The sequence below is a fragment of the Phalacrocorax carbo genome, chromosome 1 (assembly GCF_963921805.1).
Source record: "Phalacrocorax carbo chromosome 1, bPhaCar2.1, whole genome shotgun sequence".
Classification (NCBI taxonomy): Eukaryota; Metazoa; Chordata; class Aves; order Suliformes; family Phalacrocoracidae; genus Phalacrocorax; species Phalacrocorax carbo.
In genome coordinates, this window is record NC_087513.1 from 75,347,920 (window position 1) to 75,876,610 (window position 528,691).

At 42.6% G+C, this 528,691-nt stretch overlaps 7 protein-coding genes and 1 long non-coding RNA gene across 14 annotated transcripts; 4 read left to right on the top strand and 4 right to left on the bottom strand.

Moving 5' to 3' along the window:
* The first annotated feature begins 27,092 nt into the window (after window positions 1-27,092).
* On the top strand, window positions 27,093-53,489 carry SSPN (sarcospan). The gene is made up of 3 exons (XM_064460349.1): window positions 27,093-27,580; window positions 41,152-41,238; window positions 46,538-53,489. Exons 1-3 carry the CDS (start codon window positions 27,254-27,256, stop codon window positions 46,901-46,903), a joined length of 780 nt encoding a protein of 259 aa, XP_064316419.1. The 5' UTR covers window positions 27,093-27,253; the 3' UTR covers window positions 46,904-53,489.
* Window positions 53,490-76,920: 23,431 nt separating this feature from the next.
* ITPR2 (inositol 1,4,5-trisphosphate receptor type 2) lies at window positions 76,921-356,805 on the bottom strand. 3 transcript variants are annotated; one of them, XM_064460362.1, is made up of 57 exons: window positions 356,447-356,805; window positions 320,065-320,135; window positions 310,805-310,920; window positions 309,552-309,638; window positions 308,721-308,879; window positions 303,112-303,210; window positions 302,531-302,614; window positions 301,246-301,392; window positions 299,897-299,992; window positions 286,497-286,541; window positions 277,573-277,727; window positions 276,111-276,210; window positions 275,802-275,962; window positions 273,445-273,586; window positions 272,538-272,696; window positions 271,391-271,563; window positions 268,727-268,846; window positions 268,438-268,623; window positions 267,513-267,764; window positions 266,343-266,487; window positions 265,253-265,403; window positions 247,997-248,190; window positions 245,190-245,322; window positions 244,199-244,256; window positions 242,493-242,658; window positions 240,365-240,538; window positions 235,563-235,652; window positions 235,284-235,409; window positions 233,972-234,094; window positions 232,359-232,559; window positions 227,797-228,048; window positions 226,061-226,186; window positions 214,383-214,511; window positions 213,654-213,774; window positions 204,783-204,973; window positions 203,808-203,950; window positions 201,677-201,785; window positions 159,573-159,681; window positions 157,761-157,948; window positions 156,021-156,204; window positions 155,175-155,431; window positions 153,751-153,951; window positions 151,749-151,859; window positions 146,900-146,995; window positions 145,570-145,689; window positions 126,969-127,076; window positions 124,340-124,532; window positions 121,425-121,550; window positions 118,434-118,609; window positions 116,954-117,118; window positions 114,575-114,770; window positions 112,395-112,487; window positions 106,537-106,667; window positions 104,568-104,733; window positions 103,112-103,272; window positions 81,816-81,977; window positions 76,921-80,584 (listed from the first exon to the last, which is right to left on the bottom strand). In XM_064460362.1, the coding sequence occupies exons 1-57, from the start codon at window positions 356,536-356,538 to the stop codon at window positions 80,498-80,500; spliced, it is 8,106 nt and encodes a 2,701-aa protein (XP_064316432.1). In that variant the 5' UTR covers window positions 356,539-356,805; the 3' UTR covers window positions 76,921-80,497. The 3 variants fall into 3 exon arrangements, with proteins under 3 accessions (XP_064316432.1, XP_064316440.1, XP_064316449.1); XM_064460370.1 differs by lacking the exon at window positions 286,497-286,541; XM_064460379.1 differs by lacking the exons at window positions 320,065-320,135; window positions 356,447-356,805 and adding an exon at window positions 314,039-314,062.
* A 4,389-nt stretch (window positions 356,806-361,194) lies between these two features.
* On the bottom strand, window positions 361,195-382,565 carry LOC135315004 (uncharacterized). 3 transcript variants are annotated; one of them, XR_010374430.1, is made up of 4 exons: window positions 381,029-382,565; window positions 365,779-367,058; window positions 363,184-363,314; window positions 361,195-362,103 (listed from the first exon to the last, which is right to left on the bottom strand). It is a non-coding gene; the product is annotated as an uncharacterized LOC135315004 (long non-coding RNA). The 3 variants fall into 3 exon arrangements; XR_010374426.1 differs by having other exon boundaries at window positions 363,184-363,318; XR_010374429.1 differs by lacking the exon at window positions 381,029-382,565 and adding an exon at window positions 367,164-367,444 and having other exon boundaries at window positions 363,184-363,318.
* Window positions 382,566-382,637: 72 nt separating this feature from the next.
* LOC135315006 (dystroglycan 1-like) lies at window positions 382,638-392,288 on the top strand. The gene is made up of 6 exons (XM_064460406.1): window positions 382,638-382,741; window positions 383,111-383,278; window positions 383,738-383,979; window positions 384,683-386,481; window positions 387,792-387,932; window positions 390,426-392,288. The coding sequence occupies exons 1-6, from the start codon at window positions 382,676-382,678 to the stop codon at window positions 391,580-391,582; spliced, it is 3,573 nt and encodes a 1,190-aa protein (XP_064316476.1). The 5' UTR covers window positions 382,638-382,675; the 3' UTR covers window positions 391,583-392,288.
* A 2,764-nt stretch (window positions 392,289-395,052) lies between these two features.
* INTS13 (integrator complex subunit 13) lies at window positions 395,053-416,505 on the bottom strand. Its single transcript, XM_064460418.1, has 17 exons — window positions 416,007-416,505; window positions 414,528-414,759; window positions 413,104-413,178; window positions 412,099-412,301; window positions 411,737-411,817; window positions 410,426-410,516; window positions 408,559-408,687; window positions 406,822-406,906; window positions 404,134-404,223; window positions 403,106-403,195; window positions 401,436-401,614; window positions 400,453-400,623; window positions 399,915-400,069; window positions 398,714-398,944; window positions 397,412-397,551; window positions 396,611-396,746; window positions 395,053-395,760 (listed from the first exon to the last, which is right to left on the bottom strand). Exons 2-17 carry the CDS (start codon window positions 414,750-414,752, stop codon window positions 395,721-395,723), a joined length of 2,121 nt encoding a protein of 706 aa, XP_064316488.1. The 5' UTR covers window positions 414,753-414,759; window positions 416,007-416,505; the 3' UTR covers window positions 395,053-395,720.
* Window positions 416,506-416,716: 211 nt separating this feature from the next.
* FGFR1OP2 (FGFR1 oncogene partner 2) lies at window positions 416,717-430,539 on the top strand. 3 transcript variants are annotated; one of them, XM_064460454.1, is made up of 6 exons: window positions 416,717-416,923; window positions 420,641-420,777; window positions 421,952-422,069; window positions 422,972-423,114; window positions 426,901-427,014; window positions 427,803-430,539. In XM_064460454.1, the coding sequence occupies exons 1-6, from the start codon at window positions 416,920-416,922 to the stop codon at window positions 427,938-427,940; spliced, it is 654 nt and encodes a 217-aa protein (XP_064316524.1). In that variant the 5' UTR covers window positions 416,717-416,919; the 3' UTR covers window positions 427,941-430,539. The 3 variants fall into 3 exon arrangements, with proteins under 3 accessions (XP_064316524.1, XP_064316516.1, XP_064316535.1); XM_064460446.1 differs by lacking the exon at window positions 416,717-416,923 and adding an exon at window positions 417,404-417,541; XM_064460465.1 differs by lacking the exon at window positions 416,717-416,923 and adding an exon at window positions 418,206-418,224.
* A 5,918-nt stretch (window positions 430,540-436,457) lies between these two features.
* Window positions 436,458-454,844, bottom strand: TM7SF3 (transmembrane 7 superfamily member 3). Its single transcript, XM_064460432.1, has 12 exons — window positions 454,696-454,844; window positions 448,709-448,863; window positions 446,857-447,007; window positions 446,312-446,432; window positions 445,379-445,550; window positions 444,125-444,302; window positions 442,710-442,796; window positions 442,202-442,282; window positions 441,304-441,456; window positions 439,827-439,924; window positions 439,278-439,440; window positions 436,458-438,756 (listed from the first exon to the last, which is right to left on the bottom strand). Exons 1-12 carry the CDS (start codon window positions 454,763-454,765, stop codon window positions 438,494-438,496), a joined length of 1,692 nt encoding a protein of 563 aa, XP_064316502.1. The 5' UTR covers window positions 454,766-454,844; the 3' UTR covers window positions 436,458-438,493.
* Window positions 454,845-456,710: 1,866 nt separating this feature from the next.
* MED21 (mediator complex subunit 21) lies at window positions 456,711-462,559 on the top strand. Its single transcript, XM_064460475.1, has 4 exons — window positions 456,711-456,866; window positions 457,191-457,305; window positions 459,310-459,410; window positions 461,984-462,559. The coding sequence occupies exons 1-4, from the start codon at window positions 456,825-456,827 to the stop codon at window positions 462,158-462,160; spliced, it is 435 nt and encodes a 144-aa protein (XP_064316545.1). The 5' UTR covers window positions 456,711-456,824; the 3' UTR covers window positions 462,161-462,559.
* The last annotated feature ends 66,132 nt before the right edge of the window (window positions 462,560-528,691 follow it).

Here is a 528,691-nt window from a genome sequence, read left to right on the forward strand (position 1 = left end):
CAGCGGGGGCACCCCCCAGCTCGGGGTACCGGGCATGGCACCCCTCCAGCCCCGGGCGGCACCGTACCCCGCCCTCGCCGGGCAGCCCGCCAGGAATCCCTGCTAGCGGAACGGGGGTGCGTGGGGGGGGTGTGCGTGGGTGTGGGGGTGTGTGTGCTGCTGTCCCGAGGAAATGGGATGCTCTTCCCCGTGCCCCGGGCAGCGGCGCTGCCTGTGCGTGTGTCCCTGCGTGCGTGCTGTGGGTGCACGCCGGCGCGGCATGTGCGGCCCTGCAACGTGGGGGGGTGGGGGGGGTCTGTGTGTGCAGCAGTCCCCCCCCACGTGCAGTGGGGGGGGGGGGGGAGAGGAGCCCCCCCGCCCCCCGGGCCGGGCTGGTGGCTTTTCTCTCCGGTGTTCCCGGCGGGAACCGCAGGCGGGAAGTGTCAGCAGAGGCGATCCACAGAGCCCTGTTTATCCCCACTCGCCCCCGCCAGCCCGGACCGCTTGCCTTTTCATTTGGTCCAGCTTTGCTCCCTCCCTTCCGCGGGCTCCGGCTCCCGGAGGCGCGTGACCTCCCATCCCGGCGCGCGCCGCGGGAAAAGGGGGAAGTTTCGGGCTCCCACGGCAGCTAAAAGGGAATTACCCCAACAAACAGAAAGCACGCCCCCGCCAGCCAAAAGAGAGACCGGAGCCTCACATCATTCCTTTCTAACGATGGTGCTTTACGGGTAATCTTATCACAGGAAGGTAACTCGTGATTTTTACACGCGGGGGGCTGCCGAAGCCGCGCTGCCCGTATGTAAAGTGCGAATGAGGTTTCAGGAGCAGCGAAGGCTCTGATGAGGTGCTGGAGGCTCCTGCCCGGCAGGCAGGCGAGGGGCACTGCAGGCTCGTGTAGCTCTTTCCCTGTTTAACCTGATGGCATTTTCACACTGTCCGTGCGACTAAACTGGGGGCTAAAAATGACCAACATAAAGGCATGCCACGTGCCTATAGGTTATATTTGGGGGTATCAGAAGGAGAGGCTTGGGGGCTGCTACAGAGGTTGTCGGGAGAATCATCTGCTGCTGGTGCAAAAAGCGAACTGTTCCATAGGCTGGACTATATAGAGCTGCTCCCTCGGGAAGGGGGACTGCAGGCGGCAACTGAAACTTGCTGGGTGTCGGCACGTGCCAGCAGCAGTTAGCCATGCGGGGTGGCGTCGGTTGCCCCAAGTTACGCATCCATGCTGGAGACCTGAGATGGAGCTAGAGCTCTCTTGCTAGTCGGTGGAGGAGAAACAAGCACCTTGTTTCATGCATGCATGTTTCATGCCTGTTTCACGCATGCACGTTTCAGGATTTCATGCTTTCAAGCATGAAATTCCTCTACTGCTGACCGGACTGGTCTTTGACAAAGCATCAAGAAAACTGGAGGCACAGCCTAACCCTGAGAGAAAGCACATGGAGACCTTTTGGGGGAGTGCTGACTCAAAGGGAGCTTGAACTCTGAAAGAAAAGGCATGTTTCCTCCAGCTGGTTCCTCCCATGGGCAGGAAAGCAGGGCTTTGCCTGGTTTCTGTAACTAATGTGTGGAGTGGGGTGCAGGGGGTGAGCATTTCTGGAGCACCTCCTTGTGGAGCACCACGAGCATTTCTGGAGCATCTTTGCCAGCTTCATCCTCTCTGGAACAACCTGCCAATCTTCAGATTATGGAAACAATGTCCGGAGTGAGACAGCTTCTAGGAGAAGTCCCAATTCTGGGATTCCTCTGGAATGAAGTGGGAATGGAAATCAAAAATGACCAAAAGATGCAAAACATGAGCCGAGACAGCTGGAGACTTCACAAAAGGAGTTCAAGCAACATCTGGAAGCTTCTAAGAGAGGTTTGTAAGAGGTCACCTGCAGACAAGGATGAAAGGCTTCCAGTGTCCAGAGAGAGTGTGAAATTCTCCTGGAAGATTCCCAGTTTAAAATGGCAAGATGGATCAAAGAGGTGATCAGCAGCATGACTATCATGGAAAATAATGTTTTCCAGAAAATAAGAGGCACAAGAAAAGCTTTGGCCGATTTACAAGCCAAGATGAACCACAGCAAAAAGTTAAGAAACTGAAAAAATCACTCAGAAAAGGAAATCAAAGGTTTGCAGGTCCCCACAGGAAAAACCAGCCTCCTGGTGTAGACAAGGGCTAGCCAGAACACCGCCTACTCCCAAACACTCGCCACCATTTGCAGTCTGCAGGAGGAAGGAATCAGTCTGTCCCAGCTGAATGGGGGCAAAAGCCACGGGCTTTGAGTGGAACACATTTGGGAGGTTTATTTGACTTAGTCTGTAACCATGGCGTAAGGGAATGGCTCTGAAATAGGGTGCCTAGGCACCAGCTTGATGGGTTCAGCTCTTATGGCAGTGAGAGCTTGCCTTCAGGACAAAAGATTGAATTATCTAGGCTGGCTGTATGACTAGAATCAACCATCAAATTAGAGAGAGCTGGTCAGCTGTGTGCTACAAAGTGGGGGACAAAGAGATTTCAGCTGAAGGGTCTGGATCATTTTGGTTGAATAACACGATAGTACTGAAGGCTTCCAGGGTAAATTGGACATTGGCCTATTAATAGATTTTCAATTATAGGATGACCAGATTGAGACCAAGGGAAAAAAAATTAAATGAGAGCACATAAAAACCTGAGCTGGGTGAGAAAAAAGGTTCATCTGTCCTAGAGTCCAGCAGAGGATGCCTTGGGAGGAGCAGAGGAACAGAGCATGCACGTAATGAAAGCTCCCCAGGCCAGTCTCCCAGGTCCCGCTGGCCCGCGGTGCGGAGACTTCCTGAGCCAGAAACGATATCTCTGTGTTTAATGGGAAGCCAAAGACGCCGTGAGAGGCAGAGGAATTTGCCAAGGTGCTTAAATCATGGGCTGCAGCAGAGCATTGGGCCAGGAAGCAGACACTGGTGAGAAAGGTGGTCAGTCACTGGGAGTCCTGTCAGCGCAGCTCTGTGGCTAATGCAGAGAGAAGAAAAGAGAACTTTCTATTTCAGAGAGTGCCACACATACCTCATGTATGTAAAACAAGAGGGGCAGCGGCCATGCAAAAACGCAGCTGAATTCTGAAGCAGAAATAAAATAGCCTGACTGTGGGAAGGTGGTGCGCCAAGACAAGACACGACGTGCAAAGAAGCCTTTGTGGTGTTGCAAAATGGGGAAATGGAGGTAGATCCAGCTTAAGGGGCAGAGCCAGGACCAAGTTTTTGTGCGGGACTGTTACAAAGACCATACGAGGGGGACATTAGTCACAGAGGCTCTCCCAGGCCGTGTGAAATGGGTGATATTAACAGAAATGGCCCGAGGTCTACCAGAGCAGCCAAGCTAGACCGGCACTTGGGCTAATGGTGGATGAGCTAATCAGCCTGAAATGGATAGTGGTGACAGGAGAGCAGAGATGCTTCCAAACCTGGGAAGTCAGATAGGTGAAACGGGCACTGGAGCAAAAAGTCAGACGTGATCTTGTCCTTAGTGCCCTGTGGCTGTAACTGTGTGATAAACACCAGGAACTGTGCCTTACCCTGTCGGTTTGGAAATCCCCTTTAAAGACGTATTTCCAGGGAAGCACACTATTTGCAGGTAGCTGGTCTGCAATGAAACGCTGTCCTGCCTCCCCAGGCAGTAAAAAATAAAGGTGGCCATTCACAATGGATCTGAAAGCTGCATATTGACAGGCAGAAATGGAACTGAAAGATGGGGAAAACTGATTTCTCAACAAAGCCTGATCTGGCAAGTTAGTGATGGTCGGGGGCTTACGTAATACACCAGCTGCACTGGAGAGGCTGCTGGGGAAGGTATGGCACTCCACGCCAACAGGAGGCCTTGGATGACCTCAGCCTTTCAAGAGGTCTGTTGTGCCTAGGCTGTTTATGGGTGCACGCTGAGACCTTTGACCAAGAAGTGGTAGGTGCAGTTACACACGGCTTGTGATAAGTTCAAGGCTGACAGTCTGTCACTGGTCCTAAAGGAAAGGGAGTTGTTCCAAAAGCAGGTAACATGTGTCCACCACACAACTGGTGATGGGGAATTTCCACTGAAAAAAACAAAACTGAGACTGTGTGGAGCTGGCCTGCTCCCCAGCCATTCACAGAGGTGCAGGTTGGTAGGACTCTGCCCCTATTCCAGAAAGTTTGTAGATTTGCTAACATTGCAAAACCTTGCACAGGCAAGGTGACGGAGGAGAGCATTTCAGTGGCCAACAGGATGAGATTTAGCAGTTTCAACTAGTGCAATTCTTGCCAGTGGTTAAATTTACTGGTAAGTTTTGTCAATGTTTGCACAGGAGGAACACTACAGTAAGGGTAGACCATGCATCCCTGCAATAGCTCACTCTGTGGGCTTAGGAATCCCAAATGCAATTTGCCAAAGTATTAAGGAAAATAGGAGTTTTGCACCTGCACAGTTAATTACTCATCTGGGCATAAATGGAGTAGCAGTGATCGCTAGTCCAGGCAGCAGTTTTGGGGCTCAGTGCAAACAACGTCATGATGTGAAATGGAAGAGTTGATTCTTCAAGGGGATGAATGCGGAGAAGGGGGTGCTTTTTTCCTCTTTTACAACTCGTAGATGTGCAAATGCTTCTAGTTCACCCAGGAGAACAGAGGCAGGACAATGCCAGGGACGGACTGAGGGCTTCTGAAACAGTCCATGCCAGAAGGTGCATCACAGAAAGGATCCCGGTAGGACACAATTAGAAAATGAGCTAGGAAACTCAACTGTCCTGGAATGAGGTATACCTTTGGAGCACAATGAAGTGTATCTTTGGAACCGCAAGGGAAAAGCATTCTGGTCACGGTTAGAAAGTTTGGAGTGAAAGGTGAAATATTGCATAAGAGTTGTAGTGAATGGAAACAACCTGTAGAGCACCATGTTAGGTAACATCTGGAGCAGGAAGTTCAGAGATTATTCTTTTAAAACCGGCAAATGTTTTGAACCATACTAGGTTTCTATACAATTCCAAACAACCTTAGCTAAACTAAGGGAAAAATCCTGTTGGGTAAGATTCAGGAAGGATGTAGAAAATGTGCGCAGGAGACAAATGCCCCTGTTGCAAATGATGGTCCCACAGAAACACAGAGAGACACCAAGAAATAATATCTGACAGAGCAATTTAATTAATGGGCTGCATTGCCTGGTGGTTTTGGGTTTCTGTCTGAAGCAGATGCTGGGAGCTGCAGACTATTTCACAAAATGCCCTGAAGCTTGTCTGTTAGGACACTAGTGCCAGATGTCCAAGTGAAAGACATCCTCTCCCTCCAAGTCTTAGGAGGTATGGGAGGATTGCACAAAGCTCAAGGGAGAAACGCTGAATCCAGAGCATTTCAGCAGATCTGTGAGGTGGTTGGGATCCCTAAAACATCTCCATGTGACCACAGCCCGAAGGGTTGGTGGGATGTTTTTTTTGCAGACTCTTCCAGTCAACTCGTTTGCTCCTCAGAACTGCATCAAGTGGTAAGACCCAGAGTATTCCAGTCCTTTTGAAGGCCTCAGGAGTAGCAAAGCACTTCCTCGCCATTTTGGTGAAAACCTAAGGACTCCATCATGCCTTTTTATGGAGTTTCAGGAGAAGAACAAAGGGTTTTGGATCATGCGTAGAAACATATGTTCCTTTTTTTTTTTTTTTAAGTGGAAAGCTGGGATATTTTACAGTCTTAGAAAAAACAGAATGAGAATCTTAAGAAGGATAAACCTAAAGCAACACTGTTGGACTTGCTGTATAAGAGCATACAGTACTGACCTGGATATTTCTAGGGGTATACAGAATACAGTGGGGTCCTGAAACAAAATCCCACGCTCTCATGAGGCCCATTAGAAAATGTATTAGGGAAAAACGTACCGGGGAAACAAAACTTCAGGGTTTCACTCTTCCTCTGCTCTCCCCTACCTACTGCAAATGTAGTTGTGAAAAGCCAAGGCTGGAGAAGCTGATGCACAAATCCCTTTCCTCCCAACTGGCACCAAATGGGCAGAGATTTGCAGGCAGGCTGCAGGCACACTGAATGCACCTTGAGAGCACTCTGGGAGTGGCTGCCTGGAAGGGAATCAAGGAGCAGAAAACTACAAGAAAGGGGAGTACGGATGGTTTGCATTCGCGATAGGAAAATACCTTACTGAAGCATACTGTGTAATTACAGGTAAGTAAGAATGTGTCATTCATCACTTCTTAAATGTTTTCCCCTCATTCTCTGCATGGTGGGTTTATTAGAGCCTTGAAATTTTGAGCTCCTTCAGGGTAGAGGAGGTGGCTGAGAGGGCAGATGTGGGAGGGGAGCTGAGTCCTGCTAAATCCACAGGTGCAGGACAGGCAGGACAGTTGCACTCCTCTATGAAACAGTAATCGCGCTATCCCAGACACTTGGCGGCAGACAGGTAAGCCTAGTCAGAGTTTTTGGGTGCAAGTGTTACTCAGAGCAGGGTGGCTCTGAGCGAAGACCCAGGTTGTTGTCGTACAAGTCCTCCTGGGTTCAGGGAAGAAGGCTCGGTGTGTTTTATGAACCAGGACCCTAGCAAGAGAGGCTCTAAATTCATAATCAGTTTTTCCTCTTAGCTGGGGTAATCTTCAAGAACCCAAACTTTTGGTTTACCTTTAGGGGCAGAAGACATAATAGCGCTTTCTCTGTCCCTTTCATCACAGACCTTCTGCTTAAGATTGTCCTCAGGCCATCCTGCCTGTCCTCTTGCTACACGACAAGGGTGCATAAGGGTGTAGAGGTCTGGAAGGTACTGGAGTGTTGAGCTTTTTAACTGGAAGGACAGGAGGAGAAATCAGTTCTGGTGGTGCCTGTCTGATTCTGTCACCACCCCAGATCTACCTGGAGTATGCAAGCAAGGAAAAGGCAAGCTGAACTATTCCTTGCTGGCCAAAGATGGGTACCAGCTGCAGTCAAGCCCCAGCCCATAAGCAGGGCTTGCCACAGACACTCAGGAAAAAGGACAGGTGCATTCAATAATCACTAAAAATCTGTTGTCCCAGAGGGAAGGATAAGACAGCCCTTCGACCCACCCTAGCTTGTCAGGAAGTATCCAGGATATCACTGGACCTTGCACCAACTGGGAAATACCCCCTCGACCATTGTGCCTGAATTCCCTGTTCCCTCCAGGGTGCCCTTTGCTCCTAGACCATGTGGCAGGGACGGTCACCTGTGCCAGTGGTGCTCCCTGGGGTGTGCAGTGCCACAGAGAGCTACCCCACAGCGTGCGGGGCTCTGAAGTGCTTGTGAAGCCTGCTTGGCAAGGGTTGCATGCCTGCAGTGTTATTCATCCCCCACTTTGCTTCGCCAGGCCAGCACTGCTGCTGCTGCAGCCTAGGCTTGAGCACTGACTCTGTGCAGTGCTTGGCTGTGTGCGAGCAGTGGCGGTGGCAGGCCTGGCAAGCCTCCCTTCTTCACAGGGAGACTATCCTCCCCTCGGATGCGCAGGTTTCCAGACAGGTCCCTTTTATGAGGATGGATTTCAGCAAGGCTCTAAAAACCAGCCTCATTAACTTGTCTCCCAGTCTTGTCCTTGGTGTCCTGCTGGGGAGGTATTGCATGACCCCCTTTAAGCTGTTGGCAGCCAGGCTTTCAACGTGGCAAGGGGGCCGGGCTGTGTCTGGGCAAATGTTTTCTTTCTGCGGTCAGAAAGCAGGGCTGGGCAAAGGCGCCGTGCCCAAGGCACATCCTGACAATGAGCCCCTGCCCACCCAGGCCATGCTGGGTCCCGATCTCCCACGTCGATGGCAGGGACAGTGAGGGTGGCAGCGACCTTGGGTCTTCCCCAGGGGCAGCACTTTTCCCTTGGGAGCAGCAGGGACCCTTGCACTGGTGGGGAGGAGCCCGCCCTGGTGGGAAGGAATGGGAGGGCACCAGAAAGAGAGCCCAGGGTGCATCGGCAGGACGGGAAAAAGCTTGTGCCACCCACACAGCCAACTTCTGAGGCATGCTGGCACCCGCTGTCTCCAGCGACTTGACTCAGCATTGACACCCTGCTAAAAGGTGGTGGGAAGCCTGTGCATCTCAGCATGACCGCTGGGGACCCCTGCTCTCAGGCAGTCATTGCTGAGGTTGCAGTTGCATCATGCTCTCCCACACACATGCACACACCCCGCAACCAAAAGGGTCCAAATCATCTTTTCATAAAAGTACCTTACTTCCCAGGCTCCAAGCACAAACCTGCAATGTCTGCTGGTGGCCTTGGCAAAGAGCAGAGAATTAAATCACCGAACCCAAGGCCATGCTTCAGCATGTACCTGTTAAAGCTCATGAATTTATGCCAAGGAAGTCTCACTTGTGAGCTTTGCTGTATAACACAAGCCCCAGTGTACGAAGTCCCAAGCAAGGCAATAAGGCCTTGATCAAAATGGTGCTCTCTGAAGAGAAGAGACACCGTGAGGTACAATTACCTGTACCTGCCCTGTGAACCGAGCTAAGGTGGTGGGAGCTCAGCTGGGCAAGCAGTTGGGCAAGCAGTCAGACAAGCAGGACTGCTACTACATGCCCATTCCCCAGCCCCACAAACCTAATGGTGAAGGAGACAAGAAAGCCTGGATTTTTTTTTATTACTTTCCCATTTTGCAGATAAATATCGTGATTCATGTTCTTTTTTTGGTTTTAAGCACCTTTTCTCAGTGTAGCCAAAACCATTTAGAGGAGTTTCCCGAGGCAACTCTATGCCAGGGAGCCCTTGGGAGTTTGGCTGTCCCATAACACTGTCTCTGCAGGAGAGGGACAGGAGCTAGGCACCGGCACCTGTGTAGTGGCAAGTGCCTGCAGTGGGACAGTACATCTTCTTCAAGTCTCCATCTTCTGTGAGGCTAAAACAGACCAAAGCAGCACCAGTCCACCCACCTCCAGGCACACTTCCCCAGGTGGCTGGCTTTTTAGCCTCCTTTCTGGGGTTGTACACTGGAGGAGTCTCCTCAAAGCACTTGGATGCATCTCAGTGTGGCAAAGTCTATGCTGGCAGTTTGAGATTCTACTAGCACCAGCAGTGGATGCCAGCATCAGGCAAATTTCAGATCCATATCTCCATGCCTGTAGAGTTCCAGTCAGCTGAGAAGTGGAGATTTTCTCAGCAGAGGGAGGAAAAAGACCCCTAGATGCTGTGTTGACGTTAATCACCCTGCTTATGCCACTGTCTGGCAGCTGAAACCCTGGCACTGTGAGAGCTGGTGGCAGTTTCCAGCCTGGTCCTGCATGCAACAAGGTGTCTTAGGGATCTATAAACAAAGTTTTGATTATTAGGGTAAAATAGATGGTAAAGAGGAAATAGAATGAAATGGAAGTGCAGCTATCAGCTTCCCTTAACTTGATCTATTTTAATGTAAATTGAGAACATCACATAACTTATCAATAGCACTTTAAAGCACTAGTCAGGAACATATTGCCAACACTAGATAGTGGTACGTTTTAGCAGTAGTATCATGGACATGAAGTCCTTTAATATGCACGGAAAACCAAACCTCAAATGCTCGACTAAGAAAAACATTTGGGCCTCATCAAGAAAGTACAGAGCTAGGGGCAGGAAGAAATGCACACCGCCTAGTGCCGTGTCTCGTTGTGTACCTTGGCGTCTTTTTATCTGTTTCTGAAAGTTTTGAACGGCAAGAATAGAAAACATCCATCGCAAAGGTTCTGTGAGGCGAGTTCGTGAACGTGAAGCATTTCGAAACCCCCAGGAGCCTTGCCCAGCTGTCTTATGGTGACCTCGGGCAGGGGGTGAACGAGACGAGCTCCTGATGTCCCTTCATCAAAATGACTGGAGGAGCTTCACTTGAGTGCAGCTTGCATCGCGGCTCCTGAGAGCAAAAGATCTCGAGCTGACAGGCTTCCCCAAGATTGTTTTTATGTTCATGACATATCACAAGTGGAATAAAATTCCCCTCCCCGGGCAAAAGCTTCGAAGAGGTGCACAGGGTTCATGCCTTGGGAAATACCCCCTCATGTGGAGCCGGTGCTCAGCTGACACAGAGCGTCCCCGTGTCCTTGTGCTGCAGCCCTGGGAAGGCAAACCTCTTCCAGCTCCCAACGGCATGCTCGAGTTCCCACTCAACACAGAGAGCACTGAGGATGGTGTGGAGAGAGCTGCTTTGATGGCCTGGCATCAATATCAAAGCCAGGTACATGGCCTTATTTCTCACTCAAGGCAGCTGCAGGATGGCGCCTCTTTCCTCTGGAGGGGGAAGCTCGCGCACGGGGCAGGAAGCCATCATGGAACAGCCAGCTCAGGAAGGGGCCAGGGCCAAGATTTTGTTTTTAACCTGTTTCTTGTTTATTTAAGCCTTTGAGGAAGATGAATAAAAGCAGCCACTGACAGAGGCCGTCTGTGTCGCAATCGGAGCGGTGTGTGCTGGCTGGGTCGTGGCGGCGGCGGCAAAAGCAGCCTGTGTGACAGCAGAAACTGTCTCTCTGGTCGTTTGTCATCCTCGCAGATCCACCAGCATCTTGTGCAGGAGCCAGAGTCCTCAAAGCAGGTATCCTGAGCACATCTGCATCAAGCCAGCAGCAGCCATTCAACGCTGCCGCTTTAGTTGGCCACAGGAGAGTTGTGCTGCCTGCCAGGCGGGGCTCTGAAGCTGCCCAGTTCTCCGCTGAAGGAGGAATTAGAGGCATGGATATTTTTGTCCTGACTATTTTGTGCAGAACAGGTAAAAGTAACTTGATCCCCATTGCAGAGAGGCATTGGTCCCAAATGGGTTTGCCCCAGGGGCTGATTGAGCCCTCACCTCTGCCACCTGTTAGAACTGCCCGTGCCACAGAGCTTGTTGCCTCCTCCCCTGAAAGTGGCTGTCTTACAGATTTTCTGGCCCTCTGCGCAGCACTGAGAGACAGAACACCACGTATTTGATGCTGCATGTGAAACAGCAACAGATTTGCCATGGTCAGCCATTTGTGTTGCTGTTCATGCTTCCCCCTGCATCGTTCATGTTCCCCAGTTCGGACTCATGGTTTTGCTAAGTGCAAATTCCCACTCCATCAAAGCAGTGCTCACCAGTGAGACCAGTGGCCCAGATATGGGCTGTGGAGGAATGTCTGCCTCCTCTCCCCCTTCTGAACTGGCTGCCACCTACCCTAGCTGTGATCCCACAGTGCACTAGTTTGGGAGTGCACTGGTTTGGGAACCACCAGCTATTCCCTCCCAGTGCTACAGGAGGTCCTTGCTATATGGGGCTGGCAGCCGAACCCAGGGCTGGGATCACTGGGCTTGAATTTGAACCAGAACTCAGCTGTAGAGCTGGCAGATAAACACGCGTTTTCCTATTGCAGAAAATGTAGGTTAGGCAGAGGCATCTTTCTAGGTTGTTTTTAAAGGGCAGAGGATGAGTGCCTGTTTGAAGCTATCCCAATTTTTAAAAAAGGTAAATAAGGTGTAAAAATTGGATTAAGTGAGAATGAGACCATGGGGAGGGCCTGACTGGGGGCTGGGGTGGGAATAAAGTGAGAGCACCCACTGTGGGTTTGGATCCTCTAACTTTTATCAGTAGGAGGTACCTTTTCCTGTTAATCTTATTTTGAAAGGACCCGTGAGGGACCCTTGGCTTAACCCATATGGGCCTGTGCATTTCAAAGAGCTCTAAGCCAATGTTAGGATGAATTTCTGAAATGCCCTGTCCCCTTAAGAGAACAGATGGACGTGCCCTAATCTATTTGTAATTCTTCTTCCAAGTTTGCTTAAAAAGTAAATGAAGACATTACAAAAATCCATCTGACCAAAAAAACCAGCTCTGGCCAGTCATTTCAGGCTAAACTAATGCAATTATCATTCTTATCCATATTGTCATGCAGTTAGTCCCGCTGAGCCTAGCGCTCAACTGTCCTGATTTTTCATCATAAATTCTCTTTGTTCCTCTTCAAGTATTACTTCTGATTAAGGGCTGTGATTTGAGAAACTTAATGTCAGATTTTAAAGTGACAGCTGATTTTCCTTTTAGCAAGTTTTTTTTTGTATGGATAAGCTTTTACATTGAATTGACATATTTTTGACTCCTTTTTACTTTTTGGTTTCCTTTGTAGATATTCTTCTTAATGTCTCTGAAAAGATTGTAGAGCTTGTGCTCTCAGCAAGGGTAATAAACCCTCTTGCAGGTGTTACTGTGCAGGGGGCGGAGGGAGGGGGGAAGATGTGAAATGGAAGCAGGCACCAGGAATGCAAATTCCCACTGCAATTTGGGTCACATGTCCAAAGGGAATTATAATTCCTCACATGCTTTCTCACACAGCAGGATGCAGGAGCAGAGGGATTGCTGCCTTGGACCAGGCTCCCAGCTCATCTGCTCCCCTGTCTTGTCTCTGAAGGTGCCCAATTGCCAACTGCTGTAAAGCCAGAATGAGAAACTATAACTTGCCTATAGGAAAATATTTTCCTAACCCCAGGCATTTACCACTTGGCATGTCCCCTGAAGAGCTCTGGTTTATACCCCTTCTGCATGATTATCTCAAATGAGGTAACCCTGGAGACATCCACAACCTTTATAAATGCCCATGCACTTTTTTCAGACCTCCTGGACCGTTTGGATCGGCAGTCTCTTGTGGCAGCAAATCCCAATCTTGCAATGCACTGCCGAACACACCCCTATTCCTCTGGCCATTCGCTGCTCATTTTTAAAATCAAATCAAACATTCCCTTTCCCTTCTACTGAACAGTAACCTGGACTTTCTTGTGCCAGCCTCCCTTGGGCTTTGCTTTCTGCTCTCTGTATCAGTCAGTCAGTACCACCTTTATTAATATTCCCTTCCACCCCCTGGTCTACCTTTGCACAAAAGCTTTCCCATCATTTAGAGCAGGAGTCTCTTTGGCCCTTGAGGCACAAAACTGCCTGTCCTCCTGAGGATCCCTCTCCCACCTTTACTGGTGGCTCACCAGGACTGGAGATGTGGTATAAATTATATTGAGGTCTGGGCACAGGGAATTGCACTATAGATACAACCGTGCTGAAATCAGGAGCTGTCTCAGCTGAGTTACTAATAAGATTTCCTCTTGTTACCCTGATCCAGGCCAGGACGTACAGCAGGGACCTCAGCCAGGGTCTGGCAGCTCCTTCCTGCAACTTGTATTTCACCCTGGCAAGGCCAGACCTCCCCCCTCACCATCCCCATGCCACTGAGGTCATTGACCTGCCCATGCCAGGACTGCTAACACAGCTGCACGAGGCCTCACTTGCACCATAGGCCTCATTTTGCAGTAGAAAAATGTAGCCCAAGAATCCCTGGTTGTGAGCCGCCGTGTGGGCAGCGGGCAGTCTGTTCTCAACCACGTTGGCTGGTAGAACACGTGTAAAATGAGGAGCCACAATAGGAGAGGGATTTTAAGGGCAATTAGAGCTACCAGAGACACACACACACACACACAAGAATCTACAACAGACGTGGTATTGTGGCAGGTCAAGAGCAATGGGAGTGAGGGTTGGGTTGGCAGCATCCCTTTGAAGATGCCTGTGAGAGCGAAAGCAGATCATTCAAGTGTCCCCAGTTCAGCCTTGGGCTGTAGCTGCCCAGAGGAGATCTCCTGGGCCCTAGACACCATGGAAAGCTAGCAAGGAGCTGCCAGAAAACACCCATTACTCCAGAGGAGGCTCTCTTGTTACCCATTTAGGCTGCTTATAGATGCGTGAGACAAAAGATTGTTTTTCCTTCTGCCTTGTAGTTTAAGCTCAAGGTTTGATAATCCCGGAGCAGCGGATGTCCAAGGGCACGACTCCCTGTGACTGTGCCCATGTAAAGTGGCCTGTGCTGGCAGGAGGTGGATGACAGTCAGAGATACCACTGACATCATTTTAAGGCTGGGTGAACACACCGCAGCTGGAAAAACACTAAAAAATGGCATTTATACACCTCATACAGTCAACTGCACTATAGGCAGTGCTGGTAGGGATGCTTGCTTTTCAAGTTACTCAAGACATCCCGTCATACAGCCCCATTTTCAGTCAACTAAAGCTTTGCCAAACATTTTGAGGTGATTTTTTCCATGCTGTATGGCTGCCTCTGATTTTTTTGAGGGGCCAAATGGACTTGGCCGATGCCTGGCACGAAGCGCAAGAGACAGGGGCAGAAGAGGCTGTTTTGCACCACATCAAGTGTTTCTGGTAACCTTTCCACTGAATGGCTTGAGCATGCCCCTGCTTTGGAGCAGGGATTTGAAATTTGTCAAGAGGACCAGGTGTTGTGTCAGGGATTTGCCATGGGTCTTTCCATCACTTCCCATCCGGAAAAGCCTCTGTGTCCCCATCACCTCCCGCTTGGCCGCGGCACCTCCCTGCTGCTGCCAGTCCCCATGTTGTCTGAGGTGCCTGTCCTCTGCCAGGTGCCTCTCAGTTTTGCAGCCCTGCTAATGAGCCACGGGGTTGTTGGTACGGTGTGAGACTACATGGTTTCTGTCTTTCTGTGACTTGAAAAACTACATCCATAACGTTGTGTTAAAAATTATTACAGCCTCACAGTGAAATATTGAGAGGTTTAGAAGTGCCAGGATTGAACTGACCTGTGCAAATTCAATTCACTTTCCAAAGCTGGTTTAAAAGAGATGTCTATTGCTACTTTTTTCACCCCACACAGCTGGCCTCCCCATCTGAAGTTTCATGTAGTTTTAGTTACGGTGTATTGATAGCGCCCAAACCTTTTGTTGCTTCTTTCAATACAGCTTGAAGTGGAAGCATTTGAAATCAGTTGAGATTTCACAAATATTACTGTTGCTGTGTATCCTAAAAGCAGTACTCTTCCTTGCATCTTGCACAGTAATGAAATGAAAGAATTGTTAAGGACAGAGACCCAACTTTTGCCATTAACCCCCCAACCTTTATCTGGATGCCCATGAATTCACGGACTGGCGCAGATGGGGCCCAGCTCCCTGATGCCCTGAATCACAGGATGGCACAGGATGGTCAGTGTGTTTCCAGCCACATGGACTGATCCCATCATAATCAGCTTTCTCTGTTGTCTGATCATTCCTGTACCAGCATCCTTGTCAACTGATATTTATAAAAGAAATACGTCCACGGGTTTTCATAGTAACAGTGCTACATGAGCAGACAACTGAAGTTTACATTTCCTTTGGCATAGTATTTCTAATATACAGCTATTAATTCCTCTCCAAGGAGAGGATGTATGCATAAGGGCATGAATAATCATACTGTAAAGGCACTTGCCTGGATTCAGATGGCAGGAGTACAACTCCTAGTTCTGCCACAGACTGCCCATATGACCTTGAACAGGGCTTGACCCAGCTCGCTGGGCATATTTAGGGATGCATATCCCATTGGCATTACTTGGAGGTAAGCACCTGAGTACTCTGGTGGATCTGCTACTTTGAGGGTCCTCAAGAGAGCTTAAGCCCACAGAATTCAATTGCTCTGTGCCTCAGTTCCTGATTTTAAAATGGCAATACAAGCAGCTCTTGGTCTTTCTAGGGGCACCTTATCAGACTGTTGAACAACCTTACCTTGACGTTGTGCATCAGAACATCACAGAGACAGAGGGAAGGTACTCCTATGCTCCACTCTGCCCCAGATCCTCTTCCTGCAGGTCCCTGTCTGCAGGTTTTCCAAACGTGAGTGCACCCAGGCTGTTCCTTCAGCCAGTCTACAGATCCCATGTTGTGCATGGCTTTGCTTTGAGGTATCTCAGTCCTCCATTACTGTGTGTGGCAGAGACCGCACTGTCCTAGCACAAGCTTTTTCTCATTTTCTTCCTCTCATCATCTGGGTGGGCTCTGCCTCTTCTTACATAGCTTGTGCCCTCCACAACTCATCAGGCTGGGGACTGAGGTCTGCTGCTTTGCTATTCTCACACTGTGGGACTTTCTACAGAAAGAGAAAGGGCCTGGAAAGAAGGCGGAGCCTTCCTGAGGGATGAGTCCACAACTGCAGAACAAGACTTTCTGAAATTAAAGACCATCACCAAATATTGGGAAAGCCCATGGATACAGTGAGCTGGGATAAGCTAGAATGGGATAGACGAGGGCCCTGTTTTAACACAGGTCCTAAGGAATGGATAATAAGAAATTAAATCTAAGAAATGCAGAGGGACTCAGGCAGGAGGGAGTGACACAACAAGACAGTTGCAACAACTGCATCTTTGACTCTACCGTCCTTGTTAGAAGATTATGCTCTCAGTCTTGTTCCATTAATAGTTTTCCTTTTATTTAGCATACAGCACTATGGGTTTCACAGTTATTACCCATGGATGCCCAAGGGATTCGTGCAGGTGAGGAGCTTAACTGTCTAAGGTGTAGTCAGTTTTGTGGGTAATACTGATGCGAAGTGAGCAGCATTTGCAGCTAATTAAAATGCTACACTTTAAAATAATTTTTGCTAATTACTAATATTTAGCAGCACTATTTTAACTGCAATTTCCATGTTCCATGGGGATTTGAACTCTGTTAATTTCCCACTGACTCTCTTGGTGCCATTTAGCATATCAAAATGACCATGAAATTAAAAAAGCTTAGTCATTTTACTTCTCTAGGAATTAATGCTAGCAATAACAGGAAAAAAAATGCTGCAGGAAAAATATGACCAAATTCAGGCCCTTTCCCCTTTTTTTACCCCCAAAGGCAATTATACTATAGTGCTGACTGACCTAGAGGAGTACAGAAGCTGCTCTGGGCACAAGCTGTGTTTGCTCTGCCAGGAGGATGATGCAGAGCGCCATGTTTCCCTTACAAACAACACTGTTGTCCCATAAGGCTGGGCAGCAAGCTAGTGCTAAATAGCATTCTCTTGGCCTCCAAATGAGTCAGTCTCTGTCAAAATTGGTAGCCTGATCTTTTAACTCCCACACTGGGCACTGGCTGCTGAAATGAAGCTGCTACCCCTGTTGCAATGTCAGACGCAAAACCACTGGCAGAACGAGTGCTAGACCCCAAGAGTGTTGTTTCTCAGGTTCCTGCTCTGCTTAACAGACCACACTGCTTGCCCCTGTAAGACAGAAATGTCCTTTAAAAAGGATGAAGAGAAGAGGGGGAATGTGAGACTTCTGTTTGGAATAAGGCAGAGTGCATTTTCAGCATCTTCACATCATCCCAGCAATCCAAACACACAAATAACATCACTATGTGAATTTGCAAGAAAAATTGCTCAGTTATTTAGCAATAAAATCTCAAAATCAGCCTCCGACAGTCACTCTAAAAAACAACGTAAGCATTCAACACAAGAACAATCAAAAATACATCAGTTGTTTCTTTTTTAACTGAAAGGGAAGACTGGCATCCTTTCACTGAACGCATGTCTACACAGATCAATGTCAGCTCTTATTCATTTGCTACTTTTAACTATTTGCTTTAACTTTTAACTATTTATTCCTGATACTTGGGTCTTAGTCACCTAGTCATTGTTATAGCATTGTTCTACATGCTTTGATTAAACTAAATTCTGGGTCTTTCTCAGGAGCAGTATGGTCCTCTGTTGTACCTCCAGCATCCTATACCTGACCCTGAACACAGCCCTCCCTAGCAGCCCCCCTCTCTCTCCCTGTTTGCAACAAGAGGGTAGCCAGAAGAGTTACCACCTTGGCTCCACCACTGGATTGCTTATCAACCCTGTGCGCGTCATGTAACATTTCCTTGGCTTTTAGAGCCACGAAGCCACATCAATCCTGGTGGGATGAGCCTAGCAGCAAGGATTTGTTCTTCTGCGTTTGTTTTCCCTACTTGTAAACTGAGCATCATAATACTTGCCTAGATCAAAGGGGGTACAGGTAGAATTAAATAATTAATGCATGTAAAGCACTTTGAAAGATGAAAGCTGCTATATAAGTACAAAGTATTAACTACAAAAAAAAAAACCCCGAACCTGGTTACTCATGTAAGTCTCCAGATTATTCTGTAAGAAATGCATTAGATGGAAATAATTGCCACTAACAAATTAAGAGTTAGATTATGTCAAGCCCTAAAACAGCTATGTAGGGGGCCGAGAGCCTTGCCTCCTCCCTTGGCTGAGTTAGGGCACCTGTGTGAGCAAGGAGCCAAAAGTGTTCCCACAATGGGGATTTGGTAGGGAAGGCTCTTCCTGCATCACTGAATCATCTCAAGCAACCATTCTAAATGGTGTAATTCAAATATTGATGGTGCAGTGTCTTACAACAAGCTATGTTTCTTGCTCTTCCCCAGCCTGACTGCTCCAATGGTTAGAAACCTTCCTCTGGTTTCCAGGCTAAATGCACTCATGGCCATTTGTATCCATTTGTCCTTGTGCCAACATTGTTTTAAGTTTAACACAAGATATTTATAGACCAATCGTGTCCTCTCTAACCTTTAATGCTGTTAGGCTGAACAAGGCAATCCCTTCCAGTTTCCTGTGGTTAAGTAGGGGCTCAAGCACCCCACCAAGCACCCTACCAACACTTAGTTATGCTTGCTCCAGTTGCAATTCGTCTGTCTTGGATAGAGGTGAATACAGCTGTATGCAGCCTCCTCACAGGGTCCACCGATACTTGTTCTCCATCATTAATACTTTTCACACCCACGTTGGAAATACTTGATACAGCCTTGGTCACGTTTACCTTTTTCCATGGCCGTGCTATGCTGCCATTTCATAGTAACCTTGTGACCAGCCAAGGCGCTTGAGCCTTTTTGTTTTCCCAGAGAAACTCTGACACTTCAGCCTTACGTGCCAAACCTTACATTTGGCACAACTGAATTTCATCCTATTCCCATTGTTCCCATCCTCAAGGTCACGCAGTTCTTCCTGTTTGATAGGCTGGGGCCTCTCGTGTATTGACAAGCACTCGCATGTCTGTGTCATCAGGAAATGTCAAGATGCACTCCTCCCTCTTCTGTGCGACAGGCAAATATTAACTAAAAGCTGTCCCCAAGCAGCCCTCGGACAACTTCACTGGTAACTGCCTTCTAGATTTGCTTTCAGCACATCTTGCTTTCATCTCCCATCCTGCTATGTCTCACCTATCTTGCAGGGATGGATTAGGTTCTTCCAGAAGGAAAGATGATGCAGGTCCGTAGGGTTTGCTGGACCCAACCAGTGCTTTAAAAGCAGTTGTGTTCCCTCGGGAGCATTGCAAAAGAGTCAGAGAAGTTGCAAAGCACTGACATTTCATAACAATGCTAAGCCAAGAAAATAGAATACTCAGGGTAACTTTGGATGGGAGGGAATATTCTTCAACATCTGGTGGAACACATGCAGTATTTCTGGCAGTGCAGAAAGCCTCATGTCCTCAAGAATCCTTTCACATAGAAGGTCACCAGTCTGTAAAAAAGGAGGACATGAAGCCATGTTGTTATTGCTGACCAGAGGGAAACTGAGTCCAAGGAGAGGTGGAGTGCAGAGACAAGGGCCAGGTGGCTGTTTCAGGGCAGAGGTGGGCAGATGTCAGGATTCCTGAATCTGCTGTTATGTAGCTCTGGCCTGAGCCTCAGGACTCTTTTTGCCTCGGCTAAAGAGCAGGCAGCTTTGGTCTTTTATGGAGATGATTTACAGATGGTTTGCATCAATACAGCAATGCGGGAAGAAAAGGGATACTGATTTTGGGGAGTAACCATCTTTTTGTGAGGCAGATTATGGCCCAGCATCTAGTCAACCATGTAGTTGCTAAGACAAACTCAGGAGGAGACTGGGAGAAATGTACCCCAATATACTCAGGTCTTCTGTCTCCAAGGAAGATCATGGGCTCCATTTTCGAAGCAGCCAAAAGGCAGGGGCAAATCTTAGCCACACTGAGGTCGGCAACAAACTTTGATTGGGCTGAAGACATGAGCTCCAGTGCCCAGCTGCTTCAGGGCTCCAAAGGCGACTCTGAGGAAAGCCACCACTTGTGGTGGGGCCTGGTCAGAGGAAAGTCACAACTGCTTGCTTTTGAAAGACTGAGACCTCTTCAGCAGATTCCAGCTGGTGCCTTCCAGAGGACCCAAATGTGTATTTCAGGCAACTGCAGCGCCTGTGAGTGCATCAGACCTTGAAGTACAGCTGGAGCAGTGAATAATGTAGTGAGACTACCCAAGTGCCAGCATGAGACCTTGAGCCAGCTGCAGAAACAAAGCCCCAAGTGTCTGTAAATGCCAGAAAGGCTGAAAAATTAGATACATATGCATATGCACCACAAAGTTTGTCCTGGATTTTTGGAAAGAGCACCTTATTAGAGCTGCAGGTAGAATTACAACAACTCAGAAGCACTTCTTTTTCACATATCTCTTGAAAAAAAGGCTTTTCTAGGTTCATTGCAAAGCATTGACTGCACGGGACAAGCTGAGCACGTTTGGCAATCACTGCTATGAAGGAGAGTTCCTTGGCTCCTGCGCCAACTGATTCCTCCATCCTGGCTGTGAGTCCCACCCGTGCAGTCAGAGCTTGGGAGTTAGAGCTGAGCAAATCCAGAGCTTAGACAAATTTTAAATATTGTCTCTTCACCTGGGCATATTTCTTGCAGTCCATTCTGCCACTTTTTGTGGGCTCCTAGCTCTATGTTCGGGGGTGTGTGAAAGGAATGGAGAGCTGAACAGTGAGAGCCATGCCTTCCTTTTCTTTTTCATCCCATCCTTACCCTGTACAGAGACAGTCCGAATCCTATGCTCAAAGCCCTTATCTGGGCTTCCCCTCTGCTTTCTTACCTCCATGGGTTGCAGGTACCAGTGAGGGGCTGCCTGCTGGGATGGGGGAGAGGCAACTGCAGTTTCTGCAAGGTAAAATGGAGATCAGGAGCCCATGAGGGCAATGCTGCTGCCAGCTGTGTTGGCTGTGCCCCCAGTGGGGTTGCCACCCTACAGCCACAGCATGGGTCCTTGTTCCAGGAGAAAAGCCAAAGAGGGGCTGGTGGTTTTTTTTCTACAGGGAGAGTTTTGCACTAATTCTGCCTCGTCGCCTGCTGAGCCAGGGACATGGGCACAGGCGCTGCCCCACAGCAGGTGGCACGTGCCCTTGGGACCCCTGAGCATTGCCTTCACCTGGAAATTGTGAGACCTGTGCCTTTAAATGAAAACAATTTGTGTTATGGTACCAGTAAATAATTATTAACGAGATTGATTCTTATGAGGGTGTGAGTGATGGATGTGGCTGCAGCGGTGCTGCTGCAGAGGCTTCTTTCTTCCTCTTGCAGGGTCAAGCTCCTTCATGTTACCCCTCTCATTAATGAAAAACAAGAACAGGAGGCCTTGCCCTTCCCTCTGCTGCCCATGGTGCCTGTGTCCTGGTGTGAAGCCCCAGGCAGGTTTCTGGCACTTCTGCATATTGTCTAAGGTGGCAGCCTGAGCCCCACATATGTGTGCGTGCGTGCATGTATGCATTTTCTTGAGCACATATACAGAACAGACCTAACTGTTATCCTTGGCAAGAACATGAGTAAGACGATTTGCCTCTGTTTAACCAAGGAATAATTAACACCTGGTGAGAAAGTATAATGGCCACAGCATCTTATTAACGTATTTTGATGGACAATATCCTCATCAAATATACTTTGAAGAAAGAGGACCAGCTTTCGGAAGGGAACAGAGACTGTAAACTAGTTGTCCCTCCTTTTCAAGCTCCATAACTCTCTTCAGGGAGATGCAAAGAACCTTGGACTGGTATAAAATACTTGCTAGAGCATGGCAATGTGTACACCAAGCTGCAGCAGTTAACTTTACCTAATTTCTCATCATATTGCAGCTTCTCGCCTCTTTCTGCTCCATACTGATTTTGAGGGACTGTCAGTTGTAGCACCTAAGGACCAGCTCCAAGCCTCATACAGAAACATAATAAAAAATTACTTCCATTCCAAAGAACCTGCCATAAGAGTAGAAGGCAAGACAGAAACAGTCAGATCATTATGGACACCTTAACTATTGGTAAGTTTTCTGTAGAAGACCCCCCGGGCCACTGCTTGGATTCAGAGAGCCACAGCTGGAGGTGAGGAGCTCCAGGCACAGGACACCTAAAGGAGCTTTAGCAAAAGCAAAGATTTAGGAATTTAAATTGGTGTAGCACAGTCTTTGTAGAGGCTGCAAGACAAAAATTTTTTTCTAATCTAAAAAAAAAGACCTGATTTCTTTTGTATGCACAGATTTACCTTGTGGTCAGATGCGATGGCTGGAGGGAGTAAGGAGCATGGTTAAATACACAGCCTCCGAGTGTGGAGTAACTCAACATAAAACAACTCCTGTTCTTCTTTCTGTATCTGTCACCCCATCCAGCTAAGCTGAAGTGCTTCAAACCTTAGTCTCACCCCTAGTAATGCCAAAAGGGCATATGGAGCACACACAAAGAATAATGTGGGTTGGATGCTTCCTCTGGAGGTCGTCTGGCCCAACCCAGTGCCCAAGGCAGAGCCTACAGACACACAAAATTATGTGAAGTGGCCTCAAAAGAGTGTGTCGAAAACAAGCTTCACCTCCAGATGACCTGAACTTTAAAAATGTCCATGTCAGAAGACAGCCTGAATTGCGTGTGTCAGACCCATTTCTAATTGGCCTTGTCTTTTATGTAATTGCGCTTTCAAGAGCTAGATATTATTGTTATCCACTGTCAATGGGCATCAGTCTTCAGAAATCACAGTGGCTGTCTTCAAACCTCTGCTTTCAGGGAGAATCTTTCATCATTTATTTTAATGGAGAGCCCTCTGTTATTTAGCAGATCGCCAGCATGCTGAACTTTGGCTACCTGGAGCGTTGGTGCTGCTCGGTCCAGCTCTGTGGTCCATGGCTTACTGTGGGGTGAGGGGAGCAGGGGCAAAAAGAGCAAGGATGAGGCAAGGTCTCAGATTCTCCCTAACGCAGATTGACTTGGCAGGTGGGTGAGCCTTTGGCCGGCTGTGGCACATTTGGCTCCTTCCCAGCCCCAGCCATCACGCTGGAGGTGGCATCTCCAAGGGAGTGCCTGGGTCAGCAGCCTTTTATGGAGCTGCTCTTGGGGCAAAGGGAGCCTAACACCCCACAGTCCTTGGGGCGATGCAGCAAGCTCCATCCAAGCCTTTGTTCCTTACTAATTCTGCTGCTCTGGATTTGTGCTCCAACCTGCAATTGGCACTTGGCCGGACTGCTGATGCCTTGAAGAAACATCTGTATAAATGTGATTATGTGGGAGTGTGTGTCTGTGTGGGTTCAACCATGCCAAACTGACTTTATTTCCAGTGTGAAAATCGCAGTGGAGAAAAATCTGAGGTTTCTGGAGTCCCATGCAACGCTGTGTGTCTTCATGGGTAGCAGAAGAAATAGGAAAGACTGTGTCATCACAAAGCTGCAGCCCAGATCTTGCCATTTCTATGTCTGATGTTGTGTGTGCTGTTTGACTTGTCATCACCACCCGGTTTGTGCTGCCTGTTGGCAAAGGGAGGAACAAGAGCAGGCAATGTTTTACAGAGGACAGTGTCTGGCTATGGAAAAGCTGTGCAACATGACTCATTTTGTGTAAAGGACACAAAATTACAACTGCGTGCCACATGAGAGATGGTAGCTGGGCTGGAATCAAAAAACATCCTCATCCAGGAAGGGTATTCAAGCATGTGCTTAATTTAAGAACACACTTAATCAGGGCCTTTGGGCATAAAAGGGTAATGATTAGTCTTGTGTTGCCGAGAAAATCCAAGTGACATCCGGAAGATGTATTACTCAAGAAAATTCAGTGTTATTTCAGTGTCCTCATTTTATCTTTCAATTTCTAAAAAAGTAGTTCTTTTAATTTCTCATTGCTCGCCAATGCTGTGAATTCTTTCACAGCTGTTTTACACTCGATTGTTAATGCCAAATGGAATCAGCAAATACAATCTGGTTCAGATAATAATTATGGAAGATCAGTCCTGCATCCGCCTCTTTTCTCCATCCCCATTACATTTCCCAGCATGCAAGATACGCATGTTTGACTTTTCAGGGAAAGCTAGCCACAGTGAAAGAACCATTTTTCCCTCTTGTACATATTGTTTAATCATTTCAAACAAACAATGTCCTTGTCCTCATTTTTTTCAATGTTTCTGGCCCCTAATTTTTTTCTCTATATAACTGTGTATTGCTGCAGACATTAGATATGGCATATATAATTTTAAATATACAATATGCATTTTTTTTTTTTTTAAATTGCAAGTGGCTGTCTTTATTAACAACTGGTTAGCATCCATTGAAGTCCCGAAGCTGTCCTGGTAAAAGCAGATGAGCTGTCATCCAATCGCTATGTTACTCAAATACCCAAGCAAACAGCAGGAGCAGCAAAGCAGAAGGTGGCTGAAAGCTGCTCCTGTCGGACCAGAACCTGCTGCCCTTCACCGTGGGGATGGTGCCTCCCTGAGTAGGGACATTGTACTCAGCCTAGGAGAGGCTCCCTCTCAGCATGACCAGGGCAGATAGCAACTAATTCCTTTGGTTTCCTTGGAAAAACCAAGTGCTCTGAGTGGTGCAGCTACTCCAGACCCGACAGCTGTGAGAAGGCGAACTCTGGTCTACATTAACCACGTTTCATAGTTTCATACCCAAACCTTTCGGTCACTGTACAGAGGATGACCCCTGAGCTGGCCTAGACTTCTCCTGCCTTAAGGACTCTGGATACTGGAATTTTCGAAGGAGCTGCAGGAGGCTGGGACCCAAGTGGATTTCCCACCTGTACCCTGTAGGAGATATTCAGCCTGCTGCCCGTGGAGCATGGCCTCATTTTTGAGATACTTGCTGTGCAGAAAGATATTTGGGCACCTGTCTTAAGAGATATTCTTAGGCCAGGAGATAAGCAAGGTCTGTTACTGGTTGTAAGGTAAGTGCTTGTTCATTTTATTGACTTTGGGTTAAATCCTGTTCATCCTCCTCAGGCAATTACTCCCCCTGAAACCAATATGACGAATAAAGCAGTTGGATTTTGGTCCCTTTTAGAAGACAATGATCATAAATCTAGCTGCCAGCACAAATCCAGGTGCAAAACCCAGGGATTTTCTTGGGGGAAAAACCACGGTAAAGTTCTGTGGCATAGAACTAGGGAGATGGACAGGCAGAAAGGAAAAGAAAAGGTAACCTCATTTAACTCTAATATTATTAGGGTGGATGTTCAACTGGGCATCAGTAAAATGTGTTCTCAGCTTTGCCATTGCTTCTGTATCAGACCTTGGTGATGATCCTCAAACACCCCACCCCTCTCAAATCTGTGGTTAAATATGATTTTGTGTGGCTTTGAGCCAAGGTACACCAGTGAGCACAAGCTCTCATAAGGGTGTTTAAAAAAGTGGACGATGGTGACAAAATGCCTTGGTGAGAAGCTATGAAAACACGGTACAGTAAACAACATGACTAGGGAAGAGGGGTTTTTTTCAGGTTTTTTTCCCACCTCTAGTTTCTTTTCCTTTTTTGAACAATATATCTTGATCTTGCTCTATGGATGTAGCACAAGAGTTATGTGTGCAGAAAGTGTCTGAAATCACTTTGTTTCTAGTTTTCTTTCATACATTCAGTAATATAAATAACGAAAGAGGATATTGCTTAACCCATAAAACAAAGTGACATCATAATTTATTAATACAGAAGGCACAGTTCATTGCCGTTAAATGCCATAAAGAGCTGGAAATAGAGTAGTTTCTCAGAATGCATTGCCAATATGTCAAAGGAAAGATTTCCTTGATGCTATCTCAGCATGTGTAAGATCCTCCCCAAGTACTTCAACATTTTGGTTATTCCCCCTTAACTGCTCTGCAGCAAAGGCAGCTTTGCTGGTGATTTCCCCAACATCTGACATCTTCTTCCCATCTTCCCCACTCCTCCCAATGCTTTGCTCCTGTCATTTGCTCAAATTGACTCCTCTATGGGAAGGAAAATAAAAAAAAAATACATAGCCAAATGGTGGGGACAGAGCTGGCTGGCGCCCATTTATGCTGCTCCCATTGATGTTGGTGGGGCAGCAGCACAAGCCCACATGCCCTCCCAGCATCTCTGTGACAGTGGGGACATGAAGCTGCACACACAGAGGAGGGGTTTCAGTGCTCCACTGGCCCCAGTGCAGCTCCTGGCTTGTAGGAGTGCAATACATCAGGCTGTACACACTCAGGCCCTGGGCCAGCAAAGCATTTAAGCACCTGCTTACCCCTAAGCTTTTGAGTAATTCCTCTGGCATGAGCTAAGCGCAGGCATCGCCGCAGCCTCCCGCTTCCCATGGTCTTCCCTTGCGAGGACGTGTGTACCATGGCCTGGCTGAACGCACGGCTGCCAGCATCGCCCCCGGCACGGGACTGCTCACCACCCACCTCTTCTTGCTCCCCTCCTATTCACAGACCTAGTATTCGCTAACTCTGCAGATCCCAGTCCTGCTGACATCCCTGTGGGTGAGCCCCTGGGGAGCCCCACCAGCGTCTGAGATGCTCTGCCAGGGCTCCTAGCGCTGGATTCAGCTGCAGAACAATTTTAGCGTATTCCAGGAAAAAAAATCAAAAACGATTTCTGTTGGTGTGCTGTCCCCAGGCACCAGCATGAGCCAACATATGGACAAAGTGCAGTGATCACATGTCCACAATAAGACATCTCTCTCTTTTTTAGGTAACATGAACAATCTTCCTGCTGCAGATGACTTACAACCCTGGAAACTCGCTCAGCAGATGTTCAGCTCCATGCACTACCAGTACCTGCACAGAAGCACCAGTTCTCATCGCTGGTCCCTGTCTGCCTTATCATAAAACATGCCTAGCTGTGCTTTTGAAACTTTTGGAAAGAGGCAGGATTCCTTTTGGGTCCCCAGGACATTAATTTGAATTTTTATTTGTGTTAATTTCATACTTCCCGTACGCATAGTCAACTCCCTCCCACTGAAATGCACCTATTTAATCTGATTCAGCCGGTATATGAACCGCGCCTGTTGTGTGCATGGTGCTGCGTGGATTCACTGAGTTACCCTCTGTGTGCCAGTAATCCCCAGGGGAGCCACGGCGTGATGAGATCCTACCTGCCTGCTCAGTACACACGCACAGACGCAGGCACTGGATCGCTCCCAGCTCCCTGGCGAGACAGATTTCCCTGCTGTTCATCAGCTGGCAATGCAGACTTTCTGCATGCTATTTGCCTTCCAGCTCCTCTACAAACATGCATGCACGTGTGCTCTCACACCTATGTAGCCGTGGCAGCACGCATGCTCCGCTGGGTGTGCACAGCCAGCCCCTGTGCAGAGCCGGCGCCTGCATGTTGGCAGTTCACTACCCCCCTTGAATCCCCCTCTTCTCTGGGCTATATGTGGCATTTCGAAGCTCTGACAATCTGCTCGAAATGTTTTCCATATTTGTTCAGCCTCCTTGATTCAAATACCAGGAACAACTCAGCCAGCACAAAGCGAAGCTTTGGGGGGCAAAAAAACTCACACCCCCATCAGCGCGCGCACACACACACACACGTGAAAACCTAAAGTTCATCGGCATGGGAAAGAAGGAGAAGAAACCCCAGCACAGCACGTCCCTGAATAACCAGAGCCAGACAGGGAAGGCACCCGAAGGGGAGAAAAGCACCGACTCAAGCAAGACGCAGGAGTCCGCGATGAAGAAGAAGAAGCAGAAGAAAACCAAGGGGGATCCCAAAACTGGCCAGGAGGAGGAATCCCACACTTGTTGTGGCTGCCGTTTCCCGCTGCTGTTTGCTTTGTTGCAGCTGGCATTAGGCATCTCTGTAACAGTGCTGGGCTTCCTTATGGCAGGCATCAGTTCTTCTCTGCTAGTCAGAGACACTCCATATTGGGCTGGGATAATTGTAAGCATAAAGTCTGTTTCTCCATAAAGTGCCTTTGCCAACATTAATGCAAGCTGCATGACGCTCCACTTTAGACTAACCAACTGCATGCACAACACCATTTGAGTTATGCTAACTATAAATATTCCTGGGATTAAATATCTGGGTATACTTTCCCAAGCAAACTGCTCCTGCAGAATAACATGATCTTTCATCTTCTTCCCTGAAATACCCAACAGACCTTAAATAAAATATAGGGTTGCTGTTCACTAGATGTATGTATTAGCTTGTGCTTTGCAGTGAACTCCTGCCTGGTGATGCTGAAAAAAAAATGTTGATTACTTACGCTGCCTTCCCTCTTTCCCCACCAAACCATAACAATCAGGTTTTAGAAGTGAGAGCATAACTCTCAACTTTTAGCCAGGCTCGTTGGTAATAGTCAGAGGAGAGAAATGGCTGTCTTCTGAGCTTCCTCGCTGCGCTGTGTTGAAGAACTGCTGCGATTTAACCCCTTTCCTGCCCAGCGCTCCCTGACTTCTCCCCCACGGGAGGGAGAGACTGCACGTGGCTGTGGGGAGGGGGGTGGCACTGGTGGATGCGTAATGTGGCAGGGAAAGGGAGCCCGTCCCAGGGCCTGCCGGTGGCTCCTGCCAAGTCACGCAGAGTTTCAAGTGACACGCCAGCCTTGCCGCACGGGCTGGCGGCGACGAGGTAAAGGGCAGGGTCCTGCTGGGAGTAAATAGGAGGCACCGCCGGTGGGGAAGTCCTGGCTGGTCCCTAGCGCCGGCTGCCCCTGTGGAGGTGGGGAGGAGGTGTGGGGGACCCGGTGCCATGTGCGGTGCGGCCCCACTTGTCCATGTGCTCGGGGATGTGTAGTTTGCCTGTGGCGAGACAGGACTGGTGATTATGAGCCTGGGATGTGCCATGGATGTAATTTAGTATGCAGGTGTCTTCACTAGCAGCAGGCTTCAGGGAAATATATATTGATGTGTTAGCACTCTTTTGGGTGTTGTTAGACTGTAAGAACTCCAAGCAAATAAATAAAACAGCTATGGGAGTACCTCCCATAAATGTAATTCCTTGCCAGTTGGAGGATTATCCGAACACCTGAACTGTTTGGGGTTTGCTGTATTAATCCTGTGGGGTGACCCTCCAACGAGTGGGAGGAGCAGGGCCTGAACTCCCAAAGGAAGAGCTCCTCCTACTGATATTGCCTTTCTTTCTCTTCTGACCATAGAGGTATCTAAGGGTTTAGGGATGTTTCGTGGGGTGAGAGCTGCCCTTGCTTGGGAGGAGAGCTTCCTCCTGGGATTTTTGCTGTTACAAGCCAGAGGAGAGTATGGATGATAAAATAGCAGCACGTGACATTTTAACTCCTCTTGTTTATTTTGGGGATTCTGGAGGTCAAATTATGTCTTTTCCAGACAGCACTAGTAGTATCCTAGATTTGAAATAGCTTTTTCACTAGAAAAACCTGGGAAAAGGGTGAGCTGGACTGAACTAGTGTATGGCCAGGGATATGAGAAAAAACATGGAAGCAGCCCCTGGCCCATGTGAATGTCATCAGTGTCCAAACAACACCCATCTGAGACATCCACATATGCCTGGTCTCCCTCGGGGAGGCCTGAAACCCCACCAAACTCACTACTTTCTGAAAACAAAGCTCTAACCCGTATTGTTTTTAGCAGCAGCTGCCAGCAGTAGTGACATTCAGATGCCCACGTGAGGCAAATCTCAGTTACTTTCAGCGTTCCCCCCTGAAAAACAGGCAAAACTCGCCATGTGAGTTCCTGAGCTAATCCCCAAACTCAAATCAAAACTCAGCTCTCAGTGTGGTGGTCATGTTTTGCACTTACCAGCCAGCCAGGACAGCCTCTGGGGGAACACATCTCCTGGGACTGTGATGGCTGTGGGGGTCAGGGCTTTGTTTTGCTTCACGTTACCAGGTGCCCTGGCTATTGGGAAGAACAGTGCACTCTGTGGGCTGCAGGCAGGGTCCCGTGGGGAGGGCTTACTTTACCCACAGTGTGAGTCAGACAGTGACTCTCACCTTGGGGACTCTGGTGGGGTATTGAGTCACCAGCACATTCAAGTGCGGTTTCATTCCTCCCTGGCTCAAAATGGCTTTTGGGGTCCCTCTACTTGCCCTCAGGGTGATGGCAGGGACTATGTGCTGGGGGCACGTGGGCAGGCAGGCTCCTGGGGAACCACACTACTCTTCTGCACCCTCAGCCCAAAGAAGAAGGGAAAGAGGGGTGTGATGTCAGCAGAGAGGGTGGTAAAAGTGAAACCGGTGTTAAAGAGGAGAGGTGGAGGTGCAGCCGCAGAGCCTCCCAGCACGACAACGTGTGTAAAGCACTGGCCATGGCTGATGCACCACAGGAGTAATGCAAAGCATGTATCTGAGGGACAAAATGCAGGAGGTACAACATGATGCTGCGTTCAGTTTGTTGCTGTGCTGTGATATCTCCATGGAGGTACTTGGTGTCCACTGGGACATTGGACTGAGATGGCCAGGAGCAGCTGAGCTAGAGTTTCTGGGTGTGTGGGTCACAGGGTGCTGTTGGTGAGCTGTGGCGGGGATCATGCTGAGGACTGGCTTCCAGAGAGCTGGGGGAAAACTTGTTCATGAAGGAGGACCCTTGGCTAGGACATCCTACTTGTGGGTAGATGTCCCACAGGCCGGCTCTTGGGCTGCTGTGGGAGGCTGCGTGAAGGGCATATAGGTAGGGAATGGAAGACCCACGTGCTGCTCAAGAACAAACCTTGTGGCAGAAAGTGATTTCCAAAACTCATTGATTCACGCAGAAATGAGCAACAGAACAGAAAGATGTAGTGTAAAATACCAGAGCATATTTGTTTTAGTAGCATCCCACTCAAGTGCTCTTTTTAAAGGACTTGATTAGTATTCAGAATCAAGAACTTAAAAAAATCTATTATTGAGACCTTTTTAGTAACATTACAGAAAATGGACGAGGCTCATTCCTAGTGTTATTCCAACACCAGGGTTGGATTTGACCCCACGGTTGTTAATGCAGAATGGCAAAAAAATGAAGGAAAATTGCTAATGTGTTAAATAGACCCTGATTGATTGAAAGGGGTTTTTTTTCTTCTTTATTAGTGGCAAAATGGTGACACTGTTCCTTGCTGAAAATCAAGAGCTTTAGTGCATTATCATGAATGAGAAAGAACTTATTTGGAGAAGCAGCTAGAATAAAATGGTACCGAGGAAAGCCATGCAAGGCAGTCCAAATTAAACCAGTTTAAAACCTAACTGCCAAGGCTTGTGTGGATAGAACAGGCCAGGGATTGGGTTCATCACCCTGTGGAATAAGTATGGCCAGTGATCCTCTGACGGGGAGTGGAGGAGGCCCCCAACACCGAAGGGGTCCCCCCCAGGGGGTACCTGGCACCTGCAGAAGGAAACAATGCAATTTGCATTGCATCAGAAGCATTTCATTACGAAACCTGGTTAAAACCTACTAGTTTGAAATGCATTTCATCTGAAATCTGTGGTGCATTAGTCAGAAACCAAAGGAAAGGTTTATGGACAGAAACCACAGAGCTGACGTGATTTACCACTTCTGCCTCAGCTCCAACAACCTGTTCCCTGTAAAATGCCTCTGACACATTGCTAGGGACAGACAAATAAATGCAATTAAAACCAGTGAGGGTGGTGTTTGTTTCACCTGCCTGTAGTCATTTACAGCAAAAGTGTTCAGGTCTGAAGCAGTTGCCTGGCTCCTCAGTGAGACCTGTCCTGAGCACCTGAAACTACAGGCTGGACCACCCCAGCAGTCTCTTCCTTCTTGCTATTTTGAAGGAGCTTGGACAAACTCTTCACAAACCCACGCAGGAGTGCAGGGCTTTATTTTTTTCTGTGTCTTGCCACTGACTTGCTGTGTAGCTTTGGGCAAGTTACTTAAGCTTGCTAAGACTTTGTTATTTCCCCTGTAAAGTGGGGTTAATAATGGCTATCTGTCACCCTTTGCTTTGAGATCCTTGGATGAAAAGTGTTACAGAAGCAGTAGATATTAATGGTATCCTTTTTATTCTTTTTCATTAGCTTGTGGCCTTTTGACACCCAGAAGAAGAAACGATGTATTTCTCCTTGAAAAATCTGCTCTTAGATTATTTCCACTGTGATCAAAAGTAGAGAGTATCAGAGCGTTCACAGGCAAGCTCCCTTGCAGCCCTGTTTTGCAGACTCAGGCAGTTAAGAAAGTTACAGAAATGCTCACCAGAAATTATTATCCAGGGTGTTTATTATTTCTGTCAGAAAGTTGTTTTAAATCCCTATATATGTATGGATGGACATAAAATAGGGAATTTTTAAAACATTTAAAAAAAAAATCTGTTTCTCCAGAAGCTCAAGGCAGCAACCATGGCTCCAGCTGTCACTTACTTTATTGCAAAAATTGTCTCAAAATATATGCTACGGGCTGAGGCCCCGGCCCAGGAGCTATGATGCTTCTCCCTGCTCAGGCCCTTCAGGGCCACATCTCCCCAGGTGTTTCCCCAGGCCAGAGGGTCTCTGAACTTTACTTGAGGGGTAGCCGTTCCTTGTTGCCTTTTGTCTGCACCATTCAAGCATTGGCTTCTCTGATGTGGGGCTTCATGGTGCAAAAGGCAGTCAGACCTTTAACTGATAAAGCAATATAATTATTCTTCATTTACCTGCGGTCAGAAATATTTATGTCTCTTTAACTTTTCATACCATTTTTTTAAAGAACCTTTAAAAAATTAAGCCAAAACCTTCACCTAAGGAAACAAATCTTTTGCTTTGAGCGGCTCACAGACAAGGGTGGGTGAGACAAATGAAGATCCCATAATGGCTGGAAAACCCAGCCGTGAGGGACAGTTTGCAGGAGACGAGGGACAAGAGTGACTGTGTTGTGTGGTAGCATCAAGGAACGGTGCAAGACAACCTGTCCATACAAGAGGGCTGGTAGAGCAGTTTGACTCGTTTTCGTGCTTCAGAGGTCTTTCGATGCTTAGTACAATGGGAGCAGCAAACAGCCAGGACTATCTCCCAACACCGTGTATCCCTATCAGATGCTGATGATTGAGATGTTTGTTTAATTGATATACTTCTGCATGAGAGTCTGACTCAGGTGGTGGGTCCTGCCACTGACTCAGTGTGCGCTTGCGGGCTGGTAAACCTGAGTGCCAAAATCAATAGTGGTGCCTGTTACAGGCAGTGCTGACCCAGCCTCTACCTCTTTAGCTTGTCAGGGTCTGTGTTGCTTTGGGGCTGGAAGGGCAGGAAGGGTGTGACAAGCTCCCCACAGCCAGCACCTTCTTTGGCTTGTATAGCTCTTGCAAAGTCATTCTGGCATCCCCAGATCTCAAGGAAGCAGCAGGGCCCCTAAAATTAAGCTGGACTTTTGAAATAGTAGAGGGAGAGGCCAGGGGTTGGGCTTTTCACTCTGAAAATGGAGACAACGATGATGGTGTGTACAACTGTTAAGGAGGAGCTTCGAGAACATCGGTGTGAGACGCATACGGAAAGGATGAAACATTGTATACAGGTGTCTGGGGCAAAAAGGACCTTGCCATGCTATAAAGCAATATAAATTAGAAATTTGGGCTAAGTGTGTCCTGATGATTAGCTGGGGTTGGCTAGACCTGTGCTCCTCTGGATCAGAAAGGGTTTGCTGTACCTGTAGCTGTTCCTATAATGTAGATGGTTTCCCCAGCTCAGTGTAACGAAGCAATTCAAGGGCCACGTTGTCTCTGACCATTTTCCCACAGATGAGGCTCTGTAGATATTTCCACCTAAGAGCCTTTCTGCAGATGGTCTCTCACATGATAAAACAAGACAAACCTGTATGGGTAAGCCCCCATCAGCCTCCCTGCCTTTCTCTTTCTGGATCCCCCCACCCGCTGGATGTAACGTTTTTCCATGAGGCTGGATGCTTTGGCTGCACAGTGGTGGCCCTGCCAAACATCAGACAACAGCTTTATGCATGAGGTAACCTTTTTATCTTCCTAGAGAGGGTCAATAATTGGGAAGCATCCCCAGCTCAAGCGAGAGGCAACCGATCCCCTTCCATATTGATATGGGGGATGACTGACTATTTAAAAAACCCTGAAATGTGTTCCTTTTTAAAGCCTGAAAGGAGAGAGACACTTTCTTGTTAACCCTGACCCCTTGCTGGGCTTTTTTGTTGTTGCTTTTGACACCTTTTCCTGCAGCAATTGTGGAGGTGGCTTTCAGTCAGGCTTTACCTCCTGTACAGCCTTGCCTGGTTTTTAACTTTTACTTGTTATTAGGGAAACCGATTTCAATTTTTAATAAAAGGTGACACTTAAAAACTGGTGCCATCAAAGCAGCTAATGGAAATTATAGTCATGCAGGCATCCATTTTTTATACAAGCTAGCTTCGATTAGGCATGGGCAAACTTCAAAAGGTTTGAGGGAGGACTGCCTTCAAGAAGAGCCTCCAAGTTTAAGTATTTAATTGAACCTTCTCCAAACTATTTGAAACTCTGGATGGTATGCAACGAGCTGTGCTGCATGAAATATGCTATGGTGAGGTTTCCAGTGCTTGTTTACAGCCCTATATGTATGTAGCACCACAGCTGTATTCTTCAGAGCCATTAAATCTCATAATTTTCTAAGAGTAACTATGCATTGATGCCTGATAAGTGAAACTGATACTTTTATTTTGATCAGGTATAGCGTGGAAAACTTGGACGGGAATTTTGTTGTTGTTGTTGCTGAAAAATTTTGTTGATGAAATGTTTTCAAAGAATGGTTTGAGAAGGTAGCTGCACACCAGAGTTCTGTGTGATACCTGGTCTAGTGTTGACTGAACCCTGGACACCTCTCTGTTTTAGACCCCTGCTCCAGCTCCAGCCTCAAGGGGAAGGAGGGAGAAAATCAGGGTTCCTGGCTGGGTTATGTCTGTGCAAAAAGCCTAGGTAAGATTTGGAGAGGGAGATTGTTCAAACAGGTTTCCTCAGCCCAGGTAACCTTATGACTGTCGAGATGCTGGTTTTCCACAGCAGGTTTGAAAACAGGTGGTTTTCAAACCATGAGATGTGTTCACATAGCACTCTTAGCCATGCTACACTTCTCATGTTGCAAATCACTGCTGGCTCTGGGAACATTTAACTTTTTTGTTTGGTTCCCTCAGGATTTTGATTGCCTGGCACCGTATTTCTGACTTAACAGCAGTAATGGACTGCTGCTGCAGCTTCTGGCTTTGTAAGTGATGGTAGCCTGGGCAGTGCTTCGCTGAGGGAATGAAATCTTGCCATAGCACAAGTGACCATTTTCACCGCTGGGCAACTGACATAAAGAGCAAAGCTCGTTACAGAAAAAAATATGGTTTCATTTTATTATGAATGTTCATGCAGGGTTTTGATTATTTTACAGAATTTAAAAGGAAGTTGTGTATCTGTCATGGTGCGTTATTGCATGGTTTGAAGGGACCTGAGGTAAAGACATCATTATCTTATTCTGTAGGTGGGGCAGGGATGGCCAGTTATCATTGGGTTTTATGGCTGTTAAGAGAATGGTTTCCTAGATGACGATGGCCTTTGCCTGCAGCCACAATATCCATGTTTATCACTGTTATTACAGCTATTATTACTGGAAGTAATTTACATGCAACTAGACTGTCCTTAAATCTAACAAGAAATCTATAAGAGGAAAAACCATTAAGGTGCAATATCTCTGTGTGGCAGATTGGCTTCTTTTACATGTGGTAGTGAGACCTAGGCTGACCCAAGGCTGATGAAAGCTAGCAGTGAAAGCTGCCTGTAGCACCCACTTTCATTGCCATTTCCTCAAAACTCATAAAGCAAAGGAACATCAGTGTCGCTGTCTGGAACAGGCTGTACAGATGTCCAGCATCAGAGATGATCCTGGTTCATGATGCCAAAGCCATCAGGAACATTTTCCTTATTGCATCAAAGTCTGTGTCCAGTGGGCTTATTAAATTCAGTGGATAACATGGCTTCTCCAGACATGTGGAGGGGAGCTAAGCCTTGCCATAACTGATAAGGCAGGCAAGCCATCAAGCCATGTATCACCTTTGAGTGTAAGCCGGGGAATTCAGAGGTAGCTACAAGAGATAATTTCTTTACCCTTGTCCCTACAGACAGGTCCATAGTGTCTTGAAGTGAGAAACTATGAAATAACTTGTCCACAACGGAAATTTCTTCCTAATTCTGTTTAAAGCAGTTTTCCCCCTGCAGTTTGAGAGTTTATATGCTTATTAAAAAGGAAAAGTCCACCTGTGGGTCTCAGCAATGCCATGTGGCATTGCACTGCCTATATTTGAGAGGTATTGTCCACCAACGTGTTTGCTTTCTGCCCCTAAAGGTTGTTGCAGGAGATTCTTGCTAACCAGCTCCCATATAAAGAGCAGATGAGCTATACTATGTCTTTGTAGGTGTTTGCAGCATTTGTCTCATGGTGCGGTGTAGACCCAAGATGCTCATTTGAACCAGCTTTTTGCCTCCTTCTTTCATGTGTTGGTGGATGTTTCCAGTTCTCCCACTTTATCAGCCTCATGTGCCAGGGTTTCCAAGATGCTCTGGGTAGGAAGTGCTTTTGCTGGAGAAAACCACCTATTCTGTAGCAATACTCAGCCTAAAACTGTAGTAATAACAAAAGAAAAATCAGTTTCAGAAATATACAAGGGAGAGATGCAGACAGATTAGAGCAATCTGTGGTTTTGAAATCTGTCGAAATAAAGCAAAACCACATTAATATGTCAGTGTGCAAAGATAATGAATGCAAACCACAGCGGAAATTTGTGCCCTAATGTTCATATTTCACCCAATTCTGTACATTACATAACTGTCTTCATCACTACCACAGAGTGTCCTCGTGCCACTCTTACACCTTGTGCTTAGTCCTTGCAGGACCAGGCGTGAGCGAGCTGCAGGGAGGTAAGGACGGGGAGAGGTGCTCCCTTGCCTTCACCCTCGTGGTCCTCACTGGGTGGCAATATTTGTGAGCTTTGTCCAAACACCCTTTTGCATAGCCACCTATGTTTGTTCCTGTTGGAGATGACAGGCCTATTTTTCTCACTCGTGACTCTTTTCAGAAGTGTATTAAGTTTAGTGGGAGGGACAGGGTTGGCCAGGGCAGGAGGATGCCCCAGCACTGGGCTGGGCAGGGTGTCAGCCCCCTGTGCTTCGGTGGCAGCTGGAGCTCTTCAACATGGCGAGATTGGATAAAGTAAAGCTGGTTATGAGGAATTTTGGGTACACAAAGCTTGAGATCGATCTTCTTTACTACTTGAGTTCTGGTTTTAGGATGATCAAGATATGTATAGAAATGCTCCTTGCAAGTTCTGAATGTGAGTTGTGGTACGGTTGCAGTCTCACTGTTGAATCATCTGTTTTACAGCATTGTGTGAAGGTCCAGGCTGTGAGAAACACCCAGTTGTGCTAGTCTGTGCGCACATACAGGGAGAGTTGGTTTGCCAATGTCCTGAAGAGCCAAGGAATGCACGCTAGATCTCTGTGGGTGTGGGCATCCTCCCAGGCAAATCAACTGGGACCCAAGCCTAAATGCAGTCGGGATCGGGTCCTGTTCCTGCTGAAATCTATAGGGTCTTAATTTGGTTCTTACGACAACAGGCTCTATCCCTCTTTGGGATGGGGGTGACCTGGAAAATGTCTACTCCTACTTCGATTGTGGTTTAAGAAAAAATCATTCTTAAGTCACTTTTCAGCCTTGGGATGTTCCTGCCCAATGGAAGGAACATCCACTGCTTCCCGCTAAAAAGAAATAGTGTTGAAACTTTTCTAGAGCATAAACTTTTTGTTTTTTCAGCCAACTCTAGTAAAGAGCTGGTTTCCCTGGACTGTGAACTGGGGGATTTCACAGGGTATGCCTTAACCAAAACTAAATCTGTACCTTTCCTAAATAAATACATCTGTATCGCATTTGGGTCTTTTTCTAGACAGTACTTTTCTAAATTTAAATTATTTCCTGGGCTAACCTTTCACATTACTACCTATTCAGCAAAGGGTGTAAGTCCTTCTGGAAAATTTTGAAATATAGGATCTTGAAATAAACTTGAGTTGAAATTTACTTAGCATAGAAAAGCATATTTCTAGATTTCCAGATAACAGTTACAAGAGCTGATCTAATTAACTGCTATTCTATAGCTCTTTTAGAATCTATTTTATTTGTATAACAAATGCATATTGATTGGTGGCAAGCAAGTGCTAAAGCAAGTTCAATTGCATTTTATGTTGTGTGCTTAGTTAATAAGGCATAGGAAATGTGTGCTCCATGCTGGGATATTGCAATGGCTATTGAAGCACTAGGACATAGGATTACCTAATGCTACTTAGCAATCAGCATCAACGGCATCCATAACGTGCCTGCTGTAATGCAGCTGTCTTAGTCACTTAGTGGGTCCTAACAAATATTTACCAGAGGATTTTTATAGTTTTTCTATTTCACTTCACAGGTATAATTCAAAACTGATCTATTAATAATGTATAAAATAGAAACATAAGGCTGTTTTCTGTATAAATGTTCCACACTTCTGTTTGCTGCAATGAGTGAATTTACCTTTAAAGAACGGAAATGTAAAACATATATGGCTCATAAGTCTCAGCAACACAATTTTTTACTGTCACTTACAATAATACACATCTCTGATTAAAAAAAAATAATGCTGGTATATTGTTATAAAAGAAATACTTAAGCCTTCTGAAAAATCCTGTCCAAGACTTGCCAGAATCCCAACCCAGTGTAATATTTTATAAATATCTCTCTACAAATGTGCCTCTTCAAGTGTCCCTGAGTATATTATTTAAATCCCAGAGGAACTTTAGAAAGCACGTGCAGGAATGGAAATCCTTTTAAACGATAGTCTTTTGTATGGGAAGCTTTCTGAAGAGGGACATCTGATCCTGCCGCATTGAAAGGCAGCAGGGTGTTTGCAGAAGTTGTACAAGGCACTTGATGGTAGAGGGAAAATTCCACTGTTGGTAGCTGACTCTGCCCTTAGAAATGAATGCAGCTCTGTCAGCTTTCTGTGGGAAAATGGGAACGGGAGTGGGAGAGTGGGCACAGTCCCATGATGTCTCACGGGAGTAACCTGGAGGCAAATCTGGCCCTTGGTTCATGCAAGTGTAAATTCCCACTAGTATAGCTGAAGCAAAGCAAATTTGATTTATTGCTCATAACAAGATCCTTCAGCACCAGATCCTGAAAATACTTAGATCTAGCTTTGACGTGAGCAGCCCCTTTGGCTCCACAAGAGTTTGGGGATGTAATGATAAGCAAGTGTATTTAAGCATTTTTTTTTTTCAGTCCTTGCTGCAAGTTCTTTCCTTCAGCCACTACTGCCACTGGGGGAGTTTATCATTTGGATATTACTAGAGATATGATCTCCTTAAGATTTAAGTTTTATGGGCATGTTAATTGAATTAAAAGATTAATATACAGTGCAAGGGACCAAGGACGTAAGCGATTAATCCTGAGAAATAAAGCATGGTTGAGTCACATAGAAGCACTATAGGGCAAAAAAAGCCCCAGCACTGAAGGACCTTTGACAAGAAAGGTTATTTTTTCCCCTGACAACCCTGTCAGCTATGGCTGTCAACAATAAAAAGAAGAAAACAAATAAATTGGAGGCCGTGTGTAAGTCATAGGACCAGAATATAAATACACATGACATGGAGAGGAGTAAATAATAGTGACGCTTTCTTTAGAAATGTTCTCAGGCAATACTTCCTATTCATGTCCTACTGAAATGACATGAAATAAAACTTTATGGGAAAAAGTGTTATTAATCACACAGGTTCTTGAGGGACATGACTATTCGTGCGTTGAGAGGCACTCATCCTTTACAGGGCTGCTGTCTACTGCCTTACACCAACAATGCAGATGTAAAGAAAAATTTGGTAATTTATGCATCAGATCATAAAAGAAATGTGTTTAACCATTGCTGCCTTAAAGGCCAGTTACACGTTTTTTGCTGCAGGTCAAGCAGTCCCCTATGGAGCTGGAAGCCTGGATGTGAACAGCACTGCTGTAGCATGCAGGTGGGGATGGGGTTGTGAAGGAGCCCCGCACTCCTGCAGACACCTCCATGCATAGTCCCACCCCTGAGCAAAGGCAGCTTACACCTGGGTCTGCCCTGAGAGGGCAAATCCCACCGCTCTGGGAAAGCAGAACGCCTCAAATTAATGAGAAGTCTTCAAAACCCCCAAAGTAAAATGAAGGGGGAAAAAACGTATAGATTCTCTCTGTAGTCTCTTGGAATTTAATACCTATCATTTATAATCAAGATGCTCCCAGAAAGGAGTCCAAAGCTTGCTCCTGGCTCTGTGTGAAGACAAGCCTTAGCACCTTTGAAGGCATGCTGGCTCATCTCAGCTAAGGTCCCCACTAAGGCTCCTCACACCTGGGCCTTTTTTAAAGGCATGATATGAAGTGGCATTTAAAAACACGTGCATGCCATCGACTCACCTATTTGTCCAAGGCAACCCAAACACGCATGGATTCCTCCAAGCGTAGCTCCAGCTGCCAACAGCACCCTCTCCCTCTGTGGGCACAGCCAAGATCCTCCCTCACATGCCCTGATCTGGCCCCGGCAGCCCTATGGCAGCACAGGGAGCCCTCACGGTGCTCCTGGGGACCTGACTCCTCTAGTCCAGGTGTGGGGGAAGCTGCCAGAAAGGAGCAGTCCGGTTGCAGAGCTGCAGCCCCTGTGTTCTCCTGTGAAGTCTGCTCACTGGTCCTCCAAAATTGTGGGAGAGGAGAGCACTTGACTGGACTGGAGTGCTTAGCACCAGGGACGGCCCAGAAAACAGTGCTTTAAAAAGGAAATTGTATTTATTGGGCTAGCTTCTCAGGGCAGGAGCTTCCCTTCTTATGTGGCTGGAAAACGTCTACCAGTGAATATGTGCCTCTGCAAATAAATCTCAATCTTCATAATTAATAATAAAGACAGCTAAATGAATAATGAAGTGCACAAATACTTTTCCATTACTGTTAGCCATCAGTAATTACTGCCACAGGGCTAAAATACAGTTTCAGATTGCAGGGGAGATGTCATCTTTGGTAAGGTGTCCACTCTAGGAAAGGTTCAAAGCCTCTGCTCTAAAGTGTGCTGCTTCTTATCCAGCACCAACTCTGGATACTGATTTACAGCCTGTACTGGTGGCATAAAAACCCTGTCAGCATCCAGTGGTACACAGAATGGTGCTTTTGGGGCTTGCAAGCTCAACTTCATAAGCCTTCTCCTTCTTGATAGTACGTGACACGGACCAAAACTCAAAACACATCCTGGAGGCTGTGTGCTGGGCTGTGTCTTTGCAGGTCTGTTTCAAAAAGTCCCTCTAAGTAAGTTTTTTTGTGCCTTGGTGTCTGCAAAGTGAAGGTTAAAGATTTTCCCTCCTCACAAGCACATTCACATATATGAGGCTCTTGCATGCATGGCTGTAGCCCCTACTCAAAGAACTTGACTTACACCCTGCTCCTTGAGTTACCGTCCTGCTAACAAAGACAGGGGTTTGGCTTCAAAAAATGTTATTTTTGTGTTGTTGGTATGTTTGTTTGTTTGTTTTCAACTTTGACACATCTTAAATCTCTTCCCTTGCAGGTCTGCGTGGTGTCCTTAGTGGGATTTGTTATGCTTTGTATTTCGTACCAACCTGACGAGAAGACGTGTGTGCAGTTCACAGTAAAGGTACCTTGGCTTCTTTTTAATTTCTTTTTCTTCTCATGTTGTTAAATGTAATCAGAAAAGTTGATACTGGGGATATTTTTAAGACCACATGAAAAGAAGTGAAAATGCACCTGAAATGCAAGAATGATTTTCTGGTATTTTCCAAGCAGCTAAGGAAGAAACCGTAGCCTATAAAGGGGAAACTCTAATAACAGATATTTCAAATCAGAGCAAGATACCTTTTTATTTGCCACATTTTAAGAATTCAGATCAACAAAGCTGGAATAATTTGGGAAGTGTTCAGTGAAAGCTTGGGGGTTACTGATTAAGTAGAGATATTCATAGAGAGCTGAGTAAGAAGTTGGGTGGCATAAAATGGGTCCACTTAAATCAAGTTTTAATTTTTAAAGTGATCTAAGAAGCATCTCAGCAGCTTCTCAGCAGTTTTACTCCTCACTGTGAAATAAGACACTGCATAAGCACAGGCAGATTAAAAAGCATGGCTGGAAATCTCTACCTGCCTGTCTCCATGGTCAGGGAGAGAGAGAGGCTGTACCTGAGCACTGGCAGCCGTGTCTCAGCTCACGGTGCCTTGTGTCAAGGTTGGGTATTAGCGAACATGGGAAAGCATTAGCAAGCCATGGGGACAAGCATTCTTCCATGAGGCAGACTGCCATCTGAGCATCGCAAGAGAGGTGCAGAAACCATGCACCATGCCCCACCTCGGTGCCTGAAACTGTGCTTCGCTGACATTGGTAAGCAACTAGAAAAGAAAGGCTGAGAATGCTTGTTCCGGATGGGACATTTTAAACACAATTTTCTGGGCTGTTTTTCCTTATTATTGTAATTTTCAGGGCTCTTAATATTTTGCAGACATATAATAACCAAGAAAAATACCAACGCAAGCAACACAAAAAACCAGTGATTATTAACTAAGGCAGAAGGAAATCAAATGCAAGGAGTGGCTTTTTGAAACCTGGCATTCACCCTCCTTTGGAAATTAGACCCCCGTGTGTCTTTTGTGCCTCTCTCAAGCTTCTCCCATACTTACATAAAGACAGGGAGAAGAGGAACAATCGTTTCTGCCCTTTGATTGCCTTTACATTCTCTCCCCGTCACCTTTACACCCACAAGTAAGCGTTATGGCTGCCCGGGGAACTGCTGGCCTGGGCGGGAGCTGCCACGCCAAGCTTTTTATTGCCTGCCCTGCAGCATTAAATTGAAATTGGCATCTAAGCAGGAAGGGAGTCATCCCTCGTGGTGGCAATGGCATGTCGGGCTGGGCAGCCCAGATGCCTCTGCCACCCACTCTGGCAGTGAGGAACGTGAGCCATCGCCTCCACAAGAAAAGCAACATTTTTAAAGTGCTCCCCAGGCAACGTAAAATGGCTTATTCCTCATCACCTGGCAGAATTAGAGAAAGTCTGCCATGAAAGGCTTCTGGTTCAGTCAATAGCCCATGGACTGTTGCCTACCCAAAGCACCCTCCTCCCCAAAATCCACCTTCCCAGCATTTCTTATTGCAGCATGCCACAAAATTTGATCACTCCCAGGCTGTTCACCTCTCCTGTACCACATCCCCACCGGGAGCCATTATCCCACAGTGCCTCCCCTCCTCGCTGCCTCTCTGGACAAACGGCTTCTGGTTGCCGGGCACGTAGTACCTATTTTAAACAAAGTAGGAGCCACAAGTCTCCTCTGGGCCTTTGATCACACAGGACTCATCTAAATCTCCAGTATCATGTCTCAGATCTTCAGATGTCAGTAAAAGTCTGTCTCTGAATGCAAAAATGAACATCAGCTCTTCAGCGACAAGGCTGAGGATGCAAAATTACAATCATGAGACAAAGCTGAGCACCTTGTGTCATTCTCTCCTCCTGGGGGGCCTGATGCTTTGCCCAGTATTGTGGCTGGATTCAGCCCTATCTGCCCCAGCTGTCCTCCTGGGGACTTGCTCCCCAGCCCAGGACCTGCGCCACGCTGGTGGATGGTGCCCACCAAGGCTGCATGTAGCTGCTGAGCATCACCCTACAAGAAAATCTTGGCCAGGCTTTTCTGGAGTGCAGTAAGCACCCTGGAATCCTTTGCATAGCCCAAGGGTTACTTTGGGAGGACCACACACACACAGGCCTGGGGCATTTTAGTCAGCCCCCGAGGTGACCCTATGACCACTGCGAGTGACTCCCTCAAGGTACAAAACCAGAGGAGACCCATGCAGTCCTCTCTGCCTTCCCACCTCTCAACAACTGCTGCTTTCATTTCACACTTGCATGAGCCCTGGATCCTGTTAAAGAAGGAGGTGTTAGAACTGCTTTCAGCGCAAGTCCCTTCCTGAGACTACCGTGGGTATCCAGAGCACTCTGTGCATCCATGAAAAAGGGAGACTACCACCCAAAGGGAGGGCAAAGCTTTGCGGGGACAACAGTGAGTCCCCAGGTTGAATTTCAGCCCCTGCCCCATCTCTCCATCTGCAGAAAACATGCTTTGCTGTACAGCAAAGCAGCATGCCCAGCTGTTATGTGTGTACTTAAAAGAGGAGATCCTCAGCCTTGGGGGAAAAGAAAAAAAAAAGAGAAAAGAGACCACATAGGGAAATTTTGAGATCTCCAGTGGACTTCCTGGGCTATCTGCTAATATTTGACAGACCACTCACTGTGGTCCTCATCATGGCATCTCCCACGGTCGTGTGACACACTCTACTCCTGCCCACCCAGCCCCAGCAGCCCACACCATGACACACACCACGGTTCCTGTTCCCTGCATGGGCCACCACCCCCTTCAAAAGAGGTTCCCTCAATCCACATCTGCAAACCCTTCTGGTTTCACCTCTGATAACTATGAGAAGCCTTTTCCATGAGGAACTTGATCCATCTTAGGTTATTTATTTTCTTTTTGGCACGGAGCAAAACTATTGTCAGTAAATATGGCTAAAATGTTTCTTCCTCATATGAGGAACCCAAAGGAGGGTGGGCTGCCATGCTCTGACCTCATCATATGGTGTCTCTTCCCACTTCCCTTTTCTCCTTCTATTTAAACAGCAATCACAGTGCCTATCTCTTTGAGGCTGTTAAAAAAAAGTTTTCCAGTGTCAAGTTCTGGTTCCTGGGCAAAGCTCACTATGCAGTTGCATTTGTGATGTTGAAGTTGCCTCCAGGTCTAGCATGTGATTAATCTGCTGATGGGATCTCAGCACTTGCTGTCTTGTGCTCCCTCACAGGCAGTATTTACATTTGCCTCACCTTTGATATTTGGAAATGTGTTCATTTTCAGCGGCCCGCAGAGAGATTCCTCTGCAAACATCTTGCGAGAATAATTAGCTATTTGGAAATTGCCCTATGTCCCTACGTCTATCTGCTCATCTCTGAGGACTGCTCTAAGAGCTGCCCGTGTATTTGGTGTGTCTTGAAGGGATTTTGAGGTTTCCTTCCCTTTAGGTACACAACAGGCAGATTCTTGTTTACTGTACCTGGTGTGTAGTAGTTTAGGTTGTGTTTTTCATACTATTTTGTACTGACTTCGAATAGAAATTGGCAGCTAAATAAAATACCTACCAGGGAGAATCAGGCACACCATGTAATCCTGGCTTAATCTCTCATTTATTAGGGAGGCCTGATTCTGTCTCCTGCTGGCCTGAATCCAGGGACTTCCAGCCAGTCCACTAGGACTTCTGCATCTCAGAATGACTTTGGTCTCTCAGAGATGAGGAACAGTCATCAATGTTTGTCCATTTTCTGTTTTCCCCATCAAACACACTTGTACCATCTTTTAAAATAATGCCACAGGCCTATGAATTACCACATCTTTGTTTGGAGGGTGTCCATCGGTCAGTAGTGCTCCCTTCTGTATGCTTTATATGAGGACGTGTCCCCATTTTCCAACTTCACCTTTCCCATGGACCTTTACCCTGAAAGCTGCACGGATGAAGTAATCGTATTTAATAAGAGCCACCCACATTTTGAAGCTGCCCTTGGTTTAAGGCTGCAGGGGAAGTCATTAAATTTAATAGTAGCCAAGTGTTGGAAACTAAGATCTTGCTGTAAGAATTTGGTGATATGGGGGAGAAAATATATATAGTGCTTTAAGATCTGCAATGAGCCCAAATATTTTTTTTTCCAAGCTGGCAACTGAATAGGAAGATTGATTCACACTGTAGATATAAGACGAATACACCAGGAGTGTGAATTTTATCAAGACATACATACTTGGAGTTTCAAGGTCATAAAAAATGCTTTTATATTGATAGTTTGCTTGTGGTATTGAGGTTAAGAGAGAGAGAGAAAGAGAGAAGCTGCTGTTTAAAATAACAGATTCCCAACCATGCCATGTCTCTGACAGATAAAACGCCAAGAAAAATAAATGTTTTTACCCTGCTGAACAGAACCAAAAATGCTATTTTGGCTAAACACAGCTTTTAATATACATTCACACATAGTTTGTATGCAGCACAGCACCTGCCAGTTCCAGCTATCAAAAGCAAGGGAAGTCCATATGCTGTGCTATCCAAAGGTCTCAGGTGCAACCCGGCATGACAAAGGCTCTGAATCGCTGCTGGTTTCCACGCGGTTGTGGGGGTGGGCTCCGCATAGCTACCCTTGATAAAAGCCACCCTATTTTAAAGCTGCCGCTGGTGTAAGGAGTAGGGGAGTAACAAAACAGACTCTTGCCCTTCAACGCCATAGCAGGGACGGCACGGGGAAATGAAAGGCCCTCACTGCTCTTTCATGCCTTTGAAAGATTTCTCCACCTTTATGGGGCAAGTTTTGGAAGGGGATGGATCGCTGCCTGATTTGCAAGTATAAATCAGATTTGTTTGGGCATGCAAACCAAGAGCCGGGAATAACACATAAGCAAAGTTTCAAAAACACCTACTTCTCAGCACAGCCTAGGATAATATGACAGCCCAAGACTCAGTCTGCTCAGCTCTGCTTCAAGGCAACTGCGCTAATTTATCTCAGCTGATGACTGTAAGTCTAGCCAATGCAGGTACAACGGTAGAGGGAGATGCTCCCTCCCTCTCTATAAAGCTTCTGGCTGTATAGAGACACAGATTTCTCATCAGGTCTCAAAATTGCAAGGCAATACTAATGTAAAATATGCAAGGTAGAATTACTAGTTCTTGACATGACCTGCTGAACTTGGCATCAGCCGGGAGTTATAGCTGTCTCGCAATTTTCGAAGCACACAACGTCCAGATAGTCCATAGAATGTATGCACTCCCTGTGAAGTCCATGTGCATGCATTCATTCTGTGTTCCTCCTTCTCTGTGGAGCTGGAAAAAGAGTGGGTTTTTTTCTTTTTTTTTTTTACTACTTTCTTTCAGCTGATGTATTTCCTCCTGAGTGCCCTGGGTCTAGTTGCCTGTGTTTTGGCAGTGGCTTTTGCTGCGCACCATTATCTGCAAATGACAAAATTTACCTGCGATACCATCCTCGAGTCCTGCCAGTGCAAACTGGACACTGCAGACCCCCTCGGTAGGACCTTCGTCTACCAGGACGCAGCCGACTGTGGCAGCCTCACCAGCATGCTAAACCTGTACTTACTTCTGCAGATGGTTCTCAATCTAATCGCAGCCCTGGTGTGTCTGTCAGCATGCTTCGTGATGTGGAAACACAGATACCAGGTCTTTTATGTGGGCGTTCGGTTCTACCCTTTAACTGCTACTGAAGGCCAGCAAGAGAAAGTATAGGGTCTGAGCTGGTGGGGGGTTGTAGCCAGAGAACGGAAAATGTCAGCATACTGCCACCATAGACACATGGATGGATGAGTGTTTATAAGGTTTTTGACAAGGAAAAACATTCACACAGTTTTAATGAATACATTTTTCAATCATTTTAAGAGCATTTCATATGGCTGCTCTTGCAAAAGGTCCCTTGTGATACTATCTAGAGGTCACAAAGTCCTAAAGACACAGCTGTACAAATACTCACCAAAGAGGATTTTTAATAGCCATAGACAAAATGAGAGCTTAAAAAAATCATTGGGAACTCATCTGCAGGGCTACAGCCATTAAGAAATAGGGTCCGTTTCCCTGACAGGTAGATATCTGTTCTTGCCTTCAGAGAAGCTATACTGATTTACACCAGCTAAGGATCTGGTCCAAACTGCTTAATTATAATTATGCTGATCATGCTTAGGGAATATATTGTGTCTTGGACGTTCTGGGTATAATCCACGCTAACCTGATGGGGATTTACCATACAGAAAAGTAATAAGGGAGGTCAAGACCTCTTCAAATGCAGGCGGAGACCAACAGCAAAGTGAATACATTGGCGATTGTCATATAAAATATACATAAGAATATTGAGAGTGACTAACGATGTAGGTTACCTAATCCAATTACTAACAAACGTCAGTATGAGTGTACTGACTAATGGTGATTCGGTGGGCCCTGCTTGAGACCCCAGAGAGATTTCTGAAGTATGAGCGCTCAGCACTCTGTGAGAAAAGATCAGTTTAAGAAACCTCGAGTTGTACTGCTAAAGTGGGGGACCCTAAATCACTAGTCACATTGAAAGCTATGTTGACATTGCTGTAATTGCAGGCTCCCAAACCCGGCGTCTAGCCAGTTCCACCAATTATACTCCAAGCACAAAAGGCCAAATGCATTTTTGGTGTAACTCCTCTGAAGACAATCAACCTTATACACCAGCAGTGGAGTTGGGCCAACAGCCCTGAAAGATATATTGCTGCAACAATGAATGTTTTTAAAATGAGGTGGAGGGAGGGAAGCAAGAAGAGACTGCCAGTCTCCCAAAGACATCGTTTATAATGATGAGGGCAAGAGAATAATAATTTCTTAATAAGCAGCATAGAACAACAAACCACATTCAAAGAGTGCTTCTTCACCATGAAAGTGTGGCTCTAGAAGTGCTCTATGTCTTGTTAGCCTTATACTGAGCCTTATACCAAGACAAGTATGTCAGTTTGTCCCTTGAACTGTCATTTCCACTTGCGCAGCATGGACTTCCAAATGTAGGAGCAATTCTGAACCAGAATCATTTTGTACTGCCTGCCGATAGCTGTGCAAGGGCAAGGCAGCTGGTGCTCACGCCCTGCCTTGACTAGGGATTTCCTGATCCCTGCCAGAGCAAGGGTGTTTCTGAGGTGGGGTGGAGCAATCACATGCCAGAAAAACTGTGCCACAATCATTAGCAAGGAGGAAGCAAATAAAATTTCTATAAGGCTTCAAAGAAGCAAAAACTTCCTTTTTCTGCAGAAAAAATACCCACCAGGGAGTCAAACCCCCAGTCTGGCAAAAGCTAGTTGTTTAAGTAGCTCTAATCCTACCCAAAAACTGTCTTTCGTATGGTGATAACACATCAACCCAGGGCTAGACCAGCATAGCTCCAGAATGTCAGAAATTCACAACATAGAAAGTCTCCCATGGTCCACCTAGAGCACTGCTCAGCGTATGTGCTCAAGTTCTTGTCAACGTGCTTCTAGAGTAGATGTAGCATCACCAAGGTGCTCTCTGCCAAGCTGCAAAGTGAGGAGCTTCAGAGAATGAAGATTTTTGAGACCAGCTTCCAAATGGCCTTTTTTATGTACCTAAAAATAACACTCACTAGTAACCATGGCCATGGGGCACATTTGCAAGGGTGCCCATTCTCTTGCCCACGTGATGCCACCCATCCAAAGTCCTAAGCCTGGCTCCCAGGCATGCTCGGAGCAAGCTGAGACAGCAGTGGGGCGTGCAGGCGGGTTGGCGATGTGAGACCCAGCTGCCGGCATCGATGAGGCCATCCGTGCAGTGGCGGGAACCAGCCTGTCTCCCCCAGCTCTGGCAGAGTATGCTGTGAGGAGCACTCGTGGACCTGTGCCAGGGCCAGCCTCCCGTATGAGATGGATACATAGGGGTGCCTCTCACCTGCTGCTTGTACTCAGATGTTGGTTTGTCCCCCATCCCTCACAAGACTGCAGCTGTGCTCTCTGTGGGGCAGAGGATATACCTGCCTACCACCTACATGACCCTTACTGCACCCTCTCCTCCCTCTGGCCAAAGGTATGGGCTCTCCTCTCTGCAAAGAAGATAACGAGAAGTGGGAAAGGAATTGAGGGGAGGCTGAACGGCAGCTGAGCTTTGGGGCTTCCTCCTGCCCTCGCCACCAGGTGCTGTGCCCCGATGGCTGGCGAAGCAAGAGGAAGGCTCTGCTGGCAGACCAGGTCATGCTTCCCACCCTGCCCTTCCTGAAATGTCCTTGTTGTTCAGAAGATAACTTGGTCTGCAACACTCTAGCTTAGGCTGTGCTGCGTGCAGGCTGGCAGCAGCAAGCTGTTGTGGGAGACGGCTGGCCAGACCCAGCCGAGTGGCATTTCCACCAGAGCTGGGCTTTTGTCTCCTTAATCCTTTGACCTCCATCTCACCCACATGTTTTCACTCCCTGTCTCACATCACCTCCCAGGCTCTGGGCTCCCAGAGGCTAGGCTCGCGTTGCCTGGCCTCTGCCTACTCACCCCTGGGCTTAAATTTGCTGGGACTCCTCTAGAGCACAAAGGACGCAGCAGCGATGATCACAGAGTCGCTGCAAGTGCCTTCAGTGCTGTGACAGGGAAGAGAACAGAGATCTGGAGAAGAGTGCCTGCTCCTCTTAGCAAGCTGTGCACCTCCGTAACAGCGCATCCTCCGCTTGGAGCCACCACCGCTGAGTTTGGTTCACTAATCAGCACGTTGCAGCTTAACCCTTTGCTCTGGAAGAAAGCAATATTCATCACATATTCTGTTGGTGTTTTAATGCTTAATGAATAAATATTGGACATTTTGATCTAGCAAAGACTTACTTCTATATTTCCTCTTTATATATCTTAAGAGCATAAAATCAAAACAGGAGAGACGGGGAAACGGACACAGTAGTGTTTGGAACCAGTTTCCCCCTGGGTATGGTTTTGCAACATGTCTTTTGCTCAGACCAAGGATTTTGGAAAGTACTAATTAAAGGATTTTCACCTACCACAGCATATTCAGACAACTCCCAGCCTTTTCCTGGTGTCAGAGTCCACACGGACTGCACCAGGAGAAAGGCTGGGACTAAAAGACTCAGAAAGGACAGAGGTGTTGAAGAAAAAACACATTTTTTTTTTCTGAAGTCTTGGAAATTTATTCTTTGGGTGAATTCTGCAGAAAGGGGTAGGATTAAACCTCCGCGGACACACAGAATTTGCGAAGGGCTCAATGTAATTTACTCTCACAAACCCAGGTGAGATTATCATTTGCACCCTGGCCTCTTTACACTATTTTCCCAGTGTAAAGGGGTTGTAAAGACAGCATCAATCATTTTACACCTACTTTATGGCCATTTTACACAGCTAAAAGGGCCCTTTGTGTAAATGAGAACTCAAGCCCTAGAGAATTTAATAGAGAGGAGATCCTTTCTATAGACTGTGCTAGACCCTTTAATAGGGTCTATTCCTGGGATATAACTATCCTCTGGATTTTATAGCTTGGCTTAAAGATCATCAGTCTCAATTTAATTCAGTTCTGCAGAACTTTTCCGAAGGCCGCAACCCCCGGTGACATGCCTGCTCCCCCGCCCCGAGCGCACGCAGACAGTGGTGGTGTGGCGTGGATAACTGCGTGTTTTTTAAAAGGAGAAGCAGCAGCTACCACTTTCCTCTGGCTCTGAGGCATTTTGATGTTGTGCTATGCAAATACTGGAGCGACAATAACGGCAACAAAAAGGGAACTGAGACGAGGTGCCTTACAGTGAGCCAAAATGTCACATTCTCAACCCCACCAGGCACCGAGGTGGCACCCACTCCTGATGGGGGCGGCGGGGCTGCTTTTTGCACCCCTGTCCCTCCCCTGCTGCCACTGGAAGGACAGGGGCTGGTGGGCGAAGGGAAACCACTGCAGGGTCCCAGCCCCATGCCGGGGCTGCCACCAGCCCACTTTTTCCATCACCACCTTCACGTGATGGCCATCTGCACCTCGCTGGCCTGGCCAGCTCTGCGTGGGCACTGCTTGGAGTTTTGCCTTGGAGCTTTCTGGGTTTTTTCATGCTACCAACCAGTGCAATATTTGCTTTGGGGGCCTTTCAAAACAGAAAGCACGCTGCTAGCGTGTGAGAGAAGCCGCAGTTCAGGTCCTCTAAATTTAGAAAGCCAGGATGTCATACCTCCCCTTGAAATTTTCATAGTCCCCTGCACCCCACCCACCCACACACGTACACATGCTTGCGTCTGGAAAATGTTTTTCGGTCTTAGCAAAGGGTGTTGGCTTAGGGGGATTCAAGGGAGGTGCAGAGGAACAACAGCAGTTCAGTCCCGAGTGCGAAGCTCGAAGCCTCCTTAAGGCACTGGCCGGCACAGCAGGCAGTGGGGACCCACCGCTCCCAGCTGGGCTCAGGCAGCTGAACTCAAGGATGTCTCCCGTTGTCAGCCTGTAACATAAATCCCAAGGCAGGGCCAAATTTTTCTGAGATGTATCGAAGCCCTTTGCCGTGTCATGTCAGACAGTGCTGTACCCTCAGGTGCCACCTTCTTCCTGAGTTCATTCTTAGGTGGCCGTGCACAGACTGTAGCACCTGTAGCAAGGACTCCAGGAAGATGCATTTTGGTGCTAGCTTGCTCAGGTCTCTGCAGTCCCCCCTCCAGGGATTTTTGCTTTCTTCTCTGCTGCTTCTTCCTGTAATCACTAATCAGTAGCATTTATCCTTTGCTAAATTGGCTCTGTAGTCAAATATTATAAATGATGATTGCATCTACAAAGACTGGGGTACATTTTTCTTTTGGCATCTGATTTCCATGCCTTTGTCCAAGCAAACAGTTGAAAGGCTCATCTAAACTTCAAACTTGTTTGCGGGGGCTGGGGATTTCTTTTTTCTTTCTTTTTTTTTTTTTTTTTAGACAATATGGGCAATTCATATTTAATTTGTTACCATAATGCTTTCCTACTCCACAAAGCCACGTTCACATTAGAGCATAGCCATTAAGGCCCACTTACAGTAAGTGACTGCAGAGACACCATGGAGCTGAGACCCACCAAAGCTCACAAATGACTCCCTGCTTCATCCAGGTGCACCCAGGTATTCCTGCCTGGCATAGGTGTCTGCGAGCCACCTTCTGAACGCAAGCGGGAGCCCAGCCTGAACTGGGAGAATAATTTGCAGAGGGTGATTTGAATACACGCCTCTCCTTCAGTCAGATGTATTATGAATGACAAGCACTGGGCTGACCTCAAGTTAAGGGAGTTACAGAGAGAGACACCGATTAAGGCAGCCCTTGGCGGTGTTAAGAGCTCTGATTGTCCTGGAAATGGGATATTTGAGCAAGGCAGGTTTTTAGCCCCATTTCATTCTCTGTGGCCATGTAAAGAGAACTCTGTTTTTAGATGGCCCAAAACTGATTGAAGAGGGATTTATTCTTACTTCACTGTGGGATTTCTTTCACCAAAAGTATGACGAGTCTTAGCCTGATCTGTCCTCCATCAGGCTGGCTGGGAGCGTCACTGCTGGAGCCAGAGCCACATGCATGCAGAGGGGTGTGGAAGCCACCCTCATAGGTTTTTTGGGACATTTTTTTCCAGCCCCACAGCTGTAAGTGCTGGCATAGGGAGGGCAGGGGCAGCCAGTGTCCCGGATCCAAAATGTGCCTGAGTCAACCAAGCCCTGCAGCTATCCCCATTTATACCGACTCTACTAGTCACCAGGGATGTGGTGGGATAGTTTAGGGAATGATGGCGATGAAAACAATAGAAAACAGACATTTACACTTTCCCTTCTACCTTGCGAATCCAAGGAGGCGAGTGGCACGTACACGAGGGGAACCAAGGGGAGCTGACGGAAAAGTGAAAACCTCCTGTCCTGTTTCACTACCCAATCCTGCCAGCGTGCTGAGAAACAGTGAAACAGCACAGAAAATAAATCACCATGAATCGGGCACTCTAAATGCTTTGAGTTTTCATGATCCAAGGTGTTGTTAGGTCAGGAACATGAAAAAGAGTATATTTGTATGAGCTTTCCCCTGCTGGTCTGAGTCTCGCAAACACCAGAGCGCTGCATCTGTCGGGGACCCAGCCAGCCAGGCTTTTTGCTGATAGACTTTGCTGTCGCCACAAGAATTGAATTTTGTAACCTAACTGAGCTGGGGGGGTGGGGAAGGGCAGTTTACAGGCTGTACTCATATATCCGTATATATATTCTTTTACGGCTACTGTTTTCAGATTCAGCATTTTTTCTTGGGTACAAAAGGAAATGCTGGGATCTCGGCTTGCAAAAGTCTGTGCTTCTGAATTAACAGGAGTTACATCTCCACTTCATTTCTAATAAAACTTTTCTTACTTGCTCCACCCAGGTTTCAGTGTTTCTCTTGCTTCTCCATTTTCCAAAGTGGCAAGGCTTTTCCCTGCACGTCCTCCACTGGCCCAGAAAAAAGCACCGGGTCTGCAGGCGAGCAGCCCCTGCTTAGCCAGGGCAGGGGAGGCACAATTTGCAAACTGGCTCAAGAGACTTCGCCTGAGTTCTCCTCCAAATGTGCTCCAGTCAGTGATTATGCTATTGTTTAGCAAAATGTCAAAAAAATACAGAGACCCAATGCTTGAAAATCACACAGGCTGATTTCCTGATAATAGGCAACAAGTGGATGTCATTAGCCAAAGCACCATGTGTGGCTATTGCGCGGTGGGAGCCGGCAGGCCCTGGCCCTGCGCTTCCCACGCAGACCCCGCTGCCACCAAAGTCCCTAGAAATTTCACCTGAATAAGGGAAAATTCAGGACCTGCAGGCAGCTGCCTGGGGCCCGGCTGTGCTCAGGAGGTGTCACGCTGAGCAAAGGGGGCATGTGGGAGCATGTGGGATCACTGGGCGTCGAGGCTGACCCAGATCCCTAAGGGAAACTGACCCATTTTGAAGGGGTCTTAGACAGCAACGTGTCGTATTGACCTACGGGTGAACCTGCACCATTTAGGAATGGATGGCAAGGCTCTGCTAGGATGGCCGTACGTGTGCCCACGTTGGTGCACATGTACATGTGCCCTTGCAGAGAGGGAGATGGGGAGGTGCTACATAACATGAAGCCTATATGTGTCCATACATGAAACTACACCAAAAACTGCTGTGGATAAGAAAGTCACAGCTTTATGTACATGCATGACATGTGTGAGTTGCAAAAAAAGCCTGAATCGTGGCATGGCTTTACCTGGACAGCTGTGTGTCAAAATATCAAGCCTGGTGTCATGCTTCATTTAACACTCATCTGCCCCCCAGTTTATTGCAATATCCCACATTTCCAGACAGCTCTGGCCAGGGTTTGCTCCCCTCCTCACCTCCACACACCTTTGGGACTGCAAATCCTCACCCCAGGAAGAAAAAAGCAGGTGGAGTAGAAGATGAATAAAGATTTGTTTGATTTGTCTTTGTCTGAGCACGGCACATCATACTGTAACTTTTTTCCCACTAAAAGAAAGGTACTAATTGGGGCTGGTTTGGAGTTTGATGGTTTTTTTTCTTTCAGTGGCTATAAGGACCTGATTCAAGACCACTGAAATGGATAAAAAACGTTGTGCTCAGTTCAGTGGCCTTGGATCAGCCCACATTGGAATTCATTTTCACTTGCTTCTAGCTGTGGGCTAACTAATATTTCCCAAGTGTCATTAGACCTGCTGCATCACACTAGAGGCAACACTAGCTACTAAAGAAAGTGGGTTGATTAAGGGATAGCCTTGAAGACTAAAAATAATCAGGGAAATAAGAGCCAATGCCGTATGAAAACAAACACGCAGTCACTTGTTATTACAAAGCTTTTCATGCAATGGTCTGCACACTGGTCTCACCTGAAGCATGTTTGTTTTGGACAATCTTAAATAGTACAGCCTCACGTATTGGCAGCGATATACACTGACCGATTCAAGAGCTCAGGCCTGACCCAAAGCCGATGGAAGTCAATGCGTTGACTTCCTCAAGCATGCCCCAGAGGAATCATGCTGTGTTTGGAAAGATATGCTGCAGTTAAATACATTGGTCTGGGCTAGATGTAAATTAGCTCTTACAGTACATGTTTAGGGAAAAATGTACTGACATCGTCACTGTCAAATCTGCACGGAGACAAGCAAAAATATGGGGGTTGTAGCTAATAGGTATAACAAAAAATAAGAATAAAGAGGCTGAAGGAGAACTTGAGCAGTCAAGGGGAAATGCACCCAGTTCAGGTGAACTTCCTTGGCCCAGACAAATTTCACAGTGCATGCAGTGAATTGAAGATGAAGAGAGGAAGGATGGCAGGAACTCAGCATCTCACTTTTTCACAAGCCTCAAAACCATCACAGGCAATGTGAAAAGAAAAAAAATACTGTCTGGAAACATGTGGCATAAACTGGGACAGGGGAGATTAAAATTGGCTTCACCCCACCTTTCCCCCCTCTTTTTGCTCCCCTGCTCTTTGCTAGCATTATCTGGGCTGCTCGGTCCTCAGCAAACATCCAAGTAGCCAAAATATGGGCAGGATTCTTGCCATAACCAAACCAGCCAATGAATGAAATAAGGCACTTGTTTCCTGGAGCAGCAGGAGGGGAAGGGGGAGGATTTAAACATTTCTCTGTGGTGTTGGAAACCCACCTTGAGTAGAAGCAGTCCCTCAGCTCGCGCAAACCACCGGCGCTCCTTTGACGTCAATTGGCAGCCAGCTGGTTTGCACCATCCCAGGCTGGCTGCAGCGGCGTAAGCAAACAGCTTGGCCCGGTAGGAAGGTAGACAGCAAGAGGCAAGTTGAAGTCCTGCACTCCTTCCCTACATTTTACTGCTTTCCTCATCACCTACGGCATTGTTTTCAGATGCATAAGGGTGCAGACCAGTTACTGCAAGCACCTCTCAGGCAAGTGGCACATTGGGTGGCAATGCACAGGTGGTGTGGGGCTGGTGGATGCCAGAAACCTGGGGGTGTACTGGAGCAGGTCTCTGTGCTGAGACCTATAGGACACAGGGCCACCCTGGACCTATGGCAGTGCCTGGGGCAGGCTGCCCAGGGGGAAAGCAATGCTCATGCAGTTACGTGAGAGGTGGGACCTGCCGTCCATGGGGAGGCTGCTGCCTCCATGAAGGGGATGGCTAATGTCCTCCAACCTTGATCTGGGGGCTGATCATATGATCTAATGAGGGAGGATTTGGGAGAGTTTGTTAAAGAAGGAGTGAGATAAAAACCGCCTGTGGGAAGTACTGGGGGCATTCATCTGCTCTCCCCTTTCAGTCTTCCCACCACACAGACTCCATTCCCAAAGAAAGCGGGAGCAGGAGAAACTTGATTATTTTTGTCAGACACCCAAGTCTCTTTGCAGAGCATTTCCTGCAGTGCACGGTGGGAGGAAAGGGAAGCGGCAGCTACACAGCTGGCTCCCTGCCCTCCCCGGACCAGGTTTCATACCCCAGCCCCCCATCCCAGCCCTGGCCCAAATGCATCCTGCAGAGCATGGCACCAGCTGTGACGCACGGAAGCTGTGTCCTGCCACTGCTTGCAGAACGTGGTGGCCCTCAGTTTCGGGGGGATGCTGCAGCGCCGGCGGCGGGAGGATAAGGCCAGCTGCAGCGGGGAGCGCCTCTGGGGATCACGCACGGCTGCATTCCTGGACTGCATTTTTCAGCAGTGGCAAAGCAACCCACTCTTTCACTTTTCCCACCTGAAAAGACTTCAAAGCCCTTGACTTTCAGAGAAGGAGGGCTCTGCAGTCCCTGCAAGCCAGCTCTGCTGAAGCTGTCCTGAGACAAGCACCCCAAAACGAAGGCAGCCAGGATTGCTCATCAATTTTGAAAGCGAAAGCATCAGAGACCCTAACTCCTGGATAGCATTTCTTTTGCCTATGATGAGGGCTGATCAAGGGTTTGCAGTGTGCGGTGTGATGCAGAACCCCACTGAAGGGCCTGCACCTTCATTCCCACAATCAGTATTTGATCCAAGAAAGAGGGATGCTGTGTGGGGCTGTGGGCTGGACCTAAAAGGCACAATGGACATAGGAGGTTGGACATGAACTTTTCCAAGACAGAACAAGTTTCCCTGCAGTATGTTTGCTGCTTCCGCAGCCAAGAAGTGGGCTGTGAGGTTATGGTGTTATTTCTCTTTACAACACAGCTCCATCTTGAAGACGCCTTCATGAAGCATCTGGATGCACTTTATAACAGCTCTAAGCCCACCGTGGGACTTGCATCTTGAACCCCTTCATTTTATGGCACGGTGGGAGGATGTGAATCCCTTTTTGCAAACCTACTTCTACAAGTTTCAGTTAAAATGCCCGTAAAAAAGGCAGAGGGCCCAGCTGACCCCTGCAGTGATGGAGGAAGACCCAGTTTCGAGGCAGAACAAATTTAGCCACTGACCGAGGGCTGTGGGCTTCACGGGTAGGCACGAGCCCTGCTGGATGGGGGCGCAGGGTGGGAGCACTGGCTGCTTGCCAAGCTCAGGGGCTGGCTGGGGCGAGCAGAACAGCAGGCAGGTGTTTCCACGAGCAAAACCTCTCGAGAGCAGCTACTTGCTAAAATAGATGCCACGCGATAAACCGAAAAAGAAAGCCCTACTGCCCAGCTGGTGCAGGCAGCCGCCTGCCTGCGTGCACGGCACAGAGGCGAGTGGTTATTTTTAATCAGAGACAGCCAAAGGCCGTGGGAGATGGTGGGGGCAGCTGGTGGAGGTCTTCCCTCTGTACTGCACTGGGGCTGCACCCTGGCATTTTCCCCTTGCACCTGGGCATCCAGGCTGATGGTGGAGCTGGCTGGCTGGAGGGCTTCTCCTCGCCTTCCCAGGAACAGTCATCCTCCTGCAGCCCCTGTCACTGTTGGCAGCAAGTTGTCCTTCCAGGATGCCCTTGCTGGCAATGCCCGGCCAGCCCCACTGGGCAGGGGGAGTTGAGAGATAAACCAAAGCAAACCCAACCCAACCGCCCACATTATGCTGGATGCAGCAGCACAGCCAAAAATAGTGTATCAGCCCCTCCTGCCTTAAATCATGAGATCAGCCTCCGGGTGACCAGAGTGACTTTTTGTGCACGTGGCGCTTGGGAGCAGCCAATTCCCCATCCCCAGAGGCATCATGGAGCGCAGGGCACCCGCTTCAGGCTCCTCCACACAAGGGTATGAGTGTTTGTGCAAAGCAGCACCCTTGGAGCCAAGGCCTGGCCAAGCAAAAACACCACCAAGGTATTGTGCAAGCGGGGGGGAACGGGTGGCTTCTGGGCATGCCAGCATTTGCAGCAATGCAATGCATCACACAAGCAAACCTGTCTCTTCTGGAGCAAGCTGTGGCAGCAAAACCCTGAGCCATACACTCCAGGGTATGAAATCCAGCGCCTCCCCTAATTTCACTCCCTGCCTCTACAAGCACCTGAGCGCACCTGTTCTTCACATGCATCAGGAACCGAGGTGCAACAAGCAGCCCAAGCCCACCTTCTGAACCAGTGAATGCCTGAGCATGGCCATGCCATCTGCAAAGACCAGGATGGGCCCAGTATCCTGGTTTTCCCAGCAGACATAACTGCTTGAAACTGGTGGGTTTTTTTCCAGAGTTAGTGGCCATGCATGTTGCAATTCTCTCTCATAAGAAACCAGAGGAAGTAAAAAAAAAAATCTACAAGAAAAGTAAAAAAACAGTGGAAATGCTTTTCTACTTCCTCCTCCAAGATATCCAAAATCTCCCTGCCAAGCCCCTGCAAGCAGCACCACCAGCAGGGGAGGCTGGCACTTGGCCATGCCAGTGGATGGTGATGGGAGGACCACCCTCTCTGGGGCACAAATCTGAAGCTGCTCCTCTGGGATTAAGAGATTAGCTGCTGATGGCTATTTGCCTTCATGATGATTATTTACTCCCACACATAGATCAAATGACCTGTGTGGCCCTGAGTACCATGGGAAGCAAAACTCACCAGGGAAAACCAGCCCCAACGCACTGTGAGAGAGGAAACAAAAGAGGGGGGATGACTTTGCCCATAGTGGCCCAAGCTCTCAGACATGAAAAATGTCCACACTGGTATCCAAACTCTGAGCAGGCTCAGGTCTGCCAGCCATCATTTCAGTCATTTAGAAGCCAGCAGGGCAATGCTGCATGTGCCAATAACGGAGCATGAGCCCAGGAAACACAAACCTGGCTCCGCCACCAACTTGCCGTATGGCCCTGGCGAGTCATGCCATCTCTGTGCTCCTGCTTCCAGGTATTTCCCTCCCTAAGATACAAACATTTTGGCTGGGGATTCCAGTTTCATGTTTGCAAACAAGAGCGTGAATCATGTGGGGTAAACCCACTGGCGTCGGAGCATTTCTGATTTACACCGGTGTAAATTATTGCCTCTGCTTTAAAAAATGTTGTTATTATGCTGGAAGGGGTCCCAGTAATTCCACAAAGGAGGTAGTGGGAGAAGTTCTTTGTAGATGAACTTATGATTTATTTACCGCTGGCTATCATGCAACCACTTCATTTATGCAAGGTTTGTGCTCCACAGAAGGACGACAGAGGACACGAGTGACCTGCAGCCCGTTTGGTGCAACCACCTGTCACCAGGGCCATACAGCAAACCAGGCATGGTGCAAATGGAGGCCCACCTTCTGCTCTGGGATCCTGTCAGGCTGGCACCAGCAGGGCAGGGCTGGATAAAAGGTTCACCGTGAGCATCCTGGGGAGTGGGCACATGGGAGAGCAGGGCAGGTGGTTGCCAGAATCACTACTCTGCCCTCCGGGTAAGGAGGGCTGCTGTGTGGTGCAGTCCGTTAGCTGCTGCTCTTCAGCCTCCAAAGCAAGCTGGGCATCTTGGCTTTCTTTCGGCAACCTGTGGAGCTGCTTGGAGAAGCTTCAGCAAAAAGACTTTTTGTGCATGTTAATATTTGAGGTGTCTATAGCTCATGTGGCAAAAAAGAGGACATCCCTACAGTGGATGGTGGCTCCAGAGCACATGGTGCTATATGAACAAGGAATAAGTTGGCTGGTTCCAGCTAAGAAGAAGCTCACGAGGTGGTTTTACACCAGTGCAAGAGGAAGGTAGAAGAAATAAAAGGGGAGGGAGGACAGCTCACCAGTAAAACATACATTTTGACCTGAGGTATTCATTCATCCTTCTAGCAGCAGGACCGGCCACAGTCCTTTTGACTGAGAAAGAAAACTTTCCAAACATAGATTAGGGGTCAAATATGAAGCTCAGACATGAAAAAACTCATGCTGCATGGAGGATGAGGAGGGAAGAAGAAGAACATATGATGCGGGCAGGGCTGGTGCAGGAGGCACAAGCAGGCAGTCAAGCAGGCAGCCAGGGCTGCAGCAGCCACCTTGGTACATTGTGCAGGATGGCTCAGGAAAAGGTGCAGCCCCAGGGGGTGACCCTCCTGGTGGGGCTGCTGGAGCTGTCGGGCAGGCTTTGATTGCCTCTCCTTGAGAAAACACATTTATTCATAGGTAAAAATTAGTATCTAGTCTCCAGCCACCATCAATCTGCCATCTCTCGTTGTTGTTTAATTCACTTAAAGCAGTCTGAAAAAGACATATATAAAGAAAAAGACTCTTCCTTGTTAGTCACCTTCCAGTGATGTATAAACGCTCTGACAGATAATTATCAGTGATATTGATTCTACCTAGGGCAGAAAATGAACAGGTGAGTGTGAAATAGAAAGTTATTTATAAAGATGTAATTGAAACAAAAATCTATCCTGCAGGCTTGAGTGTTTCAGGGGGGAAAAAAATGCCTTTGCTGGTATGTCTTTGCTGTCTCTGCTGGTGTTTGGATGCTTCCTTGGGAGTGGGAAGGCCACCTCCCTGAAAACAACTGGCATCACATCCTCGCACAGGTGCCGGGGACAGGGGCTGCAAGGGGCCTGGGCTGGTCAGAGCTGGCCCCTGCATCCTATTGCCTGTGAGAAAGCAGGTCATCCTCTTGGAGCTGAGGTTGTTTATTACTCTTCTTCTGAAGTGCAAGGTTGATTTATTTTGATGCTGGTTTAATTTCCCCTCCCTTTTTTGTTAACTGCTTACTGGTGAAACCTGGGAGCACATTTCCAGTAAGCCTTTTTCTCCTTCCATCTCCTAAGCAGGAGGGATGATTACTCTGCGTCCCTGCCATCATGGCATGGGGCACAGACGGGGGACAGTGCAGGCAGCAGGCAGAGGCATGTGACTGCGCATGGCAGGAAAGCCACAGGAGCAATCCTTTTAAAGAGGAGGTCTGATTTGGCTATAGAGCCATGGAAGCTGTATAAGCAACATCTCTTGGGCCTGCTCTAGGCTGAAATAAATAGCCAGCATGGCAAGAACTGAAAATAGGCATGAAAAGCAGCCACAGAAAGAGACCCTCAGCCCAAGGCAGAGAGGCCTGGTGTGATGTCCATCAGCCTAAGGCGGTGCTTGCTCAACTGTCTGCAGTGAGAAATCAATAGTAAGATACATTTTAAAATGGAAACCAAACTCTAACTGTTGCAAATGTGGCTGTTGGCACTTGCAGTGCTGGGACACGGTGAATTGCCACCACCACCGGTGAATCTCCTCTGGGCAGTGGCACTGGGCCCACTTGCCTCTACCTGCCTGGAGACGTTGGCCTTCTTAGGGCCGTGCTTTCAAGTCCTAGACCCTAAAAGCTGCAAGTCCCACCATTGCAATGCTGAAGCCCTTTTGCAGCTCTAGCTCTCTTGGCTCTGCCAGAGGCCCGTGGGAAGCTGTGCTGTGGCTGCTGGCCCCAAGTGCCGGGCTCACTTTCTCTAGCAGCTCCACACATCCTCAGCTGGGCCAAGACCTATTTCGCTGGCTACAGACTGGTGGTGACGCTTGCTGGGGACAGAAGGCTTTTGCCAAATTGTTATTAAATCACAGCTCTATTTATGCCAACATTAGGCTATTTGGGGCTAAATGCACAGAAAAAGTTACGTACCTGGATTGTGCCAGACAGCTCGGGGTGGTGGTGCAGTAAGAGGTGCGTCTTTGGGCAGGGCTCTCTTCTCGTGGCTGACTCGCATCCTCGCCCCGCTCAGCCTCTGTTGCTGCCAGCCTTATGGCTCCCACCCTGCATGTACTGGAGGGAGAGAAGACCTCTGGGGCTGTGCTTTTGGAGCTAGCAGATCAGGACCCACTGCAATGCTGAAATCTTTTTGCTGCTTTAACTGTTGGTGTCCAAATCATTTGTCCTCACCCCACCTAGAGCAACCACTTCTGACAAAAATGTGTCAGTGGAGAACTATATATAAAATGAGCAATGTGGTTCCCAGGACGCCCCCAAGGTTCCTGGCTGTGAGGAGCTAGGTGCTGAAGCATCACAGGAGGTCACCTCCCCTGCCCCAGTGATGATGGTGAGGGCATCTGCCTGAAGCCACGTCCCCCAGCGGTGGTGGTATACCTGTCCTTATGGAGGAAGAGGCTGCAGTTCCTCTGGGGCGTCAGCCTTTCAGGAGTGGTTAAAACAATGCAGGAAAGCTTATGAACAGATGTGGTTCCTGCGCCGCTTCTGCCAAGGCTCTGCTCCACAGACATCAGCTGTGGAGAAATGTTTAAACTGAGCTGCAGCGCTGTATGCCTGGCGTTTGTACGTAAACAGCTTCTAAAAGCATGAGGGGGAGTGTGTAGCTCTTTCAGAGCCGACCGGATGGTTCTCTCGCTTGACATGTTCTCTTCTTGAAACAACATCACTTTGTTGAATTTTGTGGCTTTTTATATGGAACAACATTAGCTCATCCAAGTCTGTGGTTTATTTGAAAATGAAATTCCGGTAAGCTTTTGTACCATCTGGCAATGTCCAACCGAATCGGGTTTAGCAAGAAAACACTGCACACGTGTGCACAAACATATACACACCAGAAACATTATAATCGTCATAATCAGTAATCGCAGGAAGCTCAGCATCATCAGGGCAAGGGGAGGGGGAGAAAATCAGTGCCTGATTCAGCTCCCAGCCATATGCCTTCTGTGGGTCTTGACTCCTTCCAGCAGAGGGCATTTTGCAAGCCGTCCCTCCTGCACCACGTCTACCCCTTCCTTCTGAGGCAACGCCTTCGATGTGAACTTCCAAGTACAGCCAGATGTAAATGAAACACAGCTGGGTGAGCTGCAAGACAATGCACTGTGTCAAATTCACAGCTGATGTCAGGTCACCACACTGGTTTCAAAGGTGCGACTGATTTACACCAGCAGAGGACCTGGCCAGACACATTGAGGAGGGACTGAAGCATACAGGAGAGGTTCGGGGCTGAGGTGGTGGCTTCTTGGTTGCTCCTTGCAATATCGGAAGTGTTTTGTTAGGTGGGACCAGCCCTGCATTCCCTCCTAGCTCCTCTGGTCTGGGCTGGTAGCAGGACACACAGCAAGTTCTTGACATCTGGTCCATCCATTGCACTCCTTTTCTCCTCCTCCCACCTCTGTGCACACAGAGGCCTCTGACTGGCAAAGCTGAAGGGAGAGAAAATGTGCCTGTTGCCCAGGTACACAGGAGACCACCAAGCACCCATCTGTCATATTCTCCCCTGCAAAAGTTTTCCCCAAGCTCTCTCAGGCCTCCCTGCTCTTCCACGCTCGGCTACTGACAGACCTGTATTAAATACGCATGATGGCTGGGGCAAGGGAAAAGCAATGGTAGGGAATAGGAGGTGCTATTTAGGACATGTAGGACAATTTACTGAGAGCCAAACATAAAGTCCATTGGAGCCAGTAGACTGCTCAGTAGACTGCAGCAGGCACAGCATCCCTACACACATTCACCCCTATAAACTGGGGGACAGGGGAAAATAATGACTAAATATATGTACTGGCTTTAAATTAACCTCAAAATATGGCAGAGTTCTGCTTTTGAGAAAAAGCAGTGGAAATCTAATGCATGAGCTCTGCTGATGAGCCAGCACCACTGAAACACTTCAGAGGTGTGGAGGTCGCAGGCTGCCCTGTGCAAGGGGACTATTTCCAGCAGCAGCTTTGCTTTTGTATCACAGTCTGTAATTGCACGAACAGGACTTTTGATGGAAATCATTGTAGAGGTCTCCACTGAGGATGCACTGTTGCTTTTCAGTCTGCATCACATGCATTTAAAACTTGCACATGTGTGCCTGAGAGTATTTTTCCTTTGTGTTGGATGTGAGGAGAAACCAGTGACCCTGAGGAAGGTGAGATGCCCACAGCTGCAGCCTGACAGAGGCTGCTCTTGCCTGACCAGTGAGTCCCAGTTCCTTCCTCCGTGCCAGGTCACCAACACCTTATTATCCCCTGCCCAGCCTATAGCTGCTAATAAAAGCAGGAATTGGTTCAGCTGAGAACATCTCTTAGGTTCCTGATTAGAAATATAAAATAAAATCAATTCCAGCAGTAAGGGCTTTTAACTGAGGAAGTGTTTCTAAAAGGTAGCACCGATGAGGTGCTTCACTGGCTGGGCTATGCATGGGAGGCTGTGATAATCTTGCGCTAATTCTTTTTTTACAAGGATTTTTTTTTTTAAATATATATAAAGTTTTGCCGCCGGCATATGCTGTACTAGCATAGCAGCTCTTCAAGTACTGTGTTTTCCGGCATACATGTGAGTGACAGCACATAAAACTAGCAGCTGTTATATAAATAAGGCTGGCACTTCCCCTGCAAGCGTCGTGATGGCAGCAGGGAGCGGGGCCAGGCCCAGCACAGCCCAGGGGGGTGATGTCCCTGCCCGGGACAGAGGGTGACGAAGGAGAGGACAACCCTCAGGGCAGCGCTGGTCATCACCAACCTCCCCTCCACATTAAGCCATCCATCACAGACCATCACCTCCCTGGGGGAGAAGCCGCTCTGTCCCTGCTGTTCATCACCAGCGGTGCTCCCCGCAACTGCTGTCCTGTAATACAGCAAACAGGTAAAAAAATTTACAAGTCTAAAACAAGAATTTGTGGCATCTCATGGTTATTTTGCAAATGCTGTGTATAAGGATTAAGGTAGCCATTGTTTCAGAATGATGTATATCTTAATGAGCAGCTTAGTTGTTTAATTTAGCAGGAGATGGCCAATAAAGTATTAAGAAGCCAAATTTGGCACTTGGCTTCCTTTAATATTAAGATGCAAAAGTCTGATTTGTACTGCCTGTAAATTTGCTGTATCTCAGCATGCGAATACTCCTGAATAATTTAGGCTTTCTTTAAGAAAGCCTGCAATATACCCAGAAAAGATTAATATTCAACAGACGTCCATCATCTAAGTAAATACTTTTTTTTTTTTTTCTAAAGCTGTATTGAGTTCTCATAAATTCCCTTAATGGGACAGAAACCATCCTGGCTTTTGTTCATGAAATTTGTCTCTTTGCCTGGGTTTAGTTATTCAGCAGGAAAACTTCGCCTGCATAAGGCTTAAAAATGTTTGACCCCTTGAAAGGACATGAGGGGATGTTCTTCAAACACTTACCCAGCACCAAAAGAAAATAAAAAAAGAGGATGGCAGGAGAAAAGCCAAGGTCACAGGTCATATTTGAATTTGTAGGAAGAGGAGATGACCACGTCGTGTGGTCATCCCTGGACGGATATGGCTTTGCTCACACGCTCATTTGCTTTGGTGGACAGGAGCAGTGTGAGGACTGATGGCCGCTGCGGCACTTCCAGGCCATACATCACACATACTTGTAGTTTTTCGACACATTGCAGTTAGGTACCAGGACTCCCACATTTCCATTGTTACAATGAAATTAACTGAAATATATGAAAGAGAGCTGAAATGTGCTGTGCTTTAGGTGCAGGTATCAGAAAGACAAAGCCTTCTCTCTGATGCACCTGCATCTGATATACCTATAAGAAAGATGATGTGAGATGGTGTCAGGAAAGGTGTATGATTCACCCATAACAAAGTGGGTTTAAAAAAAAAAAAAAAACAACAACAAAAAAAGACTAGGCTGGGATTATAAAAGAAGCACTAGCTTTTAAATTGGTGTCTGTACTCAAACCAATAATTTCCGTTTGGAAACAACCAGACCAAAGTAAGAACGGGCCTTGGTTATGAAGGTTGACAGTTCAAGTTCCTCCAAAGTCTGAGGCCGTCTGTACCAGGTAGCTTGACCCCCCTGGCAGGTGAGAACCACATTTGTGTTTTGAACCCAGGGCTCAACTTTCTGTGGGTCTGGGTGCATTTGGGTATTAGCCTTTCGCTCACACACCTTTGGGTTCACAGCAGACCTGGCAAAGGATGAATTTCAGAGTATGACGTCACAGTGGTGGATATCAAGTCACAGCAGGGGAGAATTAGTCTCTAAAAACTATTATTCTAAAACTAAATGCCCAAGACTCTAAGGGCTGGAGGGAGTGAATTGCTCATTAGAAATTATATGGTTACATAGGGAAATGCCAGGCAAGCGGTTCTGGTATAAATCACACTGCTCAGCACTTTTAGGAGAATAAGCCAAGTTTCCTTAACTATGGGCTGACCCTTGGAGCATCTTCAGCCTCAGTTGCAGGTGGGTTTCTCAGGATGGTGCTTGTGGACACAATACCTTTTTAGAGAGCCAGAAATGTCCCTGTAAAAGCAACAGTCAAAGCCCCTGCCTCATCCTAGTAGCCTTGTTAACTTAAGGTATTTCTTGCCCAGGGCATGACTTCCTAGATACAGCTGGTCAAAAATCCTTCCTGACAGCAGCACTGCTGGGGAACAGGGCAGTGCCCCCTGGTCTGGGTGGGAGGGGGCAGCCTGGCAGCAGGTTGAGCTGGGTGGGATTTGGGAAGGACTTGAAATGAGGGGTGGTGTGTTATGGCCTCTCCCAAGGTCAGAGGGAGTCTGCAAAGTGCAAAATGACTGTTAGTCTGTATTTGGAGAATGCTTGCTCTCATTTGGACGTAAAGCTGGTTGTGAGACCAAAGTGGTGCCAAGGGTTTTGTTTTCTCTCCCTTAGCCAGAAAATATGAACATTGATGTTTCCACAGCTGTGGGCAGGTAGCAAGGGGCAGGAAGCTGCTGCCGATGTTCATGTTTCCATACACTCTGTCACCACTGGAAATACTGCCTCCGTGTTGTTCCCAAATAACCAACATCAGAAGGTAATTTGAGTGCCTTATTATCATTAAAGGATAGTGCTTACATAAAAAACATGCTTCACAGAAATGCTTCATCAGAACCATGTTGCTCTCATTGGGCTGTCCTCTCCAAGACATGGAACTGACCCTGATGCCTGCCAGGAGCCCCAGCACCTCTGGAGATGCAGGTCCTGCTCCCAGCTCTGGGACATGTGGGGCCAGGGGCACCCGAGCTCCCCTCAGGCCCATGGGCGCTGGCTGCACCTGGACAGCCACTGGGAAAGGTGACATCCATGACCACACACTCTTCCACCTTTCTTGGCCTTGTTCAGCCATGGGATAAAACAACCATAGGTGTTTTCCCAAGCTGTGTCCCTCAGCTTGACATTCCCGTATGATACAAACTTGCCTAAAGCTCGTGAGCGTTTGTAGGTCTTGAGCATTGCTATTTTTCTTGACTATGGGTATGAGGCAACGGGTGAGAAACTCCATGAGCCACCATCAATGGAGGTTTAAAGAAAGAAGAGTCCTTGGGAGTGTTTTGGAAACCAGGGCTTCATATTTCATTGAAATGCTGTGCCTGATGGGAAGGATATAAACACAGCCATAAAAGACATCCCTATGTCTAGTCCCTTCATTTCAAATTGCAAAGTCAGTAAGACTAGACTATTTATTTCAATAAATAGTCAAGGAACTATCTTCAATCAAGTGACAGCTTGTTCCCATACTGTAATTAAATTTGAAGCTCAATTACTATTGTATAAGTCAATGGCATAGACAGGATTATTAGAGGAAAATCTCCAGGGATGCCAAGACTGGTACAGAGAGGTGGAGGGAGAGTTCAACATGGGCTTTTACCACTGTGTTGTAAAGCTGAATGAAGCCTGGGCCAGGTCCTGCTGCTGGGCTGCACTGGTCCTGCTGGTCCTGGGCTGCACCACCTGAGGTGGATATCAAGCATTAGTCATGCAATTGCAAAGAAAATCCTGCCTCCTCATTGCAAAGGCAGGTGCAAAAATGCCTGCAGGCAGGTGATAGCCTTGAGAAACTCACTGCAAGCTGTACATCAGCCCCAGAAGGGCTGGAGCAGGCACTGTTCCCCACTACATCCCTGGTGCGACTGTACCTGGTGCCCTTTGCCGTGCCGAGTGTGGCTGGGAGCTGCCAGGCAGCTGTAGATATGGGTGAACACTCCAGCACGAACGTGCACTTGCATGCTATTAGCTTGTTAGCCTGACGGGTTGCTGAGCACCTCTTCTCCCGCCCGGGAGGATGGTTTCTCCAGCTGCGGCAGAAGCGCACAGCCACACTGGGCTGTGCTGAAGGGGCGGAGGGAGGCAAACCCCCAGCACCGCCGGGGCTGAGGGCCTCCCAGGGTGACGGACCAGCCCTCCCCATCGCTCCCCAAGGACAGAGCTGGACAAGTCTGCTGGTCTCCAGCTTGCAGCTGTTTTCCCTTGGCTCATCTCTAGTTACTGCCCAAGAGCTTAACTTCATCCTTGGAGCTTCCAAGTCCTTCAGCTGCTTCTCCTGTTTGTACTGAAGAAAGAGAAAAGGGACCAAAACCTAAACTGTGTGTTCCCACTCCAGGGGACAAACAAGAAGAGTATCGTCACATTTATTTGGCTTGGATTGCATGAAATAATTTAAAAAATGTCTTAAGTTTTGGAGAACCTGGGTGGTAGTGCTAAACATGGGGGTTCAGACAGCACGCTGCTGGGACGGTGCAGGGACTGTAACTGGCTCGAAGCCTCAGTGCAAGGGCACAAGTGCTCAGGGCACTTTTGACCACAGTGCATGGCTTGTTGGAAAGTCAGGATGGGCTTTTCTTCCCCATTTGAATTTGTTTCTGAAGTTCAAAAGAAACGGTGCTTCTAGGCTGCCAACAGATATGTCTAAGATAACGAATATACTTTTCACAAAAATCTGATACTGTTGGAATAATTTATTACTGTTCACACACAAAAAAATCCCTGTTACAATGCAATCCAGAAATTACATGATCATTTTCTTCCTTAAAAAAAGAAAGGTGCCTTTCCTTCATCCCTCCTTGCCAAGTTTTATTGTAATATGAAGTAGTCTCTTGCCCTTGTCTTTCCTTTCCAGCTGCCGGTTCATGTTCCAGGTGTTGCAGCTTCATGCTTATATTTCTTTCCAGCTCTGTGTGAAGCAATGTCAAGATTGCATAAAGCAACAGCTTTTTTCATAAGCCTTTTACCCTCCTGCTTCGACTTTCCAGCGCGGCGCACTGCTGAAAGCCTAAAGATAAGGGTTTCAGTGGAAGTCAGGGATTTGACCAGCTGCTCAGGAGCAGCCAACGTGACCACAAGCTTTACCATGCCACCACCAGACCACCACCAGTACTTGGTGGCCAGCAGCACGGCGTGCTCCATGCCCTGCTTTCTCTTCATGTGTGCCACTGGGCACGCAATGATGTCAAGGGTGCTGGGTACACATCCTATGGATGTGCACTTACACTCCAAAAGTCTTCTCTGAGCAGAGCAGCAGCAACTGCTGCAACTCCTCCTTACTGCGCTCTCAATGGGCTTTGGTCTCAGTGCTGGGGGATCACCTCCAGGCACGAGAAACCAGCCCAGGCCCCATTGTCTCCTCTGCACTTCATCCGCCGCCAAGGAAAGTGCCAATTAGTGCCAGCTGTGCTGGACTGCTTGTGGCAGGGCCGAGAAGGGGCCTGGATCCGGCCCCCGTCTCTTGTTTTCTCTGTGCAGTGTCTGACTCCCTGAGTCTGCCCATTGATATTCAGGGTTTTCTTAAAAAAAAAATTAAATCCTTATTCGGGCAGCTTGATGTTCAGTGCCCTGTTTTATTTTATATGTTTGAAATATAATAGATTATTATTAAGATGCAGTAATGCAAAAGTAAGTGCCCATACTATGAGGGAGCTGAGAAGCCAGGGTGGTTTGGCTTGGAGGATTTGTAGGCCTCTCGCCCCTCCGCGCTATCTGGTCCTGTGGCCAGTCAATGTGAGCACGCTCCTTCTGAGTCCAGCACAACTGGTGGGAGAAAATCAAGAGGCATCCTCTAAAGTAAATAATGCTGGTTTTCAGATGGTTGCCAGGGTCGGGATGCCACCAGCATAAGCTGTCTGAGATGTCACCAAACAGCAGCTTCACCTTTCCCAGCACAGGTTAGCTCGTTTAGCCACCACTCCCAAATGATGAGGCCCTTTGCTGGGCTTTAAGCTATCCCACAAGACTGAGCTACTTAACATAGGCCCATCGTCTCACAACTGGTGTGCTGGTGAGGGGTGTGCAGGTGTGTTTGAGCCTGATTTGGGACGTCTGTTCTCCTGTGAGATGTCACTCTCAGCCTCAAGGTGCATCAGGGTGCACTTCAGCACCAGGGCACCATGCACACTCCATGCCATCCTGCCCTGCTGGGGCTGCCAGGGGGTGAGCAGGACTTGGGCAATGCATTTACAGCCTGGGACAGTTTGAGCTGAGGCAGTACAAACTGGTCCTATTTCTAGAAAGAGCAGATTACCTTCAGGGTCACAGCACAAGGCTCTGCATCGAGTCTGGCAGAAAAGCTGGAGATGGAAAGATTTTGCTCTGGAGTGGGGGCTAAGCAAATGAATTTTTTCTAAAGCCTCTGCCTCATCAAACAAATTGCTTTCCCCAACCTGTCAGTAATTCCCAGGTGCCAGTTAGCTCTTCTGGATTCATAAACAGCACGTGGAAAACACCTTAGCCAGTCATTTAGCCATAGCGTATTTGCAATTTATAGCTTACTTCCTTAGAGCCTTGCTAAGTCATTAAGCAGCCTTGTGGTTTGAGCAAAGGTTTAGAAGCCAGGAAAATCTGGGATGAGTCATTTGCTCACGCACTGGTGACCTGAGCAAATCAGTTGACCTCTTTGCACCTCAGGCGGGTTGGCTGTGAGACCAGCCACGAGGCGCTGGGTCCCCTGCAGACGTCAGGGGCTTGCTTGGCTCCAGCCAACAGCAAGACCCTGGCCCCAGCAGCGATGTGCAATGTGCAGCCTCGGTGTCCCAGAGCCAGGATGCCACAGAGCTGCAACCATTCAGGCTCCCTTGGTGGGGGTGCCAGCCCCAAGCCCTTTGAAAGCCAGGGAAAGACTTTCAGAGATTTCAGTGCGCTTCAGCTCAGGACTCACTCGCTTCCCTCCAGCGTCTGTCTGGCTTTTGAATGGCTTGTATAATAAGTACTAAATGACAATTAAAACATAAAATGAAGAGGGGACCAGATGGCTCCAGGCAACATTTAAAAATACCAAGACTATTTCTAAATGCAGATCTCCAGATCCAAAACAGCCCTGGGCAGACTTAGCTGAAGGTTATTTTCTGGCCTGGCTGGAAGGACGTGTGTGGTCTAAATCAGTTCTCAGAAGATGCTGTTAAAATGACATTTGCTGGCAAAGGCGGGGGGAGGTCTCGGGCAGTCCTGATGACACAGGCGTTTGCTCCTCTCATTTAAGGGCGTTGCCAAAGGCTGTTGGGTGAACAGTGACAAAGGCAGGTTAGATTGATGCCCCTGTTTTACCCTGAGGAAGGTGAAGCGCTGTGCTGGAGGTCAGATCAGGGGAGAGGATCTGTACAGTGTCCTCACTTCCCAACCATCTTCTCCTAAGGATGTGGCTGCTCACAGCATTGAGTATTATTGCTGTGGATACCTACCACCAGCAGTGATAGCACTTTGTTCCCTTCCTGCCATCTTAGCTGATGTAACTTCTGTCTCAAAAAATTTGGCCAGACTGGAAAAATAACAGGAACCTTATAAGATAATCCATCACTTGACTGGGGAAACCGTGGCTGTGAACCTCTGGCTGAGGGAAAGCCATTGGAAAGGGAGTCCTCACCAATAGAACTAGGCAAAATTAAAGGTATTTCCAGAAAAAAAAAAGAGAAGGTGATCTGGCACCACAGTACCTGCCTAGTGTCATTGCAGCTGAGCCACATTCAGCCCATAAGACAACTTTATGCATGCCCTCCTTGCCCTGGCAGCAATGGGCCTGGGGGGAGGTGGGCATGGGTCTGTCTCCACCGGCTCAGCGGCCAAACATCCCAGCCACCACACAAGGCCAGGTGCTTAGAGATGTGACCTGCTATTACAATGTCCATACTGCAGAATCAGCTTTGTATCCAGAGATTCCATAAGACTGGATTCCCCTCCCCTGGAGAGATGGGAACCAGCATGGCCCATGGGGAACCAGGTTTGTTTGACCTGGACATGGCACTTGGGTTGAAGTTTGAGCCAGGTGAGAACCACCTAGCAGATACACCCCATGTCTTACTCATGTGAAGACTTCCAAGCCAGGTTAGCTACCTTTTCCAGCTCTGTACCTCAGCTTACAGAGAACCAGATGGATAAAACTCTATGGCCTGCACTATACAAGATGTTCAAGTAGATGATCACAACGGCCACTTCGATCTTTCTAATTGATAGTTCCATTCTGACATGTTAAAAATAAGCTTGATTATCATTTGCCTTTGCTTTTATTTTTCCTCCTTGTACATGCTCCCACCTCCTGCTTTCAGCTGAGCCCGGAAGCAGAAGTATCACATTACTATGAGAGAAGCTAGTTTTGTGGTATTTCCATCCCATCCAGAGCCAGGAAACACAGGCAATTTTGCAAGACAGCTTGTACTCAGTAAATTTCCAGCTCAGTTTATATTTCTGTATTTATTTAGATTTGTGCTAACCATGTAAAAGAGCACTCATCCCAAGTGAGGTGCTGTGGACAAACTTTCAAAAAAACAGATTTCATAGACCAAGGACCCTGAGCAACAGGCATTTCACTGGACCAGTAGCTTCTGGCTAAGCGTTGTCTTCTGAAAAGGCACCCAAGATTGACAGAGACATGGGCATTCCACTTCTGATAACAGTAACTCTTCATAATAGCTCATGAGTAAACTTTTAGTAATCCCCTCCAGTAAAACCACCATTTCTGACAACATTTTCCTGTACCCTTGAGATCTTCCCCTGAACTCTCCTTCCTTCCCTTTCTTTTTCTGCATGAGAAATTGTATCTGTAACAGTAATGTGTTACAACTCTCACAGTCTTTGGCTAGGTGTGTGATACCTCTGCTAGCATCTTCCCACATCCCAGCTGAGCAAACAGGGACCTGGGCAGATGTTTATGTTTGCATGGGAAGAGCATGATGGCTCCAGGGACTGAACTCCCCTCTCTTGACTCCTCTCCTCCTTTAGCAGCAAAGTCCTGCCACAGGCAGAAAAATCTATATTTCCCATGGGATGGCAGTGCTCACAACGCCAGCTGCTCTACTTGTTTAGGACTGCAGTCAACGCACCCTTACCTCTGCACGCCAGTATTCCCAAGTACCCTCAGTCTGAGTTGCACGTGCACAAACCACACATGCTCTTCCATAACACATATACCCTCAATTCTCAGAAAGATGAAGGGCTGGGAGGGTTTTTTGGAGGCACCAAGAATTCTGCTGTCTTTATCAAATTAGGGTGAAAACTTTCATGCCAGATAAAGCCACCATTACAGCTCCCTGGTGGGCTACGAATGGGCCTGAACCAACCTCAAAGCCAGCAAAAGTTGACTTGAAAAAAAACCCCAATGAACTCTGAGCCAACTGCCACCATCCAAGATCAACTCAAGACTAAAAATGGTTTTTTTTTTTTGAACCCCATTTCAAAGTTGCCCTGTGCTCTGCTGAACACAGCTGCAGGTCTCTGCAACAGTGCCCAAGTTAACACAGTTCCTGGGCTTTTCATGCCATAATGCTGACAGGGCAGGGCAGGAAGGGCAAGCGAATATACCTTTATTTCTTTGCTAAGAGAGCAAATGCTCCTAGGAGAGGATTGTGAAATTCAGGTTGACATATCACAGTTGAAGGCCATTACACAAAATTGTGACGATGTGCCAGAGCCCGTGGCTTACGTGGCAACTAGTGTTATTGGCAACAAAGCCTATAGAGCATGTTGCTGACTTTGGGGGCCAGAGGGGAATACTTTATAAAGGGATTTGGAACCTTTGGGCTGTAACTGTATCCCCACACTGCTCTTGCCATCTGGATGAAATTGCAGGGCTTTGAATGGGGGTGTGACAGGGCCCACATAAAGCAATGCCTCGGTTGACCCCACAGCCTTGCACATGGGTGTGAGCGTTGCCTCAGCAAAGGCCATGCGGCTGCTGCCCGCTTCCCAAGGCAACGGCGCAGCTGCGACGGTGACCTCCACCACTGCAAGCCACCACAGGGCCAGGGCTCAGCCTGGCTCAGGCAATGGATCTCTGCTGGCTCCCACCACTGGGGCACGGTTTTCTTCCAGCGGATTAGGTTAAAATTTGGAACAGAAGCCATTTATTTCTTCCTATCAACTTTGCCATCTCCACAGTTTGTTTAACAGGCTATAGATGGCTTCGAACTCCAGACAAGGGGTTGAAGATTGTGCAACAATTTACCACAAGAAGGGCTGTTAAAAAAACTCCTGCTCGTACCAAGTCAGATACTGAATGTGTTAGTTGACAACATAATCTACGACATTTAAACAGAGTTATTAAAATCTTAAGGATAAGACACTGACAGTTTGACTGTACTCCTACAGATTTAGCTTATTGGTTTGGCTTCTCAGGTAATGGCCCGTGGTTCTGGAAAAGGCCAGGTCTCACCTTACCTAAGTGGCAGCAGACAAAGGCAGAGACATGGTGAGGGATGGGGGTCACAGAGTAAGAAACCTACCGAACAAATAAAAAAGAGTAACTCTTGGCTGTTTGCAGCAAGAGAAACACATTGAAATAGCAAAGTAATAAAGGCTATTTGTCTTATGCCTTGCAGCTTCCTGCTTCAGACTAAAAAAGTACAGCATATAAATAGAGTGGACAAGTGTGACCCAATGGTAGCAATACACTACTCCACATTTAAAATCCCTAGAGCTTGAGTTTCTTCTGAGCAGTTTGGGGTGATTTTATGCAAATACGGGGCATTCAGTATGGGCGCCTGCAAACAGGAGCCACGCTGCTGGTCACTCCTGTGGGCATCCCAGGACAGCAGAGAGGTTAGCAGCCTTAAATCTCAGTTTTCTCCACTTCAAAATAAACTTGGCGGCCCTCTCCAGAAAACAAGAATGCTCTTTCTGAAGGAAACATCCTCGCCTGCAGATGCTTTTGTCACAGCAGCAGTGATGGTGGAAACAGCGAGGCTGAATTGGCCTGTAGGCTACACTGGTGTGAGCCCACTGATGTCTACGCAGCTGATGCTGAGGGAGATACTTGCTCCCTGAAATGCTTTTTGATTTAAAATATACACTTGGGGAAAACATTTTAAAAAATGCAAGCCTCGGCGCTAGGTTCTCAGTTCTGCACGCAGAACTGCTCCCATTTGGGCTTAGGAGCTTAGTTGTGGTTTGAGGGCTTTTTTTTAAAAAATATGGCTGTAATCTTAGGTTGAAAGTTTACTGTATGAAAACCCATTTTCTCTTAGGAAATACTTTTTGCAGAACGATCTAAGAAACCTGGTAGCAAACAAGTCCCTTCCTATTTAACTTTAAAGTCATACCACAGAATATAAAAGAAAGTTAATTCTACCCAGAAACTCAGCAGGTTGGTATAACAAGTGCACAGAAACAACAGCATGCTCTATTTAATAGGATTTTTCTTATTAATTAATTAGTAGGCTTTCTCTCACTAAGAAGAGGCCTCATTCTTTTCCTCATAAATATTGACTTTCTGTAATGAACATAGGTGGAATAAAAAAAGCACTTGTATGTTGTAGTTCTCCTGTCACAGGTTTGTAGGACGCTTCCTTTTTTCACAAGACCACAGATTTCCTCAGCCCGAGTTGTCTCGGTTGAGGGAGACAGTGGTTTTTGGCTGTTTGCCTTCCTCAATCCTTCCACCTAGAAGAGAGGGGAAAACCCTCTCTCCAAGTGCTACTTGAAGGAGCTATATGAAAAAAAAAAAGAAAAAACAAAGGCACCAAAAAACTCACACACACAAAAGCCCCCAACATAGTAAGACAAGTCACATCAAGCCTTCAAGCCTTTAACCTCTGCATCTGTATTATTTGAAGGCTGGATTCCCAAAATTAAGGACTTAGACTGGCACTGGGAACATGTGATGGACAGTGAGAGGCTCCTAAGCACCACCAGCAATTCTGTCTTGAAAGGCCGTTGGCTGATGAAGCCACAGATCCCCTACATGCACACACACACCAGCGTGCACATCACGTGCTCTCTGCTGCTCACAAGCATGGCCAGCTGACAGCCCTGGTGGGACTGCCCTGCTGCTCCTCTGAGGAACACGAGGACGGGATGTCACCTCGCTTCTGCTGACTGCAGTACGTGGTGCTCAGGATGTTCAAAGCCTCGCAGCGAGTTGCTGATTCCTCCTGACAGACCGGAGGAGGCAGCGAGAGCTAACAACCCTTAGGCACCAGCGGAAAACCCTGAGGCCATTTGGCTTGAGCCTGTTCCTCTCCACCAGTGACGCTCACATCCATCATGATCCCTGTGTCTGTCCACCTTCAACCAGGGCTGTCTCCAGCCTGCCAGTTATGGACTAAACCAAAAGCACTTGAGCAAGTTACACACCTAATTGCCACCCAACCTTCAGGAAAGGTGGCAATCCGGCCCATTCTCCTCAATGGAACAATTTGTCCCTGAATTAAAATTAATCTTTGTTTTCATTGCTGGATTCAGCCTCCATCCATTCAGGACTCTATGATGCCACCTGCTTTGTCACTTAGAAGAAATGGATGCATACCCACAACCTGGTCTGGTCTGCAAGACGACCAGCCTGGATATCCCAGCAGTCTTCAGTTCAGCAACACGCACTTCCCCGCACCTCTAGCACCAAGAATGAGTGAGACAGACATATATAAAATGACACACTTTATTAAAAGTTACATTCAGCAGCAATGGACATATTTGCTTAAGGTGATTTTAACTGTCTAGGAGCTTATAATTATAAATCCCTCTAAGGCATTAAAAGCTCTTAGATGTTTTAACTTCTTTGCAATCATTTCATATAAATAGGTAAGGTAAATGATGCTTGCCTAAGAAGAGGATACCCCAGCTGCATTAAACAAAGATATACATATAAATATATGTATAAAACAATTATTTTTTTTTTTTTGTTATAAACTCATTGATAGGGATATTTCACAATCTTTAAGGCTTAGGCTCTGGCCCTGCAACTATCATTCACGTAAGAAGTCTCTTCTTTAAGTTACCACGTGTGAGTGTACAGATTGCTCACATGGATGAGAGCTGAAGGGCAGGGCCTAAGCTTTGGCAGAATCAGCAAAAATGTCAAAATGCTCAGGGAAATATATTTACAATCTGTGCAAGTAGCATCACCTACTGTTATTGATTACGGAGGTCTCTCTCGGAAGCTATCAACAGCAGAAAGGCACCGTGGCAAAGGCTAATCGGCATCTGTTAGCTCTTTGATATTGTAGCTCTCCCTTCTGGAGAGCAGTATTTGGGCTCTTGAGCCTTGGGGACATCATCTGGGGTGCGAGACAGAGAAAGCACCAGCAGCACAAAACTCCAGGCCAGATCAGGGCACAAATGCATCGAGTCTCAAGTTTTTCCAGCTCCAACAGCAGAAACCTCCCTTGATGTGCAGTGGTTCATTTGCTTTTTCTGAGTGTAAACAAGAAAAATGCCAACCACTTCCAGTATTAGCCGACCCCCCAATAAATAGTGAGCGTTTAATTTATCTTCTTTCCATTAAACTGTGCTTTATACCTCTAACAAGCCTATGTGTGAGGAAGAGGAAATTGCTCTTGAAACAGAAGCTGTGACTAGATCTGATGAACTGCATAAAATAGTTTGAATTAATACACCTGCAGGATCTGATTCTCTACCAACTTACCGCTGACTTTGTGTGCAAGTCCTTTGGCTTCGTGATGTACAAAAGGTCTAGTCAAAAAGGCAAATCTGGCTTTATGTTACACTGGTGGCTGGTTACTGCACGGTGTGTGGCTGATGCAGACTCTTAGAATCAATTCACTGCAAGTCTCTCAGTGCCCAACACCAACTGGTACATGAAGCCCCATCCTCGCTGACAGATGAGGCTTACGGAAGGGGTTTTCACCACCACAGTGAAGCTGCAGCAGTACTATCAAAACCTCATACAGAGTAAGCATGAAGGGAAGGCACACTCCAAGGTGTATTCCTAAAATACCTGTCATTTATTGAAGACCAACACTCTTCTGTATTCTGCTTTGACCTAGCAGCTTTCCCACCATCAGCTCCCCATGCCACAGCCACATCTGCTCTCCAAAGACCAGACTGTTGTGGAAAAGGTAACTCCAGTCTTGGAAGCAAACACGCAGCTATTGACCAGCTCAACCCAGCTCCCATTGCCTTCACACACTCCCTCTGCCCGGGAAGCAGCTGACGTCTGGCTGCGGCGAGGCTGCGAGCCTGGCACCCGCAGAGGAGTTGTAGAAAATTTAGGCCCCCATCACTCACTTTCAGTGGCCTTGTGCTATTTCTGATCACCACCAATTACTCTTCACCTTAGCACGGGGAGGCAGAGCACTGGCTGGATTTGAGAGAATTTCTTACAGGAAAAATAGACCCTAAACCTGGAAATGGCCATCACCTCTCACAAGCGGGATGCTCTGTGGACTAAAGGGAAGTCAACAAGAAGATATTTTCTTTCCATAAAATACACAGATCTTTGCTTTCCACACAGGATTTTTGAAGGACACAAGTGAAGCCAATGGGAAATGTTTTAACAGCAGAAGAATCAGACCCTAAAGTATATTATTTTTATCTCAGCCACCTCACTGGCACAAAAAAAGAGGCAGCTTCCAAGAACAGGTTGGAATTTGGGACAAAGAGAGGGAAATGCCCTTTCCTTCCCTTCACTCTAGGTCTGTTGGTTTGAACTGTGCCTTAAATAAGATGACTGCGTTTCTTCTGGGAGAAACTAGAGATAGTGGAGCCAATAATATTTTCGCCTTTTATCAAAATGGCTTTTATAACAAAATGGAAATGTTACGGGGGAAAAATCATTGCAAAAATGGTTTGGTTTAAAAATTGACTCCACGTAACAGAGGTGTATTTTCAGATGCACTGAGGACAATCAGGTACCCAAAACCCACTGAAAACGAAAGTGAACTGGGACCACGACTCTCATTTGTGCCCCAAAAATCTTCTCCTAAAAGAGAGAAGAGCCCTCTGGGGCTCTGTGGAAAACCTGCAACTTTTCTTTTAAAGCCATCCCAAGAAATACAGGACACAGCAGAAACCTGCACGGCTGTCTCGGCTGCTGCCTTTTGTAGAGCCTAGAGCTGGAAGGAACTCCTCCGGCGTTGCCCCCCGTCCCCCACCAGCCAGGCCAGTCCTGCAAGCCCCTGAAAGCAGGAAGGGCAGGCAAAGGCCCATGATCTTTAGCTCAGAAGAAAGCTGGCAGAATACGGTGCTTATTTACTCAAGTCAACTCTTGCTGAAGATGAGTTTATGGAATGTAATGACACCATTACAGCTCCATACAGAAAGACATTTCTAAGCTTTTTTTTTTAAAATATAATCCCATACAGGCTTTAAACTACAGGTATATTTTTTTTTCCTGAATCCTCCATTGGAACTTGAATTTAAAACACAGTTTAACTCCTCAGTATGTGAAATCTCACGGCCACATTAATCGAGAACATCTGAAGCCAGGAGAAAGAAATCACTTCCAGTTATGTTGTCAGTGTTATGTGCATAACATTCCCACAGCTGTAGATCCATTGTGCTCCATGTTATAAATAAGAAATTGCATGGTGACAGCTAAAATTCAAAAGCGTTAATGTTTCTCTTTGCAGCTCTTTTTAAATTTTTTTCTTTTTTTTTTTTTTTTAAGTCTTTTGAGGTTTCTCCCCTTTCCCTCCTAGTAGAAGTTACTTGAAGCAACATTATTGCTCACCCAACTGACATATTTATGGTAATTAAAAAATAGTAAATGCCAAGCAAATATGACTAATGTTGCTATTTGGCAAATCAGCCAGAAACGACTTCTATTGATTCCGAACCAGGCTGTTGTATTTGCGTCAATAAACATTTCTCCTTCTTCTGCTCATCTTGGTTATCCCAGCGCTTTAGGGAGAAGTCTGAAGGCAGCTCTAAGGATGCGGCCAAACGCTGCCCTGACCTCCGCTGCGCACGGCAGCGACCACCGAAGCCATCAAGTTGCAGAGTGCAAACGCAGCTGAGCCGGCCCCGTGAATGAATACAAACGAGCTCCCTTGTATCTCTCGCATTCTAGGTTGTGGTCCCTTTCAACCACGAAAAACAGCTACAAATTGTTCCCAGAGCTAAACCACTTAACATCTTGGCACTTGGTTGTTTTTAACTTTGTAACAATAGGCACTGTTCACTCCTCTCAATCTCAGCTTTTTATTCTATAATAAAGCAGGAATACTGATGAAAGGCTAGTCACGGCTTCTCCCCGTGGTATCAGGGTGGTGGCATGTGATGATTCACATGGGGTGTGTTTGATCCAAGAAAGCCCAGCCTCTGCTTATTTTTTCTTTGTTCTGTCATCTAAGGTGGAAAGGCAGAGAGAGATGAGTTGAGAATTTTTTTCTTTTTTTTTTTTTTTTTTTCTTTTTACTATTATTTAGCACTCACAGAGCAACATACATACAAGCAAAACAACAGGGAGTGGAATTCTTTTCTTCAGCATTGAAAATTACAAGAGATGCCTTTGAAGTGGGAGGTCTGTTCCCTGCAAAGTATGGACATTTTATTCTGATTTGTACATTATTCTTCTCCAGCAGCAGGTCTTAGAGCGCATTATTTGTGCTGCTGTCACATTGTGTAGCCCTGCAGAGGGTCAGCATTTGCACTTGGTGCTGTACAATCATGGAATTAAAAGATGGTCCCAGCCCCAGAGAGTTTAAATTTAAGCCAGGAGAGAACAGATTCAGCCAGGGGAGGACGAAAAAACCACCAGGACAGTATGGGTAAGCACAATAAGCAAGGGTCTCATCACATCCAGCCTAAACCTTTGTCGAGTTTTTAACGGGGAAAAGGAGTTTTAAAGAGGGATTTGAAGAGGGATAATTAGGTAACTGCTGATGCCACTGAAGTGCTTCCCATAAAGAAAACACAAAGACGATTTTCTGAAACTGTAATGAGCAAACCAGAGGTGACCAGCATCTGCAGCAAAAAAGGAGCTGGCCTTTTGATACTGAAGTGGGAGAAAACATGTAATGTGGTTTAGGCAGGAGCAGGGCTTTAAGGGAGGCCAGCAGCTCGTGCTCCATACAGGAGAGAAGGGGGAGCTGCGGGAGGAGCGCAAAGACAAGGGTGGCACAAGCAAAGCAACAGGCTCAGCAAATTGTTTTTGCAACAGCACTGTTGATATTCTTAGTGGGGGGAAAAAAATCCAAGTGTCAGATTCAGAAAGCTTTTCTACTGATTCCCATCAGTACGCAGGTATTTCTCATGCTACGCCTTTTTTATTGCTGGGTTATGCAGAGCCTGTCATCGCTCCTGCAGTTTTCCCTCTGTCCTCGCACACTCACTGGGAGGATTTCATAACTAATTCCCCCTCGGCTTTTCTCCTTACCTGTTCTTTGCTGTTGCTAATGAAGTACAATTTCATTCCAAGCCCATATCAGTGTATCTACTCAGAAAGCTTACTGGAAGGAAAGATGAAACCTTTCTAAGACAAAAGTCTCTTTTGTAACACTGTCCTGACTGTGACCTGAAGAAAGGTAGCATGTTCACCCACACCCGCTCAGGTTGCTACCCACTACAGGACACTTACCTGTTCCTTGAGCTCAGCAAGCTGACTGGAAAGCTGTTTTACAAGGCTCATCGTTGACTCCAGCCTCTCTTGCAGGTTCCTAATTTCATTTTGCTCATTGTCGCCTTCATTGCTAACAAGGGACATGGCTCTCATCCGGGGGAACCAGTCCAAATTCTTGTCCTACATGGGTATTAGAAAAATTAGTAATGTTAGTAGGGGTTTATGCAGTGCTACCAAGCTGAGACTGGAGAAAGAAAACTCAGGACTTCTACTTGCCGGATGACACACAGCAAGTGACCTTAAGAAGCAGTAAATTCAGAAATTATTTAACACAAGCACTTTTATTCTTGGTTCTCCTTAGCTACAAAGAAGGCACCAACTGCAAAATCTTGGTTCCTCACAGCTGCACCTGTATTGCAGCGTGGGCAGTGTCGGCACATTCATCCGTGGCTCTGGCATGCAGAAACGCCCACTGGGTCAGCTCTGGGGAGACTTCTCTGGTACAGTAGCACAAGGAAAGCCTGAGTGCTCCCCGCGCTTTGCTCTTAAGTGTATGCAGGGACACATTTCCCCACTGTCTCTTCAGCTTGGCTGGCCTCCATCTATTTTGGCTGTCCTTGCAGCAATGTCAGTGAGCCAACATCAGGAAAACAAGATAAGCCAGAGTCCTCTCCAGACTGGCCTGGAGTGTGCCTACTGCAAGAGCAGAGGGACCCTGGATTGAATTCAGGCGCCCATAACAGAAGATTTGGGGTCCTGGGAATGGCTTAGACTTCAGCATGCTATTCAGATTGTACACCTTAGGCAAATGTAAGCGCAACCCCATGGCCGAGGGCTAACCTGTTAAGGACCAAGCACTGCATAGAATAGCACTCAGTTGGGTGTCCCTCTGTTCATGGACTCAGGCTATGAACTGAATCATCATAAAAATACTGTAAACAGATGATACAAGTCAGGAAGATGCTGTGTATCAGTATGAGCCTGAATTGTCTCCATGGCTCGGGGGCACAGATAATTGTGTGCGAAGCGTAACAGACAGAGGAGGCTGGAGGGTGCAAGCCTAGGAGGAGTGGCAACCATGTGGCAAGCAACCCGGTTTGCCTTAAGGCATGAGACAAGGGAAACAGGTCCTGTAGCTGGCGATGGGTTACATCAATGCATCTCTGCCCTCCACCTTGGGGGAAGTGGGAGGATGTGGTTAGATCATATGCATGGTGTTTTGCAACGGGCCTCTACGGACACATGCACTTGACAACTTTAGAAGAGAAACAGAATGAGCTGGAGCGTGTTTCTTCCAGACTCCTGCACTGTGAATGGCCCCACACAAATAGCACTGTATCGAAAAGAAAAGGAAGAAAAGAGGAGAGGAGAGGAGCAAAGGAAAGGAGTTCTTTCCAGAAGTCCACCTACAAGACTCATGGCAGGCAAGAACTGTGCTACTTAAGTTGTCAGGGCTTGGTATCTAGTAAGGTTTTAAGTGCATTGAACTTACTGTAGTCTCAGGCTTTGCCTCACCATGAAAATACAAATGCCACCGATGATTCTGCAGTATTTACGGCTGGGCAGCCCAGGGCAGCCGTATGTGAGCAGGTTCTACACGGGCTGGCCTGGCAGAGCTATGAGCCCAGGGACACATCAAGTGAATACGGCTTTATCATGCTTCCAGAGAGAGTTGCTTTCATCTATGTAGTACTCTGCCCTGATCACCAAACCCTCCCCTCCTACAGCAGCATGGTCTAGAAACAACCAAGCTAACCCTCAGTACGCATGGAAGCACTTACGGTATTCATGTTTTTCCACTATTTGTGTTAGCCCGGTCCCCTGTGTTACCCTGGATAAGACTAAATGCAAAGCCATAAGAATTTTGGCTTGTTTTCTGTTTTTTAAGTCAAAACTTCTACTGAGTTTTTGTCTGGCTGTGCAACCTCTGGTCCTGTCACTAAAATGACAAGATGTTCAGGGACGAAGACCGTGCCCCTCCATTACATTCTACAGCCCAGGGCTCAGTCAGCTGTGTGCGCTGGTGGAATGAGGCCTCCTTCCTTGCTGCCCACTTTTTTGAGCCTCGTGATCTCATTATGACAATTTACTGTGGTTACGCATGATGCCATTTTCAATGGGTCATAACTCATTCCAATCAAAACCTGTTTTCACCAGCTCCACTGGTGAGCTCGAAAGGAGCTCACATGACTCTCCCTGCTGGATATACCCAGCGGACACACGGAGCAGCAGACTCCTATTTCTGCTGCATACGTTTCTGCTTACAAGACCAACATTCATTTTCTATGAGTACGCTCCGATATTTATTTTAAATTTATTTTGGCTAGGATCTAGCAGAGAATTCATCACGTGCTTAGCGTTAAGCACAGGTGCACTCATTTATACTAAGCTTAGTTTGTGCACAGTGCCTTTCTGGATCAATGCCTTTTTTTTTGCAAAATGTTTGCCAGCAAATTTGTCTGCCACTACAGGCACAGAAAGTGAATTCAAAGGAGCTACAGTGAACAGAGCTGCACTTGTATTTGAACAGTTCCTGGAAAGCTCTAGTATCTGCACCCATTACAGCTCCTCTTGCTTGAAGCACCTGAAGATACCAAACACAGGGCCACATGGTCATGGGAGCCAGCTGAGGGGCTAGGAGCCCTTTTTGGCAAGGCTTACCATAACACCAAAGTTTCCAAAGCCAGGCTGCACAGGGAGAGCAATCTGAGACTCCATCATTGCAGTTCTTATGTTTGAAGAGTATTGCTGCCAGGACTGTGAAATGCACTTTGCTAGTTTTGTTTTCCACCTGCCACTCCCTCACTTCTCCGAGATGCAAGGCAGAGACCACCAACTGCCTTGGAAAGACTTCTGTGGACTGACCCTCCACCGCACTGCAGCATCCAGAACACCACACAAATCCGTGTGCATGCCAGATGTCCCAGCTCAGTGGGCTTGCCTCTCTTGAGGCTCCCAGTGTCACCTGCTTCCCTCCTCCTCAGCACAACATTAGACTTTCTGGGAAGAGGGATGACCAGGAGCAGGTGAAGACACGGACAGAGCACGCAGGACCTTGTCTGTTGCCACACGACGCTGCGGTACTGGTGGTAGTTCTTCAGCTGGAACCACTCTGAACCATGTGGCAGCCCATCTCAGCCACCAAGAGCCCCAGAATCACGGGAACTCAATGACAGACTCTGCTCATCAGCGTGTGCCCAGCTTTGCCTTTCCAGCAATGCTGTGATAATCTCTCCCAAGACAGAAACCCAGCTGTGCTCTAGCTACAGACCAAGAAAATCTGGGCATTTTTTTTGCCAAAATGTGCAGGATCAAGCAAGGACTTGATCCAAGTTCTAAGAGAAGGTGATGGGTTTACATGGACGGGAGATCTCATGAAAAGATGCTACTGACTTCTATAGCTTTTCCTAGCAGCAGAGGGGCAACAGTTCAAACAGCTGACCATAGCTTGGTAGTCCCATGTGCTGTGTCGGGTGCAGGCAGGACTTTGCTTCTTGGTTCTCAGCTGCATATACATTTAATGAAATCCCGTCCAGCTGTGTATATTTGTCATGCAAAGTATCAGAAAGATTCAAAATTCAGAAGGTCAGTAGGAAACACATTCTAGCCTGCCAACCTGTCTTTAAGTTAAAAATACTTATCTAGCTTTCACCGATAGTTCCATTATAGTGCGCACAGTAGGTATGTTCCCTTGCTCAACTGCATGCTTTTGCCAGTCAATATTACCTTACTTTTTGATTGCATTATGAACTGCAGAACTTTATTAAAGGACAGCATGAAAATTAGCTCTGGCGGACAGCCCTATTTGCTGAGTCTATACCACAAACAAACAGCAATTGCTGCTGGGGACAAAAAACTTGATCACAAACCTGCCAGGATCCAGACGGCAAATTGGACAAGGCTCCTCTGCCGAAAACTTTAGTGATCTGTAAGTGTTCACAGGGGGACAGGCACTCTGTGACTGCTCAGCTATGGGAAAACTATTTTTACTTCAAGTTAATTGCTTGCCAATTAACTGGAGGTAGTTAACATGCTTGTACAATCCCAAACATTTGTTCTGGGACTTAAATGCTTATGGGCTCAGCCGAGGGTTCACCTTGACCAACTAACACAGGTTAAAGCTGTAACAAGCCTCCACTACGCTGCCGGTGAGCTCCTGCTTCCCCTTATTTGACTGCTGGGGGGATGGGATTTTGCCGGGTGTTAGCTGTCACGCCTTAGCTATTACTCTTAGAAATCCAACCATTTTGCCCAGGATAGAGGTTGCTCAGACATTTTGAACCGGCCTGAAACCGAGTGGCAATTTGGATGAGGGAGGTAGGCTGCTGGCAGGGAGCAGGGCAAACCTCTGCAAACAGCTGTCAGAGGACTCAATCAACAGCCACCAGATTAGCGAGAGGTGACATAACTGAAGCAGAAATGAGCTTGGAAAGGGTGAGGTATGTTTAAAAATGAAGCAGCCTCCTGGACACAGAATTAATTGTTAAAATGTACTGAAACCTTATTTCTAAACAACTGGGGCTGAATGCAGTATATTGTTACTGTTATTTCGTTCTTGCACAGGATAGCAGCCCAACCGCAGCAGCCCACCTACGGATCACAGCATCTTCCCGCTCCACACTCCCTCTGCAAGTGTAACGTGTGCCTTGCAGAATTCATATTTAAGTATACATCTGTGTCCAGGGCAGAGAGTCAGCCAGACAGGAAGGCTGCAGGGACAGAAAGGAGCTGCAGCCTCCTCTCTGTCAGTTCAGCCGGAGGGGGGGAAAAAAAAAAAAAGAAAAAAAAGGAAAAAGGCAGGTGGGGCTAGCCAAAAGGCTGCTGGCCAAAGAGACTGCACACGAGCAGAGCAGACATTTCGTGTTGTGATCCAGCACGCTCTCTCCCTTCGTCCTACCCCCTCAGCTGGCAGGACTCCAGTGGGAATCACAGTTCACCTAGGGCAAACGCCTCTCTGCAAGGTACTCTGGGTACACCTAGCTGCGAGGTGCCAACGGCGAGGGCACACACCTGAGAAAGCACAGGGCTTAGAGGATTTGCTACTTGCATTTTCTGAGAAACCTCAAACCCTTCTTCTCAGAGAGGCATGCTCAGAGCAAAAGTCTATGTGGAGTTTGCCTCCTGGAGTTTTATATGAAACTTTCTCTTTCCTTTCTGTGGGCTTTCCAGGGGAAGGGCAGAGCTACAGGCTAAGTCCTCCCTTCAGCAAAACATTGCCATTTTTCTGACTTGGCTAGCTTCGGTTGAGTACAGATGGAGAAAGGACTGAAGAAATTTGTTTAGAGTTTCTACACTTTGTAAAAAGTCTCTCCCGAGCCATCCCTGTCCTGTTGGCACAGCCAACTGGCTTCAATCGAGCTCTCACGCTGAGCTGAATCCATGCCTCCAGAGTAATTGGCAGAGGCACGTTCCTTTAGGAGGTGCTGGTTTCACAGGCTAGCAGTGAGATGGATCAGCTTGCAACCAGCAGGAAACACTGGGCTGAGCCTTTAAAAAATAGATTACTAGATAACAATGAGAGAAAATAAGTCAAAGAGTAGGACAAGGAGGGTGAAGCAGAGGAGTGAAGACAGCCCAATGCATACTTTCTGCTGGTGCCACTGCCACGGGCTCAGAGTGCCATGCCACCGTCAGCTGTACCAGACTTTCATTTCTCCAGCAGACTCTAAAGCAGTGACTCTTAGCCCTTTCTACCCTGTGACCCCTTGTTGCAACATGAAAACAAGCCATTTCAGGACTTCCCTCCTATCTATTTGAAAAGAAAAGCGGTGGTGACTGCTCATGACTCCTCCTGGGTTGTGACCTCCCCAGCTGCATGCATCAGAGCAGGAGACGGGCCTCGGCATCCCCAGCCCACTGTTCCCGTCTGGCACAGATCGTTTGCTCCTTGGTGACTCAGTGAGGCAAGCGAGATGGCCCTCCGGAGGGTTATTTGTAATAACGTAATAATGAGGCTGAGAAAACGAGTATGCTTAAAGCCCTCTGAGCTCCTCAGCTAGATGGGCACTGAAGGGTGCAGAAGAGGAGCACGGCCATGGCCATGGCGGTTTGCTACCACTGCCTCGGTGCGCTGCATTGGGCGGTTCGTGGTATCCCACCCTACAACACATGTTCCTTGGTACGCAATGAACAGCATCCGCCGTGGCAGCCTGGCAAAAGCCCCACATAGCTTTAGAGAGACTGTAGCCTCCCAAGTGCCCATTGGGGCTGTAAAACTCTGCTGCACTGGCGTTGCGGGGAGTCACTGCTGGTTACCCAGTGGCCGCCAGGCCCGAGGAGCGGCACTGCTGGGAAGCACGGCACAGCTTCACCCTCTGCAGCTCAGTTGTGCCCCAGGACCTGTGCCTCAGCGTGGAGGCAAACAAACAGTTGGCATTGCTGCTCTTCAGCAGGCAGCTCGTGTCCTGTCAGGCACAAGAACTTACAGGCCATTCACTCCCCTTTTTTGAGCCAGCACCTTGAATAAATACTTTAGCACCGGGTACAAAGAGATCTATTTACTGAGAAATTATTCTGTATGTCTGAAATGTAAATAAGTCCATCCATTCCCTTCCCAGATCTGTTGCCCGTATAAGCAGAGAGTGATCAGTCCAAAAGACCTTTTGAAAGCTATTACTTTTCTGCCTAGGGACAGAGTCTGGTCCTAAAAGTCTGTAGTTATGTAGCTCCTATAGACACCTTAAAAAGGGATTTTAAAGATTTAAACTATCTTGTGCTTTAGATGACACAGGGCAATAGCCACTTTGTGATTTAATCACAGACAATAATAATTTGGTTCAGTGCATGATTCAGCTAATCCACAATTTGATAAACGTTCATCCTAAACTACAAACCCAAATAGCTTTCTGCAAATCCTGTTTGACACTTTAATGTTAAGACTGCATTTGATAAGCAATCTGAGCTGTACAAGAATATAGGGAGGGAAATTAGGAATTGTTATGCATCTATATGCATTCACAACAGTAATGAAAGGAAAATAAAAATAAACCTTGGCAATTACAGATAAATATTTATGCCACAAGAAAATTTATAGGTCTGGCTCGGTCTATACTGGACTGATACATGTTACAGCTTCCACAACTCATGGAAAAAGGTAGAAATCTGTTTCTCCTGAAAGAAGGTTGGAACCACAACACAGACCCACCGTCTGCTTTAGCAGCGTCATTGATGCATTTACTTTCATTTTAACTTGGCTGAATGTTTTTGATGGCTGCAACAGAACATATCACCGTAATTCTGAATAATGGTGAGTTCTTCAAGACTGATACCCAGGCCAGTCAGTTATAAATGTCTCAGTGTTTCAGTATCAGCATTCCCACTTGTGATATCCCTGCAAAAATTATGGCGAGGAACGATAATAAACCTCAAATTGCGAAGAATATTCTCTGATGCTGTATGCAGCAGTTTCGATACTCAGCTTGAAACTGTGTAAAGGACCTTGCTTTTCCAAGAACAAACACCCCAAAATTTCTGCTTATCGAACACACCTACAGGACTTGGCATTTACCTCCAAGCAATGGAAATGATTATGAAAATAATTTTTTACAGTCAAGACCATAAGTTTGAATGTGATCTCACACTATTGTTGCGGGCAAAACCATATGCAAATACAAAGTACATGAGTCAGCAGCGTGCCCTTACAGTGAAGAAGGCCAACCACGACCTGGGCTGCATCAGCAAGAGCGCAGTCAGCACGTCGAGGGAAGTGATCCTGCTTCAGCCCCAAGCAACTTCACCCCAGAAGGTGGGAAGCAGAAACGGAACTAAGCAGCTTTGTCACCAGCGCACTGAGACTGCACCTTCCAACTACCCTCCAGGTGGGAACCCAGGGGACTCGCAGGTGTGCAAGGACTGCAGCCGGACGGGGACTCACAACAGTTGCATGGCGCAACTTCTGGGTGCTTGGAGGGCCGGAGCTTGTATCCCGCCCCAGCACTACTCTCCTTGAAGCCACGTTTGCTTCTTGCGTCTTCCCTTCCCTGCAGCACACGTTCATTTCTCAACTGTTGATTTCTTCCGCTGTTTCAATCACTCTCTGCCACCTTATCTCTATCATAACCCTGAGAATTTATATTCTCCTCTGCAAAACTTCAAGAATCCCAACACTACCCTCTGAAGCTAGGATTTGGGGCTTAATATTTGTGCCCTTAAAATAGATATAATTATAGATTTGTGCAAAACACAAGTTTATTTTTCCACATTCCTATGTTTTTATGTTGTTAGTGGTTACGGCACATGCTTTAGGAAAAACACTTCAGATTATTAATTTAAAATAATTAAATTATTTCTGATACAATCCCTGGATCTTGTGCATAACGAAACAACATCTGGTACAGAGATTAGAAAATAAATGTTCTTGGCTTACTTTTTTTTCTTTTGTTAAACAGATGTTGTTGATACAAAATGCAGAACTGTAAATCATAGCCTGCATGTGGACACAGACTGTCACTACTGAGCAGAAATTTACTGTGGCTAGATAGAGATTTGAAACAGCAATGAATCACTGGCTTAGTAACTTTATTCACGTGGGTATGGTTTCAATATTCTGACATTAAGTGCACATGTCCTTAAAAAAAGAACCTTTTAATGGCAGCATGGGAGGCTCTGGTTTAGTTCCAGCTGCCTTGGTGGGGGAAGCACAGCGAAACGCAATGGCAGCCTCTGCGCAGAGGCACCTGGCAGTTCTCCGTCTCCTCCTTCGCAGCACATTGCGGTGCTGCTATTGAATCCCGCAGGCTTGGCTCCCCCAGTGCCAAGAGCAGCCCCTCTTAGTGCCACAACATTTAGGGCTCCTGTCGCAGGAGAGGGGCTGAGCTGCTCATGCAGCCCCACCACTGCCACCAAAATGCCCGCAGCTCTAACTTCTTTCTCCCTCTTTTTCCCTCACTGCCCCTGACATTGTTTCAGCAAGTGCACCATTCGTTTGCCAGGCTGGCTCATGCCTAGCTGAATGGTAACGGCATTTCTGCTTCCCATTGACTGCATTTAAAGTGAGCAGAATGACGATGCTTCTCCAGGCCCTTGCCATTCCTATCAAACTGCCTGCACTAGCACACCGAAGCCCCTCTTCTCCTGTTCTTTTAATATTGATTTTCTTTTGCAAAACACGCTAGCAGGCGCACTCCAGATACTGAGCTCCAGACAAAAGCCAACGGCGTTAATCCCACTGCAATGTAAACATACCCTACAGCATCACGCCACTGCTGGGGACAAGAGATGTTGTCTGCTCCTTAGAGACATGCTTACCATTCAGCTGGTAAGGGCACCACAAATTTTGACCCATTTTTGTCAATGTAAGTGCTGGTCTGATCCAGTGGATCAGGGTCTAACTTCATGGTTAAACTCCAGACCATGACCTCCACTTCATATCTGTTGTAGCACAGGATCCAGGTGCATATTTGTTGAAATTTATGTTTTGGGTTTTTTTTTCACATTTAGCTTTAATTCTCTGGTCCTGTCACCTTGTTTTTTTTGCAAGTACTGTCCATTTCCTAGCTTTAGCTTCAATTTGGTGTAACAGAATCTTTGGGAAATACAAAGACTCAGCTGGAGACTCATTTTTCAGAGGCTCAGGACTTGACCTTGTTCTCAGCTTTACACAGGCAGAGCTTCGCTGATTGCAGCACGATTGTTCTGGTTTAGGATACTGCCAGAGTCGAGGCATTTTGAATCCTGATCTGAAAGTTCCTGCTTTGGGCCCATTTTGACTCTGATGTATTTTGTACATGGTGTGGTATGAAAAGACAATTTAAAGAACAACATTTTCTTTTAAAATTAATAAGAATTATTACCTATCACCAATGGCCTAATCAGAATAGTTTTTTTAAGCAACAATGTGATCATGCATATGCCACGTATATGCATGAATGCACATACTCGAGTATCAGCCAGAGGAGAGGAAAAAGATCTAGGTTTCTCTTTGAAGCGTCCCTTGACAAAACACCACCAAGCAACGGCACCTTTCAGCCTTACAGGCCTGAACACTTATCAGCCTGCTCTCAGATTGCTTGCTCTGCTCAAATGCTTGCCCATGGGTTTTGTACATTCCTCTGCACGGCGAGCACAACGCCTTCCCCGCACAGACACGATGGCCAGGGAGAGGCCCCTTGGCAGGTCTGGCTGTGGCTAGGTGACAGACAGATCCCACAAGGTGCCACCTGCCTACTGGGATGCACAGAAGCACTTTTATTCCCATTGGGAATTAGGTGGAAACCAGCAAAACCGGGCCCTGAAGGTGAAATGTCTATTTGTTCAGGTTCGTGTCTCCTGTGCACTGTTTTCAGAGGCTGCAAGCATAGATCAATAAAAGAAAAAACCACCATGGTACTTTGTGAACCTTTACCTGCCTATACTACATTTTCATTTTGTGCTCTTGCTCGCATTGCTAGGAAAATATTGAAATGGATCCTTGGTACAGACCTGCTTTTCCTTTGTTTTTTCAGCCCAGCATTTAAATACGGTTTGCTCTGTTCAATTAAAATGCATTTTCTCTTGAGAACAAGATGATGATCAGTTTCACAAACCTGGAGTTAAAATTTTCCTTCAGCAGCACCCAGCAAAAGGAGAAACAGAGACAAAATGTTTTAATCACATGTGTATAAAATACACAGGGTTCATTAAATATGATTTAAAGTTGCCTGCTTGTTTTGCAGACTCTTTAAAGCTCCTGCTACCCCAAACTCACAGAAGTGTAATGTGATTCCTGATCTATTGAATTTTGTAGGATGGCTGTAGTGGGTTCCATTATACATAAATTGGATGCAGCTAATTTACAATCTCCGATATATACTTTTATCTCAAAATGCCCTGTGAGGCAATTGTGTAAAGTACTTTATCAGGGATTGTTGTTGGTAATATTGCAAGATTTCATGATGTAAAAAATACATCAATGTCATTTAAATTGAACAAAATGGTTCCCGCTTTTTTTCCTGTAGAGCATTTTTAACCATCTTCTCAACAAATTTGTTCAATAAATACTGTATGAAACAAACATTTTGCACTTTGTCCCACAGATACAATTTGCCAACCTGATTGATTTCTTTCTCTACAACTAATCTGATTTCTTTAGGCTATATATCTTCCCTTTTATTAAAGATGATGCAATCTTAGCTTTTTATCATACACACATCCACCACACTAAAAAGAGAGAAGATTCCGTGAACTAGCCTTGCAACCAAATAGAAAAACCTGACACAAATCTCATAAAGCTGATCCCAAAAGATAAATGGCACGATGAGACCAAAGTTATACAAATTCAGAAACTTATCCATGCAGAGCAGTATGGGCCAGGGGATTTTTCTTCCCATGACAGATACAGAAAACAAGTCACTTCATAGTATCTATAATGCCTTGTACAACAAGCTCACACTAATGTTGCACCCAACTCCCCCAGATACTGCTGCCTCTGAACTGTGAGAACTCAGAAGCAGAACAACATTTTTTGTAACCTTTCCCTGTTTTACTTCTTGCAGAATCTCACCAGTATGTTTTGAGTCCAACCAAAGTTATGCTCATTTACTTTTAAATGGTGTTCCTGGTAAGGCAACAACCTCAAACTCATCTCCCTGTTCTTTTACTAATTGCCCACACGTCTTTCGGCAAACCATAGTCCTTCCTTTCCTCAGCATCTGCAGTTATCTGCCTTGGCTGTGGACAATTTTGGAGTCTCTCTCCCATTCAAGAAGCCAGAAGCTTAATACCAATGTAATACAAAGAACAATAATTGTTTTCAAATGTTGCAATAATATTCTCAAACAGCATTGAAGTGTTCTGTGTTTGTTACTTCTCCCATAGTGCAAAATCAAATGGATTCAGTTTACAAGCCTTGGGATCTGCTCATCACATTGTTCCTTTGGGGCTGAACTTCTTATCACTACCTGTGACCCCAGTTAAGGTCCAGTTTTCATTAGGCAAAGCCATACACAGCCAGCCCCCGGAGAATCGAGGCTCTGTTATTGCCAGGATTTTAAGCGCAACAGTAGGTGCCTATCCAGTGCCTTGGAGAGCCTTTCCATCATTTGAAATCATAGAATAAAGGTCTGCCCACACACAGATCCATCCCAGGCCATATGCTTCTTTAACAAAGGGATAAAAGATGACTTTTGCAAGCTGCCTGGAAAGTTAACAGCTCTAGTCTCTGGCAGGTCAAGGCGGGAGTGGATTCCAGCAGGGAACCGCAGCCCGTATCCTGCCAGCAGCACTGCTCGGCTTGAGGGCGCTCCAGCTGGAACACCTCCACTCCATGTTCGTGGGGATGTGCAAGTTTCAAGGAACACAGCCTCATGTCCAGACCCCTTCTCGAGTTTTTAAGGCCAGCAGCAAACAAACAAACAGGAATCCAACTCAGCTCATTTATTTTAATTTGCAACTTGAATGAATTGAAGTTGGAAGGAGGACAAGGAGGCTGTGCCTACACTGTATTATCAAGGCAGAACCCATCTTTACAGCAAATTCAGTCTTTGAAGCCTAAATACTGGTCAACAGACAGGTGGCCAAATCTTTCAAACACAGAGGAAATCAAGCTAAGCTTACAACTGAGCCACAATACCAGAGGGTCCAGGAAGACTAGTGCTGGGTAGTATCAAACCACTAATTCCAGACCTTGGGGGGAAACCCCCCAGATCTCAATGAATATACTTTTGGGGAGCTTTAGGCTCCATTCTGTAACTTGCAATTACTTTACAGCTTTTTATTCAGAAGTGATTTCAAAAGAAAGAGGAAAAAAGGTTTGTGAACAGGGTGCTGGGACCTGTCCCTTTAGGAGTTAACAAGAGCATGAGGGGCTAAGCATGGAGGCAGCGGGGACAAGGGCACCACGCAATGGCATGGCCATTCTCTCACCTAGTCAGCTAGGGGGATGAAGGTTATCAGCGTACCCTCACTACATGCAGCAAATCTGCCTGTGCTGCAGTACCTGCTGTTGACAGCAATCTTTCTCTCGCTCCAGCTAATGGCATCGTTTCTAAGGAGGCAGGATCAGATCCACGGTTTCCCATTCAAGCAGCAACAGGATAATTAATTTTGCCTGTCTGGAAAGAATGTATATAAACTTAAAGCCACTAAAACCTCAAGCTTTTACAATGAGGTACGAAATGAGGCCCACCTTTCCCTTTATTTACCCATACTTCACACATCACCTAGCCAAGCAGGCCACCTAAATTATTTATGGCAGACCAAAGAGCCCATTTCTGGAAGATGCAGAGCCCTTGAAGTAGAAAAGAAGATGCTCAGTTCTTTTGCAGAATAGGAGCTTTGTGCAAAGATGCAAAGTCCTCACGTGATGCTAACTTTTCATGCTTTGAGCAACACACAAATGAGCAGGAAATCAGCTAATTAGGCATGGTACTGTAATTGCTTATTTTATGAAGTGGAGAGGGAGGTGTTCAGCACTTCTATAAGATAATAATGTAGAGGCAAAATTATACAGAGAAGCAAAAATAGCAGTGCACTACCTACAGAAATGAACGTTATTTCTGAACAACAGGAAAAGCAACAATAGAAAAATAATTCAATACCTAGCAGCAGGAAAATCAACAATGCCTCAATATATTCTGTAAATGTAAAACTGGATAACACTTGGGTATATGAGGGGAGGTCCTTCTCCCCTCATATACCCAAGCAGTAGTTGAACCTGTGTGAAGCACAATTCCAGCTCTATTTCAGTGATTTTTATATCACCACTTGATAGCTCTGAGATCTGTGAATTTGAGGCTGCCTCAAGAGGACTTTCTCTGCGACCTGGTACACCTAAACTGAAACTCTGAACTCCCCACAGGGCCTGCGTGCATGCAGAAGGATGTAGAGAGCTGTATTCTTGCTCACTCTTCTATTTTGAGCACAACAGAAAATGGAAGCAGTAAATCATCTATTTAGGCATATTTCTTTAATTGCTTATTTTATGAAAACCCAACTGCAGACAAAACCGACATTGTATTTCCTAGGAAATTAGCCTGTCAGAGAGACCTCAGATCTTATTTAGCAGCCGGCTTTTGTGCTCTTGGTATTACTGCCATGGTAAGTAATTACTCATAATGTGACATGCATCATATCAGTCTTTTAAAAGTAATTAAGAAAAAGTTGCATAGCTTAATGATATGTACATACATCTCATCCTTGCAAGTTTTGCTTTGATAACATCTGCTAGTTTTTGGAAGAAGGCCAGTTTTAGAAAGTAAAATAAATCAGTCTTAACAATGGGAGCATTATTAGCTTCCCAAAAGTTACAAACTCCATGCCCCACTCCAACAGAGCATTTGTGTGCACAAGTCCTGTAAGCATTTTCAAGTCTGTGAGTTGTCAGTTCAGGAACTTCATGTTGAACTAGAATTTATGATAATGAAGGAGCCTTAAAAATACAGTTTATTTATAGTGAGCCAGTGTAAGAACTGCAGCTCACCATCCCGGGCAGATTTAGCTGTAGCAGTTGATAGGGGTCGCCCCTATCAGCTGTGTGCCCTTTCTCCCTGCTGATAAAGAAGCAGCAGAATCAGTAGCGTGTCCTCTCCTCAACCAGTGCAGTTCAGACTGGCGTGACTTCCATGGCCATAAATTTTCACATTAGTACTCCGGGCTGCGAACTGCAGAAGCTCAAGAGCGAACAAACACATTGCTTGTCCTCCCCCCTCTGCTATTGTTGTGGTTAATTGCAACAGAAGGGTATGGTGGACATCTGGGGGAGGAAACTTCTTTAATTGTCTAGGATGAATCACCCGAGTGCATGTGAAAAACACCCGGAGTGTCTCCTGACAACCGAAGTGTCCCTTCTGCAGTATTCATGGTACTTTGGAGAGACATTTCTCTGGTTTAGGTCATTCTCTCTACCTGTACTGTGTTTAGAAATCCTCAGATTAATAAGGATTATCTATAGACTAGAGATAAAAATTAGCAGGGAAAACTTTTGCCTCCAAAATTCAAAAAGATGGCAGATAACAGAATAGAAAAATCCTGGATGTTAGAACTTTTTTTCTTCTCCAAAGAAGTTATATTTTAAGAGCCGAGGTCAACAGCCCTCTTAGTACATATTATTTTATTACGCTCTTTGACAAAAATCGACAGCAGTAAAGAACAGCTTGTTCTACAAACCTTGCTCCTCCTCGCCTGCCTGCTGTCAGCATGCTCTTCCCCTTTCCTTATGGCACTTTTCACTGCCTTCACCTCGCCTGCCTGTATTTCCTTTGGACCCGCCTCCTCTAAAGCCAGGGTTCTCCCATGGTTTTCTTGGGGATGGCCACTGAATACATTGGACATGAGGCTGTGGGTGCATTTGGCATCAGCATTTGGATTTACGTTCACTAACTAACCCTGGGACAACCTCTCACTGCCCCAAGGAGTGAAAGGACAGGCAGCCAGGCTCTCGACCTGCAGCTGTTGGGCTCTGCAGGCTCTGCTTGGCTCACGCTTTTGCTGTTTTGACAGTCAGCTACTTCTGCTGAGGCTGGCCAAAATGAAAATAATTCCTTTGCGGGCCACACAGTGGTGTACCAGGGACTACACGCAAGCAACTCCGGCTCCAGGAGGGAGCTTGTCCCGTCCCTGCTGCTACGCAGGGGGGGTCACAGCCACCTGGAGCGACTCTGGCCAGGACCTTGCACCATTAGTGCTGAGACCTGAACCTGGGGAGCAGCTACATGCTGCACGGCTCACATCACACCTCCGCTCCCAAGGTGGGAGCACGGCAAAATGCAGGGCAGCGAGGCAGGAGAGAGAAGGATGCCGAAGGGGAAAGGCTCGCGCTGCCCAGCACACAGCATGGGCAGAATGACAACTATTGTGAGGCTTCTCAGTGGCTCATTTGGCGTGATTCCCAGCGCTGCTTCTGAATTTAATGCCCACTTCTGGGCATCTAATAGAAAAAGAAGGCAAAAACATGAGGCTGGAGGTAGGAAGAAAAGAGACAACACCACCAGCTCAATGGAGCACTAAATTCAGATCAATTTTCAAGCTTTGGTATTTAAAAAAACAAAACAAACCCAAACAACTAGAATTTTTCAAAATGGGAAATGCATTTTACCTCACAACATGGAAATGACCATAATATTTGGTAAATACTTCCTTTATTTAATAATTTAAAACAAAAAATAATGGAAAAAGCTGACACTTTCAAATATTTAAATGAAGTAGTTAAAATATTTTGTCACATTACCAATGACAGGTCATTGCTGTGACACAAAAGTGCTTTTAAGTGAACTGAATAAGAAAAATCACTGTTCAGAGTTTCAGGCTGGTGTTGTTCAAACTGTCTCTTCTTCTTCATACTTAAAATGTTGACGGGAATTTTGCTTTTGATTTCAGTGGAGGTGTTGGGATCCTGAGGATCCTGAAGAGATGCTTAAGATTAGGAATTTGCCTTGCAGGAGGGATGCATTTACAGATGAAAGATGTAAAGGAATACTTTTAAGATACTATCATGGTATAAAAGGCTCATGGTCCCAATGACTGCAACGGCAGGAGAAAAGAAGCTTTAATTCGCCACCAACGATCGCCTTACTTTAGGGAGATAGTCTAACACATGGCAGCATCCTTTACTCTGATGAATGTAGGCCGGTTTTAGAGCAGTTTTCAGCTGATTGAGGAGTTATGTAATTGCACCAATTACATCCAATTACATAATTAGAGTAAATAAGTAATAATATAATTAGGTGCTGTAATTATGTAGTTATGACAGGTACCACTAATGCTGTTAAAATCCATTATGAAACTTGCTAAGAACTGTGGACAGGGCATGCGAGAACAAAACTTTTAGGGCTTCGTTTGCTGAAGTCTTTCATTCTTCCAATGGGCAAAATAATTAATTTAATTACTATGCCAATAGCCTTTTATTTTTGCAAATGAATGGAGGCACAAATCATAGGCTAATTCATTTGTCTCTGTTTTGCTGCAAAAAACCTCAGTAACTAATAATCTACGTTTTTTGCCACCATTTATCTATTTGCAGCTACCAAAGCTTAGGTGAAATCTGCATGTACAAATTGCACCTCTGAAAAGAGAAGTCTAAAAATTTGGATGTTAACCTTCACCATTCCCATTATCACATTAAACTGTCTCCTCTGACAAATGGACACAAGGAACATTCACAGATTGCTGTATCGATGTATTACAAGTTATGTGCATCTCTCTGGGTTTGCTAGGGATGGTATTTCTGGTCAAATGGGTCAGATAAGACTTTTTTTTCCGCAGGAATTAAAATTCAATAGGGGAATCATTCATGCAGCTTCTCAGTGCAAATGCAAGGCATGTAGCCAGCTTTTTAAAGTTTCTGTCTTTTTGGATATTGTATAATACCTGTCTGACTTCATAATAGAGGCCTGGATAACAAACAAGTAATAAAACCTACTGCCCTGATTTAATATTCATTAATATTTCACCCGATAACTGATATAAGATAGTGTGCAAGAAGAATGGGCATCACTGGAAGATCTGAAGTGCTTTATTCCCACCAACATCTCCATAAAGTAACTGTCTGAAAACCTAGAGGTGTATGAACTGTGTGTTATTTTACAATACATTTTACACTTGATGCTTTTTTCTAAAAAGGAAAAATAAAAAGAAAAAAAATACCTTGCTGTATGAAAGCAGGATAGCTACTGATTACTTCTGTCACTGCTCAGAGCGGTATGCTAAGCACTGAAGCAAATACAGAGCTGCTGGGAAAATCAAACATTAGGAGTTTGCAGCCAACGTCCACAGTCCAGAGGAAGAAAGCAAAAGAAGTCCTCTGCCCCAAGGTCTCTTGAGGCCAGAGACTTGCAAGACAATAGCAATGCCTTGAAACCCACCCTGCAACAGAAATACAAGTGAACTTGGAAACCTGCAAAAACATTGCCTTTGAGTGAGGGGTGTGTGCGACACCACCTACAATTTCTTTCCCCCTCTTTTCACTGGGAAAGTGAAGTTAGATGTGTAAACAATTCCCATCCCTTTTGGCATCCATCCTTTCAAATAATATTGCAAAACAAGAAAACCACAGTATTGCTGGTTTTTTTTTCAGTCGTGCTATCAGCAAACCTTCAAACCAGATGCTTCACTGACTGGTGGACAAATGACACACAAAAAAGACTGGGAGTCATAATACAAACAGTCATGATTTGGATCGTGCTGGCTTTAGGCAATGGAGAAAAGAGACTATCAGAAACTGTAGACCTTTTCCCTGGTGCTTTGTTAATACTGATAAGAGCTCCAATACTGCTTTTTGCAATATCTTGCAAGACAGTAGTGGACAAATACAAATAATAGTTGGTTTCTAACTACAGTTGTAGAGGCAGTGAGGATGATACTTGGAGCTAAACTCTACTTTCTATTAAAGAAGTTACTGTAGCATACTCTAAAATTTTGACCTACGTATATTTAAGGATGGATCTGAGCCCTGAAGATTGGATTTGGGTTGAAATTCTCCCTAAATAATCTGGCTGTGAAAACACAGAATTTGGGTTTGATCCATTAAAGCTACAGAAGCAGCCATAAAAGGCATACCCAATCATAATAAAAACTAGTAGTGCTAAGAGAGTTTTTTCAGGAGTATGATTCATGGAGTTTTTTCAGCCATATTCTGTATCACCTGAAATATAAAATCTAATTCCACCTTGTCCGCTTCAAAGAGGTCGTGAGACTGCCCTGTTCTTCCAGCCACCCTAGAATGATCACTCAGCTTTCAGCCCATTACAAAGTCTGAATCAGCTTCTCTATCTACAGGACAAAAACCATACCTCAGGCTTAATTTCTGCATGGAATGTAGTATGTCTCACATGCTACATTCATTACTATCATGCTGTGTTTCAAACACAGCAAACACATATGCCACATCAGCTCATACGGCCAACAGCTGTAAAACTACCTCTGAGTGTTTTCCTTTTAACTCTTCTTTTGGTCATAAGCAAAGCTGTATCTCTAAATCTCTTCTTCCAGTTGAATATCATACTTCCAGAATACTCACTCTTCCAGTCAGATTATTTTCTTTCATTTCTTAATATTCCTTGTACTATGTGGTATACAAGTAATCTCTCTGGCTCCAAGAGAAAGAGTCCTTTTTTGTTCACTTGAGCAGTTCCAATTGCTTCTGCCATACAGCACCAGTATTCCTGCAGCGCACCTTCCCTAGATTTTGTACTGGAGAATTTAAACTACACAAAGATACAATTGCGAATCCCACACCAGCCACTTGTAGTTTGTTCAAACATTTGTTTCTCTTTTTTTTCCCCACTCCGCCATTCCAGGTAAGCTTTCCACTTCTAGGTCCATATGTACCTCTCCCATCACCCAGAACAACCATTAACTTTCTATATACCCACGGAAAAAAAAAAAACAAACCTTCTTTCAGAGAGTTTAAAAATGCCGAAACCTGGATTACTACTAACCACTTAAACAACCGGCATTCTGCCACAGAGGAACACGGGCTTTGAGAAATCAGTTCAGTGCTTGAGGTCACATGTGTTTTGGTGCTCTTCTGTTAATATTTTAGATATTCGAACAGGAGTTCCCACCATTAATGCAAATTTAAAAAACATTAGTGAATTACATCAGAAAAGTCAAACCACTGCTGCCACAGGATGAATAGACTTGCTATGAATATTAATGTATCCCTTGGAATGAAACATTAATACTTAACAAACATACTTGCAAAGTTTAAAATCATACAATTGCATACCATTGCAGGGAGAAGAGGAGTAGAGAAGGAATAGACATATGAGACAAGCCCTAGAGTCTGGAGACATTATTGATTCCACGAATTAAAGTGTGTTTCTGAGATAAGATGAAATATTTTCATGTGTAAGAGGACGACTTGCCGCTATGAATAATTTCTTGTAATGGAACAGGTGATACAAGCATTTGTTTTAGTTTTTCTCTCTCGCCGTCATAGTGCAGAAGTGTAGATCCATTACTGCCTAACAGTAAAAATGCCCTGAGCTGTGCAATGAGATTGACGGTTCAAAATTTCCATGGACATAGGCTGTTCCCCTGTACCTGAGCACTGAATTCCCATCACTTGCCACACCACATTCCCACATAGTGGTAACAGAATTTACAAAAGCTCCATTTCATTGCATCATTCAAGCATGCACTCCTGTCTAAACCCGAGCTGTTCCACTAATGCAAGTTCTCCAAGGTAAGCTCTGCGTAAGCCTGCACAGTGGGTAGGAGTTGTCTCCTCTAACTTTAGCCAGCTCCCAATTAGGCATCTTGTCTAAACTAATCATTTATGCTCCCAATGGAGTGAGAAAAGCAATGCCAGGGTGAGTCACTTCAGCTATCCTAGACACCTGTCTTAAGGCAGGATAAATAACCCAGCTTTCTGCACTGACAGGGCAGGGAGCTGGGATCGATTTAAACCAGGTGCCTGACTTGAAGGCAGCTGAAGTTAAAGGAGAAGAATCTTCCTCTTGGCTAAACTGAAGACTAAAAGGCCACCCAGCACTTCACTAGTGATGTTGGGTAGTATGTATAATCAAAGGCTCAATGAAGGATAACGGAGCAGATACTCTCAATAAGAAATATGGCTTCAGAAGTGCATAAACAGCAAAGCCTGATACGTGCTTGGTTACACCCTCCTCTGGGATTCAGACATATACCAGCTCTGCAACCACAGACCCTGGCACAGGCCCTGAGCAGTGCAATACCTGCCAGGAAGTCCATGGGAAGAAAATGCTGCACCAGAATATCCCAACAGGTACGAAGAATTCCTCAGAAATTAAGGTCCAAGCCAGGCAGCCTTGATAAGCCATCCCTCTCTCTCACCAGAATAATCCCCCTTTGGTAGCAGGCTCGAAATGAAATGTAATCAAACATCTCTCTGCCCCAGTGTCATCAAATTCCTCTCTCTGAATCCAAGTCAATCTCACTGCTTCACGAGGCAGTTTCTGTAGCTCTTCAAATCCCTGCAGCAGCTCTTCTTGGTCTATTCAATAGCTTGTTCAGAGCAGTCATAGGAGAAAAGCACTAGCCCTCAACACTGACCCTGCGTTTCACTGTTCAGCAGGAGACATTATTTTTCTGGACAGCAGCCCAGAGATACTGGACAAAGCCGGAGCAGCAGCAGATGTTATGATGCATGCTCCTCTGCCCCTGGTTTGGCTAATGAGGCAGCAGAACCCACGGAGCATGAGAGCACGAATGCCAAACTGGAGGCTGTGGCCTGTGCCTTCATCCTTTTCATTATGTTTAAGACTGGGCTTTGTTGCAGACTAAGACAAGTGAAAAGATCTTTAAAAATACAGATCGATGCCTCCTATTGTCCAGAGAGAGGGAAAAAAGAAAGATATTCTCTGCTCTAGCTGCAAGGAGCATTTCTCACTTGCATAAAGCATGTGCCCAAATTGACTCACCACAATCATTTGCGCCACGTAGCTCTCCGGGCCAGTGTATTCAGTTGGATCTTTAACTTTGACAAGAACTATAAAGTACAAATAGTGCCACATGTTGTGTTCTGACTTTATATGCTCCTCAAATGAAACGGTCTTGTTATCAAATTTGTCTCTCTCCAGTCCTGCAAAAAGCCATGAACATAATGCAAAAAAATAAACTTCAACATAAAAATATCCAAATCTGTTAAATATGTTAGAGAAAGGAACCTAACTTAATTTAAAGGATCATAAATTTGAAGGATCTTAATTTAAAAGCTATAACCGCATACAGTAACTGCCAGGCAAGAAATACCAGGCCAGAAGGCATTCCTGACAGAATTCTTTCAGCGCAGCATTTATTCTTTTTTGTGATATTTCCTCTTAATAACAATAACAATACAATAAATATGTTACAGTTTTACAGTGCCTTCTATGCTGAGGGCTATAAAGCACTTTACAAGGGTTGGCTCTGATTCTTTCTAAATGTATACTGGTAAGCACACAGCATGCAATCTAGGTCCTGATCTTGCAAAGATTTATGCACACATTTAGCATCAAGCCTGTGAATAGTCCCACTTAAGCTGCGGTGGGATTGTTTGTGCGTTTAAACCTAGCAGCGAGGGTGAGTCTGCAGCTTTGTAGTCACACAGACTTTACAGAGCCGTAGTCATAAGAATTTTTTTTTTCATGTAACAGGTCAAATCTCTGAAGAAGAATACCACAGTGAGGAAGGACAGGATTCACAGATGTTTGCCTCAGCGTTACAGCTTTCCTCCCTGGATCTCTTGTGGAGCCTTCCACAGACACTAGAGCAGTTGTGCTCAGCACAACCTTCATCCCTGTCAGTACAACCGTGGAAACACCACCTAGCCTACAAGAAGGTATTCTTGTAGGTAGAAGGTAACAGAAGGTATTTCTAAAGTCCCTCAGGGGAGTGAAGGTCTGCCCCTCTTTGTGAGTGCACCTCAAAATAACCGCGATTTATCCGTGGGTTTTGTGGCGATGATTTTAGTTTAATTCTTTTGTTCCCTGTTTCGTGTCACCTTCTGAAACAGGCAGATTTTGCCGTTGTTATCCTTCTGGAATGCACTGTGCTGTGAAATAGCAAGCTGTACTTTCGTCTGCATCACGCTTTGTGAAATAAAGTCAGCAGCTGCACCATCTCCATTAGTGGTGATGATGCGAGTGTGAGACACGGCTCCTCTCCCTCAGATCCTGGATAGAGGCTGTGAAGCCACCTCTTAGCAAAGCTAGCTTTTGACTCCTAAACCAGATCTTCTTCCTACTGAGAGGGAATAAATTTGGAACCAAACTCTGACACATTTTTAAAGACTTCTCTTTGTAGAAGATAACCATCCCTTAGGTTAGGCTTTATTTATCAAGTAGTCCATTTTACTCTGCTCCCCATCAAATGTCTCAATAGCTCAGTAACACCTACCACAGATGAAACAGGTTGTCTTTAGTATTTCTTCCTTCTTCTGCTTTTCACTCCTGAGATCAGCAAATGTATCAATGATGACTCCAAAGATTAGGTTTAGAACAATAATTATGACAATGAAGTAAAACAGAAGATCATAAACAACACGCGCAGCAAACAAGGGCTCCTGAAACAATAATAAGGTTGCAATAAGATACAAAAATAGCACACCTCTGAAATATTAAACAACATTTTCACGTTAGCTCAAGCAAAGCTATGCATCTTTCTCTTCATGTGCCAAATTCTGCTAGCCTTACTCACAGAAATAGAGAGGGACTACCTATGTGACTAAGCAGAGAGGATTTGGCTTCATGTGCTCTTGTCACTTTGGGACTCTTGTTGTCCTTTACATGTTTTACACAGCACAAAGGAGAGACCATTGGGTGTACCGGGTGCGTAGGTGCATTAGTGTAGTGCTTGACTGAAGATAATTACCTTGCCAGTACAGGAACAGGGAGATGCAGTTTCTAGTACCCACTGAGAGCAATGATAGCTCTTCTTAATACTGCCTTGTGGCATACAGGGGTGTGCTTACAGTATGTCTTTGTGGAATACTACAGACCAATGCCAAGTTTGCACACCAAACAACTGGAAACCAGGGGAGCATGCTTGTGTGATGCTAAGGCCAGGCTACTATACTCTCTGCCCAAGGAGGGTATGCTAATGGTTTTAGCACTGTGCTAATGCAGCCATAAGGGCGTAAGCTGGCTCACAGTGGGCAGACCAAGCTCGTGTCTTTGAGAACACAACATGCACATTCACACACACATACAGAGACACATGCATGCATACACACATGAAGTGCATTCCCCATTTCATCACACTATTTTTTTTTCACCATAACTACTTTCCTTCTTGTAAAGGCTGGACTGGACTCCCACTGAGTCCAGTCAATAGCAAAGTTGTTCTGTGGCAAACAGGAGACAACACTCAGTGTAAGGAGGAGGAATGTAAAACCCAAGTCCTTTTCTTCACCGTGATAGGAAGTCACTAATTTTCACAGTTTTCTACACATTCATTGAGATAATAGTGCTACCCTTTGTGAAGTGCTTTAATGTAATTAGCATTAAATAACTGCTAAGTGGCAAGGGTAATTTTCAAAGTCTGTAAGTGTTTACAGACTTCATGGGGATGGACTACGGTTCCTGTAGAACCTCCCATTCTATGAGATAGGACTTCCTACTACCAGCAAAAAGGAGCTCTTCCATCGAGGTCTGAGCTATTTGTCTCTGGACTCTTGCAAGCGCTGCTGAGACCCTACTTGTGAATTTAATCCTTGTGTTATGGTGTATGTCATGAAGGAAAGTACTGCTAGATTGCCATTATTTATGATGTTCTTTTTGAACTTAAACAAAAATGCATAAAACCACCCAAATATTATGAGTAGTCCTTAAATGAACTGAATTTTGGAAGAAACTTCTGGAAGAGGACACATACCATGACATATGAAATTCTGTTTTGACTTCGATGCTAGCTGAGTACAAGTAAACAATAGGACCTGTTCCAGGGCAGATGCCATTCTGAATTTCAGCTAAAAATACAGCTTATGTACTATAATGGAGAGTCTTGACATATACTTATCAATCAATTCCTTTCAAAAGTTTTCATTTTTAATTCCTAGTGTAATAGAACAGTGATCCAATCCAGCAACGCTTCTTTGCAGTGCTTGGAAGGTTACAATACGGTCCAGTTTTCCAGAAGGGGTAAACTACCACCCCTTCAAGAGTTCCCTTCTTGAAGTATCCTCATCACATCAAGCTTAGCTCTTCCCATTAAATATTCCATCTGGGGTGTAAAAATTACATGGATAAATCAACCGTGTGACATTAGAGCAGACTATATACAGATACTGTCTATAACCTCGAAAAACTGACTTTGGCATTCATGAGATGCACAGGGAGTAATGCATTTCCTCAGCCAAAACACTTACATCTTTGGAAGGCTTTCTGAGCACGTCTCCCACGCCACCACCATTTCGCAGGCCTTGGTTTAACACAGTCACAATGCACATGAGCAGGGTGTCACAGGTCCTCTCTATTCCATCATCCTCCTCCTCTTCACCTGCAAACAGGAAAGCAGCAGCTTTAGGAACCACAGCATCAAACGATCACTCATCAAACAAAGCCACAATTCTGTATTAGAGAAAGTAACTGCAATACACATCTGCCTTTCATATTCTTCAGCTAGAATTTCACTGATCATCCCTATCCATTTGCACATCGCTGCTAGTGACATACTTAGGCACATCAGGCATAATCAGCCTGAAGAGAGGCAGAGAAAATCCCAAGCAGTTCTCCCATAGGTAACTCTGCGCTGCCATCTCTATTCATGGGAGTACCCCTTTTCCTGGCAAGAACCCCCACTGCTTTCAGTATGACTGTTTTTTCAGCGGGCCTCCTAAGAGCACAGCTGACATACAGGAGAAGCAATACAAACACAGAATTAGAAGCACATTCGTAAAGGGATTGTCTTCCTGTGAAATCATTCCTCTACCTATTCATGTACAAGCCAAGTCATGTTAGCATTTCAAATCATTAAGGAGGGGCTGGCTTTTATATGAGTAAATCTGTCCATGATCTTTCCACTAGCACACGTGCCCAAGCACAGGTCTGATATACATTAAATGAAAAGACTCTCCCTGACCTCAGCTTGAAAACTTGGATTCTATTTCTTATCTCTGCTGCAGAGCTGCTCCGTGGTTTTGGCCAAGCCACAGAGGGTACTATTGTGCAGGAGTTACTTGAACGTGCAAGAGGAGCTGGGCTGGAACACCAGCCCCCGGTGGGACTTCGTCCACCCCAGCCAGAATTCCTCCCACCACGCAGTCACCCCCATGCTGCGGCTACATCAACAGCCTCCTTTTGAAGGGCCCTGCTTGAGTTGTTCCCTGTGTCCTGCTGGCTTGTACTGAAGGGTCAAGACTGCCGTTTATCCCGCCTTCCTTTCTCCTTAGGGATTCATTTGCTTAAGTGGTGAAGGCAGTGATTCTCACTTGGTTTGCTTCATGTGCTTATTGTAACATAGTTTAATAAATAACAACATCCTGCTGTGATATGCTGTTAACTGAAACAGCATATTTAACAGTCCCAAACCACCACATCTGGGGCACTGAGATAGACTTTGATAAATTGAATTGACTGAAAGCACTCACATTACAGACAAGCAATTTGGATTTAAAACATGGGTTCCCAAATTGTGGTGTAAGTATCATGATTGGTATTTGCAGAACGGAGCTGGTATCTGTTGCCTTTGCCACCACTGCTTTTGCTACGCAAGCAGATTAAATGAGAAAGAACTCCTGATTTAAGGAACTCTGAGTAAGAAGAAAAGCAAAAGTAAGACGAAAAGCAAAAGTAGACATCAGCATAGATTTCCCTGACTTGATGATCCTTACGGGTCCCTCCCAACTCAGGACAATCTATGATTCTATGGACACAGTTTAACACTATTACAGACACTACTACCACTAATAACTTCAGATTTTTTAAAAAAATGCTTAAATACTGAAACTGAAAGGACTGAAACAATAAAACCTTTTTTCTCTGTCACATCTGGAAAGTTTTTACTAGTGCTGTGATCTTAGTCATATCAATTAATCTCCTCTGCTTTTGTACCCTGCCTTTACTTCCTTGTCCAAACATTACTCCATCAATTTTTTTTGAGCTAATATCTGCGCTTGAGAACATGACCATGCACAAGATAAATAAAAAGCCTTTATAAAAGCCACGGGTTCTGTTACACTTAAATAACTACAGAACAAGATTTTCACTGTTCACAAGACCAAGGTCAGGTGCTGGAAACAGTAGATAGTCAGATTCTGGTGAACGGTGAGGATAAACCAGGGCTGTGAATGGGAAGCTGCAACACCAGAGAGAGTCATCTGGCAGACAACCTAACTCACAACTCTTCATGTCCACCAAGAGGCAAGTTCAGGGCAAGCCCAGACACAAGATAGCACTCATCAGCTGACTGGCATATTTTTCAACACAGAGAATCAGAACCCCACATTGCACTCAGAAGAGCAAGCTCAGGTTGCTCTTTGCCAGAGAATCAGACAGCAGGCAGCCTGAAGTTGGCAGAAACCTCCAGTGCAGTAATGTAGGCTGTGGGGAGAGTACAAACATCTGCATGTCTACTTTACTTCCGTTCCCAGACACGGAGCAACAAGACCTACCTTCAGTCTGGGAGCCGGATAACCCTATGGGCACATATTCTGCCCCAGCTGGTTTGCCCCAGTGCTCAGCAGCACTCATAACCCAGACTCAGCCCGTTGACACAGACTACGCCCATTTGGTCACAACCCCATGCAACGCTACAGTCCTGGGGAGGAGTGGCTGGAGAGCTGCGCAGCAGAGAAGGACCTGGGGGTGCTGGTCAACAGCCAGGTGAACATGAGCCAGCAGTGTGCCCAGGTGGCTAAGAAGGCCAACAGCATCCTGGCTTGCATCAGGAAAAGTGTGGCCAGCAGGAGAAGGGAAGTGATCGTGCCCCTGTACTCGGCACTGGTGAGGCTGCACCTTGCAGTTTTGTGCCCCTCAGTACAAGAAGGACATGGGGTTGCTGGAGCGTGTCCAGAGAAGGGCAACGAAGCTGGTGAAGGGTCTGGAGAGCAGGTCTTATAAGGAGAGGTTGAGGGAACTGGGGTTGTTTAGCCTGGAGAAGACGAGGCTGAGGGGCGACCTTATCGCTCTCTACAACTACCTGAAGGGAGGTTGTAGCAAGGTGGGTGTTGGTCCCTTCTCCCAGGTCACTAAGGATAGAATGAGAGGAAATGGCTTCACACTGTGTCGGGGGAGGTTTAGATTGGATATTAGGAAAAATATTTTTACTGAAAGAGTGGTCAGGCATTGGAAGAGGCTGCCCAGAGAGGTGGTGGATTCACCATCCCTGGAGGTATTTAAAAGACGTGTAGACACGGCACTTCAGGGCACGGTTTAGGAGACATGGTAGTGTTGGGTTGACGGTTGGACTTGATTATCCTAGAGGTCTTTTCCAACCTTAACGATTCAATGATTCTATGAAATGTTGCTAAGGACCCAATGTTGACACTAACTGAGGTTCAGGAGGGTTTATTTACAACCAGTTCCAGCCTGGTTTGTTGCTCATTAGTGGCTAGAGAGCACTAGGTAGGCTGTCTTCTGTAATGCAGGTTAAGCACTAAGATCACCCCACAATGTTAATCACAGGGCAGTAAGTGGGATGATAGGAAGATTTACTTCAACGATCCTCATCTGATGGCCCCCAGCTACCTGGCTTCTGGGCCTGATCTCTAACACAAGCACAGACAGGGGAGACACACGAGTGTCCACATGGATCTGGCTGAACTTGCACAGAGCGTTACCAGACCTGGGAGTGGATGAGCCTTTGAAAACATCCGCTTTTACAAAGAGGTATCTGTGCACCTTTCTAGCATATGTCTTGATGGGCTATGGAGTGCAAAGAGCCACGTACTGTAGGATGTGAAGTTCCTTTATGTGATTAAGCACTTCACCATGATATGGAAAGGCCTTTGGAGTGAAAGATGGGAGACTCCCAGGGAGATGAGACAAAATATTTTTATGCTGACTGCTCAGGGCAGCAGGGAGGAAGCAGGCTATAGACAGGGGACACTCTCTGAGTAGAGCAGAATGGCTCCCAAGTTAACTCCCTCGCCAGCATGAGCAATGACTGAGCACATGTTCAACCAGTGAAATTCAAGGTGGAAGCAGAGTCTCACCAGAACAAATGATTAGTGGTGACCTGATCTGAAAAGCAACATATTTTTGTCTTCACTCTGGACCTAAGATGCCATTGAGAACTTTTTATGTTTCTTACAGACAGCTGTGGACTTTTTCATGCTGCTACAACATGAATGCCACCAAACCTCAGGCTGAACTGCCTTTGCATTCCAACGTGCTCGTGCTCTTATCAGAAGATAGATCTGTCCCAGGAGAAGACTGAAGGCAGAGCACCACTTTTTGTCAGGTCATTCACTGGCTAAGATGAGCAAAACTGTTCTTGCTGATGTTGTTTTTTTTTAACATTACTGGATTAATAAACTTCTCCAAGAATAAGTGACAGTGCACTTAGAGGTTTTGTATAGCCCCTTTTCATTATTAATTCTAAAGAAATGGTATCCAAACAATAAGAAATGCGAGAATTCTGTCATTTAAGAGCTTGGCAAAAGCCACACTGCATCTCTTCTGACTGATCAATTACTCTTTGAATGCAGCAGCTTTGCCAATAGCTCCTTAGACCGTTTTCCCTATCTAGTCAGACAGCTTCCCATGTTGTTTATGAGGCCTGTTTACACACCAGCTGGGGAGAAAAAGCTTACTTTTATAGCCCTCTCCCTGATCCTAAAAACTCAAAAATTAGTAGTGGAAGAATAAGCATGTGAAACAGCATTATACTGGAACACAGGATAAAAAAGGACCACTTACGTCTGCAGTTTCAGCCCCCAGCAACCACAGGCAACTGTGGCAGTAAATATTTGAATCCTGTAGACCATCCACTGTGCACACACCCACACTGCAAAGGCCACAACACCCTGAACCAAACTTAACATCTGTAGTGAAAGACCAACCATCACAACTGGACTGTGCCACAGGAAGAAAGTAGGAGTAGCACTGTCACAGTAAGTAGGACTGTCACAGGTCCCTGTCTAGCAGTGCATTTGGCCAGCAAAACTCCTGAGTGACCCTGTAGCCTCAAACTACAGAAGAGGGAAAAGCACTCAGTCAGCTTATCTAGGAAAAATTCTTTCCTCACCCAGTGTCTGGTAACTGGTATCTGGTAAGTGTCCCAGCAGTATACACTGGTCAGACCTTTTATTTTAACTAAGCATATTTAAAGTTGACAGGGTCCTTCTGACATATAGATCAGAAGGATCTAATTGCTGAATCAGAGCAATTAAACCCTTCACTTGCTGTAGGGGAATAGACAGGGATCGGCGACCGGAAGATCACGGGATGTAACGGAAAGATAGACTCCTCCCCATAGGAGTGGCAGGAACAGGAACCGCAAGAGCTATATAAGCGTGTGACGCAGCCAAATAAACGGACATTTTGTATCCATCATGTTGATGTCTGTGCATCACTGTCCCCAGGGCGGGCAGAGCCCTGTGTCCCGGAGGTATGCGGCCCAAGATAAGTTCTCCCGTAGAAGCGTACAGCTACAACTTGCCACAAGCACGAAGCAACACAATTTAGCTACCACAAGAAAGGCTTGCAAGAGTCTGCATTTCCTTGCGTTTGCCACAAGCTAAGAATGCACAGATGGACTGCTGCCTCTGCTTAGCTGAGCCACAGTAACTCATTAAGACATAGTAACTTGGTCCTGGATCTGGGCTCTTAGGTCTTCTGGCTACACTACAACCTTGGCCTAGAAGCATGTAAAAAGTATATACAAAAGCTTGGTGATACATGCTGCGCCATTAAAATCAACTTATGTGGCCCTAAATGGATCTAATAGTTGCACAGTGTGTGCAGGTGAGGATGCTGCAGATAAGTAGCAAGCTTTTTCTCTCAGCAAAGTCAGCTGGAAAGAAGCAACCTGTATGTTAAAGCATTACGATTCAGCAAGCTCTTTTAGTAACAAAATTAATGCCAATGCAAGTGGAAATCAGGTGTGGGAAGCACTCGCATTAAAGGCAAGCTGCCAACCAAGCTCCAAGCCTTATGAGAGTTGAGCACTTCTGACTTAGAACAATGATCAGCACTTCTCACACTAGCAAAAGTCTTTGCAATAATAATACACAAATCCCTCAGTTCTAACTGATCAGCAGTTTGGGGGAACTTTTGTACTAACCTGGGTTAATAACTGGGATGCTTGTGGAACAGTTCTCTTTCGCACAGGCTCCCACCATTGATGTGAGGGTTGTAGTGGGGACTTCACCAATACCTGCAGAAAAAGCAGGATATAGACAAAAAGACAAATACTGCACTGATACAAAGTTTTAAATCATTATTTTCTAGAAGTGAATCACTGATTTGAAAAGTTGAAAAGAAAAAGCAGAACAAATTATACCACAAATTCCTTCTTCCTCAAACAGTCTGCCTCAACAGCTCAAAGCAATCACAAGGAACAAAACATAGTTTTATATTTACTGTATAAGCACAGCTATTCCCATTTCATCTCCTGAAATTAATGAATCTACATCAAATGCTGCTACTTCTAGTTAGAACAAAATATATTCAAAGCAAGAAACAACTGTCAGATATGAGAATAATGTCAGTTTAAAAACCATTAGATAAATTATTCACAAAAGCTGACAAGAAGGACACCAAGCTGATGTTCAGTTATCCTGAACGTAGAATATTTAAGAGTTTTCAAGGATTATAACACAGTTTGATACTCATTTGTAAATATGTATAGGTTTGTGTAAAACACTAATTTAACATTCCCAAAGTGGGTAAATGTATACATCAGCTTGATTTTATCAAACCAATTTTATCTTGTGCTTCTTCAACATTTCTCTGCATTTCAAGTCAGAGATACAAAAAGGCTTAAGGAGAAAAAAATGAAGGCAAAATCATACAACCAAAGTAACAGTGTAAGACAATCTGTGTAACACAGAAAACATCCACTCTGACTTTCTCTTCACGCTACTTTATAAAGAAAAAATTTAAAGCACTTGTCTTGGGATGCATAATGTTCCATCAGTATATTGTCAGCATATTTTCTTGATGAGTTTTTGATCAGGAATGGCTATGTATAAAGCCAGCAAGAATATACCCATGCCACAAAAATCTGCCAAGAACTGAACAGAGAAAACACAAGCACGCAGGAACTACTGTACTGGACCCGACCAGTGCTGGGTGTAGCCTCGCAGCTGTCCTTCTGTGATGGCCATGATTATCTTTCAAAGTGAAACTTCAGATCGTAAGTTCTGTCCCCAAAATGAATGGTAAGTCACATATAAGCCACCTTAGCCCTTTTGAGCCAATCAGTGGGAAGAAGCCAGGTTTGTTAAAGAAATCCATCAGATTCTTTTTTTTTTAATATGGTATCAAACCAGCTACATGAGCGCACCATGACCATGAGTCTTGAATGAACTTTGCCTTGTTTGTGTGCTTTAGGTCCTGAAAAAACAAAGTTAGGAAAGAACTGACAAACACTGAGCGCGCATAGTCCGGGGTGGACCCCCCTAGTTCTTCTGTGCTTGTGTACAGGTCTGAAGAGCTCAGCATTTGGGCAAATCAAGCCTCTGTGAATTTAGTCACAAGCTATTCTCAGGTATTTCTATGCAGTTACTTCTCTGCCTATGCTCCCAGCAGGCTGGTTGACAGCGTATACAAAGATCTCAACAGACCAGACCTGGCTTTTTTCTCTAGCAAAGCAAGTCTGTAACACCCTATCCACACTAGTAAAATCTCTCATTCCAGAAAGTTGAAATCGTGGCCTTTCTAAAACTCGTTAAAAACATCCCCACTATTTTAGTGAAGCCAGGATTATACTCTAACATTGATGTTCATGAAATACACACTAAATTTAAAAGATGCTCCAGGAAATCTCCTATCAGCAGGAGTGTGGATTCCGTAATAAATTTCTGCTGGATGAAGCTTAAAAAGTAATCAAACGAATACATCTACTGGACGTGTTAAGATCACATGCCTCACGCAGTACACAGAAAATACTATAAGGTGCTTTTAAGGAGGGTAGAGAATGAACAGAATCCACTTCGAGTTGCTCTTCCAAATGCTTAGGAAATGTAGGTTTCTTTTTTCTTACAGTAGCATGAGTTAGAAAAGAAAATGTAATAAATCAAGTATGTGTGTTAGATTTTAGCATTTCACAAATAAACCGAGGCTAAAACAACTCTACACATTAGATTTTACCCAGAGACTTAATTTAGTCCTAAGGTATACAGAGTTAGTTCTGCTCCCCCATATAAAAATAAAAAAAATTAAATTTCCTTAGAGGAAAGTTAGGTTAGACAGACAGAAAAGGCATATGTTGGAAGCAAATTTCACTATCAAAAACAATACCTGCAACAGGGGTCCTGATTTTCAATCTGTCAACCTCCATGATAAAGTCATCTTTCAAGAAGAGGAACCCAATGATAGAGAAGAGATAAACTAGGATGAGTGCTAGCACTGCAGTGAGGATAATGGAACGACCATTCCGGGTAACACTTTTTATCACGTTTAGCAAAGTCTCTTCTCTGTAGACCAGATCAAACAGCTGGGAAAAGCAGACAGTAGAGGAAAAATGAATACAAATGAGGCAATATATAGATGCTACATAGGAAAACAATCTAAACTACTGAAACATACATCTAGTCATGTTCTAAATTCTCAGCTTCGTAAGCACACAATTCACATTGATTTCAGGGGCAGCTGGGCATTCTTATAGGAAGAGGAAATCTAGCACAGAACTTTAAATTTTAAGATAGATTATAGCAAATTCCAAAGCCACTGTGTATATATTATATATGTCCCTGATCTAGATGTGGGTAACTGTTACCAACAAGATCCATTGTTTCCCCATGTCCAAAACCAGCTTAGATTATAATTAAGAAACAGTGTCTTCATACTATGGATCTACATGTACAAATTAATTTTTCATGCTATTTCCCATCTGATAAACATGCATGGGTTGCAACTCGAAAATGCACTCATGTATGCAAGTAATGACATGTCTGTAAACTGTTTCTTTGAGCTCATGGTATCATTTAAAAGTCACTCACATGTATGAGGATCACGGCCATCTCTTTTTAGGACAAAGTTAAATTCATTGCACTGTTTGTATAAAACTAGAAACTTCTATTCTTTACACAGCACTATATGCTTTCCTGGTATTTAACTTTAAAGAAAAGTATACATTAAGATAATACCGCTTTAAATGTCAAAGGCCTAAAATAGCAATTGAACGTGCTAAGAGCTTTTCAAGAAACTATAGCGTTTTTTTTCACTTGCAATTCCATTGATGCTCTATAGTGCTTTGGACCTTATCTATAATGTATGTATTTCCACTTCAAAACAAACAGATTACAGACATAAAGTGACACACTATGATTTATCAAAATGGTCCACAGAAGAAGGTATTAGTCACAATTCACAAGATCTGAAATCCACAGCCTTGTGAAAGGATCAATAATAAAGGAAGAAAGAGGAAAGACAGTTATCATTCATTCTGTACATGACAATGCATAAAATGAGGAAAAAATATGAGGGTTTAGAATATTTCCATTACAAAGTGAACACCTGGAAGTAACTTGGAATATGGACAATTCTAACATCAGTGAATCATGGATGTTTGTCAATAGCCGTCACTGAAAAAAAGTAGGTATATAAAATGTTTCTTAAACTACTTGGCACCTTGGAAAGTATTTTAAGGTAGAGATCACCCTACTCATTGAAGGAATAAGAGGTAATTTCCTGTGCATTTTTTAATCAGGAGAGTAACGTCCATTTGAAAAGTGCCCTGCAGCTACAGCCACAAAATCTTGGGTTCTTTGAAATCTGCCCAAACTGTGAAGCTCATTTTAATATGAAGATCTGGAAAGCCTGACTCCAACAGAAGCCCTACCAGAGCAAGGACTGAACACCTGAAAATTTTCATGTGCTTAGCACAACTCTCTGAAATGCTGGGAGCTCACCACTCTTCAGGAAGCTGAGAAAAATACAACAGGAAAGTGAACCCGTGTAAATGACCACAATTTAGTCAGTCTCCCTACAAGTTTCACACAGTCCAGTATAAAGCAAAAGGATTAGAAAACAAGAGCAGTGAAACACCTTTTACTGCTATTCAGCATGAAGGGAGCAGTTAGCTGAGTTTAGCATAATTTTGTATGATTCATTTTCATTGCACCTGTATCATATTATAAAAAGGCACTCCATCTGGGAAATGGCAACAAAAGAAAATGAAAGTGGGATACATTTAAAGTGATGAATCTTCCTGCTACACCAGAGGCATGCTGTCCCTGCTTCCCAAGTAATACATAGATATATGGGTTTTTTTATTAAGGCTGCAAGATGAACTGAGGAATGGGATCTTTTGGTATAAGTATGATGCACACACCAGTGGGCAACTCCTGTTCCAAAGAGATTATGACTGACACTAGATACAGGAACAACATACACAGAATATAGGTATGCTGGGGAAGGGCGGCAACAAGGAGTGGGCTGTATGATGATTGTCTGAAAGGAAATGAGCAAACTTTCAATTCTAACCCAGATAAAATACGTCCTAACAGAAACAGGTTCTAAAGAAAACAGCAGCTCCTAAGGGGCAGCAACACAACGGTATGCTAAAAATACACATGATTTGGCTCAATTGTCAGGAAGAAATTGAAGACAGCTGCATGGGTAAACGGTATTTTCTATTTTTGCAAAGTTTTCCCCTCCACAGAAGCACATACTTACCAGGAAACTATAGAAGAATTCATGCACACAGAGGCCCAGCATGCAGACCAGGACATACGCTACATGATAGAGAAAAGCCATGTCCATGATGACCGCTCTGTAGCCACGGGTAAAAGTTCCACGGTTCCCCACAAAGCTCACCAGAAACACTATTTTGTTACAAAGCTGTGGGGGGAAACAAAGGCTAGGTTTATTCCATCAGAAAACTCCTGGTATTTGTTTGCATTGCTGCAAAAAGTCTAGATAGGTTACTTTGACTAAATGCTCAACTTCTAGGTAGCTGGAGTCAGATGAGAGAAACTGAACTCCCAAGGTCCACTGGGAACGGGCCCATGAGAGTAAGTGGAAGTACATCACCCACTAACACTGCACTGTGCCTCATTACATTGTGATTTATTTCTATAACATTAGCGAGTAGGCAGGGTGGGATTAATGTCATAAGGCATTAAAAAAACAACTGGGGAGTGAATTCCTAACAATTTTGAGTTTAGACTCAAGACTATGTAAGAGCAGCTAGGCATGCTACTATAAAGAGAACAATAGTAACACAACAGAAAGTGTGGGGGGGGTGTGTGAGATCTACCATTTCCTTCAGATCATGTTTTTCAATATAAAATCCCTAAAAATAAATACTGGGGGCATTTCTGGAGTATAGCATTTAAGCAACAGCCTCAGATTCTCCATTGCTCTGAGCTTTGCTTGCATGTGAACAGCAGTGCCGACGTAAATACGAAAGGGGCTAATCTCATCTGTCTGGTAGTCTAGAACACGCAGTGAGGACTCAACATGCTTTATTCTTTCACAAATTTGACATGGGCGAGCACAGCTTGCTTGTCTTTACCATTGACTATGTCTGGGTTGGTTTAAGTATATGACATTCTCACAGAACTGGTGGCAAATATCACAATACTTTGATACCTGGTGCTAAGGTGAATTAGAGCTGGAGCAGTCAGGCAGAGATCTAAATAGATGACTTGTGAGCATGACTGTATATCTTACCAAGCTCAGTAAACATGCAAATTTATTAATGTCTGAGTTAAAAGTTCTCTCAGCCCTTTTCCAGATCTCTTAATTTAAAAAAACGTTTTTCTTCTCAAAAATATGTCTAAGCTTGCAGAAACACCTCACAAATTTGTGTCAATTTTGCTGAGCATATTGGTAGAAAAAATTATTCTTTTAACACAAGAAACTGTAAATTGGATTCCCCTTTTTTGGCAGTATTTCATTAAATTTCATATTGTTTTTATTTTTAAAATATTTGCATATGCACAAAACCAAACCAGCTTTTTTTCTTAGCTTCCTATTTTGCTGAATCTGCTGTTTCAGGATGACTGGAAATGATTTATTTTTTTGGCTTAACCAGCGAACCAGAAAAATAAGTTCTTTGCACAGCTCTAATCAAAGGCTTTTTTTAATGGGAGACCCTTAATATCTCCGCTTCTGCTGAAAGGGAAATTCTGCTTGCTTTTTAAGTACTTACATTAGCAGCACCAAGAAGTATCAAGGTAGGACCGAGCCCTATAGTATATATAGACCTGAGAATAACAGACACCAAAAAGGGTCGAATACCAACAGGCTTGGAGATGAAAAACAGCATTGCTGTACAAAACGCCACTGCTATCCAAAGGAGGAGTGAAAACAACGGAGAGAGCGTGCCTGTATAGAGGAGAAAAGGCAATTTGAGAAAGGCGTCTTTGGAGAGACCATTTTTCACCAAGAAACAGATCCAAAAGATCAATTCCTTTGCCAATATAGCTAACAAAAAGCGTGCATCACAACTGCTGACCACAACTTGCTCTAATCGCAGTAAGAACTATTATTATCATAGCGTTGTTGATTTTTGCACAGGTAATAATACGAGCAGCTAATGAAATTTCCATTAAAATCTGAGGAGTGCTCAGAGATGAAACAGTTTACCCTTCTCCTGGAGCAAGCTACTGATCAGCTCCCTTCTGCAGGGATCATTAGGGCTCCTCCGGCCTAAATCCATGATTGCTCAGCTACAGAAATAGCCGGTCCTCGGGGTGGCGCAGCAACTGGCACCGCGCTGCAGTGTCCCTGTTTTAGAAAAGCAGCTTTCAGCTGAACAGCTGCGGGTGATCAGCGGGAGCCTCTGCTTCTACATGGGAGGAAGGCACTTGCCGCAACGGGAGGCAGCCACGGGGACCTCAGCAGGAACAGGCAGCATCTGCATTGCCGAGAGCAGCTGAATAGCTGTGCCTTGCTCCTGGGGAGGCAGCGGGTCCCGGGTCTTGCTGAGCTCCTGCGGGCGTGTGCGCCACTGCCTTCAGAGTCAGTCAGTCTCTTTGCTGCTCTGCAAGATGCTGGCTCCAGGCTCTCCCTGAGTTTTGAGTGATGCCCCTGTTTTCCCTCCCTCCTCTGCTTAAAGCCCTGGAAACACAACCACATTGCTGTGATATAAAAAGCACATTCAGATCTTGGGGCACTGTCACACTTGTATACTGACTTCTATTGTTATCAGATGAACCCGAGAGGTCAGTGACAGGGGAGAAGGGAATAGAAAATTTAGCTAGACTCACAATACAAATCATGCTATCTCTTTGGCAACAGACACACAGCTGAGAAGCTTCAGTGGGATTAGAAAACAATGAGATGGGGCCCTAGCCTCAATATTCAGATGGCATCCAAACTTTTCCAAAGTTCAGGAGTGTTTATACCCTTGGCAGGAGGTTCAAGGTCAGCTCCGTCAGTTTCTTTGCCAACAAGATTTGGAAACTTTTAATGGATCCTAAAAAATAACTTCCAAGTGGATCTGAAAGGTGATGCCAAAGCAATCAGTGTTTCTTTAACAAATAATTTTTCCTTCTTTCCTACTGCAGGTCAAACAATTTCACGTCGCAGGACCCACACCGGTAATGTGTGCAGACATGCACGCCGGAGGCAAGGAGTCGTCATCAGGAGCACAATTTCACTTATGTCATATGATGTAAGAACTGTAGAAATCTACTGAAAGGCAGCATTCTTGGGATGATTAGATCAGCTCAGGCACCTCAGATATCTGAGTATGGGGGGATTTACACAAGGCAAAAGGGAAAAATGGGAGACAAACTCTGGCTGTGAGATCAGGTTTTGGTGAAGAGGGAGGCTGGAAGTAAGGAGGCTGCCTCATGACCTGCTAATCCCATTTGGCCACACCTATTGTTTATTGTTCAGAAATTGCTTTTGCTTCTACAAGCACTAGGAACTGCAATCCTGAAATTTGCTATCACTGAAATCACTGGATTACTGGCACCACTTAAACTAATACTATATAAATCTGCAGTTCAAAATAAGTATTAATGCCTACTGACTGCAAACCAGAGGATTTCCATGAGTATAGATTAGCTATAATTTAGTATCTTAAAAGGTTTCTTTTTAACTCTTTATTTCTCCTCTCATCGTGCATGGGCTCTAATGTGTGTGCACGCCGAGTGACTCTTCAGTTTACAAACAGGAAAGCACTAAGTACAAATGCTTCCGTTTTACACAGCACAGCCCTGCAAACTTTGCTATGCAAGGCTGCGGAGATGCCTGTGCCGTGACCTGCAGAGACCACCCTGTAGGGTGAAAGGGCAACGCGGTCTCCATGCCAATATATTTTAATCTGCTGCCTTTCTGTTTAGCCAGCCAACAGGAATGTTTGCTGGTGCCAACTGGTGTTTGTGAAAAGCACATGTATCTACTAGAAGCTGGACTGCTTCCACCAGCCCAGTTCACATGCCATCAGACAGAGGTGACTTTCAGTCACATTACTGACTGGACTGGACACGAATCAAAGACCCAGAGGTGAATAACTCTACTCCCATTCCCAGTATTGCGAACTATTTAGTCTCCTTTATCCCAATTAAGCTTGTTTTGGATTCAAAGAGGCCTCCCGCTAGTCTGCTGCATTTATTTAATGAAAATTTATTATTTGCTGTATTTCCTGGGACATGTGATGAAGCAGAGACAGAATCACAGATTTTAAGCATATTTTTATATAATGCATTTATCCCCTGAAACAGTTAGGTCCTTTTAACACAACAAACTAAATAGTCAAAATCCAACAAGCTAGTTACCAAATCATTCCATTCTGTATGTTTTTAAGACTGCAAGTCATTCAAAATGGTCATTTTTAAGCAATCTCTGCCCCTCTGCTGCCAGGGACAGCCTCCTTAGCTCAAAAGCAGTAACTGAATGTGCACAGTAGTACACTGCAATATGGCAATATAAAAAAAAAAGAATTAGCTCAGATTATCTAGATAATCTTCGTCTTAGCAGCTATGTTCTGTCCATTTTACTTCACATTGCATGGGACATGTGACATCCAGATCAGCTACCACATTTCAGACAGCATCTGGTACCTACTTAGAAGATGCTAAATGGCTTCTGCAGATGCGAGCATACCTGAAGATGCAGTTTTATAGAACTGTTACCTTAGAATTGAAAGCACCTAAAATTAAAAGGAAAAATAAAACCAAACTCCACTTGCCTTCATCTCCGTCATCTCCAAAAGGGTAGAACAGAGCAACTGCTAAATTGATGAATACAGCAAGGTTGAAGGAAATGCTCCCCCAGAGAGAGATGTGTCTGGAGAACCAAAACAGGGGTGGATTATCTAGAAAGGGGAGAAAAGGAGCAATAAATGAAAGTAGGCAGGAACTCAATCAGTAATGGCCTCAAGGGAATTAAAAAATACAGATTAATGAAGAAAATATGCAGATCTTTAACTAAAATAGACAAATATTAAACACAGGTTTGCCTGAAACATAGTTTCAAGCAGAGCTTTTATCCAAAGATCCCCAAACAGTGTATTATATATTAGAGTTTTGCCTCTGCTAAGATTTTAGGACTGGATCTTTTGCGAAGGAGTCTTTTCACCTGCCTCTGAAACTGTAGCCTCTGTGCATGAAGACACAAAATCAAGCAAAAAAAATAGATTTTAGCACGCTCCATGCCAGTCAATCGGAAGACTCAGAATAGGTCATCCAGATGACCCATTTGGACCACGTACACTGATGACATTATTCAAAGAACGATGGCATAGGGAAGGTTGCAGAACAGCAGTATTTTCCCCACTGCTGTCAAACTAAACACGTCTTGATCTAGTTTGGGGAACAGGTAAAATCTGGTCTGATTGGGGTTTGGTTCTATGGAAGCTGACTCCTTCCTGCCTGATCCTCAGATGTCTAAGGTTACCTGCTGACAAACAGCTCTGTATTCCTGCTTAAAAGGACTCAAACGAAGCCAGGATCTCCCTATGTGAAGTGCTGACAAATACACAGAAATAGTCTATATCCCAAAGAACCTATAACCTAGTCAGAAAAGACTAAAAAAGGAAATAGGGCATGACAGAGTTAAGATTTTGTGTCCAGAGTCACATAAAAGGTTCAGCAAAAAGGCTACAAACAAGATCAGAGGGTACTAAGACCCAGGCAAGCACTTCATATATATAACTGCGCTACAATATGTTTAAATGAACATTTAAAACAAGACTCTATGTGCAATGGTGTGAAAAAATTTCGAGCCAGAGAGGTTTATTTGAAGATGATGTATTCCTATTAATTACATTTTAAAGTACAGAGAAACTCCTGCAAGTATCCAGAGCATATTCTTGACTTCTCTGCACCCAGCTAAGTTTTTACAAACAGTAGACTCCTTAAGCTGCATATGACTGTCTCAGGCTTTAGTCTAAATAGACTTTAATTGTGATTAGGTAAATATTCAGATTTCATTGTGATAACCTTATGCTGTTGTCTGCTGAGATTTAAGGATTTGGAGCCATTGCAAATGACATGTGTCAATTTAAGCAATGCAGACTGCATGCAAACAGACACTTGGCTAAAGAATGAACGGAGCCTCAACCTGTATTATCTTTTCAAATAAAAAACACATGGAGACTTGTGGGCCATTCCACTGATGAAAGGAATTGAGGAATTTCTGTTCTGAATAAAAATAAACCAATTTTCTTTGCTTATATCATTAGGCAGGTCTGGTCTATGTAAGTGTAGGGTTGGGCTCTTTTATTTGTGTTTCTTTAAGCAAAAACCACAGATACGATTTTGTTACTAGAGTAATTTTTCGACAATATAGTGACTTTTATTCCCAAATAGACTGTGCAGATAGGGAGTTATTCTGGAATAATTTATTTTTCAACTTCTATTCTGGTCAGTTTGTCAGTACAGACAATCTTACAGTGCCACCAAGGCAAGCGGACCCAGGCCAATAGGATTCACACTGAAAACTTACTACTGCCTCTGAACTTATAGCCCAGGAATTGACATTTATAAAAACAGCAAACAACGTTCATGTTTCCATCATATTAAGGATGCTACATTAAACCATACTGCTTTGACTATCCAAACTCCCTGCTGCTCTGACCATAGATGCTGTTCTTCACTTTTTTCCTAATCAGTCGCGTAATGCTGCTGTGAATAGCTGATGTGTGTCACCCCAATGGCATCTACATTTTAGGAGCGAGTGAAGTGATCACTCTCGTTTATTTTTATATGTACACATGTATAAAATACAAACTTCTTCCTTATCCCTCAAGGATAGTGTAGATGCTTAATTGGTTTGCAGCCTTGATTTTCTGCTCCAAAAGCAAAGGGCAGAGTTGACAGTGGCTGAGCTGGCAGGAGCTTCCTGCCCCCAGGATATCAGTAGCGGCAGCAGCTGCATTCCTGGCAAGGTCTGGCAGCTGTAATGCCCACCAGTGAACTAAACAAGAAACTCAGGGTACCTGGCTTGGCTTCACTGCACCTCTTCTTTGGGTCCCTGCTTTGATCTCACCCCCATGATCTCGACCGTGCCTGTCAGATCTGCAAGCAGCTTAAGGAGGTACATATGCCTCTCCCACTACCACGGGACATATACGGGTATGGGCCAACAGACTGGGACATACTTCAGCCTAGTCAAGCAAGACTGATGTGAACTGGCAAAGGGGAACTGAGTCCATGGGAGTTAGGCAGATTTAAAGCAGCTGAGGTTCTGGTGAGAGATGTTTTTAAGTGACTGACATTTACAAGTTTTTTAATGATCTTTTCAGAATCTGCAAACCTCAAATATGCAGCTACACATGTTTTTGTTAAATATTAGGGGCCTTGGCTTAATTAGGTGCAACTCTATTGAGTTCAGTGGAACTACACCCAGTTCATCCATCCCTCAATTTAACTTTTGGAGTCCAAAACATCATCTTGAACACATTACTTATATTACTAAGTGCTCCGTACTATGCCTTTTTTATGGCAGCATGCAGATGTCTCTGCTGACCTACACTCTCAAGCCCTGAACAGTTTTGCCTGTTGCAGTATCAGAGTGAACAGAGAAAAGTGTATCATTAGATTTGAAGGCTTAAAATCAGGTTTTTAGCATAATTAAGCTATTTTTTGAAATTGCAGTACTTACTCCTAATTTTCTTCTGCCATTTCATCTCGTTGTACAGATCCTCTGTCTGTTGGAAAAAGTCGTTGACTTTGCTCCCTTGTTCATCTCTCTCTGTTGTGTTGAACACCCGACTTTTGGATTCCCGAGTGAGGAATTCACAAATATTGGGTACAGGGAAGACTATTTGTTCCATTGTTCTATCGTGGCGAACAATCTGTAAATAAAATGCACATTTCTTTCAGGATCAGTGACTTTCCAACCATTTTGTGATATTATTTCTTGTTCACAGTTCCCCTTTTATTTATAAATTAATGCATAAATTATTTGAACTTTACAATGAAGTTGAACCAATCAATCCGAAAACAAAGTAAAACTGCTTTTCTATCTTCAAAAGCCTGCCTGAAAATAAGGTGGCAAGTGTAAGTCTCAAGCAAAACCTAGTTCCAAACTTCCCCCAAATCTAAAAAATGTTCTACTTCAGAATGCTGTGATTTTGCAATAAATTGAAACAAATTTAACCCAGTAAACAGGGCAGAAGTTCAGGGGCCTTCTGCTCGGATTACAAAATTATTTTCTCACCTTGAGTCTATTTCCATGGTGAGATAAGTTGTGAAGGTGAACATGCAAAAATAGCTCCTTGTTACTCAGACAGCACCCATATCTTGTCAGTCTTTATATGCTTACTTGGCAAAATCCAAGGTTTTGCATTGTTTGTATTTCAGGGCCTACCAAGTTATCATCAAGTGAGCTAGATTTTATTCCACCTCACTACACTGTCACCAGACTTGCTTCCCCGTTCTGATCATGGACTCTGCATTATTAATAATAGAGGAATGGGTAGAAACTAATCTTGACTCTTAGACCCATGTCTCTTTACAGCCACCAATGAAAAAGAACGCACTATTTGACTTCCAAATCAAACAAATGAGATACCCTAATATAGCAGATCTATATCTGAAATGCCAAAGAGGCCTAGGACTGCCTTCAGTGGCCAGCAAACAACCGTTTGATGTAGCAGCAATGCTGGGTTCGGTTTCATTTTTCCAGTCACGGTCCTGCATTCAAGAACTCTCCTTTCTCTCTGTTAGTTCATATTTATTATGTGAACATACTAAATACCCACCTGTCTTCAGCCATTTTTAAGAGTAACGTATTCAAGCACATTTGCATTAGAGATGAAGGATAATTATGCTTGTGTCAACCCATGGGCACGTGCAGTACAGGCTATTTTGAAGTGTCCTAAGTAAATAGATTTATCTCAGGCCAGCAGTTGTGCAATGGGACTATGTGACCGGCAGCTAACCTGGTTGGGTGGGTGAAGGAAGTTGATGGAACATCTTCAATTCCATCAGGGACTCAAATGAAGAGGTAGGCTGCATGTGCTGCTCTACAGAATGATATTTAAAAAGCCTCCCTGAGAATAGAGACCTCCTTATCTGCTCAAGGGACAGGCCATGAGGTTTTAGGAGATTTCAGAAACTACACCAGGAAGAAGCTATTGGTCACATAAAAGCAGACCACAGTGCTTGTTTAAAGCCTAAATATACAACCTACCCAGATAACTTGGTTGATAATTGCTAAGAGATACCTGAGGCGCAACCAAAGCATTAAAATATGTTAAGAGGAGCACTGAGCTGTCCTCTGGACACCCACAGCCATGGAGCTTCCATCTATCCTGTGGTGGATAGATGCCTGACCAGTATCAGGCAAAAAGAATGGTGGGAAACAGAAGAACCCAGCCGCAGCCTGTCTTGATGGCAGCCAGGATGATACAGACTTGAGGAGCTTGTGTTAGACTGCTCCCTATGCATACAAGGTCAGGCCCAACACTGATGGAGCCTGTGAGCCCACTGAAGGTAAAATTATTGGCTCAAATTCAGGCTGGGCCTGTGTGCAACCATACTGTGCAATTTTCATACTTGGCCAATTTTGGACTTAATACAGCATTTCCAAGAGAGAGCCAGATGCCTCTTCTTCCTGCAGTCCCTCGCAACAGCTGCCTTTGTACCATAGAAATTCTTCTCCTTACTAAGGACTAGAGATACTACAGTGCCTAACTCCTACCTCAATATCTATAATCCAACGAAATCTGTAAGAGCACAGGAACTGATATAAAAGCTAAGAATCTAAATACCTCTGTGGATCTTGATCTAAATTCAATCCATGGCAGGGGTAAAGTTTCACATAGATAACAGAACTGATGAACCAGACCAAGCCTTGGTCTTTTAAACAAAAGCCATCCTGACTGTCTACACCACTTCAAAACCTCTTTATACTGCAGCCAGGCTTTTAATTTCATCAGTTAACATCACTGGCTTTGAAACTCATGGTTATTTATTTGAGTGATGTACCATACAAGATTATTCTTGACTTCATGACACAGCTACTATCCACAGTCATTACTTCCCTAACAAAACATGTTTGGTAACACACAGGAAAGCTACTGTAAAATGATTATTTGGAGCCACTTTTAACATAGGGGCATTCCTTTTTCTCCCATAGTCGAAAGCATATTGTTCAACCTTCTCCTCATAAATAATCTGCACCATTTGAATAAGCTTTGCTGTTCAGAAGCTTAAGAAGAGGTGATACACCATGCACAAGATGCAAACTTGTCTCACATTTAATCTTCTAGTGAGTAATTTTTTACCTCTATCTGTGCTGTATGATTGGCATAATACCTCAAGGCTTCATCTCCTTCATCTGGATCTGACCCTGGCTTCAGCATCTGTTGCAATGTTTTATTGTGACGAGCCAACTAGAAAAAGAAAAAAAATATCTGATTTATGTCCCGCTGCTGTATTTTCAGCTTTATCATCTCCACTTAACTAACACAAATCCTCTTCTCCCCCACCCCCATATACTTACATGCTCAAGCCAGTGGGGCTCTTTCCACAGATAACAACAAAAATGTAATTACTTGAGAACAATAGAAATAATTTAGTCTTAAAAAGTCAGCAGCAAGTCTTCAGCTGAGATTTATGAAAGGCAGCTTAGCCTGCAGCCTAGACAGTTTTTGGAGGGCTTTTGACAAATGCCAAAAAATTAGACTGAATGCTTCTTTTCACTTAAGTTTAGACATAAAATTTGCATACCTCTGACTAGGTAATTACATTTACAATTAATTTTTTTCTGCGATTTAAAATGGCTAAACTGTGTTGTAGGTTGGTATTTCAGGGCTGCCAGGATAACATCCATAACTATTTCGGAGGCAGCTGGACTGTAGTGGTGGGCAAATACATTCTTAACTGTAGAGTTTATACACATAGCACATACGTACACGCACAGAGACACACAAATATGCATCTCCTACAAACTTTTACAATTTATATACTTTACATGATTCATAAAATACATCTTTTCTTGTTGAACAGTAAATATTTTAAATGTTTGATAGCTGCACAAAGTTTAAAACTGAGAATGTCGGCAAATGCATTCATGATGTCCCTTATGTCAATGAGAAAAAAGACTTAATTACAAGAAATGTGGAAACACTACGGAAAATGCAATTTTGCCTACATCATTGTGAGTGGCTTTCATCCCGAAACTCTGAGGTGTTTCACCTCTTTTAAAGTGGGGGAAACTGAGGCAGGAAAGAAAATGTCCTCTTGCAGACATGATCCAGGTGTCAATCACTACACCAACCTTACCACAACGGACTAGGCACAGACATCAGAAACAAGGCAGACACAGCTCTCAAAATGACCACAGGAACTAAGCCACCACAGGTGGATTAGGATTGTACTACATGAAATAACACAGTAAGAATTATAAAATAATTGCAAATCTACAAAAAGAGTGTCAGGGATCAAGTCTAAAAGTAACAATGAATCTAAACAGATATTGTAATAATCTAGCCAGAAAATGATCTCACTCATTTATTTGCATGTCTCACCATCCCCTTTTTATCTATGAATGGCACGGTAAAGATACATATAAAATTTACTCTATTCATTGAAGTTCCCTAGAATCTGCTGATCAAAGTAAATTTTCTTCTGGATCTTGATACAAATGTATTAATTAAAGATGAATAATAAGTGGAATATCCAAAAGCAAGAGAACACCAGAAAGGAATATTCAGGAAGAATAAATGTACTTCCTACAACCTCCTTGTGGTCAGAAGTCTGCTTTGCCCTGACAGGAGAGCCCTGAGCCAATGTGGAAGAACATCAGCCTTTTATAAAAGGGTCATGAGCAGATATTCAGGGAGACATGCAAAAAATCACATGGGGGTCAACTGCAAAGCAATATCTTTTCCATCTATAGTAGATTGAATAGTTACTTCTTTATCTAGCAAATGCATGGATAGTCTCATTACACATATTAATATCTTATGCAATTTCCATTTATTTTTAATACGAAAAAGGTTCTTTAAGACTACCTGACTAGCTCTTCCCCTTCACACAAGCCATATAACCCAAACCAGTCAGTAGTCTTTGCAGTATGCCCACAACATCCGCTTAGCAAGACAACCTGAATTCATTTTCTAGAGGTCATTTGCATCCCCCTCAACACATACTCTAGCATCATGGAGAAACAAGATGATCTTGTGGAAACAAGGTAGCTACTGTTTAAAACTTCCCTTTAAATGGTATTACTACTTTCGCCTTTCAGCTTTATTGAATGTCCCTCTGCTTCTGTACTTACAAAAGGGCAAGTAAGAGCACCCAATTCACCTTCTCTATATCATTCATCATTCTGTACACTACTGTCACGTCCTCTCTTATTTGTCTCTTCTTTAAATTAAAACAATCGCTATCTTTCCCATCCCTCCTCAAACAGAAGAGACTCTGTGACTCAATTATTTTCCTTGTCCATCTCCAAATGTCCTTTACTTTAGCCATATCTCTCCTTTAAGATACGGAGAAAAGAACTGACTAGACAGAATGCAATCACACCCTGCTTGGAGTGATGAATTAGCATAACTAGAAGCAAATACATTCCCCTTTTTAAATCTTCCGTAATACAGAGGAACTTTGCCTGTATCTTGACCCTTTTTTTCTCCAATGTCAACCATTAAGATTTTGAGTTTTCAAATAAATGACAAGTCAAGGATAGTTCTTCTCATATGAAAATTATGCCAGTTTGGAGAAACTGACACGTATAGATTCAGAAATTTTCATTAATACCACAAAAAACTTGCTATAAACATACTTGAATTTGTATACAGAACAGGAAATGCCATTTGTAAACCATATGAAATCTCAAGGTATTGCTTCCTGATATGCTTCTAACCATCTGTAACTTTTACTGTAAAAGTATCTCTTGATAAATATCAGTAACAGAAGTTCCCTTGCCACATGAACTAGAAGGGAAAACCATCTCAGCCCTCTTGTGCTGTAATGGGACTGACTAGCACAGTGTGTTAACAGACTGCTGGTAATTTCAGACAGTGCTGATGCAGTGCATATTTCACTATCAGGTTTCATGTGAACAGCAGCCATGTACTTCAAAACAGTGTATATTCAGTGATCTTCATTATACTTTATTAGACTGTGTTTTCAGGCAGTGACTGTCTTGTGCTGATGTGCGTACAGAACCTAGCACCACACAGCTGGGCTTCCCGACACTAGCACTAGTCAATCTGAAGAACAGGCCAGGATCTTCTGTGCTAGCACCCCAGCTGCCAGCAAAGACACATCAGAAACAACCAGGGACTGCTGACCAAGCTGGAGGAACTACGGCAGGATTCAGAAGGCAAACTTACCTAAAGGTGTCAGCAATTGTGCTAGGCAAAAAGCGCTTGTAACTTCATTTCTTTCTGCTTCCCCATCTCTCTATATCCACTTACCTTCTGTAGTCTAGACCTTCAGACAGTAACCTCAAGGGCAAAGGGTCTATCTATTTTCTGCTTGTATTGCAGTTCCTATGTGGAATGGATTCCTCTACATTGCCACAATAATAAGCACTGCTAATTCTGTATTGTCACAGCTACGTTGATGACAGAACAGTGTGGACAGCAATCTGCGCAAGCTCAGATCTGAAGCAGAGGCCCACAGTAAGACACCAAACAGCTTTAGAAATGCTATGTTATTTGGCAACTACAGTGTTTTCTGAAGCTCTGCTTTCATGATCCTTCCTTTGCCCTGTAATGAGCTCAAAGGCCCACACGGGCAAAGGGGACTGTGTCAACAGACTCCTTGATCAGCACAGAGCTTTTTGTGAGATCAAAGACATAGCAATGAAAAGAACAATGTAGTGACAAACTGTGAACCTAAAATATGGAAAGCTTATCCAAGCTGATAATACACCCTAGGTGACAGTCTGTGACTGGCATGTAAAGGCCATGCAAGCTCTGAATGACATTTTTTCATATTTAACTCCCATGATGTAGTTAAGTGTTATTTCTGAAGTGCTGCACAAATCTTTTGGGGCAGCTGAACGACGAGACTCTAGAGGGGCATGGACAATAGCAACTATAGTGAAAAGAACAGCCCCATTTTTTTTGCAAAGCAAAGCTCAAGAATACACAGCAAGCATAACTGATACAAAAAATAACCATTGCTAGAGCCTGAATTTACAGAGCACACCCCCCCCCCCCCAAATCACCTCTAAGGAGAAAACTCTCTCAGACAGTCATTCACTCACCCATCAACCATGCCAGTGACAATATTTTAAATGTCAACACTGTATTTTACTACTCATCAAGCCACGTAGGGACGAGGAAACAATAGCATACAATGGAACAGTGATTTCCAAAGAGGGGACGTGTAGGGCAATAGCTATATGAATAAAGATCATATGGCTTTCAGTCAGTTCCCAAGGAAGGACTGTTGTTCATCGTGAAAGACTTCTACTTCAGAAATTTAGAAAACACTGTAATAAAGCATCAGCACAAAACGTGAAAGATTGAGGACAGACCAAGAACGCTGAAGACATTAATAAAGAAACAGTAGAGATAAATGACAGAATTACAAGTAATACTCAGTCTAAACTCCTCGCACAACATGATTATAAAATCAGATCTGCTGGTCATCTGGGATTCCATATATGATCAGCAGCACAGAAAACAACAGCAGACCCATCTTTTGCAATTAACAATATACAGACTTTCTGCAGGCTTTTTGTTTTCAAGTCAAGATTTCCTTGAACAAAAATGCAGTTATTTAAATGTTCTCAAAGAAAAAGTGATTTAAAGCTGTGAACGTACATGTCATCAGCCTGTCAATAACTCATTGACTTGGGATACTAGATTGGTTTTCCAAAATATGTATGTACATATATGTATGCATGTGGAAGAATTGCTGGGAAAAGAGGAAGTAATTCTCCACTTTTCATTAACTCTGTAAAACACAGACCCCTTCCAAGAACATTTTTACAAGAACATGTGAGTCCCTGGTTATTACCTGTGAACTGCAAGGGTCTCCTCTGTAGCCCAGTCCTCACTGGAGGCGTGAGGTCTTACCCAGTACACAGACAAGATGGTTATCTAAACTCCTGCCGATTTCACTAGGCTTTGCTTCAGGCCCAAAAAAGGACAAGAGTCCCAGAAATATGAGGTAGAAACAGCAGGCTGAAGACTCCCAAATTCTGTGATGTCTATTTCACTCTCTAGCATTTTGAGACTGCCAAACCTGGGGGGTAAAGGTGACTTTTTATGACTAGAACAGTATAAAGGGGTCTAAATGGGTGAGCCTTAGTGCCCTCTAAGGGTTTTCATGAAAGAGTCAGTTCACTGGCAAAATGTCAAACATCTTAAACTGATTTGCTAGAAAAGGCCTACGGAGCATTACTATAAGCTCTTGGAAACTGGCTGAAAAGTACAAATAAAGACACTTATAGTTGCTGTGCCATGAAACACTTTATGTTTTAAGTATTACTATTAAGAAGTATTACAAACACCTAAAAAATAGAAACAAAATTATTTTTAAAATTGTTATCTTTATCACCAATTCTCTTGAGTTTCTTCTCACAGTTGCAAGGCAGCAGTAAGGCTGTTATCTAACGGGGGAGACACCTGGCACACAGGCACACCTGACAGGGGAAGGGAACTGGGTTAGGCAGCAGATGGGAGTGTGCTGGGGACTGGGACTCATTTTGGGGAGGGAGCTGAATGTGTGGTGTGCTTGCAAGCTATAGCACTGCGCAGTGCCCTCTCTGCCCTTACCCCATGCCCCAGCTCACTAGCCAACCCTCTGGTGTGCCAGTCAGCCCTGTCTAACATGTCAGGGCAGAGAGAGGCCAGTACACAGTCCTGGAAGTTCATGAACTACAGGTCTTAGGGAAAGTGAGGCAAGAGCTGTTTGTACAGAACTGATGTCCAATGGATGATATCTGATAGATCTGCTGTAAATTATCTTCATCTCTACCCTGTCCGTAACCAGACGTACTGTAGCACGGGTGTCCGGCCCAAAGGCCAGGGGTCCCTTACCAGGGAGAAATGAGACAAAATGCAACTTGCAGCAACAGCAGAATAACTGCAACTGTTCAGATTAGTTTCACCTTGCTGTGCAAACAGACTCGTGCAGCTGGGGCTTATTTACAGCCGCAATCTCTTCCTCTTTTTTCCCCATCAGTCCCTTGGCTCCTGGAGCCAGGCAGTGTGAGATCTGGCACCACCAAACCCCCTCACAAGGGGAAACTCCAGCCATCTCACTGAATGCTTCATTTTCTGCTTAGAGAGCAAGAAAGGATAAAAAGTGTTGCCTGGGGACTGACAAGAAAAACCCCAAGGACCAAGAAACAACAGCAAAGAGAACGTCAAGGGAGTAGCAAACAGGACGGGTGAGCCACAGATGAGGACGGGAGACAGAAAATGAGATCCTCTTCCTTGGCATGCCAAGACCTTACCACACGCCAGCTCCCTGCCCAGGGCAAATGAGAACACTCCTATTCCATCAGTAAACAAGGAGAGAGAGAAAGCAAGGAAAAAGGAAATCTCATCTTAACCATAACTGAGCAGAAATTTTTATTCCAACTGGCTGTACTAACAGTAATAACAACTTCTCAACTTCCCACGTTCCAATCAAAACTGAATGGTGCTTTCTGCAATACACAGGGCAACTTCCTTTCCAGAAGTCATTACAGTTTTATAGAGCGGCACCTTTGCACTCTACCACAAAGCAATCTGTTAACAAACATTAGGAACAGCAGGGATGGAGCAATGGGAGACTCTCAAATCAAGTATTCATTGATTTCATTTAGATGATTATACTGTACAGAGCAACCAAAAGGGTTTAGAGTTAATCTTCCCCTGATGGCTTGTGGTACATGAGCAGGGCTCTGGGTGGTCCAGACGCTTTGGATTCTGTTGCTGGGTCTTCCATGGCCTTGTGTAACCTCTGAGACACCACCTCTCCTCCCCAGCCTCTACATGGTGCGCACTACGAACTGTGGATAATAGTGATCTACCTCACTGGGAAGGGAGAAATAAAACACCTCAATGTTATCACATAAGAGAAAACACCACAGTTAAGTAATCTCTATCACTATTATGTTTGTAGCCCCCATAGTAATTTTATTGCTATTTTTGCTGTGGTTTTGCTGTTCTTTCATCCCTGATGAAAGCCAGCAGAAGACAAAATTACTTGCTAATATTTCAATGAGCTTTACTTCCATTTGTCTTCTTTGTAATTTCTTTCCAGGCAAAGCTTACTTATAAAAAAAATAAAGTGTATTTGTGGGGAAAGTACAGGTCAGATAAAACGTGTTGCAACAAAACAAAATTAATTTGACGGGGGTGGGTGTGAAACATCTCTGCAGGCTACTTGTAAACAGTCATGGGCAGCTGTGCCTACATGAGCCAAACCAGCTCAATGCATACATTGGTCACATCTGGTTTTTTGGTGTACACTGACCATACTGAACATAGGATGTGCACAGCAGTACCAAACCAGAGTGTTCCAACAGGATGCCACAACTGCACTTGTAGACTGCCTCCTATCATTACTGTAATCAAAATTTTGGAGAGTACAGGATGGAAGGACATAAGGAGATGATGGAAGTGTCAGACATGATTATGGGAAGATAACAAGAAAGTTCAATGGAAAAGGAAGAAAAAGAGAACAGAGTTAGTGCAAGTAGTCTTCAGAGCATAACAAGGAAGAAGATCCCAGCCACATGCAAATTCTGTGAAAGGCAGATAAAACACTGTGCCCAAAATAAGACCTTACTGGCATGCTCACCAGCATTGTACAGACCCAGTCTGAGAAAGACCAAAACCAGCAACAGACCAGCAAGCATATGGATCCCAAATCCACATAGCAAGAGAACTGTTCACATCTCAAAGCCACCAGCACTTTATATACATAAAAAAATATATGCATAATCCTGAGATAAAAGAGCTGTGAATGGCATACCCCTTTCAGGGGTATCCTTTTACTATCAAGCACTTTACTTTCTAGGTTTCTCTTATTCGGAACAGTGATTCTCTGCAAAATTGTTCTCTACTGCTGTCTAATATGTGGCTTCTAAAGAAAAGGAAGGTTAGCACAAACAAAAGGAGGAACTGATTATGACTCTTATTTTGGGGGCAGTGTGGTGAGGGGAACCAAGTTTTTAAGTGTTTAAGTGTGGACATATTTCCTTCTGTAAGCCATAAGACTAGAAGACGTTGACTGGCAGTCAACCTCCCTTCCTCTGGCACCCAGAAGGGGTTCATCCTCTTCTCCAGGGTCTACTCAAACTACAGGGAAACCATATCAGTCTCTGACCTGAAGTGTAAGACTTGCAGCACTGGCTACCTCCTCACGTCCTCCCACCCTTAAGTCTCATCTCACATATTTGCAGTATAGTGCCATGGTGTCTTTTGCACACTGTGACCCCTTAAGCTGGATGCAGTTCACCAACACAATCTATGATACAACCACCAGCTCTGCTACATGCAGGTATGGCTTGGAAGAAAGCCACTGTACATACACTGCACTTGCAGAGGCTGGGATAAGCCATCTACCAATCTTCAGTGAAGCACATTAAGGACGCTTAAGTCCTCAGTTGCAACTTGGTATCACGGCTCAGCCTCAATGATTCAAGCACTTGAGTACATTATAGCAGTAGCAAAGTAAAAAGTCTGTTCGTAGCCAATCCTGTCAGCATCCCACCTCTTCAAATACCTCTTCAGGTATTTCCGCAACACACAGAAGACCGTAACTTGGTCATTCAGGGTCAAAAACATACGAGACTGAAGTAGCAAGTAAACTGCCGAAGCTGCAATCTATCAAATTCATGAAAGACATGCATTTCCTAACGCGGGGTACAAAATAGGGCAGTTATGAAGTGGAGATGGATGGGAACTGAGAGATGTCTCCCTTCAAATAATTACAGTGGTGAGATTTTCTAGCTTTTTCAATCATGCTGTTGAATGTTTGCCTCACCCTCTAATTAGCAGAGCAAAACATCTTTTAAAAAATAACTTAGGGGCATAAGAACAGAGAGAAGAGAAAGTGAAATGGTGAGTTGCTCTTTCCAACTCTATTATGGCTACTGTCCTCAGGAGAGCACTTTCACATAGCACCTGTGAAGTAACGGTTCCTGGTGAGACAGCAAAAGGGTAAAAATTTCATCTCTCTCCTCATCAGACATTCACAAATAATGCTGTTTTACCCAAACAACAAGCAGCTAAATGGTGCTTTGCAGACAGACTCATAGAAAGAAAAGGTTGGAAACACCAAATTCATTTAAGGCTACCACAGATCATCATTCATAAAAGAAATTCTGAAAGTCCTTGCCCATACATAACAGCAGAGAAACCATTTCTTTAACCCCAGGTTGATTAGATGCTTATCTGTGTGCAGGTCTGAAGGTGTTTTACTCCTGTAAAACTACTGGTGATTGTAAGAAACTGATCACCTCACTTTTGGTGTAGAAAAGCAAAATCAGCTGTTAAAACTAAATTTCACAGCTGGACACTTTTAATCAGTAACTCTTAAAGCTGCCTCAGAAGAAGTGCAAAGTGGACCTAATTTTCAGTTTTCTGAGCTGTGTTCAATAAGTGAAATAAAGAGGATGACAACTGAGGTAGCTCTGCCTGTTCGTAGATTACAAATTCAGATCTTGTCTATTCTGGAAAACTCTATGATGACTGACATACCTAATTAAATTATGACATCAGAGGAGATGAGAGTTAAAATTGAGCAACTCTGAGGAACAGACATATTTTGACATTCTGATTAATGCTCTTTATTATTGTTAACCTGTAATTACTTCAATGACGACTCAACAATTGAGAGAGATAAAAAAGTACGTCTTTGTTAAAGAAGACGTCCCCCTCTGTTTTTAATTAAGGTGTAGAATTTCACAGTGCAGATATCTGAGGCCCATTAGAACTTCAGTGATAATATTAAGTAAGACCAGACTTCACTTTCATGATATTTCCAAGGTTACCCTCACTTCCCCTCAAAACAAACAAAGCAAGTTCCTCCTAGCTTAGAGTAAAATGTTTTAGTTGTGCTTTAGATATAAGCAAAAGAGCACACCAGTTCATTTGAAGGTCACCTCTAATGCAAAACCTCTGCCTCCAGAGCAAGCCTTCACCTACAGTAGACTATTACAATTCAGCACTTCACGTAATTCAGCTTTCTTAATCAGAGGAGTTTGCTGCTATCTGAATGAAGTAAGTAGCTACATTACATATATCTGTGAGCAGACAGTACGTATACACTGCAGTTGGGGGCAACTGAAAGTGCAGTCTACTTTGAAGAGTGACTTTGTAAAGATGGCACTGTGTGGTTCCACATTTATTGTCTCTCAATGGCTTCTGGATTGAGTTTATTCAGTTTACAAGTAAAATGATTTTCAATTTTATTTAACACTCCTCCATGCAATTTCAATCTAAAAGCTTTAAGTCAAGCCGTCCTCTTTTTCACCCATATATCATAACTTTTAATGAAGACTGTGCATGCCAAATGCAAGTGGAGAGCTCTAGGGTATGAGTACGGCTTGAGGGCAACAGGTCAAGTTCTCTGCTAGTATAAATCAGTATTGCTTGCCTACTTTCAGTGGAGGCATTCCCATGTAAACCAGCTGAGGATATGGCTAAATGATGATCTATTCCTAAAGCTAAGTAACTGCCCTGCTGGTGATACAGAACCAAAGGAGAACTAAAGTAATTCTCCCCATCCCCTGCTGCTTCAGACAGCAATAAAAAGGTAGTATGTTTATAACTAATACAGGACTGCAAACAAAGCCTGAACAGAGAATGTCTTAAACAGTACGTCATTGTCGCACAGCCAATTTTCAGAGTAAAACCACAGACTAATGTGAAGATTTCACAATGCAGACATTTGACAAAGAAAGGATATTCCTTCTGGTGTAACGTTTGGGCCCCGACACCAATACATTATTTCCCAATGACAAAAAAATCTTGTAAACCACAAAACACAAGGACACGGGATTACAGAAGTTAAAGATAGAAGAAGAAACCCACAAAGCAGAAATATTAAGGCCACCTGTGCACTAGTGGAATGCACAGTCACCACAGCCAAACAGGATATACCCCTCATTCATATTACATATAATAAAACGCACACATATATATATAATAGACACTTGATCTTACTCTGGAGAAGTAGAACCAGAACAATGGAAATAAGCTAAAACCTTTGTGGCCAGCCTGCAGTAAAGAGCTCTAGCCTGATCCTTGCAGCTATTAGCAGCCTAAGTCAACAGGACACCAGCGGGAAAACAGAGGTCCCCATGTAGGTCCCTATCAAAGTCACAACAGGATTCTGAAGTTAATGCTTCCAAGGAGAAGGGGAGAAAAAGAAATCACTGAAGAACAAGTTGCCAAGGTTTTAACCCAAGACCTAACAACGAAGCACAAGTTGCCAAGGTTTTAACCTGAGACCTAACAGCAGCCACAGACATTTGTTTAATCTTTCAGGTGCTCATTAGTGTCAAGCCCCTGTGGCAGTCTCCATACTGTCTCTCTATACTGTAGCTGGCTGAAGGTAGTTATATACCATCCTAATGAGCCGCAAGGAGGGTGATGTGCGTCATTGGCTTCTGTTTCAATCTTGGCAATCTAAGTGTAAAAGCCTTGCAACAGCTTCTGATTCTGCTGACATTTAATTAGCCGGTGTCATTTTGATGCCATAGCCTGTCTCATCAGGATGATAACTACAAAACAACATGTGGAACATAAAAGTTCTATGAGAAGTTTCAGGTCTGGCAGCCAAGGATATGAGTCCCCTGACAGTAACAGTTCCTGGGACTGGTCCCCATTAGCCCTTTGTTTTGGCACTGCTATCAGCAAGAGCTTCTCTGTTTAGGAGAGAGAAACAACAACAACAAAAAAAATCCCAAAAATGCAAACCTCAGCAAAGCCTCACGAAAAATCATATTCTTTACCTCAAAAATTCTACCTGTCCTGCAGAAAGGAACGTGCTTATTCCACAAACTCACAGCTATTCATCCTGAAAGACCGTTTTACCCTAAAAGATAGATTTGATCATCTTCTGGTGTCAAAAGGTAGTCCTGTTTATTTAAGTACGTGTAGTATTTTTCTCCATTTGCCATCAGGTGCTTGGGAGGACAATCTCCAACACCACGTGCCAATGGCTGCTTGCTCACATCAGCTGCAAAATTTGAAAATGGTCATTGCTACACGAAACGTGAGTGATCTATATTTTTACTGAATATAACCAGTGATTCTGGTAAAGTACATCCATTTACACCAGACAGGCTCAGACCTTTTTTTATTTGGGTCTTTTTTCCAAAATCCTAATCTCATACACTAAAGACACCATTTTTTTAGTGTACCAGTCAGACAAGTATAAAAATTCAAATGAAACATGCCATTTTGTTCATGGAACAGAATCAGCTCAAAATCTTTGTCTGTAGAACCTAGGCACAACATAATGTGTTCTAAAAACAAGACACTTATGGGACTAATGGGCTACAGTTTCATTTTTGAGCAAAGCAGGTACCTGAGGGAGGATGGGCAGAAACAGGTCAGCAAGCTTAAAAATTCACTGAAGCAGTGTGGTCCCCAGACCTCAGCTCTTCTGGAGGATCCTTGCTGCAGCTGAAAGCTGCTTCCCAACTGGATGAGGATAAGCCTATCTTTTAGTGCAAAATGCTCTGGGAACTAGCAGCTCCCACAAGGACGGGGAGATCTCTTTTAGGCAAATGTTACGGGCCAGTAACAGTAACACCACCATCAAGGGTGAAGGTGTTCTTGCAAGACTTTTCCACTTGGCTTCTGCGCATCTCTTTTCCATGGTGTAACCACGATGTTATCATTTCAGCCGGTTAATGCCCACTGCGGACTGCTGGGGGTTTTATCTGGTTTCACCTGTTCTCCATCCTAAATATCTTTCCAGGTGTTTCTTTGCTGTGTCGTATAGAAGGTGCTTGTCAATGCACAGTATTATGTAATTAATTTTTGCCTTCACCATATACACTTCTTTTTAAACAGGCAAATTTCACACCAAATTTACCCCTGACCACAGTCACACTTACTTTTGCAGAATACTGTTTTGTCGGCTTGACACAATCCAGCCAGTTCAGAAGGCTTTGGATTCTCATACCATAGGAAAAGTTACATGCAGTGATCCTATCTCACATTTGGAGGCATACATTCCCAGTGTTACTTCTTGTGTTCCCCATACATTAAACCATGGAAAATCTAATCCCATGATTTTAAGCAAGGTCTTACCCTGGAATCCTTTGTCCTGACTTAAATTGTATGTGTGTCAAGATGAATGGATGGGTACGAGAATTCACATTTACTTTATAGTATATGTTTTAATAAATGTATTTCATTTTATGCATGCACATACAAACACTAGGGAAAAGGAGGCCCAAGGTCTAAGTTTATCTGCCTAAATGTTAAAAAAAAAGCTAAGTGAAGGAAAGCCAGCAGCTGCTCCAAGCTACAACACCAAAAATAATTACCCACAAAAAAACTTAAGCCTTACAATACCTCCCTCACACACATGCACACACTTATCTCCATTTTCTTATGAAAGCTCTTCTAACCTTAACAATCCATAATACTAGCAGCACAGGAAAGTTTATCTGAAAAATATATGTTAGCATGATCACTTTAAAAGACTCCTGGAGTACTAATGTGGTCAGTGATTATGCACTTCTCAACTGTACTACCCGATAAATGCCAATTCTCCTCATTAGTAAAGTAGCTGGGATCGAGTGAGCATAGGAGTAAATCCAATGCAGCAGTTAAAGCAAAGCACTAGGGATCAAACAAGCTGTATTTGCTTCCAATGACAGCTAATGACTTGCTGTCTACATCTGCTTCTGGCTTGGTGTCTTTACCTGTAACACTGGGTAATACCACCTACTTTAAGAAAGGGAGAAACAAAATGAAAAGCTTTTCTTAATTGTTCCAAAATCCTATAAAAAGTAAGATTAATTCTTTAAATATTTCTGAAACAACTATTATTATTGTCATTTACTTGTTCTGCTGTAGTACATAGGCATCCCAGAACCACACAGTTCTAGGCACAGCATTGATTGGAAAATAAAGCTGGTCCTAGCCCTTGCTGTACTCAAACCTGATGAAAGATACAGAATGACATGCTAAACGGAAACCCGCAGAAACAAAAGACTTTGTGCTTCTTAGAGTTTTAAGTATTCGGATAGCTGTTTTAAAAAACCGACTTCAGCTGCTCCTTAGTGAATGTATCATATCCAAGTCTCATTCTTAAACCAGTCCTAGTTCAAATGTCAAAACCAGTAACTTTTAAAAAATAGCCCATAGTGCACCACTACTCCCAGTCTATAAATCCATATCACTTGTTACCATTTTAGTTGCCTATTTAGCAAATGTTCTACATGTGCCTACACTAATATGCAACATACTGCATGAAGTAAACATGGCAGTAAGACCAAGTTGATAAATAGATCTTGATTCTGCTATTAATATATTTAATATATTAACAAATATATAAGGCTGGATGACTTATTTTCCTCAGCCCATTTAAAATTAGCACCAGAGAGGAAGGAGTATGACTTACTCGTGATGTCCAATTGCTACAGTACACTTAGTATTACTTGCAGCAAGAACCTTAAAATTCACAGCAAATTCTGCCTCTTTTCTCTTGGTTTATTTTAAGAACTTATCAATGGAAGAACACTTCCAAATGTGTTAGTCTATCAGAAGACAGCCTGGATCAAATTCATGTTTGTTTATGCTGTATACCTGCATTGATATCAAGCAGTGTTTATTTCTTCTAACCTTATGGGGTGGAGGAAATGACGTTTCATTAAGCCTTGGTGCCACCAGAAAATTATATAAATATTTTTCATGCTCTGTTGGGATTTAAAAAAATTTTAGCTTAACCTCATAAAAACCTCTTCTGTTTACTTGGAGGTTAGAAAGATATTGTGGAATTCTAAGACCTACGCTCCCTCTCCGGCAAGGCATTTAAGCATATGCTTAAAATCGAGCATTTGAGTAAACATTTTGCTTGTCTGAGAGCCTCAGAACACACATCGTGAAAGGGGTGACATGCTAGGTCAGTATCTCTACACTCCTGCAACAGCTTTAGGAACTGGATGGAGGAAGTCACAAGGCATTGAAAATTTGAAAATTTTGCTACAGTATTACAACTTGCTTCCCTACTCCCTACCCACTCACATCCTTCTAGATCAAGGACATGTCTACACAGCTGTACAGGCAGATGAAAGTGCATTTTTCCCATGCTGCAAGCTGACTAGAAGCTATGTAGTTAATTTCCATTTTTCTGAGCATCATGAATAAAGCCCCCGCTGAAAGGTACAGCATATTAGCTTGGGCTTCATGCTTGATTTAGACAGCTTGCATCTAGCTGAAAAACCCAAAGAAACACTCCGAAGTATTTTCTTTTAACAGAAGCACATATACACATGCATGCAAACTATAGGAGCCTGTGGTTATAACCAGTGCTTTATTTTACTTCATAGTAAATGTAAAGAGGTCATGAACCTCACAGAAATGCTACTAACTCTAAGAAAGATTTTTTTAGTTTACAGACTACTGAAATATTTTGTTATAACTAACAGGTAGCAAGCTCAAGCAGTCACCTGAAAAAACAGTGGATTTCTTTAGCCTTTTTATAATCTTTTTTTTTTGGGTAGCTATTTAAAACTTGATTCTCTCACACTAATGCTTCTGCATATAAGAGGTGAGTAAGTATTAAACTTTATTGTGCTACTATGTCAAAGCTTTTGTAATCTCTACAGAGACATCACACCAAGATGAAGTCTCTTTGTGGACACCCTTACTAACTTTGCAAAAAAATGTGTAGCCTGCTTTAACAGGATCTTTTAAAAGGACAGCAATAAAAATACCACACCAATTTCTTTTGACTGAGGCTGGAGAAGAAGGGATGTAAGAGCTGATGGAACGATCCATAACATACCACTGCCATTCACCCGAGACTACAGTAAGAATTAGCAATATCAAGTTCAAAGTTTGGCTCTGAGCATGACATTTGAACAAAACAAAGAAAACAGGATCTTCTCCATGGATTTTCAAGAGAATTGTGAATGCTCTCTATCTCGCAATAATAGGCCTATTTTTCCAGAATGTGACCTCAAGCACCAGTTTGTGTCACTCCTCCATAAGCAGCTGTAGAAGAGCTATGTCTGGAAGGAGGCCCTACCCCAAAGCCAGGTTGCAGAGTAGGGGTACAGCTCAGGGTAGTTCCTCATGGATAAGTCAGTTCTGCTCTTAGTGGTGCTCCCTTCTCCCCTCTGCTCATAATACATCGAATAGGAAAAGTGAGGAGCAGCAGCATCCAGACAGCCTGGAGTCAGTGCAGGGGAAGCAGCACAGCTATGGCACGTGGCAGGCTGGAGGAGGATGAAGAAATAAAGGGAAGAAAAGAGGGGACAGAGAAACATGTGAAAGAGATGTGATAACTGTCATGACGTGGCATATTTAACAGTCAGTGTTTTATCATCATGTCCCAGGCTGCTGTGCCCACACACCTCTGTGTGGGGAGAGATGTCTGGGTGTGCACATGTACTTGCATACGCATACCTGAGTATGCATTTGGGGTAGGGGTTGGGAGGCTGTAAAGGAGATTTAGTAACAGAAATCTCAGCCTTGCTTGTGACATATTTATAACTTTCTATGCACTGTGGGTCAAACATTTACAAGAATGCCTTTTGCTTCTGGTAAAATCAACCACAGGAAGGGCAAGGAAGGATGTAGTGGTGGCAAAATGCAGAACCCACCATCGCCCTGAAGAGTGCAACGACAAAAACTGAAAGTCTGAGCTCCCCAAAATAAACTGTCTGTGTTTGAGGGCTGTAACAGCAAAAAGAGGAACTCTTGGTCTTTATTCTGCTGTTACAGAGGGACCAAAAAGTTGTAACTACAGCGAGTGGTCGCAAGCAAGTGTCAGGAAAGTGACTGAAGAGCCACACTGGTTGTAGAAAAAAATAAGTCAGATGAACTGTGAAACTGTAAGGAGCACAACAAAGAAATATTGTGTAAATCAGGTCAGCTAAGCCAAGCGAAAGGGCCAGCCACCAAAAAGCCACTTCAACATAGTAAAGCGTAAAGAGGGTGTTTGGAGAGTGGAGCCAGCAAAGGAACCCAGCAACAATGGCCTTATGGAGGAGGGACCATGCTTGTATCCTGCCCATCCCAGGATGAGTGAAAGGGCAGCCATGGAAAGAGTTTGGGGTCAAAGATCAGTAGTTGCGTGCCAAGAATCATAGCTTTTCATTAGTGGAGGAGAAAGAAAGGCCCCAGATTGCCTGCCCTTCCATTGTTTTGTTTTGATATGGGGCTTGACATGGGTGCAAAGCTATTGTAAGCAGACACATGTACTGTGTCACAGAAATGCAAGAAGGGGTTTTTTTTTGTAAAAAGATGGATATTTTTGTAGCATACACAGCCAGTCATGCCATTTAATTCTACAGAACAGGAAGGAGCTCGGTAAATTGCTGTAAAAATATCCAGCCTTATGCAACCATAATGCAGCCAACAACAGATCAGGCATTTTGAATAGCTGTGAAGTGGCATCATGAACCTCCCCAGCACCCTGAATATGTATCCAGCGACAGAGCTTAATCTACACCTCAGCTAGCTAGTGTACCCTTGGTAGTGACCTTGTTTTGTAAAATGACCCCGGCAGTCACTTCATATACAGGTTTAGGCCTATATTCTACCCCCAAAATTTATTTTCCACTGTCACAAACCCTGTTAAGTCACTTAATACAAACTCTAGGCAGAAGACATAAGATACCAACATTTCAATTTGGCAGGCATTTAAATTTTCATTAGAAGTATTCATACAAGGAGTAAACAGTCATACAAGGTAAGAAGCTACAGATGTTTTTTAAAAATTTTATCATCTTCGATGGGCGTCTTATGTACAGTCCTAAATACAGCACGGGAGTAGAACACGGTCAACAAGAACATAATAACAAGACTTAGTTATTTGAATGTGCTGCAAGCACGCAAGCATAACTCAGTAACTGGTTTTGCATTCCTTGCTTGAAAGAAACATTGCATAATACTAGTGTAACTACAGATTGCTTTCTTCTCTTTTTCCATTGAGTATTCAATTCCGAGCAACACTTAATAAGCATAATGAACGTAGAACACCCTCTATCCCCATCTGTTTATTGTTTCTTACTTAGTAAAAACATTTTTTAAAAATTTGACCCTTAAATGAAATACCAAATGCTATCATTTATGATATAATCAAGAAATATGAGGTCTTTATATTTTAAATTTTAAAAATAATCTTTTCAATACTCTTAACATAATTGAAAGATAAACTATTTTTGATACCAACTGTTCTGAAGAATTAATAACTTTCAGTGTACATTCTACCTTTACCAGTAAAGAAGCAAAAGTGATCGGAAAAAGCTTGAGGGCACTACAACATAATTCGAAATGAGAAAACAGTAAAAAGGCCCAATTATTCTTATTGGCTAACTAATATATCTAAAATAATAGGAATCTTCTCAATTCAAGTTCACTTGGTATCACAAGTGAAGCTACTATTTCAAATACAGCAATAATGATAAGGTGATTTATGATTTGGTTGATATAAATGAGCTGTTAATGTTAGAAGAAGACAAAGCTAAGTAGACTTTATCTGCTTTGCTCTACATTGGTATTTCACAGCAATAGAGCCTACCATATCCCACAGTGCCTACTCATACAGTGAGACTGCTTGCTTGTCCTGCTCTCAGCAACTTTCCAGATAAAGTCATGTTGTACACAAACATGAGCCAGAAATCACAAGAGTGAAAGCTCCCCTTTTTGATCAGGCAGGTTTTGTGTGGAGTTTAACCATTTAATGCTTTTGTAGAAGGGAAGTAGTCACATAACAAATAAGACATACCTGATGTGCCAAAATATAGATATTATGGCCAACATCTTTTGGGGAGATGCCATCATCTCCGTTCTCCTCCTCATGGTCACATTCAAGGCCTTGGTTATATGCATTCTTCATCACATCCACCTGTAACACAAACCCCAACAAGGAGAGATGAAATAACTGTCATTCTTGGGGAAAAAGCACCAAACACTGTGTTTGAACACACTCGCTTTGTTCAGCTTGTCTGGATGGGTGCCCTACAGTCCTGCAAGAAGAACAAGCAGTCTGAGGAACACTTTCTGAATAAAGATAAGCTTGAAGTATTTAGGAAGCTCCAAACTGCTACATTTCTCATCAGCAAAACTTCTGCAACTGTAAGAAAGGAACAGGGATGCTGAGCCTTTCTGAACAGGTATTTTCACAAATGCTTTTACGGACAGATCTACAGATACCACAGGTAGAGTCTTGTGGTACTTACGAGTGCAGCCACAATCTCTCTCTGGCTAGAGCTGGCTGCAACATCACTCAGTGTTCTCCACATGGTTTAACAGAAGAAAACCCACTAAACCAAAAATAAAAGAAAGATACAGATCTGGGCAGGGTGCTGTGCTAATTCCAAAATATTCAAAAGCCTCTTACAGGACCAATGCAGGGGAAATCCTACATTCCCCACACCGGGCCTGAACCTGCAGTTGTACCCTAGGGCCGGCCTCATCATGCTGACATGCCACCATGATGATGAGTCCCCAAACCAGCAGGCCACTGGGCTCTGGCCAAGTGCACACAGATCTCCCCACAAGACAGGTTTTTCAGTCACTGCTGTTGCGTGGCCTACTGGATTGGAAACAATTTATCCAGACTTATAATCTATTTAAAATGCCTGGAGACCTACACAAGTATCATGGTTGTTCCAAAATACAGCAACAACTGTTTGTAACTCTTTCTGTTTGCTCATGAGACATATATATAAAACATACAACATACATACATATATATATATAGTATGCCTACACACACACTTCTGTTAGCACTGTTTCACAAACTGTACAAGCTTAATTTCCCAGCCCCTGACAAAGTGTACTTGAAGACAGTCTACCAGAGTATGATAATTTAGTTAGGAAACAATTACAGAAAAGTGCTTGGAACAGGATAAAAATAATGAAGTCGTAAAGACTGAAATCATGCATGCTTGATCCTTTTAAAGTACTTTTTGTGAATTAGTACTATCCTGATACATTGTGTCACTATATGCTGCCAACACTTTTCAGCTTAGACGCAGATAATTTTAAAAATGTTTTAATGACAGATTTTTTTTTCAGCCAAAGGATTTATGAATATTCAGAAGTTTTCTCACCAGTTCCCTTGGTCTCATGTTGAAAAGGATTCTTTCCGCATTCTCACTGTCGTGCCTGCTTTCCATAATAGCCAGCAAAAGCTTGGAGGCATTGTTCTAGAGATACAAAACCAAGTTAATGCAAATTTTAAAATCTATTTCATGGATTAATGACCCTTGCATTTGTTTTAATTGAGATTACGAGGACCACTTTTTTAGCGGATAAGATTTTAAACTACTCACATCTTTTATCTTACTGACATATTTAATAGGGTTTTTTTCCTATTTTAATGTCCGCATACTGTAAGGCTAACTAACTCTGCACGCTATATTGGAAGAAGTATTTTAAATATTGAAAAATATTCTACTTAAATACAGAGCCTTGTTCTATACTGTGCACAAGAAATGAAATCCCATTTCCTTTTCTTATTGCCCACCTAGCAATTTTTGCCATGGCTTTTTTTTAAAACAATACTCAACAGAGGTAATTACAAAAAGTATTACACGAAAGGTTTCATCATTCAGGCAGGTTTCCTTCCCCTTTCGTTTTTATAAAGTCCAACTGGTTATTACTTGAAAGGCTATAAAATAAACTGTTTTCATACATTCTTGGAATTTTGTTTCATTAACAAATATTCCTGGGGGAAAATATAAAGATATTCTTTGTTTTGTCAACTAGCTGCTTTTACCAAGACCTCTCGCAAGGATTAAATAGCATGAGCTTTAGCAGCAGTAACCCAGTAATGCCTTAAACTTCACAGACCTGTCCTACTTCCAGTTAAATCAGTTATTGTGAACAGGACAGGAAGAATGGTTTTGGAGGTTTGACTGCTTTCTGCCAGAGCGTGGCTGCCTTGGTTCACCTGCCACAGCATCCCCTCACTGTCCCCATTACAGACCAAACTGTGTGAATACTTGGAAGTAGACCACATACATGAGGTAGGGGCCAGTAAAACCCTGAACCATCATACAACCTCGTTCTCAGCTGCTTCTTGCCAGACATCAGCAACTCAAACTGAAATTTCTCACAGTGAGGGTGTGTCTCAGACAATTAGTATGGGCAATTTCAGAGGAAAAGGGCTCAGCTGCTTTTGGGACTGAGGCAAAAGGAAGATGTTCTTTTCTGCATGTTCAAGCAACTTCTGTTTTAAGCAGCCTTTGCTTTTCCAAGTTTTGATAGCAGAGCTGAAAATCTGGAGCACTAGAGGCCAAGATAACACAACTGTGCAAGTTGTAGTCAAATTTGTTCAACTCATAAGCATTTTTTAAAATTACATTTTGAGTACTATACTGTAGCAACTTGTTAGTTTCACAACTAAAAGTCCACAGAGTTTCTTCTTGGTGGGCACAGAATCACAAAACCATGCAGACTGGATCACAAAATCATGCCTTTGAGGCTCTCCTCTGGACTGATCTTTCAGCAGTCCCACACCCTGCTCAAAGCAGGGACTCACGGCTATGTCAAGCTGAGGTTTGAACATTTCCAACTGGAGGACTGTAGGATAAGAAATAAGCTGCAGAAGGAAGGGGTAAATGAAGGAGGGTAGTTTAATAGAATGAGGATTTATACATGACAGGGGAACTAGGACCTTCTGTGAGGACCTTCTGTGACTGGGAACTAAGTTGAGAAGGCAGGAGAGAGGAGCCTGGGTTTGACAACACAAGAATGAGATAATGACAAAGAACAACAGATGAGAAGAAAAGAGCAGACTGGGACTGGCTGGAGGAGAAGGGGACTCCACATGAATTTTTCCCTTTCCTTTTACTCCAAAATCAAATCAGGACCTTCAACTGGAAAGGTCTGGTCAGACTCTCTACCTTGCAACCTACATTGCATTAGTTTAACGTGCACAGTGAATGAGACCAGGTGGAGGGAAAGGATAACATTTTGATTAAGACTCCTAACAGGGTGCTGTCTGAAGAACTGAATGGTTCTTTTTCCGCTGCAGTTTCCCTTACAATGGTGACCAAGTCAGTTGTGGTAGCATTGATGGGATCTCAAACTGAGGAGGAGGGAAGGGGACAAGACAGGCTGCCAGGGAGCTTGAGAAGGAAAGGGAAGAAACTGTGGAGGAAGGCATCAGTCTACTCCACTCACTCATGGGTGAGGACTTTGAAGCCATTTCCCAGTGCAGACAACCCTGGGGATGGAGAGAAGCCTGCTGCATTGAGAAAAGGTAAAGGTGGGTAGGACATCGTGTCATCAACAGCCAGCTTCTTGCTACTGACTCAGCAGAAGTGGCATGCCATAGCCTAGAATTACAGCAGGCAGGCACATGGCTCCAGTTTTTTCTCTCTGATCGCTGGCATCTGATGTTGAGATGCTCATTTGATGACATGTTCTTCATTTTCTGCATGCTTTGAGACCCCAGGATCTGACCTCCATTCCCAGATATCAATGAGAAAAAGAGGTCCGTTACTTGGAATGTACAGTATAAAGTTCTTCATCACACATTAGTACTGCAAAAAATCTAGCCTTCATTTCTCTTTACCTGGGTTCTCATCTCACCTCCCTAAAAGAATTTTGGAAAAATCATGTACGAAGCAACTAGATACAGCAGAGTAAGGTGCTATGAGAAAAGCTGAAAAGACACTCAGACAATGTCTCTTCATCCTGCCACTACACAGAGTGGCAGATATTGAGGTCATACTGTGCCAGGGCTTAAATACTAGTCAGTAAGGAAGGCCAGGGGGTCATACTCAAACTAACAAGAGGCAGAACAGAACACTGGCCATCTGTGCACTCAACGTACACCGTCTACACCATACACGAAATGATTCGGGAGTCCAGTGGAAAATATAATTCATGAAGATGTAATTAATACCACATCACAAACTATGTGCAAAACAAGCTAAATTAAGATGGCATGGGAAAATATAATCCTGTATTGCCTTTGCTGTGGTTGGGCGGTATGAGTTCAATAGATACTGTTCCCCGAAAACAGTGTCTAAGCTTGTTTGTATGTGTAAGTGTGTGGGCCTATACACTCTGCATTCTGTATTTTCACTGCAAAATTTATGTATTTGCAACTTCAGAGTTGCATATGAGCACTGACAGATTGTCAATGTTAAACATTAACCTGGTAAACTCATGGCTATATTACTTGGATGTGTTGCCACTCCAAATGAAAACGAGTAACTTCTTAATTTGGATCTAATTCTTGACATCACATCTGGCCCAGCACTGCGTCCAGTTCTGGGCTCCCCAGCATGAGAAAGATACGGACTTACTGGAACGAGTCCAGCAAAAAGCCACAGAGATGATTACGGGAATGGAGCATTTTTCATATAAGGAGCAGCTGGCACTGTTCAGCTTGGAGAAGGAGGATCTTATCAACGTGTATAAATATCTGGTGGAAGGAGGACAGACTCCACTCAGTAGTGCCCAGTGAGAGGACAAGAGGCAATTGACACAAATTAAAACACACATGAAATTCCCTCTAAACACAAGAAAACAATTTTTTACTCTGGTAGTGATCAAACACTGCACTAAGTTGCCCAGACAGGTTGTGAGGCCTCCATCTGTGGAGATATTCAACTGGACACAATTCTGGGCAACCTGCTTTAGCTGACGCTGCTTGAGCTGGGATATTGGGCAAGATGACTTCAAGATGTCCCTTCTAATCCAAATGACTCTGTGGTTCTGTAAAATCAGAATCATTTTCACACCATTTACCACAATTTTTGCTATTTAAGTAAGAGTAAGGCATATATAGTCTCTTATGAACAGGGCTAAACTGGTCCTTGCAGCAATGTCACTAAACTCCATTTTTTTGTTATTACACAGGAAAGATGTTCTCCAAACATTTGACAGCTTCATGATAATGGCAAACCAAAATGGCACTGGAGTTACTGCATCTAGGTCTTTACAGGGACTGAAATTTGGACTTCAAAAGAACTGCCTGCACGTTCAAAGTTAAATGTTAAAAAAGCTAAGTGTTTTGCTTGAGGGGGGCCTGAATTACAGTGCCATTCAAAAATGTAATTACAGTTATTAAAATCATGTGTAAAGCACTGTTGATTAAGTGTTTCATTGTACATGATATATAGCCATATTAATTATTTTATTAGACATTCATAATGTTGCCAATATGATGCAATGCAGCTACCGTGAAGTATTTGCTGGTTTGGGGGAGGAAATAGGCCATTTGCAATGGAAATACTTCATTTGGAAGGCAAGAAAAGGCAATAACCCAAGGCTCCTCCTGGACAAGTTCTACCCTACTTGGCACACACTATAGCTGCAGAGCTCCTCTCTGCATGCAATGGCACACAGGCCAGAGAAACTATCTATGAGCCTATCCCACTCTCCAGAGAACACAAAACAAAATTACAAGCCCTCCCACTCTACCTTTCACCCTCCCCCTCACAGGACACTGAGAAGGGAAATAAAATATAATTTACTTTAACCTTGTTTTCAACTTTATTTGACATTATAGGTAATCTGATATATTTTGCTTTTTTCACAACATCTCCTTCTCAAGTAAATTTTAAGAAGTTCAGTATAAACAGAGAATGCCTGACTTGTTACATGTCTGTACAGTCTTGATATTTATCAGACCCATGAGATTTTATGCCCAGAACACAGACTCTTCATGCTACCTATGCCATGTCTGTTTGATAGGATTTTTTTTAAAAAAGCTGAGGGCATACTCCCAAACACAACAGTGGGTCAAAAGGCCTATGGTAGAGAGCCTGATAAGGATTCAGAAGTTGAGCTGAATTAATTTGCAACGTTCATTTTCAAAGGATGCTGAGTATATTATGCTATGGTAAGATTAAGTAAACGTCAGGCTGCCTAGATCTGTTGCATAGGAATGTCTTCTATTATTACTCAAATTTAAATTAAAAAAATTTACATTTACTATACCTTTAGCTGAAGCACCAAATCCATGCAGTATTTGCCAAGAGGGTTTATGTCATTCAAGATGAGTGCAATTATAATATCAATCCCATTAGATTCATGGGTGGCTATGCAAGTCTGCAAAATAAGAGAAGGGAGTCAGGAGTAGGGGGAAGAGGGAGGGAAGGAGAGGGGAAAAGAGGGAGACAGGACAGGTGAAGGGAGAGGGAGAGAGAATATGCACATCAGCAGATTTCCAAAACAAGGACCCAGAACTTGAAAGACCTTGTAACAGCAATGAACCTCCCAGCCAAAGCAGAGCAGCCTGAAAATGTGCCACAAGGGGTGCTGGGGAATGCCTGTGTAACACAGAACTAACCCCAACACTACCCGTCATGAAGTACAAAACTGGAAAAAAGGTGGTGCAAGCTAAAATATGCTTGCAGTGCATTATGCAGGACTTGGCATCAAGTGGTACAAGTCAGAGACAGCAGCCACAAAAGCACTGCCAGATTCAGCTGAACACACACACACAGACATAAAAGACATGCTTGAATGTAGGCACAATCAAATTTGCACACTTAAATTCTTAATTTCCATTTAGCAGCGAGCATCAATATTGCTCTTATAGCATGAAGTGTTTGCAAAAATTAAGGTTTTCTATGTGCGCATGCACAGAAGGACATTTCTGGACATGGAATTCAAAACTGTGATTATGACCAACAGTACTTCTGAAATGCTTTTACAGTGGGTCCAGGAGGACCTTCTGAGCCTTGTAAATAACTGTCAGTTTTACAAGCCTATGGTATTTTTTTCTAACAGGTTTATAGGAAAATAGGATAGGAAAAGTTTTCAAGAAAGAGAGAAAGAAGGGAAAAAATGAAAATGAGAGTGTGGAGCATTTGCCTCTGAAATACACTGAATCAGACTTGCAGTTGGTGTGGACAAGCGTAACTCAAATCCCAAGCAACTTCCCAGCAGGTAGATCTAAGTAATTAAAGTGTAACTAATCATTCCCTTCCATTATCAGTGTTATTCAAGTAAACTTGTTGGGGAACAAGTTAACTTGAAACATAGGTTTGGGTTTTTTTTAATCTCCAGTCCTGTAATTATTCTTTTTTGACAGATTTTCTTCCCATCCATTAGTGAATCAAATATCACTGTTTAAAATTTAGTCCACTAAAGGATTTCTATTTGTTTGTTTTAAAAACATTAAGTAAAGACTGTTGATTACCAGCACTCTGCACTTCATTTGTGCATGTTAATGAAGTTGCATTAATACTGCATTTATTTCTTCAGCTATTTCTAGTATCAAGAATAGATTGCCTCTGTAATTTCACCCACCGCAATTTTCCCATTGCTAATGGGAACTGTGACAACTTTACTACAGTCCTCTTCGGATCAAATATAGCAACATGTAGCTACATCCTTTACCTTTCTATACTGCCTCAGTACAGCACTAGAGACATCTACCAAAAGGCACAGCTATATGACTTAAAAAGACTGCATCAAGCAAGGCACAGAAGATTAGAAGCATGATCTTTAGCCTCACCCATTTCACTGCTGATATAGTTAAATATGCTGATAGGTAGTATAGTGGGATGGTAAGTAAAACTTTGTAGCAGTTATGTGAATTAAGAAAAGTAAATGTTAGCAACCTATATAAACAGCAGCAAAGGCAAAATGAATGAAAATGAAGAAAACAAGATTATGTATGCAATGTACTTCCACAACTGTGACTCAAAATCCAGGCCCACAAAGTGAGATTTAAGCCATGGACCCACTGACATGAGACACTAAACCCTCAAAAAAGGACTGGACGCCTTCCACAGAAGCAGACATACTACAGGAAGAGAGTATATTGAGTTCTGACTTAAAAGAATTGCTCAGGCCTTATGAAAGCTTGAAAGGTGTAAAGCCTAGTCATAGCAATTACAACTGAATTTATGTTAAGAACAGCAAAAGGTTTATGACAAGCACACAGATACCATACATTCAGGTACATATCCACAAGTTATTTGAGCCCTACCTGATTTTCATGGCATGGACCTTGGCAATATTCAGTCAAGCTTTCCAGTGTCTGGTTCACAAGAGCCACATTCCTCTCATTGATGTAAAGCCCCAATAAGCCCAGTCCACCTGTCGTGCTTCCACAGATACAGTCCAAAAACTGAAGGGTCTCACAAACAAGGTTGTAATTTGTTTTATTGTTCTGATGTCTTAAAAAATTCTGGTGGGTGGAGAGAAGGAACGCCAAAAAACCCAAGAGTTAGAGACAAGTCAAACACAGTCTTTTTCATGAAAATATTAGAGAGAACAATTTACGACCATATGACCACTGTACCTTAGATACTGAAGTACACACTGCACTGTAGAAAATATATTATGCCTTAGTGCAGCAGTTGAGAACCATTATCTGATTTAGTCTGGAGAAAAGGCTGAGGGGAGACTTTACCGCTCTGTACAGCTACCTGAAAGGAGGTTGTAGCGAGGAGGGTGTTGGTCTCTTCTCCCAAGTTACTAGCAATAGAATGAGAGGAAATGGCTTCAAGCTGCGTCAGGGGAGGTTTAGATTAGATATTAGGAAAAATTTCTTCACTGAAAGAGTGGTCAGGCATTGGAAGAGGCTGCCCAGAGAGGTGGTGGATTCACCATCCCTGGAGGTATTTAAAAGACGTGTAGACGTGGCACTTCCGGGCATGGTTTAGGAGACATGGTTCTATGATTAAATCAGTAGAGAAAGGAGGGCTTAGGAAAGTGAACTCCGCAAACATCATCACTGGCCTTAAATGTCTTACATATGACCTGCGTACCTACCCCATCCACCTATTATGACCCTTCTCCTGGAAGCTTGTTGCCCCATGGCTGAGCAGGGATGGTGACACAATACAACTGCTCCTTGGCAGTGTCAGTGCAGAATGGAAGCTTAGCTCAAACCACCCCCAGCACTGCTTTGAGGGAGGCTGCTGGACGTGGCACTGAGGTATATTTGCAGAAAATTCATTTTGTAAAGGTTGCTATGGGGACAGTAATTTTTACCAGAGAAATTGATAGCAGGGACACACATAGCATCTTAAAGCCTTCAATCACAATACCTAGGGAAAGGAGCAGTACCCCAACTTTGCCCAGAAACTTCCTGTGGTCTTCAAGCCTGTGGTAAGTGATCTACCATTTGTGCACAGAAACCATACTAACAGGGACATTTAGACACTTCTCAATTCCATGAGGCTATGCTGCAGTCCCCAAGCAATTCTGAGGACATAAACATGAGCTCAAACAGAGCATGCAAGCGGTTCTTGAAACGGGTTATTTTATCCCTTGGACCAAAAGAACAACAACATTTCAGACACCCCTATACTGTAACAGGAGCCAGGCACAGATGTGTTTTTCTTGCCTTATAGAGTTCCAGCTCCTGCAATACTTCTTTCGGAGCTCAGCTCAAAAACATTTTACCTGCAGCTCTCGGTTGTGGTTCTCGCACAGCAGCTGAAGAAATCTCAGTATTGGCTGCATGATTGCAATGGCAGGGCTCATGATTGCTTCTTCTGCAGACTTCTCTTCTGCATTTGCAGCATCTGTTCCTGAGCCCATAAGATCTATTTCTGGGTCCATTTCTCTTCTATACACAGAGTAAGCCTTGGACGTTGCAGAAGACGCTTCTGTTAACTGTCCTTTCATACCCTCTTTCAGATGCAGGGTGGAATCCTTTACTGAAAAGAAGATAATTTTCCCTCATTTTTGAAAGTCTTTCGCCTCGTTTGATTAAACAATAAGAAAACAATAATAATGAATGCAACTTTTTCTTTGCTGGTGCCTAACTTTTCAAAGACCTCTAGGCAACTTACAAAGAATATCAAAGCAACATTCATGCAGGGATAGCATGTTCCAAATAAACCACAAACCAGAGTGAAACAGAACATTAAAACAAAAAGCCCTACTATTTCTCTCCCATATACAATAAATGATGAGAACAATGGAAGGACCACAGGGTGGGAAATCAGTTCCTGTGCTTGCTCTTGTGAAATAGCCCCATTAGCAGCAGCCTCTACTGCTTCTCTAAAAATATGGTTCTATATCTTCTACTGGTGTAAACTGGCATAGCTTCACTGATTTCAAAGCTAATTCCTTGCAACCAGCTTAAGAGATGGCCTGTAATTTAGAGAAAAACAGGCAAAAGGTGCGAATTACTGATGATTAATATTAAAGCTTACTGATCAATGCAGCATAGTATCAATGATGCAGTACATGTGGCTTGAATAATATGCACTTCTCCCCTCTTTTACATGGGTGCCTCCTTACCTCTCTTTTTGGGAACAGATACAGTTAGGTCACTATCATCATCTTTCTTTTTGCTCCCCAAATCAATAGTGTTCACTGTCACTGTCGATCGAATCTCCTGCTGAGCAGCTTTCATGCGGTCATACAGGACTTTAAAGAATTTTTCTGACTTTTTTTGCTCCTTAAGTTGCTGGTAAGTCGAATACTGCAAAAAATACATTCTTCAGTTATCAATCTTCTAAGGAAGAAATAAAACAATACACTGTTTTTTGTGAAACCAATGATGAATAATTACTTCACTTACACAGAACAAATGTTGGCCACTGCCTGACCAGTTCTTTCACAAATTGATATACAAGGCTGGTAACAAAGATTGATAGCAACATTTTAAAATTTGGATAAAATGGTGAACACTGCTATTTGCAATCTTTAAAATGTCACAATATTACACTGGAAGTTAAATTACTTTGTGACACTCTCCATTTCTCCAGGCATTCTAGAGTTATAGTATTCCATCTACAAATAATAGTGAAAAGTAATTGTTATTATGTAACAACAAGAGGAAGCATGTAACATCTAACATTTAATATTATAGCTTAGATTATATACATTTTTTGTGCTTCACACAGAATTGGAATTAATATTTTAGGTTATTAAGTCCAGTCCCTTAGTATTACTGTCAAGCAGGCTGAGTACCATTCTCAACAGTTTACAAACTCTATCTTAAAATAAAAGCCTTTTACAGCCCCTAACAATTCATTTTAGAAAGCTGCGACAAAATCTCACTTCTTTAACATTTTCTGGACGCTCTCTAAGGGTCACAGATTGTATTATCTTTTTTATAGAATAAAGATACAGGATGGGATTCCTCTCATTTAACTTTTATACTCTTGCAATGAGGTATAAGTTGGTTATATAGGCTCCCTTCACAGGCAATGATGAGATATGGGGAAATGCAGGGAGTGATTCATACCATCTCTCCTCTCTTATGATAACTCTACTGACCATAGAGTAAGAATAAAGAATCACTTTATTTGGCTAAAGTTGGGTTAGTGGGCTATCACTCACAAGAACTAGAATCTGTAGTTTATAGCAGTTATTTTCTATGTACTGGGATACCGGTTTTCTCAAATGGCCAGTTTTTCTCTCTTTGGAAATTTTCATAAATGTCCCTAAACGTTTCCAGAAAATAACAATTTTATTGGTATTATGAACTTAAAATTATTGTATTTTTTAATTTTACAAAGAGAGATATGAAATAACTGGAGATAATAGTCATATGGCAAAAACCAGATTAAAAGAAGCACTGTGCCACACAGAAAGGGACAGCTGAAAAATGTTTTTTTTTTCTGTTGAAGAGTCTACACTATGAGATACTGCATAATAGCAGGGCATATTTGTATTATAGCAATAAACTTTCCACAGAACACAACTCACAGCAAAAACGTTCTTTTTATTTATCTTCAGACTACATAGATTCACAGAATGGTAGGGGTTGGAAGGGACCTCTGGAGATCATCTTGTCCAACCCCCCTGCTTGAGCAGGGTCACCTAGATCAGGGGGCACAGGAACACATCCAGGCGGGTTTTGAATGTGTCCTGGGAAGGAGACTCCACAACCTCCCTGGGCAGCCTGTTCCAGTGCTCTGTCACCCTCACAGTAAAGACGTTTTTTCTCATGTATAGGTGAAAAACTACATGCATTTAGGTGGAAAACTACATATATTTGAAAATCAATACGTGAATAAGTAAATTAAGTACCTGTGTTTGCGTATTTCCACCTTCAAGCAATGCAATACCAAGCAAAATGCCTTCTGAGAAAATTCTGTCATTTTTGGTGTTTACTATAACATCTATGATAAGTTCTGATGCACCTTCTTTATCCAGAAGGCACTGAATATCAAACATGGTTACCCCAGATTTATCTGAGTCTTGTCCTGAAAATCCACCTGCAAATTAGACAAATACAGACCATTCATGTTGAACATATGTATACAAAAATTAATCTATTAGTAATAATAATTTGTCTTATGCACACAGTAGCAATGTAATAAGTTTAATTTTGAATTCTGTTTTAGGCAAAATTCCCCTTGATAAAGACAGGATTTTTGTGTGAAACTACAATGTTGGGCTCTAAGAATAAGAAATAAAACAAAACCCTGAACCATTGTTCTGTCGTGATATTCAGACAATAAAGAACTTGGAAATGACACTGATTTGTCCACCAAACCCCTTTTTTAATTCCACAAGCTGAACTGTGTGTATGGTCAGTGCTCTGGGACCACTTTTGAGTCTGCTTTTCAATCTCAGGCCTAATCTATACAAAAACTGTGTACTGATAAATCCTCTCTGGTTATGGGTATGACCTTCTAGCTAAATGCTTCTGCCAATATAACTTCTAGACCATTAACATCACAATGATGTTATTTAAGAAGAGAGACTTGAGTTAATCCAAATTAGAGGTGTGGTTTTTAGGAGTTATGTTAAATTGTATTAGCTCATTAAATCAACCATCTTTTATTATCACATATTATCATCTTTCCTGCTATACTAACTTTTATAGAGATTTACCTGCGTTTACTTCATTAGGAAAAATATAGTACTGCTTTAATCAGTCAGTACTGCTTTGATTAAACTGATTAAAAGGGTTCAGATTTTGTTTGTGATGAAGTCATCCACACACTTTTTCGAGAGAGAACTAAAAAACCAGTAAATCTTTACTCTCCGATTTGTTAGGGAGCAGTTTGGTGTATGGGATATTAAGACTGTAAACATTTCCAGTGTCTACACTGAAGTAGTCAAGGAGGATCAGCTGGGTAACATTTGGAAATGCCCACAAATCTGGGCATACCTTTAATATATGCTGAAAATGCAATGGCAAGTATTTTGACCTGGCTCTATACCTAGCTTTTGCCTCATCTCCTACGACATACGCTACTTTGGGTTTTATTAGAAACCACCCTACAGTAACTTCCCGTGGCTTCTGTAAAAGATTCATACAAAATATTAGGTTATAAGGGACCTACAGAGATCATCCACTCAAAATTCCTGCTCACGGGTAGTTAGAGCAGGTTCATCAGAGTCTTGTCTGGTAAAGTTATAACAAGAACTGACACATTCTCCAGCCTCTCGGGGAAATCTGTTCCATTGCCTAGCCAGTATCTTTGTGAGAAGCTCTTCCTTATATCTTATTTTTTTCTTGTATCAGTGAAGGATCTGGAATTTCAAAATTTTTTTTTAGTTTCCAGAAACAGCAACATCTTTGTTCAAATGTTTTGTGCTTTTCTGGATTTCCGAATGTGGCAAATTAAAATGGTGGTAACAATTGGAACTGAATTATTGATTGGGGGCATGGGGAAAGTCTCTACTTCAGTACCACCAAATGCACACTAGCCATCTGAGACAAGTTTGTGCAACTTAAAATAGGGGACGTCTGATGCTACCTTTCTTCTGACTGGTTACAGAACGTGTTTGATTTATTTACCAACTGAACCCCTGGAGTACTTCCAATGTGCCTATTAGAAAAAATGGTTCTGCTAATTTTGTTCTCTTTAAATTACTGTGTTGATTTACCTCCCACTTGTGCAGTTTTGCTGTAGCTGGCAGACAGAGGCCCATTCATACCACTTCCATATTCTCCTTTAAAGTAGCGATACAGGAGTATTTTCCTTAAAGTGTTGCCCTTTAAGAGAAAGATAAAAATAGAAGAGTTGTGGCCAATTTCCTTTGTTTGAAAAGCGAGCGGTTTAACACAGATACATAATTTATTAGGTCTTTCTGTTATAATTAGTAAGCATACAAATAGTAAAGCTATCCAGAAAACAAACATCTAATAATCTTATCTAAAAAATCTCATGGGAAGAATCCTAAAGTATTGTCGTACAAACTTTCTTTGAAGTTTCTTTTAAAATTATTGATTATGAATCACATACCTCCACCTCAATAATTTTACCTGGCTATCTGTAAGATGTGTATATTGAAACAAATTCTACAAAGAGCCAATGCTCTGCAGTCAGTGTGTCTGTGCCCTACCCTGCCATGGCAGTACTTTCTTCCTATTTTCTGCAGCTGAGTAGTATCACTCCCTTTTCTCTGATCTCAGATAATCCAGCTGATCATCTTGAAGACACCACATCACATGAAATATTAAAACAGAGATATGACATTTGATAGAATTGCTTAAAAAGCTTCTCTGTATCTCCTTGTTCCTTTACTTCCAAAACCACAACCAGTCAAAATTTGCATGCAGCTCTCTGAATACCTTCCCTTTCATTTTGCATGTGTTCTGCCACACAAAACACATTGAATTAAGAGTGGGGGTACCAATTACTTGGTGTTTTTATTTTCCCTTCAGTCTCCTGGGAACACCTGCAGTCAACACTCAGCTTTACAGAGGCAGTAGGTGACACAACAACTGTAGGTGTATGTGTAACCTAAGTTTTTATAAAGAAAAAAGTATGGCAAGGTCTCTGATGATTACCCACAGAAGGGGAAAAATTGTTCATTTCAACAGCTTGACAGTAAAATGGGACAACTTCTTCCTTACTTTTACTCACCTACTCATTTTAATGAAAAACAGTTCTTAAAAATGCACGCACAAGAGCCAGTCTCAGTACTGACCAGCTCACCAGTGCCTGCACATTAGCACAGCAGTCACCTTTCAATAGGAACATCTCTGTGGCCACCACAGACAGCAAGGAGTGAGGAAGTAAGTCCCAGAAACACGTCAAGAAGCACTACTCACACTCCCACTTCTCTGTTAACTTAGCAATATTTCCAAGAGCAACCACATGCCACGGTGGGGCTTCACTGCTTCACAGACCTCAAGGACAATGGGCTTGTCCACCTCAAACAAGTACCAGAATGCAGCATTCTGTATGTCTAACCCAACAACACAAGACAGCCATTCTTTCCTAGTTCTCATATTTTGATGCTTTCATTTGATAATAGTCTAAAACAGAGTTCCTTCAAACAGCCAAGAAAAGTGCAAGGCCTATAGGAAAATATCAAAAGCCATAAACACAAAAGCAGCAAGAAAAATAAAAATCATCACCTACACATCTGCAGTGCCAGAGAATTTATTAGGTGGATTCTCCGGGTGAGCTTAAGCTAGCATGCCCTATGCTACAGAGGAAGTCAAAGAACTGGAAGTCTCTGAGGACCTCACAGAGAGACGGATTCCTCCCCAGCCAGTGATGGGGTTTAACCCTGCATGCATGGACAAGGTACACTAACCAAGGTCATAAGAGATTTTGAGACAGCTAAGAGCACCAGCTCCTCCTGCTCAACATCCTGTCTCTAGCAGTGACCAAACACCAGTGTCTTAAAAGGAAAGTGAACCTCAGTTTCCACATCTCCTGAAGAAGCCAAACGTATTATTAAAGAGGAAAAATTTCCCACCAGAACTGAGAAACATGGACTAAGAACCAAGATAAAGTCCCTTTTCAAACCCTCTCAGGCATATATATCACAGAATCATAAAATCGTATCACACAAATAGGATCCTAGAGCAGAAACCCTTCCTAACTCCAGACTAGGACCCAATCCAGAACGGGTACTGCATTGAGACAAGATCTTTTACTCAGAAAGGCTGGCATTTGCCATACCACTCAATTAACCACTCAGCTTGGGGCAATATCCTCAACCAGCAATCTATGCAGTCTGTTGATGACTAACAGAGCACGATAGTAAATTATACAGTCACAGTGCAGACACGGGAAGAAACACCAGAAGCCATCTATATACAGTTAAGAATAATACCTGTGGTCACAAGCTTTATTGTTCAATCAAAACAGCCTTTATTTTATCAGGAAGAACGTGTAAGACCATGAAATAGCATTTGACTAATAAACTAAATGATTTAGCACTTGGGTCTTATTGCCTAGATGTAAGTTAACTGTTGGCAGATCTCAGATCTTCTTGCTGCCTTGTTACCTTCAAAGACACCAGGAGGAGCAGTGATATGAAGATGCTTCTCCAGCTGGCTATGGAATGGGGAATCCTGCTCCACCCATATCCAAACTAAGCTCCCTTTTAGTACTGGAAGGCTGCAATAAGGTCTCCTTGGAGCCTTTTCTTCTCCAGGCTGAACAACCCCAATTCTTTCAGCCTTTCTTCATAGGAGGGGTGCTCCACCCCCTCATCATTTTTTGTGGTCCTCCTCTGGACCTGCTTCAACAGCTCCATGTCCTTCTTGTGCTGAGGGCTCCAGAGCTGGATGCAGTACTCCAGGCGGGGTCTCACCAGAGTGGAGTAGAGGGGCAGAATCACCTCCCTTGACCTGCTGGCCATGCTGCTTTTGATGCAGCCCAGTATACGGTTGGCTTTCTGGGCTGCAAGTGTACACTGCCGGCTCATGTCCAGCTTTTCATCCACCAGTACGTACCCCCAAGTCCTTCTCTGCACGGCTGCTCTCAATTCCCTTCATGCTCCGGCCTGTATTGATACCAGGGGTTGCCCCAACCCCGGTGCAAGACCTTGCACCTTGTTAAACCTCATGAGGTTCAAATGGGCCCACTTCTCACCCTTGTCCAGGTCCCTCTGGATGGCATCCTGTCCCTCAGGTGTGTCAACTGCACCACTCAGCTTGGTGTCATCTGCCATTGACCATTACCCTCTGGATGTGACCGTCCAACCAAATCCTTATCCACCAAGCAGTCCACCCATCAAATCTGTACTTACCCAATTTAGAGAGAAGGATGTTGTGGGGCAGTGTCAAAGGCCTTACAGAAGTCCAGATAGATGACATCCATAGCTCTTTCCTTGTCCACTGACGTAGTCACTCCATTACAGAAGGCCACTAGGTTGGTCAGGCAGGACTTGCCCTTGGTGAAGCCATGCTGGCTGTCCCAAATCACCTTCCTGTCCTCCATGTGCCTTAGCATAGCTTCTAGGAGGATCTGTTCCATGATCTTCCCAGGCACAGAGGGGAGACTGACAGGTGGTCACAAACGTGATCTCCTCTTACAGTGGGAAGGACTTTGCTCCCCCAGTCTGTCTTGCAGTCCATCAACTCAAGAGGTGTGGGGAGATTGCTAGTGAAGACTGAGGCAAAAAATTTGTTGAGTACCTCAGCCTTCTCCTCATCTGTTGTTACCAGTTTGCCAGTCTTGTTCATGAGGTGGGGTATTACAGAATCATAAAATGTCTTGAGTTGGAAGGGACCCACAAGGATCATAAAGGCCAACTCCTGTCCATGCACAGGACAACCCCAAAATTCACACCATATCTCTGAGGGTGCTGTCCGAGTGCTTCCTGAATAGCGTCAGGCTTGGTGCCGTCACTTCTTCCCTGGGGAGCCTGTTCCACTGCTCCACCACCCTCTGGGTGAAGAACCTTTTCCTAATATCCAACCTAAACCTCCCCTGGCACATCTTCCTGCCATTCCCTCGGGTCCTATCATTGGTCACCAGAGAGAAGAGATCAACACCTGCCCCTCCTCCTCCCCTTGTGAGGAAGCTGCAGACCGCTGTGAGGTCTCCCCTGTCTCCCCTTCTCCAGGCTGAACAAACCAAGTGACTTTAGCCACTCCTGATAAAACTTCCCTTCTAAACTCTTCATCAACTTCATGGCCCTCCTCCGGACACCCTCTAGTAGCTTTATATCCTTAATGTACTGTGGCGCCCAAAACTGCACACAGCACTCAAGGTGAGGCTGCAGCAATGCAGAGTAGAGCTTTCTTTGACCTTCCTTTTCTGGCTGACATACCTGTACAAGCTCTTCTTATTATTATTTGCGCCCCTTGCCAAGTTCAGCTCCAGCTGTACCTTGGCCTTCCTGACCCCATCCCTACACAACTGGGCGATGTCCCTACACTCTTCCCAGGACACCTGTCCCTGCTTTCACTGCCTGTGCACTTCCTTCTTCCCCTTTACTTTGACCAGCAGGTCTCAATTCAGCCATGCCAGTATCTTGCCTTCCTTTCCTGATTTCTTACACCTGGGGATCAAAAGCTCTTGTAGTCTGCGGAAAGTGTCCTTAAAAATCTGCCAGCTCTGTTCTGCTCCCTTGATCCTGAGGGCTGTTTCCCAGGGGGTCCTATTGACTAATTCCTTGAAGAGCTGGAATTTTGCTTTCTTAAAATTCAGGGTCCTAACTTTGCTCTTCACCTGACCTGTATCCCTGAGGACTGCAAACTCCACCAGTGAATGATCACTGCAGCCCAGGCTGCCTCCAGTCTTGAAGTCACCGATTAGCTCACTTGTGTTGGTGACCATGAGGTCCAGTATCGCATCCCCTCTGGTAGGGCTGTCTATCACCTGGCTGAAGAAGTTATCCTCAATGTACTCCAGGAGTCTCCTGGATTGCTTACAGCTTGCTGTGCTACTTTTCCAGCAGCTGTCAGGGTGGCTGAAGTCCCCCAGCAGAACGAAAGCCTGTGAGTACAAGGCTTCCTGTAGCTGGAGTAAGGCTTTGTAAATAGACTCCCCTTGATCAGACAGCCTGTAGTAGATACCAATCACAAGGTTGCCTTTGTTGCCTCAGTCTCTGATTCTTAACCATAAGCTTTCAACCTGCTTGGGGCTATTCTTCAGAGACAGTTCTTCACACTTTATCCATTTCTTGATGCAGAGGGCAACATCTCCGCCTCTCCTTCCTTGCCTGTCCCTTCTGAACAGCCTGTAGCCATCAACAGCTGCACTCCAGTCATAGGATTTGTCCACCGAGTTTCAGTAATGGCAACTGGGGCTTAAGCTTTCTAGCAGTATGGTGGCTTCCAACTCCTTCTGTTTGTTGTCCATGCTGCATGCACTGGTGTAGAGGCACTTCAGCTGGGCTGTCAGTTGTGTCACCTTTTTAGAGGAACACCCCTTAATTCCTTTGAGGTGTTTCACCAGTGTTTCCCTCTTGGCTCCTACTACCTCAGGAGCCCCTGGCTCATCTCCATAAGACTTCGTGTGCTGCAGTGTAGCCAGCGCATCTCAGAGGAACAGGCTGAGGGCCCTCACTAGCACCCTGTCCCTCTAACCTTGGTGTTTCATCCCATAGCTTGTCATGGGCAAGCCTGATGTTATCCCTCTCCCCCTTAAAGTCTAGTTTAAAGCTCTGTCAATGAGCCCTGCTAGCTCATGAGCATAGACCCACCTCCCCCTTTGGGAAAGGTGAATCCCATCTGACACCAGCAAGCCTGGTGCCGTGTAGTCCATCCCATTACCAAAAAACTGTGAGGCACCATGCTAGAAAACACTGGAAAGACCCGGCTCCCAGAAGAAGTGCCAATCCTGCTGACGTAGGTGTCTGGGTATGCTTTTATGGGAATGCCAGAAAACATAGTCAAGTACGGCCCCATCATGTGGACAGACAAGACGAACTGCTGCCAAAGCAAGTGAGACAGCCATGCCATTGATGTCCTTGTAAACGGTTTCCTAACTTAGTACAGCCACAAAATTAATATTGCCCAGAAGCAAATGATCACTGCAGTAGCATGAATAAGCAGTTTCCAGCAACTATTACTGACACTCACGTTACTGAAGCAGAGGCCAAAAATAAAAGCACACTAGGCAGCACAGTGCTATCCTCCCTAACTAGGTTTCTACACATGGCAGAAGTCCCCACCTTCCAAGCGGAATCTCTCCCCTGCTGGCTACAATACATTTTCCCTTATACCTCTTACTAGGGTATGGAAGTGGCATGTAAACATCACTCAGCTGACTGCAATCGTTCTATAATGGCTAGAACATTGTATAGCTTTGAAAAAAAACCACAGTGAAACATAACGGTCTTATTGTTACCCATGAATACCACTGTATTGTCTCTAACAAAAGCTAGGATAAAGACTGAGGACACAAAAAAGAAACAACTGGCTATTGTTGTTGCAGTTTTAAATACCTAGGGATCGACAGATAAAAGTTTCCAATAGGGAAAAATTATTCCAATAGGAACACATAGACACAAACAAATTACGTTTTCTCAGTCCGTATTTCATTATACTAGTCAGTCTTTAAACTTGTCTTAAATGCCTTAATACAATGGTTTATTCATTTTTCTTCTCTGAGCCTGCAAAAGGCTAGTTCCACATAAGGATGGGGTGTTCTCCGTGGGGAAGCAATGACTGAGAAAGGTACGTAAGGCTTATCGTGGATACCTGCATCAGCAAGAGCTCACTGTATAATACTACTCCCTGTATAACACTGCCAAAAATTATTTGTCCTCCCTTATATAACTTTGCACATTTCTTAAGGTATTGGAATTATATTTATGGCGTTCAGAAGGCTGAACTAGATGATCTGGAGATCTCCTCTGGTTTTCACTCTACATTAAAATAATGAAGCAGAACTGTGCAGATTATCCGTCATAACACAGAATAGGCAGCCACGTCCAACAAATATTTCTATACTACAGTGGATGATGTTGTAATTATATTCCAGTATTAGTCCAAGAGGATGCACAGAATTTAGGCATGTTAAATCTTCAGATCTGAATAACTTGCAGTGAAGTATAAAAGAGGAGCTGGCTGGGATCTCTGGTTTACTAATATATGTTTTCAGAAAATTTGGACAGAAACAAGATCCCAGAGAACCAGGAGAAATCTAACATGCAATGACACTCTTAAAAAAGTACAAGGGAGTACACTTTTTATTTATATCAAACCCACTACAGTAAGTTCGATATCAGTTCTGTGAATATCAAAGGAATAGTTAATTTTGAGCTCCATTAATACAAAATTAAAGGAAGCTGCTGTGAACCAATGGCAGTTATAATACTGGAATCATGTGGTAATAATTGCCTCAATATGGATTTAAGAAAAATAGACCTTCTCAAAGTTCTTAAGATTATCTTCTGGTTTTGCTAATAATGAAAATAGCACTCTAGTTGGATAAACTAGAGTGTGATGGTGGTGTGACAAAATCCTGTAATTCAAATTTTTTTATTAAGTAACCCCATAAGGCTAGTTATCAAATGCCTTGACAGCTAAGTGACTGACAGAATTCAACATGCAGTTTAAAGCAAGAAATCATAAACAAGAGTATGGGCAACCTCATGAAATATTTATTATCCGCCTGATTTTTTTTTCAATGAATTGGAAGAATACAGAAAATAATTATTAATAGCATTTAGAAAGGACACAAGAAGAAACGGGGATGAGGTAAGTCACTGATAACAATTTAAGCATAATTTATTAAACTGACTAGAAGCAAATAATACGAGCCTCATTATGTCCAAACCTCTGTATGTCTAGTTATAGAAGTAATAACAATAAAATGCCGTACACCATAAAATGGAGGACTCTGTTCTAGGAGGCCATGACTCTAGGGAAAAATGGATGGTCTTGGAGAAAAATCAGCGAAGTGACAACTCCCCAAAATCACATGACTCTGAAAAGGATAACAAGAGCTATTATGTAGGATTCATGCGACTATCTTACTTCTCCATATGCAGGGGCATGTCACTGTAGGAATACTGCATTGCAAGCTGGTGTCCCGAATTCAGGAAGGAGGCTGACAAATTGGATTAGGTTTGGAGAAGCTCCACAAGACTGATTAGAGAATAAAACATGCCTTCTCATCAGAAATTCAAGGCTTTCAATCTACTGCACTTATCAGTCTAAACATGAACTACATGAACTCTGTTTGTGACTATCTACATGAGAAATCTGCTAATGGATGACTTCAGTCTACAAGATAAAGGTGTAAGACACACTAGTGAGAACCTGAAGACAGAAATTCAGCTAGAAAAGAGGTAGAGGCAATTGGGTTATTCAGTTTGCAGGTTATGATTTTTTTATATATGTAACAGTAATGACATTTAGCTATTGGAAAAGCTTAAGAAGAGGTGAGATAGACTCTATTGCTGGCAGTTACTAAATCACGACGAGGTGGCTTCTCAGACAGAAACTATTTGAAGATCTCATGGTCTGTACTAGAACAGGCTAGGTGACAAACATATGTCATCTCACATCATCTATGAAGACATCATGTCACCTTTTCCTGTAGTAAATACAGATGAGGTTAGAAGCCTGGCTTTCTAATAAGGCTGTTTAAAAAACACCTACTTTTACATGTTTCTTCTCATCATTTATAAATGAAATGAAACATGGTAGGGGAAGGGTGAGTTTTGTTCAAGTGGCTTCTGTGAAGATACCAGGCACGGAAGTTTTATAACCCTTGAAATTACAATTCAACCTGCTCTTGAAATGTAAGATGGCACAGACACCTTCTCATCTCCAAAATGGATCAGCTGAGGCACACAGCTACCACACACACGGTGTTGCACAACTGGGAGCTTGGAAGAAAGGCCCAGAGACTTGACCCCTACTATAGCCATAAATTGGAAAATTTCTGTGTTCATGATGCCAGCAACTTCCAGGGGGTTTGCAAGTTGGGGGAGGTTGTTTATTCTGGGGGGGTGTTCATTTGTTTTTACACAGAGTAAGCTTTTCCCTGGTTTTGATCTTTTTGCAACAAGATGTTTTCATAGCCAACCGATAGTTGAAACGGATGTATTTTCACCAGTAAAATACTACACCCAACAGCAGAATTATTTGCACACTGGGGTGTTAATTCACCCCAGGGAAAAAGCACTTTTAAATATGAGGTTGAGTCCAGCTGCTGTCCAGCTCTGCTTCCACTAAAATCAACAGGAGATTTGCCAGCAACTTCAGTAGGAGAAGGAGCAGACATGCACTTTGCCTGGCAAAAGTTTTTGTACAACTCTAAAGAAAAGAAAAAAAAAAAATGCACCAGACTTCATGACACAGTTCTCCTAGGAGAGCAGAACTGGCCACCCACACCCCTCAGCTGTCCCTCATTAGGCAGAGACGCCCCACATTTTAAATGTGCCATTGTTCGATCCTACACAAATCTGGTATTAATCCCACTTGTCTTAATACAAATTGCCTACATCAGAAATGCTAACTGATAAACCTGAGGTTGTAACTAGTGCAGAGATTCATTAACAGGTTCAGATAAGATAAAGAATCACAAGCACAACCCTTCTCTAAAACCAAACTACGGTGGTTTTTTTTAAACAATTTTTTTAGTAGTCTTTTAATTCTTCTTTCCTTTGCAGTTCCAGGTTCCATAGAAAGCTGGAAGCTTAAGTGCCAAAATATTGCAAAACAAATGCTATTGCCAGCCTATTTTCAATATGGATAGCAAAAAGAATACTGGAGACATTGCAAGAAAACCAGTTTTTGCCTGGTAACTGGCCAATTTTGCACCATGAAGAAACTCAGTAAAGTGTCATATTAAAAGAAAGATTTTTTTTTTTTTGGCAGTATCTCTGAAAAGTGTCTCCACTATGAATACAGCAGGAGAGAGAAAACAGTTTGGATTAGTGAAAACCTCAGCATTGGGGCATTCAGACTTAGACTGAGAAGAAAACATTTTTAAAATACACTTTGATTTTGTATATTAAAAAATTTTACTGTTGACCTATAAAAATAACCCTAGCTGTCATATGCCCATTTTTTTGTCCAAATAGAAGACCTCTACATGCAGTCACAACATTTTTATATACAGAACAGGTCTTTGTTGTGGGCAAATATTATTGTTAATCTGTCACTTGTCCTGTTGCTCATTTGGTTACATGGTTTCCATCTGTAGTCATAAATTGTGCACTTACAAAACAGATCATGTTTGCACCTATGTAATTTTTCCTTTGCAACTTTCTGCAGTACAAGACAAAGCATTGAGATGCACAATAACCCAAGTTCTCCACCACTGAAAGAAAACAATGTTTCGATCGTGATTATTTAGAAGCATTTATGACTGCGCCATCAATAACATACTGTAGAAAAAGACCAGCTCTGAAAAGCATACTTTTCAAAGACTAAAATTATCTAACTCTTATGCTACAGGGGGTAAACTTTCAAAGTGATGCACAGTGAGTTATGCACACAAATCCTATTATTTGTTAACAGGATTTCTGTGTGGAACTCCCCATGCTCTGCAAGAAAAATTTACCCCTAAGTGTCCTAATGTGAATATTTACCAAAACAGACACTTAATTTCCAGATGCATACTTACGAGCACTACTGTGCTTTGACGTTTTAATTGAAACAGGTAGCTAGGAAAAAAAATAATAAAAGTGGCCAAATAGTATTTTCATTACATTATTCTGTTTCACTGTGTTGCTACTATGTTGAATTTCAAAGCCAAAGCATTACAGATACCCGATTTACTAGATAAGGGATGCGCTGCAGATGTACTGACTCTCCTATTTTGAATTAGCTTTGCTAGAATCTTCACTTGTAGGCTCAGGATTTTCAAAGAGACTCAAGAGGCAATTCTGTATTTCACTTTTCACCTGCTCATTTTTACCCAGCACCAGCTCCACTGATTTCTCAGCTTCATCCTTGCCTACTAGTAAAGACTGATAAAGACACTTCAGAAATTCAGAATTTGTTCTAAGGGATTCCAGGTACTTGTCACCACTTACATTTGAAGGAACCTATACATTTTCTAAACCAGGTTATCAGGATTATTTTGCAATCTGAGTTAGCAGGCCTCTGGAAATTTTTCAATGGATTTGACATGAGTTCTGGGTTGTATCCAAATGAGTACTTCATGGTTTGGGATTTTACTGTGGAAATGTCATTAAACTGTAACCTGTGCCACTTTCTGCAATATATACAAATATTCCCAGTTGATGTTAATTACTCAGCTAGAACTGCTCTGTATGTTTATATTATTAAAAAAAAAAAATAGTGGTACTAAAAGGAACTAATTCTCAGCATTTACTACCTTGCAAAATAATCATGGGATATGTGCCTTATCTCAGAACAATCCTGAGACCTCATTAAAACCAACCATTCTTCCTCTAACGCCACTCATTCCTGCCTGAACTCCACAACATTCAGTATATGTAACTGCCATTTTCTGTCCTCCTGTGATTTACAGATGTGCTTTTGACAGCGATCAGCAACCCCACCTATAGTGCCCTGAGAACTAGCCTGACAAAACAGCCAACACACCTCATGCTTTGGAGGAACACCCATTGTGTTATCAGATGAAAACAGATACCAAATTATTGCTGATTTCTTGAACTTCAGGCATTAAGGAGAAAACTAAGAGTGAGTGTGTGTGTGTGTGTATGTCTATTTCCAAGTATACTTGCATTTTTAGGTGCTTAAAGGCTGTACAAAATCAGGCCTTAAACAGCTTAAAAGACCTGAATTTACTTTAAATTCTTGAAAGGCCAACATACAGAACTGGGCCAAGTGAGTTTGCACTCCTACAGTCTGGCACAGACTGCAGCTACTGTAAAGGAAAACAGCTGGTCAAAACATATTTAAACAGCTCCTATCCATGCAGTAAAATGGGAACAGCTAAAGGAAGCCAACCTTGTGGCAGCTGAGGGCAGCAGCAATATTTAAATTGCCAGTGTTATCAATGGTATATGGAAACACAGCCTTAGCATCCACCTTGCTGGAAAACGAGCACATATCAGCTCAAAAGAATAGCCTGGATGGGATCAAGATACAGCATGAGATGCCCTAAGTGCTGTTTGCAGTGACCGGCAGATTCTCCCTTTGCTCTATACTGCATAGCATGGCAAAGAAAACAAAACACCTTCCTCCATTTCTAGGCAGAGGAGAACAATTCCCACCTGGAGCAAAGCCAGCTGCTGCACTGATTTCACTATGCCGATGAAATCAGGAGGCATTCAGACTAAGAGAAAAGTAGAGCAAAGTTAGACAACACTAAAAATCCAGCACTTGGTCTTTATTAGCCATCCATTTTGACAAGGATAATTTGAAAATATTTATAATTCCTGTTCCCTGGTTTTAAAAAAAAGTAGTAGTTTGAATAATTTTCCAGTAAACTTAAGTGAGAATTTTCCATTAATGCCAACTCTCCTATTTTTATTATACTTTTCAGGATAGCTGGAACTTTAAGCTTAGCACTTAGAGTTATGTGCTTGTATGAAAATTCAGTTAATCTATTAAAAAAAAAACCAAAACAACAAAAAAAAACCCTCAAACTACACACACCCTCCACATAATTTCTAGTGCTCCTGGTCCCAGAAACAGTACTTGGAAATGTCAAATCTGTGTGGCCAGAGCCAGAAGGCCAGAAAAACAAAAAGAAAAACAAAACCCAAAATATGTTGTTGGGTTTTGATCATTGAGAAACCAAACCAAGTAATTTCATTTTTAGGAGCCTGACTTGTGACTTTGATTGCCAGAGGTGGTAAATATCAAGTAAATATTAAGCAACCTTTTCCAGCATATTTTTTGATACTTCCTGCTAAGAGGAGCTCAGATCCTTGCTACTGACTCTCAGCAAGGACATAGCTGCTGACACTTGGCTATCATCGCAAAGCATTGCATCTCCTCTTCCTCAAACAGCAAATCAGCACATCTGCTGCCAGTAACGGAGCCCAGGTAACCAGGAATTAATGGTGATCCAGGATTACAAGGTAAGGCCATACTAGAAGGAAAGGACCCCTTGACAAAGTATAAGAAATGGTAATCTTGCAACTAAAATGAAGTTATTGAAGACATGAGCTCTGCTTCTGTTCTGGCAAAGGCTGTGCTGCCACGTGGAAGAGTTGGGCTCTAGGATAATCTGAGTGGTGAATTCCTTGGGAGGCTGGAAAAAAGCGTTTGGCAGGTTTATTCCTCAGGAATAAGGAAACAGGTCTTGGTTTAGAGCCTAGGTTAGGCCACGCCACCTCAACTCCCATTAATGTAATCAATAAGTAAGCAGGCTAAGCACCTACCCATGGGCCGTGAGGGTACATCCTGGCTTTTACCTACTGATTACAAAACTGCAGTGACTTGATATTGGAACTGGTCTTTCTTGGCATATCTGAAGTTTTTATAACAGTCTCTCTTCCAAATGGCATACAAACATTCTGGTTTTTTGAAGGCATCTTTTACCAATAAAAACTTCTCTGTTTTCAAAGCAGTTCTCAATCTTCCCTTTTAAATTAGAGGCCAATAATTAGCTTTCTACTGTTGGAGTCTAAGATTTCATCAGTTCAAACAAATAAACCTAATAATGTCCTTTAAAGAGTGCCATGGAAATAATTCTGACTTTGCGTAACACTGCAGCAGAAGTTTCATAAACTGTTTCTGTTAGCCAAAGTTGCTGAATGAAACTGAAACATTATTAAGAGAGCAACATTTTGTTTTTAATAACTTTCAGAGGTATATTAGCTGTCATGCCAGAACTCAATAGCTTCCTAGCTGTTGTCTTATTTTAGGAGCAACAGCAATTTCTAAATGCTAAGTTTCACAAGATCAGGAAAAAGTTCTCTTCTAGGTTGAACAGAAAAAACACCCCAAATTCAAGCAACTCTAGAATTGCTTGAAAAAATGACCAAAATTTGCTGGAAATTACATCAGCTGTCCGAAGTTGGAGACAAGGGAGAGATGAAGACACATTTTCAGGAGGCTGTCTCAGCTTTTTACATTCCCACTACTAAAAGACAGATGCATGTTTATATAAAATTTAATATGCAAGCTGTTCAATAATATTAAATTGCCCCTTTATATTTAATATTTGCTAAAATTGCTGACTTATTTATGTCAGAGATAAGATTGCTGCACATGTGCAGTAGCTGTTTCATCATAATATATTTTACTATACATTTATTATGAAGCTGTTGCCATTATAATGCCTAAATTTCTATTGCTTCCAAGGAGAAATATATTATCACTGCAACGTTCCTACATGCACAGCATGTAGCTATGGAAATACAATGTCATATGCTTCTTTAGAGCTGTTAAGTACAGCATAGATTGACGGTGAGCCTGCAGAAAACCTGCTCTGGAAGTCCTACAACAGACTGCAATATTTTCTACTGTGTTTCAAGAATACTGATATCCCCACTAATGACATGTCTCTGCTAAATGCCATGCAACATCCCAACATTAGGGCTCAATGGCATTATGAAAATCAAGATGAACTTTACAGTTCCAATAACTGGAAATTAGACTGTATATGCATGCCAGCCAGTCAGTGCCTTGAATGAATACAAAACAAAACCCACCAACAGTCTTAGGGGCTACATGATTCACAGCTCAGGCTATTCTGATTATTAGTAAAATCCTCTGTTGCTGCATTTAGTTAGCATATCTCTGTGAAAACCTCATTAAAAGGTTGAGTAGGGTGGGATATAGCATAGACGAAGTTAGTGCCCTAAATTAGAGCAATGGCACAGTGTCATCTGGAGTTCTGTGTTTACTACAGGTTGCCATCTTCTAGAAGTTTCAGAGAAGTGCTGGGAGCACACAAAAGTGTGGAAAAACAGTGGTATTAAATATTGAGATTGTTTGCCTTGGAAAAGAACTGAAAAGATGTGACAGAAGTACAGAAATATGAATGGTGAGGAGATGGGGAGGTTGGGAATTCCTGTTTCCTCTCCCACCCAAGAAGGGGCCTTCAATGGAAAGTAAAGATGATTGATGAATAAGTGATAAAGAAATACTTGATAAACCACACGTAGTTAGACAGCAGAACTCATTACCATGGGAAGTCACCTGGGCCAAGAATTCAGCAAGACTCAGAGGATCTGGGCTTTTCTATAGACAACAAGCGAAACCAGTTACAATAGCAAATGTTAAAAAAACAACTATGGGAAAGAAGACAAAATCTCATGCTTTACAGGCCACAGATTTATGATCTTGCAGTTAAGGATTACCCCAAGACTTCAGGAAGAATAGAAAACTTCAACTCTGCCTACAGTGGGGATTCTTAGACCTTCTGAAGCATCTGGTGATGGCCACACAGAGAGACAGCACTCGTAATCCTCTGGTCTGATCCTCTTTGGCAATCCGCATGTGTTTAAAAGAGAACATGAAGTGTACCAAGCCTATTTGACCTGGATCCAAAAACCAGTGCGAAGCAACGTAGATTCAAGAGAAAATTGTTTTTATTAAATCTCTGATGAGGAGACACCCAGAGCAGAGCACTGTAGTGACCCAAAATATCAGCTGGAACCCTACATTCAACAGGCAAAAAGCACAGTTCCCATAACAGGAGTGTACATTACTAAAATCCTACATGAAAAAGATCTGCATTTCATGTATCAGTCTTCATCTTTGCTTAGCAAAATACTACTGGTTTACACGAAAACAATGGCAGGTAGAACCACTTTAGCTTTTGACCAGAAGGCAGCTTCTTACAGAGAAGCTCTAGGCTCCCTTCTTCAGCAAGACATTCTGCTGGTGTTGACCTGGGTGCCCATGCTCCTTTGCTCATCCAGGTAAGTCTCCAAACTTGTCCTTCTGCCTCCCACAGATGACTTTTCTGTTTTTGTACTAACAAAGTCCAAAATACCTCATCCTCTAAGACACTACAGAATGCCTTTGCATGGCAGAGACAGCCACAGCATCAGACTTCTCAGTTCTGATGACAGCCTACGAACACCAGATCCCTTATTTAGCCCTAAATAACACTGCCCAGAATGTCACCATCATTTAGTTCCTTTGATTAATTACAACTTTGCAATGACTTTGTTACATAAGTTGGTTTCCTATACATATTAAGCGCCTTTCTGTCTCACTGTGAGCCCACTTGATTATGAAATGGCTTTTTGACTGCTAAGGATTGAGTGTCATGCAGATGCTTCCACCTACATACTTAATGTCCTTCTCTGGCCTGAAATTCACTATACGTAAAAACAAGTATTAGTATTCTAGCTGTGGCACCCAGAGCTGCCGAGACTCAGCCAAAAGCCTGACAGATTTATGTCGTGCAGAAGGGATGATATAGAAGACCAGGAGAGGATCTGGATTTTGTCTCTCCTGCTTTGCTGTCTTCCATCTTTTTTCTTCCTTCTTGTCCTCTCTGAATTTGCCTTTTTCCTCCCTGTCCCCTGGCTGTACCAATGACACATTACAATACATGTGACACTTGATTTGTAGCTTCTCCCACTCAGTAACTCTGGTAATCATGCCTCCCTGTTTGGTAAAACAGCTCTGGAGGAGACTGTAAAAGGGCAAGTGAGCATTTGGGAAAAAAGCATGTGATTAAAAGTTGAGCCTGTTCCTCCTCCTCCACACACACAAATCATTAACCTGAACACTCAGAAGAAACACACCTGATGATTCACTACAGCAATAACACTGGAACTGACAGAACAAACCAAGATGAACTAAAATTATGTCAAAAAAAGGACAGGACAAACTTAAGATGGAAGTAAGCTGGCAGGTTAAAAGAAGTTCCAAGCATGGCATTCAGTTGCACAGCAAATTTTCCTCAGGCTTTGGTATATGCAGATGAGTACCTCAGATGACGGAAAAAAAATCATTATAGATTAGAACAAACACAAATATTCAATGAACACATATTTTGCAAATCAGCAAGAGGATGGGGAAGGAAGGAGGATAATCTTAAGAGTCTAATCCTGGAGCACCCTCAACTACAAGAGAAATCAAAGGAAACTGAGTATATTGAGCACCTGACAGAGGACCTAGATGAAATCATGCTATTGTAAACTTCATATTAGGATGATTCTTTGGTGGTAAAGCAGAACCTTTAATCTGGAATTTCCTTGCTGCAAAGCCCTTGATGTTTTCAGCACAAGACTTAGGTTTAATTTCAATAGGTCTGGGCAACAGACATTTACAGTGGCAAAGGCTTTTTATATTGCTTTCACTAGCAGAATGCAGAGGCTCAAATGGCTAATTAAATATGAAATTCTATTTAAAAAAAAAAGTCAGAGCCAGAGTCTTTTTAAAAATACGTGATGTTTTAAGGCAGACTAAATTGAGTCAGTATCTGGGAATGTGCATGCTCTGACCTGTGTGAAAAGGCAGCCAGGGGTACCGTGTACAGGCAAGACAGTTACCATGGATACCTCACTGCTTTAGGTGTAGAAGCTTAACATTACAAACAACTTTGCAGCATTAGGCTACTGGCCTCATAAAACCACTGCAAAATAACAATGAATTCTGAGATAACCATTATGATCTGTTTCTTGACATGTGAGTATAAATCTTGTATCATAAAGCAAAAGACAAAAGCAGGATTGAGAGGAAATGGCCAGGTCTTCCAGGTCTTAACTTACAGTCCACTCCTGAAAGACACTATGGTCCTCCGCTCATACTGATGATAATGGGACCTGCAGGTAGGCAGCTTGTCTCAGAATACTGTCCTCCTGTCTAAAGTTTTACCTAAATTAGGACTCCAAACTTGAGCCAACACAACACAGGCAGGACATGCAGCCAGAATTATTTTAACTCAATTATTGATTACAAAAAGCTTTCCTTTTCAAAGTTTCCCTTTAACAGCACAAGTTACTCTGTAAATATCTACCACAAGGCTTATGGTATCACGCATGCCGAGTACATTAAAGGACAGCTGTTTCACATGAAATGTTATACTTTATTCCTACATCCTTCAAAGATTACTGGGTCTTTGTGAGGAGATACTAAATGTGCCTCTTGGGGAGTAAGCTGTGTGCCTACAGAAATGCCTTCAGTAGCTGAGAGATGCCATAGATTTCTCAGCTGGACAAGCTTCACGACTGCAAGCCCATCTGTTGGCCTATACCACTCCACCTGGCAGACAGACACTCTCAATAGAAAAAGAAAACCTGCTTCATACCACTGTGTCTAACAGTGGCACACCCCTGCCCACCAAACTACCTAATCTACTGATCCAACAGGCAACCATTTTTCAGACAGTGAATGCATTTGCCTCATCCTTCACCTAGAGCAACGGTTCACAGGAAATCACTTGGGACGCTTTCTCCTGCTTTTGGTATTAAATTAAATACAGAAGATGTTCAGGTGCAGGCAAGGCTAGTGTTACATTTCAGGGGATGAAAAATCCATCTCAAGGAGATTTATGATAATATAAAATATTCCACAACTAGGAGCTCACATAGATCAAATGAGGTGCTCATAGCTGGCCCTCAACATCACTAATTAAGATGCTTCTACAACAAGATTACAGATGTATTTATTGCAAAGCTGTAATCACAGAATCACAGAATGGTAGGGGTTGGAAGGGACCTCTGGAGATCATCTCGTCCAACCCCCCTGCTTGAGCAGGGACACCTAGAGCAGGGGGGACAGGAATGCATCCAGGTGGGTTTTGAATGTCTCCAGGGAAGGAGACTCCACAACCTCTCTGGGCAGCCTGTTCCACCACTCTGTCACCCTCACCACAGTAAAGAAGATTTTTCTCATATTGAGGGGGAACTTCCTGTGTTCCAGCTTGAGTCCATGGCCCCTTGTCCTGTCACTGGGCACTAGTGAAGAGTCCAGCCCCATCCTCTTGACACCCACCCTTTAGATATTTATAAGCATTGATAAGATCCCCCCTCAGTCTTCTCTTCTCCAGGCTGAACAAACCCAAGTATCTCAGCCCTTCCTCATAAGAAAGATGCTCCAGTCCCCTGATTGTCTTGGTAGCTCTCCGCTGGACTTGCTCAAGGAGTTCCATCTTTCTTGAACTGGGAAGCCCATAACTGGACACAGTACTCCAGATGTGGTCTCACTAGGGGAAGGGGAGGATAACCTCTCTCGATCTGCTGGCCACACTCCTTTTAATGCGGCCCAGGATACCATTGGCCTTCTTGGCCACAAGGGCGCATTGCTGGCTCATGGTCAGCTTGCTGTCCACCAGCACTCCCAGGTCCTTCTCAACAGGGCTGGTTTCCAGCAGGTCAACCCCCAGCCTGTACTGGTGCAGGGGGTTGTTCCTCCCCAGGTGCAGGACCTTATACTTGCTCTTGTTGAATTTCATTAGGTTCCCTTCGGCCCAGCTCTCCAGCCTGTCCAGGTCTCGCTGGATGGCAGCACAGCCTTCCAGCATATCAGCCATTCCTCCCAGCTTGGTATCAGCAAACTTGCTGAGGTTACACTCTGTCCCTTTGTCCAGGTAATTGATGAATATGTTGAACAGGACTTGACCCAGCACAGAGACCTGGGGAACACCACTAGTGACAGGCCTCCATCCAGACTCTGCTCCATTGATCACGACCCTCTGAGCTCTGCCATTCAGCCAGTTCTCTATCCACCTCACTGTCCACCCAGCTCACACTTCCTTAGCTTGTCTGTGAGAATGTTATGGGAGACAGTGTGAAAAGCCTTGCTGGAGTCAAGTTAGACAACATCCACTGCTCTCCCTTCATCTACCCAGTCAGTCATGCCATCATAGAAGGCTATCAGGTTGGTCAAGCATGATGTTCCCTTAGTGAATCCATGTTGACTACTTCTGATAACCTCCTTTTCTTCTACATGCCTGGAGATGACCTCCAGAATTAACTGTCCCACCACCTTTCCAGGGATGGAGGTGAGGCTGACTGGCCTATAGTTTCCTGGGTCCTCCTTCTTGCCCTTTTTGAAGACTGGACTGACACTGGCCTTCCTCATTGCATCTCTGCATACCCTGACAATGTTCCTATATTTCTCCCAAGTGGCCAGTCCCTTTCTCCACATACTGTAAGCCTCCTTCTTCCATTTGGGTTTTTCTAGAAGCTCTTTGCTCATCCATGCGGGTCTCCTGGCTCCTCTGTTTGACTTCTTCCTCATAGGGATGCACCAATCTTGAGCTTGGAGGATGTGGTACTTGAATACTGACCAGCATTCTTGGATCTCCCTACCTTCTAGAGCCCTAACCCATGGGATTCCCCCACATAGGTCTTTGAAGAGGCCAAAGTTAGCTCTCCTGAAGTCCAGGGTTGTAATCCTACTTGTCACCCTGCTTCTACCACACAGGATCCTGAACTCCACCACCTCACGGTCGCTGCAGCCAAGGCTACCCCTAACCCTCACATCTTCAACTAGACCTTCTTTGTTAGTAAAGATCCAAGAGCACATCTCGCGTCGTTAGCTCCTCCACCAACTGTGTCAAAAAGTTGTCCTCGACACTCTGCAGGAACCTCCTGATTGTGTGTGCCTCACCATGTTGCTTTTCCAGCAGATATCAGGGTGGCTGAAGTCCCCCATGAGAACCAGGGCCTGCAATTGTGAGGCTACTTCCAGCTGTCTGTAGAAGGCCTTGTTGACTTCCTCTTCCTGATCAGGTGGCCTGTAGCAAAGGCCCACAACAGCATCACCCATATTTGCCTGCCCCTTAATTTTTACCTGTGAGTTCTCAACTTGTTCCTCCTCTACCCCTAGGCAGAGCTCAATACATTCCAGTTGTTCCCTCACATAAAGAGCAACTCCCTCACCTCACCTTGCTGGCCTGTCTTTCCTAAAAAGTATGTAGCCATCTATGGCAGCATTCCAGTCATGCAAGCTGTCCCACCCTATCTCTGTAATTGCAATCAGATTGTGGCCCTGAGATGGGACCGCACACAGATCTCAAGTTCTTCCTGTTTATTCCCCATGCTGCGTGCATTGGTGTACAGGCATTTCAGAGAGGTAATTGAGCACATGGGTTTCCCTGGTGGGGAGCACGAGGATCCAGTACAGCCATGCACACTCTTGAGGTGGTTGATCTTCTGATTGTCATTTTGTGAGGCAGCTACGGCACCTTCATCACTTCTCTGGTTGGCCTGGCTTATTCCCCCATTGGATGTGAGGGCATTAGCACTGCCACTTTGGACTGTACCCACCCCTTGCACCGAGTCCTTCAGTTTAAAGCCTGCCTCACCAAGCCAGCCAGCCTGCTGCCAAAGATTCCCTTGCCCTTTCTAGCAGGTGGATTACATCCCTCCCTCACAGGCTACGGTCACTGGGAAAAGTCCCACTGTCATAAAAGCCAAAACCCTCGCAATGGCACCAGCCACATCGCCAAGAGTTGATTTGCATGATTCATCTATTATTGGCTGCCCATTTTTCTCCAACTGGTAAAATGGAGGAGATGACTTGGGCACCAGTATTTTTCACTTGCTCCCCAGGGCTTTATAGCCTTCCTTGGCTCTGCCCAGGCTCTGGCTTATAGCACAATTTGTGCCCACATGGAAGAGTAACAGCAGATAGTAATCTGTGTTTTTGACAAGTTGTGGCAATGTCTCTCAGCAATGTCTCGGGTCATAGCTCCCGGAAGGGAGTAAACCTCTTGTGACTCCTGTCAGGTCAGCAGATGGGCACCTCACTGCCTTTTAACAGAGTCACCCACTACGAGCACTTGTCTCTTCTTTTTATGGTATCCACTCTGTGCTGCTGGTAGAGTTGCTCATGAGCGCCTAGAGCTGTTAAAGCTTCATATCTGTTGGTGGTGGTGCTGCTAGAGGGTGGAGACTGAAGCAGAGCCCTGTATTTGCGGGCCAGACCGTTTCGTAAGGCACAGCTGCTAAACAACAATGCGCTGGAAGAGCTGCTAGTTACAAGCTAACAAGCAGAGAAGTTGGAGCTGATCTCAGACGCAGAGAGGTGTGCCTGTCAGGTGCACTCAGCTCATAAGATCCAGCTGAATACAGATGTGCATACCTACGACGTTTCATAATCAACTAACATGCGTTCCTCCAGCTTTCTGCGGACCTGTCTAACAGAGGGAAGTGGACTCCTTCCATGCTTTGTCAAATGTTTTTGGCAGTGGGTGAGTTTCCATAGACTGTAACAGATTTTGCACTGAAGGCACCCTAAGTTTTTGCTAGCACAGAACCATCTTTCAGCCTTTGTGGCACACACTGTACAGATGCAAGAGGGGCATGAGCAAAACCTAAAGTCTCTTCATCCAAATGACTAATACCCTAGATCTGCCCCACAAGAGACAATTTTTTTAATATCAGCCTTTCCTTGTGCCCATAATTACAAGAAGGAATAATACAGATCACATAAATGCCAAAGTAACTGATTCTATCTGCAAATGAAGCAGGCAGATTTGAAAGTAACATGGCGCCAGTGGCCCACTTTGCTTATTTGGGAGCATTGTGGGTGCTTAGGTCCCCACACAGTTATTGGCAAAAAAATAATCCCTAGTTTTGATCTAAGCTCTCCCATTAACATTTTTACTACAACTACCTTGGTTTTGTAACAGTAAGGAGCAGATGCAATGACTGAGAAACCTCTAAACCAGTGAAGACCAGTTTCTTGGTGGGCAGGGGTGGAAAACTTCCTACTTTTTATGACTGATCCTTTTATGCTGCTCAGTTAACACAAAGGAGGGGAATCCAGACACCAGCCCACAGCGAACACTGAGCAGGCAATGCTAGCAGCAAGGGCACAGGGAAAGTGTGGCTGGGGTGATCCCATCATGACTCTAATATCATTAGAAATCTTTTCACTGGCTTTAATGGGATTTGGATCAGGTGCAAAGGAAGGCACCTTACATTTCCCTGATCTGTTGCTCCTATAAGCACAGCAAACCAATCAAATCCCAAGCATCTGTTTTTGCATGTCTGCACTCCCTGAAGGACACAACCCCCTCAAAATCCACATACAGGCAATCTCAATAGTCATAAGTCAAGTTGATTCGTAATATATTGAGAGGAATTAGTAAAGTAGGTAAGAAAAAGAAGTAAAGAATTAAATATTTTAACTTGGTATTTTCTCCTCTAACGATGTTCCTGGGTATTTTATGTAAACAACCCTCCAAAAGAAGCCTGTAAGCGGCTAGGGCTATAATAGTAATCTAAGCATCCAGACAGACAGAAATGAGGTACTGAAAATGCACATTAAAATCTCACATGTAACAGAAGCTATGCTGCATGCCCAAAACCATCACTAACACTGTACAAGTTGTAAGAAGCGCCACCTGATTTTTCTGGATTCTGCCTATGCTACAGTTTAACATCAAAGAGAGTATTTTTAAAATATTTCATTATGTGCAACATTGGCTGAGGTTTTTTGCTATTCCTTACGCTTCTAATGAAGAGATTAGGTAGATTTACAGCAAGACATAAACTCCTTGGTGTTTTCCTAGAGAAAGAATCCCACTCCTCCTCATTTAAAAGCTTCTAGCCTTGCTGTAGGTGGTAATTATGTTGAGGGTGAATTGCTGTGGTTTCTGTCTGGCAACACACAGCACTGGCACATGCAATCCCCACACTGTCTGGAAACAGCATTACATCAAACCATCCAAGCCAGTGGCTTACACAACCAGCTACAGCCTTTGAAATCTGTCAGCTCCAGTGACTTGCTATGAGCACTTCTGCTTCTCAGACAACAGCTTCATCACGTTTATCACACAGGTATTGAGCTCCTTTAAAAATAAAATTTGGAAGCATCAACCTTTAACCTAACTTAAAATCATATGAAAAAAATAATCTACATATCAAACAGCAAACAACTGCTCGATCTTAATAACAAATCTGAACTCTGTTCCTGAGAGCCTGTGGGTGCATCCATGCAACACTAAGGAGACGAACCTCAGAAAACACAAACAAGTCAGCACCAGAAAGGGAAGCTGCACAATGCTGCTAATGAAATTCGTGAAGCTAGGCTAGGGATCCCTAATGCAGGGCAGCACTGCATGCTGTAAGCAGGAACATTCCATAGTTAAATCTAAGAGCTACAGATCAGGTTCTTAATTAAATGGAGTTCTGCTGGGATCTCTGCATCAAAATTAAAAATCTCTGAGAAATCTCAAATCAAACATAGCATTCAACTTCATGTCTCCAGCTGTCAGGCAGTAACGTCACATTATGTCGAGACCTGTGAATAAGTAGTTTCCCCTGAAATCAGTGGGACCAGACATGAAGCAGGGAACTGCTCAGCCCAGGAACAGCTGTATCTGCCCCAGCATCATAGCTGTGTGTTAAGAATGCAACAGCCTAAGCAACAGAATCACTGCATTTTCTACATGATTTGAAAACAAACACGTTGTACTTTAACAAGAAATGCTGTAACTATGTCCTTGGAGGATTGTTGTTCTGTACCGAAGAATTATTTCCCTTCCCTCCCCTCCCCCACTTCCCTCCCCTATGAATTAGTAAATGAATTTCTGCCACAAACCCTCAAACCATATTCTTCCCAATCAAAGAGTAAAACGATACCCAAGAGAGCAAGGCAGCGCAGAACCAGTGAGATCCTGCAGACAGCTAGACTGGATGGAAAGCTCCTGCCACAGCCACACACAGATGGGCACACATGCTCAGAAAGCCTATGGGGGTAAAACAGGACAATACCAGCAAGAGGATTACATCCAAACGACATTGCTGGAAAATGTTCTCCTGGAACTGGACAGCTGAATCATCTGTGACCAGACCAAAAAGGACGATACACAACAAAAAACAGTACATGTAATTTAATAAGGAAGCACAGATTTTTTTTTTTCTTTTTCTTCCCCTGATCTGACACTGTAAGTTTGGAAACAATTCCTGAAGGACAGGGTCCATATTACAGGAGAATCCAGCGTATGCATTTATGGGCAAATATATTACAATCTGCATATATTTTCTGGGGAAATGAAGCCTGCAGTTTTGCTCAGGGTCTGCACTTCAGTGTTTTAGCAAATGGGGGATGTAATGTGTGCCTGTGAACTCAGCCAGAATACAGATCCAAGAAGATAGGATTCTTACAATGTTTTTTTGTAAGATGTAGTGCTACAGGGCCTAAATAAAAAGCTTTTCAAAAAGTCATTGCACACAGCCTGAGAATAAAGTGCTAGTCCCAGCAGTAGCCGCACAGCCGGTATCCACATTGTACAACAATCGCACAGCTCAAATCGTGACTATGAAAGGACAGCCCAAGCAGCAGGTGGGATGGAGAGATGGCAGGGGAGTCCATACCCGAGCACCTCTCTCTCCAATCTGTCTGTTCATCAGCCATGTCACACGGGCTGTTCCCCTGCAAGGAACATCCAGAGGAACAGAGAAGCTAGAAATGCGGGTCCCAAGCAGGGGAAGCAGCTGGCAGGGATCTGTAATTGAATTCCAGGAGGACTCGGTCTATTTTTAAAATTCTCTGTAGGTAGGCTTTTTCTTTTTTTTTTTTTTTTTAAACAGGTGAACATTTGCAAAACTTGACACAGTTTTAAAGTTTCATTACATACTTCTCTGAGTTCCAGCACCAAGTAAAAGTCATGTGATAGCAGCAAAGCACGAGCAATGAGAATCAGAGTCTAAAACTGCAGGGAGGGAGAAGATGAATCAGTTTTATCTTTAATTGTATATTGTAAGGATAAATAACTTTCATTTTGAAGCACGAACACACAAACCTCTTCTACTGTATTTATACCCTAAACTAGAGGGACGCTGGTTTTCTACCAACTCCAAAACAAAACAAATTTCATTGTTACTATTTGTGTGCTGTGCTTCTGCAGTATCTGCTAAGCCACGGCTCTGAGGGCACACTGATACCTAAGGAATGACACCCCTACAGAAACTATCAAGATGTGAAGATTTTCATTATCTTCTTTCCGTAAGTCATGTCCAAACCACGTGTCTTCGTTTGACCAGTCTAACGCCATACCAAATCACCGGCAGATCACCGGCAGAGCTAACCAGGACTCCTGACCTGCTCGAGTTGTATTTAGAGCTTTCTGCACCTTTAGAGCTCCTTCGTCTCCCGTAACGCCTGTTAGACGATCACCGGAGTCCTGATATTCTCTCACCACAGCTTGGGAGAAGACGGTCATTTATTCCGAGAGGGATCATGTTGCTAATCTCCCGCTGTCAAGACCTCTGATTCTGCCCACCTGCCTTGGCACTGGCTCCGCTCACGAGAGGCAGAGTCTGGGACCACTTCCTTACCCTTCCTTGGATGGGTTAGCGATGGATGGTAGGTAAAAGGATCCTAAATGCAGCTCAAAATGGCTAATATGAAGCTGGAGAAACCGAAGACTGCTGAAGCTGCACCGAGGAAAAGTTCTCGTTTCGTTCACAGCACAGTCCAGTCGGAGCTACACTCATTTATTTTCTGAGTTGCTGCAGCAAGTTAAATTCTCTGATGATAATGAGCAGTCACCGACTGCATCACCAACTCATTAAATCAACTCAGTATCCACTCGTTAGCAAACACATTTATACACTCCGGATTTAAGACTTGCCGGCTAGCAGAAATGTAGCATATGATATTTGTTGGCGTACAATTTGTATTATTTTGGTTTTGATTTGTGTAAAATGATCCTTATGTAGCTGCAATGTGCCTCCCTCTGCCTTTTGGTAGTGCTAGATTATACACAAAGACTGTTACTTTTAAAAAATAGTCAGAAGATAAAGCCAGGGATCATTTTTCAGCGCTTTGCGAGACAGGGTTACGTAACTATACATCACAATGTATATTTAAACATCGGTCTGTTAACTGCGTACATAGAGATAAAGTGAAAGAACAGAGGAAGAGAAATAGAAAGAGAAAAACCTCTAAACACCAGAAAAAAATACCATCTGTGATGCTTATTAATAAAAAGTGACTCCAACAATAACTTCCTCTTGGAAATATAATAAATACAGGATAATAGAATGTGTATCGTATAAAGTGATATTATTTGCTGAATATTCCCCAAACGCACAACCAGTATACCTGATCTTATCAAACAACATTGGATTTTGTTGCAAGCACAGCTTTATAAACGGCTATTTTCTTACTATAGTGGTGGCAGGGGAAATGCTTAAGCAGAAAATGTTTTGACTGCCATGCAATCCGACCGCCTGTAAACAGTCTATTCGGGCCCTTAGAAAGCAGAGAAGATTTAATACAGCTTAAAATTTCAGAGGTTTTGGTTTCTTTGCAGCTGCTGGGCAGCAATATTATTTTTTTCAAGGGCAAGCCAATGAACATTAGCTTCCATCAGGGGAGGAACGATGTGGTTTCAGAACGTACTTTGGAGAAAAGATGGGGTGAATGTTGCAGGGTGGGGATGGGGGAAATCGCTTCTCTGCCTTTCAGCTCTGCTGTGTCAATCTGCTCCTCAGCTGCTTATTAATAAAAATAGTTGCTTAAATTTTAAGCGGCCCCAGTTCCTTCACGTGGGGTTTTTTTTCCTCCCCCTGCAGTCACAGGACCTTCTTTTTGCAGAGAACTGGATAAAAGGCAAGAGGTTTATGGCAAGAACATTTGCAGCTTCGTACAGACACCCCTGCGTAACGCCACTAGGGAATCTCACATATAAAATAATTTATGAGAAGTCCTAAACAGGCCACCTGCACGCACAAACTTTAGCGTCTGCAAACCAGCATCCTCTGCCAAAACCGTCAGGCCTCTTGACGGCTAACGGCTAACGTGTCAATCACGCCGAAACCTGAAGTGTCAGCTTTGCTGCCTGCAAAACTGTGTGGGAGGCAATGGCGAGCCAGGCGGGGACCGAAGCCCTCCGCCAAGCTGCAACAAAACGTTGTTCTGTGATATTTTGGCGGCGGGAGGGCAGAGGAGGAGGAGGAGGAGGAGGAGGAAGAGCGATGGTTGTTTGTCTCCTTTTGTTGCCGCTGCTGCTGCTGCCGCCGTTCAAGCCAGGTTACATAATGCTCCGTTTCAGGCTCCTTTTGGTGGCACGGTGATGTATACGCAATGCAAATCTCCCCGCCGGAATTACAAAAGCGATTTATCAATTCATGTGCGGCTAATCAACCCATTTGCTTTCTAGTGTCTAACAGCGAGCAGCTTATCTCATGCGGGCTCACGATCGCTCAAAGAAATCTAATTGAATTTCAGGGCCGGGAGCACCGCGCGGGACACGTGACGCGGCCCCACCGCGGGGGGGGGGGGGGGGCGGGGGGGGGGGGAACGCGCGCGCTGCCAGACACTGCGGGCGTTACGTAACGGCACGGTGCCGCCGCCGCCGCCGCCGCCGCCGGGGCGGGGCGGGGCGGGGGGGGGGGGGGAAGGGGTGGACAGGGGACACCCGGGGCGCGCGCCCCCGCCCCCGCGGCGGCCCTGCCCCGCAGCTCCCGCCCCCACGCACCGCTCACGTGCGCGGTCACGCGCTCCGGGGCCCCTCGGCGGCAGCCAAATGAAAACGGGACCGTTCCTCCAACCGGTCAAAGATCAACAACCCCACCCCCCCCCCCCACCCACCCCCGCCTGCGGTCGCCAGGCGGAGGCCAGAGGTGTGCAACGTTAAAGGTAGCACCCTGCGCCTTGTGCCCGCCGCCCGCCCCCATCCCCCCGTCCACGGCCACCCGCGGCCGAGGGGGTGCCGCGGCTTCCTGCCCTGCCGGAAAGCCGCCACCCACCCACCCACGCACGCACACCCCGGGCACCTCCCGGTGCCGCGGCATCGGCGCAGAGGCCTGCCACCGGCGGGCTGACCTCCCGCCCCGCACGCCGGGGCACCGCTCGTGCACCTCCCGCTCGCTCGCGGCTGTGGGCGGCTTTCATCCCGGGTGCGTGCAGCGGGGAGGTCTGGGTAACGGCCCTCTCCCGCTCAGCCCCTGCCTGTCACGCCAGGCGTCGCTCACCTGCAGGGATTTTCCACGAACAAGGCAGGCACTACTTAATAACGGACCCAGATTAGCCCTGGGGGATGCAACATGCTCCTCTGCATGCCAAAGACGAGGGCTAGATCCGCTTCGGGCAAGGGGCTTCCTACCAGGGCCACCATCTGCAGGTCCGCCTGGCTAAATATGAAAGCCACAGATTGCAGCTGAGTGTGGGGTTAACACACATCCCCGATTTGGGACGTTCTTAGGCCAAGATCCAGCCTACCGGCTTGGAAGCTGCGAACCACGCCACCCACGTTCGGCATCAGGGCCTGTATACCACGGGCAGGTTTGTAGGGCAGGGTACTACGTACGGGTCCCTGTGCTTTGTCTCTTCTTGGATCGCCCTCTTGGGCTGCTGATTTTTGGAGCCACCTTGACCCAGAATTGTTCCTTCAGGAGAATGGGCATTGCAAGTCAAGTTGGCCAACACAGCAGGAAGAGTCTCTGCAGTCTGTACAACTCAAGAAGTGACTGTTTTCAAGTACGCCAACATTTCAGCAAATTTTAAAAAGCATGCTTTTTCCTAATAGAAGCCAACTTCAGAACAAGAATTTATGTAGATAATCCAAAGCCAAGCTTACTAAATCAGTGTTTGTTAAGACTTCATACCATTTTTTTCAACAAATCTTTCATTCACAAAGCCCGGGAGCACACTGTTTGCTTGATTTAAGGAGGAGAAAACGGGCACCCTGCCAACTGCTAGGTTCTGCACTGTCATATGCAAAGTCCTGCTTCCACTTTCAGAGAGACCTTCTTTGAAGGTGAGTCATTCGGTCCTCTGGAGAGGAGCCCAAAACGGGAGCTAGCTTGTGATACTTAAACGTACCCTTTGCTGCACTGACACGTGTCCACAGCAACGGTACATCCCTGGGCGGCAGTCTCAGGGCAAAAAGTGATGCCATATTCAAGTAGCCCATCGGAGGGGAGATCAGTTCCCTTCCCTTGACCTTCAGCAACCCTTCTCAAACAGAGCAAACTTAAGTCCTGGGCCCAAGCGCAGTGTTCATCAAGTCAGAAACAAGTATTAGGGCAATATATCTATTCACCCAAAAAAATAAGACGACAGTTTGGGTTTTTTTTTTAAAAAAAAAAAGACAGTTTCCCCAGGGTGGCTCTTGCTCAAGTCAGATGGGCACTGTAACTTGTTTTAGCTGCACATGTGCTCTTCTAGCAAGAACGTGTCTGAAAGAGCCCCTTTGTGCACTGCTGCAGCTGCCCGGCGGCTGGTTTGCCACCTCCTGTGGCTTTGGAGGCCCCTGCTGGAAGATGGAGATGTACGTGCACGGCGTAGTCCAGGGCAATAAAGCAGCTACTTTTCAGCTGGCAAAGCTGCAGTGGGAAATTAGTAGTTCAGAATCGTGCAGAGGGCTTGAGAAAACACTTTTAATTTACTCTGATTTTATTACCTCATGGTTCTTGTGTGGGGCAGAGCCCCAGCTGGCGCAATAGTAAAATCACACTACATAGGGCTTAGTAGCAAAACAGACAGATAGTGATCAAAGTACTGAACTTAAGACACAGAAGCCATAAACTGTTGGCTAGTTCAAAAGAAAACATTATCCCAGCAACACTTCCTCTCCTGCTCTCAAAGAAAGTCTTTCTTCAGCTAAAATTCAGAACAAAACATAGAGAAAAGGAAAAAATGGGAAAGATTGTTTAAAAAGTGAAGGGATTTTTTTTTCCCAGTTTCAAATTGTTTAGAGTTTAAAAATTAGGTTATTACATGTAGAATTAAAGTATATATCAACTAATTGACTTCCTGGTTTGTTTGGTTTTTTTTTTTAAAAAAAAGGAAGTAAAAGACCTGTATTTAGATTACCTGGTATGCTAGAAGTTGCTGCTGAGTTAAAACAAGCTCTTTCAGTATCATAGGTATGGAAATAATCTGTTTATATAAACAGCTCCATTTAAGTCAAGTGATTCTCTGCAGATCACACTTCGGAGAGCAAACCCTTCTAACCAACCTCACCGAGCATCAGGTGGGACTCCAGAAGGAGCCAGTTCATCTGTCACCTCCTAATCCTTGCTCAACACGTGTGCTCGGCATGCTCAAACGCAGCCAGCACTGCTCTCATCTGACTCCCTTTCCTTTGGCTGTGTGGCATAGCAGGTTATTTGCACACACAGGCAGAAATAGGTAGCACTTTGCCCAGACTTCTGCAATAGAAATTACTTGTTTCTGACTAAGCATACCACAGACCAAAGTAATCTCTTGAACTTGTTACTCTGGCTGAGGTTTGGGATTTATTTTTCCCTCCATGCAGGCATTTCCACAGAGCACCAGAACAAAAATCCAAACTCACATAACAAAATCCGAGTTTTTCCCATGCATTATGTTATTCACTGTAGGAGTACTTAAATAGGTAGAAAAAGAAGAAAACGACAGCTTAAGCTGTTCAAATTCCATTTTTCAAAAGGCCCCTTCCAGGTCCTTATGGTCAGTTTTATTGTCAGAATTAAAATGACTACATGAACAAAATGCTAGCAACAACCAGGACAAATTTAATAAAGGCTGTGACACATAACCAGAACAATCCTCTGTGCTATCCAGGGTGAATTTACTGACCATCACCCACTTTATTGCTAGCAGTGAATTACCACTGTTATTTCCTCTGCCTCACAAAAGCAACCTAGTTAATATGGGTCTCTTTGCAAAATCAAGGGAGCGCAGGCTGTATATTCTATTCCTCAGCAACATTTCTAGCCCTTTTGAAAAAACTGCCCTGACTAGTAAAAGAGGAGGAACTTCCCAACATGCAGGACTTCCAGCATTTGTTTAAATGCAAAGATTTTAATTTTTAGAGAGCCATAGTCAAATATTTGTATATTTAGAAGAGTTTGATTTCCTAAAGGGAGGAACCCTAGAGCTGAGAACCTCTAGCTGGTTGTAGCTGAGAAAACACCTGGTTCGAGCAAAGCTGCTTGTTCCCCTGGAGCCAGTAAGAAGCCTTCATACTGAAAGACCAGAGAGTCAAGGTTATCTAAATCTCTTTTGCAGCTGAGACAGACAGACTGGCACCCAGGCCTACTGGATGTGGGACTAATGGGACACAAATGCTAACATATACAACTAAGGAGTCAAAAAATCAAGTTTTCTGCAGGAAAGAAGAAGGTAGTAAAAACAAAGAAGTCTCACAGGAAAAAAGGAATATAAGAAGACATCACTAGTGTAACTGCTCAGTACCTGGGGACAAAACGTTTTGGACAACTCTGCCAAGAGGAATTTTCAGAGTGATAAGGTCTCCTCCCCAACCCTAGGTGACAGCTCTGCATCTGGAGTTATCAACACCAGTCCAAATCTTCACAGCACGTTTCCTTTTCTCACAGCTCAGCCAGCTCAGAGCCAGCACAGCCTCTCACTGACATCCACGCCGTGTCAGCACGTTACGCTCGTGACTGTGTACAGCAGAGAGCCTTTGCACGTGTGCACTCCAAGCAAGACCCGAGCGATGGAGAAACTGCAGCGGGAAGAAAATGGATTAATCGGGCCTCACTGGCAAGGTGCCACGTGCTGCCCATGAAAAGCTGTTGCAAGGTAAACAAGGCACAACCTGCACAAAGTGTTCATTGCCATAAACTGAAAGAACACTTTCAGGCTCTGCCCAACAAAAAAGCTCTCTGCAAAAAGCCTAGGGGTCAAAGTGACACCAAGATAATTAAGCTCATAATCCTCAGGGCAATCACCAACTCCAGAACAGGCCCCTCATTGAGCAGGCTGGTCAACGCACATCATTTAGATATTCTGGTCTTTTCCCCGCAAACTGCAGAGGTCAGGTAACCATAAACGAACCTGGCTTTCGTTTAAGTAAACAAACACATTCGTAGTTCAATAAAGCATATTTTCAAGCTCTGGGATTTATAGAATAAAATTGGGAGAACAGACTAAGGACTCAAAGAAATCCCAAATAAACTACTTGTAATTAAAAAATCTCATGATTTCCAAGCCAAATCTCGTGATTTGTTTGTGGCCTGACTCAGGGTTTTCAGTGCTTGGGGTTGGCAACTCTGACTAAGCAGGGATATGAAATAAGAGCGAGAGTGACTGCCTGCCAGGCTTCTGTTTTCCTGGGACAGAAGACAAAGCAGCTCTGACAATTCCAGCTGGCAATACCATCCAGGCGCTCCTCCAAGGCCAAACATGCTGGGTAAAATCCTCATCAGACAAAAAAAAAAAAAAAAAAAAAAAATCAGAAGCAGTTAGTGTGGTTGCTTAATAGCTGTTTTCCAAAGTTCAATATAGCATATACTTTCTTTTTCTTGAAAAAGGGGGAGAGTGGGGAGTTGGACCACATTACGGCCTAATCACTTGCCAGATGTCATTAGTGATGAAGTCCCTTAGAAATTACATCAGTATGAAACAAATCAGAAAACAGTGAGTTTCCATTTCCTCCTCATGTCTGGCTAGACAGAGACTTCAAGATCAGCTTTCATCTACGGCCTGGAATCAACCCTCCTCTGCGTCTTGCTTAGTGTGGCAGGGGTGTTAAGCAAGTAATTGCAACCATTAAAAAGAAAGATAGCTCGCTCACTCCTGCTCCCCGTCCCTGTCAAATACTGACTCTTTCATTAGGCTTCCCCAGCGCTCCTTCAGCACATTGCAGTAGCCTCTCCCTGCACCCGATGGAGGTACGTGGCTCCAGCTGGGGTATAACGTCTCCAGCCAGGACCCTTGCATCCTCCTGGGTGATGCAGAACCCTGAGCCTTCCCCTCTCTGCTGATAATCCCAAGTGTCCCCTCACATCTAGTATCCAGCAAGACAGTCTGGTCAGAGTAGAATCTAATTTCCACCTTCCTGCAATGCTTGAAACCTCCCTACCTGCTCACAGCGTGATAGAGGAGGAACAGAAGCACAGAAAGAGGCTCAGCAGAAGGGCCTTGCCAGTTCTTACTGCTTTTGCTTCCCCTAGAAAGGCAAGAGCGTTGCCCGTCGATATCTGAGAGAGATACATCTTCAGTGCTTTGTGTTTGGACTGACAAAACCAAATAATAGTATAAACTGAGGGTTTTTTTGTAGAAACTCAGTTCCTGAAACACTTCTGAATCGTAAATCTTGGACTAAAGCAGTTTATGTAACGCCACCTAGTCACACTGCCCAAGCTAACCATAACTAACCATTCCATTATAATGAGTCCATTATCCCCTGCTTTATTGTATTTTCTCTTAAAACAGAGATCAAAGATTTGGATCTAGTGGCCTCATGCCGATTTCATTTTTATTACTGGCTCCCTAGGTCTATCATAAATATTCATTGGCCATCCTTAATACAGTGCATTGAATTCTGCTCACTGCTATCTCTGGTGCAACTGCAAAGTACAAACAGGGTTGTTGCTCAAACATATTAAATAAAGCAACAGCAAATTTCTGACAGACAACAACAACAACAACAAAAAAGAAAACGAACCCTTTTCTCCTTCCAAGGAAATTCAAAACCAAAGGAGACATTTTCTCTTGCCCCCTCCACAACTGCAGACATTTGACTGCTGTGGGAATTCAGCTGCGGAGCAGCAGCAGATCTGCTCCCACAGACCGGAGACATTTTTGAAAAGTCCACAGTTGCCACACAGTGGTCTCTGCGATACTGCAGCACTCCTCTGTGTTCACCAGTAAAAATTATAAACGCTACCCGGCAGTGACACAGAAACTGCTCAGAAATGTGGACTCTTCTGTACAGCAGCTAATACTTAAAAGGGAGTAGGTGGTGTGTGGGGAGAAATATCCTCCAGGCTGACAGTCAGGAAAAAAGTTTATGCAGTTTTTTCTCCTAACTCCCAAGAAAAACTGCAAGGATCCCAAACTTCAGGATGCCTGGATTCCCCATACTCATCAGTCACATGTTCCTTTGAACTCCCCTTCTCACTTAAGTCTAGCTCCTCCCAGCGTCAGACAGGCAGGGTACGAAACCCCCTATTGCGCCTATGTGAATTGCTCCTGCTCTGCGAATAAGCATGGTCACAGGCCTCTCGGGATGTCAACTGGACGCTTTAAACAAGCACCAATCACTAAAATTAGGGTGGCAATGGGAATGATGTTTTTCCTCATGTTAAGTAACTCTGAGAGCATTAACGCATATCAGACACTTTATATTCTAAGCAAGAACATCTACTCTGATAAAAACCGAACAATATGGTAGGACACTGAATGCACACTCAAATATTTATCTTCAAATATGACTCCACCATGGAAATAATACGCTGCTTGTTAAAAAAAAAAGAGATGGTATAGGAATAGATCAGCTGAAATAAATGTTTATATTTATGCACATGAATATATCCTCACACCTGGAGGCTTGAACATATGATAAAACTGCTGACTTATTTTACATATTAACCTACAAGATACGTTTGGTCATTGACCTAGCCCCTTGCCAATCTAGTATCTGCTAGAACTTCTACTAAATACCTAAAAAGCTTGGCTGCTTTATTCATTATTTTAAAGCATACAATTAAAACCAGACAGAAAGCCTTGATCCTAATGCCTTCATGATGTAAAATTTGACTCAAATAGATATAGTAAGCATGGAATTTAACTTCTAGATGAACTGAAGTCTTTAGTGAAATCCTTCCCGCCTGTATTCAGAACAAGAACAAAAATAAAATCCAGCTATTGTTGTCCACATGCAGGATCCTGATCAGTTCCATGAATTTTGTACCTGAGTAGGGTGAGATGAATCATATTCAGAGCTCTCAAGGTTTCATTTGTTAAACAGCTCTCTTCCCTTGCGTTTTTTTTTTTAATTTTTTTAAAACTTAAAGTAATAGAGAAGGATGCCAAACAATTTGCAGGCAGTTAAGATCATCTTCCTGGTTTGCTGTTCTTAAGATCAGATCCACAGAAAAAAGAAATATGAAAAAAAGATGAGGAAAACAAGGAGCATCCTTATGTCACATACGCTATGTAAAGGGAAAATTCCAGGGCAGAAGCTGGTCATTTGAAGTTCAGAGCAAGAAACAAGCTATGCCAGTTTGTTATTGTTTTGGCTGATGCTGTCTAAATTAGTATCTACAGAAATAAATATTTTACAGTATCAGATGCTCCTTTAGAGGAAGGATGATATATGTGAGAAAGGCAGATGATACAAGTTTCAAAACAATTTATCAAACAGGATTTGGGGCTTAATATTTCTGAAACAAAACTGGATAACAACATACCATATTCTTCAAATTTGATAAATGCGAGCTGCTGAGAGGCCACAGTCTTTCAGAAGAAATGTGTTTACAACCATGTGTTTTTTCAGCCTTGGCATCCAGCCAATAGATTTGTTTGTGACTTGGAGAACAATCAAACAAACAAAAACTAACCAAGAATTTGAAACAAAGAAGAATAAGTACCAGTGAGTAGCGAACAGGGTTGCTCATCCAGCTATCACCTGAGCTAAGTATCTTCAAGTCTCTGGGGATAATATATTTGGATCACAGTGACAGTTAACAATTATACATATAAAAGAGAGGACAAAATCATGGATACGCCCAGTCCTGCAAAGTAGTTAGGCACGTGCTTCGCTCCTCACCACATCAGATTAAAGTGCTCTTCCCTTTCACTAGGTCAGGACACTACACTTCATAAAAGGTCAGAAGGGTTGTCTCACACCTGTCCTTGGTACATGACTTTCAGTTTAAAGTTCTTGTCCATGTCAACAAGAGCAATGCACTCTGCCTGAAATTACCCTTTACGCAGACCACTAGAATCACCTCACAACCAGCCCAAGTAAAGTGGCTTTGAAGAGGCTTCTGAACATAAGCAGAGGACAGTCCAAAGCTGGATCAAATCTCTGAGGACTGTTACTTACAGAAAAAAAAGTCTCCCCTTAAAAAAAGAAGTCATGCTTTTCATATAGCAAGTACTTAGAGGTTTTTGCACTAGCAACAAAATAAATCTATGAATGTACACAATTGGAAACCCAGCAGAATACCTGGGGGGTGTCCCCCCCACAGCGTTGGGGATGTCCCCCCACAGCATTCAGCAATATTCTCCTTTAGTCCAGAACAATGCACATTACAGGAGGGATGAGGGATACCGCAAAGACGAGGGATGCTGCTTCAGAACAGTCTAGTTGATGCCGTGTGTCAAAGCGCCAGAAACCTGCAGCAGTAACAGCACGCCTAGTGGCTGATGGCCTGAGGCACTAAGCACTATGGCTAACAACACCTAGCTAGTACAAACAACAGTATCATATGCCTTGCGGTCTCCCTTTGCTTAATTATTCCAGCTTGAAGCCGAGAGGGGGGAAAAGTGAAACTGTGTTGGTTTGTTTCTCTGTAGGTTTTCTTTCTTTGGCTTGTAAAATGTCAGTGTATGGGTATAATGAGAAATTACCACACTTTAAGGGTCTGACCGCATTTAGCGTTTAGTCTTGCATATCTGAAAGCTCTGATGCTCCTGCCGCTGCAATTACTGGCTCAGAGGATTCACAGCAATAGCAAAGCTTGAATCCTCCACTGCAATGAATCAGCGCAGGCTTTGGTTCTGCAACAGATCACCTTTGCATAAACCATTGCACAGATGGAGGGGATTGTCCCAGTTGCGTTTGAACTTTCTGCCATACTTCATCAGTTAACTGTCATGACAAAGCCCCACAACAGCAGCATCTGACCATACCAGAAGTACACGCTGGTTGCAGCAACCAGGCTGGCACTGCTGGAGGTAATCAAACATTATTCCTCCCTGCACCTCCACAAACTGTGGCTATTTTTTTAAGGAGAGAGTTTTTAATGCAAGATACTGCAAAAATGTCCTTCACCAGCTGAAATGTACAAGTGATTTTTAAAAAAAATTCAGTATAAACAGAATTGAGCTTAAACATTCTCCTACAGTATTTCTAACCCCTTATTACCCTACAACCACACTAACTTAGTGACACCAGGTAAAAACAGGCTAGTACATACGCATTTTTATAAATGAGCACAAAACAAAACAGACCGCAGAAAGGATGAAAAATTAAATGTAATTCTTCAGAATGCCTGCAGTGCCACTAATCCAAAATTTGAGTAGTGGCACAAATAAAGGAATTTTGGATCCTGTTCTTCTTCCTATTTAAAATAAGCATTCTTTTAAGGTATAATACATTCAGCAAGCCCCACATATTCAGAATTATTCTCTTTTTTCCCATTTTATTTTCACCCACATATGCTATTTATCTGAATGCTGCCTAATTCACAGATGCAAATAAGTAAAATCATCTGGAAAAAAATGAGGCTGTATAGAATAGAATGCAGTTTAAGTTGAGAATGTCTTTGATTCAAAGGGCTGCAACACTGAGACACTGTAGTGGTTTCCAGCAACATCTGGCTTCGAAGACACATTGAGACGCGCTCCCAGCAGAAAAAGACCTGCAGCTCCCACTGGTTTCAGCTTGACTGGTAGATCAATACATCCATGAGCTGGGACTATTGCTTTTGACAAACTCATTGGAGCTTTTGTCAACAGCTCCCCATGAAAGGACTCAGGTCTTCTGGCACAAAATGACCAAGAGCCAATAGCGGCCATATCAGGGACTACATCTTACAGGAATAAAATACATTTGTATTTACACCGAAGCTGTACCATTTTTTTTGTGTGTATATTTGGTGCTGTTGCTGAAAACAAGGAGAGGATAGCTAACATTTCCTGTCTAAGTGGAATGCAGAAACGTTAACAGTGCAAAATTAAAGGCTACAAAGCTACTTCTATGATTTTAAATCATGAAGCTAGTGTGGATATATAAGAGCAAGACAACATTTTTCATTAGTTTTTCCAGAAAAGGTAAAAAGCACAACTACTTATTTCTGACAATTAAGCAGCTTACACAGTCTTTGTTCCACTGACACTTAAAATGCAGTTTTCGATTATTTATACTGTAGTTCAACATCTAAAGCAGGAAAAAACTATAAAGTCTGCATTCTGCAGCACAAGTAACCCTTACTGAAGGGTTCAATCTATTTATAATAGTGTTTCCCTTAGAGTTACCAGTTGGCAGGGTATATGGGCATGGATTCTGCCATATTCTGTAATGCACTATCGTCCATTAACACCCTGATCAGCCAATAACGTTACAATAAACTTGTCATATGCACACGTTACCAGAGAGAGTAGGGTTTTTTTTTTCCCCCAGAGACGCTGACCTCATTTAAGAACAGTTGGGAAAACAGAAAGTTGTCCATGCCCAAGGCATTGACATGCCAGCAGCTAGAATGGGTTAAGAAATTGCTGTATGAGCACACTTTAGTCAGGAGTTCAAAAACTTCATCCAATTCACTGAGGAAGGGTTTAATTTAAACTTCTGAACCCTCTCTGAAGCAGCTGGGAGGACTCAGCCCTCCTGGCCCACTAGCTCTGTTGTAGGGACAGTTGCTTTCAGCAGACTTAGCAAGATTATGTTAAGATTTCAAACTGCTCCAGTCATTTGCAAAGTAGTCTCATGTCTCAGGTGCTTTTGGAAATGTTACTCAGATTCAAACCCGAGACACGTAAGTAGGCGTAGAAGCAGCATTCACCCAGAAGTTAAACTGAAATCAAGCACTATGGTGAACGACAAAAAAGATTTGCCTAAAAAATTCAAAAATTCTAGACCAAGAGCCTTCTGGTTTTGTAAAATGGGTATAAAAATGGCCAGCAACGAAAAAACCAAACATAGCTGGGGCAGGTCTAGTCCAACTCTGTCTCTCCTGTTTCTCTTCTTAAACAGTCAGTCTAAACTAGGATTTTATTTATACCACAGTAACAGTCTGAACAGAGTTAGTGTCGACTTCCCACACACATGGCTTTACCCAAGTGTTTTAACACCGTTCTGGAAGAGCCTTCTGTAAGAGAGGGGCTATAGATCAAGTTTCATTCTGGTTAGTTACCTAATCAATACAAATAGGACTAAGACTTCACGTAGAACTCCCAGGAGATTGTAATAATCACCCACAATTACTTATGAAAGCCAATCAATGACCAGGAGGTTTTACGTGTCATTTATATACCTTAAGTCACACTTCTGAAATTAAACTTTGATTCCTAACACAATTAGATGTTGCAGTGCTAAGCAAAACAACGTACATGCAAGTACTGCCTCAAAGTCTGACTGCAACGGTGACCAAGGATGGAGCTAGGAGAGCATGAGCAGCCCTGAAACACACCAGCAAGGTGTGGTGCAACAAGAGTTGAGACGGGATACAGGAACAGGCATAAAAACAGTGCAATAAGCACCTACAGCTATCTTTTCCTCCTGTTCCTTCAATGAAACAGGCTACATTCCAGTGGTTAAATGAAAGATAAAGACAGTAGAAGGCAAGGTTCCCAGACCTGGATCTCAGCTGTGGGAGGTAGAGGGAAGAGAAAGGGATGAAGAATTTCTATTTCATTATTTAGTCCTTGTTTTTCACTGTGAGAGAGTGTGCAGAAACTGGAGGTCTACCATTTCTGTCAAATTTATCATACAAAATATATTATGACGGGTGATGAACACACTCAGGCTTTCTGTCGAAATGTCATGTGTCCCTCTGTAGCTTTGTTCTGGTATTACCATTACATATTTACAAGTATAACTTTTTTTCAGTATCTGCATTACATAGTTGAAAAACTTTTCAGGCAGTGAGATCACAGTTCAAAACAAGTTGGAAACATGCAGAAGACACTATTAATTGCACTAGTTTTACTATTCTGAAGTCTATACCATGAACAATGACTCATAAGAGTAGCAAGCCGGAGAAGAACTTGCAAATTCTATGAGCTTGTTTAAACATTTATTTGTTTGCACTGATTCATTACTTTCCTCAGTGTAAAATCTATGGGACTCAAGAGGAAGCACGAGGGAGAAATTCCGTTTCCTGAAGAGCTCTTCCACCCACCATGGCCTCCCGAGATGGTTCAGCTCAGGGAAGGGGTCTGGGCATCCACTTCCTATGCCCACTCCTGAGAGCCAGAGCCTGGGCTGGCTGGGTGAAGATCCCCTGCATACCAACGAAGCACGCTCCCTCTGGTGGCTTCCCTCAGCCACGCTTTATCAGCATCCACAACAGGGTACAAAGAGCAATTAAAACAAGCAAATTTTTTGTTTGCTTGTTTTAAGTCACCCATTAAAGCGTTGATATTTTCCACCTGTAGTCCTGAGATGATGTTAACTTTTAGCGGGTCTACGCAATTATTTTGGAGAGGTTTGGCAAAGTTCATCGCAGCATGCAGTTACAAAAGCAAATCAGTTTTTTCCACGTGATGCGGTAGCATTATGGACCCAGAAATGTCTTCATTTCTCTGTTCTGCCTTGAGATTTTTTTTATCCTGTCTAGCAGGTTTCTTAGAAGCCTGGGCAATGTGTTCCCATGTCCATATGTTGAAATCAAAGCAAACAATATATAGTCAAAACAAAGACACTGTGAATGTATATAATTTCTAATATATGGCTCATCTATCATAAAAGAGTGTGTTGGTACTTTCTCACATCGTATGACAGGACCAAAACATTTAACTTTAAAATCTCAAACACCCAGAAATAGGTGTGGGCATCTTAACCACCATAGGCTTCATTTTTAAGGTTAGGTTGGGGATAAGATTGAATTTTATAGATAGTCTGTCTGAATGGTGGATAATTTTGCCAGGTACAACAACATGAATAAGCGCTGTTACTTAGACATCTGAAAATATTTGGGTGTAAAAGCCTAAGACAGTGAAACAGTGTGACACTGGGTTATAATCAATATTTTTTCTCAAGGTAAAGTGAAACCCATGAACATACTTGACTAAAACATGTCAGCTGTCAACAAATTAAAATGATGGCACTGAAAGATGAGAGAATAGCTCTATGATTCATATTTAAGAGTGAATAATAACAAAAGAGTTCAGGGAATACTCAGAAATACGGATAAGAGGAAACCTCACAAAAGGCACAGGGATCAGGCTCAGAAAGAAGGGACAGCTGACATGTAAATCTGAATTTAGCTACTGATAACCAATGGCACAGGCAAGATGAAAGAGATATTTGAAAAATTTGGTTTTGCAAGAGAAAACTGGGCAATAAGGGGAGAGAGAGGAGTGCAAGAAATAATTAGGCACTTAACAGGGTGCAGACTATGTCACTTCTCCCCAAAACTGGCAGCTCTGCTTAAACGTTACATATTCCCCTCACACATTTCCGAGCATTAAAAAGTGTGTGGCATACAAGTCTGGCAGCACAGGTAGCAGGGAAAAGCTGTACGCTTGCAATTAAAAACCCCTATATTTCCAATTGAACTTATGATAAAGCCAGATGTGACATAAGAAGACTAGTCTCCAGAAATGCAGGATATCCAATATATAATAATCACATATAGCAATACTCGCTACTGCTAATTCACATCATCTTCCTTGCTTTGAATCTTGTTAAGTCCCTGATACAAAACTATGTAAGGCAGATAGCTTCTTTTGTTCCAGTCTTACTTTCTGCCTTACCACGTTGATCCTAAGACATCGCATTATCTTTAAAACATGTATAAAATTTAAATCATGTCAGATTCTGTTACTGTCATAGAGTCAACATTTTAATACCATGCTATTAGTTCTATATTTAATACTAAAATGGTAGCAGTACCTCTTCCGCAAAGTTAGTTTTCTTGTCAAGCATTTCTCGTAATGTCTGAAGAATTTTAATGCAGAGCTTTTCTTCTTTCTCCATTAGCTTCTTTGTGTGATTAATCAACCTTAAAGTAAAATATTAAACCTTAAAGAGCATTGCACATTGTTGCTAAGCCATACTACAATTTCTTTATGCAAAAATTACCTGCCACTATATCTTTCCTCAAGGAAAGGAAATAAAAGTAGACAAGAGGAATCATAATTTAAAAAAGGAAATAGGACTTTCAAGGTGTTGTGAGATTTTTGTGTCAATTTGCTTATCTTACTGCCCATCCAGAAGGCAGAATTCCACATCCACTTTTTACAAGTGCTTCCAGATTAAGGTCCAAACTTGCTATTTCATCCTTTCTTTATTTAAAGGTAACCATGTATTTATGGTTACCTTTGAATAAAGGTTGAAAATGTTCACCAGGCATCTTGCAAACTTTAAAAGCTACAACCTTCCAACTTTGATGACTGTTATTATACAATTAGCAAATGCCATCCAGTCAAAAGGATTCCCAAAAACCTTACATGGAAGCGTTCAGCAATGCAGATATTTGTATGAAACCTGACCATTGTTTACATTCACACAACAACTTTACAAGACACTTTCAAGTCAGAAAATGTGGTACATTTCTGACTCCAGCTAAGACTGCAATGGGAGTTTAGGTTTCAGTGACCTTAAGCCAATACCAGAAGCAGCTTTTCTCTCTCTTTTCAGAGCAAGTCCTTGCACTGGCTCACCTCATTGCTGGAGAAATGTTTGTGAAAACAGAAGAAAGGAGGAAATCTGAAGGCCTTGGACAGGCTTTTTTTTTTTCCCCATCAGTACCACTGCTGGGTTATAGTGGATACAACAATGTTCATCAAATTATGGCCTATGATCAGCATACAGCAAAGGCACTGTGGCCACCAATTTACACTGAAAGATGGCACCATTAATAGTTCAAAATCACAAACAGTCACCAAAAACAGGGTTGGGAGGGATGGCACTGCATCATCTAGACCAGAGCTCCATATCCCAACAGAACTGATTATATTTTGATCACTGCTAAGTTAGTGTGTTAATGCCATCCTGGGCTCAGTGGAGACACCGTGAAGGACTCTCCCACTGTCAGCTTCACCAATTTAATGAGCTATGAGTCCAAAACAATGCAGTTCTCAGACCTACAGTAGTAACAATACTTTGAAGAGTTACACCTTTATCTCGTGATTCCTGCATAGCTCTGCAAAGCATTCCTTTGCTATGGAAGCTAATTAAATAGAACAGAAAACTGTTTATTGCATTACATGGGCCACATCCAGCAACCCTCAACTTGATTTGATGCTGACTTTGAAAGGAGTTTGGACAGAGGGGGTGGGATGGGACAAGCTCAAAATTTAACTTAATTTTTCTGAACGTATAAAGTATATTGTTATAACACTACCTCTGCAGAATATGCAAAAAGCCAGGGAGTCAGGAGAGCTGCCAAATGCATTAATTTCCCCCAAGTTACCTCTGTTTAAATTATAGTTTCTCAAGGGCAGCAAGGGCATCTCACTTGAGGGCTAATAAAAAAAATTGCAAGACTATTCCAATGTGCAGGCTGCAAATAAAACATCCAATGACTCAAGACTAGGCAGGGGTGCCAGTGAAATGTATTTTTAAAAGAGCTATTGGCAGTTTAAAATAAAAATCAAAATATTTATTTGCTTTACCAAAAAAACCTAGCCCTGAGCACCCAACCCCACCTCACTATGAATTCTTAAAAATTCTACCATAGAAAGTGTAAGCTTCTGCTGTAGATTTGGAGACACTTAATAGCAAAAGTAGCCCATTAAGAAAACGGAAGTAGGTTGAGCCTGTTAGTAGTTTTAACAAGCTACTAACATTCAATTTCTAGTCAGCAAGGCAAGCAACCTCTCTCTCTACTCCACTCCAGACTCCTAAACTGCTGAGAAACATAAAACATGCAGCAAAAGACCTCAGTTTAAGCTTTCAAGATGAACTCAGACACCTACATGCTTAAGTCACTGTTGAAAATCAGAGGTAAGTGCTGCTGAAAATTTTAACTCCCTACCATCTTTTCCAAAGCAGCAATTAGGCCTCTCCTTACACCACTTACTTGGACATGAAAGCACCACATCTTATTCTGGCATCACTCCCCTCAGGAAAAAGAAGTTCCGGACTGTGCAGCACATCAACCAGCACCGAGAATTCAGCTTGCATCATGGGAGTGAACTGGTGCTCCAAGGAGGACACTACATCCTAGGGAAAAGAAGAATGTCATTCGTAACTATGTCTGGCCAAGGAAACCAGAAGAACATTGCTGCGGAGTTGCACAATACTGTGTGATGGGCTATTTAAGCCACTTCTGTCAGCCAGCAGCAAGAGCTCATGTTAACCCAGGTGACAGTAAAGCCTTTCTTCATGCCGCTCCTCAAGGTGGGAGAAGGTGCTCATTACTATCTACCTTGCTGTTCTCCCTCAAATTTCTCCTCTGCAGTAATTCCCACAAAAAACACAGCAGCAGTCAAGGTGATGGTGTGCTGGAAAAACACTGCATGTCATACAGGATATTATAGTGTATCACCCGAGTTGTTGCTTCCTGGGTAGTTAGGGCCCCTCCATATGTCTGGGTCCCAGTGTTTTCTTAGTTCATCAACTCCTGCTGTCATTTAACCACTACATGCGCAAGGTGATCTCCTTATAGGTATTCTCCACCAACACAAATCTGACATAATGGCTCCTAAAATCCCCAGTACCTCCTCTGCAGCCAGACATGTGACCATGTAAACACAGGAAGGAGATCCTTCTCTGTGAACCTTTGGGGAAAAGAATATGCTTCCTACCCCTCTCTATTGACTTCTCTAGGAGCCGAATTCAGATCGTGGATCAAAAGGCCAGACATATGTTGGCTTCACTTTGCACTGACACCAGAGAAGAGCCGAGCCCTCTGCTCCCCTCACCTAGAAGTGCAAAGGTCACTGTAATCCAGCACTAAAAATGCAATGAGTCTATTCCTGGTGTTTTCCACATCTGGCATGTTAGATAAATGCACTGCCACAACTACTGCCCAAGCCATTTGCTGCTTTTGTACCTGTAGTTTTTCTATTATATTCCTGTAATCCCAGGCAGGCCCACCAAGAGCTTCTTTAAAACGAGGTCCACTGCGGGCTGACATTCTCCACCCCATGGCTGCCCTCTGCACCATGTTAGAATGACTCTTCATGAACAAGGTGTTGACCTGGCTGTCCAAATCCACTGGAATTGCAATCCCACGGTTCTTTGCTTTAATAGGAAGAAAAAAGAAGACACATACAGTGGTAAAAACTCAAAAATCTTATGAAGATCATGGCATGCAAAATCCTGATACTCTTGAAGTTAAGGGCTAGGGGGGTCTCACTTCAACAGGTTTTAAAATAAGATCAAAAACCTAAGCTGGTAGAAATCAGCCATAATCTAGTTAAAGAAAGCTGTACCATGTTAAATGATATGAGGATCATTTCCAGTATATATTTTCATAGGTACAGATGTTTATTTTTTAAAACAGAATCATTTTTTCCTAACTTAAAAAAAAGTTAGATCAAGAGATATTATAAGAGTAATAAAAAGAGTATGCATTATTATTATTTCAACAGCTAGTTTTACTCTATTCAGAAGTAAATTCAAAAATTCTTCTTTCTTGTGGACATATGCACATTTAGCCAATTTAACCCAAGTGCAATTTGTTGCTTTTCTGTGTATTTCTCTTGCAAAGACCATGAGAAATCAAGTGCATACAAATTTTATTTAAAAAAGACTGTCTCTTCTTCTCTCTCCCTTCAGTTTCCTATACAGCCAGGGTTGTGAAACCATGGGGTTCCTGGATGCCACTGCAATACAACTGGCAGTTAATAAACATGTGATAGTTTAACTGATAGTTACACAAATCTAACCAATAGTTTAAAAAAATGCAATCTTTTTTTTTCTTTTAAGACTTGAGGGGCAGGAAGTGACAAAAGAAAGAATATCAGAGAAAAAAAAACCTGACAAAAGTCTTGCACAGATTCTTACAGGGCATCCACTATTGAACTACTATTGCATCCTGAACTGTCATTTGAAAAGGAAGTTTGAAAGACAATGTTAGAAGGTGTCTGCCCTCTCCTCCATGAAAATCTCTGTGTTAGCTACATCTCTCCATTCTACTGGAGATGAGAATGATATTCTTCTATGGTTCAGCACGGGTCGTCTGAAATTCAACAAATAAGCAAGAGATCGATGCAGCAATATCTCTGTTTGAAGGATTAGGTCACATTCCAGTGATTAGGCTTTGTATTCTACATAATTTCACTTAATTTCTATGGCACAGTTTAAATTTAATAAAAACTTACAAGTAAAATTGAGAAGCAGTTCTAGTCCATTTGTAATAATGACCAATAATAACCATTTTTATCAGTTTTCTGTATTGAAACACAGTGAATTTTTAGAAAAGCATTAGCCCATATTACAGTGCTCAACAACATTTCTCTGAGGCGTTTCCCCACCATTCTGCACTAACATGCACGCTTTCCACAGTAGCAGAAGGCATCGAAAATATTCCACCCCTCCCTCCCAGTACTTAAAACATATACAACTTTAAGTGGTGAACTTGTGAAGTCAACAGATGCCCTTCTTTGCTAAACAGCTTATGCATCAAACCCCACAGGAGTACGTGCAAGCAGAGTCAGGCATACAGCTCTGATGAATGAAGGCTCGTGTGCTGCCAAGCACAGTGAGTCACAGATCCCAGGCAGAAACTTTCTCTTCCCCCAAATACTCTATTGTAATGGCAGCATTTATTATAAACCTAAATCTGTCTGTGACATCTCAACCCCCAATCTCACGGACTATGGCAAGAGTGCTCTGTGACGCACATCCTCATCCCTTTAATAGCTCCCACAGGTGCAGGGCACACTCCTCTCTTCCCACTGCAAGGGTGTATCCTGACGCAGGACCAGGGCCTTCACCTGTGGATTAGGCTGCTTAACTGGGATCCTATTTCTGCTAGGCACTTTATTTTAAAGAGTTTGCCGCAGGGAATTAAAAAAATATTTTTCTTAGGTCACGATGGGAAGACACATTTCCCCACAACCATATACAAATCCTCAGCAGCAGATGTGGAGCAGTTTCCACACTGGCAACTGACTTTTCCTTTCCACTATTTGTTTTGAAGGCAAGGTTCCTGATTATCGTGAGGAAAATACCATGTATGGCTGGCCATTATTTCTAATGACTGTTTTTCCATATTATTTGACTGGGTTATTTTTCAAAACACACTTGCCCTGTTGCTGCTTACTGTATTACAGAAGTCCATTAATGTTCTGCCAGTGTGGGTAGGGTGTTGCAGCCTATTATTCCAATTTATTGTGTCCTAATGTCAATCACTGGAATGTTATCGGACAATGCTCACTGCTCAATTAAGTGGTATGTATGCAGAATCCTGATATATCCAGGAATAAATTTAGCAATGGGGAGCATGTTGTTCAGAGGAAAACCCAGACTTCTGCAGTCCTATAGATGCCATTTGAAGTTAACTTCCATCAGTGTCTGAGGAGCAGTCGAGGACTATGATTGTTCAAAGAGTTGCAGCTAATTAAAACTATCACAAAGAAAACCAGAGAGAGAGGAAAAAAATACTCCTTTGTTTTCAACAGTTCTTATATGTATAATTCCATTTGTAATTAAGATTTGTATTGGTTGTCAAAGGGCACTGTTGAAGTCTAAGCTATAAACAAAGCCTTTGTCTTATTTCTTTGCAGCTTGTAGAAAGTTTATCTTTCATTTGTTTCACATTTCATTATTTAAAACAACATGAAACATATTTTTACATTTCGGAAAGCTGATGAACAAATGTGAACATAAATATTTATTTTTAATTTAGGTGTTGTAGGCTGCTTTCCTCTTCAAACTGTGTCAATCTCCCTTAAAGTATGAACATAAAATATTTAAAAGCATGCCTATTTTTGTTCCACTTAGAAATACTTTTGGACGGCACTCAAACTTGCAAAGTAGGGTTAGAACTGGTAGACAGAGGAGTTAGGAAGGGGTAAAATTGTGTCTTTCATCTGACTAGCGAACTTGGGGAAAAAGCGTACTATCTGGCTACATATGTAAACTGGTACCATAGGTATCAAGCAGGATACTTAGCAGGATGGACTAGAACATGTCTTCAGCAAAGGTGAATTCTGCCTTGCAGTGGAGGGCATAGTGCAGGCTTATATACTGCCCAATTCCTACCTAGGGCACCCTGCACAGGGTTAATTACACCCAGAATACACTATACTGTTTAGCCAGTCTCAGGAAATGCAATTTGCTGGGAAATCCTTTGCACAACTAACTCAATCTGCTGCTTACAATTATTCTATCAGCCATAGCCACAGTAGAGCCAAGACAAGCAAGCAGTGGGTACCCACGGAAAGAGTAAGCCACACAGCGCCGCCAGTGCAGCCAGGTCACAGTAGAATATCCTGCTCTGTGCTGGATGGTTCTGTGTGTATCCAGTGCATCAGCACCTTTCCTCTCCTTTACTGTTTAAACCATGACAAAGTACTCTGAGATGGGGACTTAAAAGAAAAGGGCAACATCAACGTCGAGAATCAAGTAGCTAAAAACCAAGCCGCCCTTTACGATTGAGCTGGACTCCACCGAAGTCCCAAGAACATAGTCCAACTGCTAACAGAAGGGCTGAAACGGCCTGGCTGAGATGTCTTTTGTTAAATTACCTGCATGTAGTTCCCTTCACAGAAGTACAAAAACAGGAACTAAAAGGACCTATTTCAGGAATGCTTGCCAAAGCACTGTCCTTTCACTGTACTGCCTGCCTGAGCCTTAGGATCAGTTTAGTACTAAGGATTTCCAGGAAGTTGCCCTTGCCTCTAATTTTTCTTGGAAGCCAATTCTTCAGAGAAATCTATCCTGCCATAAGGAAGCCTGAAGTTCTCCTTGATATTCCCACCTGGTGCTCCCTGATTTTAAATTTCACTCCATTAGCTTTTGTAGTATTGACAGAATACGACAGTATCTGGTGCCTTCACAGCTATTTAGTACACTTTGCACTATCCTAAACCATCCCTGGTGTGGTCTTTCCAGGGGACATGCAGGTATTTCACCCCTTAGAGTGCCTCAAGGAGGAGTGTGACAGGCAATCTGGGTCACAAAAAAGCCACAGCTGTACCTGGGTGTGAAGCCTTTACTCTTCTTGCTGCTTACGCCCCTCTGGTAGTTGCAGACAGCTATATCATGTTCTCCCACACTTCCCAGTTGTCACTTAACGGAGCGATGCATATTTAGTTCAATTAATTTTGCTCCATAAATCAGTCCCTCCAGCTCCTTAATCATTTACTGACTGCTTAACAAATGCATTTGGATGGAGAGACACTAATGCTAGCAACAGCAAGACTTTTTAAGGGAAATAAAAGCTTTGTGTAGACAAGACAAGCCTGCCAATCTTTTACCCTTCACTTGGATGTTTTTTCCCCAACAGAAAATATACGCTAAAATATTTATCAGTCTGTAAAAAGATCATCATTGAATTTTTCTTGCAATTAGGGAAACACAAACAGTTAAAATAGAATAAAATATGTGCTTCATCTGAAATGTATTCTTCTTGCTGTCAAAAAAGTAACAACAGGATAATTATTTTATTTGAACTAAAAATTGAAAATGAAGGTCTAGCTTTTTATAAAATGGAAAAAAGATTTTAAAACTCAAATGGGAAGTGAAATAAAGTATTTTCAGGGCTGAATAAATTGTTAAAGGGAAGTTCATATATAGGGACATTAAAATACGCACAATAATTCCAAAGAAAGAATAAAATGTAACCTAGATTTCATGTTTAATGTTTCCTGTTTGTCATTTGACAGGGAAGATAAAAGAGCTTTAGAGGACATAAAAGCATGGTCAAGAAGCACCACAGGAGAATTTTTTGGATTCTGTACAAAGGGGTATTGGTGAGCTGAAATAGGGGAATAAATACTCAACTAGGAAGGACCTCACTACTCCTTCAGACCATCTGCTCTCTGTTACAGACAACCCGTGCTCTTTAATATCTTTTGAAAAATGTATCAAGCCCCATTTAAAAATGAAGCTAGCTTTTCTGCCAGACCTCCTCCCTCCATTTTCTCTTGGCCTGCTGACCAAGGACATCCTTCCAAAGTTGGTTCCAAACCTCTGATTTACAATCTAAATTTATTTAGGTTATTTACAACCTAGCATAATTTCTGTCCAGTTGTTTTTGGGTCAGCAGTGTCCTTTAGCTTGAATGTCTCTTCTTCATGACTATTTATCTTCCTAAGTACTTTTAAAGAACAACAACACAGGCCTTTGTTTTGCCAGGCAAAATACGTGGGGCTCCTGTATTCTCTCCTTGTAATACAGTTCTCCTTTCCCCCGACCATCACAGTAGTACTTCCTCTGCACCCATTCCAGTTTTGAACTGATGAAACTGCAATCTTAGATGACTCGCCTCCGATTTTGTAGGATGGAAACAAGGATTCTCCTTTTGCTTCTCCTGCACAGCATCCTAGAGTATAACCTGATAACAACTAATGTAATTGGGCTTGCTAACAGATTTTTTTTTAAAAGGGTATGCCAAGAGAAATTGGCTAACAAAATGCAGGTTACTATCTGCCACTGTTTACTCATCTAAGAAATTCCAATTATTTAATTATTGGTGGTAAGAGCACATCCATACACATACTACATCCTTGGGATACACACACAGTATCAGAGGGAAGATGCAATTTGTAAAAACGTAAGGGAGAAAGCTAATGGATACTACAGAGACAAGTATAATACAACTAGATTCACCCTTGTAGCAGAAAAAAAAAATGATGCTCGGGGTGAAGCTGTAAGAATCACCACTTTAATTTAGAAGCAAAGACAGTTCTTTGCATGGGTCCTGAAAGACTGGTCAGCCCTGGGAGAAAGACCCTGCTCTGATACAATTTAAAATATAAAATCCAGATCTTTAGTTGTGAGGACAGGTGATATTCCCCAATTTTACCATATGGAAAGTCAGTAGCTGGTTTAAAATGCAAACTTTGACACTGGCCTCCACCTTTATCTTGCAAAGATTATAAAATGTAGGAGCTGAAAGTCCTTTGATAATGAATTCATTTGAAATAAATTAAACTGTTAGACGTCTTAGTTCCTCTGTTTTCACAAAGATCTGGGGACCTTTTAAACGTTTTTAATTTCTAGCTATTTTACCAGTGAGATGGAAGCTGTTCTGATCATTCATTTTTTGGACTATATTTTCAAGCAAAAGCTCAGTCCTGTGTAATAATAGAGAAAAAGCAGAAGTGATATATCTATAATGCGTTAATTCTCATTACTGTGATAGTCTGCTTCAGAAATCCAATAGAATAAGACACATTAATATACATATATTATTTCTTAAGTGTTTGTATTCATGCCAGGCAGCCAAATGTTTACCGGGCAATAAAAACCTGATGCACGTTAGTATCCGTGTGTTCCAAATCTCTTGGAGGCACAGAAGGGTCTGCTGAAGAAGAAAAGCAAGACTCTATGCTTCTTGCTGAACTGGAAGCAGACAGCTGCCTGTAGACAAAGCAGCAAGTAAAGCTTGAAAAGCTTATGAAGTTTTTCCCTAGTGGTCAAGTGGAGTTGAAGTACCAGGGCTATAAGAAATTAGCTTCTGCAACATATCCTTTGGTTGACATGGAAGATAATGCACATTCTTACAGTGCTCATAAGAAGACACATGTAATGATCTTAAGCTCTTGAGGCAATACTAACATCCACCTGCCAGCAACAAACTAGTAAGCGCTGAGCAGAATGTATGTTGCTTTAACTTGCTCTGAAATGGGTCTTTTAAAAGTGCATTATTATATGGATCTTGAATATCTTGGGAAATCTGTCTATGATCTTTCTTCCTCCTGAGAATCATTTCTAAATCCAGGGCTATGACACAAAACAAAAAAAAATTCATGTTTGTTCTTTCAACTGTATACTACATTTATTTTCCATCAAAAGTCTTTGGTCCCTGCTGCAAATCTGTCCAGTTCTCTCTCTCTCTGATATAGGCAAAATCTTTCTAGAGTGGGTTTTTTTTTCCAAACCCTGCTGTGAAACATGAAGGCCCTAACATTAAAGCTGTCAGACTCTCAAGAAAAAAAAAAAAAAGCGCTCACAGATGCCTAGCCAAAATCCAAACCTAGTCCACATACACAGCCAGCAAGAGGCAAAAAAAGGCTGCCCTGTTTGTTTTATGGAAGAAACCTCTGCCTTCTCAAAGAGAAGCACCATTTTGTGCCGTAGAACACCTGATAGAGAAAGGCACTGAGCATGCATTGTAATCCCAAAAGGACCTCGAATTTAAAAGCTTCTTGTACCCCAACCTGGGACAGTTTTTCCAAAGCTTTCAGCAAGGCAGAGCGGCCCTACTCAATTAGCCCAGGCAAGACACATTTGGCACTGTGCCTAAAAATACTGAGTATCTCCGGTGGTTAAAATCTCCGCTAGCCAGCCAAACTTTTGCACAGAGGTGTTTGTCAAAAACTCTGCTTCCACTTCTTCTCCAGCTAACTTACTCTTTAGGGAAATCCCCCTCACTGTTCCATTATACTCCTTTTCTGCACTGTCAAAATAAAATACCAAATAAAAAATGCGTGGCAATTTGTTAATGCAACACAATACAATTTTACCCTGCTTGATATTAATATTAGTGATGAATCCTTACACGGTTGTTATGATATGGAGGAGGAAATTGGCAATTTACGTGCTAATGTGTGCTTTCAGGGGACAGCTCTGAGGCTGCCAGGCCCATGGCACCCCCAGGTGATGCCTAGCCTCCCTGCCCCGTTTCCACTGCAGGTGGCATGAAGGTCCCAGAGGAGGACATGGGGTGTTACCCTTCACCAGCAGCTCAGCTCCACTCTGCCACACCTGAAGGTGCCCAGGGCATGGCTGGGGTCCCATGGGTGGGAAGCCACAGCAGCAAGAAGGTTGGACCCATAGGACAGTGCAAGAGCATACTTACAAAAAACCAACTGTAAACCATCTCCATAAAACAGAAAAAGGAATGAAATAAAAGAAAAGACTACAGTGGAGGTAGAAATTAAATTCACCAAAGAGGGAACATAGTCATGTATCTGAAGAAAACTCCAGACATCAGCCATGCCTTGCATCTGGCTTTCCCCTTGGCAGAAGACTTTGAAGCTGCATTCACAGACATTTAACTTAAGAATGAACTTTTGCCAGTCTTAGTTATGTACTGGTGAAGCATCTTTTTTTATTTTAGGACAAGAAGTTGTAATTCTTCCACTTTAACATGGTATTTAAATTTCTTTGAAAGCACGTAACTTATGAGCTACCCTGAGGAACAAATTTGGTCTCGGTGCCAGTGCAAAGCAACATTCCCCTGACAAGGCTGACTGTGTAACAGCAGTAAATGAGTGGGCCTGATGGTGAGGAGTAAGCAGAGAAGCTACGGAGTGGCACAATTGTGGTTTCCATCCCAAACTCCCTGATGGGACAAAACCTGAACAAGCCCAGGACCATGACAGACAATAATGAATGCATCTCCCAGGAACTGAGGGGAAAAGTGATGGGTGTTCTCCAATGCACAATTGCTACGCATCACTGCTTACAACAGCTTGTGCAAATGTAGCCCAGCACAACTAGGAATACCCAGGTTTCCTCAGAGCTTATGGTGTTTTAATATCATAACTTGCTTGAGGTAAAGTTCAGCCATTGCTCAACTTAGCAAACATCTCTCTGACCTGCAGGTTTCACCTAACAACCATATTCAATGGAACAGATTTGAACAGGTTATAAAAGGAATAATTTAGCTTCAGAAAGTGGGATTTCTGAAATCACCACTGTCACAATTTCAGGATGGTAGCATCAAATTAAAAACTGTTCAACTTTAGGTAAGTCTGATCTTAAAACACAGAGAACAATAATGAAAGTAAAACCTGACACCTACCCACTTCAGCCAAGGTCTTGATACATGACTCCACTGAGGCTTTCTGCGTTGGGTTTGGCCAGGTACAGTTGTAAATTCTAAAAGCAGACTGCAACAGCTGAATAAAAACAGGCTGGTGTGTCTGAAAACAAAAGGTAAGATAAACATGGAATTTTACCCTTTAGGATCTCCTCACAACTGCCCTAGGGTCTGACACAACAAAAACCACATGCAAGGGGTTTTCAGCTTGCAGACTTTGGCTACAATTCCATTAAATTCTCTTTGCTCTTCAGGTCTGGAGGGAACAGAAATCAATGCTGTACCCCTAAAAAGGCCAAATGATACAATTTTTTCCTCAGATTGCCACTGATATCAGGCAAACACAGTACAGAAGAGAAGGACGGAGGGTTCTTCCCAGTTCTCAGGTATGCGTCCCTTTTGTCATAGGACACAACATTTTTCACATACTAATACAGAGATAGACCATTGTTCTGCAAGGATACGCCCTCCAATGAATTCACAGGAACCAGTAGTAAATCTGACCATATTGAGCTGTCTACTGGTTCAGAGCTTTAAGTGGTAAAAATTAAGAGTAAGTGTTTTAAAGAGGAATTAAGCTGCTAGCCAGTGGCATGAGAGGGGACAGAGAAATTAAAGGAGGATGTAAAAATACAGTATTCCTATCTGGGTAGCAGAAGGTATCTCATTAATGGTCTGAATAACATATTTGTCTGTGTCTCTTTTCCTTACCTGGAGGCTGGTGCTGTTATCTGAAAATGGTGAATTGAAGAAGCCACTCACAATGTTCATTACAGGCTCAGTGACGTATTTCTCCAGAGATGTGTCTGCATGTTTTCGATCTGTGGTTGTGTTACAAACCTACAAGGACGAAGGAGGAAACAATGAGATTTAGTTCTTTTAAATAAGCAAGCTTTACTTTCACAACACATATAATATTTCTTCTTAACACAAAACCAAATGATTTTTATACAATAATCTATCAGAGATAACCATCTTAGAGATCAAGCTGTATTTGTGATAGCCTCTCTCTCTTCATGGAGGTCCACGTTGTCTTTTGAATACCCTTCTCTTCTGAACTAGCTCTTTCTGGTTGGCTGTCTGTTCCTTCCCACACTGTGAAAAAGAGATCCCCCTAAATCAGCACATTGCATGCCACTTACACATTGAGACAGATTCAAGAAGAAAATGGGCCTTTCCTCCCATTGTGGGGCTGGTTGGAAGAGGCTTTAGAGACAGAGGAGACAAACACATTAGATTAGAAAGATTTCATGTAATGTTTAACTTCTCTCTGCAATCAATCACCACAAATGGGTGGCAAAGGTGAAGCTCATTTGCAGGAAAAACGTTTAAAGAAGAGGGGAAGAAAGGAAATAGCATAGTCAATACCAACAGCCTTTAGGATTGTGAACTGTAAGACAGGCAGCATTACTTAGGAAAGCCACATGGGGAAAATAGGAAAGACAAGAACAATGAAAAAAAAGAGTGGATAGGACTGGGACAACTCTGGAGCACATAAGGATGATTAAATGGCGGGAGGATGTGGGAAGATTTGTACAAAAGATTCCTGAAGACACCCTTTGGTACAACACTAAAAGTTTGTTGCTGCTTAAAGACGTCATTCTTAAAGAAAGCAAAAAATTACTGAGGTGGATCATATCCTTCAGTATTTCTTTACTTCTTTTCAAAATTTGTGAATACCTATACAGAGTCATGCTGACTTTGCATATGTCAGCGTGAACAGTACTAAAAGGAGCCTACAGAGAGCCAAATGGTGAGAAAGGCAAGACTGGACAATAAGTACAGATGATACTCATACTACCTCTTCAACAGCCTTTAAATAAGCAGTTCTAGTCATGTTTAACAAGAAATGAAAGGCAAAGCTGTTCTCTCCTTCACCAACGGAAGCCACAGACTACCGCAATGTTCTAGGGTGTCGTGGTTTAGCGGCAGCTCAGCCCCACACAGTCGCTCGCTCACTCCCCACCGGTAGATGGGGGAGAGAATCAGGAGGGTAACGCTCGTGGGTTGGGATAAGAACAGTTTAATAATTAAAATTAAAAGAAAACAACAGTAGAAATGCAATGTAAAGGGGAACAACGAGAATTAAAAGAAAACAACAGTAGAAATGCAATGTAAAGGAGAACAACGAGAGGCGCAAAGCCCCGGGGGGGGGGGGGGTGGGGGGGGAAGGGAGGGGAGAGGGGGAACGAACCGCCGGAACAAACTGCCCGCGCCGCAGCCGCGCGCCGCCCGCCGACCCGACGCCGCGCCGCCTCCGTGCTCCCTGCAACTGCCCCCACCTCAATATATTGGTCATGGTGTCACATGGTATGGAATGAACCTGCCATTGGCCAGTCGGGGTCAGCCGCCCCCACCATGGCCCTGCCCCTCCCAGCCCCCCCCGCCACGCGGCAGAGCGCGGGAAGCTGGAAAGGTAGCTGACCCCCACAGTGAGGAGAATTAACCCCTTCTCAGCCAAAACCAGCACATTCTCCACCCCTTATTCCATACCATTTACACCATGCCCAGGTCCCATATGATGCAATACAACCATACCAACCACCACCCCTCCCCTTCCCATCCTTTAACATAATACACAGACATCATTCCCTTAGTTCATGGACCTTCCCTGTACAATGTCCATTAAAAAATGTCCATTGAGTTCATCCAGTCCATGACTCTGGGCTCCATCTGTTGTATCAGTCTTTCCGGGTGGGAGAGATGGTGTGTGGCGTTGGGTCGCTGCATACCGAGTCAGTCATCGTTCCATCACTGCTGCACGGCTTGTTTCATAGTTGATCTTCCATAGGTTGGGAGGCTCGTACTCTGGTATCATTGGTACAACACAGAGGTGACACACAGTATTATATAGCAGTTCACATTGTGCCATTCAGTTCATTGACTGTTTTCACCCAAAATCAAATCCCCTTGAGGCACACATCGGATTTCTCCATCCTCCCGCATCACCCACCAAGTGCACCCAGGTCCTCGAGCAAAAGCAATCCCACGAATGGGTTTGCCTTTGCCGGAGGCAGGAAGAACCCAGACTGTTTTGCCCAGCATACTTTTTGTGTGCACTACAGGGACTCTATCCCCTTCCACAGTACGTAAGGATTCTGACTGGGCAGGGCCAGCTCGGTTGGCAGATCCCCTCGTGTTGACTAACCACGTGGCTTTTGCTAAATGTGTATCCCAGTGCTTGAATGTTCCACCCCCCATTGCTCTCAGTGTAGTTTTTAACAGTCCATTGTACCGTTCAATTTTCCCAGAGGCTGGTGCGTGATAGGGGATGTGATACACCCACTCAATGCCGTGCTCTTTGGCCCAGATGTCTATGAGGCTATTTCGGAAATGAGTCCCGTTGTCTGACTCAATTCTCTCTGGGGTGCCATGTCGCCACAGGACTTGTTTCTCAAGGCCCAGGATAGTGTTCCGGGCAGTGGCGTGGGGGACAGGATATGTTTCCAGCCAGCCAGTCGTTGTTTCTACCATTGTAAGCACATGGCGCTTGCCTTGGCGGGTCTGTGGGAGTGTGATATAGTCAATTTGCCAGGCCTCCCCATATTTATATTTCAGCCATCGTCCCCCATACCACAGAGGCTTTACCCGCTTCGCTTGCTTGATTGCAGCGCATGTGTCACATTCGTGGATAACCTGTGCAATAATATCCATGGTCAAGTCCACCCCTCGATCACGAGCCCACCTGTATGTTGCATCTCTCCCTTGATGACCTGAGGTGTCATGGGCCCACCGAGCTAGAAATAGTTCACCCTTATGCTGCCAGTCCAGATCCACCTCAGCCACTTCAATCTTGGCAGCCTGATCTACCTGCTGGTTGTTCCGATGTTCTTCAGTGGCCCGACTCTTGGGAACGTGAGCATCCACATGACGTACCTTTACAACCAGGTTCTCTACCCGGGCAGCAATATCTTGCCACAGTGCGGCAGCCCAGATGGGTTTGCCTCTGCGCTGCCAGTTGCTTTGCTTCCATTGCTGCAGCCAGCCCCACAAGGCATTTGCCACCATCCAGGAGTCAGTATAGAGATAGAGCACTGGCCACTTTTCCCGTTCAGCGATGTCTAAGGCCAGCTGGATGGCCTTTACCTCTGCAAACTGGCTCGATTCACCTTCTCCTTCAGCAGTTTCTGCTACTTGTCGTGTAGGACTCCATACAGCAGCCTTCCATCTCCGGTGCTTTCCCACAAGGCGACAGGACCCATCAGTGAACAGGGCGTATTGCTTCTCATTTTCTGGCAGTTGGTTATACAGTGGGGCTTCTTCAGCACGTGTCACCTCCTCCTCTGGTGATAATCCAAAATCTTTGCCTTCTGGCCAGTCCATAATCACTTCCAAGATTCCTGGGCGACTGGGGTTTCCTACTCGAGCCCGCTGGGTAATCAGTGCAACCCATTTACTCCACGTAGCATCAGTTGCATGGTGTGTAGAGGGGATGTTTCCTTTGAACATCCAGCCCAGCACTGGCAGTCGGGGTGCCAGGAGCAACTGTGCTTCAGTACCAACCACTTCTGAAGCAGCTCGAACCCCTTCATATGCTGCCAATATCTCTTTTTCAGTTGGAGTATAGCGGGCTTCGGACCCTCTGTATCCCCGACTCCAAAACCCTAGGGGTCGACCCCGGGTCTCCCCTGGTGCTTTCTGCCAGAGGCTCCAGGTAGGGCCATTCTCCCCGGCTGCAGTGTAGAGCACATTTTTTACATCTTGTCCTGCCCGGACTGGCCCAAGAGCTACTGCATGGACTATTTCTCGTTTAATCTGTTCAAAGGCTTGTCGTTGCTCAGGGCCCCATTTGAAATCATTCTTTTTCCGGGTCACTTGATAGAGAGGGCTTACAATCAGACTGTAATTTGGAATATGCATTCTCCAAAAACCCACAACGCCCAAGAAAGCTTGTGTTTCCTTTTTGCTAGTTGGTGGAGACATGGCTGCTATTTTGTTGATCACATCCATTGGAATATGACGACGACCATCTTGCCATTTGATTCCTAAGAACTGGATTTCTCGTGCAGGTCCCTTCACCTTACTTTGTTTTATGGCAAAACCAGCTTTCAGAAGGATTTGGACTATTTTCTCTCCTTTCTCAAAAACTTCTTCCGCTGTGCTGCCCCACACAATGATGTCATCAATGTACTGAAGGTGTTCTGGAGCTTCTCCCTGTTCCAGTACAGTCTGAATCAGTCCATGGCAAATGGTAGGACTGTGTTTCCACCCCTGGGGCAGTCGATTCCAGGTATACTGGACGCCCCTCCATGTGAAAGCAAACTGTGGCCTGCACTCTGCTGCCAGAGGGATTGAGAAGAATGCATTAGCAATATCAATTGTGGCATACCACTTGGCCGCCTTTGACTCCAGTTCGTATTGAAGTTCTAGCATGTCTGGCACGGCAGCACTCAACGGTGGAGTGACTTCATTCAGGCCACGATAGTCTACTGTTAGTCTCCACTCTCCATTAGACTTCCGGACTGGCCATATGGGACTGTTAAAGGGTGAGTGGGTCTTACTGATGACTCCTTGGCTCCTCAGTTGGTGAATGAGTTTATGGATGGGGATCAGAGAGTCTCTGTTGGTGCGATATTGCCGCCGGTGCACTGTTGTGGTGGCGACTGGCACCTGTTGTTCTTTGACCTTCAGCAACCCCACCACAGAAGGGTCCTTTGAGAGACCGGGCAAGGTAGACAGCTGTTCAGTTTCCTCCGTCTCCAAGGCAGCTACACCAAAAGCCCACTTGTAACCTTTTGGGTCCTTGAAATACCCTTTCCTGAGGTAGTCTATGCCAAGGATGCACGGAGCCTCTGGGCCAGTCACAATGGGGTGCTTCTGCCACTCATTGCCAGTTAGGCTCACTTCGGCCTCCAATACAGTTAGCTCTTGGGATCCCCCTGTCACTCCAGCAATGCTGATGGGTTCTGCCCCTATATAGTTCGATGGCATTAAGGTGCACTGTGCGCCGGTGTCCACTAAAGCTTTATACTCCTGTGGGTCGGACGTGCCAGGCCATCGGATCCACACAGTCCAGTAAGCCCGGTTATCCCTTTCCTCCACCCGGCTGGAGGCAGGGCCCCTCTAGTCCTGATCATGGCAGTCACAACTCACTTCCTGCAAATGTGAATCAGGAGTCCCTCTATTACACTTAGAAATAAAATCTGCACTTCTACTCCTCTGTCTGGGGACTTGTTCACTGGAAATTGGAGCAGCAGTTTTCCTGGAAGAGCCCCCCTGAGTGACTGTTCTTCCTTGCAGTTCATGCACTCGTGCCTGTAGGGTCGAGGTAGGCTTGCCATCCCACCTCATCATGTCCTCTCCGTGGTCACGCAGGTAGAACCATAGGGTGGCCCGTGGTGTGTATCCCCTTCTTTGAGCCAAAGGACGCTTATTCCTAACAGCTGAGACACTGCTCTGTCGAGGTGGGGAGTAGGACAGATCTTCTTTGAGTTGCTGGACCTCTTGGGATAGTTTCTCCACAGCAGAGACAAGCGAGGAAGAGATATTTGTGTCGTAATCTCGGAGTCTATCTATCACCTCTGCCACCGTTGGTGTCTCGTCATCTTTCCAGGACATCACTGCCAATGAGTTTGCATGCGAAGATGGTGCGCTCCGTACAAACTTCCGCCACATGGGTCGTGTGCACTCGGCTTCATCTGGATCTTTGGATGACCGTTGATCATCCAGGTCACCATAAATCACCTCAAACACAGCTAATTCCCTTAGATACTGGATGCCTTTCTCCATAGTTGTCCATTTTCCTGGGCGATATGTAACATCTTCTTTAAAGGGATACCTTTCCTTCACTCCAGACAGGAGTCGCCTCCAGAGGCTGAGGGCTTGTGGCTTTTTTCCTATTGCTTTGTCAACGCCCCCTTCCCCAGAAAGGGATCCCAATTGTTTGGCTTCTTTTCCCTCTAGTTCCAGGCTACTGGCCCCATTATCCCAGCATCGGAGCAGCCAGGTGACAATGTGCTCACCTGAACGACGGCTATAATCTTTTCGCATATCTCGCAACTCGCTTAAGGACAGGGATCGGGTGGTCTCTATTTCATTTATTACTTCTCCCTCCTCTCCCCGCGATGGCCCTGGTTCTTCATCATCCCGTTCTAAACGAGTTGATGTCCGCTTCCAATATTTTGTCTTGTGTATGGGGGCAACTGATACTGGTACGGGTTTATTTTCTGAGCTAGCTCCGGTACTTGTTGTGGGGGTTTGAGTGGCTGCAGTGCCTGTCGTCCGGGCTGGATTGTCTACAGTGCCAGTCACTTTGCATTTCAATCCAGAGACATTCTCTTCCCCCTGGGGGCATTGAATGCTGTTGAGCAGGGCTCGGTATGCATGGGCCAGACCCCAGCATGTTGCAGTTATCTGTGTCTCTCTGGAGTTCCCAGCGTAACAACATACTTTCTCCAAATATTCTACTAGTTTTTTAGGATTCTGCACTTGTTCGGGGGTGAAACTCCAAAACACTGGGGGTGCCCACTGCCCTAGGTATTTGCCCATGCTATCCCACATGCCCTGCCACTCATAACTATCAAGCCTCGGGGCAGATTTCTGGGTGATATTCTTAAGTTGCTTAGTCAAAACCAAAACAACCTGCCCAAAAACTAACAATAAGTGCACCTTAACCACCCAAGGATGTTCAAGATACAAAGACGTTGTTGTAACAAAGGCACAGACATCATAGAACAAAGTTGCAAAGGTATTATTCTGTATTTCCTCCATATAAAATCTCTCAGAGGAGGAGGTATAATTGCTAATTGCCTCAACAAGGTGGTATCCAAAGTACAGTAACGGTTTCAGCAAAAACCCCAAATACCAGATAAAGCTGAAAACGAGTGTTTGTATAACAAATCTTGTAGGCAAAACATTACTAATCACAGCAGAACACAGCAGACTCAACAAACCAACACCAATCTGTAACACCAACTGCAAAAAGGACAACATGGTGCTGTGACCAGCAGCTGTTGTTATCTCCAACCCTTGAGCCCCACGTTGGGCGCCAAAAGGACTGTCGTGGTTTAGCGGCAGCTCAGCCCCACACAGTCGCTCGCTCACTCCCCACCGGTAGATGGGGGAGAGAATCAGGAGGGTAACGCTCGTGGGTTGGGATAAGAACAGTTTAATAATTAAAATTAAAAGAAAACAACAGTAGAAATGCAATGTAAAGGAGAACAACGAGAGGCGCAAAGCCCCGGGGGGGGGGGGGGTGGGGGGGGAAGGGAGGGGAGAGGGGGAACGAACCGCCGGAACAAACTGCCCGCGCCGCAGCCGCGCGCCGCCCGCCGACCCGACGCCGCGCCGCCTCCGTGCTCCCTGCAACTGCCCCCACCTCAATATATTGGTCATGGTGTCACATGGTATGGAATGAACCTGCCATTGGCCAGTCGGGGTCAGCCGCCCCCACCATGGCCCTGCCCCTCCCAGCCCCCCCCCCCCCCGCCACGCGGCAGAGCGCGGGAAGCTGGAAAGGTAGCTGACCCCCACAGTGAGGAGAATTAACCCCTTCTCAGCCAAAACCAGCACATAGGGAATCTGTGTGAGAACAGAATTAATTTTGTTTATAGCCTTCATATTACTACCCGAGCATTTAACAGACAATCAAGAACCTATGTGCTACATACTTACCTTTACATTGCTTTATGGATGGAGAACTGAGTCCAGAGAAGCTGAATGACTTGCTTAAGGTCACAGAGAAAAGTTGGTGACAGAAGCAGAAAGATAATCCACAGCACCTGAATCTCACACAGGGTGCTGTGCTCCCTAATTGCACAGTGCCACTGTCACACTTCGACACTACAAGACAGCAATTTCACCAGGATCATTTTAAGGAAGGTTACTGACGTGACATCCAACAGCACCCATGTTCAGGGGAAAATACAGCTCACAGGAACACAAAAGTATTTTGAGTATAATACACAAGCATTGCATATGGTAGGCCAAGGAATAACCAAAGATAACTTGAGACCTACAGAAATGAGGCATCTTGAGGATATTTGCTTGTCTGCTTTTCTAAAATGTGCCAGATAAACAAGTCATGGCCCCATGTAGTGCATTTTTTATCACCCCAGGAAAGGAAATATTTTGGTCAGAGCAGCAACACTGCTAAAATAGCAAAGTCTTCAGCCCTTCCGTTTTGGGAAAAGTGTGACACCACCACCATCACCCCGAGTCCTCACAGAGGTAACAAAGATTCATATAATAATCCAAACTTAAAAAAAAAAAAATCATAGAACTAAAATCCTCTTGAAGTTCTGCTTTTAATTAACCTGCATGCCAATTTTGGCTGGAACCAGTAGCTCTGAGGCTCAGCGCTTGTGATCCCAATGGGAAGACAGGGAGCTGTGCAGTGCTAGCACGGTGAATTCAGAAATTGCCAAAACTAAATTCTAGAATGCTTTTAAGCTCTCCCCTTTGCTTGTCTAAAAAGCAGAGCCATATGCTGGGATGCCACTCTGCTCCAACACCAGTCTGAAAAATTCCCAGCGCAGAAGGAATTCTGAAATCCTCTCATTTGTTCTTATCCCTCTGCTCTTTGGGGACTGAAAAATGTTTCCCTGTGGAAGAAAAAAACTGAAATGCATGAAATGGAGATGAAGATTGAGAAAGCAGTGTTTAAAAACCCCTTAAGAGGCTTTGGGACTGAAACTCACATGAATAATACTTCAAAAATTCTGCAGAGAAAGCCAGGATGACTTTACAGCTGTCAGATCCTGGCTCTTTCTTTAATACTGCTCAGACTACAGCTGCTGACTTACAGACTGGGCCACACACAGGAAAGGGAAGCCTTTCCTTCAGCAGCAACCACTTTGCTTAGTGCAATGCTTTCAGTCATACACAGGAGAAAGTAGGTTGGCAGAAACTGTAGAAACAGGGTGTCTTTGAAAGCGCGACTGCTTTTGGCAAACTGAATTTATACATGAATCCGCCTCATGCCTGCTTTGCAATGTATCACGTTGTTGAAAGAGAATGACAGTTGGGGACTAAATATTTCCTTCCTGGATCCAGAAACAGATTTAAAAAATGGGTTACTTTTTTTTTAATAAAAAAGGAAATAACCCAACCTGAGGACAACACTCTCCATCTTTCACCTTAGTGCTCTCTAATAACAGACTCAAAGCTCACAAACTCACCCACTGACAGGCATTTGTAGCAGCTAAAAGAAAAGCATTTCCCCTTCCCCCACGCAAAAGCATCCCTTTTAGCTCACTGGAACACAGAGGATCAAAGGGCTCTTTTTCTAAATGCTTTGAAAGCTATTGTAACATCTTTCATGAGGCTGACAGCATTCTAACTGTCCTGATAGCTACATAACGCTGATATATTTATAACACACAGGCTCTGCCTGCACCCCAGAAGACCAAACCTGAACAAATATACTCAATAACGTGGAAGATACGGCTACCCACGGGGACCTGGCTGAAGAGTGGGGCAGGCCAGCACACTTCTGACATGCTCTTTTAGCCCTTAACCAGGAAATTAAAAGTACTAATTAGGCACCTGCCCTGAGGGCTTTGCAGGAGAGCAAAATAAACCTGCATTTTGCCATTCAGTGCCAACAGCACACACACACAAAATACAGCATTAATAATACATTCACTCTTCACCTCTGAAGACCTGGAGTCTAATTCCTCTTGTGAGAAGGGGATGTGAAAACAAGCTCAGTGGTCACTAGCATCAGGACAACTCTGCATCATTTGGCATAGTGCAGTTTGTCTCCAGGCTCATGAAGGGAACCGTGGACAGAGCCCTCTTTCTACCTCTCTGCTTCTAGCCCAAGGGCAAAGAAAACTGGTCACCTTCAAGGGCTAGGGAGGGTAGTCTAGAGGGTCAGGGCAGGGACATGTTAGGAAAGGGCAGCCCAGACAAGGATTAAACAGGAGAAAATACTCCTTCTGCTAAAATCAGCAAGGTTAAAAATCAAAATCCCCCTCCGAGAAGGTTTCTGATCTTAATTTTCAAACAAGCTTGGTTTGTTCAGAAGGGCTTTCACTGTAGAAAACAACCACAGAGACAAGAAAAACAGCAAGAAAACAGGGTTTTAGAGGTCTCATTACTGCTGAAAATGACTACCACCGAAAAAAGAGCACAAATGTCTGTCTTAACCTGTTCCCAGAAAAAAAAAAAAAAGAAAAAAAAAAAAGAAAAAACCCAACCATAAGTTCTCTGTTTCACAGAGAAAGGAACAGATCCCAGTGCCTATCACAAGTCTTTGCACTCACTCTTCTTTTGGCATAATCCATGGTGTTTTCTCCCAATCTGTTTCAAAGAGATTATTTTGTGGCACGCTATTACTTTGGGGTAAATGTCTGCTGCAGGACTGAAATGAAATTCTTTTACCTTTTTTTTCTTTAATTTCAACAAAATTAAAGACAAGAGGAGTGAGAACTTAAGGATTATGAAATGTAACGGACTGTGAAATGGGAAAAGAGAGGCATGAACTATGACAACATGCTCTATAACAGCTCCAAAAGACTGTCCAGCCTCAAGAATCAAATGCAGTCCACCAGCCACCAAAAACCTGTGGTTCTACTTCTCGAGCAGAAAGACCAGCTCCATTAGTTGGTATTAATATTAGGCTTTTACAAGAAGCATTACCTGCTAGAAAAGGATATGTAATGTAAGCTGTAATCGTTATGTCACACTAGCTTCCCCTCATGGCTCTACTATTGAATTTTATCATTCCAGAAGTCATAAGACTCCCCTCATTTTCTGCCTCCAAAATACCAGGGAATGGAAGCTTAATTCAGCTTCTGACTTGAAACTTATTTCATCAAGTCATGACACCATGAAGCTCACTAGGGTCCACAGGAATTGCATGCCTTCAGTACTAACTGTGCCCCATCATCTTGCAGCCTATAGTTCGTGCATGAATTAGTATTCTGAAAGACTTCACACCTGCCTTCCGCATCAGCGGCGAAAACATAATGACAGTAGAATAAAAGACAAAGACAGGCCAAAGTGAGACTAAAGAAGGAACACGAGCCAAATAACTTCCTAATCCCCGATCCTCAATCTACCTACAGAGTAAAGCAAGAAGATTACAGATGTGGCGTTTTTTTAATCACCACCATAATGACATGTAACACACGCTCCCAGAAGACATACAGAGACTCTCAACCCTGTACATGCATCCAATTTATTTTTCTGGAAGAAAAGAGAAAGAAACATGGGTTCCAAGATGCCCTTTTAGAAAGAGAAGGCTGCCAGTAATTAGCAAGTTAAATGATGACAAATAACATAGAAATGACCATTTGCCTAAAAAAACAAAAAACAAACCACACTTGTTCTATTGTCAACTCTGAAAAAAATAGTTAATAAAAGAAGTTCACCAAAAAAAGTTATTGCCAGTTCAATTGCCACCCATGACTATACTGTAATATTTAATATCCCATGAAGCTTACCCTTGCCATATCAACAAGGAAGTTCTCAAATAACTTCCAAATATGGTTACTGGCATATATTTCTTTCATTTCCACTTCAGTGTCCACGTAACAGTGGTTAACAAAATTAACATAGGCTATTTTCACCTGTAGGAACAGCAAAAACACAAACAATATGAAATGGAACAGTAAAAACCATTAACATGATGTTTTCTACCTGCAAGAATAGTGAACAATAAAGCTGATCCTTCAAGTACTAACAAACACTAATAATAGTAATAATGCATAAGTTCAGTTCGGAAGATTTAAGGAGAAGCACACAACAAATGCATTAATGTACTTACTGAAAAATCACATGAAGAAAAATGGAAAGGTTTTGCAAACATTCTTACTCTAATGACAAAACCCCCACAAAACAAGCCAATAATAGATCTGACATTTAAATTATATTAAGACTACAAGGGCCTGCCTCCAAAGCCAGGAGCTGTCAAAATGCAGGACATCCCTGCACTTGCCGGCTGACTGCTGTGGGTTGATGCCTTGTGACAGGCTTGCCAAATATATAAAAAAAATTTCTTTAGCAGAACTGGGACTGCAATCCCTATATTCCCACAATCCTAATGCAGCACTTGCATTCAGGGTGGGTGTAACTTGGATCCAAATGGAAGAGAAGGGTTCTGCAATGCTGGGACTGCAGCCACAACAGCACAGGGCTTAACAGGAAAACTGCAGTCTCAGTCCTCTCCCGCATTACAGGTCTGCATACGCGCATCATAAAAATGGGTATCCAGCACCTGAAATGTTTAGGCTAAATATAAACATATGCAGACACACTGAAAATTTCTTGTCACAGTCAAAGGAGAGGAGATAGTTGCATATGTTTAATGCAGTCAGGAGAAAACTCATGTCAGACATTTAGGTTTCATTTGTTTGGGCTTTTTTTTTTTTAATTAGCGTCTGTTGAAATTAATGTCAGGAGGAACTTTTGAGCAAAGCAAATATTTTTCTTTTAAGAAAAGAATTGACCACAAAGGGAGTTTTTCATGGCATTAAAGGAGTCTTTACTCCTGCAGGTCCCAGATCTATTGACATGAGCCACATTTTTCCACTAGACAGCCCGCAGAAATCCGTCCAACTAATACATAGGGCCCAAGCAAGCTCCTTGCAAAGACTGAAAAAATTTCTTTTGATCACATCAGGTTTGGTGCAAACAAACATTCTCCTTCTGATCAGTGTGAGGTATCACAGTCCTACTGAAGTATGACTGGTAGTAGCTGCAGAATTGGGCCTCAATATGCAGTATATAAAAAACATTTGCTGGACTGCAATCAAATTTAATAAAAAGAGACTTCACCCAAAACTCCCACTGACTTCAGCGTGACCAGAATGTTGCCCATCATTTCCAACAAATTCAGGCAGTGGCAAAACGTTGACTTGACAAACCACTCAGCTGAGTCTTCATCACAGCTACAGCACAAAGTTATCAGAGCATTAAACTCTGATAGTGGCTGGACAAACCCAGGAAAACAAAACAAGGTGTCTGCCCCAAAAAGCTGACAATCAAAGCATAAGGGACAAGGAGTTTTCTTGTTTAAGAAAATACTGGCTGTCCTTTCTCACTTACTCACCTTAACAAACACCGTTTCCAGCCTGTTTTCTGTGCAAATATTCAATTTGCCAATGTTATAAACAACAAAACATTTTCGGAGTTTCTTAAAACCATAAGTCTGCTTCCTCGTCTGCTTCCTGAATCTTACCTCGGGTATGCAGTCATCATGGGTCACTACTCTCACTATATCATCCAGTGGCAGAAGTGAATTGCACTTGATCTCTGTGTATACATTCTTTCCTTCTGTACAAGCCGCTAGCAATTCCACTAGAGTGATGTGATATGCTAAGGGTCCGCTCTCGTCTGCTCGATCTCGCTCTGAACACATCATTTGGAGTAGGACTGGAAATGATGCTCTGTCATTGTAGAATATCAACACATCTTCACCACCATTTATCAGCTGAAAAAGATACCACAAAGTTTTAAGCACCCTGCACTGCAGTCATTTTGGACTCAATGATCTTAAAGGTCTTTTCCAACCTAAATGATTCTATGATTTTCTTAATTTCTTATTTTGTTCTACCTTTAAGTATGCAAAGACTGTCTAGCTAAGAAAAAAAAAAAAAAAAACAAACCCCAAACCAAAAAACCCAGCCCAAAAATTAGCCTGATGTGGCTTACCAAATACACATGTCAAAACAATATCCAAGACAAACTTCTGCTCTTTATCTACACAAGTGCACACCTGGAATAACTCACCAAGGAGTGAAGAAAGCAATTTCTATGTAGCTCTGTGTTTACCTAAGACAGCATGTCATCCTTGTTATTCCTACCATCTCAGTGTGTGTTTGAAGTTAATTAGTTACCCTCATCTCCTATGGTGAGGCCAGGATGCATTATTATCCCTTGACTTGAGGTGCAGAGGGATTAAATCTTCCATGCTACCTCGCACAAAAAACCTGTGGCTCACCTAGAATTTAACCAACCTCTTCCGTGCCCTTGCTCAGCATCGGAAACAAAGGATGATTCTTCCCAGCCTATGCAAATTTGGCAGGTTGTTCTTGACACTGTCAGTGTCATGCCAGCACTTCCATTTAAAACTGGTGTATGTGATAAATCTTTGATTTTGCTACAAGCACAATGCTCGTCTCAAGGGGATCCAGTGTGGAGGTGGATGCTGGCAGTCCCATCTCAGCGGATCTCACAGAAAAGTTTTGCTCCAATGCTGTTTTGAACCCCCCCATACAATGAATATACCTACTGCCAGCGCTGCTCGGTGAGCTCGAGTGGAGCTGGGACAGGACAGTAGTCCTGTCTTCTCTCCATTACTTTCCTTTTACGCATAATACACTCTCAATGTGTGTGAAAATAAGCTCCCATAAACCCTTCCTAGTACAGAATACACCCTGGCAGCACAACAGCAGTACATATTTTGTAAATAAGGCTCTTAACACATCCAAGTCTATACCTGACATGAAATCCTAGCTTACTGAATTCAAGGGCAGAAATAAAGGTGGAGCTGTTGAAAGAAATGGGAAAACAGCAAGAGCAGGAATGAAAAGTAGTCTCACAAAATAAAAAGTCAAGAAACATTTCGTTACATATTCCTGGGTTTCAACATTTCAGATTTTGAAATTACAAGTTTTCTGATTGTGTTTTCCCCGTTTCTTGCTTACTTAAAAATCGCTTTGACAATTGGATAGTGTGAATTATGAATTCTCTCTTTCTTGCAATTCCTATTTCTCATTTATCTTTGGGTTTCTAAAGTGCTTCCACTCCTGAGTTTTCAAAACAGACATTTTCTGGGCAATCCACAGTACAGAAATAAAGTTTTTAAAGGCACAAGTGCTTGGAAAGGAGGAAGGAGACAGTGCAGGGACCCAATATACCATTAATTTCCCTGCACTCAATGGCAAAAAAAAAAAGGGGGGGGGGGGAGGGGAATATGGTTATTCAAAATATTAGAAAATTGACCTAACTTTTTAATACTGATGTCTGGAATACTCTGCTCTCAGGACATTTCACATACAAAATCATAAAAAATTAATCCACACCAGGTCCTCTGGGAAAGTACATGGTCTGTCACTTTCTACTAAGTTGTTCACCACATTCCCAGAGTTATTTTCCACTTGTGTACATTTTGCAGAGGAGAGGGAAGACAACTCTTTCCAGGTTCCCCCAGAGTTACACTTTTATGGCAAATCCAGACCTATCTGTACCAGTATTGCTTGATATTTTATCATAATCAAGTCAAACTGACCCCTCATCCTTTCACGTACTTATCGCTGATGAATGAGGAAGAAACACCAGGAGATAGTGAACTTGTGAAACATGATGCTGCATGGCATGCTTGCTACATACTGACTGTGAGGAACCACAAACCAAAGCAGACAATGTTGCATCAGCACTAGAAGAGCTAAGGGGAATGAGGTAATCATCGTCAATGCAAGGACAGAAGATGTTGTCATCCTTTTTCCCCAAGTTATCCACTTTTAAATGTGATTTCTGAAGAGCATCCAAACATTGACCCAAGCAGAGACAATGAAGTCTGTTTAAAAGCAGAAGAGGAACAGAAGTATCCAGTGCTAGACAAAGTTCTCACTGAGCACCATGAGCTCAGTGATGGGGGAAAATAAAAAAAGCCAAACAAAAAAACCCAGCAGCATTTTCTTCCACTAAAGTATATTTTCAATGAGTTAAGAAGTCTATGGAAGTATAACGAAGGTTGGTCAGTATTGGAGCAGCTGTTGATGCTCTGTGATGTATCACTCCAGTATACTATAGGTAATAGAAAACTCTACTGCCACACTGATCTGGTTCAAAAGTAAATTCTGCTTTCCCTTTTGTAGTAAAGTTTGCACTGATAGGCACTGTTCTTCCAAGAACCTCAAAGCATGCTTATAATGAGAAAAAGCGCCCTACGGAACCTTTCACGTCGGTAAACGTCATTACTAGCACTCTACAGACACGGGGATCAAGGATAGGAGAACAAGTGAATAAGCCAGGTTGGGAACGTTCAACATATTTTGTAGAAGTACTGTTTTGCAATGGTGCTCCTTCATCTGTATGCCCTAAAACATTTAAATATGATCAGCTTATCCCTTACTCCCAGTAAACAGGAATAAACTACAATATCTTTCCTGTGGGTAAAAGAAAACACAGGAGTAGGTGAGGCATGCTGTACACACATACTCTAGATAGTCTTGTGGTAAATTGCTTATATGCCCCATCTGGAGGCACAGAAGTTACACCACTTGTTTAAGGTCACAAAGTACATCTCAGTTATCTACTGAGAAACTGTCCTGACTCCCTGGCAAGTTCCAAGCATTTGGCTACACTGTTCCCTTTATATTGGATTGCCATTCAAGCGCCATTCAAATTTCACTATTATCACCCTCTTCTAATAAATCATAATTACTTACCTGTAATTTCCTACATTTTTTTTAAAACAGATCATCATCTTACCCTCTTTCATCAAAATAGGGGTGCTCCCTCCCCCCAGCAAATTCCTGCAGGATTCACAATGTAAATGTCACATCTGAGTTCATTTTGATTTTCCTCATGCAGTCAGCTTGAAAATGTAATACGACAATTTATCTTTGTGCTATTATAGGTCAGTAACAAAATTTATTTAAATTGAGAAAAATTTAAACTTTTTGTTTGATGAAAGCAAAAAACCTACAAGAAGTTGTGGTAGAAGGGGAAAAATCTAAAAGCACAAAGGCACAAGAACTGTTTGAATTATGTAAATCAAAGGCTTGTAATTGATATTGCATGTTAAAACACTTCAGTCAAATTGAAAAGGTTGAGGTGGATTCCATTAAAGGTTATCCATGTAGGGTGAAGCTTTATTTTCTTAATGAGAAGTTTTTCCTCTTTGTTGCTGTGGAACAAAATTTCAGCAGGGTTTAGTTTTATTCATATGGCAACTAGAGCTTACCTCTGTTTTCTTTGTGAAGAGGTCTCTTAAAAAAAAAAAACACACACCAAAAAAAAGCACTTTGTAAAAAAAAATGTTCCTTGGTCTCTGATCCTACCTAGACTTTTCACCGTATTCAACTTTACCCACTTATTAATCTCATTGAACTGTTAACATAATTACAGTTAAATGCACGAGTGTCTGCAAGTTGAAAACTTCATTTATCATGCACACTATACATCAAATCCTAATTGCAGAGAAGTCAATTGGGTATTTTCCTAGTAACTTTATTGGCATAAAGATTTGTCCACAAACCACACTGTGGAATTTACCAGGTCAGACTCCAAATCTAGCTAGTTAAAGCTAGAGTAGCTTTACTGACTTTCACAGAAAAGCTCTGAAACAAAAGAAACAAAAGCAGAAACTTGTATCTAGAATTGTTACACATTAAAAAAATGGTCAACAACACTATTTAGATGAACCTATATGGCAAAACCATGCCACAATATAGCAAATTTGGTGCATAAGTGGGATCCTAAATTACAGTACAGGAAAGTGAAGGTTTATGTAACTCAGATTTCCATGCTACATAATCTACAAATAGACATCTCTGTATCACCATGCTAACACTCATGTTTTCTTTCTAGTAGTTATACAGATGGCCTTACAAAATTAGATTAAAGTCACAAAAACGTCTGCTAAAATATTCATTATTTGTGATACCATTTAAAATTTTAAAGCGATGATGCCATTATATCCCATTGGTATCAAGAGCAAAAAAAGCAACCTCAAAATGCTAGTGTGTTAAAAAGACATCACACAAGTGATTAACAGATGAACCCTTTACTTACCTCTGTCATTACCATGTCCTGGCATTTTTTCACATATTTGCCATCTGCTTTCACAATGGTCTGCAGGAAGCGCAGGTACTCCACATGACGGCCATGGGTCTCGATGCAGTGTACAAAGTGCTGCACCACTCTTTCACTAATTTCATTACACAGAAGGTAATTATTCATGAAGATGTGACGCATGGTTTCAGCTTCCAGGAGCTAAACAGATTAAAATCAAAACAGCCTTATAAGAAGAACAGATTTGTTTTGAGACTGAAAGATTCACAGGACTCTAGACTAGAGGAAGGCACATTGGTAAAGGGAAACTGGAAAAGTCCAGTGTTCACCAGCCCAGTGATTAAGCAGTAACTTAGGGCCTAGATTTCAATTATGATGGGATTTCTCCACACTTTCCTATTAGTACAAAATGGTCCTAGGGTGGACATAAACAAAATCTGCACCCGCGTGGAAGGTAAAGACACACACATGCATACACACACACACTACAGGGCTAGAGCACTCTATAGGGACTTAGGTATACAAGACAGCTGAGACCACATTCATCCCACTCACCATCAAACTTTGCACTGAGGCAACCAAGTAAGATGATTAGCTACTGCTGGCTCCACAGCCGGCAAATAAATCATTGCACATGCAGCCTGATCACTCTCTGAAGAACATCTCTTTCCACATTAACTACAGAAGGAGCCTAAGGCTATGTTTCTATTGGTGAGTAGCATGGTACAAGAGGAACAGAACTGCAGCAAGAAAGGGATGATGCTGAGGACCCAGCATCCAGACTTGACGCATTCTTGAGGATTTTGCTTCAAACTTGCCCTAGTTTGGTCCCTTGGACTAAAGGCTGACAAGGGTCACGTGTGCTGCTAGAGTGTATTTTTCTGTTTAATGTCATCTGAAAGGAATCCACACCAAGTTTGCTCCACAATGTGAACAAAACCACAATAACTGGGACAATCAGAAGATCAACTTCAAAAGAACAGAAATGCAAGTGCAAGCAGGCTGCGTACTTGGCACCTGAGTTAAGTGTCAGTATTGGATAGGATGGAGTCTGGGTCCTAGTCCCCACTGTGGTCAGCTCAGCACCTTTCAGTAACACCCACATACATACACACAAAGGGGCCATGACAAAGATTTATTGTAAAGACAATGATTTAATAAAAGATCAAATTTTAGATTAGTTGAATTAAATGGAAGCATCATCTACAAAAATATATGGGTCTCATTCTGCTGTCACACAAGCTTCGTGACAGCATACTCACAGCATCTTCTGCCTTGACTTATAGTCTGTGAGTGAGTTAGGATGAATAAGATCAGAGTCAAGCTAAACATGATGTGATGATGTGACACGTGTTCATAGATACTTCCAGTAAATCCCACAGGTAATGTTGTTTTCCACTTTTAAAATGGCAACATTAAAAACAATGACAGAGAGAGCAACAATAAGGGAGAAAAGACAGGAGAGAGAAGACAGCAAGGGAGAAAAGACAAGGACAGAGAACAGAAGGCAGAGAAAGCATACTTTAATGAATTTATTTATTCAGCACTGTCATTTTTCAGCAAGACCAAACTTACTTCCACTTATAATATTCTCCTTAAAATGTAATACTTACCCCTGGAGTTAAGAACAAGTTGAGATTTTTGTGGAGCAGAACTTGATTCTGAGGATTTCCTCGACAGAAATTCTGAAGAAAAGTGTGGGCTAAATTCATAACTTCATTCATCTTTTCATCGCTCTGCAGAAAGAAAAGACAAACGAAATCAGCTGGACGTACCTAAAACATACTTGTTAAAAGCGTACAACATTAATTCAGCCAGGAACAAACCAATTCTCCCTCTGGCAAAAGCAACTGATCTCGTTTCCTCCAGGGTCCATTAGTGGCTGTACCTTACTCTGAATCAACTTGACCGTAGGGAGTCACAGGTAATAGCACAAACTCAAAGTAAGATTTCCTTATGCATGTTTCTTATTTCCTAGTTTTAAAAAGTGCTAATTGACTTGATTTTCAAAACAAGCTCTCTACCCTGCATTGATTATAAGCTTTTGAAAAGCTTTAGCTTTTATATAGCTACATATGGAAACATATTTATGTGTGCATGTGTGTGTGCACCTATATGAATATATATGTTCATACACATACTCCCACACAAATATATATCTAATTTCATCACCATTTTATATTCCTCTCATATAGTATTCTAAGTATGACTTGATGAACCACTTATACATATAAGCACTATTTTACTGAAGACAGCTGAATCCAGTGTCTATATGATGACATTAATGAGTAACACTAAGGAAAATGTAGGCCAGAAGAGGTTTTATCTCCTCTCAATGCTTCCTATAAGATCTAGAAAGATGTGCTCTTTAAAAGGCTATCTAGATCATTCATTTGTATGCTCAGTGCCGCTAAATCAGTACAAAATCACATTATCTTCTGAAAAACTTGCAAGTGGAACTAGGTTAGAGGCTTCCACCACAGAAACAAAGAAATTATTTCAGACTTGATCCTTGAAAGCTTTTTATTCATCTTATGTATCTACGATTGCCCTCACATCACTACCCAACAGTGGAATTCAGATACCCTGCCAGGAGCTCCATTAAATCGATACTTCTTACTGTGCAGTGACTGCAGATCTAAGGTTTGCCTATTTCAGGAATGGGATGATAGCACAGTGACATCCAGGTACCCAAGGCAGCAAACATTAAGTTCTTAATAAAACCTGTTCTATACAGGCAGCCATATTTAAACTTAGGCCCAAACCCATTATTCTTAAGGTAGAAAATGGCATCATCATTTCATGTTTGTACCAGAGTTGACTGAATTCAGTTTAAAAAAAAAAATTCACATTGACTCTTAGGCCTTTTGAGGCCTTTCCTTTTATTGAGTTCATGTTCTTTAGCACTAAAATTATGAGAATAACCTTTTCATAAGGTATCTGCAGAAGGTCCAAGACTACCAAGTGGGCACCCATATTTTTCAGCAATCGTTGCTGTTGATTCCGACATTTTTTATTCTGAACACAAAGTTTGCTGAGTCGAATCAAAATCTGTAAATAAACAAACAAATAAATAAGCATGCAAGCAAGCAAAGAACCAGTAATGTCACACAAAACCAAACTAAAATACATTCTTTCAAAATAATTACTAAATCTACTTATCAAACAAGTATGTCAAGCAAGTTTCTTAGCAGATATACCAACCTCTTTAACAATATTGTAGTTATTGCTTTTATTGCTGTCTATCTGGGGTTTTTTGGTCCCATCCTCTATTGGGCTCAAAATATTTGACTCCTGTAACAAAGAACACACAACAAGTGGAGATCTATTGTAAATTCCTCAACATGAACTAACTTATTAAATAAACAGCAAGTGAAGATGTATTACAGCAGCTCATAGGGAACAGATAAAACACAGATAATAAAGAAAGCAAATTGTTTATTCTTTATCCACCAGTCCAGTGAGTGAAAAGATTCACATTCAAGCCCTTCCTTTCTTTCAAATTTCCAACACAATGAGGCAATTACTCTATGCCTTCATGCTTCTGATCTTCCTAAAAAAGAACATGTCCCTATCACAGACTAGACTTCCCAAGGAATTTAGATACTATGAGAATAGGGACCGTAAGTGTATTTCAACAGCCATCACTTGGTCCAAAAATCTCTATAACAGCTGGAAAGATTACAAAGTCTGTGTATGTGAACATTAAAAAGTCTGGAAAAAGAGCTTAAGATGATGTCTGTAGTTGAGATGAGTAGGGTGGGGTTCTCAGCAGTATGTGGAAGTAGCACGTGGAAATTAGAGATGCTCCTCCAATGAAGAGGACAGGATTTAAAAACAAATGAGAACCTTATGTTAAACTGAAACAGCCAGTCATGACGCCGTATGCTTTGGGCCTTGGCTCTTAGAAAGCCCCAGCTGGGTATGACAGATAAGAGAAATCAAGTCAGCAAGTAACTGCCAACACCCACACACCTTTCCATGCATATCTCAATCAAAACACGGAAGAACATATACACAAATACTGCCACTTAGAATACGGGCAGTGGTTTGGTTTGGGGTTTGGGGTTTTTTTTTTTCTACTGCCAGAAGTTAAATGGGGAGAGGCAGATTTCTAATAGCATATCCTTGGTCCTAAAGCCAGGAGCACAAGCAGGGATTGTAAGAAAGGTAAGCCCTTCTTAACTGGAAACATATAGAATTGAAAGATTGGACTTTGGATACTTAAATTATTAGGCATGTAGGAAAACTAGCAGATCTTGAGACTGCCTCACAGTATAACCACAAGGATGCAAACCAGTATAACAGCATAAAAAAAGAACTAAACAGGTGCACTTCTGAGTTTCATCACGTCCTCAAACTTCCTACTGTTCTAGAGAAATATGCTAAAACACACATGTGCACACCAATCTGAACATTTATACCTCTTGAAACCTCAATCTGAGCTTTCTTAGCTGATGGTGAAGATGAGGAGTTCTATAAACCCCATCTGGTCTTAATTTCCAGTAGGGCAAGAACAGCTGCACCAGTTGGCCATGGAAACAGCTTATAACAGTGTCAGCATCACAGTTCAGCACGGTCATGTTGATCTATGCAACAACAGTGGATTTTTATTTGTTTAGGTTTGTTAGTATGCATGCTGCCTTCTCTCTAGCTGTTTGAATCAATACTTTGGAAGATATTTCAGGCTTTTGCTATAATTAACCACCCTCCTCTGCTCTGGGACTGTGGGTTAACCAAGATTAATTTACCTGTTACTTTTATCAGCATTCTTCCTCAATCAAAGTAGTTTTATAATCCATGTGAACTGTATGTCTTATCTGGAAGTGCTGATCAGCATTAAACTGCTGAATCTATCCTTTCTCATAACAAAATAAAAACCTGTTTATTGAACCCATAAGAGTATGCCAGGGGTGTAGTTATCAAAAGGTAATCACACCACTGGGATACCAGAGACACTCAGTTGCATATCTTGCCTCATTACGCCCCATGACAGACATTCTCTGTCACATTTTTCCATAGGGGACAGGGAGTCATAGAGATCGCAGTGAGAAAGGTTCTCATCTGAGTACCCCAACTTTAGGAAATGGTATTTTCTGAAACAAACTACTTTCTCTATTAATAAAATTCCTGGGATATCACTCTGCATCAGTCTTAGGATCCTTTCTTTCTAGCCCCCAAATCAAGGCCCAGATTCCAGCATTCAGTCCAACCATTTTCCCACTGCTGAAATAGCCTCAGTCATCTCAGCAGGACAGCTGTGCAAGGCACCAGTCAGCATCACGCTGGCACAGTTTTGCCCTCCACAGGCTGTATTTAATTTCCAGGGACACAAGGGGCACTCTCAGAAATTTCAGTTTACAATCTCAACGTATATATGATGTTTCAGGAGATGTTTGTTTAAACATTCCCAGAACCAAAGCAAACTGCCACAGACCAGAAAAGGAAGACAGCAAGGTGCTTAAGGGTGCTGCAAGTTTATATCACTTGAAACCTCGCTGAACTTTCTTAGCGGATGGTGAAGATGAGAAGCTCTATAAACACCACTGCACTGTATTCCAGCTTCACCTGGGAGTCCTTCCACTGAGACTATTTCTCCTCCTCAGATCTATGTTTCTGCTGCTATACCACCAATGCATCCTCCAGTGACAGGACAATAAAGACCACACTTTCCATAGTCCATGGTATCTATACAGACTCAACACCCTTCCTAGAACTAATCAAGTAAACAGGCTTTATCTGCTTTTCCCTTCTCAAGTAAGGCTCAGTTCTGTGACATCAGTTTTAGCATTTCTTCCTAACCCTATGTGGTGCCTAATTCATGTCTGACCTAACTCCAAGAACTCTTTCCTATAACTCTGATCTCCAGTTCCTACCAAGATGATCCTGCATGGATGTTAAGATTTATAGTTTTTCCTGTGGAAAACTCTGGATACTTTATTTAGAAGAACATGGCCTTTTTTCCACAAATCCCACCTCTGGAGTCACATGACTGGAAAAAAAAACCCAGTGTTTAGCCCCATCAGGTTATGGTAGAAAGGTGGAAACAACTACCCAAAAAGACTCAGAAGGCTAAGGACAAAAAAAATATTTGCTTTTTTAAAACTCTTGTGACTATCTTACAATGTGCTTCAGTGAGGACAGAAACTACGGCTTAACATAAAACTGTTCTGGAATGTAATTTAATCCCATGTGCTCACTTTAATGTTGTTTGGGAAAAATTAAGCACAGGCAAATGAAGCATATTCCCTAGAGGTTCATCCAGCTCAGTAGTGAATACCCAGCATCCATTCCACAGGGATGTTTATCTGCTTGAAGCTAGCCACCTGCTTCACACATTGTAGATTATGACCAGCACCTCACCTCTTACATCTGACTTAAGATCTCAAAGACCATCTAAAGAAGTTTTGCCAGGTAAAAACATTTCCTGACTGTTAAAGAAAAATGGACAAGATTCTGAGCTTTTGTAACCTGGCACAGCTCTCATGGAATTACTACCAGGTGATCTAACCAGTTGTGCAGATTACATATTACTGTTCTGATAGAATACTCTCTCAGATCCACCAGAGATAATATTGTGCATCTGCTGAAGCACTGATAACCTATACAGACCCACCGATGCCTCGTGGGAAAAAAAAAACACTGAAAATATCCTATTTAGAGATGCTTCTGTTTCAAAAACATTGTTTTGCCTCTTCTTCCTGGAGTTTCTTTGTTATCAGGGCTATGTGTAGGAATAAAAAGGATCTCATTACACTTTTAAAATGTATTATATCTAAAAAACATTGTAAATATCCTGCTGCAATTCTGTATCCCGTTTCCCCATTACCTTTTCCATTCATTAAATACATAAAGGAATTTTTTCTTTCCTGCTAGAGCTATTCTTGAGGAAAGTAAGAAATCCCACATACTTAAGCTCATAAAGGCCAGATTCTTTCCCTGTTCTGACACCACTAAATTCAGCTAAGTTGTATCAGACAACAAGTAGAAATTAGGATTCTCCCTTGAAGTGCTGGATTTTCTCCCCACACGAAGCCACCTAAAATCTGATTTCCCATCTGAAAGGCCAAGTGTTCATCATAGATATCTGCAAACAACCTGTATCTTCTCAATGGTTCTTTCTTTTCCTCAATGCACTGTTTTCACAATGCTGTATAATCTCCACTTGGCGTCCTAGTAAACTTCCCCTGGTGGCTTCCTTGCTCATTTTCTTTCTATTAGGGGAGACTACCATGGAAGAGTATAGGGAAAGTGCTATGTTAGAAATTGCAGTTCTTCAACTCTCCCCAGTTCCTCTAAAGAAAATGGAAATGTGGGAATAAATATTGGTGGGAAAGCATGCTTTATCTATTATTATGCCATAAACCTCAACCATAGCAACTCTTGCAACATTTTGCATTTTCTTAAAGACTCACACTGGAGTTTGGTGCGTACATGAGGACCTCGGCTTTCATCGAAAAACAAAATAAAAAATTTAAATTAATTTTTTAAAAGAAAAAAATCAGGTCTTCATAGTTCCCAATTCAAATCCTAAAGTTTCTCAGATCACGATATACCCCAAGAGTGTGGGGTGGCAAGAGTGAAAAAAAAAAAGTTTGTTTGCCTACAAAATCTCAATATTCTTAGGTCAGTCTTATGTTTGATGGAGAGTGGATTACTCATGATGTTTGAAAATACAGGTCTGATTATGCTCCTCTCCCCTAGTTGCAGGAACAGCTCCTGCAACTTCTTTCTGCTCCTTCCTTCTTCCAGCAAGTCAACACAGCTGCCAACATGGGATCCCTAGATTACTTCCTTGGCCACAGAGTGATGCCGTACACCGTGGCTTGCTCACTAGCCAGAAAGAAAGGCAGCTCTGTGACATAAGAATGCAGCCACCGAAAGCAGCCAGAACACTGCACATTCTTGCTTTGCCACTTTCATTAATCAGATCACAAATCTGCAGTTGTTCATTAAACTACCTATCAATATTGAAACAATTCTAGCAGCAAAGGCTTTAAACCCACCTCTATTGGCTCTTCTCCCCCTTTGGTTTGGTTGTCGCCTGCCTCTCCACTCTCATAATTGCTGCTCTTCTCAACCCACAATTCTGATTTTTCTACAGTCAGACGTAGCTGATCAAGATCAGCCTTGATTTGCTTGTAGTTATCAACATCTTGATTAGACACCAGCAACTGAACCTGGAAATACAGAAAATTGTGAAGCTATTACAGCAGTAGCACCAGTGCTTACGCCTAGGTAATTTGCTTGACAGTCTCCATTCTAATCCCCTCTTTTCAGGTGCTTTATGTAACCTTTCCTATGAAATTGAAACACGGCACATGCATGCTTTTTAGCCCCCATTCATCAAAAACCTTTAACAGAGCTGGAGACTGTAGTTGCCCAAAACAGGATAGTTATAACATTCACAACATTCTCCCGCCTTCTTCAATACACTGCAAAACATTTTCAGCACAAGTACAGATTTACAAGCTCTTGAGTTCTATTCAGAGTTAGCTCTGATGCAATGACTATGATCCTCACAGTACTAAAACAATACAATTACAAATAGTGTACCCCATCAGCACAGTACTTCAAAAGAAGGAAAAAAAAAAAAAAATTATATGACGAGGAATCAGGACATCCAAAGAAAAGTCAGAATGGCCAGTGACTTTAGTGATCACCTACATCACCATAATCACATATTGAAAAATAACATATATTCAACACTGTTAGGCCAGTTTAGAAAGACTTGTTTGAATAGAGCTCATGAACTGACTTTCAGGTTCATGTAATTTCCCACCATCTGAGTGGTTGCCTCTGCTAAGATTAATCTCACTTCTTTTTCTGTACTGCTCAAAATTATCTGGGTTTTTTCACTGTTATTTGTAGTTCTTGATTTAGCACGATCTACACATTTCCTTTCTTTGTAATGCTCTTTGCTCTCCCAATATTATTAATGAAAATAATATACAAAAAACCTAACAATAATCTTTACAATAAATCAATAAGCACTATTCAGAAATCACACATATGTAAAAGACTACAGTCACATGGCAGATAAGAACACTGATAGGGACATTCTTTTTTTTAAAAAAAGAAATCACTAATTGCAGGCAAATATTCACTGTTTTGTAATATAAAGTTTTCATCATCTTCTTTCTTAGCTTAGTAAAACCTTGTTATTTTACAGAATTTATGAATGCTGCTCATCCACAGATATCCATATTCCATGATCTCTCTAGTCTTTTTTGTTTACTTGTCAATCAGCCTTTTCCTTCCTTTACGAAGCCATGCTAAACTACTCAACCCTTGCTTACCTGGGAATAACAGCTATTTGTGCAACTAACCAGCACGGCCTAACTTTCACAATCTGGTTGGAGGCCTTTATGCTACACTGCAAAAACATTAAATAAAAGCTTTCCAGGTCTTTATCATTCATCTGTTTTTAAACAAGAGAAACCTCCACATCTTACATAACGATGAAACAACACGCTATCAAACTCCTGAAATAAGCATCAGATGGTCTTATCAACATATGTTATATAGGGTTACGTAACAAATGTCTCTGTCATCCAGCCCCATGACATCAGATCTCCCCATCCTAATCCACTGACACACGGAGCCTGCACATGCACTGTTATCAAACAAAGAATAAAAGCTGAAAAGAGGTCTGGGTCTATTACTCCCTTCCTGTTATTTGGGCCTATCTGTCTCATGCAGTGGAGCACAATGCCAAGACACCTGAATTAGAACTAGAAACACCACATGAATAACAAGAGAGCTTTATAACCAGCCTAGGTAGCCCTAAAGACAGGGAAGTCTTACTGCTGACACCGTTACACTGCTTGCAGAACATGGGCTAACAACTCTGTCTCTGAGGGATCACTACATCATGTCTCGCTGTGCATCCCAGCTGTCACCATGGAGCTACATTTTCAGTAATGAATGCAATGCCAAAAATAACTACTGGGTGCACAACTATAATATACACTAGCACATGTGTTCAACACTAATGAAAAAAAAAATGTCTGCTGAATTTGGACCTTTAAGGAAATAACGCTGTCATGCGACAAACAGCAGTTTAGATAAGGTTACTTTGGAAAGACTTTCTCCACAGTCAGTTTCCTGGAATAAAGCTATGCTCATCCATACCTGTTTAAATGCTTGCAGAACTTCTGCTCTCTGGCTGAAGTGCTTAAATAGCAGGTGCAGTGCACCTGAGAGCAAAGGAGGGTAGTCATGCATGATGAGGTGAATGAGGACCCGTAAAAAAGTTCTGCCCCCTTCATCATCAAGCTGAACCGCATTCTTCTCCTTTCTGCAACAGAAATGGGAAAAAAGGACCAAATAAAGCAAAATAAATAAGAAAAATAAAAGCTTTTGACAGAAATAAGCCTGTACACACAATCTTCCTTTGACAGAGCCCTTAAAACCAAATCAAATATGCCACAGGATGGAAACTATAAATATCACTTCAACATATTTTATAAGGACTTCAGTCCTACAGTTACATGCCGTTGCAGCAATCTTGTAGCAGAATGGACACTATGGAATGAACATAAATATGTATGAAATGTGTCAAATATTGTGATTAAAATCCATATTGCAAAAACATTAATTTATGGCTTGGATAAATTGTGCCAAGCTCATCCCCAATCCAAATTAATAGAAATAAACAGCATTTCATCAGAGATTAATTTGGCCCTTTTCTTTTCACTCCTTCCCTTTTCAGCTTCTATTAAAATTTAATTTAAGGAAAAATAAGCTCAAAAATAGTAAGAATTGCCAAAAGCATTGTATTTCTGGAATAATATTTATAATCTGGAACAGCAGAAAGCAGATTTACACTTAACATATCAAAGCAGAAATAATGTTTCCAAGAAACCATTCACGCTCTCTGTTCATTTTAAAGATGCAGATGCCAAGGGCTATGTGTTGTTTTACATTATGGGAGTTCAGGGAGAGGACTGGAGGCATTGCGCTCTCTGGTAAAGATTGAGAACACATAAGGGACTGTAAGAGGAAAGATCAGAACGCCTATATTGTGGATCCTTCTCCCTAGCTCCAAGAAAAAATTTAAAGTCTATGGCCTTGTCTAAATGGAATTCGTTTTTACTAGTGTAATTAGAATTATACCCCTAAAATTAAACCAATATAGTGATAATGGTAGTAACTCTCCACTATGGATATTTTCTGTGCTTTTTTTTTTTTTTTTTTTTTTTTTTTGTCTTCTTCACAGTGTAGCTGAAACAACTTCCAAACCAGTACAGGCATAACTTGTGATCTACAGGCCTCTGGTGGTCTGGAAGATCATGGCAAGCGGTCAACAGTTGATTTGAGGAATCATATGAGGGAGATGATTGTTGACATAACTTTCTTAAGAACTTCAAAGACCAGGTGCAACAGCAACTGGTCATGTAATCTCTGGGAAATACTGAGGGTCAACAGTAACCTACTCATCCAAGAAATTTGGGGCTACAGGCATGAAGTACACCAGAAAAGGTCTTTCTTTAAAAGCACCCATGTGAGGCATTTTAAGAAAAATAAGTAGTGTGTTTTAGCTCAATACACCTGTACACCACTCCCCAGTTGCCTATGGGAACAAGTCAAAAACTTTCTACCAACTCTTACAGCTAAGAATAACGGGGTCATTTCCAATCCCATGGCCATCCATACCCCCTGGGCTGTTTGCCCGTTTGAAATCCAGGTCTTCTCTGGCACTTTTCTGTCTATGTAATAAGTAGTCATCAAAGGAAGAGGTATGAAAACACACACAGAATAAACAGAGATTGTCCATGAAAAATATCAACATGAACTAAGACATGGATACAGAGAGATAAAACTTCAGGGTGACTTACCTGCCAGCAAACATGGTTTCAGCCTGAGCTGCAATTTCATCTATGTCAGGAACGATTGCTGGAAAACAATCAAAATAAAAATAAATTTTAAAAAGCCGGTGATAATTGTTTAATCTGCACAGGAAAAAAGAACTCTGTTACTCTTCAAAGTCAATGTTATCAAGTAAAGGTCTAACTATGCATTCCTCGACTAGGCAAAATTTGTTATCTGCAAGATAACAAATTCTGTAGTAGGGAAGAAACAGGACAAGGGGCAGAGTTAAACTGTGTATTACTATTACTGAGGGAGAGCCAAACTGTAGTGATGAACCAGAGCCCTCTGGTGCTAGGAGCTGTACAAACCACCACCAGTGACCCATAAATGACAGAGAATATGAAATTTACATTTTTTTTTTTTAGATCAGCCAACCCCCACAAAGCAGCTAAATGAGACACATGAACTTTAGAATGTTTATCATAAGCCAAATCATTTCCCACACCACCATTTTGCTTCTAATAGCTTTAATATACCTTACTACTTAAGACTTTAGTCCCCCTTAGTCTCCCCTGTTATACAGCACCTTCAATTAAAGCAATTCTCCCCTACTTGAGGGTGGTCAGGCAGACAGCTGTCAGCCTTTGGAACACTTCTGTGTCCATGGGAATGCTCCCTAGAAGGCCACTGCATTCCCATACCACATTTACCTCACTTACATCTGTCCTCATCCAACCCCAACCATTTTTACATGGCCTACCCTCCACTACATTTGTCATCGTGCAGTGTTTTGGGAAGAGTACAAATAAGATAATAAATTCTCAACATGGGAAAAAGGAATCACATGTTTTTTTAGAGGAGGACAGGACAGCGAAAATCTTTGCTTTGCTTAAGATTTTAATTTTTCCACAAGCTTTTCAACTTTAAGCAGCATGCATGTTTCTGTGTAGTTGAGTTCATTGCTTGCAGTATTCTACACAGAATTATTTTACATTGCAATACAATAGCAACATTTACCTGAGGCAATCCCTGGTGTGTCAGGCGGGGATGTTGTAGAGCTATCAACGTTTTCATTGTTTTCCCCAAACTCCCTCTTATAGATAGACAGCATGTAGGATATTCTGTAGTCCAGTCTAACACTGAGAATAAACTACAAGAAAAAAGTTTAAAGTAAGACTTTTTTTCTGCCTTTAGCAATACAGAATAGATTTTTCTGTGGTGAAATGTACAGAGATATATGATTACTTTAAGTACATATGTCCACGGCAAAAAAAAAAGAAAAGGCTCCATTACATCCATCAGTATTCTGTGATTCCTTTGTCCCTCCAACCATCCTGACACATACTGAGAACTCTAACTGAATACTAAACAGCAGACTGGATTTGTCCAGGGGCTCCAGCACACTGCCTTGTCCTCACTGCCTGTGAGCCAGATGAGTACATCCAAACCCATGTTTCATATTTCAGCTGGACTTCCAATGCCCCATGAAGATATGGAGTGGAGTGGGGTTGCGAGTAAAGACAACAGGCTCAGGGCTTACCCCCTCGGATGTCTGACAGCCAAGGGCAGCAATGCAGCAGTGAAGCACAAGCCTGGTGTTGTCTTTTTTTACATTGTTTTCTCCTCATATCCTCAGCTGATCGCTAGCAGCATGTTCTTCATGAGCTCCTAATAGTGTTGCCAGCATGGGGCAAAAAAGAAGTTTGGCTTTGGAAGCTACCACTGTAATGGCAGCAGAGATCCCCCTCACTCAACGCACTGCTTTCTTCTAGTTGTCAGTGCCTTTTGCTCCTCAGCTGCAAAATTGGAAACTCACACAGGAAAAATCCTAATTCAAATCTGGAAGTGCTGCTTTTATATTGGAATTGTGAGGAAAATAACTGGCTGTAGACATTAGTACCAATTTAAGGACTGACACACATACATCTGACACTTCACTAACTGACTGTCCATCACCTGAGTCTCAGTGTTTCCCACACTTATGCTTCTTGCCCACAGTAAATATAAGTGTATAGTGATAGAGGTTTAAGATCATTTAACATATTTTACAATCAGTGGGGATAAAGGACCTATGTTAAGTTACCAAGACTCAGGCAACAGGTGATAACTTAGCAAATGGTGGCAACCTGTTTCTTTGATCTCTAAAGTCAGACAAGCTTCCCAGACCTGGGGTACTGTAGGGCTATGCCACCTAAAAGTAAATAAAATGTCAATTTAACAAACAATATCTTTTCTTTAAAATCTTCTAACAAAGAAGTAAAAAGGCAGGTTTACTTTGGTTCCATGATCAAGTTACCCTATAATTGCACAAGCAAGATTTCTAAAAATAAATTTCCCAAGTCCACACGTATCAACTAAGTCTATCAGGCCATCTGTTCAATTCTGAATGATGGCAGAACAGAAACTGTTAAGTAAAAAATGTTTTTACTTAAAGGAATAAAGAGGATATATTGAGAATTAATTTGTTATAAACTGAACTATTTCTTAGAATAGTTTTAATCACCACTGTAGTAGTTTTGCATGATAATACAATAAATCTAAAATATTCTTACTGGCCTTTTAGGGTAATAGCACAGTAATAAAAGGTAAAACGATTTAAATTAATCCTTCTTCATTGCATGTTAACCGAAACAGAATTATTTTGTATTTCTTGTGAACTAAGGTCATATATATGCACATTTACTGTGATTCACCCAACATATGACAACGTGCTAATCTGCAGTAATTTGACCAATTAAGATTAAATGCTCTCCAATCCCAGGCACTCTTGCACTGGACGTGCTGTGAAAAAGGAAAGAACGAGACAGAATGTGATTCTCTTGCCTGTGAGCAGACAGGGAATGCACAGGACAAGGTTGGTGTCCTGGAAACATCCTCCTAGGCATCAACCAGCAGAGCAAGACAGTATGGAGAGAAACTCAGTCACAAAACAACTGAAAGTGAGAAGTAATGCACGTGAATGGTATTATTTAGGTGATAGAACTTCATAACAATCTGCCCTTCACCAGAAGCCTTAAACTAAAGGAGCTCTGGAACCAAAGTATGCAGTATTGCGGATACTCTCACAATTGATAGTCTTTCGGATGATGAGTAATTAAAGTAATCTAAATAATTTATAAGCAGTCAGAACAAATGGAATCCTTCAAAAGCAACAATGGTACCAATAGATCCACAGAATTTATAGAAAACACTGAAACATTCCTTCAGGGCAAGAGTATTGCAGAAACTGGGATTTGATCTACAGAACAAATGTGTGCCACTTCACTTACTAATAGCACAAAGTGAAAATTATATCTCAGGAGGCATGCTACTGTCATATAGCTTGTCAGTTCAGCTGGGAGAAAAATCATAGCAGCCCACAGACTATTCTCAATCTAACAGTGGAAATCTGAAATGGACTTCAAAAGTGCTGCATGGCCTTGCATGACTTCAGTGGGTCTAGGTTCAATTCTGCCCTTCACCAAACTACTATAAAGTCAAATAATCTACCCCAGTGTAAAATCAGTGTTAATGAGACTGGAAACAGACATACTGTCTTCAGAAAACATTAGTGAGACAGACTAAAGGACAAGTTCTGCCTTTTCACAGTTACAGACTTTCTACAGCATTTACTTCCTTCAGAAATTAAGTAGGTGTAACAGAGTGAGGACCACAACTGCACTGTTGTTCACACAGAATAGTATTCTTCCTCATATCAAGGTCTTATTTTTACAAGAATCAGCCCAGGGAATAGTTAAGGATGCAAGTAACGTTTACTTATTCACATAGCAGCAAGTTCTAACTGTGAAATGGCTGCTACGTAATATCCCACCAATTATTATTACCTGCAAAATCTCAATGATTTTCAGTTTGGTGTCCATTACGATCACATCTTCATTGTCTGAGGTGCTGGTTTGCTTGCTTGGGTGAATGTTTGGCTGTACATCAGGGGCACTGATGGGAAATATAGATCCTCTGCTCAGTACCATTTGGGTCATCATCTCTCCTACACCATGGATGGTCCTCATAACATTGTTTCCTATGCATTAAACAAACACATATATATTTGCCAGCAGTAAAGCTTGCTTGCAAAGCATACACCCATGTCATCAAACCCCTTTACAGTCTTAACAGGCATATTGAAAAATAAGCCATCAATTCCTGTCAAAACTCAGGAGAAGGAATTCATTTAAATTACCCAATGTTTTGGGGACAATTTTCTACACCGATTTTCCCAAAGATCATTTCTTACAGGGCAACAGGTGGAAAAGATGCCAAAAGCTTTCCACAGCTCTGTGAATATGTTCAAGAAATCATAAAAAGTAGAGCAAAAGGAATCTCAGTAGATCACCTAATCCACTCCTTTGTCTGAAGGCATGTTACCTACATCTAAAACAATTTCTGAAAGAGGTTTGTTTCACCTGTTTCTAAGAATATTTAAGCGTTGCATATCCCACATTATACAACATGCCTAGGCAAGCAATTCCAGTAACTTGACTATGTTTATTGTTAGAAAACTTTTATTGTTATTTCCTTAATATCTTCTACTGCTGCAATTTACAACCTTGCTCTTTAGACACATGGAAGGAGTTCATTTTCCATGCCTACTCCCACTGATGTCTTTGCCATGACTACTGCACATAATATATGTGCTTGACAGTAAGGTTGCTTTTGGCACTGCAGAATCTGGAAGGAGTTTATTGAAGTATCTGATATGTCACACTAAGAGAGAGTAAAGATTTGAGGCTGTGCAAGTCCGATCAATCTCTGTATGTGGTCCAAATGACAGGCCACAAACCAAAGCCAACCGATACAACTAGTCAACCATCCCCCTTCAAAAAGTCCCAGGAGAATGTCAGGCCATGAAGGCTGTACTGAAGGTCAAACTATCATCTGTCATCACAGTGCTGTTCGTAAGTTATACCTGGGGGAAAAAATTATTTTACACTCATGGGAAAAAAATTTAGTCCAGTCTAGTTGCGCGGAACCTATCAATGATGCCAGTTCAGTAAAATCCACCAAGAAATACCATCTGCTCCCACAGATTATACTGGTCAGTCTTTATAGTGGATTTTGATTTGAAAAGTATCTCAGTGAATCAATGGCTATCTTCTTCCAAAGGTGGGGAGAAGAAAGAACGAGAGTATTGTGCTACCTAACTACATGAATTAGTTTCCTTTCTTGCAAGGCACAGATCTGAATGAATGGAGCAAAGGAAAGGAATGATAGCATCTCTTTGCAGAAAGAGTGCCAAGACCTAGACTACACCAAAGGCAAACAAAAGAATGGAGGAAATGTAGCTTTGCTGAGGTAAGCCTGAATAGTTCTTGTATGTCTTTTAGTACACTTTAATCACCGTGCAGCTGACAAGTTTTACTCACACTGAAGAGACCCTCTTCCCAGATAATCTGCTGTAAAAAGCCAAAGCTATATTTTATTTTGTTAGCAATATCCTCCTCTTATGCCCTCCTTTCTTCAATCCATAGAGCTCAAGTACTGCATGCAGGGAAAGAGGATGCCTTCAGCCCTAACTTTAAAAGGAAAACACACATAGAATTTGCTTTTTCAAAGTGAATGAGGCAGATTAGTGTCACGTTTGAGGTCCCATTCGGCATCTGGTGTGGTGTGCGATCACTCTGAATTGGTCTTTTGAAAATAATACTTCCAAGTCCCTACAAAGGGGGGGGGGGGGAGAAAATGTATTTCTGACTTTGCATGATGTTAGGAAAAAAAAACCCTGTAAGTCAAACTAAGGGCTAGATCCTCACATTAGGCAGGCGCAGAAAGTTCTCCTAACTGCTTATACCAGTATAAAGCATATAAAATCATTCCAAATAACCTTCCTGCAGCAAAAAGAAAATGGTGCATTTTCCTTTCAGATCAAATAAAACAACTGGGGAATATGGTAAAGATATCTCTCCCCCCCTCCACACCCCCTTTCTCCCAGTGCACTAAACATTTATTTGCATTGACCATCATTCAGTACACACACGTAAAGCTAAGCGGAGGACCTTCAACCCTTAAAGTAGCTTCAGTTAAACTGATTTCTTGCATCATCTTCATCTTCAAACCATGAAATAAATGACCTGTCCTAAATAAATCATCCTGTCCTTAATGCTGACTGATAAGCCCACAACGAGACCTATAGATTGTGCAGCTGCTTCGTGGCCTCTTACACCCCTGCTCTACACCTCAGTTGAGAAGTCATCATCCTCTCTCTCACAAAATGTTTTCAAAATCCCTTTCACTCAGTTGTATAGAGGTGAACATAAATAGAGGCACTGCTATTTGGAAAGCTCAGGACTTCTTTATAAAACAGCTTAAGTCAGTAGGGTTACCAGCTGATAATTAAACCACTTAAGTCTAGAACAAGTCCAGAAGATATTCTTTAAAAAACTAGATACAACTGCAGTTTGTACCAAATGAGGCAGAAAAATTCCACTTTATCTTGAAAAGTTCCTGCCCGCCCTTCAAGACAGAATTCCACTCGGTGTAAAGTTAAGAAAAAAGACACTGTCTTTTGGACAAGGAGTCAGACAGCGTCTTGGGTGGACCACCTCATGTTCTTGGAGAAAGCAAGCTAGGATTTTCCCTAGAGTATACAGCCTGCTTATTTCTCAGCTATCACTGGGGTGCTGCACAGGCTCTGCAGGGGATGGGATTCAACTCCCTCTGTGACCAAGGAATTAGTCACTCTCTCTGCATTTCAGGACCACCTCCATAAATGGGGAGACTACTTTCTCCATCTCTAAAAAGGACAGTGAGAGGCCTGATATAACAAAGACTGGGAGGCACTCAGCTGATGTGACAATGGAGCCTATAAAAAGCATCTAGGAAGTAAAAAGAAATTAGATGACTGCTGTCCTTTCCCCTTACCCACAGAACACCAGTGGTAAAGATGGTACAAACCAGTGAGCGGTAGCTATGAAGCTGCTTCCCAACAGCATTGGTAACAAGGATAAACTCCCTGCCCACAACATTCCTTTACTAGTGACCCTCATGTGACTGGTCTAAACAGATAGAGGCAGGAAAGCAAAGGAGGATTAAGTTGGCATTTATTATCACTGCCATTTCAAACTATTTCATGAATGCATAGGAAAGGATTTTAGTGAGAGAGAAGTCTACTTAATCCAGTTTAGTATTTACAGCTGAAATGGGTAGTGACTCAATATTTCTGCATTATTTCTGTCAATAACAACAGTAAGACAAGGTGTCATCAGTAAATCCATCCTGGAAAACTTTTTAACTAACTGCCTGATGCTGACCATTATTTTCAATTAACTCAGAGCAGGCTTGGGGAGAACACTCCCAGAGTGAAAATAATACAGCAACTGGAGCAATTCAGCATTCTTTGCAGGAAAGATTTTAACAACTATGTTTTGTAGGGTGCTGATTGAATGTAACCATCTCTTAGGAGTAAACAGCAGTCAACCAACACATTCATGCATGGCAACGAAGCAGCTGACTGCATCTCAATACTGGGAGGAACTGCTCTATTCTTCAAAAGAAGCCATAAGGATCATTCGTGTACATAGAGAGTGGGCAGTAGCTTCTCTTCACAGTAATCAGCACTCATGGTGCTAAGTGTTATGTGTCCAGTCTTGGAAATCTAGACCATGTTAAGCATGGATTTAAATCTCTCACTCACAAACATCAGGGGCCAGCAGAAGTCTTGCTAGTGAGCTGTTTCTTCTCACTATGCTTTTGTGTTCTCTTCACTTTAATACAGTTATCTCAGCAGAAAGGGCATGAGTCTCTGAGGTAAGGCATGCAGAAAGGTTACTGCGGCTTAAAAAGTGACTGACTGCATGTCAGCTAAGCCTGCAACAATGCAAGACAAAATAAACTGGCTCAATAAAAGAGATTTAAGTTCTTAGTATATGTGCACACAATGGCTAAAATAACAGAGCTCTGATCTTAGTTACAGCTGCAAATTGCTTCCTGAATACCAATGCCCAAGGAAAAATTAACTTACTGCCTCAGCTAGTTAACTGAGCTAAATCAGGAGAGAGAGCAAGTGGATGTGAACCTTGATCACTTTAGTGTGCTACTAAAGCTAAGTTACTTTACTAGAGAACTGTGAAGAGAAGCCTGAGCTGTGCCTTCATATGGTACTGCCACGCTTAACCTGCTGATTTCCATCATTGCTGTCTTCTTTGAGGTCAAGTTATTAACATTTATATTTGTTTGAGAAGTGTGGCAGGGAGGTAACGGTCATTGCAATGTTGTAGGGTGTTAGTGAGTCCAACCAACCACTTCTCTCACCAGCAAAGCACTGCAAGAGTGCTCAGAGCTGTGAATGACCAACAGAGGAAAAGAATGCAAGGCAACCTCCATGAATCTTCTTCCATTTTTTTCCAATTTTCCCCTCCTCTCCCCAGTTCTTCCTCTCTGCTTCTCCCTCTGCCAAGACAAGTCAGATGCCAAGAACCTTCCATAAGCAGTGGACCCATTAGAAATGCCCCCTGTTGAATGTACAATCTCACACGGTTAGCCAGTGGAAGAGTGAAATCACTGTATGTATAAGTGGTAATTTAAAGGAGCTGGAGATTGACAGGCACTGAAAAAAGAGGAAACAAGAGAATGCTTGTCAATTTTCAAAGGACAACTGTGCGTCTCCTTTTCATTACTTTTTATTACAGTGATCACAACTTCCTAATGAATATCAGTTTCTGTCACAAAACTGTAGCACATAATCTCATACAATTTGGCACGATTGACAACACAGCGGCCTCTCTGAGAAGAAAGACTTTTCAGAGGAGTCAATTATGGGAAAAAAATAACAATCACCCAAGTAATCGAAACAGTGGATAATTTGACACTTCATTTTCTACATAAACATATTTTCTTGATAAGTAATTTACTGGTTGCAAAAATTCTAAAAGCAAAATATAAAAGTAAACAACAATCTGCTATGTAACACAGTACGGATGGTAAGTGACAAAATACCATATTCAGAAAGAAAAACAACTGTCAAAGGCAGCTGGCAATTCATGCCTTTTCTTCAAATTGTTCCTAGCCAATTGCTATGCAGCATCCTCAGTTTGCTCTCCAGTACTCACAGCATTTTAGGTATTTCACAAGCAGTGCAGAGAACTGTGCAGTAGCTGTATGTGAATACACAACGGACAGCCTGAAAGGCTGGCAGATACCCTTAGAGCAAGTAGCCCTCTACTCCACAGATATCCCCAAGGCACCAGGGAACTGACTTGCAGCCTTGTTTATTTAAAAATTAACTACACGCACCTGATCTGGTCCCTAGTTGCCACAGAGGAACAGTCTGCTCTTACTAACATTATTGTTCAGTGTTCCTCAATAGAATCCAAAGATGGATTTCTAGGACTCAGTTTTCGAAACTGTTCAGCCATTTTTAACTCGAATAGTTTTCCACAGTGCTCATCTCTCTACTCTGAAATGTAAAAAGTGCCCATCGTTTCAAAAGGATTTTAACACCCAACAGCTCTCATTAGGGACTGGAGAAGCTGGATGCTCAGTGTTTCTAGAAACTAAGTACCTAAATAGGAGCTGACACATGATGAGTTCTTCAAGAAATCTAGTACTTAATGACCAGGAAAGACAAATGCACGTGTATCCACTGCTCCAACAACTTTCATTAATCTGTCCATAAAAGCCCAATACATTGTGCAGTCTTGTTTATATAAAAAGGAGGGCGGGAGAAGAGACAAAAAGTTTTGCAGAAATGTAGCATTTCTAGCATTGTCTCAATAATTACAAAGTTATAGAGATGACTCTCTGATGTCATAAAACCTGAGTATGCTTTTGACTAGGAAACCTGACACTTCAACTTCTTCCAAACACCTCCTAGAAAACAATTCCCTTCCAATGTAGCAGAGCACAAGACAGACAGCACGTGCTACCAACATAGTTAGCCCTTCTCTGCCATGCCAACTTCTTTCAGAACAGCCCTTCAGGCCTACTCCGCCATCTACAACCAAATGAAATCCCAAAGCCTTCTCAGTCCTCCTCAGCCACTCATTTTTCCCATGAAATGAACTTTTATCAACTGTAGCCCTGGTGAGGCAAAACTAAATTTTGCCAGTGCACTGGGAAAGCTTTAGGCTGGTTTCTAAGCTCACTGCTGCGTTAGGAGACATCAGGCATGTTGCTGAAAGTCCAAAACTTTTACCATCAAAGTCAGTTTCCAGCAACTGACCTTGTCTCAACCCATGCCTCAGTATAGGTGTGTTCAACCAGGTTTTAAGACAGTACTTACAACAGCAAGTCACTTTTCCGATGACTGCCAAAATGCAAGCCTTGACTCCAAACAGCCTTGACTTTGTAGAGTCCAGTGAGACCTACTCTATTACTCCACCATAAGCTTCTTAAAGTTTCACTGCCATCTTAAAGCATGCAATACTGCCAACCCTTGGGGATCCTCTGGCAGGGAACTGTATATGCAACAATGTCTAGTTACCAAGGGCTAAATTAAAAACCCAATGGCAGCTTTAGCTCTACATTTCTTTGTCTTTGTTGATTTGGCTACATTGCTTCATGCAATTTAATTTTTCTACGTGAAAAGTTACAGCCATTTTCAAGACATATAATAACAACACTTCAGTGCCTAAAGGAACACATTTTATTTCAAACCCTTTAGAGCTATATATTATTTGCCAGAAGCATTAAGCCTTACAGCTCTGTTTGTGAAAGAGGTATTAATTTTTACAGGTTTTCTACAGAATTTGCTCATAAAGACTGTAGAACCTACCATAAATAGGCCAAGAATCACACTTTATTTCTTCATTAAACCATTTTTCTTTGCTCAATAACTAGCTGACCTCAGGTAAGCCTCACAGAAAACCTAATGCATGACATTAAGGGCAGAAGGTGAGGCCGCTTCTACATTTTATACAGCCCTCAGAACTAATGAGGCAAAACAAACAAAATAACCCACAATAGGCATCACACATTTATTTGCTACCCACCCCTTGAGTGATTCTGGCCACCTCAGCCTCCGCTTACCTACAGTATATCCACAAACTCTCCCTTTTTGTGTACAAACTCACTGCTACTCCACCAAAGTTCACCACCTCCTGACATTCTATAGGGTCTGTTGGTGTTGCCTATCCCCAAAACCACAAAGCAGTGTCAAAAATACAGCTTTCACGCCATGGACATTAGACGAAGGAAAAAATATACACATCAGCGTACTGGCCTTGAAAGTAAAAAGCATCATGGGAATCAAGCCTTCTAGCCAAGTTACATCTATGAAATGGATATTGATTCCTAGAAGACCAATGGTCTCTGGAATCACATTAATGTACAGGCCTCATGATGAGGGAAAGAACAAGGTCGAAAGAGAAATGGTCCATGCCAGAGAATTAAATTCTCAGACTGACCTCCCCTTTGGTCTGACAATATTCTGCACTGAGCCGCAGTTGCTTCACTACAGACATCTGTAACTAACACAGCTAACTTTCCTAAGGGTTAAATCTTTTTTCTCTTGTAACCCTTCTTTTGTAAACTGCTGGCATAAATTATTGCTCCGGTCTGCCAGGCAGCCACTGCCTTATTAGCTCTGCTAATCAAAGTATGCCTCAAGAAGATATTTCAAATTGTTAACTAGACAAAAGAACAGCTAACAGACATGGATGCAAGGCTGAGAAACAATATAGGCTTTTCTGATAGTCCTGAATGAAATCTATTCCTTCTTGGTCACAGAGGAGCCACTGGCATAGTAGAAATGGCAGGTCCAACCTTGTTCTCCACCCCGTTCCAGTAGCGGTCTCTCTACTGGTGCTTCTAAGCAGTATGCATTTCTACCTGCAGCAAAGAGGGCTGGAAGAAAACCCTACCTATCTTCTTGCTCAGTTGAACCTAAGGGACTAAGCAGACTATCAGGATGTAACAAATGGGCAGAAGACTGGACAAGAGTCCCCTGACACACTGATATAACAAGCACTCCTTTGCAGAGAGATGGCAGCCCACCAGTGCTGAAGTCTTCAGGAGAGAGCGAGGTCTTCCCCCCATTCTGACCCCTGCCAAGGTCAAATCCTTTGGGGTACATCACAACAAACCAGCAAAGCTTGCTGTATGACACAGGGGTCATACTCTTCATGATACACTTCAAAGAAATGTTCCACTATCTTAGGACGCCTATGGACAGATCTTTAGTCCCTTCGGCCTACAGTAGGGATATCCTACCAAGCTAGAGACCCAGACATAACATGAAGGACCTGGTATATTTGGCTACCAGTTTGAATAGGTAAAGGGAGGCATCTGTTGAGCCAGCACTGAGCAACACATTTCATGTGAGAATCACAGAGGCAGGAGCAATTGGAATTTATAGGTAGTTTTTAAAATCTGCTTCTCAAAAAGACTGAGCATAGCCTTCCTTTGCAGAAGCAAAGGGAGCTGAAAGACTGATGTCAGTGGACACAGGCTCAGGAAAATTGTGGTCATTTACATGAGCTCCTGAGGGAAAGACATACTCTGCAGATAACCTAGATCTGTCCCACCAATTTTCAAATTCGTGCCCAGCACTGTGGAGTTACATCCCATGACATATGCAGCTTAAATTCAAGGATGTATTTCCTTGCATGTCATTATTCTCATTCCCAAACATCATTAACTAAATAGCACTAAGCTGTGTGGCAAATGTGTAGCCTGCCTGCTAATACTACCATGTCATTTCATCTTTCAGACCTGACATGCTGTAGCTGCATGGTTTGACTAAAATCAGCTATTTGAAAGATCAATCGCACCTAGAGAAAGATGTGCATTTTAATTCACAGAGAATAAATAACCAGTATTGGACAAGGCAGATTGGGTCCTGACTCTGGAATGATACAGCAGGGTGCACTTATTAGGAAAGCAATGACTTTACCTTTTAATTAAAACTGCAAGAGATTATAATGTTCTTGAAAGGTGCCAGAATGACAGCACTACTAAATGAAGTCCTCACTTTCTCCATAAGAAAAAAAATGTGTCTTTAGGATGCAGGTAGTATATATTATAAACCCCATATTTTTTAGATTCCGAAAGGGAAAAAAAGAAACAGAGAAAAAATTTCAAATAATCTCAAAAAAAGATACAAAGTTAAGACACCGAAAAAAAGAGTTGGCTGCAACATTTTCAAGGCAATTCACTTTTAGGATGCAATCTAGGTAAGAAGCATTTCCAAAAATATACATATTTTCTTTTTCCAAGATCCTCTCACAAATGTTTGTAGCCAACTTTCCCCAATCTGTCCTCATCAAATAAGGTTACACCTGAAAACTACATGCACACTAATTTAATTCTGATTAAGGTAACAAACAGTGGCATTAAAATCAATCTTCTTAAAGGAAGTAAGGCATAACGTTAACAATAACATAAGGCTTTTTTCAGAATCTTTTCAGAACCAATATAGAGAAACTCACACACAACATCAAGGACTACCTCAGCCATCAACGTGAGTCAAAATTTAAGCAAAGGATGGAAGAAGACATCGTGAGGTAAAAGGTTAATTAAGTCTTCATGCAACTTCCACTAAGCCTAAAAATACATCCCATTTTGCAGATTTGCTTCAGCAGTTCAACACTTGTCGTATATACTTCCTTACTTAGCAAGTGGTTTTGCTGAAATAAGTGGGTCTATTTAAGAAATAAATATTAAACAGGGAAGAAGACTTCAGATTGCTGGTTGTAAATTTGGTTGTTTCAATTTTGAGGTGCACAGCTCCAGGCAGGCTTCCCACAGCCAAGACCCACCTCATTCTTCCCCCCACCATTAATATATTTCTACCCATACCTAAAATCCTGACTACAGATTTCACGATGTGGAGCAGTTGCCAAACCAGTAGAGCCAAGCTCACCAGTTCCCTACAACTCCACATTACAGGTATCAGATGCTGGAAGATTTTGTTGCTACTGACCTGGAACAAATCGATGTCAGTAATGGAAAGGCAGTATACCCTATCTGTTCCCAAATTTATACAGCACTCAGTTTCCCATAGAAATCAATAACTTTTAACAAAACTGAAATGCAAAATCTATCAGGTAAAATAAATAGCTCCTACTCAAGATTCTTAACTTCTATAGAGCTGCCAGTTTGGATCTACTGTAGCTGCAGAATAGGAATTACATAACTTTTCTGTTTGGTCAAACTTCTTCTGAAGTCACTTGTCCTAGAAAATAAACTGCATTTCTGAATAGGCATAATTATTGACAAAATATGGCTGTTAAATATCCACTTAATATTAATCTATGTAAATTCACAATAAGTTAGTGATGAAATTAAAATATACAGAGCCCAAGCTGGTATTCAGTAGCACTTTCCTACATTAGAGTTACAGGATCTGGCCCCTAGTGCTTGATAAAGTTTAAACACATTTGTTTATACCATTAAACCATCAGTCCCAGGCATAATGTCTATCTTTCAGTGTTTCTCAAAACTGGGTTTTAGAGCTACACTTCAAAGCTCTAAGCTCAAAGTATGAAATACATGTTCTTACTGAATTAAAACTAATGCCTAGAAATTTGTGATCACTGACTGGATGGATTAAAAAAGAAAAAAAGGAACCAAAACCCCTCAATTTTTTAAAATCTCCAGAACTAATGATTTACTTCCACATATTCACAGTATATACACAAAATCACAACAGATACAATCTTAGCTTTTTTAAAAAAAAAAAAAAAGAATATCAATGTAATGAGTTTTCCAACTCAGGGAAGCTAACTTTCCTTAAGAGAGAAACTGTGTAAACCTGCACTCCCCTAGAGCAATAATGTGTTGGAGGGACACCTACCTGCAATACTCTGTGTTCAAAGGTATGATATGAATGTTGAAAGTATTGGACCAGAGAGGATGCTGTGGAGTGAGACCCTTGCTGCAGTCTGAAGAGATATAGGAGAGCAGAATCTGACCTCCTCTAAAGACAGGAAGAAATCACCCTCACACCTAACTGACTGGAGGGAGGGCTCCCACCACCCTGAACAAGGGCAGGAAACAATCCTTCTGTCTGTACTTTATGGAAGTTATGAGTAAGCAAACACTTTCGGTGACAATCAACGGGCCATGCTGATTTTAGAAAACTCCAACGCATTTTCAAAACCCACTGAGTTACTTTCTATTGTAATTCTCCTTACTTAATAGCCTAAGAGATCAGTATTGTAAGTTAAAAGGGACGATAAACAAAACACGACAGGCAACTGATAAAACAACTAACAGATGTTCTCAACAACCCAGTTTTATAACAGAGAGAGCATATCTGTGTAAAAGAGGAAGGGGAACCTTTGATATACAATGTTATAGGTGCTATAAAATTGAGAAACAATGTATACCTACAGCTTTGCCTGGTGAACAATCCTTACTGTCAGAGTGAGGGGAGAGCTAGATGAAATTCCTGAGACCAGTTTCTCTGTTAGACTGTTCATTCCTCAGGATCCCTAGTGGGGGTGGATTCAGACTCCACAGGACCTAGGTAACATCAGTACCTTTAAGGTCAGAGACTGGTTTGGGTAGAAGTGACAGCACAAGATGCAAAGCACCGTAGAATCAGACCCCCGGTCTTTCCCCTTTCCCCAGAAGTACAAAAACATCATTAAGACACATATTCATCTCATTCACAGGCCTGTTCCAGCAATCTTAATACAGCAAGGTCTCCCTGTCAAACACAGACTCAAGCCCAGCCTCAGGTCAGGACTCAGTTATCCTTAGCATCATGTACAGTCCAACACATCCAGAGGCACAGAAGTTCCAGCCCACCACCTCCACTCAGAAAACATAAGCACTTTCTGCACCTTACTGTGGCCTCAAGCACAAGTTCTTGAAGTCTGAAAAGACTGGACACAGAAGCAGCCTACTACACTACAGCACAAGCCAGCAAATCCCCTGAACTCGGCTCTTTCTAGCTCCGTGTGGACACATTGCACCTCAACTACAGCTAAGTGATACCTAGGCAAGGCAGGGGCTCTGTGTGTTAAGGGCCTCATTCAAACCTTCTCATGATCTTGTAGCAAAGACACAATCAGGATGTGGGTGCAAGACAACCACAGGGCTGATTTTAAAGGACTGCTACCCAACAAAAGCTTTAAAACAGAAAAAAACAACAGGAGGGAAAGGAAAAAGAGCAGAGCCAAATACTCAACTGGCACAAACTCTCACAGTCCTAGGAATGAGAGTAACTTATGCGAGCCAATCTCCTGCCTCCATGGTCTGATTCATTCCTCACCAGCAGGCTCCCACATAAAGCAAGGAGAGGCAGAAGTTACAAACAACAGACATTTCAGCCACAGCAATTGTGTCCTGAATGTCAGCAACTACAGTACCTGGTGCTTTCTTCTTGAGCTTGCTCTCTAATCTTAATCTGCAACTAAAGGTAATGCTGATTGGGGTTTGTGTGGTTTTCCCTAATGGAAAGCAGTCCACTGTTTTGCTCCAGTAATATGACTTTCAGACATAAATATGTTCTTTGGGCATGAAGTTCTATGAGCTGGTTGCTCAAAAATAGTGAATAGGAGTTACGAAACTGCTTAAACTGTTTCTAAATTACGCATCCTTGTGACATGCATCTTCGCAGCCTAATGCTGCCCATGGGTACATAAGTATGCACCTCCAGAGAAAGGAGGAATGGTAAGATGCTTGGGCATAGCAGTTAAACATTCAGGATCATTCTGTCTCAACTGCAAATGAATGTGCAGTTTGTGTGTTTTAGGACCTGTCAATCAGAAAAGAAGAGGGAGGCTGAAGACAAGATATGACCATCCAACGATGGGCATCCTTTTCTCTTGTCAAAGACTGTAGAAGGCCTCTCCAGCAAGCCTTACAGCTATTTCCACATAACACTTGTCACTCTGCAGCAAAATTTCAATGCCTATTTTTAATCCTAGACAGCACAGCCAATATCTCTATCTCTGGTCTCCCTTGAGATGGTAGACATGACTGACAACAGTCTGAGCTAGCAAAAAATCCTCTCTAAATCAATGGGCTTTCTAGCCACATAGTTGGCAGGAAAAGGGAAAAAAAAAACCCAAACCAACCCACAGATCATTTCCAAAAGAACATCAGTGGATTGCCACATCCTGACCTGAACTGGTCCGGTGTTTAAAAGATAAATATCCATGGAGATAACTAGAGCCAAGAAAGAAGTTTAATGAATCTGTATAAAGGCCAAAGCTAATCAAAGACACAAAAAATTCCACCTTTGTTCCATGACTTTTTTGCTGAAAGAATGTGAGTCAAAAACAGATGTGTGACAAAAATTTCCAACAAGGCTCCAGTCAATGGTTGAGTGTTACTAACAAGGCTACTGTGCGTCATTTTGCACAGTGGTGAAATTTTCTGCATTCTTTCACACTCATTTATTTGAGAGCAAATTAATTGATTTGCATGGAATTGCTCTGGAAATTAGTATAACTGAGAGCAGGTCTGTTTGCACTTCATGGGTGGTTCTTTCCTCTCCTATGTAGCCTAAAAGGAAAGACTTCAACAGAAATAAAAGGGAACCAAGGATTAAACACACTTTATGGGTAATGAATGTGAGTAAAAACATTGAATGAGATGTATAACCAGGATTAAAGACTTGAGCAGAGAGAGAACTTAACTGAAGAACCACATCTGCATGCTACATCTCCCAATACGCCAAGATTATATCTGGAGTCAAGCTCTGTCCAGAGCCATTTAAGAAGAGAGTCTGCAATGAAGTTTTTTCAGAGACAAAAAAGGAAAACATAATTCTAAGTGTCTGAACATACAGTCTTCCTCTAGTGTCGCAGAGGGACTGCAGCCAGCTACAGCACAGAATCACAGAATGTCCAGAGTTGGAAGGGACCCACAAGGATCATGAAGTCCAACTCCTGTCCCTGTACAGGGCAACCCCAAAATTCACACCATGTCTCTGAGGATGTTGTCCAAGTGCTTCAGCAGTGTACCTCCCTGGGGAGCCTGTTCTAGTGCTCCACCACCCTCTGGGTGAAGAACCTTTTCCTAATATCCAACCTGAACCCCCCCTGGCACATCTCCCTGCCATTCCCTCGGGTCCTATCATTGGTCACCAGAGAGAAGAGATCAGCGTCTGCCCCTCCTCCTCCCCTTGGAGGAAGCTGCAGACCATGATGAGGTCTCCCCTCAGTCTCCCGTTCTCCAGGCTGAGCAAACCAAAGTCCTTTAGCAACTCCTCATACAGCTTCTCCTCTAAACCCTTCACCAACTTCGTGGGCCTCCTCTGGACACTCTCTAGTAGCTTTATAACCTTAATGTACTGTGGTGCCCAAAACTGCACACAGCACTCAAGGTGAGGCCGCACCAGTGCAGAGTAGAGCGGGACGATCCCCTCCCTTGACCGGCTGCAATACAGGGCTCGATGCACCCCAGGGCACGGTTGGCCCTCTGGGCTGCCAGGGCACGCTGTTGGCTCTTGTTCAACTTGCTGCCAACCATAAGCCCCAGGTCCCTCTCTGCAGAGCTGCTCTCCAGCCTCTCGTTCCCCGGTCTGTATGTATGTCCAGGGTTGCCGTGCCCCAGGTGCAAAATCCGGCACTTGCCCTTGTTAAACTTCACACGGTTGGCGATTGCCCAGCTCTCTAATTTGTCTAGATCTCTCTGCAGGGCCCCGCTGCCCTCGAGAGTGTCAACAGCTCCTCCCAATTTTGTATCATCAGCAAACTTAATTAGTATTCCTTCAAGTCCTGCATCCAAGTCATTTACAAAGACATTAAAGAGTACTGGCCCTGAGATGGATCCCTGCGGAACCCCGCTAGTGACTGGCCGCCAGCCCGATGTAACCCTGTTTACTATGACCTTTTGAGCTCGACCCATCAGCCAATTGCTCACCCACTGCATTATGTGTTTATCCAGCTGTGTGCTGGACATTTTGCCCAGGAGGATACTGAGAGACAGTGTCGAAAGCTTTACTGAAATCCAAAAAGATCAGCTGGCTTCCCTTGGTCAGCCAGGTGGGTGACCTTGCCATAGAAAAAAATCTTGTTAAGCAGGACTTTCCCCTTGAGAACCCGTGATGGCTGGGATCAGTGACTGTGCTGTCTTTCAGGTGTTTTTCAAGAACTCCCAGAATAATCTTCTCCATAGTTTTGCCAGGCACAGAAGTGAGACTGACAGGCCTGTAGTTAGTGGGGTCATCCCTGCTGCCCTTCTTGGCAACTGGGACAACGTTTGCCACATTCCAGTCAACCGGGATCTCTCCAGATTCCCAAGAGCATTGAAAAATCATTGAGAGGGTCTTGCTCTGACATCAGCCAGCTCTTTAACTACCCTTGGATGAATCTCAACTAGGCCCCATTGACTTACAGGGATCCAGCTGGAGCAGCAAGTCCTGCACAAGTTCGGGGTTGATTGGCAGTTTATCATTCCCACAGTCATGGTTCTCTAAACCAGGGCTCTGGGGGTCCCAGAACACATCATCGGTTTTGAAGACCAAGGTGAAGAAAGAATTAAATGTCTCTGCTTTGTCTGTGTTCCTGTTTGTAAGGTGACCATGCTCATCAAGTAACAGGCCAATGTTATTTCTGCCTTTTGCCATTAACATATTTTGAAAAGCCCTTTTATACTTTTATACTTTCTTTTTTCACCTTATTTCTGGAAGATGATCCCTGCTAGGCCAAGCTGGCCTTCTGCCTCACCTGCTTGACTTCCTACATTTTGGGATTGCCTGCTCCTGTGCTCTTAGGAGGTGGCCCTTAAAAAGTGACCAGCCCTGATGGACCCCAGTACCTTCAAAAGCTTTTCCCCAGGGAATGTTACTAAGTAGATCCCTGAGCAACCTGAAGTCTGCTCTCCTCATATCCAGAGTTGAGGTCTTGCTGACTGTTTTCCTCCTGTTACCTTAAGATTTTAAACTTGACTGCTTCATGGTCCCTATGGCCAATGCAGCCACCAATCACCACTTCACCCACAAGACCCTCTCTGATAATTAGCAACAGATCGAGGAAGGCACCTTTCCTGGTCAGTTCCTTTAGTACCTGTACCAAGAAGTTATCGTCCAGATGGTTTAGGAATCTTCTGGACCTGTTTGTACCAGCTGTGTGGCATTCACAGTTGACAGCTGGCAAGTTGAAGTCCCCCAGAAGAATGAGATGGCTTAGAGGCATCCCTTAGTTCCTTAAAGGATAACTCATCAGTGCCATCAAGCATGCTTTAGTGTGCACAGCATTGAAAGACCGACCTTTAGGGGCTTTCAGTAAAGTATACTGGCAGTGATGGAGGAAAGATAAGAACTAAGCATAAGACTTCCTGGCTCAGAGATGACAGAGCAGCCATTGAGAGTCTACACTTCTCCAGAGTGCGTGAACCTCAAAGAAGAAAAGAGTTACGAAGGATGGCACACTAAGGCAGGGCATCTGTAGGAGTGACTGAGCAACATGATGATTAGGAAAACTGAAGGCTGGGAAAAGGCCTCCCAGAGAAAATATAAAATAGTTGTTCAAACACGACAGCTCATCCTTTTCAGTGTTGTGGGCCAGCTGGCAGTGCAACAACACATCAGCCACATATTAAAACAGAATTTGCCATTAACCAGTCTCCTCGACCCTTGGCCCACATGATGGTCACACCTCCCTTCCACACACAGAGGAAAACTAAGCTGTTAAGTTTCAGCACTTTCCTGGCATGCTCATTTTTCAACCCAGTTTTAAGCCATTTTAAAAAAGGCAGTGAGACATAGAGCATTGTGTCTTGTGACAGTCCTGGGGTTGTCAGACAGGCAGTCTGGTCCGAGTTAAAAAAATAATATTCTAAACTAACAAACAGATGCAGAGGATGGCCTCATCTGGACTTCCATCTCGGACCAGTACATCTTATTCTCCATTCAAGTGAAGTGCTAAGAAGACCAAGAAACACTCAGGCCGCATGCTATCTGCACTTGCTTGGGATGTTCAGCGCATGGGACACTAAGGACTACACCCAGGTTTGAAAGCTCAGTTCCAAACAAGCAAAGGAGCAGCAGCACCAACGCAGTAACCACAAGTCATGAAGTCTGCAGCTCTGTTTGAAAAGGTTCCTTTTTGGCAATCCATCTTAATGTGTTCTGCAGTACATTCCTGTAGGTGGGTTTAAAGAACCTTGAAAGATCAATGAGAGATTCCCTAAATTATTTCCACCCTAAATAATCAATTACACATTGGAATAACAGTCTTCACTTCTCTCACCTCCATCCTGAAACTTGCTCAACCTTTCAAAGTATGATGATATAGGAACTTGAACAATATCTAGAATTGCCAGCAGCGTCCGAGTCAGTCTGAGAAGCTCACTAAAGCTATAAAAGCCAAAGTATATGAGGTTTCGAGCCAGATGTACCACCTATGAGAAAAAAAAAATTAAAAATGAAGTACCAGCAACCTTTGTGGTATTTGGCTGTGCAACACAGTTGCATTTCACACAACAATGTTCAGAGATTCAGATTTAGACTTCATTCAAATTAGTACAAATCTTTCCACTGGTTTAAATGGGCCTTGGACTAAGGCTAGTGACTCTGAAATGTTTTTTAGTTAGACAAAACAATTGGTCAGTCAAATTACCAGAGAGCGCAAAAACAATATAAGATTTAGGAAGGCTTGAAAGGATACAATTGCAACTGGGAAAATATGTAAAATTGAGAAGCAAGACTCCAGCAAACTGTTTAAAGAGGCAGCAGCTGTAGAGAAGATGGAAGTCAAAAGAAGAGTAAGACGACTGTGGTAAGTTTGAACAGAGGTGATTTCAGATGACCAGAGACAGAAGTGACAAAGCTTGAGAGGTAGGTTGGAGGAAAAACTATAAAAGCTGTAAGCATTTCCCCTTTATTCAATATTATTTTGATCTAGAAGATTTAGGCCTGAAGAGTCTGTCAGGAATTTCAAACAATATTTAAAACAAAAGATTATGTTATTCGGAGTATTTCCTTCAGTGTCATATCTTACACAGAGAATTGTACTTATACTGAAGAATTCTGGCATGCTAATTCACTGATGTGGAAAGAAAGGCCGTATTCACCCCCACACATATCCCTCCTCCTGCCACTGAAATGCAACCATCTCAGGAAAAGGAAGGGAAAATACAGCTGTTTGACAGCAGACAGTAATACTAACTTCTGCAGTAACAGTCATCACCTAGAACACGGGAATTAGGAACTGGTGCTTCTTTAGGACATTTTACATGGACACTTATTCTGCAACTACCTTTACTTTGAAAGAGCCAATGTCAGACTGGCTGGAATAAGGAGGAATACTGTTAAGTAGCATGCAGATATCTAAGAAGTACCTCAAATGTGAGTTTATTTTTCTCTTTGTCTCCAAAAGGAAAGGGCTGATTTACAACTTCTTTCAAGTACTCTTCTACAAATTCCATAGTTAGTGCAAATTTCCTCTTCATTTCGTTCCTCGAAGAGTCTGTGAAAGAATCATACCTATAATGCAAGGCACAGAAGAAAGAAAAATTAAACACCTCTGATATCAGGATAAGCTGTCACTAAAAAAACCAAACAAACCAATCACAATGCTATAAAATTACTGCCAGTTCTCTGCAAGGAGAAGGGGTAGAGGTCAGCTAATTCTGCATAGATACGCAGAGATGGCAGACAAAGGATGCACAAATCTTCCATCCAACAGTTCCAGGAGGAGTTGCAGTGAATGGGAATAATGGTGACAGGAAAATACTTCAGTTCTGGCAGACAGCACTCAGAAAGTCACTAAGTCTCAGCTGTCCTCTCTGCCCATCAGCCAGAGTTTACTATTTCCACAAGGAAGCAGCTTGGGACAGTCAACTCCCTCCTTTGCACCACCAACTAGGACTGCTTTGTCATGTATGTTAAAAGAGTTCTTCATCTCACTCAGCAATACTGTCTGCTGCGCTGCTATATTTCTTCCTCTTCGTCTCTTCAGCCAGATGCTCCCCATCTGGGTCTATCTAGCCCAGTGGCATTGCTCCATCAAATCAATTAAGCCAGAGGGGGCTTCCACCGAAGTCAATGGACCCATCTCCCATACTTAAATTTAACACATGCTCCACATACTTCACTGGATGGAGGCTTTGGCCTCCGTCAACTATTTCCGGGGCAATAGCTGTAGCTAACTGTAAATTCTGGCTTTCCAACTGTAGCTTTCAGTTGAGCTTGAAGTATAAAAATTAATTCCAATCTAGCAAATGTGTAATGTTAGACACAATTAGATTACTTCAAGTCTGAGGAAAGGCTGTTCTGTTTCTCCCCAGCTTGTTCCCTATAAGAACACAGTGAAAAATGAAACCAAAGGATTTCCATTTAAAGCTACCCATGGAAGTTTCCAAGAGTAACAATAATTAATAGCTTTATTCTGGAAAAAATACCTTTTCACATACCCGTTGTGTTTACTTTAGACACCTACAAACATTTTGTTCTGAGACTAACCCCTACAAAACGCTTTGGTACTTCGATTTGCAACAGTTTCAACTCACTCATGAATTGTGATCTTAGTAGGGATTTCAGTCCACAATCTGGCATATCTGACAGGTACCACAGATTCCTGAGGATCTCTGTCCACATGCATGTGTAGCATCAGTCGGCAAAAAGAAGCCCGGAGGTCGTAAGGGAGGCTTTCATCAGACATACATCGTAGAATCAAGTCTACCGACAGCTGTGCAGAAATCTGGTTGATAGCTAGATATTGGCGGTCCAGGCACATTCTTGCAAAGAGGTTCAGTTGGTACCTAAAAAAAAAAAACCAAACAAAAAACAAACAAACCTAACATATTTCCAACTGATTTCTTTGAATACCATGAAACAACATACCTCAGAATTTCACTTTACAAGCCTGATGTCAGCCTTTCTAATGTAAACGTAAAAAAATGACAAGTGCTAACCAAGGGACCAACTTGCCATTAAAAATGCAACATTTTTAATCATCAAAAAAACATCAGGCTCCAGCCCCTGTGCAGACTGGGCTCCCTTTTAAACTCAAAGGGAGCACTGTTCAATGGAAGGCTGAAGCATTTGGACTATTTATTTTCAATCCATGTAAGACACTTCTATCATCCCGTCTCCCCTCTAATCCTCAGTATGCACAGAACATTCCTTCCTCAAAGCACACCTTGCTTCCAGGGCAGCACAACCTAAAAATATAGTCCAATAAATAAAACGTAAGAGGCAAAATGATAGAGAGACATAAAAAGCTGTCACGAGCGAAGAAAACTTAAGATTTGTCTAGATGAGACAGCAGAGATTGTGATGCTTCCTGAAGGAAGAATGCCTGAAACAAACTCTTAATCCCAGTTTCTGGCATGACCTTGTTTCCTTTTTTGATATCAGCTAATGAACTAGATAATAACAGCACCAGGCTCTTCAGAGAGTTTACATTTTCTTCCATTTGAATAACAGTTTTACCTGTAGTAGGTAAGAACTTCTAAATCTCCTTTTGTGCCCTCCTTTGCCTCCTGAGCCAGATGCCTGATGGCTTTGCCATGAGGCTCCTTGTTACTGTCAATCCAGTAAAGCCACACTTCCTCTTCGTCAACGTCATCCGAGATGACTGGGCATTCCAAGGGATTGTCCATTTGTGTCGAAACCAGCCTGCAAACACAAATCATTCACAATGGAGCCACTAACAGACTGCTACAAATTTAACAACAGACCAGAGCTAACAAAAAGGTATGTTCTGATTACGGATGCTCACTTGGTCTGAATGAGAATGTCAGCATTCCCTGGGCTCAGCATAAACTTGCAGATGAGTTCCTGAGTTACTGGTATTGCTGTGGTGTTAGATACACACAGGTCCGATAGATAATCCAAGAATCTGCAGTCAAAAAAACACAGATGCAACAGAACATGAGACTTAAAATACTACACAAAAACATTGCAGTAGAATCTCTAGCATCCATCACTAATATGCTCAAGGGAGCATATATCGTGAGATTTATCAATGTACAATCTTTGCTCATTTGTACTACTGCAACTCACAACCGATAAAAATGAGTAATAGCTTTAAGATCCACCCTGAAAGGTACTGAACAATCAGTCAGGGAGAAAAAAGAAAAATACCCCAAAAGTGTGACACTTCTCAGCAAATCAAAGGCCAAAGAGTTTTGCCAGAACTTAAGGGCAACCTGAGGTTGTCTTAAGCTTGGCTGGCAGGGAAGCTCCACCAAAGACCCCTGTACTTGTCAGGAACCAAAAGCAAGAGTACACGCTCTCGCCCATCTTCCCCATCAGGTAACACGCGTCTCCCTAACCCAAACAGCACGCAGATGTTTCTTGTGCTGGAGATATCCATGTACCTCTGAGGAACAAAATTGCACTGGATGAGTCCAAGCCTCCACCTTTTAAAGATGCCTTTAAAAATCTCTGAAGTGGCACAGCCAACTATTAGCGAAGTTCTGGCAGGACCTGAAGACAGGACCTCTGTATTCAAAGAGGTCATTCCATGTAAAGAAGTAGTAACAAAGTTTTGTACGGAAATCAATTTCCTATTAATTTCTCTCTCAAATGTAGGTCTTCTGACATTTAACAAGGTTCAGGCTGAGGCTTTCCTCACACTTGGAACATTCATTAGGTGTCTGTTTCTTGTCCCTCTTTCATTAAGTCCTCTGTGCATATTAACAGTAGTCCATATTGCAGCCTTTGCCTCACTGGAAGATAAAAAGGGCCTCTTCCCTCTACAGAGGTGCTTCTTTTCATGACATTAGTAGGAACTGAGTATCTCTGAGCCCACAGCCCCTCCAGCAAACATAGCTAAAACTGGGCAAGAGGCTCAAGAGCCGGTGGGGGAGCAGATATGAGCAGGCACGCTCGCACAGATCATATACTCCACTTCCTTAGAAATCCAGGTTAAAAAATCGACTATTTACTATCAGCTGTTTGAGGATCCAATAGTTTGAACCTTTATAGGTGACCATCCTACCAGAGGGAATCAGAAAATCCTTTCTGCGTTAGCACAGACCACACTCCCCACAGAAGTCTGGGAACTGCAAGGGATGAGTACAGAAAGCAGTTTTAGGGTACACTTAGGAACAATTTTACCCTTTGCTGAAATGAAGCTTTGTGGCAACAGGTAATTAAGAGTGCACAGCAATATTGCATCACGAAGATAATAGTAAGTAAATGGCACATAATTACATGGAATTCTGGGGGATTTACCTCACTGGAGCTAAAACTTGGGAAATTCTGTTGCTCTTGTGTTTTGGAGCATACTGCCACCATTCTTACTCGCACAAGCAGTGCTGCAAAAGTCTACAAAACTCTCCATTAAAATAAGTGCCTTCACTGTTCAGATTGCACCATCTTGGCAAGGTGTATTTTTGAAACATTTATTGCTCTTGGACTTCAGCCTTAATGAAGTGAATGGATATCTTAATGCACAGCAATCGCACAATTTAGTTATGTAACAATAAGATGACACCCTCCACCACAATGAGATTGTCAATAAACACTAGAACCCTTCAGCACTGAGAAGCAGCTAACAGCATGTGGTTTCCTCTTCGTACTGACCAAACCCAAAACAGTTTAGCATGGGAGAGGCAATAAGATTAGAGTGAGGCAAAATGGATGAAGACATATAGAGAATAATTGAAGCTGTGAAGCACCAGTGCCTTGAGCAATATCCTTAATCGCTGAGAGAAAAATGATATTCACAATTACAGAAGACATTATTTGGCCTTCAGTACGTTAATTTCTTATATTTGTATTACTGCAGTAATTTTACAATTTAAAGTCCAATGAAAAAAATATGTAGATTTTTCCATTTAAAAAAATCCATTTCCTTTATATTCTGACCTAAAGCTAATAAAATTAAATTCCAACTGAGTGAAGTTCAAGGTCAGAATTTTTCATTTGGAACAAGATGTGGTCTGAAACACATGTTCACAGGGATCTTCACTGTCCTAAGCCGCTTTCAGGTCTGACCTGGAATCAGGACCTGCAGGAAAACTGGTGTTAACAGAAGTTTAGAAAAATTGACATCTATGTAATTTGTACCAAGATTATTAGCAGGGAAACCAACAGAAGTGGCAGTTTCATAGAGGAGCTGCAGAGTTATGAGAAATTAAAATTTCTCTTTGTTTCTCTTTGTCCCAGTTTTCAAAAGTGTCCTGTAATGTATAAACCTTGCTTTTCAGTAAGCTCTAGTTCTGAAATGCAGATATGGTCAAATCCCATGAATGACAGGTATTTCTGATATTTTCTAGCATGACACTACACATGGTTTTTTGTCTGCCAGATTAAAAAAAAAATTAAGCTGGGAGAAAGAGACAACAAAATAATGAATAGCAAGCAGATTCACAGCTACTGCAAATATAAAAGCCTATCAATACAGAAAAAGAATGTAACATGGACCACTTCAAACCTTGGCTCTCGATTTCTTCTGAGTAAATTAACAAACGTCTCTATTTCTTTAGCCGTGATGTGTTTCTCTAGCAGTTTTCTGTTGTTGTGCAACAAAGCTGTGATGGTGTCTTCTGCCAGAATATCATAACCAATCTGGGACTGCATGACGCAGAAGTTCTTAGCAATATATTCCTGAAAAAATGAAAATTCCCATGATGACCTGTTAAGCAGTAATGTTTTTCTTTTAGAAACAGAAGCATCCAGCTCAATTAGCAATCAAAATAACCCTTAAAACTTTCCTCTCTGAACTGGCCTGAACAAAACAGCAGCTGAACACCCAAAATATGTACCCCAAGAAATAGATTCAACATTAGGGATGACGAACTCTTCTTATTCTGTCATAAACCAAAGGAATGAATCCATGAAAATACATACGAAGTTCCAGAAATGGCAACCAATTACTTTAAAAGGAAAAACCAAAAGGTTTTTATCACATTTAAGAAGCTTTCTTTCCTGAGTCTTCCCTCCTGCCTTTCTCTCCCTCCAACATAGAAATATTTCTGTAAAGCATTAGAAAGAAAACAAAGAAGCCACACACATAGCAGTTCAATCTTTTATCTCTAGTGCATTTAGTCCTATAAAGTTAGTGCAGCTTTTCCTTGCTGCAATGTGCAAAGCACTTGACACCATGTTCTGACATACTTCTTGCTCACAGGGAGTCTCCAGCAGCGGGAAATCAGGCTACCTGATAGAATAACCTCTGGTCTGATTCACTGCCATCCCTCTACAAATACTTAAGCAAAAGAAACAGACAGTTTTGCAGACTTCCCACTTCATAATCGAGAGTCCAGGAGCATTATTTTAATAATAGAAAGCTCATGAATGAAGCAGTGGACCCCAATCTCAGTCTGAGCCTGTGAAAGTATAAGATGAACCTATGGTATTCATTGCTGATCATTCAATTCATATACAAATGCCTACAAAACAAAACCACTGTTCCTCAGCACGAGGCAGTATATGACAGTAATTTCTTTCTACTAACCTACACAAAACCCAGTCCTTTCACCATTACCACAGAATCCCACTTGTAAGTGCAGAGAGCGATGTTAAACCCAGGATATATCATTACAGAAATCAGGAGGAAAATTATCTTGAATACCACTGACCTGGTTCTTCCTATAGTCCTGCTGGGAATGTCTGAGAACCCTGTAACATAACCTTAACATGTATTTGTATGGAGCATATCTCTGGTCACCTAGGTCTTCAAGTCTCAGCATCGATCCTTCACCTTTGTCCTTAAAAGGAGCTTTGAGGATTCCAAATATCTGTTCAAAATAACCGAGAACAAAAACAAAACCTATATTTTTGCTTAACTTACAGCAGTCAATGGAAAAGCCCTCTGACAGGATCAGCAGAAGGGCCTTATCAACCAAAGTCAGAAGGGAATCACTGCACCTATCTACGTATGACTAAATACAACTGGGGGCACAATCTCAGACATTACAGCTTTATGCGTTTAGCTTTACATTTTTCACCAACTTGATTGACATTGCTTTCTCCTTTCTCCTATCCCCAATTTTAAACATTGTTTGTTAGGTGCCTTAACGTTGGATAAATTAAGGATGAAAAAGGAGGACAATACTGGCTCCTGTCCAACTTCATCCTTTTCCCCTTTTTTCCTTTAATTTCAGTAGGCTACTTAAAGAGAATATTAATTTTGATTCACATGCAAGCTGGCCCTCATACAAAGTCAAGGATCCATAAGGGCATCAGAGTTTTTCCTATATAGGGAACTCTTGCAGGATTGGGACCATGTTGCAAGCTTGACTCAAATTTTGTCAACAATTTGCTATCAAATGTAGTCTTAAAAGTCATTGATCCTAACAGCCATCAGACATGGGCCCTCATGCTTCTATTTGATTCACAGACTAAGTAGTGACATATCTGTCCAATCCAACCACACACAAACCCAATATGGCAGAAGCCAAGTTACCTAAAAATAACATTTTCTCAGATGACTCTCCTACAACCTGTTTGTAAATAAAAGCAAGTCATTAATACAGTAGGACATACCTGAGCCAATATATTTTGTTCCCTCATTAATTTTTGTCGTTCCCGGTTTGGCTTAGTAATGACCACATCCAAAACTTCCTGCCCATTATTAGGCACATCAGCAACAAAGAAAATGAGATCTTCCAGTAACTTGGTTACAAACCTAGAATGAATAGACAAATCATTATTAATCATTATTATATACATTCATTCAACACTTGCTAGATTCATTAAGAAAGTAAATGACCTTTTAGAACAAGCTTTATCTAGCACAATGCAACTTCAATCACTGCAAAGTTAAATTTGACATGTACTTAAGGATTCCAGACCTTGGTTCAGCAGAGCCTTAAATCCATCACAGAGATGTTTACCAAGGCATTAAACAACAACCAGAGGGAGAAAGGGAGAAAAACACAGGATGCTGGATTGATGCAGAGTATTCAGAAATCCAAAATCTGTATCAGCTGGCCTCGAAGCCCAGGAACAGTAGAAAGACAGACACTCTTATGCAGCCTAGCAAGGATTTTTATACTTTATCACGGACACAGGTCCATGAAAGAAGATAATGGACTCATTAGAAGAATGAAAACAATCTGCCACTAGACTATTTCCCTACTGACACAAGAAATTATTGAAAAATTGCTATATTTTTTTCACTCTTTGCTACACAAATGATTTGGCAGAAGCAAGTGCTAAAGAGGACAGGGGCAGTAGTAATTCCTCCTACCTTCAGAAAATGCAAAAAGAAAGTGGTCATTGCCTCCTTATTACTAACATACCTTGCCAGGCATGCACAGAGAAAAGTACAGATGCCCACAGATTTCAGTATATCTCCCCTAAAAGAACTTGCAATCTTTTACAAACAAAACTCAGTATGTCTCCTACCCTGGAGAAGCATCATCTGAATTTGGGCAACACCTAGTCTATAATTACTAAACCTGTAGGCATCCTATGAAAGTGGCAGGAAGATGGCCAGTAAATTTTCAGAGTCATCTCTGGGAGCCAGGCACAAAGCTTCCATTACCCACAGGAGGGCTGGGCTGTTCAGCTAAACCCTCTGAACGAGCTTTAGCTTTAAAAGTCTCAGCCCTGCTGGCGGAGTACAGCAAGGTCCCTCCCAACAGAAAAAGTAGAAAAGGCAGATGTGGGATGGGGCAACCAAGAACAAACTGTTGGGGCCCCTACTAACCTAAGCAGGAAGGTGATAAGGCAAGGAAAAGAGGGGGGTTTTTTCCCAAAGGAAATCACAGGAACAAATATCGGCACTATTCTGAAACCACTCTGTAATGTTTTACGCGTGTTGTACTAATCTGTCAACATCAAGACTTGACAACACTGGGTTGCAGTGACACGGCACTGCAAGATTAATACAGGGATGTCACACCTTGATTATGTTGTATCCCACTCTGGTTCAACTCAGTCATGAACTGGCCCATCAGCTTTTCAAGGCTGAGTACCAACACCCAGACCATTACTGATCTGCCTGTTATGAAAAATCCTCCACCTGATATTAAACAATCTGGCCTAATTGCTACTGACAACCGACAGCAAACACTCAGTTTTATCACCAAAAACTAACATTTTCAGCAAAAAGCTGTATATGATGCATGGTGGAACATAAGTTACAAATTAACACTGCCAGAGATGCTGTCTAATATTCAGTTTAACCACAGACAACTGAAAACAAATAGCAAACTACATCACTGGCAGTGGGATATATTTGGCTACAACATACAACAAAATCCCTTAATTCAAGGGCGGGTGTGAAGAACAGACACTAACAGTGCTACAGCTGAAACACGGATGAATACAAAAGGTAAACACCAAAATTGTGTAAAACAGGAAAAGAGAACAGGAAAAAATAGAAGTAAGAAAGGAAAGGAACTTCTGGGGTAGCTTCTCGGTCAGTCTAAGACCTCCTTCTATTGCTCTTGCAGCATGAATGTGCATGACAGTGAACTCCACATGAATCAAGAGTCCTGCCACACTCTTCACTGTATAGATGGCTTTCTTGTACATGAAAACCAAATGCAATGGAACCCCGTATTACAATTCAGAAGTGGTTTATCAAAGGAAATTAAGACACACACTTTGCATTTTCCCAGGGAGCTACCCATTTATTTATGCGGCCAGGGGCTGGGGAAGTGCTGTTTACCCCCATTTTACAGCTGAGATACACAGACCAGCCTGAGGTACAGCAAGGATGCTCTGACAGAGATGGAATCTAATCTCAGGTTAGCACTCTCAATGCTGAAGTGTCCTCTCCCACTTGCCTCTGTGTTACACGGATGTTACAAACTTACCTGTTACTGTGATGCCATGATGTCATGAGTAACCAAACACCAATTTAGGAGGGTAAAAAAATAAAACTCACTAACCTCCTTTCATTCTGGGTTATTGTTCCATTCTCCAGCTTTTTAACAGTTGATGCTAGAACCTTGTTTGCATCATTGGCAAAGTCCAAGTCTCTGACCTCAGACAGAGGAACCGATACAATGGCAAAAGCTTCTTTGTCCTCTTTTGTTTGGCACGTTCCAATCTGCAATAGTTTTTGGTTTAATATGGATAAGCAATCCTCTTACCTTTATCCTAGTTCTTACGCATACTTGGTATGTTAGAAGTGAGATCACCGGTAGACAACTTCAGGAACGAGTTTGGGTCTTCAACCCCAAGATAGATGTGTTTACCTTTAACATCACAGGCCTCTCTTCATCAGTGTCTATTGGAATGCTGGTACTAGTGACCCAAGTGTTAGTGCATAAATGCCTCAGTCGGACATAGGAGTTCCTAAAGGAGAGCAAAGCAAACAGGTTAGATGGATCAGTCCTGAGCTAAAGTGGGCTAGGTGGGATGCAATGCAATGCATGACCATGACATGAGACTTGAGGGCTCGAGTCACAACAGCCACTTGTAATAAAAGAGCGAGGGAGACCTAAAAGATACTGCAGCGCCCTTTTCTGTTGTCTCCTTCTTTCTCACCCAGAATAGAGCTGCAACAAGAACAAACAGCATCTTGGGATTATGCAGAGCACTGTTTTTAAGTATTTATATAAGCCTAGGAGTAAAGTATTCCTTACAGAAAAAAATTAAAAAGGAGAGTGTTATGAAATCCCATCTGAATATATTTCATGAATAAAACCAATTCTTTTCTTATTATTTTTCTCCACAAAGTAATGAACCCTTTCAAGCTGTCACAGCACAAAAGCCCGAAAGTAAAACTGACCATGGTTTCACAGCTTCACCATTATGATCTGCAAACACTTGTTCCAGGAGCAAGCATTTACAGTACCAGTTCTCAACTGAAAATCAAGTGAACAAAGAGCAGACATGAGATTCCTCTAAATTCTTTCCATATGATAATCTGTGGTATTATCAAAAAGCAGAGCTGAGAAATCAATTACAATTTTTACTCTGAATTCTATTTCTTAAATATATTCACTGTGGCCTTCATTTACGCTCTCCCTTTCATGCTGATGGGCTTTGAGTATTCCAGTAAGCAAATTATCTGGCAAAACTTAGCATGGCAAATACAGTTCAAAGCTGCATACATCAGTATGTGCGGGTACCCGGCTTTAAAATCCACCCTCATAACAACTAGCCCCAAGTGTCTGCATGCCCATTCAGTCACAGCCAACACCATATGACTTATCCAGCCAATCTCAGCTAAGCAACACAGCTGAAATTTCAAATATTCACAATTAAAACCCAGAAGCCACTTGCTGAATTCATTTGAATAATAAATGTGTTCAGTGGCATCATGTTCTGTCAGGGAAACAGAAGCCCAGCTCACCATACACGTTATTGTGTTGGGAACAATTCAGTTAGATCTATTAGCAGTACAGTTTTTTCAAACAGTGCACAGGGCTCAATTCTGTCCTCACATATATCTGTGCAATATTTAGCCCATTATTTTTCTCTTCACAGACTCTCTTTAAGTGTCACTTGTTTTATCGTTATAATTATATTACCCAGTCACAGCAGCAGTATCATGTTTTATACATCCCTTGTTTATCCATGAACACTCCTCAAATTTTAACTGAAGGATAATACTTGCTCATGTTTGATTTTTTTTCTGCTTTATTCACCAGCATAATGCTAGGAAGAAACCCTGTCAACTACTACTTTTTGCCTTTTTTTTTTTTTTTTTACCTTGGAACCAGGCAATCAGCTCTCTGAAGCGTGGTGGCATCCAGTTCAAAGAGAGATGCAATGTCATTTCCATGGGGCACAGAGACCAAAGTATACATAATCTTCTCCCCTGCTTGGCGTTTCTTCTTTGAAGCAGGAAGGTCGCCGTCTCTCTGCTGATTAGGCACAAGGGTTATTTGCTTGCATCAGGGCCCATTATAAATTCTGCAGTTACCTTGCAGACAAGTAATACATCTGAATTTTTTATTTATTTTAATATTTTTTTTTTTTACATTCTAGTAAGAATGTACCATGACAGGCTTTGGAGTGTGTAACACAAAGGATGCACTTTGCCCCAGGTACATGGGGTCTCAGACAGTCATTATAACAACAGCAGGTCACAAGCTACAGAGAGACTTGAGTACTGTATACATTATAACTTGACACCTACAACTTCAAAAAACCTGCGGTAGTTGCAGACCCTTCACTCCCAACAGATGTAACTACACAGTGCTGGTTTGGAAAGGGATGAAGTTAAAAGAACTAACGAAAATTGGATATTTTTAAAGGGGGGAGGGGATTAAGAAAGTAAGCGATTTGCCTAATCCCACTGTTGTTTAATTTAAGTTTGCTCACTTTTTCCTCTCATATGGTCAGAATCACAGCAGCACACTTTCCAAACAACAAGAGCCAGAATATCTACTCCACTCAGATCAATTTGTCATTCGAAGCAGGGGGGTACACAAAGCACCAGCTAGACTGTATTAGAAATCTTAGCGCAGGCTGATAACGCATTGGAGGCTGGATAGGTCTGAGTGTGCCCATGGAAAGTGGAGAAGTTCGCTCCCTTCAAGTAGCCTAGCTTTCAAGTGACAGATTTACATAGTGTTGGTGCCTCAAAAGAGGCGTGCAAATCTAAGGTGCCCATCTTCCTCCCACCATCTGCTGAGGGTCCATAGGATGTTATGACCCTGCGCCACTAAGCATCCATCTTCATCTTTAGCTACCTACACAACTCTGTCTTCACAGATGCCAAATCGTACCTTCCCTAAGCACGTATCTTTGCTTGAAGGAGTAATTCAGAGTCTGTGCCCGTTACCACGCAGCAACCAACAGAATTACTGGCATAAGTAAAAGCTGCTCCTCTGGGGCGTCGAGCTACGCATATTACAAAAGACTAATAACCAATTAAGAGAGTGGCAGCCCAGGGCCCTTCACGTACACAAAATATATCATGGGGGGAAAGGGAAAGATGGAATGAAGAAAGCCGAAAGAGAAAAATCAAACGCTGGAAACCTGAAATACTATTATAATGATTTATAGTGCACCATTAGGGAAGAAATGTACAAAGCAATGTAAAGAGGCTAGACTGTACTCAGTTTGCATTAGTACCTTGATTAAAGCCAAACTGTAAGGGATAATAAAGGGCAAAGCTTTGATTATTCATATTGCCAATTGATTAAGGAACAAAATCAAGGATGAGTGAAACTATGTAAGAAATAGCTGGGTGTAATCTTATTTCAAGGCACTTTTTTAATCCTTCCAAAACATCAATTTTTTTTCGTTATTTAGCCTAAAAAAGGCCAGCTTCCCATCCCTTCTGTGTAGGATAGAGACAGTAGGAAAAAAAGAGGAAGAAATCCTCTCAGAAATTTTTCTTAGGCTTATCTAGTGATTACAGTATTGTCACTAGTTTTTGAGAGGAAGGCTTGCTGAGACAAAGGGAAACCATCTCCTGTGTCTTGCAAAAGAGTAAACTGTATCTGGCAGTCCTCACATCCTTCCATGCCCCACGCCCAAAAACATTAAATGAAATTGCACATGAAAACTTAACCTGTATGCAAGAATTGAGAAACCAGCCAAAGTTTTTGTGATTTCCATATACATCTTGTTTTACGAACTCAGGATGAGACACAACTGGAAAGGCAGGCAAACTCTAAGAGAATCCTCTTTACACCTTAATAGGTGTGAGTGAGAGTCTAACTTCAAATTAAAATCTACTTCCTAAATTTCCAAACAAAAATGGAAAACTGGAAAACCAGTTTAAAATTCAAGAGGTCTGTAAAGGGGTAGATGGCCCAGGATAGTTTAGAACAGCATCCGGGCTTTTTGATATTTCCCATAAGTTACATTCAAATCTAGTTAGGTTTCCCAGAAAGTTACCACTCTACTATAATTTCCAAACTGAAAAGGCTGCTATACAGAAAGGCAGGACACTTCATAATTTTATACGGTTTTTTTTTTCCCTGGGGATCTGGTAAAAATACAGACAAAAATATGAAACCATGTTCTACTCTGTGTTATGAAGGGTTTTTTTTACTCACTCGTGACATAGTGTCTGATCATCTCCAATAGGTCATTCAGCATGAGCATACATGCACACGTGCAAGTTTCTACGACAGGAGGCAAAGTCAAAGGCAAGTCTCTTATGGTTAAGAGGCCCATGCTAACCACTCGTACTGTGGAGAAGTTCATCCTGCAGTTTTGGGCTGACTCCCCTCACTCACTAGTCTCCCTAACAATTATATAGATGCAATTGAGGAACAGAGTTGGCTCATCAGGCCTAAATCCTGCCAACCAGCCTTGGCAAGGTCAAGTCAGACCTGGCATATGAGCAACAGCTGGTTTTCTATAAAGAAAATCCACTTCAACAGAGGGCAAGACAGTGTCTGTAACACTGCTAACTGCAATGCAAAGTTTGGCTGACCAAAATCAGACCTACACAACAGCTGTACGGTATTTTCAGTCTGGACTCCAGCACAAACCTCAGAACTCTCTTTATAATGTTACTTTAGGATTTCAGACACATCTCAAAATCCAACCTGGATTACAGGTGTTAAGCACTAGTCAATGAAAAAAACCCCATGTAACAAGAAGTGACCCTAAACTTGACAGCTCTGAAAACAAGTTACGCTTAAGGAGTACATGAGAGACAGCACAACAGTCATCACATATGAATATGCATGGTTTTATGTCTGAATTCATGTCTGAGTGCATGTGCCCATGCCTCTGTGTGAGAGAGAGAGAGAACACACACACACACTTGCACGTGGAGTTTCGTATGATTAATTAAATTTAGTTAGCAGTCATCAGAATCTGCACTTAGCCATTACTGAATCAGCAGATGAGTCTATATGAGGATGTGGAAAGAAGTGAAAGACTATTTCAAATTAATTAGACAATATGATCAGTTCAGGAGAAGCACTGCATTCCTAAGCAGATTAAAACAAGATGACATTTGCTCAGGTAAGAAGCTGGCATATGAGCAGATGCAGCCACCAAAAGTAGATTCAGTGAAGAGAAGGGAGGAAAAGAACTGTAAAAGGTCTCAAACGTAGAGAGAAGAAAATTCAGCTGAAAGCAGTATGAAGAGAAAGCCAATAGTTTCAGAGATGTTGGTGATTTGGTCAGTAACAGCCAAGGAAAGCACTCCCAAGACATCTTTGTTAAAAAAAAAAAAAAAAAAAAAAAGGCAGAAAAAAACTACATGCTAGGAGTATAGAGAAGTGCAAGAACTGTGGGTAAAACAACATTCGCAATTTTTCACTGAGAAAAATATTAGTTTTGATTGTCCCATACTACTGGCAAACTAGTGACAGGCTGTCACAAGTCAAATCAGATACACATCCAAGGGGAAGAAGGTGGAATCACCTCACTCTGTCGTGCACTGGTTAAATCTTTCACAAGGATGAAGGAAATGCTCATTCAGCTCCTCTTCTGCCTGGCAGGAGTTGGAACTACACTTTCCGAAAGAATGACACAGTCCAAATACCAGGTGGCACAAAGAGCAGAGTCAGCCCGCTCTGCCTAACAAAACCTAAGTGTCTGCCCGACTAGAGGGCTGTTAGCCCCCGAGTCGCCAGCCTCATTCTGCAGCGGTAAAGCAAAGCACTCTACTCACATGCACAATGGGACTCTGCCAGGACGGGAAATGAAAATACCCCTACCATACAGCCAGCAGCCCCGGCACTCTTCCAGGAGGAACTTGGCTAGGAAAGGGAAGGCTGAGAGTCCAAAAAAGGAGTCCCAGCTAGTGAAAAGAGTCATTTTGGTGAGGAGTGGAAATACTGATCCAGGCTCACAGCAAAGTCCATAACTCCTGGGCTACTACCACTGATCTGCGGTGCATCATACCAATTTAATAAGAAGCTTAACAGAAGAAAAAACACCCAACAGACGCGATATGGCATTTGCAATTTGAAGGGCAAATCTAATGTAACTGGAGACAAATCCCATATTGTAATCACAGACAAGATGATCAGGTACAATCAGATTTGTCTTTTTTGAGACTTGTAGCCCAGCAGATAACCCTTCTTCACAGCTCATAGTATAAATTGCTAGTAATTGTGACCTATCCCAAACCCTCATTATTCACCTCAGCTGGGTATCATACCTAAAATTCAGGAGATTTACATGGAGTTTGCTTATGGAGGGACCTTCCTTTCAACTGAAACAAGCAATACAAAAACATGACAGACCTGAAATACCTTTTCTTTTAGAAACCCAATCTACAATTCCAATCGGTAAAGACACCTCTTGTGGCATAGAGACAGACAAGGATAATGCCCTGCTGCTGAATGAATACATTAAGCTGCACTACAGATTTCAGCAGAAATTAAATTTAATAGCAGCCAGAGTTCTGAAAATGCCTGTTAAATCCAGTACAATGTGGTATCTCAATATGTTAACCCAGTTTAGGAGGCTCTTACAAAACCAGCATTTTCAGAGAGTGGTAATGTGAGCAGAACTCCATAGGTTAGATGATTTAAAAAATTCTATATGAAAAGAAAGTCAAGTAAATTAATGGACAGCCTTGCTCCTGCATGTTATGAAGCCCTGGCAGACAGCACAGCAGTTAGCCTCCTATAACACCTTCACTGTTGACTCATTTGTGAGTCATTGCATTTTTAGCAGAGACATCACGTTGCAATTCTGTTGTTAGGAGCCAGAGACATTCTGTAAGAAACAATGTATGTGCTTTCAGAGCTGATTCAGACCTGTGTGCAGCAGCAGAATAATAATAATGTGCTGGCATCCATGTCTCCTCTTTTACCCCCAGCCTATCAAGTGGTCTGACTACTGGCTTTATATAAGCAGAGACATTGCCATTTTAAAGCTGATGATTTTTTCTATTTTCTTTAGAAATGTTTTTCAGATTTTTTTATTGCCAGGTTAATTTCTAACCAAGACTTTCAAAAAACAATACATTCCCCAAGCCTATTCTACTTGTGTTACTGCATCACCTGTGTCCCACATTATAAAATTTTAATTAAACAAACTTAGTTGGTGAAAGGTAAAATTAAAAAAAAAAATTACAGTGTTTATCAGGAAAAAAAAATCACCTGAGTTGGAAGCAGGAAAGAAAACCTTGACTTGCACAGCTGTTTGGAATTCATAAATATAGATAAACAGAAGTCAAAGGAGGTATGTTAAATTGCACTCAGAAGTCCATGACAGAACTGTCCAACTTCTTTACAGGAAGAGTAAAGGCATACCAGTCTTGATCCTAAGAAAAATCTCAACAATAAAAGCCAGTTTGGAACTGGTTAGGATTAGCACTCTCTCATGAAAATGCAGACAAATGGAGTTAAGGTACCTATCCAAAGACAGCCTTTAATACAAAGTCATTAACAAATGCCAGGTTCCCAGCTGTTCTTGACATTTCCCCAATGTTGATAGCATTCTTCTGGATGCTGTACATTTCTGTGATCAGAAATAATAGACTACTTTGCAGCATAAGATAACACCAATTTTGGCTTTAATGGGGGCTCTAACACAGAGCACTGCATTTTGTTGCACAATACACTACAATCTCCTACACTTCAAGAGATGAAGAAGCCTTTTTTTTGGCTAAGGCCTTTAAAATCACAGAAAGGTCTTCCCATTTGAAAAAAAAAGATCTTCTGGAGTTTAGATGTGAGAAAAATGCATATAAAGAATACTAATAAACTCATTGTAAGGTCAAATTTTACCAGAAATAAAAGCACTATTTCACAAGACAATTTAGCTGGATTCTCAAGAAATAGCCCATAAATGAGCAATGAACTGCAGTCCAAACGTAGCTTTAATGCTTGGGAACCAAAGACCTGGTTACTTCCAGTAATACTTGTGTTCTCCAGAGCCAAAACCCTTTCAGACTTTGAATTCACTTAAGGCAAGGCAAAAATGCATTTGGGCGGAACCTAGGTGCCTATGCCCACTACTGCACCACAGAAAATCATTCTCCATTGCTGCTTCCTAAAATTCAGTTGCCTAAGCAACTGTGATCAGGACTTGTAAACCAGGCAGGGAACATGCACAAGGAGCCCTATCGCACATTTAGGAGTTAAGGGTTGGCACAAAATGCACAGATGGCTGTGCTGCCTTTAAAACTCAGACAACAGAAGAGGAGCTGGTACCCTTTTATCCAACAGACTAGCAGAGGAAAAAAAAAATTACAGGCTGCAGGCTCAGTTTCTTCCTTCAGCTGAAAGGATTCAGGTACGCATCTCCCGTTTCCCTGCTACTTTGACTTCCAATTCTGCTGGGGTAGGTCCATTTCCACCTCCCCCTCTAGAGCAGATTTACTTCACGGGCAGTATTTCAAAATTAATTGCTTCAAAAGATGAAAAAGATTATGCCTTTGCAGTGAATCAGTTAGGCAGTCACCTGGCAGAAGAAACACTAGATGAAAACCACGGAGCAAAGAAAGCATGCGTGCTCCAGGTTATGTGCATATTGGATACAAGACTGACACAGCTGGCCCATAAAGAATGCCAAATATTATAAGAATCTTGTACTTTTGAGGGATAATTCAAAACACTATCATTGTGACATAAAAGAAATTCCTGCACAGGGATGTGAATCTTTTCTGCTCAGTTGCTCAAGGCCAGAGCAAAGGCTTAAAAGAGCCATTGCTGACTTATGCTATTTCCAACAAGACTATAAAGGGGTGAAGGATCCAAACAGATTTCTATCACTCTAAAAGCGCCTGTAGGCTTGGATTTACATGGAGGTGTTACCAAATATTGTTAGTTCTTTCACAAAACGTTTTTCACAAGAAAGTGCTGACCATGTAAACTAATATTTCCCCAGAGACATCAGTTTTGGTCATCCACCAGTTCTGATTAAATTTTCATTGGAAGTATTTGTCCAAGCTGATTTATCTGATCTGGATTTTTGCTTGAAACCAATACCCAGAAGGATCACGCCAAACTGTTAGAGAAGTCACCTTTAACATTCATGTCCAGGTTACTCTTGTGCCTTCTTCATTACCCAGTCCAGGGAATGTTTCACTATTTAGACAAACTGGAATTGCTACAGCTGGAAACCCTATACTATATCTAAATTAGTATAGTGTGATAAAATACCATTGGATCCTTGGTGATGATGACCTAATACCTATCCTATACACATTTTCATAGGTCTTACTTCAGACTAGCTGCAGTCTGGTTTTCTGGACTAGGCACCCATAAAAGGTTGGAGCACAGTAGATACATTCCAGACGTGTGTGTATCTTTTTACTTTCATCCAGCAGAACACAAATTTACATGCTTTGAGATTGCCCTGCGAAGTTGAGTGTCTTAAATAGGGAATAATAGGAGATTTGATTCAGAAGTGCTGTCATGATGTGAACTACAATGTTAATGCCGATGCACATCTATGAGACAAGCTCACAGAGCAAGAGCATGAAGCCAAGCTTTTCCAAGGAAGCACCCTGCTCACTGAGGTATTCCAGAACTTATCTCAATTTCCATTCAAAAGCTCCAAGGGCTTCAAATGTCATTCCAATACAAGAGAGGAACAACTGGTGGAACTTCTATATTTTCATAAGAGAATTCTCATTTCTCTGGACAGCCTAGCTGTTATTGCTATATCAGCATTAATACCAAATACCAGGGAAGATTGAAAACCAATGTTTCCAACTCTTACAAAAGTCTCCATTTTTATTAAAACGGCAGTCTTGAAGGCATGCGATTATGTAAGAATCTTGGGTTTCATTTCAAGAAAAATAACAATTTCTTCCCCATGCAGAGAAAAACTTCAAAATGTGTTCCCTAAAAGAACAAAAGCCAGAAGGCAAACGAGAAGAAATTAAACTGAATTATTTTGAAGACTATCTCAGCATTTTCAAGGCAAACTCATGAATTTCATGGAGAAATTATTCTTTTTTGGACTATTTGTTGTCTCAGTAATAATAAGATTCCCCCCAGGGTTTTAACTCCACTTCCTTCACACGTTAAAAAACTACTACATGTCTGGCCTTGGCTTGTTAGTTAGAATTAGCTAGCATGCTCTTGACATTGTACAAGGCAAAGGCTGTTGCCTCCCAGGCAAAGGGCATAAGGCCTTTGTCCAACCCATCCACACTGCAGCAGGGACAACTTGAATCCTTGCGAAGCTGTCATGCTGGAGTTGCCTGAGGTGTGGCAGGGCTCACACTAAGCCTGTGCCTGAATATCTGTTTGCATGTATTCATTACAGGCAATAAAGAAAGTCTCAGCATGTTCTTAGACTTAGAGCCACACTTGACTGACAAACACGCCCCAAGGGGCCTTGTCTCCACTAGCAGAGCCTCTGAATTGGTGCTGGCACATAAATAATCAGACTTGCTTGTCCCTGGTTTTCTTGCTAAAGAGGGTGGTGGGTTTTGCCATGAAGCGATACATCTGATTTGAGAGTAATTAATACATTTCATATCTGCAATCATCAAGCAGAACAGCTTCCAACTAATGCCAATTTGATGCAGAATTTCAATAAGTTTCCTATCATTTGCCTTATGCGAGGGAAAACTTCCTGTAACGCCAGTTCTGAGTTGCACCCTCACTTACGCAGGATACAGAAAACAATCCCAGCCATAACATGCAAGTAAAAGGAAAGCTATGAAGGACTTTCATATGTCGGGCTGTACTGGGTTAAGGATACAGTATTCCCCAGATTATATGCAACATATAAATTCCACTTACCAAAGCTTTTCCTTCATTATTACCTTCTGGGTAGTGTGGGTTAAGCTGGAAAAGAAAAGAAGTCAAATACTATCTCGATAGCTTTTAGACATTTCAGAACGTGGGGGGAGAGGGGTTGGTTCAGTCCTCTATCGTGTATCCACCATGCAAAAGGACAGTGGAGTCTTTAGAAGCAGTATGAGAACGAGAGTATACAAATTACCGATTCAATTTCTGACTGACTTAACTGGCTATGTCCTCACTTCAAAGAAGTGCATCTTGCAATCAAGCTTGTTAACTCAAGAGAGGAATCTCAAATAGCCAAAACCAAAAAGAATTATGGAGAAAGCACAGATAGTTACTAATCTAAACACAGCAAGTTACAGTCACCCACACACATACACACACAACCACTTCCAGGATATATTGAGATAAAAACTAACATGTTTAATGTCTACTGAAATTTTACAGGAAGGCAGTGAACTAAAAATAAACACATCTTTGAAACAGGAATGGCAATGCCACTATAGACAAGTGTTTAATTACCCTGTGATTCTGTTTAACCATTATCGATAGGGATAATATTTTCTATATCATACCAGGATTATCAAGCATTAATAAATAACTATAGTAGTATGAGAAGCTTGGATGAAAGACACTATAAGTGTAATGCATTACTATTTAACAGTGTTTAATTTTATTTTACTTTTGACAAGGGAAATATGTAGACTAGAAGATGAGGGATTATGTAGGCAGATACATACTCAAATAAACAAACACACATACACCTACACAATGGCTGCACATAAAACCTTTCAAGATTTGACTTACATAATGAAACAATTTTGCCTCAGTGTTTGCCATATTCCCAAACATAGGATATGTCTTCAAAGCATTGAAAATGCTGAAGTGAAATTATTAGTTATATAAGGTAATTTAGTTTTTGAGCAACGACAGCATGTATACATCATACAGATAAGTACAGTAATTTTCTTGGCTTGAATTTGGCATTACCAGTATGGAAGAGCCAGAAGTGAATTGCACAGGGCAAGCTGAATGAATCTCTGTAAAACTTTTCATTACCACACCATCATACATGTAACCTTACACAAACAAATATTGTAAAAGCATTTTTATTAAGTTTATAAGGTTTTTATTAATACTGTTTCATTTATATCCCATTTACCCAAAAAGCCCAGCTCCTCTCCACATCATGAGCCTGAAGAAAGGAAGAAAGCTTTTTTACATATTCTTAAAATTGCTGAAAATAACTTCCCTCTGTGTCATGACTTGATGTGTTAACACAGAAATTGCCAAAGGTTTCGTCTCCTGTCTTCATTTCAGTATTTGCATTAGCCACTGTGTTACCCTCAGAAATCTAATTTAGAGAGCCTGCTTTCCTCCCTGCACTGACACCTATCCCGAATTTTGCATTTTGCTCCTCTGTGACATTCTCACACAGTCAGTCTTCTAGCTCCAACTCCCACCTACTTCTGTTATAAAGCAACAGGAATGGGAGATGAACAGTGAACAACAGACAACTAGAAGATCTACATATATGCATACGTGTATATATACATCTATATGTAACTGTTTTCCCATAGTTTTGGTTTCTTCATAAGTTGTCACACTTCTTTCAGCATTACCTTTGCTCACCTGACACCTTAGAATAATTCTAGTTGCCCATTCTAACATCCAAGCTCAGCTCTCTACCTTTGGTCCTCCATCAAGAACAGAAGAATTATCAGGCAGTGCTCCTTAGTCACAGCCACACACAGCAGCCTTTCAGCACAGCTGCAGAGAAGGTACAGAAAGGCTAAATTTGATCCTACCTTCAGATTCTGCAGGTATTAAGTAAGCGAGAAGTCTGGGTCAACTCAGGTTTGTCTCTAGACTCAGCACAAAGAACCATGCAATGAGGACTAGATCTTCAAATGGAATAAATCTATGACGTTTCATTGAAGGGCCCAAGTGAATACAGTCTACCCAGTATGAATTGGGCCCTGAATTCTGCTATTCTTCAACTGTTTGCTTTCAACATAATGATGCTTTAAAAAAAATACAGCAACAACAGAAGAAACTAGGAAAATCTCTCTCCCATGCCACTTCTTGCCTACTTTAAAAATTACTAAACAGATTGCCCTCCAATTTCCAAAATAGTTCACTTGTGGACAAAGGCTGAGGGAGACAGAAGACTCAAATGAAAAATAAAGTGCATCCTTAATGATTTTTTTTTTGCCCCACTATAATAAAAACAATAAAACTAAAAAGATGTTGTTCAGAGAAAGTTTTGAGATGCTGACGTTCAACAGTAAACACGACGGAATGCAGTTTTAGGGCTGACGTTTGTGACCCCATTTTTAGCTGTGCTGAGTAGCTGCCACTTTCATTTTCATTTCAGCTGAGGTTGTTGGTGCTGAGCACCCCTGAAAATCAGACTATTAGCTATTATCCCATACTATATTCTCCAGGTAGAGGGACATAAATCATGTAGTGTTGTGTGTCATAACCTGTTCCGAATCCTTTCCAATAACCAAATACAGCAGAATGAGCTAAGGACACAGTGACAGTCTCAAGACTCCAAAATCTGTTGCTTTTTCTGATTTATGTAAGATCACCTCTATGTTCTTCAATAAGCCTCCAAAACAAAAGAATCCTTGAAAATAACAACTTTAATTTTTTTCCCTTGTTGCTGATGAAATCAAACAAAATTCTTTGCAGGTGTTTAGAAAGTAAGACCACTACGCTAAAATGGGTGTCACTTAAGCTCAACCATCTTCAAGCCTTTTTTGTGTCATTGGATGCATTGAAGTTGCAATGTTACTGAAGTGCAGCTAAAACACAGTACTGTACCTTTCCGTAAAATGCCACTGGAAGGTGCAGTCAATACACAGCAAGAACATGATGCATTGTAAACTGCAGAGCTCAAGCAAGCATGATTGCGTAAATCATTATTGTAATAGCTTCATTATGTGGGGTTTGGGGTTTTGGTTTGGTTTGGTTTTTGGGGTGTTTTGGTTTGTTTGTTTGCTTTTAGAGTGTATCTCCAACAGCTTCTTTTCCCATGCAGAATAATCCAGAAATCTTAATGCTCCACTGCTTGTTTTTCAACAAACTTAGGTAGAGCCATTTTTTACCTTCCCACAGATGGGAGAGAAAATGTATTACAAAATGAGAGTTCAGCTTCCTCATGGATGAAAACTAAATATCATCAAAGATCTTGAAACTCATTTCACATTATGGGACGCTCATGAAACTCGCTATAATATCCCAACACTCGCCCGTTGCGTAGGGCCACATAACCTAACCACCTGAGTAAACGGCAATCGCTATATGGTGGTAAGGAGGTGCAATCTACACCGAGTAACGCAGACTGCATTACTAGAGAATAACTAGTGAAGGGCAGAGGAGAATTCACATCAGTGAAGCTGTGAACTGGTCGCCTGGTAGTAGTTGTTCTCCATCCTTCATGCCACTGCTACATAGAAGGCCAGCTCTATTGTGGGGAATTTGCAGCTGGGCAAGGCTAAAGTAATCAGCTCTCAAGCTTCAATGACAATGATTTATGACACCACAACACTTCATCTTCTTCAGTTGCTTATACAAGTGAACCGAGAACCAACTCTACAGATCCTCCAGCCTACATAAAATCTCCTACACTCCAGAAAATGGAGCTACCACATCAATTTTTCTTTCACATCACAGCACCATGGAAGACATTATGGTTTCACACACACAGGCGAAATGTTAACACACTAAGAGTGCACTGTTAAGTGACTTAGGTGCTGCATAAGCTCTTCTTCACGTGAAGGCCCTATTAACAGGTAAGTGGCACTGTAACCGCCAATGCAATTTGCACAATATAGTTCACAGGAAGTATCTGGGACCTCAACTTGTCTTGGACTCAACATACTGGGGAGAAGAGAGCTTGGAAGCAGCCTAGCAAACTCGTCCGCAAACAAGGATAGTCAGTGCCCTGAAAAGGCCGCCACCACCACCACCATACAAGATCATGTTTTTACACACTAAAATCGACTATTTTGGCATTTATAGAAAGATTTGCAACTACAGAGAAGACAACACATTCTTTAAGTCGAAACAGAACTTGCATTTACTTGCACACTTTTCTAAGAAGCCAAATTCCCAACCCACGATCTACACAGGGTATCTGCAAGAGCCTGAGGGTTCAGGTTCAGCATTGCAGGTCGTGCTCCTAGGTGAAAATTTCATTTTCAGCCTTTGTACATAGTGGCATGTAAAAAGAGTAGATGTATGAATGCATACATATACAAATATACTCGTACTGTGGGAGCACCAGAAGCCCCCAGTAGAGAATATGTGTGACAAACATAATAGAAGCCAGCTTTTACAGGTGGAAAACTGAGGTATAAACAGAGTCTTTAACCATTTCTGGTTAAAATTATTTGCAAGGGCAAGGAAATTTATTCCTGAATTTTTGCCTAATGCCTTCATAATGTGATCACGCTCCTGTAGAGTTGGCACAGTAGGAAGACAACTTTTACCTATGTGTGTTTGTGGGTTACTTCTGGTATGTGGTGCTCAGAGAATGCAAGTGCCCTGCTAATCCTGAGAGGTATCCTGTTAGATCGAGTGCCAGAAGTCCCAGGCTCTGTCACCTCTACTAATGACGTTCCTACTGATTAAAGTTAGTCAAAGTTATATGTTATAAAGTTTTCAACACATCAGACTTCAACACTGCATAATTTCCTGAGGTTCTACTATCGACCAGAACAACTTCTCACAAATACATTATTCCCGGCTTTAATTTTATTTTTGCATCTTCACATAGTAAGATACACGTTACAGTCCATCAACTGAATTGTAAACCTCAGGCCATAGTGTGGACAGTTTGGCATTTCACCTTTATACTGAATGCTGCTTTCCTAGACAGAGGAATGCACAGGAAGCACCCAAACAGGCTATTTTTGGACACTTAATTAAGGAGAGGGAACAGTTTGGGGAAAGAAACACCCATGCTGATTTTAATCAAGTTTTGTTGACTAGGTAAAGGATATTTAAAACATCTAGTCAGGGAAAGAATAAGATTGCCAAATTTCAGCTAAATGAGCATTTTAACAACTTGGTTAAAGTCCACAATTATAAAGCAAACCCTGACAGACAAAGAATAAAAGGACCTAATTCAACACATGTAAACAGTTCCCATTTCATTGATAACCAGCCTGTTAACACACAGCCTGTTACCCAATCAACAAGGGCAAGTGTTTCAGAAAAAAAAGAAAGCCACCATAAGAAAAAAAATCCACTTCTCAAATCTTTTATCTTCATTAGGCTTGCTTTGTTCTTTGTTAATGTCATACTGATTAGCTTTCAATAAATCTAAAGGACTTCTGCACAATTTCAAAGACTTCAGTGGTATTCAAAGGACTTTAACTGTCTTATTAACTTGCTGGAGAAAGACTGGCTATGACTCTACCTCAATAAATCCCATTCAACACTGCCACAGCATTGACAAAGTTCCTCATAATCATCATCCGAGGAAAGTTTAAAAATCTTAAAAGGCCTTTTATTTCAGGACTGTATTTTGCTGCTGTTTTGCTTATGAGCCATGTCTTGGCAGATGAAATGAGTTTCCAGGGAGCACTGGGAGAGCTGAATCTTTTTGTCTGCTTCAGGCCCCCTGTGCAGCACAAGCAGAGTGAAGTGGGCAGGGACAGCCATCCCCGCATCGGGGAACTACCTGCTAGTCAAAAACTGGGATGAGAATCAGCTCTGACGTCTTCCCGTCCCAATTATTCACCCTCATCTTAAGAAGAAGGGATAGGTCATCTTGATGGCATTTTTAGCTGCTGTATAAGCAATGGCAGGCCAGTGCCTTGGTACACCTAAGTCACCACTGATTTAAAGGTCTCACATCAGCGGCATAAGCTGGAGCTACCACAACATGTAGCTCTACATTAGGCCAGGAGAGACTGGTAACTGGGAAATCCCTTTGCTTCTACTGTGATCAAGGGCAAAGAACCTGACCACCCACTGACACCTGGTGCTCAGTCCCACACAGCCATATCCCATTCTGCAGAAGAAGTCAAAAGAATGAAAAATGTCCAAGACATCCTTTAGTCTAACCTGAATGCTGGGCCATAACCTCAGTATGAGCTTCAGCAGCTCCATGCCAACATGTGCTATATGAAAAAGAATCACTTCAAGCATTAAGTTCTAAATATTAATATCCCATATGCCTTTCAGTGGTTCTCCCAGAAATAACTAGGGATGACTGAATTAGACATTACTGAAATTTCTACCATTAAAAAAAAAAACAAAAACAAAAGCAAAAAACCCACCACAATTTAAAAAAAAAACCACACCAAGGGAAGCCTTCTAAACCTCCACCCACCATCAAAAATAAAGAAAAAGAGACACAAATCTAATTGAATAAAAGCTTCTTAAATAATCTTGAAATAATAAGCACTAAAAAATGCACTGAAGTACAGACTACATGTCTACATTTGCTGTTTTGGAACACATCAAAATGCAATACCAGCAGACAGTGTATTTTTAATAACAGAAGCACTCCTTATGATGACTAAATGACAATAAATGCTGCATTAATGGCTTTACACTTCCCTTCCTCTTAAAGTTCATATGTATATAAACACGGCTCAAATGCAGCCAGCTTCAGATAGAACCGAAAAAGCCTAGCTAAACACAGGCTTACAGATCACTGCTGCAAAACTGGCTAGGGGAAAAAATCCTTCCTCTGAGATCCAGATTTCTGAAGTTATTTGCACACCGACAGATGCATATGTTCCTAACATCCAAAGTCAAGACAAGTCAGGTCAAGAAATTTAGCTGCACTCCCAAGATTCTTAAAAACCCTGGAAAATCTAGCCTGGGGTTTTGCTGAACGGATGGCTTCTAAATCTGTCACTTTAAAAAGCCACATTCGATTCTGCGGAACAGGTCAGACTGGCTCTGTAAATCAGTAATCCATCCTCCTCCTCCTCTAGTCTTTGGATCTCTTCCATCTCTTCATGCATAGCTGTAAATTATCTTTCACTCCTTATAGAGCTTTAAAATAAAACCACACTCACCCTATGAGACAGTGAAAAACAGAAATAAGGTTCACAGTGCCGAGTTCATCCTGGCACCTCGGCAAGCCCTTTTTCTTACAAAAACCTTTAATCACAGAGCCCAGCAGATCGAAACTAATCAGAATGCTGTATTAACATTTAACGAAGACACTGGAAAAAAAATTACTCAAATGGAAGATTTTGAAGCAACCTCCAGGTAAGGAGGTCCCGCAGTACCAACAAATTAAATGTTTAAGCAGATGAGTGAAGGCCTTGGTGGATGCTGCCACCTCCTGGTACCTTCTCCAGTTTGCAAACTGTTATCCTTGAGCAAAAGGTACGTTGTCATCTTAAACAAGGCCATTTTTATCCATTTATTTGCCTTACTGCTTCCAAAGGCAGAAGGAACCACAGAGCATTTACCACTAATGCTTTCCTCCTCTGCATGAGCTGTATGATCAGTGAATTAACGAAATTTCCTGCAAAGGCTTGCTTCCATGTCACCCTAAAAAATACCACTGGCAAACAGTGGTCCCTTTTTCCTTCCTGAATACGAAAGATCTCTGTCAGTAGTCCAATTTCCAAAAACTGGGTATCAAAAGGCCTAAATTAGGCCTAAATGATGGCCTTGGAATATCTAATCTCAGTTGCCTTAATAAAACATCCTATGCAGTACTCCATTTTCCACAGCAGCTTCATAAGGTGAAAGAAAAATAAGTCCATAAAACTACAGAGAAAGTTTCTCCAGGGCTCCAAGGGGTTAATCCCAGTTTATAGCCTCAAGTTTAAGAACCGATTTCCCTTTTACAATTTTTGTTTAATCTTAGCTAATGCTGAGGATACTATTACTCATACAAATGTGTAATCTTTCTTAAAATCTCATTAAATGCTTTGTTTTCTATTCTTGTGGCAGCAAGTTCCACTTCTTTACCATGTCCTATTCAGAAGGCAGGAGAGGATTATTTTCTATCAATTTTAACTTGAACATGCACTCAGCTGTCTTCACAATGATCCAAATCAAGTGATTACTTCAACAGGATTAAATTTATTATGCACAGTATGGCTCTGTCCACCCGGATAAACACATATTAAAATGATATATATATAATATGGCAGGCTAATATTTTTAATACTGACACATAGCAGAAATCCATTTAAACGAATGTAAACCAAGATTAACAGCAGTTCTCAGTATAAAATGAATGATGTACATAAGCTTCTCTGAAAAGAAACTTGGGCAATTTTGACAGAAAAGTAGAGTGAGATAATATGGGAAGAAATTATTCAGGAAAGACGAGAGAAAGATGAGTAACTTTTACTGACCACTGATTCAAGCGTTCTCAGCAAGTGGTTTACACCACCACAAGATGAAATTCTGCTGACAGTCCCATAAGGCAAGACCTCTGATGCTGACTTCAGCAGTTCCTGTTAACCACCCCCAACACCACTCGTGCCCCCATGCCTTAACATGACCCATCAGGTCAATATCCGAGACACCCTTGACCCCTGAGCACATAAATGCGCATGTTCCACTGACTTCAAAGACAAGGCTACTCCCAAGAGCTTTACTGAATGAGGGCCTTTATATGTGGAACAATTTGGTTTAATAAATGAAGCGCCCTACAAGTCAGAAAAAAGTATGTTTGGTTCTGCCATTACCTCTGAGCTCACTGCTCCAACCTATTGCATTGGCCAGCCTGTTCTCACTCTTCTCTTTCGTCTAGAACTTCAGGGCACAGATTACCTTCTGGAGCAACACCAGTACTCTATGCACTACCCTGGAAACACAGTACTAATTTGAACGCTTGTTTATGACCACAATTTTATAGAATCACAGAAGGTAAACATTAAGGCTGCCATCTTACCTGCATTATCTTAATTCATTAAGTATAGCACAGTTAATTCATCATTAAGGACAATTACCTCACCAGATTTACTGACATATGTTGGCCAAGGTATCTAGTAACTCTAGTTTAATCTATTCAGCTAAGTAAAACAGAATCATCACAGATTTTTCCTTACAAAATTTGCACTGATTATGTACGTGTTCACAATGTTTCACAAGCAATGTACTGTGGCTTATCTATCGTCGACTGCAGTATCTGAGACTAGCATGTGATTTGATATTTGCATATATATTTTGTGATTTTTTTTTTAGCAATATCCATCTCATCTGAGAAGTTTAATATGAAATGACACGCTTACCCTGCATTTCTTGTGTGTGTGTATATGTATACACGGGCACACATGTTTCTGTTTAACACCCTCATACAATAAATGTTAACAGTTTCCGTACAGATTACCCAGTTTAGAAATCACAGAACTGGAGCTGCTATACACATGGAGAAGAATATTAAAGGTGCATGTTTTGGTTCAGCACAATCGATACACTGATATTCAGTTCAAAGAGACTTTTATCCTGGTGATTAGAATATTGAAAAGATTAGGTGTGTTCACGAGAAAGGCACAGCTGTGTGGTCCCAACCTGCAGCATTTGGAAGGCTGTTCAAGTAAATTGCAGCTTGCTCCCACACTCAGACAAATAGATTTGGGTACATTCTGTGTGTTGCACATGCACTGAAGAGCATTTACAAAAAAATTTGGGAAAGTCTTTGTTACTTTGAAGCATTCAATTTTTGCCTAACCTTATAGCCTCTCTTCATAAATATAAAAATTCAGAATAACTTCGGTCATTTTGCTGTAACCAGGGCTAAAAAAAGCATCTTCCACAGAACTTTTTCTAAAAGACTGCTGACTCTGTGAAGATGAGAATAAAACTTAGCAGCCTGGATCTTAGCTGGTGGCTTAGTGTCTAAATCTCCTGCTAAGGATCTGGCTCAGCTCTTTCGCGTGAAATCAAGCCCTTTTGACACTAACGGCAGAACTCCCACTGTCTCCAAAGAGGAGAATTTCTCTTTCCAATTTTTCAGCTGAGTATTTGGTTCCACTTTTTTATGATTTCGGTGCATTGGGAATATCTGATCCAGTGGCTTCAGGTTTCCAAATGCTGGACATTTAGGAGACATTACCACTTATGTAGATTTCCAATGTCCGAAGTCTTACCACCGAACATAAAACCCTTTCTTCAGCATAACCTTTCTGTACCTTAAGTAACTGTCTGAGTATACATACATCTGATGTGTCAGTCCATGTCCTTGGGATGTGCACAGTAGTAGCAGAATGAGAACGCAGCTATTAGCAATTAGCAAATGTCTTCCACTGGGTCTCCTTTAGCAGTGGGTCTTTCAGGGTGTCTCACCTTCAGCCCATAGTCTCGCAGTAGGGTCTAGGTTGCTCTATGATATTAGTCGTCTTAAGCAACTTCAAAGCATATTAATTAAAATTAGCTTAAGTAATGCCAAGTGGAAAGACGATTAAAGAAAATGGTACTACTTGAGACTGCGTCAGAAGTATCAGAGGACCCTTAGTCTTTCGAAGGTAACAAAAGCTGGACAACTGTCATTCTTAGGAACATGGAATTCAGGATTTACACATCCTGACCTCATTCTCTCAAGTTTATAAGAATTAGATTTACAAGTACTCACCTATATGTTCCATTTACTGAACAACTGTATTGCCTCACTTTTTTTTAACTAACTTACTGTAGTATTGAAACACCTTTAAGTTTAATAGGTTTAAATTCCTGAATTCTCTAGGGCAAGTGTCTTGACCTTTCTTAGTCCCCAGATCATCCCCTGACCTTAACAAGCTGCAGTGGCATCCCTTCACTGCATGGCTCAGACCCACTGAGTCACAAATCAGGCTGACCGGTTACATCTGGCACAGGAAGCCTCAGAGAAAAAGAGAAGGCACAGCACTGCTCACACGAGGTACAAGCCTAACTGCAGAGGAGCAAAAGGAGACACCCAGGTGACGGACACTTCTGCTCACTGTCTGAGACTTGACCCATGCAAGATTCCACTGCAGAAGTCTCCATGGTACACACCAAGCTAATTTACAGAAGGATGAAGTTAAGAAAATATGGTTATAAACAGTGATTAATTCTGATTTACAATAGCTCAAACTGTGACAGAAACCATATCATGAGCCAACAACAGAACGCTTAAAAGATTCGTGAATTTTGTTTATGCATTTGTACTTATTATTCCACTCTTGATATCTTTATCACGGAGGCTTAAACAAAATCAGGTCATGGCAATGTGTGACACTGTTGATAATCCATAGCATGAGTAATCTTCCTTTGCTGCAAGAGCACAGATAAGTGTTCCATAAGCTTTGCCCAATTGATTTAAAGTTAGCTCGCGCACATTAGGTGTCTGTCTGGCTGTTCATAAATCTTTGATGTGTATGTCTGGCTGGTGTGTTGTGCCCAACATGTGAACTGTGTAAAATACAGTTCACAGGTTTTTATTACAGCGGTACTTTCAATATCTCCACCAGTGGGTATTTTACACTTCATAGATACTGTAGCTAATGCTGCTCTCCAGTCACAGCATATCACCTCTGTTCAACTCAAACGCTCTTCCAGCTCTCACTCTACTGTGCCAATTGTACTCTCCATATTACGAGTCTTCCTGATGGGTATTTCCTTTCCAGAGCTAGAAGGGACCTAAACTCAGGTTCAACATTCAGTGAAGTGATACCTCTTTACCTGAAGATTTTTCTCCTGAAAATCCCTGAGCAGATGAGGTATGGTGGGAGAAGGAAACCCATCAGTCAGAGCGCTCGATGCCTTTCCTGACTCTCCATCAGCCTAGCTAGTCTGAATAAAATCTTTCTACTAGGAGCATCTCTCACTGCAAGCAAAGAAAAAGGAACCGTCTCTTAGGTGAGAGTCCTGGTTGCTTGTTGAAAATTAGCCATTATTAGCCAATATTAACTACACAATAAAGCCAGTTGGCTTCAGCCAAGCCCAAGTATTGGTGCAGCATGGGGGCAGCAGTGTAGAGCAGAGCACGTGAGGCATGTTGGCCCACTGCCTCTAAAGGGATGGTGCTCTTTGCCACTCAGGCCTATCAGGTTTCTGTCTTACACTGTGAGCTACACAAAACCAATGAAAAGCTCCAAATTACATTCAGTCTTAGATGGAAAATAATATCAGTATCTGTCCTGGTGGTCTATTGTTTATTTTCACACTGGTTTGACATAATTAGAAATAAGTAAAGGTTTGATAGCTCCTGTTTGCTCTTACTCTGAGATCAGTGCAGGCTGTGACAGGAGCTGGAGAGTAAAAGTAGCACCCTGGGAATACTAAGGACTTGTCCGCATACAGAAGTTGTACTGCTGTAAACGTAACTCAATCCAGTTAGAGCAAGTCTTTTTTCAAGGATTCCCTAACATATAGTGATTTATACTGGCTCTTGTAGTTGTAAATTTTCACGCTCATGCTTGCAAGCATAAGTCAAAGAGGCAATCTTGCACAGACTTAACTAAACCAGTGGGGGAAAAAAGTGCTTTTCATTCCATTGATATAACTTGGACACAGACCAGTTCTAATATGGGTTAGATATGACTGTAAAAGTTCATAGCTTCTTGCAACCAGGGAAAAATCCAAGGCTCTCCCATTTCATAAACTTGGTATGACAGGCACAAGATTTCCTCAGACCTTTCTTACCCAATTTTTTTCTTTTAGTCAAAAGGCAAGAGTGCAGCAGCAGAACACTGCAACATGCTATGATCACTATGCACTGTCATGACACCAACAGTCATGACAAGTTTGTCCTTCCCCAAGTTTCTACAGAACACAGAGATGCCTTGGACCACATGCTGGCTGGCTGAGATCAACACACTGAAATCAGCACCAAAGAAACATTTTTTCAAGAAGTCTAGAGCCTGTAGGGGTAATAAAAAGGAATGACAGCTCCTGAATCAGAGCAGTTTAGAGTATCTGTTCTAGTGCCTGCTTCTCTGATCAAGCTGAATGATTCACCTTGCGTTCAGTTCCACTCCAAAAGCTTTAATCTGTGTATGGCTGCCTGAGCCAGCAAAGAATATTTGACTGACCCCAACATTACTCCCCAAATCAAGGACAAAGAAAAGCAGAGGGATAAATTAATCCAAGGATTTTCAGTGTAAATATGGTGGATATTTAACAGTGGTGTTTGACCTAGCTGCCATTACAACAAACAGCAGATTCAAGATTCAACAGCACAGTTGAAATTAAGGTTATATGTTGTCTTGAACCCACCTACTAGTGTCCTGTAGCTCAGAAAATTTTCTTTGCAACCGTTGGATACAGCCATACAGCGTGACACAGCAGTGCACATCCAATCCTCCCCGTTCAGACCTGATGTGAGATCTTTTCAGAGACCTACATCATGGACCTACCTACTATGCCATTTCTGAATTAGCAGGACATGTACAGTACTTGGTTAGGCAGCACACAAACACTTGTTTAATTGACATGCTTACCTCTGCAGCTAAGTAGTTGCCAGTTGCCAAATGCTTAAATCTAAACAAGCTATTCCACTGTCCTGCTCCTCCCCGGCAAGGGTCATGATGGACAACCTAAAATGAGAAGTACAGATTTTAATTGTGCTCCTCAAGATCTTATTTAGAACACTGACATTTCTTACAGCTCATTCCAAATAAAAATATGTAAACTACATAATTACAAATAGTCTACCACAGAGGGGAATTCTGTGCTCACACTAAGCCCACCATAGATAACAACTGCTTATATTTAATTTTTTGCCAGGTGCCAGGAAATAATACTCCTATTAGTTTACATGATTTCATTAATCTACTCCCTGCAAACACGATGAGCCTAATTTTGCTTTGAAGTGACATGGTGCAAACCTGGAGCTCAAGAAAGTAGGTGGAGCTGCTCTACACTTACATAAGTGCTTCTTAAAAGCAAAACTCAAACCCTCTTATATTATTTCACCACTTGTACCAGTAGTATTTTTGACAATACTATGGGCTTCTGATTAGTTTTTGTTCAAGTGATAAAATACCCTATACCATTTGAAATATTCCAGGTTATTTCTGTTTCCCCTTGACTGAGCTGTAGCTACTTTGCTACCTTCAAACATAGCAGTGCCTGTCTCTCTTAAGGTGCGATTTCAAGTAACTACAAGTGCAGTATACTCTATTCCATACAGTCCTTACTCAGACAAAAATCAACCATTTGCCTGAGTGAGGAGCTCTGTTTTAAATGCACAAAGTTTGTTCAGCACATAAAACTTTTGGATATAGGAGTTATATTACTGTAATAGCAAGGGTTTGAGACATACCAGTTTCCAATGTTCCTCAGTTAAACAAAAATAAATTTGCTAGTCGTCGTCTCAAAATCACCCCCATTCAGCGACAACACCTTTATTCAGCCTAACTTTAGACCGATGTTGATGTGCCTTGTTGCAGAAGAACAGACTCGATCACATTTGTGAGATTTCTTGTCAGTCATGAATTTCAGTCTTCTATATTGCACATGAAGCCAAATATAAACACCCAGAACTCAGGATACATGAGTGTCATTCGATTGGCTTTGATAAAATTACACCATTTATGTCAAGTCTGAATTTGAGTCTTCATCATTTTAGTGCAGGTAAATATAGTAAGAAAACATCCTCTCTCCACACATGCACAGCAATAAAGCATCTCTTCAGCGTTCATCCTACACAAACCACTTCATAAAATAATAGTAGTTATGGAGGTGTATGATGATATCAAGAGGCTAAGAATGATTTGTATTGTGGTAAAGTATTTTTACTGAACCCTGACCTTCCAGTCCCGCAATATTTATGAAAAGAAAAATATACCTCTATTTCCCACAGGGCTTTAGAACTTGTTGCAGAAGTGGCTGACTGGCGTAATGTAGTACGAAGGAAAATATGTTGTTTCTTCTCATATTCATCACAGGTCAGAAACTTCTCTTGCTCTGCATGAAACAGCCTAACAACATCTCCCTAAATTAATATGAAAAAGGAGTATTATTAAGTGGTAGGCAAAGCCACTATATTCATCCTCTATATCTGTACTAGCTCCAGTGATGTCAACATAACTGATGTGAAGAAAATATTTGTTAGTTTCCTATTGCTGGAGCGGGTACCAAGTGCAGAGCGTTACAGTCTTGGTACCGAGTCTGGAAATCAAATGAAACAATTCATTCCTGCAGGAGACCCATGCACTTTTGAGGAAACACAACTTGTTTCAGAGCACTGCAATGAATAGTGGGCAACAATTAATCTAAAGGTTATTATTAATTCTAGCTAGCTTTACTAAATTGATTTTTAATTTATAATTTCTCTTAGTATTTAGGGAAAGTGAACAGATTTTTCTAACATCGTATTATCTCATCTCTTCTACTCTGCAACCCGAACCAATGCCCCCTCCCTATTTCTTCTGCTGGCATCATTTTTGATTCCTTCTGCCTCTCCCCAGGGCTTGAAACACTACCCCCAAATGGGTCTACACGGATATACCATTTTCCCTTTCAAATTCTTCCTCAGAAACTGCTGGTACCTTAATACCTACTGAAAAATAGCCAGTTGCCAATGACTTATTAAGGTACAAGTGAGGACAAATTCAATGTGTTCCTTGAAAATCAAAATGTAAGTGATCTTCATACCTGGAGGCATGAAGCTGTGCAATCCCTCAGCATTTAAAGCTACATTGTCTTATTACAGATATTGTCACCTTTCATGCCTCACTGCCTTCTGTAAGCTTGTTATACCTGCTTTTAGCATCTTGGTGTAAATTGAGGTGTCACAGCTATTCTTTATAGAGCCCTCATCATTCTGGGCTTGAACTTCATATTTTCTCACAGATCCTGAGATCCATGGGAAATCACAGATTTGAAGATTTGATCAGAAATTATCAAAGGGAGAGGAAAGGGGCTGGAAGCTAGCACAATCCAGACAATTTCACTTAGTAAGACAATAACACAAAGGAAAATTTTTCTGGCTGTTGAAGGACCATAGTCAGGGATCCTCAACAGCTCCAGAGAGTCCCCATTTCTTCTTTTATTCACCATGTAATATTTCTTTACAGTCAAATATGGCATGATTTTTCAGATTCAAAAATCAATGAAAAACTCATACTTACTCCTTTCAGTACATCATCTCGATAACTACTGAATTTCATGAACAAAGTTATTTTCCAGCTCGTGTTACAGTTGACAGCATTTACCTTTGTGGGGGGGAAAAAACAAACAACAAAACTCACAATTATAGTGTTAAGGGGTGTTCTTTTCTGTTTGAGATTCTTCTAAAAGACCACACCACATCTAGGGTGGCCGGGGACATGGCTTAGCTATGTATTTGTACAGTTCCTAACATGGGTCCTAACGCTCTCAAGCGTTAGTAATAATGATGTTGACAGAGAAGATTCAGTAGGCAAAATGCTACTCTGTCTGTTGACAGCCTATCAAACACAACCTCAAGACCTGTTGGAAGAGAACTTACTCCTCCATCAGTGAGAGTTTCAAATACTCAAGCAAACCTCACGAAGCTTTCAGTGCCAGGCAGAACCACGCCAAGTATATTTCATATTGTTTTTTTGAGGCCAAGCTGGAACTAGTATTTAATACCAGCATCTAGCCCATGGTGGGCTCTGGTTGCCAGTAAAGAACAACATACAATACATCTCAGATCAGCAGCTATCCCCCCTCCCTCCACTCAGCTCACCTCTTTGCAGCCAGGGTTATCTAGAAGCTCAATGTTGCTGGCATGTAGAGGCTGCCCTGCGTTGACTGGCATGAGAACAACTTTATCTCCCACAACAACCTGGAAGTCAGAAATCAAATGCAATTTAGACCAATGTAATTATCCAATAAAATGATGTAATGTTACATTTTTAGAAAATTACTCAAATGCATGCTCTAGGAATGGCACTCAGTGAATCTATTTGCAAACAACTCACACACCAGCCCTGTTTGCCCGTGCCTCTGCAACTGCTTGGGTTCAAGATTTCACACTAATGAATCCTCGTATTCTCAGTAAGCATGTCACCCAGTTCAGAAGAAACTTGGGCTCATGAAACAGATATGAAACTATGAATTCCAAGAGCAGTTCAGTTCATCTAAAAGTTACTTTAACTACTCTTTATCCCATATATACTTCCAGCCAAAAGGCAGAGAAAGCTTAGAGAATAATCTGTAGTCAGACAGCAAGACTTTTCCCTCCCTTGCTGTCAGCCAACCTTCTCCCATCAATGTCTGTGGACCATCTTCTGGCAAATGTCACGACACACTCAGGAGTCCTGCTATTTAGACTGTATGACTATAATCTGGAAAGGAACATAAATAACTGGAAATTCAGAGAGAGGCAAAACACTCTGTTTGTTGCTCCTTAACCGGTGTTTGGAGCTCAGCACAGGCAGCAGCTACATCAGCTGAGAGACCTTCTCTCTACAAAAGCAACTTCTAGCTGACTCCCTGCAAGAAAATTCCCAGGCCCTTGCAATTCTTTAGCTATACAGACAGGGAAAAAACAATAAATGAAAATGTCTTTGACCTAAAAAGTGCTTGAGACGTGCATATGGAGAATTAAATTCATACCTGGGGGGAAAACTTTAACAAAAAAAAAAAAAAAAAAATCAATCCACATAGATTGGTTGGCACTGGGTCCTGATTTGCTTATGTTGTTCACAGCAATTTTAAACACACACACACAAAGACAAGTGGCTACATGTAATTTTTGCTATATGAAATGCTGCACAAGCCATGCTTTCTTTTGGAAGACAAATAAACAAAAATGCTTTCTGCATTGATCAGCACATTTCCTATGAAAAAGCAGAGCCCAGTTCAGCCTCGTGCAACTTCAATGTGGGTGAATTTGGGCCACTTATTGCAGAGGTGAAGAATAAGGTTGCCTGTTCGCTACAAACACAGCTAAAATAAACAGTAGCAAAAGACAGTGTCATCATGCTCAGACTACACATAGAAATCCTATTTGATCCAAGTAATGAGAAGGAGCTCACTAATGGTACCAAAATAATGACAAGATGCCTTTAGGATACATTACTTATGCAATGCATTCCTGCATGCCATGCTTCACACAGACGTTACTTACAGCCCGTTTTAAGAAGTTATGACCAGACAATTCATTAATCAAAAAACCATCAGGCTTGCATCCTGCAAAGTGGAATCAGGACTTCAAAATTATTTCAAGTACACCAGGACTACAACAACTTAATTAGTAAGAGAACACATCATTGAGCATCTTATTTAAAAAGAAAAAAAAAAGAGGGGCAGGAGGAAAGTATCTTTGAATGCAAGCCTGTGACTACCATGGAAGTAACCAGACGAAAAGAGATGTACACAGCTACTCTGCTGTAGGAACACATCTGAGGAGGTACTGTTATGTGGGGTCATGGTTTCTGTTTCAGCCTCCTGCCCTGCTCCAAGTCCACATCAGTAACCTGCTCTCAATGCTGGGCAGCTCTGCCAGCTGCCACAGAAGCAACGAGACATCCTATGTTCTTTTCCTTTCTTCTTTTTCTTCTTGCTTCAAACCTCTATAGGTGGTTGGGAAGGAAGGGATAGAGGCAATTTCACAGCGCTTGTTTCCTATACACTCTCTACTAGCGATGCAGAAAATGAAAGCAAAGAGGGGATCCTGTTCTCTCATACATGGCTGCCTTAGGCAAGCTGCAAGTCTGCTTTTTTGAGGTCCTCCCATCCCCTACCCAGTTATTTCTGGCTCTAGCATGCCCAAAACACTGGAGGCAGAGCACTCACATGCCCACATGCCAATATTTCTGGCTGTAGAATTGTACTATATGGAGATCACAGAAAGCAGAGCAATGTATTCCCAAGGTTTTGCTCTGCAAAATTAAAATTGACACCAGCTCTTTCTTCTCTTCCTTAGCTACCCTAGGGCACAACCAGGCACAGTATGCTGTAGACTAGCAGTGGTAACAGCTTGACAGGTCTCTGGGACTTCTTCCTTACATATAGGCATGAATTCATTGAAGTTGTATCAGACACACAGCTTCTGAGGATTTCATTCCTGACTCCATTGACATTGCTCTTACCCTTCCAGTCTAAATAAGAAACTTCCAAAGAATAATTAAATCCATAGTGTACCCAATGAAAATTCAACTTCTGAAATCAAGATAAACATACAAGGTTCTTCAGTCTTGGATGTAGCAGAGTCGTTCCTATACAAGGTAATTTCTAAATTCATGCAATACTACTTGTTCATGTGTTAGTGGAGACGGTACACTGAGAGTGGGAAGAGCCACAGCGAAAGCTGACTGCATTCCACCTTCTGGGTTGGGGACCAGCATTGGCATCACTTGGAGTGATTCTGTCATTCATATAATCTCAGTAAGCCCACCTGACAGCTACATCTACACCACAATCAGGAAGTAGGAGCAAATACTCCAGTAGAGGTGTATATCACGAAGACTGGCAGTTCCAAACAGTTTTAATATCTGTGAAGATGCAGTAGCAGTGATTTCAGTCTGCACTAACTATCCAAGTAGGTTACCAGGCACACCGAAGGCTCTGCTACTACATATCCATTGCTTTCACGTTGTAACCACATCTGCCAGTGGCACTGCTGACACACTTCAAAGATAGGGAGAATTAATAGAACCTTCCCACAGATGGCTGCGCGTTTCCCAAGTCCAAGACCACCTCCCTCAGCATGCTGCAAAACCAAGCTTTCCATCCACTAAAATGGCAGAAAACTGAAAATGCAATCCACGCAGAGCTAATCCTTCTATTGGTGCACATTTTGCTATTCAGTCAAACTGGAAACAGCTCTAGTCTTAATCAGTCATATTAATTAATTAAACAGTCATTGAAGGAAAGCTGGTATATGCTTAACAGAAGTCTGCATAAAATATGGCAGTTATGCCAATTACTGTGAATTTTCAGCCATATTTTTTCATTACTTTCACTGACTTACATAACTAATCAGTTGCTAATGAACTTAAGTTAACCTTCCTTCAGAAAAATAATTTTTAAAATATTTCACAAGGCTAAACAACTGTGATGACTTACCAGAGAAGTCACACGCACAACTTCCTATATCACAACTTCCCCAAGACTAAACCACCTTCTCTTTTAGGATATATGGCATATTTGGATCTACCTTGCCTGGGTTATCTGACACAGTAGTGGTCATCCAAGTAGTAATTCAATACTCACTCCTACTGTTCTCAAGATTTTCTAAAATGTGCTTTCTTATGGAATTCCCTCATTATAGCACAGAAACTGAAAATAAAAACACTCTGAACTTCCCAAATAGAATAAGTGCATGATATACCAAGCTAACTCCATGCACTGAGAGGTCAGAAAGAGAAAAGCATACAAAAAATATAAGTCATTTAAAAGCAAACCTAGTGGGTGGGCAAAGTGGCCCCAGCTTATGTGATATTAGGTGCTTTGTAGGTGAGTCCCCCAGAAACTAGCCTTTTAATGGGCACATCTCTGGGAGTAACTGAGAGGGAAGGAGTGGGTACAAGGCTGGAGCCTCTTTCCATCTGTGAGAGGCAAATGAAGGATTTCCCCCATCGCTTGCTACCCCTGTCCCCTTACAACAGCAGCATAGTGTCTCTAACTGTTGAAGGGGTGGAAATGTTATGAGAAAGCTGCCAAGGGACTAATGTTTAGCACTGGAAGTTTGCAAAGAAAATTATCAGATCTGTTTGGGCCTGGTAGAAAGGAGGAAAGACTTGGATCTTGAGACTTCCCTCTGTAAAATATAATGGCAAGCTCCCAGCTCTGAAAGGCAACACCTGACAACAGAAAATGAGCAGCAGGCACGTTCCAAAGGAGGTCATTCAGTTAGGAGTAAACCTGACAGTTTCCCACACAGCCCTTGTAGCTCAGAGCCTGCCAAATACAGCCCTAGCGCGAACAAACTAGGAGAGAGGTCTGCCGAGCGGGACATTACAGCGATTGCTGCAATGATCTACGGACTTCAGATCAGCAAAACGGCTTCCAAACTCTTCTGAGCCCACAATAGTGTGAAATTGAATCAAAAACTCTATAGTACTGAGGATGACTTACAAGGCTTAAGAACATTCTGCTGCTCTCAGAAGTAAGGGCTCACAATGGCTTTGCAGATCACAGTCTAGGAACCCCAGGTCCTCACTCTGGAAAAATGCACTTACTTCCCAGGCATGAGGGCATGAGAAGTTAAGAAGATGCCAAACTGATGTTATTCTAAGAAATTAAGCCAAAATCTTAAAGCAATAAGTCACCTTTTTTTTTTTCTTTCCAAATAGGGAAAGGAATACCAGGTTAACATCTAATCCACAATGCTTTTCCCCAGCTGAAAAGCCCCAGAGAGCTACTCATGTTTTGCTGCTTTTCTCTGCAACAGGCTTGGGGAGAAGGGGAGCTTTTCACATACCCTTCCAATCACTGCACAGAGCAGGGAAAGACTATGACTTTAGGGACTTCTGACAGGAACTGGGAATGCAGTCCTTTCCCTCCCCACAACAGATTGCCAAACAGGAGCTGCATGAACCACACTCATCCTGGATTGCATCCAGGGTAACCACAAAGTTAATGAGAGAAAATACAGGAGAAAACAGGCATTCCTGCCTGCAATCCTGAGAGGGCTCTTTCACTGATTACTTCCAAAGGGAGGGTGGCCACACATTCCCAGCCAGGTCTACAATATAAAACCACACAAGTTCATCATGTGGCCCTCCCAGAGGCAGATCTGAACTTTCCACAGTGGGCACTTAACCAAGTCACAGCCGACTGAATGAAGAAATGAGTTTTGATCTCATGGCACCACTCTCAGATCTGCAAAGAGCTCTCCTATATATTCTTCCTCTTACCTGTACACAAGACTCCTACCCAGAAAAGACCCACCAGACCATCCAACCCAGTTCCAATCATACATACCACTCTCATGTTGAAGGGAGATACAGATTTAAAGAAACCTGATGTATTTCCTAGAGACATTCTCTGCTGACCTCTTGAAATAAACATTGCCCAGAATATTTAAAAAAAAACACTTTAGAAGAAAATTTGTACTGTAATGTAACCTATGACTTATTATCAGCTTTGTAAATCTGCACAGAACCAGTGGACTTAGCAAAGATGCCCCAGGACAGGTCAGCAGATGCTCAGATGAATATGGCCACATTTCAGATTCCAGACCATATAATTTGGTAACAATTTCTAGTTATACATAAAAGCTAATAGTCCCAAGCACTGTTTAAAATGAACTTAATTCATTGTGATTTATGCCAGTAGCAAAGAAGCCATGTGTCTTCTGGAAACTTTCTGCCTTATCCCTTTTACACACTCAGTATTTCCACTTACATTGTCACCTTCACTCCTCAGTTTCCAGAATGGCTGGATATAAAACCAGGATCCCTCATTCCCTGCAGCATCCAGAGACACCCGCATAGCATTCTTCTCTAGCAGAGCTGGCAATCTCTTGTTGACTGTGAGGTACTTGTTACTTTTTATGTGCAGTAGCTGTGAACAAATAATAATTTACAAAAATTAGTACAGCTGTTGCTTTTTCTAGCTTCAGTCAAAAGAGGAGGTGCAGTCTTTCACACTGTAGTGATTTTTCATAACATACATAAAGACAAAATCACAGTACACTGCAGTTTAGGAAAACAGATGTTATATCAGATTGAAAGAAATGTGTCAGCAATCAATTTTACAGCCTATACTACACAAGTAGGGCAAGGGTCCATGAATAGCGCTACCTTCATGGATTTCATCCATTACAGGGAAGTTGTACTGCACTTACGAACATAACTTCTGTCTCATTTATATGTCATAAAGTACAAATTACTTCAGTGATTTAAAAGGAGCTGCACAGCACCTCTATAATACGATTTTGAAATAAATCTTGAAAATAAAAGGTACATATTTACATACATATTCCAAAACGCAGCAGCAAAAATTACACATAAAATTTATATTATGACATATTATTTAAACATGAATAGGCAGCACTTCTGGTAGGCTTTAAAAAGGACAGAAAAATACAGTATTGTAAACTTCACCAAGTTGTGTTTACCTGACCCTTGACAATCCACATTACAGTGGTTAGTTTCATTTTCACTGTAACCTTGAAATGAAACAACTGTTTCCTTTCCAGCTCTGAGGAAGGCAGATGGATTTCAATAGGTTTACCTGTATGACATTGCTATATTTTACAATTTCGCCCAACAGCTTTCTGTTCTCGCTTTCGTTCTGCTTCTGTTCCAGTTCTGCTGCATGCTGCAAGAAAATGATTATTTCTTTAAACTCTACAAAATCAGTACCTGTATTCAGCTACTGGAACAGATAGTGTAAAAAGGAAATGGCATCACATTTGAAACACCTCATCCAATCTGCAAGCTTTACTGCACTGAACATATTAGCACCCAAATCCTGCTGCAGCATGATTTTCTGAACTATAATCACCTAGACCCTGTGTGTCACGATTCTAGTTTTTTATTACCCAGAACAGAAACTCAGTCACAATTTATGGATCACATCTGAGATGCACGCTATTTTAAAAAATTTTCAAGCACAAAAAGTCATTCCAGGTGCTTTATTTCATCCCGAAAGAGGAAAAAGAAGGGCATATGATTAGCTTCTCCCTGTCACAATACCTTTTAGTTGTTGGGGTTTTAATTGCATACAAATACATTGACTTTACATATAACAAAGCAAAACTAGTAGGTCACACATTGCAAAATCAAGGCTAAGTACAATAGTCTGGGTCAAACACAGCCACAGAACAAACTCTCAGCTCCTAACTCTAATTGCTGTGTAGCCACACACCATGTGCCTTCCTTCCTGTTTTTAACTGGAAGCACCAGCAGCCTCTCCACTATCAAGCAGGTGTGATATGTCCTTGATTTCATTTAGTCTTAAGCATTCAACAACAACATCAGGCCAGCTCTTTTTCAGAGACAGAGGAATTGCTCCATCCACACCGTATTTGATGCAAAATAGAATCTGCCCAATGGTTCAGAGAAGAATCACCTAGACTGAAAGCAGAGACAACTGCAATTCTAATGAATTTCCAGACTAAAGCATTGAAAACATCTCTTTGTCCACCCCTCTGCCTAATTCCTGAAAGGACTTCTAAAATAATAGCATGATTGAAACCAGGGCCCACTCCTGACTTTAACAACTCCATTTTTACTTTATAAAACTTTTGAAAGCAATATTTTGCTTATAGCAAAGGCACAACCCTCCGCCCAAAGATAAAAACCAGGGCAAGAGCAATCAATGCCAGTCAGGAGGTAGGAGAGCTAAGAAGAATATAAAGTTGGTACGGTGACATAATAATACCCATCACAATGGTTCCCAAGACGCTTACTGTTCTTTCTCATTCTGTCATAATTCTACAGCCTGCAGACTGAGATAAGATTACAAATACAGATGTGTCTTACTTGAAGTTTCTTCAACAGCGCTGCTTCTGTATGGTTTCCTTGTTTGGCTTGCTTGGCTTTCCAGTACTGCTTCTGGGCTGAATATCGGTTCATAGGACACACCTTGAAAAGGCAGTCTGTGGAAGATTGAAAGAAATACTCATAAGTAATGCTGAAAGACACTTCCTTCATTTGTACATATGCTTTGGTTGGTTTTCTTTTTCCAGAAATGCCTGGATACCAGTGTTTAAACATAGTCACCAAACAGCTTGATAGCAATGATACCATAAACATGATGACAAAACATCTGAGTTGAACCTAAACCCTTTGGTGCCCCACATGTGCCCACTCCATGCAACCTCCCTGCAACCTCTGCAAGAGTCCAAGGCTGTGAGCCTGCCGTAAGTAAAACTGTCTGCTGCTTTGTTAGCACTCTTTGCTGCAGCACAATGTTACAGATGCACTGTTTGAAGGCATGTGAAATCTTGAAGTGCTGCTTTCTGTATGCCTTACTTCTGGGTGCCCTGCTCTTTCTGGCACTGCTGAAACAAAGGATTGCATGGGCATTCAGCTGCAAGCCACCAAGGAGGTTAACACAGTGTTCGGGTCTACATGAGCCTTCACTAAGACTGATTAAAAAAGAAAACAACCTGCTGGCCACACTCCTTTTAACACAGCCCAGAATATTGTTGGCCTTCTTGGCCACAAGGGCGCATTGCTGGCTTATGGCCAACTTGTTGTCCACCAGCACTCCCAGGTCCTTCTCAACAGAGCCACGTTCCAGTAGTTCAGCCCCCAGCCTGTACTGGTGGATGGGGTTGTTCCTCGCCAGGTGCAGGACCTTGCCCTTGCTCTTGTTGAATTTCATGAGGTTCCCCTCGGCCCAGCTCTCCAGCCTGTCCAGGTCTTGCTGGACGGCAACACAGCCTTCTGGTGTAACAGCCACTCCTCCCAGCTTGGTATCGTCAGAGAACTTGCTGAGGTTACGCTCTATCCCATCATCCAGATCATTGATGAATATGTTGAACAGGACTGGACCCAGCACAGAGCCCTGGGGAACACCACTAGCGACAGGCCTCCATCCAGACTCTGCTCCGTTGATCACGACCCTCTGAAAGGTCTGTCCCAAACTATTAGCCCTCCACATTTAAGTCTCAGATGGCCAAGCACTCTCTGAGGACTAATCCACCCCAGAGGAGAACAACTACTGAAGAATTTCCTCCCTGGTCCATGTCAGTCTCTCAGGAAGGTAGAGATGGGACTGAAGCAACTAGTCCCACCTGACCCCCACCCACCCAGCCGCAGCACAAGCTAGAGCCAGGTAATAGTGATGATGCATCCTACATAGAAGAGGTTTTGTGACAGGGCTGGATTAAGAAGAAAAAAGTTCCTCTTCTGATCCCACAAGCACATCTTGCAGCACTGACACCCCAGTTTGGCCAGAATCAGCAGCGTCACTTCACTGCTGGTCATCAGGCAACTTTCCCACAAAGAAGAGACTCTGCAACATCACTGGAAAGCCACATTGCACAGAGTATGGCACAGGCTGCTCCTCACAAAAATACAAAAAAGAAAGAGAAAAAGAGGAGAACAAACATGCTAGCATGTGAGCAACATGAATTGCTTATTTACCACTGCACTCAACACAGTTAATGGCATGCACATGACATAGCACAGAATAATTTGAAAACAGTCCTCCCTACACTCAGCTCTCCTGCTGTCTCCTCTGAAGAGACTCTCTTCACAACAGCACTGTACAGTCACCCTTACCTCTGTTATCAAAGGAGCTGCAATATGAAATAGCAACCGCAGTATCAACACTACACATTCCTGTTACATGCTGGATCACTGTGTAGGTGACCCTGCTGGATTTACCAACCTTGCATTTCACTTTTAAACACAGTGTAATCTCATCAATCACCCATTACTGTCACAAAAATGTCAGCAGGGAAAGCTATAGGGAACTATGCCAAAGTCATGGACTGGGTTTGTTACCACTAAGTCAGGCCAGCAGCAGACGGTTTCTATTTTATGGTGCTGTCCTATTCATTATCTAATTCCCAGACCAAGTTTAACATCTGCAGTTGCTAACTACCTAGGACTTGTTCCAGCTCTCCAATCCACAACAGCACATGTGGAAAGTCCCATCTATCATACATGTAATAAGTTTCCTATCTGTTCCACCCGTATGAGTGGAAATTCAATTGTCAAACTTACAACCTCTCTGTAGGAGATGCTAGATACCAAGGCAGATCCTATTCTCATTTTCAACACTGTCAATCCAATGGAAATACTCTATCAAACAGGGAGGAAAATTACATCTAGCTCTTCTAAGATACATCCTCCATATGTCCTCCAACATACCCATCTCTTCAGTCTGTGAGGGGTTACTGAAACCATGTTATAGTAGGAACACCTCTTGTAACATAACAGGAGAGGGAAGGGAAATCTAGTGTGAAGACTGGCCTTGCCTTTCCTAAGTAAAAAGGAACTCATTTAAAAAACAGGCAGTGCTCTCAGCTACAATCAGGACCAGCTAAGCACAGCTATCTGATGTTGGGGCTGCCAAAACCACTAGAGTAAGACCATGCCACACATTCCTCTCACTGCCTGCGCTCCTCAGAACTGGCAGTTTGTGACAGTGCTGGCTCTCAAGCCATGAAATAACCTGCAATGCTTCTACTTCTGCAAATATGCCGTTTGGCCTCTCATATATTGGCCATCATTATACCAAGCTTTTCATTGCATTGCCTTTTCCCTTCTAGCAATTGATCTTCCTCTACTATTCATAGTGGCAAAGCTTGTTCACGCAAAAACACCACCAGTGGCAGAACTTTTTTTGGCACTGACCCAAAGTCCTCACCAATTTGCACCCTAATCACAGCCCTGAGTTGCTGCTCCTAGGAGAAAGTGTTGCAAATCTTTACCGAAGCAAACCCAGCCACCGTGCAAAGGTGTTTACTTTCACTTCAAAGGAGAACATTGACAATGAGAACTATATCATGCAACCTAGTGTACATAACCCCCAGGTAACTTTTACAATATCCCGTACATCAAGAAGGAAAACAAAAAAAAAACCCCAATTACAAAACACTGTGCAGTTAAATCATACTATATGTTGTATGAGATTTTACTTTGTGTTGGGGTTTCAGCTCATAAGACAAAAAGTCCTCTATTGTTTTCTGTAACAATCTATAATTGATGTGCCTTCTCAGAAGGCTTCATGAAACACTTATTTCTCTGAAGTAACAATACCTTCTTTTTATAGGACCAGTCTTCATTTCTCAGTTACTCCCCACACATCCTGCTACTTGAGTAAACGCACCGCTTCCCATCCTCATGCAGAGTCTCAAAGCACAGTGCTACCACGCTGCAGAGAAATGCAAGATGTACATGGATGTGCAGTCACTACTGTGTGGGTCTGCCGCCAAAGGTGGGTGAATTTTGCTTAATGACAGTTCTCAAAGAAAACGAAATGTAGAGCAGGCACCAGATAACCTCAGCCACCACACAGCTCCATCTGTAGCCATGCTGCACAACACAGCTCTCCTGACTTCCAGTCTAGTGCTTTAAAAGTTGAACTACCAAGAACTTTTTTTAAAATCAGTATTGTTTCAATTGCATTTTCCTCAATTTATAGACTAAAAAAGATTCATACTCTTTGTTTCCAGACAAGCTTTTTCCTATTTTTTTTTAAGATACCAGAAACATTAAAAATACGCCATCTCATTTTTTTTTTCTACTTACTTTTATTAGAGTAACAATAGGAAACTATATAAATTCAAGCTTTGTGGTCCTAAGCGGGGGAGGGGGGAAAGCAGTGCCTGCTCTAGAGAAGCTATAGTTTAAATAAACAGGAAAACAGAGAAACTGAGGCATGAAATTATAAAGCAACTTTCCAGCACACACAGAGTAGATCAAAAGCTCAGCCCTCCTGGAGGTCAGTCTAGCAACCAGATCATGAGACAGACCATCTCTTCTAACTTCTCCAGACATTTTCAGATAGTCCTAGTTCCTAACTCATTAGTTTACAGAGTTTTACATAAATGCTTCTCTTCCTGAGGGCACTAATTAAGTAGGCACTATCAAAGGTAAACAAATAGCTTTAAAGCAAATTGCTTAAAAGTATCAGCCAGTTTCACTTACTAAAAACTTTCACGCATTCAACTTCTGCAGTTTCATCAATTTTCTCATACCCACAAAATCTTCCAGGCAAAATTTCAATTACTTGTGCACAAAGTGAAGATGGAGAAAATTAGAAACATCGCCCACCCCAGCCCCTGCACACAGTTTTAAAACAATAAACATCACTTCAAGTTTTATTTACAAAATGGAAAAAAAGGGGAAGCTTTCCCTGGTCACACTCCAGGCTTAACCTCCTACACTACACCTTGGCTTATTAGCAAGTAAGAAAGTATGACAAATTATAAGTGCTGAGACACATATCAATTGCTTATTTTATGGGGCAAAAAAATTACATTTATTCATCAGAACAAACAAAAGATGGAGAGCAGCAACTCCCAGAGTGCAGAAGATGATCCACAGAGGATGCACTCAGCACCAAACTGCCCACCTGCTTGTGCCTGTGAACGTGCACAAAATGCCAGTCTTCTAAAGGCAATAGTGGGTGGAACAACCACACACAGCACATCCTCTGAGCAACAAGCAACTACGCTCAGGAAGTCTGAAAAGGAAAATAACTCGTGTTATGCCTTTTAAATGTTTCTTGATATTGGATAAAGATGGCTTAGAACAATATTTGTCAGACGATTTCTCCCTCCGTGCCCCTCCCTTTGTTTTTTTTTAAGTGTTAGAAATTCAGCTCTTGCCCATCATGGAAGATTTCAATGATTTGCAGATCTAGAGAAATTATCACATGGCTTTACTTAAACCAGCAGGCTGGCAAATGGCTAAGTGGAAGTGACAGGGCTATTAAATCACAGTGTGTACAAATATATGTGTTTCGAAAAAATACAGAAAGGTAAAGAAGAGCTGAAGTGAGAATGGGAAGGGAGGAATGCGAGGGAGCAAGGAGTGGGGCAATGAAGAGTCCTAAGGGGGACAACAGAAAAAGCAATCTGGAGTCTGAGAAGAAAATGAAAGCTGTTACGGAACTGAGAAACAAGAAGAACACACAAAGACAAACCAAAACAATGTAGGAGAAGGCAAGTAAAAAGGAAAATGGCAGACGGCAGAGGAAAGAGTAGGAGGATGAAAGGAGAGAGTGCAGAGGAACGTAATGGAAGGAAGAGAAGAGGAAAGAACAATGTCACAAAAAGCCTAGAACAGACTAAAAACTGAGAGCAAAGCAAGAGGAGGATATCTAGGAACTCAAACATCACTCTTCATTGCAGATAACTCCAGAAAAAGGGGTATAAAATGTAGGGAAGTTTAAAGCACTTTAAGAACTTATGTAATTTTCCATTTAAAATAGAAGAGAGACTTGTGCTTGTTTTTCAGAGTTGATTAATTTGATTAACAAGCAGGTCTTATCTGGGCTATTTTACACCTTGGAAGCTGAAAGTGTTTCCCACCAGAGATAACAGCATCAAGCTGAAATGTGTTTAAGGTCACAGGTGAATGAAACTTGCAGTTCTATTTCTCATGATGTGACTTTTCTTCAGAGGTACAAGACTTCTGGCACACACCGTTCTTCCTTATCTCTATGAACCTGGCCCTGCAGCAGGGTAAGCACTTCCATCACTAAGTGCTTTAGCTCTCAGTAGCTTCGGTTAGAATTAGGACAAGAAGCACCTGGTTTGATCAGTTTCTTAAGTTCAACTGCAAAATAGTAAACGCTTCCCACCCACCCCCCCCCCCAACAGACTTCAGGAAACACGTGTGGGACCAAATTCTACCCTCCTTTGCACTGGTGCAAATCTGGATATGCACATTGATGAACACAGAGCCAACTCTAGGTTCATTCCAGTGTGACTGAAGGGGAAATCTGGACCACAGTTTCTTTGTACGGATGCAAAATGAAAAGCAACCACAGCTTTCCTTAGCTTAACAATACTCTGTTTTGTAGGATGTTCTGAAGCAACTAGAATAGCTACCACCCACTCAAAAAAAAAAGAGATAGTAAACACATAACAAAAATGAAACTGCTATTTTGGGACACCTCTTTACATAGGCTTTGCGTTCAGGCCAACAGCTCAGTACCTAAACTTCATCTCTGAGTGAACTCTGTAGGAGGGATACAAGCAGTTAGAAAACACAATATTCCTTTTTTTTTTTTCACTCTGTTGGGGAAAGGGTTGGTAAAATATTACCAAATAAGAGCAAACATAGTCCTCTGATGTTAATTTTAAGAGTTAGTGCTTGGAATCTAAACATCTTGTTAGAAACATGCCTTTCTCATACTTCTTTGACTCTTAGGTCGTGCTCTAACCTCAAATCAACGCCAGTTCAGCTATCAGTGATAAAAACATTGTAAACCATACAGACAGCAGTTCCTATTACTAAAGAGGCCCTACTCTTCCTGCTGTTAGATGCTATTTTTAGTTGTTTGTGTCTAATCATTCAATTAATCATTCATGCCTAAGTCGTCTTTTTATGTCAAGAACCTGCTTAAAGCAGTTTTAGTTTGTTTTATTAACTTTGCCATTTTAATTGAATGCTATTTCCCAGAAGATTCTTGGGGGGGGGGGGGGGGGGGGGGTTGCTTATGTTTCTTGGTTATAAGAACATTTAGCAACTCTTTCGCCTCATGCTCTTGAGCAGAGCTCAGATATTTAACAAAGCATGGCAGAAGTCTGCTTTTTTGGTTGCTCTCATAATACAGACACCTCTGTGCTACCAGGCACTAAATCCCACTTAGACAGCAAGTTTCTCCTGTGTTCTCAGCAAAACCCCTGCTATTCCCACACTTAGAATCTGACTTGTAAGACAAAGGAGAAAACAACAAAACCAATGGTTTCACCTTTGCTGCAGCCATTCTCCTGAATGCCACTTGAGCACAAGTACCTGAAGCGGCATGAAAATGCTACTAGATGCGGCCCCTAACAATATAGCCGTGATGTTATAGCACAGTGGGCTGCATCAATTAAGGTGGCAAAACTCAGTTTTTCACTATTTTAATTTCTCCTATAGATGTTGCAGTTCATCCAAATTTGCGTGCTACCACAATGCTAGCAATAGCTAAGCAAGCCACTTCAAAATTAAGTCAGATATGGGTGCACCCTAAACCAGAAACAGGTAAGGCGTGACAGGAAGAGAGGCTGCTGGAGCCACAGGGAGCTAAGAGGCAGCAGTGAGGAGGAGGAGGAGGAAAGCAGCTAGTAACAAGTCTGGGGGCAAGGAGGGAAAGGGAGAAGAGGGGATCCCCAAGAAGTGGAGGATCTGAGTTAGAGGAAACGAAAGGTTAGATGCTCTGGGGAGGAGGGAGCAGAGGCAATTACAGATAAAGGGATGTGTTATGCAAGCAACAGACAGAGGTTGCAATAGCGAACAGAGCCAAAACTGTCTACAACTGACAGAAAACATTCCCTTGCAGAAGCTGGGATGTAACTCAGGAGTACAATCCTCACATTCCCCCAGCAGCAGAAAGCAGCCACACATCTCATCTGTGTCGCATCCCCTTCTGATATCTGTTCTACATACACACGTAGTACTACCACCACTGATGGCATGCCATTAGCACCAACAGTTCAATAATCTTGCACCCTGGATCACTTTTTTAAAAAAAAAAAAAAAACAAACCACAGAACACTATCAACTTTTTCCTTCTTTGCCTTTTCAAGTTAGGAATGAACATCACAGAACTGCAATAAAAAGAACTCTACTGAACTGAAATTAGAAAAACAAGCCTTCAAACGTGAGGCAATGAAAAAATTAAGGTTGTCTTTTTAACCTCTGTTCAGCTCCTTGATTGTAGGCATTTTAATGCATTCTGTAATTACACTATCACATGGCAAATCTCTTCCATTGTCCCCTGTCTCATCTAGAAACCTGGATATGTTCTACTCTGGGAACACATCAGAGTGGTGAAGTGACAGAAATACCATCCAAAGAATCCCCACATGAAATTTTGTGCAACCTGAAAGCTGTGAACTAAACATGTATTTGCAGGCAACGAGAGGACAAAATCACAGTTAGGTAGCCTGAAAGCCACACTGGAGAACTAGATGCTATCCCCATCTCTGCTATAAAGTTATTCCATGACATCACGTAAGTGACTGACATTTATTACTATTAGTTTCTAAGTATACATCCTCACTTTCTCAGTTTCCAGGATCTGCCGATGTGCTGAATGCTCACAGCTGGAACTGGAACCAACTGCTGCTGGTTCCTGAATATTTAATGGAAAAAAAACTTGAATACTCTGGGAAAGCAGAATTTCAGTCTCTCAATGTTTTAAACGTAACTTTTTTACAATAACAACACATAAATACTACAGTATAATAAACCCTGGAAATAAAATAACAACGTTAAGAATGTCAGTGCAACCCCTTCAGATAGACAAAAGCAGCCACGAAACATGTTTCCCTTGCTCTAAAACAAGCAAGCCACAACTGTCTATCTCATAGCAAGTGCGAATTCAAGCCCATTTAAGCCAAAAGATGTCTGGATCAGGCTAGTAAAGCTCTGCTTTGGCCCAGCTAGAGCCAATGGCTTAAATCAAGTACAAAGACTGAGAGGTTTTATTTTCTTCCCTGCATATAAACACACAGAACTTCTGATACCACAGGAGTATTTTTTAGCATTCAAGATGCAAAAACTTCATGTTGTCAGTGCATCATTATTTTTTCCAATAATCAAAACAGCAGAATTGCCCAAATCTACATGGTCACGTCTAAGGAAGTTGAGAAAAATCAGATACCATTTTAAGCAAAAGCAAAACAAAAAGCTGACAAAATATTTGGAGGTAGTCCTTAAAATGTTGTCTTATCTTTTTTAAAAAAATAAACAAACCAGCAGCTCAAGTAGTTTTCAACCTCACAAGCTTGTTTGCCATTTACAGTAAAAGGAGGGCTGGACCAAGGAGTTTGTCACACAGCGGGGGATCAGCACTTGGTATACAGATCAGAACAACCGACTCTTGGACTCTTATAGAAAATTAGTCCCTTTCCCCATGTTTTCCACCCACCCCTCGTGCCTTTCCTGATTTGGTATTTAGTTCTCAAAATCTGTCATTCACATACCAGTTTGAAATTTCGGCAATGTGTTCGCAAACCATGAAGGCACCTGGGAAGTTACACGCCTGGTAAGGCAAAGTGCCTAAGGAGCTAGAACAGGCATCAATCCGCCATTCAAAAAAGTAATTATCCCCAGTTACTGACCTCTGAACTTCTTTGGAGGATTAGCAAGGTCACCTGCCTCTGGCTGAACCACACACCGGTCATCCACTAACCTAGAAAAACAAAAGTTATTATGCTTACTAAAACATGCATTTGACACCAGCGTACGTAAATGCAGAGACATACCTGTCACACCATAGGTACAGAAGCTTCCACATTTCTCCAATTTAATTAAAAAAAATACCTGAGAAGCTTTATTACTCAGTTATTAAGCATAACCAATAAAAGAAGACTCTACATTTTCCATCAAGAAAGAGGATTTCTTCTATTGCACTAAATTACAGCCTATATTTCAGATCCCACTTCATTTAAATCCATTTAAAGTCCCTTTTGCTACACCATCTACATGGATGTTACATGTAAAATTCTTGTTTTCTTTCATTAGAGCCCATTAATCTGAATCAGAAACAGTTTGGTTTTCTGCAGTCAGATTTTCACAGCCATTACCCCAGGGCATAATCCAAAACCCATCAAAACCAACAGAGAGACTCCGAGCCACTTAAATGAGCCCTGGTAAAAGAGCTCAAAGGAAAACATTGAGAAGGCACACTTGTATCTGATACAAGAAAGGACATTTAAAGCACTGCAAGTTAGCTTGGCCCTACACTGGGGAGCTGTCCCATGCTTGCAGATTCCCATATCCCCAGTGAAGACTTTTAAGGGGATGCACAGTAAGCAGCTTTCATGTGGGTACAAGAATATATGTGGAGCTGCTTATACCATCAGGACACGCACGAGGGTTTCTCCAGTGACTTGCTGTTTCATGACACTTTTATCTAGAATTTGAATCTGGAATCCGACAAAGCACCTTGGATTTTAAGTCTTTTCTGCTATTCTTCTTCACCATTTCCTATTTTTTCCCCTGAGGAAGAATTAGCATGTGGAATTAAGATTCAGCTCCAATCAAAACTGAGAGGACGACATTTTCTTTTGCTGAAAATAATAAGCATTTATTTAACCCACAGCAGAAAATCTAAATAACAAATCGAACACATTTCTCACAATATTTTAGAAGTTAAATAAACAATAAAATTAAAAAATATAAATTGCTAATCTTATCACAGAACTTCCTAAACATAAGTTCAGCTTCCTTTCAGGAAGCATCCTGTAAATAATCTGCCTATTTCAAACAATTATTCAGGAAAATCGTGTTTAAGGACACACCACTACCCTGCCACTTCACAACAACAATCTTACCAGCATTTTCTGTGAGAAATTGCCAGGAAAAGCACAATTTGGGTTCAGCCAGATTACACAATAGATGTATTCAGTTTTCACTCAAGTTGATGAAATCTCTGCATCTAGGCATAAGCACAGCATGACCAATCCCCCAGCAAGCCCATGAATTTTCTACCTACAGCAAGTTGACTGCTGACAAGCTGCCAACTGTGGGTGCAGCTCCTAGAAACAAAAGTGAAAATGATAAAGAATTTCAGAAGTCAGGAACTCAGATCTCATAACATACTCGGATGCAAGTGTGAGGTGTCAGTGAGGAAGGAGAATTGAAGTAACAGTTCCAGGAGAAGGCAGGGGACCTGCCATGGCCTTATGGAGTTGCATTTTTCACAGTCTAGGTTAGGCCATGCTTAACAAGAACGAAGTGAGGTTTGGAAAGCAGAGCTTAGGAAGAGTATGTCCTGCAAGACGTCCTCTGTCTACGATCTAACGGGCCAAAGCTTCCTATAAACAGCACCTAAAACCTTGAGTCACAGAAGAAACAGGGCTGGAAAGGACTACGTCAACAGAAGCTTTGCCAAAGGATTTTAATGCTGATAAGTACTGCCCCTCAACAAAACCCCTCAAAGGCTTTCTGCATGAACCCATAAGGTTTCACCCTTAAGAACTGTCAGGATGGAGGACAGTACGTTGGAAGCTAAGCATAATTCACAAGGAACATCTTGTGTTCCTTGGTGACAACTCGTGCGCCCTCCTGACAACTCTAACTGCGGATGACGTGCAAAGCTTTCATCATGGCACCACATCACCATAACAAAAGCCACATAGGAAACAAGGTGTTGGATGTTGTTTGTTTTTCTCACCACCTGCACACTCTCTGAGCCAGTTAGCTGCAGTATTCAAATGTGTTAGACTTCTAAGGCTCAGAAAATAGACATGAAACAATTAATATCAATCACTTTCATTTAAGCATTCTCTAAAGGCACAAAGGAAAGGACCATAAGAGAGTCCTGCAGCCATTAGGAACCAAAGCCATCAGACAAGACAGAGGAGAAAGGAACTGCTGCTACTCCCATCCTATAGACATGAAATGAAAGCACAGAAAGATTAACTGACACGTGGCAGGACAGGGGCATGACAGACCAAAAACATCATCTCCTGAGCCCTTGCTCAGTGCCCCTGCTTCTGACACCTTTGTTTCTTACAAAGTATCCTACAACACAGGTCAAAAATCTGAATAAAGTATTGCTTTGTCTATATAGCAGTCTTCCAACAATTTAATCTCAAAAATTTCCATATATATAATGACATTCATCCTGTATTCCTGCAGTACGTCCTTTGAAGAGCTCAGCAGCTACTTGTTTACTGTGCAGTTGCTTGTTATGGCACCATAGTGAGAGCCAAGCTGCACGTTGCACATGACACAAGACTTCAGCCTGTTCTGTAGACTCGCACAGAGGAGGCTTTTCAAACACAGACCACTTCCTCTGATACAGAATTCAAAATATTCAAATCCCACTCTTTATACCGAGCCAAAAGGCAGCTGTTGGTTCATTACTGAAGCCTGCTAGGCGGCTGCACTAAACCACCAGTAACTCATGGCCTTTGTAACCTGCAAACAATCCATTTGAGGTGTGTGAAACCGAACAACAGGCTTGACTACAAAAGGTCGGGGGCACCTGCAGCTTCTGTCAGACCACGGCACAGCATGTGTTAATAACACTCACTTGCTGGTAGGCATAGGAGGCCAAAGGGCACCCAACAAGACTTTTCTGATAAAGGCACAATTTATATATTATACCATCAAATTTGCTCACTATTTCAATACTGATCTAAATTATTATGCCAATATTCAAGCCACTGTACCATCGAAGAAGCTTTGGCAAACTTCAGAGGGTTTAACTCTTCAGCTGGACTGCAGACAATACTGCTTTATGCCCTCTGTTGTCATTCAGTACCTGGCAGATACAACATGACTGCACTTCAGTTTTTTATATGTTGGTGGCATATAAATGACAAAAGGAGCTCCCTACGCAAGTATGATAGGATTTTTATTTGAACAAGTGTTTCCCTGAACACAATAAATATCTGGTTTATGCACAGTGCCTCCAAGTAATTGTTGCATTGCTGTAGTAATTAAGTTGTAGAGTAGTTGACTGGTGCCCAAGATAAATCATCAGAAAAGTCAAAATAATAATTATGGCCCTGGACTTTACACATACCCCTTTGTATTCAGTAATTGCAGAATTAGTTTCTGAGCCTAACAACATTCATAGGTTTGCTCGTCTTACATGCCCAGTCATTCTCCCACTGAAGCCAGTGAAAGTTTTTCCACTCGCTGCGGGGGACGCAAGGGCAGTTCCTCACCAAGCCGCTGCATGCAGCCAGCCTCACAGACTAGCAGGTAGTTAAGCCATTAAGATCTCACACTACAATGTACAAAGTCACATTAACAAGAATTAAAACTATCTAAACCAATGCCTAGGAGTTAAGGTGTTCTTCTCGCACACTACAAAAATAAAGGCAGCTTTCAGCTGTTACCATTAGCCAGGATAGTGCACCGTATCATGTGAAGTGGTCAAAGCACAAACCTGTACAGAGTCCTGCATCTATCTTCCTCTCCCTTCATTTTCCCCCATCATTTGGTGGGGTTAAATCTGTCCTTTCTCACCACACGCAAAGCCAAACATGTGTATAAGCATTCAATTTAGTAGCATCTTGTAGCAATGAATGCCATGTACAAGGCAGCACCCATGTAAACATATTTACAAGCAGTTTCAAATATAGTGCCTCTCATTTTTGTTGTTTCAGCAACAAAGAGACAGGATCAACTTTTCCCAAAACTATTCAGCATTTGTATCCAGAATTTGTGTAACAAACAACTTCAAGCTTCCCATACAGCTTCTAATATTGCTCCGCTCCCTGGGCGCTGGGCAGAAGCAGGGAAGCAATAACTTGCAGTAATTCCCCCTAAATCTTTCTATCAGGTAGAACAGCAGCCTTTGCAGGGACTTTCACTTGAAGAAAAAACAGAATGAGTCTGTGAAGAACCGTTGGGGACTCACTGTGTATTTAGGGAAACAGGACAAAGGACGTACCAATAGGAGGAGCAGGACTAAGCAGTAGCAGTATAACTGATAAGGCAGGTATGTTAGCAGAAAAGACTCATGGTACCTGGGTTTACAGGTATGAATCATATATGCTGGATGGGCCTTTATTTCCTACAAGCTCCTCTGATTACCTAACACAGGCTAAAGGTAAATACACCAACAGTTTCTAGGAACTTGCAGATGTAGCGCAGGGGTCCAGGAATAGATGTATAGCAATAATCCTAGAAAAACTGTTCACAGAGATTAGGCTCTTTTATAATGTAAGATGCTTTTTAGATTATCCAAGAAAGCAGACACATAATATTAATTTATCTTAGCTTTGTGCCCTCAACTTAAAAAAAATATCATCCTGAAATGTATTTTATCTCTTCCTACCAAGAGACTTCCACTTTTCACAGCCAATATCATTAAGCAAAACAATACCTAAACAAACACACACGACAAGCACACAGACTCTTTCATCCATGTAACTACACATGCATGTGCGTGCATAACTTATTTTTTTGAACAAGACCCAGCTACTGATGTCTAACTATTCCAATACATGGGGATGAGCAGAACTCAGCTTGGTAGAGTATTTTACTCCCCAAAAAGCTGAATAAACTAAGCTAGAGGCAATGTCTTCAATCAAAGACACTCTCCCAGTTGCTCAGCTTTTACTCTCTTAATGGTATCATCATTTCGCTGATATTCTGAGCAGCATAAGGCCTGACAGAAGCAGGAAGAGGGGGCAATGTTGACAAGAGATATCAGCAAGAGAAGCTGGACATTTCAATTGCCAGTGGAGCCAAGCAATACCTTTGTTCAACATCAATTCACAATTCGTGCTGAGGTTACATCCCAAAGACACATAACCTCAACACCACCTCATGAACAAAGGGCCCACCCTCAAAGCCTCCGTTCCTTTGCTCCTCAGACATGCCTTCACATACAGTGTCCTTATCAGAAACACTCCTTCAGAGCACCTTCCACCCCACACACTTCCCTTCCTAACTGCAGCGCTCACCTACAAAGCCTCTCCCACACTCCACAAATCCCAGCACACAGTAACCACTTGGGAAGAGAGGTGCTAGTCATATCGCTAAGAAGCCAACCAATAACAAACAATAGGTTATTAAAATGTTGGTGCCCTGGAAATCAAACAAATACCTAAGTGCCAAAACAATCAGGTCCACCCAGTTCTTCTCCAAGTCCACCCACTTTTCATTTCATTGAGCCTCTTATCAGGCATCTAGGTCAGCCCACTTCTTGCTTGCTTCAAGTGGTCTCCTGCCAAAAATCTCCAGTCATCATACCTCACCCTTTCCAGAATGTGAGTTCATACTCCTTTTTGACTACCAGTCCTGATTCAAATGATTTACAGCTCTATGATTTAGCTCCACTATATGAAATTTGTCCTTTTTCCTTTCTCCTTGCTTTCCAAAGCCAAATTTTTCATCATCATCTTTTCACATCTGCTTTGTTTCAGGGTCTCCTACATTAACCCCAGCTTGCACAGAAAATAAAAGGAGCCCTTCTATAAGTGCAAGGAAGATATTAAGCCTCTGTACCATTTAGGAAGATTTCTCATTAAAAATCACTTTTGATAAATGGGAGGATCACAGTGCACAATATTTAAACAAGAACTGTACTACATGGCAATGAGGAGCAGCAGCACAGAGACTAGAAAGTCTGACTTGTTCCTGCCCCAAACCTTAGCAATTTTATCCTTTCCTTTCTGAACAAATTTTAATTGCTACAAACACAAAGCTTAAAACAGGTTGAAAGAAGCTATTAAATTAATACCCCTACTCTGGGAAAACAAACTTCTATGCATCTAAAATATTCCAAACTTCTCCAAGAGTCTTAACCAGCAGACAGATTTCACCATAAACCATCCTCAGTGTAAAACAAGAATGTGGGTGCATTTTATTTCAGCTACACAGATCAGGAACACTCAGCCATTCTCACCATGCTGAAAAACCCTTGTGCAGGTCACTTGGAATTATATTATCAACTGCCATGGAGACAGAATGGCAGAAGGCAAGATACCAAGCATATACTGGGAAACAAAACAGTAGCATGCAAACAGGCAGCTCCACATTTGCAGTAACAGTTGCACTAATAATCAGCCCTAAAGCTTTTTTCCTTATCTGATGGTGCTTTTATATATTCTTGTAACCATACCTGCAGGCTTGCATGTCAGAGGGGAAAAAAAAAAAAGACGACGTTTGGCCTGTTCAATTAAATAATCCAGCTATAAATCCTGAATGTCACTTTGTTATTCTTTTGTATTGTATTATATCCAGTCATGCTTTAGCTTGTCAAAGCTTCAGAAACCTATTCAAGTAGAATTTGTTTATTCATTTTATAGTTAGTTACATTTAAAACATTGTGCAAATTAAAATAAATTACAAGAGAGTTAAAATAAGTTATTACCATAGAATAAAGTGTTATTTGGAGACTACAATGGAGGGGAGAAAACATTATTTTTACATTTTAGTCTCAATTTTGCAATTTTCTTGGCCTGCCTAACAGGTAATTCATTTCTACACAGGGAAAATGGTACTGAACTTAGCTTATGCATACTATTTTTTGCCAAGTAAATCACAGAATGGTAGGGGTTGGAAGGGACCTCTGGAGATCATCTTGTCCAACCACCCTGCTTGAGCAGGGACACCTAGAGCAAGGGGCACATCACCGCATCCAGGTGGGTTTTGAATGTCTCCAGGGAAGGCAACTCCACAACCTCTCTGGGCAGCCTGTGCCACTGCTCTGTCACCCTCACAGTAAAGAAGTTTTTTCTCATATTGAGGGGGAACTTCCTGTGTTCCAGCTGGTGCCCATGGCCCCTTGTCCTGTCACTGGGCACTGCTGAAAAGATATTTACAGGTATCGATGAAATCCCTCCTCAATCTTCCCTTCTCCAGGCTGAACCAACCCAGGTGTCTCAGCCTTCCCTCATAAGGGAGGTGCTCCAGCCCCCTGACCATCTTGGTAGCTCTCTGCTGGACTTGCTCAAGCAGTTCCACGTCCTCCTTAAACTGGGGGGCCCAAAACTGGTCACAGTACTCCAGATGTGGTCTCGCTAGGACAGAGTAGAGGGGGAGGATAACCTCTCTCAAGCTGCTGGCCACACTCCTTTTAATGAATCCCAAATAAACATTCGCACAGAATTTCAAGATCCTCACGTCAATAAAACATACATTGAGTCACTTTTCAGTGGTGCCAAGCATACCTATTTTCTGCTCTCAAAAAGGGACTTGGGAACTGGCAAGGGGAGGAGGTGTGCCAGCCCGCCCCTCCCAGCTCACTCCCCAGTCACACAAACTCCTGCTACACTTCTCCAAACTGCTGGTGCTCGGCTCCCAGGCTTGTTTTGGCTTCAGTCTCAATACCTTTGAAAAAACAAATTACTTTCCCATAAAACCAAGGAAATGTCTGATTTCTTCCTTTTTTTTTTTTTTTTAATATGGAAAGTAAAACTATCATACAAGGATGTTGTGATAGCCTAAAGGCATTCGATAGAAGAAAATCTTGCTCAGGAAAACAACATACTCTGGATGAAATTTGTATTGAGACATTCATTTAAAGCTAAAAAAATGGAAAGGATAAAATGAGCATTTGGAAAGCTTTCTGAAAGCAGTAGTGGCTTGCAGAACGTAGACCCACTAACAATATGCATCACCTGGGAGACTGGACAATTTTTCCATTACTAACATTTTCTTTTTTGGGTGAAATCCTGGCTCTCTTTAAACTTACTAGCAAAATATCTGCTGATGTCTCTGAGACCAAGATTTCACCCCAACGACCCTACCTTCCCAGAAGTGTACTGGGAGGGTGAAGTGCTGTTTAAATAAGGAGCAGCGTCAGCACCAAGTGCACAGCTATATGTGAGACTCTTCAAACAGAGGGAGCACACCACCACCACCAGCAAGCTCTCTACTGCCAAACCAATCTCACCAGGGGATGGGGTGAAACGTGGTGTTCTGGTGGCCTCAGTTGAGCCAAGTAAGCGTAAGGCGTCTAGCTCAAATGCATCATCTGAGACCCTTTTTCAGTCAAGACCAAGACACAGGCACCTCCAGAGGGTAATAACAACCTACTCTAGGGCAGATGTGTAAAACAGGAGGATGAAACATCCTCTGGACGCAGCCTTCTTGTCTATTTGCTATTGTCTATTTGCTACTTGTGTAACTTTGACATGACTATGCTTTGGAAAACCATGTTAAGTGGGACCCGCAGCCACCTCAGGATGTAGGTACTAGCGTCTGCAAGGCTTTCCTCCTAGTTCAACCTGAACACCTGGCAATAATTTTTCTTATGCCTGGCTGAGACACAGATGAGAAACCCAGGTGGACCTGGTTGAGGTATGCCTCCTGCCCCCACGCACCTTCCTTCTGCACACCCCTCAGCAAAACAAGACTGGTAACAGAGCACTTTTGGGGGTGCACACTCACTGCCAGTGTTTCCAACAACCAGAGGAAAATATTATGTTAATGTACCTACACACAGGGTACAAAAAATATGCATCTCTTGAAGTCTGCAGTCTTTTTGTTTGTTTGGTTGTTTGTTTAAATGATAGCCAGTGTGACCCACAGTATACTATCAAGGGTGAGGATTTTTACGCTGATGCAGGTTGTCTCAAAAGATTCCAGCCACTGAGGTCTGGTGGAATGAAAGGGAAAAACCTTCCCTCAGTTTCACTTAAGCTCACTCAACTATTGCTCACAAGGACAAGTGTGAAGGACTGTTTTAGTTAATTGTAGAGAAAATGAAGAAGGTAAAGAAAGCTGTATTAATTATTACATTTTTTGAAATTTGACCATTTCAAGACAAGACCTGAAAAAGTGGGACACTGTAGAAGTGAACATGTATTAAATATTGTAGTTCTTTGAGCATATTTTCATACATTAAAATCCAAAAATGCCATCATCTGCTCATAAGCTGTTCAACAGTCTATTTGCAGTATTATTCCACATACTGTATTCAACTGAGGCTTTATATTCATGTTCTTCAGGACAGAGGCCACATGCCACAAATGTCCACGATAATCTCCAAATACTCCCTTTATTTATTTTAGGAGCATCTGAGGCATCCTTCAGCAAAGTTTATAAGTACCATCTAACTTCTGCAGCTCTCCTACTTAATCCTTACTCCAACTAGCCACACACTGAACACAAATACTGTAACAAGTCTATGATTTGGCCCAATACAAACACAATGCTTACTTAGAAGTATATCAGAAGAATTAAGATTAAACATGTAACTTTAATTCTGCTTGCTTACACCTTACAACTACCCGTAAAAGTTCTGCCACGCAGCTCTCCCAATGTAAAAAAGCACGGATAAAGTAGAATTACTAGGTATATTGATATAACGTACATTAGGAACACCGATGCTGTGACCACTGCTAACTAAAATGGGATTTTCAGGACTATGCAAGCCTGCATCTTTACATTAATTTCAGTTCACTAATCAGTCCCTATCAGACTGGCACATAATGACTTTAGGAAAGAGGTCCTATTCAGAGCACCACTGGTCTCAAAATTACGTAGACACACAGAACTCTTTGCAGGGTTACCTATTCAACCAGAGACAGCAAAGCAAAGCCAGCAGTAGAGAAAAAATAATCACAATCAAGAAATTCTACATTCAGCTTGCACCAAAAGAATCTGTGATTTTTGCTCAACTTTGTCTATAGCTACATTGCACATATTTGTGAACACCCACCTGAAAGGACTGTTTTGAAGAACTGTGCACTAATGAAAGGAATCAGAAAGGCTGAATTTGCCACTGTTAACACCTTTTAATGAAATCGGAGAGAAACCCAGAAAAATACTGTTGAAAAATACCAATATCTGTCCAGTGATCAAACAAGTGACTTCAACACTGAAAACAGTAATGAAGGCATTCACACCTACACATCAAAATAACACCACTTATCGTATAAAGGAAGCATAAGCAAAAGGAGAGAATCAGGAAACTTATATTTGACTGAAATACCATAACATAAAAATATTGTTGTTTAAGTAGACAAACCAGCCTCCAATGCTACTGTAAGGTCTCTAAGGAACCTCAGCAATTTCTGGGTCAGTAACATATATATAGACAAACACGTAAGTACACAAATATATACATACAGAAATACATACACACAAATTACCAATTCTGCAAACACAACTTGGAATCTAGACCCTGGAAATCAAACCAAGTTCTTTCTCCATTTTGTAACATAAGCAGTAATAATCTGGTAGACCAATTGATGTCATATTACGTAAAAATGTGTATGGAGAACATTTCTTAAGCGAAATGCTGACATTTTACACTTTTTGCAGTGATTTCACACAGAAATGGCAAATCTTATATTCCTAAGTTTTTGTTACAGCTAAAAAAAAAATCCCCTTTTTTAGATAACACAGATACAAAAATATTCTATATTACAAACTTTTTTTATGTCAGGATACCAAATAAAGGACTCACCCGATTTCAGAGGCCTTCAAATGGTGACAAGTCCTGAGCTAGTATAAACACGTGTAATTCCACTGAAGTTAGTCAAACAGCACTTTTCTATAGCAACTAAGCATCTGACCCAGTGCTTTTTATATTCTCTCTGTAGTGCACCTTCCTTTGGTATGTACTAGCCCCAGAGGCTGTTTTCAAGGCCAACCAGCACTATTGTGCCACCGCAGCCATGCAACACAACTTGGGAGCCCACCAGTCGCGGCCCCCTTCCGTGTGGCTTGCTATATATCCTGGCACCGGGGACAAACCTGGGCTTTATACCGGGAACATGAAATTTCCCTAACCACCTTCCTGCCGAGGCAGCACTCTAGAAGTACGGCGCTGCCCAGTTTTGCTTTCAGATAAAAGGAGACGGCTCTCAGTTTAACAGCGTAACCACCATCAAGCTTGTAACCCAACATGTAATTCAGCTCCCAAAATCCTGCTGCTGGTTTCAGCATTCACTTCTGCCTCCGGGGACAATAACTCGGTTTGCAGGAATTCGCTGAACGAGGTCTGCTCACCTTTTGATACGTGTCCAGCTCTCACAGATGATAATAAGAATTATGCACAGTTATTAAAGGATAAGAGAGCACTTCACATCAGCACGTGTTCCAATCCTCTCAACAAAAGATTTTTTTTTTTTTTAATTTTCATTTTTCAATGATAACAGTTCACAAATCTTGGCAGGTGGGCCAGGTATTTTGCATAGTCTCTTTGCTTTTCTGTTTCTTCTGCAGCAAGTTAAAAAATACCGTCCAAACAAAAAACAGCTGAAAAGTTACAGTGACTGTATTTACTTGTTTCTGAACTGAGCGAAGCCAGTTTCCTACTGGGAGAGATGATTTTGGGAGCTGTTCCAGATTCTCTCTGAGCTACTTTCCCAGTTGCTGGGATCAGCTCTCGGAACCTTTTGCCACACCTACACCCAACCTGTACATGCTCGCTTAAGAGAGTTACACGTACCAGCGCTAAGCAGCAACCTGAAGAGGAAACGCTTGAGAAAGTTCCCTCCATGGGGGAAGGGGTTGGGAAGCAGGAGAGTCAACAAACAGCAGCCATAAGCAAGATGGCAAAATGGTAGCTTCTGCACAGGTTTATGGGCACGAAGGTATAGATGGAAAAGAGCCAATGCATTGCTGTGCTGCTTGTGTAAAACTTTCATAACTACCATTTTAAAATGGGAGAAGCCCGTAATAAGCAGGTTCAAGCCTCAAAACTGCTTCAGATTTTTCTCAAATTGACCACAATGCAGGTTGGCATCCCCTCTGGTTTTAACGCAGTGAGGCTATACTCACAACAGCAAACTTAATGTGCCCAAGAATGCTCCCAGGGTCTGAGGCCAAGTGGCATGGAAAATCCCACATCTGCCTCAGCAAACCTTAGCGTTTGAGCTGGGGTGGCTGCACGCTCCAGGAGGAGCTTCTAGGAACCCTCCAGCCCCATCCCTGTACAGGGCCTGGGGACAGCATTAGTGCCAAAACACACCAGTAAAGACTGTTAGCAGTTTGCTGGTACAGACCATTGCCTCTCAACACCCCAGAGCACATGTGAGCATGTGTTTATTTATTAATACAGACACAGCAGAACTTTTTTTAAAAACGGCCTCACCCTTGACTTAGCGCTTCCACCTGCGCCCTCAATATGGACATTATGCTGAGCTGGGACAGGATGGGATTTGTACCACAACATAAATATCAGAGCAATGACTCTGCTGAACACCAAAGAGCATTGACACTTGGGCTGCGCTGTCAGTCGTCCAAATGTTTTATCACCTACTAAGGTGTGTCTTAACAACAAGCTCTGTTACAAAGAAGTAAGTTTGGCCCTTTATGTTAAGGCCCTCCAGTCCTGCAGCATTCTTTTCAGCTGAAGGAAATGTTTCCAGGTCTCCTCATACAGTCTATCCCGACACCATAACAGAGGAAAAATGCCTGCAAATGATCACTTACTATTTGGAGAACTGGAGTCCTTTATCACTTCCATACATTTATTGGGAATTAACTTGCAAAGAGTAAAGAAATCACATCTTCTAGAAAAGCCTGAACTTCAGTGATACAGAAAGTGGAAGAATGGCACCCATGCCATTTTAAGTGCACTACTGCTGTACACACACTTGCTAACACTCATGTTACAATCCCATTAAATCCATGGGTTTTAAAGATGCGGACTATGTTTTACCTGGGAAAAAGGAACATGGTTCCTCCTTCTGGATCAGTGAGTGGAAAGCACTGTTATTCTCAAATACAATGCAGGCACACACAACGCACCTTCTGCCTCCCGTGCCAAAGTATATATCTCATAAAGCAAAGGCAAACCAGCTAGAGGGTTACAACTAACTTGTGTTGCTTTGACTTCAAAAGCTTTTCAGCCAACTCTAGAAGAACTGTGGTGGTATCACAAATTTATTCCAAATCTAGCTATTTTTGGTATCTTTTCTATTAGTCTACCTCTGGATGCTGTATGAATATGTATTTTAAAACCTTCTGCTTTCATTGAAAAGGAAAAGAGCATGTGTTCGTTGCTGTCACCACTACCCAGATAAATGTGAAAAATGGGCTCAAGCTCTGAATGTTCAAGAACCAGAAGACCAAGGGAACAAATCCATGCATGCACCAAGTGAACAAATCTATCCATACACACACCCCCACCCCCAACGAACAAGAATGGTGGCCTAGGGTCAACAGATGAGCAGAAGGCTGAGGTACTCAACAACTGTTTTGCCTCAGTCTTCACTGGTAATCTCTCCCCTTACCCCTCCCAAGCTGATGGACTGCAGGGTGGACACCAGGGCGATAAAGCCCCTCCCACTGTAAGGGAAGATCTGGTTCATAACCGCCTGAGGAACCTGGGTATACAGAAGTCTGTGGGACCTGATGAAATGCATCCTGAGGGAATTGGCTGATGCAGTTGCTAAGCCATTCTCCATGATATTTGAAAAGTCATGGCAGTCAGGTGGAGTCCTTGGGGACTGGAAAAAGGGAAGAAAGACCGACCCAGGGAACTGCCATCCTGTCAGCCTCACCTCTGTGCCTGCAAAGATCATGGAAAGAGATCCCTCCTAAGAAACTATGCTAAGGCACATGGAGGACAGGAAGGTGATTTGGGACAGCCAGCATGGCTTCACCAAGGGCAAGTACTGCCTGACCAACCTAGTGGTCTTCTATGATGGAGTGACTACATAGTGGACAAGGTAACAGCTATGGATGTCATCCATCTGGACTTCTGTAAGGCCTCTGACATAATCCCCCACATATCCTTCTCTCTAAACTAGAGAGATACAATCTGATGGGTGGACTGTTCAGTGGATAAGGCATTAGCTGGATGGTCACATCCGGAGGGTAGTGGTCAATGGCTCCATGTCCAGATGGAGACTGGTGACGAGTGGTGTCCCTCAGGGGTCAGTACTATTTAATATCTTCATCAATGACATACACAGTGGGATTGAGTGTACCCTCAGCAAGTTTGCAGATGACACCAAGCTGAGTGGTGCAGTTCACACACCTGGATGTCATCCAGAGAGACCTGGACAAGCTGGAGAGGTGGGCCTGTGAGAACCTCATGAGGTTCAACAAGGCCAAGTGCAAGGTGTTGCACCTGGGCTGGGCCAACCCCCGATATCAATACAGGCTGGGGGACGAAGAGATTAAAAGCAACCCTGCAGAGAAGGACTTAGGGGTACTGATGAATGAAAAGCTGGACATGAGCCAACAATGCACACTTGCAGGCCAGAAAGCCTGCATATACTGGGCTACATCAAAAGCAGCATGGCCAGCAGGTCAAGGCAGGTGATTCTGTCCCTCTACTCCGCTCTGGTGAGACCCCACCTGGAGTACTGTGTCCAGCACTGGAGCCCTCAGCACAGGAAGGACATGGAGCTGTTGGAGTAGGTCCAGAGGAGGGCCACCAAAATGATCCGAGGACTGGAGCACCTCTCCTATGAAGAAAGGCTGAGAGAGTTGGGGTTGTTCAGCCTGGAGAAGAGAAGGTTGCAGGGAGACCTTATTGCAGCCTTCAAGTACTTAAAGGGGACTATAGGAAAGATAGGGCAAACTCTTTAGCAAGGCCTGTTTTGACAGGACAAGGGGCAATGGTTGTAAACTAAAGGAGGGTAGATTTAGACTGAATATAAGGTAAAAATTTTTTTACTGTGAGGGTATTGAAACACTAGAACAGGTTGCCCAGAGAGGTGGTATATGACCCATCCCTAGAAACATTCAAGGTCAGGTTGGAGGGTGCTCTGAGCAACCTGATCTAGTTGAAGATGTCCCTGCTCGCTGCATGGGGGTTGGACTAGATGACCTCTAAAGGTCCCTTTCCAACCTAAACCATTCTATGATTCTATGATAACTTTTTAAAAAATATCACTATTTTTCAAACCGCTCTCTTTTGTTTGTTGGGGATCTGACTCATAATTTTCAGAAACAAACAGGAAGCACTGCAGACATCTCCAAGTATTTCCTCTCTCCACCCTCCCACCCACCCTCCTTGTCTTTTACTTTACTTCTGGACACTTCACATTATTCCTTTTGCTATGTCAGCAATGAAATAGCGCTGCTCTATGCCAGCTCCAGCGTGCTAAGGTACATGAGACCTTCTTTTGCCCAAATAAAAAGGAAAGGTGCCCTTCCTCCCCTCAGCAGGACAAAGTGTGGCCTTCACACCAACCCCCTCTACATCAGCTGGGAAAGCGAAGCCCCTCCACCAAGCTTCACTCCACTGCAGCCACTGCAGCCTACAGCATCATGTTGGCAGCCCCTTCCCAGCAGCCAGCGACAGTTCCCTGGTTGCTTTGCCCTAGTAAGCCCGGGCCCCAGGAGATGGCAAGGGTAGAAGCCAGCTATCGGGAAGCCAGGCGCTGGACGTGACCCTCCCCAGTGCCCCCCTGCAGGGGAGTCCCGCCGAGCGGGACTTGGAGCAGAGAAACAGGATGAAGAAGTATTAGAAGGTAATATGCCAGGAAAGCTTTTTTACCGCACTCAGTTTATTACAGTGCTTCCTTTCATTGTATACATGGGGGGGGGGGGGGGGGGGAATCATTTCCCCTTCTCCATTCACCACCAGGACCTGTCACAATGCTGGGCAAGCAGCTGTTTAGTGCTGGCCGGCAGGAGGCATTACAGAGGGAAGACCTCAGGGTCAGCTCCTCTGCACCCAAAGCAGAGTCCCAACTTCAACCTCTGAGGAACCACCAGAGTTTTTAAGCTTGCCATGCTACAGCAAGCAGTTTTCAATGACCATGGGTGCCCAACACATGCCCTCAACCAACAGGTAGGTAGAGAAGGGGCAAAATCCTACATGTGAGAAAGGCAGGCGGTGGAACGGCACACTGGCAGAGCTCCAAGGCCTCAGGGAGATGAGGCATGAGGGGACAGGAATCCTGCACCTGCTGGAGTGATGGAGGGAAAAAACAATATGAGCAGTGAGAAAAGAAAAGAAAGGACCTGGTTTGAAGACGACCTTGCAGCTACCACAAGGTAGCTGGAGCAAGGTGAGAACACTGTGGGTGATGGAGTAAGTAGTCATCGTTACTTACTCTTGCATGACCAACTCTTGACCGGTATGGTGGTGACCATGGAGGCATGCAATAGAAAGCTACCCATTTCCCTTTTTGGAGATGTCATCTCTCTCAGGCTACTTTTTTTTTTTTTTCTTAATTTAATAAAATGGGGTACATTTTAGTGGCCTTTCCCAGGAAGAATATGTTCCACCTTTCAGGGTACTTAGTGTATTCCATCCCTTTGTGTCGGCGTAGTCTTAAATGCAACTACAGGCAAGCCTGAGATCCTGAGGCTTATATCCATGCCACCCTGGTTCCCATAGCAACTTTGACTGTACACAACCTCCATTTAAAAGGTCCTGCTAAAATCAATCTGCTATTCTGGAATAGTATTCAGCACAGTAAAACTATTCTAACTTTTTCCATATTGCTCCACAACCCTCTTGGACACATTATCACAAGAAGTTAACCCTCTGTTGGCACGATAAGATTAAAACCGTGCTTACTGCCTTAGCTAAGATTCCGTATTCATTTGTGCATAGTAAATAACACTATTCAGCTATAAGCTGATCTGAAAAGATAGTACAGCACTGTACCCAAAAATCAGCTCCATTTTTATCACCTTTCCAGATTTTATTACATCATCAAACAGCCAATCGACTATCTCTGTGGTGCAACTTCGTGCATGGTTACACCATTCTTTCTCCAAGTCAAACAGCACCACGTTGTCTGGGATAATCTCATCCACTCACATAAACAATTAGTCTGCTTATTTTGATCAACACTTCTGTTTAAGAGGACATTGAGATGCTTCAGCCTGAGTGGCAGAAAGTCTGGCGTCCTGCTAAAAGAGACAAGCTTTTTCTCTGACTGGAAATAGTAGGTGCCAGCCTTGCCCCAAGTACCTCTCTGAAGCAGAACTCTCTATTATCTTCTGATTTGACACATGGAAATAAACCAGCATGTGTTTAGGTGACGCCTGACACTTTTTTTGAGTTATGAGACTCACAGATCACAACATTCAATAAAAGGACAAAGTTGACCCAACTTCAGGAAAGGGCAAAAGTAAACATTGAGCTAGTTCATTCATTTCAAGTTACAACCTTGCAAAGCCTGACTGTCTCTAAGCAACAGTCAACTCCGTTAGCACAAATCATCTACTAAATTGTTTAAGTATATGAACTCATATTGCTTAGAGAGAGCTAAGAAGCACTCATATAAACTGTTTTGATGGTGAACAGTGACGTGCAGCCACTGATAAAAAATAGCTGGCAGAGTAAATTTATATCCACAGCCTCAGTCGTCTGAAAAACTATTCACCAAGTCAAAAGGCACAACAATCTCTGATACCACAGTTTACTCACATATAAATTCTTCCATCAGTATAGCACCCTAAATAAGATATCAGAAGTTAACTGCTCTCCTGTGATCCATCCATTAAGATATAAACAGATATTGGTTAAACCAAAATAGATAATGTTTCTTAGAAAAATGGAAAGCAGAGACAAAGATTTATTCAGCTGCATATATGTGCTGCTTGCTACTCTGGCAACTTAAAAGGAGTACAAATTGTTCCTGCACCTCACAATGTTCAGTTCATCTGGTTGGTCTGCAGCTTTGTGTTAGCAATTACGTGAATTGGAAGTGAGCTTAAGCCTTTGTTGTTTCTTTTTTCTAATCTTCAGATTGAAGAGGCCTTAGAACATACTGCTGTTTATTTTTACCTTTCAGGTTTAATTTTTTATTCTAGGAAATGAGCACTGAAAATAACCATTTGTTTGTATATAAAGTTCTGTGTTTATACAAAAGAAAAGTTTGTATCTAACTTGGCATCTGAAATTAGCAAAAGGTTTCACAGCACTTATACTCAAAGCTGTGCGTGAGTTCCTGCCAACTAATTTTGTACAGATCTTGTCATAGCTGTGGCGCAGAGACTTTCAACTAGCATTTGGATCAGATTCTCTGCTGACTTACTCTGGCAATGCAGTGTCCAGAAAACACCCGACAGGCAAGGGCTTAATTAACCACCTGCAAGGGATGGCACACATATCCCACTCCCCCTCCTCTCAATACACAATAGCAAAGGTGGCAAAAGTAAAATAAGGCTTTGCAGCACCCCCCAAACAATCCCCTCTGGCCAAGACCCATTTGAAAGCAGTTGCTTCCACATTAGGGCTAATGTGAATCAGATATTCCAAACACGCTGAAATTCATCTGGCCACTCATGTGCCAGTTTAAGGTGGGAATACCATCCTCAAAAAAGGAAATCCATCATCTCCAGAACACAAAAAACCACCAGCCAGCTGGGGCAGTGTTGAAGTCCTGTCCATCGCCTCTCCTTGGAGAGTTCAGCCTTTACAGAAAGGATCTCGAGTCATTTACATAGAATACTATAAAGAACCTGTCAGCTTCTTCCAGGGAATCCTCAGTCCTTTCATAAGCAGTGTCTATCCCAAGAGATATACCTTCAATTTAGGGACTGGGTAGTGGTGGAGTCATCAGCCTCCTTAGATAAAACCCCAATCTAGGCATCTCCTCCTTCCTGCAAACTAACAGGAAACCAAAGCTCATTGGCATCCCAAGACTCAGACTCGCTTAATTTTTCAAACTACCCTAGAAGCAGAAACTGTGCATAGTTAGATTGACTCTCTAGTAACAACAGATAATCACCTGTTATCTATTGTTTGGGTTGTGTGACCCCTTACTGCTCAAATAAAGATACCATGGAGCATGCCATTGGCCAGCACAAACTCTTCTTTCAGGATCCCAGAGTTTGGTTAATGGGGACAAAATAAGTCTCCTGTTTCTCCACAGCTGACACAGTAGATTAAATGCTGGAAACAGGGAACCACAGTGAACCACCTCAGGCTGCATAGCCCAGAAACTAGGACCAAACACCACATGGAAAGAGCTACCAACATGCTTCACTGAATGCACAGGAAAACTGTACTCCCTCTTCTCCTCTTCACCGAGACTAAGTAACCTACCTCATGTCACTCAGAAGACTTCAGTCCCATTTTATATGGAAAAGAACCAAGAACTCATGGAAGATATGTAAAGTCCAGCTTACAAAACAGATCCATATTTCTTCTGGTAGCAAAAGTCAGGGAGAAAAAACTGCACATATTTTTAACAGAAATAATAAGTGCCTTTACCAATCCTCAGAAAACAAACACTCAGTTCTGATCCCTCTACCATCCCATAAAAACGTTCAGTTCTTGAGCAAAACCAGCCACAGAAATTCCAAAACTCCTTCAACAGGTAACATCATCCACCAACCTAGACACCCACAGCCAAAGTGTAGAGACCACTCTGATAGTATTACGTGAAGACATTTCCTCACTCAGGCAAGTCTTGGAATACAATATCTTTGGTATCCTCAGAGGACTGAAGTGATTGGAAAGAAGAGCTGACAAGATATTTTCAGTCCTTTTGGGCTAAAGGGATATAATGCCTCTAGTTCTATGACCTCTGCTAAACTGAGATAATAGATGAAAAGGAGCTACTGAAAAAAAAACCGCTTTCTTTCACCCCAGCTTGCTGGAAAAAGTCTTCATTCTTTGATCTGGACATGAACATGGTCTACTTAGTCCATGTACTTGTCACTACAAGCTGGACTATTATAACACATGTATCTCAACTACACACGAAAAGGAGGCACAAAGTGCAGTTGAGACTGAATTCTCCTTGATTCATTATGTCTCACTCACATCCAGTCAATCCCTGGGACTCCACACGCTTTCTTGTAAAAAGGCACCCAAGAGATGTTCATGTCACCAAACAGGCTTAAACAAGCTTTTTCCAGTCTAGTGTTTGATCTTCTGCATAGTCCACATCACCCAAAGTTTCCTTATTATGAAAGAGATTTGCTTTGTATTGAAACAAACTAACTTCTGGAGTATAATTCATACTCTCACCCGCTTCTGTTTTAAGTCCCTCAAAGGCAATGGGATGTACTGTCCTAATTTCCTTGGGTCTATAAAATATGGTAGTTGAAGGTATGAGTCCATAATGATCCTTTCTACCACACCCATCAGACTGTGCACACCAAGATACTGCATTTTTTATGGAAGCCTACAGTCTCAAAGACTTACCAAAATACTTTGAATTTTAAATTTTCCTTTGATCCATAGATGGCTTACTCTTGACTCTAAACCTACAAAAATCATTCAGCAAAGTCTCTTCTATTCCCAGTGTTCTTTGGTGCCTGACTTCACAAGCGTCAGGAGATTTTGTAAAATAAGTCATGCCTATGTCAACAGACATTCTCTTCAGCAACACACTCCACTGATGCCCCCACAAGATACTGTTGCACTGGGGCTCTCTCTCTTATCTATCTTGCAAACATCACATTTCCTGCACCATTTTCCACATCCTGTCTATACTTCACCAAATCACACTTTTTTCAAATTAGCTATGACTCCTGCAGCCCCCTCCAATTTCAGCAGTTTCAAAGCCACGATACAATTTCTGAACGAATATAACCACCTATGTACTACCTAATTTCTAAACTCCAAGATTGCCTGATGTGACCAGAAAACTTTGATCTTGCCACTCTGAGGGGATTCTACTCTTTAGAATGATTGCAGGAGCCAATTATCTCCCCAAATGCTCCCCGGGAAAGCTTTTGGCTGCTCTGAAGTCCATTCCTTGAACAATACATTCTTCGGGTGGATGATTCAGGAGGCTTTGCATCTTACTCAGGAGGTTTTGCAAGTTATGAGAAGGAAAGAAAAAGTGATCTCTTTTTCAGCAGAGTCATTCCTTGAAATAATCCTTTGATCTTCTGCCTAAGGCAATATCTGCAACTGGCCTCCAAAGACTTCATCTGGGTGAGGCATCAAGGTCACCCTGCTGCTCCCAGATCTATGAACAGCTGTGAAAGCACCGCCCTATTAATTCCTACAACCAAAGGGTCAGCTGTTCTCAAGATGCCTCAGCATCATCCTTCCTTAGATAAATTACAATGAAAATGTCTGAAATTTTAAGCCCCAACAGTTCTCCCCAAGTAGTTCAAAAATTTTAATATACTTCGTCACCTTCCAAACTCCCCTTTGTCTTCCCATACCTGCGTTTCCACACCTGGATAACTGATCTGCAAGGTCATTTCTAAAGGCAAGTCTCTGCCGAGGCTCAAACGCAAAGCAATCCAAAGCTTTCCTCATCCACATTTTGTGGAAAAACAAATCAGGACCACAGCAAACATACTTCTGAACATCCCACTGACCCACCTTGCTGTATGAGAGTGGGTATATTGCCTGCTCATTTCCCAAACTTGTCCAGACAGTTTTTAATTGCTGCCCATAAAAGCTTTCACTTTCACCTGCAAATCATCATTCAAAGTGTTCACTAGGAATCCTTTTTGCTTTGACTCCTCCTGATTCACCCTGTTCTTTTTTCAGATGACATTTTTATTATTGCTTTAATTCTATCTGCAAGGCTTCCAGTTCTTGCATTAGACATCATATCAATTCTCTCTGGTCTCTTTTGAAGGTGCAGGGTCTTTTCTGTGATTGTTTCTTGCACCATGTCTCCTCAAGAACGCCAGTCACGAACTTCCGTTTTGGAAGTTGGATCCATCTCATGATACCAAGTTATCGTTAGTCACAAGCAATGATGCCAGTTCTGGGATCTTAAGGGCTGTTTCCACTATGAAGAAAAGTTTGAGATGGTGTCAAGTATTTTCTTGATCATTTATTCACAAATAATTTATAAATTCTTGTTTACCTGGACACAGGACAAATCAAACAGCAGCAGTTTCTTTGATTAGAGTTTTCAGAGAGACAACTGTGCACAGTAGCACACTCATTTTTATTGTCCTTGGATCAACACATCAGGTTTTCTCTGATTATGACAGGTTTTTGTCCTACGTTCTCTGCACTTCTACTCACGCCTGTATAGCTTGCCCTGTCGATGCTGAATTTCTTTCTAAGTAGCTTCTTGGGTAACACAGCTCAGCTTTTACTCAGGCTTTGCCAAGTGTATGTGCTCTGGGTGGTGACTTCTATTGCTTCAGCTATCTGGTTGCAGAAAAGAGGAAGGATTTTATCTTGCACCTCCATTACATATGAAGAACAGTAATTATACCTACCAATATCAATGAGGTTCCACCCAATATATGAGCATGACAATAAAGCCAGCAAGCGTAAAACTCTTTTCAGCACAATTTTTTTTCTTGCAATGATAAACCTCATTCTGCATCTTTAGATATATACTTCAAAAAAAAAAAAAAAAACACAAACCCACATTTGGCACATGGAAACTTTAATAAACTAACTAGTTTTGTCACAACTGGCTTACTCCCACGCTTACCATTAGATAAACAGATATAAAACAATTTATGCAACTTAGCATTGAACATCTTACCAGATCAACATTTATAAAGAGAGCCCTAGCCCAGACTTGGAGGCTTTGGTTATATCCCAAAACTTGTCAATGACCTGGTGCAAGTCGCTATTCTGCTTGTGTCCCACCCCTTATTACAGTATTTCCCTTGAAAAATAGTTCAGATCCATGATTGAAAACTCAAACCAGCACCATCCCACTTCCAGTTCTACTCAAGTAAAATGATTCTATTAAGAGCAGCATAACTACAGTAGACAGTTTAATCTGCCACGGAAAGGAAATGGTGCAGATGAAACTGTCCCACAGACTAGGGGTTTGACTCCACTAGCCTAATGCTTCAAATGAGGTGTTATAACAGAACTTCACATGTAATGGTTTTACTATATCCTAGACATTACATGGAGCGGGGAGGGAAATACAGTAATTGGTCCTTACATTCAGTGGCAGAAAAACCTGTTCAACTACAAAAGTTAATACAGACAAGACTTATTGCCTCCCAGGTCCTGACATTGTTTTGTTTTTGCAAGCGAAGCCATTGCTAACACAAACCGAGCGTACCTCTAACCCAAATCCTGCAGCTGCCCAGGGTCCGTAGCAGTGCCCTCTCTGAAGAGTCAGATGCCTGCCTCTGATTTCATAAGCAAATTCTAATATCTGGTTTGGTGCTCCTGAAAATCCAGCCAGGGAAGTAGAAATATTAACTTGGATCCTCTTCAACAGGTTCTTTTAAAAAATTGCCTCATGACGTATTTGCTGTTTAAGTCTACAGATTTGCACACATAGGACCTACATCTCACATCACCTATACAGCGAATAACACCATGAAACTTTGCCATTCTTCCGTTAGTTGCTTTTTCTGAGTAAAAGAATATATAACATGTAACAAACTGTCACCTACAGCTTGACACAAATTATTACCTCCTCACCAAGAGAAAAAAAATCCACTAAGTTTTCTGTACCTTATTTTGTACTTTTATCATTTCAAGGCAAGGATTATCTTTTCTGTATTCTAATATTTTTTATAAATAACATGCTATGATGACAGCAATGACTTGTAATGGTATCTACAAAGATACCTGAAAATATTATTTGAAACTTGGGCTTCCTGTATTCACTGAACTAGTCAGCTTTACTGTTCTTACAGCAACACTAAATTCCAAAATATTTATTACATCAGTTCATTATTTATGAAACTTGTTTGACAATAAAGTTTGACTTACTAAGTTCTGCCTTCAACCTGAGAAGCATTATGGACAAAAGCCCGATGTAAAACCTCATTTTAGAACAACGAAATTCTGCAAAACTCTCCACTTAACACTGACTTTTCAGCTCTCTGTGAGTCAAGCTCACTGGGCCCTGTTTTTCAAATGTGGAACAGGAGTGAAGCCTACAGACTAGCACCCACACAAGTGGCAGACGGCAAGGAGAGGACCGTGCATTCAGCTGAAACTGCGTGTACCCTAGCAAAAGGCAATAACCTAAGTTGGAAATTGTCCAAGATATCAAAATATATACTACTAACAGGCAGTTAACCTTTTTCTACTTGCACATTTTGGTTATTTTTTTAAATTAAGGATTTATTTTTTAAAAAAACTTTCCAGGTCACCTTAAAACTTTTATCTTTTGATCAGAAGAATGAAACTTGCCTAGTCATGCATTTGAACATTTTTCACCAATCATAATTGTACAAAGATCTACTCTGTGTTTTCCAAACTGATATCCAGTCCTTCCCAATACTTTTGTTTCCTCTATTTATAGTTTCTGAACAATAAAAAAATATTAGCCAGATGGAAAAGGTGACTGAAAATATTTTAGCAAAGCACACTACTGTTTCAGTTATCTGGAACAACCGGAGAGCCCGTCAGAAATCTACGCCCAGCTAACTTTAAAATGAGATCAACAAGGTCATTCAAAAAGCATTGTTTCCAGTCTCAAGTACTCACATGCCATCAGCTAGCCCCACTGCCTGCAAAGCATGGGCTCTGATTTTAAGTTAGTGGAAGAAAATTACTACTAAACTCAGGGCACTTCGTACACAGCGTTTCATTTGTGACCATTCCTGTTTTCAAGCTTTCCTCCACATCCATAAGGGAGAAGCTGAGGATATCCAAAAAATTCATAGAGCCCCAGGAGTTGGGACTTTACAAATAATGTCAGGTATTGCAAGATATAGGACAAAACTATACTGGTCACATTCAACTTAGCTGCCCTCTAAAGCTGCCTAGTTAAGTTTTCCACATCACAGTGTTCAAGATTATACAGCTACATAAAATTTCACAGGCATCGGGATGGAGATGCACACTGGAGTCAGGCAAAATTCCCCACACTGAAATGAAACACGTCCTGCAGGAGTGGCTGGGGATGCCTCAGTGCCTTGTGCCTGCTGTTCCTCCAGCTTTCATCCAAAGCACCCTCAGGGGGCAGGCAGACAGCTCGGTGGCCTAGAGCCTCCTGTGCTTGATCTGCCTCTGCTCCGCACACAGGAATACTACAACAAGTTTACACTGAAAAGAGGAAAAACCCGAAGAACTGGGTTGCTGTCTTTTAACTGTGGGCAGTAGGTATAAAAATCTGGGTCTTACCATGATTTTAAGCCGTTGTTTTCCTAATCCTGAGACTGCCCCTGCAACATTGATTAACTTGTGTGTGTCAAGTGCAGGGAACAAAAAGCTGTTTGAAATTCAAACAAGTCTAAAAGAAAATCAAGATAAGAAGTCCAAGCATTGGATCATAACAAGTTTCTGTATTTTGAGATTCACATAAAAAGCCTTGTTTCAGGGTTTGTTTGTTGATTTTTTTTTGAAATGACATTGATTTTTATCTGCCAGAGGTCAAAGAACAAAAACTCGATTACTGCTTTAATATAAATCCTCTGTAGTAAGCTTAACTTATAGTGTCAAATGATAACAACCACACTTGGTCATGCTCTTCTAGCCTTCTTCTGCCAAGTTATTTCATCTAAATTTCAGCTCCATGCCTTCACTCATGTGGTAGCACCAGACTAAAGCGGCATTTTAGATCAACTGTCCAAAACGTACTATATAAGATCACCGAAGTACCACAATTCATTAAACATAACTTTAGTTGTTACAAAAGCACTGGGCATCGCATGCACTTAGCAAGTCAGCCTTACATTGCAAACAATAGTATGGTACCACATCAGTAAGGACTCTTGCGCTTTTACACAAAGAATTGGGTAAGGTACCACAGGCACTCCCAAAGTGTAGGAAGTCAAGCCGGCGAGGCAAAAGGCCAGCTTGGCTGACCAGGGATATTCTTCTAGAAACAAGGAGAAAAAAGAAAGTTTATGGCCAGTGGAAGGCCCATTGCTCGATGAGAATGGTCTCCTCACAAGTATTGACATAGATACGGCAGAGATGTTTAATTCTTTCTTCGCCTCGGTCTTCAACACCAATGGTGGGTTCTGGAACCACCCCAAGCTAGAGAAACGTGACTGTGGGAATAATAAAATGCCAATCAACCCCGAACTTGTGCAGGACTTGCTGCTCCAGCTGGATCCCTGTAAGTCAATGGGGCCTAGTGACATTCATCCAAGGGTAGTTAAAGAGCTGGCTGGTGTCAGAGCAAGACCCTCTCAATGATTTTTCAATGCTCTTGGGAATCTGGAGAGATCCCGGTTGACTGGAAGGTGGCAAACGTTGTCCCAGTTGCCAAGAAGGGCAGCAGGGATGACCCCACTAACTACAGGCCTGTCAGTCTCACTTCTGTGCCTGGCAAAACTATGGAGAAGATTATTCTGGGAGTTCTTGAAAAACACCTGAAAGACAGCACAGTCACTGATCCCAGCCATCACGGGTTCTCAAGGGGAAAGTCCTGCTTAACAAGATTTTTTTCTATGGCAAGGTCACCCACCTGGCTGACCAAGGGAAGCCAGCTGATCTTTTTGGATTTCAGTAAAGCTTTCGACACTGTCTCTCAGTATCCTCCTGGGCAAAATGTCCAGCACACAGCTGGATAAACACATAATGCAGTGGGTGAGCAATTGGCTGATGGGTCGAGCTCAAAAGGTCATAGTAAACAGGGTTACATCGGGCTGGCGGCCAGTCACTAGCGGGGTTCCGCAGGGATCCATCTCAGGGCCAGTACTCTTTAATGTCTTTGTAAATGACTTGGATGCAGGACTTGAAGGAATACTAATTAAGTTTGCTGATGATACAAAATTGGGAGGAGCTGCTGACACTCTCGAGGGCAGCGGGGCCCTGCAGAGAGATCTAGACAAATTAGAGAGCTGGGCAATCGCCAACCGTGTGAAGTTTAACAAGGGCAAGTGCCGGATTTTGCACCTGGGGCACGGCAACCCTGGACATACATACAGACCGGGGAACGAGAGGCTGGAGAGCAGCTCTGCAGAGAGGGACCTGGGGCTTATGGTTGGCAGCAAGTTGAACAAGAGCCAACAGCGTGCCCTGGCAGCCCAGAGGGCCAACCGTGCCCTGGGGTGCATCAAGCCCTGTATTGCAGCCGGTTGAGGGAGGGGATTGTCCCACTCTGCTCGGCACTGGTGTGGCCTCACCTTGAGTGCTGTGTGCAGTTTTGGGCACCACAGTACATTAAGGTTATAAAGCTACTAGAGAGTGTCCAGAGGAGGCCCACGAAGTTGGTGAAGGGTTTAGAGGAGAAGCTGTATGAGGAGTTGCTAAAGGACTTTGGTTTGCTCAGCCTGGAGAACGGGAGACTGAGGGGAGACCTCATCATGGTCTGCAGCTTCCTCCAAGGGGAGGAGGAGGGGCAGACGCTGATCTCTTCTCTCTGGTGACCAATGATAGGACCCGAGGGAATGGCAGGGAGATGTGCCGGGGGGGTTCAGGTTGGATATTAGGAAAAGGTTCTTCACCCAGAGGGTGGTGGAGCACTAGAACAGGCTCCCCAGGGAGGTACACTGCTGAAGCACTTGGACAACATCCTCAGAGACATGGTGTGAATTTTGGGGTTGCCCTATGCAGGGACAGGAGTTGGACTTCATGATCCTTGTGGGTCCCTTCCAACTCTGGACATTCTGTGATTCTATGAAAACTGCTATTTCTTTCTGAGGAACTGACTTTTTAACTCATTCTCTTGGGAGAAGGTAGTATTATTATGCATTTTCCTAAACAACACCGAAATCCCTGGGAAAAAGTATCAAATATTCAATTGTTTGAGACCATACTAGCCTCAGCACAGACCTCCACTATTTGAAATATCAAAGTGAACAGTAGCACTGACAAGCTGATTTCTGCCACATGGAGCAATCTGAAAAGAAATAAGACAGTTTGCCAGTAACTTTCATAGCTATTTTCCGTCAGCAGGGGACTGCAGATCTCTCAACAACTGTCCACCTTCTTCCATTCCTCTTCAGCCCTACTCCCCTTCCAACACATGCTGCCTTTTATACCACGCGCATCAGTTACTGCCCCACCACACACACCTACCTCTTTCCATGGACCATGGTTCTACTGACTTCTCTACCACCTCACCCTACATTCACCAACACACCCTTCTGCGCCCATCACTCCCCTCTCTTCTTCTTCATCCAGGGGCTGGCGAGGGAGCACTGAAAGGACAAGGGAAACTGTTTTCCTGTTTCCTTTTCTGCAGCCTATAGCAACCCCATGGTCATTCATCAGCCAGTGCGAGTAACGGCAAGGAAAATCCTGCTCAGGCAATGTGACATACCTGTGAAGTCCATGATGGGCTGGGGCAGCTTCAGCATAGGCAGCATCTCAAGTTGCCAAACTCCAAAACATTCCTGCTAGCGCGAAACAACTCCCCAGACTAGAGGCCCAGAAGGCAAGCTACTGAGCAACAGGAAGAGCACTCATGGACATGGCTTGCAAAATCTGCCCAAAGTTTATAATGACAATTCACTTAGCTTGCTAAGTCAAAAGGTAAACCTGAGCAGAAGAAACAGCACTGCAGGAGCTCTGGAAGGGACAGCTCATTCTCAGGTACACTGCAGGACAGTGCAGCAGTCTCACATGGACAGCCCCAGGCAGCCCGGCTTGGTCAACACATTAGGGTCCTCTTTCCTTTATTATTAAGTAATAAATAAGAATTGTTTTTAAAATCACATGCTTTGGACAATGTATTGTTTCTATTCAACAGCAATCAAAAAATTGCAAACAAATGAACATAAGAGGTACACAGATACTCGGGCACAGAAAGACAATTGGGAAAACAACACTAGAGCAACAAGACTACTCCTGACACAATCTTTTGGCTACCACAGCCAAAATTGACCTTCAAAACCTGAAGCGATAACCAATACAAGACATGAATAACAAGTACATATTAAGACCGTGTTTTCTCTCTCTTTTGCTTCCCATTTAACTGTTTCCAATTTTGCAATCAAAACCATTACCTTGCTAGAATGTAATTTGTTGGTTTAAGTTCATTTCATATTTGAAGTGAACTGAGGTAGTGAAAACAGGAATTATTTTTACTTCTTCAGAGGCAGGGGACACAAAGCAGTCTGACAACTGAAGCTTTCCTGTGCTCCCCAGGGAAGGAAATGTTGGCAACCCATATTCACCTCCCACACAGCTGCAGGTCAGGTTGGGGCCTCTTGGTGCCCAGTGCCAGAAGAGAGGCGAAGCTGACCCTGCCAGGTAACACCCACTGCCCTCTGGCAAGAGGCAAGTACCAAGACAGCCCATACAGTCGTAGGGGTCTGAATGAAATCCTTCCTCAACTCACTGTTGTCAAAACCTAGGCAAATTTCTGAAGGGGCAGAGAAGGACAAGCCCTCCATGCTGGCGGAGAAGTGGGTCTGGGGACAGCGCTGCAGCTGCAGCTCAGGGAGGCTCTCGACACACAGCTGCAAGATCCTTTTTTTTTTTTTTTTTTTTTTTTTCTTTCAGACAGGGATAACCAATGCATTTTTGCTTATCCTGTTCTCACAAATGCCATTCCACTTGAAACTTTCCACAGAAAAACATTTGGCCCCAGGCATCTACCTTGGGTCCAAAAAGTCAAGGTTTAGCATATTTATAAACAGCTGAAACCAGGACCTATGTCAGGAGGTGTCTGCAAATCCACACAGCGGTGGAACTATTGATTCAAGTAATTAGATGGAATCAGATTTACAAATAACAAATGAAGATTTAAAAGAATCAGTCATAAGGGGTTTTATGTCCTTAATTAAAATATGCACCTCTGAATAAGTGACAAAACACAACACAGACAAGGAAAAAAGTAAAATCCTGAACTACCATTCATTTTCCTTTCTCCATTTTTCCAGAAATATCCCTAATCAAGTATATCAAAGTCATAGGAACTTCACCTATCTCCCTTTTGTACAAGAAGCAACAGACCTTTCAAAGCAAGCAGAAAACAGAGTTTTAAGTGCATTTAACAGGCGTGCAGGGGACATCGCTTTGTGCTATTGCCCAACAAACAAGCTCACACTTCAGCCAAGCAGCAGCAGCCTGCACCACTAGGAGCAAGGGGCAGCGGGTTTCAGATACCTCGCAGCACAGTAAAACACCTGACTGAGTAAAGGGTCACGTGCTTCTTAGGAGATAATGTTCCAAGCTGGGGAAGTCAAAGTTTGTTCTGATTCTCTCTTCTGTGGCACATTTAAAATATGGGATAACCTTGATTTCTAGTGAGTCCGAGAACCATGGAGAGGCTGTTTGGTTAATCCCCACATTATTTAAAGGAAGTTAAATCAGACTTGAAGTCACGCAAGTTAAACAATCTCCCCTCTCCTTCCTGACTACTCCCCACATTACACATAGCCCAGCTGAGAACTGCAGAAGTTGTAATAGCCACACCACTTGTCTCAATTAGAAATTCAGGTTGTCTCTTACTTCCATTACTACCACACGGCTTACAGGTAAACTCTCTTTTACATTAAATCAGTTGGTTCTTTCCCTAACCCCAATTTTCTCTCCACTACTGTTTGATAATGAGCTCTTTGAACCAAGGATATTACATTTTAGCACACAGTCTCATAAAACATAATACCGTAATTAAGCCTAATCCTATGTTCCTTCACACCCAACCTGTGCTCTGTGTGTGAAGAAAACTTCTGAAACAAACAAACCCCCTCCGGGGCTCATTACTTGCTGCATTCCCATAAGGGTGCTTTCTGGAAAGCTTTGTCTCATTGTTTATTTAAAGACAGCATCAAAATAAGTTCGTTATAAATGGCAAAGCTGGAGCAGTGCCTAATTGCTTATGTGAGTGGATAATTACAGAGGATATAAGCTTTCATATATGTAATGAATTGCAAGGTATGCAAGATACAGAGTTATATGTCTACGTCTCTGCTTATGTGGCATTTACTGTAAGATCAATTAGGGTATTTAATAATGTATATACTATAGCTTATGCTTAAGAAATTTATCACAGAAAAGAAATAACACCGTATCGCTGAAAAGTGTCATATAATGGGCCAAATTGTGTTCCCAGGTATGTTAGCATACTTTCAAAGTAGCTGCAGAATTCAGACCAGACATTAGGAAGACAACCAAGAGAACATATTCCTGAAAATGCTAATCCTACACAGTATTAAAAAAAAAAAAGTTAAGAAACACACACTCAAAACTGTCAAATCTCATTGGTACCATCAGTCTGGAGGATAAAGTACCTAGCTAATAGAACATACAAGTACTGTTGCCGCCAGGAAAGCTGAAATTCATCTTCCCTTCCTTCTTCTAGGTATTTACTTGAGTCTATATGTATCAGAATTAAATAATGAGTAATTCTAGTTATGCTACTCTCACTTTCTTCAGGATTTTTATTCTTTCCTGACTAATTACGTTTTGTCAGCTGGCACAAGAAAGAAAAATTTTCTATTAATTAAAGGACATAGACTCTGTTCCTTAACCATAGCTTACATTTTCAGACAGAAGGAGAGAAGGGTAAAAAAAAAAAGTGCACTGATTAAAATATTACATTGCTGTGTTGTAAGTATCACCAGTCACTGCATCTCTTCTCTTAGCACCATTCCTGAGGCCACCAAGATGACACATTTTAGCCTTGGTTGCATTTGCAATATTTGGATTTTTACTGTTCCATAAGCACTTTCTCCGTAATCTTGTCTCTTCACAAAGTATGACTGACTCAATCTGTGTGTGAAGTCCAACTTCAATAAGGCAACTAATGCACAAGAGCCCAACAAAGGACCCTGAATAACACTGTGATAAACATTTCAAATAAGAAAGTTCTGGCAAGCACTTCCACAAATTAAGAGAAATTGTTCAAGAAAACAACAACATTAAACTCAAGAAAATGAGTCCAAACACTCTACAACACACTTTTTCTGCTTATTAGGAATGAGTCTCAGCACCCCTCGACATCCATGGCCATAAATTACCTAGCAGGCAGCTCCTGCTGCATGCTCCATTAATTATGTTCCATGAGGTTTCTCGCTGCTATGGCACAGAAGCGCGTTTATAGAGGTGAGACAGGAATGCAGCTACTGATGGTGACTAACATCACCTTCGTCAAACTTTCCAACAGCTGATGCTGGCCATTGTCCTTACTTACTTTTTTCCCACCTCTCCAATTGAGAATACTCGTTTCCCCTTGTACTGATGGGTGATTAATAGCAGCTCTAATTCCCAGCATGCATCACTGCCAACATTACAGCCAAAATATCGGGGAAGGTGGTCTCGAGGTTCAGACACTGGTCTAGGACAACTTAAGATACCTGGATTCTTTGCCTACCTCCTGTGGGACATAAAGCCTCCAACTGCGCAGAAGCTAAAACACTAAAAGCTCAAAAATGGGGAAAACCCCCAAATTTTTAGCACTGTGCATTAATCCAGTACCAAATATATCTTGAAGGGGCAGAAAGCTACCCATGGATGTAAATACCTTTCCCAAAACACTTCTTTTTCCCGTACTAAATTGCAAGTCTATCAGTTTATACATTCAAAATAATTCTCTTTTTTAAAAAGAAAAGGGGGTGGGGGGAAGCTCAGAGAGCCCTGAGATTGGGAGAAACAGCTTACACATCATCAGCACCTCAGAGCAGCATCCAAAGCCAGAATAAGCCCAACAGCAAGGAGAAGAAAGAGCAAGGGATTGCTTGGACTCTCAGTACCTCAAGCATCCAAAGACCTGCAGTAGCCAATGGAGAACAGTGAGCCCTACAACCCTCTCCTGTACCACTACCTAGAGATGCCCCTCTCTACTTGGCATCCACAGCCTGGAACACACTGCTGGAGACGGGTGGTTTCATTTCTTCTTCCAAAGACTAAGCACAACCCCTCTCTTTTAAAACACGGATACAGGAGGAAGAATTCGGAGCAGCGCCGCTTGACTTCCCTGCCCCTGCCCCCATCCCACGCTACAGTGCGAACCCCAGATGCGGAAGAGAGGTTCAGTTTCCTCTTCTGACTAAGAGGAATCCAATCTGAAAGCAGAGCCCTCACACTCACATCCAATAGCTGTTTAAAGTAAAGAAATAGTTCAGAGACAAGGACAGGAGCACAGGTTTATTCCAGCTCAAAGAGGTACCCCAGCCTTCTGGGTCCCATTTACAGAATCTCATCGTTCCAGTGATTCTCAAACCCCTTTTGTAGAAGGAGGTGTGGAAAGGCACTCCTGCCTTCACTTAGCACCACTCAGCACACTCACCCCGACACAGGGTTAAGAGGCACGGATGTCCCATCTCCTAAACAAGGAGGTTAAGACCTCCTAAACTACACGAGAGGAAGATTTCCACCCTCAGGTTATAGCAGATATTAACCTGACCCTAACACTTCATCTGAATAGCTCAGATGCACCTTTCTCTTGGCTGTAAGTTTCCTGGGGAAACGGAGCACATGAAAATTTCTGCACTAGCAAGTGAGCAAAAAATATTCTAAAACACTTGAAACAGCATTTGGTTAGAAATCTCCCTCAAAACTGATCTGTTGAGCTGGTTCAACTTTTCAAGTAGTAAGGTCTGCTGACGTGATAGACCTCCCCTGCTTGGAGAGGTGCTGTACACTTATTTATAGCATAGCCTCGCTCACGCTTTGTTTAACAAACAATTAGCATTTGACAGCTTAAAATTAACAGGACTCTCTCCCTACTGCAGAATCACTAGGCCTGAGCTGGATTTCAAGTTTTTGAAATGGCATGAGACTACCTGATGGACTTGATAGCATAAGTGACAGATGGGTTTGCCCAGCACCTTCCAGAACAGCTACCTGAGCAACACAGGCTGAGCAATAAAACAAGGACCAGCAATCAGTCAAAGGAAGCGAGACAGCAATCATTCCCACTCCCACCCCACTTCATCCTCACCAACAAGAGGCACCTCTGGAAGATGAGGCCTCCTCTTTTCAGATGCTTGCAGACAAGAGGACCTGCAGGAATGCGAGAGATGCAGGAGTTTAGCAATGGTTGCACACCAAATGTGCAGCTGGGCAAACTTCTTCCCTGACCATACAGTTGTTTTTGCTGCCTCTTGTGTTGCTGCAACTGGTCCAAAGGCAGTAATTGCAATAGCTGGCACAGATGACATGACTTGGCATCGCAACTTTAAATTCCTGTCCAAGCTCTTGTACCACCAGCAGAGGGGTCAGCATTGCCATTTAGTAGACATGGGAGTTTTCCATTGGTGACTTCATATTTCCTTCAAGGCCTTCAGTTCCTCAACTCCAGCCTCCTGGCTCTGCAGCTGCCTTTACCATGCCAGGGAGCTAGGCACACAAAGCTGTACTGAAAAACTAACAGAGCTACATCAGCATTCTTGAACTCCTGGACTGCCATGGGAGAGAGACACACACAGGAGCCCTGTCTCATCCCAGGTAGTTTTCCTGAGCTGGTTTAGCTGGTGAAAAGAGAGACTGAAGAATCTGTTAGTTAGGGTGTTGGCTTCAGTTCAATTATTTCTTCTGGTAGAAAGCTCCCATGTGCCTTAGGCAGGCTTTGATCTTGGCTTCCCATCTATAAAACTGAGGGTAAATGTCCTGCCCTGACTCCAAGGGATGAGATTGCGACACAGGAATGCCAACACGTATTCAAGTGACAAGCAGTTGTACAAGCGCCACTCACAGCAGAAACGTCTGTGACTGCAGACAAGCAGGTGCTCTCAGAAACGAGGAACGTTTCTCAGCATAATGAAAAGTAAAAGTACAGCAAATTTAGCTTCCTCAAGGTAACAGAACACAGCGACGAGACAGAACAACAAAACCAAACAGCTCAACAACAAATTATGCCCACAAAAAAGAAACGCTGAGGTTACAAGAATAAGAAACAGTATCCAGTGATCAACAGTTGCAAAAAGCAAACGTTTTCAGACAGGATTTAAAATAACAAGAGTCAGCAAAACAAAAAGAGATGTAAGACAAAATAGAGAGTCACAGATAGAGAAGGCACAAAATTAACCAATAGAGGAACAAACCATGGAAAACCACTTATCAACAGATGAAATGAGCAAACAGCAAGGATAGGAATAATAAGATAAAAAAAAATATAAAGGACCTTGAACACCACCTCTTTTCCAGTAACAGTACCTCACCAAGTAACTTAGACAGTCACTGTTTGCATTTTAATACTGCCCTTACGTCACCCTACAGTCCCCCACTGAAGAGATCTCAGGGCACGGGGAGCCTAAGCCAACGCACAGGAGCGATACCCGGCCAGGCACATGTTAATTAGCAACGGATCAGCCTTGGCAAGTTTAACTGTTATTCTGAAGGTAGTGCTAACGTTTAAGCAGCAAACGACGCTGATATTTAACTCGAGCCTGAGCTGTCTTGTGAATTGGATCACTCCAATTCACGCAGCGCAGGAGATGTTTCCACTGACAAAGGTTTAAAGACGTGCTTACTTTGGACACGCCACAGAGTCACCGAAACTACCGCAGCTCTCTTACGAACATCAGAGGGAACCACTGCACCCTCGGGACGTGTCACTGCAACCAAGCTACGTGACGGTTTAAAGAAATATATCAATGTATTCCTATCGTCACTCACTGAGGTTTTCTGTCCTGGATTCCAAAAAGGTGATTTAAAGTGGTCAAGGTCAATAAAAACCTCAAGCAAGCAGGAGTATTTCAGCGAAGCGGCCATGGCTAAACTACATCTTTTCACTCTGCCAAAAGAAAGAAGAGCTCAGGGAAAAAAAAGCAGCCCCGTGAAATTAAATATCTCATCATAAATATCTGACGATTAACAACCGCAGATGAGACTTCAGGCAAACACAAACCAGAAATAAAGGGGTGTACGTTTAACGAGCTGATTAGGACGATAAGCGGGAAAGCAAAGTTTTCGCCCTTCATGTCCTTTGTCAAAAATTCTCAGATGTGCAATAAAATAAAGCCTCCCCCCACCAAAAGGAATAAAAAAAAAAAAAATACAACCAACCAACCCCAAAGATATTAACTACAAATAACGACTGTATTAAGGCATTTGGGTACAGCACAGGGTTACTTCTACGGAGCGGGTTGTGGCAAACGCCGTGTATTCCGGTTCGGGCTGGCCCGGCGGCGCAGCGCCGGCAGGAGCCGCGCGGTCAGACCCACGCGGGGCCGCCGCCACCGGGCACCGCCGCCCCGCTCCGCTCCGCCGCCGCTCGGGCCCGGCTGCCCCGGGCCTGTGCGAGAACTTCTCTCACCCCTCCCCTCCTCGCCCTCCCGCCCCGCCGCCGATCGCTTCCTCCTTTCCCCTCTCCCCCGCCGAGGCGGCGGCGGCAGCGGCAGCGCGCGCTGCCGCCCGCTTCCTGTGCGCTGCCGGCGGGTCGGCACCCCGGCACGGCGCGGCGCGGCACCCCCACGCCCAGACCCCCCTTCCCCCGGCCCCTCACTCACCCCAGCGTGCTGATGAAGCCGTTGACGGAGCCCTCCGCGTACAGGGACACGATGTCCCCGATGTACAGAAAGCTGGACATTTTCTCAGACATCTTGTCTCATTTTTAGTTGGATTTCGCACGCCTGCCCTTCGATTAAAAAAAAAAAAAAAAAGAAAAGAAAAGAAAAGAAATAAACCAAAAGCGACGCGGGGTGAAGCCGAGGAGACGAGGCACGGCGGCGGCGGGGCGGGCCGGGCGCTCAGCGCGGCCCCTGAGGCGCGGCGCGAGCTGACATGAGCGCGGCGCCGCTGCCCCCGGCGGACCGCCACGGCTCGCCTCGGCCCCGGCCCCGGCCCCGGCCCCGGCACGGCCCGGCCCGGCCCGCCGCGCCGCCTCCTGAGCCAGCGCCCGCCTCCGCCTCCCGGGGCCGCCCCGCCCCGCCGCAGCCGCTGCCAGCCCCGGGCAGTGGGGGTACGGGGGGGTCGTAACCCCGCGGAGCGCGGCAGTGCCTGGGGCTGCGGGTCAGGCTGCTTCTCCTCACCCGCCAGCCGGGAGAGGCGCTCCGGAGACCTCCGTAACTCCTCAATAATCCCCTGCGGGCCGGGGACAGCCCACCGCCCGTGGGCTCGGGGCCCGCTCCGTGGGTTGTCCGGCTGTCAGACCAGACCAGACCAGACCAGAATCTGGAGTCTCTGGGAGACTTTTCTGCCGAGGAAGGAGGAGAGGCCGCAGCCCCCCCCTCTCCGGGCTCACCAGAGCAAGGGGCCACCGGCACAGCCCCCCAGCACGCTGGAGGGGGGCCCTGCGGCCGCGAAGGCTGCAGCCCCCACCTCCGTGGCAAAGAGGCTGGCGTGGGGATGCGCAAATCCACGCTGCTTCGCTTTGGCAGCCAAGACCAAGGACCAGCCCATGAAACGGCACGTCCCTTCGTGGATGGAAGTGTTGAGGTCAAAGGAAAGGCTACGGCCAGTGTGGGGTTCTTACTCTTAAAAATATTGTGCATTCTTTAAACGAAAACATCCCCACCAACGGTTTTAAGAATCAAAGTATTTCTACTTTTTCTGATTTTTCAGCTATATTTTATCTCCCCAAGACAACTCTTCTAATTACAGGCAAACTCAGCAGTAGTACTGGCTACCCAGAGTATTTTTCCAACAGATTGTTTGGATTAAAAAAAAAAAAAAAAAAGAGAGAGAAGGAAACAGCAACTCACCCAGGTCTAACAGCCTGATCAAACACTAACTCTCCTACGATAAGAATATAAAATGTAAACGATAAGAATATGACATCAGAAACGCTGAGTCTTCAAAGTAAAAAAAAGTTTTACCATCTAGATGTACAGAAAAAACCTGTTGTGCCATTCTAGAATTCCCTTTTTTGCTCTTTTATGGTGAATATTTTGAATTTGTCTCCACCAAAGATCTGTACTTGCATTCTGCTTAAGTACACCTACATACACGGGCCCCTAGATCTGACACTTCACCAAATTCTTTCAAGTCAATCTCCTGGAGTAACCGCAATTGTTAAAACGTTTCTGGAAATTAAATACGAAGAGGACAGGTGCCAGCGCCCTTGTTCTGGAACCAGCCCCAGCACAGGAAAACCAAATATGAGGTGTTTCAAACTACCCAAAGCACACATATTAAATCCCAAAGCTGGACTAAATTAAAACATACCAGAATTAGAAACTGAAAGTCAGAGCACAACAAGGCACTGAAGGGGGAGAGAAGCTAAGGCTCCCTGCCCACATGCCGATAAGTGAAAAGCATTGACCCAGGGTCCCTCCCAGGAGAGGGACTCCCACACAGAGGGCTCAGGCGTTTTATTTCACGAAAACCTGGTTCTGGACAGTTTGAACCCAGGGCTGGGCCACAAAGGCTTTACAATGCATTGACAATATCCTTTGCCTTCCTGATTCTGTTTATCTCGGCCATCTTATACCAGGCTTTAATGGCCTAATTAAGATACGTTAGCCAGGGAGGTTTCGTGTTTCCCAGCAGTAAATGAAATCCTGGTGTGGGAGTTTTCCTGAGGATGGTACTTCAGAACTTGGCGGAGCCCTGAATTTGCCTGGCCTTTGTATGCCTGGGAGCAAATCCCCATTTGGGACCATTCACAGCCAGGAAGGTCCAACTCTGTGGCCTAAACGGGCCATTTGAAGTGTCCTTTGATACCCGAGGCATCCCTGTAGGTTGTCAGCAGGGAAGCAGGACTGCTTTGCCCTTGACAGCTCCGCCTGCGTGTGGGCAAGTGAAAGGGGCCCTTGTGTTTTGGCACTACAAGAAGGTTAATTGAGGTCACTTTAGAAAATATTTAGCATTTGCTTGCTGTGGCAAAGCTCAACCTGATAGGAGTCCTATACTTGCAGTCGTCTTTGCCTCTTTCCCCTTGAAGGAAATCAAGGCACAGCCTGCATTCTCCTTCATTTCTAGGCTTGTTCGTCTTGGCTCAGGCTGGAGCATGCCAGCAGCTGAAAGCTGTTACCACCTCATAGCTCTCTAGTGAGATACATATATTTATGAAATTAACTGGAAATCTCAATCCAGTTCCGAGCAGCGATGGCTATTAACTAGATATGAGTCACATGAAATCAGCGTTTTTGTGCAAAAAGTGAGGTCAAATCCCGAAGGCAGTCAAGCACTTAAGCAAACGCTTCATTTTAGACCTGTCTCATTGAAACAGTCCAACAATCTCATTGAAGTTACCAGATTATTTGCATGCTGAAAATAAGCAAGCACTCACCCGCTTTTGTAGGCCAGGTCTTAAACTGGTACGAAGATCACCCTGGAAAAGCAGATCCAAGGAACCCTTGCTGATCGTCTCCTTGCAGACAGAAAACTTGAGTGACGAGTGCTCTTCTAGCATTTTTAACAAGCATTAACCCTCTTCTATTAAAAATAATGATTGTGCCTCTCTGAGTGCTAGTTTTATAAAGATAGTATCTGGAAAAATTTAATTAAAATGAAGGAGATTTTGACATAACAAGTCTACACAGAAAAAAATAAAGCATGGTCTGAGATGGTAATGGAATATTGCTTCATTTATCTGGAGCAGAAATAAACCAAATTGCTTGACAGTATGGATCTTTTTACTACAGTTTTTAACCTTGCAACTAGCTGCAGGGTGAAGGTGAGGCTGCTTAGTCAATAACTGGAATATGTTTTCCATCAGTTATCTCTGGTAATCTTTTGTTTCAAAGCTAGGAATACAGGCTTTGCCATGAAACAGGACCCAGATGCACAAATCATCAGCTAGTGCTGACAGACTGCCCCAGTGCACATATTATTCTGTACGTTGCAAAAGTGAAGGAGTCTTTCTTACTCAACTTTCATTTCTAGTCTATTACTTATTTTCAGAGAATAAAATATTTCTAGTGATGTTTGTACAGGCATTCTAAAATTAGAACTCTATATAAAAGTATTTGGCAGAATTTTAATGCAGGGAAATTTTACCATGATCCCATGTCCTAGGTTTTGATGTTCATTCCGGCGCTGAAGCATAGAAGAGAAGCAGTGTTTCCACGGAGATGTTAATAGAAATACCCCACTGCAGCATTGAGCATCCACTTTAGGTGTGAAAATACACAATATTAGAATGACCTCCAACTGGAAAACTCACCGAGTAAATAGGCTAATGCCATTGTATTCTTGCTCCTTTTCCACCCCTCACATCTTAGGAAGATGTCTGAATTTCCTGCTCATCCTGTCTGAACAGGGAAGGCTCCTGAGAAGTTGAATATTTTATGGATTTGAGAATTTTTCTGATTGGAAAGGCTTTAATCCCACACCTACACCACCTACCTCTGGTATTAAGTTACAGATATATAGGCCGCTTCAGTGAAAGCAAACTGGACCGGTTAGAGGCTTAGACAACAGGCAGCATTGATGTTTGTTTTCATGAAAGCAGAGGATAGTGCTTCCCAGCTGCAGGGGAAAAGGGGGAAGAAAATAATGCCTTTAACTGTTTGAATACAATAGATATAGATGGGACCAGGCCAAAACCCAGGGAGGCACCCCAGCGCTTTAGCATGCAAGTACGGGAAGTTTAGACCCAAAGGTTTGGGTTCATTTCTCATCTTTCTAATGGGGAGGTGGGGTGGGGAGAGAAGAAGAAATATCAGACCATGCCAGACATTTTGATATTTAAAATCCAACTCTGATTTTAAAGCCCATCTGTAGCTGGGGTATTTTTAATGCACTTATCTCAAGCAACACACAATTAACAGCTTACTTGAGGAAGGCCTGGCTATAAAGGTACCTAATGAAGCTGGAGACGCCCATTACCATGTGGATATTAATATTTGAGACAGTCTAGCTCTTCCTTGAGCACAATGGCATTTGAAAACACGTGGATGTATAAAAGACAGCATTACTTGGCCTGCAAGTTGGATCAGAGAGCACCAGAACAGCTTATTTTGACAATACCCGCACGCAAGAATTGATTTATTGCTGGTAGTGCTTTGTTTTATTTTGCCTATAGCGAACGTCAGAGTACTACATGATTTCTTGATAGATAGCTAGCTGTGGGGACTCATTTTGCCTTTTTCTTGTCGTGGTAGTTAACTCTTTACTGATGTTGTTTTAAACAATACATTGGTATTGATGCCATACAAAAATATTAATCATCTGGTTAAAAATAAAAGAGAATACCCTGGGGAAAGAGAGGCCTGACAGAGATAAATGTGATTTAGTAACATAATAAAACAGGAGTGTAGTAAATCATGCAAAATAAGCATCATTATTTGGTTGAGAATGAGAAAACCAGAATATGGAGTGTTCAGTGCTAGCCTACCCACTTTATTCAACCTGGCTTAGTAGGAACAGGAAATTCTAGCTAAATTCGTAACACCTAGTTTTATGAAGGACTTCCTACTGGAGGAAAACACATTTTTTCTCAACTTTAGAGGTGACCCTGAAAATGAACTGCTCTCACAAGTGTCAGGCAAGGGTAGGAGCTTTGCATCCTCACTATATCCAGGCACACTCGTTCACGTTATGGCGTGCGTGCATGGATGGGGACTGGCTGACTTGCTCTTCACTACATCTGAATTTACAAGAGCTAATATATGTATTAATTCAAGTATTTAACTACTTGCTGGTTTGCTATAATAATCTCTTGAAAGAAACAGACTTAGTAATAAGGAAAACTGAAGTTATTTGTGACTTAATTAAGTAAAAGGAGTTTAGATTAAAGAGGAAGCCTGGATGCCCTTCAAACTGTGGCACAATACAACAGCTATGTAAATAAACTTCTGAGAGCAGCTCCAAGCCATTCAAGTGAAGATATTTTTCCTTACGATACATTCAAGCCTTTTGAAGTAAGTTTCCAACTGTTTAATGACCAAAGTTGTTCATTCAAAGAGGCAAACACGAAAACTCGACCAAAGCAGAAAGTACAATGTGCCTTTTCTTTGAAAATTTCTATATAGAAAGGATGCTTTATTTAGAGGATTCAGGAAGTTGAAGCGTTGCCTTCTATCAGCTCGCGACCACAGAGCGAGCATCAGGAAGCGCACAAAAATGAACTTACTATTCCTACGTGGAACAAGTGCCAACGGTTACACCAAGTTCGCTTTCAACCTTGCAGAACTCACTGCCAGCCCCTGCAGACTTGTTAATCAGGCTGTGTCTCCTGGGGTTTCTTTTCTGCCTGGCCGCCTAAAACTGAAGCCTTTCCCTGCAAAATAAAGAGAGAGACATATCTTGTTTGCATTTTCTTTTCTGCTGGTTGTCATGAGACTTAGGAAGGTTTAAACCTGAAAACACAGGGGGGAAAAGTGAGTTATCTTCATAGAAGGAAATAAATAAAAAAAAATAGCCTCCTTTTCAGTCCTAGCCCTCTCCTAACCATGACCTATGCAACTGAAGAATCAGCAGACACGTAGAGAATGATGGCTGTAATTACAAAGCAATTGTGTTTTGAGTCCTGCCATTAGTTCCATATTACCAGCTGACCCTATGGCAGTGGTCACCGTGTGGATACAGCGTGGTTAATATACAGCAGTTCTTTAAAATAGTTATATATTTTAAATCATACAAGCAATGCTGAACCTTTTGATTGATATATCTCACTGAAACTCAATATCTTCATTTCAGAGTAAAAAAATTGCAAAAGTTTTGTGCAGATTACCACAATGAAGTGTAAGAAAAGCAACAGCTCTAGTAAGAAGCCTTAATGCAGTTATATTTGCAAGCTGGATGAAGTGGCAATAGTTAGTATTCCTAAAGAATACAGCTAATGCATTAAAAAAAGTGAATAATCTCTGTAATTGCAGTATAGATGCTATTTAATTGCAGTCATGGAGCTTGAAAAGATACCTGAGGAATATCTCCCTACCTTTCTTAATTTTATCACACAGAGCATCAGGAAAGATGTTTCCCACCTGTGGAAGCTTTGCACTTTAGGCCCGCTTAAAAAGCCTTGTGCTTTCTTCTGATCAACAATTTTTTTTCTTATTGAAAAGCTTTTACCAAAATTAAATACTGCTCTTTTTTTGCAGGAAATCTCTCTTTTCACTTGCATACTTGCCATGTTACTCTTTAGACAGAAAAATAAAAAAAAAAAAAGGGCTGGGCCAGCTTTTTAGGGTGTTTTTGTTTGTTTTGGTTTTGACTACATTAAAAATTACCAGAGGAGAAAGACAACTGCAATTTGTTTTGTTCAAGGAGCTGTCACTAGGCCCATCCTTCCTGGGCCACACTAGCATTTCTAACATTCGGGATGAAGTGTGCTGTCCTTTCTGGTCTGCGGTAGTACCTGCTGGTGAGCGCACCTCCGGGGGTACAGCTGGGTTTGGGCAGGGAGGCGGTGGGGAAAGCAGCTTTTCTCAGGAGACCCAGTCTTTCCTCGTGACAGCAGGGGCCACAGATCTTCAGCTTGGGCCTATTCTGGCTTTCAGATGGGTAAAATAGAGTGAAAATAACATGTTAGGAAGTTGAACACGAGTCGACAAGTTTTGGGTAGTCGGCCCTGCATTTCCAGAGAAGTCATTTAGGGAGGCCTGGAGGCATTAAAACCCAGTTAAAGAATACTTCCTCTCACTCACCCCTCTCTAAAAGCACACCCAAATATCTGATGTTTCTCAGAAATATGCTGGGAAGGAAAAATTAGAGATCAGGAAGGGTTTATTTTTTCTATTGATTACTGTGTCTGGAGAACTATTTGATAGGGAGGTACAAGAAATCCTCTTTGGCAGTCTCAGCCCACCATGCCCTCATCTCTGATCAGCAGTGATGCATCTGGATTGGATCCTTCCAAAGTCTCTTCTACTTTTACCTGTCCTAAATGCAGACTACTTTCCAGGATATTATGGAATGATTTAATTAGCGCAACCAGATGATGGGGCTGGGATTCCCAGTAGGCAGAAAATGTCTTTGAGGACAAACATAGACCAAGATTTGAGGTTCGCACCACCAATGTTTCAAAAGGATTTCATGCCTAGATGAAGGAAGTGCCTTACATGGGAGGTGTTTGCAATGGATTTCTGTCATCTCAGCCCAGTTGTGCCCAGGAAGTAAGAGCTTGAATAAGAATGGATTCATTAGAAACAGGGTGGATTATATTTTTTTAATTAATACAGAATTATGGACATCATCAACACACTGGTGCACTTTTGGATTCTCAGACTGGAGTTTCTCTCTTCTTACCAGTCCAGAATGCAGTGGATTGAAACTCAACATGCTTTCAGACAAAATTTGTATCCTGAACTGCTACATTTACCTGGAACTTAGAAAAACAACAAAAAAAATCCTGCACACTAATTACATGGAAATCCCTGAAGTGCTTTTTCATTTAGGAATGCCTCATGCATTTACCTCTTTCGCCCACCATGCATCAATATTTGACATTGCACTAATAGTGTAAGTCATGAGTCATGAAAAAGCTGATAACCAAGAAGTCTGCATTAAGTTCATGCCTTGTCCCTGAGGAGTTGGGGTTTTTTTGTTTGGGTTTGTTTTGGGTTTTTTGTTTGTTTTTTTTTATGGTGGGGTTTTTCTTTTTTAGTATGTTATTCATTTGGGTGTCTGCCTTAAATACTTTAAAAGGTAGGATAACACAGCTGAATCATGGAAGGCTGAGACATGCAATTACATATCCCCTAGCATCATAATATTTAAATCGGTAAGCCATGTGCACACCTAAAGAAATCCCTGTTTTAATACTATACAAAAACTGAATCAGTGAAATAACCTCTTATTTCTCTGTAGCCCTTGCAAGATGCTTTGCATCTTAGTAATAGTTGAACTTAGAAATGTGGACACATTTAGGAAATTAGATTTTAACTAATCTGTACGCAACCACAAAGGAGTGCATTAAAAAAGCAGAATCATTACTCATCATTTCCATTTTGTCAATCTAAAAGGAAAAGTTAGCAGCAGATAAAATATTCTACTAGTGAAATGGGCTTTTAAGAGGCACAGAAGATATGCATATTGTTAGCATGTCATAGGCACAGAAACTAATAAGAACAAAATTTTGAAATGCATACAGATACACTTAGCACCGCACTTGGCATTATCTCCTCAGTGCACTGCAATAACATTAAATTGCTGATTGAAAACAGACGGGAAACATAAGTCAAGCCTGCCAGCGACATCAGCACAATTAGCACCTCTGTTTCACAACCATGGCTCCACCTGTGGGAACTGCTATCTTTTCAGTGGCAGGGACATAAGTAAGCAAACAGAGGCGATGTCATGCTTGTTGCATGCTTGTTATTCAACAGCTGCAAGTGCTAAGAACATGCTCACAAGATGCATGTGGAGCAGGACTGCATCATATCAGGACACAGGCTGGATGGAGATTCACCCATAGGTTTACTAGAGATGTAGCATTTTAATGAGAAAATAAGAGCATAAAGGCAACAAGAAGACCTGAAAAGAAAAAGTTGGTTTCTACCAATTTTCTCATCACAATGCAATTTGCTGTCTGACATCTAGGAGAAAAACATACTTCCTGTGGCAACCAAAGCCTCTAGAAAGCCCCTGAACTGCACCTCTGCCAGCTGGGGCCATGTGGCAGCTGTCCGATAAAGCAAAAGGGGAACAGGCAACTGCTTCCACCGACGCAGCAGAATGGAGCAGAGCGAAGATACTGAAGTGATGAACCATTCTCCAAGACTGAGAAGGTGGCAGATGATTTGGTTCATCCTTGGTGTCATTTCTACCACAGTAACATGATACATGAAAAAGCAAAACTAAACCAACATTCCTGCAGCATGCCAACAGAGACTGTGATGAAACCCCCTCTCCCCAGTACGTGCTGCCAAGCCACCGCTGATGTGCAGCACAACTGTGCCCCAAACTTTCATTTAATCCTCGCTCATCTCTTCCTGCCCATTACCCTTGTTACCTCACTCTTTTCAGTCTCATCAACAGCTGCAAGGCCACTCCATCCTTCCATGGCAGGGACAGGTAACGTCTGTCTGCTGCTGCTTCCTGATGTCCTTTGTTTCTCCTTTTCAGCCCCTGGCTCGTGCACACCACCTACGAACATCTGGGAGCACAGAGGATTTTGGAAGCAGTGGAGAAAAGAAGCCCTCCCCCAGCAGCAAGAATCTTTCAGTGTGTTTTGATAGATAAAAGTTTCCTCTTGGCTATCTCATCTGAAAAACTGGTTTATCCCCCATTGCCACAGTACATAAGCACCATATTAGCGAACATATCTTGACAACCTCCATTTAAGAAAGCAAAGTATTGCCTGAGTAGAGCGCAGCACAGGTGAGGAATGGAAGAACTGATATATCCGAGAAGATATTTATAAATGTAGCCACTGAGAAGCAGGCGTTTAGGAAGATTTATTTATTTTTGTGAACCAGCTGAGCTGTAGAAGCATTTGCAGAGAACGAGACACTGGTGCTTAACTTGTCTATCGACCTTTGAGAAGTCTGAGAGGTTCCTACCTGAGTCTCAAATGCTATGGAAAAGAGCATTACGTGATGTCTTCAAAGGCAGTGACAAGGCACAGTGGTGTTGTCTCCAAGTCCCAAGTTGGTGCTCGAACAACCAGGAAATCCCCGCACGAGGAAATCAGCTGGATCTCGTACTTTAAATACCAGCGATAGAACAGGGAGCTGGTGCAGGGGTGGGGGGGAGGAGTGTTTTATTTTAAACTCATCCCATAGAAAGAGAGAATGCACACTTGACTGACTGGTGTAGTCCTCTACAGACAAAATCAAATTATTAGTGTTCTTAACACAGATCTTCCACATCCAGTTGCAGTGTCTATTCTTCGTCACAAATGCTCAGAAACCCTGCAGAGTCAGAGACAGACAGCCCAGAATGAACAGGCTATGACGGGTCAGGGACAGGATGTTTCTCCACGCTAAATATTCCCCCAACAAGTTACGTATGTGGTGCAGAACCACAGGAGGAGCGCAGGGATTGCTGTGGTTTATTCTGTGTTACAGGTTTTCAGTTTGATTTCTACAGCTAGCTTAGAAGTATGATACTTCTCTTGATGCTTAGGTTCAGAAAGCTTATATTACAAGGTAGCAAACCCTGCTGAAAGGCTGTCATACACATGGCAGAGAATGTCCTCCTTTATGCGTGAGGTGCAGTGTTGGCTCAGCCAGGACTTGGAGAAGTTCAGTGTTTCCAGTGTACCAGCAGGTACACACAGCTCTCCTCTCCCTGTAAAAAGAAATCATAGGTTACTGTGCAGAGAAAGGAAACTTGTTGCTTTTCTTCAGGTGCCAAACTAATAATTGGTATTTATTCTTCAGAGCGCTGTAATACCTTGGAGCCCTTGGCAGTCATTACAACCCCAGCGTGCTGCACACTGTGCAGAGAGACCAGGCAGCAATTTAGCCTTTACATACGACTTCAGGTAAGGGCTAGGAAAGAAAAATGAAAAATTGGTGGTCAAGAGCACATGTTGTTTAGTCCCTGAAATGAAGAAGAAATTTTACCATTTTCAATGGGCTTTTATTCAGGTTGCTCATCTGGGTGTGGTGCCCACTGGTCTATCTCAGACACCCACGTGCACACACAGACACGCAGCCTCATCTGCTGACAAATTTCTTTACACCATCACACATCAGTTTACTGGTTGCAAAGGGGATAATTTATGTACCCTGACGAAAATCAGTGAACTTGCTACAAAATTCTTACGTGTACTTCCAGAAAAATACCAGTGTATCAGTAACATACAACAATGTTAACGGCAGAGAGAGATATCCCCAAAAATGAAAAGTAGGATTCAAATTAAGGGGAACACCCAGCAAAAAGGAGCTGGCTTATGTGTTTCTAACGAAGTTAAAGATTAAGGGGAAAGACCATAAACAGAGAGCAAGAGGAATCATGTATGGTTTGTATTGTGTGTGCAATTAGCTGACTGTGTATTGCATAAAGCTCAGAGTACACCAACTACAGCAGGGAGCTCTTGGATGCTCTTGACTAGTAGCAAATCAGCTACATTTCATTATTTCCCACTGATGCTCTTACTGGAAGTATATTCAACTCATTTTTAAACAAAGTCTTTCCTGTACCCAAATGGCAAACAAATCACTGATTAAATGGAGAGATAGCATACCCAGATGATTTGCATCTATCTAACTGCACCTCAAGTCATATAATTATGAGTTGTAACACCACTGTGAAGGGCTTGAACTAAAATTCCCCAAAGACAAAGCTCGTAATTGCTGCAAAATGAGGTTACTAATTTATTTTTTAGTATTACCCCCCGAGGGGTGTTGTGATGCCTGAAGGTCCCCAGTCTCCAAACCAGGAGTAAATTAAACTCTAGCCTTATCCACATTATTTTGTGTTTACTGTGTTTTTTCCCCCCCATGTGCATGGGACTGCTTTCAGCCCATAGCTATGGAAACCAAGGGGCAGACAAGGCCAGAACCAGAGCGATAACCCCTAAGCCCTCATTGCTCAGCCTTCACAGTGAGATGCAACAAACAAATGCACTGTGGACAACTGCACTCCTGGCACCAGGGTTTGCATCCCAGCCCACCAGCTCTGCAGCACAGGTCCTCGCTACTAGACCTGCAGAGCGTTACCATTTCTGCATCCACAAAGGACTCACCTCTGCGCTTCCTCCCAAGAGCACCAGGGGTAAGACAACAACTCCAAACCTGTATGAAGGCAATGGCAGGTAGGATAGGCAAGTTGTGACTGCTCTTCAACAAGCTTAAAAATTATATTTATGTGACAGTTACTTGGGAGAGGGAGGCGTTACTAGTCATAGCTTGGATTTGAGACAGGAAAAAAAGTGAAGCAAATATGACTTGGAGTGGAAAATAATTTGGCTTGCGGCACTTTTTTTTGGAGCATTTATTGATGATCGTTCAAAAACATTTGTTTGTAACTGCTGCACATCCTCTAAAAGCACTCTGTGGTAAATAAGTCTCCCACTGCACTGACCACCTTCAGCAATGCATTTGAGGAGCCACCTGCCAGCCTCTGCCTCAGATTTGCTGCCCAGTCCACCCCAAAACACTTGGCCTTAAACATGGGAAAAAGAGGGAGAGAGAGAAAGCTCTAACTCCCAGCTGGTGAATATTCCTAATGTTGACAAGGTCCAAATAATTGCATTCCCCATGCTCAGTTATGTTTATTTGCTACCTGCTGAACAGATGGGAGTCCTACAAATGCAGACATATATATAAGAAATCTCTTGAAAAACAGATCCAAGGACTGCCTCAGAATGAAGCCCCCTCTTCCTTCCCAGCTCCACAAGCTGGCCTGTCTCTGACCAGTCCAAAATTAGAGGTTGAGGTGTCTAGCAACAGGAATCCCCTCCAACTTGTATTTGCCCTGGGGTGAAGAGACAAATGAGATTTATTCCAGCCTTTCCTCAAATTGCTCCTGCCAGGGAGCTGCCCTGGGCTGCAGCCAGCTAAACCCTTGGAAGAGGGGGAACATCCTTTCCAGACCCTCTAATAGTACAGTCCCAATGCTCAGCAATAGTCAAAGTTGTGCAGGGGTTGTTAATGGTTGACACTTTTCCTGTTAGGACAAAAAAATAAGGAGCAAACCAGGCAGTGGCTGTATTCCACTGCCTAAAACCAATGTTGGCCCAGATGTCATGGAAGGGTCCAGTTCTGTCCCTCTGCTCCAGAATGATATATTAGAACGTGAAAAGGTTCAGAGAAGGGCAACAGTGGTAAACCAGCATCCATTAAAAACAAAAACCCCAAATAAAAATGCCAAAGCCTACAACAAAACACACTAAGTGCACAAACGTTCTCCAATAGCCTACCACACCAGGACTGGCATGCGGAGAGTTTCCAGGGACTGATGTTTGTCCCTCTCTGCTAATGCAACTAAGAGGTGCAGAGCAAAGCCACAGAAAGGAGCCACACACACAACAATCAGAAGCACGTGGTCCTTTGCGCAACAGGCAGCGCGTCTGCAGAGCTCCTTCCCCCAGGATGTGGTGCATTGCCAAAAGTTTATATGGGTTCATGGGGAGACTGGAAAAGTTCACAGAAATTAACCGAAAAATGGTTGTAAACAGACACACCTTATATAGCTCATGGGTTTCCTGAATTACCTCGAGGAAGCATCACTGCATACCTACCTTGTTCTTGCTTCTCTGCAGGTATCCGCCTCTGGCCATTACTAGGGGAGAGGATCCTGAGCCAAATGAATCACCAGTCTGAGCTGGTGTCACCGTTCTTGCATTCCTGTCACTACTGAAGAAAATGGCTAAACTTCAACTGTTTTTAACAATTCTGGTTTTAAAGCCATTCAACTTGCTTAGAAAGGCTAAGTTTGTAAAGCAAGTTACAAAAAATTTGGCATGCAGCTTGCAAAGCAAAGACAACTACCATCATCATAACTTGCCCAAAGGAAATCCCACAAAATAAACACTATATATAAATGGAGAGATAGTCTTATTGCTACTAGCAGACAGAGTTCTCCTTGGGATTTGTCCTCAGCCCCAGCTGAAGCCTGGGAGAAAGCAGTCAGACTCTGCAGTGTTGTTGAGCATTTTTGCGCAGTGGGATTCAGGCTTCTTTGTAACCTTCATGCCAAATTTTGCTCTCCATTTGCACCCCACTGGCTTTCATCTGGGTTGTCTCCTTGCTTAAAAAACTAACCCAACACACACAGGTTTTCAGCTGCATAAGAAAAGCTTCCCACAGTAGAGCTTTCTTTGGGGCTGTCAAAGGTGGCATCCTATTCCAAGGGCTGGACGTGAGCAAACACTGGAGCGTCTCATCATTGCCTGTAACACCACAAACGAGAAACAAAGTGACGCCAAGGGCTGTGGCCTGCCAGCTCCCGAAACAAACCTGAAGCCTCAGATGTGCCGTGGGAAGAACTGCCTCATGAATTTCGGATGTGTATATAAAACGGATCTCTGAAAGCAGAGCAATCCCCACCACCACTCCCAGCAAACCTCAGACAAAACTTTCCTTCATGCTTGAGTTGGAATTTAGCCGGAGCCAAGACCAATGAATCTCATTTCTTGTTGTTTGAATAAGGAGAAGCACTGCTGATATCCTGGCAGGGCAACTTTGCCTGCCCTGCCTGCTCTTATGTCACAGGAACCAGCTGTAGAGACAAGATGTTTCGCTCAGATCGTTTTCTGTAATTACCTAGACTATCTCTTGTTTACATTGGTGGAAACACTGATATACGCAGGGCATGGAGTGTGCACCTCTGTTTTACCTGCACTGGCAAAAACACACAGAGTGAAGATTGAGAGATTAAAAAGAAAGCTTTTTCAGCATTCTGGCTGAGCTGCTCTGGAAACCCTAGGAATTTGGGAGCAAGGATGTGCATAGACAGGTCTGGAGCGGTTCAAGCAGCTGCTGGCTTTGCCAGCTCATCTTCCAGCTCCACCAAGCCAAGAGGGAGGATGCGACATAGAACATCATCAGCCTCCTTTAAAAAAAGGGGGTGATGAAATGAAGCACAGCATGGTTACCCTGCTGCAGAGTGGCTCCTCAACAAGCACAGCTCTTGAAAGCCAGCGTCACAAATGGGGGACTGAGGAATCTGTTTTCTACCATACTGGGGTTGCAGTTTCTGGCTTGGGTAAGGAGAGGTCCTTCTCTCACCCACCAGCAGGTTCTCTTCAAAGGTGTGAGCTGCTGAATTATTTTCAGAGTCATTTTGTCCTGTAAGCAGTACCTGGATTAGCTGTGCTGCATATGGTCATTTGCAGACCTGTTTTACCTCCAGTTATCCCCAGGAGATCATGGAGTCCCTGGTTTGGAGCAGCATACGTTTGCAGCCCTGATACCTGCCCAGCAGTGGTTTGGCCTAGTGGAAGAGCTCAGGATTTACATCCCGATGCCCAAGAGAGAAGCAACTCCACCATTTGTTTAGACAGTTATCATTAAAAGATTGCTTGGGGGATCTCTGGGAGCTCTCCAGCTGCACTGAAAAGTGAGGAGAAAGCGGAACAGGGGGTGCTTCTTGCTCAGCACATGCCTGGCCTTCTCCAGCCCACTGGTCCCATCGGCTCACCCACCTCTGAATTTAGTTGCTACAGTCCTGGTCAGTCCTTGTATGGGCCATGCCAGGGCATGAGAGGTGGGGGCCTCTTCTTGGTGTCTCACATGCCTATGCTCTACTGTATGTTGGTGAGGCAAAACTACTGTGCTCATCCTTTATCATGGAAGGTGCTGTAATGGGGCATATCAAGGAGACATAGCTAGACTTTAATCAGACTCTGTCATTCAAAACCAAAAATACAGTTAGCGAAACAGCAAGGCTTCAACCCTTCTTTATCTGCCTATACTCAGGTGGGAGAAGGGAAAGGTTGCACAGGAACTTCTGTAAAAGCACAAAGGGAATTTTTACAAGATCATTTCTGAGGTTCAAAAATTCGCTTAATTTTACAAGACGCTTTGTTCCCCAGGTACAAGTAGCTGGTATTGTTTAAATCGCTGTATACTTAGAAAGAAAACACTTTTTTCTAGCTAAAGCCCAAGTTATCTCAGGATAAGAGTTACAGAAACACAGACTAGGACCATAGCCTCTGCTGAGGCACTGCGATGTTTGACTCTTCCAGTCTCTGTCCATTTTTCCTACCCTTTCTTAGTGTAGTTTCCATGGTCTTATCACTTACCCATTTTCCATCCTCTGTGACCACTGGAGTTTTCCCTCTCCCTTCTCTGCCCCTGGGCTTGCTCCTACACAGGCAAAACCACCAGCCAGGCTACAGCAGATCAAAAGATCCGAGCTGTCAGTATTCAAACTGACTCCAAAGCAGATAAAAGCGGTTTGCCTGTACTCTAACTGCGGAGACAGTGAAAGGCAGTTTTCCCACGCAGCAGTGCATTAGAAGAGTCACTGACAACATGAACAAGACAGCAGAAAAAACTGATCCGTCTTACAATGGCAACTTCACTATTTTTCACCCTTTTCTGGTAAATCCCAGTTGGGAGACAAAAAGAAACATCATTGGAGAAAAAGTCTTCAAAAGCATAAAACCAGCACAAAGCCTACAGTAGCTCCTTAAGCTCTCAAAATAAAGTTTTTTGTTTACAGGTGTCAAATTCCTAAGGACAAATATCCACCTCACTTATAATTTTCTTTCCTGAACTGTAATTTATCTACTGAAAACAGAGATTAATTCCCATGTGTATCAACTCTCTAAAAAAAAAAAAAAATGTTTTCCTCCTCCTTTTCTAAGAGAAGAGCCAATACCAAGGATTTCAGATTCTGTTTTTTCACCCACTGTAAGAAACAAAAACCTTAGGTCTGAAGACCACCAAGCTCTAACGAAAGATACTGGATTTCCAACATTGCATCCAAGACAACTCTTAAAAGTTTTTTTGAGGGAACACATCCAACACCAGTATTCTTTCTTTAACACAGGTCATCCTATGTGAGCAAATAAATAAGTACTTTTCTCTCTTTGCAAGAGAGCCTGACACAGAAATGCATTACAGAAATTGTTGTGGGGTTAGTTTTGTGGTTTTTGTTGGGGGGGGGGGGGGGGGGGGGGTTGGGTTGTTGTTGTTGTTTTTGGTTTTTTAAACCTATGCTCCAAAGTTGGCACTACCTTGTCATCCTAAGACTTGATACCCCTTGCTGTTCCTGGCAAAAAGAGCCATTTACAATGCAGTTGGACCCCTCCAGAAATAAGCATAAACTGCTTCCCTGATCCTCCTTACCGGGAGACTCTTGAACACTCTTACTCTTTCCTTAGGTTACTTTGACAATAGCTCCTTTGCTTGAGGCCACATTGGGCTGGTTTTCAGGGTATGGCCATCTGGTAAGAAAAATAAATTGTTATGTTGCTCTGATTACCAAGTAGAATAGTAAAGGGATGTAGACTGAAAAAATAAACCGTACTTTCAAAAGAAATAAAAGCCACTCCATGACACACTCAAATATTTGTAACCGCCCACCTCCAATGCCACTCTGCAACAACTTAGGGCTGCAAAAATATTCTGAGGGAGAGGACAAAAAAAGAAGTTATCAGCAGGAATTCTGTTAATTGTCACTGAAAGCCTTTCGTTAAATCATTTCCTGTCCTCCAAATCCAGCTGGAAGCATTCACCAGCGAGAAGGCGAACACACAATCGCACAGCCCTGCTGCTCGCTGCCAGACAAACGGAGGAAACTGCGTCCTATCATAAATCTGTCAGTCATGTACCAAATGGGTATCATGAGGGCTGGGTTTTTCTTCCCCCTCAGTTATCACTTGGCACACATAGAGAAGCAGAGTCTGGAGATAAACTATTTGTATTGTAGGCTTTTTTCAGTGGTCTAGTCCCACAAATTCAACCTCTCGCAGACCCAGAGCAGTGAAAGAGGCCGATCCATCGAGGAGGGAATCAGAGGGAGCTCGGGACTTGCCCATAGCCTTCCTCTGCTGCTGGTCTGCAGGGTGAGCTTAGAAGATTTCTCCTTTAAAAAAAAACAACAAACAAAAAAAACCTACCCAACAACAAAAAGCCCACCCTACAAAAACACAAATCCAAACAAAACCAAACAGACCAATAATACTGCCCTTCTTTTTAGGTGCTTTCAGTGGATGAGCTAATGATCAATGATATCAAGAAGTATGCTGTTTATTTAATGCAAGCTGATCATCGTTGTTTTGATATGTCCAGGCATATTCAAGAAACAGGTAAGTAGGTAGAAACAAAATAAACAAAGAAAACATCTGTGAGTTTCAGTAGCAGAACCATACCCAGACTTCTTTCTCCATACAGTTGGTCCTGAAAAAAAAGTCAACATTTGCCCGGCGGCCTGGTGCCCGATTACATGTAAACAGAGGAACAGCCACAAAGTCAACCAGTCCTGGTGAAGTCCACAGGACAGACCAGGGGTCAGAAGGGAAATGGAGACACCAAGAGGTAAATGGCAGGAGCTACAAAGGAATTTGGGGAGGTCTGGAGGCCATTTGGCATGTGGACAAGGGGAGTCTGAGCCAGGGGTGGGCAGCAAAGTGTGAGGAAAGCCCGTGGGTGTGGAAAGAGTCCTTTAGGCAAACATTTTGGATGCTGGAGGTTGCTAGGCAGGGTCTGGGTGGGTGCCCAACAACAGGCACCCAAAAAAAATAATCACTGAAATGCTTTGCTGGTCCCTGCCAGGGGCAACTCAGGCAAAGGCAAACACTGGCAGCCGAGGCAGGATTGAAACCCAGCTCTCCTGGCTCCCAGTCCAGCACCCAGCCAGGAGGCTGCAGTGGTACTCTCACCCTGCTTACAAAAGGAAACAACAGTGAAATCTGTTACCATGGCAGCTTTTAGAGTGGTGACTGTTGCAGGAACAAACATTGTGTATGCAAATAAAAGCATCCAGGCACAACAGCCCGCAAAAAAAAAAAAAAAAAAAAAGGAAAAAATTAAAGCAAATAGCCAGACTAATATTTGCAAAAATAAGAGCCTGAAGTAAGGCTCCTAGATCCATTGCTAAGTCTTTAAATGAACAGTTTTGTTTCCAGAAGCTCCGTAGATCTGCAAGAGAAGAACTTCAACTTTCCCTAAAAATGTATCTAGTTTATCTGGTGCCTCATCAGAGCATCAAAACCTACTGTTGAGATCTGGCTTTGAAAATGCAGCCCCACAAAGGCTGCTGCTGTCTTTTTATAAGAGCAGTTACTAAGCTCAGCTAAAAGCTTTTTGCATTATTTCGTGCATAATTTCATTTCAAGCAAGAAGCATTTATACAAATGAAATTGTTTTGGTTTTCTCCCATCCCCCCAAGTTCAACACAATTTATAGTCTGGGATCAATTCTTATTGTGCTGCACCTCACTCTTTGCACAACAGCATAGGGTAGACATGGGTCACAGAAGGCTTCTTGGCCTCATCTTACATTCAAAGAAAACTCCACCAACTAATGGGTACAAATTGTGCTTCTCTTTGGAGGAAATCCCTTATTGGGGAGCTAAGAATGTGTCAGAGGTGCTGTGCAAGGCTGCAGTGCATTGACAGACCTGTAAAGGAATGTGCATGCACAGCGTTTTCCCCCAGTATACTTGACTCCAGCTCTGTCACTTTCCTGAGTGTTAAATTCACTCAAAACCTCAAGAGCTGCTTTTCCCCCCACCCCACTCTTTTTTCCCCCCTATGACACTGACAAGCCTCAATAAAGACCCTTGAACATGAACCCCAACATGAGTCACACACGTTTACCAGGGTCTTGGAGCATGTCTCAACCCAGTCTAAAGTCTGACAAATTGTTTTCTCTTTAATTTCTAGCTTATTAAATATTTAGGCATTATATTCAATCCCCTATTGAAAGTCCTGGCTTCATCACTGATAAGTAATATGACTCCTCAGAGACATGAAAGCAGACTCATGGCTATCTCTCCACAGAGGTCTCAATAACTCCGCAACCATTGGTTTCACACAAACCCAAGACAACGCTTTTCCTGGGCTCTGGTTTTCTAGGCAACACCTGATTGCACCTACAACAGGGAGAAGACTGGCATAAACTGAAGAAAAGTGGGGCAGAAACTGAATCCCAGAGGTAACTGTAGGCCACCCCAATTGAAAGAGAGCTGTCAACGTAGTCATTAAATCAAGAAGGAACAGAAATACTACTTCTACTGTGACTATGATAGTATCTCCTTTATTTTAAGGAGAAAAGTATTTTAAAGTGATATTGCACCTTTCCCCCCACCTTTTGGTGCTTCTTTGTAACAGAGGCAGCCTAACATGTTTTGTTGAAGATACACATTTTTATTCTGCTCAAGTGTTCTTAGAAATAGCAGGACCAGCTTGCCCAGACAGCCCTGAGGGATGCAGAAAACCAGTAGCCTTTTTAAAAAAAGAAGGCTTCCAGGAACTAACCTTCCACCTTGGCGCCATGAGGAGACAAAGCCTGTGTAACTGCAGCTTGCCTGTCCCCTCTGAGAACCTGATCCTCAGCCCCAGCCAAAAATGCCTGACCCCGTTGTTAGCCAGTTTAGAGCATTTGGAAGAGGAGCGGAACTTAAGGATGCCTTGAAAATTATGTTCTTTCAAGTTTTTTTTGAAAACTAGAAGTTGGGTAGAGGACAGAAATCCAAAAGCGTGCCCCCACTGAGGGAGGGGAAAGCCAAAATCAGCCCTGCTTGGCTCCTCACTGCTCTTCCCCATGGACGATGTGGCAGAGGCTGAAGTTGAGATCATTAAGAGAGACAAAAGGGAACTGCAGAAAAACCTGAAGGAAACCAGACTCCATTAGCTCTACTGCTCAGACAGCAATTTGTTTAGTTAATTGCCAAAGTAAAACAAACATAGAAAGAAAAACATCTGGGAAGAAAAACTGTAAGAGGGATCTGGCTGTAAATCTGCTTCCTATCCCCCATCAGTCAACAACCTCTCAGTTTCTGCAACACAAGAAAGGCACAGAGGTTTCAGTTGTTATTTGTTTGGTTTTTATAAAGAGCACTTTAGGACCCACTTTAAACAACAAACAGGGTTGAAGGAGGGCAAACAGACCAATTGCCCCATTTTCAACACTTCTCAACCCAGCTAAGGGTGACGGAGGTGCACTGAACACCCTAAACCCAGCGAGCCTCTCGTGCACTGGGCAACGTTGCCGTCTCCTCTGCGTCTTTCTCGTTACTTTGAGGCAGGGCTGAATTAATTCTCCTTATGAGAAAGATCCACATCTGATCACAGGAAATGTGATTCTTCCTTCTTTCCAGCAAAGCAGATAGGAACCATCTCACATAAAGACAGAGCAATGGCAACAGCATCTGCCTTAGTGGAGGGACAGAGCTGGATTTAACAGAGAGCTTTGAGCCAGATTTGGGGCTGGTGCCAGGGGAAGGGAGCTCTGTCCCAAACTGTCACATCGGCGAAGAGCAAGGCTAAACTGAGCCCATTGAGCAAGACAAAAAACATTATGAGGTTATTATAGCAACTTGTTTGAAAATCTGCTGTGGGAAGCCAGTAACGCTGGCTGAATGCAAAAGCTGAGCCCGGGAGCTGCAGCAGGCACCATAAATAAGGTTCTGTCAGCGTGCCCATTATAAACCTTGTGTTCCTTGTTTGGTACATAACCCACTCCCTTAAAAAAAAAAAAAAAAAAAAATCACACAAGGCTGGAACTTGGCACACCAGCCTCCATCCTGCCCCGGTGTTTGTACAAACCTCAGCTCTGCTCAGGCTCCTCCATCCGACACAAAAATAAAAAGGGCAGGGCAGGGGGTGAAAAGGACTACATTGCCAAAATGTTTCAGTCAGTAGCTCCATGTGGCATGAAGGACAGCTTAGAGTAATATCAGCTGATAGGATTTCTAAAATCCCTTTTGAAGTGATGGCTGGTGTAAAGCCAGAAGTCTTGCTTTATGGGCAGCTCTAGCACCACCTCCCACCTCCCTTCCCGCAGAGCGCAGCATTAAAAACAAAATCTTCCTACAACAGAGCATCTTTATTCAAGCCCGTCTAGTGACCTTTTCCTTATTAAATAGCTAATAACTTAGAAAAGGCCAAAATTTAATATCATTTCAACTTTTATCAAAATATGACCTTTATTCAAAAAAAAAAGGTAACTTTGAATTCAATCTGTTTTCCTTCTTTTCAAAGAAGTTGAAATGCAAAACAAAAAATGGCACTTTAAAAAGTGAAATCATTGAAGTAAATTCTTTCTTCTTAGTTTTTAACTCTCCCTAGGGAAAAAAATCTAGGATGAAATAGTGAGGACTTGCCTGAGCCAGAAAGTTTTATCTGCTAGATATATAGCTGTAACTATGCAAGTGCCTGAGTCGTTTTACTACAACCTCTTCCAGCTCAGTTTAAAAAGTTTGCAATGTCATAAGCTAAGCTTTTAAGAGGAAAAGAAAGCCATAATTCAAAAACAAAATATCCTTGTAGCCAAAGAAGAGGGTTCACAAGGGTAGTTAAAAACAAATTTAACCCTGGTATAAATTCATACCTTGGCTTTCATGTTTAAACTTTCCCACATAGACAATTTCTCAGAGGAAACATAAGGGTTTGGGAGGGAAGCAAGGTGGGAAGTGGAAATACTTTCCCAGTACAAAGCGGAATGGGAACTAGAAGCAAGTAAAAACAAGGTTTAAGAAGCTTTCCCTCAGATGTTGTTCCTTTGTCCTTTCCGCTCTTTCCTCTGTTCTTTTTAAAGTAAGAAAAAAAAGGAAGAAAACCTGAGGCAGCAGCTCAAAGATAAACATCAGCATGTTTAAAATCTATAAAATTATGGAATTTTTTTTTTTAATTTTGAAGTAAGAAAAGGCATGAAAAGAAACCCAACTCTTTTTCTAACACTTATCACAGATACCAAAATTTTACTTTCTTCATAATTTGTAGGAAGCCACACTAGACATCTGCCATTTGACCCCACTGAATAGGCAAGGAGGGAAGCGAAACCTCAGTGATGACACTGGACTTCCTCCGTATCAAAAATAAAGTGTGCATCCCGGCTTTAACACAGCCCTACCTGTGGATAAGGAGTGAGCTGTTAAAAGTGACCCTACTTAAGAAGAGCAGGGTAAAATGAACACTTCTTGGAAATTAGTGTGTCTTGTGCCCTGAGACTTTTTATCCCTGTGCAGAAAGGGTGCACTAGCATGATCCCACTAGTTCTGGCTGGCCTGTCATACAGCAGCGACATCGGTTTAGATACACAGGAGCATACAGGCTCCTTTCTTCCATCATGTGCATTTATGTCTTTCCCAACACCCGGTTACCAGGTTTCTGCCTTCCAGAAATGGACAAAATGCTTATTGCAACAGTCCCAACAAAAACTTCTCCCATATTCTGGGTAAGACTCAATGCACCAACAGCCAATTTGCAGGCATATATCTATATGTTACTAGGCAACTCCAACGCAAGAGCATTTTCCTGGAATATAAGAGAAATCAAAAGGAAAAAGGTGGAAAACTCCTATACTGAACAATTCAGTATAAAATGTCCTACCACCAGACTTCCTGTTATGTCAAACCAAACCATTCTGAAACTGCCTGGCAAGTTATCAAGGTGTGGACTCCAGGGCTGTCAGCACTGCCAGCTTCAGACATTCAAAAAAAATTAATGAATCAGACCTCCTAAGAGAACCCAAAATATTATTTTTAAGTCACTTTCTGCTTGCTGAGTTTTCTGGGGATACTGGAAAAATATCTAGATTTCCTTTGCAGCAGAGAAGGCGGCTGGAATATCAACATGTCTTAAAAGGAAGTTAAAATTGCTTGATTCCAGGTGCTGGGACTTCAAGAGGTATAAAAAACAACCTCATTGAAGAAAGTTAGCTTTGTGGTGGAGGCCATAAAACTCAACCATTCTAGGCTATTTTGGATGTTGCAGGAGACCCTAAACCCCTTCAAGCAGACTTGCTAAGCATTGCAGCGAAGTATTGGCCATTTCCTCCCCCCTTCCTCTAAGCACGAGTGACACGAGTGTGCCTTAGGCGGGGGCAGCACGGAGAGGCAGGATGGTCGCAATTTCCATTTTACAAGCTTGTGTTTCCCCTCCCTTGTTTGATCACAGAGTGTCTTGAAAAAAGAAAATAAAAAAAAACACACAACAAACAAAAAAACCAAACACAAAGAAAGAAGATAGTGTCTCCTTCAGTTGTGTCCTTTGCTGTTGCAGATAAAAATTTAGGGGCGTTTTTTTTCCAGTTTCAGAATCATAACTGTGTAAATGTAGTACAGACTCATAGGAAGAAGACTGTCTTAAGCTAGAAGTGAAGCACGATAAGTAAGCCACTTTTGTCATTACAGTTACTTACGGGTGCTCCAGAAAGAACCTGCCTGATTCAGGTGAGTTTTGGATTACGCTTACCCACTTTTATCTATGTACCTGGTTCAACTGAGTCTGGTCATGAAATCACATGAGAAAAGTTATTCCACAAAAATTCTGATATTTCTTGGTTCGGGTTGGGAAATAAATACTTTAAGCCTGGAGTCCTTGTTTCTGTATCAGCTACATTTTTTCACAAGTTTTCCTGCATTTAGCCATAGAGCGGCATTTTAGATAGTGTCTGGTTTTATCAAAAGGCATTTACCCAACAGACTGCCACAAGCCTCTGCTGCAATTTAGCTAGAAAATTTAATTATGAGCTCAGTAATTGTACTACAGCGAGAATTACAGCAAGTCTCCAGAGAAGTTTTTTTTTTAAAAAATCTAATTACTTTAAGCTTCCCTAGCACATTCCTGCAAAGTTTTAGTAAGTTTATATCCAGAGCACCAGGATAGCACACAACGTGGAAATATTCTGCCTCACCTGACGCTCCAGAGCAAATATGACATTTGCTGCTGTCAAAGCCAGTAGGTCAAAAGTTACAAAGGAGGGATCCAAATAGGTGAAATGCTCACTGGCATTTCCCCACCTGAAATGGAGGTGGGTCCGTGAGCTTTGGACCCCTGAACTGGGGCAGGCATTGCACTTCCGGAGGTGGTTTTGACTGCTTTCAGCTCACAGCAACCAAGGGATCTCAGAGCGTTCCCATCATTTTAGAGCACACTGATGATTCATACATGGTTACACGGCAATATTTACTAAGCTCTCAGGAGGCAAATTCATTAGAAGAGATTAGTCAGCTGTCAAGCACCCGTTCCCTTGCATAAGAATTATATTCCCTAAATAAAAGTTTTCATCTCCAACTTGAACTTCCACCCTACCACCTACTCGCTCTTTTCATAATCAGTGAATGAGGACATGCCATTATGTTTTTAGAGACTGCAGAAGAAAGGAACATGGGAGACACTGACAACGAAAAATGGAGATTTGAGTGCAGCAACTTGTTTCTCAGGGTAACTGAGCAAAATCAAATACACACAACTTTTTGATTTATTCAGAGCCAATCACAGCTGCAACGGAAGCAGACTTAGCTGGATACGGATTCATCCCTGTTCAATAGCAGCCAACAACCTCAAGCTCATTCAGGTTTTCTGTTTTTCCAGAGTATACTTCCAGTAGGACACACTGCAGGCTCTCATAAACCATTCTGTTTCAGGAGATACCACACAATTTCTGTCTTTACATATGACTTCTTAGGAGCATCGATTTACATTATCATTTCTCGCTCTATCCAAAGCGTACCCCACTCATCACTAAAATGGAAGGGATCTGCGCTATGGAGCATGACAGAAAGCTTGGCAACTACTAGAAAGCACACTGCAAACACATCCACAAACAGAAGGAAGAAAATACTTGTTAAAAACCAGCAGAGCAAGACCTCATTCCTAGATAGATAGCCATTGATTTTTAGAGGCAATGCAAAGAAGGCAGTGGTTTTCAAGACATCCTGCTGCAAGAGCTGTAATGAGAAAGGAGTACTCACTGCACTGCTTCTGCAGTGATCTGAGTCCAAAAGACTGTTCACGCTTTTCCAGCTGTATCACTTGGTTTAGTAAATGTTGTTGCTGCTGCCTACAAGTATTGTCGTCTTGTGTGCTTTTAAATAAAGCTACCCTAAGCAGGACAGACCAAGCATATTTTATGCCCTTCTCATCTAGAAGTTGGAAGCCACTCACAGGTTTGAGCGCCCCACACCTGCAGGAAGTATTTTACTACTTATTATTGCTTTTGTCTCCTCTTGAAAAAGCAGCATCAAATGTAGAAAGCCAGAAGTCCAGCCCGTGATGCTAAGAAACAAAGGATATTGACTCTCAGTCTGTCTTTGCCCTCACAATTTACTTGCCATATGCCATACTCACCTTTCCCTTTGCTACCACTATGCCACAGAATCCTGGCAGGTCAGGTTACTGTGCTGTTTATCTGGCTCTTCTCTAAGCCATATGTTGAAGGCCCCCCTGATGAGGCCCTAGCATAGCATTTCATCTCCTAGAGACCAAGTGGGCTTTGGTCATGACAGAAGCAGAGATGGGAGCAACAGCAAGTCTGAAGGAAACAGGGTTAAAAAGCATTATGAACTGGCTTTGTGCTACAGGGTGTTTTCTCACGAAAAACCTTCAGCTGAATGGAGCAGCAGTGGTAAGTACTAGGGCTTTTTAAAAGCCTATACCCCTCCCCAGATGTCAGTGTGGCCCAGACAGACCAGCAGGGCTGTAACGAATGCAGTGTGAAGCCTTGCCTCATTTGACAGCTTTCCGCTTCCCCATGAGATCAAGTTGACTGATCTGAAGTGCAGATGGGTTTGGTTTTTTCCTTTTCCTTTCCCCTACAGCTCTGAAGTGCAATGAAGCAGCCGGCTGCCTGCTGCACGCAGCCCTGTACGCCCGCTGGGTGAGGATGGATGCCTGCAGGGACCCAGCAGGCACCCACAACAGGTTTCCTGCCTCAGGGTCCCCTTTGCTTCCAGGGACAAGAGTCTTACCCACCCTCCCTCTTCTCTTTGCACAGGTATCTGTCTGTGTAAACATGCCTGTTGTGGTTGCCAAGGGATCAAATAACAGACTTGAAGAAACAAAGAGCCTGCAAGGAATTCCAGATGCAACCATCCTTATGGGAAAAATATTCTGTTATCCAGTGCCAGTATTTGCCTTTCAGGGAACGGTAACTCAGTACAAGGTAATGCTATTAAATACACTTCCTGGTACAAACCTCCAGCAAATAGGCATTCTCTTCATGTTTAAAATGAACTCATTAAAAAACTCCTTCGAGAGAAGTGCCTCAGATGTATTAGAAATAAGTAGAACTGACAGCAAAAACCTCACCATCACTCACTGCCAATGTAGCAGTTACATATTAAGCAAATAAACAAAACCTCCATGACATGTATTTTATCTACCTGCACTCTGAAGAATGCAGGGTCCTAAAAATAGACAATAAGTATTGCCACTACATTAAAAAAAACAAGCCCACAAAACAAGCACTACACAAAAAATCAAGGCACTGTGGTTTCTAGATTTTTAAATGGGTCATTTGTGGCTGTTCTTGGACTTTTGTCCAGTTAGAAGTTGCAATATGTATAACTAGAGTAGTAGCACCATTTCCTGTCTCCAATTCTGCTGTCCTCTTATGGAGCAGGTCACTTTAGCCAGTGGTGCAGATTTGCCAAAATGGCTGGACTTCAACCCCAATACAAACACGCTGCAAGGACTGCCAATGGCAGGGGAGAGCGGAGCATACCTGCTGAACGTAGCTGCCTCTGGAAGGACGCATGCCCAGAAAACACCAGAAGCTGCTGGAAATTTCACCATCCATGTTCAGGACAGCACCTTGTTCCTGGACACAGAGGGGAGCTTGAATCACACACCAAACAACTACCAGTGAGTACTGCTAGCTTCCAACAGCTATTGCCCTAATCGTTGGGCGGGTGGGGGAAGAGATGGGTGCTCCCTGACACAGGGTTGTTTTTTTCCTACCATGGAAATACTACATCAGGGAAATAAAAACAAAACAAACAAAAAGCCCCCAAAATATTGAATGAGCACATGTTAAATCTAAAAGCAAGAGGCTTCACTGCTCCAGTGCAGTAGTACACAGCAAGCACAGACATGAAGACTGCAAGCCCAGCAGCATTGGGGCACTGATTATCCAGGTGGCCACTGTACGGGTGGCATCCAGCCTCCCTGCCCCAGTTAGTAACTGGAGCTCTTCTGTCAGCAGGGAGAGAGGCAGGCTCCCAGAAAGGCTCTGAATTGCCTCCACAAGACACTGCCTATTTCCAGTGACAGTACTTTCTTAATGTAAGTACCTACATTTGATGTCTAATGGACTGGGAACATCTCTTAATTATTTCCAATTCAGACCCTGCTGCTGTGTGCTACACAAGCAATGAAATAAAACTTAGTGCTCACTGAAGTTAAATAGGAAACATTCATATATCCAGTAGGATGAAGTTTTGGACTAAGAGGTAAAATTTTGAGTTATGCATGTGCAGAAGATAATAGACTAAATAAAAACAGGTGTCTTCACAAAACCAGAGGGGCAGATAAACAACCCTTAACCAATACAATTTTGGACTTTCAGTATTAGGTGTGGGAAGGATGTTCCCATCACTTCTGCTGAAATCATTCTCTCTACTGGAGCAGAAACCCTGGACGTACAGGAACGCCTCCACATCGTGTACACCATGGCCGAATACCTCCACCTGGACTCCTCCCTACTAACCCTGTTGCAATACACAGATTCGGCACACAGAGGCTTGCAGAGCTTGACCGTACTGGCTGAAGACACAGAGCACATCAACTTTACAGTGAACCATTACGTAGGACTGTCCTGGCCTGTGGAGTGTGGAGGGTTTGCCATGCTCCGCGAATTCAGCCAAGTCCTGCGACACAACGTTGACTCACGTCACCTCTCACAGCTGCTGGGGCATGAAATTGCAGGCTGGAGAATACTTAGGAGAGGTAATTCTGAAAGAAAGTCTCCAAGACAACAACATAGGCGATTAATGATCACGCCAACACCTACATTAAAACCAGTTAGAACTACCCAGAGACCAGGTGCAGGAGATGCTTCCAGGCCTTTGTCCTCTACTGTGCCAAGCTGCTTACTCACACAACTTGCAGTACCACCTACTCAGAGCTTATCATCTTTCTGTGAAGAAAATATAAAAATGGCAAGCTACAAGATGCAGAATAATATCCATCTTATAAGTCAAGGAAGTTTGGACACCTTTGAAATGGACCCAGCACAGGACGTGCCAGCTAACCCACCAGTATCTATTATGTTTGCAGACTCCAATTTTCCAGATCTTTTGCCTTCACTGATTACTAAAACATTGCTTCTCTTCACTGAACTGGAAGCGCTGCCTACTAGAGCTTCTGGCACATCCTTGCTGTTAGAGCAGCCAGAGCCTCACCTGCCCGAGACAAACTCGTATTTCCTTTCTAGTAAATCAGAAGTATCCACATACCATTTCCTACAGGACATGACTTCTGACACAGACCAGCTTTCCCGTCCCATGCACACTTGGGTGATAAACACTCTTCATGAATGGCCTCATAGCTCAGCAGAGGCATTTCCTGCTAAGACAGAACATCACGTCTTTTTGCCAGAAACAATGTCAGTATCAGAAGTGCCAGACTACAGTGACGAGGCAAAAAGCCACCTTCCAGAACTTGGAATGCTTTCTAATGCATCCCTCTCTCCAGTAACACCCCCTTCTCTATTCCCAAAAGCTTCAGCAGGAGCCACAACTTCGTCTGACTTCACATTTCTCATCGATGATGCGTTTCCACCCGTGCTAGCAAGTAGCAGTCTGAGCCCAGGGCTCACTAATGACTATGAACAGTTATCTACGCCTTTTATGACTATCCCACAGCCCAGCAGGTTTCCATTTGCTGGAGAGCAAAGCACAATTTCTTCTGTAACCCAGGATGAAGCACAGACCCTCTATCCCGAATTGAATTGCAGTCCTGAAGCCTCAGCCTGCTTTTCTAGCATCTTATACAGCACTTTCCCTAGTAAAGCTGAAGCATCTTACGAACTACATCTGAGCATTCTGTCTCATCCTGATACTGCTCCAGTTCTTACTCTCCCGGTAGGCTTTTCTAGCTTTGACACGTCTGAGCTATCCAGACCAACAAATATACCTCGTTCTTCTTACAGCAGCAGCATGCTCAGGACAGAGATGCAGTCTGCAAGTATTTTATCCAGCAGCACAAGGGAATTGCATTCAGATGGAGATCTGGGAACAAGGATTTTGCCAAATGTCACCAAGCCTACTCTGGAATCACACAAAATCTCAGACATCAAGTCGGATGCTGTAGAAGTACCTCTGGTGACCTTATTTAATGCCCCTTATCTGCCCAGCAATATACCAGGTATGTTTAAGATTTGACTTTCCATTCATCATCTTTCCTGCCCTGAGAGTCCTGAGAGAATAGTTCAATACAGTTTTTTCTGCAGAAACACGGCTTCACTGCGCTAAGGATGTGTCAGCAGCAGTGCCCCTCATAAGGGAAAGTAATTTTTTCACTCAGCTTGGTAGAGATAATGGCTCAGCTGAAAAATCAGACTCAGCTTTGGCCATCCCATCTAAGGAAAGATGTGGACTCATTGAAAAATCTCCAAAGGAACACAAGGATGGCCAGAGGTCTAGAAAACATGACAAGCTGAAATAATTAGTCTAGAAGACTGAGGAAAAACACAGGTTTATGTAACAGTTTGCTGAAAAGATGAAAGAAGTTTTCTCAGTATCCCCTGGGAACTGAAGCAGTACTAATGACCTTCAACTGCAGTTAAGATTATTTAAGTTAGACATTAGATAAACTTTCTCACAGTAAGGAAATAAAACATTAGAAGAGATGCTTGGGGAACATTGTGGAGGGTTTTTAAGATCAGAACAATAAATATTTATCAGAAATGACACAGAAGTCGTTGAACATCTTAAGGAGTACAGAATTAGACCAGACACCCTTTATAGTCCACCTTCTCCTCCAAATGCATGAATCTGTGACACAGGCTTAAGTATATACTAGACTACAGAGATGGTATGTTTGTAGGACCAGTTAGGGAAGTTTGCAGGATTAGGTCTGAATCAGCTTGTATTACACCTGTAAAAAGGCACACATGGTAGATCTTAAGTACTTACTAAGTGCAGCATTCAGAGCCAAACTATTCCTTCATTCTAGAGTGACCTGGCTGTCCCTATTTTTAATGCATTGACCTTGTTAATGCCCTTCAGAACCATCAACTTTGTAAACCTTTACTAGACCTACGTTAAGTCTATACGGTCTTGCACTACGGGTAGTCTGAAATACTTAGGTTTGCAACCAAGTGAGCATCTGTCAAAGCCCACAGATGGGCAACACAGCCCCAGCACAATACTGTTACTAACACTCTTGCATACACAGGCCATCTATAGTTGTTAAAAAATATCTTTCTGCTCCAGTGAGAGAAGCCACTTGAGTAAAATGTTGCCCCATTTTCTAAATGGGAGGTTGAACTCTAGCTTCCTCCCCATGGTCTTTCCCATACTGGCAGACGCTGGCAAAGAGTTTTCAATCACATGCCACGAAAGCTTTCAAATTACATTCCCAACCCTATAGCAAATTATTAACCTAAGACCCCTTTTACATAAATCTAAACAATCTTTCACCCTAAAAGGGTAATGATCATCTAATTTTCACAGAGGCGGTTCAGACACTATGGCCATCACACCCGGATCCAAGCATTTTGCTGTTTCCCACGTCTGAAAGACTACAGTCCATGGAAAGTGGATGGATTCTTCCTCCATTTTCTGTTTCACAAGAGCTTCAGAATATAATCCCAGGTAAAAAGAAGTTTACTTCTATGATTTTAGTTCTGAACATAGCTGTCATCAACCTTCTTATCTATCTTGCAAGGCATCTCTGGTTTCCTATACTAGAACCCACGCAGTCCTCAAACTGTTCTGTAGTAATCCCTCCCTATTATTTACATTAGGTAATATATACAGAGAGGATAAGATTAGTGCATGATTTTACTCGATCTTGCAAATTGGTCCCTATCCTAAAGTGTAGAAAACACAAATAAGTGAGATCCAGAAATGGCAGGAAGAAGGGAACATTTTTGTCACAGGTTGCAGGAACTCCCCGCGTCCTGATGTTCTCCTTTACTCCTTGAGCCTGCCAGCAAACTTCACGTAAGTCACAGAGAGAAGATTTCCTTTCAAATTTGGCACCACATTTTATCATCCTACAGCTTCGTTGATGTCCACTCGCATATTCACAGGAGCTCTTCTAACTAGGCAGATGCGCAGCACTTGAAGTGATCCTGCCCCAGGTAGGGTGTCCACCACCTCCAGAAGTGGGGGGATGCCGAGACACCCAGTGCTTGCCTGATTAATCTGAAATTATTCTTGATGCTAAACACAGCTCAATGGTATAAAGAAAAAAACCAAACATATTCTCATAAAATTCCCAAACAAAAGGATGAAACAATAACGTGTTTTAATTACCTCATACATGAGCTCCGTTTCAGAATCTGCTGACGGAGCACTTGGACATCAGGGCTGGGAACAATTCTTTGCAGAGTTAAGAGTTGTTTCTTCAGGAATTGTGTCTGTTTCCCAAGAGGACACTTCATGTGGAAACATAATCATGAGCTTCTGCACGTTCTGAGGATCTCAGCTTGTGCAAGCACACTCCCAGGGGCTCCTGCAAACTTAATGTTGGGAATGAAGGCAAGTCAAGTTAACGCCTGATGACAGCCCTGCTAATGAGATACCTGTGCTAGAGTCTTTGATAGGTAAAGTATCACAGTACCAGGCAGTCTCCTGCTGGGCAGTTTCGAACTGTAATCCAAACTCAGATTTTAGTAGACTATCCAATTGTACAAGAAAGGGCCTTGAAGTTTACATAAGCTTTCCATAACACAAAATGCAAATTAAAAAAATTCAAGCAAAAACAGGAACACTGCCCTTATTTGATATTTAAAGCATTAGAAATGAGACGTAGTCAACTACCACCACAAAGTAAATGCATCATCTGAGAGGCATATTGTGATACTTCTATGTAATAGTTACTAAAATAAGATACTATTGTTTGGGAGGGCACTATACAAGACCTGACTAATATGCTAGACTAGCAAGAAGAGTGCTGTGCATATTTACAACTCTTTACATAAACATATATCTAAATATGCTTAAGCAAATGAAGTTGTTGTTAAGATGCGATCAAGGACAATGCTTTACAGTACTGTTACAAGCTGAAGTTTCAGTAGAAGCGAGGCAAGTCCAGAACGTCCCTTACCAGTCTCAGCATCTGCCATTATCATTTGCAGGTCAGAGGCTGTGTGAGGTGATGGGCACACTGTCCACTGAAAAAACAAATGTCATCCCCCAGCTGAATGAGGGCTAAGAAAGGACAGCAGCTGAGGTGGCTTGCTTCTGATTTACAAGACATTAGCCATTAGTTATCACACAATACAAAATAAAGTAGATTTTTTTAAAAGATATTTTATCTTTTGTTTTCTATATTTTAACTTTGAATTAAACTGTTTAAGGCTAAAATCTAAACTTGACCCTTTTTAATTGCTTCAGATTACCCTCTGATTATATGTTGAATTGGTCTTGCTAGTGTCGGGTTTGGAAAAAATACAGATTAATCAAAACAGAGTGCTTTATTGGGTTTTAGATGGTTATCACCCATGTATTTTCAGTCTAAGTCTCCTAGGTACTAGATTATGATGCCCACTTAAGGATGCTACAGAAACTCTAGATTACCAACACATTTCTATCTTAACGCAGTCAGAGAAAGTATTTTTAAATAAATCTGTAAATCCTCTTCCAGAATGAGGCTGTAAGTGGTTGCGATCCGTTACTCACTTTGTAGGAAAGAATGATTTGCAATGTCTATCACAATGGGAAATAATCTAAAAGAAGCAGTGTGGTGTTCTGCTGATCCTAAATAAAATCCCTAAGTAGTACTGTTTCTCAAAAAGGAGCCTAGACTGCAACGTAACACTTTTCTTCTGAAAAGTGGTAGATGATATTACAAGGGACAAAAGCCACAAAACTGCATCTCAGGAGGTTCAGACATCAGGAAAATTTTTTTCACTTGAGGGTAATACAGCAATGGAACAAACCACCCAGACTTGGGACCCTTCATCCTCAGAAGTTTTTAAGACTCAGCTAGGCAAAAAGCCATGCTTGATCTCATTTCGTCTTGGCTACAGCTCTGCTTTGAGGCCTATGAGGCTGACAAGATTTCTTTGCTATCGTTCAGCATCAGATAGGTATTTTTTTCTCGTCATAATTCTTTCCTTTTCTCCCTCCTCTCTAAAGGGCAAGCAAACACTTCCCCAAAGGTTGTTCATTCCATTAAATTCCTAACAGCAACTATCGGATGCCTCTTCTTGTTTCCTATACCTGCCAACGCATTTTATGATGAGGAAGATGGCAACTCAACTCAGTTATCTCTACAAATCATGCCAGCTGATGGCTCTCCATTGGGATCAGAAAGCTGGCTGCAATTTAACGCCTCTCAGCAAACCATGCATGGCTATCCCCTTGATATTGATTTCCAGTATTCACCTCAGGAGTTTGTGCTGTCTGCCACGGATTCAGGAGGACTGACTGCCTGGGAATCCTTCACCATTGAGCTTCTGAAGCCCACCAATATACCATGTCACCTTTACACCATCAGAACAAAAAACAGCTACTACTCTTTCCTGAGAGACAGGAAAAGGATTAGTTTGTTTTTAGAAAAGCTCTCCCTCTATTTGAACTCCAGCAGTCCCAAAGACATCATGGTGACCGCTCTCAAACCTGGCTCCACAGTAATCTCATGGTATAACAGTTCACTGTGTACAAGTGCCAACAGATCTTCCAGCTGGTGCGCAAGAGATGAAATCCAGGAAGCGCTAGAGAAATTAAGAGCGCTGGATGGGTATGTTAGCCCACACTTCATCCAAGCAATGTTGCCAGAATACAAAATTGCTGCCATTTTCAACATTTCATATAGTGAAGTCTGCTTTCCCACTACAAAGCCATTTGATGCATCTTTCAAGAGTATTGTGCCTACTCTTCAAGACAAGAATGACTCCATGATTAGGAACACTCCATCTGCCTTACTAAGCAGTCTTTGTGTCACTGTTGGGGTGGTCCTGATAATATTGGTTTACTGGTTTTGCAAGTATCACAAGAAGATTCCTGGATCACAATCTGTGACGTTTCAGAGAAACTCCCAGTTAAGCCAGGCTGATGTGGAATTGGATGTCCTGAAGCCTCGTAAAGCACCTGTACACGAGTGCAGGGCTTCACATTCACCTCAGTTATGGATACCACCCCCGGTATCACTTACCGCCCAAAAGCAGTATTCTAGACGGCCTCACATTATACCATCTTTCCAGCCGCCAAAATACCAACTCCCTCCCCGTTATCAGGAGGATCTGATGACCCAGAATGACCACAGCAACATCCACAGACTTAAGTTAATATAATTTAAAAGATCCTAAGAGCAAACCTACAAAAAGACAATTTGTACTAGAGTATACTATCCTTATTACTCAGGAAAAAGTCACAGGCAGTTAATGATTTTCATCATTTTCCAGTTTAAAATAGAACATACTTAACTTACACCTGACAAAGAGGCAGTAGCAAAATCAGATCCCTGAAGCTAAGCACTGAAAAAAATGCCAAGTAGAGCAGGTAAAGGAATCTAGAGATGAGGTGGGTAGAGTGATACGCCTGTACAAGTCAGAACAATAAAACGTATACCAAGCTGATCCCGGTTAGAATGAGAGGTCACAGCCAGTACCAAGTAAAACTAACCCCATTATGACTCCCTGATTCACAAATATTCTTTTTATATAGAAGAGGCAGAACTGGCAGAAGGACTGTCACAAAACACGACGCTTCCACTGAAATGCAAAGGTGCTACAACCCTTGAGTCTCTATGCCATCTTGGAATTTTAGATTAGTATTATAAAAAAAAAATGCATCCAGTAATTGCCTGTCTCTCACAGCTGACATTACCTCCATCCTCAACCTTTCAAAACTTTTTTTAGTGTTTCTATTAAACACATTACATATAGCATTTATAAAGGCAGCGGTAGCTACTTAACATGAAACTCCTCCTGTTAGGTAATTGTATAATGCACTCTTCAAAATAAATTTTGAAGTTACAGGCTTGGTTTCTTACAGTAATACTGGCTCTCTTGTCTGGTTCCACCCATGACAGTTCAAGGACCATAGGGAAGAAAATGTGTAGAAGAATTTCTAAAAAATTTTCAAATATTTTTAAATCCTTTAATAGATTAACATACACAAAATTTAATCCATAACTTTGTTATGGATTAAACTACTTAATCCATAACTTCCAATTTTAATCTGTAAACTGTTTTAGAACTGCGATAATCTTCCTTGAACCCGAAAGCACAGTGTGAAACAGGACTGAAGTACTGTCAGTACCACAGCAGAGAGGAAAGGATGCACATTCACAATGCCCTTTCCGAAACTGCCACAGGACTTTGGTGACCCACCTTCTCCAGCAAAGAGCCTCACACCACTGACATTACAACTCTGGAGATGTCATTTCGGTGAGCTGCCTAGGAGCAAGAACTCCCAGGGTAACTATCCCATCATGGTGTGCTCTTGCTGGCATGGTATGTAGTGGCCACCTACTGTTCTGATGAACTCTGACTGAGCAGAAGGTATAGAAGCCACCCCCTACACAGGGCAGCCCAACCACAAACACTGCTCTAGCGCAGTGAGCAGACACTAGAAGGGCAGCGAGTTACCCAAACAGCTTTTGCAGGCTCAAGGACACAGGCACAAATGCGTACTCTAACTGTAAGGAAATCCGGCAGAACTGGATCCAGTCTGGGAGCAGGCTGCTGACGAGTCCAAAGGGAATCCAGCCCAGGGATAGCTCCAGCACAACCAGGAGATAAGAACAGATCTCCAGTGGTCTGCTTTTAGTATGTATTGCAGCTTAATGTTTGCAAACAACCAGATGCCAGCATGACATACCCGTGCAGGTCCCTGCAGCCTCTGCTGGCTTGTCTTCTCTCCGAACTTGAGATTCACACACCCACCAATCCCAACAACACTACAGCTCAGCCAGTCGCCATGCCACAGAAGGGAATCTTAACAGCCACAAGCGTACCGAGAGCTACAGGACCGAAGTATTTGAACAGATTAAATAACATCTGTGTGTACGCTGTACACGTACAATCCACCTTTAGTTAAAACATATTTGTGGAAGCAGGACAACATGTACTAGTTAGCTGTGTGTGTGATAACGTTGCTAACAAGTTATGTTCTTTCCTTGGGACAGCAGTTGCCCTGCAAGTATGATGGTAGTGACAGGATTTACATCTTCTTGCATGAACGAGTAGCCCCTGTCTGGGTTTACAGTGTTGAATAACTTTTTGGATAAATACATATTCCTCTAGATAACTACTGCAATACTTTCCAGAAGCCACCCAGCTATAAACCAGCTCTATAGTTTGATGTAAAAAGTCAAGAAAGCAGCAGTAATTCACTGTAGTCAATCATCCAGACATAAGATTGGTAAAATGTAAATCTAAACAATTCCTGCAGAAAACATCATCCCTTGTAGTGTCTCATGTCTCAGTAAGACCCTTCAGGTACTTAGAATACAGGCCCACAGTCAACCCCCTCAGAGAATTGGGCCTCATTCATTTAATCACTTAACAGTCTTACCTGGCAGATGTTCCAAAAGTGGAAAATGTAGTTAGTAAACAAGCTAAGCAAATACATATTTTAATTGCAGGTGCAGAATTTTTCTCTTCCTCTAATGAAGTATTTAATTGCTGAGCATATTTAAGGACCACCATGGAACATTAATGGCACATTAGGAGATGCAACACACAATTCTCCAAGACACAGGACAAGCTTTTCAGTTATACTTCTCTAGACTAGCAACAAATTGCAGAAAGCTGACATTTACATGCTCCCCAGGTTCCAGACCTCAACACTCCTTTAGTAAGCAAGGGAAACATCCAGACTGATATGCAGTAAAAATCTCATAAATAAACCCAGAAACTTATGAGAAACAATAATTCCATGGTAGTTTTCTCCATCAGAACATTTCAGACAGGGTATCAGGAGATGTGGTGACACAGGACATCCTATTTTCAATTAAGCAGTGAATATAAAATCTTCAGACTTTAGGATCTCCAAAAATTACACATGTAATGTGTATTTTATGTGTGTGTGTGTAAATACATAATATTTATATATGTATGTATTTATGTAAAATCTTCAGAAGTTGTGGAATATGATAAAAAATATTATCATGCAAGTACTCTTTAATCACTCTGTAAAAATGGTTCTAAAATCATTTAACAGAAAACACATCTGCATCACAGTGGCTAAATAATCACCTTGAAACTCTAAATGGTACTTTAACACAGCTGAAGAGAAGACCCAGCTACTAGTGTACGCAAAGAATACTCGCATGGTATTTGTTTTCAGATCTAGTCATCACAAACTATGGTATTTAAAGTCTCAGGTGAAGAAATACAAATATATTAATTTAGTTTCAGAAAAGCTCAACTTCAACTATAACATATCAAAACCTGTGAGACCTTCAGTTGCTTAAGCAAGCTAGAATAAGGCAATGGTTGCAGATCAGAGGAAGGCTGGTATACTTGTAGAGCTTAGCTATTCATCTTCCCTTAGCCTGCTCAAGCCGACCCATCTAGAAGCCAACCCAAAATCTTACAAGGGATTAGATCACAGATATTCGGTGAGAGAGTCCTCCCATTTGAGAATTCTACTCTCCATTAAGAGAAAAAAAGGCTCTACAAAGAAACTGAAGACAGATCATCTACTTTGTCATTTCATAGCCATTGATATGGAGTACAAGTCTCCCCATGACATTCAAAAAGCTTAGACCTAAAACCAGAGGTGTCTTAGAGGGTATATTTCATTAAAATAATAATCTAATGATCAGCAAAAATTTTATTTGACTTTCACAAACAAAGACTTAACTCCAGCATAACAACCTGAAAGGCTTTGCTTTCTAAAGACCATTTCTAGGCAATTTTTAGAAGTCCTTAAACCAACAATTTTTATCTGTAAAACCACTCACACTCCCACCCCTTACTTGAAAACCAAGGCTGGCATTTTCTCAGCTCAGTGACTAGGTACTCAGCGTGCAGTCTTTTCCATAATTCTGGACTCCTGAGGAAGTTTCATATAAATAAAGTATTCATGAACCAAAATTAACAATATTATCAGTTAACTGTCAATGACGTGATTTTTTTTTTTTAAATAGCCAGTGATTTTGAAATATTAAACAATACTTAAGGGAAAGAACTTGAAATTCTGCCTAACATTTTTGGTTACTTGATTTCATCCATGGAAGCACAGGTTTTCTTCATCCTAAAAAAGTGACTGGAAAATACTTCAGGACAGCGCCTATTTGCACACTATTCATTTAATATGATATGCGGGTTTGATATTTCATAGCAAAAATAAGAATAGAAAAGTGTAAAAACCAATCAAAACAGAGCTATACAATCGTACTGAAACAGTACCGAGATCAATTCCAGCATTAAATATTTTTGCTATTCAGCCAAGTTCTGTCCAAAGAAACAAAATTAATCATCACTGCCGGCCTGCTTTTCCGTTTTCTGTTGTTTCCATTCTGAAATGCAAGACAACAATTGGTAAGGCTTGTTATTGGAAACACAATCAACAGGCTAAGGAAAAAAAAAAGATTTAAATATTTTTTTAATCAATGTTTTTTATTTCACTAACCATCCTGTCTCTCCCTGCTCCCAACATGCACAACCTTATCCCCTCTTAATACTTCTTTAAGCAGCACTCGGTACATAAAAGAAGTTTCTGCTAAGAAACTTTCCAGCACCAACTGCAAAAAGCTATCCATTATCAACCACACCAAAAGACAGAAGTCTATATTCATGTGACTACAGAGAACCTATTTCTAAAATTTGATCTTTAGCAGTTTGCTTCAAGGTCTTCACTTTCACCCTTCTTACACTGATCATTGACCACCACCATCTTATTTACTTAACAGGGGGCTAGTTTGGTTTTTCAGTATTTTTTGGAAGAACATGGACTACTACTATCAACTTCATTATAGCACAGCATAAGACTCAGCCACTCTTATTATCAACAGCATTTTTATATTAGCCAGTCCTTTGAAAGCTAAAGCAAGCAACAGACTGGCACAAGAAGCCTCAATTTAGCTACTGTTTAACCCCCCTGAAGTTTAAGAGTTTTGCTGCAAGGGCAATCACTAAGGCACCAGGAATACCATTTATCAGCAGTCAGCCTTGCTCAGCACAGATGCCAACAACTGAAAAGCAAACACTACTGTAGTTCTCCAACAATACGGAGAAACAAAAGGAATGTATTTATACATTTTAATGCTCAAAAGACTAAGGAGTCTTTTTAATGCTCTGAAGTATTCCTCCATACTGCATATTGACTACTGCTACGATATTTACAGTGATGCATTTACTGATACAAACCCATTTTCTTCTTTCAGATGTTGATATAGCTCAGCTTTATTGTTGACAGAGTTCAAACGACCAATAAATTCCTGGTGTTTCCTAGAGTTGGCAGTATTAATCCTGTTGCTCCATAAAGACAGCAAGGACATTGGCCCTAAAATTACAAGTAAGAAGAGTCTAAGTGATTTAATTTCTGAATTCTTAAACATTACATCATTATAAAGGCTTAGAAGAAATTGCAGACAATGCTAGTACAAGATATTAAAACCACTAATATTAAACAACCTTACAACAGAGGCTAAACAAATACAAAAAATGCAAACTGGTAACAGCTGAGTAGTTGCTTCATAAGAAATTGACTTTGCTTCAAATGCAGAATCTGAACATCAGCTCAGCCACTGCAACAAATGATAATACCTCACACCAAGGAAGAGAAGTCAGTGAGAACTACCCAGAACTACTGCTCAGGCATGTTTATGTTCATTAGTCAGCAGGAAACAATGACTTCTGATACCTGTCCTGAAAGAGTATTTTTGACATACAGTAGCTCAAACAGCACCAGCAGAAATTTGTCCAACCCCCTGTAAACCCAAGAGCCTATCAGTAGGCCCACACAGTATCTTGGTATCTCTTGTTATGTAGATCTGTTGAGGTTAACATTTATCAAGAATTTCTCAATGTTGAGTGTTTAATTAAAAGTTATCCTCACTGACTTAGCTTTACTCCAAGAAGATTAACCTCATTACTCATGAAAATACAGACTGATACAGCAACTTGTATCTCTAAAAGAAATACTGTGTTGCAATTCTTCTGGCTCACCTTTCGCCTTTTCAACTGCAGGCATTTCATCCATTGTAATAAGAGGCTTTTTGTTGGGTGGCTCAGGAGAATCAGGGGAATCTTTGATAACTTCAGCTTCTGCTAGTTCTTCTTTTTCACGATCCAAGAGGCCTTTTAACCTTTTTGAGATGAAAGGAAAACAGTGAAGCAAAATATGCTACAGCAGCACATATGATTCTTGATACCATTCTGTACTCCCCAGTATACACAACTCAAATCATAAGAAAATTGCTTTTGACCCCTTGAAATGGGTGAAAAACAATAGGGAACACTAGCCAAACAATCCTCTGGATAAAGCCTTAAGTACAGGGAAGAATCATAAAATATGATTTCTCTTAAGTTAGTTAGCAGTGTTTATATTGTTGTTGAGGCAGTTGATCATTCTGAGTTTCGAAGGAAAGACTAAGTAACAATGAATACACAAAAATACCACACAATTTCCTATTACATTTTCTATGTTAATTCAGACCTATTCTATGCCAAATCCCTTTTATCTCAGTCCCCATTTTTGTTCCACATGTGAAAGTAAAAGCAACTGTAGGAATAGATTTGATCATACACAGAAAGGCATGAAAGGTCATCAGCATGATGACAATAACATAGGTGGAAACGTCCTCCTATCCTAAGTGATCATAGCATGCACAAAACACATGCAAATGAAGCTTAGTACTATAAGTGTTTTTTGATCTATTTATAATAGCAGTTTAAAAAGACTGAAAACAGAAGAGACTGACAGATGCTTACAACTTAGACAAGTTACAATAACATGAATTATAGACAGTAGGTATACAGAATAAATCCTGACATTCAACTAAAGAGAAGAGCCAAATCCATGTGCATTATCTACCTGAACACTAAACTGCCTACAGCTGAAGAGAAAATAACTGCCTGTCCCGAGTTTTCCATATTTCATATTAGATGTTAAACTGCTTTATGGAAATATGTGGTGTGAATACAATAAAATCCAGCTTGAGGAGTCGCTGCTGTTGCAAAGCCCTGCTAAGTGGTCAACAACTTGCCCAAGAACCATGCTGCTTGTAAAATATGTTAATTTTAAAAGTCTGGTAATCAGACACTATGATCAGATGCCCGTTTCCCAAGCTTGGTAATGGTGACTGGTCCAAAAAACCCTGGGATCCTTACTGGTAGTCAGCCAAGGTTACAAGCATGAACACATCAAACTGAAACCTGCAACTGTTTCACTGCAATTCCTCTCCCCTTTGAAGTAGGGCAGGACAAAATTTTTTATGCTATAGTTTTATTTCACTTTAGAAAATCTACCTTTCCGATTCTTGCCATGGCTTATCTGATTCATAGTCTTTGCCCAACTTCTCTGACTTGTCTTCTTTGTCTTCTCTCTTTCTACCTCGTTTCTTGCGCTCCTCTTCTTCTGGGGGTTTGCTTCTGCAAGCCATCAAACATTCTAAGACTCGCTGGTGTTTATCAGAGTTGTTTATGTGTGCTCGTACAAGGGTCTCCAATTCATTCCACATAATCCGGTACTGCTCATCCCTAAGCAAGGCCAGAAAAAAAGATATTACATACAGGATTACCTAGACCATTAAACCATTGAAGGTTAAAAAACAGACCTTAAAAAACCAAAAATAACTCTGAACACATTCTCTGTCCTCTTGTACTGGAGGTCTATCCATCTGGGATTACTCCATCCTTGCAACTAGAATCCACACAGTATATAACGTTTCCCAATTAACATCCAGAATTAAGTTTAAATTGAAAGAGACTATGTCCACTGAAAACAAATCTCGCTGCCAAAAGGCACTTCTGGATCCTTTCAGGTGTTTGTTAACTATGTAATATCAGGATATGCAGAGGGCCACTCAAGTACTGGCATGCAAAAACAACTGCTATTTAACTCTTCGGATAAAAAATTTAGAAAGAATTGTACCATGCTACTGTAAATAGCTTCCACTCACGTAGGCAAATCTTCAGTAGCTCAATTTCTTTTCAGCCAGTTCTTGGAAATACAATGCACACATCACAACAACTGAGATACCAGGATATTCTATGATTGTTTTAAAGGAGTAGCCCATATTTTAAATAACTCTTTCAACAGAATTTGACTAGTCTAATATAACACGATTTTAAAGCATTGTTAATTTATAATACGCTTATGTTTTCCTTTTTATTAACTTTAAATTATTCCACTTCCTCTGTCCTAGCTTGTATCAATCTCCTACCTTTCCTGATTACTATCTTTGCTTTCATATTTTGTAACATACAATTCTTGGGTATTAAAATGATGTATTTTTTTCCTAACATACAGAAATATCAGTACTGTGATAGCCCCAAATGATGCAGGCAAAGTATTCACAGCATTTGTTCTGCACACATACAGCATTTAGTTTACTACGTATTACCTTTGGCCAAATTTTAAAAAATTTGGTATGAAAACAGAGTCAATAATTAATTTCAATAAATTTCTGAAAGAAGTTTAACATTAACAAAAAGATATGCATGTAACCTTTTTGGACCCTTTCCTCTGGTACCAACTGTTGAAATTGGCAATGGATCATTTTTCCTCTCCATGTCTACCAAATTGTATATTGTTTTTTGACAGTTCAGAACATCCTCATCAGTCATTGCTTCTTTTACAATCACACTGGCTAATGGCACTACCTGTAAGACAAAACAAAAGTCAACAACGAGAAAAACCTGTGCATGTCGCAGGAGAGAAACAGGAAGAGCAAAGAAACCACGGAACACCACACAGCAAAAACACCCCCTCTTATCCTCAGTTTAGTAATAACTCTGAGCAGGTATAAGCAGATGAACATCATCTTTACCTGGCAGCACTGTAGCTGTCAGGTTTAAAATATTCCACCCTATTCAGATGGCAGTGCAATAATCAATCAGCATTAAATACAGAATACTAAGTGACAATAAAGCTGGAAAACTGATTCTGTGGCAAGTGATTTATCATAGAGTTAATATTCCATCAAGTGGCAGGGTGAAACTCAATCTAGACCAGAATGAAAGGTTACAAACCCCAGGTTACTTACAGCTTGCATGTTGAAGATAGTAGTCTGAGAAATAATCATAGGCCAGTAACGAGTATGTTTCTCTAACTGATCTTTTGCACGTTCCAATGGAATTTCAAGACTTCCATCGATCTTATATCTGGGCTCTAGAAAAGGAGTTAATCGGTTTTCCCTCATAAATTCACCAAAATCCTAATGATAACCAAATAAGATACAATTAGGAATTTCTCTAACAAAGTAACTTTCACTGAACGGGTGAAACAGCATAGTCTTGCTTATTACTAACCATGTACCATCCCCACTGCTAAATTGGACCCTAACAACCAGAGCCCTCTTTCCAGCTTTCAGATGTACATTATTCGCGGTGAATACAAGAGCAGTTGTATAAAAGTATGGGTTAAAAACTGATGCAAGGTTTTTTATGAGGAGGGCCTGCTGGATCTGCAAGGTATTTAATGTATGGTAAGAGTTTTATTATGTTTTTCTGGAAACCATTTCTGCTTGTTTACAACAGATACAAAGGATGTGTTAAAAAAAAAAAAAGAAAAAGCAAAATGAATGCCAGCTGATCATCTGATCCATATCCAGGATTCAAAAGCTGACAATTTCATCTTTTCTATTTATTGTATGGACCATTCACGTGCAGTCTATCCTTCTGACAATAAGCAGGATATAGCCCTATGTGTATCCAGCCCACAAAAAAAAAAAAACTCGCCAAGAAAAATGTTATTCTAGAATCAGAACAAACTTTAAATACTCATGGTGCACAAGGAAGCAAGTACTTCCTTGACACAGAAAGGATTCTATGAAGCAGGCATAACAATAAGCAGATGCACTACTTTATACCAAATATATATCAGTAGTACAAAGAAAAACAGTTTGACCATGCAATCCACTCCAGCCCTCCAGATGTACCAATATTTCCTTTACACATCTACTGCACTACATCTCGTCATGTGAGATAAGCAACAACTTAAGAAAAACAAGAAAACAAACAATCTTACTGTAATCCGGTAGTCAGTGACTCTTCCACCACACCCTTCGCTAATTGATGGGGGATCTTCTAGAATTGATCGTGAGCTGCTCAATACATGCAGAAAAATTTCTCCTCCATGGCTGCTGAGCATGTGACTGATTACTTTAGAGCCAGACTTGCGTGGCTGTTCCAACAAAACAGAACGACCTGTTGGAAAGGAGATCAGTTTCATTAGTTACTGTACACTGCAATTTTAAATTAAAACTACATACACCCAATACAGGCTTGTACTTAGCCAGTAAGACTCTGGATCTATTGAAGTCATGTTTTCACCTAGCTGAATAAGAAACAGCTATCTCCTTGAGTATTTACTCCATGTCTTTACATGGAACATAGTGTCATATGCTCTTAAATTTTCCACAGAACTAACAAAAAGCCTCTCTCCTGCACCAACCAATCACTTTCTCTGTTGGACATTACTCTTAGGAAAAATACATATCGGTAAGACATTAGAATGATATATTGTGTAAGGGCAGTTTGCTATTTTTCATTATTACATATTATGTTGTATACTAAACTTATTTGGCTGTACTGCAGAAACTCTCGCATTAAAAGCGACCTCTAAAAAGTAAGAAAATAACCTAGGTGATTATAAAAGGTATCAATTGATACTACTTGTTAGTGCTTAAAATGGATACCATTTTTCAGACAGAGAAATAAAACTGCCTTTGTCTTATTTCCAGTAAAATACACTAAGCATAAAAGGCTGCATTCTCCAAATAAATGTTTGTTATGAGGAAGCAAAATAGAAGATCAGAAGAGCGTGGTTATCTGAAATATGCTATTAAATTGGTTCTAGACATTCTTATTAATCAAAGTACTTTTTCTGTACAGAATCTTTAGAGAAAAATACATTAAAATACAGTGTTTAATAAAACCACTGCACATTTATTTAGACATTCAAATGACTTGACTGAAGAAACATCCCATTAAAAGGATGTTTACAGTTTGCAAACAAAATTGCATTACAGAAAAAAAACCACCACACGCAAATAACGTTGACTACATGTTATTTGTTGGGAAGAAACAGCTTTGGCTTATCTTTTAACATGTATTTAAACGGCAACCTCTTATAGAAAGATTATTCAATACAATCAGCAAAATCTTGCAGATAAGCAAAAGATAACTAAGTCTAACCTACTTTTTTGACCTATCCCAGTACGCATAGGTAAGTCTGCCTCAACTGTCCAACATACTTAGTTGGTCACAACCAAGTTAAAAAAGCTTTCTGAGGCTGGCTAACATCTGCTAAAAATCAGGCATAGGCATCAGATGCTAATATTTTTCAAGAGTCAGAGTAAGCATTGAGATCGAGTCCACTGTCACCTGCTGAAAGCAGTGTTTCCTACTAAGTAGTATAGAGTGAAAAGTATTCTGCATTTGGATTCAGAAAAGAACTACCAGAATTCAACGCTTGCTGCTTTACATCTTTCCTCCCATCCTCAAGTTTCAAAACACATTCCACTTGCCTTTGAGTACATTTAACAACTTGTTTCTTATTTACACGATACTTTAAAACAAACTTGACATTTTTACAGTATACAGACATTTAGCGCTATACAAACCAGAATGTGCAGCGTGCTCTATTCACAATATTAACTTAAAACATTAAATAATTAGGCAAGGACACAAATTTACCATTAAGGAGAAAGTTGGTAAGGCATGAAGAAGGTCTGCTATTTACATCGACTGGTGAAATTCTGTATGCTCCAGTGCAATAGTGTAATTCTGAAAAATAAATGAGTAGAAAAGTTGAGAGTGTAGTTCCACGTACAGAAGAAAAACCATCTCACAAAATTAGAGGAGGAGGAGGCGGCAGCTAATCCACAGTCAGCAAAACTAAAAAGTCTTGATCTAAAGGTTTGCTCCTTTCACCATCTCCTTGCAATTGTTCCAGTATCAACTCCAAGAACCTAATACATTCCCAGGCCCTATTTCCAGCAGGACCTCTAGTTCTTTATCTCCTGATTTATTTCACTGTAAAGTCAGCCTGCTCTTATTTCTCTAATCTGTATTTTTGACCTGCTGGCTCAAAGATTCAACATGTCTTGCTGATCATCTACAGGGTGAATTGGCTGAACAGCCAGGTGGTTCCTGTGTCACCCCAAAACTTTCCAGTTTCTCCTCTACTCAGATTTGGGTAGCAATCTCTCCCTTACTCAGATTTGAAAGTTAATATAAAAGGGACTAGTCTACTGCTTTTTACTTAGCACTCTAAAGATTTCACTGAAGATAGTACTGTGATCCACCCCCCCACCCACCCTCAGCCCGAAACAAAAATTAAACCAAAAAAGATTCAATGTCTCAAAGTTGCTAAAGCATTGTGGAACTGACGATGTATACTTGGCCCTGTGGAAGGGACAAATAGTTACTGAATATTGTAGTTAAGGAACAACTTCATGATACTTAACAGGAGACTGAAAAAAGCCGCATTACTACCCCTCTCACCTCTTACACAAACCACTGACTAGCCAAGATCAGGAGAGCATCACGCAACCATTAGTAAAGCAGGGTGCAGTCGGTAGCAAGGTTTATAGAGCAAAAGGTCAAACCAGCGTTAAGCAAGAAGCGAACTACCTCCTTGTTCAGATTTTTAACAGTGTACAGAGAGAACAGTGTTGAACACACGTCAGAATGTCAGTTTTGTAAGATACTATATTACCTACCCACACTATTTGTTCGAGGAGTACACCATTTTAATGTCACAGTTTCTTTAAATGTGCCTTCTCTGCTATTGCCACCCACATGATTATCACCTGCAATATAAAGTCAGAAAAACTGTGCAATCAACCATATTTTCTTTATTACAGCAAACCCCTCTAAACTTAAGGTAAGAAAATTTAACATTAGCATATACAAAACAACCTGATTTGAAGAAGTCAGATATCCAACTTAAGCAAAGAAAAGTTATAAGCAGTAGCAGTTGAAAAAATAACCTTTGAAAATCAGCTGTTGCATATATTTTAGAAACCAATTCAGCAAACAAAATACTGCAGCTCCAGAGTATGTTCCATAGGTTTGATTCAACATTTAGAAAATTATAGATATGTTTTGTTTTGTCTGTAACAGGGAATTATTTTTCTTCTAAAATGCCTCGGACTTTTACACAAAATCTTTTTTAGTTTTCCAAACAGAAGTCAGAATCCTTAACAAATGTTAGAGCTGATCATTTCTTGTGCATATTATAGCCCTGAGTCAAAACTGAAACTTATCTAAAAGCATATTTGATAAGTTAGGCTTCCTGGGGAAAGCATTTGGTCTCATCCTCCAGTATCTTTGCTATGTCAGACTCAAATCTGAACATCTCTCAACATGTTCTACCAGCTGTAGTTTTATCATTGAAATACTTTCATACAAAGCCTCACTGATAACTGCTCTGGCAAAAACCACTTGAAGGCCTTAACACAGACATTACCAAAGCTCCTTAATACATTAAGCTACATTTCTACTAGTGATTTTTACGATTCTTCGTGATCTTTGACTCACATTATCTCAGGAAAGAGTTAACTGAGTTTTGCATGAAGTTTCAGAATTACAGTAGCATAGTCACTTAATATGCTCAAGTCCATAGTAATTGGGAAGAAAGAGACATACATCAACATGCAACATGCATGCAGTATGTTACGGTTTAGTCTAAAGTCATTTACTCTCAAAATATTTGTTTGATTTGCTTATTAGTCATGCAGGTAACTTGCAAAAGATGATTTCTTTTTCAGTTAAAATAACTGGAATAAATGTAGAAAGTCTCTTTCTTACTATCTAAAGGCCAAATTTATTTAATCTAAAATAATCACACAAATAAGATCAATGTGATTGAATTCCTACTTTCCTTGCACCAGAGCCATTATAGCTCAAAGATTTATTTAAAAATAAAAGAAAGCAAAACACAGGATTTAAGAACAGGCTTTTTCCCCTCAAAGTTCTGATGGACAAAAATTTGAAGAGGAATTGCTTTGTCAGAGTTTGCTTTTGACTTTTACTAGCAAACTTATTCCTTGAGCCAACAGGTATTACAAAACTATTTCTGAGCCCATACAATTAAGTTTTATGCTTTTAACATGGTAACACAAGCTCAGGTGAGTCTGAATTCATTGCTGTAACATCCTAGTATTTTTTCCCCTCAATCTTCAGTCCTACACTCCACTAAGATACGGAGCACAGCACTTGCAGATAAGGAGGAGTTACCTCCTTTTCCTCAAAGTAATGGTAATCCACTTAAGAGGAAAAAAAAAGCAGTAACTCCCCAAAATGGCTAGTTATGGACCACGTGATTTCAAACTTCAGAAAAGAAATATCCACTCTTTGTTAAATAACTGACATAACTAACTCATTTGTTAAATTCTTCACTTCTTAGAAGTTAAACCACAATCAACTCTCTAATATGCTTTGGAACAATATATTTCAGATAGTAAAATATCTACAGCGTCTATCTAAATACATGTACCCTACACACAGTACATTAGACTAAGCTTGTAATGGTACTGAATCACATAACAGAAGTTGCAATTGATGCAGTAAAACAAAGCATATACAAGCCATTAAATCTTCAAGCAAGGCTTCAGGGCTGAAAAGGCATACTGTTTAAGTATTCCGCACCACAGTGGCACAGGCGGAGGGTTTTTTCCCCCACTGCTTGGCTTTGCTTTTAATTCTACTAATACAGAATTTTTAGCCTGACTTACTAACAAAGTTTTACATCAAGGACCATTTCCTGAACAAAACAGTTTTGCATAAGGCTTACCTTTGTGTTTTACTAACCTCAGCTGACTTATTAAAAATTCAACCTCAGAGGAATACTAGGTAGTAATTCCCAGTTTACAAAAATGATACTAGGTATTTCAAATACAAGAAGAAAGCTCAAAAGCAAAAAATAACCATTGTCTTTTCCAAAGGAATTACTGTCATACACAGGCCTATGGGACATAAGTGATGTCAACTATCATTACCTAACAGACAGATTAAAAGTTCATTTGTGCACGGAATAATTTTCTACAAGAGATACTGTCTTTGTAACATCACTGCACATCTGGTCCCTCATCTACTTTTTACAAATCAGTACGAAATTGACACGCCCCTCAAAATTCACAAAAATATCATGAACAAATGTGAAACATTGTTTGATTAATTTGACATGTTTTTTCATTGTTACATCCTTATTATTATATTAAAATATGCCAGTAATGAGCAAACCTCCAATGCCAATGTTACAAGCCAAGTTCTTGGGTTGTAAGGAATAACCGAAAATATGCTAATCATGCCTGAAATTTACATCTATTTGAAATTTGCAATCTGTCTTTGTGAATACTTCCAGGAGGCTGATCAAAAGCCACTTTGAGAGGACTACTTCTACTTACCACTCTTTAAAAAGTCAACGTGTGCCTCTTTGTGATGAAGAAGCTCCACATCATAGTTGGCTGATGTGTTAGCATGTTGTTCTTCCTTCAAAAGAAAAAGATAGAAAGAATAAATATAGTTATTTTAGCTGGAGGTGACTATTTTCGTACATGAATGATTCTACATTTACCTTTCACTCCAGCAGAAAAACAAAAAGTCTCCAAAGTGCATCAGACAACAACAGGATTGCAATATTGAGGAAACTGTTTGCTCTCTGCCCTGTTTAAAGATGCAGCCATCTGCTTTTCCTTTTTTCCACTTTTGAAACCTTATGGTTTTATACAAATATCATGACAGGGTGCATAGGTTAAAATATAGGTAAAAAATAGACTTAACTACTTTTGTTTAAATTAGTGGAGTTAAGGAAGCCTATGACATATTGAATATTACCAGCAGTTACAGCTTACTGAGCAGCAACAATTGGTCACTGCTACAACTACTTCTCATAACTAAAAATCTCAAGAATCCAAACCAAAAAATACATTTCAAACTTATCATAATTTCCTTGCACTTAAGATACATAAGAAGTATACAAGTTTATAATTAGAAAAATGGATGTTTGTAAAGAGGACACTGCATCTTTAAACAGCTGCAGAGGACTGGCAAAAACAGAACAGTAACCTTGGTAATTTATTCCAAGTTAAAAAAGAAAAAAAAAGAAAAGAGAAAAAACCACAGAGAACCCAACATACTCTATTACTATAAGGACAAAGGCAGAAGGGAGAGGCATACCAGCAGCACACAGGTCAGAAAGTTACAGACAAGGTATTTGCAAACTTAAGTCACATTTATGCCATGACCCATGTCAAAGTTTCATTAAAGCTGTGAAAATAACTTTTAATTTCATGTTTTAACTTATAAAATCCATACAGTATTGCTAGTTTTCAAAGATGCAAGTAATGATTGACAGTATTAGAACTTGATGAATTTTTTTTATATCGGGGAAGTTTATCCGCCCCTGCCCTTTTTGTTTCTTTGAATACAGACACTTCCATTTCAATTGCCTCTTGCTGCCTGATCAGAAAATTACCGTTAAGTTAATAATATTTGAAATTCTTAGTTGCGCTGACTTCCCTCCCAGTAGCAATAAAAAAAAGATATTCAAAATAGGGACATAAACAACTTGGAACAGAAGGTGTTTAATTTAATATCTTTCTTAACCAGATATATCCCCTGTCCCCGTTTCTGGTTTATGGATCTTCATACTGGAAAACCTACTGGGAAACCTTTAGTCAAAAATCAACTATTAGTTACAAACACCTTTATGTTGGGTGGGCATGACAATGAAACAGAGGAAAAAGAGACTCACTATGCCACTATAATGCACAAGGGTCAAGAATATCTAAACACAACTAGAAAAAGACAAAAGAATCACAGACAAAGCAATCTGAGGTAAATAAGATTGTATTTATATAAAATAATACAAACAACTGAAATAACACTTGTATTGCTACATCAAAAATTGAGATTCAGCAATACATTTTGTTCTGTGATCCTTCTTTACTTTTTTTCCCCCTTCTTTATTTTTACTAACCTGGTCACAGACATTGAATGTGGGCTAATAAAAAAACAAAACAGAAAATATGATATGGAGAGAAAAACAATGTAAAAATTCAATTAAAATAAACATTAAAAGTTTTCAAACAAATTTAGAAGTGATGCAGCTAATTAACACACAGCTATAGACACAATATTACCTTCATAGGAATGTTAGTTATTGTGGTTGAAGCCAGATCAAAGTGCTGTTGTACTAAAACATTCAATTTCGTAGCCAGATGCCGTCCTGCACGGACACTGTGCACTTCACTGGTTAAAACAGGTGAAAGCTAAAATAAAGTCACAGAGAGTATTAATGGATTAGGCTCTAGTATCATGTAACAGTATTATTCATTTGAAACTTCAAAATAATCACATTTATACAGCTAAATTTGACTATGGGGAAAAACTACCACCCAAAAAATCCACACCATGGGAAACTAAGAAGGAAGGAGCAAAAGTTACTTCTTGTTCAGAATTTTCCAGGTTATGCCAGTTTCTATAGTTGCAGTTACTATAAATGGTCAAAAAATTAAGTGCGCTAAAAAACTTGAGTCATTACTTGATAATAGGAATAATTAGTATCACAACACGGGGAAGAAATCCTCTTAATGGCAGCTCTGGATCTAGTTTTTCCTCTTTTACCAGCTGAGTAACAGGAACAAAGTAATTTTTGTACACCAACCTGTAAGTGCATCATATATACACAAGGGAAACAAAAGCAATCCATAAGATGCATTTCATTTTTCCCTAGCCAACAAGGACATTTGGGTCTAGGCTTTTTTTTTTAAAAGAAAAACGAAAAAAACCCCACCCACCCAACCAAAAAAACCCAAACAAACAAACACACACCAAACCAGTGATAAAGATGACTGTCTTACAGAGGAAAGTAGTAGTCAATTTATTCTCTTCTGTTCACAGTTTCATTTTTTTAGCACAACTACAGAAAGGTTTTGTAGATGACAATATCCGTCCTTTTTATTTATGAAACAATATGCAGGACTAGGTACCTTTTATGTTAAGAATGAGACTTTTCCTTGTGTCTTTTTTCTTTCTTACAGACAGCACATTAAATACTGAGCAGAGCAGACTGATGAAAAGCAGAACATATTACCAAATATTTTGTATTTACTTGCTTTCAAACAACCACCACTAAACATACAAGTCCACAGAGCACATGTGCTTTTATTACTGAATAACTAAGATGTTTATATATAAAGACTAATTCCTTACATGCATCCTTTCACCTCTTCATAAAACCATCTTTAAAAGTACTGTAGGGTTCTTCAAGCATTTGCTGAACTTCAAGCATTTCCTAGACACCTGCAATATACTAACTACCCTTTCACTTGGAAGCAGGCACGCTTTCCATAGCTCTTCATTAACAAGGCATTCTGCTTGCTAACACTGGAACAGCAGAAGTTACACAGAAAAGCTCATTCTGGTTTCATGAGAAAACCATTCAACCAAAAGGTTAAAAATGCTAGCACGTTAGTCTGGATAACATGGAACATGTAGTAGTGCTGAACAATATCCACAGCACTGCATTCAATAACAGATATTTGGGGAAACAGGACTTGTGCTAGCCAGTGGCTTATGCTTGAATAGCAGGAAAGTGACTCAAGTAACCTATTCAACACACCAAACAGTTGATCATTTTCCACTGGGTTCCTAAAGGTCCGTTTCTTTCTCAAAAAAAACCCATCACACCCAAGACTATCATTCTATGGCATTAACAGACTTACTTCACAAAAAAATGAATCATGAATTATTAATGCAAGAAATTAAGTCATGAAATGAAAAAAGGGGATACTGTACATGCACAAAGACCACAAAACAAGAAAACAAAGCATACGTTTTGGATGGCAATATGCAGGCTGTCAACTTTTCAAAGAATTACCACCTGTACTTTTTTCCTACACCTTATGAGAGGCTCAGAATGTTATTGCTGAATACTTAATTTGCACTATTTTAAGTCTGATGTGGTTCCTAATCCTTGGATAAATTTTCTCATTTTAAGTTCCTTACCTCTTTTTTAGGACGATCTGAAACAAGGCTGTCTTCACCAACTGGGTAAGTGTGGATTAAGACCAATTCGCATTTCTGAATCTGCATTAGACTTAAAAACAAAAACATTCTATTTAGCCTGCAGTGTGGCAGACTATCTCCTAGAAGTCAGATTAATTCTGCCAAGATTAATCTCATTTCCACAACACAGAATCATAAAGATGTATTACAATGTACTGTTTCAGAAAGCATTTTGTAGAAACTAGGTTACATTAATGATTTTCAAAAGCACATACCTGAAAACAAGTTTTTATCAGAATAAAAAAAGGTATAACATTTCTAGCTCTTCAGATATTGCTATAGCACCATGTTTCTTTTTGGATGTATCAATGGAATAGATCCTTAACTGGTGCAATCTGTTCAGCTTCATTCAACTGAAAACTGACACTACAGAGAACTTGTATCTCCAAGTATGTGTGCAGGTATTAATAAGGGTATTCCAGTGAACATAAAACAATTACCCAAATAGGATGCTTATCTCCTAATGCGGCTGGAAATTTGAAGAGATCAAGACATTGTTCCATGTCTCTACCTACAGGAATGAGACCACTTTTCCGTCTTTACAGTGGACTTCGAACCTGATTCCCCGGGGCAGTATCCTTTACACATACGCGAAACTGCAATTGTGGCAGGTGATTATAGGGGAATCCTGCTTCTGCTATTTAAGTGCCTAAGGAGCAACCAAGAACAGGTTCAAAAACTACTATACACTTCACAAGGCAAAACACAGTCCCTGGGCCAAAGAGTTCACTGTTTAATTAGACAAAACATAGGGTGGAAAAATGACTTCTCCGAGGAGATGCAACCTGTATTTCAAGATATTCCTTTATCTCAAGGGAAGTGTCAGGCAACACAGTAATTTAGGAATTAAAAACTAATTTCAAAGTAGTTACCTATTTTAGTCAAAGAAAGATGAATGTAAAATTAATGCAGTGTTATCAAGAAAAAAAGCGTCAGATGCATTACTCATTACAAATATACAGCATATGACAAGGCACAATTAAAGTGTCTCATTTTGGAGCAAGGTGTAGCAGGTAAAAACTTAAATAAATACTGTCCTATGAGGAGAAAGGACAATTCTGAAAAGCTAATGATTATAGAGCAGCTCTAAGTCAACAATATCATGATTTAGCACCTGCTATTTTACACAGGTATTAATCCAAACAGTTCATTAGAATAAGTTTTAAGTGACAAAGAGACATGCATATTTCACAGAGGATGTAACAGGCACACGCAGACTAAAGAAACTATGTTTGTAAAAAGTATACTCACTGATCTGAATTAGCTGCAAGCTTGTTGTGGTCATGAATGGTTTCCTGAACATAATCCTCCAGCATCCGAACATGACTGTCACTAGAAAGAAATGTTAAAATTTCTTTTTATTCAGGATAATCAATCCTCCTGTTCAAAGCAACATGCCACTAAATGCTTTCCTGTTTCAAGTGGGAAATTTTTGGTTTGTTACTGTAACAGACCTCCATAAATGAAATTTTTAATAAGGCAAAAAATGATCTAACAAAGAACACAAAAAAGCTAACTACTTAGGGCACTAATTCATGACAATCAATGAAAGAGTTCTAAAAATATATATATATAACTTTTTTTAAGTGGTGGAAGCACATGATCATACATACCTTTTCGCATTAGTAATACAGATTATTCTTCCTCGGTTTCCAACACGTTCTGCATTCTCCATGAGCATGGTTCGAGCCTCATGCTGATATTCTGTTATTTTGCAGAGTGCTTCAACTGCTGCAACCAGACCATGAAGTATGCTGCAGCACTCCGGATCTGCCCGAGGATTAGGTGGCCCAACAGCTGCCAATGCTGCCATCAACTAGTTAAAAGAAAGAGATTTTACTGAAAGTTACTTTCCAGCCATTTGTTAAAATGTTTTTCTCAGTTAAGAGAAAGTCAACATTATAACTTATTTTATAGCAAATTAATATTTTTGGGAGAAAACCAAGCAGAGCAATTAAAGACCATTACATGTTGCCAGCCTTCCAGAAAACATTTGGCCCTAAATTGTCCTTTTCAATTAATCTATTAATTGTTTTTAAGCCTTAAGAATATAATATTCTCATTTATTACAGAAAAATACCTGGCTATAACAACAAGTTATATCCAATACGTGAGAGAAAATCTAACATTATCAGTTGCCATCTGCTTTTATTTTCTGAGAATTTGGAAACTCGGTTCATGCCCAAAGTAAATTTTTCAGAGGAGGAGCCCTTTCAGTATGAACCAAAATGAGAGCAAAGAGAATATTTACAATTTTTTCTTAAACACAGTTTATTTGCCTATGAGGTAAATGAAAAAAAAAAAGAACACCACAAAAACCAAACCACCACAAACCAAAGTTAAAATTCAAGAATTATCACCGAATTACAGAAGAAATACATAGGTGATTTATTTATAACATTTATTTTGATATATAACTCCATACTCAAAGCTACTGGATTCTTTTTAAATTATGTAAAGCTGCCTATAGACCAGTCCAGCCTCACAGGCTACCTCCTAAAACTCTGTTACACAGTAATTTCAGACCAGATCCACCAACATTTTAATTAGGGAGAAGTTACTACTTATTCCACAATTAAAGAAGACATACAAAACAAAAGAACAGTTACAAAGCATACCTCCTGCAAGTTCTGATCTTCTTGAGTCCAAGAATTCAAGACATGAGCCCCAGAATCACTCACAATGAAATTTACCTAAAAGGATCAAAAAAACACGTGTAAGCTAACAGCCAATCCATACAGATGACAGCCATTATGGCTACTTCCCCAAATCCAAACAAACACAAATTACACCTCTTTCTTCTTATACTCTGGAGGTATGTGCAATGACAAGCCAAAGTAAAAATAACACAAGCACAAAAAGCAACCACTCCCGCTATATTCAATTATCCCTTTAGTAACATTATTCTATTTATATTTTAAGCCACTAAATCAATCTCTACACCAAATTAGCATTGCAAGATATTATGAAGTATTTTAATAATTAGGTAATACTTGCAGTAGAATAGCTACAAAATAAAATTTTAGTGCAATATTGCAAATCATTCTCCAAAGACCGTCACAGTAGATCATGGGGGTGAAAATCTAGCAAGATTTAATGAACATCACATAGCAAAATATGTTATAAAGGTGACAAAAAAGTCAAGACAAAGCATATAATGGGACTTGACTGTATATTAAATGCTCTAGAGTTTAAATTAAATGTTTGCTGTCTGAGAACCAGGACATGCAATCCATCAAGGCAGCACAGCTGATGTGCATCAAATCACTGAACTATTGGAGATATTTGTCAGTGTCCAGCCTCTTCCACAGCCACTCTCTGACACAGCCAGTATTCCAGTATTACTACTGTGTACCAATATCACTGTCATACGGTTGTTTAACTTCCTTTTTTTTTTGGCTTTTTTTAAAAGGGTAACTAACCTTTACAAAATTGCACAATGGTTTATTCAATAATGAGAATGGATCTAAAAAACCAGGGATTAGTTACCATTATTTATGATACAATGTTACAGAACCCACCAGGCATTTATTTTTCTAAAGAAGGAGCTGTGTGCCAGGAAGGTCTCCCACTTTTTCAAACAAGTGGCTTCAGGGCAATCCTACCTCTTCCTAAAGCCCAGAATTCCTTCAAAGTTGGCACCAAAAACCTTATGAAGCACTACAAAGTGTGTTTAGAAACAAAATTCCATTTGAAGCAATACATCACTCAAGCTTTTGTAAACTTATAGCTCAGGAGAACACAATCCCAAATCTGTAAGTTACCTTAAAGCACCTCTTCTCATGTTTTGCACTAAGTTACAACGTGACATTACAACAATGAAAGGTCCCAAAAATAAATATGTAATGGGATTCATATACTACTCAAACCAACTTAAATAGCTATCAAGTGTATCAACAGCACAAAGAAATTTTTATATAATAAATTATAGTTGATCTTTTAATCTAACCAACAGCTAATGATATTAAAAGACTTCATTAGCATGGGAAAAATATCCCTCATACTACAAAGTATCATACGCAGTATGGCTAGAACAACTTACCAGTTTCTTGAAAGGAAAAATATCATACATTATTCTACAGTACTCCATGGATGATTCCACTGAACAGGTCCATAGTGATTTTGATATGGGTGCTAGAGGTATAATTCCTTGGGTCCGATTCTTTACTAACATATCAAATTCAACATGTTGTCTGCAGGATTCTGCCATATATGGGCAGTGATCCACAACAAAAACAGTTTTATGAGACTCAGAAAAGATTTTCATTTTCTTCCTAAAAGAAACAGATATTAAGATCAGAAAGAAATTGTGCAAGGGGAAAAAAATCACATCACAGAATTAAAGTGCAACTTTTATATAGTATAAAGTTCTTTTGCTGGAATATACAAGTTTTAAAGAGGTTACCTCCTACAGTATTTAGATTACACATTGCATACATCAGCTCCTCAAAACTGTTGAGCTTTTAAAAAACCACAAGTGTTCCCATTTTAAGAATCTATTTACATAGAGACAAATATCCTCTAGAACTCTTACTAGTCCATATATTTAGTATCTGGAATTCTAATCAGGCAAGACTATTTTTCTTGCAAAGAAAAAAAATACAGGAAACGTGAAAGCATCCTGTTGACAAGGCAACAATGAGGCATAGTATTACCTTCCCCACTTTCCTAATTAAAATAAACTTTAAAGAAACCAAGTATAGAAACTGCTTCTTATTTAAACCCAATTTCTTAAAATAAGTGACGTGGAAAAAAATAATTTATGATTAGGCTATACAGACCTTGAATTAACATAAACATCAGACTTGTAAGTGGATTTTCAGCCTCCACTTTGCTAGGTACATCTTTATTTTTAAATGAATATTTGTATCTGTACTTTGATCTCGCACTGACAGACATACCAAGTCTGAAATTATAATGTAAACGTTTCTTATCCAGCAAGACTTGTAGGAGCACCCCTCGCATTCTTCCCAGCTATGAAGCCTGAAAACTCCACAATGACGTGTGATGCATTTTCCTGTTTCACATCGATAGGCCTGGTTTCCCTCTTCTACAGCATCACTGAAATAAATGCTTTTACTATAACGTGAGATAGATACTCGTGTTCGGGTGGTCATCCTAACTCAGAGACCCAAACTACACATGAAAATTAACCTTAGACTAGCGCTACTTAGACCACTAATCTTAAAGCAAAGGTTCCTCATCAAACTTTTCCAACTTGTGGATGTTTCCATGACTTCTCTAGTGTAAAAATCTATTTCGTCCACGCAAATGCTGCTGAATGACAGAATACACAAAAGCAAAAAATACAAAAAACTAAAATATCTAGGATAACGAGGGTTTAGGCAAGCCAGGCTCGGGGCAGCATCTCGCTCCGGGGCGGGCGAAGGCTTCTCCCCCGCACTCAGCAGCAGCTGCCCGGGCCCCGCGCCCTCCCCTTACCCCGGCAAAGAGCCGGGGGACCGGGCCACGGGGGGCCCGGGGAGGTGCGTCCCCGCCCGCCCGGGGGAGCGTTTCTCACCTGGGCCGGCTCCTCCGCTGGTGCACAAGTCCCGGGCCCGCTCCGCGCCGCGCCCGTGCCCGGCCGCGGGCTCGCTCCGAGGAGGAGGAGGCGGAAGGGGGGTGAGGCCCGCGGGGCGCCCTAGATGGGGTCGGGCGCGGGCGCCTCCGTCCGGGCGACCTCCATGCCCCTCCGCCCGCTTCCTCCGCCGCCGCCGCCGCTGCCGCCGGCTCCGCGGGGAGCGCGGGGCCCAGCTCCTGCCTCCGCGCCCGGCGCCCACGGGGGTGGGAGAAGCGGCCGAAGCCCCCCCCGCTCCGCCCACCCCTGAGGCCGCGGGACCCCCGCGCGGCCACTTACGCCGCTGGCGCAGCGGCTCCCCCAGCGCTGGCGGGGGGAGCGCCTCTCCCCTCCTTCCCCCCTTACCTCACCTCACCTCGCCTCGCCTCGCCTCACCGGCCACGGCGGCCACCCGGGCCCCGGCGGCTGGCCAGGCTCGCTCTCGCACTTACTCCCCCCCCATACCCGCCCCGGCCCTGCGCCTGGGCGCCGAGCCCACCCTCCCCGCCCCGCCCGGCGCGGAAGGAGGAGGAGGAGGATGATGACGATGATGAGGAAGAACCCGCCGGTCTCGCGAGACGCCAACCGGTAGGCGAGGAGAAGCACCGGTAGCCGGCGGGGCGCCTCTCGCGAGAAGTGGGAGCGGCGGCAAGGCGTCCTCTCGCGAGAGCTCCGGGCGGTCCCTCATCGCCCGGTGCCGCTGGCGGGTGGGCGGCCGCCCTCGCCTCACGCCGCCCCGCCCATTGGCGGGGACGCACCTCCCCCGACCCTCCTCCGCTTCCCCCCCCCGCCTGCGGCCCGCCGCCATTTGACAGCGGGGCGGGCCGGTCAGTCGGGGCTTCACCCCCGGCGCCGGGCGCTGCCGGAGCCACCGGCCATGAGTGAGTGGTGCGGGGGGTGGGGGTGCCGTTGCCCAACGGACTAGCCTTGGGGCGCGCGGGGAGCCGTGACGTCACGAGGGGTGCGAGGGAGGAGGAGGAGCAGCTCCCCCTTCCCCCCCTCGGTACTGCTGGCCGGGGCGAGCCCTGCCGCTCGCCTTTGGGCAAGGAGCCTTCATCGGCCTATCGCGTGCCCGCCGCGTCGCGGCCGGTGCCGGTGTCGCGACAGTCCTGACTGGCGCGCGGCGGCACCCCGTCGCGCGGCGGCGGGGAGCAGAGAGAGCCAGCTGCCACCCCTCCCTCCTCCTCCCCTCCCCCCGCGCAACCGGCCGGCGGGAAGCGGTGGGTCCGGCCGGTGCCGCGAGCGGGCGGCGGCGGCCGTCGCCGGGCGGGCCCGTGCGCTGCGGGAGGGAGGGAAGGGAGGGAGGCTTCTTTGTTTGTTTTGTGCCGCTGGGAGCGGCGGCGGCGCCTGCTCAGCCGGCGGCACTCGCCCTTCGCACGGGGAGCGCCGGTGGGCGTCCGCACCCAGCCTCAAACTCTTAGAAGCTGCAGCCTGCCTCAGCCTTGCGGAACCGGTAACGGTGGGGAGGAAAAAACCGAAGCGTTAAGCTATGGGAAAAGGTAGTTTTCAGTAAGGATGTAAAAGAGGCAGAGAACTAGAGGAAGGCTATAGTTGGACAAAAATCTTTGCTCTTTGGTTTTTTTCTTTTTTTAAGGGCAGCCAAATTTGATAATGAAAGCAATTAGTAAATAGCAGGAAGTGACAGGAAATGAATATGTAGTAGCGGTATTGCTATGTTGTTTGAGTTGTTGCTCTTGCTACCTGTTGACCCTGTTGGTAGGATTGCAGACTAACAAATGTGTTTGCAGCTAGGCATCGCTCGTAGGGTAGAGTTCAGGAATCATTAAGTATAGCTGCTATAGTGCTCATGCTTGGGGAAAAAATTAATATACAATAAGAATTGGTTTGAATTAAATATATTTGATTAATTGGTTGGGTTTTTTCCCTAAATGTCCGGGTTAACTTACTCATTTAGATCTATTTTAGGATAAGAAAAAAGGGGTTTTTTTGTTTTTTATAAGCAGCCAGATGAGCAACTAGAGGAAACTTAAAGTTTCCTCACCCAAAGGAATCCTGGTCAAGATTTGGAGCCACTGTGAATTACCATGATAGAAATTATTATTCTCCTTCTTAAGACACAAATCCTGCCTGAAAACGGGAGACGGCCTCTGGCCTGCTGAAGCTGCTGCGCTGCGAGGGTGGATAGTGGCTGCCAAATTTGTGTGGCTGCATTCCACACGAGGCACGCGTGTGTCTTCCCCAACTCATTTGCTGTGAAAAGGAATGCTGGTGGCTTTGCTGCAGACGAGTTTCTTTTTAGCTTCTGTGGTTGAGTTGGGTCAAACTGAGAAAGTGCATGGGAGGATGAATGCGTAAAGTGTTTAAAAATTTATATCGATGCATACAAATTATCAGAGGTGTTAACTGCATTGCACTCTGAATGCCAAATGTATTCCAAGCTCACGGAGAGGCCTGAGAGGCTTTCTTTGTACCGGCTAGAGAATTCATGACCCATGAATCGAGATAAAGACTGTTCTTTAAATTCTCGTTAAATACGGGCCTGATCAAATCAATTCCTGTAACAAAAAATCAATTTCTGTAACAGGTTAGCCAGCTGGTGAGGAAGGTTGTCTTTTGTCTGCAATATTTTTGTAGTCCAGCAGGAAAGTGAGACGAGAATTGGAAGAAGGGAGGAGCAAGAAAAGCCAGTGCTTAAAAACAATGCAGGATGACACCCTATCTAAATAATATTAAAGAGAGCTTAAACTGCTAAACCAGAGTGAATAAATTAACTACCTGTGATAACATACCAGTCTGCTGAAGAACTTGACTTCATACTTCAAACACATACATACATCATATAGAAGTTAAAATGAAAACCCTAGCTGACAAACAGGAAGGAATTAACATTACGAATGTGTATAGGAAACTTGTACATGTTAAAACGCTGATGCTTTCGATAACACACGAATCACAGAAAGCAGGTTAAAATAGTTGTGCTCTTCACATGCACAAACCTCACTTATGGAAGCTCCTTTGTCAGTAAGCAAGTCTCAAGCTTTCTGTGATGGCAGGGTCCCTGAAAGACCCCATCTACTTAGAAAACGTAAACTAAATGCTTTTATATACATGCTCCTCAGAGCAGGGGGAGCAGCTGATGAAATTACCAAATTAAAATGCTTTTGAGAAGCTAGACCTTGCAGGATGTTCTGCGTGCACCAGACTCTTCAGAGAGAACGTTCCAAGCTCTGCTGCTGTCATGCTTAGTTTTCCCCCACCGTAATGCATGAGGGCAGGATATTCCTGCTATGTTTGTAAATCTTCTGAGGGGAATGGTGGAACTTCTGGTACTTGAAGTATCCTTACTTCTGCTACTTACCCAGGGCAGTGGGAAGAGTTCAGCTGGAGAAAATGGGAAGGTTTCTTTAAGCTTGGCTTAAAGATCCTAGGCTATGATTTGTCAAGGTGCCTAAGTAAGTTAGAAAATCAGTTTGGAGCACATTTTTTTCTGCTGTAGCTCAGGGAAGGCTCACTGGCCTTTAGTGCTTAGAAAAATTTCTCCTTTATCAAACGACCTGGCTAAGAAATGGATGCAGTTCATCTTTCAGTACCTTAGAAAGTTTTCTGAAACAATTTTCGAGCTTTATATTAATAAGTCCCATATCTCTAATAAGCCTCTACAGTTGCTGTCTGATTGCTGAAGAACTGTTCAAGGAGTTTAAGTAGATTTCCCTTTCAGCAGAAGTAGTGCAAGGTTTCTTAAAAGAAAGTAAAAACTTGGGCTGAAAATCTCAGTCTTGAAACTTAATCTGTCAAGAATGAATATGAAAAAATTCAACATAAAGGCCAGTGTTTTGGAAATGCTAGTTCATACAAGCATTTTTCCAGTTCAGCAATTCTTGCAATAGGTAATCTCTGCTCACAACTACTGCAGTCAGAAGGCTGGTATTTTAACTATGCAGTCGGTTCTTTTATCTTAGCTAAGTTGCTGTCTTTTACAGTTTAATTCCATGCAGTGAAGTTTGAGTTCATTTATAGACATGAAGAAAACACAAGCCTTTAGTTTTCTGAATTTTCCCCAAGTAATTATCTCTACTCTGTCAGTTTAAGCTGTTCCTTCTCTGCTGATTTAATTCATCAAAATCTTCCAGCCCACTGTAGTCCTTTGCCATTCTCTTTTGTGCTGGATTTATACCTCTCAAATATCTTGAAGTATATTTGAGTAGTAGGAGGGCACATTAAAAAAAGAAAAAGGTAGTACTGAAAAATTAGATCATTAATGTAATATTCTTTTTTTTTTCCTCTGCTACTTACAGAATGACAGGCACTGCTCAGTTTCCATATGTTCAATAGTCTTCCTTTTGCACCTAATATATTGATACTCTCCTCACAACACAAATTTTACTTTCATTTCCGTGCTCTGATATATGGTCTCAACAGCAAATAAAAAGGAGAAAAAGGAACGACAGACTTTAGGTTGTTATTAAGATATATAAATTTTTCCCCACTGCTGGAAGACAACAAAATGTCTGGATGTTTCTGAAGGAAAGGTTGTATTCATCTGCTATAGACTAAAAAAAAGAAGATACGTATCACATAGCTGTTCTCTGTAAAGCAAAGAGGTGGTGTTGTGAAAATAATATCTTTCTAATCTTTAGAAATGAGTTGCACAATTGAAAAAGCCTTAGCAGATGCGAAAGCACTGGTGGAACGGCTAAGGGAACATGACAACGCAGCAGAAGCTCTTATTGAACAGACTACTGCTCTTAACAAGCGGGTTGAAGCAATGAAACAGGTTTGGTTTTCAACTTTGTTTACTCTATTAAAAGAACAACTTGGAAACATGTAATTTAAAATAATTTTTGTGTGCTACTGTACAATGTAGAATCAGTATGTTATTTGGTTAATGCTTTAATACCATGCTAAGTATTTTCATTATAGGTGTGACTGTGATCTAAAAATAAGCTGTTTATATATTTAGTTTGGTCCTGTGAAGAAGTGTTCTCTGTTATTCTAGTTTAAATACTGAAATTAGCATTTATTTGAAGAACACTGGTAGAAATGGGGTTGGTATCTTACAAACCATTGTATGGTGTCTTCTGTTTTGCTCTTCTGTGAAATACTACTGTTTCATTAATGTCAGCATGCACATTTAATCATATAGAGGCCCTGTCATGCTTTCTTCTGTTCAGAAGACTTCATCTTTTCACAGTCTCCTTTTGTTTCAAAGCAGCCTCTTAGGCGTATTTGTGACCATTTCCTTTCTGACATTAAGCTATTCAAGGCGTGTTGTTAGATTGAGCGTGACTTTTACTAGAGAACTTCTGGAAAAGCATAAAGGTGTCTACTGACTTTCCATATGGGGGTTCATCCTGTCATTTTAATAGAACACAGGATGTGTTAATGGGCCTGTAAAATAATAAAACCCTGCATGTGCTTCATCCCTGTAAAACTAGTCATGCAGAGGCTTCATAACTTGAAATCAAGGATATGAAGTGATTCTGTTTGTTAAGAGTTGTGATCCAATCATTCAGGTCCATGTGACTTGTACCCATACAACCTTGTGGTTTAAGGTATTGGGAAGCCACAGTAAATATCTGGAGGTTCATACCTCGTGTTTTTTCTGTACCTTATATATATCAGTTTTAAATTACTTGATGGTGAATTTGACCTGGATTAATTGAAGATTAAATAACGCCCACTACACACATCTGAGGTATGAAACTTCTCTAAAAACAAAGGTGATACTTTTGTGTCCCTAAAGGGCAGTATGTTAACAACACCTTCAGAAGTGGCTTTGTTTGATAGTATTCTTTAAAAACAAGCAATATCTTGCTGGTTACAGACTTTGACTGATGTTAGAACTGGTCCTTTGTGACTTGCTGAGTAACGCTTGCCTTCGGTTACTCAAATATGTTGTGACTGCATTTTGTGTTTCAGTTTTGTGTTGGTTTTTTTTTAATAACTAGTACCAAGAAGAAATTCAAGAGCTCAATGAAGTCGCAAGACATCGTCCTCGGTCTACGTTAGTGATGGGTATCCAACAAGAAAACAGACAGATAAGGGAATTGCAACAGGAAAATAAAGGTAAAATGTGAATATTCTATCCCTTACAAGTTCCAGCCTGCACCACTGGAATTAGTGAGATTTTTACCATTGATCTATCTATTCTCAAAAAATTGTGTAGAAGAATTTTTTTTCTTCTAATCTCAATCTGTCAGTTTAACAGATCATAATGCAATCTAATAAAGAGTCCAAATGTCCAACCACTGGGACTGTGATTAACAAAACAAGAGAGTTGTGGAAAAATACTTTTTGAGTCCTTACCTAATATTCAGCACAAGTGATGAGATAAATATAACTTACTTCTACAATATAGGTATCTATTTGGAAATGTGTTTTCCCACCACTAAAAATAATTAATTTAGGAGCAGTCAGGACAAGTTGTAGTATAAGTGCATTAGTATAATTCCTTCTGGAATTCTGTACACTAGGAATATACTGTTCTTCCTGGAATACCTTAGGTATTCTAAGTTATATTCAGGAAAGGAGTCAATGATCTTAGTTTGTATTAATCTTGCCTTTTCTCAAGGGTTATTTGTCCTTTGAGTTAGTATATTTTGAACACAAGCATTTTATTTTAGCAAGCTGCAGATTAAAATTAACCTGTAAACTTCTTGCTAGCTTTTGTACAGTGTTGCTTATAGTGGCTAGAGTAAAGCCCTTCTCAGACACACTTGAGACAGCTTATATCAGCCAAAGGGACTGAATATGAAGTCATATTAACAAAAGACCTTCTGTTCATGACTGAACAAGAATTTTCCCCAGGTAGTCACCACTGAAGACATTTGCAGAACCTATTTTATGGTGCAAGGAGAGGAGACACTCAATTAAGGGCCTATTTCAGTTTTCCCAAGCTGAAGTACTTTTGCATTTTGTTTCAGTTCTTTTCTGCTAAACTTTAACTGAATTTAACATTATGTTGGTAGAACTTCGCACATCTCTTGAAGAGCATCAGTCTGCTTTGGAACTCATAATGAGCAAGTACAGAGAACAGATGTTTAGGTTGCTTATGGCGAGCAAAAAGGATGATCCAAGTATAATAATGAAGCTAAAAGAGCAACATTCCAAGGTAATGACTTTTTTTTCCTTTGGGTTTTTTTTTTTGTTAATGCCTAAATTAGTTTGTAGTGGATCAGTTCAAGGCTTACTTTGCCTCAGTTTTTATATCATTTTACTAACAAGTCCTAATCTTTATAATCCAGTCCATGAAATGCAAACAGGAAGCTTGGATCAGTCTAGTAAGTCAACATTACTAGCTTCTGATTTATTTAAGCTTTCATCAAGTAGCATTTCATTACAGTATCTACTTAATATACTATTGTTTTGCCTAGGTCTTTAAGGCAACTGCCCTATTATACTTCCAGGTGCCCGTAGATCTCAGTAACATTCAAACGTTTAGACTGGCTTCAAATTACACTTGTGACTCCAACAAATAATTAGTAAACCTGTACTTGCTGGGGAGAGTAGGAGGAGTAAGTTTTTCAAACTCAATATTCAAATACTTTTTCCCCTAAATAGTGTACATTTAAAAAAAAATAATTAAAAGGTCTTTTGAATATTGAATAAATGCACACAGACTTCTCTTTCCTGCTTTAACCCTTGGTTCTTGTTTTGGTGCTGATCAGGATTGTTAAGCAAAATCCAGGGCAGCCTGAGATGCTTGAAGGGTGGTGAAAGTTGCTGATATTAGGTGTGCTTCATCTTACGGCTTTTGAAAAACTAGAAAAGCAAAGTGCCGTCAAGCAATGTTTTTGTAAACTATCTTAAGGGAGGTATATATGAGTATTCAGCAGCTTCATATAAGATTAATACAGGTTTTTATAGCATTAATATATGGTTTGGTCTTTTTAAATTATTTTCAGGAAAACTCACGATTCAGATTGTCACTAACAGATCTAAACAGGAGCTTTCTAGCAAAGTATTACATAACATTTTAAATTAAATGTAATCCTCTCAGAGCAACGTAACTGTAGACAAACATTAGTTCTAAGTGTTTGATAATCTTTGACCTCAACAAACTAAGTTTGCAAAGCAGAGTTAGGGTCTGCATCCTGGGAAAACAAAGTTTAAGAATTTGGTGTTTTCTTATCTCCTTACAAAATCACAGGTATGTGATTAGTGCCACTGAAAACAATGGGACTGCTTAGATTGGCATGAAAGAATTTACTGGATTAGAACTACATCCTTCACACCTAAAAAAAGAGAAGGATATATATATCCTTTTCAAAGAAGTTACCTTAATATATAGTATAACATATCTTACAGCCTCTGGAGAGGGTAAACTTACATCCAAGACAAAAGGGTAAAATAATATCCACCCTGAAATGGATTTTGAAGTTTCATTTAGGAACACCTCTGTGGATTAAAAACTCGAGGTTAAAAAAAACCCACCAAACCACATTGAACAATATTATTTAAACAGGAGGTTTAGGCTTCAACATTTTGGTTAAATCTGATCCTGCAAGAATGCCTGGTGAAGAGGATTTATTGCCCTTATCCTGACACATAGGATTTCTGGAATTTCATTATTTCTTCTTCTGATCAGCCTTTACATTCAGTAACATTGAACAATCTTGATGCAGTTTTTAAATACTCCTGTTAACTACGAAATCCATCATACATAAGGAATTAATCTCACTGTTACCACTGTTACCAGTAATCACTGTTCTCTCAAGTGGCAACTCTTAACTTTAGTGCCTATTTACAAAAGACTTCAAAAAAAATCACTGATTTCTGCAGATCAACAAGCACCTCCTTTAAAGAGGAAAACCAGTTTCCTTTAGCAGTGTTGTATGCATGAGAGAAGCGCTTGTTGGTAGGAATGACCCTGATCTAAGTGTGCTATTTGAATTCACTCAGCTGAAACAAGGCCTAAAAATGCGTGGGGTTTGGTTTTGGGTTTTTTTTTCTCTTTGGAGAAAAAAGACAACATATGGCAAACAAAAAGGAGAGCGATACAAAAAGCATTCGTAGGTGTTTTGAGGCTGTCTTCATAAAGAAACACTTTGGTTGCACTGTTTTATGACAGCACCTAAGTTTTACACATCTGCCTTCCAGACTAGAACCTTACAGTTTTGTGTTAGCATCTGATCGAACATTAGTGACCTTGGAACAGGCCCTGAATCAAATCGATCAAGAGGCCACATAAGCTGGCAAAATAGGAAGTAGGGAGGACAGCAGTATATCTAAAACCCACTGACTCCTTCCCAGTCCTTCTCAAGGGTACATCCTTGCCAACTCATTCTTTTACCACTGATCACTACTTCCTTTCATGCTAAATGTAGGTTTTCATTGAAAAAAATGTTTCACATAATGACCTTCATTGGAAACTGAGAAGAAAATAAAGATTCACAGCAAGTTTGGGGTTCCCCCCCCCCTTCTTTTTTTCCCCTCCACTCTATGCCATGAGTGGGTATTTAATGAGTAAACAGCTTTGGGAATTGGAACAGCAGAGAAGAAAGGATGGAAAGGGGCAATGTTCATTTTAGTAACGTATATTTGTTTTTGATCAGGTAAAGTTTATGATTCCAAGTAAGTCAGCCAGTTTTTTATGGTAGTTTAATCATTTCTGGTAGTTCAAAGGCAAGCTGCTCATCTGCTAGATGTATGGACCTCCAGTCAAACTCATAATTTAAAGGTGGGATTTAACTTCAGTCTATACTGTTCTCCACTTCAGTCCTACTGTTCTGCTTTTCCTGATATTAGTTAGTAACTATTGTGAATTTTGTCCAAAGGTCAGGTTAGACATGGATAGGCTGGGATGATAGTAGAGTTGGGATAAAGGACAAGTTGAGGAGAAGACAATGAAAACTAAAAGCTTCTGGAAATACCATTGAAACATTTGTCTTAACAGCAACAAATGCCAAAGACGTAGGCCCTTACCTAGGTCTGCCAGGGAAGAGCAGTAGTGACCCATTCAGCATTTCCTGCTGGTAGGTTGGCCAGCGAGAAAATAAACTGTCACCTGAACCAACAAGGTCCACGTAAGAGATCACTTCTCTGCAAACAGTGAAGATTATCGAAAATCTCACTTCTTTGCAGAGGCTGTTATGCCTTTGTAAATGGCTTGTGTCATTCCACTCGTGGCAGTGGAACAGGACAAGAGCAAACCAAACTACTGCTTTTTCCTCTTTCTTGAATCATTCTGCGAGATGTGGTAGGTAGTTATTTATAATAGCAAAGTACCCTGCCAGCACTAATGGGTGGACACAAAGAGGCCAATGAGGACACAACAATTTTTCTTACAATTCAGCAAGGACAGAGACCTCTGAAATTCAGATCCCAGATAAGCTGGAACTATATTCAAGCGGAAGTACAAGGACACATCTGGGGTCCCTAATATAAAATATAGTAAGGATCATTCATCTGGTCTTTTTAAGAGATAAATGCCTCTCCATGGGCTGATACTGGCTGTACCAGACTTGAGATCAGGTTTAAAACAAATGGAAAGAGTGTGGCAAACCAAGCTGTTCTGAGGTGAGTTCAGTCTGCCTGCATATCCAAAATGACATCCCTCAACTCCTGCAACACAGGAAGGCCTTGTCAGAGCAAGCACACAACTAACTTGTAGCCGTTTGGAAGATGTGAAGCTATGGAAGACAGAGTCATTTAAACTTATATAAAATTCTAATAAAAGGGATCACTGCCTGGCAAACCAGATTTAGTTAAATAAACAGGGCCACAGCAGCTGCTCATGCTGTAAAGTTATAGAGAACTTGTTTTCTCAAATTTAGGCTGTGTTTCTGTTTTTATTAAGTGGCAGAGCAGTCAAAATGCTCATTTAATGCTTTGCTTATTTTTAATAATGCAGAAAATATATTACTGAGGCTGTCATTATTTTAATTTTCTGTCTCAGGAGCTGCAAGTGCATGTGGACCAAATTACAGAAATGGCAGCGGTAATGAGAAAAGCCATTGAAATTGATGAAAAGCATGGCTGCAAAGAGCAGGAACGTATCATTCAGCTTGAGGTAAGTATGCGATCAAAACAGCAGCGGCACAAATAGCAGGGGAGTAAAAGTTTCCACAGTTATTTATATTGAGTTACTGTATGTCTTGTCAGTTACTGCACCTGTCACTCACACTGCTAGTTACGCTTTCCTTGTTGGGAGGACTGTAAGTGCTGTTTTCCCCACAGTAGCTTACTGTCAGGTCTTGCATAGATGATACTTCATCACCAGAAATCAGTGATTTATATTTATATACAGGCTTAAGCCTTCTCTTTTTTAAAGTCTCAGTGTAGCAAAAAAGCTAGTAAAATAATACTAATTCATCCTAACGAATAAGACACTAGGATGCAAATAATAATAATAATAATGTCCACGCCTTTGGCGTTTAAATATTATTGTTTTAATAACAATTTTGTGCTTGGGGGGGTCTCAGTTGCTTGTCGTTAGAGAGTCAACACTATTGCTCTTTAACGAAGTGCTAGCAAAACAGTTCATTATGGGGCAGGTGTGTGGAAAGGAGGGGAGATTATTTTAAATGCAACGTTTGAACTTTATTATCCTCTTCTTACCCTTTTTTGGGTTTTGAGCTTTGAGGGTTTTTTGATGCTTAATTGCCCATTCAAGAGAGCAAAAGGGTCAGAAACCTAATGTTCTTTGTTTTAGAAGATAACATAGCACTACCTGACTGCACATCAGTATTTTAATCCTTATACGTATGTGTGGAGTAGAGGGGAGGGGAGATCATTAACGTAGTTATCTTGACTTCTTTCTGGAGTTGGATTAAATGCCTTTTCTTTCTCTGGTTATAGCAAGAAAACAAAGGCTTGAGAGAAATTCTTCAAATAACTAGAGAATCATTCCTGAACCTCAAGAAAGAAGATGCATCAGAGAGTACGTCTCTGTCAGGATTAGTAACAAGCAGTGATTTGAGCCTGAGGAAAAGCTAAAGACTGTGGAAGTCAACAAGCTTCAATTGCACACTTAACAAACAGAGCATCAGGGGTCACTTGTCAAGCACTTGTTACTGAATAGGGCACCAGCAAGCTAATGCATCTTAAACTCCTGTTTAGTGGCTTTTATACTGCGTAAAAGAAATTAAAAATGGTATTGTACAAAAATCTTAGCGACAGATTAATTGCCATAGATCTAACTTCAGTAGGAAATGGATTAATGCACTTACTGAATCGGGAATTATTTTTATATGAAGTAATTTTACAGATAAAAGACAAGATTTCACATAATTTATGTAAGTTATTGCTCATCCAAAGTTCCAGTGCACCTATTATATAATAAAGGTAAGACTTAAAGTCGGATCTCTAGCTAAAAACCAGTAACTTATAAATATGCTTTGTGCATGATCCACGCCACATTTTTTTTCCTTTTAGTAAGTTTTTCATAAATTCTCATTTTACAACAAACCTGCATAATGGAAAGGGGTCATAGGCAGCATAAAACTTAAGGCTTTCTCTTATTTAGCCACAGGTTAGCCTGTTCCAATATAAGGTCAACTGTTTAAACATAAGGAATGCTTTTGCAGTTCAATATTTATTTTTTAAAAATTGAAAAGAATTCTTTAAAATAAGTATACTTAATTGTATTTTCAGAACACGAAAAGAGCTGCTCCCACTTTATTGTTTTCTGGAACACAGGTAGCATAGCATAGTTCTGCCTTAGCTTGTACTTTTCTGAGAAAAACCACCAGGCTCAGTTCTCTATAGGTAAGAAGCCACATTAGTCCCATCTATTTCTTCGCCGATTGCCTGCCCAAACTTCCTAACTGGGAAGTGGCAGTTTGAAAGCAGCCAAGCAGCGGCGGCGGCAGCAGCAGAAAGGTGGTTGGGGGAAAGAGGGAGCAGCTCTGTGGCAAAGTTGGCAGCCTGCAGGCCTGTAATCAATACTCTTAATTTTTCTTTAAGTACAAAATAGTCATCGAGAAGGTTTTTAAGGAAGTTCCAGGTACATGTTATGTTTGCACTAGGAAAAGTTTCAGTATGTTATACTGACAAATAGACTGCTCACTCTTAATCCTGAAATACTTGTAGAAGTGAAAAGGAATTGGCTTTTCTAGATCGAAGCTGGCTTGTATCATCTGTGGATACGATGGGAGTGCTACACCGGACAGGCCTGTAGTAAAGAGGGGCTGAAATAATTCATGTTTGGCTTTTGTGTGCCAGACCACCACTTCTTGGTCAAAGCAGCAAGAATGTTCCTAGTATTGATGCATATCATAACTTTTTGTCCAGCATGTTAGTATATTCTTTACCTGGAAAGCCTACTCAAAGCAGCAGAGTGAATGCTTTCAACCACAGAAGACTGTAGATCTATGAATGCCACCCACAGCTGAACAACTTGTCTAGCAAAATGAGTTGAACTCCTAGTCTGAAATAACTATTACTTAATCAAATTTGATTTTCAGTTACAACTAAGTGCGTCAGTTTTAAATACAAACTTCCTTTGACTCAGTACAGCTTCCCTGGGCTCAAGGTAGATGCACCACATGTCTTAGGGTGAACATTCAGTTTGCAGTGGACTAATTTATAGGGAGCTAAGTATTTTTGTTCTGTTGCTGCCCTCTTTCCCGTAGTGCTTTTAAGAGAAAAAAGTGACACAGTGAGAGAGAGGAGTGTTCAGCAGAGGAAACAAATGCTAGTTTTCAATTAACTAATAGGTATACCAGGGAATGCAGTTGAAGGGCTCACAAAGGACAGGTAAATCAAGCTCTCCATGTTTTCACAGTGGTTGTTTTTTTTTTATAAATGGAGAAACTGCTACTTCTCTTTCCAGGGCTTCTTAGCTTGTTTCTAGGCTTAAGAATATATTGAAGACATTCATGTGCATGGGAAAAAAAAGTTTTAACCATTTCCAAACTTGCTAAATGTCTGGGGGGAATTTTTGGGGAACACTTTAGCTCAAGCACGAAATACACTTGTCTGCTACTGTTATCTGTAAAACTTTGCCAATGCTTCTATAATTTAGATTTTGCATTTCTACTGTAGCTTGCAAGCTGGTGACTTACCAGAAGCGACATTTTTTTTTACTGGAGTATGTTTTGTTGTTGCAAACTTACCAGAAGTTGTAGGTGCAGTTAACTAAGTTACTATTTTTAAATGTGTCTTTTCAGACATTGACTGGTATTAGAGGCATTTGTATCCATTTAACACTGACTGCAGTTTCATGGCTGACTTTCTGGTTTGTCTCTTAAATACCATCTCCAGAGCCGTATAGCAGAGAAGGGTGGTTAATCTGTGGCAGTTCTTTAAGGTTGCTCTATTATGAAATAATGCTTGATTAGTGTTTATTTTTGTAAATTAAAAAAAATGTGACTTAATTTATCTACTCCTAGTCTTCACGTTTGATACGTCTCCCCGGTCAATCCCCTGACCTGATCATTTTAGGATTTTGAAGAACCTTCACAGTGTGTGGAGTGACTATTTTTCATTGCATACCTGTTATTTTTGTAATGCAGATGGCTTGAAAAGAATTTATGGCTAGAATTGTGTACTGTACAGTAAACTTATTTTATCAATAAAGTTGACTGAAAATACAGATGTCTTCATGAGTAAAGCAGGGTGCTGAATCTGAGATGGGCCTTGTTAGTAACACATACGAAAAAGAGACATCATTTTGCCATTTACTCAGCTTATTCTTATACTTTAAGGCAGGCCAGCCAAATTTCTAGTGCTTTTATTCATGTTGCTATGTAACAAAAGAGAAAATCCCTGCATAATGTCTTAATTTTCTCTTGGAAAACTAACAATCATTTCTGCACAGGTAGTTATTCATCTTTCAAATGAACCACTGGAACTGTTTATTAATAGAAAGGAGCAATAATGATAAACAAACAGCAGTCCGCTGGACTTTTGGTCACAACGTATTTTGGTACAGATAGGATGTGATAGTTGTGCTTTTTTCCTTGAAGATTAAAAAAAAGTCACGGTGACTTCGTTTGGGCTCTGGGTTCCTCTCTGTGATGTGTAAATGAGAATGTCAGTGGATTACATGCCTAAGCTGACAACGTGTTTTCTCTACTTCCCCATGATTTCTCAGAAGAGGGACTTTTTTCAGTATTCTAAATTCTGTGCCTGAAGACAGGTAATAAACAACAAGCTAAGTCATGAATACACGTAGCGGCCATTCAACTGAGGTAAAACTGAAGGGCAGCTTAAAACAAAATTGGGCTGTTTTGTACAATTACAAGCTTTAAATAGCTTTCGCTTTTTAACTAACACATTGGAGTAGAAGGTTATGTTAAAATACAGAATTGACAGCGCTGTTTCATGCAGAATTGTGTTTGCTAGGGTCCCTCTGTAGGTACCCAAAATAAGACTTGCAAGTTTTCAGTTTTAGTTGGTAAACATTAAGCTTTAAAAGCACTTCTGCTGGTCAAAAAAAAGAATTTCTCAATCTCCTCTTTGAGTGTAAAGCATGCGCTTGTTCTTTCGGCAGATACTGATGTCTGAGATGACAGGTGCTTCAGCAGGCTAACAGAATGCTGTGGCACTGGTCACAGGATGACGGGTTGTAGACAGTGACAGTGGGAAGATGAGACAGGAGAGCACAAGAAATCCCAACTTGGAAGTGAAGGAACGTGGTAGAGGAGGGAAGTTTTGATGTTAAACAATTTCTTTACCAGCCTTTTCAACATCATGCTGTTGGTAACGCTTAAGTTCTGGAAGCAGTGTCAAGCTACGCCCTGCCACTAGTGACCAGAAAAAGCAACAAGATGCAGTGGGGACACCATTCAGCTGCAGGTGCCCAAAAGCTGCCAGCACAATTGTCACAGGTGTCTGCTCAGAGGGATTCAGTTTCACTTGGTGTGCAAACAAAGCAATCTCGTTATTGTGCTAGAAAAGTCTATACGCTCTCCTGCACGTATCCCCAAGCCAGCACCAACAAGCAAACGCCTGCTGCTGTTTAAAGAGCCGAAAAGTAGATTCTGTATAATGTCAGCAGAGGACCTCTTGCTAAACTTACCCTTCCAGAACACCAAGGTGCGCTGGGAGAACCACGCGCAGCAGAGAGCTGGTTTTCATCACGCGCACATACCTGGTGGAGGTGTAGGTTACATTCAGCCTCACCTTTGGCCCATCCCACATTTGCGATGCTGTTGAACTTCATACTGATGACAGTAGAGCAGACTAATTTAAACAAAATTGTTTAGCTTCCACATATTAAAGCACGCTGCAAAATAAAAACAGATTCTATTTAACTGACTGCCTGAGAAAAGGGCCTGCTGTTGCCACTGCCTGCAACTGCCTCCCTTCCCCAGGCACGGTCTGATGCAGCAGCGTGCCTGTTTGGAGCCAGTGGGGCCACACCTTTGTATCGGAGAACATCATTATTTCCCAAGTTCAGAAAAGAAACAACCTCTTACATCTAGAAGAAAACCTCAAGCCACTGCTCAACATGGAGGGAAACGCTTCATCATTCTAGTCTTGAAAAAGTACATGCCGGCAACGCTCCTCAGACACGACCTGGAGAGCAGTGGCACAGGGAAACAAGCAGAGCTCCAACTGCAGTCCCTTCCCATTTCCCTAAGGTGAGGTTTTATCTTTCTTATAGAATGGCAGAGTAACTAGTTTCTCTACAACGTTCTCACCACCAAAAATACCGTAAGAAATACATTTGAGGATGGTTATTTCAGTTATTTCAGTAGTGACAAGCATTAGATACGTTTTTGAAAATTCAGTTGTTGGAAGCTCAGCCAATACAAACTAATGGGTGCCAGGCAATTGGTGTCATAGGTTTGCCGGTACTACGCTCAGGAACATAGTAAGCGATTTTTAAAATGAATCATCATATGCAACTCACTAAATTACTGGCTAGGCAAACAGCAGCTGCCTCCTACGATATATACTATCTGTGCTTTTTTGCTTCCTGCATACAGCTTCCCTCCCCCCCTCCAGAGCATTCAGGATAAAAAAATAATATGAATCCTGCTTATTTTGAGCACAGTAGATAATTTGTTGTTACAGCAGAAGGCACTAAGGATAATGTGGAAAAATTGCAAAGGGTGCTTTTTTTTTTGACAAGGCAGACTTGTGAAGACCCAGCTCTGAAGCAGGTAAGTTGTATGCAACCATTTTTTCCTTCCACTCCCTCTCACTCCCAAAATGAGCTAATTTATTGCTCTCTTTTGAAGTTGTCTTCACCCAGCATGCATGAGGGTATAAAGCCTTGCATACTCAAACAGGAGCAGCTGTCTGCCTGTAGCTACGTGCTAGCAGACAAGGTCTGAGATCAATTAAAAAAAAAGTTAAAAACAAGCAGCATCTGCTTAAACAACAACAACAAAAAAACTGTATTGGAGCTGTTGCGTCTAAAGAAAACAAACACCAAAGCCTAATAATCAAAGATATGGGAGGGGGCAACCTAATCAGATCAATATTGATGAAATTCAAATAAATAGGCAGGGATATGTCAATGCATCTCAGCTGCTGAGTTAGAACACATTGACCTAACGCTTACAATACTTCTCTGTAGGATATTTACTCACCAGAAGCTCGACGCTTCCTATTCTGACTGTTCACTGAATAAACTGATGAGAATCCAAAGTTATACTAAAGCCCACCACCAAGTACCACTGCAAAGATCACGTGCAAGCCTGCAGCACGCTGCCACAAGTTTTAGGAAGAGAAATGGAAAGCTCAGATGCTTAGCGGAAAAAAGCGTATTTTGAAATGGGGCATATTGCTTTCTCAGGAAGGGCTTCCTGGTTCTCAGATAAAGGACCGCTCTAGGCAAGGGCAGAACGAAAGCTGAAGAGCTGAGCTGGGGTGAGAAGCATCAGTGAAAACTTGCAAAAGAAAGGCTTTGGGAAAGGCCATTTCTGCACACATTCCAGGTTGGAATAAGAGACAAATACAGAGGGGACCAAAGAAATCCTTTATGCCTCACTTATTTCTTTTGCTATCGGAAAGCAAGGCAAAGTCTGGGGAAGGGTAACTCGGCATGAGTTCAGGAAGCAGGAAGGAGGATGTAGCAGATGACCAATAGGTACCAGATCTGCAACGCTGAAGGATGATTTTAGCCCAGGCTGCCGAGACACTGCAAGCCAAAACATACACCTTGCACTTCAGGGTTAGGAGCAGGAGTGTGCTAACCTAGTCACCTAAAAATCAAAGAAAGAGTTAAAAAAAAAAATACATTAAGGCCTACTTAAGGAGTTCTGTTAAAGAACTCACTAGGAGCTCGAGAGCTGACCAGCAAGAGCAGCAGCAAGGAACAGGTCTGACATGGGACACAGGAGAGACCTGCAGAGCAGAGGCAAAGGGTCCCATTCTTCCCTCCGCAACACACGGCACTCAGACAGGCAAGTTGTAAACCATTTTCTCTCCTACCCAAACCCTGCGCCACCAGAGGTCACTGTGTTTGGCTGGGCTTCGTGACTATGCCCTGCTAGGAGTATCAGCAGTTTTACCTACCTATTAGCCACGTTCGGTCCTTAGCCTCTGATTAAATACACCCTCCCTGAAGAGTTACTGATGTCTACGCTATATTACAACGGGATTTTGGTCCTCAAGCGGTTTTAGACTAACTATTGCTTTACCCTCTGTTTCAGTATCCAGTTGCTTGGGGCAGTTTCAGCAATGCCCAAGTACCTCAGAAGCAGGAAAACAAAACAGCTTGAAAGCAAGCCAGGACACGTTAAAGTCTCTCTCTCTGACAGCAATAGCATTAAGGTGTCAGCCAGTTAGTGTATTTCACAGGACTGAGTTTTTGTTTCAGACTGGCACTCCACAACGTTCGCATTCAGCTCAGGCTTCTCAAAGCCAGGCTCACAGCCACAAACAGCAAGGTATTAAACAAAGGCAAAGTTTTCTCAGAAGTCTCTATCATGGGTTTTACATAATACCCAGCAGCTGAGCCCCCAAAATGGTTCAGAGTGCTTTCTAACCTGATGTACTTGGCGTATTTCTACCAACCAGCTGAGAAAATCCAAGCTCAAGGACTAACACCTTTTCACCTTACCAAGCACTAGCAGCATGGATTATTAGCTTGGAAGATCTACACCACACCATTTGCCCCAGAAAGAAGAGCCACTTGCATAGGATACATAACTGCACAGATGACAAAGGCACTTTTACGTTGTGGGCCCCTTCTGTAATTTCCCACAGCCTGCTCCAAATCAAAACACAAAGCTTAGGAGAGGGGAGAGTTTGGAGGGGAAGAGGACAAAGCGCACCTATGGAACGCATGATTTGTTTCTATCTTCAGTCATGCTTTCTGAACATTTGGAGAAGCAGGTAGGCAAGCTGCCTTACACATGAAGCAGAAGTCAGGCTGGGTTTCTGATTTTAAAGCGAGGGAGGACACACGAGAACAAAAGAAGATCTGTTTATTTGGAAAGATCCATGTCCTCGAGTCCACTTGTGCCACAGCTTGTTCAACTGCTAGGAGAAATCAGCACGGGTGCAAGAGCAGAGGGAGGAGGAAGACAGTTTCGCCTGTGGATTTGAGGCAGGGCTGGAATACATGCAGACCTAGGAAAGCTCTACAATCAGCTAAGATAAACATCACAACGTGATCATTACAGCATTATTACAGTCCAGCAAAGACTGCAGAAAACTCAGTAAAAAGTATACTGGAGCCATCAGGGCAGGAAGATTCTCTACAGCAGCAGGAAGTAGATCAGCATCACAGCCCAGGAGGCTTCAGCTTCCATGAAGCTTCAACACATTTGATTTTACAGGGGAATCACTACCTAGAAGTACTTTAGATTTAGATTCCCCAGAAGCATCAGATAGCATTATTTTAAGCTAGCAAAACTGCAAGGTAGTGTAGCTAACACAGCAAGGCAGCAAGCGCTTCTGATGAGATTCTGCAGTCAGAACAGAGGCATAGCAGGGTAAGGGCCAGTTCCCCTTTTGCCAACTGCCTCAGAGGGTACACAAAAAAAGCGTCTTGAAAATTACCCCTTCAACAGCCCAGTGCACTGATCAGTTAATGTGTTCCGATTATTATAACTGTTACTCACTATGGCTTACAGAATATGGAAGAAAATTCCCATATCACCTCTTAGCAGTATCAAAAAAACCCAACCAACAATGACAAAAAAAAGACAAAATCTCCAAGTCAGGATCTCAGGGGGGAAAAAAAGAAAAAGAAGGTCAAAGCCCAGTTCCTACATGGTCTTGCAGGCAGCATCCAGCCCAGAAGTGGATGGCAGCCATCCCTTTGCCCTCTAGAACCTCATCTGACAAAGCTATTTAAAAAAAAAAAAACAACCAAACCAAAAAGGCTCTTCAGACCATGCACTTCCTCACTGGTTTCACACAGAACTTAACCACACTCTCAGCCTCTGGGTGTCACTAAGTACAGTAAGTCCTTACAACAGGTCACCTAAGTTCACCTGCCACCTCATTCCTTGAGGGGCTAAGACTAACTGTCCCTACAATACCAAAGGCAGAAGCTAAGTTATAAAAGCATCACTGAATTCAAAGAGACCCCTTTGGTTCCAAAAGTCTTTCAAAAGACATCTTTATTATAAAAGGTATAGAAAATTAGAGTTAAACTTGTTTCTTCCACAATGTTAATCACAGCAGTTATAAAAAAACCCCAGGTAAACATGTTTAAGAGCATTTATATACCAAGTGTTTGCTACTTGCCATTGAATACAGCAAAGACATGCTCAGTATCAGTGCAGTAAGGGCAGCCAGCGAGCATCACTGCCAGAGGCCAGGGAAAGAGCTCCTCATTTACCCCCACGTGCCACACACCAGCACAGCGAAGCAAGACCCAAACTGGAGGATCTCAGCCTTCCTCTGCTGACTGAAGCAGGTGTTCCAGCTCCAGGCAATCATGGGATTTGTCTCTCTAAACATCAGATCAATTCAGTCACCTCAGATACTATGTCATCAAGCTGTCACTCAAAGAAAAATGGCCAGTAAGTAGAGTAATTTTAAAGTAATTAGTTCCTTCCTATTGCCAGAGTGTTTTAAATTTCAACTAAGCTCCCAGATAAAGTTCTTTTGCCAGCTTCCTCAAAGAGTTGTTTCTTACATACTTACTACCAAGAACTTAAAGTGGTGGCCGAGAACTCAAGTTTCCACTACCAGGTTATTCACTCATGGTGGTTCCATGCAAGTAGCAGAACAGCCATGCACCTTCAGACACGAAGGACTATGCACTTTGCTGCCCGCACTAAAGGTACAAAGACAGTGAGACTAAGAAGGAAGAGCCACTGTAACCTGTATCAAGACAGAGAATGCAAGACTTCAACTATCACTTAATGCATCACAGATCACCACGTAAACTCTGAACGTGAAGACCAGGATGAGGCATGGGGGGCAACGGCAGGTAAAACCAAGGACAGCCTCAGGACTGCTTGTGCATTTCTGTGAGCCAAACCCACAATGCTCCACTTTGCCTTTTGAAAATGGCTGTTTGTTTTGTTTTTACAGAAGTGAATAAAGCCACCGCATGAGATCGCAATCCTTCACTGAACACAAGAGTGGTCCCTGGTCTGTTTTTATACTGCATTCTGCTTTGGGCAGATGCAATCCAAATTGGTAAGGAACATTTTCAGTCAGCAAGGATCCTGGTCAGTATTTTGCTAGCTGGATGCTGTTTTCACCCCCTAAAGGCAAAATTAAAAGATGTATTGATTAAAATTAAAAATAGTTAGTGTTTCAACCGATTCCAGGAAAAAACTGCCATTGGCTACCAAGAGCTTATTTTTTTCTTTTATAACAGTACCACCAAAAAAAAGATTATACCAGAGCAGAAACAAGTCAGGCTTTCAAGAAAGCAAACAAGGAGGCATGCCTCTTGTGTTCTTTTAGCAGTCATCTCTGCACAGAGACCAGATGACCAGCTTGCTACAGAACCATCCAAAGGCGAGGGACAGTCTTCTCATCTCAGATCATGTCCACTTCCTGAGCCCCAGTGTGTGCACTCACAATAGTTAATTCAGTGCAGTTTAAATTCAAGTCACTTAGTTTAGCTTGCAAAGTTCAGTAACGCTTCTTGGAAACAATTGTGTCTGCAGCCACACATTTTGTACCTGCATTAGAAGGTGACGCTTCGGTTCCTGCTAGAACTCCTTCTATGCATGGTCCTTATCTCTCATCCCTCACAATTTGACAGGCTGCTCACTTTCAGGAGCGAGTCAGGCAATATTTCAGCAGCAGTTTCCACGCTGCGAGGGAAGAACCAGCATTGTACAGGTTGCTTTCTAAGGGCTGTTTTATACTTCACCTACCTAAACACCAAACTCAATCGCCACAAGATAAATACCTGTACTTGACCATTAGTACAAGAATTCTGCAGCTAGACATACATGTTACAGTAGGCTGAGTGGGCCACTGAGGAAAGAGTCAAAACAACATGTAGTGTACTGGACAGATAACTTCTCTTCCAGGTTGGGCAAATATGATCCTCTTATTAAGCAGGACAAGTTGGCAGTGGTAAATCCCACACCACTGGCCGGTTTGCTGGAGATCACTCATCTCACCATGCCTAGAGTCTTCCTCTCTGTTCCTACCAGTTATTTGGCAGGTTACAGAAGCAACGGAGTTCTTTCCCCAGCTGGCTGCTCTTTCTGAAAAAACTCTTTGATGTTTAGTAGCTTGTTATGGATCCTCTCTCTTAGGGGAGGGATATGATGGCTAGGGTCTAAGACATTGGTGCTTCTGCGCTCCCTTTCCCGCTTCCAGGTGAAGTAGGGATGCGGTGGGAAGGGCACTTCACTTCTCTCTCGGCGAAGCTGCACAGTTACTCCACTGAGGGCCAGCATTGCCCACACTGACAGGATAATAAAGTCTGGAAAAGAAGAAACAGATTCCTTTATCAAAGCAGAACATTCCTTCCTTTCCCAAGCACAAACACTGAACAAGTTTAGCAACAGAAAGGAACTAAGTATTCTCTCTGCATCCTCACATGCCTGGAGTAAATCCACGGAAAAGGCAAGAACACACAAACCCGCATGGATTCGAGATGAGTCTGTTCAGTCACCATATTAGGCCTTCTGACTGCCCACTCTGCAAACTCATCAGCAAGGTGGCAGTCCAAGCCCGAGAAGCAGCTTTCACAAGGGCCTTTCTCACATAACACCTGCTGGAAGGTTGGTGCCTTTGAGTCTACCCAGTAGCCTTCTTTTGGAGGACTAGTATTTGTCATCTGGGTGTTACATCTCGCACCGTACTTACTGAGTTCTCCTTTCTTCCCCTTCCTACCCTTAACACTCACTGTTTACAACGGAACCAAAGAGGCAGTGGTTTCTCAAACCAGCATTTAATACAAGTACTTTAAAAAAAAAAAGATGTCATAAGAGCAGTACTCACCATTTGTTTGAAAAGGCACATTGGTGTAAGCTCTGCTGAAGTAATCATTGAGGATCCTTCTGAGAAGGTCTAAGGTGATGTAAGCAAGACTTGTGTAGACATAACAAGCAATAGCTAGGATCACTGCATAAGAGCCTACTATTCCAGAGGCCAGTATGTTCAGCTAGAGGGGGAGAAAAAAACCCACAGCTTTAAGAGACTGATAAACACTCTTTATTCCCCACCTCCTTACGGCAGGATTTTGTATCAGTTCTCCTACAAGAAACTGGCTGCACACACCTGTTATGCAGACACCCTGTTAAGACAGCAGAAGTTGACTAAATGCAAGTGCTAATGGATGCTATGTGCAACACTGCAAAAAGTAATTCCCTTGCTTACGGACTGTTTAGCACAAGTAGGGCTGAACAGGAACCCCTTAGAGCTGGCCCTGCGCTAAGCGTCATGAAGCTGTGTTAAGTCTTCTATACATATCCCACAGGACCACGTTTGCATTAAGTAGTCCGACACCCCTTCCTCCCTCCTCCTCAGGCAACAGTGCCGATTACTTACAATTCTTGGACAGCCTACAAAAAGCACTGGAATCATCAAGGCTACAGAAGAAAAGGTCACCCAGAACACAGCATCATCACGGAAGACCCTGTAGTCTCCTGCAAAGACACCATATTCCACACATAATTTACTAGTTAGTAAAATGTTTCCTGGTTTGGTTTGTTGTTTGTTTTTTTGCAAGCAGTTAAGGGTGAGCTTTTTTCCCCCCCGAAGATTCTCTACATTCAGAAGTATCTGGAGTACAGTGTGGAAAAGTTCAGCTTTTGAGCTCAACCTGATTTGGATGCATTGTAACACAGTTACTCAAAACAAAAACAGAGAAAGAATGTCCCAGTGAGTAGAGGTCCTGCACTCTAAGTTGGGACAGCAGATCTTGTCCATGAAACAAAGATATATATATTTTTTTTTTTTATGAGGTATATGTTACTCATCTGGTAAGACCAAAAAGTACCAGAGTTGTTCTGCCCAATAAGAAGCCATTTTATTTTATAAGCCTCTATAGTCTTACAATCTATAAACCTGCATCTATGTAAGTTGACTCCAGGGTACGGTGCAAGTGCAGCCATCACAACACAAGGCAACAAACTCTTCTGGCTTTAGGAGGAGCAATTAAGTCACTCAAACACTACTACACTCCCCTCGCTTTCTAAGCGTCTGTCAGTTAAACAGAGGGGACAAGCTGACCCCCAGATGAGTCACTGTTTAATGAAGAGCAAACAGGGGCTGCATGGGTTATCACAGAACTGTGGCTTGAATCAAACACAGATGACTGGAGAATGAAAAGCTGTCCCACCAAGGGATCTTAAGTAGAAGAGTTTTGAGATTTTAAAATTACAATAGAGAAAGCAGCGTGCTGATGCTCTGATGTCCCAGAGGGATTCCAGCTCAGCAGCCTTGCTTTCTTATAACCAATTTGTCTAATGTTTCTCTCTTAACAAGGTCATTCTAGAGACCCTGAAGATGTCAATCCAGCTGCAAATACAAATTTGGCTCTTACAGTGCAGTGTTCCCAGAGCCTCACTCTGTGGTACTGCAAAAGATAACAGCAAGAGCTCCTCTTAATCCATGATGCCCTTATGCCTGAAGCCTCCAAGTTAGAATGCAGATTTTCTACTGTGATTTGTTCTGGATAGAGAACAAGACAGTCAGCAAGTGCTTGCCTGCCACAGAGCTGGTGTCAGATTGCTGAGATGGCACGCAGCTTAGGTAGGAAGAGCCTCAGCAAATTCTATGCAGAATAAGCAGTTTCCTCTTCCCACCACTGCAGATTCCCTAAGTAGTTTTAATTACAGCACACCTGAAAGGCAGCTTCAGGTACATCTCTATTCCTCCCAACACAGGAAAGAGAAAGTTAAATATAACACCTAGATAATCCAGGTAGTGGCATTCATCTTAGAGCCTTGCAGTGTCCCTGTAATACAGCAGGAACATATCACTTGATAGCCAGCACTTTGCAGCAGAGTATTTTAGTGCATACCTAGTGGAGTAAAGAAGACTGTTGATGAAAAAAGAAATCCCAACACAAGTCCAATAACAAACATAGAGAGTAGGACAGAGCCAAATCTCCACCAGCTTGCAACCAGGAAAAGCCCTCCAATAATTCCAGCTACTGCCGTCAAAATAAGACGCACTGAAAAAGAAAAGGGGAAATTCCAACACAATGAAAGCTTCAGTTACTGCAATAACTTATTCAGCAACTTTACTTACATGCTTGATTTTGCCACCTAATGAAAACTTTCTGAAAAAAGCCAACCAAGAGTATCAGTGCTTGCTTCATGTATTCCACTTAGACTCCAATCTGCAACTGAGGATGTGCTACCAAAAGCATGGTATAGGACTGGGATTAAAGTCTTGCTACTCTGTAGATTAGTACCTTGCATTCCCAGGGCAGTTGTGGTTGCAACAGCTAATGCACATGTATCAAAAAAGTAACCACACGAGGCAGGGCAAAAACAAGAGGAACTAATTCTTGCTAGTCTAACAAGCAGGATGCAGACCTTCCACTCGATCATTTTACAGATGAAATTTGCATTTGACCTGAAAATGAGGCCCACCCATTATGAAAGAAGTAGGAAGGAAGTATGTTACAAGTTTCCAGAGTTTCTAAAAACCTGTATCTTCCTTAGATAGATACTGAGATTTGTCTTTTATAATTGCAGCTATTAACTCTGCATCACTATTTGGTGTCAGAAGCAACAGTTACTCTGTTTCATATTCAGCTATTATGTTAACCAGAGCTCATTTAAGTACCCAGGTATCACCCTCCCAGCCTTCCAAAGGCTGGCCAACAACAAGCACAAATGAGATTTTACTTCAGGGATTCATAACAACAATACTTTGGGAAGAGCACAGGGTATCCTGACACATCTACTCACCATCATAACCAAGGCCAGTTACCCTTGTAATGAATACAAAGAAGAAGAATCCTGCAAATATGAAGCCCATGAAGAATAAGTCTACAAGAGAAGGAAAAAATATTTAGTATGCTGTCATCACTTCATGCCAAGCTGGTATATCAGTACATCTCCAGACATCTTCATGTGACAACAAGTAAAGAACATATCAGCTCACTGGCTGAGAAGCACAGAAGGAAAACCAGGCAACACTTTGTTCTGGAAAGGGGTGTCCTAAACACTTCGAACAGTCAAAAGATTACATATTTGTATTGCCCAGCATGCACCCTAGTTCTAGGTTTCTGTTCTTTGCACACCAGAAACTTCTTGCTCCTTGCTTAAAAGCTCTGATCCTGTAAAAGCAAAGCAAGGGACCTCATTGGCACATAATCACTATCAAGTGAATCTTAATACTAACACCACCATTCTAAGTTACAGCAAGTTACACCTATGAAATTCCAACCAGGCTTATAAGAAAAACATTCAGTACCTGTTTTCCAGAATCTGTGTCCAAAAAAGCAAGTGAAGAGACCAAGAATAGCAAAAGCAGTGAAGAACACTTTGGTAGAGAGTTTGCCTGCAAGGAGAAAGAAAGGGTTACTAGACCATTCCAACTAGTAGTCCCAAAAATGCAACTAAGGTAAGGTCAGGTTTCTGTCACCGAGTCTACTGACAACTTAACAACTGCCACTCTTTCAGACACACCATGTGAGCAGATCTGCAATGCCTGAACAACAGTTATCTTGATATGCTCTCCAACAGAATACTGAAGTAGATTTCTAAATCAGATTGGAACAAGAGCTTCCTCCTTATTCAAAAGGCTGAAGTTTCTGTAACAATAGTTAAGCAGCCTTGCTGTTTGTAATACTGATTCAGGTTTGCCTGAAAATTCTCTGCTTAGCTTTAAAAAAAACAAAAAGGGACACCCAATCATTTATTTAAAAAAAAAAAATAAAAATCAGCTGTTGCCTGGGTCACTAATCTTGTAGCACTACAGACTTTTTCACTGCAGCCTTCACCATAGTCTCCCGTTAGTGTATTCTCCATGCAACAGAAAGGACCAGCAGCATCCCAGTATGGCTCACCTGTCTCCTAGGCAAAATTCTTAATGGTATTTAAGCTATTTGAAACAAGTAAACCACATCTTCCTAGTTCTCTGATTTAGAGAAAAGAGGTTTAGCCTAGATAATTTGTCTCATGTTGTCATAAGCCAACACTGAGTTTGACAACAGTTACTTGTGTTGCAGTATATAACAAAATAATAATGAGAATAAATCTTACTTTATGAACTGTATTCTACTCACTCTTGTCCCTTCCACAGTCATAACAAGAGTGGCAGCTTTGCTCTTCTTCTGCTCACATTCTATCATTATATAGCTTTGTACAAAGTAGTGTGGCTTTGTAGTCATCTCACTATCGCTGGCATTATCTTCATGCTTATTTTAGTTGACTAACCCCTTTTAAAATATTTGTAATTTACCATTCCTGTTAGCACCAGCACAGTTAGAAAAATCAGGCTGGGCCCTAGTCTATTTCACGTTTTACTACTTCAGTTTCATGTGCAGCATCTACAGATCTACAGGTGATTTAAGATTATGTATTCAGTTTAAACAGAAAAAGCTAGAGTGGCACTACAGAGTTGAACGCTATATATTTGCAAGCCACTCTATTAAGTTAAACCTTCAATTGCTAATAGTTCTCCTTAGTCTTATTCCATTATTCTAGAATTTCTCCTCAATCAAGAAGTAGACTCTGTCATAAAGGAATAAAATACATTAGTGTAGAACAAAGAGCTCCTTCACACATTTGAAAAAAAAAAAAACCAAAACTCAGAAGCACCTCTCAGCATGTTGGAGCACAACAATCTTGAAATGAGTTCATAAGGACATACAAGTCCCAACTTACTGAGAGAAGAGCAGTTATCCACCAGGTCAGCAAAGCTGCAGGCATATGTATGCACGGGTATGTATGCAGCAGAAGTATTCCAAAAAGGATCCCATACTATGACATTGTAGATCACACCTTGTCCAGGAAGTGAGGAAAAGTAGATGTTGGTCTTGTCATCAGTTGTCAGCGTAAGCATCTGGAACAGCAAAGAATATTTTTAATTGCAAGGAATGGCTTGTCACTGTTGGCATATTGATGTGTCCATAAAGCTGAGGGAATACTCAGCAGCTCAGATATGACGATCATCAAGAACTGCATGCAAGAGCTCTCTTATTCTGAACCCTCTCAGTTTTACCAACTGAAGCATTAAAGGCTTACAGGGCAGACTCCACTTCTCCCCTGTCAGAAAACAAACTAACGTTGGAGGAAGACTCTCTCACTTACGTGCTTTGCTCCTCCCCATTTGCAGGCACAGTTCAGTTTCCCTGTCAGTCTACTAACCCAGGTCTGGCCTCTGAAGCAGGCAAGGCTGCCATTCTACTCCCTAGCAAGGCCAGACAGGTCATAGCCACTGAGATTCTCCCTTCTCAGTCCCCTCCCATCTCTTTGCTGGAGTGAGGGGATGAAACATGCAGCAAGTGTTTGCTCTTGCATGTTAAATATCTTTATGCCACTCCAGTGGGGCCCGTTCCTAGTCCAGATCCACTACACTCTCCTCCCTCCTCTCATCCTTGCATTCCCTGCCCAGTTCTCAGCATCTGAGGATGCCAGCCCCCAGCATCTATCAGACATTGTAGGAGAGACTATCAATCTTTGCCAGAAGTGGCTTGACTTCTGGATTTGCAGACATTCAGTGGCAGTATTGCTACAGGCAAGCTGGCCTCAACATCACTGAAGGAGCACTGTGGCTATAGTATTCAGCAAGCAGGAAGACACTGCAAGAACAGCTTGTTTCATTGAGAAGAGTGCACAACACAGAAACAGGGCAGTCACTAACATCTACCTAATATCAGAACCCACAGCAAGAAGCCTCAATTCTGCCACATTTCAGGCTGTGCTAACTAGCCACCCCTATCCTAAAAGACAGTGGTTGACATTTTGCATGCATCTCTCACTGCATGCTTCCTAGCCAGAAACCCCAGATACGAGCAAGAAGCCTGAAGCATCAGCAGCTTGCTTACGTCACCACTCAAGGAAAATAAACACAGGGGAGGAAAAAACTTAAGATGGTGCCACTGCCACATGCCTGGTATACCAGCGCTTCAGACTTACTTTAATGCCATTTGCCTTGATACTTTGCACCTCAGACATCTTCCGTATGTGGTTCATGAGTACCATCTCAGAAAGATCATTCTCTGGTAAGAAGTACTGGTAGACATCATAGCGCAGTCGCCATCTGGAGTTCTGACCAGTCCCTGAATCACAGGATGGTGGGTTTGCTCCTCTACAATTGAAGAAAAGAGGTCAGCTATGTGCCTAGCACAAGCCCCCAGATCTTAACATTAGAAGCCACCCGTCTGAGTTGGCAGTATTTGGCTTCTAGTCTTTAGAAGTTAACACCAGCAACTAATTCAAAACTAGACTGTAAATGTTTGTGAGCACAGACCACAGCAGTATTATGCAGAACTACCCTGATGCAGGTAGTATCTGTGCTGGCACCTGCCTTTACATTTAGAGGCTTCCTGTGAGTGGTCATATTCCAAAAGGTCACAACAGCCAAAGATCACAGTACCACTGTTTGTTCTTCCATGCATGCTATACATAGAGCTCTGAACATAGCCTTCCCCATTCCCTGCCTATCACCTGTGACATCAGACACCATTCAGGAAATAAGGCCCTATAGCTTGAGGTTCCAATATTAAACAAAACTCTATGTCACTGGCATGCTTCAGTACCAGTAAAAGAATAAAACTGGCTGTAATGCACAACTGTTCCTCAAACATACTAAGTCATTTTGTGGAATGGGAAGATCCAGTACTTGCTGACTGCTTGCACATCTGGAGTTGCATAACCTTTCCCACAAGATGCAACTCTCAACTTCTGTGTTACCTCTCCCTCATTTACTTCTGAGTTTGTTGCAGCAAACAAAATTTCTGCCAGCAGCTGGAAAATCAGCCTTTCCAAGACAGTCTTGTTTTATGACCTTGGCCAAATAGTGGACAAAGAAGGTATTGCTCAGTGCACTGAAGAAGTTTTTCCACAAACCTGGTATATCCCAAGTTTGCAGGAGCAAACTTGATGTGTGTATCAACCAACGTATAGTCTAGGTAAATATTTGGATCCACTTCCAAGTCAAATTCTAGATTGCAGCCTCCAGGAATAGGATCTAGAACAAAATAAGATAGTTGTGTAGTTTTTCTTCCCCCTTACACAGCGTGAAAAACATTCTAAGACCTCAGCAATCCATGTACTTGCAGGCATAGTCTGCTAGCTGCACACAAAGCTGTCAGGTTTTAGTCCTGCAGACAACACAAGTGGTTTCACTGCAGTTTAAGACAGGTCATGATAGACATGCACAGCAGTTTTCTGCTCTAAGGCTGAAGTCACAACAAGACTGTACAGTACACCCGATATACAACTCACAATTCAGCAGTGATACTAAAATTTTTCAGCTCATTTCAAAAGAATTTCTGGCATCTCCATCATATATTTGCACCATGTAAGAACATCAGCTATGAAAGGACACTTAATTTCACAGTTAACTTGTAATAAGCAGAGCTGGTATCCCTTAACAAATAAGAAGAGCATACCTTTCTCCATGTAGGGAATAGAGATAGCTGTGCTGAGCACCTGGCTAGCATCCAGAGACCGAAGGTACCATGTACATATGCTCTGTTGAGGCCGAAGGATGGAAACCAGTCCTTTATCTACTCCGGTTCCTGAGCTGTTCATGGATGGATTCTGCACAGAAACAAATTACATAAACAAACCTTCTTCTTGAGAAGATTTCTACCACAGCTTGATGTATTGCACAGGAGTTGCATTCCTGCCACAAACCTGTAGGGCACACATTTCGGTGCCAGTTGCCACAGATGACGAATTCAGCCCTTAACTAGCTAGTAAAAAAGGAAGATGGAAAAAAGGAGCTGGAAGAAAAAGGGAGTGGCCTCCCACAGCACAAACTGACTAGTTCAGGCTTAAAAACCCAAGTGATAAGTTAGAGACTACTAAAGAGTTAATAATCACAAGCAAGTTGCAGGGAGATCTAGCTAGTTGAAGTATACTGCTGCACAGCAACGGAGTGACCAGTGAAGGTGTGAAAAAACTGGAATACCCCTCACAAAAAGTTGTGAGCTGTCACTAAAGGCATTCTGGCAACCGAAGTGCAGAAGCACCTCACAATCTCCACCAGAATGGAGATGACTGTGGGACAGCTGACTAACACCAGCCATGCCAGTCAAAAGCACTTGGGGCCAGGTCAGCTACTGACACAATGCCCAGCAGCACCACCTTTTTCAGAATCAGGGCTCTTGAGGAAAGATCAGGCAGCAATGGCAGTGTCACACTCACACGGCTAGAACAACCAATTGACCTGCAGCCAAACCTATTTTTCAGCATGAAAAACGTGCTTTGTCCAAGGTGGGCAGACTTACCTGAGGCAATACCATAAGGAAACTCTTTGGACCTGGCAGGCTTTAAGGCCTGGCTCAGCTTCATATTTCTAGGGGCAGGCCAGCCCTAGAAGCAGTGCAGCCATATTTATGCAACGCTGTCCTTTGCCTGGTAAGGCCCATGAATGCAAAGAGAGTCTGAACTGACAGCAGAGGATTCTACCAGTGGTAATCAAACACTGAAGAGGTGTAACAGTAATGCCTTAGCCCTGCAATCCTGGCTATTTCACCAGTACAAAGATGACTGAGCTGGGTGATTTGTGCTACAGATTATTCACCTCCTAAGCTTCCCAGAATACTCCTTGGCACTCAGTACTGATGGGGAGAGGGAAACTGGACAGCAGCTGTCAGATCTCTGTCTACTACCTTCAACTTAGTCTACATTCTGCTCAAATACCACTTAGAGACTCACAGCACCATCCCAGTAATGATGGGGACAAACTGAGGCTGACGTATAGCAGTAGGAATGCTTATATTTTCGGCTAGAAGAAGGAGCCTTCACTATGGAGGAATTTCTCCATGTGCCACCAAAGGAGAATTAGATTCATGGCATGGAGCTGGGGTAACACAACATCATATCTGTAGTGGCTAGATCCCAGCCACATAAACAGCAGACAACTAAACATCCCAAAGTGAGCATGTTTAGTGTATAAGGTATATCGCAAATACTTATCATGAATCTGGTTTTAATGTGACAAGCTGATGAAGAGCAGTCAGCAGTCACATGTCAAAAGCACCATTTCCACCAAGGACAAAGAGCTTTGAAACATTTTCAAGCCAGTTCTGATATTCCTTTAGCATTCGGTCTTCCAGAATAGCAGCTATGGCATATAAATACAAGAAGCTAAAATAATACTGCCTAAGAGCCATGCAGGTAGGATATTCATATTATTTATATAGCTTCAGTTCTATATTCCTACATGTACCAGAGCCAACTTCTTTGTTGAAAGAAGAGTAGCGCTTAAGAACAGAAGTGACACTCTTACCGTACCTTATCAAAGGATATCACCACATCGCTTTGCTGGGCATGTACTTGAAAAATAACGACAGTTACATTGCTTGCAATGTTCCTGATTACAGCTTCCACTGGATTGGTCTGGTTAAGTAGCACATTTCTGAATTTTCCCAAAGACAGCTCAAGAAGACCTGCATTACAAAAAAAAGGAAGACGTTTATTTTCTGCAGAGGGAAGCAATTACCGAGGAGAGCCTGGAAGCTTCCAGTAGCCCAATGAGTCAGCTGTGAACAGAGCAAGATGATGTTTTATACTACTCTAATCCTGTAAGCTGTATTAAGGTTTCAGAGACTACTATACACAGAGCTATACCTACACGAACAGACACAGCCAGAGAACCTGCCCTGTGGCCGGGCACTCACCTAAGCACATGGGCAGCACTTCCTGCCAGGAGCTCAGTATTTGATACAATTGAGCTCATCAGCAACAGACACTAGCTGCAGCTGACCAGCTAGTGCTATCAGCAGCAAGTAACAGTCAGTACAGTAAAGACAGGATACTGAGGACTGCTTGCTCTTCGGCAAATACAGTCAAGTATGCTTGTATTAGCCAGCCAACTTGCACAATACCTGTCAGACTTCCTGGGTGAATTCCCAGACCATGGGAGTTGGAGTCAACTTCCATAATGCAGACACAAATCTGTAGTTTACACATGTATACTGACCCGCTTTCAGCTACTTCATGTCTCTTGCTCCCACACTATTCTTAATTATTAGGACTGTTGCACCCTGACTTCTGTATCTAAAGACCTGACTAATTTTTCCAAGACACAACAAAGACCATTTCTTCTTACGATGAGCATAACCCCATGACCCACCATCGTTTTAATTAAGAAAAGAACCACGTGACCTAGAATATAAGATTCTTTGAGAATCAGCTTTGGCTTGTCATTCAAGTCCTGCAAGAAAGCCTGGTTTCTCCCTGTGCTGGGCTCTTGAGGGACAGGGGCTGTCAAGGGAGGAAAGAGAAGCAGCTGTACAGAAGCCACAAGATTCTCTTTTGTTGGTGGTTAGCAGGCAGACTAGACACTTGCAGAATATGCACAATGCCTTTCAAGTTTTTCCCTGAATTCCCCTGCATTCACACACAGTAGCCCAGCAGACCTAAAACTTATCAAGCCTAAACACATACACAGTACTTCCTCAGTAAAGTTGCCTCTTCTAGTGTAAAGGGTTGATGCTGTCAAATACTCCAACACAAGCAGAGTAATCCACAGCACCATCCCGTATACACTGTTTCTCATGACTCAGGTGGTCTCCCATCCAAAAAAGGGATACAGTCTTCTCATCCAAAACTGTACTCAGCATTCTAACTCCTTTCCTGTTATTTTTCACTCTCCCCTGCCAAGAATTGGCATCTTTGGCTAGCTTCTTTGCCTCTTGATATGTTAACAGAGGTGAGCTCCTACCCTCATACCTCCTCCACTCACCTCACACCAGAGGAAGAAAGCAGAGGAAAAGCCAAACTCATCTCATCCTGCTAACTTCAACCCTTACATGCTCACTCCCAAAATCCATTTAATACCAGTACTGCATCACCAATAAAACCCCAGCTGAAATACAGGGATCATAAACAGTCTAGGAGCAAAAAAAAAAAAAAGAGATTCACCATTTTTCTGTCCCATCATCTGCAGTTTGTGTTAAGGTAGAAAAAGTTTCTACTCCAAGTTTTCAAACAGCAATTAATGTAAAATTAGAGCTACAAAAAAAGCTTTGTGTAGTCATCTGTTTCTGGTAGAGTCCCTTGAGCAGCATTCAGGTATCCTCCCCTTCACAAGACCTCTTTCCTCCTTAGCTCTTTAGTTCTACCAGAAATGCAACTAGCAGTACAAATGCTAAAGAAAGGCATTCAAAAGGCACAAACTATATATCTATGCACTCAAATTTGGAGTGAAAGCTTAGAATCCAGAAAAAATATTTGCCTTTGATCTTTAAGAACTGCAGCACAGTTTCATGAAACACAAGATCTTCACACTTAGAGGTTCTTTTAAAGAGAAAGCTGAAACGATATACATCCTCTCTGTGATCTACATCAAGGAGGGGGGGGGGGGGCAGGAAAACCTGCATTGCTCTGTCTTGTTTCTCACCTCCACTCTGTACTCATACCCAGAGGCCTCTGCATAAATAAGAAGAGATCTGTCAGCAAGACATGCAGCTACTACTTCAACATGATCATGAGACTCTGAATGTCAGAGGCACTCTCTCAAGTTTAATTAGTGTGGTAAATTAAGGCATGGTGTTCTACATTGCTTTACTGTTTGCATAATTGCTCCTGAAACAGTACATGTGACATACATTTTAAACCAGAGTCTGGACAGAAGAGCATAGATTCAGGGTGCAGAACAAGAATGGTTACATCCATCAGACAAGTATTTTTCAGCTTGTTGTTCAAGGAGCCTATGAACAACACTTCTAGCGAGGCTTGAAAGATCACTAAAAGGAGAGTTCACAAGTACTGCAGAGCAGCAGAACCTTCCAGGAAGTTTGCTGGAAGAGCAATTCTACATGGCCACAGACTACAGGACCCTTCCAGCCTTCTTTTTCTGTCATTTGAAAAAAGTCACTGGTGGTGCTCCGAGGCAGTAAGGTAGCATGGAAAGCAAGACAAATTAACCAACTCACAATTCACTGGGCCTACTGCTACCGCTAGTTCTCAGACACGCATTAGACTACCTGAGCCATACAGAGTTCAGTGTTGTCAAAGACGCTTTGAAGGAGAGGTACTGAGACCTCCACGAGCACGTAGCACTGGCCAGAGCATGAAAGCTGCTTCTTTGGGCAAGCTTTGTCTCACTGAAGGTAGTACACTGAACAGGACTGCAGGTTCAGCAGTACATGCAGCAGATAACACTACCACAAAAGCGACATAGTTGATCCAGCAAGTCAGGAACAGAACCAGGAACAAAATCCAGGCAGCCCAGACTTTTTTTAATTGCTTCACTTGCTTCAAATAGTGAAGGTCTGGAAACACCCTCTAAGATGCCAGGCTATCCCCTATTCCTTGCCTTGTAGAGAGAAGTATGACAGTCACTACATGTCAGAGTAGTTTGGGGTTAGATACAAGAGAGGAACCCTCACTGCTACAGAGATTATCAACTGAAAACATACTCCAAAGGAAGTCAGCACTGCTGAAACTGAGCTAGAGTAGAGCAAAGCTGGAGTATTGAGCATGTATTACTTGGTATGCTAGTACCAATACTAGAACAGGAGCACAGATAGTCCAGCATATAAAAAACTGATGAACAGAGGTGGACAACAGCCTGCTCTGTCACTCCACATTGTATCTTTACTGGTTTTGCCCTTCATGTGGGAGAAAAGACAGCAAATGAGTTGAACCTCTCACGACACTTGCCCCTGAGAAAGAGGTTCTCTACAGTCAGAGAACATACATTTCTACTCTGTGCCAACCAATTTACAGAGGATATGCAGAATAACCTCATGTAAGCTTTAAGAGGCAAGAAGAACCTTCCAGTGTAGGGAGTATGTCAACAAGCAGTCACATGAAAACATTTAATGGAGATGAAATGCAAACTCAGACTGAAAACTAGTTTGAGTAGGAAAAACACGAGTATGCAGTTACTCAATAGAATAAAGCCAGCAGCCATGTTATATCAGACCTGTAAGGCCATGCATACATGGATGCATAGCAGAGACCTGATACAAGGTCTCTGTTGTCCCACACTAGTAAAACCCCAAATAAAGACACCACCAACCCCACCCCCAAAAGAAGCAAGAAGATTTATGAAATCTTCTAAACTTTAATTGCATGTGTACTGAGACTCATGCTTGGAGCACAGTTTCATGCTTAAAACAGACTGCCACAGAATGTGGCTTGTCACCAACTGCACCACTCCCATCCCAGAAGGCTATTCTGTTCACCAAGTTAGAAGTCAGGAGGTCTTCTATGGTCTGAAGAGTGAGGGAAGTAGTACACATCTCACCTGCTTACAGTTTTACTAATCCACTTCAATTATCAGCCAGAACATGCAAGACCTGGCCTCAGTCCCATTGCCGGCACTGTCGATTAAGATGCCACTTGCACACCTAGGCAGTAGCGCTTCAAGATGCAAGTGACCAGCTGTCCAGTACATTCAGAGAGCTGAACAGCTTTGTGTGCACTTCTTAAAAGTGTTGTCTCTGCATAGACTACACAGCTAGCGCAAATGGAGTTCATCCAGATAAGCTTCCTTTATGAAAAGGGCACTGCTCAATCCTGATTACACTATAAATTCGCTTTAGTTTTTCCAATGCTAAATAATCTAGCTTGGATGTAGCAAACAAGGCCAGTTGCACTCCTACTTCATGGAGGTGGAGCTCCCTGGGAGGTAACAAACATGATATATAAAACACTCCTGCACAAGTATGAAGTTTGGAGAGCTGCAGCCCATCAGAACCCCAGAGAGGTAATATAGGTCATCATGCACAGATTTTACTTATCAGCACTTCAAAAATAAAGCAGGATCTTCTAGCACTAGGAGATAGCAGAGCCCATCCCTGCAAACCTGAGTGTCTAAGACTGAATCACCACAGGACAATTTCAAATAAGCAAACCATTAAGCATGTGGCCTTGTTTAAACGGCCTAATGATCAACTAGGCATGGATACACAAATTACACAGCTTAGTCCCATATTCATTCTGCCTTCTTACATACTGTAAAAAAATTACTCAACACATGGCCTGTTTTCAATCAAGTCTGTGATAGGAATTGCTTGTCAGCATCTTTTAACATAAATATTAAAATCCAAGAACATTGAGCCTCCATTCTCAAACCTGCTTGCCACCATCAGGTGCCAAGGCTAAGCTTCTAGGGCCTGCAAGAAGCAGGGAACACTTGGCTCTCTGCTAAGATCTTGGGCATGAAATTGGGGTGGGGGGAAGGGAAGAAGTCTTCCATGCTAGGGACTGATTCCAAAACCTGTCCTGCAGCCTTGAAAAGCATCCAAAGAGTAGATTTCTCCTTTTGGACAATTAAGCTTCATTAAAGCCTAGTTCAAAAATGAAGAAAAACTAAGAAAAGACTTCTATTAGCCTTAACGTTAGGGACTGCTTGCTTATCTCCAAATTATCTCTGAAAGGAAACTGGTTATTTTTTCCTTTATTTGAACAGATAAGAGTTTAACCAGAAAAAACTAAACAGCTGTTAAATCTTCACAAGCTCTGATCATTACAGTACACTTACCTCTGGACGCCTATTTAAGTCACATACAGGATCACAGGGGAATTACAAAAAAAGTCCAAGCCAAATAAAGTCAAATTACATCAGCATGGACAACAAGCAATTTTAGGAACCAAGCTCTAAATTATAGGGGGTTTTGCTCATTTCAAGAATTTTATAGGGACAGTGGTTTTCATCCCACAATTCATAGGGTGTGGGGAACCCAACACCACCTGTATGTGGTTAAAAAAAACCCCTGCTATTAACCTTGGCCCATTTCTCATATAAATTCATGGGTAGTGAATGTCACCTTGTTTCCTTAGAATAATACAACTCTACACCGGACTCATCAGCCTGTATCAAATCCCTGCGACAGCATGGTAAAAATTAGCCCAGCATATCCATGTAAGAGTTAAAATTACGGCGGTCATAGTAATTAAGCTGTAAAAAAGCCCGACAAAGAAAAAAGGGGGGAGGGGAATAGGTTCTCCCTGCCCACATCAAAGATTAAGATAACTATGAACATACAAAACTCTTCTCCAGCTCCGCAGACAGCTACATCTTCGCTTTAATCTTCGCTCTTGCTCAACACCCGAGACAGCAGCAGGTCGCCCCACCGCCGCCCAGGACACCCCCCAAAAAGCTCCGCAGACCCCTCCTCGCAAACCCCCTCGCCCCTCCATCCTGATAGACGTCGACACGGCCAAAAACACCCTTCTCCCCAGTACAACCCGGGCTCCGCCAGCCCTCCGGTGCAATGGCGGCCACAGCCCACAGAGTCGTTTCTCCCTCCCCGCACCGCACTCACCTGAAGTACCGCCATGGCGCAGGACCCCCAGGAACCCCAAAAGCACCAGGGGGGAAGGAAAGAGCCGCATGGCGTCTGCGGAGGGAAGAGGAGATGAGCCTACGAGCGGGCCGGGGCGGTTAGGAGGCGCTTAAAGCCGGGCGGGTCCTGCCAGGCGGCGCTGTGCCCGCCTTCGCCGGCGCTGCGCCCGCCTCACAGGACCCGCCCGGCAGAGGCCGTTCCCGCCACCCCTCACCCACCTGCACTAAAACACTGAGGTAACGGCTCCAACTGCCGCCCCCAACGGCTTTTATGCCCCCTCCCCAAGCCGCGGCCGCCGGCTTCTAGACTCTAGGTGAGGAAGGTTGAGTTTTAATTTTTTTAACGCAGCCTCATCTATCTCCCCTATCGCGTGTATTTTTTTTCCCCAGCTTGCTTTGACCCAGTTTCCAGTTAAAATGCAAAAGGAAGCTGTCGGTCTGGCATAAGAAGAACACAGAGATGAGCGCCGGTCCATGTCTATAGCTATTTCAGATTCAGGGGTGTCCTTTCTTCTCCCTGCCTTTGCCCTTAGGAAGGCAGCCTTTCTCTGTCAGGTTATGTAGTTTGCTGAGGTTATTTTTGTTCTGCTCAACGAGGTTGCTGTAAGTCACGATCCACGAGATATTAAAAGTCTGTTAAGTTTTGCATTTACTGCTGTCATAGCTGACCTGTCTGAGTGAGACCTCCGTCACTCTATTTATTCACAGCTCACCATTCCAACTGCTCACCCGTGGCTTTCAGTCATAGGCAAAGAGTGCCTGCAAGAGGCTCGTCTCGTGCCATGAGCCTCACTTATTCCAGGCTCAGTCCAGCACCCATCCCACTCATGGAAATCTAAGGAAGAACCTGTTGACTTCAATAATAGTTGTAAAACCCCTTCAAAACCTGTGATAGGTTTTGGTCTACAGTGCAGTACCTTGGCTTTTTAACACAGGAGTGTGATAGAGCCCTGCATCCCAGTTTACATGCACAGGCCAACAAAATCCTAACCCCAACCATGCCATCAGGAAAACACTTCTGTTGGCAAAGAGGGTGGCTGTAAGCAGCAAGAGAGTCTTGCTGCATCCGCATTGCTGCCAGCTGTCTGCACCCACAGCACCACCGACAAGCTAGCCAGGAGAAACTCCTGGAGGTCTCCAGCCCAGCTGGCCCCTCAAAGCCAGGCAATAGCCAACACTAGAGCAGGTCAGACAGGGTTTTGACTTGCCAAGCCTGAAGACCCCCACAGGCAGCAGGTGTCCAGCCTCCGGGGTGTCCTGTCCCACCTGCCTGGTGCTGCAGGCGTTCCCTGATGCTGAGCCAGCTGTGACCCCCCGGGTAACCAGGGGAGGCCCCTGACTGGGGAAAGGCTGACGTTGTACCCGGCTTGTAGAGGTAAGAAAGAAGGGGTTTAAGAGCTGAATGACCAACAGCTACATACCAGACACATACGGACTGGCACAGATGGGTGTTTATTCACCAACCCATGGGAAGAGAGGACCCTTGCTGGCTCCAAGCCATTGAGGATGCTATGTCCCAGGTCTTTTACCGGTCCCAATATGCTAGACCCCACGTCTGCTCATTTTGGGGTGTGAGCAAAGCACCCAAGTGCCAGTGCCGGAGCCAGTGTCGTACCACAAAAGCTGCGCCCTCCATGGCACACTGGCCTTCCTGTGCCAGTAACAGAGGAATTAGGGTTTTTTAACGCAGTCATCAGCACGGACTGGCGTTCTTGAGAGAAATAAACAGGACTGAAACACCAGTTCCTTCAGTCCCCACCCCCGGTGCCTCCCGCAGCACCCCCGGGGCCAAGCACCCTGTCAGCCAAAGCCAGGCCCTGCCCGGCCCCAGCCGAGCAGTTCAGCAGCGGCCAGCCGCGGGCGGGAAGGCAAGAGGGGCCAAAAAGTGGCTCCCTGTGACTCTGAAGCGGCGCGGGCTGATCCCGCTAGCTGCCCCTGGAGCTGGTCCCGCCGCCGGACCGGAGGGCCTCCTGGCCTGCAGGGGGCGCGCCAGGCCGGTCCGGTACTACCGGAAAGAGGCCCGTGCCGTTCCCCACTTCCTTCCCCGCCCAGCCAACATCCAGGCGCCCTATTGGCTCCGGCCAGGTGGGCGGTGACGGCGGAGGCATCATGGCGGATCGGTTGACGCAGTTGCAGGACGCGGTGAACTCGGTGAGGCGAGCGTGGTTGTCCCCGTTCCCCCAGCGCCTGGTGCTCTACTTACTGGCGAGGCGAGCCTGGCCTCCCCTGTCGTGTCCGCTCCTGTCTCCGCCGCTGCGTCTCGGCCACGCTGCCGTTGGCCGCTGGTGTCTGAGGGGGTGCGATCCCACTGGCCGCAGCCCTAGCGCTGGCAGCTCCCCGGGTAGGGGGACATCGCTGCCGGCCGCCACGGGTGGCGGCGTGGGTGGGCTGGTGCCTGGGGCCCACTGGGGCGCAGAGCGAAATTGAGGTGGTTTTAGTGGTGAAATCAATTAACGATCTCCTTACTGCTTGCAGCTCGCCGACCAGTTCTGTAATGCTATCGGAGTGTTGCAGCAGTGTGGCCCCCCGGCCTCTTTCAGCAACATTCAGACAGCGATAAACAAAGACCAGCCTGCTAATCCAACAGAAGGCAAGTCTGGCTTTCTGTATCTCCTAACAAGATGTGAACATGTTCTGATATAGCGCACTCCATAGTACAAAACTTGTACTCCTTTTCATGCACAACAAACAATGCCACTAGTAACTGGAGGATTGGTTGAAGTTAAGTCATAAACTGGTGTCAGTTGTACTTGCTGCGTAAGGTTGTGATAGTAGAAGTGTGATTTCAAGTGTTAAGTAAGCATTGTGATGTATTTCTGGTGCTGGTTTCTTTGTATGGCTACAGTCGCTCCACAGATCTAAACCATTTTAATAGGACTGCTGCAAGAGGTTGTTAGTGAGTTGTCCATTACTTCCAACAAGTCTTTTTAGAAAGAGTTAATGTTAGTCTTATGAAATTGTGTATGAGTTTAAAATTCTTCATGTCATAAACTTATAATTATTTGTGTTTCTCCATGCATCATCTGCTTATGTAATTAATTAAGGAATAATGGCACATTGAATCTCCCTGTTGACATTTGCCATTTTGTTGTTGGCTGTGTTGGGGTTGTGTGGTTTTGGGTTTTTTGAGAGAGGCAAGAAACTGATCAAAGACACTGAAACTGGGAAGCAAACTAAAAGTTCTCTCTGATTTGAGAATTTCAAATTAGTATTTAAATAACTATTCTAACTCTGAATATTTTTCTTACCACCTTTTTTCACTTTTTTTTTTTCTCCCCTGAGAAAATGTTACATATTTCTTGTATCAGGTTAGGTTTGTCCATTCAGTTATCAGGGGAGACTGGTTTGGAGTGCAGTGATGTGCTTGCTAGGACAGTTGAATCCTAGTTCTCATTGGTCTATAGCAATTTGCTCTCTGATACTGAAATTAGTTGGAAGAGCCAGCTGAGAGGCTTGTTTACTTCCTCATTGGACCTGCTGCTGTCCTAGGTGCCAGCATCAGTGTGGTGCCAGGAGCTAGAGGCTTTGTTAAGGTCTTAAAATGGTAGGCCATGACTGACTTCTCTTTTGATCTCTCTTTTCCTAAAATTCTCAATATAGTGACTTCAGTAAAATCATACAGCTGAGTTAGCCATGCTGATGAGGCAAAACAAAACTACCAGTTATGTTTCTCTAGATATCTAAAGTCTTAACAAGAAGGCCTTAAAACTCTTTAAAGGACAGTCCTGTGGTGATCCTGAGTAAGCTTTAAATGGATATGCTGGTTTTGTTGTTTGGGTTTTTTTAAGTTAAAGTCAAGCGTACCTTTGAGAATGCTACTCTCTTTTACAGATTTTTGCTATTAGAAAAAGTATTTTCTCTCTTGCTTCCACAAATCTTCTGTGAACGAATCAACATAAAAAATATGTAAGATCTTAAATTATAAATGGAAAAGGGCTGTTTGAAGATTTTAGTGGCAGTAATGAACTTAATTCAAATTGGACACAATTCCACATGGAAAGGTTTTGTTTCTGGTGTATGGTGCCTCTTACTAAAAGTCCATGCAGTTCTTTCAATGATATAGCTGTTAAATTAAGGTCTGTTATAAACTTCTAACACTTTCCCATTTCTTAGTGGATGAATTGGAATTCTTTTTTTAAATTAAAATGAAATAATCCATCTGTTTGACTCACTATCTTGACATTGCTTCTAGTGTTCTCTTTTTGTCTAGTGGCAGATTTCAAGGCAATGTTTGAAAAGTTAAATGAGTTTCTAGCTATTTCTCAATGCTTAACGTAGCGACGAGGACACTTAATACTGGTATTAGTAATTTCTTAACTGGCTCACCATGATGGAGTTCTAGCTATTTTCTCGTTTGTACAAAGCTTGGCCCTTTGTACAGCCAGTTACCTCATTTGATCTAGGATTGGAATCAAGCTACCTTCATTTTCTAATATGCTTGAGTTCCCATCAGTCGTGATGCTGTTGTTTTCTTCATGTAGGAGGATTTTTAACACCTGTGTACTTCAGGTCCATAGAATTTTCTGTGCTGTGTATGCAGAATTGTGCTTATTTCTAATAATGTACTGAGTAGGCTGACTTTTCTTTTTTACAGAGTATGCCCAACTGTTTGCAGCATTGATTGCACGAACTGCGAAAGATATTGATGTTCTAATAGATTCCCTGCCTAGTGAAGAATCGACAGCAGCTTTGCAGGTAAGAGTGTTCTTAATTAAAATATCCAAACATAACTGAAGGCAAACTTTTTCCTTTTTTAAAATATACTTTTTACTCTCTAGGCCATGTAATATTTTAAAATTATTTTAACATAGGCCTGAATTTTTCATGAGGGTACCCTGTAAGTACTTCGTAGGCTTAGTGGAAATACTGAACTTGCATCTAGCTCTCAATAATATAATACACATTATACATATTTTAAACTTGGTTTTCTATTTGAATGCTTAAAAACACAGTGCTTTTATTATAAAACCTCAGCACTGGAAACTTACCCCTTTATTTTCCCCTAGCTGCTCAAATATTAATACAACAGATGTAACAGTACTTATGCATTGTGGGATTTTTGTTGTTCTTTTTCTTCCCTTGGATAATCTTTCACGTTCTCTCTTTCATTAGGAGCACTTTTCATTTTGTAGCCATGGAGCCAGCAGGGTACCCTTTAAATTCTCCAGCTCTGGCACCAAACAGTTCTTTCACTTTTCAGTAATAAGGTGTCCTTCTTTGGACCAGCCAGGCTTGGTGCTTTTGTTTCTTGCTCCTTTTCTCTTCAGACCAGAGGTACTCTAGAAAGAGCTTGGGAACAGAGCTGGCCACGCAGCTATTAGCAGGTGTAGCCAGTATCACTGCCTCCATTTCTGGCCTGGCAGGAGCTGAACTGCTGCAAACAGCTTATGAATCCTTTCACAATACTCAGATGATTCTCACTTCCAAAAAATGCCTTGGATCCACAATTCAAAGAATGTTGCTCTGTTGGGGTTTGGGGTTTTTTTGCCACTATTTCTATAGATCTTGACTAGTAAAAGGCATCTTTTTTCTTTTTGTTTCTGCTAGATTTACATCAAGTATTTTCTTTTTTAGAATGCAAGGGTATGTAGAGAGTGCTGTTTCTCTGAGAGCCCTGTAACTGCTTTAAGATCACCTGAAGGTTTTACACCAGGGTTGATAACCTGTAACTACGCAAAGGCATTTCACCGAAGACTAGTACTAGAGGTGCCTGCTGGGCCAAACGCAAATGACTTGACAGTGACATTACATTTGGTTTTAAACGGAGAAGGTTAAATTTGGAAGTGTTGCTAGTCACAATAATTGCTGAACATACTAATTGGGCCCGGTAACAACAGCATGATTTTATGTATCTGTGTATTTAATAGCTGAAGACAGCTTTCCTGTGGCAGACAAATTATAGGCTTCTTCCATGACTGAGCAGGGTCTGATCATAGCGACAGCTGATGCCAGGAAAGCAGGGTGCTCCAGAAGGAGGAGTTGGTTATCCAGTAGGGCATGCTTTCCTTCGAGGTGGTGCTTCGAACCACTTCCTGCCCTGTTAATGCAGAATCTCGTTTCACAAGGATTTCTGATCTTTTCTGTTTGGTGTGGTTTTGAGATAAGTGAGCTTGGATTCTGTCACTTACTGATCATAGTTTTGATTTTTATTTGCTGCTGTTTAATTTGGTGCAGTATTAAAGGTAAATATTCTGACATTCTTTAAAAAGACTGCTTTGAAGGTGCTTGCAATACTTTACACAGTATAGTTTTTGTTGAGAAGTGGTAGACAAATACTTGGCTAACACGGATGTACTTAGGCTGATATATATTTTTTTTATATACTAAGGTTGTCTTGGTACGTGTTTCAAATCTGAGGCTTGTCTTAAATTATAAAAGGGGCTGCTACACTAATACCCAACACAATTTACCTGTCCTTGTTGAGTTCCCTTGTGGTGAAGTTGGTAGTATGTATTCTGCTCAAATCTGTGGCTTAGCTGCAGTCAAGTTTTTAACAACTGAGACTGAAGTAATTGAGCTGGATTCTAAATTGCAAACTCTTACCTTTTGTTATCTTCCTTCTCTGACCCTTCTTCCAAGGCCTGCTGCGTCCTTCGTGTGTATATTAACCTTCACTACAGACATCAGTGTTGCAGAACAAAAGAGGAATACGTGGACAGAATCTGCCAGTTAATTTAAGCATGGCTTCTTAAGGACCTGTATATAAACCTGAATAACTGCTTCAAAAAACCTATCAATCTGAAACTATTTGTTTTGCCTTTTCTGTTATCGAGTTAGAACAAGTTTTAGTAGTTTTAAATTTGGTAAATATTTTAAAGTTTAAATGTTTTATTTCACTAAATTTTGTCTAAATGAAAAGCAGTCTTGTTATGAAACAAAATACTGGAAAAAGGTTAAACTATATAGTTTCATCTGAAAAACTCTATCGAGCAGAAACGTTTAAATAGGTTATGCTTATATCTTGCTGAGCACCTTTCAGTAAAAGAGTGGGATGAACATTCACTTATCAAGAAAAGCTGTACTGAGCCAAGTCATAATAAGAAAGAAGCCAACATCTCTGTGTCATGGGGGCGGGGTTTGTGGATATGCACTCTTTTAGGCTGCCACCTCTAAGTTTCTTTGAAGTGGCTAGTATGTAATTCAGGGGCTAAAGCAAGCATCTTCCTCTTTTCTAGAGAGTACTAACTGTTCCATCACCATCCTTTAGCAGCAAAGTCAATTTTGCATTATACTTGAAGATCCTTACTTTTCTCCCTTTTATCTTAAAGGCTGCTAGTCTGTACCAGTTAGAAGAAGAAAATCATGAAGCAGCTGCCCGTCTGGAAGAGGTGGTTTATCGTGGGGATATGCTGCTGGAAAAGATACAGAGTGCCCTGGCAGATATAGCCCAGTCGCAGCTGAAGACGAGAAGCGGAACGCACAGCCAGCCCCTCCCGGACTCGTAGCGCCAGGGGGCAGCGCGCCCCTGCAAAACCGAACCGCGGCAGGTCCTGCTGGCGACGCAGCTCTGTGCCCAGGGGGAGCTGTGACAACCAGTCCTCCCCTTGGGGGGCTCTCGAGTGCTCTGAGCCCCGGTAACAACTTCTTTTATCAAAGCTCTGACTGCAGGTTTTGTATGAGAAACATTTATTTTGTGGGATCGGTGGTTCTGTTCTAGAATTACATATGTTGATGTGTTTCCTTGACTTAAAATACTAATTTCTGAGATTTCTTTTTTGTTCATGAATATGTCTGACTTGAACCTGATTTGTTACCTTCACTACACGGGCCTTAGTCCCTAAAGTGAACTTGGAAGGAAAATCTATTAAGAGTATTTGTGTAATTTGCTCACTCCTACTTTAAAACTTCTGTGTTCGTGGTATATTTTTTTGTAAGGCTCAAACACAGACACACTTGAATTTGCCAGACTTCCATGGAGGCAGTGCTAGACAAGGATGTGACTACAGTGGTGGTCATCTGTTCTAATTAACAGAAATGGTAATTAAACATTTGTATTACTACTTGGCTGGTTTACCACCCTTTACAGAGCAAGTGAAAGGGTAAGTAAACTCTAATGTTTGCAGAGTAAGTGTTCTTGCCATTGGCATCTCATTTTTAAAAAAAATTAATCTGCAGGTATCCGATACTGGTATTTATTATTGTTTGTAATTCACAAATGGGTCTTTGACTCTTATTGCCACTGACATGCTTACTCTTACTTGCTTGTGCCATTTCTCTGCTTAGGCTGATATGCCACATTCTCGTGGCAGCTGATGAATGCCTCTAAAGCAGACAGTAATGAGGAAGCATTGGATGGCTGGGAAAAAATTAGCAATGAGGAAACTGAAAATAACTTACCATGTAAGGTCGCTTTTCATTGTAAGTTGTGGCTGCCACGTGAATGCTGTGCTCATAAGCAGCAAGAGGCCTGTCGTTCCCAGCATGCTCTAAGGAGATTTTTGGTTTTATCTTCACACACGGAATACACTTTTTGCCCCTTGTTTTAGGATTCTAGAAATACCAGTATCTCTTTTTACATTTGAAAAAAAGGCCACCAGTTCAATGCATGTGCTTGGAGTTGAACTGTTCTTTTGAGTAAGCAGCCTTGCATTATTGTAGGGTGCTGTTTATTGCCACATCATACCTGTTCATTTCCTGATCAAAACTACCTACTTCTATATGTTGGATGTGCTGTCGTTGACTTGGAAGTTACATGCGTTGCTATTGCATATAGAAGGTAAGAGCAATTAAAGTATGTCTTTAGCGTGCTGATCCTTGAGGAATTAGATGCAGCCACTCACTGGACAGCACCGGTGAAAGGAAGAGTATAATGTGGCACAGGATACATCTTGTACACAGCCTGTTTTGAGGATTAAAAAATGCAAAGCTGTTCCTACCTGTAACAAATACTGAAGTATTTAATTGGACAGGTATTTAAATATTTATATTATTTTGTCAAATTTGCATATCTGTAGTGTAGTCTGCTGTTGGGAGGCTCTTACACTATCCAGATTCCATAGAAGGAAAAACAGTTGGGGAGGTGAACAGGCTACAGCACAGCCCTAGTTCTGTAACAGGATCTTTATGAATAATAACTGTGCTGTGGTAATTTACAAAGCCGTGTAGATATGCCTGTGTCCTGGGAGGCTTGGGGGTGGGCAGGTTTTCATTTGAAGTCAGTCATGGGGCCTGGTTTTTGGTTTGGTTTTTTTTCCCTAGAAAAACTGCGTCCAGTCCATCTCAAGTTGGTTGGGTGGGTGGGGTGGATTTTGTTTGTTGTTGGTTGTTTGCTTTTTAAACTAGAGGACTTAGAAAACTTAAATATTTGGGCTTTGCTTGTGGAGTTGGTTTTTTTTTTTTGAGATGTGTTAATTTGAGATTTGTACATTGCAGGAAAAGGGGTTAGACCTTCGTAGTAGATTCTCTGGTATTGCTTAATACGTGCATCACCTCATATTTGTTAACTTGGAAACTTCTGCTGTGGGAGATGGTGTACTCTTCATTAACAATATCATTCTTTTAATTTTCTATCTTTTTTGTGCTTGAAAACTGCTGTATTTCTGCAGCCTCATACTGTCTAGTTCTGGAAGCTTTTTCTTTTAGTTGCTGTTTATTGAATATGCTAGCCCACTTTAACATAAAGTGTGTATCAGTATTAAACAGTTAATCACACTTACAAGTAAACCTTAGCCAGAGGTTTAAGCTCCCTAGTAAGTATGTGTGGTTTCGCAGTACTTGCGTCTAGTTTAGTGAATGTCGCCAGTTTAGTAGAGATGCAGTTTCTGATATGGTTAAAAACAAGTATCACAATAAAGCAAGAGAGCCAAATTGCTCTTTTATCCTAGAGAAATAATGTAATATTTCGGTGAGTGAGTAGTGCTATGAGATGCATGACCCCACTAGTTCTTGTATCTTGTGTTGCTGGACTAGCTGTTGTAAATCTTCACCTGCTCTTTCACAGCCTGCAGCTCAGTCAGTAAGGTTGTATATCTTTTGTTGGGCTCTGACATGTAGAAGGGGGGGAAAAACACCTATTTGCTATGGCTGTCGAAGGGACAAAGCATTCGATTGGGGCCTGGAGATGTGCATTCCTTTGCTCTGTACCATAGATGTGCTGGTTTGTCTAGCCCCTGCTGTTGGGGCTTAAACACCTCTGTATAAAAACCAATGTCTAATGCTGGTGATCTCCTTGAGGGGGGTACTCATGCTAGTGTTGTAGGGCATGCAGGATTACTGTGTCTGTACTATTCAGTGCCCCAGCTTTCAGTTAAAAAAAAAAAGGTGGGGGGCAAATGGCTCTAGAAAAAGGCATTGTATCGTTCCTGAGAAGTCTGGACTGTCTGCAAACTTCTAATACTGAAGAGTGGGAGGGTGGGGGAGAAATAAACCCTACGTAACAGCTGCTAACAAACGTAACAGGTTATATGCCAGAGAGCTGTAACGGGAAACTCTGGTTGAGACAAGAGAGTAAATGGAGGTAAAGCATCGTGGGAAGAAAAAAGTATTGAGCAAGATATAAAATGGTTCTGCGTATTATCTTGGACAAGGAGTACTGCCCAGTGAACAAATTGTGCTATGAAGAAAGATAGCGCAGAACATAATGGAAAATTCCATTGAAAAACAATCTCAACCACTTCAAATGAGCAGGAGCGTTTCATGCTGAGAATCCATACAGCCCACTGGCAAAGATGTTGGAATCAATTTAGTAAATACAAGCGGCTGATCAAAGTCTAGTATTCTTTACTATAAACAACCATGCTCGGAGGGAAGGAACACCTCGCAGCAGCTGTTCTCATTTTCAGATACAAGAATATGGAGGAGCTAATACACTTGTTTTTAAAGATACTGTAAAAAGTACATTGGCAGTATTCTAGCTTCATGTCTTTAGGAAGCTGATCCAGACGTATTATTGCAGCTGATCTTTGGCAATCTGGGAGCTCCCGCTGTGCGCGGCATGGGGAGGGTGTCCTGGCTGTCCCCACAGATTTGGTATCAAGAGATTTGGGGAGTTTGCAATAATACAGGCCAGAGCCTGCCTGGCTGGGAGCAGCTCTGCTCAAACGGCCCAGGGGTCTTGGCAGGCAGCAAGCTGAATGTGTGCTGGGAGCTGGCCCTGGCAATAAAAAAAAAGACCAAACAGCATCCCAGGCTCTATTAGTGGGAGTGCAGCCAATAGATTGAGGGAAGTGATTACTTCCCTCTGCTCAGCATGTGTAAGACTGCATCTGGAATACTCTGTACAGTTTTGGGCTCCTGACATCAGAAAGATGTTGATAAACTAGCAGTTCTGCAGAAGGCCACCACGATGGCGTGGGCTGGAGCGCCTCCCCGGTGAGGAGAGACTGCGGGAGCTAGGCTGGGAGAAGAGATGACTTTAGGGATGCCAAACAGGAGCCTGCCTGTACCTGTGGGGAGGTGATGGAAAAGAGAGGGCTGGCCTTTTCACAGTGGTGCATAGGATGATGGACAGTGGGTGTAAATTGAAACAACAGAGGTTCAGGCTGGTCACAAGGGAAGGCGTTTCACCATTAGGACAGTTAAGTTTTGGAATGTGATCCCCAAGGAAGCTGGAAATCCTGGGAGGTTTTTCAAGACTTGACTGGATAAAGCTCTGAGCAACCTCATCTGCGCATGCAGCTGACTTACCTTTGAGCAAGAGGTTGGGCTAGACACCCGAGAGGTCCTTCCGACCTGAATGATCCTAGGGATACTGGGTGCATTAATGGTTTCAGAAAGAAGCAAGAAAGTATTAAGGAAAGTTGTTGTCCCCTTTCTAGAAAGGCGCATCTGGAGGACAGAAAACTTGAGGTATCTGATATCAGTCTCATTCTTTGGGATAAGATCTTGTGATGTAGGTCTCTGCACTGGGAGGCCACTGAGTTGACCTTACGTGTGGTGTGAAATTCCATGCTGTAGTGACCCAGGGTTCCAACAGGTGCCCTTGGAGAGCACGGTATGTAAAATCCCCATCCTATACTTACAGAAAATTGATCCATCAGATGATGCTGACTCACTATTAGACAAAGGCAGACTCTAAAGAAAGAAATTGTATTTGTGTTTTATATAGCTTGTTATGTAGTCTTACATAAGAAATAATGAAAGCCCTAGTTTCAGGCACCAAACCTGAGACTAGAGCAAAAGCTTTATTCTAATTTTTTTCTTTCAAATCTATGGAAGAAATGTTTGAATTCCTTTTATCGACTTAAGAACAAATTGTTGATTGACTGACAGGACCTTTTAACCTCTAACACATAGGACTATAGTCTAGCAACAAAGGGCACAGAAAACAAAGTTTGCAAACGAGACCTGTTTTATGCTCCAGGTATGTCAGCTCCTGTGCTTTATGTGCTTGCCATCAGCAGCATCCACGGTGGAAATTATCTCCAGGAAGCTTTTTGTCTGTTCTAATGCAGTTAGTGTAACATACTTCATAGAAGCTTCACAATTATTGCATGCTGTTTGTGTACGCTTACATGCAGGCTCTATGTTTATTCTTGTTTCTTGGAAAGCTTTGTAGGAAACCTTGCTTGTTCACGGTAGCTAAACAAGCAGAACAGGAATTTTATATTCTGCCTGCTGCTGTACCCAACCAGCATAGCCAAGTAGCTAAACACATTCAACTCCTGCTCTGAGCACAAAAGGCTTTTTAGACTGTCACCCTGTTTCTTCTGAATCTCTGTTTATAGCTAACATTGAGGTAGCATAGCACAACAGTAGAAACAGAACTCCCCCTGACTATTTTAACTTGATATTTACTTGGTATAAATATTACCAGGGTCCTGGATTTAGCCTCTTCAGCCTTATATGCTTCACTGAAGCCCAAAGTGAATTAATTTTTGTGAAGTGGAAATTTGTAGCTGAGTAGGGAGCGTGCAATTTAGCTGCAAAACATCCTTTCTCCACCCTGCCTGCTTAAAAAGAGAAAATTGAAATAGAAGCTGTCTTTCAGGAAACAACGTACTTCATTCTATGGCTGTGTGGGAAAGCACCTGACTATAAGTGCTAGAGAAAAAAATCATTATTGTTTTCCCAAGTCATGAACCAAGGGAAAGAAGACACATCCATGAAGAGGACAACACCCTTGCAGCTAAGAGCTCAGAAGAAGAGGGCTTGTGCACTGAGACCCTATTAAGATTGTCGAGGTGGGGCTTCTGCAGGTGTGTCTCTGGTGCCTTCTCCAGGTGTCTGCAAAATGGTGAATAGGAAGAAGTAAGTGTCTGCTTGCTTGGTGCCTGGGGAACTGCCTTCAGCTGGGAAAAATGGCAATGCAAATTTTATTTCAGTGCTGAAGAAGAGGGATGTTAAAAATGTCAGGACAGTTGGCACACAATTGTACACAACCTAATAAAGTGCACCTTTCTGAAAGAAAAGAAAAAATACGGTTCCCTCTCCTTGCTGCCTTTTCACAGGTACCAGGAAAAGGGTGGGGTCTGTTTACAGTCAGCCTGCCATTTTGTTTTGAATGCTTGTGTCAACGAACACTCAATATAAGCAAGTATTAATTTTGAAAACTGGGCAGTTTTCAGATTCTGCAGTTAGATAAACCTCTCTGGTGTGACAGTGAGCACTCTACGTGTTTAATGAACCTGGTATTGAAAGGAGAGTTTTGACAAAGGAGGCTTTCACTTGGTGGTGGTTTCAAAATTGCAATATGCTGCTGTCAGAAAGCTTTCTCTTGTGCAGTGATACAATGACAGTACACTAATTTATCCAACTTCTGCTGTAAAAAAGCCAGCAGAATCGCCCAGCTGTTGTCAAATGGCATTTGATGGAGCGGAAGTAGACCCTTTAATTCAGTGGGACTACATCTCTGTGTGTAAAGCTAAGAAAGCATCTTAACTGTCCTAGGCTCTGTAAAGTGGGGCATGGGCCTTTCCCTTTGTTTACTGTGTGATTTACAAAGAAAGAGGCACAGTGTAAAATGGTGGAAGGGAAACAATGCAGTGAAGAAGAAAACATTTTAGACAACTTCAAGGGCAGTGATTGAGTATGTGATGTCCACCTAGCATCAGACTTCCTGGTGAGGTACCTCCTCCTCTCTCATGGGGCTCCCACTACATGGCTCTCCCTACAGCATCATAGTCAGGGTTGGGGCTACAGCGTGGAGTTGCCTTTACCCTCTTGAACGTAGATCAGAGTCACACCTAAATAGGATTCCTAAAGGATGCACAATGTGGTCCTCCTTCCCCAAAAGCTACTGAGTTTGAATGCAAAATTATGCAACTGGTTAAAATTACACAGTTTTAACGTGTACTGCAGGAGCCAGCTATGAAAAGGTGCCTACAGTTGATCTGAGTGATGTGTTCCAGCTCACTTTAGGCATCCAAGAGCCCAAACCACACTGCTTTAGTAGATGTTGCTAGCAAAGGAGAGCTGAAGTTCCTAGGCACTACACAGGTCTTGAAGTTTTCGGTGTGTCCAGTAGATGCACAAAGAGCTCAGAGTGGGACCTGCCCTGGCTTACGCTGACCAATGATAAGGGGAATCCTTCCCATGGCTCCAGCAAGCTGTGGAGGGGGCACCTGGTGTGCTTGAAGGGAGTGAAATCCTCTAATGAGGCAGACTGAGCAGCTTGCTCTGACTTGTTTGGGTGTGCTCAAGCGTGCAAAGTGTAATTCTACTTAGTGCACTACAATTTCTCAGCTGAGAAGGACTGTTTGCTTCCCTACCTTGCTTCCTCTCCAGGTATTTTGCAGCAGATGCAGGTGAATGAGTATACAGCCACATTCACCTGTGTGTTTCCTCCCACCTGGTCCTTAACTGACTGGTTAAAAGTAATTAATCCCTGCCAGCCTCTAACAGGAGAAGGAATTCAGGTGGTGACACATGATAAAAGGCACCGTTCTGACCTTAGGTGTCACTGGGGAGTAAGGGATCAATTTTCTTGTCTCAAAAGTTGTATCATGAGCTTATATTTATGATTTAAAAAGAATTGCTAGGTGTCTGTAGATGATGGTATTTCTTAACTGTGTTACTTGTTATTTATGACTAAGTCATGTTTAATTGTCTGTCATGTAATGGTGGATACTGACCTGATCTGAAGTCCTGACTTTGGAAGTCCTGGCTTTGGAACAGACCATAAATTGGTAGGCTAAAATGTAAGAAAGGCACTTATTACAGGGATACTGTATCGGGAAGAATCCTATGGAGCAGCATCAGAAATTAATATGACCATTTAGGGTAATTAAGTGGTAATATTTACCATAGTAAGAAAGATTATGCTTATGTTCTGCACAGCTCTTTGTGCTTAGTTGCTATCAGAATAAAGCTGCAATAACATAACTTCTCAAATAATGAAGTTAAAGTGTAAACAGGTTGTAGGCTGCCTTGTAAAGGGAACTTGTGGTTGTTTTCTGTGGATAACATCTGACACTGAGGTGTAGCAACTGAACTTCAGCAGTTCACCATACGTTTTCCAGATTTAGCTGTCTTCAGCAGCAAATCATGTTACAATTAATGTTTTTTTCAAAGAGTGATGTTATTTGCGACCCAACTGTGAACACAGCTAGAGCTGGGTGGGGTACATGAATGCTGTGGCTTGCTTTGAAAACTCTCCCTGGTGCTGCACTGGTATGTCTGAACCACAGGTTCAGGGTTAGACTGATCCTGAAACTTAAGTTCAGGAAGACATGATCCCCAATCTTAGTGACAGGGATTGTTAAAATTATTTCTTCCCTCTTTATGGCATGGAACTGGATTATTTCTTAGGGCTATCCAGGCACTCACGACTGTAAGGAATGGGTACCTTAGTGCCCTTGATCACCTGTGCTTGCTTCCTGTGGTACTCTACTATTTGTGGCCCTTGGTCATTGGTGTTATAGCCTTGTGGTGTGAGACGCTGTTCTGTGGTTTCAGTGTCTGGGGTTGTGTGACTGGATCCTTATGAACTAAATACCACGTGGTGGTGTGCAATCGGTCTCGCTCGCCCTGGCAGCCCCATTCATTTTCGTCCTATGTTTAGTCCTTGTTATGGTACTTCCTATCTAACCTATGCATAAAACCTGGCCTCTGTGGTGTTAACAGTCCATCACAGAGATTTATTAAAATAGCCCACTGAGGTCAAGGGAACGTCCTTTCCCAGAAACGATGTGCAGGATTGTACCGGAGTGCTTGCAAGGAGACACTGCACTGCAGAACTTTTATTTTTCCCTTTTACTTGTGATTCATAATCCTGACGTACTCAGGAACTCCTATACCAGACACAATAGAGCCAGCTGTTGCACTTGGCAGAAACGCATTGTTCTGGTATTTTAACCCTCCATAAACCTATGCTGAGGAGAGAAGTACGACAAAATTGTTTGCAAGGAGGCACCTTTCTTGGTTGTGACCACCCTGGACTGTCCCATAGAGCTGGATTCCTTTCTTTCAAAATCTTCGTATCACTCCTTTGAGAGCACATCTTCAGCCTTTCAGAGTAGAACAACAGCAGTTTGACATAAGAATTTAGAGTAGTGACACTGTTTAAACTGTTTGCGGTCACTCTTGCTTACAATTTTTGCAGGATACCCTATGCACAGCTCTGTAAAACACCTTTGAGGACCCATGCCAGGCTTTTTTCTCAAAGATGTTCCACCTCACCTGGAATCACTCAAATTGTCATTAATCCAGGAAGACGGATTGAGAACACGTGGATGTGGCTCATACTCTAGCAGTATGAGTACATCCACAGGGGAGAGGAAAGACACCAGCCCTTGCACAAATGAATGCACAGAGTAAAAGTGCTCCAACAGGAAAATGGATGCAAAGAATCACCGCTTCAGAACTGCCTGTAACCCTGAAGTTAGGGCCCTGTGCTGGAACGTGAGTAGCCTAAGCTCGAATCCCCTCAGTCAAAATGCATCTCCCTGCATTGAATACAATATGTACTGAACGTGAGGGCTAGATAGGGACTTAGAAGGTACAAGGAAAGGATGGCTGTGAGGGATGGAAAGGACAGCAAAAGAGTATTGCAGCAAGAGAATGGGGATGTAGTAGTCCCTTGGTGATAATCACGCTCTTGAATAACCCATTAAGTTGAATTGTGCATCCCAACAAGTGAAATATCTGCATAGCATCTTGTGACAGGAGACGCATTCATTTTGAACTGGACTAAAGAGATAGAATTATTTTCTGTGGCTCAGATGAAACAGCCAAATATGGCTGTGACTACCTCTGCTATTTGCTTTACCATTTTTTCACCTACTTTTTCTCTGAAATTAGGTTTTCATACAAGAGACTGTCCTGTCATCTTGATCTGATGATTCTGTGACAAATCAAAATAAATGTAATTCATTATTAAGGAACTGGGAAGGCAACAATGGAATAAATACCACAGGTCCTGTACAGATCTTGGGGTGAGATTAGTTTAACAGATGCATGCTGTTTACCTGATGAAAAATGTAAACTTTGGTATTACTTTCTTTTGGTAATTTTTAAGTAGATTTATTTTTTTAAGTAAATGCTAGAAAGAGAGATCTTAAAACAAACTGCTCTCATCCACAAAGAAGGAAGAGTGCAAGTGTTCTGCTGCTGCCAATACCCCATCTGCAGGGACAGGTGTTATTCTTTGTCCATTCAAACCCCATGTTTTGCCTCAGAGCAGTAGGAAGGGATTTCCCTTGTGTCCTTAATTACAGTGGCTTTGAGCAGATGATCTATGCAATGAACCACGTTACCACTTCATTTCACACCGGCCACAAGATGAAATTATGTCGGCTTTGGACAAAACTGGCCATTGTTACCGTAAATGTGTATGTCATGGTGAAGGATGGTGCAAGTTAATCAATTGACAAACCAATTGAGTTCCCCAGTGCAGACAGAGACCGAGACTCCACCACACACCAGCTGCCCCTGCAGTGCACCAGTATAAAAGGAGCAGGGAAGACCTAGGGCCTACTGTAATTCGACAGGAGTTTAATGAGGCAGGTGTGTCCCTTTGCCACTGGGGATGGGTGCACAAGGATGACCAAAGTTGCAGTGTGCTTTGGACATCAGACTAAAGTATAAACCTATATTTTTAAAGAGTTTGCTGTCTGATGCTGATTCCCCCCCACACCTGCCCCAGTCAGTGAGGTGCCACCAGCTTGTAGGCAGCACAATAATCCAAAAACAATGAAAATATTTAATCAGGTTAGTGAAACTTGCATGCCTTAATATTGCAAATGATTGAGATACACGATAAATAAACCTTGTGAAATGGGAATAAGCTTGGGGGGGGAATGTCTGATTGATTGAAAAGTTGAGAGGGCCAGAATATGTCAATAACATGCTTTAATTACTCTTTCTGTTACTGCCTCTGTCACTGCTACAGCTTTCAGAAAACTAGCTCTGTAACTGGCTGTATTTGGAGGTAGAAAAAGCAGTCTAGGATGACTCACAGGTGTCTGGAAAGGCAAGAATACTTGTCTCGTTGCATGTTTCATCACAGTATTTTCAAGAAATTATCGTAGAATGATGTCACCCAAGGAAAATGTCATCCCACAAGAACTGCCCACAAGTTTGCCTTTATTGAGAAGGTTGAATAGTTCAGTCTGTGTTAATGGTTAAACTGACCAGACATTTCTCACTAATCACAAGTTTCATTAATGTCTTTTTGGAGAGCCAATGGGATGGGTTTTCAGCCTCATATCATTCCCGAGTCTGCTATGTTTACTTATTACATAAGTTTGCAGATACCTACTTTGGCATATCAGTGTTAAAAATAGCCTCAGGTGCTGAGCAGGGAGATGAATAATCACATTTGAAAGGCTTCAGGGAGTTCTCAGATTCACTCCACAGGCACAAACATTCAGATAGATACAATTCTTCTTGTCTCTCTTAAGAGTAGGCTGGCTTGACCTAAATACTCAGGTAACAGACTTTAACCAGGAAGCCACTAGAAACAGCTAGCTAGATTCAGTAGCTAATGAAAATAAGTAAACAAAGAACAATTAATAAATACCAAAAGGTGAACACTGTGCACAATGTGTTGTTATTGAGTACTAAGGTCACCGTATCATCCTTTAAAAACTTCTCTCCACCAAAGGCTGATCATATGCTACCTAAGAACCAGGGTGGTTCTGGGGTGCCCTCTACTTCTGGTCACTAAATTATGTGCTGGTCCCATGCCTCCTGGGGCCTGATGGGTTAAGGCTATTTACAGACTCAAGTATTTCTAAGTGGTCTCCAACCACTCTGAAAAAGAAAATTATTATTCTAAACTGTGGTATGTAATTAGAGCAAAATTATTCTGAGTGTCAGAAGATGGGAGGTAGAAAGAGGGAGAAGAGGGACTCATTGATAGATGACAAACATAATAAATTACTGCAGGCATCACACAATTGCTTGATAACCTACTGTTTCTGAATCTTGTCTCCTTGAGCCATCATCCCTTCTACCTTTAAATCAAGTTTAGGCTAAAGTAGCTGGATTCATCACCTTCATCTCTCAGCAGAGACCCATGAGTGCTCCCCTTCAACCTGGCCTTTCCTACAGCCACCCTGCAAAGCTTTTCTTTACATCCCATCTTTGCCTGGCTTAAATTTATTTCTACCAGTCTGTGGGTGTCTGACAGGTGGTGTCTGTGTCTGCCAATCTCCAGTGGCACCCTCACTCCAGTCACCTCCCTGTGCTCCCTGAAAGGCTCTCTGGCCTCCAGGACCTGCCACAGCTGACTTCTCAAAACCCATCGGCCTTGCAGCTGGCTCTGCTGCTGAAAACCTTGTCATGCCGCTATGTAAGCAGTGTTTTCTCCAGAAGAAATCTCTGAGGAGTGAGAATCTGTAATCAGCAGCTTCCAGAGGAGATCAGAGGCATGTTAGCCATGGGCTTTATTATGCCTGTTTGTCAAGGTTTGGGGAAAGGGATTCTTTGCCAGAGGTGTTTGGAGAAAGACAGAAAGAAAAGAGTAAGTAGGTAATGTTGACCTTCATCCCTCTCCCCACACCCTTCCTCGTTTTTTTCCTCCCTTATAAATACTTATTTTTGCTTTTTAAGGTCCAAGTTTCTGTGAGCTTATAGTTCCCTCCCAGCCAGGATAGATGCTGTATGTGCAGTGGTTTATGGAGTGACAGTGATTTAAAACTGCTTTAAAATATGCTTTTGAAGCTCTGTCCCCTCTGTGATTTTAGGCAGAGTATTTTCAAGGTGGCATTGCTGGTTTCCTTAAATGGCAAGTAAGCAGTTTGCTGAACTTTTAAAAGTACCTCTGGCTTTTTCACAATATAAAAATAAGCCTGCCTTGACCTATTTTGAACTCATTTCTTAGGAACACAATCTCAGTTGATGTTAGAGGTTTCCAAAACCTTTCAGGAAGCATTTTAAGTACAGTGCATTAGACTTAGCCTTCCTTATGGCCCTGATTCAGCACTTATGTATGGGCACAACTTAATGTGTTAGCACAGTATCATTTGCTCCAAGTTATGCATGTTCTGAACTGCCTCTGCTGGGAAGCGATGGATCAGCCTTCTGATCATGTTCCCTGTCTGCCCCCAGACTTACTGGAGAAATGAATGATTCAAGAAAGGGACTAAATCAATTGAATCCAAGCTAAAGACTTCTTTAGAGAATGCTAGCGTCAGCTGGAGCTGATATAGCCAGCTCTGTTTGTTGGCCCATGCACGCTATGCAGTAAAACACTTAGCAGTGGCACAAGCTCCAATCAAAATGCCAGATCCTAGCATCCCCAAACACAAGGGTAGACTGGATCCAAGCTTGCCTTTAATGCACCCAGCTTTCTCTCAGCACTGACTGAAGCCCGTTATCACTTTGCTGGAGAAACCCCTCTGCTGGAGAGGCAGAGAAAGCCATAGTAACTGCACTGTAGAATAGAGGTGGTTCCTTGTCCCCCTGAAGGAAACTGCGGTGGTGTTGTCACCACTGGCCTTAGGCTGTTGGCCATGTCCATAATTGAGCATTTCTGCTTCTGAATTGGGAATGGGCAAGCCCAAATGTAACTGGTCAAGCACTCTCTAGATTCCCAAGTGACACATTTCTTCACACAGTAAAACCTCTTGTCAATTATTACACACAGTTATTACTGGATTTGATCCATAAAGCAATAGGCAAGTCAGGGTCAAAACTTGAAGTAATGCATGAAGTAATGAGTTAACTCCTAAGCATGTTCTTCAGCTTTATCCCTAAACGTTCAAATCCCCTCCTATAGCTCTGTGCATATAAATATGTATACAGGCACCCACACACACACATCAACGTTTGTCTATGAACACAAATTTGAAGTTGTATTTAACATTTTCATAGTATTCTATGTGCTACTGAAAGATAAAATGTTAAAAGATACCCAAGGAAATTATAATGATAAGGGATCATCTTGCTGTCCTACCACTTGTGGTCTCACAATTATGACAAATTTCTCTAGGCTGTGCCAGCAAAGGACAGAATAAGTGAGGATCACTTATCACTGAGGCTTCACTGACTGTCGTTTCATCTCCCTCCCGCCCCTCCTCTATCTCTTTTCTTGGATCCTCCTCTTGTGTTTTTTTCCCCCCTTCCCACTTGTCTCCTCACAGGATATGAGTAACTGCCACTGAAGTCAAACCAAGTTACTCACTTCCTCCGTCAGGGAACTCAGATCCCTAAAGTATACATTCTGTAGAATCACACAAACATGCCTGCTCCAGAGTGGGAATGAGCTCCAAGAGAACAGCCTTGTAAGGTTTCTAGCACTTCATGGTTTAAACAGGGTGGGAAAAAACACAAAATGCTGTTTCCTGAAGAATTTTTGTGTCTGGAGAGTGAACCATCACAAGAATGAACAGTCATACCTTTAAAAACTGATGTTACATAAATTGTGTGGTTTCATGGGAAAAGGACCATAATCTTGTATTTACTTCAACATTTCTTATCAGTTCTTGTTCCACCTACATTGCTTTGTCCAGGAAATTGTTCAGCTAATTTCTGAAATAGAGAATTATGCTGGACCTCCATGGGCACAAAGTTTTGTATTTACAAAAAAAAAATGTATTATCAGAGTTAGAAATATGGGCAAATCAGATTGTCAGATCTGAATAGTCCCACTTGTCCATGGTCTTCAGAGCTTGTTAGGAACCTCCCCAAATACTCATCTGAATTTTAATGTCTGTTGTGTCTATACAGAGAAGATCCTAAAGCCCAGCTAGAGTGAACTTTGCGTTTCAAGCAGACTGACCACATCTTTATATACTTACTCACAACTTCCTTTTGACCTATGAACCTCTCTGAACCATGGCCTTACATCCCCTTCTGAAATACACCATAGAGCTGATACGGAGTAACAGTTAGTGCTTACTGTGTCTCCAGGGAGCAGCCTGGAAATCTCAGTGATGATCAAGACAGGAGCTGTTTTAAGATAATGCTGCCTCATGCTTGCATGTGCTTGTGGTAGGACTTCAAATAACTCTTTTAACTCTAGCCCTTGGATGAAAGCTAAAGATAAGAAAGACAACCTCTCAAAATGGTTTCCTTACATGGAAAACTCCCATTTGACTGACCCTGCAGGTGATAAAGCCTGTAGTAGCACCTGTGGTTATGTTTTCAAAGCTAAACTAGGCACCATGAAAAAATGCAGGCACAAAAATTATAGGAAACATCCACTCTTGGTATCACTGGATCATATGCCAAACTCCCAAGGACAAAACAGATGCCTTTCAGTCCTACAGAAAAAGAGTTTTCTGCTGGGCTGCACGGTACAGTTCTTAGCTCCTAAAGCTAAGCTTACTGCCTTCAGCCCAGCAAGTTTTACTTCAGGGTTTTTTACCTTTCTCCCTGTCCATCTTTTACATTTCCTTTTCTTTCCCTGCTTCTGCAGTGTTTGCTGTTCAGAATATTTTGAGTTTCTAAATTCGAGTGACTGTTGAGAGACATCTGCCACTGTGAGTGGAGTCAAAGCAAGTGATGGCTTTGAGTATGAGGGTTCAGACACAAAGAAGGATGCTGCTTCTACCCCTCCACAGAGCCATAAGAAAACCAGTACAATCATTTGCAGGCTCAGGGGTAAGAAGAAGCAGTACAAAAGCTATTTCACAGAAATACATGTGATTTGCCATTCATATAAGACCGATATCTGCACTTGTGGAAGCAGAGGTAAGCCCCAGTACCTGCAATGTACAGGATAAGAGCATAGAAAAGAAACAGAAGTTTTCAGCATAAGAGTGACTTTAAAGTGCAGTGTGTGGAAGAAACACATACAACACAAAAGATTTATCTTTTATTCCTGCTTCACAAAAAAGGTGAGATAATGATACAGCTGTCAGAAACTTCAGGTGTTTGTAAACGTTTTAGTACTCCAAGAGGTTGCTCCCCTGCAGAAAATCCTCAGGATTCCCGCAAATCCACCTGGAGCTAATTAAGCCTTCTGGAAAGAAAGTACAGAAAGGCTGTGCTTACCAGTCACCTCCAGATTCCAGCAGAGATGCTAAAAACTTGTCCGTGGGGTTTCACTGGCATCTCAGAGCAATATCTGAAAATGCTGCTATCATGAGGCTTGATTTCTGCCAAAGGAGGAAAGTCTCCTTACAGAGCCTCCTATACAAAGTCTCCTTTTTCTGTCATCTATTCACTTGCTCACTTGTGCAGCTTAGAGTGCTTCATCCTTCAAAATAGCATCTGCTTTTAGGGAATGCTGTCAGACTTCCAAAATCTCTGCCATAAGTACTGCCAGAAGTGTCTCAAACCTTTGCCTCGTCCTGCTCACAGGAAGAGCTGCCAAATGGGAGCCAAGAAGCACTTGCAATGCAGCAGAGAAGAAGGTTTGCACATCTCTTTCCTTCATGGTTAAATCCCAGCCTCAAGGAAGTTGAAAGCTGAAGTACCATCAGCCCTCCCCAAGCGTATCTTGCCAGGACCTTTTATAATGGACCTACACTGATGACCACTGTTTGCCTCAAAGGTTCCTTAACAAATCTTTTATCTTGCTTTTTAGAGATTAATCATGCTAGTTCTTTTCCTGGTACGAAATCATATTAAAAACAATCTTGGAAAAGTCATCGCAGGCTTTTCTTTTTCCTGTGGGAGGAAGAAGAGCCATCCCGTTGGCGAACTCTAATTGTTTTTTCCCTCCTAAAATCCTTTTTAGTTGCCTTAGTTTTTGTTATGTTTAAAACTTTTGAAATAAAAACCTCTTCAGTATTATTCACCGTCAAAGCACTAAAAACTTTTTTTTTTTGCTCCATAATACTGTTCCTTGATTTGTATCTTGAAATGGTTTAAAGCATACCAGAGGAAGAGGCTGAGAGGGACAAAGGAAGGGGCAGGAAAGAGAATTAAAAGGACCAGAGGCAGATGGGGCACTTTGAGTATCCAAAAGTTCCTGAATTCTAATAATTCCATCTCTGCCACGGGTTAACTACCTAGATAATAGGAGAAGAGAAAGGACTGCTTAATTCAGGCTATATACTATGGTTTACATTGGGGGGGAAAAAAAAAACACGCAATAACTGAGAACAAACAGAACACAAATACTTGGGGAAACATTTGGGAGTAAAGATGTCTATGCTAAAGATGTGATTCCCTAGCTCCTTCAGGGAGAAGCTACGAAAATGGTATTTCTGACACTTTCCAGAAATGTCTCAGGAAAGCCAAAATGTTTGATATTTTATTCTTATTATTTCTGAACAAGAAAGCCTGTGGGAAAAATAGATTTTTACCTCTGCTAGGTTTTCTCTGTCAGAAAGACGAGTGCCTTTATGTGTGTGCGTGTGTGCGTGTGTATATACAGCCACAAGTCCAATTTGTTTTTAAGCTTGAAGGTCACTATTAAGCAAAGATCATGGCCATAATATTGAGTTATATTTAGGGACAAAAACACAACAAAGGAACAGGATAGCCTGTATTTTGTCAATGTCTGTGACACTTTTATTACCTATTTGTTATTGCTGTGTTATGGGAAAGTCACTGAAGCATACATTATTATTCTCTAGTCCATCTTCATTCCACATGCTTCAAAAGCAGTTAAATGTAAAATTTCAGATTAGCTGTGGAAATGTCTGCATGTGTCTGAAGCGATTTTCCTTCCAGCCTGCCATTTGTCACTGTCTGGGAGATAAAGTGGGGTCGAGTCGCTACTTGACCTTGTGCTTTTTCTTCTTGGAATCCTTGACTAAGACCAGCCATGTGGGTAAAACCCCATCCAGATTTTTAAGCTCTTTCTCTGTTTATCAGTTATAAATTAATTTTCATTCTTTGTTTTCAAAGTCGGTATCAAGCTGCCCCAGGAGTCATTTATATTTCCTGAACAAGCGTCCATATACCCATCATCCCCACCCAACCCTTCCTCATGCCCTGATTCTTCCCAGGCTGCTTCAGCCGGTGCTCTGCATATTCCAGCCTTAGAGAGAATTAGTTAACAATATGGCTACTATTTAAGAAGTATGTTTACTGCTGCCCAATGAAAGAATCCACTGAAGTCCACAGGCCAGAAAGGTAAATGAAACTTTGTACTGGTCTTGTAGGACAGCTAAAGAGAGGTCACCAGAAGGAAGTACTCTGTATGGCCATGCTCGCTCCCTTTGCCAGTTACTGCATGCTGAAGCTGCCTGGGTCTTGTTGTCTACACAGCTTCTTTCCTCAAGTGAGAAAGAAGATAGTTATAGGAGTTAGTTGAAAGGCAGCAATTACCTCAGCCAGATGTTGCCACAACAAATGCTGGCTTGCTGCAGTTCAGGTTGTTTCTCTTTTGACTTGCTCTTTGCTTGCTAAATTTGTTTATCTGAAGTTGGAGCCAAGAAACCCTGGACATCTCTTCACATCACAGCAGTGCCACAGGGGATCCTTCCTAGTTTCACGTGGAAACTTAGGAGTCTTCAAGGAACACTTACAAGCCAAGGGAAATATTCAGCTTGACTTGAACATTTTTTCATTCCATTTGCAACTATGAAATTGAGATTTGGATTTCAGATTTATGGAGCAAAAGAGTCCCTGTGCATCCACCCCTTCAGAGAGGGCGCCTGAAAGCTCCTCCTGCAATGCAGCTCCACAGGGGTGAGGTAAAAATACTGATGCTGACATTCCCTCACACAGATCTGAGAACACTAGTATACGGGACTGTTTTGCTGCTGAAGCAGATACTTAAGCAAGTGATATCTCTACTTTCAGTTTATATTTTTGTGTGTCATTTTATCACCTGACTGGCTGCTCTCAAAACTAGCCTGTCCAATTTAACACCACTCTGGTCTTCACTGCTGTGTTTTGCTCTTTCCTGCATTTATACAAATGCACCCAAAGTCATCGCTACACAAAAGCTCTTCTGGATTCATCAGGAGTTTTGGGAAAGGTCCCTTCACTGCATCAGAGCAGACTTGCTTGATAGAGGTGTCCTGGCACATTTCCAGACAAATTTGTCACACACAGGATGGGCACTCTGAGAACTTGGTTTGGGGCTTTTGATCTTGATCCTTCAGGATCTAAAATTTTAGGAAGAAGATTGAGATCAGATGTGATAGTTTTCTGTTAGCTTAATATGGGTAAGACTAATAGACTTAGATTAGCTTAATCTTATTAATAGTGTTATGAATGGACTAATACTCCTTTTATTATTACATAAAGGAGGCAGAAAGAGAAGTGTCTTTAGGTGTGCCGTTAGTTGGCCACATGTTTGTAATACAGATAAATGCACAGTCACTCTTTCTGATAGGAACTGCACCCTTCCCATTACTCTGTAATCTGCTCCCGTGCTTCAGAAAAACTGTAAAAGTATGACAAAGGTCATTTATTTCATTTTGCCTTCTCTGGCTGATTACACGCTGAACTGACTTTCCTACACCTGCCTTATTTCTGCTGTCCTCTGAATTGCAGTTGTACCTGTAAGAAGGGTTTGTGCTCCTGATTTTCTGGAAAATATGAGCCACTTAACCAATTTGTCCCCTCAAGGAAGCTTTTGCAGTCCAAAACATTTCAGTGCGATTACAAGATGATCTCCTATTTCTCTCCCATTTCCTTGTTTGCAGTGCACAAACATGACCTCACACATGCCAGGACAAACAGACTTCTTAGTCATCTTGCCTACAATTTCTGAGGCACTGGCTCAATACCGTTTACTAAATGTAGGCTAGCTAGATCCCTTTATCAGAATAAAAGCCTCAGCTCTGGTCTTTAACCTGAGTTCCTCTTTTTTAACAAGTAACATAGAAAATGCTGGTTATGTAGGAGGACCACTCCAATTCTCTTTTTCCCCTGGAAGCTCTGCTGTGTGAGCTTATTGCTCAGGCTGGAGTTTCAGCACACGTAAGTGTTGACCCTGGAAGACGTGCACATTGCCACATGTTCATCATCAACAACAACATGTTCCTTGCCTCCACTCCCTCACCCGACATGCGCGGCACAGGCTGCTGAGGGTGCAACCTCTCTTCTTGGCTCAAACCACACCAACAAACCAACCACCGCACCGAGCAGCAAAGCACTTGCGTGGAAGGAAATCCCAGGCCCAAGAGAGATAGATGCACTGCCAGTCACCCCAGCACTGTGATTGTGCTTCTCTGCCATGCTGAGGGAGATCACAAAGGCTGTAAAGGCTAGAAATTCGTTGGTCTTCAGTTACCTCTATGTACCTTGCGCTAAGATCATAGTGGGATGTAATAATGGGGCCAAATTTTTAGATACTTCCATTTCATGGAGGAGTTCATAAGAGAAGATACAGCCCTTGACTTGGACCTGAGCAGTGCACAGTATTTATAGAGGCCAAATATCCATTACAGATATGCTGAGCTTCAGAAAGGGGAACTGTATAAAAATGAGGAAGTGTTTTAAAAGGAAATAAAAGGGGCAACTATGAGAATTAAGTTCTTACAAGTTGGATGGAGGTTGCTGAGGGCTCTGCCAGTACATATCATCTTTTCAGAAAGGCTTGAAGAAAGGGCAGAAGGTAGCGATCTTTGTTAAGCAGGAGAGCAAGAAAAGGTATTAGCAAGAAGTTCAGAAAGCTGAAGGCATGTCCAAAGGGAGAAAATAGAAAGGATTGTAAACTCTGGCAGATTAAATATAAAAATGTAACAAGGGTAGCCAAAAAGAAGGACTTTGAAGAAGAAATCACAAAAATTATCCAAACTACCAATAAATTTTTTTTAATACATCAAGAGCAGAAAACTTGCCAGAGAGTGTGCAGGTGCAGCTAAGGACCAGGATGCCAGAGGAGTTACCAGCAAAGGCACTTCGCATAAAAAGCAAAATTTAGGGAATTTCCCATCTTGAAACTCATGTCACATCCAAATAGACCTACAACTACAACTATTACCTCCAAGTGCAAGGTCTTGCACCTGGGTTGGGGGAACCCCGTCTATCAATACAGGCTGGAGGATGAAAGGACTGAGAGCAGCTCTGTGGAGAAGGACTTGGGGGTACTGGTGGACGAAAAGCCGGACATGAGTCAGCAATATGCGCTTGCAGCCCAGAAAGCCAACTGTATCCTGGGCTGCATCAAAAGAAACGTGGCCAGCAGGTCAAGGCAGGTGATTCTGCTCCTCTGCTCCACTCTGGTGAGACCCCACCTGGAGTACTGCATCCAGCTCTGCAGCCCTCAGCACAGGAAGGACGTGGACCTGTTGAAGCAGGTCCAGAGAAGGACCACAAAAATGATGAGGGGGATGGAGCACCCCTCCTGTGAAGAAAGGCTGAGAGAGTTGGGGTTGTTCAGCCTGGAGAAGAGAAGGCTCCAAGGAGACCTTATTGCAGCCTTCTGGTACTAAAAGGGAGCTTATACGAAAAATGGGAACAAACTTTTTCACGGGGCCTGTTGCAGTAGGACAAGGGGCAATGATTTTAAACTAAAAGAGGGTAGAATCATCCTAGATATAAGGAAGAAATTGTTTACAATGAGGTTGGTGAAACACAGGCACAGGTTGCCCAGAGGGGTGGTAGATGCCCTAACCCTGGAAACATTCAAGGTCAGGTTGGATGGGGCTCTGAGCAACCTGATCTAGTTGAAGATGTCCCTGCTTGTTGCAGGGGGGTTGAACTAGGTGACCTTTAAAGGTCCCTTCGAACCCAAACTATTCCATGATTCTACTTTGCACAATGAAACTTTATTTGTTTAAGCAAATTCTCCCTCTTTTTGAAAAGGCAGTCTCCTTGGCAAATGTCCCCACCCCTGTTATACTACCTGGTCTAATAAATTTGAGTACTCTGATGAGGGGTCGTGCTACAATAAAAATTTCCTGCTGGGGGTACTACTAATTACTGGAGAATACGAGTGCCTGGCAACAGATAAACCGACAGCATTTGAACCAGGGGCCAGGAGTCAGTCCCTTCTGCAACTGTCTTCTGCAATGTTGATGCAGCACTGCAGAGAGGACCTCAGGCAGGAGGGAGATGTCTCAGGCCCTTGTGAAGAAGTGCAAAGGTGTGGCATGTTCATCCCCCCAACGACTTGAGCAGCTATCAGGGCCCTCCAGGCACTTTGCATTTTGAGTGGCATAACACTTCAATACACCTCTCAGAGTTTGCTCGCTCCCAAAACAGCAGGCCTAATATTAAATACCTACTCAGTTTGTTTCAAAGGTGTAGTTAGAAATACGAAATGACCCTTTGGCTTGTGTTACAGCTGTATCTGTGACTGTGTCATCCATCCCCCATAGGCTTTCAAATGTTTACTTCTTCACTGAAATATGAGGTTAATATTATGCTCCTTACCTCTTCTCCCATGAGAAGCATTCTCCATTATCAGCAACAGGTCAACTTTCAAAATGTCAGTGACATACGTACATACAGAGTAATTGCTATCTATCTCTAAATCCTGCTGTCAGAAAATAATGCATACTTTACAAAAGTGTGATTTTTTTTCTAAAAACACCTTAAGAGGTCCTCATCATTTCTGTGCCAGAAATAAACAGAAAAAAGACACCTTTGGGTGCTTACTGATTTTAAAGATCCTAGGGAAAACCGACATACTTCCTTATTTATCTTTGGGAAGGAACAATTTCATCAGGTACTGCAGGAGAAAAGACAGTGCCACATTACGCAAGGGAGTTTCCATTTGGAATAATTGAGTACTTAAAATTCACTCTTTTGCTCATTCAATAAAGCACTAGCAATCCTAAAGCTGGAAACAGCCATTAGTATCATCCTATCTGACCCTCTCCATAACAGAGACAGCTAAACTTCATGCAATTTCCTTCAGTAATGCATTTTTTGGTTAAAGCCTATTTTCTGAAAAGGAACTAGTTTTGGTTTTAAGACTTCCAGAGAAGAATTTGCTGTGTTCTGTGTTAGTCTCTTCCAATGCATAACCGTACTCAAAGATGTATTTTAGTTTTTTCTGGCTTTACGTACCAGCCAGTTGGTTGGTTTATGCCGTCCTCTATCAAAGGGAAGGATGAGCTCATCCTTCAGTTATATATAGTTGTGTCTAATAAGATTTGAGTATAAAAGTAGGAAGCCTCAAAGTTTCAAAACTACAGAAGAGGCTTAAGAAAAAAGTGAAGAGGGAAAAAAACAACCTCTGGTAAATGTATTTGTTAGAAGTGTCTAGAGTAAAGGCACTGTGATTGAAGATCAGATCATGCCATTGGGAGGGCAGAGTTATTCAGTCTTCACTAAGACAAAATGTCCCTCAGCATTTGACGGGAATTTCAGATTTGTAGTGATGGATTATGACACAGCTTTCCATATGTAAATATATTTAAAATGTTTCTGATAAGTTCCATATACTTTTAATTTCCCTTCTAATAGCATTTTTTCTTATTCCATTGTTCTAACTACATAAACTAGTGCTGTTAAAGACATTTACAAATCTGCCTTTCTTGACAGAGATTTTACAGTATCAAAGAAGAGGGTTTGTTAGAGATTCAGCATAGCCCTTGAAGTGTTCTTCTGCTACAGACACAACTTCTTGTTGAAATGTTTTCCTGAATCAAAGCCTTAATCTCCTATACATTTAAGTCTAGCTGATACGCAAATCTAGTATTGTGATCCCAGGCTCTCAAATAAAACCATGCATCAAGTACCACTACAAATGCCCCCCATACCATGACTCTTCATGTGGGGCAAACCCAGGGTGGGGCTGGGAGCCTACATTTTTGTTCCCAAAGGGCAGAAATTCCCTGATGTTTCTCTCCCATCTAGCCAGAGCACTGCTCTTGTCCTCCCCACCAGCTTCAGCTCTTCCACTAACATGAGAAATCCATGGTGTGCATCCAAAGTAAGCAGGAGGCAGCAGGACGTGGCTCAGAGCTTGCTAGGTGGTAGCTGTTTAGGTAGCTGAGGCAGCTATTCCACCTTGCTGGGTCAGGAGGGCTTGGGACAGCTTTGCCAAGTGATATGGTGGGGCATGACAAAGGTAAACGTGTTCATACCCATGTCCCCAGCCCTCAAGGCTACCCTGGGTGACCCGCCACCACTGCTGCCCTCACCCTGTCCTAGCACCTGTCCTGCCACGTCCCATCTCTGCTCTGCCCATCCCAGTTTGGCAGGACTTGGCTGGGTCAGCAGTCCTTGTGCTGAAGGTGAAAAGAACAAGGCACAGAAAATAACCCAACAGGACTAGAAGCAAAACCATTTGCCCTCTCTCAGAGGGTTGCTTTTAGGTCACTGCAGGTACAGCATACCATTTCAGTATCTTCAGTGGTTAAAAACTAATCCAGTACATGCAGAGAAGCAGCTGCTGCTGGATGCCTACTTTGAAATGTGTAGTTGTAAGGCCAATTATTGGAAGAATTTCTAGCTCTAAGATCCCTTCTCTATCTTAGAAAAGGTGGATATTCTGGCTAAAGCATTTGTTAATATATTTTCCATCTTTTCATCATGTAACTCCACAGTTCACAGCACCCATGATACATATCCCAGAGTCATTTTGGCTCTTCTAACATCAGTGCCACTTCATAGCAGTAAGGGATGTTTTCTTGACAAAACCTCTGCTAAGAAAAGAGAAAGGGAGGCTCACTGTTTCTGTCTGCCAACAGGTCCAGTAATACAGCATGAAATCAGTTTTCCTCCAGAAGGATTATCTTTGCAGGTATTATGGTAAAATGAAAAGTCTCTAACAGGTTTGCCTCTCAGAAACTAAACAGTAATACAGCTAACTGGAAAAGCAGGCAATTTCTTTGGCTTTTGAAAGATCATGTATATACTGCACTTGGATTTCTATGTAGAAACACATGAAACAGTGCCATTATTGGGTTCACATTCACTGGGTGATCTTCCACCTAACAGTTAAATACTTCACCTTTTCCAGCTTATCAAATGCAAAGGCAGTTTCTTTTCACCACTGAACAGAGGGAAAGGAGCAGAAGCTTTTTCTACAGCCTCAATTAAGCAGATGCTGAAGGAGGATGAGAAGGCTTTTGATGTTAAGGCATGTTCTGGCAGCAGTCCTAGTCCTTACCAGTTGATTTTAGCAAAGTAGAAATAAATCTGCAGGATGAGAATTTCCAGAAATGTATTTAACTATGTCAATGGAATGAGCTTCCAATATACATTTTACCATATTGGCAAACCAAAAGAAACTCTTGTGTGATTCATGTTCTGTTTCTGAAAGCACAGCATATTTTGACCCATGCAGGGCTTCACAAGAGATGTCCTCCAAAATTCAAGAGACTTATCAAAGCATAAATAAGAGCAGGACACAAACACTACAAGTTACATGGTGGCCTGGCCCTTGTAAGCAAATTCAGGCCTTAAAAGTAGCCTGGAAGGGTATAAGTTGCAAAAACAACATAAAAGTAATGATGTTTATAAATCATCCTGACAGTGGCATGTTGCAACATAGTTGTTTTCTTTTCTTCAGAAAGGGCTCACACTCATTATCAAAGTCAGTGATTTTTCCAGATATATTCATTTGGCTCCATTTCCCCATACTTTATCTACATGCCAAAATAAATGCTTGCCAAAGATAAATTCACAGATCTGGCAGGCTAGGAGGAGTCTCAGGGGATCATCTCATCCAACATTCTGCGCTGAAGCAAGCTAAAAGTATCTGGACACCATCCCTGACACTTTTCTTCACTTTAAGAAATCAATATCCCTGGGTAGTATGTCCTGACACTTTACCACACTTTCAGATAGGAAGACTTACCTAATATCCTCCCTAAATCTTTTAGGTGACGGTGAAACTGATTCTTTCTTGCCCTTCCTTAAATGGACATGCAAAGTAATTTACAGCTGTTGCCCCATCTGCATCAATCCCTTCCAACCTGCTGTGCTGTTTCTCAGTCTTCTCTTTTCAATCCAGTGCCTTCACCTTCCTTTTTATGAGTCACATTTTCTGCACCTCTTATCACGCTTGTTGCTTTTCTGTGCTTTTCCCTCGTCTGTGTCTACTTACTGCTTCCAGCTGAGACAAAGGACTCCAGCTGGGACTTTACCACTACTTCAGAAAGTGGAACAATTGCTACTGCTGCCTACGTAAAGACAGTTTTATTGTCAGAACAAAGCTCAGCTCTTTCTCAGCAGTATCTGATTATTGACATTACACCTAGCTCGAGCTCTGTAGTGTGGATCATAGAACACCAGAATTGCAAGGGGATAAAAAGAGACTAGGTAGTGAATGATATGTAGAAATCTTCAAAAGATGTTTGCTTCACTTGTTCTTTTAAAATGTCCAACAGGGGAGATTTCACAATCATTGTAGGGAATCTGTTCCAGTGCTTCACTGTCTTCACATGTAGTTGTTAGGAGACAAAAATGCTACCTTAAATCATACTGTAGGTGAGTGGTCCAGTCAGAAAAATCTCCCTTTTCTGCTGTGATGCTGCCTAGCCAATAACTTCCAATTTGTGCTTGTCTGCTGAATTTCTCTTCCCTAAGGAGGATGACTTTTGTATTTGTCTTTGCTGAATTTCAGCTTGTTTGGATTTCAGATTCTCTCCAATTTTTCGAGCATGTGTTGAATTCTGATGCTCATGTCCACAGTACTTGCAACCTTGACCTATGCCGCTCCCATTCACTAATGTTATGACCATAGTCTCTCATTGGTCCTCCAAACTGTCAAGAGAAATGCTGAACAGAGCAAGGTCCAGGACAGAGCACCACTAAACTTTGGCTGAAATTTGACAGCAAAGAGCTGATGAGTGCTCTTTGAGAGCAAGTTTCCAACCATTGCATGCTTTCTTCTCACAACGACATCAACACTGTATTTCAATAGTTTCCTTAGGGGAATGTCACTGAGAAGTGGCGGAAATGTCACCAGGATTGAGATTGTATCACACTAGTTGTAGCCCCTGCCTTTTTCCCCGCTAGGTCACTTAACCAGCCAAAGGCAGAAATTAAACAGGCTTGACATGACCCATTCTCAACAATACTTGTTAGCTATTTTTTTAAATCAGTTTATAATCATTTAGTTACAAAGTAATTTTTTTAACACCTTGTTCCAGAATCTTCTCAGGAATCAAAGTTACACTGACGTGTCCAAAAGAGTAGCATCTCCTATACAAAAACATAGACAGAGCCCATGACCACAGAGGTTCCTAAATCCTCATATCAGAATACAGGTCTCCTTTCACACCTGAAACATTGCTACTGTTTTCTCAGAACGTTGAAGTTTCCACCATCAAATCAGTAACCTTGTCAGAGGCTCAGGTGTGACAGGAGTGACATTTCCAGGGTTTTTCATTGTTAGGCACCACTGAGCATTTGCCAACTGCTTTTTTCAAGTGTTTGTGACTGAAAGTAATATATGCTAAAAGGGATTTTATACCAAATAACTAGACACTGCCCCAAATCAGACAGCAATGCCAGAATCTCTCTAAGCAAAATCACTGAAATATTTGTAACAGGACAAAAAATTTGTTTTTTTCTTTCCTAGCTCCAATCTTGGAATTGCTGAGTTGTTTGGTTGAATCTTTCAAAAAAAACCCCAAAAACAAACAAACAAACAAAAAACCCCAACCTATAATTATAAGGGGGTAAAAAAGGCAGTGTCCTGGGTGGGATACCACATCCTCAATGGAAGCTTGCAACACTACAGACATCATGGTTATTACTCTTCCTGGTTGTCCTACATAGAAAAACAACTTCATGTCCCCACTGTATCTTCCATACAAGTGAATTAGAAATGTTGAGCTATGTTCACATAATATTCCAGGAAGCAGAAAATATTATTACCCCCTTTTTACAGTCAGGGAAGTGTAAAGAGGCTTTGTTCAAGGTCAAAGTGAGTCAGCAGAGAGCACAAGATGAAACAAAGCTGGTCTCATATTTTAATAACTGAGACAATGCTCTCCTTTGTTTCTCCCTTTCAGATAGTGTTCACCTGCGTAATCTTATCACCAAACCAGAAGAGCTCCTCGGAGGTCTATAGCTGAAATACTGGTGAAGGTCAAAGGGAAATGAGCATTCTCACTGGACAGTCACCTTGTTTTATTCTCTATTGATTTACAACGCCCTACAGAAATATTAGGGGATATGTCCATGGACAGTTACTGAAGTTAGCTTTCATACAGCACATACTTTCTTCCAAAAATAGCTTTTTAAATTAGAGATATCCCCTACAGACCCATTTATGAAGTGAAGAGTCCCCTGACTCTCCCTGCTTTAATTTTTTTATTTAAAATATAATGAAAGGGAGAAAAATCAGAAGTGTAGTAAGGCTGGGCTGATGGTGATGTTGTTTCACAGAAACTCTCCACATGTGTCCATCACTCTGGAATCTGAGCAGGGATTCAGGTCTCCCTCAGAGAAGTACCCATCACTCCAAACCGTCATTAGGCCTTTGAACTGGCTGGTGACCTCACCTCAAATCATTACAGCCGGACGCTCCAGAAGAAAGTAGGCAAAAAGCCTATGATACGCTGGACTGTGGGGACTGAAGGAGAATTTATAGGCATGCCCTGAAATGTCTTTGAATGGCTAACAAGTAACTGCATTTCTCTACCTAAAAACCAGTCATAGTCTGATCAGTAAATGCATGTATTTTCTTACCTCATTCAAAAAAAAGAGGATTATTTTTATGGCAAGGATCTGTGTATGTGAATTCCAATTTTTGGAATCTCTAAGACTGCCAAAGGCTATTGTGTAGGTAAATATTCATTGGAAAAAATACACTGAAAGTACAGTTTTACCCCTAAGCTTCTGAGGATGAACAAGATAGAAATGACCCTGTGTTCATACAGAAACCAGAATAAAATAAGATGCTCACGTGGCTGCATCTGAAATGCATTGTAGTTGCCACTTTCACTGACAGATTTGCATGCACAGCAGCAAATAGGTGCTTGAAAAGTCAGGTGTATGGAATAAACCTTATCTAGAATGCCTTAGCGGACAGATAAGAAACTCAAGGGAGAGCTACTGTAGAAGCATTAGGCAAGAAACAACTCACAAAGGCTTTTTACAAGGCAGGGCAACGTAAAAGCAACAGTAAATTATCTGTGAAGAGGCAAAGCTTTTCTTTTTTCACTTCCATATAATTACATGTTGTAATATTCTTTCTGTCCAAAGGTCATGGTGTGTTTACAATCATAAAACCAGGGAAAACCTGCTCTTTGAACGGGATACAAACTTCTGCCAGTTATTCTAGCTACAGACATGAAAAATTAAAATGTGACAGCCCCAAAAGCTTGGAAACTTCAGATCCTTTCTCCAAAAAGCAAAAATAGGAGAAGTGATCTCCTACATCCTCAAAATAGTTTTTTTCCCCGGGTTAATTCACTCGCAAATTTGGGCACTAGTTTCCATAAGTCCAAAACACTATATGGTGAGCTGTTGCATTTAGCAAAGTGGCACAGTATGGCAATCACATTCAGTGTTGCTTCTTTTGATGAAACACAGTAATTTGTAAATTTTTTGGGGTAGAAATGGAGTTCATTCTTCATTGATCCTTTGCAAGTACTGTAATACACAAAGGTTAGAGATAGCAGTAAAACCCAAGGACACAGAGATATCAGTAAAATCCAAGGACACAGGCCAGGATGTCATAGGTTGATAATCTATCCTGTTGAGATGGAGTTAGAGATGAACAGAAAGCACTAGCGTAGACATTGGTTTAATTCCTGGAAGATGTTGGCTAATTTCCCATTTCTTGCACGTGCTTGCTGTGCTTACAAATGTCACTTAGGACTAGCTCCACAAAGAGATACATGCATTAAATGCCATTGCTGAGCATAGAATCACAGAACATTTTGAGTTGGAAGGGACCTTTAAAGGTCATCTAGCCCAACCCCCCTGCAACAAGCAGGGACATCTTCAACTAGATCAGGTTGCTCAGAGCCCCATCCAACCTGACCTTGAATGTTTCCAGGGTTAGGGCATCTACCACCTCTCTGGGCAACCTGTGCCTGTGTTTCACCAACCTCACTGTAAACAATTTCTTCCTTATATCTAGGATGATTCTACCCTCTTTTAGTTTAAAATCATTGCCCCTTGTCCTACTGCAACAGGCCCCGTGAAAAAGTTTGTTCCTATCTTTCGTATAAGCTCCCTTTTAGTACCGGAAGGCTGCAATAAGGTCTCCTTGGAGCCTTCTCTTCTCCAGGCTGAATAACCCCAACTCTCTCAGCCTTTCTTCACAGGAGGGGTGCTCCATCCCCCTCATCATTTTTGTGGTCCTTCTCTGGACCTGCTTCAACAGGTCCACGTCCTTCCTGTGCTGAGGGCTGCAGAGCTGGATGCAGTACTCCAGGTGGGGTCTCACCAGAGTGGAGCAGAGGGGCAGAATCACCTGCCTTGGTCTGCTTGGCAGAAACTAAATGCTTTTCCCCATGGAACTGTGCCCAGCCCCGTGGCTGTGGGCAGGTGTGCTTTGATAGCTTCCTCTGTGAAAGGGGAGGGGTGTTTGTGGGTTTTATTTAATACCTTTATCTGGAGGTTAGCACCCAGTGATCACAATTTTAACCTGCTAGTATACTTCTGCCATTACACCCCAACAGGAGGGACATAATGTGAGCACAGGTTAGAATAAGACAGGTTTTGTTCCCACCAGAAAAATCACTTTACTTTTCTCTGCCTTCCTTTTCCTATTCCCAACAGCATCCTGGAAGGCTGCAGTCCCCAGGGAGGAGAGATATCATAGCTTGACATCACTGGGTGCCTTGTTTCTAACTCCCTGGAGAATTGGAAGTGGTTGATGCTGTCTGATGATCGAAAAAGGGCTTTCCTAAAATGCTACAGTCCTTAGGTCTCCAGGACCACAGTAACTCTGCCAGAACTTTCTTATGGTCTAAAAGGAAAAATTTGTGATGGAGGATTTGTGCCAGCCTTCCAAACAATGTGTTTTACACCCATTCTTTCCATCATTTTCCTCCAGGAGAACTGGGGGGAGACCAGGCAGAATGCTCCACCTGCACTGACCAACAGTATCACCCTTCTGAAAAGCCAGGCAACCACACAGTATGCTAGCACACCAAGAAACCCTGGCACTGCACAAAGGAGGATGCAGAGACACAGCCCAGAAAGGGGTACTCAGACATAACACCACCTACTTTCCTCCTGACTGGGAAGAAGAACTTTGTAGTTGGCACTAGTTTTATTTGAGATTCTAATTACTGTACAGATATTGATTAGCACTTAAAATGTGCAGCTCAAATGGATGTTTGCCTCTGAATTGCTGTTACTGTAGTCACTTACAAGAAGTCCCACTTCCTTTTGAGATATGGTGTGAACCCACAAGGTACATGGACAATGGGCACAAGACCTTCCTTCTGGAAGGAGCTTACAGTATCCAGTGGATAGAGGTTGAGTTTGTACCTTGTGTTCCTTAGAAGCAAAAGGATTCTCTTTTCCTCCTGCACAGCCCATCTCCTAAAAAAGAAAGGACAGAAATAAATGTTTAAACACACCAGCTGATATCACCATTATAAAAAAACAAACAGAAGAAAATGGGCATATTCAGCTGTCTTAAATACCACCAAGTGTCATCTTTGTCTTGTGTTTCCTGCTGTCTGACTCCAGACACTCTCCCTCTGCACTTTCCTCAGGCTTTCTGAATTGCTCTCTAGAGGCACTAAACCCACTACAGGCACAGACATTTAGGTGGAATTTAAGCTAGCTGGAAATGGCCCAAAGCAATTTGAAAATATAAGTTAGAAGGCAGAGACACATAAAAAGAAAGAAATGTTCTCCTTGTTCATTGATATTCTCTGCTACTTGAAGACCTGATGTGGACTAAGTGAATGTCTCAGATTTCATGGGACACTGTTTACCTGTAATTTTCATAAGGAGTTTTTCTTGCTCTGTTGTCATTTTGGGATCAGATCTTGGCCAAAGGAGAAACAACTCTTATACAGTACATGGTATATTTTTATTTTAGTGATAACTGAAACTCTAGTCAGCAGGTTTTTAATCCATGGAGTTCTCAACAGCTACCCCCAGAAAGGATCCTCACTCCCTTTCCATGCAATGAAGCAGGCTTTATAAATCCACCAGTATTTCAAATTATGTCCTCTCACAGGAGAGAAATCATTCCCCTTCTTTTCCTTCCCAGCCATCACTCTTTTCCAATTCAGCTTTTATCTCAGGGAACAAAGCCTGGTCTATCTCACTCTTTCAAGCAAAAAGGAATGAATGTTCCTATGGGCCTAGATCCAAACGCACTGAAGGTAACACAAAGTCTCCCAAACAATTCAACTAGCTTTGCATCAAGCTCAACAAAGATAAACATATGCAGTCTGTGTAATGAAAATAAACGAGCATCCAGTTTTTAAGCCTCTGCCAGCCCATCCGGTGAAACTCAATGAGGCAGATGCTGTCAACTTCTTGACTAAGCCAAGCTAATAATGCTATGAAACAAGTGAGGAAATCAAGCTGCAGGTATGTGATGCTTCTGAGTGGCATCAAAAATTGGCAGGGAAGAGCATCCTGGCACAAGCGTGTGAGCTGCAAAACAGCTAAGTTGGCTCCATAGCAAACCTACACTTTCCTAGTGAACTGAAGATTTACAGAGACTCTTGCTTGACAGTGCATCATAGTGATGCCATCATCAGCACCATGGTGTCCAAGTGAATAATTAAAGCTGTATAGCTGCATGAGAACATTGCAAAGAAGAGTAATTCTTTAGAAGATGGCTTTGTATGGAAAATGGTCCAGCTGTACATCCTGTTATGCTGGTCTGCTCCTAGGTGGGAATTGTGGTCTTTTATCTTATAGCTAATGAACACAAAAGGGTCGGCAAAATGACCAGTGTCTTACTTTGCAATGCTGTGCCAGGAGCAGGGGGGAAGAAGCTGCATCCTAAAAAAGCCCTGAGGCAGGAGAATGGCCATGGTCCCAGTGGTTTACCTGAGGAAAACATGGTGCAGGAGGGAATCAGCTGTGTTTAGGAGAGACTTGCAAGAAAAAAAGCTCTGTGCTTCACAAAGAAGCTGGGCAAGGCAGCAGCCAGTTCTCTTCCCTTCCAAGTATCTATCTGCTAGAACAAATACCCAAGAAGAGTGTCCTGCAACTCTGTGCTGCTGTGATACTCCTTCCTTGCATGAAGCTAGAAGGTGAAAATTCCTGACCCACTTGTGTAAGACCACTGGTGATGGGAACTGGTCATGAAAGATCCCATGGTAGCCTCAGCTGGAAGAGGAACATCAAATCCCAGCTGATGATGTCATTGCCTATGCAGATTCCCTTCTCACCTCTCTGCCCAGCTTAAAAAGCATTCCACAGCCCTCATTTTCTGCATTTACACTCTCCAGGCTGCTGATTTTCTACTCTTTCCCACATGAGAGAAGTGCTTTCCAGCAGCTGCCAGTTTCTACTGTGGAGAGGTGTCATGTAGATACATTAATTGATTGTGAAGAGATTTAAGACAGCCAAGCAAAATATCTAACAGAAGTTCAGAAAACTCCTTTGATTGCTAGTCCCAACATTTTAACTCCAGGTAGCATATTTCCAAATGTATTTCTTTTGTTTCTATGCTGGCTGTAGTAAGGACTAATACCAAATAATCTTTACGTACAGAAATCCTACGTGAGTTAGGTCAGGCTGAAACAACACATAAGAAGGCATTCTGGCACACTTCACCAGTGTGTTTTCTGCCCCTTTTCACCCAGTCCCTACACCTGAGTCTGCTGGAAAAGGCGCTTGGAGAGCTCTGCTCTTCCCAGGCTTCCCCCAGCTGGCTCTAACATCCTTGACCAGCAGAGTGAAACACAGCCTTGGCAGAAGACAATTTTAATGGGTAAGTCTAGAATTTTAATCCCAGCTGCTATAACTCAGCAACTTGATCTATAACCCTAATAAAAGCTACTTCCTATCAAGCTAAGCTGCACAGAAGTGGCTGCTATTTTACTGGGAAGTAAAAAAAACCAACCCTCACATATTATAAGAGACTCTGAGCCATCAGATGTGCTCTCCAGCATTTATTATCTGATTTGATGTGTTAATGGCTGGTTATTCTCATTAGCTGTTCTCTCGATTGATACAAGCTGTTTTTCTGCACTTAGGCTGTGCAGCCTACTGTGTAAAAGTAATTAGCATGGGGCCTATGGATTAACTGGAGAATCAGATGTCAGCTGTGTTTCTGTTCTCTAGCAGTGGCCTGAAGGAAATGATGCTTCTGCAGTGCAGTTAGCTATGCAATGTCAGCCCCTGGCTGAGATGAAGACACCTATGTACAAACAGGAAGGCAGTTGCTGCCCTTATGAACTTGCACCAGGGAAAGACAAGACAAACAAGGTGGAGGTGAAGCAGAGACATAGAGATTAAGATATTTGTTAAACAAGAATATGCCAAGTGGGAGACAGGGCTCTGCAAACATGCTGCTTTGTAAAAGAGTGTTGGCTTTTAAGCAGTGTCACCTGGCTGCTCCACTTGCTGTGACAGATCCGTCCTTTGTGTTAAATAAAAATTTTCTACTATGTAAAGGAAACCTGTGCAAGGATGATCGGTCACTCTGTACCAAAACCAATAAAAGATTAAATAAGAGAAAACTGTGGAAAGCTACATAAGCAATTACAGTGCAGCAACTCCTGTCTCATGAGGCCTGACATTTAAGCACACAGACGTTCTCTTGATGTGTGTGAGGTAATGCTGTCCTCGAGGGCAAAATCATTTTAAGCGATACGACTGCAAGAAATATAGTACTTCACCTTATTCTTAAACCATCTGAGAACAGAAAGCCTTTTGTTTTGTTCCTTTGTAGTTAGAGTGGGTGCAGGGTAGAAGCTGGAGACTGAAAGCATGAGCCACACCTATGTCTGATGCTGAAAAGGGGTTGTCTTTATAGCTGGAACAAAAAGCTAACAGCTCTCAGGCATAAAATCCTTGTCCAGGCTGTGTGAACCCTTTTTGCTGCCACAAAGTACTACAAAAGGTATGGCCAGATCCTAGATGGCACTTGGAAAGAGACCTTGCTGCCCAACATAAGATCACTTGGGTGCTGCTGATGGATGAAGCAAGGCTGGTAATAGTGGCCTGCCTCCATAGCATGCCCAAAGCCCAAGTAAAGAAAGGCAAAAAAGAGCACATACCAAAAGCAAAATGTGAATTTTCAGGTTAGAGGAAGAAAAGCAAGAGGAAAAGCATAAATAAAATGTTGGAAAAGCCAAACCTAGTGGCTCAGCATGGGATATTAAAAAGAGTCTTTGAGTATAAGGAGTGAAAAAAACCACATGGGATCACAGGGATTCAGGCCCATCCAGATCACTTTGAAAAGCCTAATTCAACCCAGCCTATGTCTGTACCTAAAATGAACTTGCAAAATTGAAACACGCCAAGGAAGCCATAGGGGCTCACCATGTTCAGTGTGAGGGACATAGGCAAGAGAAGGATGTTGTCATTGATGTACACTGCTCCACCTGCAATACCATTTGCTGGTTCACTGGAGAAGCTGGTCAGCTGAACGCAAAGGTGCAGGCCCACCATGGCAAGAAGAAAGCAAGCCACTCACCCACCACCCCCAGCATCCATATTGCCCAATGCCTGGTGTGGCTGTGGTAACATCGTTCCAAGGCCACTGCTATTGCACTCAGATTTTACAGTAGAGTCTTCTGACTGTATGGTAACATGTTGCTATTACCAATTTACAAGTTTAGCCCCCTTAACTGCTAAAAGTGTATCTATAACCATGTTCTGGTCCTAAAACTAGCTCTAAAGCACATCATTAGAGTAGCCATGGTATGGATGTCATCCCCCTGCTTTGAACCTGCATGAGGCCAAATCAAGGCTAAATGACCTACACCTATGGATTATGGCATCCAGTTAATGTTTACTAGAACTCCACCTAAACAAATCATGACTACACAGACCTGCCATATTGACTGACTCTCAGTCAACAGATCTTGATATACCCAGCAACCCACCAAAAACATTACTGGGTCCTGTCAGAGGAACCACCTAATGACACATTGCGCTGGCCTCAGAGAAGGAGATTACTTAGTCTATAAAAATATTAATAATCTTTTAGGATAGCAGGCCAGGAACTGATCAGCAGAAGCATCTATTATTGTGCCCTCAACCGGGAATATTCATTATCATGCCCAGGCTAAAGGATGGTAAAGATTTGACCTGTAATTATGGTTTTGAAGGTGTGTGCAATACATCAGCTGCTACTAGCCAACTTGGTTTGGCCATATGTTGGAGTCGATATGGGCCCATCCTGACAACTGCTGATTATGCATTCACTTTGAAAGATCGCTCTGAAAAATCACTGCACTAATAGAAGCCAGGAGAAGGAAGTTGGGGGGATGAGCCTGGCTCTTGTCCTGCAGCTGCTCTACAAGGGCAATCTCACTAGCTGCAGGAAAAACAGAAAGAAACCAAGTGACAGTACATTGGATACACTGATAGTGATGAGGAAGGGTAAATCCTAATCTGCCTGGGGCATAAACAGAGTTGCATATTAAAGCGGAGGGCAACTGTCATGATTAGGGGAAAATGCTAAACAACACAGCTGCACAGAGATCCTAAGGCAATCCCACCACTCCAGGGTAATCACTCACCCTCCAGGCCAATACTGAGGGAGTATGCACTGGTGGCCTGCAGAACCATCTTGCATTCACATTCTTATAAACTCAGGCAAGCAACCCCAGCCTCTGAGGAATAATCACGATGGGCATAATGGGATAAAAGCAATATTATCTGCTCATTCCCATGATACCACCCGCAGGCAGACGCAGAGCTCAGCGGTGGGTCTTCAGAGGCTGTTTCACATCGGTAACTGGAAGATGTCAGCCACAAGCAGCTGTGACAGCATTTTAAGCAAGCCAAGTGGTAAATTGATGGCATGTAGTGACACAGATTCAGTCAGCCTCAAAACAGCCTGATTGGGGGCAAGAGAAGAGTGAGCCACATGCTGCCGTCAGCTGCGCCATCATGTGTGACAGCTGGAGGCCCCAGGCTTTGCCAAGCTGTCAGCCATATGGCAGATGGGGTAGAGAACCATTAATCTACATCCCCACAATGAATCTCTTCAGATAATGTAAGCATGGGGCCGTGTTAGCACACTGCAGATTTTGCTTCTCTTCTCTGTATGAAAGGCAAATCCTGCACTCACATCCCACATACACTTGCCATTCAGGTAAGTGGGGAAATAGTTCATGGTGCCACTGACCTAACTGCACGAGTGAGTGACCCAGCAGGATGCATTTGGGATGGCAAGGTCCTGCTAGCCACGTGTCTGAGCCACCCTGCCAGAGCTGGGTACAGCCTGGGGCTCTTGCCTTCCAGACAAAGTGTTTTCTTTGAAGTCTTAGGAGGGTGATAAAAGATAAACACAGAGCTAAAGTTCAAAGGATTTGAATTCTAGTTCAAGGGATTTGGTTCTAGGGTTCAAGGAGGATTTGAATTTGGCACCAAAGCCATTGAAAGGGAAGCCCTCTCTATCCCCAGAGCTAGGAAGCTAATGTGATTGCCCTCTTTGATTTTTGCTTTAGAGTTATTGGTCTTGGTCTTCCCCCAGGGCTGAACTACAGAAACACGCTGGGATGCAGCACTTCAAATTCCAGACAGACGCTGTAATAAAATGTGGAAATTGGATGCAAATTATTTACTACATTTATGATACCACATTATTTACTGGTACTGCAGTTTGATAATCACAGCAATAATTTTCAGATTACCTTTGCTCAGCATTCACTCTCTTTTATGAGTGCCGAAGTGTTTCCTGTTCTTCAGCAGAAAGGATTTCTAAGACTTGTGCTATGCTCATAAATTGAAACAATTTGCAAATGACTACAGAGGCCCAGCGAATTTAAGGCTGGTTTTCAAGGGCAAAAATGACGGTGAGGCATTATTTCTTTACACACACCAGGACATTCAAGTAATGATTTGTCGCAGACAACACAGGAAGTCTTATGTAAAACACTATTAAATTCATGGCTCCTAATTCCCAGATAGTGAGGAAAAATAAACAAAAACCCACTAAATCAACTTTTTTTAACTAGCATTTACTTGCTTCACATACAGAAAGAGTGGCTGTAACTCCTTATCTGAAGTGACCCAGAACCCAGTACAGTTGAGATGAATATCTGCACCTGATAAGCTGTACCCTGGGACATCTGCTCAGTATTGACTTGCTTAGGTCTAGTTGTTGGCTAGGACACATGGTCAGCCAGGACACCAGATATGTGCTGGGAGTAGGTGGAAGATCAGAAATATGATCCTGGGAGCCAGTGTCTTGGTGTACTATATATCCAGGCAGGCAGTACTGTAAAGTTGACTATGAACAAGAAACTTTCCTTTCCCATTAAATCAATTATCCGTTAACAAATTAGCCAGAACAACAAGATAAGTTAGGTCTGAGTAATTCAGAATAGACACAGCTAGGCAAGACATCCTGAGCCTCACAACTTTTAAGAGAAGCTCAGGGAGAACAATCTCACAGAAACTATCCTCCATCAAAATGATCTGACTCAATATGAGGAGGCACTGGAACATAATTATTGCATGATGGTCATCTTTCACTTGAGCTTTTCTGATGTCTACACCCTAGGATAAATGCAGACATGGATTACTTAACTGGTGATGCACATAGTGTATATTTTTTATCCCAGAGCCATCTATAAACAAAAGCACATTTATATGCTTATTATGTAAAATGCAATAAAAATAAAAAAGCAAACCCAAACCAATGAATCACTTCCTTGAAAGTGTTTTGCTTAATCACGTGCGTGGTCATGCTTAGTGACGCTGTTGTGAGTATGCTGACACATCTTCAGCTTAGTTTTCTCACTGATTAAAGGAGAAATGTCTGTGGAATACTCATTCACATTAGCAATTTAATGTGTTGTCTCATTCTTGTGTTTTTGCTAATTAAGGATATTGTGCATTATAGGATAAGATAGCAGGTAGCAATCAGATATTAACTGTGCTCCACGCTGTGTAATACATCTAGCACAGATGAGCAGAACAGAAAAAGCCCGGAGCGAAATACAAACCTGCTCACACGCTTTCTAGGGTGCTCTTTGAACTTACTATGACTAAAAGTGATTGGCCCTTTTACACACCTTTGGATTGCAGCCTTGGTTGTTGTCACACTAGGATGAAATTTATCTCACCTCACTTTGCCATCCTAAAACACAGGTGTCTGGGCTACCTCTGTAGGCTGCCTTTCAGGCTGATGGGGGAGAGCAAGGCACCTCCTGAGCACATGCTTCCTTTGAGAGTGGTCAAAGCCAGGTGACCAAATCCCTCCCATGCCTCTGTACTCACACAGGCTAGCAAGAACTGTGCATGCATCAGAAGGAGGGCGTGATAGTGTATCTCTGGAGAGACTCTTCACCGGTGATGGAAAATGCTTAGTGTTTACAGACCTATTTGAAGTATGAAAGCCAGATCCTCAGCTCATATCTACTCACATACACTTGCAAGGGCCCCAGAAGCTTGCAGGTACTGAGTTCTCCTAAGGATTAAGCAGGCAGCAGAGGCAGTGTGTTGTCGTAAAATATAAGCTAGCATAGTCTTATTGTAGCACCTTTACGCCAGTATTTCCATCCTTACTCTCACTGCAAAGTCAGATTTGCTCCCTATCATCCCTGCACCGTGAAACCTATTAGTCTGCAGGATCCACTAGCTGCTACTCATCCAACACCTCATCGGGCATTCATTTGGTGATTATGTGTCCCTTGAAAATCTGTCCTTCCTTCCTGTGCTGTGAAAGCAGTGATGCTTTCAGTAACACAAACCAGCTGGGTTTAACAAAGTCTGAAATTACTTATGTATTTCAAATTCACTATCTGTTTTTTTCTGGAGCCTGTGCATTTCACAGGACGTTTATTACTCAGCCACACTACCCTTTGCTGTATTACAAAGCAGGCTTTTGCTCGCAGGGCAGAGTAGATGTTTGTATTCACAATCTGCATTTATTTGACAAACTCACAGTGAGGGATTCTGCTCTACTGTGACCACATATCATGTTATTTACAGACAGGGTAACACTAATAATTAGTCTAGTGAGACAATTAGGCAAACACCATTAATTATCAAGTGTGTAAACAAAATAGGTCTAAATTCATGTTCACAAAGCTGAACAGCTGACCTTTCCACCATAGCAAGCCTTCACATTTTCTTTGCTTTTCTTGTATTTGCTGCCCCAGTTGTGAGGTTCAAACAGACCACAAGATGCCCCTCTTGCTGTCATGCCACTACTGTAAAAGCTGGTCCCCTTTTCAGACAGTGCATAGGGAAGAGATTCTGCCAGGTGGTCCAACATGCTCTGCAGCAAATTGTCAGTGTCAATGAATTTCTGACGAAGCCCAGGCTGGTTTCTGGGGGAAAGATGCCCGCCAGGCTGATTTACACTGCAAGACAGCCTGCTCCCTGTTTGTGTGTCTGGCTGGCACCTGCACTGCTGTCATGGCAGGCAGCTCGGGTGCCAGCTTTCCCAAGCTCCCAGCTCCTCAATAGCCTGCCTTTGGTAATAGAGACATCTGTACCCAAGACCATCCAACCCCTTGGCAAAGAAGAGGCTCAACTTCCCACTGAATGTGTGTCAGCAACTGCTGTCTTTGGACCTCAGTGTTCTGATTGCCTGCAGTTTCTTATATTTCAGGTGACATTTTTCACCTCTTTATCACCTGAAGGGTCTGCATTTGTTTATTAGGTGTATTGTATTGTCCAGGACAGTGCTGGTTTCATTGCTGCCAGCAGAATTCAAGAGATCTTAAGAAACAGCACAGTCTTGTCCTCAGCTGCCCCCTTTTTGTTATAAAGTCCTCCCTTTCTCTCAAGGCTGAAGGTTTCTGACCTGTGTTCAGCTAATCTCATGGACCACACATATCAGAAATGAGACGTATAAAACAAACCGACTGATGGGCTGGGGGAGAATGCTATGCTGGTGTGACAGATAGCAGCAAAATGTGCTGTACCCGCAGTAGGCTAGGAAGGTTAGGGCAAGAGTATGAAGACAACCTAAACACATAAGACAGGTGGAGAGATATTGGCATGTTTTAATGATTCTCTGCACATACTGAGCTTCCATCTTAGGCTCCTCCTGGTCCCTGACACACAGAGACTGTCAAGAGCTCAAGCTCCCCCAACCGGATCCAACTCTCAGAAGTCCATCACTCATCAGTGCTTCTTGTAATACTCAGGGCCAGATTTGCAGCTGATTCAGCTGATTTTTTGAGAGCATTGGAATGCCTGACCCTGTGTGGAGCACTCAGATACTCCAAAAATCCTGCCAAGAAGAATAAAGTGCATGTAGGACCCATGCTGGTAAACCATAGCACTCCATAAACCAGAATAAAGCAGAGAGTAACCTCTTCTGGGAATTCATACCCTTGCAGAAAAAGTATTGGTTTGCCAGTGCCACTGAGGCTTAGTGAAATGCAGCTTCCCATTAAACATGTCATCACAAACCATGAGACAGCAATCTACCAGAAGCTATACATTTTTATAATAATCATAAGGATCCATAAGATCCATCTAGTCTTTTGTTTTTCCCTGATACACAATTTTTTTTTTTGCCAAGAATCAGCTTTCAAATAGTAGAAGCAACTTTTTTTTGGGTGGCTGATCAGCCCATTCAAACTTTGTTACCTGCTGAGGCCTTCATACTTTCCTGAAGGATCTCCTCTGTCCACTTGAAGTTTGTGTTTGATGGAAACACTCTTCAGCCTCCAAGTCTAAAAAGTGCAGGTTTCAAACACACCTGGTTTTCTTCTGGGTATACCTCACTGTGAAGCTCCAGAGAAAGATGGCATACAATAGGTTTGCATTGGTCTATGTGGCATTTGCTGATCTGCTGGAATCAGAACTGGAGCTAGTGCCCATCCATGAAGCACCTCCTATGAAATGCCTTTTCATCTATAAATGAACCTTGAATGGAATTATTGAACAAAAGCAAACCTTCCCAAGGGAGCTTCTCCCCTTCCTTGCGGGAGCCAAGGCTACTTGCTTCTGCACTGGTAAATTCCTGAGACACCTGTATTTACCTGTTACAGTAAAGAAATATAGGAGTGGTCAATCTGCCCTTTAGCCCCAAGGCATCTGCAAGACAAAACTGGCTCTGGCTTGTTCAGTTCTGATTCCGGAAAAACAATTAAATCAAACCCTGAACCACCCACAAGGTGATGAAAGATGTGCTTTACCTGCCTTCGATAAGTATTTCATCACCAAATCTGTCACAGGTGGGAACACAGACTCTAGGTTGCAGCTTTTGCTCTGCTGCTCTTCCTTTACTTGACAGTTCCTCGCTCCACTACTTTTTCATGAAGGGTAAAAATGGGAGTGACCCCAACAAGAGAAACCGAGATAGGCTTAGGCTAGAACACACACAAGCCTGGCATTAAGAGGCCTATTTTAGCAGCCCCACTGCAAACTAGTAAACTTGTCTTTTCAAAGTAAATATCTGCCTTAACAGCTGTCTTAACATATAGCTGAAATACAATGCAGTTTCTCTTTGTTTCTGGGCTTTTTCCTTTTCCTTAACATGGCAGTGGCTTACTTGGATTAGGCACCAGACTCAAAGAGTGAATTTATGCAGAAAGAGAAGCACATAGAGAATCACCTACTTCTATCTCTCCATTGACTTTGAGGAATAACCTTGGGCATACTCCTCTGCATTTCCTCTGGCTGGTTTGGGGAGTTTCTTGCTCAACTTGTTGCTTTCTCCGAGTCTCATTTTCCAATGTCCATACTCTACAAGGACACCTATACAGGGCGCCTCAGTTTCTAACTTGGAGCCCATTAAACTATACAGCATGATAGACCCCATATCAGAGTTACATACTACAGTGCATAAACCCATTCACAGATTGCTGTCCCACAGAGTTTGTAAGGCAGACAGGAAAATTTGATCAATCCCACGTTCATGGCTTCACTCTTTCCAGCACTTGAAATAGTAATAGAAAGACAAACTGAGGGTCTGTGAGTATGAACAGGCAGTGTAAATTCCTTCTTCTCCAGCTTAAATACCACAGTCACCACAAGGTTTCTGTTGTCGTTATAAATCCTTAGTCATGCAGCTTCCACCCCTCAGCTTTGATATAATAGAAAACATAGGGAACTAATAGCTTATTACCGTGACCTCTGCACCGATACTGATGCTTCATGATGCAATTCCTGTGGTTCAGTTAAAGCCATCTTCTTGCTGTAAAATTCCCATGTTGCATTTGAAGCATTTCACTTTGATATATTATGAGCTTTCATAGGTGATAGGTGGCAGCTGAGGTGAGATCAATAAATACAAGGCCTCTCTACTTGTTCCAGCTTTGAGCTCCTACCTAAAGACAACCTGCAAAGGGGAAAGATGTTGGGCGTTTTCTTTTTAGTTTCTCTTCTGATGTAAAAGCGGATATGAAATAGCTTGACTTTACTTTAGAAATATCAAGTCTTGCTTTCATTTCCTTACTGGAGATTTCATTTGGAACAAATTCTACTTCTTTTAGAAGGAGTTTTTAAGCCTTCTTGGAATTAAGCTAAGGGAAATTTGACTGTGGTTGCTAAACACTCAGAGGATAAAGAACATGAGAAATGTAAACTGTAGTGACAGGAGAGTGCAGAATTAAGAGTCCTAGGGAAACAAATTAAGTAAAGTTAAACATAGGATGAAAGCAAGATACTTTTTAGTAAGTATAATGAAAAGCAGAAATATCATGTAAAGAACAACAACCAACACTATTTGCTATCCAGTCCTCTTTAAAATTGCATAAAGCAATTACTTTATGGAGCAAAATCACCAACCAGTAAGGGAATACTCAAAAGGATTACAAAAATATCAAGAGATAGTATAAAAGCGGGAAATAGAAAGTATGTATGAGACCATAGACAAGTTGCTACTGCCTCAGTTTTATAATCTCCCATCCTACTAACCTTGACATTACAGTCCTGTTGTTTTGCAGAATTACACAGTGACTGCCTTAAACACAGTAAATTTACACAAGCTGGAGAATGGGAAATCATTTAAAATCTCTCCCAGTAATGACTGGCCACACTATAAAATTCAGTTCCTCAATTATGAAAAGAGCTCAACCCAGTTAAACAACAATATTTAGCATTTCTACATTTTTTCACTTGCAAATGTTTCACAAATATTATCCAATTTACGGTGTAGAATATATTCCCAATCCATTCACTTTTTGGCACAAGCTGCAAGTTACTGGCCACGCAACAAGCTCTGCCCATGTTCCTTATCCACTCCGGTGCAAAGTCAGGTTGGTGAGCCCAGTTGCTTCCACTGACATGTACGAGGAACACTCACCTGTTCTCTCACAAGCTATTTGGTAGCTGTTGTAGGGAGAGTAACCTCCTTCAGAGGGACAGCAACACTCACAAGGGATGAAACAAAGGAGTATTTTCAGGTGCTCTTTTCTGTAATGCAGATATGTTCCTCACCTCACCTTTGAGACACAAGTAAATCTTGTTACTCCTAATGGCAATAGCACTCCTGTCTCAGAACTTCTTTTGGAGTACCACTGCAGCCCGAAAAATTTCCAGCCTGTTCCCTCTTCTATTAAAGGTATTGACAAGGTGAAATGATGATTTATTGGTCCTGAGTTTCTGCATCATGGAATTTTGGCAGCAATAAATCTCTGTCCAGACAGATTATGTAATAATCTGAGCTTTCTACAAATGACTTAATGTTTCTTGGTGATTCCTAAAACAGTTCATATTTCCTAATTGAAGGAGGAAATGCATGGGCTATTTTTCCTTACCATGAATCAGTTTCAGAAAATTGTTAGATTTTTTTTTTTATTGCCTTGTCCTGTCTGAGAGGGTAAATTGGCCCAGCTGGTCATTAAAAATAATGCAATTTCTCAACATTTTCCATCTGTGAATTTTTAGGTACCTTTGTGACTCATACGATATAACCAAATGGAATAAGACATAAATCAAAGGGCCAGATCTGAATCCACACACTCTACCCTTCTGAAGGAGTTTGAGGCAAACTTCATTCCACCAGCATTGGCATTTTGCAAGAGAGCTTTCTGTGGTAAAATCTGATTCCTTCAAATATTTGTGAATACACACAAATGCACACACATGCACATGCAGCCTCATTCTATAATTTGCACCGTGTCTGTGCATCTCTGCGATCGATTCTTCTAAATCATGAAAATTGCCCATGGGATACCTGCTTTATATTTGGTTGATATAAAGCTTTAATCTGAATGCAGTAATGCTGACAAGTAGTATCTATATTTTAACAGAAGTTGGGGCTAAGCGTCTTTCCTAAGGCTACCTAGTGAATAGATTCCTTTAGCCTTTATTTCCAGTTTTCTGCACTATTTTGCAGCTCTGTGTTGCTAAGAACTAATGACTGCCTTGCCCTTTTTAGGTTTCCCTCTTCTTTTTAAGAGTGTACTAATAAACACTTACACTAGCTTCCTTTTCTTCAGGGCTCATCACTTCGTCATCTCAAAGAGAGAAAAGCTTGAACAGACACAACAGAGCTGAACTCCTTGAACTTTAGGGATAGCGATATCTGGATTCTGTCTCTGTGCTTTGTGACTCACACCTCTTTGCAGCTTTGAGAAGTAAACTAAGTAGATTGCCTCTGTATCACCTTGCTGAGACAGCAGCCAAGCTAGCCAAGGAGTTCTGTCTTCATGTAAATGCCTTACTGCAAGAAACAAAGAAAAACTACAGGGATCATCTGCGAAAGCTACTTGTTCTGCAGGGCAATGCATTTTACCATTACAAAGAAGTGGGTGCGGGGAGAATACACATTACATTTCGTCACTGTCCCCTCCTCTCCTGCTTATTTCTAGCTGGCCCAGCTGAGTAAACTGCATGAACGCATTGCTGATAGTAAGGCATCAACAAAATATTCCATGAAGTGTTACTGTATGAAGTTCACAGTTAAACAAAGTGATCCCTAGTTCCCTATGCAAATCAAATTTACTGAAATCTTGCATTTCTTGCTTGCTGATTTCTATAAAAGTATATAAAATGGCAGTGATGGGGTTAGCTGAAAAGCAGTGTCCACCCTTTGCATCCCCTGAAATATTTGCAGGACGCTTCCCTCTAGGGATCAGATCACCTTTCACTTGAATGAACAACAATGACAGTTCCTAAATTTTGGCAAAAAAACACCTCAGCAAGATCAAACATTTAAGTCTCTATGTCCACTTAAAGACTTATGTCCTTGGAGGACACTTGATACAAATGAAATCAGAGGATCTATACATAATTTTTCAGGCCAACTTCCTTCCTCTTTTGGATGAACATGAGAGGGCTTCTTGGAACTTCAACTGAGATAACTTGACATTTTTTTCTATTATTAATTCAGAAAGGGGTCACGGCTATGGCAAAGAGTGAGCGAGCATCAACGATTGTGTTTAGATTAACCACCAGGACATTAGCGCTTACACCATCCGAACTGGAAATCCAATATCACGCAGCCCAGAAGCAGCCCAGAACCAGCCCACGCGTTCACTGCTGCACAGTCCCTATCAGCTCTGCAGGTAATCTCCAGTGTTAGCCACAGTACCAACCACAGCTCTGGGTCAGCACCTACAAGGAGTCAGACAGATGCTGCCTCGGCAAACCCAGAGGTACACATGCTACAACAGGAGAGCCCATGAGCTCAAATGAAAGCAGCTTACTCTCTCACTCCTCAACAAGGAGATTTTCCTTCAGCATATCTTGTGAAGACACATGCTAATATCCTTAGTGGTTGTCATGTTTCTTCCCCAAGTCAGGTAAATTTTAAAAAGCTCCTTTTGTGAGGGTGTTAATAGGACTGTACAAAACAAATTGCCTGCTGTCGGTCCCCTGCACCTAGTACATATTGTGAACTTTGAGCTTCTCTGGACAGGAAAAATTTATTTCCAATATCTGGAAAAAGGCCCTGTCCATAGGCAGGGCTATAAATAACAGCAACTAATTCAAGCCAGTGCCTATGCTGTGTTCTCTTTAAACAGATGGGGAAGGGAATGAGTAATGAAAATATAGTTAGTAGTATTTATTATTGACTTGCCTTCCTCACTCTGTCAGTTATTGCTGCAGGAGGCCCACTGCTCCATGACCTGCTTCCTCTCCTGTCCTTCCCAAAATAAGCTGCACCAAGGCCAAAAGTTCTACTTGTTCCCAGCTTGCAGTTAGGGAAGTGGGATGAAGATCCATTCCTACGAGATTAAGGGCTCTTCTATAGCAGACTTTTCCTTTCAGACCATAGCAATGATGCACTGAATGTCCAGGTCAACAATTCCCATCCCCGTCCCACAACAAAAACGGGAATCCTTAGATGCAGCCCCAGTGCACCGACACATCTGATGCTAGATGTTGGACAGCTAGAATGATGGAGAGATCCCATAAGCTTTTCATTCTCAGCTAACAAACATGTGGGACCAGTTACTTTCATGGTGTGAATTGTGTGTTTGTGTGCATGGTGGCACTTGAAGTAAGTGCTGGCTTGCCCTGCCCAGAAGCAGTGGGGTTCTGCAGTAAGCTGTTCATCCCCATAAGCACTCAGAGCCTAAAAGCAAGTGGACTGGGGAAGACATTCCAAAGTTGGGCTAATTAGGGAAAATGGAGGGAATAATCTCTCCACCAAATTGGTCTCCTTAACATCTTACATAGACACATGGTTTTTCCAGATTATTCAACCAATTGATAATGTTTTGCCCTACATTTAGAGCACAACACCAAAAAGAAATTCTCTTAACTTTGACTAAATCTTGCCCTATTGACCAGCACAGGCTTGCATAACCAGCTTTGCTTTAAGCTTTCTTTACACAACTTTTTTGAAAGTAAAAATCACCAACAACTTATTGCATTTCTAGTTCCCTTTAATTTCAAGTGTCTTGGCTTAGCGAGACCGGCAACTTGGCTTGCTCTTTCTTTCACCCTTTTATGGCCATTCTACTAGTCAATTTTCCTTAAAACAATAGTCCTTCTCTGTATATTTAATAAAAATATCATCATCAAAATGCACACAGGAGAAGAGATGTGAAACATGTACAAAAAGTCCTTTCCCCCTCTAAAGAATAACTTTGGAAAACAGATATTGTGGTGATAAAATACATCAATGAGAGAGAAGAGCTGATGCGTAAGTGATAGAGTTGCTGTCCTCAGCGTCATCCCTAAAGCTGTGACCTCACATGTGCACAGGAGTCGTGGAAGCTTCATCCCACAGGTCATGTCAGAAGGGAACAATCCCATGGCAGGAATAGGATGGTGGAGGTGACAACAGGTTAGCAGAGCAGCATCCCTTGACTTTAACGTTGTAGGACTGAACTTCAGCTGTTAACTGTAACTAGGTAAGTGTTGCCATGTTCTTTCATTAACAATGATCTGGATGGTGCCTGCTTCTCTGAATTCATTATCTGAAAAGACCTTATTCTGGCAGTAATGAGGAGTATTTCTCCTTTCACTTTTACATTTAGGATGTCTCTAATGACATCCGTTCCTGGCAGATCTCAAAACTAGTTCACACTTTAAGAAGGGTGTGACAAAAATTTCACAAAGGGGTGTAGTCTTGTGTGACTTATGTCTAATTGAGATGCTTTTGTTCCTTTTATTTTTGATTGCTTCACTGATGTCACCGCACACCTAAGAATATTATTACAGGCAAGAGCAATAGAAATTTGTCACCTGCTTCATGCCATTGCACCATGTAGCCAACAAGTCCCTGGGAATCTAGTCTGGTTATAGCTGATGCATTTTATGAACAGCATGCTGATATTGCAGATCTCAGGCTATTTGCCCTTTCTTATCAGTGCTTGTATCTATCTGCTTCATGAGGTAAGTCCATGCCTGCAGTGAATGGGGCAACTACCAAGCTGCTGTAAGAAAATGTGACTTATTACTGTTCTGTAAGAAACTAGTACTTTTGGCTACTTGCTTTGGCTCAGATAAGGCACTGCATGGTCCTTTAGACATGATGGGAGGAAATTCTGGCAATTTAAAACAAAATCGGGAATTTTTACCATTAGGTAAGTAAAAATTGCTGGACCAGATGTGGTAACACTTGAAGCATGAAGTAGCTTTACCAATAGGTTACTTATGAATTATTCATTGGTGAATGTTCTCTTTTTGAGGGTGTTCTTAAGTGGGATTTTTTTGTCAATTCTATTCAGTTCAAAATAGTTCTTGGATGGGGTAATAGCACAATGGCATAAGTTCTGCCTTCTTGGATTTAGTTGTGTTGCATTATTATATTTTTGAAAGTCCATCTACAGAAAGGTGATTTTTACTGGCAATGGAAGTAGTCTTTCATCTTCTTTTCAACTAATCAAGGGTAATACAGAAATCCTGCACTAGGCTGCAGACAATTATTTGTAAGTTAGTGATTAAAAAAAGCACAAATATAGTGATCACTTGGCTAAAAATGATGGTTTGACTTAGTCTGGCAAGCCAGAACAGTACTAGGACAAAAACCCTGCTTGCAATAGATTTTTTCTTGAGTGAGGAGAAAGCAGAGGTTGTTGCAGTGTTTCAGTTTCCCCAATATTTTGTAGAACTGTAAGGAATTCTTTTAACATCTATTTTAATAAAATAGACAGGGCCTTCCAGAGAGGGAACGAACGAGCAGAGCAATTTGATTAGCATCTCTTGTGATGAAACATATATTACTTTACACCTGAAGTTAGTATGGGGTGTCACAACTTTGGATTTTGGCCTAAGCACCCCAAACCATTGCATGCTTCAGCGAGCCTTTGGTGAAGTCCAATCTCGCTAAAAGTTTATCTAAACACTTGCCTAAAGTATGTTCTGTGCCCATTTTGGCACCAACTGATGTCTAACAAAAATCATACTTAAAAAAGCAAAATCAGATGAGACCAGAGGAGAACAAAACCAATCTCACAGACAGCCTAAGACACACATTGACAGTGTTTCAATATCTGCATGCAGTTGCCAGAAAACCTCTAATGATCAATAAAAGAAAATACAAGACCTGACTAAATAAATGCACCATTCAGTATGCCTTCAAGAGCTCTAAACTCAGACTCCACGTATATGTTCTAGGAGAAAACAAGATCTCTTAGCCAGGTGCCTTAACAGGAATACATTGCAGTAGTCCTAGAGCTCTCCAGAAAGCTTCCAGGTGATCACAGAAGCTGAAAGCAGTGTAATTGAGCTAAACTTTACAGTATTCATAGGAACACATGGGAAAGAGGAGTTTTCAGATATATTCGGGACTATTAGAGGTTGCAGCCAACACCGTTTACAGGGAAGAGTAAAGAAGAAAGCATCCCTTGCTGGTCATTACTGAAGAGCATTTTGGGGATTATCAGCTGCAGAAGCAACTCACAGTACCAGCTATGAGGTTTAAACTGTAACCAGTGGATTAATAGTTTTGGAACATAAAATACAAATGCTTTCAAAATGAAAGCATTTGGGCCCTGGTAACATAGGATGCAGAGAAGGCTGAGTTACCGAATGCCTTCTTTGCCTCGGTCTTTACTGCTAAGGCTGGCACTCAGGCATCTCAGCCCCCAGAGAAGAGGACAAATTAGGACAGGAAGACTTACATTGGTTGAGAAAGACTGGGTCAGAGATCACCTATGCAAGCTGGATCCTCACAAATCCATGGGTTCTGATGGGATGCACCCGTGAGTGCTGAGGGAGCTGGCAGATGTTCTTGCTGAGCCACTCTCCATCATCTTTGAAAGGTCGTGGAGGACAGGAGAGATGCCTGAGGACTGGAGGACAGCAAGTGTCACTCCAGTCTTCAAAAAGGGCAAGAAGTAGGACCTGGGGAACTATAGGCCAGTCAGCCTCACCTCCATCCCCGGAAAGGTCATGGAGCAGTTCATCCTGGAGGTCATCTCCAGGCATGTAGAGGACAAGAAGGTTATCAGAAGTAGTCAACATGGATTCACCAAGGTGAGATCGTGCTTGACCAAACTGATAGCCTTCTACGATGGCATGACTGGCTGGGTTGATGAAGAGAGAGCAGTGGATGTTGTCTATCTTGACTTCAGTAAGGCATTCGACATTCTCTCCCATACACTCCTCACAAGCAAGCTAAGGAAGTGTGGGTTGGATGAATGGACAGTGAGGTGGACACAGAACTGGCTCAACAACAGAACTCAGAGGGTCATGATCAATGGAGCAGAGTCTGGATGGAGGCCTGTCACTAGTGGTGTTCCCCAGGGGTCTGTGCTGGGTCCAGTCCTGTTCAACGTATTCATCAGTGACCTGGATGATGGGATAGAGCGTAACCTCAGCAAGTTTGCTGATGACACCAAGCTGGGAGGAGTGGCTGTTACACCAGAAGGCTGTGCTGCCATCCAGCAAGACCTGGACAGGCTGGAGAGCTGGGCCGAGGGGAACCTCATGAAATTCAACAAGAGCAAGGGCAAGGTCCTGCACCTGGCGAGGAACAACCCCATCCACCAGTACAGGCTGGGGGCTGAACTACTGGAAAGTGGCTCCACTGAGAAGGACCTGGGAGTGCTGGTGGACAACAAGTTGACCATGAGCCAGCACTGTGCCCTTGTGGCCAAGAAGGCCAATGGTATCCTCGGCTGCATTAAAAGGAGTGTGGCCAGCAGATCGAGAGAGGTTATCCTCCCCCTCTACTCTGCCCTAGTGAGACCACATTTGGAGTTTTGGGCCCCCCAGTTTAAGAAGGTTGTGGAACTGCTTGAGCAAGTCCAGCAGAGAGCTACCAAGATGATCAGGGGGCTGGAGCACCTCCCTTATGAGGAAAGGCTGAGAGGCTTGGGTTTGTTCAGCCTGGAGAAGGGAAGACTGGGGAGGATTTCATCAATACCTATAAAAATCTAAAGGGTGGGTGTTAAGACGCTGGGACTAGGCTCTTTTCAATAGTGCCCAGTGACAGAGCAAAAGCAATGGGCTCAAGATGGAACACAGGAAGTTACCCCTCAATATGAGCAAAAACTTCTTTCCTGCGAGGGTGCCAGAGCAGTGGCACAGGCTGCCCAGGGAGGTTGTAGAGTCGCCTTCCCTGGAGACATTCAAAACCCACCTGGATGCGGTGATGTGCCCCTTGCTCTAGGTGTCCCTGCTCAAGCAGGGTGGTTGGACAAGATGATCTCCAGAGGTCCCTTCCAACCCCTACCATTCTGTGATTCTGTGAAAAGAAGGGATTTGAACCTAAAGAAAAACACGTCACTGGATCTTCTTAGTCTACTCTCCTATCTATGACTGATGTCCTTTGACCTCACTAGGTGTGCTAGTCGTGCCGACAGCCACATGATAAGCAAATACTACTTGCATAGAGACCCATTTCCCAGAGCCAGTTACAGAAAGGATCATACAGCGTTTTTGGCATACTGTAAAGTGGAGGCTCATTGAAGTAGCATAATTATTGTAAAAGATTAATTAAGGAGAAAACAAAACTACTTGGAGGGGAGTTACAAAAAAATGACAGAGCCAAATTCTCCTCAGCAGTGGCAGAAAGCATAAGAAGATGTTGAGGCCACAAACTGTTCTGGGAAGTCCAAATTGGACATTAGAATATGTTTTTGGCGGAGGGTGGAAAAAACACTGGAGTAGATGCCCTTGGAGGTTTTCAGGACATTGCTAGACAAGAAGACCTGTTGTAGTGTTGGTGGTAGCCCCAGTTCAAGTGGACATTTGGACATAATGATCTAGAGAGGTCCCTGCCAGCCTATGTCACTGTGCTACAGGTTTACAGGCACAAACAGACTGTGCATCTATGAGTTCCATGCACCAACAGAGACTGGGGGCTTACCAGCTGGAAAGCAGCTTTCGAGAAAAGTACCTGAGCAGCCTGGTAGACACCAAATCAAACATGAGCCAGCAATGTATCTTTGCAGCAAAGGCAGCCAACAGCATCCTGTGTTGCATTAGGAAGAAAGAGTGTTGCCAGCAGGTCGAGGGAGGTAATCTTTCCCCTCTATTCAGCACTAGTGAGACACATCTGTGGTACTGTGTCCACTTTGAGTTCCCCAGTATAAGCAAGACATGGGTGTACTGGAGCAAGTCCAGTAAAGGGCTGCAAAGATGATTAAGGGACTGAAGCATCTGTCTTGTGAGGAGAGGCTGAGAGCACTGTGGTAGTTTAACCTGGAGAAGCGAAGGCTCAGGGGAGACATAATCCATGTTTATAAATACCTGATAGGGACATGTAAAGAAGACAGAGACAGACTCTTCCTAGTGAATGGACAAGAGACAATGGGCACAAAATACAAAGGATAGGAAATACAAAGGTAGGAAAAAACTTTTACAGTGAGGGTGGACAAACACTCCAACATGTGCCCAAAGAGGCTGTGCAGTCTTCATTTATGGAAATATCCAAAACCCAAATGAACACAGTCCTGAGAAAACTGCTCTAGTTAACTTTCCTTTCAGTGGGGGGTTGGAATACAGGAACTCCAGAAGTGCCTCCCAACCTTATTATTTTGTGAGGCTGTGACTCCACAGCTTTTGTTGTGTCAGGATTATGTCTGCTGGTATGTTTGCAATGTGTGGTTAATTCTCAGCTGTTCATATACTGTAATAGCTGAGTTGAGGCTTGACCATAACACACACTCAGAGATACCTGGGCTGGCTCTGCAGACAGCCAGGGTGGAACAATGAAAGTAACATCTAAGGCGCATTTTGGTGTGGATGATGCTACGCTTTTCCAGGATAAGCTGAGTTTAACAGCTTTTACGGATCAGAGTTCAGGCTAGCAAACTCTGCTGGCTCTAGTTGCATTCTGCTCCTAGAATCAGAAGCACTGGGCATCTTGATTCAAGGTCAGCAGAAAGTGGTGCATATGACATTATATTGCGGCTAGCCTATGCCAGAGCTACACTGTCTGTGTGCCTGTCTTTAGTTCCAACTGGGCTGGCCATGAATGCCCTTGATCTGGACCAGGCCTGACTGCAGACCTGCAACATTGCTATGGACTTGCTTGGTGATCACTGGCTGTGTCTGACCCTCATTATTGACACTGGGCCTAACCCAGACTTCCTAACTCATGTTCCCATGGACCTGCCTCATCACCATAGACTCCCCTGATGATCTGGACTCTTGGTTGACCCCAGCTGTCATCCCTAGTGCTGCCCTGCTCTCCTTGCTTGGAGGCACTGGGACAGGGCCTGGCTGGTGAGGCCCTGGTCCTACTGGCCATGGCATCATGCTTGGCTTCCCATCCCTTGGGGAGCAGCTGGCCCCTGCTGGGCCCTGGCAGATGAGGAAGGAGAAATGGTGGCACACACACACTGTTGCCTACTGAGGAAAGACTACCTGGGGAGCTAGTTAGGCAAACATGGAACTGCACAAGACTTGCTAGCTCTGAAAAATGGGAAAAAAATGAAGCTTGTAAGAATGTCTGACATGGTTGCACTTCTTGGAGAAAGCTGGGCAAAACTATAGCAAGCCAACAGGAACATGTGCGTGGTGAAAATGTCCTAGAGCTTTGAGGGTTGGTCCCAAGTGACTAGCTCCCCTCCTCCATTAGCAATTTATGGAGTTATATCTTACTAGCAGCTGCTTTGCCACCACTGCTCACATCAAGAAAATAGGAAGTTATGTCTGCAATATGCCTGCAAACATGTGAAAAAGGCTCCAAACTGAGGCCCTATCAGATCTACAGAATAGAAGACTGACAGAAGAGACCCTTTTAAAGACACATCTTCAATCTGTTGACTCAATCTCTCAAGACTATTTAAAGAGTTCCTCTTTCTTCTGGAAAGATCTCTTGAGACTTTTGCCTTCATGTTCTGTGTCTGTGAGCCCGTAACACTCTGGCCTGCAGAGGTGAAAGCTTTATGTTGTGACTTCCAAGAATGGCTTGGTCCATAAGCTGTAAAAGCCTTGTATAGCATGAGTGTATGCATATTGACACTTGAGATGCAGATCTGACTCTGTTCACTGTGTATACGTGACCTAATTTTAAATTTGGCACTGCTTTGGCACTGCCAGCACTCTACCAGCAGCAGCCTGGAGCTCACAGCAGGCTGCCAAACCATCCCGATAAAGAGGGCGTCTGCAGAGGTGATTATCTGAACTGATTTCCAGGCTACTCTGTCTAGGCTGCTTCCTATCATCAGTATCCCAGGGCAGTTAACCTGTGAGAGTCAGGCTGGTACTTCAGCAGATGATGTGTGGTGCCAGAGCTAGTGTGGTAAGGAGTAGGGTCCCCTCTGTCCAGTAGAAGAGGAGCAGCAAACCCAGTTTCCCAAGGTGCTCACGCTCTATATCTGCCACTTCCCTTGCTGACCCTATATCTGGCAGAGATAGGAAGCACCCAGTCAACTCCAGCCCCTCCTCTGTGAAGCAGGAAAACCCCCTAATTTTGCTACTGCAGTTGGGATACCTGCAGACAACTTAATTGTCACTAGTTTCCAGGCTGGGTGGTTTAAAACTTGCTCCGGGTTACCTACGTTAAAGCCCAATCACAGAACTGTAAAGAGGTCGTAAGTGTAGACTGTAATGCAAGTGGAACGATACATGATGGTCAAACTGACAAATGAGATTTCCCTGTGTCCCCTAAACAGTGGAAACAGTAAACATACAAACAGGACATGGTATAATGAAAAAGTGAGTAGCCAGAAAAAAAAATCTTCACTTAAAGATATAAAATATGTGTTCTCTAAATCTTAGTAATTTTGTGTATTTTTTACTAGTAGGTAAGCTTGGAAAAACCTCAGTGACCCTCAGTGAGTTGAGGGTTTGTGTATCTTTTCAGTATTTAAAGAGTAAATATCATATGTTCAACTCTAAGCAAGAGCAGGAGTTGGGACAGAGACAGTTCATGATAAGGAAACACCTCCATCTCCTCTCTTACTGCTATCTAACACTGGTGTCAGTGGGCTTTGACTGAGGCTTGGAGTGACAGAAGGTTGTGTAGGTCAGGTTCAGAGAAAGAAACCTTGAAAAAACAGGCAGAAAATTAGCACCTTTGAGTATGTGTCTCCATTTGTCTTCAGTTATCTGTAGCAGGCAATAAGAATGACAAGTGGGAAAGGGAAGAAGGCCACTAACAAGAACTTCTTACTTAGGTTTGTATGTCCTCAGCTTGGAAATAAAACTCCAATGAACTCTATAGTCCCCACAACTAAAGAAATCAGATTTTTTTCTATTGCTGTTGCAAGTTAAATGCTCTCGCTTTATTTATTAGCTGATACAAATTGCTGAAATTTGCAGAAAGTCATCCCTGAGCAAGGTAACAAGATGAAAAATTACAAGGATGCAGAGATAGCAAAGGGGGAGTAATGTATATGTAGCTGGCAATCCCTGACCTGTGGCTACACTAACAATATAATTACATGAAAAATGGCAGAATTTAGAAACATACATAACAAAAGAGGGTCTCTGACAAAATGGAGTTGATGACTGAGGTAGAAATTATTAAAGCAGCAATATGATAAGCACCAAAAAGAGTAACAGGAGGGATGACAGGACAACAGTTAACCAACGTGGGTTGTTTCTTTGGGAGTGGATGAGCATGGGAAAGAGGAGGAACCTGGGAGAGTGAAAAGGGGACTATGAGGGAATGCAAATGATCTAGCAGGGACTGGCAGGAGGTACATGCAACAGCCCTGCTCTTGATCTCTGCAGTTCAGAGGACAACAAACCTGCTGTTTCCAGCTTACTCATGTCTGAATTGCTTCCTTGGTCAGGAGGGACCTGGTGTATTTTAATTTGTCAGGGCCTTCAGTCTTTGCCCCATTTATGTTGTAGATATTCCTGTGCCCAGCCCTGTCTCTGGCACTAATTCCAAATTGGATCTCTGATCCATATTGTAGGTAGCTTGTATCCTGTCTCCTGACAGACCTCAGATCTATGTTGTAGTCTTGTCTCCAGTTCTGTCTTGTGCTGCTCCTGACTGGACTCCCTGGACAAACTCCAGACCTCACCATCACCTTGTGTTGCTGGGACTGTTGATGGATGGTGCACACCCTATTCACATACTGTAGGACCGCAACATGGCTAGCAAGGGGACTGTCTATGCTCTGGTTGCCCTTGGCTCCAGCTTGTCCTCCCTCATGAGGAAACCCTGCTCTTGCTGCTCCCTGGCTCTACCTAACATCAACAAAGGAACACCTAGAAAGTAGCAGCTAGCATCACCATCAATTCACATCTTTGTCTCCTAGCATAAATAAAATTACTCTCTAAATTACTTCCCAGATTGTATTTATTGCAACAATATCAAACGTTTATGAAAACTGAGTTTGTCCATTCTTCTTCCCCTTCAGCGTATTTGACCGGTTCTTTGTGTCTGAAATATTTTCGTCCAATAAGAAATTTCTCCAGCTTCTCTGAAGAATTTGGTTGGTGTTTGCTTTTGTTGCATCTTTCCTTTCCATATTCACTGCCATGTTTTCTTAGCATACAATACTTAGGGTGCAGAACCAAAGGCTTCTGTCCTGATTTAACAGTTGCTCCATGGGGCACTCCTCCACCCCTACATGCAAAAGGACAGGAGTCTCATTAAAGAGTAGGGATTCCCAGTTAGTTCAGATGATGAAAAATTTCCAGCTTGTGAAACAACCTTAATGTATGTAACCTCTTTGGAAACAGCCTCAGAGCTATTGTTTTACTAGGAAATGCTGCTGTCCCAGGGACACAGGAGACTAGTTCAGATAATAAGAAACCTAAGAGGGTTTTCATCCATGCTTACTCTTTTTTGTATGCACTCCCTATCACCAGACTGATTGCTTTAATAGACTTTCACTAATATAGGGTAGATATTTGACTTCTGGTTGTCCTTCCAAAGCTACCCTTTTGTCAGTAATCCTTCTGAGTATATTGATTTTTTCAACAGTTTTGAGCTAACTCAGGTGGTCAAGCTGTGGCCATGCATGGCTAATTATAGTGGAAGGAGAAAAATGAGTACATTGATTAACATTCTGTTCCCTTTAGAGAGACAAGGAAATTACTTTGGCAGCTCCAGATTCACTGACACCCTGCTGGCAGCTTATTGCCCATGTTTTCTGAATTGCAATCATATTTGAAAAATGTGGTTGATTCTTGGCTGTTGGCTGGGATGGTGAGAACAGAGTTCCAGGGATTTGACGTTTGATGCCATTTTAAAAAGCTTTTCTTCATTGGGCCCCCTGGGGCCTTTCTCCATAGCAGTCTTGAGCATTGCAGGCTTAATTACTCGCTCTGTTTCCATTCATGCACAGCAGCCTCTGCACAGAGCTCTGCGCTCCTGAGGACTCCAGAAGAATTTCATTGGCCGTAATGACAGTCAGAAAGATCCAGCATTGTACAACTGGTCCTGCTTACTCCTCCATGACCTTATACTTATTCAGAGACAAAGCAGAGAAGGCTCTGGAATAAGTGCACAGAAACCAGGAGATCTTTTGTTGGTTTATATTAAGACCTTAAACCTAATTTTTTTTCTTTAGGGTTCTGCCTCATCTTTATCAGACCTAACTGTTTTCTTCATGCTGTGACAATTACTTGGATTATTTTCATTTAAAGATCTGATCCCACAAGATAACTGGAATAGAATAGAATTGTTTTCCTTTCTCTGCTGTCCCTCATTAGTAGTCTAAACAAGTGTGAGGCTGCATTAAGTTTGTAACTATTTTGTTAGCTCGGAATCACTTTCTTCCCTTCTGCAGATGGAGGCTGTGGTTAGATCATTATATTCCAGTGTGTGGTTGTGGTATATTAAAAGTGAAAAAGCTAGTTATATCATTTATGTTTTCAATTACCTTGATAGTGAAAAAGAAGGACAACAAAGGTAAGTCTCACAAAGAAGAGCAGCAAAAAAGGAAGGAAATTACTGTTTGTTTACATATTTTTTACTACAGAAGTAGCCCAAAAGCTACCTAATCAAATCTCTGTGCCAAGGGGCTACATTGGGAAGACGGCAGTATCACTGCAAGCAATACAGGTGAGACTTTAAAATGTCGTCCAATTTATTCTGTATGTCTTCACAGGGTGACTGTCTCAATTTCTTATGGGCTTGACCTACAAATGCAATGGTTGACCAGTTCCTCTCCTTAGTAAACTTTGAAAACTGCCACTGGAATGCTAAAACAATTGCTGAAATCTTCACAGTAGTTAGCACTTCATTTGAAAACCTTCAGAGGGTCACTTTTGAGATGAATGGGAGAATTGCATTGAAGACTGGCCAGACATTCAGGCAGATACCCTACTGTATAGGGCAATACTTGTTCTTTATTGACATAAAAGAATGCAAGCGATCTTTCTGCCACAGGCCAGTACACTCAACATCTTCACATGCCACATTTAATTACACTGACTCTGTGTGTATGTGCTTATATGTAGGACAGACAAATGGAGAGTCAGAGACCCCATAAAATTTATGTAAACCGAGAACTAATTCCTGATAGTTTATCATTACTTCACCAGCAGCACAATTCATAGAATCATAGAATTATTAAGGTTGGAAAAGACCTCTAGGATCATCAAGTCCAACCACCAACCCAACACCCCCATGCCTCCTAAACCATGCCCTGAAGTGCCACATCTACATGTTTTTTGAAAACCTCCAGGGATAGTGACTCTACCACCTCTCTGGGCAGCCTGTTCCAATGCCACCTTTCCAATTCATCTTTTACTAGAAAAACAGTACATTTCCTGGATATTTATAGGGACTATGGGAGACATGAGGAAACTGATTCTTATTGCCCCATTTCAAATTAGAATTACACTTTGATTTTGAAATGTTTTGTCTGGAAGCTCCTACTTCACATTAGATGATACATATAGCTAAGCAAATTTGTGAAGAAGCCAGGTCGTGTAAGAACTGACCTTTGCCATGTTGACGACTATTATTTTTATATGCCTGTAGATTTTTACTGCATTTGATTGATGTGTGAGAAACACCCAGACCTCAACAGCTGACAGCTCTGCTCCTGCAAAGAGTTTTCTCTCTCTCTCTCTCTCTCTCTCTCTCTCTCTCTCTCTTTGTACTGCATAGCAGAGTCAAAGTTTACTGTTTACTGCCAAGGTTGCAGAATTGCCCTTTCTGCAACTTTGGCAGTAAGCAGCGCCTTCCTCACTAGCAGCCTAGAGCTTTGAGGGAGGAGCAGAGGTGTAGGAAAAGTGCAGTTATGGTAGAAACAGCAAGGGTTCAAGCACGTGGCTTCAGTGCTGGCTGAGAGGTGATGCCTCTCAAGAGAGAACCAGATTAGTGTTAAAAATTCAGGAGACTTCTCATGTTATTAAACAGCAAGCAATACAGGAAGTACCCCCTATACTGTTCAGTAAGGAAGAGTCAGTAAAGAAAGACATCACAAGGCTGTGCTTCACACACTCTAGAAACAAAGGAGAAGCTGTGCCAATCTGTTAGTGGGTCAGGAATATCCAGTAGGAATGTGCAGGGACAGTCAGGTACTGCTAAGGGGACTTAGGAAACAGGTTCAGCTCTGGGGAATGGAGCTGGAAGACAATGAGGGAAAGGACTGGAAATGTAAATCAAGAATGCAGCAGAGCAGGGGTTGAATCTTTGTGTGCATATTTAGGATGGAGTTTTCAGGCTTTCATTTTTTCCATTGAAATGGAGGGTAGTGGGGGAACAAAGCAGAGGAAATTAAATAACCAAAGCACTAGACTAAACCCCAGGATTTCATCACCATCATCTCCTTCTTTTCTGTACTCATGGTTTTGTGAGTTTTATGAAAGTTTGGGACGGGAGAGCTGCTTTAAGATTTTTGAGCATTTACGAATTTGCAGTGCTGCATTAGTCTTGGATTAGCTCTGCTTTGGGTAAGAAATAACTCCACAGTTTTTTCTGGTGATGTCTTTACACTGTCATACTTCTTCCATCATGGAAAGAATGGGTCTGCTCTTGAGACTCCTTGATGCTTGGAACTGTGGTTTTCTCAGGCTATTTGTGGCCCTTGCTCTAGCGTCTTCCCTCACCAAATACTTATCCCTTCAGTGTAGCTCCTCTGAGGCATCTGCAGCTGGACCTTACATCCTAGCAACAGACTGCCTGAACATGAATGCAAGCTTATGTTCTAAGAATATACCAGCCACTTTTGGAAAAAGCTTTCATGGTCCTAGAAAAGTTTCTTCACAACCCTGGTGATGTTTTATCCTACTTCCTTGTAACCCATCCCCTTACCTTCCATACTGACTCCATCCTTTGAGCTACAGACTCTGAAACTAATGGCAGGTTTTGATTCCCCTGCAACTGGCCACCCATACATGAAGGTATTAAGAGGAAGAAGGGCCAGAAGTCCATGGTATTCAGGCAGGAAGCAGGTATTTGCATAGGCAAATTTCAGCCCCATTCTGTGTGACCAGACGCAAAACCCTATCCTGTGACCTGAAGTGTGGTGTTTCAAGTTACGTAGAAGAAATATAATAGGTCCAATCCCAGCCAGCTTAGTCTTCATGCCTCCTGTGCCTATTTTGTTGTCCTTAGTTCTTCTATGAGAGCTACCCTATGCTGTGATGCCAGCCATCCCTTCCAAGCAAGAATGTCTTCTCCCTAGGCTGTTCCAGAAGCCTGTGCTCAATGGGATACCTCCTGTGAGTATAAAGACTTCAATATCAGGGTTGAAAAATAGATAGCAGAATGTAACAGCAAGTCGCATCATTTCGTTTACATCTTGATCCAGTTTCTTTTCTTCTTAATTTATTCTAAGAGCTTTATGTCAGACACCAAAGCTGAACTAGATAGCTGTATAGCAAAGACAAGCAGAAAACAAACAGTAACTAAGAAGGCAGACTGCATGGTAAGATTGCAAGATACAGATGATCTCCCATGTATCAGGATAATGTGAAAATAACAATAGCTTTAGCAAAGAATCTGCAGAGAATCTTTGCTAAGAGGAAAAAGGCATATGATCACTCCAGCAACAGTGCAAGAACAGATCAAATATATTAACAAAGAACAAAATATCTGAAGAATAGCAGAATTTTGTTAAATATATTATTTTGTGTTCCTGGGGTTGACTGGAAAGATTGTCAACTTCATTTTTCTCTGGAATTTTAAAGAAAGGACAGTGCTGACTATGCTAACTGACAAAGGATATTGAGCTTCCTTAATAATTAAGAAGTTATTATTAGTTAGTGTTTCTGCTAACTTTTTTGTTCCAGACCTTTGGTGTTCCTTTGTTTATGGAAAAAGATCATGTACTAAATATGTCTTTCTCAAGTCCACCAAGGATTCTCTCCAAAGAGAATCCAGGAATAATATTTTAAAAGATGACGTTGTTTAAGTGAACTCAGCTATAAATATTTTAATTGCTTACAAAATGAATCAAATTTGTCACATCCTTAACTCCTGCATGAGGAATTTGGTATCTCTGTGCCGGGAAGAACCATGCTGTGGGTTCCAAATTGCCTGCAGAAGTCACAGCCAAGCCAGAAGTTCATACTAAAAATTAATAATACTTACATAGGGAAAAAAAGCAATTTAAATGGTATTGAAAACTGGCAAACTACTGGTTTTGGAAAGATAGTTGTGATTTGCTAAGACATTCAGGGTACAAGTTGTCAGTCTGTAAGGTGACTATAGTAATTTCCTTGATTTTGTATAGCTTGAATGAGTTGCTTTGTTCCTTAGACTATGCATATGGAAACACAAATGGCTTCCCAGTAACACAGATGCTATTAATATAAAGAAAATTATCTTTGCTTTCAGGAAAGTGTAATCTAGAACTTTCTAAGAAGGGGTGCAGAGATACCAACACTCTCTAATTGTCTGTAAGGAACAGAGCCGACTGTTGCAAATGTCTTCAAAAGGTGCCTCATTTAAAAACTTAACTAATGTTACTTACTTGCTGACATTGCTTAACTTTGTTACTATTTTTAAGCGGCATAGCAAATGGTGTGTTCTGCCTTCAAATTAAGATCTGAGGCAGAAAGTGTATGTCCCTGAATAAATTCATGGTTCATCCACACCTTGAATAGTGAAGTTCTGGTCTCTTTACTTCCAAAAATATAATAGAAATGGAAAAGGCTCAGAGATGGGAAACACGGATGATGAAAAGTGTGGAATGGCTTCCAGGCTAGGACTTTTTAGTCTGGAATAAAGACAACTGAGAAGGTACAGGATATAAAAAAAGGACTAGCACTGCCAGAATGGACATGGATGGATAGTTCACTGTCTATGCTGATACCCAAACCAGGAGCCACACCAAGATGCTCTCAGGAACCAGGCTCAGGACAAGGAAAAGGAGGTGATTTTCACACAACAGACTGTGGAACTCCTATGTTCTGCGAATGCAAGATGTTTACAAGGTTTTACAAGGAGACAACACAAGCACTTGGAAGAGCAGTCCCTTGGAGTTACTATTTAGACAGACCACATCAGGCTCAGGATAGGTGGAGGGTGGGGGGCTTTTAAAGGAATCCATCATGAATTTGTTGTTTTTCCTTTTCCCTATGTACCTGCCCATGATCACCAGGAAGACAGAAACGTGACCTAGGCAAAGCCTGGGTCTGAACCAGTGCAGACATTCCTACGTCGTTACATCTTTTTAAATATTGATGACAGCTTCCAAAACATGGAGCCCAACCTAGGAAACAACCAGGTGAGCAATGTTACTTCTGTGAATAGTCTCACAGAAGTAAACCAAATCCATTTCAGTGTTACCTAAGTCTTCAAGAGTTTGCAGGCCCAAGATCTTCTTAGTTGTTCAATTGAACTGTGAAGCATTGCATACAAAGTACAACCATACGTGCCTCCTTCTAAGCTTGCATTCTGCCTACTAAGAAATTACATTTTCTTCTATGCTGCAGCATTTTCTAAGTCTTTGATTCACTAGTGTGCCCCACAGGAATCAAGCAACTAAAGATCTACAGTACATTCAGCAGGTGTGAAATCTCATATAATAGCATGGTAAGTTTCATAAAACAGATTAAAAGATTAGTGTTTTTTCCTGGCTTTCTACATATTAAACAATAAAAACACGTACTTTTGTTATTTAGGCAGATCAGGGAGTTACAAGTAAAATTTGGATTAAAAGTTGTGTCAACAGCGGCTAAAGAAAATCATAAGATGACACTGGAAAATCTGTGTGAATGTTTCTGTATGACTTGCACTATGCTTACCTAGCCTCACATTTTTTCTTGACCAGTCTTAAAAGTTTTGGTATTTTTGGCCTATTTTGCAGAAATACAACTGGTTTATATTGTATGGAAAAACAGTAAGAAAGCAAGAAAAGAAAGTCAGAATTGATTCCTAAATGTTACATTGATTAAGTAGTTAGTTGCAAATTACTTGTAATGCCTCCTGTGAATTAAATATTTATAGGTTATTTTTGGTGCTGAGAAGGACCTTTCATGGTTAAAGGAAAAAACAAACACACATAAAAAACAACAACAACAAAAAAACCCCCAGAACTTTTCCAAGAGACATCTCCAGCATGACTCAGATATAGTAATTTATATTTGTTATACCAGTTGACCTTAGACACATGTCCCTTCAGAGACAAGATATCCCTCTTTTGAATTACAGTAATGACAACATTGTTTTAGTTTGCTACAGACCTTCCCCTAAGTTTTTTGAAGGCTTCAGATGTTCAGTGGAATTTGACAAGAGGTATTTAGGCTTTTGTATTTGCCTTTAATTGCTGTACACCAGGGTGTATCCTGATGCTGCAGCTGGAATTGTCTGAGCAGAGGGTGCAGAACCTTTTGCTGCTTGTCACAACTTGCACGACCAGAACATTATACAGTCTGCAGAAGCATGCACATTTAGAAAAAAGATTTTGTTTCAAAATGTTTTTCTAAGTCCTATGCCTGGCAACTTAAAGAGATGTTGCCCTTCTACATAGTGAATAGGTTCTTATACCTCTAAGTTAAGGGCTAACTCTGCAAATATACACAAATAGAAGTTACAGGGCAGACACTGCTGTTTATAACTGTTAAGTTACATCACAGTTTTCATTAAAACCTCATGTATTTCTGTCAAATCTCCACACTTCATTTGACTGCACAGAGATTATATGCAGGTTTGGTTCTGCCATGGTTCATTTTAGGATGAGCATTTGGTTGTAACTTTCTTTAAGTGTGCAGACCTTCAAAGATTGCAGACATGCTTAACTGTACACACATTAGGTGTCCCATTGACTTCAGCTGCAACAGTGGTGATCCCATTGCAAGAGCAAGTAAGACAACCTTCTATGTCTACAGCAATGTTAAAAATAACAACAACAACAAAAAAAAACCACAACAAAAAACAACCCCCCCCCCAAAAAAACACAAAACCAAAACACAAAAACCATGTCTGTTTTGCAATGGAAAATCCACTAATATAAATACTTCACAGCCACATAAAAATAGAAATATGAACCCTTAGTTTTTCCATAAGTCTCTTAAGTAACACCCAGTGCTATTGTTACAATGTTGTTCTCTTTTTAATTGGCCTGCTATTTAGGAAAACTCACAATTTTGGCTTATGGGGAAAGTTACATGGAATTACAAAGAAAACTCATTATGTAAACAGATATGTATCATTTGTCTAAAATAAGAGACTGTTCTTTACATGCCAGTAATTTTTGCAGTCTTAGGAATCATTCATTTTCCTTTCCTCTCATGAAAATAGTTAAATTAATAGAAGTTTGCCCCACTTCCCCCCATCACACATGCACATACACAGGATCAACAAAACTCAGTAATTTTCCACTGGCACAAAAGTCTTTCAGTGTCTGCCATCTGCTGTGCTGGCAGGACCCACAAGAGGAGTAGCAGCAAGTCAGGAACTATAACGTCACGTTGTGAATATTCATTCAATTTTCATTGTCACAGCTGGTCCTCATCATCTCCGAGATTGACCTTGCCTCCCCCAACTTCCCTTTGACAGCTTTAGAGCAAGGGAGCAGGCAGAAGCAGGACACTGAAATCAAAACTCTCAAACACCAGAAATCCCCAATCAAAATCAGTCCCCATTCCTGTTGGGGAGGGCAGGGATGTCTGTCACTCCCATTTACCATTGTTATTTATAAAGATTTTTAAGACATTTGCTCTGGGAAGAGTGCTTTAGTGAAATACCACTTTTCTGGATCGGTAACCAGTTTATTTTGAATTTACTTATCATAGTGTAACATGTCTTTTCCCCTTTCGCTAATTCTTTTTCTGGGTTACATGTCTGTGCTTTCAACACTTTAACATGGTAAATGGGAGTGCACAACTTCATTACTGCAGGCTCCAAATGTGGAAACTGAGTTCAGCTATGACAAAGGCCAGGCCCTCCTAGAAGCACTCCTGCATCTCATTCAAGTTAAAACGTGCTAATTTTTGCTTTTGTTACTTCAAACCTACCAAATCTAATGCTTCTGAAAGCCTGCCTCAGTGGGTAGGTCCACAGCGCTCAGGGAGGTCTATGGAGAATTTCCTGGCTCTGTCTGCAGGAAAAGGTGACATGTAGATGTGCTCACAGGTCCTGAGACTGCAAGATCTCTGGGCAGGAAATCTGCTTTAGTGTACAGAGCTCCTAAGACCCTTGGGTCTATATAAAGACTAATAAGATAAAAGAAATCAAATGCATCTGTCCTCTTCGGCAGCACCTATCCTCAAGTCAAGTGATGACAGTAGGACAAACTTTCACTAGCTTCCACACATTGCATGTTGTGACAGAAGCAAGATGGTTGTACTTTGTGATTCTTCCAATCCGAGCTCAGAGATTTGCCTTCTACATAGCTGGCTTTGTAAGAAATCTGTATCACTACATCCTTGGGATAACAGCTGTCCCCGTTAAGTGCTGCTGCCTCATTTTATGATCAGGTAGTACTAAAACCAAAGCAGGGTTTCACTTATCTTCTGCCTGAGTTCACATCCTTACCTTTGTACTTCAGTGGTGGGACAGAAGGATATAAAAACAAATGGCCTGCAAACGCACTATTCCCAGTTAATTCGGCTGTCTCCTCGTTCAAGCACCTGGGCACCTACGCATGCTCAAGGCAAGTTTAACAGTACCTTCCTGACTATGAGATCTCTTCACAACTACAAGCCCT

Excerpts from the sequence above, each read along its gene's own strand:
- SSPN (XM_064460349.1), top strand. The coding sequence starts at position 27,254 with ATGGGAAAGAAGGAGAAGAAACCCCAGCACAGCACGTCCCTGAATAAC. Across the intron at positions 27,581-41,151 it reads CATATTGGGCTGGGATAATT|GTCTGCGTGGTGTCCTTAGT; the intron begins GTAAGCATAAAG and ends CTTCCCTTGCAG. Across the intron at positions 41,239-46,537 it reads GTGTGCAGTTCACAGTAAAG|CTGATGTATTTCCTCCTGAG; the intron begins GTACCTTGGCTT and ends ACTTTCTTTCAG.
- ITPR2 (XM_064460362.1), bottom strand. The coding sequence starts at position 356,538 with ATGTCTGAGAAAATGTCCAGCTTTCTGTACATCGGGGACATCGTGTCC. Across the intron at positions 228,049-232,358 it reads AGGACATGGTAATGACAGAG|CTGATAAATGGTGGTGAAGA; the intron begins GTAAGTAAAGGG and ends TATCTTTTTCAG. Across the intron at positions 203,951-204,782 it reads ATATAATAGAAAAACTACAG|GATGTAGTGTCCTCCTTGGA; the intron begins GTACAAAAGCAG and ends TCTTTTCCCTAG.
- LOC135315006 (XM_064460406.1), top strand. The coding sequence starts at position 382,676 with ATGAACTGGCTTTGTGCTACAGGGTGTTTTCTCACGAAAAACCTTCAG. Across the intron at positions 383,279-383,737 it reads GAACGGTAACTCAGTACAAG|GTCACTTTAGCCAGTGGTGC; the intron begins GTAATGCTATTA and ends CTTATGGAGCAG. Across the intron at positions 387,933-390,425 it reads GCTTCAGAATATAATCCCAG|GGCAAGCAAACACTTCCCCA; the intron begins GTAAAAAGAAGT and ends TCCTCTCTAAAG.
- INTS13 (XM_064460418.1), bottom strand. The coding sequence starts at position 414,752 with ATGAAAATCTTTTCTGAGTCTCATAAAACTGTTTTTGTTGTGGATCAC. Across the intron at positions 408,688-410,425 it reads CAGATCGTCCTAAAAAAGAG|CTTTCACCTGTTTTAACCAG; the intron begins GTAAGGAACTTA and ends ACTTTATTTTAG. Across the intron at positions 401,615-403,105 it reads TACCAACTTTCTCCTTAATG|GTCGTTCTGTTTTGTTGGAA; the intron begins GTAAATTTGTGT and ends CCTTTCCAACAG.
- FGFR1OP2 (XM_064460446.1), top strand. Across the intron at positions 423,115-426,900 it reads TAAAAGAGCAACATTCCAAG|GAGCTGCAAGTGCATGTGGA; the intron begins GTAATGACTTTT and ends TTTCTGTCTCAG. Across the intron at positions 427,015-427,802 it reads AACGTATCATTCAGCTTGAG|CAAGAAAACAAAGGCTTGAG; the intron begins GTAAGTATGCGA and ends CTCTGGTTATAG.
- TM7SF3 (XM_064460432.1), bottom strand. The coding sequence starts at position 454,765 with ATGCGGCTCTTTCCTTCCCCCCTGGTGCTTTTGGGGTTCCTGGGGGTC. Across the intron at positions 448,864-454,695 it reads GCGCCATGGCGGTACTTCAG|GTCTTCTTGAGCTGTCTTTG; the intron begins GTGAGTGCGGTG and ends TTTGTAATGCAG. Across the intron at positions 439,925-441,303 it reads AGTCTTCTTTACTCCACTAG|GAGACTACAGGGTCTTCCGT; the intron begins GTATGCACTAAA and ends GTGTCTTTGCAG.
- MED21 (XM_064460475.1), top strand. The coding sequence starts at position 456,825 with ATGGCGGATCGGTTGACGCAGTTGCAGGACGCGGTGAACTCG. Across the intron at positions 456,867-457,190 it reads TGCAGGACGCGGTGAACTCG|CTCGCCGACCAGTTCTGTAA; the intron begins GTGAGGCGAGCG and ends TACTGCTTGCAG. Across the intron at positions 459,411-461,983 it reads AATCGACAGCAGCTTTGCAG|GCTGCTAGTCTGTACCAGTT; the intron begins GTAAGAGTGTTC and ends TTTATCTTAAAG.